The sequence below is a fragment of the Hippocampus guttulatus genome, chromosome 8 (genome assembly GCF_054856545.1).
Source record: "Hippocampus guttulatus isolate MCC_2025c chromosome 8, RoL_Hgut_1.0, whole genome shotgun sequence".
In the NCBI taxonomy this organism is placed as follows: domain Eukaryota; kingdom Metazoa; phylum Chordata; class Actinopteri; order Syngnathiformes; family Syngnathidae; genus Hippocampus; species Hippocampus guttulatus.
In genome coordinates, this window is record NC_141268.1 from 3,185,004 (window position 1) to 3,761,719 (window position 576,716).

At 41.8% G+C, this 576,716-nt stretch overlaps 19 protein-coding genes, 1 long non-coding RNA gene and 3 pseudogenes across 45 annotated transcripts in view; 12 read left to right on the top strand and 11 right to left on the bottom strand.

Annotated features, from left to right (window-relative positions):
* nampt2 (nicotinamide phosphoribosyltransferase 2) overlaps positions 1–17,309 on the top strand; it is a 30,857-nt gene extending 13,548 nt beyond the window's left edge. For both annotated transcript variants that reach the window (XM_086118265.1, XM_086118267.1), the window contains 7 exons: positions 130–288; positions 2,113–2,243; positions 3,209–3,434; positions 5,555–5,674; positions 11,064–11,204; positions 11,740–11,865; positions 12,678–17,309. In XM_086118265.1, the coding sequence (XP_085974391.1) occupies positions 130–288; positions 2,113–2,243; positions 3,209–3,434; positions 5,555–5,674; positions 11,064–11,204; positions 11,740–11,865; positions 12,678–12,839 (1,065 nt within the window). In that variant the 3' untranslated portion in view covers positions 12,840–17,309. The remainder of the gene's footprint in view (positions 1–129; positions 289–2,112; positions 2,244–3,208; positions 3,435–5,554; positions 5,675–11,063; positions 11,205–11,739; positions 11,866–12,677) is intronic.
* A 2,889-nt stretch (positions 17,310–20,198) lies between these two features.
* On the top strand, positions 20,199–36,742 carry ldlrad2 (low density lipoprotein receptor class A domain containing 2). Its single transcript, XM_086118956.1, has 5 exons — positions 20,199–20,378; positions 26,066–26,551; positions 29,286–29,435; positions 32,208–32,348; positions 35,525–36,742. Exons 1-5 carry the CDS (start codon positions 20,282–20,284, stop codon positions 35,821–35,823), a joined length of 1,173 nt encoding a protein of 390 aa, XP_085975082.1. The 5' UTR covers positions 20,199–20,281; the 3' UTR covers positions 35,824–36,742.
* A 9,236-nt stretch (positions 36,743–45,978) lies between these two features.
* On the bottom strand, positions 45,979–47,800 carry g0s2 (G0/G1 switch 2). Its single transcript, XM_086118927.1, has 2 exons — positions 47,491–47,800; positions 45,979–46,786 (listed from the first exon to the last, which is right to left on the bottom strand). The coding sequence occupies exons 1-2, from the start codon at positions 47,515–47,517 to the stop codon at positions 46,394–46,396; spliced, it is 420 nt and encodes a 139-aa protein (XP_085975053.1). The 5' UTR covers positions 47,518–47,800; the 3' UTR covers positions 45,979–46,393.
* Positions 47,801–53,306: 5,506 nt separating this feature from the next.
* lamb3 (laminin subunit beta 3) lies at positions 53,307–80,331 on the top strand. Its single transcript, XM_086117826.1, has 24 exons — positions 53,307–53,383; positions 53,953–54,023; positions 54,118–54,166; positions 55,818–55,972; positions 60,764–60,878; positions 65,615–65,688; positions 65,825–66,016; positions 66,563–66,626; positions 67,105–67,274; positions 67,405–67,525; positions 67,892–68,080; positions 68,227–68,382; positions 69,128–69,321; positions 70,196–70,292; positions 70,603–70,972; positions 71,321–71,481; positions 72,384–72,595; positions 72,668–72,874; positions 73,584–73,728; positions 74,666–74,873; positions 75,113–75,254; positions 75,380–75,556; positions 75,764–75,926; positions 79,425–80,331. The coding sequence occupies exons 3-24, from the start codon at positions 54,142–54,144 to the stop codon at positions 79,562–79,564; spliced, it is 3,477 nt and encodes a 1,158-aa protein (XP_085973952.1). The 5' UTR covers positions 53,307–53,383; positions 53,953–54,023; positions 54,118–54,141; the 3' UTR covers positions 79,565–80,331.
* Positions 80,332–80,390: 59 nt separating this feature from the next.
* On the bottom strand, positions 80,391–93,497 carry camk1ga (calcium/calmodulin-dependent protein kinase IGa). Its single transcript, XM_086117827.1, has 13 exons — positions 93,436–93,497; positions 92,119–92,230; positions 89,463–89,588; positions 88,681–88,755; positions 88,442–88,580; positions 88,205–88,328; positions 87,920–87,995; positions 86,177–86,289; positions 84,663–84,741; positions 84,456–84,543; positions 81,356–81,705; positions 81,187–81,279; positions 80,391–81,083 (listed from the first exon to the last, which is right to left on the bottom strand). Exons 2-12 carry the CDS (start codon positions 92,202–92,204, stop codon positions 81,216–81,218), a joined length of 1,320 nt encoding a protein of 439 aa, XP_085973953.1. The 5' UTR covers positions 92,205–92,230; positions 93,436–93,497; the 3' UTR covers positions 80,391–81,083; positions 81,187–81,215.
* Positions 93,498–99,064: 5,567 nt separating this feature from the next.
* On the top strand, positions 99,065–149,439 carry usp48 (ubiquitin specific peptidase 48). Of its 2 annotated transcripts, XM_086116861.1 has the most exons (28): positions 99,066–99,265; positions 99,605–99,772; positions 100,126–100,246; positions 100,339–100,480; positions 102,720–102,847; positions 102,930–103,054; positions 103,208–103,316; positions 107,837–107,970; positions 108,107–108,192; positions 112,632–112,811; positions 112,922–113,059; positions 118,957–119,106; positions 119,502–119,702; positions 119,813–119,924; positions 120,679–120,821; positions 125,185–125,259; positions 125,360–125,484; positions 129,019–129,141; positions 129,210–129,271; positions 130,136–130,246; positions 132,270–132,400; positions 132,824–132,930; positions 133,023–133,130; positions 134,723–134,905; positions 135,171–135,296; positions 135,421–135,469; positions 141,498–141,524; positions 148,879–149,439. In XM_086116861.1, the coding sequence occupies exons 2-28, from the start codon at positions 99,639–99,641 to the stop codon at positions 148,899–148,901; spliced, it is 3,153 nt and encodes a 1,050-aa protein (XP_085972987.1). In that variant the 5' UTR covers positions 99,066–99,265; positions 99,605–99,638; the 3' UTR covers positions 148,902–149,439. The 2 variants fall into 2 exon arrangements, with proteins under 2 accessions (XP_085972988.1, XP_085972987.1); XM_086116862.1 differs by lacking the exons at positions 134,723–134,905; positions 135,171–135,296; positions 135,421–135,469; positions 141,498–141,524; positions 148,879–149,439 and adding an exon at positions 133,815–134,713 and having other exon boundaries at positions 99,065–99,772.
* On the bottom strand, positions 138,722–140,442 carry LOC147200855 (uncharacterized; annotated as a pseudogene).
* Positions 149,440–150,708: 1,269 nt separating the features above from the next.
* zbtb40 (zinc finger and BTB domain containing 40) lies at positions 150,709–167,513 on the top strand. 4 transcript variants are annotated; one of them, XM_086117215.1, is made up of 12 exons: positions 150,709–150,816; positions 151,227–151,418; positions 158,264–158,700; positions 158,918–159,099; positions 160,582–160,813; positions 160,898–161,239; positions 162,438–162,644; positions 162,774–162,938; positions 164,687–164,901; positions 165,011–165,167; positions 166,021–166,262; positions 166,950–167,513. In XM_086117215.1, the coding sequence occupies exons 1-12, from the start codon at positions 150,794–150,796 to the stop codon at positions 167,157–167,159; spliced, it is 2,604 nt and encodes an 867-aa protein (XP_085973341.1). In that variant the 5' UTR covers positions 150,709–150,793; the 3' UTR covers positions 167,160–167,513. The 4 variants fall into 4 exon arrangements, with proteins under 4 accessions (XP_085973341.1, XP_085973342.1, XP_085973343.1 ...); XM_086117216.1 differs by having other exon boundaries at positions 166,021–166,226; XM_086117217.1 differs by having other exon boundaries at positions 150,723–150,816; positions 151,232–151,418.
* Positions 167,514–168,954: 1,441 nt separating this feature from the next.
* Positions 168,955–174,835, bottom strand: cyb561d1 (cytochrome b561 family, member D1). 3 transcript variants are annotated; one of them, XR_015101566.1, is made up of 4 exons: positions 174,250–174,835; positions 172,716–172,753; positions 169,987–171,557; positions 168,955–169,735 (listed from the first exon to the last, which is right to left on the bottom strand). XR_015101566.1 is itself a non-coding variant. In XM_086117221.1 (3 exons), the coding sequence occupies exons 1-3, from the start codon at positions 174,404–174,406 to the stop codon at positions 171,051–171,053; spliced, it is 636 nt and encodes a 211-aa protein (XP_085973347.1). In that variant the 5' UTR covers positions 174,407–174,835; the 3' UTR covers positions 168,955–171,050. The 3 variants fall into 3 exon arrangements, 2 of the variants coding, with proteins under 2 accessions (XP_085973347.1, XP_085973346.1); XM_086117221.1 differs by having other exon boundaries at positions 168,955–171,491; XM_086117220.1 differs by having other exon boundaries at positions 168,955–171,557.
* Positions 174,836–177,884: 3,049 nt separating this feature from the next.
* Positions 177,885–197,510, bottom strand: atxn7l2a (ataxin 7-like 2a). 3 transcript variants are annotated; one of them, XM_086117534.1, is made up of 10 exons: positions 197,379–197,510; positions 196,238–196,306; positions 195,352–195,607; positions 192,109–192,359; positions 191,857–191,939; positions 190,939–191,150; positions 189,933–190,113; positions 188,812–188,933; positions 178,730–179,702; positions 177,885–178,196 (listed from the first exon to the last, which is right to left on the bottom strand). In XM_086117534.1, exons 1-10 carry the CDS (start codon positions 197,506–197,508, stop codon positions 178,179–178,181), a joined length of 2,295 nt encoding a protein of 764 aa, XP_085973660.1. In that variant the 5' UTR covers positions 197,509–197,510; the 3' UTR covers positions 177,885–178,178. The 3 variants fall into 3 exon arrangements, with proteins under 3 accessions (XP_085973660.1, XP_085973659.1, XP_085973658.1); XM_086117533.1 differs by having other exon boundaries at positions 195,274–195,607; XM_086117532.1 differs by having other exon boundaries at positions 192,109–192,362; positions 195,274–195,607.
* A 630-nt stretch (positions 197,511–198,140) lies between these two features.
* Positions 198,141–223,250, bottom strand: sypl2a (synaptophysin-like 2a). Its single transcript, XM_086117536.1, has 6 exons — positions 223,069–223,250; positions 222,773–222,847; positions 207,225–207,346; positions 205,907–206,105; positions 203,395–203,565; positions 198,141–202,076 (listed from the first exon to the last, which is right to left on the bottom strand). The coding sequence occupies exons 1-6, from the start codon at positions 223,081–223,083 to the stop codon at positions 201,951–201,953; spliced, it is 708 nt and encodes a 235-aa protein (XP_085973662.1). The 5' UTR covers positions 223,084–223,250; the 3' UTR covers positions 198,141–201,950.
* Positions 209,933–211,046, bottom strand: LOC147200860 (uncharacterized; annotated as a pseudogene).
* A 756-nt stretch (positions 223,251–224,006) lies between the features above and the next one.
* zc3h11a (zinc finger CCCH-type containing 11A) lies at positions 224,007–256,503 on the top strand. Of its 2 annotated transcripts, none has more exons than XM_086117254.1 (14): positions 224,007–225,760; positions 226,312–226,452; positions 226,533–226,652; positions 229,628–229,751; positions 229,849–230,031; positions 231,879–231,932; positions 232,021–232,191; positions 234,554–234,646; positions 237,784–238,296; positions 248,644–248,702; positions 248,785–249,289; positions 250,048–250,217; positions 251,002–251,168; positions 255,625–256,503. In XM_086117254.1, exons 2-14 carry the CDS (start codon positions 226,399–226,401, stop codon positions 255,818–255,820), a joined length of 2,409 nt encoding a protein of 802 aa, XP_085973380.1. In that variant the 5' UTR covers positions 224,007–225,760; positions 226,312–226,398; the 3' UTR covers positions 255,821–256,503. The 2 variants fall into 2 exon arrangements, with proteins under 2 accessions (XP_085973380.1, XP_085973379.1); XM_086117253.1 differs by lacking the exon at positions 224,007–225,760 and adding an exon at positions 234,377–234,454 and having other exon boundaries at positions 226,384–226,452.
* Positions 256,504–259,487: 2,984 nt separating this feature from the next.
* LOC147200862 (uncharacterized) lies at positions 259,488–263,811 on the top strand. Its single transcript, XM_086117939.1, has 2 exons — positions 259,488–259,745; positions 262,631–263,811. Exons 1-2 carry the CDS (start codon positions 259,553–259,555, stop codon positions 263,452–263,454), a joined length of 1,017 nt encoding a protein of 338 aa, XP_085974065.1. The 5' UTR covers positions 259,488–259,552; the 3' UTR covers positions 263,455–263,811.
* Positions 263,812–266,259: 2,448 nt separating this feature from the next.
* On the top strand, positions 266,260–418,796 carry nfasca (neurofascin homolog (chicken) a). 11 transcript variants are annotated; one of them, XR_015101552.1, is made up of 33 exons: positions 321,153–321,380; positions 340,434–340,483; positions 347,591–347,751; positions 351,784–351,801; positions 353,502–353,607; positions 356,307–356,503; positions 356,612–356,734; positions 358,472–358,642; positions 361,685–361,796; positions 366,888–367,072; positions 367,159–367,290; positions 367,461–367,604; positions 370,449–370,560; positions 370,643–370,809; positions 371,196–371,343; positions 373,478–373,602; positions 374,233–374,277; positions 374,605–374,706; positions 375,207–375,404; positions 375,593–375,663; positions 376,773–376,995; positions 378,699–378,814; positions 379,073–379,283; positions 379,617–379,739; positions 381,292–381,465; positions 385,964–385,990; positions 389,836–390,084; positions 392,855–392,977; positions 397,443–397,592; positions 400,064–400,192; positions 407,518–407,569; positions 408,537–408,606; positions 414,234–414,318. XR_015101552.1 is itself a non-coding variant. In XM_086116996.1 (32 exons), the coding sequence occupies exons 3-32, from the start codon at positions 347,658–347,660 to the stop codon at positions 414,460–414,462; spliced, it is 4,074 nt and encodes a 1,357-aa protein (XP_085973122.1). In that variant the 5' UTR covers positions 266,260–266,451; positions 340,434–340,483; positions 347,591–347,657; the 3' UTR covers positions 414,463–418,796. The 11 variants fall into 11 exon arrangements, 9 of the variants coding, with proteins under 9 accessions (XP_085973122.1, XP_085973120.1, XP_085973125.1 ...); XR_015101551.1 differs by lacking the exon at positions 414,234–414,318 and adding an exon at positions 409,249–409,853; XM_086116996.1 differs by lacking the exons at positions 321,153–321,380; positions 407,518–407,569 and adding an exon at positions 266,260–266,451 and having other exon boundaries at positions 414,234–418,796.
* Positions 279,427–283,804, bottom strand: LOC147200864 (uncharacterized). The gene is made up of 7 exons (XM_086118777.1): positions 283,754–283,804; positions 283,200–283,277; positions 282,595–282,672; positions 282,066–282,143; positions 281,461–281,538; positions 280,859–280,936; positions 279,427–280,156 (listed from the first exon to the last, which is right to left on the bottom strand). The coding sequence occupies exons 1-7, from the start codon at positions 283,799–283,801 to the stop codon at positions 280,115–280,117; spliced, it is 480 nt and encodes a 159-aa protein (XP_085974903.1). The 5' UTR covers positions 283,802–283,804; the 3' UTR covers positions 279,427–280,114.
* LOC147200865 (uncharacterized) lies at positions 284,738–287,863 on the bottom strand. The gene is made up of 3 exons (XR_015101694.1): positions 287,595–287,863; positions 285,299–285,407; positions 284,738–284,960 (listed from the first exon to the last, which is right to left on the bottom strand). It is a non-coding gene; the product is annotated as an uncharacterized LOC147200865 (long non-coding RNA).
* Positions 418,797–433,261: 14,465 nt separating the features above from the next.
* cntn2 (contactin 2) lies at positions 433,262–479,352 on the top strand. Its single transcript, XM_086117835.1, has 23 exons — positions 433,262–433,454; positions 442,328–442,461; positions 444,617–444,758; positions 447,147–447,322; positions 449,092–449,187; positions 449,323–449,535; positions 450,272–450,374; positions 451,451–451,632; positions 451,739–451,875; positions 452,517–452,646; positions 452,763–452,913; positions 455,073–455,200; positions 455,496–455,671; positions 457,145–457,265; positions 460,886–461,044; positions 461,253–461,402; positions 464,690–464,760; positions 464,868–465,102; positions 467,702–467,817; positions 468,096–468,282; positions 470,435–470,547; positions 473,210–473,378; positions 473,553–479,352. The coding sequence occupies exons 2-23, from the start codon at positions 442,347–442,349 to the stop codon at positions 473,648–473,650; spliced, it is 3,168 nt and encodes a 1,055-aa protein (XP_085973961.1). The 5' UTR covers positions 433,262–433,454; positions 442,328–442,346; the 3' UTR covers positions 473,651–479,352.
* A 1,854-nt stretch (positions 479,353–481,206) lies between these two features.
* On the top strand, positions 481,207–489,184 carry chia.1 (chitinase, acidic.1). The gene is made up of 11 exons (XM_086117642.1): positions 481,207–481,225; positions 481,986–482,015; positions 483,372–483,576; positions 483,810–483,866; positions 483,959–484,124; positions 484,555–484,679; positions 484,958–485,081; positions 486,086–486,268; positions 486,473–486,589; positions 488,671–488,797; positions 488,920–489,184. Exons 1-11 carry the CDS (start codon positions 481,207–481,209, stop codon positions 489,126–489,128), a joined length of 1,362 nt encoding a protein of 453 aa, XP_085973768.1. The 3' UTR covers positions 489,129–489,184.
* A 9,646-nt stretch (positions 489,185–498,830) lies between these two features.
* Positions 498,831–501,678, top strand: LOC147200868 (acidic mammalian chitinase-like). Of its 4 annotated transcripts, none has more exons than XM_086117605.1 (12): positions 498,831–498,999; positions 499,125–499,151; positions 499,228–499,432; positions 499,536–499,592; positions 499,673–499,838; positions 499,936–500,060; positions 500,169–500,292; positions 500,609–500,791; positions 500,878–500,994; positions 501,080–501,209; positions 501,305–501,405; positions 501,505–501,678. In XM_086117605.1, the coding sequence occupies exons 1-12, from the start codon at positions 498,975–498,977 to the stop codon at positions 501,676–501,678; spliced, it is 1,434 nt and encodes a 477-aa protein (XP_085973731.1). In that variant the 5' UTR covers positions 498,831–498,974. The 4 variants fall into 4 exon arrangements, with proteins under 4 accessions (XP_085973731.1, XP_085973734.1, XP_085973733.1 ...); XM_086117608.1 differs by having other exon boundaries at positions 501,305–501,387; XM_086117607.1 differs by having other exon boundaries at positions 501,305–501,343; positions 501,452–501,678.
* A 5,902-nt stretch (positions 501,679–507,580) lies between these two features.
* On the top strand, positions 507,581–510,635 carry LOC147200869 (acidic mammalian chitinase-like). Its single transcript, XM_086117565.1, has 11 exons — positions 507,581–507,605; positions 507,736–507,762; positions 507,861–508,065; positions 508,321–508,377; positions 508,966–509,131; positions 509,231–509,355; positions 509,431–509,554; positions 509,636–509,818; positions 509,963–510,079; positions 510,155–510,287; positions 510,385–510,635. The coding sequence occupies exons 1-11, from the start codon at positions 507,581–507,583 to the stop codon at positions 510,633–510,635; spliced, it is 1,413 nt and encodes a 470-aa protein (XP_085973691.1).
* A 7,050-nt stretch (positions 510,636–517,685) lies between these two features.
* Positions 517,686–576,716, bottom strand: part of LOC147200870 (receptor-type tyrosine-protein phosphatase gamma-like) — a 365,530-nt gene continuing 306,499 nt past the window's right edge. For 2 of the 3 annotated variants that reach the window (XM_086118198.1, XM_086118200.1), the window contains 16 exons: positions 569,701–569,792; positions 568,860–568,951; positions 565,419–565,515; positions 564,805–564,887; positions 563,769–563,903; positions 558,191–558,325; positions 556,459–556,634; positions 548,622–548,757; positions 547,327–547,473; positions 542,723–542,816; positions 540,930–541,006; positions 540,495–540,623; positions 536,967–537,113; positions 535,724–535,866; positions 533,947–534,082; positions 517,686–519,499 (listed from right to left, as the gene is read on the bottom strand). In XM_086118198.1, the coding sequence (XP_085974324.1) occupies positions 519,356–519,499; positions 533,947–534,082; positions 535,724–535,866; positions 536,967–537,113; positions 540,495–540,623; positions 540,930–541,006; positions 542,723–542,816; positions 547,327–547,473; positions 548,622–548,757; positions 556,459–556,634; positions 558,191–558,325; positions 563,769–563,903; positions 564,805–564,887; positions 565,419–565,515; positions 568,860–568,951; positions 569,701–569,792 (1,963 nt within the window). In that variant the 3' untranslated portion in view covers positions 517,686–519,355. Of the gene's footprint in view, positions 519,500–520,968; positions 521,318–533,946; positions 534,083–535,723; positions 535,867–536,966; positions 537,114–540,494; positions 540,624–540,929; positions 541,007–542,722; positions 542,817–547,326; positions 547,474–548,621; positions 548,758–556,458; positions 556,635–558,190; positions 558,326–563,768; positions 563,904–564,804; positions 564,888–565,418; positions 565,516–568,859; positions 568,952–569,700; positions 569,793–576,716 lie in introns of those variants that run through there. The other variant, XM_086118199.1, reaches the window with a different exon arrangement.
* Positions 550,360–552,822, bottom strand: LOC147200871 (uncharacterized; annotated as a pseudogene).

The following is a 576,716-nucleotide window of genomic DNA, read 5'->3' on the forward strand; positions in this document are numbered from 1 at the left end:
GTTGGTGACCCCTTTCTAAGGGCATAATTGAAATCTTATATACTTGCAATTGGGATCCACCTATGCTGTCTGCTTTAATTTGTCCCATAACTATCCTATTTGATGACACCTTCTCATTGTTGGTTCTAGACAATGTTGGTCCAGATGTGGTATCCCATCACGGTGGCTACCATATCCAGAGAGTTTAAGAAGATCCTAGCCAAACACCTGAAGGCCACCTCAGGAAGCCTTGAGGGTCTTCACCTGAAATTGCATGACTTTGGCTACAGAGGAGTCTCCTCACAGGAGGTCAGCAAATCAGTTTGTCAATAGGTTGTGTGTAAAAATGTTTTCGTACTTACTTTAGTACCGGTTTGTGCAAAAAAAGAACACTTTTGTCAAGGTTTTTTTTTTTTTTTTTTTTTAAATGCTAAATTCTTCTCTGTGTTTTGGGCATATGGTTGTCTTTGTCCTATGCCTGATCCGGTCTTCGAGGTTTTAGAAGGCCCCAGAGGTCTAAGTCTGCATCTGCTCACACCTTGGGCCTGGCAGCTTGTTGTTATGTCCCTTCAACAATAACTGAGCAATAGGGCTGGGTGATCTAGATTATTTTGATTGGTATTGAAATTATGATAATTAATTACCAAAGCTCTCCTCCTCAAAACTATCATAACACTGCACATTGAACTGTTCATACTTGAACTTGTCAAGCACAAAATGACTTAAATATCAAATAGCATGTCCAGTTCAAGCCTCTTGCGTTTTCGTTCTGCTGCATCCACACATTTTACTGCATTGCATCTTTGCACAGATTCAAACCATGAATAAATGAATTGTCCTTATCGCTTTATCATATTTAACTTTTTTTGCTGTTCTGTTGTTATTTTCATAAGTCTTGGGACTTCTTGGGCTAACCTAGGACTTGGGGCATCATATTTTGTGCCGTATCATGTGGAAATGTGAGATGGTATGACAATAAATATTCCTTGAATCCTTGAAAACTCAACTTGAAATAAAACTCAACTTGAAACAAACAACAAAAAGTAACAAAATGAGGTAATAATATACTAAAATAATAGCAACTATAAATACAACGAAACTATAAATAAAAATAATATTTTCCTGATATGAGCTGTGGCCTCTTAGTTGTGTGGTACCCTGCATGCATGGAGAAGCAACTTTCCGTATAGATAAGAGTAGAAGAAGAAAGTTCCGTTTGAGCTTGATTACCGTATTGGCCCGAATATAAGACGGCCCTGATTATAAGACGACTCCCTCTTTTTCAAGACTCAAGTTTGAAAAAAGACTTTTTGAACACCAAATTAATTTTTACACAGAAAATAATAACGGTACATTTTCTTCTTCGTGACAGGGGTTCATTTTGGCCTCGGGAGTCAAGTTCAGCATTCGCCTCAATGATATCTGGCGCCATCTAGCGTCGTGAATGGGTATAATGTCTTAACCCTGAATATAAGACGACCCCCACTTTTTCAGTCTTATTTCAATGCAAAAAACACTGTCTTATATTCGGGCCAATACGGTAATATAACTCGTATTCACAGATTAGGAAGACTATACAGTATGTCTTTCAGTTTTTTTCTTTCTGTCTGCGTTCCTACAGCGTTTGTGTGTGAGTATTGGTTAATTGAAGCAATATCACTCCTGGAAGTGGATGCTGATCTTTTTTTAGCATGTCAATAGAATTTTACATTGACATTAGCATGAGCACCTGCAATCGGATATCTTGTCTCTAAATATAATGGAAGAAACCATTGGTAATTTTGTTCTTTTTTTTTTGTACCGGTACTTTTGTTTGACATACAGTATCTGTATACAGTCTTGATCCTATCTCGGTTTTGACACTCTCTAATCTCAATAATGTTTTGGTCTCTTGACTACTCCAACACTGTCCTGTTACATCCCCAATAAACCTAATAGCTGACTTTGACAAGAGGACCAGTTTCCCCTACTTCCTCCTGCCTAGCAATACTCTTCCAGAACCACAAGGCATAACCAAAAGAATGCATTATTAACTAGAGAGGAGGACTCATTAAAAAAAACATCTAAGTAAACTATATCTGCATATTTTGAAGAGCCACATAAGTAATTGTCTTATTTCTTTCATCGATCCAGTCTGCAGCTTTAGGTGGAGCTGCTCATCTGGTGAATTTCTGCAGTACTGACACAGTAGCAGGACTACTAATGGCTCAGCGATACTACGGATGTCCAATGGCTGGTTTCTCCATTCCGGCAGCTGAGCATAGGTAAAAAAAACCCACATCAGCAACTTGAGAACTGCTGTCTGTAACTTTTGTATTTCATGATAATATAGATACCCACAGGGTAACAGTTCTTTTCATGTACCACACACCTTTGTCAAGGTAACAACTTTAATCCAGTATTTACCTTCATTGGCGTGTGGGAAGTAATAAATACACTGTACTAGTGCATTTAGACAATATTAAGATCCCTAAAATGTCTCTCTTTCTCTGTCGATACAAGGTCACATAGAAATCAAAGGGGTTATCTGTAGACCTCTGAGACAGGACTGTCTTGACTCAAACCACAAACCTGGCCAAGAGTACAGAAGAAAATTCTGCTGCTAAGAATGTTCCACTGATCACAGTGGCCACAGTGCTCTGCCAATGGGCGGACTTCCAAACAACCAGGACTCTTACTCGATCTGACTGCCTGTCTGAACTCAGCAATCAGGGGAGACTCTGCAGTACAACAAATAAACCTTTGTAGACAGTATTTCATGATTTTCTGAATTATTTTTCTATGTTTCAGGCCACAAATATGAGAATTTACGAATGCTAGACTGCGATGGGGACAGTGTACGCTCACTTATGAATAAGCGCATGAGTATATTTACCATCATGTAATTAATATAATCATTCCTCAAATTAGTTATAAATGCTGCTGCTTTGCACAATAAAATCAATTACACACAAAAAACCCCCAATCCATAATGATGGGTAGAATGTTTTAATGACTGAAGAAATGGTATTTGACAAATAAAATGCCAGTTCTTCATTTCATTACCTTATTACAAATGCTATATGTAATAAGGTAATGAACATCATAAATAATTGGTTTTGTTTGCATTAATCTGCATAATGTAATCATTCTTACCACCTTTTGGCATGCTCCCCCCCCACCCCCCCCCAAGTCATCTCCAAATGTTAAGCCATCTAAAATGAGGAAAATGCTCTTCCTTTTCATACAGTACGATCATCTCCTGGGGGAAAAGTAGAGAGAAGGATGCATTTGAGCGAGTGTTGGATGAGTTCTCTTCCGGGCCCGTCTCTGTGGTCAGTGACAGCTATGACATCTTCAATGCCTGCAAACATATCTGGGGAGACAAGCTGAAGGAACGAGTCATGGAACGTGGCCAGGACTCGTGTCTCGTGATCCGGCCTGACTCTGGAGACCCCGCAGAAACACTTATTGAGGTAAATAAGGCAGCTGCTTTGACGCAATATTTCCCAAGCAGGCCCTTTGTATCGTCTTGTCAGTTGTTAAAAATATCATTTTTTGATGTGATAATAAGATCAGGTTAGGCCGGGGGTCGGCAACATGCGGCACCGGAGCCGCATGCAGCTCTTTAGCGCCGCCTGGTGGTTCCCTGGAGCTTTTTAAAATATTTGAAAATGGAAAAAGATGGGGGAGTGAAAATATATTTTTTGTTTGAATATGGTTTCTGTCGGAGGACAAATATTCTCAACATTTTCCAATGCTGTAAAAATATGTTGAATAAATATTACAATTCAACAATTCTGTCAACTAAGATTTGCGTCATAGCCTGCGACACATGTTTCTATTAACAGGGTGGGATGCCAAGCAAGTCGCTGTTGTAAGAAGAAATGGCGTTTCATGTCCAATTTACCAAGGGAACTGGCAAAGAATGGCAATCTGAAGGACCGAGAGAAGCATTTTAAAACTGTACACGTCAGCTTCGAAAGTTAACACGCTGCAAAAGTGCATCCTGTGCCTCGTTCATCTTAGCCACCGTTGTGGCTCTTGCTCATTATGGCATGCGTGTGTAAGTGCGCGCGTATGCGTGCGTGTGCGGTCACGGGTCGATCGTGGGAGGCTGGTTAATCGAAAAATAGAGGTTTGGTCAAAAAAGGTTGGGCCTCCCTGCTCTACAAGATGCACTGCAGACCAAGAATTTGGGGTCACATAGAAGAATGCAGAACAAATGAAGTTAGAGAAAAATTGTGCTCGAGAAAATGCACGGTTGTGCAGACTCAACGGGAGTGAGATTAGATACATGCATATAGTTTTGTTTGCTTTTAATATCTGAACCAACTTTGAAAAGGGGAGACGAGGTAAAAATAGGCAAGTGTGTTTCTACAAGTTTAACATTTACAGTTGTCAGCCCGGACTGCTCAGGGATGAAAAAAAATTAATTGGTTATTTTTCAGAGGCATCCGATAATAGCCTCTTTGTACATCACTGGTATTCTCCCACATTGTAAAAATACTTTTTTGTCTTTTGTCTTTTCTGGTTTTGACAAACTGCCCAAACCCAGTATACAGCCATCTTGTGTACCTCTGCGTCCCGCGTCCTAGATGCATAATTTTCCCGCGGGCCACACAGTTCCAAATAATGTGCGTTTTTGGGACACAAGGAAATTTCTCAGTCAAAACTAAACAAAAAAAACCCAACGTGGACAGTCTCAAAATTTATTTATTTATCATTGCATGTTTTCGTCAGAGTAGCAACATGACAAGTAGCTACCATATTTCATTTGATGATTTTTTTTGGGGGGGGTGGGGCACGGAGTGAACACTTCTACGGCCCCTAAAATCCAACCATTTTCTGATCTGTTCCTCCTCACAAGGGTCGCGGGCGTGCTTGAGCCAATCCCAGCTGTCTTTGGGCAGTAGGCGGAAGACACCCTGAACTGGTTGCCAGCCAATCGCAGCCAATCGCAGGCCCCTAAAATCCTCCATAACAAATACATTCAGTCAAAAAGTCCATGTGCTATTCAACTGTCCACACTTGTCTTTCATACCATTTATAACCATTCACGTTATTTAAGTGGATTTTTATGGCAAATGACGCCGTTTGAGACAGCACAGTCATTTTGAGGCATCCATTTGCAGTCTCCTTCAAAATTGTGGCCCATATAAGCTGATTTGTGGATATTTTTAAATTTGTCAGCCAATCTGAGAAGGGCTGCCCTGAGTAGAGGGCAAAACGAACGGGTTGAAGAGAGATGTTGAAAATTGAATGAGGTTATTCAGTTTTATTCTAATTTAAAGTTTTTTAAAACGGTCTATCAGTGATATCACAAACATTTTCCACATTTTTCTCTTGCAAAAAACCCCCTCAAATTTCTCTGGAACCCATCATTCGATTTTTACGTCTTTCTGCATTGCACTCAGGTTGAATTGGCCATTTTGACAGACTCATTTTTGTGACATCCTGTCATGTTGCGAGTCAGTCAAGAGCTGATCTTTTGAATGGGGTCATTGAATGATTATTTAGTCTTGTTTAGCCTGCAGCAGGACACATTATTGATAGCAGATAAATGATTTTTAACTAAAAATTGTGTGTCTTCTAGGTCATCAAGATTTTGGAGGAGTGTTTTGGATGTTTGCTGAACTCTGTAGGATACAAGGTGCTGCCTTCATACCTGAGAATAATTCAAGGGGATGGCATTGACCTCAGTTCAGTGGATGAGGTATTGATACTTGCATCACTGCAGCATTATGTTGTGTTGTATTTGTGCATCACTGGTCTTGGGCCAAAATCTATATATATATATATATAAAGAGAGAGAGAGAGAGAGAGAGAGAGAGCGGCTGGAAAGGCATCGGTTTGGCGTACGGGAGACGGTGGTTCGAATCCTGCTTGGGGCAAAAATGAGCACATAACACCATCCAACACCATGTGGGTCCTTGGGCAAGATCCTTCACGCTAATGCCTACCTCATACAATGATGAGAGACAATAAAAAAATGAATGACATGCCGGCTCAGACTTCACCCGGCCAAACAAGGTCTGCGTCAGGTGCTGGGGAACCAGAGCACCTTGATGAAAAATAGGCTACTGGAACAAAGCGGAGATGGGCGAGATGCGATAACATTGCTCTGTTGGAATGCTACTACTCAAGCAACCCTAGTCAGAGGGGTTACATGCTGAGAATGTGGGTTAAATGGTTACTTCGAAACTCTCAGTCACGGTTGACCACGAAACAACGAGTAGCTCAGTGTTCCAACATCCACAAATGGCAACTGCAGTCACAACTTGAGATTGATGAGGTATAACGCAGGTTCCATGGTGAAGGGCCCCAGGCTGCCAGATCGGAGAAGGTCATACCAGAGATTGGGACATCTGCATTCATTGGGACCCCCAATGAATGCAGATTGATTGGGACCCCCAATGAATGCAGATGATGAGATTGGGAGGCCAGCCCCAATGAATGAAATGCTGAGCGAGGCAGCAACTGACCTGAAAGCTAAGATCATGGCGAGAATGAAAGCTGGGCAACCTAGAAACGGATTACAACGGCTCTGTGAAGTACCACCTGAAAGTCTCATGGAAAGTGTGAATGCAGCACTGAGGGCGATCCCTACCGTAACGATCATGGAAACCAATGAGCTGATATACGCTTCAGCATCAGTGATCCTAGAGATGCTTGGCTATAAGAGCAACCATGGAAGCCATGAGATTCGTTACCCACCATGGAAAAGACGGTTGGAGGCTAAGATCAAGGCGGCTCGGAAAGATGCAAGTCAATTGACGGAGACCCAGAGAGGTGTGATGAAAAGGCCGATACCCGAGAGGTACATCCAGATGACCATACCTGAAGCACTCGAAACTGCCAAACAAAGGCTCCAAGCCTTGTCCAGCCGCCTAAAGCGGTACACGAAAGAGAATGAGGCCAGACAAATAAACAGGCTGTTCGCAACACAACCTGCGAAAGTGTACGCTCAGTGGCAGGGTCCTAACAACAGAGCTGACCCACCAAGACTGGAAACTGAAAGGTACTGGAAAGGCATATGGGAGAAGGAGGTTGCACATAACAGCAGTGCACAATGGCTGGTGACCCTGAGAGAGGAGCACAGCAACCTCCCTGAACAGAACCCAGTTACCATAACAGTGGCAGACATACAGGAAAGAGTCTCAGATATGAAGAACTGGACAGCACCAGGCCCGGACATAGTCCACACCGACTGGCGAAAGAAACTCACAGCACTCCATGAGTGCCTAGCAGCACAAATGAACCAGCTGCTGAGGGATGGGACTCACCCAGGATGGCTAACCGAAGGGCGAACAATCCTGATCATGAAGGATCCCTCAAAGGGTGCAGTCCCATCCAACTATCAGCCAATAACCTGTCTCTCCACAACATGGAAGCTCATGTCAGGCATCATTGCGGCCAAGATAAGTGGACACATGGATAAATACATGAACGAAGCACAGAAGGGCATTGGTAGAGATACCAGAGGAGCCAAACATCAGCTCCTGGTTGACAGAACAGTCGCACAAGACTGCAGGTCCCGACATACCAACCTGTGCACAGCCTGGATTGATTACAAGAAAGCCTATGACTCGATGCCACATACATGGATCACTGAATGCTTGGAGTTGTATAAGGTGAACAGGACCCTAAGAGCCTTCGTTGCAAACTCAATGAGGATGTGGAAAACCACACTTGAAGCCAATGGCAAGCCACTTACCCAAGTGTCCGTCAAATGTGGCATATACCAAGGTGATGCACTCTCCCCACTGCTGTTCTGCATAGGACTGAACCCCCGAAGCCAAGTAATCACCAAACAGGCTATGGATACCACCTCAGAAATGGAGCTACGATCAGTCACCTCCTCTACATGGTTGACATAAAGCTGTATGCTAAGAGCGAAAGGGACATGGACTCCCTGATCCACACAATCAGGATCTACAGCAGCAACATCGGGATGTCATTCGGGCTTGAGAAATGTAGTCGGATGGTGACTAAGAGAGGAAAGGTAGTCCGCATTGAAGGGGTCTCACTCCCTGAAGGAACAATAGCAGACATTGAGGACAGCTACAAGTACCTCGGTATACCACAAGCCAATGGCAACCTCGAACTGGCAACAAGGAAAGCGGCTACGGCCAAATACCTCCAGCGAGTGAGGCAAGTCCTAAGAAGCCAGCTCAATGGCAAGAATAAGACCCGGGCAATAAACAGCTATGCCCTGCCAGTGATCAGATACCCTGCAGGAATAATAAGGTGGCCAAAGGAAGAGATTCAGACCACGGACGTTAAGACCCGAAATCTCCTAACCATGCATGGAGGGTTCCATCCCAAATCCAGCACCCTGAGACTGTACGCAAGCCGAAAGGAAGGAGGCCGGGACTAGTGAGTGTGAGAGCCACTGTCCAGGATGAAACATCCAAGCTCCATGAATACATCAAGGAGAAGGCTCCAACGGATGACGTACTCAGAGAATGTCTCAGACAATGGGGAACAGAGGATGAGGCGCTGGAAGAGGGACCATCATGGGAGGACAAGCCCCTACACGGGATGTACCACCGGACCATAACTGAAGTGGCTGATCTCAAGAAGTCCTATCAGTGGCTAGAGAGGGCTGGCCTGAAGGACAGCACAGAGGCACTCATCCTGGCTGCTCAGGAGCAGGCCGTGAGGTGGCAGGGTGTCCCCCGCCTACTGCCCGAAGACAGCTGGGATAGGCTCCAGCACCCCCCGCGACCCTAGTGAGCATAAAGCGGTTCGGAAGATGAATAAATGCATGAATATATATGTATATGTACATGGATAAAATATCCATCCATTTTCCGATCCGCTTATCCTCGCAAGGGTCACAAGGCAAACAGAGACGAACAACCATCCACGCTCACACTCACACCTAGGGACAATTAACAGTGTTCAGTCAGCCTGCTATGCATGTTTTTGGAATGTCGGAGGAAACCGGAGCACCCGGAGAAAACTCACACAGTCCTCGGGGAGAACATGCAAACTCCACACAGGTTGGCCGGAGCTGGAATCGAAGCCTGCACCTCTGCATTGTGAAGCCCACGCGCGAACCAGTCGACCACCATGCCACACACACACACACACACACACACACACACACACACACAGAGTCAGAGTGAGAGCAAGATTGAGAGAGATATCAGCGATACTACGGATGTCCAATGGCTGGTTTCTCTACTCTGGCAGTTTCTCTACTCCGGCAGCTGAGCATAGAAAACACATCACAAAATTGAGAACTGCTGTCTGTAAGTTTTGTATTTAATGATAATATAGATACCATGTGGAGGAGTTTAAGTATCTTGGGGTCTTGTTCACGAGTGAGGGCAGGAGGGAGCGAGAGATCGACAGGCGGATCGGTGCAGCGTCTGCTGTGATGCGGACTTTGTATCGGCCTGTCGTGGTAAAGAAGGAGCTGAGCCAAAGGGCGAAGCTCTCAATTTACCAGTCGATCTACGTTCCAACCCTCATCTATGGTCACGAGCTATGGGTCGTGACCGAAAGAACGAGATCCCGGATACAAGCGGCCGAAATGAGCTTTCTCCGCAGGGTGTCCGGGCTCTCCCTTAGAGATGAGGTGAGAAGCTCGGTCATCCGGGAGGGGCTCAGTCGAGCCGCTTCTCCTCCACATCGAGAGGAACTAGATGAGGTGGCTCGGCCATCTAATTAGGATGCCTCCTGAACGCCTCCCTGGTGAGGTGTTCCGGGCATGTCCCACCGGGAGGAGACCCCGATGACGACCCAGGACACGCTGGAGAGACTATGTCACCCAGCTGGCCTGGGAACACCTCGGGATCCGCCAGGAAGAGCTTGAAGAAGTGGCTGGGGAGAAGGAAGTCTGGGCTTCCCTCCTAAAGCTGCTGCCCCCGCGACCCGGCCCCGGATAAGCGGCACAAGATGGATGGATGGATAGATACCAACAAGGACTTGTTCTGTGATTATTATTTTGAAAAGCTTTATGGAAATGTGACAGCTCTTTTCATGTACCACGCACCTCTGCCAATCTAACAATTTTAATCCAATGTTTACCTTCATTGGCATGGGAGAATTAATGTAATGAATGCACTGCACTATGGTATGTGCAGTGCATTTAGACCAGGGGTGCCCAAACCTTTTGGACCGAAGATCGACATTTCGATCACCAACCTTCTGCGATCGACCCGTTACCGCGCACGCACATACACACGCGCATGCCATGATGAGCAACAGCCTGACACGGAGGCATGCAACGCACTTTTGCAGCCTGTTAACTATCGTAGCTCACACGTACCGTTTTAAAGTGCTTCCCTCGGACCTCTAGATTTCTATTCTTTGCCCGTGCCCTCAGTGAATTGCACACAAAACAAACTCTGAATGAGAATAATGAAAACGATAAAAAAGAGAGCGCAACGGCTCTGATCACACGCTGCAATTGCAGAACCAGTTGAGTGTGAATGACAAATTTCCCTTTGGGGACAGTAAAGTATATGAAAAATGAAATCCTAGTGGGCTTTAGGCAAGAGGTGGGGCACACCCTGAACTGGTCACTGAACTGGTCACATGCCAATCATAGGACACTTAGACAAGTTTTTAATTAACCTACCATGCATGTTTTTGGAAATGTAGGAAGAAAATCCATGCAAACACTGGGAGAACATGACAACTCCTCATCGGAAGGCCGGTGCCCAATTTTGAATCCATGATCTCTAAACTTTGAGGCAGTTGTACAAATTTGTTTTTCAGAAAGTTCGTTGAGATGAAGGCATCTTAAGAAAAGTTTCTGTCAGGCACTGCACTGTATTAACAAAACAGCTACTGATGAGCAGCAAGCAGGTATTTCAAGCTGCTGGTGTTTCTGGAATCTCAAGAACCCAGTGCAGGATTAGGCAGCCAGAACAGAAAGCAGCGAGAAAGTAGGAAGCTTCAGTTTCAGCTGTTTTCCCCCTCTAATTTGTAGTAAAAACAAAACAACTGGTGGCCGTCTTCCAGTTCTATCTTTGATGACGTTTTCTGAAAATGTATTTTCGTGACAACATCTGCAGTAGCTTCAAGTGCATTTTTGCGCACGATGAAATGTATGCCACTCTAGTATCTGCCTTGGTGGTTTTCTGCAGATTCTTCACAAGCTGACTGATGAAGGCTGGAGTGCAGAGAATGTTTTCTTTGGTTGTGGCAGTTCTTTGCTCCAGAAGCTCAACCGAGACACACTCAGTTGTGCCTTCAAGTGCAGCTATGTGGAGACCAACGGCAAAGGGGTGAGTAGAATTGAGGTAATGGGTTTGCACAGTTGTAGCAACTAATGTGATGATGAACTTGTAATTCTTGAAAATGTTACTAAAATTCAAGAGGTCTTGACTCATTTTTTCTGATCGAGCTGAACCAAAAATAAACGCAATACGGTTGAACCCTTTATAGGACCATAAAGGAAAATTCACTTCATAGTCTGAGGAGAGATGGCCACATGAAAACCGTTTTTGTCATTTTCTCTATCATGACCATTTTTAAAAGTAGGGAACATAAAAATGTCAAGTGTTGCATGAATTAAATCAAGCTTCATTTGTTGAGCACCTTCTGTACATTAAGTGTAGTACGGGGTATTTATCATGATCAAGACTTGTATTCCAAACAGTAAAAGGGGGATTGTTTAAAAACATGGTCTGTGCTGGACATTTTTCAGATTTTTTATTTTTTCGAAGTGAACACATTAGTATGACAACAGGGGGCGGTTTTGCGCTGACATCCGTTTTCCCGCAATAATATCTCTTCCCTACCTGTGTGTATGTCTTCCAGATGGACGTATACAAGCAGCCAGTGACGGATCCATCTAAGGTGTCAAAGAGGGGTCGTCTATCGCTGAGAAGGAACTCTGATGGTCTCTTCGAGACCGTAGAAAGGGGAGCCGGCAAACCGGAGGAGGTGAGACCGATCTTATAATGATGTTTGTGGTATCATTATACTGTATATCAACAACTCTGCAATTCCAGTGATCCCCTTATATTTGCTGTTCAACTTTCACAAATTCACTGAATTGTATTATATATTTTTTTGGGGAACCTTTCCTTTTTTGTTGAAAACTCTTCTCTTTGCTGTTTTAGCTGTATTTTTTTGAACAAGCTGGTGGCAAGTAAGTACTGTATTGTTGAGTTGCTTCAAGGTGTTTCACTTAGACATTGGTAGTGCTTTGTCACTGTCTCGTGGCATCTCAGTTACTTTTGGCTTTTTGCTATTTATAGCAGTGCCTTTGCTGTAACGCTCGGTTTGAATTTACATTGTCAGACAGGTAATTTGTGTACAATCCATATCAGATGGTGGTTATTGTTTGCTGTTACGTAAAACTGTCCTAAGTTATTGTCAAGGTATTTCAATTACTGTCTTGTAAATTCCTCTCATGTAGCTCAATAAAGTAACTCTAAATGTATTTTCCTGTTGTACTTATGACATTACAAAATTTGAGCTTGAACATAAGCTAAATATTGTTGTCTTCATTAAGATGCTGCTATTTTATACAACAGAGCAGAAACAGGCAACCCTTTTGTTCTTGTGTGCCATATTAGTGTTATTAATACAAATGATGTCCACTTTCCAAATGGTTTTAGAATTTGTGGGGAGAGGAACGTCGCATCTTGGTGGTGTATTTATTAGAACATTTTAACTCCTCAACGTAATTTTTATTGTAGGCTTTGGAGTGCTGCTGATCTCAATGTTTCATGTTTTCTGTGTCCTTTCAGGATCTACTGGTGACTGTGTTTGAGAATGGATGCCTTCTGCAGAATTACTCCCTGGAAGAAATCCGTAAGAATGCCAGACTGCGGGAAGAAGAGATGACGCCGACCATGCATAACCACAAAGAGGAGCTGCTGCACAAGCACATCATCAATGGGACTCATTAGACCAGATTCTAAACCTGCTGATGTGTGTACAGGTGTGTAGCTTGGGGTGCCTCGTTTTCTTAAATCTACCGAAAGGAGGAATATGCAAGGTTTTACCTTTTTATTTTAAACCAATACACAAAAAGCTGCATATGGCAACCGATACACACAGAGTATAATCTCAAGCAGTCCACCGAGGACATTTTTTTGCTTCGATAGATTAACTCTAAACACGTTCATTCTGAGCCAGCAACATCTTGGTCTTGATGACAACCGAAACTCAGGGCCAGCAATGTTTGCAAGGTTGTTGTCCCCCCCAACCTTGAAGTATAAATTTTAAGATTTGTCGCCTGTTTTTTTATAGTGCATGAAGTATCTCTACATCAATACTCTTCCGATTGTTTTTGAGCTTGTCTTTGTTCTCTTGCTATTCTATAATGGAGTTTGAAGCAAACACTCAAATATTTTTATGTCAAACCATAAACTGTTAGTGAGAATAGTAGTGCTACTTAGAATGAGTGTCACAGTGTAGTACCATATTTTTCGGACTAGAATTACCACCCAAACCGATGGATAGTTTGGCTGGTCCGGCGACTTATACTCAGTTTTGACTTGTATATATTCAAATGACAGCTCGGACTGGCACCCACAATCCCCCGTTCCCTTATTGTGTTGACTTTGGTGCAATACCACACCCTTGTTTACACCAGCCGTAATGCACCAACAATATTTGCCAACTGCCGAAAGAAAGTAGAAGAAGAAATGACTGAATAATCAGAAAAACAGTAGTCATGGCAACAAATGTGGGGACGCATCGCTAGTTTAGCATGCGGCTTCCGTGCACCACCAGGATTTACAACATCTTAAGGTGCAATGATCAACCACAATATGATTATTTAATTTGAAAGGGGACAGTGCAATTTCACAAAACACATGATGAAAAATGGTTGGGGGGGAAAAAAAGCCAGAATTAACTAAAAGGTAATTCACATAGATCTGGACATGTAGCATTTCTCCTCTGTTAAGAAAAATATGCAGTTCAACTGCCAGCCTGTTTATCCTGGAACATTAACCTCATCATTTCAGATCGAGTATTCACTGAGCACAAATGAAAATGCCTTGTTTGGTGTCATTTTATTTCATCCATCGGTGCTATTAATATGAACTATAATTCTGCTGTTTTGGCAAAACATTTGTTTGATCAACGTTTTGTCATGCTGTTCTCCACAAACTACATTTTAAATTGTTCTTTGAGAATTCTCTTAACTCATTCGTGGTTGGACCGTGTCTTGTCTATTGATGTTAGTAATTTATCCTTCCATTTTACGAACCGCTTAATCCTCACTAGGGTCGCGGGGAGTGCTGGAGCCTATCCCAGCTGTCTTCGGGCAGCAGGCGGGGTACACCCTGAACCGGTTGCCAGCCAATCGCAGGGCACACAGAGACGAACAACCACGCGCGCTCACACTCACACCTAGGGACAATTTAATGTGTTCAATCAGCCTGCCATGCATGTTTTCGGAACGTGGGAGGAAACCGGAGCACCCGGAGAAAACCCACGCAGGCCCGGGGAGAACATGCAAACTCCACACAGGGAGGAGCTGGAATTGAAGTCGCACTGTGAAGTCGACGTGCTAACCACTGGACTACCGGGCCGCCGTTAGTAATTTATGTCCAGAGTAAATTTGGTCTTCAGCTGTTACGCCGTGTTTCCTCCAAGAGTTTAGGCTATCAAGGCTGGCCTGCCTTTGCATCATCGGTGCGTACACTGCCAGAAAAAAAGGTAATGTAGGCATCCATTTTTGTTCATCAAGGTAGAACCTTTTGTCATCTAACTTGTACAATTGAACCCAGAGGTACAAACATCACCTTTTTATGGTTACAAAAGGTACAGAAATCACCCAAACTGCGAAAGAAGCCATGTCTGTACTTTTTTGCTTCCATGTAAGGATATAAACACTTGCTAGGCCTATGTGAACGCCTTTGAAGGAGCCCACTCTTGCACGCAGTTGAATGAAATAAACAGTAGTCGTCATCTAGAGTAGAGATGAGGCAATTTAAAAGATGGTACGGCGTACGTCCTACCTCATCAGTTATGACAAAAATGCAATAAAAATATGGACAAAATATGTCCTTTTTTATGTGTTTTTTTAATTGAACCAGAGCAGGTCACTGCTTTGTTGAAGGAGCCAAACAAACCCAGTGCGTCTCCTCTGCATGACGAGTCCACCATCCATCACAACAGCCGCTTGTCCAACTCGCCAGATGCGTTCGTCCTGACTGATCATGGATCCATATATAGCAGGAATGCGGCCGATTTAGATTGGATTAAGACCTTGGCCAAAATGCCGAGTAGGATACTGGTTACATTAAGCCATTTTAAACTTTAAAGTTTTGGGCATTTTAAGAGTAATAACAGAGGTAGGCAGCCAACAGTCTACTCACACTGCACTGAACAGTTGAAGGTGATGAAGTTGGAAAATATACATAACGTGTGTGGGGCTTGGAATGTTATTTGAGTAGACACTGTATGATGTAGATATGCTGATTTGTAGTGCACTCCATTTACCATTTTAACTCATTCAAGGATGGGTTTTTTTCAATTTTTTTAAAGAATCGAGGCATTTAATCCCAGGTACGTCTTGTACGTGTATTTTCTTTTTCATATGGTATGGTAAAGAAAAATCTAAAAAATGGCTGGCACAAAATTTAATCACAATGGATTTTTCATCTGTTGGACTGTGACATGTTTTTCTTTTGTTTTTACATGCGAGTGTGCCCGTTCATGGTAATTATGTAATAAACCCTGCCTCTTTTCTGTGTTCGAAGAGTTTCCATTAACTTGAGTGACTGTAAAATGCCCGAAAAAGAAATAAAGGCTGGCATTATTTCTACGTTCTTATTCTGTAATGGGGATGAACGGGTGGAAGTACTACAAAGTGATTTGTTTGTCATCCAGTTTTCAACGTTATTACAACTTCGGTGATCAAGTGTGCTAAGGAAAGTCATTTTATATTGCTGAAAAATTAATCAAAGTGTTGGCATTAACATTATTCTTTGCAATGTTAAGGCGGTACTTCATTGAGCAGCGAAGGTTTGTAGAAATGTGTGCGTTTTGAAATGTTGTTTTTTTTAAGAGTTTGTTCAAGGTCACAAACGGTCACAAAAACATTCAGCAACAATATTAATGGTCTCCGTTTTTCGTTTTGCAAAGAAATTTTGGACACGTTCAAAATTTGATGCCGTCAAGAAAAGCTGCTTGCGACCAATAAAACTGTTTGGGAATGTCTGACGAACGTCTTTGCAGCTGATTGCAACAATCAATGAACCCTAACAACAACCCCCCCAAAAAAAATGACAGTCACTATGTGCGCACTTGAGAATTTAACACTGTAGTATGAGTCAGTTATATTGGTACCTTTTAGTCCAGTGGTGGGCAAACTACGGCCCGCGGGCCGAATCCGGCCAGTTGGTCTTTCTAATCCGGCCCGCCGAAGGTTGGTCCACAATTAAGATTCGATGTGAATGATTGCATTCATTTCAATTGGACTTGTAATGACAGGCATTTCACCGCCAGGTGGCGCATTGACTTGAAGTTGCAGAACACGGGGGGGCGGGGCAATCTTTTCGACCACCTAGTACCTCTATATTTTGTATGTATTCTGTATTCTACTTCTACTGGTCTGATCACAACCCATCTGCAGCGATGCACAGGCTAAAATAGGTCATCAACAACACTTTTGTCATTTAAAAAAAGTATATTAATACCGTACTTTCATGCTTTTGTTCTGTTGATGTTTGATATGGACTGTCAACAAATGCAGTTTTTTTTAAATGTACCATAGCTCGTGCTGACCTGGCCCTTCTGTCAAATTTTAAAAGTCAATGCGGCCCCCGAGCCAAAAAGTTTGCCCACCCCTGTTTTAGTCACTTGAAACATGAAAACATTGTTGCAGTCTTGTGAAAAACACGTATGTCCATTTTTAAATATATATTTTTGTAACTTTTATCTTAACGGGAAGTCCAAAAGGCGGTTCAGCCTCACATTGCAGAGGTGCAGGGTTTGATTCTGGCTCCGGCCTTCCTGTTTGGAGTTCTCCCCATGCCTGCATGGGTTTTCTCTGGGTACCCTGGTTTCCTTCCACATTCCAAAAACATGCATGGTCGGTTAATTGAAGACTCAAAATTGTCCCTATGTGTGATTGTGAGCACAAATATTTGTCTTTGTGTGCCCTGCTGGTAACCAATTCAGAGTGTGCCCCGCCTGCTGCCTGATGACAGCTGGTATGGCCTCCAGGGCGTCCGCGATCCTCTGAAGCAGTTTGGATAATGGATGGACGGATGGATGGGACGTCTGAAATGTCGACACTCCAATGTAAACATTTTTACGAGTAAAATGGACATACATGTTTTTCACTGTGCAGCAACAATATACAAAAGCAAAACTATAATTCTCTGTGGAAATGATTTGAATAAATGTTTTTTAGTGAATTTGCTGCATCAATGTTGACATGTAGTTGTCGAGTGTCTTATTTGTTTTGCAGCCTGTCACGCCAAAATGACACAAAATCATTTTTAACCTCTTCATAAATTCTGTTTACATTAGAGAATTTTAGGCAAAAATATTTGTGTTTATGTAGAGCCAAAATATGGGAATTCTACATGGATATATTTTAATTTAATTGCCATAAATGCAAGAGAATTGTGACTTTGTAATATGATTTCCTTCATTCAAAGATGCACTCCTTCCCTTTAAATATGTAGAGAGTTTTTATTGTTGCCATGGGTGTATTAAATGGCTTAACAAACTGGGATTTCCGAATGCCTGAAGTGAACACAAAATAATATCACACGGACACACTATTTTGGTCATTATCATGGCTTTTGTCCAAGCATCAAAATAATATTCGGGAATATTCTTTTATCAAATGGCATAAATTTTACTCCTCCACCCCATCAAAAAAATAAATACCGGCACATGAATGAAAGGGGAAGTCAACCCTAAAATCTTCTTTGCAATATGTTCTATGCAGCCCCACTAGTCGAAACACAGTATTCTGATTTCTGTTTGTGGAGTATTAATTCAGCAGCGAAAACCTGTTTTTATCCATCTCATAGTGTGGCTGGCTACTTTGCCACCTGATGTCGACTCAAAATGACATCACAATTGCTCAGGGCTCGAGACATGACCAATTCTCCTCAGACTTTTACAGGATTGCCCACAATGACAACCTGGAAAAAAGATTCTCTTTTCATTTTTGCAAATGTAATGTAACAGATTGGTTTTTAATCATCTCCAACACAGCCCGCCTGTTTCTCTCTCAAGCTAACACAGAAGTTTTGGAGCATGCTTTTATTTCCTGTTGCTTAGTTAATTGCAATGCCCTGCTTTCTGGTCTTCATAAAAAGAGTATTTCAAGGTGAGAGTTACTCCGGAACTCAGCCACACGAGTCCTGACTAGAGGGTGGGATTCCATTACACCAGTTTTAAAATTGCTGTATTAGCCCCCCTGTGTGTTTCAAGATTGATTTAAAGATGGTTTTATTCATTTTTGAATGCCAAAACGTTCTTAGGCCATCCTATTTATCAGACTTGCTTTTATCCTATCAATCCTCGTGCATCCTGAGGTCCTTTGGCACTGGTGTTTTAATTATTCTTTGGGTGAGAACCAGAACACATGGTGAGGCTTCATTCAGCCATTTCGGTCCCCAGCTAGGGAATAGCCAGCCAAAGGACATCAGGTCTGTAGAAATGGTTGATGTTTTTCCGAGGAGGCTTAAGGCACATCTTATTAGTTTAACTTTTGGATAACTTATTTTAATTATTTTTTAGTGCCAATGTTTCCTAATGAGGGGCCTTCACACTGGGAGGTGTCGTTTTTGTCAGCGTGGATGAGCTCCCTTTGGGTGCTCTTTTCTTCATCTGGTTTCTCTGTGCCATGTTTTAATATAGTTTATCAGGTTATGTATGCGTGTGTCATGTTTCAGTTTGTGACCAACAGGTGGCACTGTGGGGCTTTTCCCTGCAGCTGCACACCTTGTTGGTCGTTAGCCAATTATGGCTATAAAAGGACTCCCACCCGACTACTCATGGTCGGGTCATTGTTGCTCTTCCTCTGCTGCTGTCATGTTTGTTTGTTTTGTCATGTTTAGGACATATTTCTGTTACTATTTTTACAGTTTTTCAGCTTCTGCCATGGTTTTTGTTTGATACTTGGGATTCGTTTTGTTGTTAGGACTTTGCTTGTGTTGGATGTAGTTTCTGTGTTTTAATACAATCTGTCAATCCCTGCTCCTCTTTCATGCCTGCTTTTTGGAGTCCACCAACACCTCGCAAACGTGACAGCGTGTTTTGTATGTTTGCACTCGCATGTGTGCGTGCGCGCATGTGTGCGTGTGTGTCTGTGCAAGCACGGGCATGCTTGTGGTGATATGTATCTGTGCATGTTTGGAGAAGTGGGACGGTCCTCTTTTTATGTTGTGTTTTGGATGTTTTAATTGCACAGCACTTTGAGTTGCATTTTTATGTCTGAAAGTGCTATTTAAATGAAATTTGATTGATTGATTGATAATTCCATGTCTATACCTTAAAAAACTATTTGGTTGCTTTCGCCATAAGCTTTGGATCATTGGCCGCCTGCGCAGTGAAGTGCCATCAAATAGGTTCTGAAGCATTTGGCTGAATATCAACAGATGAATTTGACTGAAACACTTTGGAATCCATTTTGCTGCATTGTTAGAGATGGCGCTACGCCGGGACTCGTCGATAGGTCAGTCAGAAATCTGTCTAGCCCCAATTAAGAAACTCCAGCATTTTATTTGATATTTGAAAATATTTTTTTCAAGGTATTTTCTTAGCCACCTCTGTATCGTTCTAGCCCCAGGAGAGAAAATAAAACATCCTGGAGCCGTCCCTGTTGTCAGCAGTCACATCACCCGCCTGGCCATGGAACAGCTGAGCAGCCAATAGCAAATCACTTGAAATCTATCGGACATATAAAATGTTCATTCAGGTTACCAATTCTACACTTCTAAATGTAGATAATTTATGGGTTTTAATTACATTTGCGTACATGCATACCATATTAATACCTTACGTCATTTAATAAAATAACATTTGTTCACGGAAGCTTATTCGCTTTCTTTTAAACTTTTCGCGAGCCGCTTTGTTGTTCGCCCCCCCCCCCCCCCCACACACACACACACACTGCTGCCTGACAGCTGATTAGTTGTCTGTTGTCGTGGAGATGTCCGAGACCGTAGGTGGGGGCGAGATGTGGGATTAACACACACACACACACACACACACACACACAAACTACGTGTGCATAATGGCCTTTCCATAGTACTAGATAAAATCCTCCTGCCAACTTAATTCCACGCTGGGATCATTTCACGTCGAGGCGAGAATGGCGCTGATCTCTCCTCTGTGAGTCGAGTCCTCATTGACGCGGCCAGCCTGGATGATGGAGATTCATGCGGACGTGCCCTGTGGGCGCCTGGTCACGCTGTTACTCCCACTCTGCTTTTTGAGTCTACACGGGTCAGCCATCGACACAGGTTAGACGTCCACCGTGACAACGAACACGTGTACGCAAACTTAGTCCTTAGCAGGCTTATTTATAGCAGTTTATTGCTCAACAGCTCTAACCTTTATTTATTTATTTTTTGTAGACGTCTAACCTAACTCAAAGACCAATTGAAAATAGTTTTTGTTTAACGCAAAGACCAGCAATATTGAGTTAGCCACTGAAAATACGATAACCACATTAAAAAAAACGGAACTGTGGAACACAGCTGTGGAATTGTGATTATTAATATCAATTGGGAATTTCTCCATTGCGAGACTAATAAAGGTTTTCTTAATTGCATGCGTACGCAGATACCTTTTGAGTGAGTTCAATTGATATGCTTTATTTGAATCCTTTTTGTACAATGGAGCAAACTAATGGTCCTCATATACCTAAATGGAGCACACTGAGCTATTCTGACTTATGACATGAGTAGCGGGTACTTTTTCTAATTAATTTTATGAAGTACAATCAAGTATCATTGAGAAATTTGATTATTATGTTTTCCTTAAACTTCATGTGAAGACTGAAATATGAAAAATCATTGCTATGATACAGTTGTGAACCCATCCACTAAAACGATGTTCTGACATTGTATTTTAAAACAGTCTCAACTCATTCACGTTTATTACGTATCTATTTATTTGTTTATTTTTTGTGAAAGATGAGTCCTTAAACATATATTTAATTTCTGTAATGAAACAATATAAATTCAGATCCTTTAGCGTAGTGGTGTTTGTAATATCCGGCCAGCGTGGGGCGATTTGAAGCATACCAGGATTAGTTCTTACATTCACTCCTGAAATGCCCTCAATCACAAGGCTGAAACTTTCTTATAAACACTATTGAAGTTCATTTATTTACAGTATTTGCTTGCTCATAAACATTAGGGAAATGCTCTCATACAGGTATACAAAACTGAAACGCTTTAATGCCCATGACTGAAATGCTGTCATAACACTGATGGATTTCTTGCTCATAGACACTACTGAAATGTCCTCAACACTAGTAAACCATTGTCGTGAGCAGTAGTAAATTGTTGTCATTCACACTAATTTAACAAACTGGTATACAAATTTGACACACTCTCATAAGAACCCACTGTCTACAATATTCACGTCAATCTGCCACTACTCCCCGGACAGTCACGGAGCAAATTTTGACCTGCCTCTTTTCAAGAAACAGTGTGCACCCATAAAATGTGTTGTCTTCCTGTAAATGCGTGCACAAACCACCAAGAGCTATTGACTGACTCATTTACAAATTAAAATCATGAGTACATATTAATTTCATGAGGAAAATCCTTATTATACGACAATAATCAACGGGTATTATCATGTCTTGTCATTATATTTAAATTACCGTGTACAGTACCAAGTAATCCTATTGCTTCACTCAGGCTGCTTCACGACTGTTGGACAACCGCCATGTTTTACTTTGAAAAAGCAAAGAAAGGAGTACCCTTACAACAGGGGTCGGCAACTCGCGGCTCCAGAGCCACATGCGGCTCTTTAGCGACATCTAGTGGCTCCCTGGAGCTTTATAAAAAAAGTTTGAAAATGGAAAAAGATTTTGATAGTATGCTAATATAGCTCAAATAGATATAGATATATGTTGCAGCTCCGAAAAAGGAGAGCTGTGGTGTTGGTTTTTAAAAGCGTACACTTTATTTATGCTTTTAACAGTCTCGACAAACACAGACACATCTGCGTCTGACTCTGTGCCTTCTCTCTTCTCGTTCAACTCAAGAGGCGTTCAAAGACAGCCTCCAAAAAAACGGAAATACATGATCACCTCACTGACACTAAGAAAAGCGAAAATAAAGACCAAAACAAAAAAAATCAAACGAGGAAATCACAAAATAAATTCTATGGGGGCGTTTGTGAACACACAACAAAGGAATGTATAACAAACAATTCTGGGACAGTCCCTTCTCCTACATACAAACAGCATGTGTTTCCTTCATTGTAAGCTTTATAGAAGGTTTTTATTTTTTTGCGGCTCCAGACATATTTGTTTTTTTTTGTTTGTTTGTTTTTTTGTCCTACATGGCTCTTTCAACATTTTGGGTTGCCAACCCCTGCCTTCCAATATGCCTCTCATCGCGTAGATACGTATTTGGAACTGAGAGCCGCCGCTTGGAAATGAAATGGATTTACATGGGACAGGAGAAGTGAACCAATCTCTTTTTCTCATCAATGGATGCGACAGCTTCTTGTAGACTTTGAAACTTAGCTTGTAGCCGACGTGTGCACATTTTGAGCATGACGTCTCTGTTCCACTGGTGAAAGAATACTTTGATTCTCTCCTCGTTCATCTCAAACTGCTCTAAACAACAAAGCGTATGAGGGAAAGGTGGTTAGGACTACACGACTGTCCATATTTTATGTTATGTGTTGTGTTTATTATTTTACTTTATGTCAACTGTTTTGTTCAGCGCTTTGTTACAGCTGCCACTGTTGTGAAAGCGCGATATAAATCAGCATGTATTGTATACACACACATTTGATGTGGCTTGCCTAGAGGCGGGTCTAATTTCTTCACGCACCGTGTTGAAATGCACTCACACAATTCACTAAAATACGCTAAAACAATACTAAAATCCTATCACGTCAAACTAAAATGTGGTCGTACGCATCATTCAAATTTCTATACGAGCTTGTTTTGGGAGTTTGTATGAGCTCATTTTACATGTTTTTAGCTGGGGAATTCAGTCATGCGTGCAAGAGCATTTTACGAATGATAATGACCCCCCCCCCCCCACACACTCTGAAAGTCTGTGTTGCTTATCAGAATGTTTCAATAGTGAGTTTGAGGGCTAATCCTGAATTGAGTGGCCCCTCATCCACTTTTAGTCAAACAACCAGCCAGAATCACTGTGTGCGTGCACGCATGCGTGTGCATGAAACGAACATCTCTTGGATCAGCCATGCTCAGCTCACCCATAGATGCAAAGCTTGCCTATACTGCTGCAGTACTGACACAATGCTACCGCACTGTCACACCTCACTGCTCAAAACGCCTTCACATTTTAAACTGCCTTTCATTTATGACAATATGGCTTAAAAAGAGCTCAAATTGGAATTTTACTCTCACATTTGCCGAGTGGAGGGAATGATCATTTCCCACCAACAGGGGCTCCGGGGCTTTGGGACATTCCTGGAGGTCATTGTAGGAGGAGCTAATGGTCTCCCTTGGAAACAGAGCTAATAAACTCCCTGGGTGATTGTAAATTTTCTCATTATTTGGCCTACGGCCCAGATGATGGGGCGTCCAAAGCCGGAATTGCCCACCCATATATCCTGGCCCGGCTCATGGAATAACACCACTGCTGATTCACGAGTTTGTGTGATGGCCTAGGCAGGTTTCTCTGCTGCTATTTTTCCAAATTTTCAACCAATCCATTCAAGTTCATTAAGGGTAATTAGTATACACGAGAATCAAATCTTCATGCGAATTGTGACTACTGCTTTGACTAATCACGAAAAATGTAGAAATATTCATGTTGAGTCAATCATGTTATTTTAAATTAGTTCAACAGTGTGTTCCTACACATTTGTTTGTCAGGTTATCTTTTTTGATGAAAAAAAATCATGGGGGGATTTGATTCACCTCAAGTGCCAGATGGCCAGGCTTTAACAAAAGGCCTTCCGTCTGATGTTTTTGTTGAATCATTGCTCTGTTTCATTATAATTTAGTATCGTATTTCCTGCATTAGATGGCGCACCTAAAAGCATTCAATTTTCCCAAAAGCCTACAGTGTGTTTTATAATCCGATACGCCTTATATATGGTGTCACAGTGTATTTATATTCCCCATAGTGTTGTTTCCCTGTGAGTGTTCCAATGGCATCGAGTGGTGATTATTAGCAGGAACCAATCGTAACCTAAAAGGGTTCGACCCGACACTAATTGACATGTGCATTCACGAACACACACTCCATCAGACAACTATTTTGTGAGCTGTACACAGCCATTATGTAACAAAGATAATACCAAAAGCATAGTTAACTACTGATTAAACGAAGTAAGGAGACAAGATAGACTTGTAAGGATATTTAGCCCCTCTTGGATGTGAGCCCACGAGGTTTGTGTGCCTTTTTGATGAATCAATTATCTTCATAACTTTTCTCTTTCATTTATTGTTTTGTAATTTGTATTTACAGTAATCCCTCATTTATTGCTGGGGTTATTTTCCAAAAAGAACCCGTGATGAGTGAAATCCGTGAAGTAGGATTTATTTTTTTAAAAAGCAAAAAAATGTGACAGGGAAGAAATTTCAAATAACAAACACAAAGTTGTACTTGATACTTGATAGTAAGCTTTATTTTTTTCTATTATTATAAAATACTGAAATATGTATACAATGCAGATGCGATTGCTCTAAGACTGCAGGGGAAGCTGAGCTTGTGAAAAATGTGAAAAAGTAAGTGAGCAAATATAAGATAAGATAAGATAAGATATCCTTTATTAGTCCCACACTGGGGAAATTTACAGCCTCCAGCAGCAAGAATGTAGGCAGAAAGAAGAAGAAAAAACAAACAAACACCGTCCAATTAAGTGCAATATAAATACAAAATGGATAAATCGCAGTGCTATTTACAGTTGTTTTCCACATCATTCAATTATTAAATATTATTGTTGCTATTTTTTATTCAGCAGCCTGACAGCAGTTGGTAGGAACGAGCGTCTGTATCTCTCCTTCTTGCAGCGCGGGTAACAGTCTCTAGCTGAAGGAGCTACCTAGTGCTGTCAGGGCGGGCTGGAGAGGGTGGGAGGGACTGTCCATCATAGCTTTTAGCTTAGTTAGCATCCTTCTGTTGCCCACCTCCTCCAGAGTGTCAAGGGAGCAACCCAGGACAGAACTGGCCTTCCTGACCAGTCGCTCCAGTCTCTTTCTGTCCCGGGCTGAGATGCTGCCTGACCAGCAGACAATGCCATAATGGATGGCCGAGGCCACCACCGAGTTATAGAAAGTCTTAAGGAGCGACCCCTGAACCCCAAAAGACCTCAGTTTCCTGAGTAGGAAGAGTCAGCTCTGTCCTTTCCTAATCAGGTTGTCCGTGTTTGTAGACCAGTCCAGTTTGTTGTTCAGAAGAACACCTAGGTACTTGTAGGAGGTCACCCTCTCTATGTCCATACCCTGGATGTTCATCGGTGCCGGTGAGGACTGTTTCCTGCAGAAATCCACAACCAACTCCTTAGTTTTCCTAGGGTTGATCTGGAGGAGATTCTGCTGGCACCAGTCCACAAAGTCCTTCGTCATTCCCCTGTACTCCCGATCGTCCCCCTCTGTAATGAGGCCAACAATCGCAGAGTCATCGGAGAACCTCTGAAGGTGGCAGGTTGGAGTGGCGTGTCTGAAGTCCGAGGTGTAGAGGATGAACAGGAATGGAGCCAGAACAGTCCCCTGCGGCGCTCCAGTGCTGCAGAGAAGCCTGTCCGACTCACAGCTCTGCAACCTCACGTACTGCGGCCGATTTGTGAGGTAGTCAGTGATCCATGCTGTGAGATGGTGGTCCACTCTGGCGTCCTGCAGTTTGCCTCCCAGCAAGTTGGGCTGGATGGTGTTGAAGGCACTGGAGAAATCAATCAATATATGTGTGTATGTACAATTGTGTGTTGTTGCTGTCATTGTAATGAATTCACTTGGTTTGTGGTGTGTTTGTCTTATCAGTGAATGTGGTGGATTTCTGCGGTCAGACCATCCGGGGTGATGGCATGATCATCAACTCCCATCAAGAATCTAAAAAGTACTACTTTGTAACAATCGGGACCGATTGCCACCTCACCATACAGGCCAGCTCCCCAAAGGACAAGGTCCAGTTCCATTTTCGCTTCTTCCTTGTCTACAGTTTGTTGCGAGTTGCCCCTCTGAGCCCAGCCCCTGTGTTACCCGAATCCCCACGCGGCTCTGCTCCCCTAAACCCCAAACTGGAGCCCACCTCTGGGGAAAGCTCAGGGGATCCCTGTCACGCAGGCTCATTTGTTCAGTTTTATGATGGATGGGACAGGAATTCTCCTCCTCTTGGGCCCCCTCTTTGTGGCAAGAGCCCACCACGGCCAGTGCTGTCGACAGGAAACTACCTGACCTTGCGACTTGTCACCCGTGGGACTCAGCCCAGAGTAGACTTCGTGGGGGACTTCACATCGTTCAGACTTGGTAAACACACACACACACACACACACACACACTCACACACATACACGGACACACTGCTTTTGGTCTAAAATTAGACATTGAAATTGAGCAATGTTTTCACCTGGCTGAAATAAAAATAAATTGAAGACTTTTTCCTAAAGGCTTCTGCAGCTCTAATACTCAGACGGTAACACCAAGCAACCTCTACTCAAATAAGGGGTGTTCACACAGCAAGATTTGGTCCGGTGCTACGCCGGGGCTGCCCTAGTAGAGCGTTCACACGTGCAAATTAGCTCCGGCGTAGCCCCGGAAAACAGCTTACACCGGACCAAATTTGATCCACCTCAGGGAGGTGGTTTAAAAATTTGCTCCGGAGCAAATGCTTGTTAGCGAAGCAGCACCGGAGTAAATTTGCACGTGTGAACGCAACTGGGTTAAATTTGCTCCAGAGCAAATGCTTGTGAAGAGTTTATGCACGGCGAGAATGCATTGCTTTCGCGCTCTGTCGGACCTCCGTCATGTGTTTGTTTAATAACGACACAAGACTTGGCTGGTAACATCTTTCCTTTTGTAGGAGACTGGACAGTCTCAGAGTTGTTTGTGTAGTTTGTTCCTTTGATGTGTGTTCACAACCCCCCGCCCCCCATATAATTTATTTTGTGATTTCCTCTCTTGATTTTCTGTTTGGCGCATTACGTGTTTGCTTTTCTGAGTGTCATTGAAGTCATCGTTGATTTATGTTTTTGGGGGCGGTCACTCTCGAGCAGAAGGCACGGACACCGAGAAGGAGAAGGACGTGCCTGTCCAGTAGTCGCTTGAGTTGTGTATACGTTTTAAAAAGAACCAACACGACAGCTCATTTGTTTTCTGTCGTTTTGCTCCGCTGCAGAAACTGCCGTGTGAACGCAAGTGGGGCTGCACCGACGCTGTGCCGGTGCAGACACGCTCAGCGGCTTTGTACGTGTGAACGCTCCACACAATTTGCTGCGGTGCAAAATATATCGCAACAAAATACATCGGTGCATCGCCGGAGCAAATGTGTGCCGTGTGAACACCCCTATACATGGCCCGATTTAGGAGGATGTAGAGTCTGTAGTTAATTTGCATCTCAAAAGGGAATGGACATTCCTTGGGGGACAACAATGTGAAAATGTTGGACGGAAAGGACTGAGCAGCTTCTACATGTCAAACGAAAGGCCCGCTCTGAACAGAAGAGGTTTGAGCCACTACATGAGCTCATGATATCGGTACTTTAAAAAAAAAACAACAACAACAACAAAAAAAAACTTTTTTTTAAATCCAGGTTTTTAAAAAAAGAGACCAGGACAAGTCAGGCGGCTTCCAGGAGTTCCGGAGTACTCTGGAATTGGGTTCTAAAAGTGTAGACACAGATAAGAGTTGACGAAAAAAATGTTTATTTACAAGACCGACAAAGTCCAACGAAAGATGCTGGTGAGGAAGAACCAGGATAAAATGAGACAAAACCAAAAACCCTTACAAAAGGCAAGGGCAAATATAAACATAGATCGCTTGTCACAAAAGGACAAGGAAATCCAATACATGTATTTCACAAAATGAGAATAATACTATGATCAAGACCTACTTACATGAAAAACACTAGAAAATGTGACAAGAAAACTAAGAGGAAAAAGTAATGAACGTCTAATAGAGAATACAGGCACTTGGAAACAAGAGTCATGAGCAAGGCTGAATAATCTGACAGCAAGTAGTTGGTGTGGCTGAGCTTTTAAAGGCAGATGGTAATGATGAGATTCGGGATAGGTGCACCTCTGGACGGAACGCCCTCTAATACCGCCAGAGACTGCAACACAAATAGGACAGGATCATGAGAGTGGCAACAAAATACACAAAGTTACTATCCCAGCCATCTTTGGGCAGTCGGTGGGGTACACCCTGAACAGGTTGCCAGCCATTCAAAAATTACAAAAATGAATTGCTGTTCTTTTTTGGAAGTTTTATTTAACGATGCAAATTCTTCAAGACTCCAAAACAAATATAAAATATTTCAGAAAACAATAATTTTTCAGGGAACCCAATAAAAAAATCAAACGTTTCTCCCCCTTAGTGCACTTCTTTTCTCATTCATGAAATAAAAAAACAAACTGGTGAAAATGCAATCAATGAAGGGTAACAATTAAACAATCCCAAAGCCTTTGGTTAAAAAAGCAGCGACCTTGTGCAGAATAACGGTGGTTTTTTTTTGTTTTTTTTGGGGGGGGGGGGGGTTGGTGAGCGAGTCTGGTATTACCTTCGTCCCATTCAAACATGTGCAAGTGCTGTACTTACTATCTGTGCATCTGCAGCTGTCTGTTAGCAGTTGTCACTCATCGAGCAGAATACTACAACCGAGTACACGCTTTCATGATGCAACAGGAAAAGCCATCCAACTGCATGCATTCATCCAAAGCCTGAGAGTTTTTCGTGTCAATCAAATACAAATGCAGGATACAAATATAAAAACAACATTGCCGGTAATTCCCTGTCACCAAATGACCATTCAAAAGATCAGAGTCCCCCACATAGCCACTTGTGATTGTGCTTTATGCAGGCCGGAGCTTCATGGGCACGAGCCGTCATTTTTGAATGAATTCTGAATCATTCACATTCGCACGGTGGTGTGATAGACTTGGCATGTATACGCTCAATGCATGCGCAGTGTGAGAACGTTTCGACGCATTTATTAGTGGATGAGGCTCATTGTTTTTGATTCAGACATCATGCTCTCTCTCCTCAGGGTTCAACCAGTCATTGTGCAGCAGTGAGCCTTACTTCACTTGCAGGAATGGAAAGTGTATCCCACTCAGTCTGGTGTGCGATGATAAGGGCATTGACAATTGCGGGGATGGAAGTGACCTGGAAGAAAATCTAACCACAGGATGCAAAGGTCAGTGATGTAATACGTTGGCACTAGATCAATTGGTCCCAATAGCTCTCTCGAAGCCATCATATTTTTTAGTATACAGGTTAGCAGCAAACATACAAGGTGTGTCACAAAGTTCTGGGACTGGTGTCACAAATATACGGTGCAACTCCAATTTACAAATATCTCAGTGTTGGAACTACAGTGTTCCCTCTTTTTTCACGGGTTACACATTCCATTATCCCCAGGGAAGGTCTGTCGGTACGAACCAGGTTCGTGATGATTCCACTGACAGACAAAAACTCACTTTTTTGAAGTTTCCGGTCGTACTAACTGAGGAGCCGAATGGAATCTTTTACATGCTTCGAGGGTCCACCCATACATTTTTCAACCACACCACATTTGTCAAAGTCAAATCCCAACAACCAACCTCTGATGGTTCAGGTACAAGAGAGGAAACACATACTCAGCAGTGGCAACCGCAGGAACACATTCTGGCCTGATGAGGTTCCTGGGTAGGTTCCTGGGCTTTTGCTGCTCAGGTTGCTCAGGCCGCCATTATCAACCTGTTCCTGACACAGGCCATCCTCCTAACCATACTAAAGTCTGCCACTATTATGCCTTTACCAAAGAAAAACACTTTTTTTTTACCAAGATGTCTTTTGTTTGTGAACTTTCTTTTTAAATGTATGTAGTTATTTGTTTTTAAATGTTTTTAAATTGTTTATTTTTTAATCATGGAAAGATCATTGAGTTAACTTGTGTATTAAAAGCGGCGTATAAATAAAGCTGCCTTGCTTTGCCGACTGCTATTTTCATGGACCACAACCCAGTTGCACTCATCCTAATCATCACCAAGTGCCTGCAGTGAGGCAGGCGTTACCGTTCCATCAGGACCACAATGAATAGACTTAGGGACAGCTTCATCCACAAGCCATCACTCCCCTGAACTCACTCTAACACAGACATTCATTCCATGTTGCTGCTGCTCCATTCAAGTGTCCCTGATTCCACTGTTACGATACAATCCATATGACAGTTAGTGCCGTATTATATTCTTTACTTTGCACATTCAACATCCCTGATTCCGCTGCAGAGGTACCGGGTTCGATTCCAGCTCCGGCCTCCCTGTGTGGAGTTTGCATGTTCTCCCAGGGCCTGCGTGGGTTTTCTCCGGGTGCTCCGGTTTCCTCCCACATTCCAAACACATGCATGGCAGGCTGATTGGATGCTCTAAATTGTCCCTAGGTGTGAGTGTGGGCGTGGATGGTTGTTCGTCTCTGTGTGCCCTGCGATTGGCTGGCAACTGATTCAGGGTGTCCCCCGCCTACTGCCCGGAGACGGCTGGGATAGGCTCCAGCACCCCCCGCGACCCTAGTGAGGATCAAGCGGTTCGGAAAATGGATGGATGGATGGATGATTCCGCTGCCTCTGTACACATACAGTAGCTAACACTTGGGCCTCACGGCTCTTTGTACTGCAATTTTAGTGTTGTGATTTTTCAGAACTTTTTTTGGATGTTCTTTTAAAAAAAATTCATTTGTACACCAATTTCGTAGTTTCTGCCCATACTGTGTCAACAATGACTTTCTATTCTCTTCCCCCCATGGAGTCTGAGACGGTCTATCAGGTAATGTCACGAAAATTTGTCAACTGTGGGCATGTGAGACCGTTTTGTTTTGGGGGTTTTTGTAACTAAGGACCATCTACACAAACGTGACTTGACTTGAACAGACTTTTCCAGCCTTCTTTGCCACAAGTTCATGCACTCCTTGAAGAATTATTCCGGGATCCTCTCCAACTTGTCACAGGCATCTTGATGTCCTCCCCATCTTCAAAACGGGTCCCCTTGATGACTCTCTTGAACTTGAGAAAAGGAAAAAAAAAATCCCATGGAGCCAGGTCGGAGAACAGAGGTTCTCCTTGGCCAGGAACGGATGCTTAAGGGCATTGTGAGTAAGTGTGTTGTCATGGTAAAGCAGCCACAAGTTGTACAGTCACAGCTCTCGCCTTTTCTCAGGAACAAAAAAAAACGCAGGATCTCTTTGTACACGTGCTGGTTGATCATCTAGCCCTGTGGCAAGAACTCACTGTAGACAATGCCCCTCACATTGAAGAAGTGTTTCAACATGACTTTGAATTTGGACTTCGACTGTCTTGCTTTCTTCGGTCTTTGTGATGTCAGACTCCATTCCATTGAAAGCTCTGGCATTTCGTCACCAGATCTTGCGCAAAGATCAATGACTCATTCTTGGTGATGACTGTACCTCTCATTCATTACAATGCTCATATTCTGTATCTACATTAATGTATAAAAAAGCATATGCTCAATTGCTGCTGAGAGCCGAAGTTGCGGTTATCCACTCAAGGAGAATTACATTGAAGAGGTAAAAATCTCTTCGCTGTTTGGGTTTGAAACATAGATATTTTGTGACACCGGTCCTGGAACTTTTCTGACTCCTCAAGTATTTTAGAGCACTGCAAATAATGCAAGGAGTGCAGTTTTACCTGCTTTATCGCATTTCATCTTTCGTGTATGTTTACAATGTGTTTGAAAAGTGTATTTTAATATGTATGTTTTTTGAAGTTCAAGTAACTTAATATGTTTAAATGTGTTTCAAGGATGTGAACAAAGTAGTAACGAGTAAAACCAAAGTGTGTTTTTTTTTTAAGTGTCTCTCCAGATTGTCGGTCTGAAATGTTTCCGTTGCAATAGACGGGTTGTTCACTTGCCTCCTACCTTCAAAACATGACCTTTCTGACTAAGATAGTTGATCAAAGTCTGTCCTTCATCAGCAGGTCAGCTTCTACCGCCCGAGCCACCAACAGCAATACCGACCCCACCTCCATCTTTTGGAAATCCCCCCACAGTGCCAATTCCCGTACACTTCAACTGTGGAATTGCACACAGCACTCCTAGTTATGAGTCTGTGTCAGGTAAGTGGAAAATACATTTACTGTCAACTTTTTAATTATTGCTTCTCTCAGTTCTTGTATGTTATTGGTAGGCGAAACTCAAGAAAAATAGTCCTTTGTGTCCACCCCTGACTGTTTTTTTGTGTGTGAAGACAGAATACAGGTCATAGTTTTATGTGGTTAAAGTTTTGTAATGCAATAACAACTTAAAAGACCAGTTCAGGGTGTTGTCCGCCTTCTGCCCGAAGTCAGCTGGAATAGGCTGCAGCACCCACGATCCTGTTCAGAACAAGCAGTGTTGGAATTGGTTAGGTAAATTGAATGATTTATTTATTAGCTACAAGGGACAGTTGTGCTCAATTAGAGGCAAGGGTTGCCCTTAAAAAGAGCCAGTTCTATGGACATTGAGCTTTGGTTGATGTGGTATGTAAATAAATCTCGTCCACTTGGAAATGGGTGAGAACAAAATATTAGTTCCAGATCATCCCACACTTACTGTAATGAGTCCGACTGAATGTTTGATACTGAAGAACTGAAAACCCGTTTCCACACAACAATTTTACACTGATATTTATTTGAACATTGATAATGTTTCTTTGGCAGAATCACTCCTGTATCTATTTTTAAAGGTATTTGGGGGCGGGGGGTAGTGTTTTCAACCCAGTATCAGTAATCTATTTTGAGGAAGATTTTTTTTTTCCAATGCAAAAAGGAAATCAGAATTAGAAAATTGAAAAACAAAATAGAAAAAATATACGACAAAAATAGAAACATTGATAAAAATAAACATTAGAAAAAATATATAATTATCCATCTTTCCATCCATCCATTATTTTTAACGCTTATCCTCACGAGGGTCGTGGGCGTGCCGGAGCCTGCCCTCGCTGTCTCCAGGCAGTAAGTGGGGTACACTCTGAACTGGTTGCCAGCCAATGGCAGGTAAAATGAAAATTAATAAATTTAAAAAAAATCAAAATTTAATTAATTGAGGAAAATAAAAAACATCAAGAATGAGAAAACAGGATTTCTCAGCACACAGTAAGCTTCCAGCTGCCAGCATGATGGAGAGGAAATGCCGAAGAGAACCTGTTTATGCAGCTGCTGCACTCATTGCATGTATGGTGCACAAACCAGTTTCCCTATCCCTAACTGTTATACAGCATGCTGAATGTAGGCTGACTCTTTTTGTGACAGCATCATAAATTTGTGATGCTCCATTTTTTATATTAAACTGTTTTCAATAATATGGCACAGCTGTTCAAATCAGAATGTTGCAACTGCGGAATATAGTTTTGTAGCATTGCCACATTAGACTGTTATTTTTTTATTTTTTTAATGGTCTTACTGTTTGACATGGGTCGTGTATGTATTATGAATGATAATGTACTTCGACAGTCAAACAACACTGATGCTCGTCCCAATAGAAATCTATTGTAGGATGAAATCCTGAAACAATATTTAATACCCTTAACCGTCATACCCATGAAAAATAAGTTTGTTTCAGAAGAAGATTTTAGAATTGTCTGTAATGTAATTGTCTGTAATGGTGTACAGCATAAGTGTCAAACTCAAGGCCCGGGGGCCACATTTTATGTGGCCCGCGAAAGCAGATCATGTGTGTCAACTTCCATGATACTTTCTAAAATCTGTACCGAAATGTCAAATTGCCATGTGTATTAAATAACATTGAGATTTGGCAATAATTTTCTGAACCTGGTTACACTCACTTGAATCATAAGTGAACAAACAACAAACAAATAATTGACTGATTTCAAAACTCGTAATCCATCAATTTGTTGTGTACAAATAATAATACTATGTGATGATTAAATATTAATTCGGCCCTCCGAGGAACGACGTCATTCCAAAGTGGCCCGTGACAAAACTCAACTCAGCTCAACTCAACTGTATTTATAGAGCACTTTCATCGCTGCACACAAAGTGTTGTATATGGAGCAATTAACATATACAACAGTAAAGCAACCTTTCGGTAACAAAGACGGTAGAGAGCACCAAACAGTATAACTAAGATCATAATTTGGGTCATGCTGAGTCAAATGCCAAAGAATACAAGTGAGTTTTGAGGCGGGTTTTAAATATGGGTAGCGAGGAGGCTTGCCGAATGTTCAGTGGGAGGTCATTCCAGAGAGAGGGACCAGCAACGGAAAAGGCTCGATCCCCTCCGAGTCTCAGTTTAGTTCTTGGTACTTCTAATAATGTTTGGTCCGCAGACCTGATGCGCTGGGCAGGTGTGTAGGGCCGGATGAGCTCACAGAGGTAAGGTGGCGGAAAAATGTGTTTCACACCCCTGGTGTACAGTGAAACTCCTCTACAACGAAATCATGTTTGCAGCAAGAAATATTTCACAACAGGGGACTTTTCACTGTAGCAAATTTTACCTCAGACGTAAACACGCACACACACAAAAACGTATATGTGTACTTTTTATTTTTATTCCAATAGTGCATAAGTATGAGCATACACTTATTTGACACTTCATATAGCCAGCGTAGAAAGAAAAAAAGGGAAAGAAATTGCGAAATCTACGATCAGCATTTACTTTCACTGACATCAATTTCTTGCATAATGTATTTTATTTTGCTATGCATCTTTCATTTTTATTACCTTTATCCTGTCTTCAAGCGTTAAAGCTTTTCTTTTCTTAACTCCTTGGTATGCAAAGGTCCGTTTCGTCGCCATTTTAGCAATGCAACGTTCGTGCTGCATCTGAAACAAATACTTCCTGTACTACTGCGCATGTGTAAACCAGTGTGGTAGTTGATGTTGCCGTTTCCGAACGAAGCAGCAGAGGTCGCTGTGGCATGCTGAGGTTGGATTAGATTTTTGCGGAAGGCTTGTCTTTGTTGTAGTAAATCTCTTTGCAAGGCAAGAGCAGAGAAAAAGATTACGTATAACGGAACAGGGGAACTTTTTGTTGTAGGGGGAGCAGAAAAATGGGAAAGGATTTCATGCATGAAGGTTTTTTCACACCAGGGTGTATTTTCGCCCATGTAGGTTTCGTTGTCGAGGAGTTTCACTGTAGTGGTTCATTTGCATGGTTCCCATGGAGGCTGTGTAGTTTTAGTTTTCACTTATTAATGGTGTAAAATTGAGTGTGATATGGGGGTATGATAACCACCAATCCAAGTCCAAATGTTTCCATCATGGAATTTTTGTAATTCATTTTTTTTTTCCAGAGTCTGCAGCCTCCGCGTCCTTGTTGGTTCTCTACATCATCCTGGGTTTGGTGGTGGGATGTGCGGTGCTCTGCTGGTGCTGTTGGTCCCCTGGCTGGTTGCTGTGGCGCTTAAGTATTTTCCGCTTTTTGCCATTCTGCAACTCGGCCTGTTCTTCTTGCCAACTCTGCGCCAACAGCTGCACTCACAGCAAGGATCACCGTCTGGCAAAAGTCACCCCGCAGTCACCGTTGAACGGGACACCAGCTGGCATGGTAGTCACCAACGCAGATGAAACGCTTTCCGCTGGCGCACTTTAGATACAAGGACTGTCTGCTTGATCATGTTTGGCAAAAAGACTTGGGTCTAGGGGAGCAATCAGCAGTGATTACTAAACATGGACACTGACTGTATGGACCACATCAACCTTTTGGCGGGGGAAACGGGCTAGAAGATAGCTGAAAACTACAGGATAACTGTTTTTGTGTTTAATACTGACGTGTTTATGAAAAAGCAGGGTGGAGACTTGTATTGGATTGTATTCAACCTCTGAATCCTCACAGCATCTTTCACTTGTCATGGGCGTTTTAGAGACTGTGACTAGAATTTGCACTGCAACACCTTCCAGTGCAGCTTATCGGGTGGTTTTTGAAGCATTTATTTGTGTTTATGGTATAGTTTTAGTGTATGTGTTTTCAACATCTTTTCCAGCTTTGACCCAATGTCTGACATGGACACAATAACATGGACACAAAATAAAAGACACCCTCCTGCTTTGCACAGCTGTTCTCCTAAACTTCCAATCTCAGCAGTGCACTGTTTTTCCACAGCAGGAAGTTTGGACTTAGGGAGCACAACACGTGTCACGATCTTGTGTCCACCACCCTGAGCGGGATCACGGGAGATCTGGTGTCTACACTAGTTGACTTCATGCAAGAGGGGGTATAATCTCGATGAATCGCCAGTCAAACATAGAACATATCTCAACCACATTCACCCTATTCACAACATTTAGAGTATGCAAAGTGGATGGATACCGAAGTACGCAGAGAACAAACATAACTCCACACAGAGAGGTACATTGTACATTTTGTATCGTTGGCTGCAATTACTATTCTTTTCCATCATCTAATTGTAGTGCTGTTGGTTGTGTTGCTTTTGCAGTGTGTATGTTTTAATGAAATCCTATTTATCCAAATAGTATGTGTGTAACGTGTGAAATTATTCTCCAGGGAAACAGTAAAGGGGCATATGACATAAAATGTGCTTTCTGTTTATTTCTCTTCACATATTTGGGTCTCTGGAGTGCCTGCCAATCCTTCAAGTGTGAGATTCAACAATCAAGTAAATCCTTGCTCTCTGCCTTTGACTGAAAATCAAAATGTGTCTATGAGTCAGCCCATTATGACAAAACATGGCACATCATTGGATGCTGTTTTTATTTCTAGCACATCCCAACTTCGTTGTAATTAGGGTTTGAATTTCAAGCTACTCAAACCACTTTAACACCGTTTTTTTCATCCAGAGAGTAATGGCAGCGTTGAATCTGCAAACCAAGGTTTGAACAACATTTCAGCAAATTTGTGTTCAAACCATCATGTCATCAATCCGTAGTGATGCGAGTTATCACAGCATATACAGGGAATTCAGTAACGTGTTTTTCCGAGTGTGGTCACGTGACATTCGGTTCGGAATCATCCCATCACATGGTAATTGTGGCGTTCGTTTCGGTCGACTACAGAGAGTGACATTGCTTAAAATGACGATCCTCAAAGTTGGATTATGATAGATGGATTATTCTGTTGAATTATTTTCATTCTGTTTCATTCTGTGGTGGCTTCACACAAAATAAGCATTGATGTAGAGTTTTTCTGGATGCACATATAAGTGACCCATGTCGATTTTAAAAAATCTAAATTGAGCCGTTTGTATCACATCATAATCCATATGGGCAAAAAAAATCTAATTTAGGACGCATTTGCCTGCAGTTGCACAACAGTGTTAGTTTATGATAAACCACACTAACTTGCTTGCCTTGTGACGTGTGATGCAGCGTGGAGCAGGAGGGTGTTTGCGGTTGAATTTACTGTTAGCAAAGCAGTGTGTGGGATGGGATAAGATATTGGGTGGGACCCAAAAACAAGATGTATAGTGCATAAACTGTGATGTAAATCTTTATTCTTGGGGTATTTTGATGAAAGCATGCCATAGGCGTGTTATTGCACAGCCGGGAACAAATTTAACCCTTTCATGCACCCTGTAACTTGAAAACAGGATAAGCTGTCCACTGTCGTAACCGCTGTCACTGAAAGGGGTTAAACTGTGAAAAAAAATTTTTTTTAACATGTTTTCTTTCAAAAAAAGAGTTGTGGAACTCCGTCTTGTATTGCCCAGGATAGTGTGAGGTAAAGTCAGGATTCATGTGTCCACCAGGCAAACAGTCTTTGTCATGAACTCCAGATGGACTTGCTCAATAACATTTGCTCCAGCAGCCACTGTGTGTGTTGTGTGACTACATGACACAGAACCACAGCAGTCTTTGAAATATTTCGACTTGTGCAGAAGTACAGTGTTTCGAAGCTTCATGTTGCCACGCAGCAGCAAATTAATGTACTTAAAAAAAAATATATATATATATATATATATGTATATATGAGCTGTCAGTTTAGCGCATTATTATCGGCATTAATTCAAATGAATTTTAACGTGATTAAATGTTTTCTCGCGAGATTAATGCGGCACACGACACAGCGGATGTTACGTTGCTCTATAAATAAACCCGAAACAAAACAACAAGCGCACTGCAGAAGTCCACGCCCATGTCTGTTTTGCCAGCCATGGCAGCGCGAGACACCGAAAATGGATACTTAAAGAGTTTATGAATGGAAAGTTTACTTTTAAAAAGTTGCCAGATTGTTCTACTGACAAGACCATCTACTGGATGTTTTGCAGTCGTAAACTGAGCTATCATCAAAGCACATCGAGTCTGAAATACCACTTAATTAATGGCCAAGCACACAACTGATGTGAGTACTCCACCCCCTCGTCTAAAACAGACAGCTATGGATCATTTCAAAGCGAAGAAAATGGAAAACACGACGAAGAACACATTTGCTGAAGCCATAGCTAAGTGTATGGCTACTGCATGCAAGCCTGTCAACATTGTCCACAGCTCGACTCAAGCTGAAATCATTCGCATTGCATCTAACGACTCCACTACGGATTGCCAGCGAGAACCTCCATTACAAGCTATGTACAGAAATTGTACGTAGCGGAGAAGGCTAAGGTACACCAAGCGGGAGAAGACATTGTTTCGGGAGAGAAATAAGAGACTAGGTTGATGAGCGTCTGGTGAATAAAGAGCAGGCATTCTGTTGAGTACGATATATGCCACTGACGCGATTGTTACTTGTTTGGAACTATTTTGTGTGGAAGGTTACCGTGTTCCGTGTCCATATAAATAAAGGGGGTGGAGCTTCTCTGTGTTAATCTGACAGTGACGGTGCGCTGAGGCACGTCGAGAGTTCAGCGGTGCCTCGAACCAAGTGTACACATCCGAAGTGTAGTCATCCGAAATGATGCAAGAAGGACCAACAGAATCAACATAGCCTGACTGCTGTGTTCAAAGCAAACTTGAGAAAAACGAAATATGCAACCATGGTTTAAATCCACCATAGGCTGAGTACTAGTGAAAAATGTTCATGTAAAATTGAAAATCAAAATTGTTATTTCAGGAAATATTTGCATTTTGCACATAGAAAACTGATACATGATTCCATGTTGATGAGAGCATTAACACGGGAAAAAAATAGGACAAAAAATATAAAAGGAAATTCAGAAACAATAAAAAATGTGTGAGTAATCACGATTAATTAAGATTTAATTTGAGTTAATTATGACAGTTGCGTTTTTAATTCGATGAATGTTTTAATCGTTTGACAGCTCTAATATATATATCTATACTACCGTTCAAAAGTTTGGGGTCACCCAAACAATTTTGTGTTTTCCATGAAAAGTCACACTTATTCACCACCAAACGTTGTGAAATGAATAGAAAATAGAGTCAAGACATTGACAAGGTTAGAAATAATAATTTGATGATTTGTATTTGAAATAAGATTTTTTTTTACATCAAACTTTGCTTTCGTCATAGAATCCTCCATTTGCAGCAATTACGGCATTGCAGACCTTTGGCATTCTAGCTGTTAATTTGTTGAGGTAATCTGGAGAAATTGCACCCCACGCTTCCAGAAGCAGCTCCCACAAGTTGGATTGGTTGGATGGGCACTTCTTGCGTACCATACGGTCAAGCTGCTCCCACAACAGCTCAATGGGGTTCAGATCTGGTGACTGCGCTGGCCACTCTATTACCGATAGAATACCAGCTGCCTGCTTCTGCTCTAAATAGTTCTCGCACAATTTGGAGGTGTGTTTGGCGTCATTGTCCTGTTGTAGGATGAAATTGGCTCCAATCAAGCGCTGTCCACTGGGTATGGCATGGCGTTGCAAAATGGAGTGATAGCCTTCCTTATTCAGAATCCCTTTTACCCTGTACAAATCTCCCACCTTACCAGCACCAAAGCAAGCCCAGACCATCACATTACCTCCTCCATGCTTAACAGATGGCGTCAGGCATTCTTCCAGCATCTTTTCATTTGTTCTGCGTCTCACAAAAGTTCTTCTTTGTGATCCAAACACCTCAAACTTGGATTAATCCGTCCACAACACTTTTTTCCAGTCTTCCTCTGTCCAATGTCTGTGTTCTTTTGCCCATCTTAATCTTTTTCTTTTGTTGGCCAGTCTCGGATATGGCTTTTTCTTTGCCACTCTGCCCTGAAGCCCAGAATCCCGCAGCCGCCTCTTCACTGTAGATGTTGACACTGGTGTTTTGCGGGTACTATTTAATGAAGATGCCAGTTGGGGACCTGTGAGGCATCTGTTTCTCAAACTAGAGACTCTAATGTACTTATCTTCTTGCTCAGTTGTGCAACGCGGCCTCCCACTTCTTTTTCGATTCTGGTTAGAGCCTGTTTGTGCTATCCTCTGAAGGGAGTAGTACACACCGTTGTAGGAAATCTTCAATTTCTCGCATGGAATAGCCTTCATTTCTAAGAACAAGAATAGGGTTTTTTTGCACCAAAAACCAGACATTTGCAGCTAGAATAGTCATTTACCACATTAGCAATGTATAGAGTGTATTTCTTTAAAGTTAAGACTAGTTTAAAATTATCTTCATTGAAAAGTACAGTGCTTTTCCTTCAAAAATAAGGAAATTTCAATGTGACCCCAAACTTTTGAACGGTAGTTGTATATATAAAATAACTGCAACTGCAGTCATTATTGTAGTTTCTATTCTATGTGCCTTATAATGAATGCAGTGTGCCCTATACTTGAAAACAGTTTTGAAACAGGCCATTCATTGAATGTGCGCGTTATAATCCCAAGCGTTTTACAGTGCAAACATAAGGTATATTGAAAATCTCTGTCGAATACCTTCTGAAAATGCTGGTTTTAATAATACCTAAATCAAAGCACAACATAAGCAATCGAAACTGAATTAAATAACCTGAACATGTTCACACCTCACTGGGAATAATATCAATTCCTGTTGTTTAATCCAAATAATTGATTTATATCTCTCAATCACTTTGTTTCCACCTTATCATGAGTTGAAGTAGTATCCTTTGTAGCATCTGTCATATTATTGAGCATCGTTAGACTGCACCCTTCATCTTGTTCAATAGCAGAGTACAGTCTACTGTTTTTCTGGACACCATCATGCTTTGCCAGTTGCCACACATAAAAATGAGCAAAGATATCATGAATATTTTGGTATGTAGTATCTTTCGCTGATTTGGCTTCTTCAGCTTACCATGTGTGTGCCACAAATAATTGTTTTTTTATCACAAAACGAATACACAAATCAGATGGATTGTCAGTCTTTTACATTGGTGTCTCACAGTTCCAAATATCATTCTCAATCCCTATTTGCTTTTTAATTTTTTTTTTTTAATTCTCCATTTCCTTTTGTGACAAAAATGTTTGTCCTGGATCATTTAATGAAACCGTTCAGCTGGTAAGGAGAGATATTCCTGTTTGCCTAAAAGCAGGATGTTATCTTGCCCTTTACAGCAGTGCGGCGCAGAGTCTCTGTTGTTCTCCGTGACTCAGACAAAGTATCACACAGTGCTTGTTTGACTCGGGGCCTGGCAAGGAGTCCACAACTTCACACTGTGTATGTTGACTTCGGTATCCACTGACAACCTTTCAAGGTAAACGTCTTGGGTAGCAAAAAACAATGACACCAAAAAAGAACCATTTTGCCTTTCCCCATTGTCTCTTTGATTTGGCTTTCTATATCTGACTCTTTGTCAAGTGGTATAGTGTTCGCTCGAGGGTTCATGTCTGTCAAAGACAGCCTGACTGCGGGGCATTGACTTTTACTGATCTTTTGTGAGACAGTAAAAGCCCCAGCTAGAGGAAATGAATAAAAATGCCTTTCTCTGTGTGTGTGGGGGGGGGTCAGAGAAATGACTTGAGGTGTTTTGGCCTTAGCATTTGGAGTCCATTGTAAATTTCATGGTGAAAGAGTGATCACAGTGTCTCTCAAATGTAGTAAGTCGTCAAGTGGCAAGTCAAGCTTCAAACGCACTGCTCTAAAGATAAGCGAATGAATGGCTTGTGTAACAACCTATTTTTAAACACACACACACACAAATTACTGCCACGGTCACTTTAGATCAATTGTTAACACAGATAAGATTCCTCAGAAGTCTTATCGGTGTCATACCTCACACAGACAGTTACTGAAACTATTTTTGGCACCAAGTGCTTATCATGTTGACTCAGACTTATATTGATTTAGCATTATGTTTGTTCATGTGCAGGCTCATTCTGTTCTCCTCAGACTATCTCCACTCACCATGCGTTGAGATCCACGTGGGAGCTTGCTGTGCCGCCCACTAACCTTGACTCTTTAAAACATGAGGTCAGCCATTAAAACACTGGGGGGCTTGAACAAATAGGTTCCACAAGACAGTCCACTGACGTGACAATACAAATGCAGTATATTTAGTCCAATATAAATGCCATATAAAATCTCCAGGGCAGGACTGGTGGTAAGCACATCCACCTCACCGTTCTGAGGTTCAGTGCCCAAATCTTAGCTTGGGACTTGCTCAAGCACTTTGCATGTTCTCCCTCGTGCTTCCTTCATCCATCCATCCATCCATCCATCCATCCATCCATCCATCCATCCATCCATCCATCCATTTTCAACACTGCTTATCCTGAACAGGGTAGCTGGAGCCTATCCCAGCTGACTTTGGGCAGAAGGCAAGCGACAACCCTGTACTGGCCGTCACTCAGTCGCAGGGGACATACAGAAACAACCAACCATTCACACCCACATCCACACCGTCACTGAGTGGGAGCCGATCCCACGCTGCCCGCACGCAAATATGGCGAATGTACCACTAGACCAGGGGTCACCAACGTGGTGCCTGCGGGCACCAGGTAGCCCGTGACGACCACACCAATAGCCCGCCAGTGCTAGGATTGTGATTTGCTAGTCGAAATTATGATTTAAAAATGCAAACACGGGCAGTATTGTGAGACATCTTTAAGATGATCAGTGCCTGAAAATTAAAATCATTAAATATTAAAAATAACACCTAATATTATTAAATGTAATTTGTACAAATGTTATTTCAGACTTCAATCAATTTGGTAGCCCTTCACACAATCAGGACACATGAAGTAGCTCCCACTCTCAAAAGGTTGGTGACCCCGCACTAGACCATCAGCGACCGTGCTTCCTCCCAAATTCCCAAAATATGCATATTAGTCAAGTCAAGTCAAGTCAACAGTATTTATAGAGCACTTTCAAACAGCCATCGCTGCATACAAAGTGCTGTACATGGAGCAATTTAACATGCACAATAAACAGTAAGACAAATCGGTAATAAAGGCGGTAGAAAGCACCAAACAGTAAAACCAAGAACAAATCTAAGTCATGCTGAGTCGAATGCCAAAGAATACAAGTGAGTTTTGAGGAGGGTTTTGAAGATGGGCAGCGAGGAGGCTTGCCGAATGTTCAGTGGGAGGTCATTCCAGAGAGAGGGACTAGCAACAGAAAAGGCTCGATCCCCTCTGAGCCTCAGTTTAGTTCTTGGTACTTCTAATAAAGTCTGGTCCACAGACCTGAGGCACCAGGCAGGTGTGTAGGGGCGGATGAGCTCAGAGAGGTAAGGTGGCGCGAGATTATTCAGAGATTTGAAAACAAATAAGAGGATCTTGAAAATAACTCTAAAATGAATGGGGAGCCAGTGAAGGGATGCCAGAGTAGGAGTTATGTGCTCCCTCTTACGAGTACCAGTCAAGAGGCGAGCAGCGGCATTCTGGACCAGCTGAAGCCGCTTAATGGAGGACTGGCTGACTCCAAAGTAAAGGGCATTGCAGTAATCGAGCCGGGATGTGACAAAGGCATGAATTACTGTCTCGAAGTGTTCATGTGAGAGGAGAGGTTTTATTTTGGCCAGCTGTCTAAGGTGAAAGAAGCTGGATTTAACAACGGCACCAATTTGCCGATCGAGTTTGAAATCACTGTCCAGTTTAAGGCCCAAGTTTGAGACTGTTGACTTAAGATAAGGAGACAGGGGGCCCAAGTCTACAGGATGGAATGTACAAGGGCCACTAGGACCAAACAATATCACCTCTGTCTTCTTTTCATTGAATCTCAAGACATTTTGTGCCATCCAGGTTTTGATTTCTTCCAGACAGGATAGGAGTGGCCTTAATGAGAAGGCGTCTTTCTTGCTCAGTGGGACATAGATCTGGCAGTCATCTGCATAGCAGTGGAAGGGAATACCATGTTTCCTTAAGATGGAACCCAATGGGAGCAGATACAGCGAGAACAGCAGAGGCCCCAGAATTGAGCCCTGTGGAACACCACATGACAGGGGAGCAGTGCGTGACTCAGAGCAGCCAAGGCTGACACAGAAGGTTCTGTCAGCTAAATAGGACCTAAACCACTCAAGAGCACTGCCGCCAATGCCCACCAAGTGCTGCAAACGAGACAGCAGAATATTGTGATCCACTGTATCAAATGCTGCAGTTAAGTCCAATAAAACTAGACACACGTGGTCTCCAGAGTCATTTGCCAGGAGGATGTCATTAGAAACGCGTAACAGGGCTGACTCCGTGCTATGCATCGTCTTGAAACCTGACTGGAAGACCTCCAAGATGTTATGTTCATCCAAGAAAAATTTCAACTGCATGTGCACCACTTTTTCCAGAATTTTGGAAATGAAAGGCAGTTTGGAAATGGGCCTGAAACTTGACAGCACATCTGGATCAAGGCCAGGTTTCTTGATCAAGGGTTGGACCACAGCATGTTTAAACTGTTGGGGAACTACACCAGAAGAGAGGCTGCTGTTGATGATATCCAAGACTGATGCGCCAACACTCGGGAGAACCTCCTGAAAGAAGTGCGGGGGAAGAGAGTCGCAAGGGGAGCCAGATGGCTTCGTCTGGCGAACTACATCCTCCAAAAGCGCCAAGGACACAGTTTCAAAAGAATTTAGCACAGCTGAACATGGAACATGGACAGAGGGGTCAGATGCGGTATTTGAGACCAGAGTCCTAGCTGTAGAGACCTTATCAATGAAAAACTGAAGGAATCTGTTGCACATCTCCGGTGAAGAATCCGAGCAAGTAGGCAGAGGGGGTTTGAGTGCAGAATCTATCGTTTTAAATAGTGCGCGTGGGTTGTGACGGTTAGCTTGAATAAGGTCCGACAGATATTCTCTTTTGGCCTCTTTCACTGTGAGCTGGTAGTTACGCCAGCAGTCTTTCCAAATTTGATAAGAGACATGCAATTTGTCATTTTTCCACTTGCGTTCGGCTTTGCGACACCCCTGCCTAGCTGCGCGGGTAATGTCGTTAAACCATGGCTCGGGTTTAGGTTTTGGGAGCACAGTTTTTGAAGGAGCCATCAAATCCAGGATGGCACGGCATGATGAGTTGAACCAAGAGGTGAGTTCCTCTGTGTTAGACGAGGGTACGCAAAGGTTATTAAAGGCATCAGAGAAACGACTAGCAGTGCGAGGGTTAAAAATTCGGCGTTTAAAACTAGGAGCGGCAGATTTCACAGCAGCATGCGATAAGACTACGTCAAATAAAACTGCCATGTGATCAGAAATCCCATTTTCAAGGACTTCCAGATTTGACACCGGTAGACCATAAGCAAGGACAAGGTCTAAAATATGACCTTGTTCATGTGTCGGGCTGGTCACAGACTGCACGAAATTAAAATATTAATTAAATTAAACATAATTATTAGACCAATTGAGCACTCTAAATTGTCCATAAGTGTGAATGGTTTCAGTTATGTGCCCTGCGATTGACTGGTGGCCACTCCAGGGTGAACTCCACCTCATCAACAGTATAGATAATGGATGGATGAACTCTATGCATTAGACTTTAAAATATAAAATATACTTTATTGATGTGAACAAAAACATCGCATGTATTTCAAGGTTTGTCAAGTGGGACGTTAAGTCGACAGCTGTTTTAATTATCCCACCAGGGGGCGCCATCGCTCAGCGCTGACAATGACAAATTTTCACATGCAGTATAAAAAAATAATCCTTTCGCAGTGTGTTTATAATAACCAGCACAGTTTTTACTTAACATGAAAAGTGTTTGTGCAAGGGTTAAAGTATGTAGTTTATAATGTACAACTGCATAAATTAACAGAGTTCCATGAGCCATGATTCAAGTGTAAAAAGAGCACTTGGAGCTCGTTTTCATTGACGTGTTCAAGCAGACGTTGTACAAAGTAGGTGTTGCACACCAGTATTTTCTCAACAGCAGTCTGTGATGAAGAAGTTAGCTTCTTGAAGCATGTAGCCGTTTGGACAAACGTCTTTGACTGTAGACCTTGGTGAAAGTCATGCCCTGGATCATGTCCTGCTCTTGCTCTTCCCACTTTGCCAGCACCTTGTCTTTGCATTGTGTCGCGGAGGCAACAGTCTTTTGCTCCTTGGCCATCACGAGGAGCATCTCTGCATCCATTGGCTCTCCTGAAGAGAATGGGTGAGACACCATCTCAATCAGTCCGATGACAGTCCCCAGTACTGCAAAAACAGAGCCCATGAGGTAAACCTTGATCAGATGTCGACTGGGTTTCTGACTGAGCATGTCCTTGGCGAAGAGTATGAACTCTTGCATGCTTTTCGTCTCCAGTGGTTCTTCAGCTGATTTGCAAGAGTTGGGTGGAGGCTGTAATAAATACATAAATAAATAAATACATAAAAAAATGTTAATGGGGGGGGGCGTATCTGAGACTAATGAATTATTACTCTGGCAATCAAATATTATGGGCAATATTTTGGTTATTAAAAAGCAAATCATTGCTAAGCATATTACCCTGCTTCTGAAATATACAGTAGACTGATGACTGTGTTGCGACACCTTATCCAAATGAAAGGTTCTGACTAAAGATTTGTCTTTTTTTGACGTGTGTGTCAACAACCTCACAATGTTTAATTTTGCATCAAACTGCAGTCACTGTCTAACAGCTCTCATTCCATTAGAATAATGAACTATTAGTTCAAACTGATCAAAATAGCGGCGCCCATTCAGCCATTACTCATTTATTAATGATTAATTTTGCTTGCACTTTTACTGTTGCGAGTTTTTCGGAATGACCACTGTGATAAGCTTGATTGTTTTGCATGGCAGTTAAATACCTACTCCATAGTAAAAGTAACTGAAGGCGATATTAGTTCCCATCCGGTACTGAAGATGAATCATGGATTTTACAGTTAAAATGCATGCAAAGTTATAATAATATATTTCTAGTTGCTTGAAATAAAACACAATGAAATACAGAATGAAACTAATTGTGGATGTTTCCATGAGCAAAAATTGTGAACATCAAGCAAAAGTTTTTACCCATTCATATTAAAGTCAGAAAAACTTACCTTTGCCGTTGTCAACGAGAGGCTCATCTTAATAATGACTTGTCGTCTGTTTGAGCAACTTACTTTGACTCGATGCTGTGATCATTTATATCCAAATTGTCCCCACCCATAATGTGTCACTTGCCCAATATTCATGAGGAAACCAGGGCAGCCGGGCCGTTGTGCAGCTCTTGGGCTGCTGCCCAGAGCTTCTGTGACAAAACGTCCTTGCCCAATAAATGTCACGTCTACTGTTGACCAAGCACAACACAAGTTATATCGCTCAAAGCCAGAGAGTACTTTCTGAAGTTCCCTCCTGGTTGTCAGCAATTATGTATTCAAATCTACTCTTTATTTTAGCGTGGATCCAAGTAACTGTGCGCACCCATGTAGTAATTGCAAGTGACGAGTTCACAAAAATACGGCTTATTGTTTGAGCCTGGTTTTATTGCTACTATTGAGCACGAAATAAACAAACATACCGACAATCAGGTCGAATTCGAGCATTCCCCCTCTGTCCAAAACTTAAAGTTTGCAAATATCCAGTTGTTGGATGACTCCAAATATTATCCTGAGTAGTGGGTACTGGGTGGGCAAACCATCTTAACTGTGCTTACCATCACCACCGAAAAAAAAAAAGAAAAGGAAGAAAATAAACTGCTGTGGGGCACCAGGCCATGTGTCGGCCCATTTTGAGAGATTGGGGGCAGAGCCGGGTCTAGGCAGGGCAAAAGTGGGCCTGGCCCCCCTCAAATAAACGCCCCTCACGCTGGAAAAAAAAATGAATTTCCCAAAATATATTATATTTCACATATTTTTATTATCTCATTCCTCTCTCCTCTGCTCCACTTCTTACTGTTTTAATGTCTTGCTCATTGCTATTTTTTGGACCTTGGACCTGGACCTTTCTTTGCTTTTGACATACCAAATGGTCTCATCCAGTAGACCGAACTGTTAAATTCTTTGTTTTTTCTGGGTTAATAACTTTTGTTTTATTTCTTGAATTGTATTTTTAAAAATAAATAAATAAACAAAAGCATCCTCCTCAGTGTATTATAAAAGGAAAGAAAAAAATTGAAACCATCCTCCTAAAAATTATATCATAATTTTTTTATTTTTTTTTAAATACAAAAACATCCATCTGAGAGATTACCACTTTATCGTGGCCAGGAGATTTGAGTGCCTTCAATGACCAAGTTGGAAAGGTTTTAGGTTTGAGGCCAGACAATGTGCAATCAGTTAAATTGAGTGTAGGACATACAACAAACCCTAACCCAAGTTCATGTCAGATTAGTCTCACAACAATAACCACAATAAAATAAGTGTGACAAGCATTTGAGACCACACTGCTTTACGAGACACTTGTTTAGTGTACCTGCATCCAAGTGAGTAAATTTCTCAGTTAGACATGGCCAAAGGTGCTGAGATTTGTTACTGCCCCGACGTGCCTGTCTCGACCCGGCCTTGGTTGGGGGTCTCGTGCTCTCCTGGTGGGATTGAGTGTGTGTTTTGTGGTGGGAGTGTGGAGTGGCGAGTGGTGCTTCTGACTGCACCAACTTAGCAACTCTGGACACCAGACAAATATGTGTAATGTGTGAACTCAGTAATAAGGATGGGTCTTGAAGACGGTGCTTTTTTAAAAAATCCGATTTGGGTCGGTACTGCTGAGCACTGATTCATATTAAATCAAACGGTACCATGTTTTAGTTCCAAAGCGCCTCTTTCTAAGTTGTGTTTGTGCGGGAGTGGAAGAGTTGGCGATTTTTCATGGTGTACCTAAATGCAAGAATCAATCTTGTGACATCACCCACTCAAACAGGCTTACACACACGCTAAAAATACATGATTTCTGTGATTTTTTTTTCTGTAAAACTGTTAACACCAATGGTAATAGTGCCATTAAATCACAAACATGGTTCCTTCTCGAGATTAAGCCTAAATCGTGGGATTTGGCGGGTGACTCGGCCTCTTCATATCTATTCATTCTGTGTACTCAACTCCCTACCTGTCATGTTTAAAAAATAAAAAAAAATTTAAAAAGTGCTATTCAAGCAATATCTCTTGCAGGCCAAGATTTTTTAATTAGTCAGCTTTCTAATGATACTGTACTCCCTTATTTCTGAAGTCGTTTCAGTTTCTGTAAAACATTTGAGCTGTAGTGTCTGGACTCTCCCAAAATGTAGACCTTTTCCTATTCACGATGAATATTCAGTTTTACCAATAAAAAATGAAGTCAGCATGTACAGTACTGTGAACTTTGGTCCAATTAAACTTTAAGGCAAAGTGTAATCAAAGGTTCGGGAGAGAGCTGGGTCAGCCCGATGAGGCAATAGGGGTCCCCCTTCCCATGAGCTCACCACCTGTGGAAAAGGCCAAAAGGGTTGGGTGCTTTGAGAGCTGCGCAGCACTCAAAGGAGGGGACCATGGCAGTCCGTTCCCCGGCTACGTAAGATAGCTCTAGCGACATGGAATGTCACCTTTCTGTCAAGGAAGGTGCCTGAGCTGGTGTGCGAAGCAGAGAAGTTCTGACTTCACATAATTGGACTTTCCTCCGTAGACAGCCAGCGCTCTGGTACCAGTTCTCTCGAGAGGGTTTGGACACTCTTTCACTCTGGAGCTGCCCACAGTGACAGGAGCAAAGCAGGTGTGGGCATATTTATTGCTCAGGGCCTGTACATTGGGGTTCACCCCAATGGGTGAGAGGGTAGCCAGTCTCTGCTATCGGGTGGGCGGGATGGCCTATACACGAAACAGCAGCTCCTTGGTGGGTATGCTGAATGTGCACCTCTGGGCACTCCCTTGCTCTACACTTGGAACAAGGACACCCTTTGTCACAGTTTGATGATTTACTTTGGGGCCCTGTCATTGCATTTGCTGCTCCATGTATGGTGAAAAGAGTGGGGCAGCTGTCAACTGATCACCTCCTGGTGGCGAGTTGGCTCCGATGGCTAGGGAGAGGGAAGTCTGGGCTTCCCTGCTAAATCTGTTGCCCACGAGACAGACCGTCTCGTAAGCAGTAGAGAATGAATGCGTGGATGGTTTGTTATATCGAATACTTATCCATGATGAAAGGCTGCTGGATGTTGAGGTAGGCAAGTACAGGTGCCTCCACCAGCGCCTACTGGAGCAGGGAGAAAACCATGTTCACATTCCTCTGTCTATTCGAACAGCCGGTCTTTTTGAGTCGGTTGATGCAGTGGGCTGGTGATGGAGACCAAGTCCTTCATAAAGCGGCAGTAGTATAATGCCAGGCTGAGAAAACTGCGCTGCTCGCTGAAGTCTTTTGGCACGGCCGAGTTCTTCAAAGCCTCAGACTTCTTCAGGTCTGTGTCTACCCCAGCTAGATTAGCGATGTGTCCTAGGAAAGATGTCTCTTGCCTAAACAGACAGCACTTTTTCAGATGCAGGCAAAGTCCACCCTTCCGGATTGCAGTGAAGACTTCCTTCAAATGGTCCAAGGTGTTCTAGAAGCTGGCAGTATGGACCAAGAGTCATCCAGGTAGACACAACTTGCTTGTGGAATGTCAGCCAGGACCCTCTCCATTAACCGTTCTGAGATGGCTGGGGCATTGCAAACTCCAAATGGCATCAATTGGAACTGCCATAGTTTTGGCCTATGTAGAATGCAATCTGGGGACATGCCTCTGGTGCCAACTCTACCTTCCAATAGCTGTTCAGCAAATGAAATAAACAGAACTACCTGGACAGGTTAAGGAATCGAGGGCGTCATCGATTCATGACAGTTGTTTAAGTCTTTCCAGGTGACCTCATTGAGGCAACGGTTATCCACACAAACCCACCATGTCCCATCTTTCTTCTGGACTAGAACCATGGCTACTGGCCATGGGCTTTTTGACAGCTCGATGACTTAGGCTGCCAACATTTCTTGGATCTTTTGCTCAACCACTTCCCGTTTGGTAAATGGTAGGCAGCGTGGACATGAGTGTTGATTCCCCTTTCTGTCAAATTATTATCACCTATCTTCTGTTTTCAAATAAGACATATACAGTAAGATTGGGATCTTATATGTCTTATTCGGCTTAAATTCTAGTATTGTGAAGTAAAACAATTCACGACACTGAAATAAAAAGTACAGGTACTTAATTTTAGGTTGCACATGATGAAAACATATTAGTACTTATTATGTGTTTATGTTTGAGGAAAAACACAAGAAAATGTCATTGTTTTGCCACATTTGCAACCGATGTACCGGTACATGTTTGACTTAAGTAAATCCAAAGGATCTTTTTTATCAGTGTATTATTTATTAAAGTTCCATCATTTTTATTTTGAATGGATAAAGAGTTTGAAATATTTAACATACTTCGCCTCCATTTATTTTTTATTTTTTGGTTTTATGATGGCTCAGTCGTACAGTGGTTGTGTCTCAACCCAGAGGTTGGTGGTTTGATCCCCGGCCATAACGACCATGTCGAAGTGTCCTTGAGCAAGATACTGAACCCTCCCAATTGTTCCTGATGCGAATGAGGTAATAATCTGAAGCGCTTGGAGTACCCGAGGTCAAAACGCGCTGTCATTCACGTGATGGTGCTTTGCCTCCATGTTTGCAGACTTTATATCAATAACATCCACATCTACAGATTCAGAATCAGAGGAAAGGTTTTGTAAATGTCACCTCCTCCGACCCTGAGACCGCTGCTGCCACCTGTGGTCCGAGTGGAATTGTACAGCCCTGAGTCCCACAGACACAGAAATGCATGTGTCAGATGATGACTAAGAATGGGTTGTACAGGAAATGTGGAAACGCAGGAGTTGAATCCAAGACTTGATGATAATATGAGAGCTTATCGTCACACTAATGTAGCAGGATGTCATACAAAAATCCACACATTTTCACCCTTTCATGCGCCCTGTAACCTGATAACATGATAAGCTGTCCACTTTAGTAACCGCTGTCCCTGAAAGGGTTAAGATAATTTGAATGATTACTCTCTCTTATTTGTATCTGTTGTGGAGCTAATACAAAGTAAAATATCACACACAAAGTGGAACTAGCTTTGTCGAAGGACTTTTCTTGGGACCTGGAGATTGTGACTGTGTCTAGGACGATTGTATTCTTGATTGATGGCGAAAAAAACCACACAAAAAAGAAAATTTCTTTTCCAAGCACTGTGATTAAAAGACACGAAGACCAAAAATGACATAATGTGATACAGCAGAACCTGTCTCAAAATATGCTTACCATTCTTATGAGTATAGAAAGAAGTCAACCACTATAAAGTGAAAAAACCCCACCTAATTAGAATTGATCACCCTATAGTGATACTGGAATCTTAGCACTTTTAATGCGAGTCCATCTTTTCATAACAGTCCTTTTTAATGCTGGTCATTCCTGACAAATACGTACTGCAAAAAGGCCACAAAAAAAAATGTGCGTGCTAAACAGAGGTTGAGTGAGGTTTATGAAAGGTCATGTATGATACGCCAACATCTCACCTGATGTCATACATGACGGAATTTTGAATTTTAAACTTTTGGACAGGTTATGCTGATATAGTGAATCGTACAAACTCAGGATCTGGGTGGGTTGGGGGGCAGCATTTGATGTACAGTAAATAGTTAATAACCTAAGGAGTGTGTTTTCACGGTTTTATACATTTGTTCAAATAGCCAATGAGCATTAAAATCTCTTTCTACCTTTCCATTACCTTGGGCTGGTGTTCAAAGAAAGAAGATACCAAGTTGCTACTTAAGAAATGAAGAACACCTCCACAGAACGGCAGAAGGCATGACGGTACTTGTCTGTGATGTGTCGTCTGTGTGTGTGTGTGAGTGCGCACGCGTTGAATCACAAGACACTCCCTGTGCTTGGTATTGGTAAGCATGTCTGCGGAGAGTACAAAAATATTATGCGCGGGTGTTCAAATGGCCCTGAGGCTACCTTTGCACACAAGTGAGTAAACCTAAAGCCCTCAGGGCAACTGTAGTGTCTGCTGTTGATACGTGTTGTTATTTGAACTACAAGTAATTTAAACTCCGTGTCTGCATTCTATGAGGTGAGACTAAACAGTTCAGACATTTGTTATAATAGTAAGAATAATTCATGAGATATAAAATGTAAGAACGTCTTAGATGAGTGATATTTGGATTGATACATCTGAAAGTGAGCCCCCATGGACATTATGGGCCTCAATTCCTCGGTGCTTCAAAATAATGTCGCATTCCGAAGGCAGACCATAATTGAGTAGTCTTCATGTGCTATCGTTGGTATCCTTTTTTTTCTCATTTTCATCTTCTATGACCAGCCCCGGTGTTGTAAGAATGGAAAAGCAAATGCAAAACTCCTCTTCTGGTGGTCTCAATTGAGGTCTCGTGAGGTACTTGAAGAAGTGTGTGTATAATATGCTCAATGTGTGACATGCGTGAGTGTGTGCGTATATGCGAGTGTGTGCGTGATTCATGGAGACATGGGAGTGGTGCTCAAGGGTGTGACTCTGACACACACTCTATCGTATCGTCCAGGTGAGTCTACAGTTTGTATAAGGGCAGCAAGGCAGCAACACAAGCAACCGGACTTGGGCATCGACGACGAGGTGACCCTCACTTTAAAATCCACATTGAGATGCTTTGGAGTCTGCTTCTCTTTGCCAATGAAAGCTAATATTTTGGCTTCCTTTTCTCTTCCAGAGCCGCACATGAATAAACCCTAAAATGATGCTACTTTTACTTCTAACAGGTAAGAATTTTTTTTCTCCCTTCAATTTTTCTCCTTCACTCTTCTCTGGTGCCATGTTTCAGCCCAAAATCTGATGTTTCTGTCCATAAGTGAATGGAATCTTGGAGTGGAACCAAGTGGTAGCTAATATACAGTACCACACATACCGCATACGAAGAATGAACCTGCATGCTTTCTGTCATGATGGCACATGTTTAAAGAGTTATTATCGCAGATGGGACTTAGTTTGGGCCTGCTTTTCCTTTCTTACAAGACTGATTGTGTGGACTTTTTCAAAATAGCAGCACACTGAAGTTAAATAACAACCAACGTTGTCAAATGATTCGCTTGAAGTATGCGATCTACTGTAAAGAGAAATAGATAGATAGATAGATAGATAGATAGATAGATAGATAGATAGATAGATAGATAGATAGATAGATAGATAGATAGATAGATAGATAGATAGATAGATAGATAGATAGATAGATAGATAGATAGATAGATAGATAGATAGATAGATACATAGACAGGTAAGTACGTAAGTAGATGGATGGAGAGATAGATAGGCAGACAGACAGATAGGTAGGTGGGTCAGTAGGTTGTAGGTAGGTAGACAGACAGACAGACAGGTAAATAGATAGATAGATAGATAGATAGATAGATAGATAGATAGATAGATAGATAGATAGATAGATAGATAGATAGATAGATAGATAGATAGATAGATAGATAGATAGATAGATAGATAGATAGATAGATAGATAGATAGATAGATAGATAGATAGATAGATAGATAAGTAGGTAGGTCAGTAGGTGGGTTGAGAGACAGACAGATGGAGATTGATGGAAAAACAGACAGATAGATAGATAGATAGATAGATAGATAGATAGATAGATAGATAGATAGATAGATAGATAGATAGATAGATAGATAGATAGATAGATAGATAGATAGATAGATAGATAGATAGATAGATAGATAGATAGATAGATAGATAGATAAGTAGGTAGGTCAGTAGGTGGGTTGAGAGACAGACAGATGGAGATTGATGGAAAAACAGACAGATAGATGGGTAGATAGATAGATAGATAGATAGATGGGTAGATAGATAGATAGATAGATAGATAGATAGATAGATAGATAGATAGATAGATAGATAGATAGATAGATAGATAGATAGATAGATAGATAGATAGATAGATAGATAGATAGATAGATAGATAGATAGATAGATAGATAGATAGATAGATAGATAAGTAGGTAGGTCAGTAGGTGGGTTGAGAGACAGACAGATGGAGATTGATGGAAAAACAGACAGATAGATGGGTAGATAGATAGATAGATAGATAGATAGATAGATAGATAGATAGATAGATAGATAGATAGATAGATAGATAGATAGATAGATAAGTAGGTAAGTAGATGGATAGGCAGACAGACAGGTAAGTAGGTCGGTAGTTAGGCAGGTAGAGACTTAGACAGACCGACAGACAGACAGGTAGATACATAGCTAGATAGATAGATAGCCTCATTTTGAATTGGTGTGAAAGCATACAAAAGACAAGGAAAAACAATAAATTGATGGAACTTGTAAAAGGGGATGAATTCCATGGGCTACCTCTGACAAAGCCAGGATCTTAGAATTAACATAGGAATTTCCTCTTGCAGCCGTGGCTACGGTATCCCACGCCCAGACTGACTGCAGACAAGGTGCTTGTTACCCACGCAGCAGTGACCTTCTTGTGGGTCGGGCTGATCAGCTCCATGCCTCATCGACATGCGGGCTGACAGGCCCCGAAGTGTACTGCACGCCATACCAACAGGTACGAGCCAGCAAAATTCTCACGAAAGCTCCTGACACAGAGTTTGATGTTTGTTTCTATGAGGCCTTTATGTTGACACTTCTTGACATCAAAGGGACACGATAAAATAATGCCAATTGTTAATCACATTTGCCTCAGCTCAGTCTGCCATATGTCAAATCTAAAACCCATGAACATGTCTGAATCAGCTGCCCATAGTTCACATCAAAACAGGCAAAAAAAAAAAGTCTGAAACTAATGGTCATAAATGTTTGAGTTCGCGGATCTGTAAAAGACACGTCACATTTGTTTGTTTCAACTGTTTGCCCCTAAAAAAATTATGTCCTGCAGCATGTGTAACGTCAGATATTTTAAATGTTCCTAGATCATATACATTTATAGAGTAATTCATCAGATGATAAAATAATAATAATAATAATAATTGGATTTGGGGAAACGTCTCTTTCAGTCAAGGTAGATCACACACACACACACACACACACACACACACACACACACACACACACCAGAATCATGTCTTTGAACCTGGTGATTGCAACACATGGAGGCATATGAGGCAGAGGTCATGGTGAACACGCCGACAACACATACAGCAAATGTCTGTGGTAGTTTTGGCTGGACTGCCCAATGCCCTCTTCGTCGGTTTCATTTTGGTGCCAGATCCTCATTTTGCAACGGCACCCTTTCACCAACATTTTTTATCTCGGGAACAGTCTGCAACACCAACCACCAGATCATTCGCAGACTCAGCACGAAACTTGCATCCCCACATCATTTTGCTGCTGTAAATTGGGAATTTCTCCATTGTGAGACAAATAAAGGTTTTCTTTTCTTATCTTATCTTAACTTATCTTATCTTGCACGCAAGTCATTTTGAAATAAAGGCCTCCGAGATCATCTGAAATGTAAATGACTTTACTTCTTTTTCATTTACAATTATTTACTTTTACACTCTCCCTCTCTCAAAAGCTCAATGTTGAGACTTGCTCAAAACAAAAATAACAGTGTTATGCATTATAATGTGTCAGTAGGCGGGGGACACCCTCAACTGGTTGCTAGCCAATCGCAAGGCACACATAGACGAACAACCATCCTCGCTCACATTCACACCGAGGGACAATTTAGAGTGTTCTTCCAGGTCATCGAAAACAACAAACATGGCGTGTTTTCACCTGTTGGCTATTTTCATTGAATTTTACTTTGATAATTAGCTTGAAATACAACGACATTACATCTGTTCTTGATTCTCCCCCGTGATTCTCTCCTTCCCTGAAGGAGTGTCGTCTCTCAATCAGCCGTGCGTGAGAGTGGAGCTGACATTAGCCAAGCTGACCCGGAAGTACAAAATCGCACATTTAAAAAAAGCTTCCCCTTACAAACAAAAAAAAAAAAGATTGCGATGTCTCACAATCTTTGCAAGGGAATGCAAAAGTTTGCAAGGGAACGCAATACTTTGCGAGGGAATGCAAATTTTTCTGAGGGAATGCAAAACTTTGCGAGGGAACGCAACATTTTTTTTCCCCACCTTAGGGGCTCCATAGGAGGCTAAACAGTGTAGAATCCATTTTTTTGTGAAAACAAAATCTGGCACTCTCACGCTCAACGCACTTGTCCTCAGTTACTGCCGTTGCCTTCTCTTCCGGGTTCTTCCCCTGCCGCTCTCTGTCACACACGTCGGTTATGGTACACTTTGTCTCTCATAAAAATAAAAAGCGCTCCCCTCCCATTCATTTCTTCTGAGTGCAGCCTATGTTCTCAATGTGAATCTGCCTGAGGGAATGTTAGGCGTGTTAGGCGTGTACTCTTCCCCTCTCTGGAGGTGAGCACTGTATGATCCATATTTATTTTATTTAGCGGCGTGACTTTGACCAGACAGGGAGAGGAGAAAACAACACCCATGTTTATCTCAGAGTTGCCATACTCACTTATGGCGAACAATAAAGATCAACAATGATTAAGACCCCAAATCAACTTAGCTCACGAATCAGATGGTGTGGGGAACGCTTTCTCAGTTTACTGCTCCATTCTTCAGCCTCACTCGGGAGCATTGCCCATATATTTGGTGGCCCTTAAAATATTCATAATCAAAATCCTAAATGAATATCTAATGTATTTTGAAATGTACAATTCAAGAAAAACACATTTGATTTTGAGATAGGAATTCATTGGCTTGTTATACAAACAAAGCTGACTGGAGCTCGTGCAAAACGTTTTACCAGAAGCAGTGATTATAAAAAGATAGATTGAAGGGCAGTGCAGCTATTGGATTTGGTTGTTAAATAGTGATTTTTAAACATGAGTTTGATCATATATTAAGTAGGTCATGCTGACTTAGTCAAAGTCAATAATATGCAGAACCTTTGACACCATTAGAAATGTAATCAGGGAACCAGTGCATCCTTGTAACGTTTGCAATTAATATTGACATTTTGTTGTTGGTTTTTTTTCCTACTCAATGCATTTTTTGAAATACTTTTCAATTTGATCTTTGTACATTACCTTTACTTGGGTTCACGTTTATTTAATTTGTCATGCATCAGATCACTGGCAAGAAATGAATGCAAATACATGCCATGTTTGTTTGAGATGATAAAGAACTGTGCCAAAAGCAACAAATGGTTAGAAATAAATGCTCAAATAACAGCAGGACTTTAATCAGAATCAAATCTGCTCAGGTTTATGTGGCGCACTCTACTGGATTGCTGGTCATTTTGGGTTAATTCACCAAACTGAAAAAAAGAAATAAATACTTCCGTGATCACGTTTTATCTATTGTTTTTGTCCTTGTTTGTTAAAAGAAGACAATAAGTAAACAAATGAACAAGAAAATGTGAATGTTTTTCCCATTACATTGAAAATACAGAGTGCAGAGGTTGCTAGATTACGTTCATTTGTCAGTGAGTTTGCTGAGTATTTTTTCAACATTTGTAAATGTGTGGATGACACCAAGCGCATTGAAATGGTGAAACCATTTAAACGGTAAATGTTTCTATGCCTCAAATAAGGGAACGTCAAACACAGATTCCAACTATTTAGGTAACCTCTGCCAATAATTTGTTTAATGTTGTTTGCTTCTTTGATTGAACAACCCAAAACCACCGTCTGAACTCATATTGGATTTTAGCAGACCAAAGGGAAAAAAAAAATCATAGTGCGTGACCTGAGGCACGTAAGCGTAATGAACTTTGGTGAAACATTAATGTTGCAACAACGAACAACTGGTTGGGAATTTTTCCCTAGCGGATAGGCAGACAGTTTCTCATTCTGTGTGCGAGAGTGGCAGTCACTTCCAGGACAGAGCAGGGTGACTAAATGTTGACTTAAGTGGCAACAGCAGCAACTTGGATGTCATCACGTTAACTTATTTATTCATTTAATGCTGTCAAGGCAAATTAATGCATCACAGTACAAACTTCATGAGAGGATATAAACATATACTGTATATCATACAAAAATTAACTTGCAGACACGAATGTTTGTTATGAATACACAGAAAGACACCTGGAAGACATACTTTAAAAATGGTCGGAAAACTGCAAAACAAGTAAACATGAAAATAATATAGTGCAGGACAAAATATACGATAAAGCTTAACTTAACATTAATAGAATATAATAGACCAAAATAGAATAGAATAGAATAGAATAGAATAGAATAGAATAGAGGGTTATGGTACAAAAGCAACAAATATTGAAAGAAAATAACTACAATTAGACGCCAGTGTCCTAAAACTGAGAGAAACCTATTTATTGATCATATGTATGATCATATATGTGCGTCAGTGATTTATCTAGCGGTGGAGGCACAATCAAAGGGACAAATTTGAAGTTGCTCATAGGTCCAAAATTCCCTTACGATGAACATGCTCAATACCAACCATTAATTAATGCAGTCCTGTGTAGGCAGAAGGGCAGAACTAAGTGGTGAGCAGGGGTGTTCATGGCCACCCCTGCTCACTCTCTGGCATCCCACAACTGCGCGCACAAGCACGCACGCACACACGCGAACAGATTTTGAAACTTGTGACTTTTCTAGAATTTTCAAATGGATGCAGTGTTCTTATACCCTTGTTACTCTGCCACATAGCTGCATATAGAAAAACTAAGCTTATGATTGATCTCACTGCTAATTGTAAAAGAAGCTGTTCTGAGTATAGAACACTTAACACTTAACATTTAATATTTAATATTTACAGTCAATCAAAATAATTGCTTTCACATCAGAGCGAATAAACAACATGGCCAGAGAAATCAACGTTTATTATGCCATCCACATTCACGGTTTCATTAAATAAAATGCACATATACACCAGTTTTGTCCAGCACGAGCAGAAACAAAGTAATAAGCAATTTTCAGAATTTTGAAGATTTTTTTTTCTGTCATCATGCTTTTTTCGAGATCATTTGAATGCACCACCTATCACATTATGTAAAATGGTTTTGGCCTATCAAATCAGTGCGTGAGATAGAAATAGACTATGAGATTGTACACAAAAGCAAAGCAATGGCAACAAAATTGGCATCGTTTGAAATTAAGCTCAGCAAAACATTGCTGTTTACTTAGAGTTTTTCCTGCTAATGTGTATGTGTGCATTTTAACTCATAAAACCCTGACTGTAACTATTGTGATAAACAATGACTTCTTGGTTGCGGATATGGCTGCAAGTATGTATATAAATTGTGCCAATGTGGCCGACCGTACTTCACCGAGCTATTGTGTCACCTTTGTTGCAAAGACCATTCATTGGCATTGGCTGTGATTCAGCTATTGTTCTGGTTTTCTATTCTTCAGAGGAAGATGAAGTGCTGCCCGTGTGACTCCAGAAACCCAAATGGACCACTGGCCCACACTGTCAAGGAAGTGCTCTCCACTGCTGGACCAGAGAGATGGTGGCAGTCCATTAAAGGTTGGCCAAATTCTTTTTTAAAAAGCATGGGGTGACTTCTGTTCTGATGAATGACTGGGGTTTGATGAGAAGGAATTGAGGTAGACTGAGGCACAGTTCAGGTGAGAGAGTTGTTGCGTCCTGTCAGAATTGCTACAACTCAACCCATAATGTAGTTTAATGCAATCATTTAAAGCTGACAATAAAGTTCAATATGTAGAAGTCATCAACACGGCAAATCATGTAAGACTTCAGAAGACTTCAAGGATGATGGGAAGTCGGATTTATCCCATTCAGATTGTCACATTCCGACCTCAAAACATTCAAGGCGAATGTTAAAAAATAACTGGCCCGCACCCGTGATGAATACATTGATGGTACCGCCGTATAGCAATCATCTCAAGACCTGGAACAACAACAGGAAAAAACTTTAAAATAACATACGTGGGATTTTGCGTTTCATATTACCTTCGCCACAAAAGAGGAAATACTTAACATCTTGCTTGCACATGCTCCAAAAAAAAAAAAAAACTTTACATCCATCCATCCATTTTCCGATCTGCTTTATCCTCACAAGGGTCGTGGGGGGTGCTGGAGCCTATCCCAGCCATCTTCGGGTAGTTGGCGGGGGACACCCTGAACCAGTTGCCAGCTAATCGCAGGGCACACAGAGACGAACAACTATCCGCATTCACACTCACACCTAGGGACAATCTAGAGCAGTGCTTCTTAACTTGGGTTCGATCGAACCCAAAGGGTTCGGTGAATCGGTCTCAGGGGTTCGACGGAGCCTCTGTCATGGAGGGTAAGACACATGCGACTCAACATGTCAATTAGTTATGACACGCCCGCTTGGCCATCACTGGCTGCAGATGATCACATTACTTTGCTTGTCCAATCAGTGCTGTGGGAAATTTTGTTCGCTTAGTAGTCAACGTGTGACTGTCGTTAAAGTACATGGTACAATTAAAAAAAAAAAAACCTATACTTATCTCTTGAAATTTTATTATATGATTGCGAGTTGTTGTTTTTTTTAATCTTGAATTTGTAAAAAATATATATATTTTTTTTATTTTTCACTAATGAAGGGTTCGGTGAATGTGCATATTAACTGGTTGGGTTCGGTACCTCTCAGAAGATTAAAAACCACTGATTTAGAGTGTTCAACCACCCTGCCAAGCATGTTTTTGGAATGTGGGAGGAAACCGGAGTACCCGGAGAAAACCCACGCAGGCATGGGGAGAACATGCAAACTCCAGACAGGGAGGCCGGAGCTGGAATTGAACCCGCCATATATTTTCCATGTATATTAATATTCACGGGCGGCCCGGTAGTCCAGTGGTTGGCACGTCGGCTTCACAGTGCAGAGGTACCGGGTTCGATTCCAGCTTCGGCCTCCCTGTGTGGAGTTTGCATGTTCTCCCCGGGCCTGCGTGGATTTTGCTCCGGTTTCCTCCCACATTCCAAAAACATGCATGGTGGGCTATTTGGACGTTCTAAATTGTCCCTAGGTGTGAGTGTGGGCGTGGATGGTTGTTTGTCTCTGTGTGCCCTGCGATTGGCTGGCAACTGATTCAGGGTGTCCCCCGCCTACTGCCCGAAGACGGCTGGGATAGGCTCCAGCACCCCCCGCGACCCTAGTGAGGATCAAGCGGTTCGGAAAATGGATGGATGGATGGATGGATTTATATTCACATCTGTATGTCAATATTTTGTAATATAGCACCACCGAGTAGTGACAGAAAATGTTTTTTTTTTCATTTTACTGTAATGCACAGAGCCCAGTGAATGGATCCAAATGAAAATTTGTCAATAAAGCCTGAAGTTATTGATCAACGCCTTGCACAAAATAATGTGACATTTCGGCAAAGGGCTTGGCCTAAACAACGCCACGACTCTAATGATTTGACAGTATGAGAAAAGGCTTCTGTAACTTGACCCAAATAGTCCTATCTTGTCAAAATTTCACACATTTGATGAGAGTCCAGGCGTGAAGAACTCTACAAACTTATTTTTCATCGGAGTGGTATTGCCACCTACCGGCCAAAGAAAATACATGCTTGATTTCTTTGTTGTCTTTTTTCCTCTATCTCATATTTGCTCAGAGAGTGTTTAAGCCTTCAAGGTGTTGAAATACGAAGTTTGTGATTCTTTGGGAAATGTTGCCTTGGCAATGCAGTGTGTCCCCCCCCCCCCTCCCCCACACAAAATGCTGATTTTGAGGGTCTACCAATCCCACCCATCATAACTGGCAAAGTAATCAATATTTTGTGCCGTTTTTTAAAAATGGTTCAGTAGTGCAACCTCGAATGTTTTGATGAAGTACCAGTTGTATGTTTCACCAACATCTACGAAATGTTGTAGGCATATATAGCAGCCCAAGACCTACAAAAGTTTCTCTGGGAGTTATAAGCTAAACCTAAAATTTCTTTCAAATTTGGCCCTATTTTTTGTAACCAAGTATGAACCAGATTAATAATGTGAATTATTCAAAGCAGTTTTCCCACATCTGGGACTGCTCCTGTCTGATGTGCTCAGGAGAGGCGGGATAATTATTACAATGCTTCGAGCTGATTGAGTGATAAGGCAACTCGTACACGCCTACCAAGCTTTTTTTTTTTTTGACAAATCACGACAATGGATGAACATTTCGTCACTGACATGCACCCTGTTTTGACAAGCTGAGTTACCTCAGTGATTGGCACAGATGGCGTCATGGCGTTGACTGATAGTTTTTGTATTTATTTTATTTTTTTATTTTTGCAAAATAAACATGCGGATAAAGGGTGTTAAAAATGTATTCATTGCAGCGTCCATGCATTCGTTCACCGGTGTCGCCATGTTTGGTTTGTTTGTGTCGTCGCAGTCGCATCTCCCGCCAAACCGCCAAACACATCGTTGCTTTGTGGGCTTTTTTTGATTGGTCCGTGCTACCAGTGCGGCTCGAAGCAGATCAGCAGGCTCTGGACAAGTTGGATTCTCATGAGTTTTGTGAACTCACAAATACCGCAAAAGAATTCAGCTTGTCGACAAGGTTAACGTTTTTGGCCTTTTATAGAGGTCACAAATTTTAAGAACGGCTCAAGATTTTCGACAATTGTTTTGAAATTGTTTGTGTTTCACCTGAAAATGTTCAAAATGAAAAGTAATAGCAAAACTTTTTTCATTCTGTTGCGACACACTGTTTGTGACAATTACTCAGCTGTTTTTGAAGGCCTGAAAGTTCACAAAAAACAAACAAACATGAAACTGCCGCATTGTTTTTTTCCCTCAGGCAACGTTGAAAAGTGTGGTGTTTCTTTGCAAGCGGTGAATGGAGAACAAACCATTTTGTTTTCAAGCTATGTTCGTGCACAGATAATATTTGCATGTGTGAAGATACAGCTATTGTATGTGTACGGGCATTATTTCGTAAGGCGGGGGTGTCAAACTAATTTTTGTCGTGGGCCACATTATAGTTACGGTTTCCCTTGGAGGGCCGTTATGACTGTGAATTTTGTGAAACCATATCAATGTTTAACCACTTCTACATATTACATACACAGCGAACAACAAATAAATGGATAATTAGTTTTGATAACATCAAGAATAATGTATTGTTCAAACATTAGGTTTACATTAGGTATGACAATTTGAAAATTTGATTCAGACTTTAGCAGGCATCATGGAAGTTGACATGCTTGAATTGCATAAAATGATGTGACGGGCCATATCTGGCCCCCGGGCCTTGACTTTGACACCTGTGTCATCAGGGTTTCTGTCTAATACCCAGAGAAACTTAATAGGATTTAAAACCTACAGAAAATGTAAAAGTGAATTAAGTCCATTCGTCTGAAAGGGTCTCACAGGCAGGCCACCAGTTGACAATGATTGATGACAAGGAAAAACTCAAATTTCCCCTTTGGGGAAAAAAAAAAGAAGCACGTAGCGAGTAGCAAAAATCCACATATACAGTAATTGAAAATTAGAAATGCTTTTCTTTAAACACCTCAAATTATTGCATGAGCAAGGATACACCTCCAAGTTTCTTTTCACAAAAGAACTTGAGCTGCCAGGTGTCCAGAAAGATTCCACAAGCGTAGACAGAGATAAGAGCCTTTGAAGAAAAATATATTTCTAAAAACACAAGCCCAACAAAGTGCAACAAAGGGCACTGGTAACAATCAACCAGGAAAAGACACGAACAAACCTAAAACGTTAGCAAGGTTTGATAATCTGACAGTCAGTTGTGACTGTCAGCGTGGACGTTAAAGGAGAAAAGTAATGAAATAATGAACCCCAGAGGTTTGGTGAATCAGTCCCAGGGTTCGACGGAGCCTCTGCCATGGAGGTTAAGACACACCTGACTCAAGATGTCAAATAGTTATGACATGCCCGCTTGGCCATTGCTGGCTGCAGATGATCACATTGCTTGTCCAATCAGTGCTGCCGTAATAGTACGTCATACAATTTTAAAAACCTATACTTGTAATTTTATTTACTGTTATTTGTTTTTAATATCTTGAATTTGTAAAAAATCATATTTTTATTTTTCACTAATGAAGGGTTCGGTGAACGTGCATATGAATTGATGGGTTCGGTACCGCTAACAAGGTTTTATGAGCTGGAGACTGAAAAAACCCCAAACAAGACAGGATCATGATAGCGGCTGAGTGACATATATTCTAGAATCTAGATGATAATACTGTCTCCTCTCTCTACCCAATATTTGATAATAATACATGATTGCGCTTTTACTCTATTGTTTTTTCCTCTAGAGGTGGCTCCAGTAACATTTCAATTGGACCTCAACAATCTTTTCAAGCTTGACAACCTGATCCTTAAATTTAAGGTGTGTAAAAATGTGCAACGTTTCCCATAAAGCATCAGTATTGTTTTATGTCATTTCCTCTCCTTTGTGTTTTCCAAACATTTCTTTTATTCGACCTGAGCGCACTTATCATTTCTGAATCTGATTTTCTCTGCAGGGGCCTCGTCCGAGTGCCTTGGTTATAGAGAAGTCTTTGGATAATGGCAGGACATGGCAGCCTGCCTTCTACTTAGCTACAGACTGCCAGAAATCATTTCCAGGGATCTCCACCGCATCGCCCGTTACTGAGGAGCAGAAATATTGTTTTACGCTGCCCCCTACTGAAACAAACCCATATCAAGATCATACAGTAAGCACAACCCCAATTTCTCTCACAGCCTCCATTTTTTTTTAGTCTTCTGATGGTAAAAATATCAAAAACAATTGTTCATGTACTTTTTATTGATCCCCACAGCTCAGGTCTTCTCAATAATGTTTGCATTTGAAATGAAATGCAGAGTCTAGTCCCCATTACATTCAAAGTAACATTTTTGCTCTTTTCATATTTACCATTAAGAAGTGAAAAGTCATCCGGTACATAGTTGTACACCGCTAACTGTGTTCTCATGTTTTTTCTTACCGAAGTCAACTGTTCTGAAATGACCAGGTTAGACGTTGTTGATTTATTTTCTTTTATATATTTTTTTTTCATAAACTGTAAAAAAAAATGTAATTTTTATATTAGGGTTTATTTTCTAATATTTCCCCTAGTCTGTGTTTAAAGTGCCATACTATGTGGCTGTTACAACAAAAGTAATTTCATGGTAGACTCTTAAACCTTGGCGGTTGAAAAGAAGAAAAATGGAATGCAGCATGATGAATGCAGAACACACACATGAAGTATTCTCTTTTCCAGATCGAGTTCAGTCCACTGCAGCACTATCCTTATCTCCCAGATCCCAACAACCCAAAGATTAAAGGTTAGTTTTTGTGTTCCTCTGGAGTGTATTGCATGTAGGATTTTACTATACCCTTAGAGCCCCAGACAAGAAGGACCATGGAGGCCCCCCAAAACAATCTTTAACTGCCAAAACTGAAAACGAATGTCAACCTATTTGGTCATCTTGCTAATATGCTAAAAAATGTGTGTGTGTGCGTGTGTGCGTGCGTGCGTGCGTGTGTGCGTGTGTGCGTGTGCGTGTGTGTGTGTGTGCGCGCGTGCGTGTGCGCGTGTGTGTGTGTGTGTGTGTATCTATTCATCAATCAATAGAAAGATAGCTTTTAAACACCGACCCCTTGTCATTGGGTAATGACCAAATGTCATCTGCCTCTCATGGACCCCTTTAGCTCAGGCCCCTGAGCAATTGCCCAGTTTGCTTGCCTTGTTGCGATATTTCTGATTATATCATGGATCATGACAAAAATGAGTCTTCTGATGGACTTTTCTTTAATCCTCAGATGCGACTGGTTTAACGGGCCTGAGGGTAACCTTGGCCGAGTTGGGCGACGTGCCACGTCAACCGGGCAGGTCTCTCAGTAGGTTTTTCGCCTTGAAGGAGATGAAAGTGATGGGCAGCTGCATGTGTCACGGACATGCCAGTCACTGTTTGCTGGAAGCCGTCAATAAGGTTCCATTCCCATTGCTTACGACCACATCATTTTGTTGTTTGCCGGATCGACTAGTGTTGTTGTATGCACACCTGTTTCAACTGCGCACTCTTAATAAATGAAAGCGGGTAATGTTGTCAATAACTGCAGGTGAGCCCACAGTGTGACTGCCAGCATAACACTGCTGGTGTGAACTGTGAGCGCTGTGATGAGCTCTACAATGATCTACCCTGGAGACCTGCGGAGGAAGGCGACACGCACACCTGCAGACGTAAGACACGCGCTAAAGTTCTGGAATCACTGAGTTGAGATGATCAATGGGAGGAGTCTGAATGTTGAAAACTGTAACACTTCTTACAACATGTATGAGATTGTGATATTTGGGAAGAAGAGATGACAGGAATCAGCCATGACTGAAAACATGAGTACTCTTCTTTTGCCCCCCTGACAGTAATTGGTTCAACTGCCTGTTTGGGTAAATGAGTTTGGACCACAACACAACATGGTTCTTTTATGAGTTGTGTACTACAGTATATGGGGAAAGCAAACCAAATGAATTTGTCAGCAAACTCCAGTATTGATTGTGTTTGTTGACCCCCAAGTAGCATCTATTCAATTCTCTTTCTGTACACCTCAGGCTGTGAGTGTAACAACCACGCCCAGCGCTGTCGATTTGACCAAGCTTTGTACGAAGCCAGCGGCCGGAGGAGTGGAGGTGTGTGTGAAGGATGTTTGCACCACACCACAGGACCACATTGTGACCAGTGCGTCCCTGGCTACCAGCCCAATCCCAATAGCCAGATGGATCGTCCCGATGCTTGTATACGTAAGTCATCAGAAGGAGGGGGGAAAGAAAATGCCTGAGTGTAAAATTGTAGTTTGTTTGCAGTCGTGCATGTGTTGAGTTCTAAACAGTAGTGTACTTGCATGGATTTCGTGCAGTTTGTCCTTATTTGAGCCATTCTCCTCTAGGTTGTGTCTGCAATGCCGAAGGGACAGTGAATGGGGGACGATGTGATGACAATACAGGCCTGTGTCAGTGTAAAATGAATGTGGAAGGGCCACGCTGCGATCGATGCAAACGAGGCTATTATGGTCTTTCTGCATCCAATCCTCTGGGTTGCACAAGTGAGTCAGCTGGTTTCTTGACTTGTTTTCAACAACCATACTGTATCCACCACACATTATTCATGTCACTTTGGGGCAAATTAATACATGTTCAAGACACTGAGGTAATATTTATTGATATAAAACAAAACAAAATAAAAAACCAAGTGCAACATTTCACTATTTGTATTTCCTTAAATGATTATTAATGAAACTAATTCAATGCAATTAATTATTACAATACATTTAAAAAGGGGGAATGTTAGATCTCCTCCCAACTGGTTTTTCATAGGTCTTGTGTAAACTCAAAATACATCATCGGACGCTTAAGAAGCCAATCCACGAAATATATTTGCTAAATGCATTCACATTTTTTACAGACACTGGGCAGCTACAAGCCAAAGTTTCTCGGCCCTAGCCCAGCTCCTGATAGTCTTGGTAACAAAAGCCGTAAGCGGCACATTACAGTGGTGCGTTACTCATTTGCATGAAATAGAACTGCTCCCTCAAAACATGTTGATTTCAGCGTGATGAAGACTGTAGTACAAGATTCTATATTTTGTAGTTTGGCTTACTATTGAGACTTGGGAACTGTTTTGAATTGTGAAGGTATCAAATGTCTCCATAACGTTGAAATTACAACATATTGTTCTTTCTTTTGTTACTCACTCATGACATGTACAACTGTAATCATATGTTTGTCAGGAATTTCATTCATGTTTCCCTCTACCCCCCCCCCCCCCCCCACCCCCTTTCTTCTATCCAGAGTGTTCCTGTTTTCCAGAGGGATCACTGTCAGACATTTGTGATTCAGTGACTGGCCAGTGTCCTTGCCGGCCGCACTTCCATGGCCTTACTTGTGAAGCGTGTGCAAGAGGCTACTGGAAATCGCCGCAGTTCCAGCGCTGTGAACTCTGCAACTGTGACCCCACCAGGTCCTTCAGCGATACTTGTGACCAGGTGTGACCTACAATGCTCGCTCCTGCTCTCGTTCCTCCAATAAAAATGGGACACCCTGCATGATATGAAGCGGGACGCTGTTTACTCTAATTGAGAAGGATTTTGTACAAAAAGTCATGCGTGAAGGGAGAAATTACACTATGAGCAATGATTCCTGAGTAATGGGTCTATGCAACTTTATAGCCTTGAACAGTTCATTGTCTTGCTCACTCGGTTAATTGCTTAAATATGTTAATGTAAAAGCACCTGGTGGTCGACTGGTTAGCACGTCGGCCTCACAGTGCAGAGGTGCAGGGTTCTATTCTGGCTCCAGCCTCCCTGTGTGGAGTTTGCATGTTCTCCCCGTGCCTGCGTGGGTTTGCTCCAGGTACTCCGGTTTCCTCCCACATTCCAAAAACATGCATGGCAGGTTCATGGAACACTCTAAATTGTCCTAAGGTGTGAGTGTAAGTGAGTAAGCAGATGGTTGTTCGTCTATGTGTGCTGGCAACCAGTTCAGGGTGTCCCCTGCCTACTGCTCGAAGACAGCTTGGATAGGATCCAGCATGCCCCTCGACCCTTGTGAGGGAAAGCGGGTCAGAAAATGGATGATGGATGGATGTTAACGTAAAATGTCGCCATGGGCTAAAACATGAGAAAACGTGTACTTCTCAAATGTTGCAGAAGTATTGGGAATTCTGGTCAACCAAAGATTTTCAGGCCACTTTTTAAAAGGGTTCTTGGAAATAAAAGTGACAAGATCATTTTTATTCACAATAAACCAGAGCACCACACTTTGAGAATCACTGACTTGACTTCATCTATTAGTATGCAGTTGTTTTTGTGTTTCCATTCGGTGAAAGCCTCTTTTTGCCTTTTCTGTTTCTCTTTCTAGTTGTCAGGTCAGTGTCAATGTAGGCCAGGCTTTGGAGGCCAAAAATGTACTGATTGCCCAGCCAACTCATATGGCGATCCTCTCATTGGCTGCAAGCGTAAGTCGGTTTCTCTGGATATCTTCTGTGTGGTCTTTTTTACTCTCATTATCGTTATTACAGTAACACAGACGCATGAGAAATAGTTATACCTTTCTACTATCAGGGGTTGATGTTTTGACATCCCTCAATCTTGCAAAAGTCAGCTGTGTATCCTGTGTGGAAAAAATCTTGACACATGTGAAGAAACATTCTTATTACTTTCCTTGATGATGATTGTTGGCATTCATATTTTGTAAATCAAGTAATCATCGTCATTTTGCGTGAATTTTACATATTTCAACTGTTCATTTTCCTTTGATGTTCCCAGCTTGTCTGTGTGACCCTGAAGGCACCCAAGTTTGTAACAAGCAGACGGGAAGCTGTTTGTGTCGTCCAGGCATCACAGGCGCTCGATGTGACTCGTGCATGAGAGGACGCTGTGACTCTTTCCCTAATTGCAAGATGTGTCCTTCTTGCTTCTTCTCCTTGGATACACAGCGACAAAGCTTCAGTTTAGCCTTGGAGAAATTCACCTTGAACATCCCTTCTCGTCCGGGAGGTTCTGGCGACCTTGGGAATTTGGAGCCCCGTATTCGAGCCCTTGAAGCTCGTCTGAATTTCATTCGGCTCTCTATCGCTCTTCCTCCCAGTTCTGCAAGACAGATTGATGATGCTCTGTTCCAACTGAAGAAATTAAGGTGTGGAAATATTTTTATTAACATTGATATTATTAATTCAATATGTTTCCTGATATTAATAATGTCACTGATGGTGCAGTTTATTCACGTAACCGTGTCTGGGCATGCAGCAGGCGGTTAATTGCCACTATGTGAAAGTGTGAATGTGAGTGAGAATGGTGATCTGTCCCTATGTGACCTGTGATTGACTGGCAATCTGCTCAGGGGCCGCAACTTGCCCAAAGTTGACTGGTATACGCTACAACAAACATGCCCAAAGTGAGCAAACAAACAGGATAAGTGCGATATAAAGTTGATGGATGAATATGAATGCTTGAGTTCACTCACTTAGTTCTATTTGTCTCACAGGGAGCAAATGGACAAAGTAAACGATGGCCTCTCTCCTCTGCCACCAAAACCTGATCCGAGCAAAGAGCTTGACAAACTTCAGGTCCTGCTGGACACTCTAAATGTTGAATACAACATCAAGAAAGAAGCCATGAAGAACACAATCAATCCCAGCAATACAGGTCAGTGATAACAACTTTTATATTCAGTCAGACACTCACTTTTAAAGTGATCCTTGATCCCTGCGCGGAGTTTGCTCGCTGTTTAAACTAGTTTGACTGCTGCCAAAACATTTTGATATTTGTAACAGACATGCCTTAAAAATAGTTCATTAGGCAACGGTTAGCGGCCCGGTGATCGAGTGGTTAGCGTGTCGACCCCACAGTGCAGAGGTCGTGGGTTCTATCCCAGCTCCAGCCTTCCTGTGTGGAGTTTGCATGTTCTCCCCATGCCTGAGTGAGGGGGTTTTCTTCGGGTACTCCGGTTTTCCTCCCACATTCCAAAAACATGCGCGGCAGGTTAATTGAACCCTCTCTTAGTGTGCCCTGCGATTGGCTGGCAACCACTTCAGGGTGTCCCCCACCTATTGCCCCTATACACCTATACAACTGGGATATGCTCCAGCACGCCCCGCGATTCTTGTGAGCATAAGCGGATCAGAAAATCGATGCAATTGTCACAAGAAAATGTAAAATAAAATTTTCCTTTTTAACTTCAATGACAAATGATAACATAACAATGCACCTGTAGTTGGTTGCAGATACACATCTTACTTTTATCATTCGTGATTGTCACACAAGTATAAATAGACTATTACATGCTGAGACGGGGCCTTTTCGAATTTAAAAAAAAAGAAAAATGCATCTGTAATGTTTGAACTTCAGTGTTTTGCTGAAGATTCTTTTTCTGTTTCGATCCTGTTCAGTCCTCACTGCTGCTGTCATTATACGCTCAATGCTGTCATATTTCATCATGCGTTCCAACCGCTTTCTCTTTTTTCTTGTTTCCTTTTTGAGATGACTTGCCTTCAACATATTTCAGAATCCTATAAACTCTGCTCATATTGAGTTTTTCTCTCTCTCAGGTGCTTTCAATACCATCAAAAACGCCTATGACGAGTCTGCAGATGCCGCAAAGAAAGTTGATACCACCAAAAAAACTGTCAAGGAATCAGCTGACGCCAGAGAAGATACTTTAGATCTTCAGGAAAAAGAATATCCAAACAATACTCGAGAGATCAACAAACTAAACCAGAGCATGGCGTCCCGCCCAGACCTCACTCCTGTTGCTAAAAAGGTACTGGCTAGGCCACCATCATTTTAATTACTAGGGCTTGAAGTTGTGTCTTAATGATGAATATTTCTCCAGGTATGTGGCAGTGTTCGATCCGAGCCCTGTACTCCACTCATGTGTGAGGGTGGGGACCTGTGTCCACCTGAAGGAACTTTGCCCTGTGAGAAGGGCTCAACATGTGTTGGTGCCCTGCCTCTGGGCAAGAGGGCAGATGCCGATGTGAAGGATGTAAAAGATCGTCTGGAAAATCTCAGCAACAAGATCACGGAGGCGGCAGAGAAGGTACAACTACACACACACACACATGCACATTTATTTATATATACAGTGTATATAGATAGATAGATATAGATACACACACACATACATACATACATATATATGTGTATACAGTATATAGATATACAGTATCTGTATTTATTAAAAATACCAGTGGCGGGCGGTTCATTTTGGACCTGGGTCTTCAGTGGGTATATAGCAGGGGTGTCGCACTCATTTTAGTTGCGGGCCAATTTGGAGTTACTTCTTCCCTCGGAGGGCCGTTAGGACAGTGAAACTACAAAATTATTACCGGTACTTGTACACAACAAATTAATGGATTACTCGTTTTAAAATCAGTCCAGTCAAATAAAATAGTTTGTTCAATTACTGCTCAAGTGAGGGTAAACAGGGTAGCAAAATTATTACAAAATCTCAACGTTATTTATTACACATGACACTTAGACATTTTGGTACAGATCTTAACTTGTTGACACACGTGATTTGCTTTCGTGGGTCACATAAATTGACCTGGCGGGCCAGATCTGGCCCCCGGGCCTAGAGTTTGACACTTGTGGTATATAGTGATGTAATCCACCTCTTAATAACACCACCACATCACACTATGTAGCCCCGGTCTCCCAAAAAAAGAACACTATTTATGGACTCATTTTTTCTACATCATTTAACTAAACATATGTAACTGTACTTTTACTGTATTTTTAATTCACAGCTCCAAAACACCCAAGACGACACCAATGGCATGAGACAGTCAACAGATGATCTTTCCAACAAGATAAGGGATGCCAGGAATGATCTGGAAGATGACCTAAAAGAGGCAAAGGATATTGTGAAAGAGCTCAAAGATTTCCTGTCAGGTACAATTATTTGTTGTGTAATGGGATGATGGCTCTAATTTTGTGGGAAAATGTTAGTCATGTTAGCTTGGGTATTCAGAACAAGTGGTGGTTTTTGATAGGGATGATATGAGCACCTAGCTTTATCCAGCATCATACTACAAGCAGTTTTGATATCAAATGGTTTATTTTTGCCAAAGATCGTAACGTTATAATATAGTATCATACCTGTCAACTTTTCGGAGCGCCAACCTGTATAAACTACCAAAAAAATCCTTATAAAGAGCAAAAAATCCTTATAACATACCAAAGCATTTTATATGTCAAAACGTCATAACGGGAGGAAAAACCCCACGAAATTTTCAATGATATTTATTGTAGATCTCCATAATACAATGTCTGGTTAATGTCTAATCATCATTCTACTTAGTGGCATTACTGTGTTCAGAGTTGTATTCCTGTGTTACTTTTTTCACCAACTCCAAATGCTGACCCATCGGCTCGGAGTTACAGCATCCATTCATATTTACTTTGGAAATGAAAGCATTCGAGTAGACTAGCACCATTCTGGGCAAAAGCAAACGGAACTACCTGTTAGGGGGGGGGAAAAAAAACGGAAATATTTAGAATCCGTATGATTTGTGCGATACGGCCATATACGTAAGATTCACCACAAAATCCGTATCAACTATGGCTAAACCGTATGAGTTGACAGGTATGTAGTATTTGTGAAGAACTACACTATTGCAAAGTAGAACTGTGAAGATTATATTCCTCAAGTGTCAATCAAAACTGACCATTATTATCTGTGCTGATTGCCTTTAAACAGTTTGTGTTTTGGATTTCATTCTATTGGACAAGTGTACTTCTCAGAAAGAATGCTTTGTGTGTATGTGCATCTTAGCTCTTTTTTTTTTTTTTTTTTTTTGCCTCCAACTTGTCTCATTTCTGGATCCAGACCCATCATCCAACCTGACACACATTCAGGATGTGAGTGACCGGATCCTTAAAACCAAACTGCCTTTGAGCCCGGATTCTCTGAAGAAGAAACTCGATGAACTGAAAAATCTTGCCGAAAACCTACCGGACAGTACGTCCATATTGAGCGAGTCAGAGCCGCAGTTGGATGCGGCCAGAAAATTGTTGCAAGAGGCCCAAGATACCAGGTGAATATCCAACCTGAAAAGTTTGCGGTTTACTTTGAATATATTCCGTTCTTAGATTAAACTCTACACTTATTGAGTGTAGAGTTGAGAGATTAAGAGATTAAACTCACTTCATCAGGCATCACTTACAGCATTAAAAGTCTTTTTTCTCAAATTCAGAAATGTCAGATTTTTCTGAATCGAATGATGTAAAAGTTTCTGTTGAGTCCTCAGAGTGACAATTAATGGCATATTGACAGGGACACGGCTCTAGGGGTGAAGGACGATGTGGATGAACTGCTGGCAGGCTTTGACTCCGTGGAGGACTCCCTCACTGACATGGAGGACAAACTCCAGACCAGCATGGATTCCATAGACAACTTGAATAGAACTCTTACGAAGGTAAGACCCGGGAAAAATTATCGACAGTATGCCATGTGATTATCCTGTTGAGGGTTATAGAGAAACTATCCACAGGGAAAATCTGAGAAAAATTATTCAGTTTTATAATAGCTGATTTCATCCAGGCCAAAAATCAACTGAAACCAGCAGAGAAGACTCTGGATGATGTGTCATCTGTGATTAATCCAATCAAACCGCAACTGGATGAGCTTAAAGACCTGCTGCGGGATGGAGCCGAACAAGCTGAGGACGCTCAGGAAACCGCAGACCAAGCTGCGGATGAAGCAGCTGATGCTGATAAGGTCAGCTTGGAGATGATCAGAAATCAGGCTTTCGGATGAAAATTTTTATTCTGTCGGCCTTAAACGCTGCGTGCTGTGTGTTTGTACGGGCAAACTGTTAATGCAGTACCATGTTTGTCTTTATGAGGGTATTTGACGATAATGTACGCATACATACATACGCTAATACATACATTATGTAACATGAACATGCATGTTTTTTTTTAGGAGCTGTTGACGGTGCAGCAGCAGTTTGATCTTCTCAAAGATAAGGCTACTTCCGGGCAGCCTCCTGGACAAGAAGGGCCAGAGGATGAACGGCTTACAAAGCTCATGAAGGATGCTGGGAATCTGGCCAATACCACTGACAGCATGTTGGATGCTCTGGAAGGTAACAGATTTACCACATCAATCACTCAATCAAATTGTGTTTATAGAGCACTTTTCATCCATAAAAATGCAACTCAAAGTGCTCTGCAATTAAAACATCAAAAATGCAACATAAAAAGAGTACCCTCCCGCTCCCCCAACGTACAGCGCACAGATATGCAACCAGTAACCCCCATAAGCATACCTGCGCACACACATACACATGTGCACACGCACACATAACACACACACTTAACCTGATAAACTATGTTAAAAAAGACATGGCAAGGCACTGAGAAAACCTATGAGGAAAAAAAAGCACCCATGCTGACCAGAGTGACAGTCACCACACCTCCCAGCCCGGCATGATGAAACATTGGAGCTAAAGTGAAAAAAAAAAAAAAAAACTAAGACAGTAAGATTAGATAAAAATAGGCTTAGATTAAAATTGCGAAAATAAATTATGAGTGGCATGACTCAGTGGTCGTATCCCTGGCCATTGCAACCTTGTTGAAGTGTCCTTGAGCAGATACCGAACCCCTCCTTGCTTGAGACGTGGCATTTTCTGTTTTCTTACAAAGTAACTAAGTAAGTGGTTACCTGTCAACTAGGGTTCCAAATTAAAACCCACCAACTAGCCAAATGCGGGTTAAAATTGATTTTGGTGTGTGTTGATAAAAATCTAGCAGAGAGAGAGAGAGAGATTAGCGCATCAGCCTCACAGTGCGGAGGTGCAGGGTTCGATTCCGGCTTTGGCCTTCCTGTTGGATTTTGCATGTTCTTCCGGGCCTGTGTGGGTTTTCTCCGGGTACTCCGGTTTCCTCCCACATTCCAAAAACATGCATAGCAGGCTGATTGAACAGTCTAAATTGTCCCTAGGTGTGAGCGTGAGCGCGGATGGTTGTTCGTCCATGTATATACCCCTGGTATTGGCTGGAAACCAGCTCAGGGTGTACCCGACTTAGCACACCGCGTTACCCTTGTGAGGATAGGCAGTTCAGAAAATGGATTGATGGATAGTTCATATGCACGTTCATATGCACGTTCACCAAACCCGAGGTGTGAGTGTGAGTGCAAATGGTTGTATGTCTGTGTGTGCCCTGCGATTGGCTGGCAACCAGCTCAGGGTGTCCCCCGCCTACTGCCCAAGGACAGCTGGGATAGGCTCCAGCACCCCCTTCGACACTTGTGAGGATGGATGGATACGAAAACCTTTATTAGTCTCGCAATGGAGAAATTCCCAATTCGCAGCAGCAAAGTTATGAAAGGAAGAAGTAGAACAACAAAATATAGGAGCTGCTGGAAAGGCAGCCACTCTCGCTGCGCCATTTTGAAGTCAAAATAACAAAAATAACACGACACAACACATAGGACACAGACAGTCGTGCAATCTTCACCACTTTTCTGCATACACTTTGTTGTCTGAAGCAGTTATAGATGAAAGAGGAGAGGATCAAAGTGTCCTTTCTCCAGTGGATCAGAGACGTCATGCTGAAAATGTGCACACGTCTGCTGCAAGCTCAGTTTTGAAAGCAAACACGAAGCTGTAGCGTCCATTGACGAAAAGAGATTAGTTCACTTCTCCTGTCCCATGTAATCCGCTTCAAACTCCAAACCGCGACTCCCAGTTCCAAATCCGCATCGGCGCTCCGCGCTAACGCTCCTTTCTTCTCATCGTCGGCTCCTCAAGCCTTACATCCATCCAGCCGCAGACCGTTCAACAGCACCGATCTCTCCGCTGAACAAAGCGGGGCTGTGGAGAGATCGAGGATGGATGGATGGATGGATATGTAATGTTAAAACTGAAAACCTTGATTCTTTTTAGCAAATAATCATGAGCTCCGAATTTGATTAAATATTATTTTGAATATTTCGACCTCCTCCCACATCGCACCTCTATGGGTACGAGACAATAAAAAAATGGAGTCCCTGCACGCTGGTCCATATTTACTTCCATAAATTGCCACGTGACCTCATTTTATGTTTTTGTCACTTAACGTCGTGCTTTGTGCACAAGCGTGTCACTTCATAGATGCGTTCCATTCACATTAGAAGTCGCGTTTTGGGCGTCACACCCTGCAATGTGAACATAGCTGTAGTCTGTGCTCCGCGCTGCTAAAAATGAATCTCCACAGTTTGCACACCCCGAAAGAGAGAGAGGGGGTGATTGGGCTTGTACGAAAAAAGCAGCACGTGTCTCTTTGTCTCCTTAATTGTCTAATCATAAACACATTGGCTGCGCGCTGCGGGATAGCTGGCCAGCAGCTCGCAGGAGGCTACACTGTCAGAGCTGCATAAAGGGAATGCTGATGAATGTTAATTACTGTACAAGGTTTTATAATTAAAGATTTAAGTAAAAATGTGTATTGCTATAGTCTTTGTCTCCAATATGTAAATATAACTACTGTTTACATATTTTAAACATGCTGGTACCCACAAACCCTTACACAAAAATTCCTAGGGGGTGGGGTTGGGGGGGGGGGTTAAACCCTACTTCGTGGATTTTCCTCTTTCTCGGGTGGTCCTGGTACCCATTCACCGCGATAAGTGAGCGATCACTTTACTATAAAGGCAAAGTGGCACGGTAGTCGACTGGTTTGCATATCTACCTCACAGTCCAGGGCTGCAGGGTTGATTCCAGCCCCAGCCATCCTGTGTTTGCATGTTCTCCTCTTGCCTGCGTGGGTTTTCTGGTCTCTGGTTTCCTCATACATCCCAAAAACATGCGCGGTAGGTTAGTTGATCACTCTAAATTGTTCGTAGGCTAAGAATGGTTGTTTGTCTATACTGTATGTGCCCTGCGATTGGCTGGCAACCAGTTCAGGGTCTAACACGCCTAATGCCCGAAGACAGCTGAGATAAGTTTTAGCATCCTCGAGACCCTCGTGAGGACAACCGAATCAGATCATAGATGGATGGATAGACAAAACGAGGCAACACTGGCCTCGTGGTAGCCTCCTTGCTGGGGAGTTGTGTTTTGTCCACCCACAGGGATGTCATTGTGTGGACTTCCTGGACCCGGGGGGGGGGGACTTTTCACATTGCCAGAAATTTACTCCAGAGGATTTGTCTCCGTAGCAGCATCCTCTGTTGTTGCGGATGTTTTCCTCACCCGGATCCTCAGAGCCTTGCCATGTCTCCATACTGTCACTAAATACAGTATGCGCTGTGTGTGTGTGTGTGTTGGGGTGAATGAGTTCGGATAAATGTGTATGTTTGCGTGTGGGGATGGGATACATATGTCTCCTGTGTATTCTGTATTTTTTCTTTTTATTGATTGTTTGTGTTGGATTTTTAATGCGTGAAAACTGTTCTAGAAATACCGTTTGAGTTGATTCTTAGGCATCCAGAATGGATGATTTCTTTAACTTACCGTACACTCGAGATTGGTGGAAAATAACTATACACAACTTGAACAACAACAAAAAATCAATAAATACAAGTAAAATCATTATTTCAGCATGTCTTTCAACTGCAAAGACGTCTTTAAACTAATTCCTCGTTCATTACCTCTCCGCAGGAAAAGCCGATTCGCTGAAGCAATTGCAGGATGAGATTCTTCAAAAGTCCTCAAAGCTTGAGGGACTTGATGCCAAGCTTAAAGACCTTGTGGCACAACTTCAAAAGAAAGCCCATGATTTGAGTGTCTGCCAGGGCTGAGGGACAAGTTATTTTCACTCCGAGACAAGACAATCTTTAACAGAATCAGTCTTCATTAAAGCAGACATCCTCCTTAACCCTCAAATACTGTTGTTACTTGTCTCCATAACATTGCACCTTTTCTTTGACGGATGCACCGTGTCGGGTTTGGAAAGATATGATTCTTCATGAAAAAAACCCACCTTTGCTTATACTATATCAAGCACTTAGCGAGGTTGTCAATGGTTCCATTGCGGTAATCTGCTGATGTATGTCTTTTGTTTGAAAAGTGACATGGGAAAGGTCAGCACAAAATGTATCAGTACCGCGTTTGCCTTTGCATAACCTTCAGGCTGTCACAAAGATTTGATGTCATTTTGTAGTCTGTGAATAACCAATTCTCGCTAAAATATGAGATGTGGAAAACAAGGTTTAATGTACCGGTACTTGATTCTGGCAGAACAATGATATTGACTCGCAATGAAAATTTATTATTATTATTTTTTTTGTCGTGTGTCACATCACATGGGTGATGTGTACCGGTATTTGAAAAGATTAGTGCAATCAGTTAAAAATCCATATCTGTTTGACAATATCTGAATTTGGCTGACTACAATTTGTTTTAACAACATAAAGCCCATTTAATTTTGTTAAAGCGGGGTGTAGCTCCTAGATTCATATAACAAATGATGTCAAATTCTTTTGGACAGCCTTGTATACTATTATTTATTGTATGTTTTATTTGTGCAGAACCCATCATATTTAATAAAAGCTTTACTTATGCTTCATTGTGTGTACAAAGATTGACTTGGTACAGCATAAGTATCATCACATGAAGAAACAAGGAATAGTTTTATTTTTTATTGAGGGGGGAAAAATGCATTTCACTCCATTTTTAATTCTTTACAGAGTGTTTATACCGATTTGTGGCACTTGATAAATTCATTGAGTAGACCCCCACTATTTGTAAATAGGGCAAAGCTGCGTACAATTGACGCCTATTGAAATGCATTGAAGGGGAAAAAAAGAACGAAACCAAATCTTAAAAAAAAGATAATTTAAAATATGCATTTTATATGAAAAAAGTGAGGGAAATGGAGAGTTGGGGACAGAAACGATACATACTGAAAAAAATCTGCGATAATGGAAATCCACGGATGCTGAAACGCGGGTATGCGGCAGTCCGCTTGTATACATATTCCAAACCGCAAAAACTAGCGATTTATAAGTTATTATCCATGACCGACTCAAAATTGGGCCATTCGATGTGCAAGTTGTGTTTTTCCATCAACTGATGTCAAATTTCCAGATTACATTAAATCCAGACAGATAAAGTTCATCAGCTTCAAACAAACATTTGAATATATTCTGAGCTTGGTTAAAAGGAGGGAAAGAAGAGAGAAAAGTGCAAGATTGTTTCCAGTTAAACTGATTGTGTGAGTCATGAGAAAATATTTTCCTCAGTTCTGAGGGCCGAAGTGTGGGGCAGTCAATGCGCTGACATCTTCAAGCCAAGAACAATGCCGCTTGGTGTTGTCACCTGAAATTGCAGATATTGTGGAATTAAAGGATTTCCGAAACAGATGGCAAAGTTTTAGTTTTGGAAAATAAAGGACCAAGAGAGTGACAAGCCTTTTACTTACGTGAGAATCGTCTCAAGTTTATCAGCCAATCACATGACAGAACAAATGCCAGACTGAAGTGGCGGGTCCTTCCTCTCAGCCACAGCCTCCAGGCTACAATGCAGACATGATTCATTGTTAAGAGGCTAATAGTGTAGCTAACATTCATCAATATCGGAGCATTTATGACCTTTTGGATGACATGAAAGAAGTGTCATTCTCTGAGCCCATTGAGTGGATCTCTCTTGGTTCCGCAAGCAGGTAGTTGGGTTCCCTATGACGGCCTCTCATTGGAGGACAAAGACCCCTGCTGGGCTCAGCAGCAATGCAACCGAGGTGACTGGAGGTGTGGAGAGGATTTCCATTTGGGTCCATGCAGAGAGCTTCGTCATTGGAGGTACCGAGAGATTCTAAGTCAGTCTGAGAGGAGGTCTGGACAATGATGTGGGGCAGTGAGAGAGGAGTGACTGAGCAGTGCTCCCTGTGGGACACCTGCAGCTTCTTCATGTGGTAGATGGCGGTACTTGCATGGAAGGCTTGCTGTTGACAGAGAAATGAGGTGAAAATGGTTCTTTCTATCCTTGCATGACACAAACATGTCACTTTAGTTGTTAGGTTTCGAAATAATCTGGATAGGAGTGGATACCACAAACGTAGACAAGGATAAGAGCGTCTGACAAAAATGTGTTTATTAACAAAAAAACGTGGGACCGACAAAGTACAACTCAGGATGCTGGTAACAAAGAACCGGAAAAATGCGGAACCAACCAAAAGCGCTTGTAAAAGGCAAGGAACGAGAAAGCTTGTCAACTAAAAGGGGAATCCAAAACATGAGAATACAAAACCGAGACCACGCCGTAATGAAAAAAATAAAAATACAACAGAAACGCAAAGAACTACGAGAGGCAAAACTATGAGGCAAAAATCGAGACAGTCTAGAAATGGAAAGCCCTTGGAAACAGTAATGAGCAAAGTTGATTAATCTGACAACCAGTCGTCAGGTGGCGTGGCTTTTAATGCAGCTGGTAACGATGCATGATTACAAACAGGTGCGGCTCAGCACAGGAAGAACGGGCAAACTCCATACAAAGATGTGCGAGATTCAAAGCCACATCTCTGAACTGTGAGGCAGAAGTGCTATCCACGATTCTGTTATATTGCCCAAATTTGAAACACAATAAATGTATTAACTCATTCCTTACCGCAGATTACCCTCTTGAGGATGACAGTGATACATTCACAAAGCTACGGAGAATTTATTATTCTTGAATTAGCTCTTTCATTCTTTTTAAAATTAGGCCCCGCCTACCAAGGACGTACTTGTACGTCTCAGTCTTTTTTTGAGTCATATAGAGGAGTAGGGTCTGATGCAATCTGTGAATGAGAATAAGCCGTTTGCATTGTAAATCATTTAAAAAAGCGACCAGTAGGTGGCAGTGGTGCCTCACATGCTTCAAATGCGTGCTTTTACAAAAAGCTCTTTTTGTCCGTTTTTTGCCCAGGAGTCGCCATTTTCATGAAACTTAGCCATTTTGTTATGCCGATTGCTGAAGAATGGAAAAAGATAGAAACACATTTTTTTCTGCTGAAAGAAGAGAGTCCAAACTTTATTTTGGTAGGCTCCATGTTTATACAGCATTAGAACCAAATATTCTGTGGGCCTTGCAAGATCAGTCAAAATCCAGTAAAACGCTGGGATTGAGGGGGTTGCTCCAGTGAAAATGGCTGCGATTGAATGAGTTAACATGTATGCTTTTGGTATGTGGGAGGAAGCTGGATGTAATATTTGATCAAATTGTTTTATATGAGCTGCATGTGAGATTTCTATTTAACAAGCCTGAAAGGTAGTTTGTAAAATTACCATAGTTTTTCCACAAAAGAGTAGCGGCAACAAATGGCAGTGCTTCATGTTCTCACCGGCTTTTCAATATTTGCCTTATTTATTCAACCTCTTTTTGGAGTTTATAATAGCAGAGGCATCAGTAAGTAAAGAATGAACATTAGAGAAGAGCAAAATCCCGGGGATAGGCCAAAAATAATCTACCTGTAATTTTGGCAATATGAATGGCAAATCAAATTGAAGATGTAAATTAATTCCAAGACCTATTTTGCCAAACCATCAATGATTTATATCATAACGCATGATCCTGATGATAATCAGGGCTCTAAATTAACACCCACCAAAAGCGGGTTAACATTTTAGTGGGTGTTGAACTTTCTCGCCAATTTGGCCATTGACGCAGAAGGCAATCGTGTCAGTCTGATAAACTCTCCGCCATATTTTGTTCTCAGCCATTCGTACACAGGGCAGTAACTCCGACATTTCCAATAAGTACTGTGCCGTGATGCTATGGAATGACGTTGAATCCGCCCATTGGCTACACGCAGCGTTGTACCTAATATATTTTGGGTGAACGTGAAATTGAACAAAGCGTATTTCTGCCTGATGAACGCTTTTGTGAACGCGCTTATTTTGTCTGAATGGTTTTTAAATGATGGTTCTGTTTTGTTCAAGGGTGCCAGGTTTCGTTAGACTTTCAGGAGAAAACCCTGCGAAACCCGTGCTAAACGAGCTTTCATACATGCGGATAAACACCTTATTTGGCAACCCAATCCACAGGGCCTCACACGGCCACGTGTCTTCAAAATGTAAAGCATGATGGCAGCTAGGAAGAGGAGAAAAAACAACAGCGGTCGAGTCAGACCTCCACTCGCAAAACTGAAGTCAAACCAGCCGCCGCAGCAATTGTAAATACTTTGTATTATGGTAATCCATCACCGGCGAGCGCCGTTGGCCACCTTCAAAATAAAAGCCTTCCGACTAATGCATGCACATCAGTGGTTTGGATTTAAAATAACGTTGTAAAATAAACATTCTTGAGTTGAGATAGAAAATAAAGTAAATTTTGACTCTACATCAAGAACATTTCACCTCATTAAAAAAAAATCTAAGTGAATTTTAGTTAAAACAGAACCAGACGCGGTTTTGGGAACACTAGGCCACCCCAGGTATCCAACCACAATACTTTTGTTAAGATCTGATGTTACATTTCAAAATGAAAGGCATCTGAAATAATCAATTTTGATCTTTATGCGTGATTTTAAAAATTTTAAATAAAAAAGTTTTTAAAAATTTGATAAAAATTTGCTGGTGGAAATCCTAATTGGCTGGTAATTTGAGGGAATCACAAGCCATATTGGCTTGTGATCAAAACAAATAATTTAGAACCCTGGTGAGGATGATGATGATGATGACAGCTGAAATATAGACAACCCTACATGTAACTAACCTTCCATTTTGCTTTGGCAAAGTTCCGTTCCATCTGCTCACAGACCGAACGATAAATATCCAGGTCTTTAGCTGTGTTTCCAGAAATCCTGGAAGAAAATCAGTTATAATTGTTAACTGTGTTGCAATAATGTTGTCTTCATAGAAAAAAAAAAAACTTTTGTTGTGTAATCATGGATATGAAGGACAAAAAAACAAATCAACTCACCAAGGATGTCGCAGAGCCTGTTCAGTGGTGAATCGTTTCATGGGATTTTTCTCCATCATATTCCTAATGAAGTCTTTTGCTGTGAACATATTGAATAGATACATAGAGTCCCATATGTTTACATTGTTACAAATTAAACAAAAATCCACGCCTATCAAGCTTTCGATTGAGTCAACCATCATAAACTGTTCCAAAAATGGAGTCAAAGAGGAGTTTCATCAGGGTCCTGGCATATTGGTACAGCAATCAGAACATGCAGGTCAAATGGGGAAATGCAGTCTTTGTTGCATTTGCTGTTGGTAATGGAGTTTTGCTGATGATCTGGCTATTTTCTCTTAGCAGGGCTAGATTTCAACAGCTGTGGAAGATACATTCTGAGTATGGTATTCAATTTGATGGAAGATACAATGCCCAAAAAGAGTGTTAAGATCTGCAAGACCAAAAGTGTCATTATCTGTCCTGTTTAGTTTTTTCAGTTTCCGGCGGATATGGTAGGTGTTCCGTCATGAGCTGCATCTGACGCTTACTCACTATCCATCTGCCTTGAAAAGCTCTGCCACACCGACACCTGGCTGTTAGATTATTTCAGCCTTGCTTGCCACCCTTATCTTCAAGTGCCTGAATTTTCGACATGTTCATAGGTTGTTTTTTATTTTTATTTTTTTGCTTAATAGCTTCTAGCCACGTTTTTAAAGTATTTTTTTGTAATTCCTTGTTATTGTTCCTCAGTTAAGTATTCTCATGCATCGGATTTACAGTTTTTTTTGGACCAGCTATTTACTTGATCCTTGCCTTTTGCAAGCGTTTTTGGTTTGTTTCGTAATTTCCTGGTTCTTTGTTACCAGTGTCTTTTGTTGTACTTTGTCAGTCTTGCATTTTTTAAGATAAACTTTTTTTTTTTTTTGGTCAAAACATTATGCGTCTACACTTGTGGAATCCACCTCTCTCCGGATTATTCCGGAAAGCAAACAAAAAGGTGACAATCATTTTACCTGTCATGGCAAATTGTTTTCGCTTGTAAAATTTCTGTTCAGTGTTTGGAGAATGTCAAGAAGTTGTTTAAAGCATATTGTACTCCTCTGTTTGAGATTAAGGTTACCGATGACTGCATATTGCTTGGAAGGCCAAGTTGGTGCGATGCAAGTGAGATTTTTGTCAGTCAGGAGTTTATATATTTCATGCCCTGTTGGCGAATCTTATGCATAGATTTATATGCCATTTGAATGCGTCTCAGAATTGGATCATGCTGTTGTCAAATCCAGGTTTTAGTACTAAGTAAAGATAGTAAATATTATGTACACAAACATTCCATAATTCCATGGATCTGGTGCGCATTGTTTTTTTTTTTTTTTTTTTTTTTTGCATGCATTGTCGATTTACAGCAGTGACGGATTGGATCTTTGTGCAATCAATGTACACATTTAATGTCTGCACTGTTTTTTATTGGTACGTTGAACAATCTACAGATGATCATATCGATCAGGAGGATGGTTCCAAAACTTTTTTTTTCATACCTGACTCAGAGATCTCATCCCAAAAGGGAGCGTGAAAGGCATATTCAGCTCTCATGATCTTTGAAAACAGACGTGTCTCATTCTCCTCAAAGAACGGAGGGTATCCACATAGCCTGGAACACAGAGAGAACTACCTTCAAATATGTAATCACTTTTACCATGGAAAATTCAGTTATGGTGTACTGTTTTAAAATCCTGGATAACAGAAACAATTTGCTCTACGAAATGGTTACGTAACAACAAATTTTGTTGTTTTACTAAAGGGCACCAGTCTAGATCCCGTCAACTGGCATGCACCCTCACAGATGAGGAAACATTGAGCAGGTCAGCTAACTCTCCCAGATTCTGGAAAACTGCCCTTTGCTGCAGTTCATGGACTGTGTACTTAACACAAAATTGAGAACCCAGTGTGTACAAATGCATCAATAATTGTGTGAACGATATACCATATTGACCCGAATATAAGACGGTGTTTTTTGCATTGAAATAAGACTGAAAAAGTGGGGGTCGTCTTATATTCGGGGTCTAGACGTTATCCGCATTCACGACGCTAGATGGCGACAGATATCAATGAAGCGAATGCTGAAATTGACTCCCCAGGCCAAAGTCAATCCCTGCCATGAAGAATAAAAATAGAAATAGCGGTAGCACGAAGAAGAAAAATAAAAAATAGCGGTAAGAAGAAAAAGAGAAGAAAATAATAGAAGAGATAACAGAAAATGAGGAAACGTAGTGACAATCTGGAGAAAAGTGGGTCAAAGATCGGCCAGGTTAACCGGCAGCTGAGAAGTTATGATGTAATTTACATTTCAAAAACCAGAAGCCATTCATTTACGGATATGATTGCACTTTAGATTTGAATGAGGCAAAATAACATGCTTTTTCTCTCAAATATATTGTTCTAATCATTTGTTTCATATGTACTGTAATTATTTTCTGTATAAAAATTAATTTGGTGTTCAAAAAGTCTTTTTTCAAACTTGAATTGTGAAAAAGAGGGGGGCGTCTTATAATCAGGTCCGTCTTATATTCGGGCCAATACGGTAATACGGCGGTCGACTGGTGAGCATGTTGGCCTTATAGTGCGGAGGTGCAGGGTTCAATTCCAGTTCCGGCCTTCCTATTTGGGGTTTGCATGTTCTCCCCGTGCCTGCGTGGGTTTTCTTTCTCCGGCTACTCCGGTTTCCTCCCACATTCCAAAAACATGCATAACAGGCTGATTGAACAGTCTAAATTGTCCCTAGGTGTGAGCGTGAGCGCGGATGGTTGTTCGTCCATGTATATACCCTGCGATTGGCTGGCAACCAGCTCAGGCTGTACCCTACCTAGCACACCGCGTTACCCTTGTGAGGATAGGCGGTTCAGAAAATGGATGGATGGATAGTTCATATGCACGTTCACCGAACCCTTCATTAGTGAAAAATAAAAATTCAAGACATTAAAAAAAACACATTTATGAAAAACAGAAAAAAGTTAATAAAATGACATGGCATAAATCTAGGTTTTTTAAATTGTACAATGGACTACTGTATCACGACAGTCACACGGTGACTGCTGAGAAAAAGAAATTCCCCGCAGCACTGAGTGGACAAGCAATGTAATGTGATCATCTGCAGCAAGCGATGGCCAAGTGAGCGTGTTCGATCGAACCCAGGTTAAGAACCATTGCAATACATCGTTATTTATGTAGCGCTTTAGCAACAAATGACAGTCTAGTATAAGTTAAAAAGAAAAGCTACTTACAAGATGTAGGTAATAACTCCAATGGACCAACAGTCAACAGCTTTACTGTAGGGTTTTTGGGCCAAAACCTCTGGAGCTACAAGAGAAATTGATAGTGGATAATCATGCAGGTACCTTAATATGCAACACTGTGCGAATAACTTAACAGCTGAGCAACAGCGATTCATTCATTTTTTTTTCTTTTATTGCATAATATCAATATAGCTTTAGCATTTTTTGGTAAAAGCAGACCTATCTCTTTGCAATTGATTCGATTATGTGTGTGTGCCCCACTAAGTAACTTACCGACATATCCGGGTGTGCCACATGCTGTGGACATCACCCCATGCTCCAGTGTTTTTGAAAGGCCAAAATCGCTAACCATGATTTTGGCATTTTCATCCGCACTGTAGTACAGCAGGTTTTCAGGCTACTTAGCCGAAGAGTGCAAGAAGAACAGAAAGATTGAGAAACTTGGGTGAGTATAAGCTATTACAGCTTAAATACTAAACTATATCATTGTCTTGCATGCATGCGTTTTACCTTCAGGTCCCTGTGCACAATACTGTTTTCATGCAGGTAGTCAACAGCCTCCAGCACCTGTTTGATCACCAGGCTTGCATCCTTCTCCGTAAAAACACCTTTATCTAAAATCCGATCAAACAGCTCCCCACCTGACACCCTGCACACAAATGAGGAATGTCATTCGTAATTATGTTTCATCTCTTTTACTCCACATATATAACCAAGGGTCTCAAGGGTATACCATCATGTACACTTACAGTTGCATGACCAGGTAGTAGTGTGTTCGACTCTCGTAAAAATCCTCCAGTCCTATTACATTGTCGTGCTTTATCCTGAAATCAGAGGAAAGACGTTTAGATTTCATTGCAGACCTTAGCGCCATGAGTAGACACATGGACAAAATTGTTGGGACCCTCCTGAACCCTTTCATGCATCCAATGGGAGACCTAATAAAAAGTCAAATCAAAATCAAATCAATAATGATAACCTATAACCTGATAACACGATAAACTGTCCACTGTAGTAATCGCTGTCCCTGAAAGGGTTAAAAGGAAAAACCCCTCCTCAAAACGACCTTGAAGCTGGCAAAAGTCATAATACTTCCAAAAAAATTGTCCTGAAATAATTTTAGCAAAATCTGGCGTTGCTTCATTTTTGTGGTCAAATTAAGTTGTAAACCAAAACAAAACAAACAAAAAAAACCCCCCGCCAGAACACATATGGTAGTACAGCCTCCTGAGTTTGTTGCTCAACATTTTTGAGGCAATGCAATCGAAAACTTAGAAACTAATGAGACTTCAGCACCTGTGGAAGGGTATTTTGACAAACACCTCACAAACAGTGTCGTGTTTGAAGGGTGCTCTCTCCTGGTGGCACAGTGGACCACAAAAACAATGTCTGTCTTTCATGAGTACATTTTCAGAGACCAAAACTGTTTCGTTCTGTGTGGATGCATACTTTTCTCGTTGAAACAATATATTTAAGGTTTATGCAGAAGTAGGTGTCTCTATTTTTCAGAGGATTGCTGTGTGTGTTTTACCTCTTCAAAACATTGATTTCGTTTTCCAGGTTGCTGTGGGTGAGGTGCTTTTTTTTCAGACACTTCAGAGCGAACAATTTCCCCGTTTTCTTCTCTCTCACCATGAAAACTTCAGAAAAAGACCCCCTACACAAAACAATGACAAAGACATTAAGGAAAGTTGGGTCAGAAAGTGAATGCTCACCAACTGGTCAAAACATTGTAACCACTTCTTCCATTAACGCACTCTTCATGAGAGCCAATAAAAGAGCTCCGTCAACGAATCTTCCTTTCCAAGGTTAATAATGGTCACTTTTGATTGACACTGTCGGTGAATTGTTCAACGGGAGAAAGCACAGCAGAAAAACTAAACACTGTGACATACTTAGCAGGGGGGCTTTTATTTACTTTATATTACTGTGTGCCCTGTAATTGGCTGGTGTCCAGCCTCAGGTTGTACCTCAACTTGTGTCACCTGGAATAGGCTCCAGCACACACACAACCTTAATGAGGAAACGAAATGTAGAAATTTGATGGGGGGCTAAGCTAATTAACAAACATTCATTCATTATCCGTACTGCTTATCCTCACTAGTGCTCCAAATTATTGCCATTTTTTGTTCATTTTCCTGATTGTCGATGCCTGAATGCAATTTTTAAAATCATCAATATCTGTAAAAAATTAAAAACTTGCTCCAAATACAATGCTCCAAATGATTATGCACAGCTGTTCAAAAAAAATCGAAAGTATCGTAAAGAGCTGTCACATTTCTGTTATTTCACTACAGGTATCATTCAACCCGAAAATATTGTTGCCCTTGAAGTAACTTGTTAACATTAACACCACCTGAACAACTCTCTCATTCACTGAAACTGTAAATCAATGTTTAGTTGGCAGAAGTTTATTTTGGGGGGTATACCTCCATTCACCCTCACAGAGCTCCTTTTGAGGAATGTTTCACAGGCTCTTAATTGTGATGACGGTGAACAGGGCCTTAGTAACCATTACAGCCAAAGCCTCACTGGTATTTTTTTTGCAGCATGGGACGGTTTGTTGTCCATCCATCCATTTTCTGACCCGCTTATCCTCACAAGGGTCGCGGGGCATGCTGGAGCCTACCCTAGCTGTCTTCGGGCAGTAGGCGGGGGACACCCTGAATTGGTTACCAGCCAATTGCAGGGCACACATAGATGAACAACGATCCGCACGCACACTCACACCTAGGGACAATTTAGAATGTTACATTCACCTGCCACGGATGTTTTTGGAATGTGGGAGGAAACCGGAGGACCCGGAGAAAACCAACGCAGGCACGGGGAGAACATGCAAACTCACCAGTCCCTCACCGGGCCACCCACAGCTTGTTGTCTTGCATCATAATAACTAGAGTGTGAAAGTTTTTTTTTTCCTACTGTGGGAGGATCTGGTCAGTTTGAAGCTCCACAAACTTGACAGGGGTCATTTTAACCCCCTTGCTCATGTCACAGCCTTGTTGGGACAGAAAGCTAGCCAATTTGACACAACAAGCCTGACAGAAACTTGCCTTGATGCACTTGAATGAATCAGGTTGCGATTTGAATCACACACCCGCCAGCGATTGCTATTCAGTTACGATATAAGAATTATTCGCTTTACCTCAGAACCACAAAGGAAAAAAAGGGTAAATCGAGGGATGGGTCAAAAATATGACATTTCTGTTTCTTGCACACAGTGCCGGGTTATTGCTTGGCTTTTAACTCTAATATGCAGCACATCCACGAAATAAACTAGAGTGCGCATTCAACACAAATACTGTATATTCAGTCAGACTCCTAATCCCATAATGAAGTTAGGCTCGGATGTTCCCACACTGCTCCGGTCTGACGTCAGTGATCAGGGACAGACAAACACACACCATACTTATTAACAGCCAATCCATGATAAGAGAACTTTAAGCAGCTTTGAGTCCACATGACAGTGATGAGGTAACAGGCTTATATATAAGTTTACAAGTATTTGATGCAGCTCACTTTCTTTCATTTTTGTTGTTGTGAGGCCAACTTTACCTCGCAATGTGATCATGGCTAGAGCTCTGTGAGTATGTGATACACTCCGGTGTGTCTCTTCACTCCTGGCTCTGTCCATTCATTTTACTCATTCATGTCTAAAATCAAACGGAATAGGAAGTGCGATGCACAGTTTACATGCACAAGGCTAGTACCGTATTATAAAACATTTTACTTACAGCTTTGGTTTCGATCTTTTTCTACTTTATATACAGACTGTTACTGTTTCGTGTGTAGCGACGCCACTCACAAAACGGTTGCATTTCATTTAAGTCTACAGTATACTGTATGGCTGTAGAATGTGAACATTATTAGACTTAAATATGTTGCACTATATACCAGCATACCAAAAATGGGACAGCCTCCGCTCAAAGGTGGAGCTGTGAGTGGTTTACACAGACTGTATTAAAGGTTCCATTGATAAAGTCAGCTGTGCGGAAGGCGATGAAAGGATTATCCTTAAACCTGTGCCAATCTGAGCCTGGAGTGTCCTCCTTTTGATATTTGGTTTAGGTAAATTAGGTTCACTGTAAATGGCAGCATTGTAAGGCAAAAGATGAAGTTAGGAGGGTGGCATCTTGTAACCCGTCTGACTTCTCACAAACTTTCTCATCTGAATGCACAGTACTTACGATCCCATCTTCCCCTTGAAGTCAAACACATCCTTGATGTTATTTATGGGTTTCTTCCAACTACAGACAATCTCCTTCCGCCCCATCTTGGCTCTGACGTTACCGTAGACTCCTGAAAAGCAAAGGGCATGAAACTTTAAAATCATAACATACGGAAATGAATCTAGCACACCTGCAACTCTTGTGACGACAAATAGAACAAAAAATTGTTCTTGCAAATATTGACTATGGTGTCATGGATGTAACAAGTGCATGTCATACATAATTCTTCTCTTGAAAAACATCAAAAATGACTAAAATACTGATTGTATGTATCCAACTAAATTGCCTGTTCTTCACGGACATATCTTCAATCTATATTTACAGTGGTTACATTTGGAAATTAGGGGAACAATGCGTAATGGTCCTTCATCGACCTGTTTCACACCATGTGTTCCTTTTTCAGACCGGGTTACATAAATGGTTGCATGTCCACAGGTGAGGTCAGTCCCAGCTAAGTAAAGCCTTTTTGTACCTATCAGTTGCACGGCATTCAAAAACGTAGGGGATTAGAGGTAGATAGCAGTGGTTAGTTAAGCTTCTGTTAGATGCTGTCCTGTATCTGCACTCCTGGTTCTTGCACCCTCTGGCCCTCTCTCCTAAAGTGCTCCTCTGTGTGTCTGCTGAGGGAATGGATTAACACCTGATTCCACAAAGGAACTGGGTCGGTCCATAATCTTTGCCTTAAAAGAGCACTGTACTTTAGAAATGTAAAATGACTACCACTAAATTACTACTAACTGTACTAAATAAAAATGAAAAATCAGAAGATAACAAAAAAAATCTACACAAATATAATAGCTGTTATTTTTTCATTCTTCTACCCAGCTAGCTATTGTGCTTACATTATAATTAGTGTATTTAAAAAAATAACAACAGCTATTTTTAATATAACTTTTTTTTAAATACATACATACATACATCTGGGCTGTACTATAATTACCCCAGTAGAGTCTAGTGGTTTCCAAAATAACGTTGCGTAAGTCACATACGTATTTTTGGTCTAGTTTTGTTGTTGTTTTTGGGCTTCCAGAAACCAAAGACTGAAACAACACATTTCAATCCAAGAGTGACTAAAATGACTATAAAATGTGTTTTCGAATCAATTGAGTAAGGTGTGCATTTAATTTGTAGATGGGGCTACATCTCAAAGGCATATGCATAAAATCAAGCTTTTAAAAATAATAGAAAGATCTAAAACATCTTCCAGAATGTGTTATCTACCACTGAAACGACTCAACAAACTATCCGAGCTGAAAGAATTTAAACACATTTTACCTTGAGGAGCGGTGAGAGATGGGAGCGCTGAGGTATCCTTGGGCGGTACCTGACGCTCACAAGTCGTGTGCAGCCTTTTACCAGCAAGGGGCGGAGCTTCTTACATTCATCATTTGCAGAGATCGCGAGATGTGTTACGCTCAAAACTCCCAACCGCCAAAAACTCGAAGACAAAGGCAAGAATAAACGTTATTTTTTTTTTTTTAAACAGAACGGGGAAGAACACAATAAATAAAATAAAACACACAGGTGCATCCCAACAGATGAGCATACCAGAAATAATTCCAAAAGTTAAATTCACGGAGGCTACAGATCACCGAGCCGCGCGGTGCGTTATGGGTTCCTCGGCTGCCAATTTTGAATCGGGGGGGCCCAAGACACTAATTATTTGGACCATTTCAACCGCTGTATAGTTGCTGTTTCTTTATTTAATCTATTTTAAACTGTGTCGTCGGTTTATATATCCGTGCGCTTACCACCCTCTGCTGGGACACGACAGGTAAGGTTAATTAACCTTTTTATGACATTTTTTCCCCAGCGAATAGGGCCTGTGTGCGACTCCGGACACGGATAGGAGATATGTGGTCATTTGCTCTGCCCCATAGCATGGGAATTTGAAGGCATGAAATGTATTTATAGCGCACCAACAGTCATGTTTCTTGTAAATCGTTGGTTTGTATGCGTCACAACTCCCAACATTGCCCGTAAAATACAAATAGGCTCAATTAATGTGTCGTTTTGCTCACATGCAGGGCCTGCACGGGCCATTTTCGTGCCCTAAGCACGTACCTGTGGTTAAAACACAGGTACGTGAAAATTTCAAGATTCTACCTTGATAGACAAGGACTGATGGGACACTATATAAATATTATGGACATAATACAAACACAATGCATATTAAAGGGAGAAATATACACAGCTTTAAGATCGATTTGTTTGGCAAAAATAACCGTTTCACCAATCGACGTTGCTCTTGCCCTCCGAACCCCTCGACGATGTCGGCATCGTTTTTGGATAGAAAACAACTTCGTCTCGTAACATTCCATTTCATTTTCGTAGCGTAATCGATGTGCAGGTCACAACTTTTTCACAACAGCGTTTTGGGTTGTTTTTGTCGAGCTTGTATAACACAATCGCCATTAGCATTTCTTGAGGTACAGCAGGTTTTTTGGGAGGAGTATGTGCACATGATGCGCGAGCATCATCTCACTGTTTTTTCTTTTTTTCTCTTTTCCGCCCACGACTCTTGATGCCTTTTCGACGATATGTCGCCGTACGCAGAAAATAAATTTCTGCCAAATTTGTAAATGAAGCATAATGGAACAAACTACTCGGGAATGTAAGAGAGTGGGGTGGCGGGGCACCAAAGGTAGACCAACGAGACGTTACAATTTTAGGCCACCTCTTTCATCCCCATGGACCTTTTTCTGTCAAGAAAATATCTATACATACATTTTCCGATCCGCTTTATCCTCACAAGCGACGCGGGGCACGAACAACCATCCACGCTCACACTCACACCTAGGGACAATTTAGAGTGTTTCATTAACCTGCCATGCATGTTTTTGGAATGTGGGAGGAAACCAGAGAAAACCAACAACACAGGCACTGGGAGAACATGCAAACTCCACACAGGAAGGCCGCAGCCGGAATCAAACCCTGCACCTCTGCACTGTGAGGTTGACGCACTAACCACTCAATCACCGGGCCGTCCTAAGAAAATGTTAACAGTTAACAGAGGTTTACGAAGCTTTGCATTAAATTTCATTAGAACAGTTAAACATGGCACCTGTCGTTTTATCACTTCAGGCTTAAAGCCTTTTAAACGATGCCTGCGAGCTTTAAGTGTACAGTTAAGAATACACCTCCTGCATGTACTCTCGTTCAAAACTGCTTGTAATTTGGTAGCCTCTTATCTTTTTACCCTTGATTCTCACGTGTACACAGATAAGATTTGCAAGTGGCTTAGCTTCACTATAGGGGTGTTCACACGGCAAGATTTGGTCCGGTGCTACACCGGGGCTGCCCCAGTAGAGCGTTCACACGTGCAAATTAGCTCCGGCGTAGCCCCAGAAAAAGGCTTACACCGGACCAAATTTGATCCACCTCAGGGAGGTGGTTTAAAAATTTGCTCCGGAGCAAATGCTCGTTTGCGAAGCAGCACCGATGTAAATCTGCACGTGTGAACGCAACTGGGTTAAATTTGCTCCAGAGCAAATGCTTGTGAAGAGTTGATTACGTACGGCGAGAATGCGTTGCTTTCGTGCTCTGTCGGACTTCCGTCATGTGTTTGTTTAATAATGACACAAGACTTGGCTGGTAACATCTTTCCTTTTGTAGGAGACTGGACTGTCTCGGAGTTGTTTGTGTAGTTTGTTCCTTTGTTGTGTGTCCACAACCCCCCCCCCCCATATAATTTATTTTGTGTTTTTCCTCTCTTGATTTTCTGTTTGGCGCATTACGTATTTGCTTTTCTGAGTGTCATTGAAGTCATCGTTGATTTACGTTTTCGGGGGCGGTCACTCTCGAGCAGAAGGCACGGAGACCGAGAAGGAGAAGGACGTGCCTGTCCAGTAGTCGCTTGAGTTGTGTATACGTTTTAAAAAGAACCAACACGACAGCTCATTTGTTTTCTGTCGTTTTGCTCCGCTGCAGAAACTGCCGTGTGAACGCAAGTGGGGCTGCACCGACGCTGTGCCGGTGCAGACACGCTCAGCGGCTTTGTACGTGTGAACGCTCCACACAATTTGCTGCGGTGCAAAATATATCGCAACAAAATACATCGGTGCAGCGCCGGAGCAAATGTGTGCCGTGTGAACACCCCTTATGTAATGGTGAAATATTTCATGACTTTTTCCATGATTTTGGTTATGATTAAGATTACAGCTAATGAAAACCCCAATTTTGGAATCTATAGAAATCAAAATATATAACTTAAAAACACATTTTAAACATTGAAATTCTATTCTGAAAAAGTGACTTTCTCTGTGAGATATAAAGGTGGGCAGCACAGTGGGCGACTGGTTAGCACACCCGCTTCACAGTGTAGAGGTGCAGGGTTCGATTCCAGCTCTGGCCTTCCTGTGTGGAGTTTGCATGTTTTCTCTGGGCACTCCGGTTCCCTCCCACATTTCAAAAACATGCAAGCTAGGTCAATTGAAGACTCTAAATTGTCCCTAGGTGTGATTGCGACCTCAAATGGTTGTTTGTCTATGTGTGCCCTGTGATTGGCTGGAAACCGGTTCAGGGTGTACCCCGCCAACAGCCTGAAGACAGCTGGGATAGAGGCTTCAGCGCACCCTTGTGAGGATAAAATGGATGGATGGATGAAAATATGGAGGTAACTTTGGTGCAAAAGTAACTTGTGCCAAGGAAATGTCATAGATGTTGTATTCTATTTGTAAAAAAAAAACCTAAAAAAAAAGAATTTTGTAGAGCTATAGAAATGAGAACTCGTATGGAAAATGCATCTCCACTTGAAGCAAAAACGTCTTGTAGATGCGGAAAATACAGTAATCCCTCTTTTTTGCGGTTACTTGGTATGACCCCCACCCCCTGCGAAATGTCAAAAACCGCAAGTAGGATTTGCCCCCCACACTACCCAACCCCCGCCAGGAATTTTCGTGTTAGTAATATGGTGGTTACCGATATGGCTGTATTTATTTATTAAATGTATTATTTAAAAAAAAAAAAACTAAACCACTAAAGCCGCGAAGTGGTGAGGGATCATTCTAATTTTGTAATTGAAGCAAAATTAAACTTCTGCTTGAAAGGGAAATAATCATTTCTACCTGTATAAATGACAACTTTTATTTGACGAAGATGCCACAAATGTTTTTGCTGTTTTACTTCTGGGGCAGCATGTTAGTTGACTGGTTAGCACGTCTGCCTCACAGTGCAGACGTGCAGGGGTCGATTCTGGCTCCGGCATGGTGTGGAGTTCGCATGTTCTCACTGTGCCTCTGTGGGTTTTGTCCTACATTCCAAAAACATGCATGGCAGGTTAATGAAACACTCTCAATTGTATCGAGGTGTGAGTGAGAACGCAGATGGTTGTTTCTCTGTGTGCTCTGCGATTGGCTGGCAACCAGTTCCGAGTGCATCCTGCCCACTGCCCGAAAACAGCTGGGAAAGGCTCGGCATGTCCGTGACCCTTGTGAAAATGGTTGAATGTTTTGTTTTTGTGCGGATAGAATTTGTACTTCTAAGTGTTTGGAAGCGGTGGCTGGTTGCAATGCATGTCCATTTTGACCATTCAAAATCTCAGCCTCAGTGGCACATTTCGATATACATGTATGTATATATGCACTTCTTGAGTAGTTCAAATACGCTTTACTAGTTTGGATGCATAGGAGAATGCACTCGTACATTTCAGCTTAAAAGGCTAAAGATGTGTACTTTTAGTCTTAACTGCACCTTTATTCTCATTCAAATGGAAGTGGGGCACAGTGATTGGCTGGCAGGATGGGTAAACCAAGACCTGGAGACACTAGTGACTATCATAATGGTGGTCACACCCTCAGGGCTAATTTGTATGATTTTCTGCTGGTCAAGTAAGACTGTATTGTGAATGTGAAGAAAGGTATTTTTGGATGGTCAACAGTCTATTAACTGTGTTAAACATATACACATTGCAAAGTGGTGACAGCGAAGGATGGACAGTTGACAAACATTGGAACACACACAAACACAAAAAAGGACAACTGTTTATAAGATAAGAAAAGATAAGATAAGAAAACCTTTATTAGTCTCGCAATGGAGAAATTCCCAATTCACAGCAGCAAAGTTATGAAAGGAAGAAGTAGAACAACAAAATATAGGAGCTGCTGGAAAGGCAGCCACTCTCGCGGCGCCATTTTGAAGTCAAAATAACAAAAATAACACAACACAACACATAGGACACAGACAGTCGTGCAATCTTCACCACTTTTCTGCATACACTTTGTTGTCTGAAGCAGTTATAGATGAAAGAGGAGAGGATCAAAGTGTCCTTTCTCCAGTGGATCAGAGATGTCATGCTGAAAATGTGCACACGCCTGCTACAAGCTAAGTTTTGAAAGCAAACACGAAGCTGTAGCGTCCATTGACGAAAAGAGATGAAAGTCTTTGCAACATTTTGCTTACTTTAATGAAGCCTAATTCGAAACCCACTATTCTCTATGTTCACAAACTGTGATAAACATACGTGAATCCCTTTCTCTGGTGCTTAACTGAAAATTATTTTTGAGAAATTATTGTCATGACTTAATATTTGAAGGTGTAATGAATAAGTATTGTTTATTCAATTAAACACCAAAATTGGGGTTTTCATTAGCTGTAATCTTAATCATAACCAAAATCATGGTGGACAATATAATTAACACAGCATTTACAATAATGACATCAAAATATACGGTGAAACTAAAATAGGTTATAAGATAAGATATCCTTTATTTGTCCCACGCTGGGGAAATGTACAGTCTACAGCAGCAAGATTGTGGGTAGAAATAAGAAAGAAGAAAATCCATCCATAAGGGCAAGTTCTCATAATACCGACTGAAATAAAAAGAACCTAAATGCAAATCCTTGCAGAACAATAGGTGGCGGTAATGCACTATTACAGTCTCCAAAGCGCTATCGCTTCCAAAGAAGAAGAAGACGACGACGGCGAAGAAGAAGCGACGAATGGAACAGTATCAGCTTCCTCTTCCAGGGCTGTCTCTACGTCATGTATTGACGTGCACGTCCTTTTTTTTTTAGCTAAGTGATCATCTTTACGAACACAAGAGCGATAAATCTGAAATAAAATTCAATAAAATGTGAAGTGACACGAACCAATTGGTGAATCAAGGTTCGAAATTAGTTGGCATTCTTTCAGAAGTTGTCAGCGTTTCATAGACTTAAATGGAATACGGAGTAGAAGACAAGGTCGCGTTGGGCTGCGCTACTTTAGCAAGTTAACGAGCCACTAGTATAAGCAGGGTAGTTATTTTGCTAAACAGCAAATTTGACTGACTGCGTGTTTTTTTATATGCGACGTGTCGAATTGTCGCTGATGTAAAATATACTTCCGTTAGTTGTGTGAATTAGGTAGGGTCATTAGATATCGGTGGAAGGCTGCTTCCGAAGTGATTACGCATTTAGCCTGTGTTAGCATTCTCATTACATTGCAGTTTGTTCGTGTGCACAGTTGATCCTTTTGGTGAACCCTACACCCCAGGAATATGGCGCCGCGCTTACAGTTGGAAAAAGCGGCTTGGCGTTGGGTGGAATCTGTAAAACCTGAAGATATCAGACAGGAGCATATCGAACTAGCGTACCGCATCAGTCTTCCGGCCTGCAAGAGAGGAACCTGCAGGTACTTTCAGAAATGTACCACCATTTTCAGTTGTGATAACAGTGAATAACAAGTTAAACACCCTCGAGTATATTTTCTTTGATGGAAAATTATCAACCAAACACAGCGCATCAAGTCTTTATTCCTCGTATGGGACCCTGTGTATTGCGACACAACGTCAGATGACATCAATAAACGTCACGTTAACCAATAAGAATCTTCAACGAGCAGTTAGATTCCCGAGTTCAGTCTTATGCTGTGACTTAAATTTGCTTGGAAACTCGTATCCAAATTGTTAGCATTCCATACAGTGTATGTGTATGTAATTGTTCTTTGAATATCGGGTTTGATTAGTGTACATGCTATGACTTCAGGAGGAACTGTAAAGGCAACCCCAACTGTCTTGTTGGCATTGGGGAACAGACGTGGCTCGGGGAGATTGATGAAAATTCTTTCCACAATATTGATGACCCAAATTCAGAGCGAAGAGATAAGGTACAATATTTGATCAGTTCAATCACTGTGCATAGTACAATACAATACAGTTCTATTTTTTTGTAGTACTGTCTGTTTTCTGTCTCTTACAGAACACGTTTGTTGGTTTGACCAATCTGGGTGCTACGTGCTATGTCAACACCTTCCTGCAGGTGTGGTTCCACAACCTTGAGTTGCGAAGAAGCCTCTATCAGTACTACAATTCCCGTGCAGAGGAGCACAACACAGAGTCAGGTACAAGTACAGATGGTTTGCGTTTGGTAATTCAGCTGGTTTAAAATGTGTGCGGCATTAAAAAAAAAAAAATTGTGTACAACGGCATAGTTCTATCAAGTGTGCTTACTTGCACCAAAGAGAAGTACTGTATTGCATTAAATTGAAAGTTTTTTAAATACATGTTTTGAACACCTTAATCTCACCATGTTCGATTTATATGTCCATAGATGTGTCAATTCAAGCGCCATGGTCCAAAGGGCTACTTTAAAAATGTATTCCGATAGTTAGTAGTTACCTGTTATAAAGTGTACTTAGTAATGTATTAAAAGTACCAAAATATTAAAGTATTTTAACTTTAATACTTTAAATTACTTTTGGATTACTACATATCAAATATGTTTAAAAACATTCAAACTATCAAAACTAATAATATGATGTATATTTTTACATGGCGGCCTGTTGGTCCACTGGTTAGCGCGTCGACCTCACAGTACAGAGTTTGTGGGTTCGATCGGCTCCGGTCTTCCTGTGTGGAGTTTGCATGTTCTTCCCGGGCCTGGGTGGGTTTTCTCTGGGTACTCCGGTATTCTCCCAACATTCCAAAAACATGCATGGCAGGCTGATTGAACACTTAAAATTATCCCTAGGTGTGAGTGTGAGCGTGGATGCTTGTTCATCTCTGTGTGCCCTGCGATGGGCTGGCAACCGGTTCAGGGTGTCCCCGGCCTACTGCCCAAAGATGGCTGGGATAGGCTCCAGCACCCCCCGCAACCCTTGTGAGGATAAAGCGGATCGAAAGATGGATGGACATTTTAAAATATTTGTCTGTTCTGTTCTGGAGGGAGCCTGAGCCCCCACAATTCAAATCCAAAGCACAAGAACTGTGAGGCAGATGTGCTCACCAATGTGCATCATGCTGCAGAGATGGATGGAGGAAGGGATGGATGTATTGAAGGCCAAATGAAACACTGGCTGGTTTCAAACACTAGATAGATAGATTCCATCCATCCATCCATCCATTTACCAAACCGCTTTATCCTCACGAGGGTCGCGGCTGGTGCTGGAGCCTATCCCAGCTGTCTTCGGGCAGTTGGCGGGGGACACCCTGAACCAGTTGCCAGCCAATCGCAGGGCTAGATAGATTCCATTTCAAACTATTGATTAGTTGCATATGGGAAGCTCTTTTCAGATTGTTCCTGAAGGCACCACCTTAGAGAGATCAGATCGATAGATTGAATTTCATCTCATGAGGCAAATTAGTTTTGATGGCCCCATAAAGTTTTTCAGAACTCTGCACATGACCAGTCTTTGTGACGAGTCAAAGGTAAAAAAAAAAAAAAAAGAGTTCACTCCAATCCCTGCATCTCATACGCACGCTTGTAATTTTTCTACGATGATACTTCACCAGCAATTTTTTTCCCCCAGTAACAAATTTATCAGATGATAATGGTGATATGGCATTGAAATAGTATATTGAAATAGTATATCTGTGTGTGATTCATGACGGAATTAGTTAAGTATTTGTTTACAAGTTGCAGGCGTGGTGTTAGCCTTCTAGTTCATAATATGATTGCAAACAATCGCAAAGAGTTTCATGTTTGCTAATGCAAGCAAGCTTTCATCGTTCAGTGAGGGACTGGCTTTCAATGCGAATTTTGTGAATTGTATTCATCAAAGATATTTATTGTTCTCTATCGCAATGCCAATGTTCAAAAGAAAAGGTTATTTGTTTTTGATAACAAGATACTTGATTTAAGATGCTCTGTCATAGTATAAACAGCATAAAAATCTTTTTTTTCATTTGTCATTTATCATGACAGTTTCTCGGAAAATGTATTGTTCTCTAAATTGTTATTATGACAATCCTAAGTGAGTCACCGACACCCATCAGAAATCGAGCGGTGATGAGATAAGACCGATTTGGATGAGTCTGACACTGTATATGTATAAACACTATTCACAAAAATGTAGGGATATGTGGCTTCAGGTGAAATTTATGGAAAATGTAAAAAGTTCACGTGACTCTGATATCATGAAAGTGAGACATTTAAGTAGAAGGATGCACTGGTGATTTCTTCATCTCAAATGTTCATTGGAACAAAAGTTAACAATAGTGGGGACACCACAACAAAAATGTCCACGTCGCAATAACTCGTCATGTGACCTTGAGCATCAATTACAGCTTGACGATGACGTCTGATGGTTGTTTCTTGACAAATGCGGAACACTACACTGACAAATACTTGGTGTGTTTCAGATTATGAACCTGAGTCCATTTGTGAGCATCTGCAATATTTGTTTGCACTACTACAGAACAGTAACAGAAAATACATTGATCCTTCAGGGCTGGTTAAAGCTCTTGGCTTAGACACTGGGCAGCAGCAAGTAAGAAGCCAGCCGATTCACTTTCCTACTACTTCAACAATATGATGTCCCACAAAGTACTAGTCATTCTTTTCTCTCTCAGGATGCCCAGGAGTTCTCAAAGCTCTTCTTGTCCTTGTTGGAGGACACATTGTCCAAGCAGAAGAACCCAATCCTGCAAAATGTCATTCAGCAGCAATTCTGTGGACAGTTCTCCTATGTAACTGTGTAAGCAAACCAACTGCCACTTTATTCAAATGTCACTTTATTCTCAAAGATGCATCACGTCCGTGTACTGCCCCCACTGTTGAACTGCAAAGATTCATTTCTTCACATGAACCAAGAGAGATTTTCTAATTGCAATCAATGTTGTTTTCCCAGCTGCAACCAATGTGGGCGATCGTCTGCGCTGCCTTCCAGATTCTATGAACTGGAATTGAATATTCAGGGCCACAAGAACCTTACAGAATGTGTTACAGAGTTTCTGAAGGTATGTTAAGGTCAGAGTAATAACGCAATCGAATGAGTCCTGGAAATACAAGTGCTGATTGTCTTAGTCAATGATTTGCAGTATCACCAGTGAATCTTAGAAAACAAAACAAAACAATTATTGTCAGGATGCATTTTAACTTTGGGTTGGGCCCTGAACCGAAATGTAATCGTCATTTCCATTTTGACTTTACTGAACGCTGCCTCATTATGGCCATATCCGCAGTAAAACTGCAACATCAATAAGCTCAATAAGCTCCACCCTCAATGGGTTCTGTTTCTTACAGTTTCCATTGATTTAGGCCAGGAGTCCTGGAGGGCCGCTGCCCTGCATGTTTTCCAAGCCTCCCTGTTGCAACACACCAGATTTAAATGATCAGATCATCAGCAAGCTCTGCGGAAGCCTGACATTGAACCCGTTCATTTGAATCAGGTGTGTTGCAACAGGGAGACTTGGAAAACATGCAGGACAGCGGCCCTCCAGGACCGGAGTTTGACACCCCTGATTTAGGCGATATGAAATGTTATTTTTCACCTTCTACCTAGATGTCATTTCAAACAAAAAATAAGTTAATGTTACGGTATTTTCCGCAATAAAAGGCGCACCTAATAGCCTTCCATTTTCTTAAAAGCTCACAGTGCGCCTTAAAATCCGATGCACCTTGTGGTTATTACGGTAATATGTCAACCCCAAAATGGCTCTTTGCTAGAGACATGCTTACAACGCAGAGTTTAAAGTTAAGGCGATCGGATTACGCAGTTAAACGCGAAAATAGAGCAGCGGCAAGAAAGTTGAATGTTAACGAATCAATGTTATAACTTGCTGTTGGTTAAGTGAACTGTGTCGCTGCGTTATTAAATAAGTTTTACTGACATCTGATCGTTCTGGAGCAACGCCACTCAACAGCTAAGCTATCTTAGCTGTTGTCGTTTGTTCAAAGCTCCTTTGATCTGTGACGTAGCTTGCGTCGGCGCTGATTGGTTGAACCACATGCGTACGTGCTCGCGCGCGCACAGAGAGCAGCGGACTATGGACTACTGAGGCACGCTTCACTTGGGTGGTGTTGCTACAGTTCTGTTGCCATTTCCTTGAGTGTAGCGCCATCTAGTGGATGCATTGTAGATTGCGTCTTATGGTGTGGTGCGTCCAATATATAAAAACAATTACAAAATTGGCCATTCACTGAAGGTGCACCTCATAATCCAGTGCGCCTTTTAGTGTGGAAAATACGGTAGTTTAGGCCGGATGTTCACAATCTGAGGCGAGCCATCTCGTCCCACTGCTCACCGGGCGGGAGAGTCATCTGTGACTCCTTCCTGTGCCGATGTAGTGCTGCGTGATCATATTATGACAGGATCCATAGTATTATTTAAAAATGTCCATCATGCCATCTAACCCTATTGTTTTTACAATTTTATTGTGATGTGCGGGATCGGCATACAGGTCCTTCTCAAAAAATTAGCATATTGTGAGAAAGAATTATTTTCTATAATGAACTGATCAACATGAGGCTTTCATATATTTTAAATTCATTACACACAACTGAAGTAGTTCAAGCCGTTTATTGTTTTAATATTGATGATTTTGGCAAAAAAATAAAGGACAAAACCCTATCTCAAAACATTTGCATATTTCATCCGACCAATTTTTTTGAAAAGTTGTTGTTTTTTATTTTTATTTTTTTGCAATCAATACGTGGTTGGGAATCCTTTTGCAGAAATGCAGTGTGGCATGGAGGCAATCTGCCTGTGGCACTGCTTAGGTGTTATGGAGGCCCAGGATGCTTCGATAGCGCCTTAAGCTCATCCACAGTGTTGGGTCTGGTGTCTCTCGTCTTCCTCTTCACAATATCCCACAGATTCTCTTTGGGGTTCAGGTCAGGAGAGTTGGCAGGCCAATTGAGCACAGTAATACCTTGGTCACTAAACCATTTACCAGTGGTCTTGGCACTGTGAGTGGGTGCCAGGTCGTGCTGAAAAATGAAATCTTCATCTCCATAAAGCTTTTTAGCAGATGGAAGCATGACGTGCTCGAAAACCTCCCGATCGCGAACTGCACTGACCCTACCTTTGATAATACATAGTGGACCAACACCAGAAGCTCACAATGCACCCCAGACCATCACTGACTGTGGGTACTTGACACTGGACTTCAGGCATTTTGGCATTTTCTTTTCCCCAGTCTTCCTCCAGACTCTGGCACCTTGATTTCCGAATGACATGCAAAATTTGCTTTCATCCGAAAAAAGTACTTTGGACCACTGAGCAACAGTCCAGTGCTGCTTCTCTGTAGCCCAGGTCAGCCGCTTCTGCCGCTGTTACTGGTTCAAAAGTGGCTTGACCTGGAGAATGCGGCACCTGTAGCCCATTTCCTGCACAGTGGTTCTTGATACTTCTACTCCAGATTCAGTCCACTGCTTCCACAGGTCCCCCAAGATCTGGAATTGGCCCGTCTCTACAATCTTCCTCAGGGTCCGGTCACCTCTTCTGGTTGTGCAGCGTTTTCTGCCACATTTTTTCCTCCCCACAGAGGTGCCTTGATATAGCACTCTGGGAACAGCCTATTTGCTCAGAGATTTCTTTCTGTGTCTTACCCTCTTGTTTGAGGGTGTCAATGGTGGCCTTCAGGACAGCAGTCAGGTCGGCAGTCTTACCCATGATTGCGGTGTTGAGTCATGAACCAGCCTCAGGAATCATTTGTGGGTGTTTAGAGTTAACTCGTTGATTCAGATGATTAGGTTAATAGCTCCTTTAGAGTACATTTTCATGATATGCAAATTTTTTGAGATTGGAATTTTGGGTTTTCATGAGCTGTATGCCAAAATCATCAGTATTTAAACAATAAAAGACCTCAAATATTTCAGTTGGTGTGCAGCAAAATATATGAAAGTTAAATTTTTATCATTACATTATGGGAAATAATGAACTTTATCACAATATGCTATTTTTTTTAAAGGACCTGTATGTGTAAAGGTGGCAGCGAGTCCGCCCAACTACTCGGACTTCATAGCCGCGTCATCACCGCGTCACCGGGTTTTAGCATGTGTGGCACAGTCTGTTGGCTTTCCAGGATTTATGTTTTAATAGCATACACGCTCACAGCACAAGCTGGCGTCATTTACATTGAATTAGCTCTCTTGCTAGCAGTTGAGTGTTTCACTTTAGGCATGACTAATCGATTTACACTCAATGCAACTGTTGCACGAACGTTAAAGTCTGGTTCTTAGTTTGAGCGGTTATGTCTTCAGACTGGACAGGGACGGAGGGATGACGCCGCTGCTTGGTGCACATTGCCACAAGTGCAATCAATCATGAAAATGTCAGGTGGAAACACAAGCAAGCTTAACAAATTGAAAATGGGCATCTCACCTCACAGAACTGCTTTTCAGCATATTCTAGCTTTGTTGCTTCTACGCAAACTTTTTTTCATGCGAAATAATTATGTTTCATAGGAAAAGGATTTGTTCAAATCCTTTCTTTTTTTTGTAAATTGTTTTTTTAAATTCTATGTTACATTAATGTTGTTAAAGTGTGTTCTTCATGTCTTAAAATGAAAACAAGCAAGCAAAGTCGCACTGTTTTCACTCACCACCTACTGCCCGGAGACAGCTGGGATAGGCTCCACCATGCCCACGACACTCAAGAGGATAAGTGGATCAGAAAATGGATGGATAGTTAACAATTCTTACAAGAAAAAAAATAAATAAATAAAATACAATGTAAAAATTAAATACTCCTTTTTAACTTCAATGACAAATGATGACAATAACGTACCTGTAGTTGGTTGCTGATGCACATATTACTCTCAGTAATCCCTCGTTTATCGCGGTTAATGGGGACCAAAACCACCCGCGATAAATGAAAATCCGCGAAGTAGCGACCAATTAACATTTACAGTCCGCAAACAGTCCGTGAGAAGCTGCAAAACAACAGAGTCACATAGAGCAACATATACAGTACTGTACTCCATGTATATGAAAAAATATATACAGTATACACTGTATATATATTTTTTAATTATGAATATGTTTGATAAAATCCGCGATGCACCGAATCCGCGATAAACGAACCGCGAAATAGCGAGGGATCACTGTATATAATTTGTTATTGTCACACAACTATTGCCGGCATGCTGGAGCCTATCCCACCTGTCTTCAGGCAATAGGCAGGGTATACCCACAACTGGTGTCCAGGCAATCGCAGTAAAGCGAATCAATGGATAATTATATTGATTAAAAACAAAACAAAAGAAGTGTTGTTCTGTGGCCAGCATCAATGTCAACAAGTCTAACCCTCATGATACAGCTTTATCGTAGGCCTTACACAACGATACAGTTAAATAAATAGCTTAGTGCTCTCAAGAATTTTTCCAGACAAATGAGCATTTCGATGCCAAAAAATATTGTGATTATCAGGTATAATGAAATTCCCCCCTTGGGCCAAATTTATACCCCTCATGCCATTTATACGACCCGCCACTTAGTCCAACGTTAACTATTTACTCTTCTCTTCACTTTTCAGGATGAGAAACTAGATGGAGACAACCGCTACTTCTGTGAAAGCTGTCAAAGTAAACAGAACGCCACCCGGAGGATCAGACTACACAGTCTCCCTCCGACCCTCAACCTGCAGCTCATGCGCTTTGTCTTTGACAGGTTTGTCCCAAAAATATTTCTTAAATGAAAAGATCCATATCCTATTAATCATCTCGATATGAAACATCGGAACAAATAATGATGCATTAAGAGTTAGCTACCCACTTATTGACAGCTTCTCTGATCTAATCTCTAGACAAACGGGGCACAAGAAAAAACTCAACACCTACATCAGTTTCCCTGAGCAACTGGACATGGCGCCTTTTTTTGAAGTCACAAAAGGTATCCCCACTTTTAATTTCAATGCTCTTCTGCTTCGGTCGGATATATGTGGTTACAAAAGGATAAATGACACACTTGTCATACAAAATGGATGGACAAAGTAGGATTTTGCTGACATTAACCACACAATGCCATGGTCCATGAACTGTCTGGCTCTGTGTGAAAATGTACTTTCCTCCTAAACCTCGTAACTGGTTTGGCTATGGATGTCATTTTTGCCCAGTCTGGTCCTTATTGTTGAGTCAGGACCTGACCTGAACTGAGGCGAGGGAGACTTGAATTTTTTTCGATGTTGTTCTGGGTTCCTTTGTGACCTCTTGGATGAAATTTGTTGCTTTACTGTTGTACCGGTATATGTTAGTTGCTCCATGGACAGACTCTAGAAATACAGCTGAGTTGAGTCATCACTGTGCTCTTGGGATTCACATCTTTCGGCCGGCCACATCGGTTCATGTTTTCTTAATTTGTTTTAAATGGTTCTCAGTGTGGTTAGCTGCAGTACTAAGGCTTTAGGAATTACTTTGTAACCCTTTTCAGACTGATATATCTCAATCACTTTATTTCTTGACTGTTATTAAAAGTCTTTAGATTGGTGCATTTTGATTGAGGTTTTTTAAGATATCTTGACCAACTTAATTTTGTCAGGCAGGTTCTATTTAAGTGATTTCTTGGTTTAAAAGGTCTGGAATTATTTCAGCTTGGGTGTGAAAATGAAGTAAGGTTTCAACCAAAGTTAATGATGATTCAACAAGAGGGTCGTGCGCAGGTGTGCGTGTGTGTTTGCGTGCGTGCTTACGTGCGTGTTTGTGTCCTGGTTTGTGTGTGTGTGTGTGTGTCTTTATAAAATTTATGTGTGTGTGTGTGTGTGTGTGTGTGTAGATATATACAGGGTTCGTACGGGTCCATAAAGTTCATAAAAATCAATAAAAAAAGAAGTTGTAAAATTATGTTCTTAATTGTCTATAATTTTCAGGGAAATCTTCTAAAATCCATAAAAATTAACCCGCGGTTTCATTTGTGTATGTAATTTCCCCCACCCTTCCAATTCATAATTTTGTCGGAACATGCGGGACCTGGTACCCGCTCTGCTTTTTCCGCCGTCTCCGATTAGTTCTGACGATGATCACGTGATCACTTCGGGTCATTCCAGGAAACAACAATAGATTGACGCCATCCTGGGGCAGTGAATGGATGGTTTGGTTGCCGGCTCGGCAAACAATTCCCGTGTTTTCTGGAAAAATCTATTCATCGAATTTATCGATCTCAACAAGTGACAGACAAATATGTAGCGACGCCACTCGAGCGAAGCGCGCCTCAGCAGTCGATAGTCCGCTGCTCTCTGCTGTGTGTGCCGTGTGCGTCAGGTAAGCTTAGCTGTTGTTTCGGCTAGGCTAGCTTTTTGTTGTTGTAGATCAAAGCGTATTTGATTTGTGACGTCGGTTGCTTGGTTGAAACCAAAAGACATGCGCGGGCGTACATGTTCGCGCGGACTCACACACAGCAGAGAGCAGCGGACTTTTGACTGCTGAGGCGCGCTTCGCTCGAATGGCGTCGCTACAAATATTACGGGACAATGCTGTTTTCAAGTGGCGTGGCTGGAGAAGCCGGAGTTCCGTGTTCGGGTCGGAAAAATTGCTGGCGATTATACATCGGCCTACTGCCGAGTGTGCAAGAAGGGCATCTCCGTGAGAGGTAAAACTTGTCATAGCCTCCTGGTCAAGTCAAATGCATTGAGGCACACAGCAAAACAGAAGAAAATTGATCGCCAAGAACTTGCAAAAGAGATTGAGGAGAAAATTGAGGAGTCACTGTCTGCTATTCCCTAATTGTCATATCAGTTTCATATTTGTCATTATCAAACATGTCTGATCATTGAAGGTGATATGAGGGAAAATAATAGGGTTGGACCATTTGGGATTTAGACTTCTGACATGCATTTCAGCTGTTCAGGTATACTGGATACTGCTAAAATGGGCAATCAGTACGACTTGTTAGTGAAGCCAGATTTTTCTAAACCCTGTCCAGGTGACTCATATGACCACTACCTCTGTTCTTAGTGTTGTGTTTATTCGAAAATAAATTGAAGTTTTATATTTTCTCAATTAAAATTTTTATTTGTGTGTTTTATTTGAGAATTAATTAAAAATGTTTTTTTCATTTTCCTACCTGTGATACAGGTAGCAAAGTGAAAATTTGACATACAGTATGTCAAATAAAGGGTTAAGTAATTGCCCCTAAAAATAAAGATGTGCCCTTCCTTTGGCAGCAATGATTTGAACACCAGCTCAGTGATATGTGGCTTTCTGTTCAGCCCATGTATTGCTGATCGGCATTAAATCCACCGTGAATCCCCCGCTGAATGGAGAAAACGTCCTTAAAAAAATGGCAAAATTGGTCCACAAAAGTCATTAAAAGGTCCATAAATAAAAAGCAAGTGGAAGAGTGGGAAGGAACCCTGTTATATATACTGTATATATACACACATACATACTATATATATATATATATATATATTAGAGCTGTCAGTTTATCACGTTATTATCGGTATTAATTGAAATACATTTTAACGTGATTAAATTTTTTTTTATCGCGAGATTAATGCGGCAACACGTCACAGCAGATGTTACTTTGCTCTATAAATAAACCGGAAACAAAACAACAAGCGCACTGCACAGGTCCACGCCCATGTCTGTTTTGCCAGCCACGGCAGCGCGAGACACCGAAAACGGATACTTAAAGAGTTTATGAATGGAAAGTTTACTTTTAAAAAGTTGCCAGATAGTTCCACTGACAAGACCAAAGTTACCTGGATGTTTTGCAGTCGTAAACTGAGCTATCATCATAGCACGTTGAGTCTGAAATACCACTTAATGGCCAAGCACACAGCTGATGTGAGTACTCCGTCCCCTCGTCTAAGACAGACAGCTATGGATCATTTCAAAGCGAAGACAATGGATAAATTTGGTGAAGCCAGAGCTAAATGTATGGCTACTGCATGCAAGCCTGTCAACATTGTCCACAGCTAGACTCAAGCTGAAATCATTCGCGTTGCATTAAACAACTCCACTATGGATTGCCAGCGAGAGCCTCCATTACAAGCTCTGAACAGAAATTGTACGTAGCAGAAAAGGCTAAGGTACACCAAGCGGGAGAAGACACTGTTTCGGGAGAGAAATAAGAGATGAGGTTGATGAGCCTCTGGTGAATAAAGAGCAGGCATTCTGTTGAGTACGATGTATGCCACGAACACGATTGTTACTTGTTTGGAACTATGAACGCTGGCGCGTTTTGGCTGCCGCTGCTCAACCCGTATTGTTTTGTGTTATTTGTTATTGTAAAGTGTCCTTGGGTGTCTTGAAAGGCGCTTATAAATAAAATCTATTATTATTATATTATTATTATTTTGTGTGGAAGGTTACCGTGTTCCGTGTCCAATGGGGGTGGAGCTTCTCTGTGTTCCTCTGACAGCGACTGAGGCACGTCGAGAGTTCAGCGGTGCAGTGGTAGCGACCTAGCGACCACACTGAAAACAAAACGTCTTCAGTTTTGTCATCGAACCAAGTGTAGTCATCCGAAATGATGTCTACACAAAACCGTAGAGAGACTTCCCCACAAGAAGGACCAACAGAATCAACATAGCCTGACTGCTGTGTTCAAAGCAAACTTGAGAAAAACAAAGTATGCAACCATGGCTTAAATCCACTATAGGCTGAGTACGAGTTTACCTTAGATGTGCACTTTATAATTTTATATTGCTCTGTTTTGATTCCATAAAAGGAGCTGTTAAAGGAGCTATTGTGTGACAAAATATTTTTTCACTGTTGTTGATGGACAGTAATATTGTGTGAGAGATTATGTGTGAAGAACTGCTCCAAGTGAAAAATGTTCATGTAAAATTTAAAATTGAAATTGTTGTTTCAGTAAATATTTGCATTTTGCACATAGAAAACTGATCCATGATTCCATGTTGATGAGAGCATTAAAACGGGGAAAAATAGGACAAAAATAAAAGGAAATTCAGAAACGATAAAAAAATGTGTGAGTAATCACGATTAATTATGAGTTAATTATGACAATTGTGTTTTTAATTTGATTAAATATTTTAATCGTTTGACAGCTCTGCTATATAATATATATATACTGTATATATATATATATATATATATATATATATATATATATATATATATATAGTGTACCTGTATATGTGTTGATGGATAGATAGATAGATGGACTTGTGATTTAGCTTTTGTCTCAAACCTCAGTCTTCAGGACAGCAAAGCCAAAGGATTAGACCTTGCCGTACCAATTCTTTTGGAGAGGACTGTGTACTTCTCTAGTTTCGTGAAAACTCTTTGGACTGCATTTTAATCCTTGAGTACATTTTGTGCGTGTATTGTCCAAATACCTCTGACCCAAACCGTGTGTCACATTTCTAGATCAGAAGTGTGTGTATGAACTGAGTGCAGTGCTGATCCACCGTGGCATCAGTGCCTACTCAGGACATTATATTGCCCATGTGAAAGACGCTCGTACCAGCGACTGGTACAAATTCAATGATGAAGAAATTGAAAAGATGGAAGGCAAGAAGCTGCAGTTGGGTACAGAAGATGATATTGGTAAGCGGCACTGCATGTATACATCATACAGGAGCTTATTGAATTTTCATTTCTGCTTGAAGAAATTGTCAGACTATTCACGACCTCCTTGGTCTTATTTTTGTCCTCAGCTGAAACAGTGAAGTCTCAGACACGAAAACCCAAGTGCAGCAAAGGCTACCACTGCTCCAGAAATGCCTACATGTTGGTGTATAAAGTCCAGGAAGAGGAAACTGTAGATCCTGCTGTGGCCCCAGTTCAAGTGCCTGGTCGGTTGAATTTTAGTTCTTTTTTTGCATCAACGAATGACAAACTACAGTCTTGAGAAACCTGCTTTATACGAAGCTCTTACAAGATGCATACCTGTCAACTCATACGGTTTAGCCATAGTTCATACGGATTTTGTGGTGAATCTTACTATATGGCCGTATCGCACAAATCATACGGATTCTGACAATTTCCATTTTTTCCCCCCCTAACAGGTAGTTCCGTTTGCTTTTGCCCAGAACGGTGCTAGTCTACTCAAATGCTTTCATTTCCAAAGTAAATATGAATGGATGCTGTAACTTCGAGCCGATGGGTCAGCATTTGGAGTTGGTGAAAAAAGTAACGCAGGAATACAACTCTGAACACAGTAATGCCACTAAGTAGAATGATGATTAGACATTAACCAGACATTGTATTATGGAGATCTACAATAAATATCATTGAAAATTTCGTGGGGGGGGCGTTATTTTGACATATAAAATGCTTTGGTATGTTATAAGGATTTTTTGCTCTTTATAAGGATTTTTTTGGTAGTTTATACAGGTTGGCGCTCCGAAAAGTTGACAGGTATGAAGATGAGATTTTTTGTTCTTTACAATGGTCACGCTGTTAGATTACCCCGTTTACGTTTTGACCCCTATAATGTTCAGATTTCAAAGTCCCAATTTCACGTAGTTAATTTTCCATTTGCTGGTTTTGCTTACAACGAACACCTTTACAACGTATACCTCATTATAATGACCAGCTTTTTCCCATAAAATAGTGAATATGCCTTCGTTACAATGAACCGTGGGAAGCTAACTGCCGCCGTGACCTTCCTTGTGAACAAAATGTACAGTGCGGGATTATCCTACTTTGCTTGGCAACGTTACTGATCAACTCGTACATTGTTGTACAGTAAATATTCCCATCCCCGGAATTCTATGAAAAGGAATTTCCTTCACCCGTAATAAAAACCTATGCATAAACATTTTGACTATGATATTACATGTTACCGGAACTTACGTAAGCGGAAATTCCACGAGCCGTAACCCGGATGGAGGCGTGAAGCCGCGGGAGCTTAAATACACGCAATGCCCACCCAATGCGACGGAAAAGACACGACGGAGACACGTTTTTTTCACTTAGCGTTTTTCGATCATCAGATTTGAAATGACGATGTGTAAGTGAGTTTTTATTGGCGTGCGTTTTACTGTAATTGTGAATGATCTTAACTTTATTCACTTACGTCCTGTAGAACGCGGCACTAGCTTAAAAGCAGCACCCACTCGACACGACAGAGGAAACGTGTTTGTTTCGCCGTTTTCATTCATCAGATTCAAAACGATGATGTGTAAGTGACTTTTTATTGGCGTGCGTTTTACTGTAATTGCGAAAGATTTTAACTTTATTCACTTACGTCGTGTAGATCATGGCATCGAAACGTAGAAGAACTGTAATGACTGTAGTGAAGCGAGTGAAATGCATCCGTTTGAGCGAGGCTGGACACAAAGTTAAAAAGATCCAGCAGACACTTGGAGTCGGAAAGACGCAAATCTACGAAACTTTAAAAAACAAGGCATCGATTCAACTCCTGATGACAAGCCACCATCCAGCAAGAAAGCAATGCAAATGGCAACAAAAATCCTTCAGTATGCACAAGAATCACCAGACATCGGTGATCAACGGGACAGTTACTTGCAACTAGTAAGAAAACTGTATGACACGCAGGCAAACATCGTCATAAACCAAGGAATGCATCCAACAAAACAATCCAAAATAGACACATTTTTTTTCCCAAGACAGAAAAAAAATAAACATTAAAATACTATACATATTTTACTCTCGTGATTTTTTTTTGGATACACCTGTATTGCAGTTTTTGTTATATAAACAGTTTTTGGACAGTATATTTTTGTATTTTATTGATTGTGTTGTTACACGTGTATTTTGTCAACATACTTGCAGGTTCATAAAGGACAGATACCATGCTCATTTCCCAAATGAGGAATTTCTGTTATCAGGACAGATTGGACAGCGCAAACACGAGTCCGTACTAGAGAATATTTACTGTACTTCCGGAGGCACAGCACACAGAAAACATATCTTGTAAACCAGGGGTGCCCATTACGTTGATCCTGATCGACCGGTAGATCTGGGACTCGTCCCAATTAGATCCGAAAGGTGTAGAGAGAAAAAAAAACATTTGCGTTTTTTGTGTTAATATACACTGCACCCTAATCATCCCATCAGTCTCATTTTCCCCCAAAAATATTTTAAAAATAAAATAAAATAAAGCAGGTAAATCTTTAACCTACGGTGGTGCGTGACCTACAGTACGTCAGCGGAAGTTGTTAGCACTCAGCAGTCTGCAATTGCAGCTTGTGATAAGAGCTGTTGCGCTATATCTTTGATCGTCATTATTCTCATTCAGAGTTTGCTTTGTGTACAATTCACCGAGGGCATGGGCAGAGAATAGGAATCTAGAGGGCCCAGGGAAGCACTTTCAAACGGTACGTGTGAGCGACAATCGTCAACAGGCTGCAAAAGTGCATCGCTTGCTTCCCTGTTTGGCTTCTCATCATGGCGCCCGTGCGTGCGCGTGCGCGGTGAGGGGCGATCCCATGAGATTGGTTGAACGAAAAGTCGATCTTCGGTCCAAAAGGTTTGGGCACCCCTGTGGTAAACGGAACAGAGATGAAAGTCCTCCGGATTTTCCCGGAATTCTGGATTTTCAAATTTGAATGAAAATTTCTCCGGAGAATTGAGGAAAAATTGCCTAAAATTAATCCGGATATTAGTTGACAACATTGAACGAACACACGTCTGAGTTCGTTGTTTTGCTTTCACGAGCGTAGCCATGTTGAGGCACTAACACTAGTAACAGTAAAGAGATTTTCGTCTCTTTATAAACACACTTGCTAAACCCCAGTGGAACAAATAAAAGACGCCATGGACAAGACAGTTGTTGTCATAAAAAATATACCGTATTTGGACAAAAAGGAAACACTGTGTTTGTGTGTGTTGGTGGAAAAACATGTCCGTCCGACTTCGAGTGTTGTCTCGGCTATCTTAGCTTAGCTGCTGTCGTGTGTGACGTCGGTTGCGTCGGCGCTGATTGGTTGAAATCAAAAGACGCGCTTGCGTACATGTTCATGCTGACGCACGCACAGCAGAGAGCAGCGGACAATCTACTGCTGAGGCGCGCTTCGCTCGAGTGGCGTCGCCACAACAGTAATACCCTCGACTCACATTCTCATGGCCTCACCATATCTCGGAGATTTCGAAATTTCGGCGAGAACGGAAGCCACAAAGGGTGCCCGTGTGCACACAAAAGGAAGATTAATCATTCTTTCAATCAATCATCTGAACCACAACACCTGTTTCAACATAGGCCCACACTTGTATGCCATGTGATCTCTTGGGCAGAATAAGGCACTAAAGCGCGTTGGTCAGGTAATTGTGATGGGTATTTTGCTTCATCTCACAATTAGTCAATGCGGAGGAACCAAACGTAGGATGACGTAGGACAGGGTTGCCCAACCTTTTTTGACCGAAGATCTACTTTTCGATCAACCACGCTCGCGTACGCACGCACTTACACACACACGCGTGACATGTGAGCAATAGCCATAATGGCCCCTAAGATGAAGGAAACAGAAAAATACATTACTCCTGAGGCGCGCTTCGCTCGAGTGGCGTCGCCACAACAGTAATACCCTCGACTCACATTCTCATGGCCTCGCCATATCTCGGAGATTTCGAAATTTCGGCGAGAACGGAAGCCACAAAGGGTGCCCGTGTGCACACAAAAGGAAGATTAATCATTGAATGTCGAGTATTTGAAAAGCGTTTTGTGTAAACTAATTCATGCGTGATCAGCCAGGTGTGCGTGTGTGTGTGTGTGTGTGTGAGTACATACATATATATATATATATATATATATATATATATATATATATTTATTCCCCCCCCCCCCCAATTTTCAGGAAAGTCCACTTTCATCTCTGACGGAAGCAAATCTTGCTGCCTCAAAGTTGAAATTGTCTCCCACTTTCAATTCATAGTCTCCCAGACGACGCTCAGTCGAGACTACAAATTGGCAAAGTCAACGATTTCGACAATCATCCATAATGGCAACAAAATCATGACAGAGTTCGAGGCCAAGAGATTGAAAGATGATCAAAAACAGCTTCCGGCGCGGCACTTTTCATTTGCTGACTTGAATGGTTTACTCATACTGTTTACATGATTTGGAATTGACACATTTATGCAGTATTATATGTTCATGTTTTTTTGTATCTATAAATGTTCATACTGTATTACACATTGTAGTTGGCGGCCCTTTTATTGGAAATGGTACAACGAGCAACCGATATAACTTACAGATTCGTTTCGTCCCTCGAGGTACGTTGTAATGAGGTTCAACTCAATTTTGTTTGTTTTTTTGGAACGAACATTAAAAAGGTCCTTTTTTTGTTTTTACTTCCCGTTTTGAAAAATGAATAAACAAATGATGCACTACGTTATACTTTTAAAATTATTATTATGTTCACACATTTTTGCAGCTAGTCGGGAGTAGCCAAGGAGCTGTTGCCGTTTAATGAAAAGCCAAGCACATACAGTTAGACCAAATGCACGAAGCTGTGTGACGAATCTGCAGACAGGAAGAAAAATGTTCCTGACTGACATTGCCCGAACGGCCACAGCTGTAAATGGGAGCCAGTTAATCTGGCAGCCATCTGAACCACAACACCTGTTTCAGCATAGGCCCACACTTGTATGCCATGTGATCTCTTGGGCAGAATAAGGCACTAAAGCGTGTTGGTCAGGTGATTGTGATGGGCATTTTGCTGCATCTCACAATTAGTCAATGCGGAGGAACCAAACGTAGGATGACGTAGGACAGGGTTGCCCAACCTTTTTTGACCGAAGATCTACTTTTCGATCAACCACGCTCATGTACGCACGCACTTACACACGCGTGACATGTGAGCAATAGCCATAATGGCCCCTAAAATGAACGAAACAGAAAAATACATTAGTCACAAGAATTTGTGGGTTTGTGAAAAGAAAATCACTGCCTCCCTTCCTCGAGACCTGACGCGGAGGCATGGGACACACTTTTGCAGCGTATTAACTATCGTAGTTCATACGCTAGCTCACGTGTACCGTTTTGCTTCTCTCGGCCCTCCAGATTCCCATTCTTTACCAGTGCCCTCGTGAATTGTACATGAAGCAAACTCTGAATGAGAAGAATAAGAACAATAAAAGATGTAGCGCAACAGCTCTGATCGCAAGCTGCACTTGCAGACTGCTGAGCGCGAACAAGCGCCACTGTAGGTTAAAGGTGACCTGTTTTTTTATTTTATTTTTTAAATACTTTTTGTGAAAGTGAGACTGATAAGATGCTAAGGGTGCAGTGTGCACTAACATATAACATTTCATATTAATAACACGCACACAGACACACAAATGCCCCCCCCCCCCCCGACATTTCATATTCATAACACGCACACAGACACACAAATTCCCCCCCCCCTGACCTCGCGATCGACTTTGGACCAGTCCGTGAGCGCCGGGTCGATCGCCATCAATGTATTGGGCACCTCTGATGCAGGACATGTCACACTATGTGGCAAAATGAACATGACAGACTTCCTGCGTGATGGTCCTAAAGCGTCCCAGATGCCAGACAACCTATCATGTATGAGAGTGTCACACCACAAGGGTTACGTTGTGTCACCACAACGCAAAATCTGCCACAACACACTACATTGTCTGTGATTCGGCTGTCAAGTCAAAATCGGGTTGTGTTGGTGTAGTCTGACTAACCTCTGTGTTAGTTCTAAACTTGCAGTGAACATCAATGTCTGCTGTCTTGTCTGAGGTTTGTTTCACTCCTTTCCTAACTCCCAAGAGTTCCTTCAGAGGTTGGTGGACCAAGACAACCATAAATTTGAGGAGTGGTGCAGTGAAATGTCGGACATGAGGAAACAGAGTGTGGATAAGGGCAAAGCGAAGCACGAAGAAGTGAAGGAGCTGTACGAGCTGTTACCTGCAAGAGACGGTCAGTAACCACGTTCTCTGACCACCTTGGAAAATTATCGTTTGCTAGATGTGGTGTCAAGGAACAATATTTGGATTTTATGCAGGAGAGTTTGACCCGGGATTTTACTTTCTCTGCACTGCACACATTTGCATTTCCTCCTCACTCTACCGTGTCTGTTGTGCCGGGGGGGGGTCTTGGTAAACATGTTCACCATGACATATCAGATTGTCATAGCATGTCATTTCATAGGAAAGATAATCAACAAGTGATATTGAGGGAAGTGAGGCGTTTAGGTGTGGCATCTATGAAGCGGTGACCACAATTTGAGGGGAAAAAATGCCTATTTCAGCGATGGAAATTCAGAGGTGACGTGTTTATTTTTGTCTCATGTTTTCTTGCACCCGTGGTTGTAGGAGAGCCGTACGAGTTTATTCCTCTGGATTGGTTGAAGAAGTGGTTGGATGACTCTACCGCCACCAAGAAAATCGACAACTCGCACTTCCTGTGTTCCCATGGCAAACTACATCCCGACAAAGTGGGAGATGTCAAGAGGGTTTCTCAGACAGCTGGGCAGGTTCTATACGAGCGCTACGGTGGAGGGCCAAGGCTTGATGGTAGGAGAAAAGACAAACTGGATTTGTGCTGGTTGGGAAGCTAAATCAACTAATTTTGCATTCACATGAGAAATATGTGACCAAAACACACTACTTGTCTGAAACTGCAGGCTCCACTCTATGCCAAGAGTGTGTCGAACAGCGATGCAGGGTCCTACGTCTAAAGAATCAACTTCATGAGGACTACAAGGAAGTCTCCAATCTGGTCAAGCGTACTATCAGGTAATCATAGAAGCGCTTATGTAACGGATTAAGTTCTAATTTTGGTTCAATTATTTAAGAGACCAACTGATTTGGATTTTTTTCTTTTTTTCCGAGGCTAGTGCCATTATTTAGCAGCAAAAATTCCAATAACCTATTAACTCTTTGAACATGAAAAATTCAATGCGTTAAAGTTTTGCAATAAGTAAAATTGTATTGAAAACAAATATCGGATATCATTCGAACCGGGAATTTTTTGTGCAGTTGCTCCTCTAATTCACACACACATACACACACACACGCATAGACATTGCATATTAATATGCAAATGAGAGATAAGATAAGAAACCTTTATTTGTCCCACAATGGAGAAATTTGCAGAGAAGGATGGATGCAATTCAAACAGAGTAACTTTCTGTCAGCAATGCATGCCCTTTACTTCCTGCCCATGCCTACTTAACAGAGTTTACTGTTTGATGAGAAAATAAGGTATCTGCATTTATTCATAAAAACCTGAGCTGGTTATTGCTATTTTGATAAGATATAATCGGTCACACCCTACCATTATTAATTCAATCTTCAAATATGTATGTCTCCCATCCATGGTAAGTTTTCTGGTTCATTCCAGTGATAAACTTAAAATGCAACACCATTAATTAAAAGTACAAACAATCTTGGTGATCATATGTCAACTAAAAGTTTTATTTTTGTTTTAAATTCCTCCCTATTTTTTAATTTATCATTTTATTTACCTGTATGTATCTGTTTCTACCAGTGGAGAAGGTTACTGGGTGGGCAAAGCCTCCTTGCGCAGTTGGAGGCAGTTGGCTCTGGAGCAACTGGAGAAGGATGAACATGAAAGCGAACCGAGCAATGGTCAAAGCAACGGGAATGGCTCACATGCCCACAACAGCCAGGGTAAGAGTATTTCTTGGTTTTAACTAGGTTTTACACAATCAGGATTTTTATAGCCAGTCGGCAATCAGTGATTAAAAATAAATAAATAAATAAATATCTGATCATTAAAAGCAAGATGTCTATTTGAATAACTTGTTTATTTACTGAATATTTTCCATCCGTCCATTCATTTTCTGATCCGCTTTATCCTCACAAGGGCATGCTGGAGCCTATCCCAGCTGTCTCGCGCAGCAGGCGGGGAACACCCTGAAAAAACACCCAGCCAATCGCAGGGCACACACAGACCAACAACTGTCCACGCTCACACTCACACTTAGACAATTTAGAGTGTTCAATCAGCCTGTCATGCCTGTTTTTGGAATGTGGGAGGAAACCGGAGTACCGGGAGAAAACCCACGCAGGCACGGGGGGATCTTTCAAACTCCACACAGGAATGCCGGAGCCAGGATCGAACCAATGACCTCTGCACTGTGAGGTTGATGCGCTAACCACTGGACCACCGGGCTGCCATTTATTCACATGTATTTATTTAAAAGGGGGCAGTTTCTATTATTCGATCCATTTTTTTTAATCTGCTTATACTCATCTGGGGCCCCATCTCAGCTGTCTTCGGGCAGTTGGCGGGGTGCACCCTGAACTGGGCGCACATAGACAAACAACAATTCGCACTCACAATCACTCCTAGGCACAATTTAGAGCAGGGGTGCCCAACCGGTCGATCACAATCAACCGCGGGCTGGTCCCAAGTCGATTGCGAGGGGTCAGAGGGGAAAATTGGTGGGGCGGCATTTGTGTGTCTGTAGGTTTCAATTTCATTCATTTTTGGGGACGTTGCGGCTGTTGCTCATCATGGCGTGCGTACATATGCGCACATGTGCATGGTTCCATACCTGTGTGCGTGCTTTTGTGTATGCTCGCACGCTCACGATCACCCGATCGCGGGAAGTTGGCCGCTTGAAAAGTCGATCTTTGGTCAAAAAAGGTTGGGCACCCCTGATTTAGAGGGTTGCATTAAACTGCCATCCATGTTTTTTGTTTTGTTTTGTTTTTAATCGAGTTACCTGAGTGCCTGGAGGATTCTTTGCAGTAGTTTAGAGTAACAGTGTTGAGTTTTTATTTGACTTTAATCCTACTTGGAACATGAAGCATTAAGTGGACATTTGTGGTGAGAGTTCATCCACGCAGACAGTTCATTTGTTTCAGGTCGCAATGATGTAACATCATCTTGAGTAGATGTCTCCGTGAAATGAGATCGAGGAGCGTCGCCTTATACAGTATCCCCAAATACCAGCTCCTGCCCCGACTTAGTTATGTTGTTGCACATGACTTGATGTGCTTTATGTGCACTTGTATGTGTGTAACATCAACAACAATGATCTGTCCCGCTCGCAATAGAAGTTGTATTTGTTTTTGTAATGTGACCAACTCAATAAAAAATGGCATTTAAAAAACATACCGTATTTTCCGCACTATAGGGCTCACCAAAAAGTATTTTCTTAAAAACTCACCGAGCGCCTTAAAATCTGTGCGTCTTTTGTATGGTCATTACGGTAATACATTGACTCCAAGATGGCTCCTTCCTGGAGACATGCTTCCAATGTTATAACTTGCTGTTGGTTTAGTGAACTGTGTCGCTGCTTTATTAAATAAGTTTTTGTTGCACCTCTGAAAAAAGGAGAGCTGTGGTGTTCATTTTTTAAAACAGTCTCAACAAACACAGGTACGTCTTTGTCTGTCTATGTGCCTTCTTCCGTTCGACTCGAGAGGCGTTCAAGACCGCCTCCGAAAAAGGTAAACTAATGATTACTTCAATGAAACTACGAACATTGAAAATAATACTGTACATCAAAACTGAAAAGCAAGTGAGGATATCACAAAATAAATTCTATAGCCACCCCTACAGAATTTATATTGTGATTTCATCATTTGTGAATACACAACAAAGGAATATATAACTACTACTGACATCTGATCGTAGTCGTCGTGGCGCTATGATCAAGGAAATGCCAATGCGTTTTTCGGAGACGGTCATGAACGCCTCTCGAGTTGAACGAAAGAGAAGGCACGGAGACGGACAAAGACTCGCCTGTATTTGTTGAAAAAATGAGAGCTGTGGTTTATTTTTATTTTTTTAACGCAGACTTTATTAATGGTTTTCACAGTCCCAACAAATACAGGTACTGTACGTCTTTGTCCGTCTCCGTGCCTTCTCTTCCGTTCCACTCGAGAGGTGTTCATGGCCGCCTCCGAAAAACGTAAATTAATTCTTACTTCAATGAAACTACGAAGAAAGTCAAGCGAGGAAATCACAAAATAAATTCTGTAGGGGGTGATATAGAATTTATTTTGTGATTTCCTTGCTTGATTTTCTGTTTTGATGCATTATTTTCAGTTTTCGTAGTTTCATTTAAGTACAGTAATAGTTATTTACGTTTTTCAGAGGCGGTCATGAACGCCTCTCAAGTTGAACGGACGCCTCTCGAGTTGAATGGAAGGAGCGTAGCACCATCTAGTGGAGACATGCATCCAATGTATGAAAAGATTTTACAAAATAGCCATTCATTGAAGGTGCGCCTCATAATCCAGTGCGTCTTTTACTGCGGAAAATACGGTACTCTGAATTGGCATCACACAGTGACTGCAGTGTGAACGTACCCTCAGTTTGTGATACATTTTAAAATTACCGGTAAATTGATTTATTTCCTTCTTCCAACCCTATTTTCTAACTTCATGGTGGCATGCTTAAGAGTTAACAGAACCTGTATTGTTTTTCACTTCTGTTTATTTTGACAAAATCTCAGGGAGTTGTCAGTTTTATTTTGCACTTTTCTCCAATTATTACAAATGAATTCAAAATCAGTGAGTTGTTTGTTTCATTTGGAACTAGTGTATTGGTTACTTGGTATCGGTAGCTATGAGTTCCCTACATGTACTGATGTCGGTCTGAAAAGACGTTGTATCGACCATCCCTTTACAATTAAATATGTACAATTAGAAAATCTGCGATAGTGTGAGACCGCAAAAAGTGAACTGCAGGATGCGAGAGAAGACTATGAGCAAGAAACGTACAAAAAGGTCTGCGGACCAGACATTATTAGAAGTTCCAAGAACTAAACTGAGGCTCAGAGGGGATCGAGCCTTTTCTGTTGCTGGTCCCTCTCTCTGGAATGACCTCCCACTGAACATTCGGCAAGCCTCCTCGCTGCCCATCTTCAAATCGCTCCTCAAAACTAACTTGTATTATTTGGCATTCAACTCAGCATGACTTAGATTTGTTCTTGGTTTTACTGTTCGGTACTTTCTACCGTCTTTGTTACCGATTTGTTTTACTGTTTATTGTATATGTTAAATGGCTCCATGTACAGCACTTCAGCGATGGCTGTTCGAAAGTGCTCTATAAATACATTTGAATTGAATTGAAAAAAAAACTTCAATCACACAGGGTGACATAAGAGGTGTTCACACGGCAAGATTTGGTCCGGTGCTACAGCTACTGGCTGCCCCAGTAGAGCGTTCACACGTGCAAATTAGCTCCGGCGTAGCCCCGGAAAAAGGCTTACACCGGACCAAATTTGATCCACCTCAGGGAGGTGGTTTAAAAATTTGCTCCAGAGCAAATGCTCGTTTGCGAAGCAGCACCGATGTAAATCTGCACGTGTGAACGCAACTGGGTTAAATTTGCTCCAGAGCAAATGCTTGTGAAGAGTTGATTACGTTGGGCGAGAATGCGTGGCTTTTGTGCTCTGTCGGACTTCCGTCATGTGTTTGTTTAATAACAACACAAGACTTGGCTGGTAACATCTTTCCTTTTGTAGGAGACTGGACTGTCTCGGAGTTGTTTGTGTAGTTTGTTCATTTGCTGTGTGTTCACAACCCCCCGCCCCCCATATAATTTATTTTGTGATTTCCTCTCTTGATTTTCTGTTTGGCGCATTATGTGTTTGCTTTTCTGAGTGTCATTGAAGTTATCGTTGATTTACGTTTTCGGGGCCGGTCACTCTCGAGCAGAAGGCACGGAGACCGAGAAGGAGAAGGACGTGCCTGTCTAGTAGTCGCTTGAGTTGTGTATACGTTTTAAAAAGAACCAACACGACAGCTCTGTTTTCTGTCGTTTTGCTCCGCTGCAGAAACTGCCGTGTGACCGCAAGTGGAGCTGCACCGACACTGTGCCGGTGCTGACACGCTCAGCGGCTTTGTACGTGTGAACGCTCCACACAATTTGCTGCGGTGTAAAATATATCGCAACAAAATACATCGGTGCAGCGCCGGAGCAAATGTGTGCCGTGTGAACACCCCTATCTGCATTGTCTGTATTGAATTCAGTCTGAGTGGCAACCTGAATTGAGTAGTTGTTTGCTTATAGACTGCAGTCCTGAGGTCTCAGAGGGCAACGAGGAGGAGATGAAGACATTCAATGAGGACATTGTCTGCAGCCACGGTATGTTCACATGTAGCATGTACGACACATGCACAAATTCCCACTTTATGTTTTGGTGATGTGGGTTAATGGGTAATGGCAACTGTTCTTTCTGCATCAGGAGGTCTGAGTATTCTGGACACTGAACGTAAACTGGTTTCTTCTGAAGTTTGGACCAAGCTGAGGGCATACTTCCCCAAAGCCCTTGAATTTACCCAAGACCAAAGTGCCTGTCCGCAGTGCCTGGTAAGTGGACAATAAGAGCCACAGACCCAGAAACATCTGCTTGTGCACAGCTCTCCCTTCACGCTGCAGCAAATTGTTGATGTTCAAACACTCACAGTAAGCCAGTGTTTCTCAAATAGTGGGGCGCACCCCCCTGGGGGGGGGGGCTCCGTCAAGGGGGGCGGGTTTGACCTCGGGGAACATGCTTTATTTTTTTCGTCCTAAAATAACGTACAGTTGCACCTCCACTACGCTAGGGGGGAATAACGCTCTCCTTGGCAGAGTTTGCGCAGGGAGCATTCTCAGGGAGGAAATATGACAAGGCGTATGTAGCGCTTGGCTTCAATGTGACTGCGGTGGCAGACGAGGAAAGATTGATGTGCTTACTGTGTCTAAAAATTTTGGTAGCGGACAGCATGAAGCCAAATAAATGAAGGCGTCACTTAAAGACATTACACCCCAATCACACCGATAAACTGCTTGAGTTTTTTTCAGCGAAAACGTGCCAAATATTGCCAACAATCATGCCGCTTTGTGACTGCTAACTAAACTAAAGTAAACTAAAATACAGGTCCCGGCAACACATTGAGCAGGAGCCGAGAGTTGCTGTGTCCTGCTTCAAACCTCGCTTCGAAAAGCTGTGCATTGCAAAACGTGCTTATTGTAACCATTAATCCAGACATTATCTTTGATTTAAAAAAGAAAAAGCACAAATTATTTTATATATTTTTGTTTTGCTGGTTAAAGTTTTTTTTAATATTGTGCTCCTGAGATAGTGTTGGTGATTAGTTTGAATGCATTATTAGTTATTGATTTTATGTAATTTTATTTTTCAGTATCGTATGGTTTGACATGGTCTGTCAAAAAATATTTATTGTTAAATTAAGGATTTAATGTTATTTTTGAATTTCAGATGCACTTTAAAACTTTTCTGTTCCAGTTACTAAAGCTATTCTTTGTTGTAAGTTGGTCCGTATTTCTTTCCTTTTTTATTCTCTTATACGTTGATAAGGATACAGTGTTATGCAAATGTGTACTTATAACAATTTTATTGACAAATGATACTATTTATAGTCGTGCGGGGAGGAGGCGCGAGATGTTTTCCTCTTCCTTGCCGGGGGCATGACAGAAAATAATTGAGAACCACTGCAGTAAACCAAAAGATACTTCTAAGATAGCCTAAATCTGCCGTGAATGACAGATTGTTTAGCAATTGGGATGCGTCCAAACTGTAATTTTAAATATGAGTTTAACAAGAGTAAATTATTTGTTGACAAGCAAGCTTGTTTCCCACTGGTTTCACTTCATGAAATCATAAATCAGTTGTGTTGTTTGTACACGAGATCGTCACGCACGTCCTCACCAACAACGTTGCTGCAAGGACTTGTCATTTTAGCCTGCACACACCAATAAACAATGTAAATGTATTTTTTACCACTTGATAAATCAAATGCACTGAGAGGAATCCGTCATTCTACATTAAAGCTTAAACTATGCGGCATTCCTCAAATTTGTGCCATTTAAGTTCCCAGGTAATACAATACACAAATGCGCTATACAATTACATGAAAATATTTTTTTACAAAGCATCCTGCACATTGATCTATGTTGTGCTTTGATGTTATCTTTCCATTAGTATAAATTTCATGGCTGTAGTTTTTGCATTTATTTTTATCATGAAGAATTTCAGTACAAAATACAGCAATGAAAAATAAAAAGGGTCTGAGATTGACCATGCCCATTTTGCTCAATATGTGTCTCATCAAATTTAGAAATATTAAAAAAAAAAAAAAAAGTTGACAGTATGTGACAAAATGCAATTTGCACTGATTTGGTGGATTTCCCCATCCCATGTCAATATACCGTATTGGCCCGAATATAAGACGGTGTTTTTTTTGCATTGAAATAAGACAGAAAAAGTGGGGGTCGGCTAATATTCGGGGTCTAGACATTATACCCATTCACGACGCTAGATGGCGCCAGATATCATTGAAGTGAATGCTGAACTTGACTCCCCAGGCTAAAGTGAACCCCGTCACGAAGAATAAAAATAAAAATAGCGGTAAGAAAGAAAAGAGAAGAAAATAATAGAAGAGATAACAGAAAATGGAGAAACGTAGCGACAATCTGGAGAAAAGTGGGTCGAAGATCGGCCAGGTTAACCGGCAGCTAAGGAGAAGTTATGATGTAATTTACATTTCAAAAACCAGAAGCCGTTCATTTACAAATGTGATTGCACTTTAGTTTACATATTTAAATGTTCAGATATTAAGATTTGAATGAGGCAAAATAACATGCTTTTTCTCTCAAATATATAGTTATAATCATTTGTTTCAGATGTACTGTAATTATTTTCTGTATAAAAATTTATTTGGTGTTCAACAAGTCTTTTTTCAAATTTGGGTTTTGAAAAAGGGGGTCATCTTATAATCAGGGCTGTATTAAGGGGTGTTCACACGGCAAGATTTGGTCCGGTGCTACGCCGGGGCTTCCCCAGTAGAGCGTTCACACGTGCAAATTAGCTCCGGCGCAGCCCTGGAAAACAGCTTACACCGGACCAAATTTGATCCACCTCAGGGAGGTGGTTTAAAAATTTGCTCCAGAGCAAATGCTCGTTTGCGAAGCAGCACCGATGTAAATCTGCACATGTGAATGCAACTGGGTTAAATTTGCTCCAGAGCAAATGCTTGTGAAGAGTTGATTACGTACGGCGAGAATGCGTTGCTTTCGTGCTCTGTCGGACTTCCGTCATGTGTTTGTTTAATAACGACACAAGACTTGGCTGGTAACATCTTTCCTTTTGTAGGAGACTGGACTGTCTCGGAGTTGTTTGTGTAGTTTGTTCCTTTGTTGTGTGTCCACAACCCCCCCCCCCCCCCCCCCCATATAATTTATTTTGTGGTTTTCCTCTCTTGATTTTCTGTTTGGCGCATTACGTGTTTGCTTTTCTGAGTGTCATTGAAGTCATCGTTGATTTACGTTTTCGGGGGCGGTCACTCTCTAGCAGAAGGCACGGAGACCGAGAAGGAGAAGGACGTGCCTGTCCAGTATTCGCTTGAGTTGTGTATACGTTTTAAAAAGAACCAACACGACAGCTCATTTGTTTTCTGTCGTTTTGCGGCGCTGCAGAAACTGCCGTATGAACGCAAGTGGGGCTGCGCCGACGCTGTGCCGGTGCTGACACGCTCAGCGGCTTTGTACGTGTGAACGCTCCACACAATTTGCTGCGGTGCAAAATATATCGCAACAAAATACATCGGTGCAGCGCCGGAGCAAATGTGTGCCGTGTGAACACCCCTTTATATTCGGGCCAATACGGTATATCACAGATACACTTCTTTGGTACATATGTATTTTAATTTGAGATTATTTCTATGCGCGCTTTTTTTTTAAAAATGTATCGCTGAGGTATTGGATCAAGACTTGCTATCGGCAGATCCTTAAAACCAAAGACCGGGACTCGGGTGCCAAAAAAGTGTGATCGGGACATCCTAGTCTGCATTATATCTGTCATGAAGGAGGGAAGCAGAATATAAACAGTTCATGTGCGTCCAGACACTGGAACAGGAAGAAAAGGACAATGAGGCTGTGAGTAAAATGATGGCTCTGGACCAGAAGAATCAGCTACTCAACCTCTTCCATGAGAAAAACCGGCCAACCCTCACCAAGTGGCCCCAGGTAACAAAATCGATCAATGTCAGTGTGCTGACCTTGATTCATAAATCTTTTGTACTTTATTTTTCCAGGACACAGACATACTCTATGTTGTCCCTCTGTTTTTTGTGGATGAATGGAGAAAATTTATCAGGTATGTTTTTTTCTAGTTGCAAAACAAACAAATGTGTTTTTCTGTGTGTATCTACAGTATTGTCACAATACCAAAATTTGATCCGATACCCGCACAGAGTAACTCGATATCAGAACTGAAAGGATACCATGGCAAAATTATTTAGAATTTGTATTAATTCAAATAATTAATATAAGGATGCTAATTACAATACCTTTGAGAAAGAGTGCATTAAAACATTTTACACACTTTAGAACAATTAAAGAATGTTTTTAAAATGCTACTAATCTCCAATCTGCTTGGGAAAGCAAGACATTCAGGACAATAATTTGCACTGATTGGACGATGTCACAACTGTTGACGCCTTCCAAACTTTTCCTTTGACCACTCACGGCAACGGATGAAAATGTCACCAGCATGCGCCCTGTTTTGACCAAGTCATGTTATCTCAATGTTTGACACATGGTATTGAATGATAGTTGTTGTTTACATTTTAAATATGCAAATAAAGAGTATCTTAAATAACGCAACATCGATTTTATTTAATTATTTTTTTATGCAACACAAATCTACAGTTGTCCATCCATCCATCCATTATTTCAACCACTAATCCAGAATAGGGTCGCGGGCATGCTGGAGCCTATCCCAGCTGTCTTCTCGAGGTCGGCGGTATACACACTGAAGTAGTCACTCGCCAATTGCAGCAATCCATAGTCATACATATATTACTTTAACTGTATACTCGTAACAATTGTGAGTGACAAAGAGGAAGGTTGAGTTACATATTGAGTACGTGCTTGGTCCATTTATGTAGTATTTTATTTTATTTTTTAAATTTTCCTGACAAGATGGTTAATGTATCTATCTGTCCTTTTTTACTGACAGAAGACCCACTAAATCCTCCCCAGTGTCCAGTGTGGGCAACAACCTCCTTGTATGTCCACATGGAGGATTCATGTTCACCTATGACTCCCTGATCAACGGAGATGCACAACAGTGAGTTCCAATAAGTAATGCAAGCCTCTGACTTATGTTAAACAAGGATAAACATTTTGAGCGAGCATGTGGACAAAAACTGACAGAAAATATACATTTACAGGACTAACATTTTGGGTCAGTGCAAAAAACACATTTTGTGAAAAATAAATGTTCCCAGCTAAAAAAAAAATGTTTCTAAAATCTCCCATTACGTGTTTGTAATTGCGGCACAAATCTTAACACCAGACTTTGGGGGATCGGGCAAATTTATGATGTGATCCCAGAGACTCTTGGAAACAATTCAAAACAACCTAAATTCTCCACATCACAGGAAGGAAGAAAAGATTAGGCTGGAAAATAGGAGAACGAGAGGTAAAGTTGTTGCAACTTGGTTAGTCCCATCAGAGGCAGTACAAAGCAGTTTTATTTGTTTGTGTGCGGCACACAGCTAAAAGCACAACACTACAGACATTCAAAGGCAAAGCAGAGAATAAAAATAGCTAACTAATTAATAAAAGAACAGGACAAAACAATTAATTGCATTTACAAACAAAAGATTTAAAGGCAAAGTAAAGAAAAAAAAGGAGCTTTCTAAAATAGCTGACAGTGACATTGATTTAAAATGTTTAAAAGACTTATGGTAAATCAAAAGTATGGGGGAACAAAAAGCATAGTTTTTACCCTGGATTTAAAAGCATTTACACTTGGGGCTAGCTTCGCTTTTGTTGGCATCTTATTCCACTTGCATACTGCATGACAGCAAAATCAGGGTTTCTACGCAATGATTGACCAATTTCCAGTTATGGAAAATTACAAAAAAAAGAAAAATGTAAAAAAGCTTGCGTTGTCCTGGAAAATAAAATGTTTCCTCCCTCTGCTTCTCTCTGCCCAATGGCTTAAACAGACCTGTATATTTGTTTTCAGCTTCCTTAAATGGGTAACATTGAGCTGTTGCCCTTGTCTGCTTTGTCTCTGCTTCTAGCCGGCACGGCGCCCCACATGATTGGTAGCGTTACCAATCCTGCAAAAAAAACAAAAAAAAAACATCACAGACCAGAATGGGTCATTTGTGTTATCATGCTGGACACCAGCAGCAAAAGCAAAACAACACCATAGATTGTTGAAGATTCGGACAGCCAAAGCTTTGGTCACAAGGCAACGCGCTCTACTCACAGAAGCAAAGCAAGACCGAAATGCTGTTGTTGCCCTGCTAGTCGTTGGTGACGTTGGCAAGACTCCAGCTGGTTACCAGTTATCCCCAGCTCCTGGCAGGGCCCCAGCAATAGGTTGGCCCTGCTGGGCGGCTGTGGCTCACTTCAGAGTGGGTTGCCAAGTTACTGAAAGATTGGCTGAGTCACCAGTAAGACCAGCACGAAAACAACAAAACTATGCTGATCTATGCAGTTTCTCCCCCCACCCCAGATCGAATTGTAATTTCCCTTCGTACAATTTTGCTCTCCAGTGTTTCCACGTGACTTTGTTGCTAGATTTACTGCCTGTTCAGATCCAAGTAGGGATTTCTTTTCTCCAAAGTGCCAAAACTGGCAATTTTCAGCTGGAGAGTGTTGCTGTAGTGCTGTATATCGAGTGTCTCCTCACCTCTATTTTGTTTTAGTAGAGTAGAAAAAAATATGTGGACAGAGAGCAGAATTCCAACATTTCTTGCCATTTTTGGCAAGGATTGTATCGATATACAGTAGGTGTCCTTTGGTGATATTAGAACAGTCTGTAGATTGCCACATCTACATTCACCTTAGTGCATGAACAGTAAGACGGACATTTCGATACTATACATCGTGACATGACGATCATTTTTTTGTTTCTTGTATTTTATATTTATTATCCCGATATTTGTACTATACCAGTGACAGTGGTACCACTGCTCGGTATGAGCTATTGTGACATTCTCATACAAGCATGACAAGTGTTTCTTTGTTTTGCTGATGTTCTATACAAGTTGTATTATTTACAACTAACTTTTAAACCCCTAGAAATTTGTCATGATCAACCTGAATGTGAGCTCTTGGTTTGTCCTGCACAGCATTGTTCTGCTCTGGCCCAGTGAATGGGAGGTAATCAGCAAACTCTTCATTGTGGACCAGTCCATCTCCATCAACTGCGTCAAACAGACCACACCCATGGGTCCCACCACTAAATACACCACTCAGCCTGGTAAGAGAACAGTTTTTAGTATGCTTTAGTTTCACAGAGCGACTTCTCATTCACCTGTTGCATGATGATATTAGGAACAAGCTATGTATGGAATTTATGTATAGAAGAAAACACTGCATGTACACTTGGCTGCAACTGAAGCATAGTATTGGAGCCAAGGCACCCATTTTAGATGAGACAAATCTCAGGGCATACCACCAAACAAATTCCACAAAAAATATGAATACTGAGGTAACAATGATCTGATCTCAGGTCATGCTACTCAGTGTGACACCGAGGCCTATTTAATTGAACACAAAGCCGACCTTGTAAATATCATTTACGATTTCATTTGCGATTTATAGCTTTTATTTTTTATTTTTTTTTAGCATTATTGTCATTATTCACGTTGTGTTGCTTGTCTATTTGTATTGATATTTTCAGATCTCTGCTGGGAGTGCAGAGAGGGCTTCCTTTTCCAGCAGCAGAAAGACCTCAGAGAGTACACCCAAGCCACAATTTACATCCGCAAAATCATAGAAGACAAACGGGTATGACAAATCCAGAGATTTTAAATTCAGTGGTCGATGAGTCCCAACATTATTGGACATCGAAATGACACTTGATTTTGCGTTTTCAAAAGATGATTAAAGAAGCTGTTCCTGAGCTGAACGCCAGCAGCTCTGAGGCAGAGGAGGAGAAGGAAGAGCAACCAAAGGTAGCTGGTGAGAGAGATCCAGACTTCAGCCAGGTAAACGAAGCACCATTGATGTTGTTTAGCAATACAGTACTCAACGACTGGTGGCAGTGGCAGTCAGAGCTGCAGCGCTTGTCGCAGTATGAATTCAGTGCTCTCATGTGTGCTGGAGTGATCAATCTTCATCTCATTTTTTTTTCTCAGAAGTAGAATTTAGCAGGTGTGTTATCACCCCAAAGCTAGTGTTTTGGTTTGACAAGACAAAATTAGTCTACAAGAGTACTTAAAGATTCTAAGGCTTATCTTGGATCAATCAAACATTAAAAAAAATCTGGGATATGTACTGAACATGTTAGATTAATCCAATTGCACTTTTAAACAGTTGCCAATTGCAGGTTGGAGCACATCTGAAAGGAAAAAAAAAACATTTTTATTTCCAAACCCCCAAAGATTCTTCAGAAAACACAGATAAACATTTAATATACCGTACATTATCCACAAAAAAAGGGGGGGGGGGATTGAGGAAAAGAAACAAATATATTCGATTTTTTTTCAAGATTAAAAAATGTTTAGAATCCTCAGTGGTCGAAGCATGACTATGCCAGTGTCGACTGTCAAACGCCTTTGCACAACACCCAATGATTACACTTTGAAACAAGTCATTTTATTTATCTTTGAGGCAAATGTATCGAAAATTTGAAAAATGCAAACTCCCATTTTAAAAATGTGTTTCATCAGACGGCTTCTTCATCCACAGAGGAATGCTGGAACTCTTCTAGTTCAGGGGTGCCCAACCATTTTTGGACCAAAGATCAACCAACCTCCCACGATTGACCCAGGACCATACGTGCGCATGTGCACGCACTTACACACGCATGCAATGATGAGCAACAGCCATAAGGGCATCTAAGATGAACTAAACAGAAAAATAAAGTAGACACAACAGTTTGTGAAAAGGAAATCACTGCCTACCTTAGTAGAGACCTGACGCAGAGGCATGGGACGCACTTTTGCAGCGTCTATATATCATAGCTCACGTGTACCGATTAAAAATGTTTCTCTCGGCCCTCCAGATTCCCATTCTTTGCCAGTGCCCTCGGTGAATCGTACATGTAACAAACCCCGAATGAGAACAATAACAACAATATAAGATATAGCGCAACAGCATTGATCGCAAGTTGCAATTGCAGACTGCTGACCGCTAACAACTTCTGGATGATTCAGGTCACGCGCTACCGTAGGTTAAAGGTGACCTACTTTTTTATTTTATAACATTTCATGATCAGTAAGAACAGGTTCATGGCAAAGGCTGTGGCGAATACTTGTGTTTATGAGTTCTTTGTTTTTTTTATTTTTAATCAATTTGCAAAAATCTTTCATTTTCATGGTGTTTTATCTGTTGAATTTTGATAGAAAATAATATATTTTGAAATAAGGTTTTTACAAGACAAAATACAGTCATATCTCGGTTTTCGACCATAATCCGTTCTTGAAGGCTGTTCGAAAACCGAAACCACGCTTTTAGAGGGGGGTGGATCCACAAATATGTGAATTCATGGGTGCCAAACCGCAAATTTGCAAGGGTCCGCTGTAGTTATATGATTTGTATTCACATATTCAGTCTTGTTATTGATATTTTTTACCAGTCAGAAGATGGCGCAAAGCGGCTTAAACTAAGTGACGGCAGCACCCCAGAAGGAGCGGCTTCTCCAGGAACCAACAACACTAAACTCTGTGGCATCAGGAGAAGCACTCGGCACCGGAAACTCAGAGGTGAAAAAGCCCTCATTGTGTCTGCAAATCAGACCCTCAAAGAGCTGAAAATTCAGGTAAGGCCACCCATGAGAGTTCTTTAATGTATTTATTTTAAAAAAATAATAATAATTCGAACAAAAGAAAAACATCTGGGTTATCCTGAATCTTGAGCATTGTGATCTCCTATTTTGGGATCATTAATGTACAATACTCGACAATAACATTTATATCGAGCTTTCACAACAGCTAAGACTTCAAAACTTTGCACTGAGTCATTTAATACTAACTGTCATGTAGCAAGCAAACCGTATTTCATTTGTTGTTCTTGCAACTCTTTAGATAATGCATGCCTTCTCTGTGGCACCGTTTGACCAAAACCTCTCCATTGATGGGAAAGGTCTGACTGACGACTCAGCCACATTGGGAAGTTTGGGCGTCATCCCAGAGAGTATCATCTCTCTAAAGGTAAACAACACGCAAGTCACCAGGTCACCCTGTATGCTATTCAATTGCGCTTTATTTTGTGTTCCACATGAATTGTTCAGAAAATGACATTTAAACGCATTTTCATGCTACTGTGTTATCTCAGGCTGATGAGCCAATCGCTGATTTTGCAGCCATGGATGACGTCTATCAAGGTGAGTGTCGGGATTAATGGGGGGGGGGGTGAGAGTGTCAGATCAAGAGATGTGACTTGAGCTTGAAATCAAGGGTGTTAGGTTTCCTGTTATTAGTAATTGCACCCCACAGGTAGGACAGGAACTAGAAGAGAGGGGCATTCTGGAACGAGCTAGAGAGAGAAAAGTGATTGTGTTGGTGAGAGAAACGGGTGAAGAAAAAGTGATTGGTTGGCATACAACACAGGAATTTAGTGGGCCAGATGGTGGTGGCAATCACAACTCGCCTCTTCTGCCGGTTGCTCCGGTGACATTGCAATTGAAGCTACGCCAATGCGAGCAGTGTGTCCAAATTGTATTAAACGTGACTAAAAACAAAATACAAAATTTTGCAAATCTTGTTCAAACTGATGCACTTGATTGTTTTGAGCAAATAATCATTAACTATATAAGCTATATTAGTTATATAAGATGGCAGTGGTGAGGTGTGCTGTGGCTGTGACAGTGGTTTCGGGTGCGTAAAATGCGTGCTTTGGATTTGAATTACAGTGGAGGGGAGCAGGGAGCGGGCTAGCGAAAATCCGCATGTAATTACTGCCCGTTACTAAAGCATTACAAACACAAAAGTGACCAAAAAATAAATAAAATGTCACCAGTCCTGGAAGTTCTCTGATATTCAGGTCCTTTTCAAAAAATTAGCAAATTGTGATAAAGTTCATTCTTTTCCATAATGTAATGATGAAAATGCAACTTTCATATATTTTAGATTTATTGCACACCCACTGAAATATTTGAGGTCTTTTATTGTTTTAATACTGATGATTTTGGCATACGGCTCAGGAAACCCCCAAATTCCTATCTCAAAAAAATTAGTATACCGTGAAAAGGTACACAAGTGTGCCGCGGCACAGGGTTTGAAAATATTTGTTTGAGATATTGGCAGGTGTGCCGTGGGAAATTATCCAATATGTACTGTATACCTGTGCGGTCTGTTGCCTGACAGAGTAATCGTGTAGTACTCTTCCATACCGGTAGGTAGCAGCAGCAGCTAGCTTATTGCCTTGTACTTCGAGACACGCGAAGTTTCCGGCGCGAGGCAATACAACGAAATGTATCTTTCATTTAGATTTACTTTTACCGGAGATGCAACGGCACCGACTCCGTTGTACTTGGTACAGTATGTGGTGAAAAGCTCTCCAACAGCGCTATGATCCAATGATCTTAAACTCGATATCCAAACAAAACACCCTTCACTTCGAAACAACAATGTGGAGTATTTTGTTCGTCTGCGTGAACATACAGAGAAACAAGCAACGTGCATGAAAAAAAAACGCAAAGGTAAACGCGAGAGCCTTGAAATCAAGTTACTATGTCGCTGACCATGTGGCTAAATCAAAAAAGTCCCAGTGGCAGAGCAATTAATATTTCCCGCCTGCAAAGCCATTATAAATGTTCTGACCCGAAGTGGCTAAAGAAATAGCCTGACTGCTGTAAAAACTAAAAACAGAGAAAGACTCGGAGCGTCAGAGGAAGAACTTTGTGTGTGTTTTATCGATTGCTGCCAGAATATCAGATCTGTGTTCATCCAAACCATTTATCACACGGAGTGAGAATAAATATGAAAGATTATAAAATATTGAATTGATGTGGATTTGATTCCTATTCAAGGTTATAATATAGCATTATTTTTCAATGTTAAAAAACACTTAAAATAACAATATAACTGAATTGTCAAAATCATATTTTTTCCACATTTTCAGCTCGTGGTGTGCCGCGAGATTTTTTTCAATGAAAGGAATATGCCTTGGCTCGAAAAAGATTGAAAAACACTGCTCTAAAGGAGTTATTAACCTAATCATCTGAATCAACGAGTGAACTCAAAACACCCGCAAATGATTCCTGAGGCTTTTAAAAACTCAGAGCTTGGTTCAATGACTCAATACCGCGATCATGGGTATGACTGTTGTCCTGACTGCTGTCCAGAAGGCCACCATTGACACCCTCAAATAAGAGGGTGAGACACAGCAAATAGGCTGTTCCCAGAGTACTGTATCAAGGCACCTCAGTGGGAAGAAAAAAGTGTGGCAGAAAACGCTGCACAACCAGAAGAGGTGAGAAGATTGTCGAGAAGGGCCGATTCCTGACCTAGGGGGACCTGTGGAAGCAGTGGACTGAGTCCGGTCGAAGCATCCAAGACCACTGTGCACAGGCGTGTGCAGGAAATGGGCTACAGGTGCCGCATTCCCTAGGTCAAGCCACTTTTGAACCAGTAACAGCGGCAGAAGCGGCTGACCTGGACTACAGAGAAGCAGCACTGGACTGTTGCTCAGTGGTCCAAAGTACTTTTTTCAGATGAAAGCAAATTTTGCATGTCATTCGGAAATCAAGGTGTCTGGAGGAAGACTGGGGAAAAGGAAATGCCAAAATGCCTGAAATCCAGTGTCAAGTACCCACAGTCAGTGATGGTCTGGGGTGCAATGTCAGCTCCTGGTATTGGTCCACTCTTTTATCAAAGGTAGGGTCAGTGCAGCTAGATATCGGGAGATTTCCGAGCACTTCATCTGCTGAAAAGCTTTATGGAGGTTTAGTGACCATGGTATTACTGTGCTCAATTGGCCTGCCAACTCTCCTGACCTGAGCCCCAAAGAGAATCTGGGGGATATTGTGAAGAGGAAGTTGAGAGACACCAGACTGTGGATGAGCTTAAGGCGCTATCAAAGCATCCTGGGCCTCCATAACACCTCAGCAGTGCCACAGGCTGATTGCCTCCATGCCACACCGCATTGAAGTAGTCATTTCTGCAAAAGGATTCTCGACCAAGTATTGAGTGCATAACTGAACATAATTATTTGACGGTTGACTTGTTTTTTGTCTTAAAAAGACTTTTTAAAAAATTGGTTGGATGAAATATGCAAATGTTTTGAGATAGGGATTTTTGTTTTTTCCTTTATTTTTTGCCAAAATCATCAATATTAAAACAATAAACGGCTTGAACTACTTCGTTGTGTGTAATGAATCTAAAATATATGAAAGTCTTATGTTTATCAGTACATTTCAGAATATAATGAACTTTATCACAATATGCTAATTTTTTGAGAAGGACCTTTACCGTCCCAATGATCCGAGGAACTAAGTTGCCTGGGGCTTTATGCCCCTGGCAGGGTCACCCATGGCAAACAGGTCCGAGGTGAGGGACCAGACAAAGCACGCCTCACAAACCCCCTTATGAAGAATAAAATAAATGGAACCCAGTTTCCCTTGCCCGGACGTGGGTCACCGGGGCCCCCCTCTGGAGCCAGGCCGAGGGGTGGGGCTCGTTGGCGAGCGCCTGGTGGCCGGGCCTGCACCCATCGGGCCCGGCCGGGCTCAGCCCGAAGAGACAATGTGGGTCCCCCTTCTCATGGGCTCACCACCCACGGGATGGGCCAAAGGGGTCGGGTGCAGTGTGAGCTGGGTGGCAGCCAAAGACAAGAGACCCTGGCGGTCCGATCCTCGGCTGCAGAAGCTAGCTCTAGGGACATGGAATGTCACCTCTCTTGCAGGCGAAGGAGCCCGAGCTGGTGTGCGAAATAGAAAAGTTCCGGCTGGATATAGTCGGACTTACCTCCACACACAGCCTGGGTTCTGGTACCAGTTCTCTCGAGAGGGGTTGGACTCTCTTCCACTCTGGAGTTGCCCACAGTGAGAGGTGCAGAGCAGGTGTGGGCATACTCATTGCCCCCCGGCTCAGTGCCGGTACACTGGGGTTCACACCGGTAGACGAGAGGGTTGCCTCCCTTCCCCTTCGGGTGGGGGGACGGGTCCTGACTGTTGTTTGTGCGCACGCACCCAACAGCAGTTCAGCGTACCCACCCTTTTTGGAGTCCTTGGAGGGTGTGCTGGAGAGTACTCCTGCTGGGGACTCCCTTGTTCTGCTGGGGGACTTCAATGCTCACGTGGGCAACGACGGTGAGACCTGGAGGGGCGTGATCGGGAGGAATGGCCCCCCCGATCAGAACTCGAGTGGTGTTTCGTTATTGGACTTCTGTGCTCGTCACGGATTGTCCATAACGAACACCTTGTTCAAACATAAGGGTGTCCATATGTGCACTTGGCACCAGGTCACTCTTGGCCACAGTTCGATGATTGACTTTGTGGTTGTATCATCGGATTTGCGGCCGCATGTTTTGGACACTCGGGTGAAGAGAGGGGGGGGGCTGTCAACTGATGGGGGAAGATGCCGGTCCAACCTGGCAGACCCAAACGTATTGTGAGGGTTTGTTGGGAGTGTCTGGCAGGACACTCCCGGCAGGAGTTTCAACTCCCACCTCCGACAGAGCTTTTCCCATGTCCCGGAGGAGGCGGGGGACATTGAGTCCGAGTGGACCATGCCTCAACCGTGCCTCTGTTGTTGAGGCGGCCAATCTGAGTTGTGGCCATAACGTCGTTGGTGCCTGTCGTGGCAGCAACCCCCGTACTCGCTGGTGGACACCAGCAGTAAGGGATGCCGTCAAGCTGAAGAAGGAGTCCTATCCTTTATGGCCTGTGGGACCCCAGATGCAGCTGACGGGTATCGACTGGCCAAGCGGAATGCAGCTTCGGTGGTCGCAGAGGCAAAAACTCGGCATGGGAAGAGTTCAGTGAGGCCATGGAAAGCCGACTTTCGGACGGCTTTGAGGAAATCCTGGTCCACCATCTGACGTCTCAGGAGGGGGAAACAGTGCACCACTAACTGTGTACAGTGGGGATGGGGCGCTGTTGACCTCGACTCGGGACGTTGTGAGCCGGTGGGCTGAGTACTTCGAAGACCTCCTCAACTCCACCAGCACGCCTTCCTTGAAGGAAGCAGAGTCTGGGGACTCTGAGGTGGGCTCCCCTATCTCTGTGGTCGAAGTCACCGATGTGGTTAAAAAGCTCCTCGCTGGCAAGGCCCCAGGGGTGGATGAGATCCGCCCGGAGTTCCTCAAGGCTCTGGATGTTGTGGGGCTGTCCTGGTTGACACGCCTCTGCAACATCGCGTGGTCAGCGGGGAGAGTGCCTCTGGATTGACAGACCGGGGTGGTGTGTTCCAACTACAGAGGCATCACACTCCTCAGCCTCCCTGGTAAGTTCTATTCATGGGTGCTGAAGAGGAGAGTCCGTCAGGAAGTCAAGCCTCAGATTGAGGAGGAACAGTATGGTTTTCGTCCCGGCCGTGGAACAGTGGACCAGCTCTACATCCTTAGCAGGGTCCTCGAGGGTATGTGGGAATTCGCCCAACCAGTCTACATGTGTTTTGTGGACTTGGAGAAGGCGTTTGACCGTGTCCCTCGGGGAGTTCTGTGGGGCGTGCTTCGTGGGTATGGGGTACCGAAACCCCTGATACGGGCTGTTCGGTCACTATACCACCGATGTCAGAGTTTGGTTCGCATTGCCGGCAATAAGTCGGAATCGTTTCCAGTGAGGGTTGGACTCCGCCAACGCTGCCCTTTGTCGCAGATTCTGTTCATCACCTCTATGGACAGAATTTCTCGGCGCAGCCGAACCGTTGAGGGGGTCCATTTTGGTGGCCTCAGTATTACATCTCTGCTTTTTGCAGATGATGTGGTACTGTTGGCTCCTTCAAGCAGGGCTCTCCAACTCTCACTGGAGCGTTTCGCAGCCGAGTGTGAAGCGGTTGGGATGAAAATTAGCACCTCCCAATCTGAAACAATGGTCCTCAGTCGGAAAAGGGTGGAGTGCCCCCTCCGGGTCGGGGAAGAGATCTTGCCCCAAGTGAAGGAGTTTAATTATCTTGGGGTCTTGTCCGGGCATGTCCCACCAGGAGGAGACCCCGAGGACGACCCAGGACACGCTGGAGAGACTATGTCACCCAGCTGGCCTGGGAACGCCTCGGGATCCCTCGGGGAGAGCTGGAAGAATTAGTTAGGGAGAGGGAAGTCTGGGCTTCCCTGCTAAAGCTGCTGCCCCCATGACCCGGCCCCGGATAAGCGGTAGAAGATGGATGGATGGACCTCTACCTGCTCTAGTAAAGTTGTCTATTCACCTAGTTTTTTTCCCCCCCTAACACTGTTAATCACTTAATTTATAGTGGGAATGCCAGAAGAGGGGTTTAAAGGTAAGCATTTTCACACGATCTCTAAATGTACAGTATATACCGGATTTTCCACAATATAAGGCACTTGGAGTACAGGGCGCACCTTCAATGAATGGCCTATTTTAAAACTGCACCACGTTATCAAGTACATAGAATAGAAACTACAGTCGTGGCAGCGGTTGCGCTATGCATCCACTAGATAGAGCTCCACTGAAGGAATGCAATACAATACAGCCTTATTTATCGAGAGCCCTGGCTGCAGTTGCATTATTCATCCACTAGATAGAGCTAGGCTAAAGGAAATACAATACAATCCAGCTTTATTGACATTCATACATACTTTCACAACCGCTGCAGCTGCAACAAAGTGCTTTCCATAACATTTAAAATACTACGTCCAAGAAATCAGAATATTGATCCATATATAAAGCACATCGGATTATAAAGCACAGTCGGCTTTTGAGAAAATTGAATGCTTTTATGTGCCTTATAGTGCGGAAAATACAGTGCGTGCGTGTGTGCGTGTGCACACACACACACACACACACACATATATATACATATACAGTCAAACCTCGGTTTTCAAACGTCTGTTCTCGACCAATTCTGTTTTCGACCAAAAATTTCAAGTTTTTTATGCCTCGGATGACGATCGAATTTCGGTTCTCGAACAAACTGAGCGCACTTGAATGCGTCACTTGACTCCTCTCGCCTTCCTTACACGAGGAAGTGATGCTGCCTCGTGTAGCATTCCATTGTGAACAGACATGTTCAATAAAGATTTTTTTTTTTAAAGAGCGTGGTTTCAGTTTTCGAACAAATCGGTTTTCGAACAGCCTTCTGGAACAGATTATGGTCGAAAACCGAGTTATGACTGTGTGTGTATACATACATATACAGTATATATATATGTATATATATATTAGAGCTGTCAAACGATTAAAATATTTAATCTAATTAAAAATGCAACTGTCATAATTAACTCAAATGAACTAAAAAAATTAATCGTGATTACTCACATTTTTTATCGTTTCTGAATTTCCTTTTACATTTTTGTCCTATTTTTCCCACATTTTAATGCTCTCATCAACATGGAATCATGAAGCAGTTTTCTATGTGCCAAATGCAAATATTTACTGAAATAACAATTTTGATTTTCAATTTTACATGAACATTTTTCACTTGGAGCAGTTATTCACACATAATCTCTCACACAATATTACTGTCCATCAACAACCGTGAAAAAAATATTTTGTCACACAACAGCTGCTTTAAAAGTTTTTTTTATTAAATCAAAACAGAGCAATATAACATAAAGTGCACATCTAAGGTAAACTAGTACTCAGCTTATAGTGGATTTAAACCATGGTTGCATACTTCGTTTTTCTCAAGTTTGCTTTGAACACAGCAGTCTGTTTCTGTATGTTTGTTGAAGAATAACGAGACACCGGACACCAGTGTTCGTTATGTGCCGCTGTATTCAAGACTGCCGGCCGTACAAACAAGCGCACGCACTTCCCCCGTGCTGCTGGGGCAAACCATTCTGAAAGTCACCCCCCCTAACACAGTCAGGCTATGTTGATTGTGTTGGTCCTTCTTGCGCGGAAGTCTCTCTACGGTTTTGTGTAGACCTCATTTCGGATGACTACACTTGGTTCGATGACAACACTCGAAGTTTTATTTTCGCTAGGTCGCTACCACTACAGCGCACTGTCACTTTCAGACGAACACAGAGAAGCTCCACCCGCTCTATTTATATGGACACAGAACACTGTAACCTTCCACACAAAATAGTTCCAAACAAGTAACAATCGCATCAGTGGCATACATCGTACACCTGTATGATACAGAGAGAGAGAAGAACAAGTAACTTTGGTTTTGTCAGTTGAGCAATCTGGCAACTTTTTAAAAGTAAACTTTCCATTCATAAACTCTTTACGTATCCGTTTTCGGTGTCTCGCGCTGCCGTGGCTGGCAAAACAGACATGGGCGTGGACTTTTGCAGCGCGGTTGTTGGTTTGTTTCTGGTGTATTTATAGAGCAACGTAACATCCGCTTGTGACGTGTGCCGCGTTAATCTCACGAGAAAAAATTTAATCCCGTTAAAATTCATTTAAATTAATGCCAATAAAAACGCGCTAAACTGACAGCTCTAATATATATTAGAGCTATATATAAAAATTCCTCGTCTCACCCCCCCTCGGGTGGTGTCCATCCCTCATTCATTCAGCTCGGGTCCTCTACCAGAGGCCAGGAAGCTTGAGGGTTCTGCGCAGTATCCTTGCTGTTCCCAGCACTGCACATTTCTGGACTGAGATGTCCGATGTTGTTCCCGGGATCTGTTGCAACCACTCATCTAGTTTGGGGGTCACTGCCCCGAGTGCTCCGATTACCACAGGCACGACTGTCACCTTTACCTTACAGGCTCTCTCCAGCTCCTCTCTGAGCCCTTGGTGTTTCTCGAGTTTCTCGTCTTCCTTCTTTCTGATGTTTCCATCGCTTGGGACCGCTCCATCCACTACAACGGCTTTCCTCTGCCCTTTATCTATGATCACGATATCCGGTTGGTTCGCCATTACCATCTTGTCAGTCTGGATCTGGAAGTCCCACAGGATCTTCGCTCGGTCATTCTCCACCACCTTCAGAGGTGTTTCCCATTCTGACCTTGGGGTTTCCAGTCCATACTCCGCACAGATGTTTCGGTAGACTATGCCAGCCACCTGGTTATGGCATTCCATGTAGGCTTTCCCTGCCAGCATCTTACACCCTGCAGTTATGTGTTGGATCGTCTCAGGTGCCTCTTTGCACAACCTACACCTTGGGTCTTGTCTGGTGTGGTATATCTGGGCCTCAATGGCTCTGGTGCTCAGGGCCTGCTCCTGAGCAGCCAGGATGAGTGCCCCTGTGCTGTCCTTCAGGCCAGCCCTCTCTAGCCATTGATAGGACTTCTTGAGATCGGCCACTTCAGTTATGGTCCGGTGGTACATCCCGTGTAGGGGCTTGTCCTCCCATGATGGTCCCTCTTCCAGCGCCTCATCTTCTGTTCCCCATTGTCTGAGACAGTCTCTGAGTACGTCATCCGTTGGAGCCTTCTCCTTGATGTATTCATGGAGCTTGGATGTTTCATCCTGGACAGTGGCTCTCACACTCACTAGTCCCCGGCCTCCTTCCTTTCGGCTTGCGTACAGTCTCAGGGTGCTGGATTTGGGATGGAACCCCCCGTGCATGGTTAGGAGCTTTCGGGTCTTAACGTCCGTGGTCTGAATCTCTTCCTTTGGCCACCTTATTATTCCTGCAGGGTATCTGATCACTGGCAGGGCATAGCTGTTTATTGCCCGGGTCTTATTCTTGCCATTGAGCTGGCTTCTTAGGACTTGCCTCACTCGCTGGAGGTATTTGGCCGTAGCCGCTTTCCTTGTTGCCAGTTCGAGGTTGCCATTGGCTTGTGGTATACCGAGGTACTTGTAGCTGTCCTCAATGTCTGCTATTGTTCCTTCAGGGAGTGAGACCCCTTCAGTGCTGACTACCTTTCCTCTCTTAGTCACCATCCGACTACATTTCTCAAGCCCGAATGACATCCCGATGTCACTGCTGTAGATCCTGGTTGTGTGGATCAGGGAGTCTATGTCCCTTTCGCTCTTAGCATACAGCTTTATCTCATCCATGTAGAGGAGGTGACTGATTGTAGCTCCATTTCTGAGGCGGTATCCATAGCCTGTCTTGGTGATTACTTGGCTTAGGGGGTTCAGTCCTATGCAGAACAGCAGTGGGGAGAGTGCATCACCTTGGTATTGGCTTCAAGTGTGGTTTTCCACATCCTCATCGAGTTCGCAACGAAGGCTCTTAGGGTCCTGTTCACCTTATACAACTCCAAGCATTCATGTATGTGGCATCGAGTCATAGGCTTTCTTGTAATCAATCCTGTGCACAGGTTGGTACGTCGGGACCTGCAGTCTTGTGCAACTGTTCTGTCAACCAGTAGCTGATGTTTGGCTCCTCTGGTATCTCTACCAATGCCCTTCTGTGCTTCGCTCATGTATTGATCCATGTGTCCACTTATCTTAGCCGCAATGATGCCTGACATGAGCTTCCATGTTGTGGAGAGACAGGTTTTTGGCCGATAGTTGGATGGGACTGCACCCTTTGAGGGATCCTTCATGATCAGGATCGTTCGCCCTTCGGTTAGCCATCCTGGGTGAGTCCCATCCCTCAGCAGCTGGTTCATTTGTGCTGCTAGGCGCTCATGGAGTGCTGTGAGTTTCTTTAGCCAGTAGGTGTGGACCATGTCCGGGCCTGGTGCTGTCCAGTTCTTCATATCTGAGACTCTTTCCTGTATGTCTGCCACTGTTATGGTAACTGGGTTCTGTTCAGGGAGGCTGCTGTGCTCCTCTCTCAGGGTCACCAGCCATTGTGCACTGCTGTTATGTGCAACCTCCTTCTCCCATATGCCTTTCCAGTACCTTTCAGTTTCCAGTCTTGGTGGGTCAGCTCTGTTGTTAGGACCCAGCGCAGGTTGTGTTGCGAACAGCCTGTTTATTCGTCTGGCCTCATTCTCTTTCGTGTATCGCTTTAGGCGGCTGGACAAGGCTTGGAGCCTTTGTTTGGCAGTTTCGAGTGCTTCGGGTATGGTCATCTGGATGTACCTCTCGGGTATCGGCCTTTTCATCACACCTCTCTGGGCCTCCGTCAATTGACTCACATCTTTCCGAGCCGCCTTGATCTTAGCCTCCAACCGTCTTTTCCATGGTGGGTAACGTATCTCATGGCTTCCATGGTTGCTCTTATAGCCAAGCATGTCAAGGATCACTGATGCTGAAGCGTATATCAGCTCATTGGTTTCCGTGATCGTTATGGTAGGGATCGCCCTCAGTGCTGCATTCACACTTTCCATGAGACTTTCAGGTGGTACTTCACATAGCCGTTGAAATCGGTTTCTAGGTTGCCCAGCTTTCATTCTCGCCATGATCTTAGCTTTCAGGTCAGTAGCTGCCTCGCTCAGCATTTCATTCATTGGGGCTTGCCTCCCAATCTCTGGTATGACCTCCTCCTCTGATCTGGCAGCCTGGGGCCCTTCACCATGGAACCTTGTACCTCATCAATCTCAAGTTGTGACAGCAGTTGCCGTTTGTGGATGTTGGAACACTGAGCTACTAGTTGTTTCGTGGTCAACCGTGACTGTGGGTTTCGAAGTAATCACTTAGCCCACATTCTCTGCATGTAACCCCTCTGACTAGGGTTGCTTGAGTAGTAGCATTCCAACAGAGCCATGCTATCGCATCTCGCCCATCTCCGCTTTGTTCCAGTAGCCCATTTTTCATCAAGGTGCTCTGGTTCCCCAGCACCTGACGCAGACCTTGTTTGGCCGGGCGACGTCTGAGCCGGCATGTCATTCATTTTATTGTCTCTCATCATTGTATGAGGTAGGCATTAGCGTGAAGGATCTTGCCCAAGGACCCACACTGTTATGTGCCCATTTTTTTTGCCCCAAGCGGGATTCGAACCACCGTCTCCCGTATGCCAAACCGATGCCTTACCAACTGAGCTATCCAGCCGCCCCATATATATATATATATATATATATTAGAGCTGTCAGTTTAGCGCGTTTTTATTGGCATTAATTTAAATTAATTTTAACGGGATTAAATTTTTTCTCGCCAGATGAACGCGGTCACAGCGGATGTTACGTTGCTCTATAAATAAACCAGAAACAAAACAACAAGTGCACACACTTTGTTTTGCCAGCCACGGCAGCGCAAGACACCGAAAACCGATACTTAAAGAGTGTATGCATGGAAAGTTTACTTTTAAAAAGTTGCCAGATTGCTCCACTGACAAGACCAAAGTTACCTGTATTATACAGGTATATGATGTATGGTATGCCACTGACGCGATTGTTACTTTTTTGGAACTATTTTGTGTGGAAGGTTACAGTATTCCGTGTCCATATAAATAGAGCGGGTGGAGCTTATTTGTCTTCGTCTGTCAGTGACGGTGCGCTGCAGTGGTAGCGACCTAGCGAAAAATAAAACGTCTCCAGTGTTGTCGTCGAACCAAGTGTAGTCATCCGAAATGATGTCTACACAAAACCGTAGAGAGACTTCCACGCAAGAAGGACCAACAGAATCCACATAGCCTGACTGCTGTGTTCAAAGCAAACTTGAGAAAAACGAAGTATGCAACCATGGTTTAAATCCACTATAGGCTGAGTACTAGTTTACCTTCGATGTGCACTTTATAATTTTATATTGCTCTGTTTTGATTCCATAAAAAGAGCTGTTAAAGCAGCTGTTGTGTGACAAAATATTTTTTCGCTGTTGTTGATGGACAGTAATATTGTGTGAGAGATTATGTGTAAATAACTGCTCCAAGTGAAAAATGTTCATGTAAAATTGAAAATCGAAATTGTTATTTCAGTAAATATTTGCATTTTGCACATAGAAAACTGATTCATGATTCCATGTTGATGAGAGCATTAAAATGGGGAAAAATAGGACAAAAAAATATAAAAGGAAATTCAGAAACGATCAAAAATGCGTGAGTAATCGCGATTAATTTTTTGTGAATTTGACTTACTTTTGACAGTTTTATTTTAATTACATTAAATATTTTAATCGTTTGACAGCTCCAATATACATATATATATATATATATATATATATATATATATATATATATATATATACACACACACACACAGGTACAGTATGTGTACACACACAGTGGTTTATCTACTTACGAAATTAATTGGTTCTGGAAGAAATTCCTTTACTTGAAAATGTTATAGCTCTGTGTCTATGCAGCGTCCTCGTCATTCGCCCCTCGGACCACAAGGCGTTCCGATAGTTTTATGTAAATGTAATTCACCCTGAAAAAGTCTTCACCAGTCGGGCAATCGCTTAGTATTCTGATTTTTACCTTCGACATTTTCAAAGGATTGTTCAAAGCCGACTTTTGCTCAGTTCTCGACAAAAACGCCAGGCAAAAACCACTTCTGAGAGAGAACATGAACGAAAGAGGGCAAAAAACAATGAGGACGCAGTTAAAAGTTAAATGACCATTTTTATTCTTTACTCTGTTCTTTGTTTTTTACATTATGCACAACTCTCATTCATTGTGCAAAAATGCTTCAGGAAATATTTTTGTCCGAATTTTTTTTGGGGGGCATTTACATGGAAAACACACTCTCTCCTTACAATATTTTCTAGTGAAGAAATTTCTTTCAGAACCAATTTCGTAAGTAGAGGTACCACTGTGTGTGCGTGTGTGTGTGTGTGTTTGTACAGTGTGTGTATATATATATATATATAGTATCCACATTTTTAGTTCTCAAAGCAAAACATTGATTTATAGAATGTTTGTCCGCGTGTATTTACAGGCACTGGGCTTCTTGGACATTGAAGACAAAACCTTTGATGTCACCATGTTTGAGTTGAGCCATGCTTTAATTTAATAAAGTGTCAATGTATAAAGAAGTGCTTTATTTTTTTCAGTTGCCATTGTTGAATGGTGACAGTTATTATGCCGGAAGCCAGCTATTTTTTTTTTTCCAGCTTAAGGCAAGTTCTCAATCGTTGTCTCCGGACTTTTGTTGCACTTCTGGCTCAATGCAGATTAATACAATTAGTGCATATGTTGTCTTCCCTTATGTTCTACAGTTTTTGTCGTTTGGAATTTTAAATTATGGAAGAAAGTACAGTGTTCATGTGAAAACTTGTTTAACTTGTACTCTCACTTGAGATTATCCAGGTGTGTTACGTGAATGCACAAATATGTAAAAATTTATTGTTACCTCACCATATGTTGTATAGCAGTTATTTCCTACAGAAATGTTAGCAATGCAAACCTTATTGGTTGAAAGTTTGGAACTGAATGCAAGCAGTGTACTGTTATTTCCACTGTTATTTCTTATTGACAATAAAGTTATTTTTCAAATCATTCTACTCATACAATTCTCACACAAAATTATTTAGTTCCCATGACAAATTGTATTTTCAAAGATGAAATATTTGACCATTGACAACTCAGTTTGTAATGACCCAAAAACTGGCTCAGCTCATCACATGTTACAATGACCATTTTATTAATTTGCTCACAATTGAATGTGCACATTTTGCAATATACAGTATTTTTGATACAATAGGGTTTTCATGATTTGGAGTCTCTAAAACTTACTGTTAATTCCACAAACTGCTACAGAATTAAAGTGTGAGCGGACAGAGTTACTTCCGCATTTGAATATCCAGATTTAAACGGTGACGTACGGACAACGTCGGTGCACAATGGAACAATGGAATGAGCAAAAATGAGAAAGAGCAAGTATTCCCCGGGTTGGAAGTTCTTTTAGAAACCCAATCTAAATCTGACACTGAATGCGACAATTGAAGTTCAGAAATCTCAGATATGTTTCTCCACCAGCATCATCTGTGCCCTGTCAGGGTTTTTTCAAAAGCAGGAGAAATCCTCACCCCAAAACAACCGCCTCACTCCAGCCACTTTGGAAAACTTAAAAAATATATAAATAAAACAAAGAAACCTATCAATGTTTTAAATGTCCTTATTTATTTACAAGCACTGATAAAAGGCACACAAGCACATTCCTATATGTAATACAGTTTTCACTGTGGTCCTATCACTTATTCTGTAGGCAACTTGTAGTCCATTTTAGTGAACTCTTACTGGCGCCTTAGAGTAAATAAATCCTAATGAAGTGTTGGTACATATAAAATATTCCAACAAAGGTTATGGAAAGGTGGAATACTGTACATGTTAGGATATTTGGCTTTTTAAGGAGGCCCGAAAACACCAGCGAGCTGAATCAACGTAACTAACCGCCGTGCCTACGCGGCGGTGATATTGGAAGGGACGACTCTCCCATCAAAGGCAAAGCATGGATTAGATAGTAAAAACTTTGTCAACTGATCTTTATATCAGTTTTCCTAGTGTCTATGCCAATAAGTGTGATATCCATCCATATCATCAATCAAATAAATTCAAACCGTTTTGTCCGTGAAGGTTGTTCAGTTTCATAAATGTCATGAATATTCGGTGTGTGCACAGACGTATAGCAATACAATGTGCCGGCCCGGCATCCTCACGTGGCGTGAGCTGACAGTTTTGGCCCTTCGAGTTTCGCGTCGCTGTCCGCACACAACACAAGAGGCGTGTCCTAGCTTTTTTTCCTAACCGGAAATGTCGTCACTTGTGCGGCTCCGGGTTGTCGCCATGTTCAAAGTCTGCGAAGCTTTATTGCACGGTCTGGATTTGTCCAACAACGATGTTTAAATAAAGAAATGGATCTTTTGAATAAGAGAAGGTAAAGACAACCACTGAGTGTGAGCATCATGTGTGGTGCTCGTGATCGTTTTTTGGTCACCGTTAAAATCGGTCGTATCCCCCACGGCCTACCTAAACCCTTGTTGCCTTTTTAGCATCAATTGCTATAGTTAATTTGGGCTTAATCTGGGGAAACGAGAAAAACGTTCTTTGTTGGCTTTGGACCTGTGTCCATTATCTCAATCGTGGTTATTTTATACACCAAGCTCTTTCCACATGTATTAGAATTTAGGTTTTGCAACTGTTTACCAATTCGTTACAGTGACAACCTCGTTCGTGATGTTGTAGCAACTGCCTAATAAAACACACGTGCTGATTTTTACTCACAATGCGGAATTGAAATAAAACCGAAACGTTGTAAGCATTTAACAGAATGTTCTCTATATCAAGGGTAGAGGAAGCTTTCTCCTCTGCGGAGCAGATCAACAAAATGATCGAACTCCCTAACTACAGCAGCCAGTTGATGCAGCAACTGTGGACCCTGCGGAAGGAGGGCCACTTTTGTGACTGCACGGTCCTGGTAGGAGACAACCCTCACCGTGCACATAAAATAGTCCTGGCAGCTTCCAGCATGCTTTTCAGGTACTGTAAATATTTGTTTTTCATGTTAAATATTTGGGCAATAAATATGATGCATTTCTATTTATATCTGCAACCATTGCATTGTTTATATCAATGATTCTCAGTGTGCCTGCCGTATGGTAAGTGTCCTCATCCGATATTGATATTGGTCCAATATCATCCCCCATAAAAAAAAAATGTATCGGGTTATATCAGTCTAAATTCAAAATCTTATACTCAAGCACTTATATCAAAGGGGTCCATTCAAGAATCTGCTCCTGCAGCAGCAGCATGAATGTAGCAATTTGATTCTCAAATATAAATAAACGTGAATTGTTATTTTGCACTTCAAAGAGTACATGTTTTTTTATATACTGGGGTTATTTTTCAGTATCCTCTATTTTTTATTTATTTGAAATTGAAATAATGTAACCAGAATGTTTGGAACAGACGGATCATATTTTCTGAGCCCGGTCTTCCTGTGTGGAGTTTGCAATATCTGCCCGTGCCTGCGTGGGTTTTCTGCAGGTACTACAGTTTCCTCCCACATTCCAAAAACATGAATGGTAGGTTAATTGGACACTATATTGTCCCGAGGTGGGATTTTGAGTGTGAAAGGTTTTTTGTCTTTGTGTGCCCTGCGACAGCTGGGACAGAATCCAGCTTGGCCCCGACCCTCATGAGGTTCAGATAATGAATGAGAGAGATATTTGCTCAGACCTGATGCTGCTGACTATTGTTCTCTGTTTGAATAGTATCGCTTCAACAAGTCTCTTCTAACATTGCATTCTAAAAAAAAGAAATAACCCATACGTATATATCATACCCAAGTATGATTTTTGCTGGTATCGGACCAATATCAGTATCGGACAGGACTCGAGGTTTGAATATCAGTATTGTATCGGAAGTAAAAAACTTGTATTGGTTGCATCGGGACACCCGAACCCATTTCCAAAGCAGAAGAAGCTTTTTTTTTTTAATTATTCTTCTTATTTTGTTTGTTTTTAAAATCATCTTTAATCGAAAGTGAAGTTAATGTTCAAATTGTGCAAAATCTTAGTTACATCATAAAGTCCATACTTTTTGTAAACAATCCATTTAAATATTCTTAAGATTAAGATATCCTTTATTTGTCCTGCAATGGGGAAATTACAGTCAGAATTCAGAAAGGAAAACACTGGGTAGGGAGAGGGGGAAAAAAACGCGCTCGATCTATCTTCTGAGGATAATTTAAGTCCATGATAAAAAAAGACCCTAGCACATAAATAGGCATATGACAGTTACAACAAGTCACAAGACATAACATGTAATAAGGGGGAGGATGAATGGGAAGGGGGGAAGGGGGGTGTAACCGCGACGCGGCCCGTCCGACCAGCTGCACGGACCACCTTGCGCTCCGCAGATCGTTCCACGTCACGGGGGAAAAGAAACGGAGCGATGAAGATGGTGATGATAAGGATGTGTATGCGTGTACAGGCCACAGCTGCTTCGTCAAGGTCTGCTCATGAAGACAGTCCCGGCTTATCAGTCCATGGCCGAGAAGGAGGGGGTTGATGGTGCGGGGCACTAGCTTCCATGCATATTTCCATCCAGGGGAAAGGGTCCAGATAGCGTTGTTTTGGAGGGACGGCCGCCAACAATTTCAGACAGCCTTGAGTCCGTGGCCTGTATCTCTTCACTGGCGCCGATCAGCCAAATCCGCAATCTCTTTCCGCAGCGCGGATTCCAACTTCTCCATGTTGTTGTCGATCGTACGGAGTCGCTCCAAAACCGCATCTATATTGCGGTTGAGCTCAGTCACCGCTTGAGTCTGAGTGTTGGACATTCGCGCCAAACCATCCAGAATGACCGGCAGCTTCTTCACTTCCAATAAAGCCGCTCCCGTCGGTTGAATTTTGCGATAGAGCAGGAAGCTGCTAACACCAAACAGCAGCATACCTGCTATCAGAAGGCCGATAATGTAGATGTCTTCCACATCCTCAACGGACAGTATTGACAGGCACACCATTCTCCACTTTCTCCATGGATCAAGGGCGTATCCGGCAGCAAATGTCCCCAAGGGGCCAGTAGGCTCCCCACTGCCTGCTCTTTTCGTCGAAAAATTTGTCGATTGCATCGAGAGACCAGCCAACTAATTCCATGGTTAGTTCTTCGGATGAAAATACGGTAGGAGGCTCGGAAAAGTTAGACAAAGACAGCACAAAGACTAAGTGGAGAGCAAGGAGAGGGTGGGGGGGGGGGAGGAGGAGCTGAGCAAAAAGCGTCCGCCTTTGTCGAGAGCCAAGCAGAAAAAAAAAGTTAGGATAAGAAAAACCTTTATTAGTCTCACAGTGGAGAAATGTCCAATTCGCAGCAGCAAAGTTATGAAAGGAGGAAGTAGAAGAACAAAATATAGGAGCTGCTGGAAAGGCAGCCACTCTCGCGGCGCCATCTTGAAGTCAAAATAACAAAAATAACACAACATATAAGACAGACAGTCGTGCAATCTTAATCACTTTTCTTGCATACACTTTGTTGTTTGAAGCAGTTATAGATGAAAGAGGAGAGGATCAAAGAGTCCTTTCACCAGTGGATCAGATACGTCATGCTGAAAATGTGCACACATCTGCTACTAGCTAAGTTTTGAAAGCAAGCACGAAGCTGTAGCATCCATTGACGAAAAGAGATTGGCTCACATCTCCTGTCCCACGTAATCCACTTAAACTCCAAGCCGTGACTCCTAGTTCCACATCCGCATTGGCGCTCTGCGCCGACGCTCCTTTCTTCTCATTGTGGCTCCTTAAGCCATGCATCCATCCAGCCGCAGACCGTCCAACAGCACCGATCTCTCCGCTGAACAAAGCGGGGCTGTGTAAAATGCTGCCCATGACAGGCGCAAAAGAACACAAGCGCCCCAGAGGTGTCTAGCAATGACAGTCAAATGGCACAGACATTCCTCCCAATCAAAAACAGCGCTGGTATACCCATGCTGCCGAGAAGGTGCAACCACCAAGCACAGAGTCTCCTGCTTGATGAATGTCGTGGCCAAAACATGCTGAAAAACAATCCACATCCGGTCCACACGACGCAACAACAAACACAAAGTGACAAAACAAACAAAAAGCAAGGCTCTGAGAGCACTTGCTGACGGCTGCCTACTCGGGCGCCATCTTGGACTTATAAAAAACTATATAAATTATAAAAAAAAATAAAAAATTATAGATACTGTATATAAAAAAAATCCTCATCTCACCCCTCGGGTGGTGTCCGTCCCTCATTCAGCTCGGGTCCTCTACCGGAGGCCAGGAAGCTTGAGGGTTCTGCGCAGTATCCTTGCTGTTCCCAGCACTGCACATTTCTGGACTGAGATGTCCGATGTTGTTCCCGGGATCTGTTGCAACCACTCATCTAGTTTGGGGGTCACTGCCCCGAGTGCTCCGATTACCACAGGCACGACTGTCACCTTTACCTTCCAGGCTCTCTCCTGCTCCTCTCTGAGCCCGTGGTATTTCTCGAGTTTCTCGTGTTCCTTGTTTCTGATGTTTCCATCACTTGGGACTGCTACATCCACTACAACGGCTTTCCTCTGCCCTTTATCTATGATCACGATATCTGGTTGGTTCGCCATTACCATCTTGTCAGTCTGGATCTGGAAGTCCCACAGGATCTTTGCTCCGTCATTCTCCACCACCTTCGGAGGTGTTTGCCATTTTTACCTTGGGGTTTCCAGTCCATACTCCGCACAGATGTTTCGGTAGACTATGCCAGCCACCTGGTTATGGCGTTCCATGTAGGCTTTCCCTGCCAGCATCTTACACCCTGCAGTTATGTGTTGGATCGTCTCAGGTGCCTCTTTGCACAACCTACACCTTGGGTCTTGTCTGGTGTGGTATATCTGGGCCTCAATGTCTCTGGTGCTCAGGGCCTGCTCCTGAGCAGCCAGGATGAGTGCCTCTGTGCTGTCCTTCAGGCCAGCCCTCTCTAGCCACTGATAGGACTTCTTGAGATCAGCCACTTCAGTTATGGTCCGGTGGTACATCCCGTGTAGGGGCTTGTCCTCCCATGATGGTCCCTTTTCCAGCACCTCATCCTCTGTTCCCCATTGTCTGAGACATTCTCTGAGTATGTCATCCGTTGGAGCCTTCTCCTTGATGTATTCATGGAGCTTAGATGTTTCATCCTGGACAGTGGCTCTCACACTCACTAGTCCCCGGCCTCCTTCCTTTCGGCTTGCGTACAGTCTCAGGGTGCTGGATTTGGGATGGAACCCTGCATGCATGGTTAGGAGCTTTCGGGTCTTAACGTCCGTGGTCTGAATCTCTTCCTTTGGCCACTTTATTATTCCTGCAGGGTATCTGATCACTGGCAGGGCATAGCTGTTTATTGCCCGGGTCTTATTCTTGCCATTGAGCTGGCTTCTTTGGACTTGCCTCACTCGCTGGAGGTATTTGGCCGTAGCCGCTTTCCTTGTTGCCAGTTCGAGGTTGCCATTGGCTTGTGGTACTTGTAGCTGTCCTCAATGTCTGCTATTGTTCCTTCAGGGAGTGAGACCCCTTCAGTGCAGACTACCTTTCCTCTCTTAGTCACCATCCGACGACATTTCTCAAGCCCGAATGACATCCCGATGTCGCTGCTGTAGATCCTGGTTGTGTGGATCAGGGAGTCTGTGTCCCTTTCGCTCTTAGCATACAGCTTTGTCATCCATGTAGAGGAGGTGACTGATTGTAGCTCCATTTCTGAGGCGGTATCCATAGCCTGTCTTGGTGATTACTTGGCTTAGGGGGTTCAGTCCTATGCAGAACAGCAGTGGGGAGAGTGCATCACCTTGGTATATGCCACATTTGATGTGGCTTGCCATTGGCATCAAGTGTGGTTTTCCACATCCTCATCGAGTTCGCAACGAAGGCTCTTAGGGTCCTGTTCACCTTATACAACTCCAAGCATTCAGTGATCCATGTATGTGGCATCGAGTCATAGGCTTTCTTGTAATCAATCCAGGCTGTGCACAGGTTGGTATGTCGGGACCTGCAGTCTTGTGTGACTGTTCTGTCAACCAGGAGCTGATGTTTGGCTCCTCTGGTATCTCTACCAATGCCCTTCTGTGCTTCGCTCATGTATTGATCCATGTGTCCACTTATCTTAGCCGCAATGATGCCTGACATGAGCTTCCATGTTGTGGAGAGACAGGTTATTGGCCGATAGTTGGATGGGACTGCACCCTTTGAGGGATCCTTCATGATCAGGATCGTTCGCCCTTCGGTTAGCCATCCTGGGTGAGTCCCATCCCTCAGCAGCTGGTTCATTTGTGCTGCTAGGCACTGCTGTGAGTTTCTTTAGCCAGTAGGTGTGGACCATGTCCGGGCCTGGTGCTGTCCAGTTCTTCATATCTGAGACTCTTTCCTGTATGTTTGCCCTGTTATGGTAACTGGGTTCTGTTCAGGGAGGTTGCTGTGCTCCTCTCTCAGGGTCACCAGCCATTGTGCACTGCTGTTATGTGCAACCTCCTTCTCCCATATGCCTTCCCAGTACCTTTCAGTTTCCAGTCTTGGTGGGTCAGCTCTGTTGTTAGGACCCTGCCACTGAGCGTACACTTTCGCGGGTTGTGTTGCGAACAGCCTGTTTATTCGTCTGGCCTCATTCTCTTTCGTGTACCGCTTTAGGCGGCTGGACAAGGCTTGGAGCCTTTGTTTGGCAGTTTCGAGTGCTTCAGGTATGGTCATCTGGATGTACCTCTCGGGTATCTGCCTTTTCATCACACCTCTGTGGGCCTCTGTCAATTGACTCGCATCTTTCCGAGCCGCCTTGATCTTAGCCTCCAACCGTCTTCTCCATGGTGGGTAACGTATCTCATGGCTTCCATGGTTGCTCTTAGAGCCAAGCATCTCTAGGATCACTGATGCTGAAGCGTATATCAGCTCATTGGTTTCCGTGATCGTTACGGTAGGGATCACCCTCAGTGCTGCCTTCACACTTTCCATGAGACTTTCAGGTGGTATTTCACATAGCCGTTGTAATCGGTTTCTAGGTTGCCCAGCTTTCATTCTCGCCATGATCTTAGCTTTCAGGTCAGTTGCTGCCTTGCTCAGTATTTCATTCATTGGGGCTGGCCTCCCAATCTTATCATCTGCATTCATTGGGGCTTGCTTCCCAATCTCTGGTATGACCTCCTCCTCTGATCTGGCAGCCTGGGGCCCGTCACCATGGAACCTGCGTTGTACCTCATCAATCTCAAGTTGTGACAGCAGTTGCCGTTTGTGGATGTTGGAACACTGAGCTACTAGTTGTTTCGTGGTCAACCGTGACTGTGGGTTTCGAAGTAACCATTTAGCCCACATTCTCTGCATGTAACCCCTCTGACCAGGGTTGCTTGAGTAGTAGCATTCCAGCAGAGCCATGTTGTCGCATCTCGCCCATCTCCGCTTTGTTCCAGTAGCCCATTTTTCATCAAGGTGCTCGAGTTCCCCAACACCTGACGCAGACCTTGTTTGGCCGGGCGACGTCTGAGCCGGCATGTCATTTGTTTTATTGTCTCTCATCATTGTATGAGGTAAGCATTAGCGTGAAGGATCTTGCCCAAGGGCCCACACTGGATGGTGTTATGTGCTCATTTTGCCCCAAGCGGGATTCGAACCACCGTCTCCCGTACGCCAAACGGATGCCTTAACAACTGAGCTATCCAGCCGCTGTATATATATTTTAGTTGCAATTTTTAAGTCGCATTGAATTTCATGTAGATTTGCATTTATTCGTCAATATATATATTTTAAACATTACTTTTACATGCAATCCATTTAAATTGAATCACTGAGTACAGCCCCCCCCCCACTTAAGGTAGCCAGAAGTCAAAGGTGGTTCTGACTGAAACTAAACTGTCTGTATCCCTTCAGGTCGCTGCTGAATTATTCTGATACTGTCTCCATCGACACCACTTTGGTTTCCTCGCAGGAGTTCGGCTGCCTGCTGGACATGGTCTATACAGGCAAGCTACCTTTGGGAAAACACAACGTCAGCCGCATCATCGCTGCTGCAGATAACCTGCAGATGTTTGATGTCGCTGTGAGCTTTAAAAATGTCCTCACCAACATTATCAACCAGCAGCCGCTAGCCTCCCCACCTTCTACACAGACCCCAACCCTCACCCCAGTCAACAAAATCCAGAGCCCTGACTCTGAAGTTTCAGTTGCTTCACCCAGGAATGACAAGTCAGCTAAAGATGGGATGCAGGTGAAGGATAATTCAGAGGCGCATAGGTGTGAAGATCCAAATGAAATTGGAAAGGAGCCTTCATGTAAAAGAGTCTGTCCAGAATTTTCAGAGTCTCCAGGTCAGTTTCTAAATGCATGTCAAATACTTTTTTGTTTTTTTAAATTTCATTATTATTATTATTATTATTTCGGAACCTGTTGTATTCAAGATATCAATAGAGCGTTGAAGCACATTGTGTCTAAAGCCACGCACTGCAGCCAACTGTCAAAACAAAATGAAATTATTATAAATATTCTTCATGGGTAAGATTCCATTATTTTTATATCTGTCCTCAGTGCCCGAAGAAGACGAAGCCACAGATAGTGTCGTAGAAGAAGACGATAGAACAGCCACCAAAATTACACCGACTTGGTTGGAGCGCTCTTCTCAGCTGATTGAGAAACTTGCCAGTGTGCCAGACATTGTTCAGCTTTTGAGCCAATCAGCACACAGCTCTCTGGATGAACAGGAGAGACAGGTATCTATCCTCATCCCTCTGCAGTAAGATAACTCTGCAGCTCTTAAGCAAATGGCTAAATTATTCATCAAACTTGCCTGTAGCTCCCCTGTGCCCATAATCTCCAGTATGAAGCAACCAAGCACGAATTAGGTTCATGTGCACTCACACTTTAAGTATCTTGTGTGCGCAAGATTCGTATGCCGTCGGTGCGACTTAGTAAGTCACATGTGAAATGCTTAAAGTGTGGATGTGAACTACAGTGATCCCTCGCTTTATCGAATTTCATTTATTGCGGCTTCAGTACATTGTGTTTTTTTCCCAATGTATTGTATTCAGGAAAAAAATGCAGACTGACTCAGAGGTTTTGTACATGCCTGTACGCATGATTGGGTACCCGGCACGATGTCGACTAATGACCGCACGAGTGGATTTATCGTGTGAGCTGATTGGCTGCGCATCTTCGCAGCCCCGCCCAGCACCTTCCCTTTGTGTCTCGTCAGGCTGTTGATGCTCTGATCAGTGTCTTGCCACGCTGTTGACTCTGATTGTTCGCCTGCCTTTCTCTGGGTTTTGTGTTTGCTATGTGTGCGGGGAGGGAGGGAGAGAGGTAGAGAGAGAGAGAGTGTGATTTTTCTGCTTATGTACAGCATTGTCTATAAAACTTATGCTTGCAATTTTTTGTGTTACCGTATTGGCCTGAATATAAGACGGCCCTGATTATAAGACGACCCCCTCTTTTTCAAGACTCAAGTTTGAAAAAAGACTTTTTGAACACCAATTAATTTTTATACAGAAAATAATTACAGTGCATCTGAAACAAATGATTATAACAATATATTTGAGAGAAAAAGCATGTTATTTTGCCTCATTCAAATATAAAGTGCAATCACATTCGTAAGTGAATGGCTTCTGGTTTTTGAAATTTAAATTACATCAGAACTTCTCCTCAGCTGCTGGTTAACCTGGCCGATCTTCGACCCACTTTTCTCCAGATTGTCACTACGTTTCTCCATTTTCTGTTATCTCTTTTCTTCTCTTTTCATTCTTACCGCTATTTTTATTTTTATTCTTCGTGGTAGGGGTTCACTTCGGCCTGAAGAGTCAAGTTCAGCATTCGTTTCAATGATATCTGGCGCCATCTAGCGTCGTGAATGGGTATAATGTCTAGACCCCGAATATAAGACGACCCCCACTTTTTCAGTCTTATTTCAATGCAAAAAACACCGTCTTATATTCGGGCCAATACGGTATTTTTAAAACATGATTAAAAAGTGTGTTTTAATACATTTGAATGTGTTTAAAGAAAAAAAAATGTTTTATGCTCTCGCGGGATTCACTCATGGTCAGTAGGTCTGGAACACATCTCCCGTGATGAACTGAAGTTCATTACATAACCAAGTGGTATAAATGGCTTCAAAATAATGACAACAGCCTCTCTCAAAACAGTGAACATAGACGGGATTTCTTTGAGATACAGTAATGTTTTTTTCCCCCTGCCAGTTAGTATGCAAGTGCTGTCAAGAAGATGACCCACCCTCAGTAGTGAGTCAGCTGTGGGGCCAAGTGGAGAAGGGACTTGTCAGTGAGCAAGCTGTGCTGAAGCTTCTCCGCACTGTCCAACAGGGAGCTCCCTCCTTTTTCCCTATGTCATGGCTCTCGCACCTGGAGACTTTGGAGAATACGCAGGAGCCAGATGAACCTCAGGCTGCAAGTCAAGCAGCAGAAATATTGTGTGAGCAGACACGCCACTTAATCAAAATGACAAACTAAAAAAAGATTCCTCATGATGGTGCTGATTAGTTGTCTTAACTTCCAGCCGAGTCAGAAATGGAGAACAGTGGCAGCAAAAGTGAAATGAAGCTCGAGCAGAGCAACATAGAAGAGCCTGAGGTGAAAGAGGAAGACGAGCACTCTTCCTCAAAGTCTTACTGCTGTCGCTGGTGTAAGAAGAGTTTTGCCTACAAGTGCCGAGTTATGGCCCATATGAAGCGCTGCCCCATGTCCAAGGATTGTCAGCTGCAGTGTCCGCAGTGCCCTTTGAAGCTGCCCAACAAGCGGGCTTTACAGCGTCATTTGACTGAGGCTCACCCAGGTAATGCACGAGACAAGAAGAAGGTCGCCTGTGACCTCTGTGGGCGGACCTTTGCACACCCATCAGGTGAGTGCCTGCTCCTGCACCAGGATAATAGTAGCAGATAAGAAACGGGTTGATTATTATTTTGCTTCGCCGTGCACGTCTCCATAACAGTTCAGATTGGTTGATTACCATATTGGCCTGAATATAGCCTCCTGACCACCAGGAAAAAAAATGTTGTCCAATCACATTTATTTTGAAATTCCCCAATCTATGTGAAGTAATTGGACTACTCCAAAAGAAATTTTTGAAATCCCACTACATTTTTTAAACAGCCTCAAATACACTTAAAACAACTCAAACAACACTTTAACGTGTTCATAAGAATCTTGTAATTAAAATGCCAACAGCATTTCAAGACAAAATGTGTTTGATAAAAAGTATTACTTTTCCTCTTCCCTTTAGAAGTGCTTGCACTGAGGGAAGCCATTCTCTTACTTTTTCTAACCCCTACAAATGTGGTATCATTGGAAAGCACTGAATGTCCTCTTTAGAGTAACAAAAGGAGTTAATGTGATTGGAGGCACTGGGTGGGAGATATTGAGGTTCACAAATGTCTTCTACAGAGGACAAATTTGAACTACTGGTAGTCAGGAGGATAAGACGGTGTTTTTTGCATTGAAATAAGACTGAAAAAGTGGGGGTCGTCTTATATTTGGGGTCTAGACATTATACCCATTCACGACGCTAGATGGCGCCAGATACCATTGAAGCAAATGCTGAATTTGACTCCCCGGGCCAAAGCGAACCCCTGTCACGAAGAATTAAAAATAGCGGTAGCACGAAGAAATAAATAAAAAATAGCGATAAGAAGAAAATAATAGAAGAGATACCAGAAAATGGAGAAACGTAGCGACAATCCGGAGAAAAGTGGGTCGAAGGTTGGCAGCTGAGGAGAAGTTATGATGTAATTTACATTTCAAAAACCAGAAGCCATTCATTTATGAATGTGATTGCACTTTAGTTTACATATTTAAATGTTCAGATATTAAGATTTGAATGAGGAAAAACGTCTTATAATCAGGGCCATCTTGTAATTCGGGCCAATACGGTAATTGCATTTGAAATCTAAAATATGAGAGGGAGAAAACAGAATATCAGTGTAGCGCACAAGTGAGTTTCCTTGTAGTCCATGCAAGCCAATGGGTTCGGATGAAAACTTGAGTTTTTGTTTCATGTCATGCTGCTTGGTCTCTGCTCCTTGCATGTCAATACTGTCCAGGTATGATTTACCACAAGCGCACGGAGCATTTTGAGGAGAAGCCGTACGCCTGCGAGACATGTGGCGCCAAATTTCCCGCCACCTCCTCTTTGAAGAATCACATGCGGCTCCACACGGGAGAGAAACCTTACCACTGCAAGCACTGCGACATGAGCTTCAGAGTGGCTGCGGCGCTGGCCTACCACACCAAAAAGAAACACTCCGAGGGTGAGGCAGGAACACGCGTCAAGGCAGCATTATCGTGGCGTCGTCACAGAATGACAATTTTCAGCAAAGCGATCAAGACATCGCTGAGGTCAAATTTGGGGATGTGAATTCATTGCTGTGTCCTTTTAGGCAAAATGTACGTCTGTCAGTATTGCAAGGCCGTCTTCGCCCAGTCAATCGAGCTCACGCGGCACGTGCGGACACACACGGGCGATAAGCCCTACGTATGTCGCGAATGCGGAAAAGGCCACAGCCAGGCCAGCGGCTTGACGGTCCACCTGCAAACCTTCCACAGTAAGAGCACACACAAAACTGGGAGGAAATGCGGCTTGTTGGCTTCTGCTCTTCAATCAAACTTGTGTGTTTCAGTGTGATGTGGGACTTTTCTGCAAATCTGTTGGGTTGAACTGATGCAATCAAAAAACTGGCCATGGGTGGTCATGCTTGGTTTTGATTGAATCTTTCAGAGAGCTACTTATTTAGGAATGCCACACATGCTTTACAGTTTGGTGTTTGAATTTCTGAGCTTTCTGTGTGGAGTTAGCATGATTGTCCGTACTTATGCAGGTTTTCCAGCATTCCCAAAAAAACTGCCAAGACAAAGGCTCTAAATTGTCCATAAGTGTTGCCCATCTCTGCCGGCATGTGCCTTGCAATTCGCTGGTGACTGGTCGTCTGCTGTAATAGGCTCCAGCTCAGCTGGAACCCTTATGAGGATAAGTGGTGTAGAAAAGTGGATGGATTGTACTGTTAAATACTCTAGACCAGTGGTTCTTAACCTGGGTTCGATCGAACCCCGGGGGTTCGGTGAATCGGTCTCAAGGCTCGACGGAGCCTCTGCCATGGAGGTTAAAACACACCCGAACATGTCAATTAGTTATGACATGCCTGCTTGACTATCACTGGCTGCAGATGATCACATTACACACAATTAGTGCTGCGGGAAATTTAGTTCACTCAGTAGTCAACGTGTGATTGTAAAATTTTTAAAAAACGTATACTTATGTCTCGAAATTTTATTTACTTTTTTCTGTTTTTAATAAATGTGTTTTTTATGTATTGAATTTGTAAAAAGTCACTTTTGTTTTTCACTAATAAAGGGTTCGGTGAATGTGCATATGAACTGGTTGTATTCGGTACCTCCTCCAATGTTAAGAACCACTGTTCTAGAGCAGGAACCCAGTTTCTCCTGTGGGGCTCCTGCGACTCTTTTAAAATTCTTAAAGGGCATTGAATCTGTGAATCTACAAATGAAGGCCTTAAGCAGCAGTAAAATTGTTTAAATCACTCTTTCACAATGTTAACAGATGATAACTACGATATCCATCCATCCTCACAAGGGCCGCGGGATGCACTGGAGCCTATCCCAACTGTCTTCGGGCAGCAGGCGGGGTACACTCTGAACCGGTTGCCAGCCAATCACAGGGCGCACAGAAACGATCAACCATTCGTGCTCACATTCACACCTAGGGACAATTTGGAGTGTTCAATCAGCCTGCCATGGATGTTTTGGTGATGTGGGAGGAAACCGGAGGACCCGGAGAAAACCCACGCAGGCCCGGGGAGAACCTGCAAACCCCACACAGAAAGGTCGGAGCCGGAATCGAACCCTGTACCTCTGCACTGTGAAGCAGATGTGCTCTTGTAACAGTTGCACAGTCATGACAACAGAACCAAGAAAACTGATGATGTTTTTGTTAGGATCCTCAGAGCGATAAGATAAGAATATGCACGCAATTTAGCTACTCTATAGACGTGTCAAAATTAATTCAGGATTTGACAACTAATCAATCATCAAATTAACTATTAACTATTTTGATAATTGATTTAATCATTGAGAGTCATTGTTTAACTCCCCGGATAATCGATGGACGGGATCATCGAGTCACCACAAATCTCTTTGTAGCATCCCTAAATTCAAATGGCATTCAAAGAACTTTGCATTTAACTGCCTGTAATATGCACGAACCGAGTCTTGATGTCGTGGCGGAAATTAGCATGAGCAGAGAGCACGACGAGTGTTTTCTCCTGCCTCCTGCCAGACATGGCGCAGCCCCTCAACTGTCAGAAGTGTTGCCTCAGCTTCCAGACATTAGAGGAGCATCAGAAGCACATTGAGGAGCTCCACGTGAAGCTGATGCACAAGTGTCACACATGCCGCAAAGTTTTCACCAGCGCCGCATTGCTGGAGAAACACAAGTCCATCCACACCGGGGTCAAGCCCTACGTCTGCAACCTGTGCAATAAATCTTACCAGGTAGGACGGCCGCCCTCTCGTTTGACCGAGGGAACGTGTGTGCATGCTTCAGTGTTTCGTGACTGCTGAGGGCTCTGTATTGGAACTGTTCCCTTCTGCGTTGCCACAGCAACTGTCGGGCCTGTGGTACCATAACAGGACCAACCACCCTGAGGTGTTTGCGAACCAAACGCAGCAACTGAAGACCCTGGTGCAGTGTGACATCTGCTTCAGGTTCTTCCCTTGTGCCTCCAGTCTGGCCAAACACCAAAAAGCTGAACATGAAGGTGACAAATGTATTCCTCGATAAAATGTGTACATTTTTGCTTGGCAAAATGTTCATCCGTGCCACGATCGAGCGGCCATGTGAAGAACAGTGGCGCAATGTCATGAAATATAACATAAGATGAATCCAAAATTCCAGTTACAGTATTTTTCATCTTTAGTGGTCGTATTTCCATTCTTAGACAGATTGTACGGTGCGTTGCTGCCACTCAATGGATTGGAATGGAACATTATGACTTTTTCTTCAAACAGAATTTTATTTATTTTTTAATACATCATGAGTATCAAGAGAAATGTACCATATTTTCCGTACTATAAGGCGCACCTAGACACATGCAATTTTCTCAGAAGCCAACAGTGCGCCTTATGATCTGATGCACCTCATCTATGGATCAAATTCAGATTTCTTGGACGTCGTATTTTAAATTTTCTGCAAGAGCTTTGTTGTGAAAGTGTTGTGCAGTGGTTGTGAAAGTGCTATATAAATAAAGCTGTATTGTATTGTATTGTATTCCCTTGAGCATATTGAGCTATTGAGTGGATGCATAACTTCAGCCACTATTGTAGCTTCTCTTCTAATGTGGTGTCCTCTATATATGAAAACAGTTTTAAAATAGGCCATTCATTGAACGTGTGCCTTATACTTCGAGGCAACTTATTGTGCAGAAAATATGGTAAAAGCATCTCTGTTGTCGTTTTACTCCATGAGCAGAACAACAAATTTACAAACACTTGCCCTCTTGACTTGGAGTCAGCTGATTTCTTTTTTCCTCTTAAAAATAGCTTATATTTGTTGTACTTACTCATGTTTTCTTTGGCTCTCTCTCTCTCTCTTTCTCCTTCCCTCCTTCACAGATTCTGCGGCATCCACCCTGCACTGTGCGCACTGTCAAGTTGTGTTCAGTGGGTCCGCAGAGCTGCAGGAGCACATATGCAGTCAGCACGCAGCGAGCGCCAACCGGTTCATCTGCCCCTTGTGTGCCCTGATCAGCACCTCCCAAACGGAGCTGCAGGAGCACCTCCTCTCCTGCCACATGGAAGCCCAGCAGACGCAGGAGGAGGCGAGCGAGGAGGCCTCCAGCGCACACACATTAAAAGCTCAGTTGGATATCATGCAATCACATCACGTTTTTGAGATCATTGAATATTTTTCTTTGTTTGATCTCTAAAAGCTTGCGCCACATAAATTTTATCTTGGACTCTTTCTCCCAAAAAAGAAAAGAACTAGAAAATAATTCCACCTGTTGCTGAACCTCACCCTTCATTCATAAATATGGTTCAAGACATTACCTTATATTACGATTATCTTCTATTTTATATTTCCCAAGAGAAAAAAATGGCATATATAGACATCTAATTACAATATTTAGTTAAAAAAAAAAAGTCCAGTATATGGGTAGGCATACTTTTGGACATGAAACTTTACCAAAATCGCAAAGGAATATTTTTACAAAGCACAACCTCGAAAGTGCTTTGTTGTTGAAATATTTGGCTGAACTCTTATTAGGGATACCTCGAGTCTGCCTTGGACAACAGAACTGTGAAACAAACCCCCAGGGAGAAACGCATTTTCGACATTTCAATAGAATGCTATTGAACCAGTACAGTGGAGACTTCACTTTTTTTTTTTTCAATTATTTACATATCTCGCTGCACTTCAGTAAGTCACACATCCATACCTTTTGTTGAAAACAGAAACGGGAGTTTTTTTTGGGGACTTTTGGAATTCCCTGAAATGTTGTTGCAAAACTTAACCTGAACTCTGTCATTTTGTTCCCAATCAGGTGATCACAGTGCATCAGCCAGAGGGGGAGGCGATGGAGTCGGCCGACTCTGAGGAACAGTCGCAGCCGTCTGTGAGCCAGCAAGTGTTTGTGGCTCTGGCAGGAGAGGGGGAAGGCGATCCCCCAGCCGAGGTGGTGGAGGTCAACATGTACGATCTGCTCAACAACTCTGTTACATTCATCTGTGAAGCCAAACCATCAGATTTTTAACCACTTTCTGTCCATCTCCAACTGGTTCCACAACCAAACTCACCACTCTTGGAGTTATAGAGGTCGAGTCCTTTTTGTCGCAGCTTCATGTTTTATTGAAAAACTTGTTGTCAACAAGGCCAACTAAATGTAATAGCTTAACTTTGTACCGTCTTTTGAGGAGACTGATAGTCTACCTCATGACAATTAAATGCCCCCGACTAATTGACAGTGCTGCATCTTACCAACATTAAACACAGCTACAAAAGTATTTGGATAACAACGACGGTGGTTTTATTGTTTTACCTTGACCATTATGGATTTTAAATAAAGCAATCAATGATCTGCATTTGAATTGCAGACGTTTGCCTTTAACTTGAGTTGCATTTCTTATTGGGTCCGTTTTCTTCTTTTTATATTTGGACAAAGTGACAGGGTATAAATACGAGCAGCATTTTATACTTAGATACAAACAGTGACATTGTTGAGATCCACAAACCGTAAAGCTAAAGGTCCACCCCAGACCCAGCTTGGATCGCTCTTCAAACTAGCGGCAAGTCAGCAGTTGCCAAATGGCAACTGAATCAGTGGGCTTGTATCCATTTAATACGGAGTGTGTCGCACACTTTGTGCTATTTATCATCTTCTGTATATTTCGAACATGACAAAGTGGCAGATGTCATGGACAAATAAATCACAAGAGAACTCACATCAGCAGGAGTTGGTTGACACGTTTGTTGCCTGCTTGTGCATGTGCACCAATTGGATTTTGACAGTGGGCCCCCTCGTCTAAGCGGGCGAGAAAAAGGGGAAGTGTACCGTTTTTGAGTTTGTATGAAAGTGGGCCCAAGCACTCTTTAGCCTTGAATTACCGTATTGACCCAAACATAAGACAGTGTTTTTTGCATTGAAATAAGACTGAAAAAGTGGGGGTCGTCACGTTATACCCATTCACGACTCACTTGATGGCGCCAGATATCATTGAAGGGAATGCTGAACTTGACTTACCAGGCCAAAGTGAACCCCTACCACGAAGAATAAAAATAGCGGTAAAAAAGAAAAGATAACAGAAAATGGAGAAATGTAGCGACAGTCTGGAGAAAGGTGGGCCAAAGATCGGCCAGGTTAACCGGCAGCTGAGGAGAAGTTATGATATAATTTACATTTCAAAAACCATTCAGTTACGAATATAATTGCACTTACATATTTAAATCTTCAGATATTAAGATTTGAATGAGGCAAAATAACATGCTTTTTCTCTCAAATATATTGTTCTAATTTGTTTCAGATGCACTGTAATTATTTTATGTATAAAAATTAATTTGGTGTTCAAAAAGTCTTTTTTCAAACTTGAGTCTTGAAAAAGAGGGGGTCGTCTTATAATCAGGGCCATCTTATATTCGGGCCAATACGGTATAACTGAGGTTAGTCACTATGGCTTGAAGTCAAAAGGGTCTTCTACATAGAATGTCAACAAGCTTCACGCAGCTCACTGTCATAAAACTGAAATCAGTTCAAAACATGGCTCTTGTTGTCACAGATTCAACTTCTGCTTGTTTGTCCAACCGGCAACAGCGCAACAAGTTCCCAAATCGTGCAAGATATTTTTCAATGCAGTGGTGGCTTATGATCATAACAGAAGTCTCTTACCGGCAGTTGCTCAGATCATCGCTTCCCCATGAAAACCCTCAGGAATAAGGTGGAATCATGTTTTGTAAATCATTTGTGTGTTTTGCAATAGCCCTTTTTTTCCACCCATGTCTTTGTTTCAGAACATTTCTTGGTGCAAGGTAATAAATTCTCTGGAACGCCTGAGATGATTCTTTTTTTTTAATAATCCATCAACAGACTCTATTCTCCATGCCAACTGCTACTGGTTTTGTTTGCACTGATGGACACCTAATTTATGACAATTAAGTCCTATGAGAGGGCCAAAAAAATGTCAGGAAAAAAACCCGAACACTTTGAGGGACAGTGGTTACTACATTGGACAGCAGCTCAAGCCAACACAAATGCATCGCAGGATTCGGCCAAGATGTCACAAGATCTGGACTTGTACTTTGAAGACGTCAGATTTTTTTTCTTTTCCCGCATGTAGTAAATAAGTCTTGTTTTTCTATATAGGACTGAGAACTTATCATATTATCAGGTTACAAGGTGCATGAAAGGGTTAAACCTAGTTTCGCCATAAGTAGACAAAATGAATGTCATAATGCTAAAATATATTCAACAATAGCAGTATAGCACCTTTCAAATTGTTCTGAGAAATTCTAGACTTGTGTCCTCCGGGCCAAAGATGAAAAGAACCATCTGGACTGTTATGGTCGCAAAGTTCAAAAGACAGCATCTGTGATTGTGTGGGGCTGTGTTCGTGCCACTGGCATGTGTAACTTTCACATCTGTGAAGGCACCATTCACGCTGAAAGGTACGTACAGGTTTTGGAGAAACAAAGGCTGCCATCCAAACGTCTTTTTCATGAACACCGCCGCTGATTTCAGCAAGACAACGCCAAATCACATTTTGCATGAGTTACAACAGCACGGCTTCGTGGTAAAAAAAAGTGCCGGTACGAGACTGGCCTGCCTGCAGTCCGGACCTGTCTTCCATTGAAAATGTGAGACACATTATGAAGCGTAAAACACAACAACGGACATTATCTATTAACTATCTTGGACAAAGTGACAGGGTATAAATACGAGCAGCATTTTATACTTAGATACAAACAGTGACATTGTTGAGATCCACAAACCGTAAAGCTAAAGGTCCACCCCAGACCCAGCTTGGATCGCTCTTCAAACTAGCGGCAAGTCAGCAGTTGCCATTTGGGAGACTGCCTGCAGTCCAGACCTGTCTTCCATTGAAAATGTGAGACACATTATGAAGCGTAAAACACAACAACGGACATTATCTATTAACTATCTTGGCTTTGTAGTGTATTCAATTGCACATGATTTGCAAGTCATTGTATTCTGTTTTTAGGTGGCCCAGTAGTCCAGTGGTTAGCACGTCGGCTTCACAGTGCAGAGGTACCGGGTTCGATTCCAGCTCCGGCCTCCCTGTGTGGAGTTTGCATGTTCTCCCCGGGCCTGCGTGGGTTTTCTCCGGGTGCTCCGGTTTCCTCCCACATTCCAAAAACATGCATGGCAGGCTGATTGGACGCTCTAAATTGTCCCTAGGTGTGAATGTGGGCGTGGATGGTTGTTCGTCTCTGTGTGCCCTGCGATTGGCTGGCAACTGATTCAGGGTGTCCCCCGCCTACTGCCCGAAGACGGCTGGGATAGGCTCCAGCACCCCCCGCGACCCTAGTGAGGATCAAGCGGTTCGAAAAATGGATGGATGTATTCTGTTTTTATTTATGTTTAAAATAATGTCCAAACTTCATTAGAATTGGTTTTGTATGCAGCAGTCACATAACACAGCCGAAGAAAAATTCTATGTGAAATGCCAAAAAGCAATGCTGTCACTTTGTAGTTTTATCGCTGTCAATGAGGTCATTTCTTTAACTCACTTGAAGTATATACTGGACTGTGGTCAACCTAAATGTTAATTCAAGCACAATGGAAAGAAACATTACAAAAATAAATACTTGCTTCAAAAGAAGTCTATGATTTGGGGCCGGGGGTTGTTTACATCCTCACAAACACTCTAAAAAAGCTCTCAAAAACAATAATATACACAACAGCAGTTATTTGAATGTAAAATTGGAATGTATTGTTGATTAAATCTTCAATGTGGTGGCCACCCATTTTTGAAAAACCTCCCGGTCACGACCAGTCTATCCCTGCTAAATGAGGATGAGTGGCAGTCCACATTGTGGACCAATCACAGAGCTGATCCCTCCTGCAGCTGCTTTCATGACTGGTCACATCCATCAGGCTTTTCTGAATACAAATCACTCCAGTTTTTCCGCCTTAGCTGCTGATCTTCTTACGAGGCAAGTAACCATTAGTTATCTGGTTCATCACCACCAGAGCAGGAACGACTGGCAGCAAGAAGATGGCCCACCACACCGGCCCCTTGACCACGGCCTGATACCAGTCAGAGAGCATCGCCGCCATGATTGTCAATGTGGCCAGCAGGTAGACCACCAGGCCGCATGTGCCGTGGTACAGCTTCAACCTGGGCGGGGGCGTGGAGAGACACAGCAGCTTGGGGTAGACGACGCAGACGCCGCACGCGGCTTGAAGCGCGGAGGCGGCCAAGGTGCAGATGCCAAGGCGGCTGTGCCAGGTGGCCAGGTGGCGACTCTCGGACAGATTCTTGCTGGCCACGATGAAGCCGAGGCCCGTCGCTGCAACGATCAGGACCAGAGTCTGACAGAACCAGTGCAGGCGTACTTTCCACTTCCGGGACTTGAAGCAGAAGAGGGACAATTCGGGTGAGAAGATGAGGATGCCTTCTGTCATACACAAGCAATACTAAGAGAAGGAGGAGCAAAAGGAGGAATTCATCAAATGCAGGATTCATCCACTTTTGACCAAACTACATTTCGACACTTTTAAAAGCTCCGGCATTGTCCAGCTCGGGTCCTCGAAGGTCACCATCCTGCGTCCCTCTTGCAACACACCGGATTCAAATGATCAGCAAGCAGTGAAGAAGCCGGAAAATGATCCTGATCATTTCAATCAGGTGTGTTGAAGGAGCGACACATCGAAAACATGCAGTGTGGCACACCTGTTCTAGCTTTTCGAAACCTTACGGCAGTGGAAAATTCCACATTTGTTCAAATGCAAGGATATGCATAGTAGTTCCTCTTCCATTTATGAGATGCAAAGGGTGGAGACATTTTTATCATGTTTTTGGGAGAAGTCAAGTAAAAAAGAGAAATATGTTCTATACGCCCCTACGAGTGTGAACACGATATTCTGATTTATATATTGCGTTTGAAATAACATTTTGGGACAACAGTATTCTTGCAGCGCTGCAGAAAAAAAAGCGAACAGCTGGAGGATTGCAGGACATTTCTGTCATGAGTCAGACTTGCACGTGTTAGTGCCAAGTTTCAACTCGAAAGCAAAACAGGACGTGAATTCATTCCATTGTAATGTATACGCTCGACCTATGAGTCAAAGTCAGTTTGTAACATAATATTGCATCGCTGATTCAACAAAGTCAGAAGGTTAACACCTCATCTATTATTTAGAGTGGAGCGCAAGATGGAAACAAAGACTGCAGGGCCAAACCTATGCTGAGCGCTAACAGGAAAAGTCATATCAAACTGGACAACTTTTTTTCTGTATTTTAACTATACGATGCTGTTTATATATTTCGAATGAAAAAAACACACCATTGTAGCCCTCATCTGACTACATCACAAAAAAAAAAAATCCACATCATCTTCTAGCTTTCTTTGCCGACTTTATTCCAGCAGAAATAGCTCACTCATATTGGGCGTTTTTCAAGTACGTGATTTGCAGCAATTTACATTTTCCTGTTGACAGTGATGGTTGATTGTCTTATGCTAATGTCAGAGTTTCCTGTCTCCAAAAATGAACCTACCAAAGATAAAATTCATATACTGTATGAGACAATGTGTGTGTTGTCAGTCTTATCAAGTCTGGATACCATGAACTTACCGCTAGTGCCATACATAAGGGATGCCAAGAAAAGAGACCTGAAAGACAGAGAGTAGTGTTGACAATTAATTATAGTGGTGATTGTGTCCTTGTTTCTATTGCAAGCAACCATATTAGGATACCATTAAGTATATGTTTGGTCATTTCTTTTATTTTCATTGTCAGAGAGGAATATGACTGATTTTTGCCATTCGCGATAACCATATCCTGTAATTCTGATTTACTCATCTTTCAAATAGTCTGTTGAATGCAATGTTAAACGAGTTAAAATTTTTAAATCTTCGTGACATATAATCAGAGGCGATTGCTCTAAAACTGCAAGGGAAGTTCAGCTTACCCTAAAATGTCAAAAGATATCAAATATATGTGTGTACAAACAATTGTGTGCACGTCATTGACTAAATGTGCGCTACAACGCGCTCAACTTTTGTTCCAAATCAGTTTCTTATTACTGGTTACGAGGCAACTCTCTTCTCATTCATTCCCGCAGCTTCACTGTGCTTTAAACTGTGTGGACTGTGGACGCTGAGCGTCGACAGCACGGACGCTGGGCGTCTCGAGAGTTCAGTGTAGGTTGTCCCAATGCTTTGAAACGAGACGAGTCATTGGATAAATGCTGGTTTTGTCCCGCCCATTGGACGCTCAGCGTCTCTGGGAGTCTACGGACAGTGGGCGTTTATAGGCTGGACAGGAAGCTCAGTTTTTCTGCATGATGATTGGATGATCTGTCTGAGGCTCAATCTCTTTTTGATTGACAGCGAAATGAGCCAATCACCGATCGTATGGTGTAGGCATCTGTGGGAGCATTTTTCAATTCTCATTCTGTTCGGAGTTGAACTGGAGACTTCTAATAATCTTAGCGACACTCTCTTTGTTGAAAACGACGAGCGACAGATGAATATTTTATTTCTGGTGTGTCTTATTGTAGTTGCTTGTGTTCGCAGACTGACTTATATCACCACAGTTAAGACCATGGAAAAGACGCCTTGTTGGTATGACAGGGTCATAGTTTATTTTCTTGAAAAGGAAAGGAGAGTAGAATTCACGTATAAAAAAAACGGACACATTTTGTGATGTAGGCCGAAATTGAGCTTCCCCTCCTTGACAGACCAGCATCCGCCACTGCATATAATATCAAACCCATAAGGGCCAGAATTAGAGCTACGCTGATATTGCTTAACATGTTGATTCTCCTTGTGTTGCACCAGTTAAAAGACAAAAAATAAACTATGATCACTTTAACTCAAAATTTGGCTGGGGAGAAAATCATTTCGTGTTCACCTGTATGCAACTGTAATCGGACAAAGAAATGCTCATTTCAATGACTCCTTGGAGACTTTAGACCCGATTGCAAAGCCATTAAACATCTAAAGTGCATACAGGTAGAACACAGGTAATACAACCAGACCGGCAATCAAATGGAAACCATAAGGGATTATTTTAAACACGATTGCCATCATTCCGTTTCGTTTGAGGAGCATTTGGGAAAACCGGATTGATTGTCACTGACTGAACCGTGTTGACGTCCACTCACTGGTTCCGGGTCTTGACAGCACGGCGATGATGAGGGTCAGGCTGACGCCAGTGACATGAGCCGCTATCACCGCCGCCCTCCGCATCCAAGCGTAAAGCCAAAAGTCCCGCATCCCCAGCCCCTCTCCCACCGGGCTGTACTCGACGTCGGACCGCATTTCACCGACACCTGCTCCGGCTCCCGCCCGACGGTCAAAACTGACTGAAAACGCTTTGAGCACGGCAAGAGCTCCATTTACATTGCAATCACAAGGGGGCGGCCCCGAACCCAACACAAGATCACTGCTTTTATTTAAAGAGCCGGGCTGTAGTGAATTATGTATTCCAAATAGCAATACTCTCCCAAATTGTCGAAAGACTTCCGTCAAAATGTGTTCGAAGCCCGTGACCGGGAGGGCAAGCCTTGAGTCAAATTCGCAGCCAGAGAAACGTCTTCTTGTGTCTTCATAACACGTCACATGTTTCACGGCCAGTGAAAAGAGTATTCAGGCTTCGGTACAAGTGGTGCAAAAGTATGAACAAGCAGTACATCTCAAACCTATTTAGCTAATGACGGCAGAGAATAGTTCACTTCCTGCTTATGCCTCGACGAGGGTTGTTCTTTTTGTTGAACGGTTGTTTGCAAACTCTAGTAGCGCATTAGCGCCATCTATAGATCTACAATGGTTACTGCTTTGGTGAACTGGAGCCTATCCGAGCTGATTTGGGCGAGAGGTGCTCTAACTTTAATAGATGTTGAACTATGAACTGAAAGCTTCTTTCTCAAGTAAAATTGTAAAAGTAAAAGGGGGACATGCCATAAAAGACCAAAACTTAAAATGCGTCACAGGGACCCATTTGGCACTACCCCAGCTCCAAATAGCATTTTTTCCTTAACTCTCAAGGTTTTTTTTTGCGTCATTTAAGCAGGTGCAATAAACGTTCAATCTTTCAGACTGTGTTGTTCATGTCCATAGATGCTCTCCAAATGCAGAAAATGTTGAAACAATGTCTGAAATCCTTCAACTTCAGTCGAGACCGGAACCTTTGGCAATTATTTTTGGAATGCCTGATGGTATTGTGAATTTGAGTCGTGCAGAACTGTGTTTTATGTCTTGCAGTCTATTCGTAGCAAAGAAACAGCTTCTGATGCACTGGAAAAAGGACGCACCATCTCAAAAACCATACGAACACACCTCACCTGGAAAGGATAAGATTCATTCTCTCTGAAAAACTCTCAAGGTTTGATAAAATATGGCAACCACTCTGATTAGCTTCACCTCTAACTTATGATATGAGGTTTTAGGTATGTTTTTCTTCATTTAAGTGATTAATGTACGTCAAGACAGAAGGGCAGCTGGATAGTTGTTTTTTATTGTTGAGGTTCAGCACATGTTTTATTTACTTTTAAGAATCATTTTATTTTTATTTGATGTTGCATTAATAGAAATGAGCAGATGCATTTCTATTAATGCATGCATCTTACTGAAAGTTGTATTGTACCTATCTATACTCCAGTTAATGAAAATGTTCTCATGCACACACAAAAGTCACTCTGTCCTCACATAATTTATCAAAATACTTAAAAAAAAAGAAAAAGAAAAACAATGAGAAGCCAGAAACGTGAAGACCATATTGACTTTTAGTCAAATTTGGATGACAACTAGCATCATTTAAGTGATTATAATATATATATCCATCCATCCATTATCCGAACCGCTTGATCCTCACTGGAGCCTATCCCAGCCGTCTTCGGGCAGTAGGCGGGGGACACCCTGAATCAGTTGCCAGCCAATCGCAGGGCACACAGACACGAACAACCATCCACGCCCACACTCACACCTAGGGACAATTTAGAGCGTCCAATCAACCTGCCATGCATGTTTTTGGAATGTGGGAGGAAACCGAAGCACCCGGAGAAAACCCACGCAGGCACGGGGAGAACAATATATATATATATATATATATATATATATTATAGAGAGAGAAAGAGAGAGAGAACTACAGAAACGGCTGCCACTACCCCCCCCCCCCCCCCCGGTAAATGTCTAGAATAGTATCAGTGCAGCATCTTGTTTCCTGAGATAATTGTCAACTACATTAACATTAATAAACATGTAAGTCAAAAACTTTGACATGATGAAATACGTATTAATTCCAAAGACCTGCTGGAACACTTACCACAGTCACAAATTCATGAGATCAGCGCATGAGCATAACAGCACAGAGCCACTTGCTTTAGGGGGGGCAGTCGAACATCTGTTAGAATTTGGACTTAAAACTACAGCAACAAAAGGATTGTGGTCTCAAGACCTGATGTGGCAGAACAGAAATTGCAACATCTGTACCAGTGGTAACCAGAGTTTGTTCGAACTGTAGGGGTTCTGTGAGTCGGTCTCAGGGGTTCTATGGCAAGCCATTTGAGCATTTATTCCAAATAAATATCAGACATGAGTGTGTTACACTAGCTCGATCTTTTGACAAAATCTGAATCCCGATTGGTGTATTTTAACTGCAGATCCAATAGGAATCCTGCAGCCACATTTCTGCCCCACCTCCTCATTATTTTTTGTGCAACTAGCTTACTAGTGAGCAGGTTGGCATCCACTAGTTCTACTAGTGAACATTTTAGACCTCACGAGTTGCACTAGTGCGACATTAAATGAGTGCACTAGTTGCACTAGTGTGACATTAAATGTCGCACTAGTGCAACTAGTGTGTATTTGGGGCATCACCAGTGAACAAGTAACATTTTTGACACTCACTAGTTAGATATCAAGGCGTCAAAGGGCTTTAACTAGTAAACTAGCTACTGTTTTATCCGCCACTAGTAAACTAGTGAGTATTTCAGCTCGCACTTGTTTACTAGTGCAGGAAATCACGGGTCGCAAGTTCACATGTTAGAATAATTCATGATTGACAAGTTAACATGTTGCTGAAAATGAATGACTAGTTGGAGTTTGTATGCAACTAGTTCGACAAAGTGCGTCACTAGTGTGGCTGAGTGTCGAACTGGTGCTGAAAAAGATCGAACTAGTGTAACACACTCAATTCTGATATCAGGGATTTGGAATAAATGCTCAAATGGCTTGCCATAGGGTTCGACGGAGCCTCTGCCATGGAGGTTAAGACACACCCGACTCAACATGTCAATTAGTTATGACACGCCCGCTTGGCCATCACTGGCTGCAGATGATCAAATTACATTGCTTGTCTAATCAGTGTGCTGTGGGAAATTTAGTTTGCTTCATCGTCAACGTGTGACGTCGTGATAGTACGTCCTAAAATTTAAAAAATCTATTTCTGTCTTGAAATTTGATTTACTTTTTTTTCTGTTTTTAATAAATGCATTTTTTATGTCTTGAATTAGTAAAAAATCTTTTTCACTAATGAAAGGTTCGGTGAATGTGCATATGAACTGGTTGGGTTCGGGACCTCTAACAAGGTTAAGAACCACTGGTCTGTACGCTCTCTGTTGGAGAGATGCTAGTCTCTTGCATCGTGACAAATTTTGAAAATGTGACCCGACTTCAAATGAAATGAGAAATAAACGCTAAACAGCAGTGTAACTGTTGTTCTGCAGTACTGCATTTGAGTTGGCACTTTCTTCTTGAGGGGGGGGGGGGGGATTATAAAGTAAAAAAAACGTGTAAAAGAGACGTTTAATTTTTTTCTTTAATAAACCAACATATTTAAATTAGCAGCAGCGGATGATCTTGAGGTATTTGAAGTCCACAGCCATCCATTTAAAATCTTTTACCCCTTCACCCTTAGACGATCATTCAGATGCGAGCAAAGACACACTGAGGCTCAAGTCTATTCCCGTCAAAGGATGCGAACAGCACCAGGTCACGTGTACAAAGTGCGCATGTGCACATGCACAATCCTGTTGCCCAAGTCTTGGATCAAGTCAAGCTGGCTCCCTCTTGTGGCTTGTAAAGGCAGGCACAATTAATGGTGCAGTTTTGGCTGTGGGGCAAGAAAAACAATTTTAAAAAAATTACTTCCGATCACTTTGACGACAATTGTAGCGTTCCGAATTTCACATGTTTAGGGATGTAATGATGCCAGTGATATGAAAATTGCCAATTGACATCATCATCATGTTACGATATGAAAAGCATAAAAAAAAGTAATGCAGTCTTCACACACGTACTGTATATATTGTGTGTACATATATATATATATATTCCGAACCACTTAATCCTCACTAGGGCCGCGGGGTATATATATATATCGTATAATGTATGTGTACACACACACAAGAAGAGTTCCTCCTATTTGAATTTGGAATGATCTAGATTGTAATTTCCAATTTGAACGCTAGAGTGCGCCAACCCCAATTTACATTTACAACAGTCCACACAAACGGAATGCATTGGAATGATATTGGAAAAACATGACATCAATTGTTATGCTATGGATCACACAAAAGTGATATGGGTGTTGTTTTGATGATTGTACCATATTTACATGATATGATCTGTCGACAGCTTATTTACCTTTTGGGTGGCCAGCTTCTTCTCCATGCCCCCAGCCAGGCCTCCACTCTTACTGTCCTTCCATGGGTAAAAATTTGAGCGAGGAGAAGAGGAGTCAGGTGTGGATGAGGAGGAAGACGAACAGGAGGAGGAGGGGAGCAGGCGGTGTGCTGAGGGCGAGTGCTCCTCAAGGCCAACCCCTTTACGTTTTTTGATCAAACCCTGGTGCTCGAATGCCCGCCCACTGCCCTGCCCAAGCAGTCCTGAGTCCCCGACAGTATTCCGACAGTAGGAATTGTTCATGGAAGAAGTTTCTGGGGGTGATGAATGAGCCAAGGTAGGATGTGTTCGTCTGTAGGTCCAGACTGTCTTTGCAGCCGGTGAGTGCGACTCTGTTGGAGAGGGCTGTGGGCGGGGTTTGCTCCCTGGCGAGAGCATGCCATTGGTCTGTCCGTGGGAAAGAGGTGAGAGAATGGGCGCTTTCGGGGAGGGCGGGGTGGCAAAGGGGGAAGAGGCTATAGAGGGCGGGCGGCCCCGGTCTTGTAAGGAAATGCAGTTCCTGTTGGGGCCTGAATGCTCCCCTTCCTGGGACGGGGCTTTTCGTTTGCGGACGGCAGCAGCCGTCGCCGCGTCTTCTCGCAATCTCAGCATCTGCTTGCTGGGACGCCCGACTGGGTTTTTGGGCCGTCCCAGACCTGCGTGATGCATGCCCACAGTATTACCTGGAGACGGCACGTGACTGCCTCCTATGTCACCACCACTGCGCCCGGTGTTCCCTGATGGTATGGTTGTTGAGTGTCTCCCCGGCCCACGACTGGAAGAAGAGGATGACGACACAGTTTTGAGGGAGGCCTTCATATGACCAGCTGATCGTACTTTAGAATGTAACGGCGATGAAGTGGAGGATGTACAGCTTATTGAGGTGGGAGACGACGAGGGAACAATCTTGGCTGAGGGAGCTGGACACTGGTGGTTGGTGGCTTGAGGTATTTTCCTGAGTTAAAAGAATATAATAAGCTTTTAATCACTTTCTCAGTGAACGTGAGAACAATTTTCCAAATATGGATGAATAAATTGGTCAACAGCAAATTCCAATGAGAGACAGTTTTGTGTGCCCCAACGTATTTTTTACACAGATTTTAAACGTGAATTTTTTTTCTAGCACGTCAGGTTTTTGAGATAGGTTCATTTTTTGTTTACTTGCATCTCTGATTAAAAGGAAAAAAAAACATAAGAAAATGTTACTCATTTCCCTGCTATTCTGGTCAAATCCGTAATTGTGAGTAATACGCTTTGGCTGAGGACCCATGAATGCGGGCTCAAAGTGTGGAACAAGGGCCCAAAAGGGGCAAGGCGACACAGCACTTCGGATAACTGGGGGATACTATACACTTGCACACATCAACTTGAACGCGTAATTGAGGGGCACAAGGGGGTTATTGCTTAACTATGACCATCACCACTTTGTGTTTTCAATGGTATTCTAATACAATTTAAAAAATGATCAACACCTAATTGCTTTGCCCGCCACATACCCTTGCATGCAGCGAATATTTTGAATGACTCGGAAATATGTTTTCATGTACATTCACACTCCTAAAAAAGTTAGACATATCTGGCTTTCAGGTGAAATTTATGGAAAATGTAAAAAGTTCATGCAACAGTGACATATCATGAAAGTAGGACATTTTGGTAAAAAGATGCACTGGTAATTTCCTCATCTCAAACAATTCATTGAAACAAAAGTTAACAATCGGGTACACCGCAAAAAAAAAAAAAAATTAAATGCCTCAACTTGTCATTTGCCCTGAGCATCAATTACAGCTTGATAACGACATGCTGTTCACAAGTCGACTTATTATCTGCTGAGGCACCGCATCCCACTCTTCTTGAAGGGCAGCCCTCAGGTCATTGAGGTTCTGGGGTGCAGAGTATCGAGCCTCGACACGGCGACTCAGCTGATCCGACAGGTTGTCAATAGGATTCGGGTCTGGAGAAAGTGCAGGCTATTCCATTTGAGGTACACCAGTCTCCAACAACCGTTCCCTGAGTATGCAACCTCGATGAGCTGGAGCATTGTTGTCCATGACGATGAAATTTGGCCCGTGTTGTTCATGTAGGGGCACAATCACTGGATCAATCATGTTATTCAGGTAGTACGGCCTTGTCACTGTACCATTCACAAAGTGTCAGGCAGTTCTGAACCAAATGGCCACACGTGCCCACACTGTAACACAGCCACCAACAAAAGCTCATCTGGTGACAACAGTGGCGGATTCATCGCGCTCTCCTTGACGTCTCCAACTTGGTTGGCAACAATCATTCTTGCTCAACGTGAATCGACTTTCATGAGAGAACAGCAGTGAGGCCCGCTGGTCCCTCGTCCATCTTAAATGCTCCCTGGCCCATGTAAGACAATGACTCCTATGCCTGGTGGTGTGGTCTGGTACCCTTGCAGGTCATCTAGCACGCAGACCACACTGATGGAAATGGTTTCGAACGGTCTGACATCACAATTGGGTGCCTCTCACCTTCCTGAACCGTGCCTGGAGATGAGTGGCATTCATCATCCGGTTTCTCAGGGCACTGTTCACAATGTTGCCGTTATCAGCATGGCATGTGACCAAAGAATGTCAACATCTACATCTTTCTGTGACTCTTCCAGTCCCTCTGTCTCTCTGTTGCAACTGATGATGGTCTGTGACACTAAGCTCAGTGGCCACTTCGTCTGAGAATGTCCTGTTTGAAGCATCATAATGGCAAGGTACTGTTGATCCACTGTTAGGTGTCGTCTTGGTCTGATGATGTCAAAATGTGAACAGCATGATGAGGACGACTGTTTAAAACACCGGCTCTAATCGAACCAGGACATTTATTGGTTGATTCACGGATCAAACACCTCTTGTGAATTTTCACCGTTAAGCTCCTCATTAGAGAAAAGCAACTTGTGCAAAAAGTACCGAAACATTGAACAGTTGGATATGTGCATTCAAAAGCTTGGATAAGTTCACATTTTGTTCACCTGTAAAGGTTTGAATGCATTTTAGGCACATCCTCAAAGTTCACCAAAAGGCCAAATATCTAACCATTTGTGGGTGCACACGCACACAGACATGGAAAAGTACCGTATTTTCACGACCATTCGACGCACCGTATGGTTGGGCGCAGTCTCATTAATGGGTGCTATTTCTGTATTTTACACATAGACAAAACGCACTGTATTATTGGGCGCAATTTTAAAGTGGTAAAACATACGCCAGCTTAAACATACGGCATGCATGCGCGCACGCTAAAAACACGTTAGCTTGTAGCATACGGTAGCATGCCAAGTCATACAGATACGAGCTAAAAACACGTTTTTGAAAAGGCAACGGAAAACTGAGTTCCGTTGTATTTTATTTAGCCATCGTACAATGTACTCACGTTTTTCGATCAATCATCACCCAGAAATCCATCAAAGTCCTCATCCTCTGTATCAGAATTGAACAATTGTGCAAGTACCGGTAATCCATCAAAAACGCCGTGTTCCCTCTCGTTGTCAGTCACTCTCATTGCCATGTGGCTCCACAGAAATGATGCCGGCTTTGCCAAAAACTCGAACAACAGTGCAAGCAGACACGTTCGTCCAAGCAGCCACAATCCATTCGCAAATTGTGGCGTAACTCGCCCGGCGCTGCCTCTCACTCTTTGTAAAGTTGTGTTTGCCATCGATCAATCATTGTTCCCATGCCGTTCGCAACTTTACTTTGAACACCCGGTTGATGCCGATGTCCAGCGGTTGGCGTTCTTTAGTTAAGCCTCCGGGAATAACGGCAAGCTCAGAGTTCATTTGCTTGACTTGGTTTTTCACCGCTGCTGTGAGATGGGCACGCATGCCAAAAGCATAACCGATGGCTTGAAGTTTGAACTGAGCTTCGTAGGCGTGTCTCTTTGTAGAATTTATTTTCGGGGGTTCTTAGAAACCAAAACCGAAGTTGTTTTGCAACAATGCACATAGCCACACTCTATACAGGTGTTGGTACCTGCTTGTAGCGTCCCTTTAGCGTCCACTTACACGCCCACCCTTCACTGATTGGCCGACTTCTTCCCCGCATGCCTGTCACTCACGTCTGCCTTTTCTCTCTCTTTCTCTCCATATATGTGTATATATATATATATATATATATATATATACACGCCCACCCTTCACTGATTGGCCGACTTCTTTGCCGCATGCCTGTCCACAGTCACTTCCGCCTTTTCTCTATATAAACAGCGTGTCGGCTATCAGTCAGGTTTTGGAACTCGGCGCATAGACAAGACGCTCCGCATCATAAGGCGTCCTGTCCATTTTGGAGACAATTTTAGACTTTTAATGGCGCCTTATAGTTGTGAAAATACGGTATGTGAACCCCTGAATTTAATAACTGGTTGACCCTCCTCTGGCAGCAATTACCTCAACCAAACGTTTCCTGTAGTTGCATATCAGACCTGCACAATGGTCAGGAGGGATTTTGGGCCATTCTTCTTTCCACAACTGTATCAGTTCAGCAATGTTGGGGCCAGGGCTCTGATTGGGCCACTCAAGAAGGCGTATTTTCTTCTGTTGAATCCATGCTGTTGTTGATTTACTTCTGTGCTTTGGGTCGTTGTCCTGTTTCATCAACCATCTTCGAGTGAGCTTCATTTGGTAGACAGATGGACCCAAGTTCTTCTGCAAAATGTCTTGGTAAACTTGGGGATTCATTTGATCTCTCACCCTATCCTCCTCAATAGACTTTCCTCCATTGGTCTCTCCCACACTCCCCTCAGTTGGTTCCACTCCTACCTCACTGGCCGCGCACAGTTTGTCCAGCTCAAATCCTTCACCTCAAAGTCCTCCCCAGTCACCACAGGTGTACCACAGGGATCTGTCCTAGGTCCCCTTCTCTTCATCATCTACCTCCTGCCTCTTGGCCATATCCTCCGCAAATTTAATATACACTTTCACTGCTTTGCTGATGACACCCAGCTCTACCTCTCCTGCAAGCCAAACTCCATACTCCCACCCCACTCCCTCACCTCTTGCCTCTCCGAACTCAAAACATGGTTCACAACAAACTTTCTTAAATTAAATGCTAATAAAACTGAAGTCCTCCTTCTTGGCACCAAAGCCACTTTATCCAAAGTAAACAGTTTTTCCTTCAACATTGACAGCTCCCTAGTGTCCCCCTCCCCCCAGGTTAAGAGTCTGGGTGTCATCCTGGATAGCATGCTCACCTTCCACTCACATATTAACACCATCACCCGCACTGCTTATTTCCACCTCCGCAATATTACCAGACTTCACCCTTCCCTCACCCCCCGCACCACTGCTATTCTTGTCCACAGTCTTGTCACATCCCGCCTTGATTACTGCAACGCTCTCCTCTTCGGCCTACCTCAAAAGTCCCTCCATAAAATCCAGCTGGTTCAAAACGCCTCTGCTCGCATCATCACAAAAACATCTTCCCAGCAGCACATCACCCCCGTTCTCCAACAGCTCCACTGGCTCCCTGTTCAACATTGCATCAATTACAAACTGCTTCTATATACATATATGGCCATCCACAACCTGGCCCCTCCTTACCTATCCGACCTTCTCCAGGTGCATATCCCCTCTCGCTCCCTCAGATCCTCGTCCTCCGCCTGTCAGTGCCCCCTGCCCGACTGAGCACCATGGGAGCCAGAGCCTTCAGTCACGCTGCTCCAAAGCTTTGGAACAACCTACCTCCGAACCTCCAAAACGGCACACCTCTTTCCACTTTCAAGTCCCGTCTAAAAACACACCTGTTCAGGATTGCCTACAACACATAGCTCTTCCATTTCCTATGTTTTTATGATTTTATATCCTGTTTTTATATAATATCTCGTTTACAAATTTTTACATTGTATTTTTTTATTGTCTGTACAGTGTCCTTGGGTGGCATGAAAGGCGCTTTTAAATAAAATGCATTATTATTATTTTTTTTTTTTCCTTTAATGATGGCAATCTGTCCAAGCCCCGAGTTCGCAAAGGAGCCCCAAACCATGATGCCCAATCCACCATACTTGACAGTTGGGATGAGGTTTTGATGTTGGTGTCCTGTGCCCTTTTTTCTCTCGACACAGTGTTGTGGGTTCCTTCCAAACAACTCAACTTTGGTTTCATCTATGCACAGAATATTTTGCCAGTAATGCTGTGGAACATCTAGGTGATCTTTTGCTAACTTCAAATGTACAGCAATGTTTTTTTGGGACAGCAGTGGCTTCCTCCATGGTGTCCTCCCCCATGAACTCCATATTCTTGAGATTTTTGGAAGTCTTTAGCCGACACTCTTAGCTTGACAAACTTAGCTTGTAGGAGACATGTGCACATTTTCAGCATGACGTCTTTGATCCACTAGTGAAGAGGACACTTTGATTCACTCCTCTTTCATCTGTAACTCCTTCAAACAACAAAGTGTATGTAGGAAAAGTAGTTAAGATTGCACGGCTGTCTGTGTCTTATGTGCTGTGTTTTATTATTTTATGTTAACTGTTCCTTTAATGGCGGCGCGGGCACCCGCGGCTCCTCTTGTTGTCTAGTTGAGAGGGAGCAAATTTCATCTGTGCTGTATGTTGCACATACAGTGCATTTGACAAAGTTATACTTGACTTGACTCTAGGATTCTTCTTCAACTCTCTGAGCATTCTGCGCTGTGCTCCTGCAGTCATCTTCACAGGACGGCCACTGCTGAACTTTTTCCATTTATAGACAATTTGTCTCACCATGGATTGACGCACATCAAGGCTTTTAGAGATACTCTTGTAACTCTTCCCAGCTTTATGCAGGTCAACAATTCTTAATTTTAGGTCTTCTGAGAGCTTTTTTTGTGCGAGGCATGGTTTCCATCAGACAATGCGTTTTAAGAATAACAAACTCCAAACTGGTGTGTTTTTATAGGGCAGGGCAGCTTTACCCAACACCTTCAATCTTGTATCATTGATTGGACTCTAGGTTGCTGACTTCTGACTCCAATTAGCTCATTAGCCTCAGGGTTAGCTCATATACTTTTTCCATCCTGCACTGTGAATGTTTACATGGTGGTCAATTAAAAATAACAAGAACGTAATTTTTGGTCTGGTAGTAGTAGAAGCAGACTGTTTTTTGCCTATTTTTGTGAAGATCAGAACACATTTTATGACCAATTTATGCAGAAATCCAGGTAATTTCAAAGTGTGCACATTATTTTTCTTGCAAATGTACACACACACACACACACACACACACACACACACACACACACACACATTGATACATATATATATATATAAAAATATTAATGCATATATTCAGCAGTTCTTATCTTTTTGCCACTGATTTTCTCCTGTCCACTTGCTGCGCATTTAACTGCAGGTTCAGACACTGTTTACTTCTTGTTTCTTTTACTTTTTGTTTACGTCTTCAACTTGCAAACCAAAGTAGAGAAGGAAAAGCTGGACTCTGATTGGCTACTGTTGACACACATGTTCACTCAGTGATACTCACAGCTGGTCACCGTAATAAAAACATAAATTAATAAAATAAATATTTGTGTATGTCTCTCTGTGCGGCCCTGTACCAAGTGGTACCGGTATGTGGACTATTGAGATATATAATTGATCTCCCCTTAAGCTTCTTTTGTACATGGCTATAAATTACCGTATTTTCCACACTAAAGGGCGCACCAAAAAGTCTTCAATTTTCTTAAAAGCTCACCGAGCGCCTTAAAATCCGGTGCGTCTTTTGTATGGCCATTACGGTAATACATCGACTCTAAGACGGCTCCTTCCTGGAGACATGCTTCCAATGTTATAACTTGCTGTTGGTTCAGTGAACTGTGTTGCTGCTTTATTAAATACGTTTTTGTTGCAGCTCCGAAAAAAGGAGAGCTGTGGTGTTAATTTTTTAAAACAGTCTCAACAAATACAGGTCCCGTATTTTCACGACTATAAGACACCATTAAAAGTCTTAAATCTTCTCCAAAATGGACAGGACGCCTTATAATGCGCAGCGTCTAGTGTATGCGCCGAGTTCCAAAGCCTGACTGAGAGCACTTCTGGCCGACACGCTGTTTATACAGAGAAAAGGCGGACGTGAGTGACGACAGGCATGCGGAAGTCTGCCAATGAGTGAAGGGTGGGCGTGTAAGAGGACGCTAAAGGCACGTCCCTAGTAGGTACCAGTCGCCAATGACTGAAGGGTGATTGTGTAAGAGGACGCTAAAGGCACGCCCCTAGCACGTACCAGTCGCGTGAGTACATTGTAAAATGGCTAAATAAAGTACAACCGAATTCAGTTTTGCTTCTGTTGCCTTTTTAAAAACGTGTTTTTAGCGTGTGTCCGTATGTCTTAGCTGCTACCGTATGCTTTAAGCTAACATACCTGGTATGTTTTAGCGTGCATGCATGCTACCGTATGCCTCAAGCTAACGTGTTTTTAGCGTGCGTGCGTGCATGCATGCCTTATGTTTAAGCTGCCGTATGTTTTACCATGCCTGGCTGCGCCCAATAATACAGTGTGTTTTGTGTATGTGTCAAATACAGAAATAGCACCCGTTACTGAGACTGCGCCCAACAATACGGTGCGCCGAATGGTCGTGAAAATACGGTACGTCTTTGTCCGTCTCTGTGCCTTCTTCCGTTTGACTCAAGAGGTGTTCATGACCACCTCCGAAAAATGTAGACTAATGATTACTTCAATGAAACTACGAAAATTGAAAATAATACATCAAAACTGAAAAGCAAGCGAGGATATCACAAAATAAAGTCTATAGCCACCCCTACAGAATTTATATTGTGATTTCATCATTTGTGAATGTGCAACAAAGGAATAAATAACTACGACTGACATCTGATCGTAGTCGTCGTGGCGCTATGATCAAGGAAATGCCAATGCGTTTTTCGGTGGTGGTCATGAACACCTCTCGAGTTGAACGGATTAAGAGAAGGCACGGAGACGGACAAAGACTCACCTGTATTTGTTGAAAAAAGGAGAGCTGTGGTTTTATTTTTTTAAAATGCAGACTTGATTAATGGTTTTCACAGTCTCAACAAATACAGGTACTGTACGTCTTTGTCCGTCTCCGTGCCTTCTTCCGTTCCACTCGAGAGGCCGCCCCCGAAAAACGTAAATTAATTCTTACTTCAATGAAACCACGAAGAAAATCAAGCGAGGAAATCACAAAATAAATTCTGTAGGGGGGATATAGAATTTATTTAGTGATTTCCTTGCTTGATTTTCTGTTTTGATGCATTATTTTAAATTTTCGTAGTTTCATTTAAGTACAGTAATAGTTCATTTACATTTTCAGCGGCAGTCATGAACGCCTCTCAAGTTGAACGGACGCCTCTCGAGTTGAATGGAAGGAGCGTAGCACCATTTAGTGGATGCATTGTAGATTGCGCCTTTTAATTAGAAGCATCCAATGTATTAAATTTTTTTTTAATAATAGCCATTCATTGAAGGTGCACCGCATAATCCAGTGCGTCTTTTCGTGTGGAAAATACAGTAGATATTTTCATGGTAATTTCATATCTTGGGATGTCTTTTGTTCTAGGATGTAATTTGTTGTGGAAAGAGAAGTTCTCTTTCCTTGCTAACACTTTCATAATAACAAAATTCATAATTTTCAGTGCTCACTAAGAATCATGAAACGGGTCAGAGCAAAGAATAAGAATCCTCACTTGGGGGGGGGGCGTGAGTCTATCCCAGCTCTCTTCAGACAGTAGGCGGGGGACACCCTGAACCAGTTGCCAGCCAATCGCAGGGCACACAGAGACGAACAACCATGCGCGCTCACACTCACACCTAGGGACAATTTTGAGTGTTCAATCAGCCTGCCATGTATGTTTTTGGAATGTGTGAGGAAACCAGAGTACCCGGAGAAAACCCACGCAGGCCCGGGGAGAACATGCAAACTCCACACAGGAAGCCTGGAGCTGGAATTGAACCCGGTACCTCTGCACTGTGAGGTTGACGTGCTAACCACTGGCTCACCGGGCCGTCATTGGTAAAACATCAAATAAAAATACGAAAAAAATGTTGATATATTCCGTCCTGAAAATAGGAAACGTATAAAGTAGTTAAGATTGATCCAACTTACTTCCAAAGATGAGCGCTAATGTGCTGCTCCAGCATGCTGCTAAAAGCCGACCTCAGGTGGTGAAGCCTTCTGTCAAAAGTGTAGATGCCATGGCCCAACACAATACCACCAAATGAACACATCTGGAGAGAGCAGATAAATATTTATGTAAAATTGGCATCATTTAATAGTAAGAATTTTGGTCATTACTTCTGAAAATCAACATGTCCATTGAAGTAAACCAAACATTTTCAAGCAACAGCGTATCACTCAAGTTAGTTAAGTTAGTCTCCTGGTATTTTCTCTTTTAACCACAGGCAAGCTATATTTTACACTATAAACAAGATTGAAAAACTCAAGACAGTGTGATGATTTCTCTTATCTTGGATTTTGTTTTTAAAAAAAACCTTTTTCTTTATATGTTATCAATATGAATGAATGAGTATGTCATCAGTTTACTGTTTTGTTATTTACCGTAAATTATTCTTGAATGTCAAAATGGACTGTTATGTATGTTCTTGTTTGACAAGAAAAGAGAATGTACTTTTTTCCCCTATGGGAAAATTTCTTGTCCAACGCAAAATCCAAGACCCAAATTAAGGGGGCAGGTCCATATTTTTGGCAGGCGTAAAAACACTATACAGTGGACCCGCACTACTCACGTGGGCTAGGGATCAGGCCGGCCTGCAAAGAGCTGGGGGAAGTGCCCCCCGCCCCATTTTCTCTCTCTCTCTCTCTCTATTTTTTTAAACCCCAAATATTCTTTAAAAAACTGAAAAACATTCAGTATGCACATTCCCTGGAAAACGGGTGTGGTGGGCTGGTGTGTGTGTGTATCACAACAGCTTCAACCTTTCTGGGGAAATATTTCAGAAATTTAGGAGTGTGTTTATGGGAATTTTTGACCTATTCTAAACTGTGAAATTAGACCATATTGATTAGGAATGTGGTGTCATTGATATTCATACCAAACGAAAGGCACAAGAGTCAATACTTTTGGCATCATAGTGTATAATGTGATTTGAAATACATTGGCTGACCACAAATGAAACAGTTGTATGAGGTAAAACAATACTATACATTGATGTGAAGTCCTTTGTTTCTTTTCTCAACGTCATTAATCTAAAAAAACAAATGCTCACTGCTATTGGTCTTGGGTGCGCAGCAGAAGATGGGAACTCAACAGGGTCCTCTGCTCCTTCGGTTTCACTTTCATCACTGGAAATTGTTCCATGGACAAGAGGGGATGGAACTCGGAGGCTTCCGTCATCCTGCAACTGCCCATCATCATCTGGGGTACCCTCTAAATTAGCCGTGGAGCGACTGTAACGACAAGGTGAGGTAATATAGTACCAGTTTTTCTTTGAAAAACAAAAAACAACAACAACATTTGGCCCCTATTTGCAAATGTGACTTATCTAAAGATGTGTTATCATGTACAGTGGCAATGCCATAGGGCCACCGCAACCCCACCGCCATAGTCTGTGTGGGGTTCTGAGATTTCACAAGTGGCGGTGATTTGGCCACTGCTTTTGAATCTCAACTACACGACATGACGATGTCGCAGATGTATTGGCAATCAAAACGCATGGCTTTCACACAGTCGAAAGATCAATTTGCGTGTTAAGCGAGCATGGGAACACAGCTGTCTGTCACACACCGCCAAGCGCTAGAAATATAGCATAGAGAATACACATTTTGTCTTTTACAACAATACTTTACCATATTTATGATTTCATATGTACCTGTCGATGAAATAGTGATGGTTGTGGTAAAAATATATGTGAGTGATGTAGGTACCACACCTGTTTCGTTCAAACATGGTGACACCGGTTGTTGGTCTGGCAATGTTGTTGTTTAAAATCATATTGAAACCTCAGTGAAGTAGTAGTAGAGTAAATCCTTGGGCTTAGGCTTCAAGTCGATGTCAGCTATGGCACCATTATTTGTACTATTTGCGGCCCTTCATTATCTGTGGCACATGCGCACTGCCTTCAACATGCTCAATAATGATTTTTTTCTATCCAACATTTCATCAAATACATTTTCTATTGATACTGATCACGTGCCTATCCCGATACATATTGACATTGAATTAGCGCCAAGCTCATGTACAATGCATTCTTTGCTTGTTTTAGCAAAACTAACCTGAATGCAGGGAGGCTAGCCAAAAATCTCCGGCAGTGTGGAGCACCATCTTGTTCTCTGAGTGCCTCTGGGCTGGGGGACTGTCCAGAAGAGGAACCTCCCTCCAGCGATTGTGCCCCCTTCTCACGAACCTTCGTCTTGAGTTCAGCCACTAACTGGTCAAACTTCTTACTGCGACCCAACACCTTCCTACGCTGGTGGATGGAATGGATCTGAAGAAGAAGATATGTACTGAGTCACTTTTTAACATTTTTTTTGAATTATAATTTAAAATTCAGAAAAGTGCTGAAGTATTCAAAGTATTTAAATAACTACCCGAAAAAGGGTTAAGAATTTATTTTAGAAAGATAAAGGGAGCGGCGGGGAGGAAAACAAAATCCAATACACATTGTGTTGGGCATTGCGTTTTGAAAATCTATATCATCAAACTTAAGTAGCATAGCTCACGAATACTATTGAATCATATGTTTCCTTTTGAGGAAGAAGTAAAAAAAAAACAAGAAAAAGACCTTATGCATTCAGAACAGGTTTAAGATTAGAATCATTTCCTGTGTCTCTCTCCAATCACCCATTCCATTTCCTGTTAATCAGGTCATCCTCTCAACTAGACTGATGCGGCCTCACAGGCACTTCCTGCTTCACACACACACATCAATTTCCAGATTAACTATCCTTGCTGTGCTGGAAGCCATCCGACCTCTCTGGATGGGTTATTGTAGCTTTTTTTATTCAAATATCTCAACATTTGATGGGGATAAAAAAACTTGTGAATTAATCACCACCATTTTACCAACAATACATTTGAGGGTCGTCTGAGATGAAACAACTTTTCTTCTGTGGGGTACAGACACTGGGTGATAATCAGAAGGGAAAAACTAAAAATAAAAATGCGTGATTGCATCAAGGTTTGGTGCTTACATTGCATGTCAAGAGGCGAGTGCAGACTTTCTTCCTGTCAGGATCGAGGACACCACAGTGTTTGTCCAAGTCACACTCTCTTTCTGGGAAGACAAAACCATTCATGTTTAACGTCACATTCAAAGCAACAATGAACATATTTCATCACAAAATACGATTCAATTGTTATATTGAGACTAACAAACTAGAAAATAACAATATATCCTTCAAAATCAAACTTTTTTACCTGACCCCAAGATCCCCTGCACTTACTGGAGGCCACTTTGTTGTATGGCTTGGGAATACGGTGGCTTTGGACCACAGAGCCTGGAGAAGAATCCTTCCTTTGGGTTTGGGGCCTTTCAGTGGGTGAAGGCCTAGCAGGTGGGGTGCCTCCATGTGGCCATGGGGGGTCTCTGATGGATGAGGGTGGCGAGCTAATTGGAGGCTCCAGAGGCGGCGGCTGCTTGAATACTGATGAATCTGTGTGGCTTCCGTGGGATGACTTTTCCAGTGGGGAATGTCTGCTTACGAGAGATAACCGAGCATTACAATATTTCTCTGTACCTAATAATACAACAGTGTAGGGCTGCACAGGTAAGTTAAATGCTCTGTAACTTGGGTGTTCCTGGTTGAATTCATTTGCATGGACTGCTACTGTACATGGTTACCGGCGCTATGGATCAAACGCCTTCCGATAACAGCTCTGGCTGTGAATGGTTCAATGTTTTTCATCATATCCGCACGTTTGGTACGTCTTCAAACTGCTACATCGAAGTTTTTCAACTGTACAAGAGTCGAAATGTTCAATAATCGTGTGAAACGACGACGTTATGTCTGGCACAGATTGGCTTATGGTTTGCGATTGGGGCGGGTTGTATGCACACATTTTCAGCATGTAAGACGGAAATATACAATTCACCATGTAGAACAGTGGAGTCAAACATACGGCCCGCGGGCCAGTCCCAACCCGCGAGGGGGTTCGATCAGGCCCGCGGGATCATTTAAAAAATGACAAAAAATGCATTAAAAGACACGGAATGAATATTTTTAATAAGATGCAAATCATGTATTATCCGCTAGGGGGCACACGGTTTTCTCTTTCGTTTGTAAAGTGTAGGCGGGGATTACATTTAGATTTCATATGCACATGTGTAAATGGTTATAAAATCCTTTATAAATGTCGTTTAAAATTAAATTAAAATGCATGACTATATTTTTAAATACTAATTGTTCAAGTTTTGTCCCCTTGTACAATCAGTGGGATCAGTTGCGCTGCATAAATGTGAATGATAAAAGTAAATTGCACATTTGTCGAAGGAAATCTAAGGTGTTTTATGAAATGTTAGGTCAATGAAATACAGGTTGAGGTACCATTCAACATTTTCCTCATTTTCTTGTGCTTCGCTATATCAAAACAAAGGAAAGACATGATATTTTGGTTATTTATAGCAGAGTATGGTATAATTTTAATGGTCTGGCCCACTTGACATCAACCGAGGCTGTATGCGGCCCACAATATGAAATGAGTTTGACACCCCTGATGTAGAAGGATAAAACGTATGTTGGTTAAGATACATAACAAATGCTCTCAAATACAGTAGTACCTCTACTTATGAAATTAATTGCTTCTGGGAGACATTTTTTAACTAGAAAATTTTGTAAGTAGAGATGTGTTTTCCATGTAAATGCCTTAATCCGTTCCAAGCCCCCTAAAATTCAGACGTAAATGTTTTCTAAAGCATAAAAATGCATCACAATATGGAACAAATACATGTTAAAATGGATTATTGCACAGTAATTGAGAGTTGTGTATAATGTAAAAAAAACAGACTAGAGCATGGTGTCAAACTCAAGGCCTGGGGGCCAGATCTGGCCCGCCCCCTCATTTTATGTGGCCCGCAAAAGCAAATCAAACATGTGAACTTCCATGATGCTAGCTAAAATCTGTACCAAAATTTCAAATTCTGATCTGTAATAAATAAGAAGGATATTATAAGCATTTTCTTTTAACCAAACCCATCCTGACAGTAACTTATACAAAAGTGGAGTGAACCGTTTTTCTTGACTTCTTTATATGGTTTCAGTCATAACGGCCCTCCGAGGGAAACGGTAATTAAAATGTGGCCCACAACAAAAATGAGTTCGACACTCCTGGACGAGAGTACCGAATAAAAATGATGGTCATTTAACTTAACTGCGTCCTCATCGTTTTTTTGCCCTCTTTTGTCCATGTTCTCTCTTCGAAGTGATTTTTGACTGCCATTTTGTAAAGAACTGATCCAAGGACGTTTGCTTTTGTTGGCTTTTAACAATCCTTCAAAGTGAAGGATTGTTAAATCCTAGTGAGCGATCGCCCGACTGGTGAACACTTTTTTGGGTGATTCACATTTATGTAAAACTATCGGAACGCCTCATGGCCCGAGGGGTGAATGACGAGGATGCTGCATAGACGCATATCTATCTGCACACATAGACACATCCGGTAGAGGTCCCTCTTACCCAATGGGATACCAGGATGATGCTCTGTAATAGGCATTGGCAGAGCAGTTTTCAGTGTGTTGCGTTCAGGAAACTTGGAGCTGCGACCAGCAGCCCATACTGTATTTTTACCTTTCGTATCTTGAAATTTCTTTCGTAATAAGAGGCAATATTTTCCCATTGGCGCGTTTCGTAACTTGAAAATTTCGTATGAAGAGACATCCGGAAGTAGAGGTACCACTGTACATCTATTTTGTTCAAATGTGTGTATGAAGTGCAGGTACCATTGTTGTTATTTGGGTTTGTCATCATCACATACATGACTGAAAATGTACATAAAGTTCTCTCCTTCCATGATAAAACATGTCACATTAGGTGCTCTGTACTCCAGCCTATTAGCTCTTCCTGAGGTGGCCGCTAATAATGCCTCTTTCTGAGATATGCTCGCCAGGCCACCCACTGCCTGCTCAGAGAAAATGGGTGTGTGTTCAGTCTGCAGGGATGGTGGTTGTGTGGCTCACTCAATCTTCTACGTATAAGATTGAGGACCCGATCGTTTTCTTGGATTGGGTGGAGCTAGTGCAGGTATGAACAGGAATGCTCAGAAATGGGTCAATGAGGGGAGACAGACTCACCACTCTGAGGGTATTTTTGGTGAGGAATTAGCATTTTCATCTGGGTAAAAGCTGAAAAAAGTTGATTCTGCATGATGCAGGCTCTTTAAACGACAAAGCTGACTGTTCAGACTAAACCCAAAATAGGAACTGGAAATGGGGTTTTAGTCAATGTGGAAGGACTTGACCAAGCTGCACTCAATTAGGCTCATAAGGTAAATGTGGAACTGAATCGGAACTTCACCTTTAAACATGAAAATGAACCCAAGCATGCATTTGAATTTACAGTAATACAAATACATCAAACCACTGATTACCCCCTAACAACCAACCCCATTCTTACCTTACTCCTTCCTTTGTGTTTTTGGGGGTTCTGTGCTGGGGTGGTGTCAAAGGGGCTTGTGGGGGCGGTTTTACTGACCCGCTGCCTTGGCCTCGACCATCCCATGCTGAAGCGGGAATGGAATTGGTCCCCTGAGAAGGAGAATGGCTGTGATGGGTCCTCTGCTGGGGTTGGGGAGCTGGAGAACGTATTCGGGCATAAAGTTTGGCCAGAGGACCATGTCTCCTTTCGCAGTGCTTCTCGAATGCCTGTGGCTTCACTACTTGACCACAGTGGCTACACACCACAAGGTAGAAGTCGTCATAGCCAGGGTACAGACCAAAGATTGACATGTCTGTTAGAAGAACCGAGAGGACTGTTCAGTGACAAACATGGCAAATGTGCTTCTATTTAATCAAAGACTATTACCATGAGGACTTCAAATAATGACTACAAATACTACATAAAATAAATACATGCTTTCTATTCTCAATAAATTGAATAAATTCATGTCTTTATGCCTTTGTGCGAAATATATGTTGAAACACACAACATAATTTAGCAAGTTTGTGTCCCGGGGAGGAACTTGTACATGTAAAACAGAATATAAAGCGAGAGCTCAGCAAAGCTTGTGAGCTCTCAAAGTATAGAAAGAATTAACTGAGCGTGTCTTTTTATTTGGCTCAAGAATTTTTGCAATGCACGTAATGTGTGATATCACAAGAAACATCAGCATGTTGGGAGACATCAGTGTACCTAGTTGCCACCTCACATTAAGTCCATAGGTTTTTCTTATTTAAAAAGCATGCATGATCAGTTTCAATTAGGTTGAGACAGAGTGTTTGTACATCTCAATAGGAACAGTGGTTAACTCATTTTTACCTTTGTGACCATCTTGTCACAAAGCTGCTGCGATAAAAACATGACAGAAAAAAATACCAGCAATGGGTTGTTTTCAAAAGTTCGTAACGGATGCTCGACCTACCCTCCCTGCTGAGTGACATTGCCTCTGCAGCCTTTTTGCCATTTTTATTGCAGTCATCCACACCAGCTCCTAAAATAGCAAACATTAAAACAAACAATGAAACATTTTCATTACGCTTGTCCATCTCCGAGAAGTGTGGCATTCATATGAAGTTGCACTGTGGGTTATTGGAAAACAAGTTCAACTAAAAGCCAAAATATTTTTTTGCACGAACGCATAAGAAGGCCCTTGAGCTATGTTGAACAAACGGTTGTATAGGCAAACTGTTTGGACATTTAAGGTGGTGGCGGTAGCACCAAGTTCAATGTATTAGCGTAGTTAGAAGTGAGAAAAGTGTAGTAATGGTCAGAAGCTGTCTCGGCAGACTTTATTGGTGAGTTGTGAGCAGACTTGCAGCTGCATGGATGCCAAACAATGGGTGAGCGCAAAAAAACTGAAAGCTGGGAAAAGCCAACTATTTTGGAAAGGAACTATCACAGTTGACTGCCTCAGGCGCACAAACATAGTCAACGTCAGTACATTGGCTGTGGACGGGACTCGCAAAGGAAATCGGGGTCAAGTACTCGAATAAGGCGAAAAAAAAAACAAGAGTGGCGTTTAAATATGGCAAAGCTTGGGCCATCGTTTACATGGTGGTAACAGCATCAGGCTCCTCCTCTGTCACCGGTGTCTGTGCTCAGAATCATCCGGCCACTTAGCTGGCACGCTAACTAACTATCCTGCCGTCAACGAATTCTGTTTAGCTTGTTAGCAACCTAGCCTAGCTTTTCACGGCAAGAAGTTGCACGCACAGCCTGCCATACTAGCTTCATTCTGGTCTGATGTCACCGCTGCCCGGCTCAGTTCATCAAATTTGGCCACATCCGACAAACACAGGCTACATGACTTTTAACACAGCTCCAACAATATTATACAAACTACAATGGACCCATATTATTTACCCTGGTCCTTTTTTCCTGACAACATATGCAGATGGACCCAGTGTAGAGCAACATGTTACCCATCCAGCGCTAGGACCCGGCAGGGTCTTTGTTTGGGTAACATGGCTAGCTCTTCCCTACGTTTACACGAAAATAAACCCTCGGGTTTTTTATGAAACGGATTCGTAGCAGCCAGATGTGGCATCATTGCGTTCTCTTACCATCAGGTGCTGTCACACCGGACCACTCGGTCCAAGCAGTCCAACTTTGACCCACGAAATCATCGAAGCTAGGCAACCGCCGATCGAGAGCAGCCATTACTTTCACTGCGCGTTCACGCACCGCCATCATCACTGCGCGGCAAACTGCTTACGTCATAAGTCGCGCACGCGACAAGCTAGGAACTTGTCGCGTGCGCGTTTTTTCGGATACGTAAGTAAAACAACCACAGTGACACGGTTAATGTGTAGAAATGTTACATGGGCATTTCTCCTTTGAAATTTTAACACAAAACGCCACGGCCTTCTATGATTCTGTTAATATAAAACTAAATCAAAGTTACTGGAATGCTTCCTGTTCCGAGCTGAGTGCTGTGTCAATCTGACAATGGAGTCTTAAAATGTGGTGCCCAAAGTACCGGTACCTAAGAACATCTGCTTATACGTACCTACGTCTGCCATTTGCCTCAGTCTTCAAGGCTGGCGTGTCTTCAGTAGAACACAAAATCAAGATAAGAAACAAAAATACATACATGGACAGACTCCTCAAGCAAGCACAGTGAGCCATCTAAAATGTTAGCATACAAAGGCCAATTCAGTGTAAAATGCACCATCCCCGTTCAAAATGGTAAAAATATTGAGAGCTCATTGAAAACAAAGTCAGCATGAACTCACTTCATGATGCTGGATGGTCTCTTGATTCAAATAGGGACAGGTGGTCTAAAAATAAAAATGAAGCATTGTATAAAAAGAAAAAAGAAGCACTGTATTTTATATTTTTAATATTCTACAAAGCATGGGGAACAATGAATTTAAACTCTCTTCAACAGACATGCATAGATATACAAATCTTCATCAGGATTAAACATCACAGCAACATTAGGCCTTCAAGGACTTACGAGAATCGCCTGTTTACTCTGTAACTGTGGAACATACACCATGACATGCATAAACCTTTTTTTGTTTAGGTGATTCAAAATAAACAAGGCAGTTATTTTGTTATGTGATATCTGAGTAATAAACCTTTCCCTTCACTGGACTAACTACTGTTCCTGACTAAACAAATAACTGTGTGAGTGTGTTCTTCCATGGTGATCAGAAGTCACAGGCTACTACACGTGAACACAACTTGGCCTGTGCTAATCCCTGTAAGTGGTTAAGCACAGTCATCTTGTCTCAACCATGCTTGAAACACAGGTGTCAATCAAACAGTGGTGTATAACTCAACTCTTGAATTAACAGTCAGACTCCTCTGGACAAATGTGACATTCAGGGTATTTTCCCCAATGAGGTGGGTTAGGCCCATAGGAGCAGGCCCTGAGCACCAGAGCCAGAGAGGCCCAGATACACCACACCAGACAAGACCCAAGGTGTAGGCTGTGCAAAGAGGCACTTGAGACGATCCAACACATAACTGCAGGGTGTAAGATGCTGGCAGGGAAAGCTTACATGGAACGCCATAACCAGGTGGCTGGCATAGTATACTGAAACATCTGTGCGGACTATGGACTGGAAACCCCAAGGTCAAAATGGGAAACACCTCCAAAGGTGGAGGAGAATGACCGAGCGAAGATCCCGTGGGACTTGCAGATACAGACTGACAAGATGGTGATGGCGAACCAACCAGATATCGTGATCATAGATAAAGGGCAGAGGAAAGCCCTTGTAGTTAATGTAGCGATCCCAAGTGATGGAAACACCAGAAAGAAGAAACATGAGAAACTCGAGAAATACCAAGGGCTCAGAGAGGAGCTGGAGAGAGCCTGGAAGGTAAAGGTGACAGTCATGCCTGTGGTGGTCGGAGCACTCGGGGCAGTGACCCCCAAACTAGATGAGTGGTTGCAACAGATCCCAGGAACAACATCAGACATCTCAGTCCAGAAAAGCGCAGTGCTGGGAACAGCAAGGATACTGCGCAGAACCCTCAAGCTTCCTGGCCTCTGGTAGAGGACCCAAGCTGAATGTGGGACGGACACCACCCGAGGAGTCAGACGAGGATTTTTATATGTATATATGAATGACAGACCCACACGTGAATTTGTTAAATGAACCCTTATTAGTTACAAGGCACCCAAGTGGTAGTTGTGGTGGCAGGGTTCACATACGGTATTAAATGGTAAAATGATTGTTGGAAGCCAGTGTTGAAAACGGCAGGATCACATTCGATAAACATATTATGCCACTTGTTACTCACTCAAGCAAACAGATATGCAGTTGCAAAACATGTTGAATACCAAAGTACAGTAATAAAGATAAGCTGCGCATGGACATCTTTCCCTAATGGGAAGATGGAAATGAAAACAGAAACCAAATTTAAAACATTGCAATGGCAAAGATAATGAGTGGTTTGCATACAAATAAGGTCATTAAAAGTTATGGCAAAAGACAAATCTTAACATTGTTGAACAGATTAAATGTAAAACTGTTCAACTAAAATCTAAATTATTCCACTGCAGTCCTGTAAACATGGAGACAGCAGAGCTTGATCCTGATCCAAGCTGAAAATTGCCATTCCAAGTCCTGATTTAACATTCTTTTTTTCTTATGTTATTAGTTAAACATTATCACCTGAAGGGCAAAGAAGCTCTGTAGTGGACTTTGGCAAAATAGTGTCTGCAATTAACAGTGACATTGACCAAAAAAAAAAAAAAACGGTGAAACAGCAGCACCCATAGCTATCAGTAATTCAGACGTGTCTTTTCAATTCACTAAAACTTGGGGTTGTGGAGCTGGCAGCATGGCTGTCACTCCTTGCTCTGAAAGCCCTGAAGGCAGTTCAGAAACGCAATAAAGCACTGTCAGTAGTTTTAGTAACCAGCCCAGTCTGGTCCTGTTCCTTGATTAAAAAAAAATAAGACACATTTCAACATAATCTAACCTTTAGGATAGAGTATTTTTAACCATTTTGGCAGTAGGCTTTGGAATCTACACAGTATCTTGAGGCAATTTACACAAAGTAGGTTACTTTCTGGAAGTTGTTCCCGAAACACAATATTAGGTTTTATCAGGTGTAATGGGTGTGGTTTTTATTAAGATGTTTCAGATAAGAAAATATGATATATTTCTAGTTTTAGATGCATTCGTGTTGCATAATGTGATTATTACAAATCCAATTTCAACCAAGATGGAACATTGTGTTAAACATTATTAAAAATTTAAAAAACTGAATAAAATGATCAGCAAATCACATTCAATCGATATTTTAATGAATACCGGTACACTACAAAGATCAAACTGATAAACGTTATTGTTTTTAGAAAATACCTGCTTCCCTGGGCTTGAGCTCATCTAAGATGGACTGATGCAAAGTGGAAAAGTGTTCTGTGGTCTGATGAGTCCAAATTTCAAATTAATTTTGGAAATTGTGGATGTCATGTTCTCCGGGCCAAAGAGACAAAGACCTATCTGGACGATTACGGACTCAACGTTCATAAATCAGCATCTGGGACGGTACGGGGCTGTGTTCGTGCCAATGGCATGGGTAACTTGCACATCTGTGAAGGCACCATTAATGCTGGAAGGTACATACAGGTTTTGAAGAAATACATGCTGACATCCAAGCAATGCCTTTCATTAAGGTCCCCGCTTATTTCAGCAATACAATGTCAAATGACATTCTGCACGTGTTACAAAAGTGAGGCCTCTCAGTAAAAGAGTGCAGGTACCTGCCTGTAGTCCAGACCTGTCTCCCATTGGAAATGTGTGGTGCATTGTGAAGGTTAAAATACAACAACGGAGACCCCAGACAGTTAAACAGCTGAAGCTGTACATCAAGCAATAGGAAAGGATTCCCAACAAAGTTGAGTAATTAGTGGCCTCAGTTTCTAAACATTTCTTGAATGTTGTTAAAAGTGATGTAAAACAAGTGATGTAACACAGAGGTAAACAAAGATGACTCTGTCCCAGCTTTTTTAGAGCATGTTACAGCCATAAAATTCTAAATGAATGATTATTTGCTAAAAACAAAGTTTATACATTTAAACATTACATATCTTGTCTTTGTAGGGTATTCAATTAAATATAGGTTGAACATGATTTGTAAATTCTTGTTTTCTGTTTGTATTTATGTTTAATACAACATATCCCAACTTCATTGGAATTAAGATTGTACGATCAATTTAAAAAAATGGGAGTGCTTTAACCCCGTTTTGGTTATTTCTTATTTTTTCACATTTCTTCTACCTTTTGATTGTTACATATTCCTGAAAATGATTCAGGCTGCATGTTCTGTTGTGTCGACGAATGGACAAAACCATCTTTCGTTGATCTCATACCGCAAATTAAGATTTGTTTTTTTTTTACCAACAAAACATTTTTACATTTAAACTTCTCTTATTTTGTTAAAGGAAAATATCAAGGGAAGGCAATCTAGAAGCAAATGGGGCCTGCTGCTGTTTCATAAAAACAAGTTTAGAACCCACATGTTTTATAATTTATGGGTGCAGTGTTTAAAAGCTCTCTTTAAAAAAAATAAACAGCAGTTTGAAGTCAAGTGAGAATAATATGAAAATGAAAATTCAATCGAAACTGGGAGGATTCCCTTTGTTGAGTGGAACTAGTGAGCCAGCCTCTAACTTAAGGCCCAGGGGCCCCTCCTTCCTCCATGGTGGCAGGTGGGCTGGGATCCTTGTGGAACGAAGTCTCCTTGTAAATGAACCAGCAGTTTCCTGCCCAAAGGATCAGATTCAAAAAGCCAAAAATCTGTGAAAAGACAGGAGAATAGATGGGAACTTAGACACCGAACGACAAGTATTCTGTGTTTTATAGATTGCCTGAAAACCAAAATCTACTCCTTTACAGCAGAGCCAGTTCTCCCATCAGGCAAGATAAGCAGCTGCCAAGCGAGCCATAGGGTAAGAACAGTGTTTTTGTGCCGCGGGAAAATATCCCATTTGTATACCTGTGCGGTCTTTCACCCAGAAAGTAATCATGTAGTACCCTTCCATACCACTAGGGAGCAGCAACAGCTAGCCAATTGCCTTGTGTTTCGACGAGAGACAAGCGAATTTGTGACGCATGAATGTAGGACGACGGTGAAACACTAAATATGAAAGATGATAAAATACTGTTTTCTTTGTGTTCATTTGATTCCAATTCAAGCTGTTATAACGTCATTCGTCAATGTTAAAAACGGTTATAGTAACAATATAACACGTTAATTGTTAAAAAAAGGGGGGGGTCACATTTTCAGCTAGTGGTGTGCCGCGAGATTTTTTTCAATGAAACTTCTGCCCTTGGCTCAAAATTATATTTGATATAATTACATATAACTTTATTCAAACAAATTATTACTATTAACTCTTAAGTCAAACAGAAAGAGGAGTAGAGTGACATTAATGTCAAGAAATATGCAAAGAAGAGCAAGGTGAATTAACTTGAAATTATCGTTGAGCCCCAGGCAGAGCGGCAGCGCACTGTTTGTCATCGCACTGAATTAAGTCGAGTGCAATGATTAGTTGCTGTAGATTTAAAAATTTATGATGGTGGTAATTTGAAATGGTACATGGAAAAAAATGATTCCAAGATAAAAAAGAAAAAAAATCATGTAAATGTGATTAAAACATCATTTAATTTTAAACTAAAAAGTTAAAAGAACAACAACAGCCTATTTAGTTCGAGAAAAGTGAACAAAACACTGCCTTTTACACAGCTGTCCAGTATTCAAATCAATGCACAAGAAATGAATGCACCTCAGAAAATGAAGAAAAAAAACATACTGTGGCACAGTTTGAGACTGCAGTTTGACCACAGGATGATGGCACTGCATACAATATAAATCTTGCTTGAATATCAAATGTTCCAAAGGGTATACTGTATATAAAAATACATACATAAATAATAATAAAAAAATGGTTTGTACAATCACTTTTCTACAGCTGTTGGTAGAAATGTGTCTTAATAAAACTCTAAAGCTGGAGTACATGAACATTATATGCCTGTTAAGCTTCCTTAATGAAAGAAGGGGATTCTTTTTTTTCCCCAAAACTTAGGAACGACAAACCTGTCTAACTTGACTCACCACTGAGGCATTTAGGCGTCCCATGGAGGGAAATTCTCCTGCTTGACAATGTGCACAATTCTCCACCAAGTGGTCTGGGTTTGTGGCCCATTTAACGTCAGTCAGACCTTTGCCCCAGGCTGAAGAGGACACAAGCCACAGAAAGGCGAAGGCAGCAGTCACCATCAGATCCTTGTAGAAAGCAAACACAAGCATTGGTTGAATGCTTATCTCACAGTGAAAATTCATGTTTGTCTTTTCTCTTTAAGCTAACGAATTTCATCTGACAATATAGGTGGCATATTTTGATATGACACTCTACTCGTCGCCAAGTTATTTTTTCTCCTTGCTGGATTAAACTAGGCTATCTAAAGGGAGTGGTACCAGTTGGTTTATTATAGGGAGCACTTTACAAAGCCCAGGCATAGCTTTGATTTATCAGCAAACAGGCTTGTTTTTCTGTTCAGAATTTCACTTGAAAAAAATTCAAATTCTTCTCCACAATTATTAATCATCATTTTTTTATATACAAAGCAGTATTTTGAGATGTTTTAAACATTTGTATTTAAAAGGAAATTGCAAGGAAATCCACTGTAGGTGTCATCTCAACAATAGTACAGCATTATGGGAAAGGTGAAAGACACAATATCCATACATCCATCCATTTATCTATCCATCCATTTATCCTTCATCAAGGGTCGCAGGGGGTGCTGGAGCCCATCCCAGCTGTCTCCGGGCAGTAGGCAGAGTATATAAAGTCAAACCTCGGTCTTCGTCCTTAATCCGTTCCAGAAGGCTGTTCGAAAACCGAATTGTTCGAAAACCGAAACCATCTCTTTTTAAAATAAAAATGTTTATTGAACACGTCTGCTCACAATGGAAAGCAACACGTGGAAGCGTCACTTCCTCGTCTACCCAGGAAGCGTCACTTCCTCGTGTAAGGAAGGCGAGAGAAGTCAAATGGTGCATTCAAGTGTGCTCAGTTTGTTCGAGAACCGAAATCCGAGGCATAAAAAACTCGAAATTTTTGGTAAAAACAAAAAACAAAAACGAATTGGTCGAGAACCGAGACGCTCGAAAACCGAGGTTTGACTGTATACCCTGAACTGGTTGCCAGCCAATCACATGGCACACAGAAAAACCACCATTTGCACATACAATCCCACCTAGGGACAATTTGGAGTGCTCAATCAACCTGCCATGCATATTCTTGGAATGTGGAAAGTGAAATTAGTTTCCAAACAAAGCTCCTTCCTATTCAATGGCCCCAAATGAACTAAATTGTGATTTGCTTAGCTCGCTGAGAAAGCAGTGGGAAACTCAAACTGCAGTCAGAAGGTTCAGAATTTCTGCTGTTCCGTTTCCACTGATTGCCATTATCGGTAGTTCATTTGATACATTAAAAAAAAAAAAAGATCACTGTATATCATCACCAGCAAAATATAAACATTACCACTGTACTCTTTATTCAAACGTCACATCTACAATTCAGGAACTAGAGGAGGAAGAAGAAGAAGAATAGAAAGAAGAGAAAGAAGTAGATGAAGAACAACAAGAGCACGAAAAATAAAACAACAAAGGCGATCTCTGTTTTTAAACCATCACAGGAATGATCATCGCAAACAGGTGACAGGGACACACTGGAGAAGGGGGCTACTTAACTGTCGGGGAGGAGTTTAGGTTTTCTTATTCTGCCTTGCTCATGGAAGGGCAGAGTGGTGTTAAGGATGGATGGTCTGTTGCCCACATCCGTTTCTCAGGAATATTAGTGTATGTTTGTATGTAATTTTATTTTTTTGAAAACAACTATTAAATGCTTTTATATTTAGGATACATAATAGGTGTTAGTCAAGCACCAAACTAAAATATTGCTTGTGTTGGGTGGCAATCTCTTGAATACAAATTGGTCAATTACATATATATATATATATATATCTGTATATTTTTTAGCAAATTGATATTTTTGGTCAGTTCCAACATGGGTATGTTCTTAATACAAAGTAATGACCAACATCAAGTGTTGAAAATCATGATGCAATGTTTAGGCTCAACAAACAGGCAGGTTTTTCTTTTTTGTTTCCTTGTTTTTAAGCTGTGAAGTTTGCGTCTGATGCCAGAAATAGTTTTGTTTTTTTTATTCTTGCATGAACGTTATTCAACACAACACGTATTAAATAATATGTGATGATATGCTTTAAAAAGTTCAGTCCATTTACTTTCTTTAGACAGATCTGAAACATCCAATATGGCGGACGCGCTAATGTATCCTAACAACTGTCCTTCCTATTGGAAGCAGTGTCTATTACTGCATCTGTACTGTGTATGGTTGGTATTTAACACCTACAGAAATGACTTAATTCTTTGGCTTCTAACTGGATAACATCACCCAAAAGCGGCCCCCTTTCTTTAGCATGTGCATCGTACCTGTGAAGGTTTTTCATATGGGATTGTCTCTGAATTTTATATATTTATTTTTAAATCATCTCTCTGAACCAATGGATATGAATATTATGAATATCAAAAAAGTACTCACTATGAAGGGACCACGGGTGTTCTGACGGTAGACATGCTGGTAACCCAAGTAGAGAATCAGTGTCGCGGTGCAGTAGAGAAAACCAAACACACCCACACACACAAAGAACTCTGCAGAGGAGGAAAAGTCTCCCTGGAGGAAGGTGTGATTTGAAGGACTGCCTTCACATGAAGGCATCTCATAAGGATATGCTGGCAACCTAAATGAAATAGGAGAAAAGACAAACACTTTACAGTCAGCCCAGTGACTCTGGAGCATGATTCACAATAGTAATCATAAAATAAACATCCTCACCTGGCTTGCTTGTTAGTCCAGGAGAGCAAGAACAGAAATATAATTTAAAATATATTTTAAGTTGCAGGCTCACACAAATTCACTCAAATTGATTGCAGGGCTGATGTGCAACAAAATGGGATACATTTTCTTTCATTAAATAAACAAAGCTAATGCCAAGGATTATCATTAAGAATTCCAATATTGACTTTGGAAGCACTTCAGGAAACGAGATGATGCCAGAAAGTGGCTTTTGAGTTTGGTTGTTGGTTTCTTTCTTTTCAATTGGAATTATATAGCACATGTCACGTCCTTCCTTCCCAACCTTGTTTGATGGGCTAGTAAAACAAAATGATGTTGTGGAAATGTGAATGACATTGATCTGAATCTTATTACAATTTATGATCTCAGCGCACAACTGTCCGAGAAACAAAATGCTGGCACACCCTTCTGGATAAAACTCAGCATTGTCAGCAGCATTTATAAAAGTTAAGCTTTTTAATACTGTGGATTTAGAGATAAAGGAGTAATGACAAACCAAGTGATTTCAATTCCCACCAGGGATGTCAAACTCATTTTCATAGCAGGACAAATTGTAGTTATGGTTTCCTTCAGAGGGCTGTTGGGACCGTGAAGCGTAACCCCAAATGAATGTATGATTGCCTCATATTACATATACACAACACACAGATGAATAACGAGTTTTGAAATCAGAGTCCAGTCAAAACTGTTTGCTCAGATATTACATTGAATTAAAAAAGGGGATAGGTTTAGAAAAAATGCTTGTAATACTTCAACATTTGTTGAAGGGTAAACAATTGGCAATTTTTATATTTTTGCAAGAAACAAAGTAATATACATAATTTGCTTTCGGGGTCAAATAAAATGATGTGGTGGGCCGGATCTCGCCCGCGGGCCTCGAGTTTGATAGCTATGCCCAAAAACCAATGCTGATTCCCAACTCAAACAATACATATGCTTCCTTGCATAGGTACTGTATCAAGTCCCTAAATACATATTACTTTTATTGATTTACATTTTCTACCTGAATGGGTATCCAAACACAGGCTTTACATCGATTGGGTCCGCAGATCCAGGACATTTGACTGTGAAGTGAGATGTCCCAGAGTAACCTCCAGTAGTGGCAAAGGCAAAAATGGTAAAAACCTGACAGGGAAATAGGGAAAGAAGAAAGAGAAATTGTCAGATGCATCTGAGACAGCAGTATTAATTAACAATTAGTGAGTAATCAAGTCTAGCATCACAACTTGGATGGCCAAGCTATTTAGGGGCTTTGCCACGATGGCATTGGCAGCTGCGTCCATTGATTTAATGTATTAAAAAAAATAATAATTTCTTGGGGATTAGTGCAGTACGATAGTGTACACTAAGTCCATATCATTAACTCAACAAAAGCAAAGACACTGAAGACTTTTTAAAGTTGTTTTCCTTCATTTCCAGACAGGGTTCGCCAAGACCTGGACTGCGTACCTAAGCGCAGTGTTATGCAGTTGACTGTACGAGTTTAACCGATTGTCTCATTGTACCCGTATACAGGGTTTTAAATTGACACCCTCCAACCTTCTAAATGTGGAATAAAATACAATTTGGGCGGGTGTTTATAAAAACGTACCAGCCATTTTGGCTGGTAATACATGAGGTATTTGTGAGAGTCAGATAGATAGAGGCTTAAGGATTGGACGTCCAATCTCAAGAATGGGTTGGAATTGGACTAAAATTCAGATTCTCTCGGAATCATTTGCATTTTAAATTTTCAGTTCCTCATTATGTTGCATCATGCACTGACCGGAAGAAGAATTGGTCAGTGAAGAGCTCCTCTGCCCCTATGCACCTGCCCATTGCCTTAGGTCTGCGGACCAGACACAATTGGAGGCACCAAGAACAAAGCGGAGGGTAAGAGCGGATGGAGTCTTTTCCGTTGCTGGTCTCTCCCGCTGAACGTTAGGCAAGCCCCCTCGCTACCCATCTTTAAAAGTCATTTTTATTATTTGGCTTTTCACTCAGCACGAGTTTGACTATTTTTGTGCTTTCTTCTCTCTTTGTTTTTAACTTATTGTTTGTTGTTGTTTGAATCATTTTTGCTCCAGGAAAGTACTTTGTATACAGCGATGGTATTTTTAAAATGCTCTATAAATACAGTTAAGTCGAATAGGATCTCTGCAGATACTAAGGAGCGGCCTTTCCTGATTTCATGCTTCATGCTTCCCACTTGCTCTCTTGGGTGCCACTTGTTCAAATAATTCAATATGTTTCTCTTATTGACTTGTTTTTGTCATCATAGCATGCACAAGAGCTTCTTCCTCCACTTTTCTCTGTAGATAGCGCCAGGGGAGGAACTTCTCTTGTCAAAATAGCTTCATCTTCCGAAGTCATGGCTACCCATCAGCTGCGCATTTAGATGTACATTCCTTCAATTTGTTACGATTACTTTCTGTGTACTGCTTCTTCTTTCATTTATTAGCGGATTCTGTATATGTCAACTTGCAAACAATGTTAGAATGGGGACTCCGATTAGCTAGAATTGCACACATTTCCGCCACGTCCGATGGCATAAATATGCTCATGGCTCGCCGCTGGTCATGTACGATCACGACTCTTGATCACATAATCACCCAGCCCTATTTATATATTGCCCTTTGGAAGGTAATCGATGGAGTAGGTGGCGGGGGATTGACTGACGCTTAGCAAAAATTAAAACTAAAAACAAATCTTGGTCCGTCTCTATGTAGCCCGGGACCAAATGGGCCGCGGACCGGTAGTTGGGGACCACGGTTTTAGAGAATTGAAAGATTATATTTCATGAAAAATGGTAAGGTCATGTGATCCACAAGGTCAAATTATTGTCAAAAGGTCAAGTGACTAAAATATGCACCGATTTTAATGTAAATGATTGCACATTTGGAATCCGTGTTGAATTCCCTTTCCAACAATACCTGTTTTGGGAAGACTGAGCTAGTAGTTCACTGGTCAGGGATCAAAGGAAGGCGGTGATGCCCCTTTTTGCTGGAAATTTCTAAATTCGGCGGACCGGAGCTCCCTGCTCCAATTTACTTAAAATTTTAGATTTTGTCTTCACTCTCATCACTTTCTTCATCACTCTCCACAAGTACACTGCGTTTCATTCAAATCTAAATCTGCTTGGTTAAAATGTTCCCACTTTTTCTGTGTTGCCACTGACTACCTTGAGTGCATTGATTTCTCCAAGGTGTCTTCCTCTCATCCTCCTGCCTGGCAGTTCAAGACTCAGGATCCTTCTCCCAATATATTCACTCTCTCTCCTCTAGACATGTCCAAACCCTCTCAGTCTGGCCTCTCTAACTTTCTCTCCAAAACCTCTGACATGAGTCGTCCCTCTGATGTACTAATTCCTGATCCTATACAACCTGGTCACTTCCAAAGAGAACCTCAACATTTTCATCTCTGCTACCTCCAGTTCTGCCTCCTGTCTTTTCTTCAGTGGCACTGTCTCCAGTCCAAACAGCATGGCTGGTCTCACCGCAGTTTTTTTCCACCTTTCCTTTCATCTTAGCTGAAATTCTTCTATCACACATCACACTTGACACTTTTCTCCAGCCGTTCCAGGCTGCCTGTACACACTTCTTCACCTCTTTTCCACACTCTCCATTGCTCTGGACAGTAGACCCCAAGTACTTAAAATCCTCCATGTTCTTTATCTCTTCTCTCTGGAACCTCACGCTTGTACTTGGGTCCCTCTCATTCACACACATGTACTCAGTCTTGCTGCGACTGACCTTCATTCCTCTCCATTCCATCTGCAAACATCATAGTCCATGGAGATTCCTGTCTAACCTCGTCTGTCAGCCAGTCCGTCACCATAGCGAATAAGAAGAGGCTCAGAGCTGACCCCTGGTGCAGTCCCACTTCCACCATAGATTCCTCAGTCACACCTACAGCACACCACTGTCTTACAGTTATCATACATGTCCTGCAGCGCTCTAGCATACTTCTCTGTCACCCTGGACTTCCTCATACAATACCACATTTAATCTCTGGGCACCCTGTCATACGCTTTCTCCAGATCTACAACGACACAATGCAGCTCCCTCTGACCCTCTATGTATTTCTCTATCAACATCCTTAAAACAAACACTGCATCTGTCATACTCCTTTTTTTTTTGGGCATGAAACCATACTGCTGCTCACAAATGCTCACTTCTGCTCTTAGTCTAGCTTCAACTACTCTTTCCCATAGTTTCATTGTATGGCTCAAAAACGTTATTCCTCTGTAGAAACTCCACTGCCACCTCTCCTAGACACTTCCATACCCCCAGTGGTAAATCATCAGGTCCGAGTGCCTTTCCACTCTTCATCCCCTTCAGTGTCCTCCTCACTTCATCCTTGCTAATCTTTGCTACTTCCTGTTCCGCAACAGTCACATCTTCTTCTCTTTGTTCTGTCATTTTCCTCATTGATCAACTCTTCAAAGTACTATTTGCATCTTCCCATCACACTATTGGCACCTGTCAATACATTTCCATCTCTATCCTTAATCACCCTAACCCTCTGCACGTCCCGACCATCAATGTCTCACTGTCTCGCCAACCTGTATAGATCAGTCTCTCCCTCCTTGCTGTCCAGCCTAGCATACAAGTCACTTCTTATTCCACCACAAAGTCTCCTTATCCACTTTCCTTCCAGATGATACACCAAGTACTTTCTTACCCGTCTCCCTGATCACATTAGCTGTGGTTGTCCAGTCATCCGGAGGCACCCCCTGACCTCCCAGTGCTTGTCTCAACTCTTCCCTTTTCAGTTTCCACCATTTTGTCCTCTGCTCTGCTTTTGCTCTCTTCATCTTCCTCACCACCATAGTCATCCTACACACCACCAACCTTTACTGTCTGGCTACACTCTCACCTACCACTACTTTACACTCCTTTCACGATTTCTGGTGTTAAAAAATGTACTGATAATTGCATTTTCATTAAAAAATGAAAAAAAAAAGTATCAGTCAGAGGCAACAGAAGATGGCTGCCCTCTGCCTTCATCCACGAGAGCTGACAAGCAGTCCACGTTACTTTCCTGCTACACTTCTGTTGCCCAAAGCTGAGGTGTTAGTCATACATTTTTTTACGGCCACAAGATGGCGGCATTACAGTCTTTTCTTTATTTGATCGGTGGACTGGTGTGTTTTTATAATTCATTTGTTTGATTTTATTGTCATTCTGTTACGGCTCCCTATTCTCTACACTTTGAGATTTGTCTCCAACCTCCATTTGTCTCTTTTTAGTATAGCAATGCATGTCAGCAAAATGCCTTTTGTCAGGGAAGGGGATATAAGCTAAGTCTTCAACTATACTGACGGAGCACAGACACTAGCAGGAAGAAAGGCAAGTGATTCATTTCCTCTAACTGTGGGCATGAATTGACTTTGCAAAAAGACTATCCCACACCAGGGCAGGTAGCTTACAAGTCTGCGAGTTATAATCGATGAATATCTTGTGCGTTTCATCATTGTTTTTCTTTTCCCCCCATTCGGCTTATTCACGCCACGGTCACAGTTGAGTTGGTACCAGAGGCGATTGCTCCAAGACTGCAAGGGAAGCTCAGCTTTCCCTAAAATGTCCAAAAATAAGTGATCAAATACATGTGTGTATATACAATTGTATGTACATGTCATTGACTAAATATGCGCTACAACGCGCTCAACTTTTTTTCCGAATCAGCTTCTTATTACTGGTTACAACGCCACTATCTTCTCATTTATTCCAGCAGCTTCACTGCGCTTTAAACGGTGTGGACGCTGAGCGTTTACAGCGCGGATGCTGGGCGTCTCGAGAGTTCAGTGTAGGTTGTACCAATGCATTGAAACGAGACGAGTAATTGGATAAATTCTGGTTTCGTCCCGCCCATCGGACGCTCAGCGTCTTTGGGAGTCTATGGACAGTGGGTGTTTATGGGCTGGCCCGGACGCTGAGCTTTTCTGCATGATGATTGGATGATCTGTCTGAGGCTGAATCTCTTTTTGATTGACAGCGAAAGGAGCCAATCATCAATCTTTTGGGGTAGGCATCATGGGGGCATTTTTCAATTCTCATTGTGTTCAGAGTTGAACTGGAGACTTCTTCTAATCATCTGAGCGACACTCTCTTTGTTGAAAACGACTAGCGACAAATTAATCTTTCATTTCTGGTGGGTTTTATTGTAGTTGTAGGACACTAGTTAAGTCCCTGGAAAAGACGTCTTGTTGACACATTTTATGATGTAGGCCGAAATTGAGCTTCCCCTCCTTGACAGACCAGCATCCGCCACTGGTTGGTACATATCGCAACATACTTCAGGTGACAGGCAGTCAGTCGCAACTCACGGAGGGGGAACTGGACCCCGCTGCCTGCACCAATGTCAGCTGAATGTCATATGCTGTGGTTGTTTATCATTCACTTGTACATGTCAAAACATACTTTTTTTCAATCCAAGGACCAAATTTGAAATATTTGGTCCTTGGGTTGAAAAAAGTATGGGAATCTGTGAAATTGAAGAAAAAATATTGATTACACTGATGTCCTTGTATTGAAATTGCCTGTTAGCATGTGGTGTAAGCGTAAAAACCAAAAAGACTGAAGTCAAAGTCGATGCTTAAAATTGCTTTCTTCAATAATGACCAGCAGATTGAACTCTGTTTTCAAAGTGAATTTGATCAATAAGTGTCCCTTGGTCATTTATATACAAAAACATTGCTACAAATCCGTAATTTATCTACATCCTTTTCAGACGTTGCATGCCTTCAAGTGGCAAAGCACGGATAAAGTCAAACAGCGCAGCATTTGAGCTTCCTCCTCAGTGGATTTTCAGGAATGGGTTTCAACTTTCAAGTATCTCTGGAACTGCAGACGATTTCTCAGCTTTCATCTCAGCCTTGTTTGACCCACCCCACCCAGACTAACAGAACCGCAAATAAACCCGGTCGGCAGGGCAGGGATTCCTTGAGCGAGTCCAGTGTCACATCGCACCCTGCCTTCTGCAGTCAGACTCAAGCATTCCGCACAACCTTTTTTTTTTTTTTTTACCCAATACGTCATGATAGCAAAAATAGCCAACCGTACACTCCTACCCTGTAAAATTGCTTTTGTCTTAGTTAAAAGGCTGTGGCATACAGGCAAACAGTTTTATATTCCTCATTCAAGAATATGAAACATATTCACGTTTTTGTTGGTTTTGCACAACCACTTTAGGGTCTTTTTTTTTTTATCCTGGCAGAGAATAGAAGCGTGTTCAACAATTGATGCTAATTTAACATTTAACAGAAAACAAATTGCAAGCAGTGCAAATGATTGAGCAATAAGATTGAGAGAGTGCATGAACGATGAAGTATAAGTCCAACTCAATCACACATTCAGTGAAGGTTGGAGATAGATAGAAAATGAACAAAACTAACAATACAAGTAGAGCACAATATTTGACTTGTTTCCCAAGTTATTCAATCCAAATAGTAAACCTCATACAAATAGAAAATGACATTGGCAAAATAAATTCGTTTGAAAAAAGTAAATGAAAGTGCTGTTTGTTCATGGGATGCCAGTTTGTGCTTCATTGAAAATGACTGTTGGTTCGATAGTAATCTTGGGGGTGGAGGGGGGCTGCGCTTGATATTTTGAGATTAAAAAAAGGCACCGAATTAACTTGCTTGCACATTGGTGTGAGAGAATACTTGGGCAAACGGCAATGAAGGGTAATATTCGTGTGATTATGACATTACAAGTGCATTAGTGATAGGCTCTGGTACATTTCGACATTGGCGTACACATTCGGATTATATCGTCACCGTGAGGGATGGGCCCAACCGATCCAATTTATCAGTATCAGGTCCGCTGCAGTCATTGGGATTATTTTTAGTCGAACCAGTCCAATCCAATCCATGAGCCCAAACTAGATATTAAAAATCTTCAACTCCACTTTGCACGACATGCCATAGCACAGACAAGCTGTCGCCATAGTTGCCATGTGCCTGTCTTTTCGTCACGTGAGCAGAAGCTGACACAGAGCTGTAGCCATAGCGTTTTCCTTTGTTCATTTGGGGACCAGAATAGTTGTACAGTGAATGCGGTGTTTTCAAGAGGCAAATGACATCCTGTTTTTTTTTTTCAATCAATAACTTTTACAGTGACAAAAAGAAACAGATCGATATAGGATGGTATCGGTTGATCCTCAAGGCTGCAGTATCGGATATGAAAAATTGGTATTGAGCCATCCCTCGCAGAAATGGAACTTCGTTGTAAACCGAGTACTCCCTTTATATAGAACCTATCATCTGTCGCCAAAACAGTAAAAGTCTTATCCTTGGTCTTCTGCTTTTAGAAGGAAATAGCTAGCGGGGTATTGGCGCATCTCAAACTACAAATGCTGGTTAGTGATGTAGTCTGTCATCGCCATGCTATGTCGGGCTATAATTGGGTACTGGGTCAAGTAATTGGGCTGACTGGATAAGGCACTAAAACTATACTTCAAGTTAGGTCGGTAACTGAGATAAAGAATAAAATTAATTAAGAATAGCAAGCCATTGAATTTGAAACAAAATCAAAGTCACAAAACAAAATGTATTTTGTCAAGGTAGGACATTTAAGGAAGAAATTGAGAGCAGTTGCTCTGAACTACAATGGAACCTTAATAACACTCTCCGTTCCATGACAATAGTCTAACTCTGATTTCTTATCAATTTATTCCACAGTCCAAACCCTCACCATCATAAAACCTTGCACAGGCCATGCTTTTGAGTAACGTTTTAACTTTAACTTTAACATTCTATGTTAAAAATAATAAAACATTCAAATTTGGTGATAAATGAAGAGGGGGAACAAATCACAGATCACCGATTCATCTTTTAACATAATGGTCACAGATGTTTAACATCACATAAAATCCACAAAATAAGTGATAATGGCATACTGGGGTGGATAAAAATACTCATCATTCGGGTCACATGATGGATTTCAGCAAGAAAACAAGTGTTTTTCCTTGCATTTATTTTATAAATCACATTTGCCCATGAAAAAAAACAACAACAAAAAACATTTAACTCATGGCTGCATAGCTCAGTGGTAGAGTGGTTGTGTCCCAATCCAGAGGTTTGGCATTCGATCCCCCAATTGTAACTATGTGGAAGTGTCCTTTAGCAAGATACTGATACCAGAGTTGCTTCTGATGCTGTGTCATCAGTAGGTGAATGAGAAAACAGTGTTAGAGCGCTTTGAGTACCCGAGATAGAAAAGCAGGATACAAGTGACAACCCATTTACCAATGATCAGAATATCAAATATGGCCATTTAGATTTTTATGAACACAATTTACAATGCATAAAAAAGATGATACCTTCTTTTAACCATAGTCCGTGAATGAAAAAGACCTCAAAGCGCAATTTAAGGCATATCCACTTCCTTTAAACATAGAGTGGATTACAAATTAGCTTACGTTCATGTAACTGAAAAAGAAGAAACAGAAAGAAAGCAAAGAATACCTGAGCGTTTAATTTTGCATGATTTGCTGTGACTGGTATATTAGTATTGGGTCTCTATCGTCCACTCAGGCACTGCTTAACTCATAAAAAACATTAAAACGTGAAAATATGTTTTGTTTTTTTATTTAAAAAATTTAATAAGGGCTTCACTCAGTCGGTATAAACACAAGTTCAACGAATGCACGCTATCAAATAAGAAGCCTGATGTTCAAATCTAACTTGACCTGTGAAGATGTTTCATCGTGTCCCCGGAATTAAAGGTCCTACTTGTCCACCCAAAAATGACACGACCAGTCTTTTAAAGATTTTCGGTTTTACTTCATCATTGTGACATGGTGTCCTACATTATGTTCAATTTATCATAGATTTCTAGCCAGAGAAGTTAGCATGTGCCAGAAATTTCTTTCAGTCTTTAGCTGATCTTGTAGCTCTTTTCTTAACCTCATTAAACTTTCTGCGCTCTTGCAGTCATCTTTACAAGACAATCAGTCATAAGGAGGAGGAATGGTGCGATATATTTATGGGAAGAGTATTTTGTGGAACCTGTGAAGGTAAGAGCCACATGATAGAAGTCAGACATATATGGCCTCTCCGAAAATCTTTTTTACTCTTGAAAGTGAATTTACTCCATTACGCCCATAATGAGTGTGCACATTCCAAAGTAATTCGTTTTAAATTTGTTTCATAAACAAGTTAGGATCTATAAATGTGAAAAATTGGGTGCTAAAGCTAGCATCAAACTGTACCATATTAGCTGTGGTATAGATAATTCAACATGGTAGCCATGGGGTAAATTGAGCAATATGGGCAGGGCAAGTTGAGCTCCTCCTTCAAACTACCGTATCTAAATGATTTGTGTACCCGGTATTTTGGTTGCATAGAAACTAGGAGGGCGGCCCAGTGGTCAACTGGTTAGCACGTCGGCCTCACAGTGCTGAGATGCAGGGTTAGATTCTGGCTCCGGCCTTCCTGTGTGGAGTTGGCATGTTCTCCCCGTGCCTGTCTGGGTTTTCTCCGGGTAATTCAGTTTCCTCCCACATTCCAAAAACATGCATGGCAGGTTAATGGAACACTCTAAATTGTCCCTCGCTGTGAGTGTGAGCCCAGATGGTCGTTTGTCTATATGTGCCCTGTGCTTGGCTGGCAACCAGGTCAGGGTGTCCCCCACCTGCTGCCCAAAGAAAGCTGGGATGGGCTACAGCACGCCTGCGACCCTTGTGAGGATAAGCAGATTTGGAAATGGATGGATGGATGCATGCGTAAAAAGTAGGACTGTGTATCACTCAAAAAAGAAAAAAATCAGGTGCAATACGATTCAAAGATGGTACATTTACAAATGCAACAGTTTCATTCAGTTAAATTAAGCGGTTCAATCCAATATGGTACGGCTCACTTCAAGACGCTATGATGCAATGACTATTTTTATTGTTGTTGAAAGAAGACAATCATTTTACAATGTGAACTAACTTGCCAGTACAGTAAATAGAAGACTTTTGAAAGACGAAATAAGTGTATTTGGAGCTTTTGTCATGTCTGTGTCAGGTGTGTGCATATCTCGACAAAAAGACAATTTGATATGCCCCTCAATAAACGCGGTGTGATACAATTCAAGGATGGTATAATTATAGTGGAATGATTAGATTTTGTTTGGTTAAATCAAAACTGATTTTCTGACTCAAATTGGTTTTCATTACACCCCAAACTGCAACATAATAAATGAAAGCTCCAATAGAGTGTACAGTAATCCCTTGTTTATCGCTGTTAATGGGGACCAAAACCACCCGCGATAAAGGAAAATCCGCGAAGTAGCAACCAATTAACATATACATTTTTTAAAAAAATTGCTCCACGTGGGCCTTTGCGCTTGAGCAGAGCTAACGAACACACACACAGGTTAGCTACAATCCTACTGCGTGCAGCAGACGTGTTTATGATTTGTCAATTAAGGATGATTAGACAATTAAGGATGGAAGATACCTGCTTTTGTTCTTATAAGCCTTCTCTCTCTCACACACACACACACACACAGTCGCATGCACACACTAGCAGCATCGTAAAAAACACTTAGACACTGATTAAAGATCAAAGAGTAACCCACCGTGATAAAACAGAAAGAAGATGCACAGCCAACAACATGGCTTTACATCTTCTCAGCCCCACCCTCACCCCACATGTACTGTATATGTTGCTCTATGTGACTCACTGTTGTTTTGCTGACTTTCCCTGCTTCTCGCGGACCGTTTGCGGACTTCCAAAAAATAAAATAAAATAATTTTTTTAAAAAAATTATGAACGTTTGAAAAAATCCGCGATGCACCGAAGCCGCGATAAACGAACCGCAAAATAGCGATGGATTACTGTACATCAAAATGCAATGCCACAGTGCATGACCAGCAGCATAAACAAAACCTTTTAATATAACGTGTCACTGAAATGTTTCCAATCTTCTTAGGGACCCCAAGAAAAATCTCTTTTTAAAATGTTTTTTTTTTCATGTTCTACGTCCCACACTGAAATAAAAATGAGTATTGTTATCGCATTGTGTTGAATAAATAACTCCTTCCATATTTGAAGAAATGAGGCATTTCATTCAGTACAGACATGTAAAACTATGATATAACTTTCATGTCCATGAAGGGAGGGCAATGAGGGAGAGGTGGACGGAGTGGGAAAAGTAGAGGCTGGCTCTCGGAGGGGTCGAGCTGGGTGAATTCGGGAGGGACAAAAGAGAGATGGCTTAAATTACCCCGGTCTTATGCACAACGCATACCCAATGCATGGGTTAAGTCATGCCACAAGGTCATAAAACTACAAAACCGATGTGTTTTTAACGGGGCAGGGCAGCTTTAACCAACATGATTCATCACGTTGATTGGACTATTAGTTGGCTCACTCCTGACTATATTAGCTCTTGAAGGAGTCATTTACCTATGGGATGATTTAATTTTTAATCATCTACTGTGAATGTTTAGTTTGTGTCCACTCAAAAAATAATTCTTTGTGTGGTACTAATTTAAGACTGTTTATCATTTGTTGTGACAAAGAACAACCAATCATACTCTGTGATCTATTTATGCAGAAATGGAGGTTCAGAATTTCCCATAACATTAGGGTACCGTATTTTCCGCACTATAGGGTGCACCAAAAAGTCTTCCATGTTCTTAAAAGCTCACCGAGCGTCTTAAAATCCGGTGCGTCTTTTGTATGGTCATTATGGTAATACGTCGACTCCAAGATGGCTCCTTCCTGGAGACATGCTTCCAATGTTATAACTTGCTGTTGGTTCAGTGAACTGTGTCGCTGCTTTATTAAATAAGTTTGTGTTGCAGCTCCGAAAAAAGGTGAGCTGTGGTGTTAATTTTTTAAAACAGTCTCAACAAATAGTTACGTCTTTGTCTGTCTCCGTGCCTTCTTCCGTTCGACTCGAGGGGCGTTCAAGATCAACTCCGAAAAACGTAAACTAACGATTACTTCAATGAAACTACAAAAATTGAAAATAATACATCAAAACTGAAAAGCAAGCGAGGATATCACAAAATAAATTCTATAGCCCCCCCTACAGAATTTATATTGTGATTTCATCATTTGTGAATACACAACAAAGGAATATATAACTACGACTGACATCTTGCTGTGTTATTTTGACTTCAAGATGGCGCCGCAAGAGTGGCTGCCTTTCCAGCAGCTCCTATTTATTTTGTTCTTCTACTTCTTCCTGTCATAACATTGCTACTGTGAAGTGGGAATTTCTCCATTGTGAGACAATTAAAAGGTTTTCTTATCTTATCATATCGGATCGTACTGCTGGGAGCTACGATAAAAGACATGCCAATGCGTTTTTCGGAGGTGGTCATGAACGCCTCTCGAGTTGACCGGAAGAAAAGAAGGGAAGGAGACGGACAAAGACGCACCTGTATTTGTTGAAAAAAGGAGAGCTGTGGTTGTGGTTTTATTATTTTTTTAAACGCAGACTTTATTAATGGTTTTCACAGTCTCAGCAAATACAGGTACTGTACGTCTTTGTTCGTCTCCGTGCCTTCTTCCGTTCCACTCGAGAGGCGTTCATGGCCACCTTCAAAAAACGTAAATAAATTCTTACTTCAATGAAACCACGAAGAAAATCAAGCGAGGAAATCACAAAATAAATTCTGTAGGGGGGATACAGAAATTTTGTGATTTCCTCGCTTGATTTTCTGTTTTAATGCATTATTTTCAAATTTTCGTAGTTTCGTTTAAGTACAGTAATAGTTAATTTACATTTTTCAGAGGTGGTCATGAATGCCTCTCAAGTTGAATGGAAGGAGCGTAGCACCATCTAGTGGACGCATTGTAGATTGCGCCTTTTAATGCGAAGCGTCTAATGTACGAAATAAATTGACAAAATAGCCATTCATTGAAGGTGCGCCTCATAATCCAGTGTGTCTTTTAGTGTGGAAAATACGGTACATTTTTTGGGCACCTGTTCATTCATCGATTTTCTCAGTGATCTTTTTTATGGGTTATTCCTGTATAATGTGATGCCCTTGCATGTAGGAAAGAAGAGCCATTGTTGCCAGCCTACTTTTTTTTAGCCATTTACTGAACTAAGAGCAACAAAACACAATCACATAACCACACCCGCGCTGAGTTTCTGTCGGCCGCAGCTCACGGCAAGACACTCACAAGCAGACCCGCTGGCATCATGTGCCACACCACTAGGCCTCGGCTCAAAAGGGCACAGCAATAGTACATAGAGACCACTAGAATACTGTACATCCATCCATTTTCCAATTCGCTTCTCCTCACGAGGCTTGCAGGTGTGCTGGAGCCAATCCCAGTTGACTTCAGGCAATAGGCTCTGTATACCCTGAACTGGTTGCCAGCCAATCGCAGGGCACACAGAGACAAACAATCATTCACACTCACACCTAGGGATAATTTAGAGCTGTCTCTCTTGTCATGCCATGCATGTTCTTGGAATGAGGGAGGAAACCGAAATACCCGGAGAAAACCCACACAGGCGCGGGGAGAACATGCAAACTTCACAAAGGAAGACCGGAGCCGGACTCAAACCCTGCACCTCTGCACTGTGAGGCTGATGTGCTAAAAGGTCTATCACCGTGCCACCCACCACTACAATAGAATATTATTGTATATAAATACTATTTTATATACGTGTCATACAACGTTTTGGGAGTGTTCAAAAACATTTACAACAATACATTAATATAATTATATATATATACAGTATATGTATATGTATTTGCAACAGTATTCCACCCTATTAGTAAGCCTTTATGAATATGGTCATACATACAGCTCTCAATTAGATTTTTTTCCCGAATCTGTCATGTATCAGATTTTTGTCAAGCGAATCTGAACAGTACAATTCATCTTTATTCTCAAATCCGACTCAGGCAACGCCTGTAAATGGATATAAATCGGATATATATCCGATGCAACTGCAGTCTAAATGCACTACCTTGATGTCATTAAAAGGAAAAAAATGGCGGATGAAGGAGCATAAAACAGTTGTGAAAACCAGATACCTTTGAACTGTGTCGATGGGGGGACTGGTCAATTGAAGCACAAAATCCTTGAAATTGCCACATATGGGTCAGAACAGAGACAGGCATGCTGGACCATAATTACTTCTGTAAACCTTGCGCCACATGATTTGTTTTCTGGGAATGTGTGTCACTCGACATTGTGTTTTGTGTTATACCGGTACATTCATACCTCGGTTTTCGACCATAATCTGTTCCAGAAGGGTGTTCGAAAACCGATTTGTTCGAAAACCGAAACCATGCTTTTAAAAAAAAAAAATCTTTATTGAACACGTCTGCTCACAATGGAACGCTACACGAGGAAGCGTCACTTCCTTGTCTACCCGAGGAAGCGTCACTTCCTCGTATAACGAAGGCGAGAGGAGTCAAATGGAGCATTCAAGTGCGCTCAGTTTGTTCGAGAACCCATTTTCGGTCGTCATCCGAGGCATAAAAAACTCGAAATTTTTGGTCGAAAACCGATTTGGTCGAGAACAGAGACGTTCGAAAACCGAGGTTTGACTGTACTAGTGTCACTTCACCGACATATTCCAAACATTTTAGAAGACACATTTATTTTTGTAATTTGAATGACCACATAAAAGTATCAAATTTAACAAAAAAACATTTAAAAAATTTAAAAAACTGGAACTGCGCATCATTCCCCACAGTGAGAATTTAGCCTGTGTATGGACTCAAATGGATTTGTATACAGTTAGTGTTGTTAAAAGTTACTGGTCATAATGTATTTAATTATGAAGAGAAAACATGGGCTCCGTTTGTGCTAAGTGCTTTGCAAGTTCTGGTTGCTTCTCTACACCCTTCTTGCAGTTCTACAGTACACTGTTGCAAAGACATGGGCACACTGCATCAGAAACATTATACGTTTCCATTATTAGCAGTCAAATGGATAGGGCATTCTTCAAATGATTTCCTTTTTTACTACAGAATGCTATCGGATTACTCAGTACGCTCAATATCGTTTGTAGATATTCAGTTTGTCTCGCCAAATTTGTCAGAGCTCCTGGTAAGGACATGCAGCTGTTTTTTTTTTCTTAGTGCAAATCTGATTCAAATTTCGGATTCAGTTTCGACTGTGGTGAAAATTTTGACTCTGTTGCCATGGGAAACTATTTACAAATAAAAAATAAACACTCATAAATTCATAATCTTGATCCGACCACGATGAAACAGTATTTGGAGCTCACAAACGGCATTAGGGTGGACTAAAAAAAGCAATTCTATTCACTTCATAATCAAAATAGTATGTATCAGCCCTCTGATGAGAGTACAACGCAGCCCGGTTAGCTGTTTGGCAGCAAAATGCAGTTGATACAGGTTCGTGTGCGTGTGTGTATGTAACAATGGTACACACAGGACGTTTTGTCATCAGAGACATTGTTACCAAAGACAATTAAGACTTCTCATTGAACTGAAAGCTATGGCGTAAAAATCATGCACGTCAATGTTGAAAAATGAATATTGTGGAAATAGCAACCCGCGAAGTTTGTTTCAAAGTCTTTTCACATCCACCACACTCAAGAAATCTAAAACAATTAGGTTACGTTTACGTACCCATTCTAGCACACGAATAAATCCAAGTGGTTCTTTCAATGGTCCCAGGTCCAGAGAAAATCCGGACACCGTAGTCTGTGGACATTTGACAAATTAGTAATATGACGAACAAACAAGCAAATTTGCTTACATTACCTATCGGGGGAAATGGCTCTTACAGTGAAATAACAACACTTACCTGCCTGCACCTGCGTGTCACTTTGAAGCTAACTGGCCTGGCCTTGTTAGCCAAAATCTTTTAGCAACATGCTACCTTTTGACAGATGACAACCTGTGGTAACAGGAAAATCACCTACCTGAACAGAGTCCATCGAGACTTGAAACAGGTAGAAAGTTTGAAAGAGTATCCTCCACTTGTCAAATCGATAGAACTGATTAAAAAATGTTGCCAAGTTTGAATTAAAACAATTGCATTCAACGAAAACTATGACACTACAGCGAAACGGGCATACGGGTGCCAGCTGATATATGGGAAACTGAAGCCGTTGACAGTTACCGCACTACGGGAATATACGTATATCCGGTATATGCCTTTCAGAATAAAATAATATGTCAACGATTTTACGCCATTGAATGGCTTTACGCCACGGATTTATATATGAATAGTAGACGAACTATGACGCTTACTCGCCATCTGGCGGAGTGAAAGCCACCGGCGGCCATCTTACGGTGCCACACATAAAGTCCCCTTAACTTGAATGCATTCAAGTTCAAGTTCACTTCATTGTCAAATGTGTTGTATGTGCAGCACAGATGAAATTTCTTTCCTCTCAACCACAACAGACCCGCAGGTGCCCACGCTACCATCAACAGAACAATTAACATAAAATGACAATATAACACAACACGACACAGACAGCCGTGCAATCTTAACCAGTTTTCTGCATACACTTGTTTGAAGCAGTTATAGATGAAAGAGGAGAAAATCAAAGTGTCCTTTCACCAGTGGATCAAAGACGTCATGTTGAAAATGTGCACACGTCTGCTACAAGGCAAGCTAAGTTTGAAAGCAAACAAGAAGCTGTTGCGTCCATTGACGAAAAAGAGACGGGCTCACATCTACTGTCCCATTGATTGACCGAGAAGCACTAAATGGACGTTTTGACAAAGCGGTACTTTTATGTTGTGTGACTGTATTTTAAATAATACATTGTAGCATCCAGCAAAGAAGCTTCCGTTTAAAAAATCTTTGAATAAAGTTAAAGGCAAAAAAAAAAAAAAGGTCAGCCGCCATTTTGCTTGTGGCCGAACGCGGCAGCTAAGGATTGTACGACAGTACTTCAATCTCAAACCGTTTTTCAAATCAAGAAACTGGTAATTCTCGTGATTTCTATGATTCAAAATTGATAGCTGCATCTGTTTTATGACATATAGCTGGTGTTGGGTGGTTTATTTTTTAAATATCTACATTGAATGTAAGGGTCGATAGAAATGTGTGAGTAGGCCTCTGTTTCCTAGCGCAAACAAACCAATATTGTGCAACGCTAAAGTTGAAAGAACTTTACATTTTCATAATTAAGTTATTGATATTGTGTCTAATTAGCAACAATTGATTAAACATTTTGATTATATAAAATTAGTCTTCAGCTAACATTCGACAAATAACAGCGACTTTTCATCAACGCTCGGTTTCGTCGTTTTCACGCGAGTTACATATATTTTTTATTTTTATTTTTTACAACATACACATCGTGGCCGTTAAAGTCGCCATCTGGATTTAACCAAACAATTAGGTAAGAATCTTCCTTTAGTTAAACGTTCCCGGTTTCTAGTGTGTTTCAAGAGATTCTCCGTTTCTAAACTGCATTGTGGGAGACTCATAGTCCTGGGATATACTGTAGGTTACGATATTTCAGAAATGTCAAATTATGAGTCTGCGTCAAAAAGGGGGGCCAAGAAGATTGGTGAAATAACATAAATTTATTTAGTAATGGATAAGTAAAACCTGGACATTGGTGGTGGTAAGTGATCATCATGAATCGTGGATTGAGAAGATTTTGTAACTTGACTAGCAATTGTACAGTATATGACGCATTTTATCAAAGGGCTTTCTGGAGCGAAAATTGAAAGAGACTTGTGCATGCCAATTGATGCCTGATTTGGAATGTTTTCTGATGTTATTTAAAGTGGAACTAAACCAGACAAAAAAGTGTTCATGTCAACTACATTTCAGAGGGTAAACATGGATTGGATTGGATACAACTTTATTTTCAAATGTGCATCTGTGCTGTATGTTAAACATACAGCACAGAAATTTCTTCCCTCTCAATATGAATGGGATTAGTTACCTGAAATATATGAATGTTATGATTTGATAATACAATAAGTGAAGTGTTGGGATAGACAAAACAAGTATTTATTTATTGATGTTATACCCTATAGTCAGAATTCGCAAACGTGTGCAATAATAACCCCTTCAGTCCTGTGGGGAGTGTTTTTGATTGATTTTTTTTAGGTTTAAATCCATCCTTTGGTCCTTTGCCGTGATCCTTGGAAATGGAAAACATACCTTCCTTTGAGAATACTTGGGCAGAAGACTTTTTTCCCCCCTTTCAACATTGGTAGATAATACCTGGCTGTTTCCCCTTCTTTGATCATGCAAATGTGTCCAAGTGTGCAATATTTCATCCAGCCCAAGAAGAGTTGTTTTCGCCATCCTCCAGGCTGCACCTGTGCCCTTTTTGCAACATGAGATTAAGCATTTTTATATCTTTCCCCCCACTAAGATGCAGTTTTTTTATTGTTCATGTTCCACAAATTCTTTAAAAAAAACAAAATCTTTAAAAAAACAAAAAAAATCACGAAAAGGACTTGAATCCACCATCAGTGTAGTTAAGCAATCCACCAGCGATAAGTGCCCTGGGCGATCCACACCCCCATTTCACTCTTATCTCATGGATCAAGTGTTCCTCCAGGACTTCATACTGAAACAAGGACACACCATCATCAACCTGCAAAAGAGGAAGAGGCTGCCTGTGCCCACCTCAGGTAATTTGCACCAGATAAATGCAAGGCAAACAAAAATATTGTTTTCATTGAGTATATTATGTGGTCAACCTTTTCCTGTTTAGTAATAGGAATGTAACGATAACAGTGATATCGCAATATTAATTTTGTCACAATATTGTTGTCGTCGTCATCATGTTACGATATTAAAAGCAATATAACCCCATCAAAAAAAAATCATTTTCGTCTGCTTCAGCCAAACAGCATTATGAACTACACAGACCATGATACTTTACACCAATTGGAACACATGACTAAAATGTCTGGGCAAGCTTATTTTTTGTTACCAGTTATTTTTGTACAAAAACACAATATTCTGTTTTTCTTTTCTATCAATATTGTGACTTTTTTCTTTGAGTATTGTGAGATTTTTTTTAATATCTACGACTACCCACAATAATGGGTGATAATCATCGTATTGTGAGGATTCATTTATGACAAGATCATATCGTATCCATATTTTAGCAATCCATATGTCTTGAAAATCTGTAATTATATTACAGACTGTACAATGACCTGATCTTTGTTTTCAGGGAGTCCTGTTGGCTTGGAAGAAGCAGCTACTGAGTTCAAAAGTCATAGCCAGATTGGTGCCAATCAAAACATAAACCAGCCTCACAATGCCTAACAATGGAGATGACTGCTACTTCTTTTACTATTCTACCTGCACAAAAGTAAGCAATGTTCAGTATTCAGGTATTCTGATATTCTTACACTAAAGTCACATAATATTGTCTCTAATTTATCCCGCAAGGGAGACGGCTGCCCTTTCAGGCACTGTGAAGCAGCGATGGGCAATGAGACTGTCTGCAATCTCTGGCAGGAGGGACGTTGCTTCCGCAATGTCTGCAAGTTTCGCCACATGGAGATCACAGTAAGAAGCACTTTAAAAACAATAAAATTAATGAAGCGGTGATGAGTGCACATTTTGCATGTCTGTACAATATCATATCGAGAGATGTTTTGACCACCTTATCTCCATGAAGGTCTATTAGAAACAGGGAGCTGCCAAATGTGACGGATAATCCGTATTTTGTGACAGAGATCACTGAACAGCAACTCATAATGTGCAAAACGCTGATCTTTCTGGACATTAGAAAAAATCCATCATCTAACATTAGCACCATTGGATGGCGCGTACACATTTCCTAAATGAATGTGATGAATTTAACACATATGCACACCCAAAAACTGCACATCTATACTGAACAGTCGCCCAACTTCTCTGCTTTCCGCTGTTCGTATCGGGAATGGTTGGCACGTACAAGTCTAATACCTAAACCTAAACATGGTTAATGAATAAAAGTTCATTAACTCGTTCATATTTTGAGTGAATGTGAACTGAACTTTGTGTATTGTGGCTTCGTGAACGTTTCTGAACAAGCTCATTCTGGGGCCAGTGATCTTTTTGAATGGCAGTTAATTTTTGTCCAATACCCCTTTCCCACTGCCGCAAAACCACGGGTAAACACGCTTTTTTGGGCAGTGGGAAAGGCTCACTGGCCAGTGTCGATCCGTGTCCACCAGCATGCCATGGGAGGCGGGTTGTGATCGCCTCAGATCGCCTCCGCTTGCAGTTTGAAAGCCTAACACGGGACTTCCCGGTAATTACGTAATGACATAGGGCGTTACGTGATGCGTCATAACATTGCGCGCCATTGGCCTCGTATATAGCACGCCCCCCGCAATTTCAGCCAAAAATTCACGTGGTCTACGTCAGGCGTCCCCAACCTTTTTTGCCCCACGGACCGGTTTATGTCAGACAATATTTTCAGGGACCGGCATTTAAAGTGTGGTGGAAATAATACAACAAAATAATATGGTATGAGCTGCATGAAAACTGTGGTGTTTTCGAAATATAATAATAAACACAAGGAGCGTCTAATCCGGCCGCAACAATCTGATCGCTATGGTAATGTTTAATGCCTTCAAAATACGATACAACGCAAATTCAAGGTGCATGAAAATGACGACTCATCACAGCCCCGAGCTTGATTTTCTGCAACCAGACGGTCATCTCGGGGTAATAGGAGACAATGACACCTCAAGTGTGTGGTTTATGTCCAGTCTACTTTGTAAATTTGTTTTAGTCGCCGTTGCTGCAGAAAACCCCCGCCTCACACAGGTAGAATGTCGGAAATAGCAACAGTGCTATTGTGGTGATCTCACAATATTCAGCCATAACTTTAATCCAGTTGTCTCGAACGTACTTTTAAGGCCGCCGTCATTTGCGATCTCCAGCAGTTTTTTTACTCATTTTGCGAGCTCCGGCGTTTTGTTTTTAGCATAATTGGTCACGTGACGGAGAAGCGTGGCTTGACGTGTGTCAAGCGTGACACAGACGGATGTAACGGAGAATCTGTTAATTTTTCAAAATAAAACATCTTTCGTATTCCGAAATAAATAAAACGGAATTAAGGCAAGTTCTTTCTGTGCGGCCCGGTACTGGTCCCGCGACCACTGGTCTACGTTGTCTCAGTAGTAGCAAAGAGTTGATCCTCCGCTACTTTTTGACCATTTTGAGGACGGTAAAAAGCATGATAAAATAACTAACACTCGCTTCCATGTTGCTTTGTTTACCACCAAGAAATTTCTCGCACTATCATCTTCGCAATCACAGTGTGGTGACGTAACCAGACGCAAAGTGGTTGGGGCGGGGGGCACAGAATCTCCTGTTGGTCAATGGGAAAGGGACAATACTGTATGCCAATTGGTTGCGTGTCGCCACGTATCACTACTACCCGCTAGTTTCAGTGGGAAAGGGGTACAAGAGTGCCAGGTTTACTCTTACTAATCTACAAGGAGAAAACCCGGCTAATCACACAGTAAACAAGCCTCAAAGAGGCGGAAAGGGCCATTATTTGGCAATCCCGGCCACCAACAGTCGCACAGCGCATACATTAGAGCTGGACGATGCATTGAGATTTAAATCATGCTTTCTATTTTGGCCTTTCTCAATCTTGAAAACATTACAATCAGCAGAATGAAAATGCAAGAGACTTGAATTTCACATGATCTTTATTTGCAGGCTTATTTTGAACTTGACAAAAAGAGTAGAATGTTCACCGTGCAGTGACAAATGCGCATGAGGTTATGTTTAGGGTCCTGCTTTTATTTCAAAATGCGTGTGTGTTCATTGTGCAGGAAAAAAAGTTGGACGCACTCTTGCAACCAGTGCAAAAAGTTAGTCTGGAGCCCTGCCTATATCGGGATTGTAAAATTTTGCCCATATCGCACAGCACTTCCTCATTGACATTGTAATCAAAGCTAAGCATAATTATCTTTGCAAAGATGGGATTTATGTCCCAGCTCCTGTTTTTTTTGTTTTTTTCCAAAATGAAGTTGTCTGTCAAAGTACTCTCTTGTATAAGACAGTGGAGTGAATCGGGCGAGCCAAACATTTGATCAAAGGAAATTGTTGTTGACATGTATTTTTATTTTTTTTCAAATAACATCTAGCAACAATAAAAGGATGACTAGTCGGTCGGATATGACGTAGTTCATTCTGAGCCTACCTTTTTAGTTTCTGAAGCATTTTGATTATTTTGGGTAACCACTATTTTGTTAAGAAATGAACCCTAAAGATATGGTGGAGAAATGTTTTTCTGCCTACATTTGAGTAGACCAACATCCTTTCCACAATTATTTGTGTTGTGAAGAGTTTTTCAGAGTGAGTTCTATTGTATTCTTCTTCTTATTGTTATTATTTTAATCAATCTTCAGCATTTTCAGACAAGCCCATTTTATCTGCATGATTGAAAAAGACTGAAATGTATTGACATCGTAGGAATATAATCAGACCATACTTCTAATATTATTGTATGGTGGTAAACTCTTACGTTAATACAGAAAAATCGGAAGGAAATACCATGTTATTGGGAGACCCATCCAGCCGGCTGCCAGAAACCCCACTGTGCCTTTTTCCATGAAAGGCCACGTTATGTTGATGGCATTCTTATCCCACCGGACACAAGTGAGTGTATTCCCAGATACTTTTACATTAGCAAGTGTAAGAGCATTTCAACCCAACCTGTGAAGTTCAGCTAAAATGTCAAATAACATTATCCCAGGTCAAATCGAGAATGAGGAAGAGCAGCATGAAGAGCCACCACCGCTGCCAGCCACTCCTCTCCCCACTGCAACTAATCCTCAGTTGAGAGGAGTCATGAAGACAGAAACCCAAGAACCAGTTCCAAGCCCTACCCATCCACCTGTGGTGATTAATCCAGCTGATGATGATGAGGATGAAGACGGTGAGTTTTTTTCAAGCGTGTTTCAGTATAGTTTGAGTTCATTACATCTATAGCCTGTGCGAAAAGAATTGGAACGGCTGGGTCAATTCCTTTTGGGCAGCCGTGGCCAAGAGGTTAAGTTCTTACCTACCACCTACCATCAAGACCATCCCCGGGCACATGACTGCAGACTCCTTGCACAAGACCCCAAACTGCTCCCTGGGCGCTTATGCAGCAGCCCCCTTCTCCAGAGGATGCCACTAATAGTGCGTGTTCGCTGTGATGGGTCAAATGCAGAGCTCAACTTTTATGTACAAGTGTACATGGCAGAAAGAGGAATGTTCACATTCACTTTGTTCTTTTTCTATACTGATGGATTAAGATCAAAAGCTGAATATGAGAAAACATTTCAGAAGTCCAGCTTTCATGATTTTTACATCTAGATGTGTTAAACCACTCAGAACAGAACACATTTTGTTGAAGCCACTCACTTTTCATGTGAGCAAACGCATTGGCACATACATTAATAAATTAACTGAAAAGCAATATTTAATTAATTCCCACGCGTTTTTACTGGAGCAAGCCCCTCAAATCTCAGCTGTTTTATTGGGGTTTGACTGATTTGCTAGGCCCACAGATTATAGTACCGGTATTCTATTGCGATATGAACGTGCAGCCTACCAAAAGAAAGAGGAGACTCACTCTTCGTTCAGCTGTTCATTGTCAGTTGGCATTAAAATAGCTAAATTTCATCAGATTTCTGTTTTCTCATTGGGAAAAAATGGAGAAAAAGACCTTTTTCAAAAAAACAAGCATTTCAAGCCTGGCACCATTTTTCTGGGCTCTATTGAACTGATGAACTATGAACAGAAATGAAACACTTGATTTCAGCGAGTGTGTGGATGTGTATGTTTAATGCAAATTTGCAATTTTGTGAACATGCATGCGTGTGTCCCGTTCACCAATTTATGCAGGGTTTTTTTTTTTTTTTTTGGGTGATACAAAATGAAGCAATTGCCCTGATACCAGGGCACACGCGTTCTGGTTTCACATCGCTAGCCTTTGCGAAGGCACCTTTGCTGTGGTGTGGCTTTTGCATGAGGCAGACGATGTTTGTGTACACGGAGCCTCTATTAATGGCTGCTTGTTGCTTTTGCGTGGAAAAAAAATGTCCTGCTGCTTTCAGCAGCTCCATTTCCCTTGTCATGATCAACGATTTTATCCTCCAAAAGCATTCCTCATGGGTTAATTATTTTGATTTCTCCATCGGTACTGGTTCGAATGCACTCCGTACTAACTTCATGCTATTCCACCCGACTCTATGCTACTCCACAACCCTGCCCATGCCCCCCTCCCTTCCACCCCCACTACCCATTGACACCTGCTGGACAGATTTTAAAATATTCACAGTGCAGACAAGCCTGATCCTTGGTATCAGACCCTTCTGCAGTCTACGACGCAAAAAACAAATAAATAAATGGGGTGGGGGTGACATTTAAGTGGCGTAGACAGTAGTAAGTGGCTTTTTTTGACATATTTATACATCATGAGGTATAAAAGAATTAATATTTGGTGGCATAACTCTTACTTGCAGTAAATGCATCAAGCCTCCGACGCATTGATTTCACCAGACTGTTCTTGATTTAAAATTCTTTTCTAGGGCTTTACTGTAGCCTTTTTCATTGATTTGTTTCTGAGAGTTTCTCCATTCAGTCTCCTCTTCAGGAGGTGATGTGCATGCTGTTTTGGGATAAGGTTCGATGATTGTTTGCTATCCCAAAGACATTCCACCCCCCAACCCTAATGATGAATTACTATCTTGCAGTGTGTTTTCCCCTATTATAACATTTTTGTATTTCTGCTACCAGACCAATTCTCTGAGGAAGGAGACGGCCCCTCCCCAAGAAAAAGATGCAGGCCTGGTGAGTTCAACTAGAGACACAAATTAAAAACAAATACTGAAATTGTCTCCAGTGTTTATGGGCACGAATTGAAAATGTTTCTTGACAGATGAATCACACAACTTTGGAGTGAGCACCCTGGAGGAGATCCGGCTGAGGAGGGCCCTAAAAGCGGGCATGAATAGAGCTATTCCAAATCAGAGTGCGAATATATCGGTAAACGGCGAGAAAGAAAACATAATTTCAGCCATCCGACTACCCTTCAATACATCTAATGAAGGTAAGAGTATGTGATGTGTATGTCTCTATTAAAAGATGATTCGTTCTGTATATCAATATAATTTACAGTGGAACAATTTAGTTTAATTGGATGCACTCATCTTTTAAATCAAAACTGATTAAACACCCCGACAAAAAAATATTCACGATTCTTTGAGATTAAGTTAGTGTTTGTGAGTTGGAACTCTATTATCGAGGTTAGCTGTGATAATCTTACAATTTACTCCCAGCGAGTCCCAGGGACTCGCTGATCAGAAAAGTATGAGTCCCATTATGCATTTAGAGAGTCCCAAATTTTGAATTCTGAAATGGTCTACTTATTCAATTACATATGATAATAACACAAACAACAACATATACAGACAATTATAAACAAATGCTGAAATTTTTTTAATAATTCTGTAGCAGGCCTGAGGATTTCAGAAATTCACAGTAACCGTTTTTCAGTTCCGTCGGATTACCCAATGGGAAACCACGGTAACAAATTTTGGGTTCCGTAAACATTCATCATGGGAACCCTTTTTTCTATTTTGACTGATACTCATAATCAAGAATTCTGAAACTCAAAAGTATAATGTTTCAAGGGTAAATGTTTGAAAACTATCCATGAACAATGTATTGTAGTGTACTCCAGGTTTATTCAAAAAAATAAATGGATCAAAATATGGTGTAGTCATATGGCATCATGAATACACCATACCACAAAATCAGAGTGTTTTTTCCAATCTCACACTACAAAGATTAATTTACTCGTCAGTATTGATGTGGCTTGACATCCTCTACCCAAGACGATGCATGTGTAATCTACTATCAATTTGACGAAATCATCATGAGTTCTACCAACAGTTAACATTAGCATTACTACACCTTTTGACAAATGTTTTTTTCCCTAAAGTTACCATGCTACAACCAGTAAATTATACAATAACCAATTCTGTTTCATAATATTTTTCATAGCCATTAGCCTATAGATCTAATGACCAACTTGCCTCGTAATCGTGCCTCTCGTCGTATCTCGCTCTCGTGTTCTGTGCATACGTCACAAGTGAGTTTAGTGATACGCCCTTCGGACGATTCATACACAAAATTAGACTGGCATTCCCATTTATTAAAAATGTCGTAATTAGTAGACCTTTGTGAGTTTTTTTCGCCGCCATCTCAAACTTTCATTCGCGCGATTCCTCAGTTTTCGGACTAAAATAGCAAACGCATGCGCACATTGTGTTATCTGTTCCGTCCCCCCAACAGCGAAAACAAAACAAAACGAAAGTAAATTAGAAGAAACACACTCACACACCACACCACAAACACCCATACAGACACAGTGAAATCGCGTTGATCACACAGAAGAGACTCGATAGCGTACAGTTAACTCATGTGCGGTGACTTTTATGGTTAAACGATTTTTCGGTACCGTCAAAATGACACCACGGAAACGACACGCGACCGGTAACGATCGTTACCGTGAAATCCTCAGGCCTGCCGTAGTTTTTTTTTTTTGTTTGTTTCGACTGAGAAATTTCCTTGCGTCTCAAAAACGCACATTATTTGGAACTGTGCGTCCCGCGGGAAAATTATGCGTCTAGGACGCGGGACGCAGAGGTGACGACATGGCTGGGGTAGTACAAATCTTTTATGTTTTAGGTATGAGTTGGATGATTCACGTTGTATGTGATGCATGCGTTTAATTTACAATATGCAGCATTTGAGATGTCACAGCGCTTCTAAAAAGTGTGTTCACTCCTGTGGTTATGCACGGGGACAATATTGCGTTTCCACGGGTCATTTAAAGCCATTGATAAAAAAAACTCGAAATTTTTGGTCGAAAACCGATTTGGTCGAGAACAGAGATGTTCGAAAACCAAGGTTTGACTGTATATCGAGGGTACCATCATTTTTGCCCAGGCCTGTTTGTTTTTTATTAATTTTAATCATTTTGTAATTTCTTTGGACCGCAAAGCAATGACAGATTTTCATTAAGTCATTTTCACTACATTTGCTATCACTTTTGTCAGTTTCATGTTATTTGGGTGGACACGTTCTTTATCGGAGCACTGAATTTAAACCATGAAAAAATAAGACTTGGTTATCTTGTCAGAGCATAGACATTTATTTTCATTAGCTAGGTGGTAAAATAGAAACACAGTTGCATCAATTAAAGTTATTTTCATTTTTCTCAATCCCAGACAAAATTGTCTTTGAAGAAACTTTGAGATCAAGAGTTAGCATTGCTGATAGGCTTGAGAGGCGTTGGGGCAACACCTGTAAGAATGAAGTTTTGCTACATTTTATCAACTTGATCATTGTACTCACAGAATCTAATGACCTGTCATAAATAACTTAACAATTTATCCCATGTGTAGGTATAAAATATGGGGAGGTTGTTCCTGTGACAAACAGCCTGGCAAAGCGTTTAGGTAGATTTGTGAAAGAAGAACAAACACCCTGTCAGAAAGGTAAGTACTGTTACACATTTGAAGTAGGTCCTAAACAAACTTACCTTTGCTATGTTACCGTAATTTCTCAAGAATAACATGCACCTCGAAAATTGGCCTTTAAAAGCTGACTTTTTTTTTCTGGTCATGGATTATATGGCCCTCCAATTTGCTACAGAAATGCCTGCCAGCTTTGACGAATTGGCCGTAATTTGTTACGGAAATCACTAAACACTACCTTGTTACTCCTGTAACATAGATTCTAACGGACAGTAAATAAATAAATCATGATTCACATTGTTCAAACAGGTTGAAAATGAGCAAGAATACTCAGTAGATAATTGTGATCTGTTTGACAAATGCCACAGAAAACTCAAAAGCATTTTCAGTCAATTTAACAGACCAGTACACTTCAAACCTGGTTACACCCTGAGATAAAGGTTGATACACCCCAAAAACCGGGCACCACATGCTCATAAAATAAATCTGCCATATGCAGTCGGGAATGCACATATATAAATATACCAAGCAACCACTGAGCAGGCGCATGGAACAACTCCTCAGGTCCAGACTCAGGCTTCAACTGGCACCTCAAAGGGACAAAAATGTACATATTCTTGAAATAGAAGTCAGAGAAGCCTTCTCTGCGAAGGTAGAAAGACAATTTCTAATCAGAGGTTGCTTATGACATTACCTATACCTCCGCATACAATACAATGCAATTTTATATAGCACTTTTGCAACACTTGCAGCTGTAACAAAGAACTTAACAGAACATTTAACATAAAATAATTATACAACAGAACACAACATAAAACATAGACAATAATACAATCATAGCAAGTATTCCAAAGCCATCCTTTGGCTGAGCCGCGACTGTTTTTGCACATAGCGAATGTTGTTCTTATTTGTCAGGCTTGCTGAAAGGTAGCAAACAATTGCAAAAGCTTGCAAACATTTTTACTTGTCGCAAAGAAAAACTGTTTGCAACGTTTAAAACTGTTGGCGAACTTCTGGCGAAAGTATTTGCGACATTGAAGGAACCCAAGTGAGGTATCAACATTCGGGTCGTGTGCAAACACTCACCTAGCTTCGTGGCTCAGTGGGCTACGGCCTTAAAGTCTTCAACCAGCCCACATCTCACTGAGACACGACTGCTTGAGAGTGTGTGCGCATGTAGCAAATTTTAATTTTTCCTCAGCGTCCCCAGTAGTTTGCAAAAGATTGCAAACCGTTTTTGTCTTCGGTGTTTAATTTTATTTATTTATTTATTTTTGGTCGCAAAGAAATTTTGAACATGTTAAAAAAAGGCAACAAAAACCGCAGCGATTAAAAACTGTTTGGGAACACCTTTTAACCTTTTGCAACCCTTTGGAACCTCAAATGGGCCCTACCCTGATGAAAAAACATTTGCTACGTGTTGCACACACTTGCAAATCTTCCCCGCTCAGTAAAGCCTGTGTCCCACAGAAGGGCGAAAGAAGCAATTTTGGGTTATGTCAGGGCTTGTTGAAGACTGCAAATTTTCGCCAAACATTTTCCAGATGCTCGCCAACAGTTTTAAGGGTTTTTGTTGCAACAAGAAAAGTAGTCAAACCTGGCGAACGTCTCGAATGTTTATCACCTTGAACGGAGCCTGACGAACCCTGACGAGACCGCAACATTCGCTACTTTTGCAAACGGTTGCCCCTCAGTGGGATATGAACTTGAGGAGAAGGCCTTAAGAGACTCAATAATTTCACCCATACCCACGGACTGAAGAGGTAGCTTGAATACCTTTTTACAACCTCCTTGCAAGGCCTCTTAACAATGGTCTTTTTCCATTTTAAAAGAATGAAACCATTTGGGTGGTGGAGCGTGGTTCCATCTTGGCGTATAAATACTTGGGTTTTCCAATTCAGGCTGGTCAGTCACAACCAAGTCTTGTTGCATGAACTGATAAGCCTTCTCAGGTGAGAGGTGAAACGTCTTCTTAGACACCCAGAGCAGTCCAGTTGTGATCGATCCAATGCGCTCTGAAAGAAATTACCTGGATGAATGAGAATATCCATCCACAAGCGTACATGTAATATTGGAATGAAAGTACATCTTTCTCAGACCCCCTGGTTACCAGTAAATGTCTGTACAATGTGACAAATTCTCGTAATTTTATGAGTTCTTGTATATATTACTCCCCTTGATTTTGTATGGGTGGGGGGGGGGTAATGCATGTTATTCTCGAAATTACAATATGCATTTTGATGCCGCTAAACGAAAAGGCAATGATTTGTGTATTGTATCATCCTTGACTCATTTGGGTGTAACTTCACATTGGACTAAAGCAAACACACAACTTGGCTTTTTCCCCTTCCAACTAGTTCTGATTGAGCTGTAGGAAATTCCCTGCCATCCATGACTTAATATCTGAAATACAATTTAAAAGAGTATCAATAGGCCCTGTGTTGTCGAGAGGCACGGCAATTTACAGTTGTTTATCATCAGCGTAGCTGTGGAAGCTTCCCCAAGGGGAAGCATGTAAAGATGAAAAAGTATTGGGCCTAAAATTGAGCCTTGAGGAACCCCACATTTAAAGAATTGTACTGCTGCAAATATGTACAAAAATACACATTTTCTTGTACACATGGCACTTTCTGGTCCTCCAACTTACTAAGGTGCGACTTCTCTGTTTTAAAATTTGAGCTCAGACTCATTCTCAAAACACCGTTCTTATTTAATTTGAAATTTCCACTTGTCACTACTGAAAAGTTATTCTTCTTAATTTAAAATAGCTTACATGAACTAGAATCCCATGTTGCATTGTGGCTAAAGGTAGAAAGAATGGTCGATCATTGCGCCGATATAGAATAAGGATGGATGGATGTTTATTTTTGTCATTTTGCTTTTCACTGGTGTACATCTGTATTGAATAATGCTGAGTGTGTTTCCCAATATTTTGATGTCATGATGAGCTAATCAATCCTCTACTCCCGATGCCTCTAATATTTTGTCCAGACATTGTATGCTAGCCATCTAAGTTTGTGTTGTGGTAGTGTGGTCATCTTTTGAGGGGCGTGAATTTTGGGGCCTTTAATGCTGATAAGGTTGATTACCCTTGAAGGCCGAGTCGATTGTGGTTTTCCTTCTTAAATAATGCTTCATTATGTTTGTTTTGTCAACAGAAGAGGGCAGCACAGTATCAAAGAGCACACCCAAGCAAATTCGCATCAAAACTCTGGAGGAAATAAGAATGGAAAAAGCAGCCAGGTTTCATAGCCAGAAGGACTGTCTTCCTCCTATGAATACAGAAAACACTGTCACAAAGACGTCACCCATCCAGAAACCCAAGGCTGTAAAGCGAACAAGTTATACCAAGGATCACTCTATTGACCACAACAAACCCCCCAACGAAATACTCCACGCAAAGAAAAGAAAAGAGGATCAACAGGAGCAGAACCTCAGTCATAAGAATTTCAAACCAACAGCTGACAAAGTCCCTGGCAAATATCAGCCAGATCCAGTGGTGCCATTCCCTGATTCCCCAAAAGTAGGGGAGGTTAGAGTGAAGACCTTGGAGGAAATCCTCAAGGAGAAGGCAGCCCGAATTCAGTCTGATGAAGTCAAGAGTCCAAACACAGAAGAGAATGGTGCTAAGAAGCCACGATTGCAGCAAAATGATAAACTGACCTCTCACGGTAAGAGATTTTACAATGTCGACGACACAATAAACACGAGTAGTCATTTTAGTTTTCATACAGCCTACCTAATATTTAAAGGCGGCTTGGTGGACTCGTGGTTAGGAGCTCCACCTCAGAGTTCTAAGGTTGGGATTTTGAACCCAGCCTTCCGGTGTGGGCATTCTTTTTCTACTTGGGCTTCCACCCACACTCCAAAAACATGTTTATTAGGCGAATTGAAGACCTCACATTTTAAATATGAATGTGACTGTGACTGGTTGCTGGCCTCCCAATGTACGGTGCCGTGAAAAAGGGTTTGCCCCCTTCCTGATTTTGGTGTTCTTTGCATTCTTATCAAACACCAAGATTTCAGGTCTTCAAACCAATTTTAATATCACACAGAGACATCCATCCATCCATCCATCCATCCATCCATCCATCATCTACCGCTTATCCGGGGCCGGGCCGCGGGGGCAACAGCTTTAGCAGGGAAGCCCAGACTTCCCTCTCCCTAGCTACTTCTTCCAGCTCTCCACGGGGGATCCTGAGGCATTCCCATGCCAGCTGGGTGACATAATCTCTCCAGTGTGTCCTGGGTCGTCCTCTGGGTCTCCTGCCAGTGGGACATGCTCGGAACAACCTCACAAGGGAGGCGTCCAGGAGGCATTCTAATTAGATGCCCGAGCCACCTCATCTGGCTCCTCTCGATGTGAAGGAGAAGCGGCTCTACTCTGAGCCCCTCCCGGATGACCGAGCTTCTCACCTTATCTCTAAGGGAGAGACACCTGCGGAGAAAACTAATTTCGGCCGCTTGTATCCGGGATCTCGTTCTTTCGGTCACGACCCATAGCTTGTAACCATAGATGAGGGTTGGAACGTAGGTAAATTGAGAGCTTTGCCCTTTGGCTCAGCTCCCTTCTTTACCACGACAGACCGATACAACGTCCGCATCACAGCAGACGCTGCACCGATCCGCCTGTCGATCTCTCGGTCCCTCCTGCCCTCACTTGTGAACAAGACCCCAAGATACTTAAACTCCTCCACTTGGGGCAAGATCTCCTCCCCGACCCGGAGAGGGCACTCCATCCTTTTCCGACTGAGGATCATGGTTTCAGATTTGGAGGTGCTGATCCTCATCGCAACCGCTTCACACTCGGCTGCGAAACGCTCCAGTGAGAGTTGAAGAGCCCTGCTTTAAGGAGCCAACAGTACCACATCATCTGCAAAAAGCAGAGATGCAATACTGAGGCCCCCAAAACGGACCCCCTCAACGCTTCGGCTGCGCCTAGAAATTCTGTCCATAAAGGTGATGAACAGAATCTGCGACAAAGGGCAGCGTTGGCGGAGTCCAACCCTCACTGGAAACGATTCCGACTTATTGCCGGCAATGCGAACCAAACTCTGACATCAGCAGTATAGGGACCGAACAGCCCGTATCAGGGGGCTCGGTACCCCATACTCCTGAAGCACCCCTCACAGAATCCCCCGAGGGACACGGTCAAATGCCTTCTCCAAGTCCACAAAACACATGTAGACTGGTTGGGCAAGTTCCCACATACCCTGGAGGACCCTGCTAAGGGTGTAGAGCTGGTCCACTGTTCCACGGCCGGGACGAAAACCACACTGCTCCTCCTCAATCTGAGGCTCGACTTCCCGACGGACCCTCCTCTCCAGCACCCCTGAAAAGACCTTACCAGGGAGGCTGAGGAGTGTGATCCCTCTGTAGTTGGAACACACCCTCCGGTCCCCCTTTTTAAAAAGAGGGACCACCACCCCGGTCTGCCAATCCAGAGGCACTCTCCCCGATGACCACGCGATGCTGCAGAGGCGTGTCAACCAGGACAGCCCCACAGCATCCAGAGCCTTGAGGAACTCCGGGCGGATCTCATCCACCTCTGGGGCCTTGCCACCAATGAGCTTTTTAACCACATCGGTGACTTCAACCACAGAGATAGGAGAGCCCACCTCAGGATCCTCAGACTCTGCTTCCTCCGAGGAAGGCGTGTTGGTGGAGTTGAGGAGGTCTTTGAAGTACTCTGCCCACTGGTTCACAACGTCCCGAGTCGAAGTCAGCAGCGCCCCATCCCCACTGTACACAGTGTTAGTAGTGCACTGTTTCCCCTCCTGAGACGTCGGATGATGGACCAGAATTTCCTCGAAGCCGTCCAGAAGTTGGCTTCCATGGCCTCACCGAACTTTTCCCACGCCCGGGTTTTTGCCTCGGCGACCACCGAAGCTGCGTTCCGCTTAGCCAGTTGATGCCCGTCAGCTGCCTCTGGGGTCCCACAGGCCATAAAGGCCTGATTGGACTCCTTCTTCAGCTTGACGGCATCCCTTACTGCTGGTATCCACCAGCGAGTACAGGGGTTGCCGCCACGACAGGCACCAACCACCTTTCGGCCACAACTCAGATTGGCCGCCTCAACAATAGAGGCACGGAACATGGTCCATTCGGACTCGATGTCCCCCGCCTCCCCCGGGACATGGGAAAAGCGCTGCCGGAGGTGGGAGTAGAAACTCTTTCTGACAGGGGATTCCGCCAGACGCTCCCAACAAACCCTCACAATACGTTTGGGTCTGCCAGGGCGAACCGGCATCTTCCCCCACCATCGGAGCCTATTCACCACCAGGTGGTGATCAGTTGACAGCTCCGCCCCTCTCTTCACCCGAGTGTCCAAAACATGTGGCCGCAAATCCGATGATACAACCACAAAGTCAATCATCGAACTTCGGCCTAGGGTGTCCTGGTGCCAAGTGCACATATGGACACCCTTATGTTTGAACAAGGTGTTCGTTATGGACAATCCGTGACGAGCACAGAAGTCCAACAACAAAACACCACTCGAGTTCTGATCGCGGGGGCCGTTCCTCCCAATCACGCCCTTCCAGGTTGGCTGTCATTGCCCACGTGAGCATTGTCCCCCAGCAGAACAAGGGAGTCCCCAGCTGGAGTACTCTCCAGCACACCCTCCAAGGACTCCAAAAAGGGTGGGTACGCTGAGCTGCTGTTTGGTGCATATGCACAAACAACGGTCAGAACCCCCCCCCCCCCTCCCCCCACCCCACCCGAAGGCGTCTCGTCTACCGGTGTGAACGCCAATGTACAGGCACTGAGCCGGGGGGCAATGAGTATGCCCACACCTGCTCTGCGCCTCTCACCGTGCGCAACTCCAGAGTGGAAGAGAGTCCAACCCCTCTCGAGAGAACTGGTACCAGAACCCAGGCTATGTGTGGAGCAAGTCCGACTATATCCAATCGGAACTTCTCCACCTCACACACCAGCTCGGGCTCCTTCCCTGCAAGAGAGGTGACATTCCACGTCCCTAGAGCTAGCTTCTGCAGCCGAGGATCAGACCGCCAGGGTCCCCGCCTTTGGCTGCTGCCCAGCTCACATTGCACCCGACCCCTTTGGCCCCTCCCATGGGTGGTGAGCCCATGAGAAGGGGGACCCACGTTGCCTCTTCGGTCTGAGCCCGGCCGGGCCCCATGGGTGTAGGCCCGGCCACCAGGCGCTCGACAACGAGCCCCACCTCCAGGCCTGGCTCCAGAGGGGGTCCCGGTGACCCGCGTCCGGGCAAGGGAAACTGAGATCCATAAATTTTACTCATCATAAGGGGTCTTTGAGCCGTGCTTTGTCTGGTCCCTCACCTAGAACCTGTTTGGCATGGGTGACCCTGCCAGGGTCATAAAGCCCCAGATAACTTAGCTCCTAGGATCATTGGGACACACAAACCCCTCCACCACGGTAAGGTGACTGCTCACGGAGGGGTACACACACAGAGACAACCTAAGGAAATACAAAATGTTGTTTCTAAATGCCATTTTAATGTACAGTGGTACCTCTACTTACAAACATCTCTTCATATGAAATTTTCTAGTTACGAAATGCCTCAACAGGAAAATATTGCCTCTGGTTACGAAATAAATTTCAAGATACGAAAGGTAAAACTACATTATGGGTTGCAACTCGCAGCTCTGAGTTTCCTGAATGCAACATACTGCTCTGCCATTGGCTATTACCGAGCATCATCCTGGCATCCCATTGGCTAAGAGGGACCTCTATCATGCGTGTCTATGTGTGTAGATAGATAGATATTGTAGATAGATAAATGTGTCTATGCAGTGTCCTCATCATTCGCCCCTCGGGCCATGCGGTGTTCCGATAGTTTTTACGTAAATGTGAATCCCCATTAAAAGTGTTCACCAGTCAGGCAATCGCTCACTCTGCTGATGTTTGCCTGGGGCATTTTTGAAGGATTGTCAAAAGCCGACAAAAGCAGATGTTCTTGCCAAAACGGCAGGCAAAAACCACTTTTGAGAGCCACATGAACTAAAGAGGGCAAAAAATGATGAGGATGCAGTTGAAAGTGATATGACCATCATTTTTATTCTTTATTCTTTGTTTTGTTACATTATGCACAATTCTCATTTCTTGTGCAATAATTTAATTTTTTAACATGTATTTGATACATATTTTGTTATTAAACTTTTTATTGAATTTTTTCAAACAGTTAGAAAAAAGAAAAACATGGTCACGTGTTTAAATACATAGAACCACATCAGTTCCGGGCATCGAAATAGTACATACATACATACATACATTCACATCCCTGTGAAACGGGTTACAATTACTGCCCTCCCACATATACAATGTCCTGAACACTGTGCCATATGAATAGAAAAGTAATTAAATAAAATACAATAATAATAATAAACAAAAATAAACCAACTTGAGTGGAATGGGGCCAATAGGGTAACTCAACTATCTGTTCAAGCACTTCCTTAGGTTTCCGTAAATTTTATCCAGGTATCCCATAATGTCTCAAATTTCTCTTGTTCGGCTCGAAGAATAAATGTCAGTTTCTCCACTTCAAAAATTTCCCCAACCACCTTAGTCCAGTCTTTGCCTGTTGGGGGATCTTTTGTCAGCCATCTTCTTGTGATTGCTTTTTTGCTTGCTAACAAAAAGATGTTGCAGGTGTATTTCTGGGCAAAGTTAATGGTAAAGTCAGGTTCCAGTCCCAAGTACAGGGCTTCAAAGGTCGGAGGGACCACTGTTCCCATAATCCTACCCATAATCATCCTTGTCTCTTCCCAGTATTTGGAGATGACCGGGCATTCCCAAAACACATGAAAATGTGAGGCTTTGCTATTACCGCAGGATCTCCAACAGGCTGTGTTCATTCCTTGTGAAGTCCCTTGGGCCGGAACTCTAAAAAACCTGACTACATTCTTCCACCCAAATTGCCTCCAAGAGAGAGCCGATGTACATTTCCATTGCTGTGCTATTGTTCTCTCCCATGCTTCCAGTTGAATTGTAATGCCACCCTCCTTAGCCCATTTATTCTTGATATATGTTGTATCTCCACCTTCTAGTACCTGCAACTCTTTGTAAATTTTCGATATAGTACCCCGTCCAGGCTCTGACCCATAAGATAGTAGGAATATCTTGATTAAGCCGAAGCCACTTTGTTGGACCCATCCTGTGTGTAGAGTTCTCTCTAAGTAATGTCTAAGCTGCAAGAATCTATAGAAATCTTGATTACTCAATCCGAAATTGTTTCTAAGATCTTGGAATTGTCGCATCCCGCCCACCTCAAGGAGGTCCCTATATATCTTTAACCCTTTTCCAAGCCATTTTTTAAATCCTGTATCCATTCTGTTTGGTAAGAAATCTGAGTCATACCCAATCCATCTTAGAAGCAAATATGGGCTATTTTCTTTGTCTTGCTTTAATATTCCGTGCCACACCTTAATTGAGGTTCTTATCCAAGGGTTAACACTTTTAAGACAATCGATCAAACCAGGGTCCCCGATAATTGCGTGTAGTGGGATATCACTAGATACCTGACATTCAATGTCTTTCCACTTCGCACTATAGGATGGATTACAGATATTGGCCAAAATCTTTACCTGGGTTGCCCTATAATAGTTTAACATATTCGGTAGGGAGAGGCCTCCCTTGCTTTTTGCCAATTGTAGAGTCTTGAATCTAATTCTTGGCCTCTTCCCTTGCCAAATAAATTACTTTGTCCAACTCTTGGAACATATCCTTGGGTAAGTCAATTGCTCGAGTTTGGAATAGATATAGTAGTCTGGGCAGCACGTTCATTTTAATCGCTTCCACTTTTTGCAGTAATCCAAGGAATGGAACCAGGTTCCATCTGTTCAAGTCAGCCTTAATTTGGGCAAGGAGAGGGGAATAATTTTGAAGCATAATTGTATCTAAATCTTTTGGAATATTCACGCCTAAGTACCTAATCGACTCTGAGTCCCAGTTCAAATTGAATTCATCTCTCATCACATTGCTCGGAGAGTACTTAAATGACAAGATCTGAGTTTTATGTATATTAAGTTTGTATCCCGAAAATCCTCGGTACACCCTCATCGTAGAAAGCAATTCCGGGAAAGAGGTAGATGGTTTTCCCATAAATATTAATATATCATCCGCAAATAGGGCTAACTTATGAGTATCATGTCCAACGGTTATCCCCTCGATCTCGTCTTTCCGCCTTATCCACTGACTTAGGGGCTCTATAAAAATTGCAAATAAGAGTGGGTAAATAGGGCAGCCCTGTCGGCATCCCCTCTCTAGATCGAAAAAATCCGTAGATCCTCCATTTATTCTTACTTTTGCTATTGGCATATCATATATAGCCTGTATAGTTCTTATAAAATTGTCCTTGAATTTAAATCTCCGTAGTACCTTATATAAATATGACCAGTTGACAGAGTCAAAGGCCTTTTCCGCACATCCAATCCCAGCAAAACGGCTTCTAAGTCATGTGCCTTTATATGAGCAATTATGTGTAGGGTTCTTCTGACGTTATCCATAGTCTGTCTTTGCCTAATAAAGCCGGTCTGATCTAAGTGTACGATATCTGGAAGTATCGATTCCAGACGTCTTGCTAAAATCGATGTAAAAAGTTTATAGTCTTGGTTCAAGATGCTAATTGGACGGAAATTTGCACGGTCTGTTTTGTCCTTCCCATCTTTTGGTATCAAAGCAATGATCGCCTCTCTCCAAGAGGGGGGATGGTTCCATTTGCTAGGACCCAATTGAATGTTCTCAGTAGTAGTGGCGATAAAATGTCACTGTAAGCCTTGTACCACTCGGAGGGGAATCCATCTGTGCCCGGGCATTTATTCGGCTTTAGTCGGGAAATAGCCTTCTGTAATTCACCCATAGTCGTGAACCTAAGTGGCATTTTGTGACTTTCCATCAAAAAGTAAATAACACCTATTGCTTAAACGACCCATTTTCCACTCGAACTCTGACATGTTAATGAAGAAAAAGAAAAAAACAATAATAGAACAAGATCTGAGAAGAACAACTTAACTTGCGAAAGTTCCGCCGAGTAAACACGCCGCTGTGAGGTCTCAAATTTGACCCCTTCTGCTGGCTCGGAGGGGAAGCCTCCACTACAGTTCCCTTGTAGAGGGCCCTCCGTTAGTTGTCGCTCCCCCAAACACATTTATGCATAGGAGTCCAAGCGTCCTCGATCATATCTATGTATACATACATGCCTCTCTGAGCTCATCCGCCCCTACACACCTGCCCGGCGCCTCAGGTCTGTGGACCAGACTTTATTAGAAGTACCAAGAACTAAACTGAGGCTCAGAGGGGATCGAGCCTTTTCTGTTGCTGGTCCCTCTCTCTGGAATGACCTCCCACTAAACATTCGGCAAGCCTCCTCGCTGCCCATCTTCAAAACCCTCCTCAAAACTCACTTGTATTCTTTGGCATTCGACTCAGCATGACTTAGATTTGTTCTTGGTTTTACTGTTTGGTGCTTTCTACCGCCTTTATTACCGATTTGTCTTACTGTTTATTGTGCATGTTAATTTGCTCCATGTACAGCACTTTGTATGCAGCGATGGCTGTTTGAAAGTGCTCTATAAATACTGTTGACTTGACTTGACTTGACTTGACATGCACACATAAGTACACACACGAACAGGCATACATACTCATTGACTCACGTATACTCTAAAGCATAAACACCTAGTTGCATTTCACATATACACACACATCTACATATATGTACATACACCCACACACATACTCGCGCTTACCTATTCCCCTACATACCTTTCCACATGTTCCTGCAGTGCTTACTAATACATTTACTCACATACACCCCTGTGCAATCATACATAACTGTCCACACGCCCATTCATACCCCAACAAACTCAATCATACACTTGTTCGCGTATACACCAACACACGCATGCTTACACCCATGCCCAAGCATATTCACACAAAAACCCAAATACTGTTCAATTCAACTAACCCTTGGTTGTCCCACAGTGGAAAATCTCGTCACCTTGTCAGGCTTCAACAATTTTCATTGTCCACTCTCCTGTATGCGGCCAGTTTCTTTTTGAAACCCTCACGTGGAGCTTCCAGCTGTTGTTCCTCACCGCTCACAGACCAATGCCACAGTCTGTTCTTAATTCTGTCAATCCAGGTGGTAGGAGGTTTGTATACAGCCACGGGAAAACCCCTCTTCAGCATGTCGGAAGTGGCCTCCTGCGCTGAGTTGTAAAGGCACGTTTCTCCCTCGTAGAATACTCTCATCCTCGCTGGAAACGGAGTCTGAAATCGTATCCCTTTCTCCCGCAGCACCTTCTTCGCCTGTGCGTATTCCCAGCGTTTCCTCAGGGTCTCTGGTGCATAGTCGTGGTCGACAAAAACTCTCTTCTCTTTGTACAGAAATCCCTTCTTGTGCCAAACATTACGCAGGACCTCCTCCTTCATCTTATTGCTGGCGAATTTTACTATTATAGACCTCGGGGGGGAATCGGCGGGAGGTTTATGGCCTAGCGCTCGTTGCGCCCGCTCAATCTTCAGATCGGTGGAGGGAGAAAGCTCGAGCTTTTCTTTAAAGAGATGTTCTACAAACACTATCATCGTTGCAGAGTTGGTCTCAGCCCCCTCCTCAACACCATAAATTCTTATATTGTGCAGTCTTGCTCGTCCCTCTTGATCAGTTATCTTATCTTGCATTTTAGCTTGTAGCTGTAACAGCTCCTTCGTAGCTTCTTCCAGCCCCAGCACTCTTTCTTCCGTCTCTGAGATCCTCGTTTCGACGTCATCTATTCTGTTGTTAATCGTCTTAATTTCGTCCTTGATTTCGGTGAGTGTATTGGCGCTTTCACGCCGGAATTCCCTTAATTCTTGCAGGATCGTTGATAGGTTAGCTGTAGCCTCATTAGCCCGTAGCTCCCCGGGTTCGTGCCGGCCGTCAATGTCGCTTGCGGCGAGATCCTCTCCGTCCGAGTGGGTTATTTCAATCCGTGAAACCGACTTTTTGTTTGCTTTAGGCATTTCGTCAACGCCTTTAAATACAAATATAACTCGTCAAAATACTAATAAAGTACGGCGTTGCTCGAAGTGATCGAGGACCTCTGGAGCCGTGCGTCTTACTCCATGACTGCCCCGGAAGTCTTGATACATATTTTGATGCATTTTTATGCTTAGAAAACATTTATGTCTGAATTTTGGGGTGGCTTGGAATGGATTAGGGCATTTACATGGAAAACGCATCTCTACTTACAAAATTTTCTAGTTAAGGATTTTTTTCTGGAACCAATTAATTTCATAAATAGAGGTACCACTGTATTTAGACACACACAAAAGTCAAAGCCTACCTGTCCCTATGAGTAAAAGTAATCATCCCCTGAAACTAATCATGGGTTGTACCACCCTTGGCAGCAATAACAATAATCAAGCATTTGCAATAATTGGTCATGAGTCTTTCACATCGCAATGGAGGAATTTTGGCCCACTGTTCTTAGAATCACTTCAACTCCACCATATTGGAGGATTTTTCTTGCACGAACTTCCAGTTAAAGTTCACATTTTTTAACCGTTTAATTTTTTTTTAAAGCCATTTAAAGGTGGACTTGCTGTTCTATTTTGGATCATTGTCCTACTGCATGATCCAAGAGCGCTTGAGTTTGAGTCAGCTTTCCCAAACTGTCATTAGTCAGTTACTTTTTCACAAAGTGACAGGTAGTTTCCGAATTTTTTTGTGCCTGAATAAATGAAATTGGCATTTGGAAACTGCATTTTGTATTCCCTGTAGTGTCTGTGTGATATTAAAATTGAACTGAAACCTTTGGATGAGATAAATATGCAAAGACCCCAGAAATCAGGAATGGGGCAAATACTAGTTCACAAGGCTATATACGCCCTGTGATTGGCTAGTGACCAGACCTATTTCTCTGTCACAGTTTGCTGGGATTTGCTCCAGCTCACCCACAGCCCTTGTAAGAAGTATAGTAAAGGGACAGATGTATATGTTTTAAAAATATACTGTATATAGTCACATCACAAGCCATATTTGTGGAATTCTGCAGGTGACATCACAGCAGAGAAGAATGTTGAGGTGACTAAAAGGACATGGAAAGCTCCTGAGGTTAGACCTGTGACCACCTATATTGTTGTGTTTTGATTGATTGCCATTTTTTTCTAACTGTAATTTTGTCATGCCTTTCCAGACAACCTCCATGATTGTCAAAGTCAAAACATTTGAGGAGATTATGCATGAAAAACATCGGCGCAAACAGGAAATGGCTGGGCAATCTTCTATCAGCCAGCAGGCCTCTGATGCATCATCTTCACCAAAACCATTAGTTCGTAGTATGCTGAAGAAGAAGATTCTTCCACCAGAGTCTTCATCACCTATCTGTAGCACTCCGGATAGGAGCAATGTCTCACCTGCCAAAAATACTCGTCTTCGCAAGCTGAAAACCGTCAAATCTGAGACTGAGTGTCCTCCAAACATCTCAGCCATCACAGCTGTGAACTCGGTTCTAGTGAGGAGTTTAACCCCATCGCAGGAAGACACTCTCTTACTAAGTCCGGACAGCTCCACCAAGATCCAGTATAAAAACACAAAAAGCTTAATTTCACCATCTTCAGCCAAGCAGACAACTCCAGAGAGACTCCGTGCAGCAGTAGAGAGTCCAACTACTGATAGAACTCATACCACAGACAGAAAAGGTACATTGCATTTGTTATCACTATTTACGTCGCTTATTCATCATGTACATGGTTACAGGAAACGCAGACCTTTTTGAAATTCTTTACATTAAAGTGTCACCATTTTAACGGGAGAACCTGATATTGGAGCATTTTATCAAAGTCTCAAAAACATATATGAACGCCTTGAGTAAAGTTAAATGGGTAGTTTTCAGAAAAGAAAAAAACCTGTCATACATGTTAAAACTGTTTATATGAACAGCGTGGAATATTATTAAAATTATCTTTTGAAAAATTGTTCCTCTCTAGCCCCATTGTATGCCTGTAATTTTATTGGTCTCTCAGAGATTGTAGAGACAGAAGTCGTGACCCAGGGATGTGGTCAATCATTTGCTGTGCATGCAGCATCATAGGGGCGCGCTAAATCACCTTTTTTGGATTTATAATTGATTGTACATTTCCAAAAATACCACATCAAACATTTTTTTGTTTTGCAAGGCTCCATGAATAAGTCACACGAGCAATATAACAGCCGTGGCTAAGATTGGCTTGTTCACTGCGCGCGATTTTACAATGCACGTCTAGTGCATTTTAGTGAGGGGCATGGCTTTAGTCAGAGACTCATGGGGAAGAGGGCGGAGTGAAATGGGACTATGTTTGAAATTGGGCTACGTTCAAATCTTGTTCAAAGTTAGAAAATTGCAAGCTCCCCTTTTAAGGGAAATATAAAAATGTAGATGAAATACCCTTATTTGATTTGCATTGTGTGTCTTTTCCAGTGCGGCCCAAACTGAATGTGAAGCCGTCTGTCATGAAGCCTGCCTTGCAAGTGAATACAGCCCAGAAGCGGAAGAGAGCAGTGCGGTCTGCTATGGCTGCTGTCAAACCTCTGAACAGCGCCTCCATAGTTTTAGAGGAATCACAACAGGAGACTGACAGTAAGAAGGAGGTAAGCAGTGTAGGGGAAGTTCATTTTCTCCGCCATGTCGTTCATAATTCAGTTCACATATTTTTTTTAATCAACTTGTACATCTAATAGTCCATTAAAAAAAAAACTAAGATCTTCACCCCCATATGAAAATAAATATATGACAAGGAGACACTACCCTTAAAGTACTTGCTTTTCCCCCGTTGCCAGACATTCATTCCACATTAGTACAAGTAAACAGCTGCAATTTTCCCCCCACACTCACATGAGGAAAAACTTGTTGCTTGAATGTTTTTGTTTTTTAACCCTGGAGAACTCATGGGGTCTTTTTTTGGCCCCTACAAATTCTGCTACTCAAATGCTACCCTTAAATCCCAAAGGGTCAAATTTGGCCCTAATCCTAAATTAGGATTAAAGCATTGAATATTTGAAAAAATATATATATTTCAGTCTTCAGTGAGCATATAGCAGTCATTTAATGTATAATTCATCATTTTCCAAAGAAGAAAAGGGTTCTTGGGTTCTCCAAGGTTAATTAATGCGGAATTAAAACAAAAACAGGACTGTAGTGTTTAATCTGCAAGCACAAATATATATAATCTAAGGTCGGACCCAGACTGAGGGAGGAAATGAGCTGTCTCACACACACACACACACACACACACTCGAACTAAACCCCCATCTCGTCTCCAGCCTACTGTAAAAAAATACACACGCCGTTGTTTTACACTTCTATTCCCAACTGTTTGAGAATTATTCCAGAACATGTTTTTTCTGACCTTGCCTGATATTTACTGCATTGAAGGTGCTGAACCCTCGAGTTTCTTGTCGTCCAAGCACATTGTTGGAACACAAACGCAGCTCAAGTGAGGAGCCACAGATCATCCATCTTTCAAAATGCAGTCCAAGCCAAGAACCCAAGCTGGATGTCAGTCTTGCTACTACCACGGAGGCCTGTTCTGCCTCCCAAAGGTACTAGTTCATTGAGATCTTGCAAAACTGAAAATTGTTGTCTCCAAAAGCACTACTTTTCATAAAATTAAAAGATGGTATTATACCTTTAGATTGCTGTCATATGCCAACATCAACACACCACCTCCCCAAAATCATGGTCAAACGCTAATGCAATGTGCTAAAAAGTCACAAATTTAATTACATTGTCATTAAACTACAATAGCATGAACACATTGCCAATGCCAGCTGTGCCCATGAAATTATGTGGTTGTGCCGAGTCACCTGACTTAATGACGAACAACTGCGGTTTTGTCATCTTCCCAAAATTGCATTTCAAAGGTCTAAGTCAGGGGATCTCAAATGCAGGTCATCAAGGGCCGCTTTCCTGCTTGTTTTACATCTCTCCTTGCTGGAACACACCTGATTCAAATGATCAGCTCATCAGCAAGCTCTGCAGAGGCCTGATAACGGCCCTAATCATTTGAATCGGGTGTGTTGCAGCAGAGAGAGAAGGAAAACAAGCAGCAAACGCGGCCCTCGAAGACTGAAGTTTGAACCCGTTTGAGATGTTTCCCTCCTCCAACACACCTGATTCAAATGATCAGCTCATCAGCAGCCTATGTAGGCAGGCGCCTAATACTATACATTTCCCCAAAAAATTGACCTGTCAACTGTTAAAATTGACCATTGAAAATTTTCCGCCTGCATGAGCATCAAGTACAACTGCATATTAACATCAACATCAGATTTTTATTTATTTTTTTCTCGAACACAGCTATGAGCCGTTGCTGGCTTTCATTGTTTCTTATTTTGTATACCTGGATGGCTCCACCAATATTGTTTTGGAACTACGGTGACTGACACGTCTGGGTGCCACTCTGCTAACATTACATACAGCATGGGAAACATGGAAGTGATCACAGCTAGGCAGGTTTTACTCTATGTACAGTAGATGGGTAAAAAACATGACTGTTTTAAACACGTGGTCTCACCCACATATGTCTACATGTCAAACAGACAGATTTGAACATTAAACGACCGTATTTTCCCTCACTATAAGGTGGACCTAAAAGAATTCATTTTTCTCAAAAGCCGACAGTCCACCTTATAATCCAATGCACTTTATATATGGTTCAATATTCAGGTTTCTTGGACGTAGTATTTTAAATGTTCTGTACAGCGCTTTGTTACAGCTGCAGCGGTTGTGAAAGCGCTATATAAAGCCGTATTACAGGGTTCGTACGGGTCCTTAAAGTTCATAAAAATCAAGAAAAAAGTTGTAAAATTATGTTCTTAATTGTCCATAATTTTCAGGGAAATCTTCTAAAATCCATAAAAATTAACCTGCGGTGTTCATTTCATTTGTGTGTGTCATTTTCCCCACCCTTCCAATTCATAGTTTTGTCGGAAAATGCAGGACCTGGTACCCGCTCTACTACAAGTGACAGACAAATATGTAGCGACGCCACTCGAGCGAAGTGTGCCTCAGCAGTCGATAGTCCGCTGCTCTCTGCTGTGTGTGCGTCAGCTAAGCTTAGCTTTGTCTCGGCTAGGCTAGCTTTTTGTTGTCGTAGATCAAAGCGTATTTGATTTGTAACGTCGGTTGCTTGGTTGAAACCAAAAGCCGTGCGCGTCCCTACATGTTGGCGCGGACTCACACACAGCAGAGCTACAAATATTATGGGACAATGCTATTTTTAAGTGGCGTGGCTGAAGAAGCTCAGACAGGAAAGTTTGGAGAAAAAGTTAGAGAGGCCAGACTGAGATGGTTTGGACATGTACAGAGGAGGGACAGTGGATACATTGGTAGGAGAATGTTTGAGATGGAGCGACCAGGTAGGAGACAGAGAGGAGGGCCAAAGAGGAGATTCATGGATGCCGTGAGGGAAGACATGCAGGTATTTGGAGTCAGATTAGAGGATTCAGATAACAGGGAAAGATGTAAATTAATGACTCGCTGTGGCAACCCCTGAAAAGGGACAAGCCGAAAGGAGAAGAAGAAGAAGTGGCTGAAGAAGCCGGAGTTCCGTGTTTGGGTCGGAAATATTGCTGGCGATTATACGTCGGCCTACTGCCGAGTGTGCAAGAAGGGCATCTCCGTGACAGGTAAAACTTGTCATAGCCTCCTGGTCAAGTCAAATGCATTGAGGCACACAGCAAAACAGAAGAAAATTGATCGCCAAGAACTTGCAAAAGAGATTGAGGAGAAAACTAAGTCACTGTCTGCTATTCCCTAATTGTCATATCAGTTTCATATTTGTCATTATAAAACATGTCTGATCATTGAAGGTGATATGAGGGAAAATAATAGGGTTGGACCATTTGGGATTTAGACTTCTGACATGCATTTCAGCTGTTCAGGTATACTGGATACTGCTAAGATGGGCAATCAGTACTACTGTTAGTGAAACCAGATTTTTCTAAACCCTGTCCAGGTGAGCCATATGATCATTAGCTCTGTTCTTAGTGTTGTGTTTATTCGAAAATACATAGTATATATTTCCTAAATTAAATTTTTTCTTTGTGTGTTTTATTTGAGAATTAAAACGTTTTTTTCATTTTCCTACCTGTGATACAGGTAGCAAAGTGAAAATTTGACACACAGTATTTTAATAAAGGGTTAAGTGATTGCCCCCAAAAATAAAGATGTGCCCTTCCTTTGGCAGCAATGATTTGAACACCAGCTCAGTGATATGTGGCTTTCTGTTCACCCCGTGTATTGCTGAGCGGGCATTAAATCCACCGCGAATCCCCCACTGAATGGAGAAAAGGTCCTTAAAAATGGCGAAATCCTCAAAAGTCATTAAAAGGTCCATAAATAAAAAGCAAGTGGAAGAGTGGGAACTCGGTATTATATTCCCTTCATGGTAGCGCCATCTATTGGATGCATAACACAACCCCAGCCAGCTTATATTCCATGTGCCTTATAATGCGGTGTACCCCTCTATGTGAAAACAGTTTTAAAATTGGCCATTCATTGAAGTTTCCCCTTATACTACGAAGTGCCTTATAGTGCGGAAAGTATGGTACATTTTTTACATTTACATTTGACTTAAAATGAAAAACAATAGTCTTCAAGGAACATTGTCATCACCTTCCGTAGACATTCAATTAACGCATTTTCACGACCATTCGACGCACCGTATGGTTGGGCGCAGTCTCATTAATGGGTGCTATTTCTGTATTTTACACATAGACAAAACGCACTGTATTATTGGGCGCGATTTTAAAGTGGTAAAACATACGCCAGCTTAAACATACGGCATGCATGCGCGCACGCTAAAAACACGTTAGCTTGTAGCATACGGTAGCATGCCAAGACATACAGATACAAGCTAAAAACACGTTTTTAAAAAGGCAACGAAGCAAAACGGAGTTCCGTTGTATTTTATTTAGCCATCGTACAATGTACTCACGTTTTTCGATCAATCATCACCCAGAAATCCATCAAAGTCCTCATCCTCTGTATCAGAATTGAACAATTGTGCAAGTACCGATAATCCATCAAAAACGCAGTGTTCCCTCTCGTTGTCAGAGTCACTCTCATTGCCATGTGGCTCCACAGAAATGATGCCGGCTTTGCCAAAAACTCGAACAACAGTGCAAGCAGACACGTTTGTCCAAGCAGCCACAATCCATTCGCAAATTGTGGCGTAACTCGCCCGGCGCTGCCTCTCACTCTTTGCAAAGTTGTGTTTGCCATCGATCATTCATTGTTCCCATGCCGTTCGCAACTTTACTTTGAACGCCCGGTTGATGCCGATGTCCAGCGGTTGGAGTTCTTTAGTCAAGCCTCCGGTAATAATGGCAAGCTCAGAGTTCATTTGCTTGACTTGGTTTTTCACCGCTGCTGTGAGATGGGCACGCATGCCAAAAGCATAACCGATGGCTTGAAGTTTGAACTGAGCTTCGTACGCGTGTCTCTTTGTCGAATTTATTTTCGGGGGTTCTTAGAAACCAAAACCGAAGTTGTTTTGCAACAATGCACATAGCCACACTCTATACAGGTGTTGGTACCTGCTTGTAGCGTCCCTTTAGCGTCCACTTACACGCCCACCCTTCACTCATTGACGGCCTGCTTCCCCGCATGCCTGTCACTCACGTCTGCCTTTTCTCTCTCTTTCTCTCCATATATGTATATATACACGCCCACCCTTCACTGATTGGCCGACTTCTTTGCCGCATGCCTGTCCACAGTCACGTCCGCCTTTTCTCTATATAAACAGCGTGTCGGCTGTCAGTCAGGTTTTGGAACTCAGCGCATAGACAAGACGCTCCGCATCATAAGGCGTCCTGTCCATTTTGGAGAAAATTTTAGACTTTTAATGGCGCCTTATAGTCGTGAAAATACGGTACTATCGGTGCATGTAAACTGGGACTTGAGACAATTGTGAAAATATGATTATTTTGTGCTTGTAAATGTCAGTGTTTTTTACCCACAAAAGAAATTCTGACGAGTGTATCTCTCCATTAGCTCTGTCCTGAAGACCACTCCTCAAAGTAAATCACGGAGACAAAGTGTGGTCGGGTCACGCAACTCAACATCGGCTGCAGATGACTTCGAAGAGCTCATCAACGAATTCACAGAGGATCATCTCGATGGAGATGTGGACCCTGGTATTGGGGATGATGATCTACTGCAGGAACTGTCAGACATGATTGGCAGCTGAGGAAATTTTTTCATTCAATCAACAACACCAACATTGTTCAGGTTTACTCAGTGCATTTATGCTTAAGACCCCTTTACTAAGGATTTATGTTTGTTGTCTTTTTCTGGAAACTTATCCGAAAGCAGCATCAACAATACCTGGTAGATTTTAAGTGTTAGAAAAGGCAAACATGATCAGAGACAAATTGTGTATACTGTGTATGCACTGGGAAAATCTAAATGTATGTACATATTTAAAAAAAAAAAAAAAAAAATCTGCTGCTCATATTGCTTTTAGTTTCTAGCAAACATTGTCACTTTTCCTTTCATAGTGACTTTTTTTTAAAAAAGCAGTGAATGTCAATTTTATGTCCGTTTTATTTTAATGCTGTAGATCCCATGGTGATCATCATCCTCCTGTGACTTGTTTTTTATTAAATGTTGTACAGTACATTATTTCTTAAACCATTACTAGATTTATTCAGTGGGCTTCAATTGAAACGATTAATGGTGACACCTCAGGTAAAGATTTTGTTCGTATACATCTCTGAAAAATATTTAGGCAATAGTCTGTTTTTTGGTTTTCATTTAATGCATTGTTCTGAAAAGTTGAACGATCAGTGATCACTACAACTTATCCACGAGTTCACTGTCAAAAGTAATTTCTCCACGACTGTAAATAAAAAAAATGCTTCTATTTAACAAGCTTACTTCTTCATCACTATTAAGCAAACAATAACAAACCATCTTGTACATTGAGGGCTCACCCCAGTGAATGAGAGGGGAGCATCCTTTTACCTTTGGGTGTGGGGTGTGGGTTCACATTGTTGTTTGTGCCAATGCACCAAACAGCAGTTCAGAGTATCCACCTTTTTGGAAGAACGTGGAGAGGGGCTTTCGAGAGCGCTCCCGATGGGGAGTCCATTGTTCTGCTGGGAGACTTCAATGTTCAAATGGGCAATGACAGTAAGACCTGGAGGGTTGCGATTGGGAGGAACACCCCCCCCCCCCCGATCAGAACCCAAATGGTATTCTATTAATGAACTTCTATGTTTGTCACGGAGTGTCCATAATGTTCAGACATAGTGGTATGTGCATATGTACATACCATAGGCCGCAGTTTGATGATCGATTTAGAGGCTGTGTCAATCGGATTTGCGTTCGCGTGTTTTTTGGGGTTGAGGTCACCAAGGTTGTTAAAATGTTGCTTGATGGCAGGGCCCTTGGCGTGGATGAGATCCTCCTTGAGTTCCCAAAGCCTCTGGATGTTGTGAGCTGTCCTATTTGACACGTCTTTGCATGGATGTTGTGGACAGTGCCTCTGGATTGGCAGACTGGGTGGTGGTCCCGCTTTTTCAAAAGCGGAAACAGATGGTGTTTTACAACTACAGGCTGATCACACTCCTCAGCCTTTCTAGTAATGTATATTCGGGAGTGCTGGAGAGGAGGGGAAGTCAAATCTCTGATTCAGAAAGAGCAGTGTTTTTCCACACCCTCCACTTGACCCTCAAGGGTACACAAAGTTCACCCAATCAGTCTACATGTGTTGTGGAATTGCAGAAGACATTGACCTCGTCTCTCAGGGGGGTTCTGGAAGTATCCTTTGGAAGTTTGTGCATGTAGACCTGGCCTACTGCATTGTATACATATAAAGTGCTGTAAATTAAACAAAGACTGTCTGGGGACACTTTTACTGAAAGAGGACAATACTTAAATTAAATAGCCTATAAAGTGCTGTAAATGTAACAACTGGGGACACCTTTGATTTAAGAGGAAGAAAAAAAAAGAAAAACTTGTAAACTTGTGTGCATACATGTTCAAGTCTGGGTAGACCAGGGGGCGGCAACCCAAAATGTTGAAAGAGCCATATAGGACAAAATAAACAAAAAACAAATACCTGTATGTCTGGAGCCGCAAAAAAATAAAAAATAAAAGCCTTCTATAAAACTTACAATGAAGGAAACACATGCTGTATGTATGTAGGAGACTGGACTGTTTCAGAAGTGTTTGTTATTCATTCCTTTGTTGTGTGTTCACAAACGCCCCCATAGAATTTATTTTGTGACTTCCTCGCTTGATTTTTGGATTTGGTGCATTATTTTCGCTTTTCTTAGTGGCGGTGAATTCCGTTTTTCGGAGGCTGTCTTTGAACGCCTCTCGAGTTGAACGAGAAGAGAGAAGGCACGGAGTCAGACGCAGACTTATCTGTCGAGACTGTTAAAAGCATAAATAAAGTGTACGTTTAAAAAAAACAGCACCACAGCTCTCATTTTTTGGAGCTGCAAATGTATCGATCTATTTGAGCTATATTAGCCTACTATCAAAATATTTTTCCATTTTCAAACATTTTTTATAAAGCTTCAGGGAGCCACTAGATGTCGCTAAAGAGCCCCATGCGGATCTGGAAGCCGCGTGTTGCCGACCCCCGGGATAGACTGAACTAGGCTGAATTTGAGCATATTGTATTACATGCATATACCTTAGAGTGCTGTAACAGCTGTAACAAAGCCTGTCTAGGGATCCTTTCATTATAATAAAGATACCGGTAACTATAACAAAATTTAACACTTGTGTGAACCCAAATGAAAAGATGAAAAAATGGGGAAAAGTGCAAAACAATCAGACATCCTTATTTTGTTTATTATTGTTCAGTTTGGTGATCACGTTTGTGTGTGACAGACACATTTCGCTGATCGTGTAGTCCAGGGGTGTCCAAAGTCGGTCCTCAATGGCCGCTGTCCTGCCTGTTTTCCAGCTCACCCAAGAGCAACACACCTGATTCAAATAATCAGGAATGTTCTAATGCTGCTTCAGAGCTGGCTGACGAGCCGATCATCTGAATCAGGTGTGTTGCAGCCAGGAAAGCTGGAAAACAGGCAGGACATGGCCCTCCAGGCCTGGAGCTGGACATGCCTGGTGTAGTCAGACACTCCTGATTTGTGTGCGGGCAGCGTGGAATCGGTTCCCTCTTCGTGATGGTGTGAATGTGGGTGTGTATGGTTGTTTCTCGCTATAGGGGTGCCCTGTGACTGACTAGTAACCAGTTCAGGGTGTCCCCCGCCTCCTGTTCAAAGACAGCCGGGATAGGCTCCAGCAATTCCCACGACCCTGTGCAGGATAGCGATGTTGAAAATGGATGAATGGATGGAATGATGGAACAAACCGCATCCCATGTTGTTTCAATACGGGACACAACATTTAATTCCCAATTAAAAGCCGATTCCGTATTTTAGGGGACGGTTGACAAACTTATGTACGCCAATGTATGCACCACTTGCCGTCCCGTCAGATGGAATGCACTAATGACTTTGCCCCTCCTAGTTTACCATCGCCTTGGGCACGGAGCTTAAAGGTGGGCGTGTCTTATCTACTCATGTCTGTGACTGAACCACGTTCGTGTACTGAACCATATGTATGTATCGATCTAGCTATCTGTCGAGCTATCTATCCATCTTGGCTGGCTGGCTGGCTGGTTATCAAATGATTAAATCCGTGAATTGAAGGCTGACGCCAGCAGGCTTTTACTTCCGGTGCTGTGTTTTCAAAGCTTCAAAATTGTGTCTTAAATGCTTTTATTTTATTAGATCCTTGGAAATGTTTATCATAGCTTTTCATTTTTGTTTGTATGTTTTATGTATGCTGTTGACAGAAAAAAAGTTAAATGTTAACAGCAACAACAAAAAAAGGGGGGGTTCACTTCCGGGTCAGCAGAGGTAAACAGAGGGGCGCTCCTCAACGGAGAGCTGGAGACAACATGACCAAGCTGGAGCTGTTGAACGTGTTTCTGAACGACAGAATGACAGCGGCCGCTGAGGAGATTTTCCGAGCCGTCAAAGACACTTTTGTTGAATATCAGAGTGAAATTCACCGCTCTAAAGAAGAAAACGAGCGTCTGAAACGGCTACTCAATGTCGCCGTCCAACGACTATTGCTGCAACCAGGACCAGGTAAGGACGAAAGGTCTCCGCTTTTTTGGACGTATCACGTCACATCACATGTGACGTTTTATCTTGTTTCATTTTTGGCGAGGGCATCCGAGATTCAGCCCCTACTCAAACGTTTAGCAATTACACTGAAACGGGGAGCTCAGTAAAAAATAAACAAATACGCTACTATAAACTCAACTCGGTTTCATCAGTCCACAGGTTTTCTCTTAACAAACAACGTGAGGCTGATACGGATGAAAAAACAAATCTTTATTACAAAGAAAACAAGTAGAATATGGACATAACAATGTGCAAACATGCAGAATAGGGTAACCGTATCAATGAAGACCTATCATGCATAACAAAATAGTTGATGTCTGGTTAATTATAATCTTCACAGCAAACACTAGTAATTATGACTAAAAAGGATAATCACATCAATACATACACTCAAAACCAAAAAGGTCAGATAACGAAGCGTGGCTCAAATAATACATTCCAATATTTCACCTTGCCTCTGATGTTGTCCAATTCACCAATCAAAATAAAACGTTACTTTAAAAAAATAATGCAATTAACCATTACAAATGGCTAAAAGAGAAAAAAGGAACACAAAGGCTAATCAAATCTAGTCATGGGGGGAAAAACTGTGACATACCATACTTGAAAAACACATTCGGCAAGTTGCAGAATGTTTTACTCAAAACTGTCAACAGAACTGCCTACACCTTTTAATAATTCACCCTCAAGGTTCATACCTTGGTTCTAAGGGGATAACAGATGGCGGTAAGCTCAAATAACACACGTTGTTATTTGATGACATAAAAGGTGGCATTTAACTTCGTATGACATTGCCGTAGGTAGAAAAGAGGGTTCCTGTCATAGTGCTTTTACAGCACACAACATCCTCCAAACTACTGCTTACGGAACTACTGTGCATTTCATACACTCATGCTACCCATCCAAAACAATCCCTCGTGTCTGCACCCAACGCACATCTGAGTTAATCACCAGACCCCGGAAGGGAGAAAGAGGGACAGCGCCACTTCCATGTCACCTTTAAAGTTTTTTTCTTTGGTCCTCAATGTCCTACAGCTCTCAAAATATTCCCCCAGTGGTCCCCTCTATGAAATTTCATACTGCCGGTCCCGGCCTCAACCGTGTTTCAAGAAAAAAATGGGGCACTAAATGGACCAGAAAATTTGAACGATAGTTTCATTTTCGCAAAGCAAATTAATTTCACACGAGTGTTGATGAAAATTCTTTGATGAGAGGCACGGAGAAGATCCCTGTTTTCTCCACTGTTTTGCTTATGATAAAGGATTTGCCAAAGAGGTGAGTGTGATAATCAATGAATTACTGTTGTGGTTGAAAACATTCGATATGAGGCAATTTCGGGATACCAAATTAATCAAAATAAATCTGAGGCAATGATGATGATGGTTACAAGAAATCGGCCAGTAAAATTAAAAACAGAATTTTCATTTTGAAGGTGTAAACAAGAATTTCGCTATTTGGGAATTGTTGTCACTCACCATCCTATGCAATTGTTCAATGATGTTAAGTTGACTACACAAGTAAGAAGTGAAGTGAAGAAGTGAAGAAGTTTCTTTATTTGGCAGCGTGGAGACAGAAAAATGAACGTCCTCCCAAGACTCCTCTTTTTAGTTCAGTTTTTACCCATAAGAGTACCAGTTTCCTTTTCTAAGAGTCTGAATAACTTGATATCTAAAGTCATCTGGCAGAATAAAAGACCTAGAATACGACTTCAAATTTTGACTACGGCAAAGGAGCTGTGGGTTGACCTGACTGAAAACATTATTATTGGACTGCCCAGTTGACCGCAATTGTGTCTTGGCTTAGTAAAGATGAGGAAACAGGGTGGTTAAAAATTGAGCAAAACGCAAGAAAGGGGACCACATGGGCAGTATTGCCTTTTATGGATCAAAATTGAGAATGAATGGATTAAACATACTCTTCAAGTGTGGGCCACCGTAAAGAACAGACCAGGGGGCCCAGAAACAATCTCAAGATGTATGCTGATCATGGGCCACCCAGAATCCCCCCCGCCCTTGTCCTTGAGTCCAAAAGTGATGAGTCTCATCTAGAGAGAGCGAGTGTAAGTAGAAACCCGAACAGAGTGGACGAATAAAATCTCTCACGATGCTTTACGAAACGCATGAAATCCATCCATCCATTTTCCGATCCGCTTATCCTCACAAGGATCGCGGGGGGGTGCTGGAGCCTATCCCAGCTGTCTTTGGGTAGTTGGCGGGGGACACCCTGAACCGGTTGCCAGCCAATCGCAGAGCACACAAAGACGAACAACCATCCACGCTCACACCTTGGGACAATTGAGAGTACAATCAGCCTGCCATGCATGTTTTTTGGAATGTGGGAGGAAACCCGAGTACTTGGAGAAAACCCACCCAGGCCCGGGGAGAACATGCAAACTCCACACAGGGAGGCCGGAGCTGGAATTGAACCCGGTACCTCTGCACAGTCACTGGACCATTGGGCCGCCCAAAACACACTAAATATCAAGGAAAAGTGGGAATTGGAACTGAATGCAGTAATTCAAGATGAGGTGTGTAAGGACAATCACAGAGGATTAAAGAATCAATTGTGGAGAGATTTGGAGTGGAAATAGAGGTATTTTAACACTCCATGAAAGATTGCAATGTTTGTTAAGACACCCTTAAGTGATAGGTGCTGGAGGAACTGTGGAGGAATCGGTGACTACAAAGCTATCTTTCAGACTTGTGTGTGTGTATATACAGTGTGTGTGTGTGTGTATATATATATATATATATATATACATACACACACATAAAATATGTGTGTGTCCTATAGAATTATATTATCTATTTTATACCTAATTGATGGAGTTGTCTGTACCTTTACAGAAGCCTGTGCTGTCCAGTCCCAAGATCCCCACGTCTCCGACTCTGGAAGGGGAACCAGTGTGCAACCACAAGTGAAAAAAGAGCCCAACCTTAGAGACATTCACAGTGAGTGTATACATGATGGAAGAGACCTTGAAAAACATTGCGGTCAGTTTGAGACACAACTTAGGTCACATTCGATGTTAGTTCAAACGGTGTGTCGTCGAGATACTGTCTCACCTCCTTTGCCATCCCGGGAGACAAAGACAGACTGGGACAGTGAGGGACACATTGCAGCCAGTAGCTCATCATCCACTCACACTGTCCCTTCAGATGGCAAAGACACTCACAGTGATCCTTGTGGTACTGCTGGAAATAGCCACAAAACCACCCAGAAAGATCTCTCAGAATCGGTTGGACAGCAGGATAAAGGACCACATTACACCAATCGAAAGCAAAGTGTCAACCTACTGCAGCTAAAACACATGAAATCCCTCAAGTCGGCCCCTTCTCGTAACTCTCATGCGACCATCCAGAGGTGGCACAGCTGTAAAGAGTGTGGAAAAGGCTTCAGCTTTGCTTGCCAGTTGGAGGTCCACATGCGTTGGCACACCAAGGAGAAGCCGTATTGCTGCACAGTGTGCCGAAAGAGCTTCACTACGGTCAGCATGCTCAAGAGACATCATCGAATCCACACCGGAGAGAAGCCCTTTCGCTGCCATGTGTGTGGCAAATGCTTCAATCAGTCTGCACACCTTAACACCCATTTTCGTCTCCACACTCGAGAACGAGCCAGCTGGAACCGAGCGCCATTTCCAAGGAACCCTCAGTCGACTGGAAACTAAATGAAATTTATGCTTCTCAGCACACCGTGTACAAAGAGCCCCTTCATCGCTGTTTTCGGGTTGTCTGTGTGAATAAAACATGTTGTGTGGTGCATTGTTTTTCTTTCAGGTCTTTTTTTCCCATTTTTTTTTTCTTTTTAAAAAGGTCCATTTTGTGCAGCACGCATCCTGTAATTACAGTTTATTATTGCAAGAAAGGTCATGAATGTTTGGTGTATTCCACTGATTTTTTTTAAAAATCATTCCATGTTAAAAAAAAAAGACTGTAAGAATATAGTAATAGTGAGCCAAATTAACCAAATGTGATGTCATGATCAGCTGTAAACCAGAATCCACGGTATTGTTTTTGTATATTAAACAGTGTCTACTCAAAAACTGTGTGTGTGTGTGTGTAGACGAGAGAGAGAGAGGGAGCGTTGTGTGCAGATTTATCCAGTGTCCTCTCTTTAAAACATGCATGATATGTAGTTTGAAGGTTAACCTGTCCTCTATTCAAAAGCCTTTTAGTGGCGGTACATTCAGCAGCATGCATCTAAAGAAGGTTGTGTCCAAATTTTTCTCAAAACAGGACTGGTTGTCCGGGCCAGACTGTTTTTCCCTGTAGCTCCCCGAACAAGATCACGTGGTGATGTTGCAAGTGCAATGATCTTGATGTTTACTAACAAACATGGAAGACTATTGTTAGATTATGACCCAAAAAGACTTTATACCGAGTTAGCAGTACAATTCAGATCAGCTCCAGCTGCAACCGCCTTCTTTTCCAATTTCAAAAATGGTCAACGTTTCTGATCTGTATGCAGGGAGGCTGTAAGGGGGGAGAAATTGATGATTTTTGGGGCTCATGATTGAAAGCGTTCCAGTAAAATAGTATTTTAAATTTGCGGCTATGCGGTGACAGGCCCCAAGGTGTTATTTATTTTTTTCCCCACAGGGTCCTAATGGTTCCAGTATCACTGGACCATTTGGTGACCAATGACTGGAACTAGTACCTGTCGGTGTGGGTGCTACTTTATGAGCAAGGCTTCCAAGTCACTAATTTACAGGCATTTGTGCACTCTCTGGCGGCCCGGTGGGCGAGTGGTTAGCGCGTGGACCGCCATAACCAGTTAACAAAGGGTTGCCCGCCTGTTGGCTGCATTTGCCTGCAGCCGGTCACGCTCATCTCTGACTAGATTTTGCTTTACTGATCAAGGTAAACACTTTACTACATCTATGGAGTGGTAGGTGTATTAAACCCTTCATGCACCCTATAACCTGATAACATAAGCTGTCCACTGTAGTGACCGTTGTCCCTGAAAGGGTTAATAGATGACAAGTTTAGTTGGAAGTCACACATTAAACAAACGAGAAGTATTTGTCTTTTAAAAAAAAAAATTCGGAGCATATTTGTCAGCCCCCCCCCCCCTACAACCGCCACAGTGTCGATTATCTTCTAACAATAATTATATGATTATGTGATTGAGAATTGTGATATTACGTGTCCAGCTGTGTGCTATGAGCATTTGTTTACTCAATTAGAACAGGCGGAAATATGCCCGACTGCAGCCAATCAGAGTCCAGCTTTTCCTTCTAAATTTGATTTGCAAGTTGAAGTAAAAGGCGGCCCAGTGGACCAGTGGTTAGAGCGTCGACCTCAGTGCAGAGGTACCGGATTCAATACCAGCTCTGGCCTCCCTGTGTGGAGTTTGCATGTTCTCTCCGGGACTGCGTGGGTTTCCTCACACATTCCAAAAACATACATGGCAGGCTGATTGAACACTCAAAATTGTCCTTCGGTGTGAGTGTGAGCGCGGATGGTTGTTGGGCTCTGTGTGCCCTGCGACTGGCCGGCAACCAGTTCAGGGTGTATCCGCCTACTGCCCGAAGACAGCTGGGATAGGCTCCAGCACCCCCCGCAACCCAAGTGAGGATAAAGCGGTTCGGAAAATGGATGAATGTGCACTCCCCTCACATCTCCATTTGTGCTAGTTATTGTGTGTTGCTTGTGTGTATTTCTAGTCTGTTTCTCTGCCATGAAAAACAATAGACAAAATATTATTATTGTATATGTATTTTTATTAGATATTCAGCAGATTGGAGTCGGCCCGGTGTTCCAGTGGTTAACGCGTCGACGTCACAGTACAGAAGTGCAGGCTCTGGCCTCCCTGTGTGGAGTTTGCATGTTCTCCACGGGCCCGCGTAGGTTTTCTCCAGGTACTCCGGTTTCCTCCCACATTCCAAAAACATGCATGGCAGGCTGATTGACCACTCTAAATTGTCCCTAGGTGTGACTGTGAGCGTGGATAGTTGTTCGTCTGTGTGTGCCCTGCGATTAGCTGGCAACTCTTTCAGGGTGTCCCCAACTTGCTGCCCGAAGACAGCTGGGATAGGCTCCAGCACGCCCTGCAACCCTTGTGAGGATAAAGCAGATTGGAAAATGGATGGATGGTGTGATTTAGCAGTTTGGCCGACAGCTTGGGTGTATAATTTGAAACAATTCATACGGCAGTAGGTCTGCCACAACATGATTCATTTCGTCCTTTTTTTAGGCAAAAGAAAAATAAATAAAAAGAAAATGTAACCACCACTTTTACCCTTAATTCGCCCAGTTTCAGCAATCAATATTTTGGACAGAAGTGCACTCATTTGGACAGTCGCAAATCAGCACCAACGAATTTGGCACAGCGTCAGCAACTGTCCGTCGTGTGTGTTACTAGAATAATAAAAAGTATTGTATGGTATTAGCTAGCAAACCTCATCATCTTTGACCCCCCCCCCCCCCCCCTCCTGGTGGCGTGCACGCTGCACCTTGTGGATCAACGCGAGAACAGTTGAGACGACACAGAGGGAGGAGGTGTGCCGAATCCAAGAAGTCGGAGAGGAGTAGACTCCTGCGCCGCATAGAAAAGGAACGGCGTCCCATCACGGCTAACACGGACAGCATCAAGAGGTAGTCGCTGCTATTCTGATGCCACCGCAGAGCTGAAAAGGTGGCGAGCCGCGGCGAAAAGAGGGCAGGTAAAGGGACACGTTTCTACTTTTATACGCTGGTGGATTGTTTTGTAGTTACGGTGACTCCCATCACGGTGACGCATAGCATCCTGCACCGAGGGATGTTCAGACGATGATGTGAAATATGACAACAGCACACAGTGCTGCGGATTGAGTCGTTTGTGATTTCCGGACACGGTATATATGACACCGTACTGCTTACCCCCACTCCCTGCACATCCGCTGGATCATGCTGCGGTTTGGGGAGCTTTTTTTTTTTTTTTTGCTGCTCTGCGCAAACTGTTGTGACATGTTCCAAAGTCCACTGAAATGACTGGGCCTTGCCGAGCCGTCCAGAGCCTGGCGGATGTGTGATGTAAGGACATAAGTAGGTGTCATTGCAGATGATGTGAGAACCGGGACAGTGAAACAGCTATGAAATTGTATTTGTTTGTCCCCCCCCCAAGGTTGTATCTCGGGATGCACAGGGCCTGCCAGAACTGTCTCGCTGCACCACGTCGTATTGAAATGGAAATGGGGCAAGCTAGTTACAATATATTGGTTTTGCATCATGTCTCAACTCATGGACACACGACTGTATACTGCTTTAAGGGGGCGATGTGTGTATGGACTCTGCAGTAGATTTGCACAATGACCTTGAACTTAAGCGGCAACCGTTGCCACAAAATGAGTACAAGTCACATGTACAAGACTGTAGGTAATGTGTTCAAGCTCTAGGGCCCGTGATTGACAGTGACAGGTAGAGAAAATCTGAAATTCACATTATCAAAGTGAGCGGCTGGTGGTCCACCATGATTGGTGAATCAGTCAGACATAGAAAATTCAGTTCTCATGACCATGAAAAACTGTTACATTCATGTTATCCCCTTGAATGAAGTCCTGTGTCATAGTTCAGGCTTCAAATGTATTTAAGAAGAATGATACAGTCTCCAAAGGTTGTGACATGTTTTTCAATGATCCCTCATCTATATAAAAAGGCCAACTTATTGACAGGGGTAATGAGAGCTGTAGTAAGACTGAACTTTGGTATCTGTTTGTGTTCATCACATAAAGATCTGCGGCACCAAAGGAAACATTGCATTGTCTTTCAAGATGTGCATAAAGGTTGTACGTTGTTAAAAGTATAGTAGTCTGTTTAAAATGAAAATAAATACATACAAATCATTTGTTCCTTTACAATGCAGGCGGCCCGGTGGTCCAGTGGTTCGCGTGTCAACCTCACAGTGCAGAGGTTCAATTCCAGCTCTGGCCTCCCTGTGTGGAGTTTGCATGTTCTCCCCGGGCCTGCGTGGGTTTTCTCTGGGTACTCCATTTTCCAAAAACATGCATGGCAGGCTGATTGTACTCTCAAGTGTCCCATGGTGTGAGCGTGGATGGTTGTTCGTCTCTGTTTGCCCTGCAATTGGCTGGCAACCGGTTTGGGGTGTACACCGCCGACTGCCCAAAGACGGCTGGAATATGCTCCAGCACCCCCCGCAACACTTGTGAGGATAAAGCGGATCGGAAAATGGATGCATGGATGGATGGATACTTTCATGCAGCGCTGCAATGTATAGTTTGTCCTCAAGCAGATGAAGGCTGCTTCATCAACATGTATTCGTGAGAGAGCTACTGAACAAGTCATTGTGTGTACTTCGGGCAGTAGGCGTGGTAGTCCCTGAACTGATTGCCAACCAATCGCAGGGAACACAAAGACGAACAACCTTTTGCACTCATAATCTCACCTTGGGACAATTTAGAGCACAGGTATCAAAGTCAAGGCCCGGGGGCCAGATCCGGCAAGCCACATCATTTTATGTGGCCTGCGAAAGCAAATCATGTATGTCAACTTCCATGATGATTGCTAAAAATCTGTACCAAAATGTCTAATTGTCACGTGTAATAAATAACCTTGAGCTTTTACAATAATTTTGTTATCCAGTTAACACTCACTCAAACAATAATTGAACAAAATATAGTTGACTTGACTAATTTCAAAAACTGGTAATCCATCAATTTGTTGTGTACAAGTAATAATATCTAAACATTTATTTAGTTTCACTGTTGTAATGGCCCACGAGGGAAGACGTAGCCCTAAAGTGGCCCGCGACAAAAAAGAATTTGACACCCCTGATTTAGAGTGTTCCATTAACCTACAATGCATGTTTTTGGGAATGTGGGAGGAAACCGGAATACCCGGAGAAAACCCACACTGGCACAAGGAGAACATGCAAACCTCACAACACACCGCACCGTCACCGCATCACCATCTTGGGAGCACGCGCTGCGAAGTCAGCGGATTTCAGGGCTCCAGTGAGTGAGGTTTTTCACTAACGTACACTCACACAGCCCAAGCTGGCATCATTTACATTGGGTTAGCGCTGTTGCTCGAATGTAGCAGCTCAGCGTTTCACTCTTGGCATGAATTTACAGTCGATTTACAGTCAATGCAACCGTTACAGTCACGTCAAAGTTTGGTTATTCTTTGTTTGAGTGGTTATGCCTTGAGAGGTATGGGCACATGAAAATATTGAATTATTATGACATTTTCATGCTAAATCTGGCTCTGTACACATTTTTCGTCGTTTTCTCCCTCCACTTAGCACTTACTCATTTGGGAACCATCTCTTGATAAATAACACCATCATATCAAATTAAAAATGTTGATGGATTTGTACCTAAGTTAAACATGAACTTTTGAAAACAAGGAGAATTATTACACCACATCACTTATAAAAATAGCTGTTTAGCATTTAATGGTTGAGAGATGGAGAAAAGAAGACACACTCTTTCCTGTGACGAAATGAAATACACATTATACTCACTCATATGGCTTACATTCACAATATAGGCAAGAGTAGTTTACATCAGTAACTGTCCAAGCGTTTTTTTCTGTGGGGATTTTTACCGCATGAATTGGTGATGCTGTCAGTGAAGTTTTCATATTACTATGAAGTGATTTGTTGGGGGGTCAGGCTCTATTTGGCTTAATAACATCAGTAAGGCTTCACTGGTGGACATCTGTACCAAAGTTAATTTTATGACTTGGTCATCAGACACGTCAGGCTTCAATTTGTTATATTTCTAAACAAAAAAGAAGAAGAAAGCATTGCAGACATTCAGCTAAAGCGACAGCTCCAAATGCCCTTGACAGGGAAATGTGAGCCTTAGGTGTCAAGTTTCAGTAGTTGGACTCTCATGAATGACTGGACAGGAAGGTAAGAGGAGTGAGAATGTATACTGTATAAGTTGTTGAAAAATACTGTATATGTTTAAAACAGACATTACAAAAGCAAATAAAAGCGACATTTTGTCCACTTTGTAATTTTTTGTCTTTTTGAATCAATGTATTGATGAATAGAATACACAATACCTCTATCATTCTTGCGCTTTTGTTTTTAGGCATGAGAATTAGTTTTCTGTTTATCGGGCCCTTAAAGATTTACGCTATTGTCTTTTACATGTCAAAGTTTAATAGCATTTAATTCAAAGCCAAAAGGGCATATATTCGGGCAAATACAACGCTTAACTGTGTTATAATTACTTCAAGCTTGTTCAAATCCCGTTTGCTTTCATGTTGTTTTATTGTTCAGTGCAGATTTTTGCCAGAGGAGGTCAGTCTTGTAAAACAAAGTGCAAGCAATACATTTTTTTTCATACGCAGCATAGGAAAGCGTATGGAAGCCAAAACATCAGTGAGTTTTGACACTGAAACATACTGGCACTGGAAAAGCTTCCTGTGATCTGTAATGATGGCTTTTATGCATGTCAGTCTTTAGATTTCTCGTACATTTCCGTCTTGTTTTTTTTCAGTTACAGTGCTTTTATTTTTTTTTCTCCACTGTGTCGTTGTTTTTCCTGCGTTGCCGGACCTCCGCTTGGATGCCAAAAGCCTGCCATTAAGTTGAAATCCCCAAAAATTCACTGTGAAAACTAGTGGTGAAATTCAAAGATCCAGACCTTATTGAAACCGGCTGCCATTGTGTCTTGGTATGTTGAAAACCTGCCACAACACTGAGACGAAACCTTTTCCTAAAATGAGTGCTTAGTTAAAACACTGTAGTATCCCTCAGTGTATTGGCAAAAATATGTTTAGTTGTAAATCTCGACACAAGTCTCTACGTTTGTTCATGGCTTCCCAGGCCTATTTTAGTTCAACCCTTTCATGCATCAATAATGATAACCTGGAACCTGACATGTTAAACCGTTGTCCCTGAAAGGGTTAATATGGCCACAATATTTTCTGTAGTTCGTTGAAATCAGATGAGATGTAGATTATTTTATAATTGTCATTCCAAATGCTGTACTTGTACTATGTAAAGGGTATAAAACCAATGCCCCTTTTTTTTTTTTTTTTTTTTCATATTGGGGTCCTTAGGTTGTGTGCAGAAACATAGTCACACTCAAGCCTGTCAGGGATTTTGTGAATTTAGGCCGGTGACATGAGCTGGAGTCATGAGTTACGGATATACAAATATGAATCTAAAATAGGGGATGTATTTCAATGTTTGAAAAAAACAAAAAGAAAAATTTGTTTTCGAAGCTCCTAATTCTGATTCAATAATTCCACACTGTTCACAATGCGATAGCAAGAAAAGATTCTTCAGTAGAAGGCCAAGTTCATTGTTGTTGTTTTTTTGCGCTGATCCTTCTTGAGAATTCTTTTGAAGTCTCTGACAATGAAAGAGCATTTCATTTTACATTTGATATTTATGTTGTGAAAATCCAATTTATAAGCTTACCCACAACTGAATTTTGACCTTAGGTCATCGCTCATGCTCGAACAATGGTGCTAAGCGCTCAGCTAGTCAGCCAATTACCTCAGATTTTAAGGCAGGGGTGCCCAATACATCGATCGCGATCGACCGGGAGCCATCTGACTGGTCCCAAGTAGGGGGGGGGGGCAAATTCAGTTGTCATCTGACTGGTTGCCCTGTATGTCAATCAAGTAACAGGAATGATGATAGGCTGACATAATAAATTCTGTTGTACTTAGTGCCGTTGATCGAATGGCAGCGACACCACCGAGGTGTTTTCGACGCTTGTCATGTGAAAGTCCGGGAGCCGCATTGACCCAGCCAAATAGATGGGCTCGCTCGCAGACATATCACAATACAGACTTTCATAAAACAGTACTCATATAATAATAACCTATTATATGACACAAACTAAGATGATAATTAATTAATGTGGCCACCTGAGTCATTCATGCCAGAACAGACCCGCCAGCATCATGCGTCCTAACAGTTGCAACTGTTAACTCTACGCTTCTGTTGTTACATGAGCTGCACCTACAAGTGCTTCATAGTTTGTTCTTCATCAGCCACAGTTCATACGGCCAATAATGTGCCGTATTATTTTGGGGAGGGAAGCACTGGGGAAGGCCATTCGTACGGTGCTGGCTGGCTGCCAGGTGTTGAGAACAGTAAGTAGAATACGAAGAGATCACAGGGCTGGATGGAGGCAGGGAACCATTCCGGAGTTTGCTGCTGCCCCAGGCAACATCCTCCACTGAGACGACCACTGAGATGAATACATGCATTTTATGGCATTGAACCCCCCCCCCCCCCACCGCCTCCCAAACAAAAAAGGCAGGTACCAGATAGATCGGTTCCACATTTGCTCTACAACACATTTTTAATCTTTAGAATTTAAAATACACAAATGAGAAAACAAATGTGTGGTAATTACAGTTTCAGTTTTACAAAAATATTTTTAGACATTGTATATTTTCATTGACATTTACAGATGAATGAAATCAGTCAACTGTGTTGCCTGACTTCTTTCAGTTGTCCAGCTGAGGGCAGCAGAGAGCTGTTGAAAAAGTGCATATTAAAGTTAACTGCAGAAATGTTGACCGTTGGATTGTTGTTGTGACTTTCGCCTTATCCCACAGCGAGTCACTCACATAATTTTTTTTTTGCCACAGTTTTTACACTGATTGGCTTTCCTGACACAGCTCACACATTTTTTTGAGCTGAACTTAGGACGGGCAGGTATCAGAAACAGAATGTTATGCTGTACTAAATAAGCGAGTAATATACCTATAAGGGCGGCCCGGTGGTTGACTCGTAAGCGCTTCGGGCTCACAGTGCAGAGGTGCAGGGTTCGATTCCGGCTCCGGCCTTCATCTGTGAAGTTTGCACGTTCTCCCCGTGCCTGCGTGGCTTTTCTCCGATTTCTCCGGTTTCTTCCCACATTCCAAAAACATGCGTGGCAGGGTGATGGAACACTCTAGTCCTCAAGTGTGAGTGTGGATGGTTGCCCTGCGATTGGCTGGCAACCAGTTCAGGGTGTCCCCCGCCTACTGCTCGAAGACCACTGGGATAGGCTCCAGCATGCCCCGCGACCCTTGTGAGGATAAGCCGATCAAAAAGTGGATGGATGGATATACCTTATAAATTCAGTCTTAAATAGATCACAGGATGGATCACATTAATCTTTTAATGCTTTCTTTTCCAAAAGAGATCTCTGATAAATAACTAGCATTGAGGACAATAAAACATAGTTTTTTGCTGATCCCAGGGTGACTTCGCATGAAATTTAAAAATCTTCTCTACTCTCTCTATTCTATCCAATTCTGATAGCGTCCCGCTTGTCGTCATTCGAGTTGTGAGTAACTGAACCTCAGCTAAGCCCAGTTCACCTCAGCTAAGCCCAGTTCACCTCAGCTGAAAGAAAACTAATTTTTATATTGAAATAATTGTCATACAATTTACAAATGTGTTAATTGTCTTGGTTTTTGATCAGTAACTCTCAATATTATTTGGTTTTTTAGCTTCATATATCATATTGGATCTTTAGAGATGAATAACATCCAATTATTTGAAGTTCCTGTTCCTTCTATAAATGTGGCGGCATGCAACATGCTCACTGGGTGGGATCCAGATTTTAATATCTGCAGACAAAGCAGCGATGAGGAAATCCTGGCGGTATACAAAGGTCGCAACTCTGTTCAGATGATGCGCCCTGACAAAACTCTAACAACAATTTGGCCACGGGCTACTTTCTAAATCGAGCTGCAGTTGTAGTTGAGATTAAAATATATGCAAGAGATCAGATCCACTGAGACAAAGCATCTTATTTGGTCAACAGCTGCTCGTCGGACAGATGTTGTCAGAATAAATTTTAAAGTTTTTTTTTTTTTGTACTGATTGTCTCATCTATTTTCTGTTTTGTCTTGCTATTGACATGCGGCACTTCAGGTTTATGCATTGCCCCGTTCGACAAGATTTATGTCACATGGCTCTTTGTTGTGCAGATGTATCAAAAATAACAAACGAGCTTAGCGCTATCATAAAGTTCACCAATAACATTTCCCTTTTTTCATTCTACCATGAGAAAGAATGCTACGAGAAGACTAATAGATAGATTTGTGTTTGGCACCAGAGCTGTAACTCATTCCAAATGCTGCATTACAGTATAAATCAAGGGTTAGATATGACACATTGACCTTCTCCGATCTAATATGCCCAGGGAAAAGTGCAGCTTTACTTGAGATGACTGAGTGTTAAACACCATAGCAGTCTCTTTAATTTGTTGGCTTCTTTTGTTATTATTATACTTTCTGCTATTTTGGGGTCGTGTTCCCTAATAAATCAAACCAGAGTGAACTGAATGCTTGCAGCATTCAAAGGATATGTGGCCATCAACATGGTTACCTCAGTTGGATCGCTTTTTAGATCCCTTACCGAATAACTCCTGCTATTATATTTTGGAACAGGTAACGCATGGTTTTTATTCAGTTTTTTTTCTCCAAACCACAATAGTGCAATATTCGAGGAATATTTATTGTACATCAAAGGTAATCTGATGTTTTTTTTCCTGAATGGGCTATTGTGAAGCTTGAAGCCTGTGCCAAAGATTGACGCCTAAAGGGTTGCTCCCGCCATATATCCCATCTGTCACCCTAACAGTTTTTTTTCTTCTAAAGCGGATGGACCATGGCATGCTAGAGGGTTGGAGCCTCTGAGTAACAAAAGTCATTCTTCAACATGAAGAACCGCCATAACCAGTTCACAAAGGGTTGCATGTTGGCTGCATTTGCCTGCAGCCGGTCACGCTCATTTCTGACTAGATTGTATTGCTTTATTGATCAACTTTACTCCATCTATGGAGTGGTAGGTGTATTAACCCCTTCATGCATCCTGTGACCTGATAACATAAGGTCCAGTGAAGTGACCACTATCCCTGAAAGGATTAATAGATGACACGTTTAGTTGGAAGTCACACATTAAACAAACATGAGAAGTATTTCTGTCTTTTAATTTTTTTTTTTGGAGCATATTCGTCACCCCCTCCACCCCGCCCCCCTCCCCTTCCTAGAACCGCCACCCTGTCGATTACCTTCTAAAGGGCAATATATATTATTATATTAAATGTTAATGTGATTGAGAATTGTTTACTCAACTACAAGCGGCGGAAATATGCCCGACTGCAGCCAGAGTCCAACTTTTCCTTCTAAATTTGATTTGCAAGTTGAAGTAAAAGGCGGCCCGGCGATCCAGTGGTTAGTACGTTGACCTCACAATGCAGAGGAACAGGGTTCAATTCCAGCTCCAGCCTCCCTGTGTTCTCCCCGGGACTGCGTGGGTTTTCTCCGGGTATGCCAGTTTCCTCCCACATTCCACAAACATGCATGGCAGGCTGATTGAACTCTCTAAATTGTCCCTAGGTGTGAGTGCGAGCGCAGATGGTTGTTCGTCTCTGTGTGCCCTGCAATTGGCTGGCAACCGGTTCAGGGTGTCCCCCGCCTGCTGCCCGAAGACGGCTGGGGTAGGCTCCAGCACCCCCCCGCGACCCTATGAGAATAAAGATGTTCGGAAAATGGATGGATGGATGCAGTTGAAATAAATACAATCTGCCACTCAATGAAAGACAAAGCACTAAGCAGAAAGTAATAGCAACAATGACTGTACATGCGGTTAAACGCGCAGCTGCCTGGCAGCCATGATTTGGCATAATCTCCGAAGATTAAGCCATTTTGATTGGAGACGTTCCTAACATTGCTTGTATGGCGGTGTCTCTAGAGCGATGTGGAGCGAATGAAGCAGTGTGCAAGGTATGCCCTGAAAAAAAAAAACCCACACACAATACAACAAATCCGTTGAATCATTTGAACAAGTAGCACCCAACTGATGATATGGAAAGAGTGGAAATACGAGTGGAATTTGTACAGCCTGCCCATGCAAACGTTAGCAGTTTAGCAGCTAATAACAAGCCGTCCAAGCCACCTCACAAAAAGCAGCAATCACTTGTGTCATCTTTTGATCATGCACATTAACAAGTAGCAATGATGTTAACGTCGTATGCTTGGATAATAACTTAAAAAATATTCCGTTTATATTTTAAGGCTTATTCATTCTTCCCGAGGGCTCCATTTTTAGTATTTCACTGTGTTCATCAATCATCTTTTTCATTTTGTATTAAAAGTGTACTTCTTATGTTCATCAAAAGTTGAATTACACTGTAGGTATCCTTATACCAAAAGTCGAGCTGCGGCTAACGATCATTTTAAGAATTAGATCATTGTCGATTATATTGCTTTTTTAAATAAATGAGTCAGATTAAAAATATCTTTTTTTTTTCATAAACTGAACATTATTTCAAATTGCATAAAATGCACAATCACATTAATTGTAATTGTCACTGGTTTGGTCCTTGACATGTTAGAAAATAGACAAAAATGTTGATCACATTTTTTTCAAAGTGAACGCAGATGTTTGCAAATGTTTGATTTTGATTCAACATAAAGATAATCAGTCAGTTTTCTCAGAGCACGACAGAATTTAGACTGTTAAATTTACTGTTGAGTCGCTTAAATTCAGAGGAGTTGGACAATTTTACATTACTCTTAATCGTCGCACCACTAAGCATAATTTTAGGGCCTTATTCCTTCTGTGGTAATGCAACAATAGGGGTACGAGTAGTCATTGTCTCATGAAGATGAAGAGGAATATATCACGTATGTATTTATCTAAATGTACATAGTGTGGCTAAGAGAGGGTGTATTTATGTATGAATGAATTAATATTATTATTATTTTTTAGTTCAAGTAACTATTTAGATACTAAATAGAATGACGATGACCTCAAATTCCTTTTGAATATATTGATTTAATTTATTGCCACATTTATTTCTTCATTGATTGTATGTATTTTATTTGACCTGTTTTTTTATATTTTTCTGTTGATATGTTCAATTAAAGCAATCAACCAATCACTCACTAGTTTTGTAGATTGTCATCTAATGTGACTTGGATACTTTCAAGATGCAGTGGAAGGGAAGGGTTGGCCATAGAAAAGCACAAACACTGACCACGCCCAGATTTTCAGCTTCGAAAAGGGACACCTGATGATTTTGCAGCGACGGCTCCCAAACATGTTTTGGCTTGTGTAACCGCTGAATCTTTTTGTCATCCCATGAGCAAGTATCCACTCACTCATGTGTGTTCACACATTTTTTTGACAGATCTGACTCTGAAGGAAAAAAAATATCAAGAAAAAAAAAGCAACACATGAAGTTATGATCACAAATGAGAATCCGCAAAACAGTGAATCCGCAATAACTGAACCGTGAAGTAGCGAGGAAACACTGTATAAATGAAAAAAAAAAACAGGAATCAATAGTAAGTCTAAAAAAACCCCTATATATGTCTTTTGTAATATTGACTACAAAAGTGGAGTTCCATTCAATAAGTTCCCTTGAAACAGTATTTTTCAACTTTAAATATCAGGAACAGAACACTGCACAAAAATAATATTCTGAGTCATGAAAGCAGTTGACTTTGTTTTCATCAGTCATCTGAGCTGTTGTGATTTATCTTGGATATAAATTGTTAAAATGTTTCACATACAGTACCCCCCACCCCCACCGCCCCAATGTACTCAAGTCCCCCAATGGGTACGCAATGTCCTGGTTTAGGACATCAATCATGAAGATATTAGCATGCTGATTAAAAGTCAGCAGCCTACAGAAGAGGATTAGGGCCAGTGAAGAAAAAAAAAACAAGGTTGGCAAGATTCTCACTTTTTTCTCAGAATGAAAATCTTGCGAACATTGTTTTGTTCATTCGCACTCATCATCTTCTGTGAAACAAGGCCCAACAAAATGAAATGAGAAATTGAAACATCAATTAGCACCGTGATTCCCAACCGGGGTCCTGTGGCACGTCATTGTGTCACATAAAAACATGAGGAAGGCCTGGGAGATGATGTGAACGTTATGATTTATCACGATACATCTTTGTTCATCTATCTATGTCAGCTCCATATACTGACAGGCAAAACAATTAAATGTTCTTCCATTAGATGGCAGAAGGTAGAATTAACCCGTTTATCCACCTGTTGCCATTCGAATTTATAGTAAAACAGAATACGTTATCGCTTCTTGGGAATATATCAGCTTTGTTTTCTATTACATTCGTATGACAGAGAGTAAGTACATTTGTGAGTAAATTGATGCCAGATCATCATTATTGCAATCTTCAGATGCATGCTAACGGGCCACAGCAATGGATATACTGTATATGGGTTGCTAGTCTAGCAAATGGATGTAAAAAGCTGCTTCAAAATGAAAGGAACATATCAGATTTTTTTTTCCTCACAATTAAGACCTTTGTTTCCATTTGCACCAAGATTGGGGATATTATTTAAAGGTCCTTCGAGGGATGACATATAATAAGGTGAGGATGTGAGTGGGAGAACAGTATGCCTTGCGCGGATCACAATTTCATTCTCTCTTTGTCATCTGTCACCATCTCTTGCAACCCCCTTCTTTCCTTTCAGCACCTTAGCAGATGGGCAGTAGGCATCTCTCACTCTGTCTCTCCCCTCTTTCTCTCCCACTCCCTCTCTCTGTGGGGAGCCGTCTTTTGATAGTTTCACTAGCCCTGCGATGTACATCCCCTCCTGCTGCCTCGGGGGGCTCGCTCCCCATTGTCTCTATTGTTTGCTCTTGAAAGTGGGTTAAGACAGACAGCAGCAGTGGACAGAAGGGATGAAGGACTGAGAAAGCTGGGGGCAGTGATTGCAAAAATGACCAGATCAACCTAGAAGGGTGGGGCATAGGAGTTCAAGACTCAAATGATGAAGTGACGGGGGGGATTGTTAAATAGAAACAGATTAGTAAGAGATGAGATGTATAAAACACATGGCGGCAGTTGATAAAAAAATCGGATGAGGAGTGGTCACAGACATCTGTGACACAGAAAAATAATCAAAAGTTACATCATTTATTTAATGTAGTGGTTCACATTGCTGACTGCGGAAGATGTAGGGTTCAGTTCTTTCTCACTTTATGGGCTGTTCATAATCCCCATGCAATTGACTGGCACCGAGTCAATCTCAGTGTGATCGGTAGTTTTTGTCTACAAATGATATTGTTTGGACATCTTATACTTATCTTTGAAATATACGGTACTAGTTAAAAATGTTATTACCAAATGTGCAACAGTGAAAGTGTGATTTAAAAAATAACAACAAAAAAAGTTAGATTTAGCTAATTGGTAAATGGCGGTAATTGGTGGTCCAGTGGTTAGCGCGTCGACATCACAGTGCAGAGGTTGTGTGTTCGATTGATGATTGAACACTCTAAATTGTCCCTAGGTGTGAGTGTGAGCGCGGATGGTTGTTTGTCTCTGTCTGCCCTGCGATTGGCTGGCACCCGGTTCAGGGTGTCCCCTGCCTATTGCCCTAAAACGGCTGGGATAGGCTCCAGCACCCCCATGACTCTTGTGAGAATAAAGCGGATCGGAAAATGGATGGATGGATGGATAATTGGTAAATGTCACTTTTAATTAATTACTTTTATTTACACACACACACACATACCGGTTAATGTGTTTTGTGGGGACCACTTTTTAGTTCATCACTTTCGGGGACCACCCTTTTCAAATGACATACAGCTCTGCAAAAAATCAGGGATACACAAGGTGGTGGTGTCTGCTTATAAACACCTTTAAATATCAGAAAATAAAAGTCATTATGATGTCATGTGGTTGGACCGTGTCAATTGGGGACTTCAGAAAAGTCCAGTTTACATGCGTTATGAGGACTTAATTTAAATATATTTAAATGTATTTACATAATTCACACAGGATCTATACCAAGTACATGTGATTATTGGGGACCTCACACAAAAAGCATTACTCATCAAAAATGGCAAGCATCTGAACCTAACTGTCAAATGAAAGTCAATTCATGTGAATAATAATCGTTGAAATAATCTATTTTGATATGTTTTGTTTGTTAAATGTCATGTGACTCGAATATTTCTGCTTCAGAGAACGGAAGACATCTCCGGCTTGTTCTTCCAATCAAAGAACCGGTCAATATCCGACCAATATGATGAGTTTTTATTTAACGGAACTGAATGTGTGGTAAAAAAAAAAAATGTAAAATGTCTATCTAAAACAAAAACATCAAACAAACTGTTGACATTGTCTCAAAATACATTCAAATTTAAATATCCATAATGGAAATAAAAGTGCCTAATCAGTGAGTTTTTGTTGAAAAACTTGTTTGCACAGCAATTTCCTTTTGGCAGTCGGCATGTAGTTATAAACATAAACATTTGAGGGTTTGCCGTTCTCGTTTTTTAAGGGCTTCTGGTTCAGCCCTTAAATATCTTTCACACTCCATTTTTCCTGGGACGCGAAAAGATTTGATGAGTCTCATCGTGTGCCTTTATTTCACTTTTCTCCCAGGGAGTTCTCTTCCTCTTCCTTGAAGTACTGAGAAAAAAAAAAGTTTTGTTATTGAAAGATTCAAGGAGAGTACATGATTGAATTCCAATCTAAAGCTCTTTACATAGATTCACACTGTCATTCTAACATCACAATGCATACTGTCATTTGGACTGACATTTTGCTGTTCAATGAGCAACATAAGCTGCACTGTTGCATCCTTTCACAACATTTTCAGAACAAACGTACCATTCAGAGATGATTTTGAAATGCACATGAAAATGAGATAATCGTGTGTCAGTGATAAATTACATTTAAGTAAGTATGCCCACACCTGCTCTGCAACTCTTGCCATGGTTAACTCCAGAGTAAAGAGAATCCAACCCCTCAAAGGTGTTGTTAAAATAAAACACATTGTCGGAACATTCCTGTAAACACTGTCAGTGACTTATGGGTCCCACAGTAAAACATTTCACTTTTTTTTTTCCTCACACACAAATCTGAAACGTGTGGTGTGTGGGGACACCGTGAGGGTCCAGAAAAGAGACATAATTCCAGAACATAATGATCTCTGTGCCAAATTAAATCGACCTAAAATAGTCCGCTCGCATTAACCTTTCCAATGCATTATGTGAAATTGCCTGTTGTGCATACATACAGTACTTTATCATGAAAATTACTGTCCATCATCACAAATGCACAGATATAGAGATACCAAATATCATGAAACAGTGATGGATATGACAATACCTGATGTATGTTGCTTGGACCAGCAGTATCGCAACAGTTTTCTTGTAAAGTAGTCTCATTGGGTATTGTCTTGGTCATCTGAAATACAATTAGGAAAACAAAATTGGAGAATATGATAGAAGAAACTGAACTGAGCCTCAAATAAACCGTCTAAAATTTAGATGCACAAATCTGAGAGAACAACGTCATCTTTTAAAACTGTGTTTTCTACATGTTAAAATCAAAAACATTGTGGGGACATTCTTGTTAACACTTTGTCAGTTCTTCCCCCCTTGGACACCGTTTTTTCTCCCCTCACACACACTTGGTAAACGTGTGCTGTGGGGACACAGTTTTTTTCTCCCCTCACACACACTTGGTAAACGTGTGCTGTGGGGACACCGTGAGGGTCCAGAAAAGAGACATAACTCCAGAACATGATCTCTGTGTCAAATTAAATCGACCTAAAATAGTCCGCTCGCATTAACCTTTCCAATGCATTATGTAAAATTGCCTGTTGTGCATACATACAGTACTTTATCATGAAAATTACTGTCCATCATCACAAATGCACAGATATAGAGATACCAAATATCATGAAACAGTGATGGATATGACTATACCTGATGTATGTTGCTTGGACCAGCAGTATCGCAACAGTTTTCTTGTAAAGTAGTCTCATTGGGTATTGTCTTGGTCATCTGAAATACAATTAGGAAAACAAAATTGGAGAATATGACAGAAGAAACCGATACTGAGCCTCAAGTAAACCGTCTAAAATTTAGATGCACAAATCCGAGAGAACAATGTCATCTTTTAAAACTGTGTTTTCTACATGTTAAAATCAAAAACATTGTGGGGACATTCTTGTTAACACTTTGTCAGTTCTTCCCCCCTTGGACACCGTTTTTTCTCCCCTCACACACACTTGGTAAACGTGTGCTGTGGGGACACCGTTTTTTCTCCCCTCACACACACTTGGTAAACGTGTGCTGTGGGGACACCGTGAGGGTCCAGAAAAGAGACATAACTCCAGAACATAATGATCTCTGTGCCAAATTAAATCGACCTAAAATAGTCCGCTCGCATTAACCTTTCCAATGCATTATGTGAAATTGCCTGTTGTACATACATACAGTACCTTATCATGAAAATTACTGTCCATCATCACAAATGCACAGATATAGAGATACCAAATATCATGAAACAGTGATGGATATGACAATACCTGATGTATGTTGCTTGGACCAGCAGTATCGCAACAGTTTTCTTGTAAAGTAGTCTCATTGGGTATTGTCTTGGTCATCTGAAATACAATTAGGAAAACAAAATTGGAGAATATGATAGAAGAAACCGAACTGAGCCTCAAATAAACCGTCTAAAATTTAGATGCACAAATCTGAGAGAACGTCATCTTTTAAAACTGTGTTTTCTACATGTTAAAATTAAAAACATTGTGGGGACATTCTTGTTAACACTTTGTCAGTTCTTCTCCCCTCACACACACTTGGTAAACGTGTGCTGTGGGGACACCGTGAGGGTCCAGAAAAGAGACATAACTCCAGAACATAATGATCTCTGTGTCAAATTAAATCGACCTAAAATAGTCCGCTCGCATTAACCTTTCCAATGCATTATGTGAAATTGCCTGTGGTGCAGACATACAGTACTTTATCATGAAAATTACTGTCCATCATCACAAATGCACAGATATAGAGATACCAAATATCATGAAACAGTGATGGATATGACTATACCTGATGTATGTTGCTTGGACCAGCAGTATCGCAACAGTTTTCTTGTAAAGTAGTCTCATTGGGTATTGTCTTGGTCATCTGAAATACAATTAGGAAAACAAAATTGGAGAATATGACAGAAGAAACCGATACTGAGCCTCAAGTAAACCGTCTAAAATTTAGATGCACAAATCTGAGAGAACAATGTCATCTTTTAAAACTGTGTTTTCTACATGTTAAAATCAAAAACATTGTGGGGACATTCTTGTTAACACTTTGTCAGTTCTTCCCCCCTTGGACACCGTTTTTTCTCCCCTCACACACACTTGGTAAACGTGTGCTGTGGGGACACCGTTTTTTCTCCCCTCACACACACTTGGTAAACGTGTGCTGTGGGGACACCGTGAGGGTCCAGAAAAGAGACATAACTCCAGAACATAATGATCTCTGTGCCAAATTAAATCGACCTAAAATAGTCCGCTCGCATTAACCTTTCCAATGCATTATGTGAAATTGCCTGTTGTGCATACATACAGTACTTTATCATGAAAATTACTGTCCATCATCACAAATGCACAGATATAGAGATACCAAATATCATGAAACAGTGATGGATATGACTATACCTGATGTATGTTGCTTGGACCAGCAGTATCGCAACAGTTTTCTTGTAAAGTAGTCTCATTGGGTATTGTCTTGGTCATCTGAAATACAATTTGGAAAACAAAATTGGAGAATATGATAAAAGAAACCGATACTGAGCCTCAAGTAAACCATCTAAAATTTAGATGCACAAATCTGAGAGAACAACGTCATCTTTTAAAACTGTGTTTTCTACATGTTAAAATCAAAAACATTGTGGGGACATTCTTGTTAACACTTTGTCAATTCTTCCCCCCTTGGACACCGTTTTTCTCCCCTCACACACACTTTGTAAACGTGTGCTGTGGGGACACTGTGAGGGTCCAGAAAAGAGACATAACTCCAGAACATAATGATCTCTGTGTCAAATTAAATCGACCTAAAATAGTCCGCTCGCATTCACCTTTCCAATGCAATATGTGAAATTGCCTGTTGTGCATACATACAGGACTTTATCATGAAAATTACTGTCCATCATCACAAATGCACAGATATAGAGATACCAAATAACATGAAACAGTGATGGATATGACTATACCTGGTGTATGTTGCATCTGACTCTGTAAAGAGGGTTGAGGAGCCACATTTGTGACTGTCAAGCTGGTCATCTAGAAATACAGTCAACAATGATAGAGATTCAGAATATTATTGATGAATAGGCCAATAGCCCATCTAATCAAGTTATGCAGGATTGTTATTTGCAACCCTGAAGAACTTGGATCAGATCTGCAATTTGCAAGGCAGGTGGAAAACTTCTGGTAAATTTGGTCATCCATAAAGACATAATATTTTTTTTCTGAGAGATAAATCATTGATCGAGTAGCACTTAACTTTCCAAAGTATTTTAGAAATTGAATTAGCACTTGCTTTGAGTTTAGGTTTCAGAAAATAATTATTTGAAATGTGTACCAACCTATTCCATACACCTGCCATAACTGATCATTTTGATCCATGCATCCATCCATTTTCTAATCAGTCGATCCTGACAAGGGTTGGTAGCATGCAGGAGCCTATCCCAGCTGTCTTTGGACAGTAGGCGGGGTACACCCTGAACTGGTTGCCAGCCAATCGCAGGGCACAGATAGACAACACCCATTTACGCTCACACTCACACCGAGGGACAATTTAGAGTATTCCATTCACCTGCCACGCATGTGTTTTGGAATGTGGGTGGAAACCGAAAAATTTGATTCACAATACTTCGAGTAAGATTCTACTATTCTGATTCTTTCAAAAGTTACTTCCATCCTTATTACACAGAGCCATTCTTTATAATCTGCAATGTATACATACTTGTGTTCTCCATGGGCAGTCTTCGCCACCATAATCATCGGTCATTTCTTCTCCCTCTTGAATGTCATTGAAAGCAAACAAACATAGGTGTGGCACACCATCCACATCAATCCTTTTCATCTGGCAGTTTGGCCTCCTTGGTTCATCATTCACTGGTCGCCCAAATGACTCATCTTCTTGTGAAGCATCATTGCTTAACAAATATGTGAAAAAGAACAACATGAGATCATTATCACAATATTCTGATATGGTCTATAGTGGTACAGAATAGGTGGATAATAAGTCTTAACACCATGTTTTCCCTCTCCACTTGAATGCAAACATAAACGCAGCACATGATTGGTGGTAAACTCATCTTCTGCTCTAGTATTCTGCATCATTTATCATATCTCCCCGATATTCAGCAACAAATTGTCCTCTGCCGATTGTACTCTTTGCAAATATTCCACATCCTGTAGCAGACAGCAACAATAGTTTTTAGGGGGAAAAAACAGGCTTTGCAATCCATTCTTCCATTATTGAGAGGTCCATGGTAATTTAGAAAACATATCTTGTCGAATAAAATTGGTTTTATTTGTTCGGTTTCACATGGTGGTGTTCTACTGAAGTAAGACAAAACATGGAATTAATTATTTATATAACGGCTTGTTTACAAACTGAGTCGGAAACTGGAAAAATAAACTCAGGGTTCATATTTAGTGTTCATCTGATAATAACTGTATGTTTTATCCACAGTTTCTGCCATATCATGTAATAATTACGCAGCATATAACATCAGACAACGCCTTACCTTTGACTGCATTTATGTACCTCGCACACAATTTGCCTGTTTTGTTGGTCCTTAATGAAATGTGACGAATGGTGTCCTGAAGGGGGCTGACTCTTTGTGGGATTTCAAACTTGAGAGAGAAAAAGAGTTTGCATTGTATTCAGTCAGAATTGATTAATATATCGAACATATAAACGCAATATGAAAGACATGGAAAAAAAAAAACTACATAAAGGAAAAAATATCAATACATGTCTTGGTTCAGTACAGTTTACATGCTCAAAGGAAATAGCAACAAGTAGAAAGTTTGTCTGGTTGTACCCCTTGATCTTGATAAATTTAGGGAGTTAGCTTCAACTTGTTTGATTGGAAATTGTTGAACTGTGCATATTAATATTATACAATACAGTTACTTTTATAGTGTTTTCACAACAGTGTAGCTGTCATCTAAATAGCTTTTCAACCATTTATGTGCCAAACATCTGATACCAGGGGTGCGCAACCTTTTTTGACTGAAGATCTGACTTTTGAAGCGACCAAACTCCCACTATTGACCTGATCGCGAGCATGCAAGCATACACACATGCACGCACACGGGTCTGCAACCACGCACATGCGTGCATATGCACGCACACATGCCACAATGAGCAACAGTCTTAACGGCCCCGAAAATGAACAAAGCTGAAACCTACAGGCACATAAATCTTTTTTCCTTCCCATGCCCCTCTCCACCCCTCGCGATCGACTTGGGACCAGTCCGTAATCTACTGGTTGATTGATTCTTCCACAATTTCCATTATTGCCATAGATGTTGCCCTTTTCTCTATGAAACCGTATTGATATTTGCAGATTACATTATGCTTTGCAATACATTTGTAAAGTTTGTGTGCAAATAGTTGTTCTGTAATTTTTGCCGGAAAAATATTGGTCTGTAATTTGTAAATAAGTGCTTCTCTCCGCTCTTGTAAATTGGAATAACTTTTGCTGTTTCCAGTTTTGATGGGAAAACACTAGTTTTGAAAGACGGGTTAAATAAATATGTGGGAGGTTGCACAATATATTTTTTAATACTTTTTATTAATGCCATATCAACATTAAAATAGTCAATATACTTTTTTATTTTTTAGTGTTGAAACAATCTCCATCCATTCATTTTCTAAACTGCTTATTCTTACAAGGGTTGCAGGCATGCTGGAGCCTGTCTTTAACAATATTAAATACAAATTATTTACAGAACTAAGGAACATAGTGCAGGAATTGTACTTTATATAGTTATTTATTTCATATTCTTTGAATCTGGAATGTCACACAATTAGAAATATTATTGTTTCACAAACAGTGTGCATGCCCTCCATGTATTAAGATTATCACTGCTCATCTCACTTTACGAAATCAATACATTAGCTGAAATGCTTAAACTTTTAATTGTTCATAAACTCCATCATTATAATTAATGGGTAGAAAGAGCAGAGAGACCAGGCAGTGGCGTTTGAGTGTTTAGCATTTAGCTTTAGCCTAGCCGTAGCCGATCTCGGTAGCTCACGTTTTGTTTAGCTTGTCTCCATTACCTACGCTACTTGCTATACTCGACAAATATCCACGCCGGTTTCACTAGTCGCGCTAGTGCGTAATGAATTTTGAAACTGCGGTTAAAAAAAAGTTAAAAAGGAATAGTCACCGCTCGTTCGTCAACACATTTGAGTGTTTAGCATTTAGCTTTAGCCTAGCCGTAGCCGATCTCGGTAGCTCACGTTTTGTTTAGCTTGTCTCCAGTACCTACGCTACTTGCTATACTCGACAAAAATCCACGCCGGTTTCACTAGTCGCGCTAGTGCGTAATGAATTTTGAAACTGCGGTTAAAAAAAAGTTAAAAAGGAATAGTCACCGCTCGTTCGTCAACACACTCAGTTGTGCTAGCCGTTAGCCGTTAGCCCGAGACTCGGCCATTAGCCCCGAGACGAGCCTAGCCCCGGCTCTCATTCAGGCCTGAGATGCGTGCACCCGAAAAAAAATACCTCGAGCTTCAATGTTTATAATACATTTGTCATTTAGAAGGGGGGGGGGGGGGGGAGACTTCGCCTAGTTGAAAATGTACAAACTATAATTACTGTATTTTCAGTCGCCAAATAGGTTAATAAAGCACAGGGGGAAGCTCTGGCATACAATAGTATGTTGAGATTGCTTAGTTATTGTTAATACTGCGTTGCCGCGATGCTTGTTAATTCATAGAGAATAGTGACAATATTCTTATTTTAGTATGTACATTTGTAACATTAAACAAATAAATAACTTCTTAATTCATAGGAACTTGCTTACCTTGCGTTTTACTTTTGCTTCTTTTGCTGCCATCTTCTAGCTTTGCAGGCTTCTTCTGATGATCACTAATTGAATGATGACCCCCTCCCACTTGTAAAAATCCTTCCATTAGGGGACCAAATGGGCGGGGCATATGCAAAGTGTGTGTGTGGAGGAGTGAGTGCAATAGCACCGAATAACCATGTGGAGGGCTGCTGAGCACCATGTACACACACACAATCGGTAAAAATGGTGACTTGTGGGCTTTTGCTAAAAACTTCACAGGCACATTCAGGGCAGCCCTCAGATGCTTTTTATACGTTATTCTTATGGGGACCTGCTTTTTTGTCCCCATACGGAAAATGGTCCCCAAGACGTGACTGTGTTTCCAATTTTATGTTCCCACAAAACATGGAAACGAGTGCACACACACACACACACACACACACACACACACACACACACACACACACACACACACACACACACACACACACACACTCTCTCTTGTAGTCCTTGGGGGCTACCTGGTACTTTGGGCACCACTTCAGTGACTCATGAACTGTGCTGTTGTCAGACTGTACGATATGAATGTCGCACGATTTTGACCCGACAGACATGTCACAAACAAACGTTCACGGTAATGGCCATTTTTTTAGTTGTCTTGACAACGTGTAGCCTGTGTAGTGTGACTTATTCAAGGATTGGTTGTCTCGCGTTTGAGATGCTTCACAACCATGACTTCGAAAGTCTGGCATGTCAGAATTTTTGTTTGTCTTGTCGCATCGTGTGACATGTCCTTCGTGGCCCTGAGACATTGACCAAGACTGAGATAACGCGAAACACCCACAACGTGCTATAGTTCCGTGTTCTGCCCGTGATATATCACGTGACACAAGTGTGGGTGCATGCTGGAGTTTGGTGCAGCAGAAACAGTGAGCACATGTCCAGGGACAGCTCAAGGAATTTTTTAAACCCTGGGGCTGAAGGGGGGCTTGACCGATATAAAACCGCCTGAAAAAAATATTTATAAATACATTTTGGAAGATCAAATAAAATGCTGGCGGGGCTTAACTGGGACGACACAGACTTCTGAGAGGACGACAGCCCTCCTAGCCCCGTGTAGCGCCATCTCTGTACATGGTGCACGCTCCTTTGAGTGCCGAGCCCGAGCCAAGGCCTGTCATGTAACACGCTTGTGTCCCGCAGTTCTGCATGCCCACAAACTGTTTCCCTGCTGCCTGGGCTCTTTTCTTTTTGTCTCATCTCCGTGGTCTCGTAGCAGCACGGGATCTGGTCGGTGTCAGACTTGAAGTGTGGATATCCATTTTCCATACTGTGTATCCTCACTAGATCCAAACTGTATTCTATTTTTACGAAGGAGTTCAGGTTTTATGATGATTCCTTTTGAGTTTATTCACATTCGTCATACAGCTTCAGGGTTGAAACTAGATTACTCACACTTTATTTTTTAATTCAGGATGACTCATTTCCCTTCCCAGCATGAAATCAGAAAGAGTACTGTCTAAATTATGTAAAACATCATGTGTAAGTGATGACTAGACCACAGTTTATAATACTGTAGCTGTTTACTGTAGACCCAATTTTTTGGGGGGCTTTAATTTGACTTGAATATATTTGTCTTCTCTGCATCACAAGAATACAAACTATGTTGCACGGATTGGGGCCAACTGCAGGTTGCACTGTACACTAATATGTCCTCTGCTTCACCTCTGTCGATTGTCTAATCCAAAGCAGCACCAAGTAACATGTAATAGAAAGCGAAGAGTTCAGTATTACCAGTAAAAACATTTCGATCTCAACCATGACCAAAACGAAAGTTGTTATTTTGACTTCAAGATGGCGCCGCGAGAGTGGCTGCCTTTCCAGCAGCTCCTATATTTTGTTCTTCTACTCCTTCCTTTCATAGCTTTGCTGCTGTGAATTGGGAATTTCTCAGTTGTGAGATGAATAAAGGATTTCTTATCTTATCTTAAAGGTATGGAGTAGCAGGATCTAATGAAGCACAGGGAAACATGACCTGACAAAAGGATTTGACAATGAACCGATAAATGAGTGAACAAAAACTGGGAACGAAATACCAACATAACTGACTAGAGAATGAGGCAAATCTGGACAATGTGCGAGTGGCTCGATGGTATTGATATAAAGGCATAAGGAACAGGGCTGACAAAAACAGGCAAGACAAGAACATAAAGACCAGTGAAGCACATAAAATACCCTCGGAAAGTAAACCTAATCAGATCGAACTATGCAAAACAAATCTAGAAGGTCAACAATAGTCCAGATCATGGCACAATTCTCTCCCTGGATGACAGATTCCAGACATCCATCCATTTTCCGATCCGCAAAAAAAAAACTGTCTAAAAGAGGATGGGTGAAAGGAGGCCTGTAGATACAAGGGGCAGACTACATGGACTGCTGAGGTTGTTCTGACAGCAGGAAAGACAGGAGGAAGGAGCCCCATCAGGGCTAGTCTGGTGTGGATCTGGGACACCAGACATTAGGTGCTTGACTAGTCTGGTCGGACAAAATGTACCTAGGGTTCGTTGTGGCTATTTAGGTGGACGGTCGTGATGGCGGGCCCTGTAGTGTTGCCAGGGCCACAAATAAGATTTTCACACTCCATCTAACATAAATGGTGGCTGCAGCATGTGCGCCATCAAAATGATAGTTGACTAGTGAGGCGGTCTGGACTGGCCAGTATTGACTTGGACAGGTGACTTTGGCAGGGATCCGGGTCACCCAGTCTTTACCTGGACTAGCGACTGATGCAGCAGTCTGGGCCAGCCAGGCTTGACGTAGACGGATCACTGGCATGGTGGTCCGGACTGCCTAGTCTTGAAGTGGTTGGATGACTAAGTATTGATCAGATGCTGAGCTAGTACGGTATCCTAGAGCTATGCTGTCCTTGAGCAGTTTTGGCAAGAAACGCAGCGTTGACTTCCCGAGGAGCAGGAACAGGGACCCTCAGTTGCCTTGGAGCAAGAACTGGGGTTGAATAGTTCTGATCGGCCTTCTGGGGGACACCAAAGAAAGAGGGCAGAGTGTTCAGGCAAGAAGGAAGGTGAACAAGTGAATACGGGTCGCACAGAAGGAGGAGTCTCTTGGGGGCAAGTTTGGAATGACATCACTTGAACGTGGAATGATATCAAGGACGCCAATGCAGAACAATGTGACAAAATAGGCGAGAGAAAAGGAGGTGATGGGATGGGTGTGTAAAAAAGTGTGGAAACAACTGTGGAATTGTATTGCCTGAAAACAAGTGCGATGAGACAGCACCTTTATTTGGGCGCCTCCATTGGCCACCATGTAGTTGTGCTAGGTAAATGGCCAAACGGGTACCGAAATAAAAGGTCAGTGGAGAAAGAATATTCAGCCATACAGGCGTCACAATCGGAAAACCGTGACGCTAACTGACTAGGGGTAGAAAAATCTTAAGAAGAGGAAGCAGACAAATCAGAGTCAGACTCAGAATGGAGCTTATAAAGTTGAAACCTATGAAAACATATGGGGTGAAGGTAAGATTGAATACTAGTACTGTCTAGAAAAATGATCATAAACACTAGAGTGACTAGAGGACACTGGTAAGAGGGACAAGAGGGGGCGGGGGCTTACTGATTGAGGAGTTGCCTGGTCGCCCGCCTGTGGGGAATGAGAGCAAGACTGATAGTGTGTGTGGGCGACGACGTGTGCTTCCTGCTGGGTCCTTGTATGTTTGATTTATTCTGTCACGATTCAAGGGTTTTCTTAATGGTGGAGTGAGGACTAATAAGGCAGGTGGATCCAAGCCCAAGGAAGCAGGAGAAGCAAGGCAGGGGAAGCAAGGCTAATATAAAAAAGGTTTATCAGTTTAAACATTAAATACCTTGTCTTTGTAATATATTCAAATACAGGTTGGACATGCTAATCATTTTATTCTGATTTGATTTATGTTTAACGCAACGTCTCAACTTCATTGCAATTGGGTTTGTCATAGTACACTAAATGAAATTATTCGTCCCAGTTTAAGCATGTGCTTTATGAAAGAGGTCACCGGGCTCATTTAGACTGATTCGGATTCTCTCAGTCAGTGGACAGTCTGGGTGACTAATCTCTTGAGGACGCGATGGTGATGCCATTGTTTGTGTGACTACTCTAAGTTGTGTTCATGTAATCTTATCTGCACCGGGAGTGTATCATGGCTATGAGTGACAAGACATTTAGTGTGGCCTTAGGCAGTAACGTGTCATGGCACTCAGCTCAGGATTTCTTGTCAAATAGTCATAAATGAAAGTAATTTGACTTTATTCATTATCTGATGCACAGCAACTGAAAAAGTTGGTCGCACCAGCACAGATTTGTTCGCAGCTTTTTTAGGGTGGTACTGCATTACTGATGATTTATTTGAATGAATTATTTTGCTATTGCCATAATGTTTTTTGTCCATTATGGTTTGTGGGCCTGTCCCAGAAGAAGCTATCAAAGGACCAAACCATGACATTACTGCCACCGCATTTGACAGTTGAAGTTGTTCGCTCTCGTTGGTGGAGGTTAGACTTCATCTCATCAGTCTATAAAACTTTGAAGAAGAATTTTTGAAGCTCATCTCTGTAAGTTATGGGAATCTACACCTTGGTATTCATATTGTTCTCGTTAATAAGTGTTTTGACATCTTCTAGTGTCGCATCTGTAGTACTTTTGGTCATGTTCATGACCTTCACTCATGCCCTCTCGAGGATGATGCCGATGTCACCAACAGCTGTTAAGGGTCTCCCTAAACAACTCTCAAGTGTCTCTGTCGTCAACAGCTGTGGGTTGTTTTTTTTTGGGGGTCCATGTTTGAGATGTTTTACTTATTACACTCAATGATTAATTTTAGTGCATTCAAAATGGCTCTGATTGAATTTGAATCTTCTATCAGCTTCAAAATTGCTTGTTTTTCACCTTTCGACACCTCTCTATAATTAGAACAATGCAGTCTTTGCAGGCAAAATTCTGAGTGCAATTTATTGCTTCAATAATCAGTGAAAAAGGACACATCTGGCAAATATAACGAACCCCTAAAGCAAAGATAAATTAAGTGGTCTCACCGTTCCAATACGTTTGGAAAAGAGTGTATAGTATTATTGCACAGTGACTCTGCCAAGTCGAGCATTGCCACAGCGAAGAGAGGGACTTAAAATAAATAGAAAATGAATAAGCAAAGTTGAATTCCTGCGGTCTTCTGTCACTGAGCTTCTCTTTGATCGTGTATTCTCTTTGCATTTAATGACGCCAGCCTAAGCCATGCACTAATTTGATTCTATAGCGTCCCATCTTGGCAGGGTGGATGGCCAATCACCTCAAAGGTCATCCTCTGGAGGAATATGACACACACACACACACACACACACACACACACACACACACACACACACACACACACACACACACACACACACACACACACACACACAACACACACACATTTTTACGTATTAAAACTGAATTGATATGCCTGCTAAAGTTCAACTCGACGGTTCTAACAAAGATAAATATTGTGGTCTCCTCCAAAGGACAGCGATGACTATAAAATGTTTCACTTCACCGGCGGTGTTTTAATTACATTATAAAATAGCGTCTTTCTATACTGTAGTCTATTTATGCATGTATCGGACGTTCTCTGTAATCTGTCAGGAATGAGGTAATTCGGATTACAGAGATATATTTATGTTGTGAGCACAGAAAACTAAAATGCATCATGGCACAAACAAGCAGGGCGATTTCCAAGTTAATTCCATGTGAGAAAGCAGTCAAAATCAAATGCCAAGATGGCATATAAAGCTCAGTCAAGGACGTTAAAATTTGCCGTCTCTTCAGCGTGTGTGATCTTTAAAACACACACTGAGTCAGTGTTGGCAGGTTAACAATGCTTGAGTGATGGAGGTCAGATTTAATGGAGTGAAATGCCAATGAAATTAAAAATTGGACCACACAGCCTTTGTTTGCCGATTGTATGATTATAAAATGGTTGAGGCCTTTGCCTTTAATACTGCACCTGATTTATTTCATTGCAATCTTCAATCGCTGGTCACTCCATTAGGCACATCTGAACAATATAAAACAAGCCACCACTTGGGCTTTGCCATGAGACTATTACATTGCTTGATATTGTTGACACTGAATCAGTTTACTTGCATTAACAGTCGCGTATTTTAAACTGAAAAATAGCTGTGGCCTCAGGGCAATGATTGTCATGATTAATGTGCAATCCTGCCAGTACTTCAGGCAAGAAAGCCTGGGCGATCAGGTGTCCTCCTCAGACATGAGCCGCTCACAGACAAGAAATGGAGCGTCCGCCACAACAACCAATGGAGGCACGAAACATAGTCCATGCTGACTCAATTCCCTATCTCTCCTGGGATGTGGGTGATGCAGACCCTCACAACACGTTTGGTTCTGCCAAGACCGGCATCTTCCCCCACCATAGGAGCCAACACGCCACCAGGTAATGATCTCCCGTCGCTTCCTCACCCGAGTGTCCAAAACATGCGGTCTGAAGTCCGATGAAACAACAACAGTCAGTCATCAAATCGTGGCCTCGGATGTCCTGGTGCCAAGTGCACCTTTATGTCTGAACATGGTGTTTGTTACAGACAAAACGTGACAAGCACATAAGTCCAATAACAAAACACCATTCCAGTAATGATCAGGGTCGTCTTCCAAGTCGCACTGTCATTACCAACGTGACTGTCATTGCCCACGTGAGCACTGAAGTCCTAGAGCAGATATCCAGCGGGAGCGCACTCCAGGACCCCCTCCAAGAAGGGCATGTATGTGAACTATTGTTTGGCGCAGTCAGGATCCGTCTCCCCAACCAGCCGAGAGAGTAGCCTCTCTTGACCAGTGGGGTGAACCCCAATGTGCCGCCAACGAGCTTGGGGGCAATAAGTATGCCCAAGCCTGCTCTGCGCCCCTCACTGTTGGCAACTCCAGAGTGGAAGAGAGTCTAACCCAGGGGTGGGCAAACTTTTTGGCTCGGGGGCCGCATTGACTTTTAAAATTTGACAGAAGGGCCAGGTCAGCACGAGCTATGGTACATTAAAAAAAAAAACTGCAGTTGTTGACAGTCCATATCAAACATCAACAGAACAAAAGCATGAACGTACTGTATTAATATACTTTTTTAAAATGACGACAGTGTTGTTGATGACCTATTTTAGCCTGTGCATTTCTGCAGATGGGTTGTGATCAGACCAGTAGAAGTAGAGCGATACAGAGGTCCTAGGTGGTCGAAAAGATCCCGCCCCCCCCCCCCCTGTGTTCTGCAACTTCAAGTCAATGCGCCACCTGGCGGTGAAATGCCTGTCATTACAAGTCCAATTGAAATGAATGCAATCATTCACATCGAACCTTAATTGTAGACCGACCTTCGGCGGGCCGGATTAAAAAGACCAATGGGCCGGATACGGTTTGCACACCTCTTGTCTAACCTCTCTCAGGCTGGGACTGGAGCCCAAGTTGTGTGTAAATGCGAGCCTTACTCAGTCAGGTAAAGGGTGTAGAAATTCCAACAGTTCGTGGATATGAATACCTATTTTTAAGGAGGCCGGCTAGCATCGTGCTAACATTTTGTATCCTTAAACCTAGTTTCCGTAATAATCCAAACGCCTCATTCACAAACATAGCGACTCGGTGCAAATTGTAATTCCAAGTTGCGTTGGCTTACGATGGTGTCACTAACGTCATTATGAATCCAACTCGAGTACTTGGCCGGATGTACACCGCTGCTGCATCATTTGGAAGGGTATGATGCACATGTCATGTCCCACGTAAAACAAGCGGGAATCATAACATGCTGACGCAACCGTGTGTACCGCCATCTTAGCTTGCATTAGCACACCTGTTCACTTGTTTCACCACATTAGTAATTGAGATGGGGGTGCCAAAGAACTGAATGGGACACACGCGGACCAATACCAAAAAGCTGAACCGAACCGTTTGGACGGTTTTAAAAAAACGTTCCACGTCGTCTTAAACTCATTTTTATTCTTTGTCTTTGCACTCAGCATGAGACTTGATTTTTAGTTTTTCTGTGTTTCCGCTTTGTACTGTCTTCGTTTTAATTTATTTTTTATTGTCGTATTAATAATTTTTGTTCCATGTACAACACTTTTTATGTACAGCGGTGGCTGTTTCAAAGTTCCCTATAAATACAGATGAGTTGAGAATACATTATTGTTATCAGGATATAAAATTACTTATATGGATATAAAATGGTGTCAGTGTCACACATGACTAATCCCTGAATTGAAGCACAGTGGTGGCATCATCATGCTTGAACAGTCAAATACATCAGTGCTTGCACAACAGTTTCAGATTTCTGCGAGAAAGCAAAGAAAAAATGTCAGGAAAAGCAAATCAGTGCATCTGAACTTTTTGGGTTCTGCAGATGCAATTCAAATGGGGTCAGGTGTATGCCAACTCCTATTTATTCTGGAAACGGCAACATCCCAATAAGAACTTGTGCACACTTGTGCAACCACATGATCTCATGTCAGCAAGTTATGTTTTCTCTTTCCTCTGTCCACATCTGCGTTTGTTTGAAATTGAAATCGAACATTGCATTACTTGAATGGCAGCCTCTTTTGTTGGATCCTGAAGCTATTACACTATATGCTGAACTCATGACCAGGATATATCAATAATGAATGGACTATTGTTTGAATACTTTCTACTCTTCGCCAAACGAGAAGTACATATCCTTGTGTTCCACACCAGGTTCTTTTTTCTTTGTTTGTGTTCTTGAAGAAGAGGACGCACAATGGTCTAATTGGTATTGATTACTTGGTGTTTGATTATATGGTGTTTTCCACAGAATTAAAAAAAAAATCATTGTTGTGTGTGTGTGTGTGTGTGTGTGTGTGTGTGTGTGTGTGTGTGTGTGTGTAAGCCTCTTCACCAATGAATACTAGTGTCTTTGTTAAATCTATATCATGCTGTGATGTGTTGATTTCCATGAAAAGACGGCAGGAAATATTTTTTATTCACTTGTAATCTGCTGGGTTGTGTTCTATATCGGAGTGATGGAGCGGCACCACAACAAAATATATTGCAATTTAAAAAAAACCCTATATATACATATATACAGAGAGAGAGAGAGAGAGAGAGAAAATATACATATTTAAAGATATAGAAAATATCTATAAAAACGTCACTCACGAAGTGTGGTACTTGTCTTTTATTACCATTTACTGACATTTAGAATCCCAGAATAGAACAAGTTGTTCGAGTGGAAATATGGATCGTTTTGCGTATCGTTTACTCAAGCATGCCTTGGTTTGTTTATGAGAGTGAGTCTGTTATTGATTGTCACAGATGTTGCACAGATGGCTAGTCAAGTCGTCTCCACTTCTTGTCGTCTTGGTATGTCATCACATATGCAAGGGGCTTGTACGTGTTGCATGTTTTGCCAGCCAATGTGTGAGCGTGTGTGTGTGTGTGTGTGTGTGTGTGTGTGTGTGTGTGTGTGTATGACTCCTCTGCCTGCTGCTGACCACCTGCTGCCTCACTCTATTGTGGTACCAAACACCAAATACTACTTTCCGTATGTTTATGTGCCTTTCATTGAGAAATGCGTTCCTTAAAGCTTTCCTGTCTCGTGAGCAATAATCAATAAAAAAAATCAGTTTGACATGTGCGGTCCAATTATTTACATAGTGTGTGCGTGTGCGTCTGTGTTTGTTTGGGAGTGGCGGGGGAGGGCGGAGGGTCTCGAGGTTACGTTGAGGTTTAAAGGGGCTAAATGAATAAATGACTTGAGCCTCCGCTTGGTCAATGTGGCCCCGGCTAACTCATTAACTGAAGAATAATACAATGACCCCACCTTCTGTTGTCGGAGACAAAACATGGGGATTGGAGTTAACGTGTGCCTTTGGGGGTGAGGCAGCTTTTAATGTGAGAAGTGATGGGGGTTTGGGTATAGACAATAGGCTTGGCACGTGTTTAACAATCAGGGAAGACGTGTCTGAGGCTTTTTGGACACACGCAGTATGCTGCTACGGCATCCTGCTGAAAATGTAGCCGTTTTCAGACCGCATTTCCAGGAGTGGTCTTGACAGTGGCGCATCAGAGGCAAAATAGAAGAGACGGGATTCATCCTCTTTTAGTTCTGTCCCTTTCAGAGAGAACTACCCAAATTCACACATTAAAATTGTGGTTTACCACGTTAAGATAAATCGATGCGCGGCAACTACAGATGCACCGATACCACGTTTTTTGGGCGGGGGTGGGGTGTGTCGGAGCACACATATACATTTTAATACTCATTGCTACCCAGTATTGATTCTTGGTAATGCCATAATATTTTGCTATTGGGATCAACATTTGTTTTATTTTATTCAAATGTTGGTATAACCTTTCATATGCATGGCACAACAATTCATAGAGTAACAACCAGAGGTTGGTTGTAACATGCAACATTTACAACACTTCATTTAATTGAGATTTGGGGAAATTTGTTGACTTTTTCAGCAGTGAAGGGACAAATTGTGCCGGGTTTCAAAGTGTATGTTGAGAAAACCTGGCAATAATTGATCTAGCGTGAATCAAAGCTTTGGAAGTGTCAGTCGTCCTTCACATGTCTTATGTTAACTTATACTACAAATAAATGTAGCCAGCTAGCCATCTCTGTTTATTTGTGAACCTTCTAAGGGCATGGCCAGACATCCAGCATCATTGTAGCCATAGCAACAGTATCTCAATAATCAGTGTCTCGCTTGTTTATTGTGAGCCTCTTGCTCTCTGGAACAGCTGCCCCCCTCACATGGCCTGCCTCTCTCTTTCTCTCCGTGTGTGTTCCTTTGCTTCTACAATGGTGGTTACACGTGATATGGTACATGTGTCTGGAACAAACCAAAAAACAGTCCGTGAGGTGAAGTCACAGTCTGATCCGAGTTGTGTTCAGATGTTGCTGCAATGGCTAGCTCGTTCATCTTGTTTAGTTAGTTCACGCCACTGCATCCTGAATCCCAGAGGTGACAAAAATAATCACACTCAGTACTTAATTAGAAGTACAGACATTAAAGGTGTAAAAAGAAATAATCTGTTTCAAATCACATGACAGTTGACTTCAGAAGCAGCCTTGGCGCAGTCAGCTGATAAATGAGCTGAATCGTTGGAATGATTTTGTAGGAGTTGCAGTTGTGTCGAATTTCCATTGCTTCGCAAGATAACATTTGCCAGCCAGCCAATCGCAAGGCACACACAAACAACCATTCGTGTGCACAATCACACCAAGGTACAATTTAAACTATTACATTAACCTGCTATGCATGTTTTTGGAAGGCGGCCCGGTAGTCCAGTGGTTAGCACGTCGGCTTCACAGTGCAGAGGTACCGGGTTCGATTCCAGCTCCGGCCTCCCTGTGTGGAGTTTGCATGTTCTCCCCGGGCCTGTATGGTTTCTTTTCGGGTACTCTGGTTTCCTCTGACATTCCAAAAAAATGTATGGCAGGCTGATTGGACGCTCTAAATTGTCCCTAGGTGTGAGTGTGGGCGTGGATGGTTGTTCGTCTCTGTGTGCCCTGCGATTGGCTGGCAACTGATTCAGGGTGTCCCCCACCTACTGCCCGGAGACGGCTGGGATAGGCTCCAGCACCCCCCGCGACCCTAGTGAGGATCAAGCGGTTCGGAAAATGGATGGATGGATGCATGTTTTTGGAATGTGGGAGGAAACTGGAGTACCCAGAGAACACCCACGCAGGCATGGGGAAAACATACAAACTCCACACAGAAAGGCTGGGGCCTGGAATCAACCCCTGCACCTCTGCACTATGAGGCGAACGTGCTAACCCAGGGGTGGGCAAACTTTTTGGCTCGGGGGCCGCATTGACTTTTAAAATTTGACAGAAGGGCCAGGTCAGCACGAGCTATGGTACATTAAAAAAAAAACTGCATTTGTTGACAGTCCATATCAAACATCAACAGAACAAAAGCATGAACGTACTGTATTAATATACTTTTTAAAAATGACAACAGTGTTGTTGATGACCTATTTTACCCTGTGCATTGCTGCAGATGGGTTGTGATCAGACCAGTAGAAGTAGAGAGATACAGAGGTCCTAGGTGGTCGAAAAGATTCCCCCCCCCCCCCCCCCCGTGTTCTGCAACTTCAAGTCAATGCGCCACCTGTCGGTGAAATGCCTGCCATTACAAGTCCAATTGAAATGAATGCAATCATTCACATAGAACCTTAATTGTGGACCAACCTTCGGCGGGCCGGATTAAAAAGACCAACGGGCCGGATTCGGCCCGCGGGCCGTAGTTTGCCCACCTCTGTGCTAACCAGTCAACCACAGCCGTTCCGTCTGAATTTTTAATGATTATTATTATTGATTTTTTTATGATTGAAAAGGTTAATTCCTTATATGACGTGCTTTGGATATACATTTGGTTAGCATAAAACACGCACGCACACACACACCCACACACCCACACCCACACACATGTTCACACTCACACGCACACGCACACACACAGGGAGCTAGCATTTACTGGACTATTTAAATAATGCTTTAACCCTTTTAAATGTCGAATAAGTGTTAATTTGTTGATTGTTGTTGTCATGCTGACATGATGAGCCCAGACATGCAGGTTGCACGCACACACGCATACGGAGCTAGTGAAAGAGAGGGAGAGAGGGACAGAGAAAACATGAGTGATTTTGGCTGCAGTCCTAAACTCCTTGTTTGTTCAAGTCAGGCAACTCATTGCTCATCAAAGTGGATGGAAATGAACAACAGAGGACTGTGGGAAGATTGACGATGTCCTGGTTCTGTTACACTTTTTGGTCCTGCATTACAAAGACCATTTGTGAGTCATGTTTTATTTCTCTCAGTCATAAATGCTACTTGTCTCTTCCACATTTTTTAATCACCTGTCCCCATTTTACATATTTTCTCTCTTTTTGACTACCAGATTTTATTTTAAGATTAAGATTAAGATATCCTTTATTTGTCCCACAATGGGGAAATTTACAGTCTACAGCAGCAAGATTGTGGGTAGAAGAAGAAGAAGGTTTAACTCGTACTCAAGGGCCTCAATATGTCTGTGTCTCCTGACAGGGCTTATGATTTTTTTGATGTTCTGTACATACTGTATGCCAAGTTTTTCAATAGACAGGAATGTCTCAAGGAAATCACCATTGTCATAGACTGTATGTACAGGGATACCTCTACTTTCTAAATTCATTGTTTCGGGAAGAAATTTCTTAAGTAGAAAATTTTGTCAGTAGTAGTAGTAAGTAGACGCGTTTTCGATTTAAATGCCCTAATCCGTTCCAAGCCTCCCATAATTCAGACGTAAATGTTTTCTAAAGCATAAAAATGCATCAAAATAAATAACAAATACATGTTCCAATTAAATTATCACAATAAATGAGAGCTGTGCATAATGTAAAAAGCAAAGAATAAAGAATAAAAATGATGGCCATTTAACCGAACTGCGTCCTCATCCGTTTTTTTTGGCCTCTTTAGTTCATGTTCGCTCTCAGAAGTGGTTTTTGACTGGAGCAGAATTGAGCAAAGGACATCTGCTTTTGTCGGCCTCTAACAATCCTTCGAAAATGTCCCAGGCAAACATCAGCAGAGTGAGCCTGACTGGAGAACACTTTTTCTGGGGATTCACATTTACGTAAAACTATCGGAACACCCCATGGCCCGAAGGGTGAATGATGAGGATGCTGCATAGATGCATATCTATCTATCTATCTGCACACATAGACACGCATGATAGAGGTCCCTCTTAGCCAATGGGATGCCAGGATGATGCTCGGTAATAGCGAATCGTTGAGCAGTTATATGTATGTTGCTTTCAGGAAACTCGGAGCTGCTAGTAGCAGCCAATACTGTCTTTTTTACCTTTTGTACCTTTCTTTCATAACAAGTGGCAATATTTTCCTGTTGAGGCTTTTCGTAACTTGAAAATTTCGTATGAAGAGACGTTCGTAAGTAGAGGTACCACAGTACTGTTGTTTTGACAGCTAAAACTTTACACGATGAAGAGATGTACACCAAGTCAACATTATGATATCCAGTGGAATAATGCCCTGAACTAATCGTAACATGATTTGTAGAAGATTGCTGTTGATGTAATCGTGCCAAGACTTGACTTGAATGTGTGGCAACCATGTTTCTCCTCCTCCGTGTTTCTTGTGAGACTGCTCAGTGAAATGTCTCTGTGTGTTATTTGAGAAAAGGCTGTCGCTGTACAATGGTACAGTCTTGTGTTCCCTCTCTGTGGTTTATCTTAATGTACAATTCACAATCGTCCTTCACATGAACAAAGCCTAATTGACAGGAGCCCACACACATGCCAAGCATGGCAGGCACGCACGCATGCATGCGCACACACACACACACACACACACACACACACACACACACACACACACACACGCACACACACACACACACACACACACACCAATTCTGATGTTGATTCTGCACTTGTTTACATTTTAATGAAGGGAATGAACTTGCATTTACCCAGCCATCCACCTACGCAAAACACAAGAGTGTGTATTCATGTGTGTAGTCATGTTTTATATGGTCTGTGCACTCTTCCAACAAGAGGGCACACACTACCCCACACATGCAATGTATTTATTTATAAAACAACAGGCAGACACTAAAATCTGTCATAGGCTTGTGACTTAGTCAAATGTTCATATCTGCATAAAACCTAAATGAGGGTCCTAAATGAGTCATAAATCTGTGTGTTTGTGTGTGGCCAATGCCCTGGGTAGACTGTGACCTGACACCCGGTTCAATAACCACCGGAAACAGTTGCAGTGCGTGTGTGTGTGTGTGTGGGGGTGGGTGGGGGGGGGGAGGTCATTACAGGGTTAATTAAGGCAAGAAACCCGTGGGCAGAAATCGTTTACGTTGTCCTAATTTCTCCTATCCTTCCTCACGTTGCCTTTTATTTCCCATTTATTTAATTATTTTTCAATTCAGGTTTCCCTTGACTAATAGTGTATTTTGTTTATTTGAATGACCCAGTTGGTAGCAGTAGCACAGGTTTTAGTCTCTGACTCAAAAGACTTTACATTTTTTCAAAATATTTTAAATTTGTGTGATTAAAAATGTTCCTACTTATTGTAAGAATCAAGCCTTAATAGAATAGTTTATTGATCCATCAAGCCATCCATCCATCCATCATCTGATCCGCTGATCCTCACGAAGGTCGTCGGTGTGCCATGTAAAAAAAAAAAAAAAATGAATGCAAGAATATAGTAACTAATAATAGGTCAAATTAAACAAATCTAATGTCATGATCAGCTGTAAACACCTACTTTGTTGCTTATACTGTATATATTAAAAAGTGTATACACAAAAACAATGTGTTGTCTGTGTATATAGATATTTGTATATCAATATCGTAAAAATCTCTCTCTCTTTTTTTATATATACTGTATATATATATAGCACTCGGGGCAGTGACCCCCAAACTAGATGAGTGGTTGCAACAGATCCCGGGAACAACATCGGACATCTCAGTCCAGAAATGTGCAGTGCTGGGAACAGCAAGGATACTGCGCAGAACCCTCAAGCTTCCTGGCCTCTGGTAGAGGACCCGAGCTGAATGAGGGACGGGCACCCGAGGATATATATATACATATATATGGCGGCCCGGTAGTCCAGTGGTTAGCACGTCGGCTTCACAGTGCAGAGGTACCGGGTTCGATTCCAGCTCCGGCCTCCCTGTGTGGAGTTTGCATGTTCTCCCCGGGCCTGCGTGGGTTTTCTCCGGGTGCTCCGGTTTCCTCCCGCATTCCAAAAACATGCATGGCAGGTTGATTGGACGCTCTAAATTGTCCCTAGGTGTGAGTGTGGGCGTGGATGGTTGTTCGTCTATGTGTGCCCTGCGATTGGCTGGCAACTGATTCAGGGTGTCCCCCGCCTACTGCCCGAAGACGGCTGGGATAGGCTCCAGCACCCCCCGCGACCCTAGTGAGGATCAAGCGGTTCGGAAAATGGATGGATGGATGGATATATATATATATATATATATATATATAGTTACCATAACAGTGGCAGACATACAGGAAAGAGTCTCAGATATGAAGAACTGGACAGCACCAGGCCCGGACATGGTCCACACCTACTGGCTAAAGAAACTCACAGCACTCCATGAGCGCCTAGCAGCACAAATGAACCAGCTGCTGAGGGATGGGACTCACCCAGGATGGCTAACCGATCCTGATCATGAAGGATCCCTCAAAGGGTACAGTCCCATCCAACTATCGGCCAATAACCTGTCTCTCCACAACATGGAAGCTCATGTCAGGCATCATTGCGGCTAAGATAAGTGGACACATGGATCAATACATGAGCGAAGCACAGAAGGGCATTGGTAGAGATACCAGAGGAGCCAAACATCAGCTCCTGGTTGACAGAACAGTCGCACAAGACTGCAGGTCCCGACGTACCAACCTGTGCACAGCCTGGATTGATTACAAGAAAGCCTATGACTCGATTCCACATACATGGATCACTGAATGCTTGGAGTTGTATAAGGTGAACAGGACCCTAAGAGCCTTCGTTGTGAACTCAATGAGGATGTGGAAAACCACACTTGAAGCCAATGGCAAGCCACTTACCCAAGTGTCCATCAAATGTGGCATATACCATGGTGATGCACTCTCCCCACTGCTGTTCTGCATAGGACTGAACCCCCTAAGCCAAGTAATCACCAAGACAGGCTATGGATACCGCCTCAGAAATGGAGCTACGATCAGTCACCTCCTCTACATGGATGACATAAAGCTGTATGCTAAGAGCGAAAGGGACATAGACTCCCTGATCCACACAACCAGGATCTACAGCAGCGACATCGGGATGTCATTCGGGCTTGAGAAATGTAGTCGGATGGTGACTAAGAGAGGAAAGGTAGTCCGCACTGAAGGGGTCTCACTCCCTGAAGGAACAATAGCAGACATTGAGGACAGCTTCAAGTACCTCGGTATACCACAAGCCAATGGCAACCTCGAACTGGCAACAAGGAAAGCGGCTACGGCCAAATACCTCCAGCGAGTGAGGCAAGTCCTAAGAAGCCAGCTCAATGGCAAGAATAAGACCCGGGCAATAAACAGCTATGCCCTGCCAGTGATCAGATACCCTGCAGGAAAATAAGGTGGCCAAAGGAAGAGATTCAGACCACGGACGTTAAGACCCGAAAGCTCCTAACCATGCATGGAGGGTTCCATCCCAAATCCAGCACCCTGAGACTGTACGCAAGCCGAAAGGAAGGAGACCGTGGACTAGTGAGTGTGAGAGCCACTGTTCAGGATGAAACATCCAAGCTCCATGAATACATCAAGGAGAAGGCTCCAACGGATGACGTACTCAGAGAATGTCTCAGACAATGGGGAACAGAAGATGAGGCGCTGGAAGAGGGACCATCATGGGAGGACAAGCCCCTACACGGGATGTACCACCGGACCATAACTGAAGTGGCCGATCTCAAGAAGTCCTATCAGTGGCTAGAGAGGGCTGGCCTGAAGGACAGCACAGAGGCACTCATCCTGGCTGCTCAGGAGCAGGCCCTGAGCACCAGAGCCATTGAGGCCCAGATATACCACACCAGACAAGACCCAAGGTGTAGGTTGTGCAAAGAGGCACCTGAGACGATCCAACACATAACTGCAGAGTGTAAGATGCTGGCAGGGAAAGCCTACATGGAACGCCATAACCAGGTGGCTGGCATAGTCTACCGAAACATCTGTGCGGAGTATGGACTGGAAACCCCAAGGTCAAAATGGGAAACACCTCCGAAGGTGGTGGAGAATGACAGAGCGAAGATCCTGTGGGACTTCCAGATCCAGACTGACAAGATGGTAATGGCGAACCAACCAGATATCGTGATCATAGATAAAGGGCAGAGGAAAGCCGTTGTAGTGGATGTAGCGGTCCCAAGTGATGGAAACATCAGAAAGAAGGAACACGAGAAACTCGAGAAATACCAAGGGCTCAGAGAGGAGCTGGAGAGAGCCTGGAAGGTAAAGGTGACAGTCGTGCCTGTGGTGGTCGGAGCACTCGGGGCAGTGACCCCCAAACTAGATGAGTGGTTGCAACAGATCCCGGGAACAACATCGGACATCTCAGTCCAGAAATGTGCAGTGCTGGGAACAGCAAGGATACTGCGCAGAACCCTCAAGCTTCCTGGCCTCTGGTAGAGGACCCGAGCTGAATGAGGGACGGACACCACCCGAGGGGGGGTGAGACGAGGAATTTATATATATATATATATCAGTGGCGTTCCGTCAGGGCCAGCAAGGCCTTCTCTGCTGGCCTAAACATTCTCAGAAAAGTAAATTTAATCAATTTACTTTTCTGAGAATGACAAATTTAATTTGTTATTTTCTTTTCATAAATATGTAAAAAAATATTCTCTGTATTCTTTACATCATATTATTTCCACTTAGTCGAGTGGCTTTCAATGTTATTTTAAATAACATTGAAAGCCACTCGATTAATAACTTATTTATTATGGTAGAGTTTTTAACCAATCATATTTCAGCTAGCTTGTGTTGCCAGGTAAATTAAACTTGCTCGGGGTCTTCAGATAAAACAGAGAAGGCCCCTGTGCACTGTAAGTGAACGGGCACAGTCAGGTTGCAATAGCCAATCAGATCACGAGTCTGCGTACCAGGGCCAGCTAGAAGGGCTTACGTCGAGACTGGACGTGCGCGTTCGGTGATTGGATTAGCGCCTGCTAGAGCTATCACTGCATTTTAACCCAAAATGGCCGAAGGAGAAGACGTTGATCTGGTTGCAGAACTACTTTCCACACAATTTTCAAGACGGGCCTTCCACGAAAAGCTGGATATTGTGCGAAGAGATCGCCCAACTCCTGCGCTAGCTAGCCTGTCCCAGCAAGGAAAAGGGTTTGTCCGTCATTTTCAGACGAGCAATTATGAACGGTACCCGTGGCTCACAGCCTCTGAGAAACGCTGCAAATTGTACTGCTGGGAATGCCTATTGCTTGCAACTGACCGATTTGGTGTTTGGAGCCACAGTGGATTTACCAAGTTGTTTTACCAAGGCAACAAGGAAACAGAGCACGGCTGGGCACCTACAAGCTATGGTACGTTTAAAAACGTGTGGGGACACTCGCGTAGATCTGCAGCTCAGTGAACAGGCACTACATTGGTGAGTAAATGAATTTGATTTTACATTTCTTCTTGTCATTTTATTTCGTTAGTATTAAATTAATGGTAACGAAATAAAATGACAAAGATACAAAAATGTATCAAATCTGCTCACCTGCATTGTAGTCAAATTCGTGCACAAAAGTTCGTTCAATCTCAGCTGCTCAACAATTTCAGTTATTTGCTGTTGTATCGCCGATTTTCAAAATGCAAATGATCTGTTGTTTACTTTATTTTCAAAGAATAGTTTGTTTTGTTATTGTTTGGTTGGTGTGTCAGAGATTTTCTCGGACAAAGTTAAAGAAATGACTCGGCACACAGGAAAATTGTCTTCAATATCGGCGGGAGTGGATCTCTGAGAGCGAACGACGGTTTAGTTGCTCCGATGATACACACTCAGCTCCCTCTCCGCCGGTTCGAACTTTTATTGCAAAATTCAAGAAAGACACTGCCCCAGAGATTTGCATACCGCGCCCCCCTGTCCGGCCTCTCGGGAGTGATCTGATCTACCCGAATACACAAGTCACAGACTTTGCTGATGACTAATGTCCACCTGGGCGCGACATCTGTTCCCAAACTGTTTTGGTATTCAACAACTCTTTGTTCCCAATTTGTTTATTCCCACTCTGTGATTGAATCTAGCCTTCGCCCCCCTTGCTTTGACGTGATTACTCAAGAAAAGGCCCTCCGCCCAAACGGCCGACACCTTTGCGCTGAGCATGTCCAGACATGCCCAAATTAACCGAAACTTTAAACATGATACAATTTTGTTCATAGATTTCTCTACCATGGTGTCTTATATGAAACTGCGACATTGCGCAATTTATTGGACAGACTTGTTTAAGATCACACAGGTTAATTTGGGTGGCATTTTATTTCGTATTTTTAAATCATCTTTTTATTTTTGACAATATCTGTAAATTTAGTTTCCTGCTTTTAATTGCGAATGCATACTTGATGGTTTTAAATGCTCCTGAAATTACTTGCTGCTTGACGAGCCTATATTGTGTTAATGTATATGACGTCACTGAAGGCCTAAGATTGAAATGCACGGCCATATACACAGTGATCCCTCGCTATTTCGCGGATCGCTTATCGCGGATTCGGTGCATCTCGGATTTTTTCAAACATATTCATTAAAAAAAATAGAAAATAAATAATTCACATACATGGAGTACAGTACCGTATATGTTGCTCGATGTGACCCGCTGTTGTTTTGCAGCTTCTCACGGACTGTTTGCAGACTTTTTGCGGACTTAAAAAAAAAAAAAAACTTTTTACCTGAATATGTTAATTGGTCGCTACTTCGCGGGATTTTCGTTTATCGTGGGTGGTTTTGGTCCCCATTATTCGCGATAAATGAGGGATTACTGTACACATAAAAAATTCCTCTTCTCACCCCTCGGGTGGTGTCCGTCTTCCATTCAGCTCGGGTCCTCTACCAGAGGCCAGGAAGCTTGAGGGTTCTGCGCAGTATCCTTGCTGTTCCCAGCACTGCGCTTTTCTGGACTGAGATGTCCGATGTTGTTCCCGGGATCTGTTGCAACCACTCATCTAGTTTGGGGGTCACTGTCCTGAGTGCTCCGACCACCACAGGCACGACTGTCACCTTTACCTTCCAGGCTCTCTCCAGCTCCTCTCTGAGCCCTTGGTATTTCTCAAGTTTCTCGTGTTCCTTCTTTCTGATGTTTCCATCACTTGGGACTGCTACATCCACTACAACGGCTTTCCTTTGCCCTTTATCTATGATCACGATATCTGGTTGGTTCGCCATCACCATCTTGTCAGTCTGTATCTGCAAGTCCCACGGGATCTTCGCTCGATCATTCTCCTCCACCTTTGGAGGTGTTTCCCATTTTGACCTTGGGGTTTCCAGTCCATAGTCCGCACAGATGTTTCAGTATACTATGCCAGCCACCTGGTTATGGCGTTCCATGTAAGCTTTCCCTGCCAGCATCTTACACCCTGCAGTTATGTGTTGGATCGTCTCAGGTGCCTCTTTGCACAACCTACACCTTGGGTCTTGTCTGGTGTGGTATATCTGGGCCTCAATGGCTCTGGTGCTCAGGGCCTGCTCCTGAGCAGCCAGGATGAGTGCCTCTGTGCTGTCCTTCAGGCCAGCCCTCTCTAGCCACTGATAGGACTTCTTGAGATCAGCCACTTCAGTTATGGTCCGGTGGTACATCCCGTGTAGGGGCTTGTCCTCCCATGATGGTCCCTCTTCCAGCACCTCATCCTCTGTTCCCCATTGTCTGAGACATTCTCTGAGTACGTCATCCGTTGGAGCCTTCTCCTTGATGTATTCATGGAGCTTGGATGTTTCATCTTGGACAGTGGCTCTCACACTCACTAGTCCCCGGCCTCCTTCCTTTCGGCTTGCGTACAGTCTCAGGGTGCTGGATTTGGGATGGAACCCCCCATGCATGGTTAGGAGCTTTCAGGTCTTAACGTCCGTGGTCTGAATCTCTTCCTTTGGCCACCTTATTATTCCTGCAGGGTATCTGATCACTGGCAGGACATAGCTGTTTATTGCCCGGGTCTTATTCTTGCATTGAGCTGGCTTCTTAGGACTTGCCTCACTCGCTGGAGGTATTTGGCCGTAGCCGCTTTCCTTGTTGCCAGTTCGAGGTTGCCATTGGCTTGTGGTATACCGAGGTACTTGTAGCTGTCCTCAATGTCTGCGATTGTTCCTTTAGGGAGTGAGACCCCTTCAGTGCGGACTAACTTTCCTCTCTTAGTCACCATCCGACTACATTTCTCAAGCCCGAATGACATCCCGATGTCGCTGCTGTAGATCCTGGTCCAAGTGAAAAATGTTCATGTAGAATTGAAAATCGAAATTGTTATTTCAGTAATTATTTGCATTTTGCACGTAGAAAACGGATTCATGATTCCATGTTGATGAGAGCATTAAAATGGGGAAAAAATAGGACAAAAAAATATAAAAGGAAATTCAGAAACGATAAAAAATGCCTGAGTAATCACGATTAATTTTTAGTGAATTTGAGTTAATTCTGACAGTTGCATTTTTAATTAGATTAAATATTTTAATCGATTGACAGCTCTAATATATAGAGGTATATATATATATATATATACGGGTGGCCGGGTGTCACGGTTCTGTTTTCGGTCTGGCCAGCAGGTGGCATGAGCGGACTTCTGTGTGCACCTGCTGCCAATCTATGATTAGTAGACTCTGTATTTAAGGACTCCTCTGCCGTGCACCTGTTGTCGGAGTATTGTTTATTGCATTGCTGTTTCTCTGCTCATAGACTAGTTGGCTTTAGACCTCGTCGTGTTTCGCTTTTGTATTCTCGGTACCCATGGTTTAGTAAGTACTGATTTTGTTTTGTGATTGGGCTTTCTTGCGTGTATTTTTGATACATTGTTTTTTGTTTGTATTCGCGGTCTGTATTTTTCTCCCTTGCCTTTTGTGCAAGCGCTTTTTGTTATTCGTTTTATGTGCCCTCTGGTCCTTGTTGTGACCAGCGCTTTATGTTCCCTCTTTATCGGTGTGATTTTTGCATTAAAATATATATAGACATAACACCGGGGGGTCCAGTGGTTAGCGCGTCAACCTCACAGTGCAGATTGGCGCGTCGACCTCACAGTCCAGAGGTCGTGGGTTTGATCCCGGCTCCGGCCTTCCTGTGTGGAGTTTGCATGTCTTCCTGCGTGGGTTTTCTCCGGGTACTCCGATTTCCTCCCACATTCCAAAAACATGCATGGCAGGCTGGTTGAACACTCCAAATTGTCCCTAGGTGTGAGCGTGATCATGGATGTTTGTTCTTCTCTGTGTGCCCTGCGATTGGCTGGCAACCGAGAAATACCAAGGGCTCAGAGAGGAGCTGGAGAGAGCCTGGAAGGTAAAGGTGACAGTCATGCTTGTGGTGGTCGGAGCACTCGGAGCAGTGACCCCCAAACTGGATGAGTGGTTGCAACAGATCTCGGGAACAACATCGGACATCTCAGTGCTAGAAAAGCGCAATGTTTGGAAGAGCAAAGTTACTGCGCAGAACCCTCAAGCTTCCTGTCCTCTGGTAGAGGACCCGAGCTGAATGTGGGACGGACACCACCCCAGGGTTGAGACAAGGAATTTTATATATATCCAGTATATATATATATGTGTGTGAATACAGTTTATGGTGTAAAATAGTAAAAAAAAAAAAGAAAAAAAAGAAAAGCTTTTAAAAAGGTGTTTTCTAGATTTGGAACGGATTAAAAATGATTTATATTAATTATAATGTGAAAAATAGATACACCATGCTCACAAACACACCTATGAACTGTAACTTATGGCGTAAGTGGTAGGTAGTGTATTGCTATTTTAGTGTATTTGTTCGATACGCAAGCAGACAAATTTGGCGCTCATAGATGTGTGTTGGATGCCATCAGATTTCATTCATAAATTTAACATCAGCGTGGGACAATCCCTGAATCATTGTGATTCATCATTGTCATCTAAAAAATATATTAATAGCACCCCTTTCACTTGGGAGGAGGAGGGCTTTGACACACACAGATGCAATATCGGCATTTGCCCACGGCTGACAACATCATTCGCAAGGGGTGAAAGGAGAGATCTTGCAGTTTACCTGCCAATCTCATGCACAGACACCACCAAGTCTATATCTGTCCCTGGTATGTCAAGCACCACCCTGAATTTGATGCAAATAGAGGGATGCTGCGAGCATTGGCCAGGAAAGACTACTTCCATCCGACAGCGACGCCCAAATGCTCTTGTGCAAAGTCTAGCAAAATACCCAAAGTCAGAAAACTCCACCACCTCACACTTGCCTTGGGAACAAAAACAGGACCTAAAGTGCAAGAACTCATTTTGTCAATATTTTTCACACAATTCAAGTCATTCAAATTGTTAATACTGTATTACAGAGGCACCATGTTTGGCCTGCATATTATGCCAAATCCCCCCGAAATTATTCGGTCTACTCATGTTGTACTAAAAGCGCAACTTTGCTCTGACTGTCTCCACAAGAAGCCGCTCTCGCACAACTCTAATTGCCCCACTGGGATAAATAAAGTTTTCCGAATCTGAATCTGAAACTAAGACATGTCTTCCATCTCGTGGTGATTGGCAGGGTATATTCCAACTTAAAACTACCGTACATTCGACCAATGCATATTCAGAACCTGTGGATTTGCATATTGGCAGATTTCTTTTCTTTTTAAAATAGATTTTTCATATTTTGGCTTTCTCACATTTTTCCCGGGATTTTTCTCCCCATTTTCCCTGGTACTATGTACAGAATTTTTAATCTGTGTTTTTTTAAGCTATGTTGGGGTTTGTAAAAGGAAAAAAAAAATCCCCCCAATTATTATTTTATTTAATTTCTCAAGGGGTGGCCATCGGGCCACCGGTTGCCCATTCCTGTTCTAGATCATAATTCAGAAATATCCATTAGCCTGCATGTACTATTTAGTGTAGTTTGCCACATTAAATGGCAGGAAGTGTGTGTGTGTGTGTGTGTGTGTGTGTGTGTGTGTGTGTGTGTGTGTGTGTGTGTGTGTGTGTGTGTGTGCGTCTATGAGTGTGAGCAAGCTGAAGTGCATCATGTCTGGAAGTGTGTCTGTTTGGCATTTATTGTGTGCAGAAATGATCAGAGGTCAACTGCTGCAGTCCATCTGGACACAAGTTCATGTCGTGTCATTGCTTTGTTTGCTTGTTTTGTGTGTGTGTGTGTGTGTGTGTGTGTGCGTGCATGCGTGTGAGTGTATGTGTCTTGGCGCAGGTCTTAAGGAAACTCAGAAAGGAGATGAGGTCTTCCTTTTGTTGCCAAGGCATATGAAATATTATATGCAAGGGTGATTTGCATGACAGCACATTGGAGTGTTGGGGGGAGGGGTGAGTCTCGACAGAGACTGAGACTGTTGGCGGAGGTCACGAGGGCACATCAGCGCAATTTACTTAAAGTAAAAAATATATACAGTATATATACCTGTATATCCTGTACGCCTCTGCACTCACTTTTTCTCATTGTCACTCCATTCAGTCACAATGTGTGGAAATGTCACATTGATATCTGATGATATTCAATATGATTAAGAACAAATATCCTTTTTTTTTTAGCCATCAATAAAAGTCTGACTGCTTCCTTTTTATTTTGTGATCAGTTAGTTTGTTATATAAGTTGATATTTACTTGAAATTATTTTTATTTTCCATCCACCCATCCATTTTCCGATCCGCTTTATCCTCACAAGGGCCGCAGGGCATGCTGGAGCCTTCTTCCCAGCTGTCTTCAGGCAGTAACTGAGTTATATCCTGAACCGGTTGCCAGCCAATCACAGGGCACACAAAGATGAACAACCATCCTCGCTCACACTCTCACCTAGGGAGTGTTCCATTAACCTGCCACACATGTTTTTGGAATGTGGGAGGTAACCAGAGTGCCCGGAGAAAACCCACGCAGGCACGGGGAGAATATGCAAACTCCACACAGGATGACTGGAGCCAGGATCGAACCCACGACCACTGCGCTGTGAGGTCGCCGTGCTAACCACTAGGGCACCGGGCCGCCATTTCTATTTTCATTTCAGCGAATTTGGAACCACATTTGCCCTCTTCCCTCACAAATATGTTTGTGACCTGCTCAATTACTTAACAAAATGTCAATCCTTCTGTCAGTTCTGCTCTTTTTTTTTTTTTTTTTGCTTACTCAGTGCCCGCCAACACACATGCACATACAAATATGAGTGCACACTAATTTACCATGACTGACCTTCCTTCCAGCCATGTCACACCATGAGGAATCTCAGATTGCCTCCAGCTAACGGGGAGCTTTCTCTCCTGTTCTACATACGTGAGCAGCAGTATGTGTCTGTGTGCAAGTGTATGTAAATGTGTGTGTGTGTGTGTGTGTGTGTGTGTGTGTGTGTGTGTGTGAGTGTTTGAGCGAGAGAGAACAAAATAGAGTTTTCACTATGCACGCCTGCCTTGTCTTCATGCATGATCAGCCCTGTCTTCTCAGTGACCTGTGCATTTTGTGTGTGAATGTGTTCATGCATGGCTGCCGTGTGTTTGAGTTTTCGGTTACGTGTTCATGTGTTAGCAGTGTGACGGGAAGGCACGGATTTATTTCATCAGAAAGAGACACGTACCGGAACAACACTAGAAATTTGAGAGAAAAGACCGTCGGACATAAAGTAATACGTTTTCATTGGACAAATAATACATTTTATGTCATAAATGTAGGTCAGTGCTTGTGATTTAGGCCAACATACAAGACATTGCCGTGCCCTGATAAATATTTGACAAGGGTCGTGTCGTTTGTCTGCCTTGTACTTCTTGCTTTTGACACAAAGTGGACGCTACCCTTACAAGACGGGCGAAGAGAAGAGGAAGATTTGTAAAGCTTGTGTCTCACTGAGCAGCGAATGTGAATGTAGTGAATTTTGTGTTCCTTGGGGTTCCGAAAAGGTCGTAAACAGATCTGCAAACCGTGTTACAGTTCTTGGGGGGGGTTGTCGCAAGGAAATTTTGGATATGTTGGCCTGCACTAACCACTAATTATTGTTAGGTTTACGGAAAGCTGAGGACAGAATTGGACTCCAGAAAGGTGAACTCAGAAAGAATTGACAAAAAAGGTTTCTTCACAAAAATAGGTCGCAAGACTGACAAAGTTCAACCAACAACACCAGAAAATGAGACAACGAAAAACACTTGCAAAAAAGGCAAAGATAAAAACAGAAACGGAAATTGCTTGTCAAGAAATAAACAAGAAACCTAAACACATATAATACAAAAATCGTAACTATAACTACAATGAAAAACTACTTACAAAGGTAAGTGCAGAAAACCTGGCGGGAACAAAAACAAAGAGCAAGAACATGGAACGTCTAGGCCAGGGGTCAGGAACCTTTTTGACTAAGAAAGCCATGAAAGCAAAATATTTGGAAATGTATTTATCCTCGTCTCACCCCTCGGGTGGTGTCCGTCCCTCATTCAGCTCGGGTTCTCTACCAGAGGCCAGGAAGCTTGAGGGTTCTGCGCAGCATCCTTGCCGTTCCCAGCACTGCACATTTCTGGACTGAGATATCCGATGTTGTTCCTGGGATCTGTTGCAACCACTCATCTAGTTTGGCGGTCACTGCCCCGAGTGCTCCGACCACCACAGGCACGACTGTCACCTTTACCTTCCAGGCTCTCTCCAGCTCCTCTCTGAGCCCGTGGTATTTCTCGAGTTTCTCGTGTTCCTTGTTTCTGATGTTTCCATCACTTGGGACCGCTACATCCACTACAACGGCTTTCCTCTGCCCTTTATCTATGATCACGGTTGATCTGGTTGGTTCGCCATTACCATCTTGTCAGTCTGGATCTGGAAGTCCCACAGGATCTTCGCTCTGTCATTCTCCACCACCTTCGGAGGTGTTTCCCATTTTGACCTTGGGGATTCCAGTCCATACTCCGCACAGATGTTTCGGTAGACTATGCCAGCCACCTGGTTATGGCGTTCCATGTAGGCTTTTCCTGCCAGCATCTTACACCCTGCAGTTATGTGTTGGATCGTCTCAAGTGCCTCTTTGCACAACCTACACCTTAGGTCTTGTCTGTTGTGGTATATCTGGGCCTCAATGGCTCTGGTGCTCAGGGCCTGCTCCTGAGCAGCCAGGATGAGTGCCTCTGTGCTGTCCTTCAGGCCAGCCCTCTCTAGCCACTGATAGGACTTCTTGAGATCAGCCACTTCAGTTATGGTCCGGTGGTACATCCCGTGTAGGGGCTTGTCCTCCCATTATGGTCCCTCTTCCAGCGCCTCATCCTCTGTTCCCCATTGTCTGAGACATTCTCTGAGTACGTCATCCGTTGGAGCCTTCTCCTTGATGTATTCATGGAGCTTGGATGTTTCATCCTGGACAGTGGCTCTCACACTCACTCGTCCCCGGCCTCCTTCCTTTCGGCTTGCGTACAGTCTCAGGGTGCTGGATTTGGGATGTAACCTTCCATGCATGGTGAGGAGCTTTCGGGTCTTAACGTCCGTGGTCTGAATCTCTTCCTTTGGCCACCTTATTATTCCTGCAGGGTCCAGTTTACTTTTAAAAAGTTGCCAGATTGTTCCACTGACAAGACCAAAGTTACCTGTATCATACAGGTATACGATGTATGCCACTGACACGATTGTTACTTATTTGGAACTATTTTGTGTGTAAGGTTACAGTGTTCCGTGTCCATATAAATAGAGCGGGTTGAGCTTCTCTGTGTTCATCTGACAGTGACAGTGCGCTGAGGAGGTGACATGACAACGAAAGTTCAGCGGTGCAGTGGTAGCGACCTAACGAAAATAAAACGTCTCCAGTGTTGTCATTGAACCAAGTGTAGTCATCCGAAATGATGTCTACACAAAACTGTAGAGAGACTTCCACGCAAGAAGGACCAACAGAATCAACATAGCCTGACTGCTGTGTTCAAAGCAAACTTGAGAAAAACGAAGTATGCAACCATGGTTTAAATCCACTATAGCCTGAGTACTAGTTTACCTTAGATATGCACTTTATAATATTATATTGCTCTGTTTTGATTCCATAAAAAGAGCTGTTAAAGCATCTGTTGTGTGACAAAATATTTTTTTCACTGTTGTTGATGGACAGTAATATTGTGTGAGAGATTATGTGTGAATAACTGCTCCAAGTGGAAAATGTTCATGTAAAATTGAAATTGTTATTTCAGTAAATATTTGCATTTTGCACATAGAAAATTGATTCATGATTCCATGTTGATGAGAGCATTAAAATGGGGAAAATAGGACAAAAAATATAAAAGAAAATTCAGAAACGATAAAAAATAATTTTGTAGTTGTCCTCCACCTTCGGAGGTGTTTCCCATTTTGACCTTGGGGATTCCAGTCCATACTCCGCACAGATGTTTCGGTAGACTATGCCAGCCACCTGGTTATGGCGTTCCATGTAGGCTTTTCCTGCCAGCATCTTACACCCTGCAGTTATGTGTTGGATCGTCTCAAGTGCCTCTTTGCACAACCTACACCTTAGGTCTTGTCTGTTGTGGTATATCTGGGCGTGAGTCCTCTCACTTCCGGGGTGAGAGGACGCTGGCGTGTATGTCGCCGCTTCTCACTCCAAACTTTTCCAAAACTTTTCAGATATTTCTTCTGATTTTTCTTTTGCCCTTCTGTTTTTGGACTGTTTGGACTGTGATTGATGTAACAAATCATAGCTTCACCCGATCAATCAAACCCCAAATCGTAACTTAGTCCACGGGCTAACGCCGGTAGCTTAAACTTACCGGCTGTCACCGCACCGGCCTTTCTCCCTCGTCATGGGGCGGCACAACTTCGCCGCCTTTGGGTTATTTCTGATACTTCTGACGTTCTGCCATCATCCAGTGACAGGACTACTCCACTATTCTGTCGCGGATCTTCTCCGGATCCGGAGGATTGCACCGGAGCCTCCACCGCCGGAACTGCACCATCATCCTGACATCGCTCGCCTGCCTCGACGTCGCTACATTCACCGCGGGTCGCGTAGACATGTTGACTACAAAAATCCTGGCTCAATCAACTCGACCTGGTCCACTTCTCGACGTCCTCCCAGAAACCGCGGCAGCAACACCAACTACTATGCAGTAGCCCGCCTGGCTAGGTCGGCTAACAGCACTGCCGCCATCAAACATGACACCTCCGCTGTCAGCTTTGGACTGCTGAACATCCGCTCACTTACGAACAAGGGTCACCTCATTCAAGACGTCCTCGCCGAACGCAAACTTGACTTCCTCGTTTTAACAGAAACCTGGCAACAAACAAACGACTTCGCTGCTCTGAATGACTCCACTCCTCCCGGCTTTGTTTACATCTGCCGTCCCCGTGGCAACGGCCGTGGAGGAGGCCTCGCGGTAATCCACCGCGAGAAGTGGAAAGTCTTACCAGTCTCCGTTCCTGCATCAAGCTCTTTTGAATGCATGGTGTTTAAACTCCCTGGACCCACGCCAACCATCATTGCCACAGTTTATCGCCCCCCGAAGCCACATAGCGATTTCATCAATGAATTTTCCAGTTTAATCACACACTTATCCACTCTCTCGCCAAATTTAATTTTGCTGGGAGATTTTAATATTCACATGGACAACCCCGACCTGCCACTCACAAGAGACTTCACATCCTACCTGGAGAGCCTCGCGATACACTGTCTTACTGACTTCCCCACCCACATCAAAGGCCACACATTGGACTTGGTTTGCTGCTCTGGCTTCTCCCCCTCCAAGCCCACTGCTGATGTTTTTCCTGAAACCGATCATTTCCTCCTCACTTTTAACATCGTACTCCGTCTCTCTACAATCAAAACCTCCCGCCTCATTTCTTTTCGTAATACCAAAAATATCAACATTGACACCTTCTGCTCCATTATCGACCGTTCCCCGCCCCCAGACGCCCTTTCAAACCCGGATGACCTCACCGCTCACTACAATGCCTGCCTCACAAATATTCTAAATTCTCTCGCCCCCCTGAAGACCAGGACTGCTTCATTCTCTACATCTGCCCCCTGGTTTACACCCGCTCTTAGATCATTGAAATCAAAAAACCGCCAACTTGAGCGACTCTATAAGAAAACCGGTCTCACCATCCATAAGGACATGTACACTACCCATATCACTAAATACAAGGACCAAATTGCACAAACCAAATCCAGCTACTACTCCGGCCTCATCCTCTCCAACGAAGGAAATTCAAGAACTCTCTTCTCCGTCATGAACAAAATCCTCCGGCCACCAAACTCTCTCCCCCTCCACCTGTACTCCACAGCAACCTGCAACTCCATAATGGAACACTTCAATCACAAAATCCTTAAGATCCATCACCAACTCCATCAAAACCTGCCTGCTCCCCCCCCCATCTGAACCTTCTTCTCCTTGTCATCTCTTCTCCAGTTTTGTTCCACCAACGACTGCTGAATTATCCAACCTCATACTCAAATCCAAGCCTACCACTTGCCAGCTTGATCCCCTCCCTTCATCCCTTGTTAAATCCTGCCTTCCTTCTGTGCTTCCTCTCATATCTGCTATTATCCACTCCTCACTCTCTTCTGGTATTGTCCCATCACTCCTCAAAACTGCTGCTATCACCCCCACACTGAAAAAACATGGCTCTGACCCCAACAACTTTGATAACCTCCGCCCCATCTCCAACCTTCCATTTATCTCGAAAATCCTTGAAAAAACTGTTGCTGCTCAACTCCACTCCCACCTGTCCCTTCACTCTCTCTATGAACCCTTTCAGTCCGGTTTCCGCCCCCGCCACAGCACAGAGACTGCCCTAATCCGTATTGTAAATGATCTCCTCATAGCATCTCATTCCGGTTTAGTCTCCATCCTCATCCTCTTAGACTTGAGCGCTGCCTTTGACACAATCTCTCAACCGATCCTCCTCAATAGACTCTCCTCCATTGGTCTCTCCCACACTCCCCTCAGTTGGTTCCACTCCTACCTCACTGGCCGCACTCAGTTTGTCCAGCTCAAATCCTTCACCTCAAAGCCCTCCCCAGTCACCACAGGTGTACCACAGGGATCTGTCCTAGGTCCCCTTCTCTTCATCATCTACCTCCTGCCTCTTGGCCATATCCTCCGCAAATTTAATATCCACTTTCACTGCTTTGCTGATGACACCCAGCTCTACCTCTCCTGCAAGCCAAACTCCATACTCCCACCCCCCTCCCTCACCTCTTGCCTCTCCGAACTCAAAACATGGTTCACAACAAACTTTCTTAAATTAAATACTAATAAAACTGAAGTCCTCCTTCTTGGCACCAAATCCACTTTATCCAAAGTAAACAGTTTTTCCTTCAACATTGACAGCTCCCTAGTGTCCCCCTCCCCCCAGGTTAAGAGTCTGGGTGTCATCCTGGATAGCATGCTCACCTTCCACTCACATATCAACACCATCACCCGCACTGCTTATTTCCACCTCCGCAATATTACCAGACTTCGCCCTTCCCTCACCCCCCGCACCACTGCTATTCTTGTCCACAGTCTTGTCACATCCCGCCTTGATTACTGCAACGCTCTCCTCTTCGGCCTACCTCAAAAGTCCCTTCATAAAATCCAGCTGGTTCAAAACGCCTCTGCTCGCATCATCACAAAAACATCTTCCCAGCAGCACATCACCCCCGTTCTCCAACAGCTTCACTGGCTCCCTGTTCAACATCGCATCAATTACAAACTGCTTCTATATACATATATGGCCATCCACAACCTGGCCCCTCCTTACCTATCCGACCTTCTCCAGGTGCATATCCCCTCTCGCTCCCTCAGATCCTCGTCCTCCCTCCGCCTGTCAGTGCCCCCTGCCCGACTGAGCACCATGGGAGCCAGAGCCTTCAGTCACGCTGCTCCAAAGCTCTGGAACAACCTACCTCCGGACCTCCAAAACTGCACACCTCTTTCCACTTTCAAGTCCCGTCTAAAAACACACCTCTTCAGGATTGCCTACAACACATAGCTCTTCCATTTCCTATGTTTTTATGATTTTATGATTTTATGTCCTGTTTTTATATAATATCTCGTTTACTAATTTTTACATTGTATTTTCTTATTGTCTGTACAGTGTCCTTGGGTGGCATGAAAGGCGCTTTTAAATAAAATGCATTATTATTATTATTATTATTATTTGAGTTAATTATGACAGTTGCATTTTTAATTAGATTAAATATTTTAATCATTTCGACAGCTCGAATATATATATATATATATATATATATATATATATATATATATATATATATATATATATATATATATATATATATATACACAGTATATACTGTATATACAGTATATATATAAAAACTCGATTTTAAAAGTGAATTCAACAAAATTGTTGAAGCACTTTCAGTATTTAAGGGAGAAAAGTGCTAAAAAAGTCAAAGACCATCCTTCCATGGTTTGGGACTGCAATGCTAACTCAGAGTCTGAATACAGTACCACTTGATTTGTAATGCTGTAAATATTCTGGACGCTTTATTACTTTTGTTCATGATTTCCAGTTTTAGAATTTTTCAATTTTTTTATGAATCCTGTTTTCCAGATGTAAGTCACACATGCAGTCTTAGCACCTCCTATCAGGAGGCAAAAGGTTGATTGATGCTTTACTTTTGATGCAGGAGCTTTGATGTGAAATAAATCTGTGCAGTTTAGTTTTAGATTGTTCAATTCTATATTTAAAATATGGTGTCGTTGGTATTGTAAACGAGGGCGCACTGTAAAATCCACTTCATGTGATAGTCAAGTGTGCGTGAATGTGTTTGACTGCAGCGTGTGTCTAATCTCATTAATAATTCATGAGGTGGGAGGGGTAAAATGATTGGGCGGTGACAGATGGAAAACAGTGTGAGAGGGAGAGCAGAGATCACATACGGCCGGAGAGGCACTGATAGTTGAAAGAACGATAGAAGCACGGACAGATTAGGGAGAGAAAAAAAAGTGTGTGAAAGAAAACGGTTAGCAAATAGCGACAATGACATTTTTACACCCGTCACCTTGGGTCAGTGATTGAGTATTTGATTGACAGCTGTTCAGTCTTCCCTTTTTTGTTTTTATACGGATGGAGATACAACACTGTGTGGCAACCTGGATTTAAGAGTTCAGTTAAGAAAGGTAATAATATGTGTGGGCGTGTGTGAGAGCGAGAGTATCACCTGCCTTTTTTGCTGAAGATTTTCAAGACTAGAACTGACTGCTGTTTTTCTCCTGATGTGATTCTTCTGAAAGTCAAAACCTAACCTGTCACTTGAAACATTTTACAGGTTTTGAAATTAATGTGCAGTATATTTTTTGAGTCGAATGGATGTCTCTCAGTTTTGCAATTTTTTTTGAGCCTCTGCAAATTCCACATGCTTTCATCTGTCAGCGTGACTCTTTGCCAATGTGCATGTGTGCACGCACGCACGCGCACACACACACACACAGAATAATTTGCCAATCATATTATGGGAAAAGATTAGTTATGTCAGTTATGTTTTGAATGCATGCTGCTGCACTGGCTCTATTACTTACACATTTGACATTCAGCGGTCAGGCAGGGTTCAACCTGTCATTGTTAAATTAGCCTGCGATTGATGACATATTGAGCTCACTGTTGAAGAGCGAACTGGCAATTGTCTTCCTGATTAGCACATGAATATTAACTGTTCTACGAATATCACTGGAAGAATCCAGTTGCCCTTTTACTGGCTGGTTTATGTTCACTTGTGTTGGTGCAGAATTCTTTGAAGAATTTGATATTAATTTTAATTAAAAATATCGAGTTAAAATTGCTCTTCAGTATACATACCGCTTTGAATATGTGTATGTGTGTTATGTCCCTGGTTAGAGTGGCAACTTGTGAACATGCAGTGTTTGTTGATTGACTCTTTGGGAGGTTTTACTGCTCAAGATGCATTGATAAACATAATTGTCTATCATATCTATGAAAGCTTTTATGTGACTGTTTGTGCTTGACAAGTGGGAGATTTATATTATATTTCATTTATTTATTTTTGTTTTATTAACGGGCGTGTGTTTGAGTGTCGTGTGGGATCATGATGGATGTCCAGTATATGCACTGTAGTACACGCGTTACTCACACACACACACACACACACACACACACACACACACACACACACACACACACACACACACACACACACACCTTTTCTCCCCCCCCACACACACAGGCCTTTCTTTGTTCTGGAGTATTGTAGAGCTGAGGTTAATGCAGCCAGAAAACAGAAAAAGAAACTGAAAGCAAGAGAGAGAGAATCACTGAGAAATTTAGCCAGTATGGTATTTCAGTCTTTCATTGCAAAGATTTTGTCGAGAGAACTCATATGTCTACCATAGAGTGTGACAGGTGGTGGTTCAGTTGCTGCATAGACTGTCGTCAAGGAGCGACTATACTTTTGTGATTGCCACATTTGATATGAAATTGACATAGCATTTGTACATGAAATTAATAAATTTTGAATAATGGATGTTATATAACGTATATATTAGAGCTGTCAGTTTAGCGCGTTTTTATTGGCATTAATTTAAATGAATTTGAACGTGATTAAATTTTTTCTCGCGAGATTAACGCGGCACACGTCACAGCGGATCTTACGTTGCTCTATAAATAAACCAGAAACAAAACAACAAGCGCTCTGCACAGGTCCACGCACGTTTGTTTTGAAATACCACTTAATTGCCAAGCACACAGCTGACGTGAGTACTCCGCCCCCTCGTCTCAGATAGACAGCTATGGATCATTTCAAAGCGAAGAAAATGGATGACACGGAGAAGAACAAATTTGCTGAAGCCACAGCTAAATGTATGGCTACTGCATCAAGCCTGTCAACATTGTCCACAGCTCGATCAAGCTGAAATCATTCGCATTGCATCTAACGACTCCACTACGGATTGCCAGCGAGAACCTCCATTACAAGATGTGTACAGAGATTGTACGTAGCGGAGAAGGCTAAAGTACACCAAGCGGGAGAAGACACTGTTTCGGGAGAGAAATAAGAGACTAGGTTGATGAGCCTCTAGTGAATAAAGAGCAGGTAGCCTGTCAAATACGATGGATGCTACTGACGCGATTGTTACTTGTTTGGAACTATTTTGTGTGGAAGGTTACAGTGTTCCGTGTCCATATAAATAAAGCGGGTGGAGCTTCTCTGTGTTCGTCTGACAGTGACGGTGCGCTGAGGCACGTCGAGAGTTGAGTGGCGCCGTGGTAGCGACCTAGCGACCACAATGAAAATAAAACGTCTCCAGTGTTGTCGTCGAACCAAGTGTAGTCATCCGAAATTATGTCTACACAAAACAGTAGAGAGACTTCCGTGCAAGAAGGTCCAACAGAAACAACATAGCCTGACCTGTGTTCAAAGCAAACTTGAGAAAAAAGTATGCAACCATGGCTTGAATCCACTATAGGCTGAGTACTACTTTACCTTAGATGTGCACTTTATAATGTTATATTGCTCTGTTTTGATTCCATAAAAAGAGCTGTTAAAGCAGCTGTTGTGTGACAAAATGTTTTTCACTGTTGTTGATGGACAGTAATATTGTGTGAGAGATTATGTGTGAATAACTGCTCCAAGTGAAAAATGTTCATGTAAAATTGAAAATTGAAATTTTTATTTCAGTAAATATTTGCATTTTGCACATAGAAAACTGAGTCATGATTCCATGTTGATGAGAGCATTAAAATGGGGAAAAATAGGACAAAAAATATCAAAGGAAATTCAGAAACGATAAAAAATGCATGAGTAATCACGATTATTTTTTTGTTAATTTGAGTTAATTATGACAGTTGCATTTTTAATTAGATTAAATATTTTAATCGTTTGACAGCTCTAATATATATATATATATATATATATATACACACACACGCTACTCACAAAAAGTTACGGATATTTGCCTTTCAGATGAAATTTAAATTTCTGGACGAGCCTAAAATGCATTCAGGGGACCTTAATGTGACCTTCTCTAAGCTTTTGAATCCACACCCAACTGTTAAATGTTTCAGTCATTTTTGCACCAGTTGCTGTTCTCCCATGACGAGCTTAATGGCAAAATTCACAACAGGTGTTTAATTCTTGAATCAATCAATAAATGTCCAGGGTCAATTCGAGCTGGTGTTTAGTTATTCTCATCATGTTGTTCACATTTTGACATCATCAGACCAGGACGAGACCTAACAGTGGATCAACAGTACCTTGCCATTGTGATGCCTCAAACAGGACATTCTCAGATGAAGTGGCCACTGGCCTTAGAGGTTGCAACAGAAATACAGAGAAACTGGAAGAGTCACAGAAAGATGTAGAAGTGGACGTCCTTTGGCCACACCCCATGCTGATGACCGCTACATTGTGAAGAATTCCTTGAGAAACCTTATACATACAATGCAAGTATAAAAAGAAGTTAACTGCTGAATAATTTGTACATGTCATGCACTTTTGTTGTACAGACACAGCCAGCATGATTATTTGTCATTTGTCTGCCACCACAAATTTACTCCGAGACATTCCAAACATTTCACTCAAACACTCGAGCTGTAACATGAAAGTAAATTCATTTACGTTGGCTGCCAGGAAGGAAAAAGGCTTCGATCATGCATGTGTCAAATTATTTTTCCAATCATGATGATATGCTGCCGGTAGGCAGAAACTCTTACAAGCATAGAAAGTCAACTCTATATTGTTTGTTTATGCCCAATAGTCATGTTTATTGAACATGTCTTACCTGGTGAAAAACCACAGAATATGTCTTTTGCCAGACCTGCAAAACGATGAAAGCTGCCAGGTTGTCAACCTGCTGAGATCGTGTTTTTGTGACACTTTTGAGGCACATTATAATTTTGGTTTGAACTTCAAATTTGTGTGGTGGCTTTCCCAGTCCTGCTCTATCGCATTTTCATGTCAATGTTTTAAAATTGGTGGTTATGAGGAGTTCTTTCATTGTACCTGCTGAAATCTGGTACATTATTTTGACTAGATATTCAACGAAAAACATGTTGACTATCGTATCCTATTAATTTGCAGTTTCATATTATTTTCCTGCCTTGTATATCTGCTTTTGGATGATTTATGTAATGGTGGAGATTTAGCTTTGGGGATGACTCCTCAATTAATCTGTTGGCTGGGAGCAAGGGAGACAGTAGCCGATGAGTGCCACACATGTCTGTGCATGTGATGCAAATAGAGCTACGCTTAAGTCCTCCTTTGAATTGATTTAAAAAAATGCAGATAAAATGGACTACTCGCTTGAATTTTAAGTTTTTACTCATTAATCCCATACGAATAAATACGATACAATCAAAGATACCTTTCTAAGTATCTGATCATGGATGGGATTTTTCTCTCTATTTCTCATGAAGTGAGAGGAAGCAAGTTGAGGAATATGACATTTAAATGAGCAGTATTTTTTTTGTCAGATATTAAGGTGCTTTTATTGTTAAGGTGGTTGTAAAAGAAATTGTAGACGGTGAATTAAAAATGGTTAATTGGAAGAAGGTTATTTAAAGAGTAAAGATGAATCCAGGTGCGTATACAGATGTTGCCCCCCAGCCAGGTACTTAACCTACATCGCTGCTCATTCTTCTGTCAGTGCATGTGTGCGATAAAAGGCTTGGGGATACTGTCTGCTTCACCAAGACACAGTATCATAGGCAGTGACAACCTACATTTAGCACCATGCAACTGTGTGTCGGTGATTTTTTTCCCCCATTTTATTTTTTCAAAGTGATGCAATAGTCTCTGACTGGCTGGGGAGCAATTCAGAGTGTACTCTGCTTCTCATCCAAAGTCAGCTGAAATAGACCTGAGCTTCTCGTGTGACGCTAATGAAAACAAGAGCCGTAGAAAATGGATCGATGGGGTTGGAATGGGTGGATAGAAAAGCAATAGCAATGCTGTCATCAGATGATTTATGCTAAGCTCCATGATTCCGTACAACTGTATTATTATTCTAGTGAATACTAAATGCAACTCATTTGAAATGTGTTGCATTTTGGCTGCCTTCTGTCTAAAAATGCTGTCAAGGGGTTGATTTATTTATTTTTGTATGTATTTTTCCATCCAGTGAGTCTCTTGATCGGCGGGGACAAAGCTTGGCTCAGCTTGCCAATGGCCATTGCTCCACTCATTCGTGAAATAGTTCCTTTAATTTGGGACCAATTATACTGCTTTAACAGGACATGTTTTTTCTTTTTCTCATTCCAACTCAAAAATAACTGGACTATACATGATTGGCTTATTTGTTTTGCCAATGTGCAGCCTGTGCGTCAACAAGCCCACGTTTATAATGCTGCAGTGAAATGTCATGTCACGTTTCTTCAAACAGCTTCTAAGATATATCAATCAACACATTCAAAGCATAGATGTTCTGCAAAAGGTGTTTTTTTTTTCACAATTCTTTGCTAGTTTTCCCTCTCTCGGCCTGTCCACATGAACATTTCAGAAACTTGGGAACACATATGGACATACTTTTCTCAGTCCAATCATTCGCTACAAAAGTGCATGTCAGCGAGTTCATCCATCCAGAAAAATGCACAGTCTTGGGAATCACATTTTACAATCTGGCTCCAAAATCCAACTTTCCAAACCGCATTGAGTAATAATACATAAACACAAGTGATCAGTTTCTTTGGCTTATGCAGACTTGGACAAAACTTTTGTTTGTTCAACTCTGCGGCACGCTGAGCGACTGGTTAGCACGTCTGCCTCACAGTACAGAGGTGCTGGGTTCGATTCCAGGCTCCGGCCTTCTTGTGTGGAGTTTGCATATGTCCTCCCTGTGCCTGCGTAGATTTTCTCTCCTTGATGTTCACCCAGATTCCAAAAACATGCACGGTAGATTAATTGAAAACTCAAAATTGTCCTTCGGTTTCAGTTCAGGGAGTACCCTGCCTACTGCCCAAACACAGCTCGGATAGGATCCAGCACGCCACGTGACTCTTTGTGAGGATGAGCAGGTCAAAAAATGGATGGATGGATCAACAAAACTTTATTTTCTCACATAACCACATTTTAGATCCCGTGTTTATACCTTTTGGCGTCTCATTGTGTTCTAGGATTTGATTATGTTTCTCTGTATCTGTTGGTGGTCGCTGATGGTGTAGTGTTACACTCGCCTGACTTATGGGCAGGCAGCGTGGGATCGGTTCCCATTCAGTGACGGTGTGCATGTGGGTGTGAATGATCATTTGTCTCTATATGTGCCCTGCAACTGAGGCACGAGCAACTCTGTGCGACCCTGTTCAGGATAAGCGCTGTTGAAAATCCATGGATGGATGGATGGATGTATATATTGGACAATAAGTTCCCAGAGCCAGTCTAGTGCAAAGCGCAGTCCAAGGGCCCTAATTTGGTTGACTGGATGCTGTGCGCTCGACGTAAAAATAGAGCATAACTTCATTTTCGTGCTAACGCAAGTCTAGGGACGGTGTTGTGCCTGTCTGGTCGGCCCATCACACGGAATTGGCTTTCCCCAGAGCCATCTGACAATTTGCTAACAGAACCTAATCTGTGCTCGGGGTAAAAACGAGTGCATCGTCATTTTTGTCCCAGTTCATCAAGTTGGTGAAATTTGTAGAAGTGCTAAGCCTTACCAAGTGTTTCTTGCCACTCAGTGCGTCTGCAAATTTGGTAATAAATAAATAAATAAATAATCGAAAAACAAAAGACAACATTTTGTGCTGGGAAAGGAGGTTTATTTTGCAACACACAAAATTGCCAATTAGGCATTGGCCTAACGTGATTTTGCTGTGCAGGGTTTATCGAGGCATAGGCAGAGAAATTCCGCGCTGCACCAATGTGTGCTATGGATGACGTCTTTGGATTTCATTCATACATATGATGGCACCACCGTGGGACATTCCCTCACTATAGAAATCAATTCATTGAACAACTTGTAAATCATTATCATCGTAACAATATTTTAATGGCACCCCCATTACTATTGGAGAGGTAGGCGAGATAACACAGGGACCCGGGCATCCACCTGGAAGGAACCATCTACATTGCCCAATCCAAATCCTGGCCATCTGTGGTGTCATTCTTCATTTCCATTAAAATGGATGCGGTCGGAGAGCCAGCCGTACTTGACAACGCAGAAACAGAAATAGACTCTCTGGGATCCCTGCAGGACATTAACAGGTAAACTGCAAGATCTCCCCTTGCAGATGATGTAGCTGGCTGCGCATGTGACATGGGCAATTGGAAACCGCCTTGCACCCACTACTGCGTCCGTGTGCAGCCATTTTTATGCTGAGCATCTGCTTTCTGTTACCAAATTATGAGATGTCCTGGGGGGCATTTAAAAAAATTGAAATGCCTTTCTTACTGTACAACAACTGTATCTGTAAGAAATAATAATATAGTATAATAATAAGTTAATAATCAAAACAATGATAACAGAAATAATAAAACAATTAAGACAATAATTAAGATCATAACAACATAATCAAAATAAAATGGTCAACTTCAAATATGAAAGAGTTCACTCCACATAAAGCATATACTTACAAATGATAGTAGAATGAAAAATGTTGTTTGTCATTTATTTTATTCTCCAGCAGCGACATGCACTTGGTCACATGCACATGCATGCTCTGTCTCTCTCACATCCTCACTGTGTTCTTTCTCCATTCTGAAATCCACATAATCTCATACATAGAACGCAAACGTTTTAACTACTCCGCGACAACCCACGCACATCCAAGCACACAAAATGAGAAAACAATGTGAAGAATCAAATAAATTAATGTCACCATAATTTACATTTTCAAACGAAGAGAGGAGGATTGGACGGCTGGACATGATGCTGTATTATTGTATATTTGTGAATAGAGATGAGAAACAGAGATGCTCCTGTTCACTATGCCCTCACAGATGGTGAAACACATTCACCTCATGATGGACTAAATGGATTTTGTATAGATTTAATGTCATTTAGTACAAGAAAGGAAGGGGAAAAGAGAGACAGAGCCTGTTCTGAGTAAATGAAATTTGGTAATGGTATAATTACAATAGAGAAAGGGGACAGGACAAGTGTGTGTGTGTGTGTGTGTGTGTGTGTGTGTGTGTGTGTGTCTGACTGACTGAGACAACGAGCCAAACCAGCCAATGGCAGAATTACTTTAATCACCACCGTAACCTCGAGGCAGATGGGCCCATCTCAAAAAATTAGGCCTGGAAGACACGCTAACTACCCATGCACACGCTTGCATGCACACACACACACACACACACACGCACACACACACACACGCGCGCGCCCACGCATGTGCACACCCACAAACACAAACATGCTCTGCGTTTGTCATGAATTAAAGATACATGTTCAATGAAATGCAGTTTGCCAACTCTCAATCCATTAAAAAATAGAAACGACACAAAAACTTTATATATAAAAATAAAGACGATAAAGGAAATGAAATACATTTCCCAGGTGTAATATTCATAATGTGGCTGTAACATGCTTCCATGAAAATGCCCCAAAGATTTAAAAAAATGACAGGAGACGTTATTCCACATACAGTGGAACCTCAATTTACAAACTAATTTGGAAACGTGTGCTCATGATACGTTCATAAATCAAGGTAATATTTCAAATTGGAATTACTGGAAATGCAATTCACATTCATGTTCATGTCAACGTTATTGTCACATGTGCTACATGTGCAACATGCAGCACAGATGAAATTTCTTTCCTCAGGAGAGAGAGGAGCCGCTGTGGGTGCCCGCGCCGCAATTAAAAAAAAAAACAGTTATTAAATGATAAATAATGCAACACAACACATAAGACACAGACAGCCGTTCAATCTTAAACACTTTTCTGCATACACTTTGTTGTTTGAAGCAGTTATAGATGAAAGAGGAGCGAATCAACATGTCCTTTCACCAGTGGATCAAAGACGTGATGCTGAAAATGTGCACGTCTGCTACAAGTTAAGTTTGAAAGCAAACAAGAAGCTGTAGTGTCAATTGACGAAAAAGAGATTGGCTCACATCTCCTGTCCCACGTAATCCGCTTCAATTCCAAGCCGCGACTCTCAGTTCCACATACGCATCGGAGCTCTGCGCTAACGCTCCTTTCTTCTCACCGTCAGCTCCTCAAGCAGAGCATCCATCCAGCCACAGACTCTCCAACAGTAGTGACATTCCCGCTGAACAAAGCGGGGCTGCAAAAAATGCTGCCTATTTCAGGCGCAAAAAACACAAGCGGGTCCAGCAACGACAGTCAGATGGCGCCGACATTCCTCCCAATCAAAATCAGTGCTGGTACACATGTGCTGCCGAGAAGGCGCAACCACCAAGCACAGATTCTTCTCCTTTGACGAAAGTCGTGGCCAAAAAAAGGCTGAAAACAATCCACAGCAGATCCACACCATGTGACAACAAACACAATGTGACAAAACAAAATACAAAAACCACAAAAAAAAAAAAAAAAAAAAAAAAAAGAAAGGCACTTGAAGAGCACTGGCACCATCTTGGAAAAAAAAAGAATGAATGAATGAATGAATCTTTTCCTGCCTCAAATTAAATTTTTACTTTTTTTCCCTAGTGATGTTTGATTAAAAATAAATACATTATAATATAGAAATAAGTGAAAACAGACTATTATAAAGAAATACAACATTTAAAAAGTGATACTTATTGCTCATTTACTTTACCAGAGCAAAATAAGATCAAATAAAATCTCATTCCAGTGTTTTTTTCTAATTCATAAGTTGATCCATACCAATTCAGGGAAACTTGTCTTTTTCTTTTGAAAATAATCATAAAGCAGGATATCACATTGCCATCTAATAGATTAATTCGCAACAAATTTCTTTTGATCATCATTTTTTTGGTTGCCTCGCCTACACTTTTAACAGTGAGCACTTTCTCCGTTGTCTGTCTATAAAAATCAAAACAGCACATATGCAGCCTGGTTACAAAAGTCGAAAAAAAGAGCACGGCTCTTTCTCCTCATGCATGACAAGTGCTTCCATTAACACTCCATTTCGTAGTTTCCCTTTTCCTAGCAGCCCTTATGACTGTTTCAAACTTTATTTACGTCTTTGGCAAATGTACAATATATCTGCCGACATAGTCAAGTCAAGTCAACAGTATTTATAGAGCACTTTCAAACAGCCATCGCTGCATACAAAGTGCTGTACATGGAGCAATTTAACATGCACAATAAACAGTAAGACAAATCGGTAATAAAGGCGGTAGAAAGCACCAAACAGTAAAACCAAGAACAAATCTAAGTCATGCTGAGTCGAATGCCAAAGAATACAAGTGAGTTTTGAGGAGGGTTCATTCAACACGGCCGCTTCTTGCATCCATGACTGGGAGAATGTATTTTCTGTCGGGGGAACTTGCGCTCTGCGACATGTGGCGACGGCTATTTGACGTGATTACACAGTCATTAACCGTTCGTTTAATAGATGGAGTACACCAAGTAAATAGATTTTGGGGTGGGGGGTGGAAATGAAATTATTTCATCACATCATTTACATCATTAGATTTGTAATTGGATGACCAATGATCCAGAGATGGAGCTTCCAACTACATTTGCAAAGGCTTCCACCTTCAACAGTGGAAGGATATCTCTAGTTTTCATCTCATTGCAATGCGTTATGCACATTGCCAATGATGGTTACGTAGCACGAGAAATACAAAGTCAACCCATCCGCTCATACATCTATCGAAAATAATCAGTAAATAAAGGTCATTTTTCTATGAAAATTTTGTTCAAAACTCACTCTGTTCATTAAAGTTAAGTCAGATTTATTCATAAAGCGCTAATCACAGAGAAGTCTTAAAGGGCTACACATGCCCACAGTTGACAAATATTAACAACATCCCCTGACCTTAACTCCGTGGAGGGCAAAAAAACCCATCTGGGGGAAAATGAGAAACCTTGAGAAGGGGCCGGCAAATTGGGGAATCCCCCTTCCATGATGACCAAGCTGCAATGGACGCCGAGTGGGCAACATTTGACACAATATTGTACAATACAATGTTTGTTGGAATGCGTTAAAAGTTCATTTAACAAGATGAAGGGAGACGCCTTCGGAGAGGTGGGTCCGCCCAGTTGGTTGATGAGGAAATCTTCATAGCGGCGCCTCAGAGTGGCCGACCCAGCTCCTGTCCAGCTCAGTCGATGCAAATCATGTCCATTTTGATCAGAACAGAATCTGCACAGCGACATGAAAAGAGACATTTGGAACTCTAAACTATGCATCCAACAAAACCGAATGCAGCTCTGCTTACCTATTGGCTTTGTCTTAGTGTTGCAAATAGTGTAGTGCGGCAGTCAGACTTTTGACTGTTGCTTGAAATCGCCTCTGGATGTGCCCAGCTTATTTGCCAAGTCATGTGCGGAAGAACTAGGCGTTGGGTCAGTTGATATATAAATTAGACCACTTAAAGTATGTAACGGTGGGGCAAGATTCAGATCGGGCAGCTTGGATACAATTTCAGATATAGATTTTGTTTTTTTAAATTCCACACTTGATGTGGGTGGGCTGGCCCTCTTGAGACCCCACTGTTTATATACAGTACAACCAGTCATCTTTAAAGGAGACATATAACCTGAGCACATTTAAAAAAATCTTTTTAGAGTGAAGACGTAGCGCTCCTTTTTACCACATAGTAGTTATGGTTGCCCTCAGAGGGGCGGTTCTAATGGTAACACATAAATACATAATCACAAAAGAGGAACAGGATGCCAGGAATCACTGTTGTACCTCGGTTTGAGTCACATTTTGTAAACAAACTGCTAATCTTTTAAATTTAACGTCACTGCAAGTCAAACATCAGTCCTTTATCTTCTTTTTTGGCAAACTAATATTTCAGATAAGTTTAAAAGTGGAGGGTGGCTAGAGTGTGAGGTGCATTTTTGTCCCTTATATCATAAGAAGATATGATGATGGAAAACTACTTCTGAACAGAAGCCAAGGAGAACTTGTGGCAAGCTTTCACAGGCCATATGAAATAATGTTGAGGGCTGAATTTGGTCTATGGCTCTTATGTTTGACACCAGTTTTGAAAGGGCGATCCTGTTTCATGCAAAAGAGCTCATGGCCGGTGCCCTGGGTGTGGTCACACCTGAAGTCTGAACACTGAATATGCAATACATCTTCGAATGGATGCTCATTTTTGATGACTATTTCTCTTTATAAATAATATATGGAGACACAGTAAGTATTCATGGAGGCTGTGTTCTGCCTCAGGTCAAGATATCACATGCATACATTTTTAGGTTTAGATGGTGGCCAGAATTTGAATGGATGTCCTTGGTGTTTGCAGTATATTTTTCATTTTGTTGAGTTTAGCTTTTGTCCTTTAATCGTATAAATACAATGAAAAAACCAAGCACACGCACATTGTCAAAGGTTAAAAAAAAAAAAGAATCAGGACATTTTCTCTCTCCGACCCTTTGAGCACACCTTCCTGTCTTCGATGTTCTTTTTTTTTTTGTTTAACCAGACGCTAGCACGCAGACACAACCTCCAGTTGCACACTCGCCATCTGCAGCCCTCCGCGCCCTTATCTCCTTCAGTTTTTTTTTCTGCCCCCATTTTCATCCGTCTTATCTCTCGTGGCGCGGTTGCTAGGAAGCCCCGCTGACTGGAGGCGTTTTTCATTGGACTGGAAGGAGAGGATGAAGTTGAAAAGGAGGCGGGGGGATTGATATCGAGGGGTACTGGGAGGCGCTTGAGGAGGAACACAAAATGAAATCCAGATGTGCTAATGAGGCTGGATGTTGACCGACATTGTTGCTGAGGGTGGCTTTACAGACAGGTAATGATGCACATTTGAATATATGGGCGGAAGGTTTACAGTAAAGCAGAGAAAAATACTGACAGATTAAAAAAATACTACTAATAATTAGCAAATAATAGATATAGCAAAAAGAATATAAAGGACATCTGGCAGTGGTAATTTAAAATCAAGATGAAGTGTCTCTCTAGCAGTGGGGGATCATGAATAAAACCACTGGGACATGGCCAGACTGTTCGCTCTCATTTATTTCCACACAAAGGATCGGAAAATTCTGGAGTCCCACCACACGTAACCTTGAAAGTCTATTGTGGAGGTTCTGTCAACGGCTTTGCATCTTTCAAACGTAAGCAGTTGTAGTTTTACACTGGTGCGTGTCTTCATTTGTAGAGGCAACTTGATGTCCATATTTGGGGTCAAACCCAAAAACTAGTCAACAAATTCAGACATTATTAATTCAGATGTATTTATGACGTCTCCTACTAGAAAACCATGTTTTGGTCAATGAACATGTCTTGGGGGCTGCCAGCGGGTAGGGGCGGCTTTTACTGTGAGCAGTGTGCCTGAAGGGATCACTAAACGGCCTCTTTGTTTGTCATGAATATGTGATGTCGTGACAAAAGTGAGGCGGAATGCATTTAGGGTGATTTGGATGTCCGTGGTCTTCAATATTGCAAGACAGCATATTGAGGAGGAATATACATTGTTAATTAAAAAAAAATCAGAAGCCGAAGCTGCGAGTCCTTTTTGGTTGGAAGTACTTTAATGGTAATGTCTGAGAGGCATCACAACAGACATAAAATTCATTTTAACCCTTTCAGGGATAGCAGTTACTACAGCGGACAGATTCCCATGTTATCACGTTACAGGGCGCATGAAAGCAATAAAAGAAGAAAAATGAGTCCATGCTCACAACTGAGACCAACTAACACATTGTTTAACTGGTGTGTTATTACGTAACTAACCCCAGAAATAATCTAGTTTGTCTTTGGTGCCTGATAATCACATTTCCATTGTCCATTGCAGATTTCATTTGGTGTTTTCTTGCAGTTTCCCCCCTTCAACCTCTTGCCTCTCCTCCCTCAGTTCCCCTCCCTGTATGCATGCCTGCCTCCATCCTGTCTTTGTTGCATTGATGGGTTGAAACTGACAGGGGGCAACAAACTGATTGGGGTCTCCTGCCTTTTATGACACCCATTTAGAGGGCATGAGCTTTGATTGGTCCACGGCTCTGGGTGAGCCGTAAAAAAAAAATTGATGTCATCCAACAATGCGGGAGTATGATCTGCTTGGCTTGCTTTTCCAATGCTGTGTAGCAATATTACGGCTCATATTAAATCTGTTTGGATCAGGTCCCTTTTGACTGACACTCCAATTATATAATCTGGGGAGACCAGACGAGACAGTACAACTGTATTAAACACAATCCCTGAGTATGCTCTGCCTCAATGTCAGAAAGCAGTAAAACAGAGACCTCCTGAAAGTTACTCGACGGAACTGAAGTGAATTCATATCCCGGTTCGGTTCACTTATTATCCATGTATTTTGGAGATTAAGGTTAGTTAAAAGAAGTGCTGCTCTAGTGCTGGTTTAAAAATATTCATATTTGAGTAAGTTGTGTTGTTACATTATTAGAAACTGACAGTCACCTTCCTCTGTAAAAGGAGTTGGAATTGAACCCGGTACCTCTGCACTGTGAGGTCAAAGCACTAACCACTGGACCACCGGGCCACCCATCCTCTGCTTTGTTCAGCTAAATATTTGGCCCTCTCAATGGTTGATCTTGATGTGCAGAGCAAAGAGTGCGTTACAGGGAAGGACAAGGCCCAGGTTAGAAACTCTCTGCCAATCAGTGATTCAAAGCTGTTTGTTACATTACATGGACGAAGACCAAGCACTTTCCATTGCCCTCAGGTTGTGTTAAATATATTATAGCAGTTGCAGGACAATGATATGTCTGTATCTGAAAGCTGAGGGTCTACATACGGGTGACACAAACAAATTTATAGTAAGATTAGTAGTGCACATAAGTGTACATGTCCCTCCAACAGTGCTGAAACGATGCCCTTATAAATAAAAATGAAACAAGAGTTCCACATTTCAGATTCTTTTTCCAGGTGTTTACAGTAGATATTTAAAAAAAAAAGTCTATGCACCGTTAATATGAATTATAAGCTGGAAAACTCAATTGAAATAGTTTTCATCATTTCTGGAGGGCAAGTAAACATGAACAACTGAGATTTTGTGGTTGACTATGTGTAACAAATACCATCTTGTGCTCTGTGAATGTACATTAGTTGAAATTAGTGATGGCCACGGAGTTTGCAGCATGAGCTTCTCTCCGAGCGGTCAGTGCGCTCCACTTCCAACCGGTGACACGAAGCCCAGGTGTGGCCGGAAAACGCAGGATTGCCACCATTACATACAGTATATACGAGAACAAATTCAGGTTACAGTATCACCATAGAATGGAACTCCATCGCAAACCAAGGAACCCCTGGATGTGCCCTGCCTGGTGCTGGATGACTGGCCAACACTTCATGGTGTACCCTGCCTCTTTTGTTTTCAGTCAGATCAGTCAGTATCAGCTTCTATCCAAATGTATCTTGAATTCTGCGATCCCCCCAACATATGTTATTCCAATCTGCTGCAAGACATAATTTAAGATGACTCTTAAAAGCTAAGATGTGGACACAGAATGTGCTTTGGCTAACATCACTCCGAGAACCATGGGATTGATTTCTCGGGAATACCCCACCTCCAGAAAGCCAGCCCTCAAGCACTTGGCCAATCAATCAGCTTTGTATCCTTTTACTCTAGCTCCTCTGTCTCTTCACAGCCTCCACATATTTCACCAGTGACCCTTGTTTGGGAGACATTCACTAATATTTCCAATTCAAAATCAGCTTTCACTCTCCTTGTCCATCCTTCGTAACCTCATCTTGAGCTTCCTTTCCTTTGCTTGTCTACCCGCAGCACCTCAATCTCCTTTTCCACTTTTCATCCATTTGTTCTTTCCCTCTTTTGATCCAAAGTAGGTCAGTCAGCATCATTGGGCCGCAGCTCCATCCAAGCATGACATCCATACACACATGCATTGATATAAACACACACATGCACGCATGCACGCACACACACACACACACACACACACACACACACACACACACACACACACACACATTTATTTCCTGACAACAGCTCAGTCAACGTGCACCTCTCAATCCTTAAGTCTTGCTTTCAACGTCACGCTTTCCCGAGAGGATTTGATCTGAGCAGTGTGCTGGCTTTGCAATCTGACACTGCTTTGTTTTGCCCCTCCCCTTCTTCTTCTTGCCCAAGTGTTAATCGAACAAGTCTTTGTTGACAATGATCAACAGCAGACAGTTGGAACGAATGTTACAAGTCTGTCTTCATAAAGGAACTAGACTGACTCTTTTCGTGCTCAGATGAATACTACTTTGCCTACAGTTCATCTGTTGACACCAAAATCAAAATGTTGCGTGACGATCAGGGTGACTTGCAATTAAAGGCTCAAATGCCAGACACCCAAGAATCAGTTAGTTCATCTCACTAATATGAGAGCATCACTTGCTCGACAGTGAAATTATGCCTTTTTTCGAGGATTATCACACCAGAGTATGCAATTATCATAGCTAGTGTAACAAAGTATTTTTTGCCGCCGCAGGTATGAATGTGTTTTTTATCCGTCATTCCTTTTATTGTTTGTAAAAAAACACCAATCACAAAATCACTACTAATTAGTTCATTTCATGCAAATACCAAGCCTTGCCTCCCCACATTTTCCTCAATTATCCCATCGGCTTTCAACCGTGGTTGTCATGGCAACTCCTTTAAAAGCCATCTGCACTACGGAAATGATGTAACTGACATAGGCCCGTCCCCCACAACCACTTTAACATGTAACCTGTGACCTTTGTGTGAGTAAGAGCCATTTATTTTAGGGTGTGTCCATGTGTGTGTGTGTTAAAAGAACATAGCTGGTGGCCTTTGGGGCTTTCATTAGGACTCATCCTGTTGCAGGTCAGTAGGGAAAAGCAGGTGATAGACTCTGCATCAAAGTCTCCACACTCATACAAAAGCACATTCATTGTCCCAGGAGATGGGCAAAGGTGGATGTTTAATGGGATCAGGGACTGTTCTCAATTCCATTATTCACTTCACACATTCTCTTTATTCTTGTGTGGAGGCCTAGAAGCTTTGGATACTTTGTTGATGCAAAAATTATGAGTTCTGTGGGGGTACTTTAGTTCTGTAGTGAATGCACGTGTTTTTGGAAATGAATACACTGCGACTGATTTGGTGGCATATGCAATTTGGTTAACACAGAAGATGAATGTCCATCCATCCATCCATTTTCCAATCCGCTTTATCCTCACAAGGGTCGCGGGGGGTGCTGGAGCCTATCCCAGCTGTCTTCGAGCAGTAGGCGGGGGACACCCTGAACCAGTTGCAGGGCACACAGACAACAATCATCTGCGCTCACACTCACACCTAAGGACAATTTAGAGTGTCCAATCAGCTTGCCACGCACGTTTTTGGAATGTGGGAGTCCCCGGAGAAAACCCATGCAGGCCCGGGGAGAACATGCAAACTCCACACAGGGAGGCCGGAGCCGGAGTCGAACCCTGCACCTCTGCACTTTGAGGTCAACGCGCAAACCAGTCGACCACCGGGCCGCCCAGAAGCTGAATGTATAAGCCTCAAATATCTATTTTTTTTCCTCAATAAGGTTATCACGTGTTCCAATATTATGCATCATAAGATTTAGCTCCGTGAAGAGAAGACAATAAAACACTATAAAGATGGCAAATTTGATTTCGGCTGAAAAAAACAGCACTTCTTGGTTGATATAATTACTATGTTTTTTTTTGTTTGTTTGTTTTTGTTTTTTAATGCAGCTTTGACCAAATCAAAACATGGTCATGGATTTAAACCCTTATATTTTTCTAACTCCTGTATAAAAAAGATCATGTCAATACATGACAGGTTAAAAGAAGTATTCTGCCCTCAAGAAAACTGATTTTTTTTTTTAATCATTAAGCTCATTTTGCCCAATCAGCAGATTTAGTTGCACATTCCGTGGCCTCGGGAACTAGATCAGAGATATAGGGCCCAGGAGACAATGAATTTTTAAATTATTAATCGGCTGTGTCTGTTAAAGATTGCACACACGTCTGTTGTTGCACAAAATGGAACCAGCCCATGTAAGCAAATAACACGTTCTTTTGTCAAGAAAAGTTTACATAAATTCATAGCATGTTGCAGAGTCTTCATCGACGCATGGATGCTAAAGACAATTTTGGAAACTGCATCCTGGATTTTTCTAAAAGCTAGGTTTTTAAAGACGACAAACATTTACATGTGGACAAAGGGTCAAATTATACCCCAACATACTTCCCCAACTTGCTCCCCACATCCCCCCTCTCTGTATGATGTGAAAATGAGGTTCAGTTTGTTTGTGTTTGTACACTGTCAGATATCGTAGCTTCACTCATACACATCCACTTCAAGAGGGGCAAATAAGCTAGTGTGCCCTTGGGCAATGTACTTAACCCGGTTAAACATTTTTACTCCAGATGTTCAGTATGTAACATGCTGCATTCAGAAGTGGGATTAGTTCATATTTCTGGGGCGGCAGAAACTCATCTGTAAGGACTTGTGCTTTGAAACTGGAAGATGCCAGTTTGAGTCCCGATTTGGGCAAAAATGGCAACTGATTGTTTGAGAGATGCCAGATTGATTCCAGACTACTGTTGAGGTGCCCGTGAGCAAGGCCTTGACATATTACCAGCAGTGAAAAAATTGTAATGCTTATGTTGTTTTCTGGAACAAACCTTCGATTGATTTTTTTCTAGCAATTTTTTATCCTCACATCAATAACATTTCTCTTCGTGTGTCAAAATGTGTTGATTTGCAGCACTTACAGACACTTTGTGTAAATAGCATGTATTTTTATTTGTCTTCATGCTTGTTGAGGCAGTGCAGTGTCGAAGAGTCTTTTTAAGGCTTTTCCACAGTCCTCGAGGCAGACTACGTTACAGTATAGTGTTTGTGTGTCTAAGTGTGAGCCTAACAACCAGGGGCGACAGAATAAAACGGACAAAATAAGAGAGCAGAGGAGCATCTTGTGATCCTAAAGACCCCGGCTGGCGTACAGATGAGTTCTTTGAAAGCACAAGCTAGTTAAAGAAACAAGGCGGTTGCAGACAGTCCTGAGGCATTTTGTGTTGTCTGCATCGTCTCTCCTTTCTGCACTGCTCCAACATGTTTCTTCCTGTGCAGCTAACTGACACAAATGAGCATCAAACAGTCTTGCTTTGCATAGCAAATGTTAGCAAAGCTTTAATATAGATGACTAATATCTCGTTTTCTGTCTCATCAGGTCACCAAAGCGGTCACAGACAAAATATCGGTGTCCTCATCATTTTTAAGGTAAGTCATCATTGAAGCTCGATGTAGATATCCTGTACCATAAACCCAAGTTGTAAATTGTGAAGGTTAAAGTTGGTTTCCTCCCCAGCCAACACATGGATAAACACATTAATGTAAACAATTTTTATAATTCACTATGACTTATGCCATGGTTGTACATTCAGCCATTTACTTCCAATTATCCGGGGTCGGGTCGTTGGGGCAGCAGCTTTAGCAGAGAAGCCCAGACTTCTCTCTCCCCAGCCACTTCATCCAGTTCTTCCAGGAGGATGCTGAGGTGTTCCCCAGCCAACCGTGAGACATAGTCTCTCCAGAGTGTGCAGGTTCTTTCAGGTGCCTGAGCCATCTCGTCTGGCTCCTCTCAATGGGGAGGAGCAGTGGCTCAATACCGAGCCCCTCCTAGATGAATGAGCTTCTCACCCTATCTCTTAGGGAGCACCCCGAAACCCCGCATAGGAAACTAGTTTCGGCTGCTTGTCAACCAGGTCCTTCTTCTTTCGGTCACAACCTACAGCTTGTGACCATTGGTGAGGAGAGCAACCTCAATCAACCGGCAAATTGAGAGTTTTGCCTTTTGACTGATATAAAATCCTCATCAATGCAGACGCAGTACCGATCCGCCTCTCGATCTCCTGTTCCATTCTTCTCTCACTCATGAAAAAAATCCTAAAGCCTAATTCTCACTGAGTGGCGAAGGTTTGCAAGTGTGTGCGCCCGTCACAAATGTTTTTGTAAAATTATTATTATTTTTTTTTTGGTCAGGGTTCGTTCAGTGTTGCAAACAGTTGCAAATATGTTCGCCAGACATTCACTGTAGTAATGGTTGAAAACAGTTTGTCTTGTCACCCTCAAAGTCTGAACATGTTCAACATTTCTTTGCAACAAGAAAAATAGTTAAACGAACCTTGATGAAAAAACATTTGTAAGGTGCAAACACACTTGAAAACCTTCACTGCTCATTGAGATATGTCCTGAAGATACTTAAGTCCTCCACTTTTAGCAGGAGCTCATCTACAACCTAGAGTGGGCACTCCACCCTTTTCCGAATGAAGACCATGGCCTCAGACAGATTTGGAGGTCGTGATTTTATCTCAAACACTTCACACCTGGCTGTGAGCCGCTTCAGTGAAAGTTGGAGGTTGGTCCTTGGTGAAGCCAACAGAACCACATCACCTGCAAAAAGCAGAGATGTAAACCAGACCCAGAAGTTGGTGCTTCAATCCCCGGCCATTGCGACAATGTCCAGGTGTCCTTCAGCAGGATACTGCACCCCCAGTTACTCCTAATGCTGCGTCATTTGTGTGAATGAGGTAACATTGTAAAGCGCTTTGAGTACCAGAGGTAGAAAACTACCCAGTTATCATTTATAATAATACTAATAATAATAATACATTTTATTTATAAGCACCTTTCAAGACACCCAAGGACACTTTACACTAATGAAAACAATAAAACACAATATGGGTTGAGCAGCGGCAGCCAAGCGCGCCAGCGTTCACTCAACCCGGAAGTCAGAAAGAAACTACAAGGGAGGGAGAGGGGGAGAAAAAAAACCACACTCGAACTATCCTCATTTTGAGGATAATTTGAGTTAGGCAAAAAACTCCTGCACAAGCATATGACAGTTACAACAGGTCACAAGACATAAACAATGAAGGCGGTGATACAAGGGAGTGTATGCGCGAGTGATTGTCTGGTTGTGTGTGCGTGTCAGGCCGCAGCTGGTATGTCAAGGTCTTCTCGTGGAGACAGTCCTGGCATATCAGTCTATGGCCGAGAAGGAGGGGGTGATGGTGGGGGACTAGCTTCCGTGCGTACTTTCATCAGGGGAAGGTCGCGATAGCAGATGTTGTTTTGGTAGCAGGCTGCCCAACAATTTAAGACAGCCTTGAGTCCGTGGCTTTTGTCTCTTTAGTGGTGTAGATCAGCCAAATCCGCTATTTCTTTCAATATTTGAGCACAGATTCCAGTTTCTCCAAGTTGTTGTCCATCTTGCAGTGACGCTCCAAGACCGCAACAGTTTGTGGTTGAGCAGTCTGAGTCTGAGTGTTGGACATCCGCAGGAGCAGAAAACAAAAGCGTCCGCCTTCGTCGAGAGCCAAGCAATAAGTGCTTTGCTTGACTATCTGATGTAATGCAGACACACTGTTCAGATGGAGGAAAGGCGAGCGTAATCGAGGATGGCATGCGAACCTTAAAGAGGAAGGGTCAAGTCAAGTACAACTTTTTTGTCAAATGTGCAGTATGTGCAACATACAGCACAGATGAAATTTCATCCCTCTCAAACAGACAATAAGTGGGCATGGAAGAGGACGCTAAAGACACGCCCACCAGTAGGTTGATACAATGCCGGGACGTGCATTGGGCAAAACAACTTTGGATCACGTAAAATTGCACCTATGAAGAGAAATGCCTATGAAGCACTGTTAGGCACATTGCCTCTCAGCAGCCTATCACCATGGGAAACTGTAGAGTGGAAGAGAGTCCGACACCTCTTGAGAGGACTGGTTCCAACACCTCTTGAGAGGACTGGTACCAGAGGTTGTGTGTAGAGGCGAGCCCGACTATATCAAGTGGAACTTCTCGTCCTCGGACACCAGTTCAGGCTCCTTTGTCAGAGAGGTGACGTTCCATGTCCTCGAGTCAGATTCTGTTGCCGGGGATTGGACGGCTAATGGCCCTGCCTTTGGCCACTGCCCAGTTCACACTGCACCCAACCTCCTTGTCGGCTCTCACAGGTTGTGAGCCCATGGGAACGGGGACCCACATGCTCATTTATGTCTGAGCCCAGTCGGGCCCCAAGGGTGGAAGCCTGGCCACCAGGGACTCGCCAATGAGCCCCATCTCAGTGACTCACATCTGGGCAAGAGAAAACGATCTCAATTTATAATCATCATTGGGGCGCTGGGAACTGTACTTTGTCTGGTCCCTCATCTAGGACCTTTTTACCATGGGTGATACTGCCAGGGGCAGAAAGCCTCAGGAAACTTAGCTCCTCGGATCCTTGAGAGACACAAACCACTCAACAATGATAAAGTAACAGTTCATAGAGGGGGTCGTACATTCAGTATTTATGAATGTGTACATGAATGCATTGCTCCCACTTGTCTCAGCAAGGCTATCGCGGTAGGTTGAAGCCAATTGTGTATGATGGATTGAATAGTATTTATTGAATCTGTGATGTTGTGTTGTGTTGTAGAGATCAGACAAGTGTCTGTGGGGGAGTGCACAAAGTAATGCCTGTAATGTTTTCACAGCAATTTAAATATGATTGATGAGGTCTTTTGACGGTTAGGAAAACTTTTTAGGCTTAGTTTTTGAGTCTTTTTACTAACTGTTGCAAAATGTAGACGACTCTAGACAAAACAAAACCTCCCTATAGCTTTTTATACAAACAAACCGACAAATTTATATTACACATATACAAATAGTGCATGATATTTTCAATGTCAATTCTGTGCCATATTGCAGTTTATGACATGAAAAAGTTATTCATTGCCAAAACTAATGGAATTTAACATTTTTCATTGGATGCCAAGAACAGCCAAGCTGAAGCAATAAAATTGTATTAAGCTGAGCTGAGCCCTCTGATCAAAGGAGTGCCTTTGCATGCATTAAATGCTCAGTTAGCTGTCATGGGGTTTGTGATTGCTATTAACTTTTTAATCTATGCATTATTCTCACAAGAATGATTCAATTGGGTTAGTGTGTGGGCCTTTTTGATATATTTGCACATATCACTCACTGCGCTTTGTCCTTTCACCTCAGCCTTGTTTGACCTTTTTCACCCAGAATATATTTATTAGATAGGTACACAATCAATGTGTGAATTCATGGCAGATGGCCCACTGTAATTGTAAAGTCAGGCAGGATCAAAATGTTGAACCCATCCATCCATCCATTTTTTAACCCGCTGATCCTGACAAGGGTCACGGGCATGTTGGAGCCTATCCCAGCTGTCTTCAGGCAGGGTGGGTTACACCCTAAACTGGTTGCCAGCCAATCTCCGGGCACACAACCTGGGGACAATTTAGAGTGTTCAATCAACCAGAATACCCGGAGAAAACCCACACAGCCACAGGGAGAACAGACAAACTCAACACAGGGAGGCCAGGGCCTGGAATCGAACCCTGCACCTCTGCGCTGTGAGGCCGACATGCTAACCAGCTGAGCACTGTGCCACCCGCTGTCTTTCATTTTGAACAGAAATTATGATTTCCAACTAACTTCAAACTGTGTATATCGAATATTTGAGCCTCATCATCCGGCTTTTCAGTCTAGCGGAAGGCGGAAGGTTCACATTGACGAAGGCCCCAGTTTCAACTGAATAATGAGAGCCCCAAAACATGTTGCCACCACCATTCTTGACTCTTCATATAGTGATACTCGAGGATTTATCCTCATGTCACTGTGCCTTTTATGCTCTGGTTTTACAGTCATCATTACAGGATGGACACTTTTTGGGAAAGTGAAGCAGCAGTGTTGAACTTTCTTCATTTGTAGACAAGCTGTCTTACCATGGACTAATTAATTGAGGAATTTAAGAAACTCTCATGACCCTTCCCAGCTTCACAAGTTATCAGTTCTTCACAAGGTATTCTAAGAGTAGGTTTAAGGTTTCTTTTTTTTTTTTTTTTTGTTCCTTGAACCTAATTGGTCTATGAGTAGACAAGATGAACATCATAACGCTACGTATTCTTACAGTGCCATGCGTGAGGAATGATTCTGCTGCATGATATTTTTTCGACTAAAGCAGGGCACCTTTCATCAACACTTCCAATCTCAACACATTGATCTAGGTTGGCTGAGATATGACTCGGATTAGCGCTCAGATAATAACTCAGCCTTGAGGTTCAATAAAAACATGAAAACAGGTAATTGTATGTGTGGTATGAGTTTAAGAAGCGTAAGCTTTTCTATTGTTATAACTTGGATGAAGATCAGATCACAATTTATGACCAATGTATGTATAAATCCAGTAATTCCAAAGGGTTCATGTACTTTTTGTTGCAACTGTGTATTTAATTAAAAAAAACGGTCATCAAGCACATAGGAATGATGTTACAGATATTATTGAATCTAAATGCAGTGTCATCTTTAATCATTGGACCGTGTGCAACGCACATCTGAAAATGTGCAACTGGACCGTGGCTTTTTTGATTCCCTTAGAAACCGACAGATGCACCGATTTACAATACAATTTGTTTGTTGTTACACTGAGCTGGTTGTGTTGACCTTGTCTCTGCGATTTGTGTGTATTTGTGGATGGTACTTTGTGCATGTCTGTGTGTACAGACAAATAAAGCGTGTAAGCTAGGTCAACTAGAAAAGCAACAGTTTTATGGAACTGTTGTGGCACAGGATTGTGCCACAACAGTTCCATAAAAATCAGGAGTGTGCAGGTGCTCCAAGTTTAAAAACGGACACATGGAACTTTTTTGTGGAAACATTTAATTACAACAAGGTGTAGCTCTCTACTGAACAGTTTGGTCAAGGCCGTATCTCACTGAGTGGCGAAGGTTTGCAAGTGTGTGTGCCCATAGCAAAGGCTCACTGTTTCTAACAAATGTTTGCTAGACATTCCCAAACAGTTTTAGTGGTTGCAAACAGTTTTTCTTGTCGCCGGCAAATTTTGAACATGTTTAAAATTTCTTTGCAATGAGAAAAACTGAGACCATTATGATTGTTGGCAACGTCTTTGCATCGTGTCATTTTTGCTGGCTAAAAATCACAGTACGATACTAGTACCTGTACTTGGTGCAACATTAACGGAAGATACACTAGATTGGGGATATATTTGGGTTTCAACTCCTTGATTTGTTGCCTGTTTCTTTTTCATTTAAATTTTCTGGAAGGATAGGAAGTACACATTGCATAAAAAAAAATGTTTGGATTTTCCAAACAGCCATTCCAGCTTTGTACAACCGGGTGAAAGAGAACATTCTGATCTCATTTTACTTCAGATAGTATCTGGTTGTATGTGTTGTGGTAATCTTTGTTGGTTGTATGTGTTGTGGTAATCTTTGTTGAAGTGCATTTGTTTGTTTTTTATGGTGCCTGAGTCATTTTTTGTTGTGGTGTCTCCACCATTGTTGTTAACTTTTGTTTCAATGAATTGTTTGGGATGAGGAAATCACCAGTGCATCCTTCTACTTAAATGTGCTTACTTTCAACAAATCACTGTCGTGTGAACTTTTTACATTTTCTCTAAATTTCACCTGCAAGCCAAATCTCCCTTTTGGTGAGTAGTGTTGGGCCTAGTTGTCATATAGTCAAGAATATTTATATTTTTCCACTTCACCTGCCACCCAATAAATCTACTGGTATTAAATGTAATATTCAACAATGAAAGTTCCTTATATTGTCTATAGTGTGGATAACTTAGAGTATACTCCCATACTCCAACCACTCCCCATTCCATTCAAGAAGAAAATGGTTGCACCCTACCGCGCAAACTGCCGAATCGTCATGGCAGTTGTCCAATGCCGGGCTTAAACTGAACAATTTTCACAGTCTCAGACTAAAAACTGGAAGTATTAAGTCAGTTTTGGAGATGTAAGACATATCTGTGCTCTCCAGTCAACTCAATCGTTTTATGTTTCATATTTACATTAAATGACACAACGCACAAAAAATTGAGGATAACTTGTCTTTTAAATCAGAAGTCACGAATAATGTCTCGTTTAAACATTGTTTACATCAATGTAATAAGGGGTTTTGTAATGAGAAAATGCTCGCACTATCATATGTTATTGTGGATTGCATATAACAATTTGAAATTTTGGTTTGCAATTTAGCAAGCATCATGGAACTTAACATGCTTGATTTGCTTTCACGGGCCACATAAAATTATGTGGTGGGCCAGATCTGGCCCCCGGGCCTTGATTTTGACACGGTTTCTAAGCTATTCTAGCTAGCTAGCTACACACAGACTCAGCTATGTATGTATTTCATCATACAACCTCTTTATAACTCTACAGATACACAGAGCCCTGCACTTATGTGCCGAAAACACACGTGCGCACACACGCACGTCATTGTCCATATACATACAGTGCAGTCTGCAGGTGCAGTTTTTTCTAACCCTCTGTCTCTGTCCGTTCACAGGTCAGCAGTGTGACCGACCGAGAGAAGTATCAAGTCTGTCAAGAGTGGTGCGATCAGAGGAGGAGAAATGTCGAGGCAAGGTGGCCATTTGGCCCTGGCATTGATGTCATTGCAGCTGCTGCTATGGCACGAATCTGTGACAATTGAAGTGCCGCAAGATCGTAAGTGACTCAGCAATCACTCAATTTAACCAAACCTGAATCTATTTTCTTCATATTTTGTTCCGATCTTGAACAAAGTTACATGAATTGCCATTTTAATAAACCCTTCAGATACAGCTGAAAAGGATGCATAATGAAATCAGATGTGGGTTCTTTACATGTGTGCAAATAATTTATAATTAACATATAAAATGGAAATAAAAAAATATTTTTATTTCCAAACATTTCTATAGATACCACTACAAATGGAGTTACAAAGTTAAACAAATTACACAGTGATGGCACACGACTCTATTTTAACCCTTTCAGGCACACAGTTACTACATTTACGGTTACTTTTTTAAGATTTCATCCCAAAATGCTTTGCACTGTTTAGATGGGATCATTTGTCTAAAATAAATATTTCACAGGAGGTCAAATCATTGAAAAAAGTTTGAGAACCACCGGTGTAGATTCCTGCAGAATGAGGAGACATCTTTGACTTTCATAATACAGTAAATATTCCTAGAATTCCCGGAATTCTATGGAAAGGAATATCCTTCACCCGGAATAAAAACCTATGCATTAACATTTTGACTACGATATTACGTGTTACCGGAACTTGCGTAAGCGGAAATTCCACTACCCGTAACCCGGATGGAGGTGTAATGCCGCAGGAGCTTAAATACACGTAACGCCCACCCGATGCGACGGAAAATACACAACGCTGAAACAAGTTTTCATTTCGTGTTTTTTGATCATCAGATTCGAAACGACGACGTGTAAGTGACTTTTTATTGGCGTGCGTTTTACTGTAATTGCGAAAGATTTTAACTTTATTCACTTACGTCGTGTAGATCATCGCATCGAAACGTAGAAGAACTGTAACGACTGGAGCGGAGTGAGTGAAATGCATCCGTTTGAGCGAGGCTGGAAACAAAGTTAAAAAGATCCAGCAGACACTTGGAGTCGGAAAGACGCAAATCTACGAAACTTTAAAAAACAAGGCATTGATTCAACTCCTGATGACAAGCCACCATCCAGCAAGGAAGCAATGCAAATGGCAACAAAAATCCTTCAGTATGCACAAGAATTACCAGACATCGTGATCAACGGGACAGTTACTTGCAACTAGCAAGAAAACTGTATGACACACAGGCAAACATTGTCATAAACCAAAGAATGCATCCAACAAAACAATCCAAAATACAATTTTTTTTCCCAAGACAGAAAAAAATAAACATTAAAATACTGTATGTATTTTACTGTTGTGATTTTTTTGGGATACACCCGTATTGCAGTTTTTGTTATATAAACAGTTTTTGGAGAGTATATTTTTGTATTTTATTGATTGTGTTGTTACACATGCATTTTGTCAACATACTTGCAGGTTCATAAAGGACACGTACCATGCTCATTTCCCAAATGAGGAATTTCTGTTATCAGGACAAATTGGACAGCGCAAACACGAGTCCGTACTAGAGAATATTTACTGTATAGTACCGTGTCTCTTTAAATGGCTCACTGTTTTGTTGTTTAAACACGCAGATACTCGCATACACAAGGTCCATCTGCAAGCACCTCACACACCCATACTTTAAAATACCTGCCCTGAATGGTGCTAAATGTAATTCCATTTTACATTGAAGTATATTTTTACACAGCGAGCTCTTGGACACCTGCCTTACATATCAAATGAGCACATGCACCCCCGATGGTTTCTTTTCAGTGTGCCTAACCTTTTGACCCAAGGCTTACGATGCGCTATTGATCTGAAAGATCACACAAACATTTGCTCATTTACTTTGCAATCAAATTAATTTTTTTCTACATATTCGCAGAATGTTTTGAGAGTTCTATTCTTTGTAAACTAGATTTCCTTCTACAGTAGAACTCCTCGACAACGGAATCATGTTTACAGCCAGAAATTTTTCACAACAGGGGACTTTTCACTATCGCAAATTTTATCTCAGACGTAAACACAAACACACGCAAAAATGTAAATGTGTACTTTTAATTTTTATTCCAATAGCGCATAAGTATGAGCATACACTTATTTGACACTTCATATAGCCAGCGTAGAAAGAAAAAAAGGGAAAGAAATTGCGAAATTTACGATCAGCATTCACTTGCACTTACATCAATTTCTTGCATAATGTCTTTTACTTTGCTTCCTCCATCTTTCATCTTTATTACTTTTATCCTGTCTTCAAGTGTTAAAGCTTTTTTTTCTTAACTCCTTGTGAAGAACCTTGGTCTGCAAAGATTACACTCTTGACAAGTGATGATCTGTGCTTTCTATAGATCCCTGCAGGACACCGTTGCACACAAACCCGCGTATAGATTATGTTTGCATGCAGTCAATATTCAAGTTAAGGTTCAAAATTCTGGTTTCTGAAACATTCAGAACTACCCGCGTAAGTGCTCAGAAACACCCCGTATTTGAATAACCCTAATTTAAATGGCGACGCATGCACAATGCTGTGATGCAAATGGACATAATTTCCGCTTCTTACTTTCTACCATCAATCAAACAGATTACATCCATGTCACTCGCCACGAGAATAAAGCAGCTAGTTTCCTGCTTGCTCTCTGAGTTTTGCCATGATTGTTTACGTCTGCTTGTGGTTATTAGGGGAGTTGCGCACCAGATGTACGGCCTTACTGGATAAATTTTTTGCCGGAGAGACAGAAATAACGTGAAAACACCGCAGAGAAATAAATGGATTCCATTTAGGCTCCCATAGGGAGTGGAAACGTAAAACGGCCCCCGCCGGCTTCACTTTCCGCTACGGTGTAGCATCACCGCTGATTTCCGCGCATGCAAGTACTTCCTGTTCTACAAAGACCGTGATTCCTTGAAAAATAGAGCTAGTGCAGAATACAAACCAATGCCTCGTTCAAAGGAGGTAACCCAAATGCATTTATATGACCCTATATTAGGTTCTAGACCATAATCCGTTCCAGAAGGCTGTTTGAAAAGCGATTTGTTCGAAATCCGAAACTATTTTATTAGCCCATGATTAGGGGCTAATACACTATGCAGAAGTAACAAAAAAACGGTCAGATTTACGTAAATCACAACAAACACGTCTGCTCACAATGAACGTTACACTTCCTCGTGTAAGGAAGTCGAGTGGTGTATTTGGGTTTGCTCAGTTTGGTCGAAAACCGGTTTTCGGTCGTAATCCGACTCGTAAAAATCTCGAAGTTTCTGGTCGAAATCCGATTTGGTCGATAACAGAGACGTTTGAAAACCGAGGTTTGACTGTATTAGGGTTAGAAAATTGATAATCCGGAAGTCTTATTCGAGGAAGAGCATATTCGGGTGAAAAAACCTGAATACTGCCACTATTCAGGTTTCAAAAGGGTTATTGATAACTACATGTAAAGACAGTCTATCTCTTTCCCTTGTTGTTGGTCAACTGCTGCAAGCCTGATTTTACTAAGTGCATAGGAGACTTGAAAACAAAGGATGCATTGAGGTGCACACAATCACGTGAATGTCATTTAGCAACACAAACACAGGGGCACGCAAGTTGCTTCCTCAACTGGCCTAATCTTAAATTTACAGAGACTATTTTGTATGGTACTGTGCATTTTACACTGCACTGAATTTAAGGTTAAAACAAACAAATAAACAAGGATTTGTCAAATCAGAACCTGCATGGTAAGGAATTCTGTTTTACTCCGAAGACATTAAAAGTGCAACAGCACAAAATCAGCCTTGATTGTAAGCTTGCATTCATTTTATTTAATGTCTGCTGTGTATAAATGACTCACCTGGTTTGTGTTTTCTTTCTTTTGCTCATCATGGGAAAACTATGAACAGGTAAGTTATGTGTCCTGATGTTACTTTAATAAAGCAGAAACCCATGTAGTTGTAGAGCATGTAACAATATGCTAATGTTGTAGAATGGATAAAATAGCAGAATATGGTAATGTAATATAGATGATACTAATGTGTGCATGTGTGTATAATATATGGTTATTAACAACATTTTTACAATTTGCCCCCCACTTTCTCCCTGTTGCTTTACGTTGGACTAACAGCAAAGATCCTGGCAGACCGTAAGTCTTTTGTGTTAACGTGTTAATCTTTTACACTCACATTTTATGAATCGTCTCCTATGTTGTCTACAAGCTCAGGCAACCTGCTGTCCGAAACATTACAGTTTAAGTATTTGTGACAACGCTGCTTTGAAAGGATGGGAGTCATTAATTTAATACTGAAACTGGGTCAGATAAACCCGGACAACAAATTAGTGCTTTAATTGAATGAGATGCTTGAATTTTAGGCGGGCGATTAATATTACATCAAAACATGCTTATTTCCGGCTCTCTCTAGATATTTATATATTTCAGTTTCGGTAGAACGCAGGCACGTCGCCAGGTTTTTTTTTTCTCTTCCATGGGTAAGATGAGGCTTGACCAATATAACCTATCGCGCATGTAACTGAAAGACTCACTCCCCTCCCTGCCCTCAACAAGACATACGGGAAACAGCTGCCACAAAAACATGGGAACAAGAATTGTATTGAAACAGAATGGCAACTTGTAAACTTTTTAATGTTTTAACATATAAATAAATAAATACATTGGGTAGCTGAAGGGGTGATGCACAGATGTTGACAGGGCTAAACCTCTTGCCCCGTGCAGTGCCGTGCATGGTAGAGAGTCCTCATCTGAATTCTACAAAGTAGTTTGAAAAAACATGTTTTTGCTGAGTTCCCCGGGCATCTTTTCCCGCAAAACGTGGGTTTGGCATGCCACGTGCATAAGAAGTATTCAGGAAGCAGAAGAATCCTACTTAGAATGAGCATACCATTTGAAGAATGTTGCTTTTAGCTGGTATGTGTCATTATATTTCAGTCTTGCTTTGTAGCACAACTAACCATATCTTATAAATACTCGATGGTTGCCATGACAGTATACAAAACATGCACACTAAAAAAATGTGGTCTTGATGGATGAGTTTAGCTTTTAAATTTCTTTAAAAAGAAAGAAAGAAAAGCATTTCCTAATGCTAGGCAGGAATTCAGTCCACTTATAGTCTCTCTCTCTCTCAAGATAGTGTTATTGTGTATAGATGTGTGTGTGTGTGTGTCAATGTGTGTGTTTATTTGTAGTGGTTTAAAATGGCTGAGTGAGCTAGAAAAGCAAATGGCAAAGCCGTGTTGTCACTGTTTAGTGAGAGGGGGTTGTCTTCAGTAAGACATTAAATATGTATAGTGCACTGAAATGGGCTGGAGGTGGACACGATGGTATGTACATTTATATCAGGCTGTACAACACTGAGTTTGGTATATCACACACAAATTGGTATTTATTTATGTCTTGGTTTGTTTGTTTATTTATATCCACATACATACAACCAAACAGTAAGCGCACAATTTATACGTATATACTTATACGTCCTCCGACCAGGCTCCGGAAACACTCAGCAGAATGTATCACGTATGCCAATAAAATTAGGGACACATGACAAAACTGTACATAAAGGTCCAGTGAAACATGAATATATTTTATCTCACTTTCATTTGTAAAGGGTCAAATCAATGCAAAATTACCTCAGGGCATGTTTATGTGAAGCAAGTTCGTGATTTGTGCTTATTATACTTAACAGAGAACCAACAGATTCCCATGAGCAGAGGTTCAGACTGTCAACAATAGCATTTATCCAAAGTATTTGAACAGATGCATTTGTAAAAGGAGTCTGTGTGTGGTGATGTAGCAATGCAACCACACTCCTGTTTCTTTTCTTCCTTCAGTGAGACAGCCCCCTACTATAACCAAACAGTCGGTGAAGGACTACATTGTTGACCCCAGAGATAACATCATCATCGAGTGTGAAGCCAAGGGCAACCCGGTGCCAACGTAAGGAATGCACCCATGCATGGACGCACACACGCACACACACACACACACACACACACTGTTTCAATTGGTTACATCAGCAGTAGGACAGGACAGTGGCTCATTGTTTATTTAGGGTACTTGGCTATGGATAAAGGACATACTTACACACACATCCTGCAATTATCCATCCATCCATCCATCCAGCCAGCCATTCATCCATCTGTTCATGTGGCAGCAGCTTAAGCCCAGACTTCCCTTTCGCCAGCCGTTTCATCCAACTCTTCCTGGGGGAACCCGAGGTGTTCCCAGGCCAACCAGGAAACAATCTCTCCAGCATGTCATGAGTTGTCTCGGGCCGTCTGCCCGGGGGGCCGTGCCCGAAACAAATCATCTCACGCATCTTAACCACATGCCCGAGCCATCTCATGAGCAAGAGAAGCGTCTCTACTCTGAGCCTCTCCTGGATGAGTGAGCTTCTCCTCTATAGCGGTGGGCGGGGGGGAGACCAGACAACATGTCGAAGAAAATCATTTCTCCCACTGTTATCCATGATCTTGTTCCTTAACTCATTCAGTACCAGCCAATTCTAGACCAAGTCTGAAAAGACGTTTAAAAACGTCTTTGGGAGTGAATGAGTTAAGTTACAACCGACATTTTCTTTTTTTTTTTTTACCAGAGGTGAGAGTCACAATGGAGATTGACAGATAAATCCAGAGCTTGATCTTCCAGCTCAGCTCCTTCTTTCAACAGGAAAGACCGATGACAGAGTCAGCATCACTGCAGACACTGTACCAATCTGCTTTGTCCATCTCCTGCTCTATTTTTCTCTCAATTGTGAACAAGACCTGAAGATATTTGGACTCTTATGCTCGGTACAGGATTTCATCTCTGACCTGGAGAGGGCACACCACCCTTTTCCAAATGAGGACCATGGCCTCAACTGTGGAGGTGCTGATTTTCATCCAAGCTGTTTCTGAGCCGTGCTTTTTCTGGTCCCTCAGCTTGGACTTGGTTGCCCAGGGTGACCCTGCCAGGGGCATCAAGCAGCAGACAACTCAGCTCCCAGAGTCATTGGTACACACAAACCCCTCCACCATGAGGGAAAAAGTGTAGTTACTTGACATTTGATTTGTACCCAACGTGGCTCTCTCCTTGCTGCCACAACTATTGTGCTAAAATAATGCTGCAAGTCGACTGATTCATGCTCATTAAACATTGAGCATCAGGGATCATTACACACTTCACTCACAAACATTTTTATACAACTTTAACTTTTTTAGTTTAGTTAAACACAAAATTTGTCACACCGTTTTTTTCGGTGGGTAGAGCATGACCAGATTTACTGATGCATCAATTGGCATAACATACCTTTGTAGGATGTAAAGATTGACATTTGCTGAAGATATATTTGCAAAATATTTTATATTGTAACAATAGCTTTGTTTGCAACAAGCAGACGAAAAAGGTCAGTTATTTTAAAAAGGTGACAAAAAATGAAACACTACCATGGTAAAAACTTTAAACATCAGTAAAAATCAGTGAAATAATAGCTGACAACCAAACATCTTTAAATTTATTTGTATTGGTTCAAAACAAAAATACCAAATTTGAATACTCTAGAAAAATATAGTTGAAGATTTTTAGAAACGTTATAATATTTGTTCATTATTTAAGCCTTTGGGGAATATAAAACCCCATTGAACATTTGACATCCCAACCACTCGGCTATCGGTGGTTTGATTTGGTAATATGACATCAGTGACTTGATGGACAAAATTAAGAAAGGTAATTTAAGACTATTGTGACTGGATTGGCCTTGGGCGGCACGGTAGACAACTGGTGAGCACGTCCTCCTCACAGTGCAAAGGTGCAGTGTTCGATTCCGGCTCTGGCCTTCCTGTGTGGAGTTTGCATGTTCTCCCCGTGCCTACGTGGGTTTTCTCCGGGTACTCCGGTTTCCTCCCACATCCTATAAACATGTACGGCAGGTGCAAGGAACACTCGAAATTGTCCCGAGGTATGATTGTGAGGGCAAACGGTTGTTCGTCTATGTTTGCCTTTGCGATCGGCTGGCTGATACGCCAAACCCAGCAATGCAAAAGAGATGAAGGCCACTATCAAAGCAACCTGAGCAGTGCCACACCCTGATCGACTCATGCCATGTCAGTAATTCAGGCAAAAGGAGCCCCAATAAATAAATAAATATCTATACTTGAGTCATATATTCAAAACTAACAGCACTCTTACTTGGCTGCAGTTCTTGGTAACTTTACCCAGTTCTCCTACCAGATATAGCGTGACTGCAGTGTTGATTAAAAATCCGGTAAATCCTCTTTTCTCACTAAAAACAAAGTCATTATATAATCTGAAAGCGTGAGACGAAATTGCAGTCCTTCATGGTCAAAATGACATTGCGCAAGATCACTCAAATGAAGGTAGAAAATGATCTCCAATTTGTTACAAAATGTTTTCTTTGTGTCAGTGGCACATGAACTTGGATTCAAAGAATAAGATGCCGATACTGTACTGTTAATTCTAGTAAATGCTTAAAAGTGGCATGGTAAATATTTTCTTCCCCTTTGACACTGTATAAAGTCAACGACATATGATAAAAAGGTCTGAGATGAGTCTGACTTTGAATTTAAAAACACAACACAACATCAGAATGAAATCCATCCAAAGTCGATAACTCTTTCATTCTCTTTTTAATGGATCAGGTTCTCATGGAGAAGAAATGGGAAGTTTTTCAACATTGGAAAAGATCTGCGCGTAACAATGCAGAAACGCTCAGGAACCCTGGAAATTGAATTTCGTAATGGAGGACGGCCGGAGGACTACGAAGGAGAATACCAGTGCTTTGCTGGCAATGATCACGGAATGGCGATGTCTAACAAAATTCTGCTTCGGGTCTCCAGTAAGAATACCAGCACGCAAGTTTATATTGTGTCAGAAAATATTGACCTTTACTTTTTAATTCGATCAAACTTTATCCAGTACATTTTCCCCCTTTGCCATTTTCCAGAGGCACCTCTGTGGCCTAAAGAAGTGCTGGAGCCAGTGGTGGTGACTGAGGGCTCCTCGCTCGTCCTTTCCTGCAACCCCCCTCCAGGCCTCCCTCCTCCATTTACTTTCTGGATGAGCAGTCGTGAGCAGCATTATACAAGACAGTACACATCTTCCACCAATAGTGCAAATTGTACACTAAAACACACACGCCTTACACGCAGTATTTGTACCACATAGACTTGGTATAAAGTCCATGGATTGTAACACACCGTGTGTGTGTGTGTGTGTGCGCGCGCGCGCGCACGCATGATTTTTTTAAAAATTAAGTGTTGCAAAACTCAAATTTACCATGCAAAAGTATTGTAACAAGTCAATTCCTTTATTTTGTGCTGTGGCCTGATAACATTTGGGTTAAAAGATGAACATGAGAAAAGAGACCTTTTTATTTCCAAGTATCTACATCTGGATTTGAAGCACAACGTAAAGGATAGTGCCTTTTGTATGTGAGCATAAGTGACGGCACATTTGAGTCGTTTCCCAGGTGTATGCTCTTGCATTGATTATTGAAAACAATCATGAGCACTAAATGTCCACACTCAGTTTATTTGTGAAAATAAAACATTGAGAAGATGATACTTTTTCTAGTTGAGGGTAAAATCAGCGGTGAGTAACAGCAGATCATTCATGAAATCAATTAATAAATAACTCTAGAATGGCTAATAAATATGTAATAAATACATATATAACTAATTAGTTAATTGCTACCTAACTTGTTCATTTGACTAGCGGCCTGGCCATTCTTGTTCTGTGCAATTATTGTTGACATCGCTGGCAACAAGTGAATCAGAAATGGCAACGTCACTGCTCGCTTGCAGCTCTTCGTTGCAAGATTCAGATTCCTGTGTCATTGTTTTGGCCTTTTTGTAGCCACACCAACATTCACGGGTTCAATTGTTTACAACCAAGGACTGGATAGATAATTCGTTTCAACTTGCTCTATCATGAGCATGTTTGGAAATATTCTCCAAGCACGCACAGGTTGACACCAGCCGTTGGGAAACTCTGAACGTTGCTTAAATTTGCCGTTCGTTTAGGATTATGCATGCATTATTCAGAGTGCACCAAGAACAGAGTGCCTGTGTATGCACCAGGCGCACTGACTCTAGACACGGTGCTCCAGCACTGAAATTGATAGGAGTTGAGCGTACTCTGGCTCTTCAAACACCCCCACTCTCAGAGTAGTGCAGAGTGAATTCCCAACGCGCCTGACGTTTTCATTCTTCACTCTTCATTCTTCTTCACTTTCTTTTGCTGGTACACACTCAACTCGTGAGACCACCTTGCAAGGGAAAGGTGTGTGGCGACAGCCAGTATACTCCGGCTAATGTAGTATAGCCATAGACTATGAGTAGCACAAAGCACAAGAGAGAGGCAAGAGAAGGTACTGTGGGCTAATGTGAAGTCCTAGTACGCTGTAAAAAGTGCTGCAGGCTAAAATTGAGAAGTGCTGATACTCTATACTGGTGCGTACCAGCCCACTTAAGCCCTGCTTTTTAATGCCATCTTCTGTACCACATACCGGAGAAAGATGCACATATCTAGAAAGAAAATCTTAAATTTTCTCTTTTCCCTCATGCGATATCAAACACAAATGTATTCCGTCTGTAAAAAAATACATAAATAAAGGAATTGGCCTCACTGTTGAAATACGTTTGTTGGTTGAATGTGCAATCGATGTTTCCGCTTCATTTTCAGAACAAAATGTATCTCTTCTGCATATCATACATCCATGGTCACAAGCATGTGTCAACACACATCCAAGGCGAATATTGTTTAAGTCCAGTCCTCTCTGTCTTTGCCCTCCTCACTGTCCCAGTGATGATGCCGATCCGACAGGATAAGCGAGTGTCCATGGGCTTAAATGGAGACTTGTACTTTTCCAACGTTATGGCGCAAGATGCTCAGAACGACTACAGCTGCAATGCCCGCTTCCTCTTCACTCACACGATCCAGCAGAAGAACCCCTTCACTCTCAAAGTTCTTACTAGTAAGTGGACAACACATCCATATTCCAAACCCAGACAAACCATGCTGATAAAAGATCGCTGGGGTCGGGCGGAATCCTTGTTCCTCCAAAGATCCCCCAAAACATTGCATGATCAAAGAGAGCAATCCATTTTCAACACTTAGGATTGGTCAATCATTTCTAAATATAGCACATAAGGAGAAAATGAATGGATGAACACCGACACATGTGGAATGAACCAATAGTATAGATTTGTGAAAGAAATATTGCATATAACAAATTGTGACATAGGAGAAGGTTCTGGCCTGAAGCCAGCGATATCATCATCCTCATTTAACAACATTAGTTGTTTTGTTGTGTTATTTTGACTTCAAGATGGCGTCGCAAGAGTGGCTGCTTTTCCAGCAGCTCCTATTTTTTTTTATCTTCTACTTCTTCCTCTCATAACTTTGCTGCTGTGAAGTGGGAATTTCTCCATTGTGAGACTATTAAAGGTTTTCTTATCTTATCTTATTACGGAGAAGCTAACGCAAGGGAAATATAACCTATAAAGCCTTTTGTGTACATTTAAACAAGTACTGTATTGCACGCCAAAGTACCTATTTTGGAATATGTCCCCATCTAGAGGTGATGACATGTCATGGCAAGAGATGCATTTTTCCGAAGAGCAAAATGAAAGAGATTTGTATGTTCCAGCTTTTTGTCACCACCGTATTGCGCGCATGTTTTCTGAATGTATTGATTTATGGTTGGTTTATATGTGTGAATGTCTCTGTATGTGCATGCTTGTTCATGTGTTTTCAGACGATCCTTATAATGATACCTCTTACAATGACAGTGACCCATATGGTGGTGAGTCACGATGTATGGGCAGTTCTGTCTCCTGTCCAGTTGTAACATGATTAGAATAATGAGAGGAGCTTACGTCATACTTAATTCACCACCTGAACTAAACATCCTTCCATCCATCCATTTTCTAATCCGCTTATCCTCACGAGGGTGGCGGGCATGCCGGAGCCTATCCCAGCCGTCTTCGGGAATTCGGCAGGGTACACCCTGACCCGGTTGCCAGCCAATCAAAGGGCACACATCGATGAACAAACACTCATCTCCACAATCATACCTAAGGACAATTTAGAGTGTTCCATTAGCCTTCCATGCACATTTTTGGAACGTGGGAGGAAAACGGAGTACCCGGAGAAAACCCACACTGGCATGGCATGAACATACAAACTCCGCACAGGAAGGCTGGAGCCGGAACCGAACCCTGCACCTCCGCATTGAGAGGCGGACGTACTAACCAGTCTCAAATAAATATAATTATGTGATAGACAAGGGAAGCTAAAAATGAATTTATTTTGCCTTTCGCTCTAAGTTGGCTAGGCTCGGCTCCAGCTCACCCTCAGCCCTAATGAGGAGTCGGGGTCCAGAAAATGGGCGAATGGATCGCTATTTCTTTTTTGACCTAAACCATAAAACTAATACATTTGAGACGTTCATTGACTTTGCTCACAGTTTGATCTGTTTATGAGACTGAATCCTATAGCCGTTTCCAAATAGAAATCATAACGATACACATTCAGTATTCCTTTTGAAGTAAATGGTCTTTCACCTGCATCGCCTTCAAAGCGCTTCTCACTGATTTCACATTCATCTACTGATGACACAGCATCAGGAGCAATTGGGGACTCAGTATCTTGCTCAAGGACACTCTGACATGGTCTCAAGGACGAGTGATCGAACCCACAACCTCTGGGGAGCCATGCCACCCCAGTAGTATAATTTCTTAAAACTTTATGGATTTTCCCTTTTGCGTGGGTTTTTCTAAATGAGCAACATTGTACTGAGCACCTAGAACAGTATGTACTACTATCCCACATTGTGTGTAAATGTCCAGTTTCATGGTCTTCATAATATTTTTCTTCCTGGCATGATACTGCTCTGTGCTGGCAAAACACACACACACACACACACACACACAAATTAACTAACTAACTAATTAACAAATGTACTAACTAAATAAATAAATGAAGGCCAAATAAAATATAAGACACTTATGGAATTAGGCTTTAATATACAGTATAGTACTGTATATATTAAAGCCTAATTCCATAAGTGACTTTATGGCGGATTAAGCTAGTTTTCTCTCTCTGATCTTCAGGGCCGATAACTAAAACCTCTGTTTTGTCCTGATTGAGCTACAGTATGTAGGTACTTGTTTAATATACTACTCACATTTAGATATTGTTCCCTGTGTACAAAGACAGCACTTTGTTGATGCTGACTTTCCGATCTGCTGGGCAAACCTGCCATCTACTTCAGCATTTTACTTATTTATACCGTAGATCTGTGTCTCCCTCCCTCCATGTCACACATTTCTCAATGTGTTAATCTTTTACAAAAGGCCTGACGGTGTGAGAGCCAACTCGTCGAGACAAAGGTTCTCTTTCAAAGACTTTCATTTTGGCAAGCTTGGCTTGGCAAAGCTGAAAAAGTAGCCAGCTCTGTATGTTTTAGAAGCAAATATATCAAATGAATGATGGAAAATATTCTTCAGTGTGATGCCACACTAATGTCATCCCAGAGAAAAAATATAGGACACGTTTCACTGGCTGTTCTTTTTCGACATTTAATGACAATCCATGCCACCTCTGTTCCCTTGGCAAACATTAAGGAAGATCGATGGCCGTGTTGCTGTGTCTGCTTCTCTTAATGTCTTCCTGTGAGAGAAGCCAGAGAGTGTTGGACCCATTTACTGACCACAGTGACCTCACCAGACTGGAGAGAGCCACAATACTCTGTGGAAATGGAACACGGTCATTAGGAAGTGATCAGAATTATAGCATTCAATTTAGGTGGCAGTTTCGATAAAGACAATAATAAGCTCAGATTAGACAGTGTGCCGTGCTCGAAAGAACCTGTTATAGTTTGATGTTCAACCCCTTTCGTGCACCCTGTAACCCGATAACATAAGCTCTCCACTGTTGTAACCACTGTCCCCGAAAGGCTTAATGGATAAGAGGCTCGAATGTGTTTAAATGTCATCTTTTTCCTCATTTGCAGGTCGTAAAGTCGCAGAGTCCACGCCAACCTTCCTCTCACCATTGGGGAGTGAGAGCTCCAAAATGGTGCTGAGAGACGAGCAACTGCTGCTGGAGTGTATTGCTGCTGGACTGTGAGCTGACAGACACGTTGCACGCACACACATATAGGGCTCTATTTTCATGTCAAGCACAGGTCTCGCTCGGCGAGCTGTTCGGCTCTGGGTAGAGGTGGACTAGATAAAGTTTTGACATTTTTGCAGAAGCACGCAGTTGAGTACACTTAAAACCAGGGGTTTTGTGTCGTTGATGGGGTGAACATAGCTTACTGGATTCTTTCATTCTCTTTCAAATTGATGCGTAAGAGACGCAGTCCTTGGCATCGTAGAGGAAGAAACTGATTTGCTGCAGTCCATGCAGGAGGTCAAAGCACGCAAAATACATTTACAAGAAACTGCAAGCAGAGCTCCACATCTATGGATGATGTTAAATTGGCCAGAGAGATCACAAATCTGTGAAGTGTGCTTTTGCAGACCACCTTCCACCCTGATCCTATGGGTCTGTGTGTGACCCCAATAGCTGTGCTCAGGGATGGCAATTTTCCGCGGATCCGCGGAAATCCGCCGTTTTATTTCTTAAATTGATCATTTTTGTGAATCGTCTCAATCCGTTGAGAACATTTAAGGGGGGGTCAGGTAGCTTATTGTCGAGTTTTCACGAGCTCTCCCGATCAGTCTTTCCATCTTCCGATTGTAAACAGCCCTGCGATTGGACGTGTATGATGTCTTACATGTTGTGATTGGTCGCCTCGTCCAGGCCACGCCCCTTTCTGCTTTTTTTTCATCACTAGCCATTGCCATCCCTGTGTGCTGCATCCAGTGGGGTGATTTAAAAATACAGGGTGTCAATAAAGTCTCTTTACCATTTCAAAAATGTATTAAAAATGCAATTGATTAGATATTTTACTCAGATTGGTTCTTTTGTATTCATCGTTTATTAAAGTTTTTTTTTTTTTACCTCTTTTAATACACTTCTACTTGGGCACCATTAGTAGCACATCAAGACGGTCCTCGATTTCTTGCCCGGTACGCTGTAGCATAGCCTCATCAATTGTGGCAATGGCATCAGTCATCCGTTGCGATAGGTCAGTAATGTCCCTTATCTTTGTTCGATACACGATATCTTTAACATAGCCCCATAGAAAGAAGTCCGGGGGAGTGATATCTGGTGAACGTGACGGCCAAGGAATTGGCCCAACCCTCCCAATCCACCGGTCTGGAAATGTTTGATTAAGGAACCCACGAACATGCAGCCCCCAATGTGATGGTGCACCATCTTGCTGAAAAATGATGGTTGGTTGAAGGTCATTCAGTTGTGGTGCCACATATTCAGTTCAAAGGTCAAGGTAAACATTTGCAGAAATTGATGTCTCGTTGAAGAAAAATGGACCAATTATTCCATTGCACCTGATCCCACACCTTGCATTTGTGAACAAATCTGAATAAAATATCTAATCAATTGCCTTTTTAATAAATTTTTGAAATGGTAAAAAGACTTTATGGACACCCTGTACAATAAAGATGTTAATAATAATAATAATAATAATCATAATCATAATAATAATAATGCATTCAAAATTAATTTCTGCAATGACTCAGAGGTTTCGTTGCACACCATTGTCATATTCTTGAAATACGGTGAAATACACCACACGTTGTATGCGCAGTGCAATATTTGAGTGCCTGTGAGCCGATCAAATCGTGACACTACCTGCTCAACTAGTTTGAGGTGATTCCAGCAGATCCACTTTCAGCCACCAAATTGTCAAGTGCGCCGGCCACATGTCTATGCATGCCAGAATGCCCATAATTTTTGTCAGGGGTCGTAGCTAAAAATAAAATAACGAAAAATAAAGCCTGAAGCAATGAAACACTGATATCATTTGACAAGTTCTCGTTTTGAAGTACGAAACAAACTGAATGTTTTAATTGGAGTTAATGCCTAAGTGTATCAAAGGTGGATGGATCGATGTGCATTTTTTGTTACGTTTTGTAATTCACCATAATGCTTTTACAAGCAGTCCTCTGCAATGTTTTCAGAATGGATGGTTTCATTTGTTGCACCCTATATTGCAGTGTTTTTCAACCCGTGTGCCGCGGGAAAATATCCAATTTGTATGCCTGCGCGGTCTTTCGCCCAGAAAGTAATCATCTAGTACCCTCCCATACCGCTAGGGAGCAGCAACAGCGAGCCAATTGCCTTGTGTTTCGACGAGAGACAAGCGAATTTGTGACGCATGAATGCAGGACGACGGTGAAACAATAAGGCAGAGAAGAAAAAGTAGTGTGTTTCCTGTAACCCGACCGACCGAGAATTTCTACGTTGAAAAAAAACTTTACGGTCGGCATTTTTTTCAAACAACCCTCTACATTTTTGTGTAGAGAGTTTACATCGGCGCAAACTCTCACGATATTCACGTTGAGCGCGTGCATCGTTTGCCCTGTCGTCTGTCAATAACATTGAATCATGGCGGCGGCCGCGATCTCCGACGACAGTTTAAACCGCGTTTTCTGGGTTACAGTCGCATGCTCGCACCGTAATGTTCAATGTAATCGCATCCATTGATGTATTGAAAAAATTCAGCGAACTATTTGATGAACACCACGGGCCGAGGGGCGGCGCTGGCCACGGAGCGGCGGAACGGCGGCGGGGGCGTTGCGTGCGTCGCGGGGGTAGGGGACGGTGTCGGGCGCAGGGTCGGTTGGTGCATGTCGCGCTGCCGGCCGCTCCATGTCCCGCCGGTCTCCCCCACCCGCCCGCCGGCGCTCCCCGACTGCCCACCCCACCGACCCGCGCGTCCGCGCGCTCGTCGACGCACCGTCCGCCTAGTCTACGTAACTCTAGTACAGGCCGGGCCGCGACCGGCGTCGGGGACCTCTCCCCGCCGGTGTCATCGCGACCCGGCCGACCTCGGAACCTAACACCAGCCGCCGGGTACCCAAATCTCTCGCCGATTAAAAAAAAAAAAAAACTTTGTCCGACCTACCGACCCGATGCTGAAATTTCATGTTACCTGAAACAGTGGTTACTATAGTGGACAGTTTATCATGTTATTAGATTACGGGGTGCATGAAAGGGTTCAAATGTTCCTTTAAGTCAGTCCTTCTTAAATAGTGGGCCGTGCCCTCAAAGGGGGGTGTGGTGCAATGCCAGAGTGGGGACATGTGACTCTGGGGAACATGTGCTTTTTTTTTGCTGAAAAAAAAAGAATTCAGTGAAACTCCTCTATAACGAAATCATGTTTGCAGCAAGAATTTTTTCACAACAGGGTTTTTTTTACTGGAGCAAATTTGATCTCAGATGTAAACACACACACAAACGTATGTGTACTCTTTATTTTTATTTCAATAGTGCATAAGTATGAGCACACACTTATTTGACACTTCAGATTGTCAGTGTAGAAAGAAAAAAAGGTAAAGAAATTGCGAAATATACGATCAGCATTCGCTTTCACTTACATCAATTTCTTGGATAATGTCTTTTATTTTGCTTGCTTCGTCTTTCATTTTGATCACTTTTACCCTCTCTTCCAGCATCTGAGCTCTTCTTGTCTTAGCTGCTTGACATCCACAGGTCCATTTTGTAGCCATTTTAGCAATGCAACATCCATGCTCGTCTGAATCTAACAATAACAAATACCTCTTGGACCTGGTGGCTTTTCTTTCCACCATCTCACTGTCTCTAACTCGACCTCCCCTCGATCGCCACCCAAGACAGCGTTGCTCAGCTAATGTCATGCAATGAACTTTTAAGCCAGCCACGGGACGCTTTGTAGTCCTCGATGGCCATAGTTAGCTCTCGAAGGCTAAAAACCTTACGCTAACTGGAGCGCTTCTCTCTCATTAGCGCTCCAGTTAGCGTAAGGTTTTTAGCATGATAACAAGTAAAGCATTTTCCTCGAAAATGCTTTTACTCTGAGCAGCTAATCGGATGCATTCCACTGTATATTCTATGGATCTAGCTTCAGTATCTACACACATAGACAGTGAGGTCCCTCTTGGCCAATCAGAGGCCAGGATGATGCTCGGTAAGCCAATGGCAGGGCAGCTATGAGTATGTTGCGTTCAGGAAACTCGCAGCTGTGACCGAAATAAACATCGTTCACTATGTAAACCAGTGTGGTGGTTGCTGTTGCCGATTCAGAACGAAGCAGTAGAGGTCGCTGTTGGATTAGACTTCATTGTAGTGAATGTCTTCGCGAGGCTGGAGCAGAGAAAATGATTTCGTATAACGCAACAGGGGTTTTTTTCGTCGTATGGGGGGCAGTTGAATGGGAATGGTGTTAATGCGTGAAGATTTTTTCACATTAGGGGGTATATTCGCCCATGTAGGTTTCGTTCTAGAGGAGTTTCACTGTAAAGTGTAAGTGCGCATCCATTACAGCAGTTGGCAGTGGGGCCCTTATTGACAGAGAGTATGCAGGGAGTGTTAGATCTATGTTTTTTTTTGTTTTGTTTTGTTTTTTTTTTGCACCGAGCAGGCGATATGAAGTGCAGTAAACAAACCCTTAAGAGACAAGATAAAAAAAAAAAAGGCAGAGCGAGATGAAGATAATGAGACAAAAGAAAGTCACCTGAAGGCTAAGTCAAGGAAATATGACAAAGTGTATGTAGCGCTTGGCTTCAAAGTGACTACTGCAGGAGACGGACGAGGAAAGACCGGTGTGTTGATTGTCAAAAAATGCTGGCTGCAGACAGCACGAAGCCAAATAAATCAAGGCACCACTTAAAGACATTACACCTCAATCACGCTGATAAGCCGCTTAAGAAGTTGTGCATTGCAAAACGAGCTCATCATAGCCATCAATCCTGACTTCCTCATTTTGATATTACTGTAAAAATAATAATAATAATAATAAATCAGCAGAAATATATTTATTCGTTTTTGTTTTGTCGACGAAAGTGTTTCATATATTGTGCTCCGCAGTATGTGAGTCAATTCTAAACTGGCTATTAAAACATTTATACGCACTTTGGAGACAATATGAGGAACATTTACAACAAAACATTTCATTTATTATTGATTTAATCTTCAGGGTGGCAGGTGGGAAGTGGCAAAACTTTAGGTGGGAGTGGCAGCTGCCACCCCTTGCCACCCTGTATAACCGCCTGTGACCAACAGTACATGTTGTAGATGTGTTGATCTGTGTATGTCTTCACCCACAGTCCCACACCGGCTATCAAATGGTTTAAGAAGGGTGGTGATCTGCCAGGACACAAAGTGAAGTTTGAGAAGTACAACAAGACTATGAAGATTATCAATGTGTCAGAGGAGGATGCTGGAGAATACGTATGCATGGCGAACAATCATTTAGGTAGCATACGTCACTCGATTTTTGTTCAAGTCAGAGGTGAGTGAATTTTCTGACTGCTTATCTGTAATATGCCAGACAGCGTGAAACTGAGTTTATGCCATCGTTCGCTCTGTGTTCCACAGCGGCTCCTTATTGGCTGGACAAACCAACAAACCTGGTGCTAGCTCCAGAAGAAAATGGCCGCCTGGTGTGTCGAGCAAACGGCAACCCTAAACCCACCATCCAATGGCTGGTTAATAGCATCCCTATCGACAGTAAGTCCTGTCTCATGTTCACACGTAACGACTACATTCGGCTAATTTGAGGTCACATTTCTTGATGGGTTTTGTAATTACTAACAATACAATTGCCTCACGGTAAATGTAACCAGCTAAAACATTTAATAATACCAATTAATGTTCTCTGTATTTTTCCTCCTCCGAAGGCTCACTTCCCGATTCTAGTCGACAACTGATGGGTGACACCATCATCTTCCGCTCGGTGCAGATGGGAAGCAGTGCAGTCTACCAATGCAATGCCTCAAACCAGCACGGTTATCTTCTGGCAAATGCCTTCGTCAGTGTCATTGGTGAGCTATAGAGGGAGTGATGTGATTTGAAAAATGGAGGAGTTGCTGTTTACTGAGTTTCATTAATTAACTTTGCCAGTTGATGTCACCATAAAACTTTCTGTGTAATAATAAATATGAAGGTGGCATATGTATCTCTGTAGTCTGTGCACGAAGAAAGGATATTGGTGGAAAGCTCAATAAACAAAAAAAATAGACACCACTTTACAGTGTTAGGGCTACATCAAAAAGTGAAAAATAATAATATACTGTATTCTCAAAGTCGTACCTTTGAGAGTAATGTCACAATTTGAATGTCATGATTCCCATGCACTCCTCCGTGAGCCTTCACTTTACCGTGGTGGAGGGGTTTGTGTGTCCCAATGATCCTAGGAGCTATGTTTTCTGGGGCTTTATGCCCCTGGCAGGGTCACCCATGGCAAACAGGTTCTAGGTGAGGGACCAGACAAAGCACGGCTCAAAAACCCCTTATGATGATTGAAATTAATGGATTGATCCATTAGTTTCCCTTGCCCGGACGCGGGTCACCAGGGCCCCCTTCTGGAGCCAGGCCTGGATGTGGAGCTCGTTGGAGAGCGCCTGGTGGCCGGGCCTACACCCATGGGGCCCGGCCGGGCTCAGCCCGAAGAGGCAACGTGGGTCCCCCTTCTCATGGGCTCACCACGCATGGGAGGGGACAAAGGGGTCGGTTGCAATGTGAGCTGGGCAGCAGCCAAAGGCGGGGACCCTGGCGGTCCGATCCTGGGCTGCAGAAGCTAGCTCTAGGGACGTGGAATGTCACCTCTTTGCAGGGAAGGAGCCCGAGCTGGTGTGCGAGGTAGAGAAGTTCTGACTGGATATAGTTGGACTTGCCTCGACACACAGCCTGGGTTCTGGTACCAGTTCTCTCGAGAGGGGTTGGACTCTCTTCCACGCTGGAGTTGCTCACAGTGAGAAGCGCAGAGCAGGTGTGGGCATACAATGCCTGTACATTGGGGTTCACACCGGTAGATGAGAGGGTTGCCTCCCTCCGCCTTCTTTCCTGACCGTTGTTTGTGCATATGCACCAAAGAGCAGCTCAGCGTACCCAGCGATCCAGTCCTTGGAGGGTGTGCTGGAGAGTATTCCGGCTGGGGACTCCCTTGTTCTGCTGGGGGACTTCAATGCTCACGTGGGCAATGACAGTGAGACCTGGAAGGGTGTGATTGGGAGGAACGGCCCCCCTGATCAGAACTCGAGTGGTGTTTTGTTATTGGACTTCTGTGCTCATCACGGATTGTCCATAACGAACACCTTGTTCAAACATAAGGGTGTCACCAGGCACCAGGACACTCTTGGCCGCAGTTCGATGATTGACTTTGTGGTTGTATCATCGGATTTGCGGCCGCATGTTTTTGACACTCGGGTGAAGAGAGGGGCGGAGCTGTCAACTGATCACCACCTGGTGGTGAGTAGGCTCCGATGGTGGGGGAAGATGCCGGTCCAACCTGGCAGACCCAAACGTATTGTGAGGGTTTGTTGGGAGCGTCTGGCGGAATCCCCTTTCAGAAAGAGTTTCAACTCCCACCTCCGGCAGAGCTTTTCCCATGTCCCGGGGGATGCGGGGGACATTGAGTCCGAATGGACCATGTTCCGTGCCTCTATTGTTGAGGCGGCCAATCTGAATTGTGGCCGTAAGGTGGTTGGTGCCTGTCGTGGCGGCAACCCCCGTACTCGCTGGTGGACACTGAAGGCGGAATTCCCACCACTCTATTTGACCAATAATCAAATACCTTGGCGGACTTCCTTCAACACCAGCAGTAAGGGATGCCGTCAAGCTGAAGAAGGAGTCCTATCGGGCCTTTAATCAGAGATGAAAGTCCTCCGGAATTTCCCGGAATTCCGTTTTTTTTCAAATGTTTTTGAAAATCTCTCCGGAGAATTTCGGAAAATTTGCCTAAAATTAATCCGGATATTAGTTGACAACATTGAACAAAGACGCGTTTGAGTTCGTTGTTTTGCTTTCACGAGCGTAGCCATGTTGAGACACTAACACGAGTAAGAGTAAAGAGATTTTCATCTCTTTATAAACACACTTGCTAAACCCCAGTGGAACGAATAAAAGACACAGTGGACAAGACAGTTGTCGTAAAAAATATATTTGAACAAAAAGGGTAACACACAGATTGGCAGAAAAACGTGTCCGTCCGACTTCGAGTGTCGTCTCAGCTAGCTTAGCTTAGCTGTTGTCTTGTGTGACGTCGTTGCGTCGGCGCTGATTGGTTGAAATCAAAAGACGCGCTTGCGTCGTGTTCGCGCTGAAGCACGCACAACAGAGAGCAGCGGACTATGTACTGCTGAGGCTCGCTTAGCTTGAGTGGCATCGCCACAACAGGAGTACCCTCGCCTCGCATTCTCATGGCCTCGCCATATCTCGGAGATTTCGAAATTTCGGCGAGAACGGAAGCCCCAAAGGGTACACGTGTGCACACAAAAGGAAGATTAATCATTGAATGTCGAATATTGGAATAGTGTTTTGTGTAAACTAATTCATGCGTGATCGGCCAGGATAAGAACCACTGGATTAGAGGCTCTATGAATAAATTAGATTTGACTTGAGTGTTGATGGCCCAAAATATTTTATTTGTGAAACATGTTTAATTGTAAAGAGCCTGACAGTCATCACCTTAACACATATGCACATTTATGCTTGTGATGTCCCAACTTGACTCATGCAAAAAAAAGTGCTCTTCTTCAATTTTCATCACATATTAATATTATTACTCCAGTATTCTTTTCGATGTGCTACAAATCCTGTTTATTATTCTTTTTTTTTTTTTTTTACTGTGACTCGAGATGATATTCCAAAACAATTTCTCTATCCAGATATGCGTCCAAGGATGCTTGGCCTGAAAAATCAACTGATAAAAGTCATTGAGAACAACCGCACCTTTCTGGACTGCCCCTTCTTCGGTTCCCCTATTCCAGAGTTACGCTGGTAAGCACGTGTAAAAAGTCGCACTGGTGTTTCCGAACTGAATTAAATTGTCCATCTTTGTAACTTTTTTGTTTCATCCCAGGTTTAAGAATGGACAGGGCAGTGGTCTGGATGGCGGACAGTACCGTGTTTACGTGAACGGCACCCTGGAGATCAAACGTGCCAGAGCAGTGGATGAGGGCACCTACACCTGCGTGGCCAGCAGCATTCTGGGCATGGCCGAAAACCAGGTCCGCCTGGAGGTCAAAGGTCAGACACCGCATCCGTGCGAGGGAGTCACAATGTGACGCCACTATCACTCATCTCTCATTCTGACACTGAGGTTTTAACCATGTATCTTTTTGCTGCATTGGATCCTGTGTGAGCTCTTTCTTTGTGCCAAATAGCCGACGCAGCTTGGTAAAACACATAGCTTGTGCCTTTCTCTGCTGTTTCTGAAAAGGTCATTAAGTGCCTGTTTTTTTTTCCTGCATCAACACTCAGATCAACATATATACCAGATACTGTTTGTGGACATAGCCAGGAGATATGGTTTTCCATTTCAGTGCTCTTCCAATTGAATTTGTACCCAAAGAGCTGTGATAGAATCACTTAAGTGTGTGTATGTGTCCCTCTTCAAATTCATTCTTTCTTAGAGCCAAGCCGTATAGTTTTTGCTCCCGAGCACCAGTCAGCCGTCAGGGGGTCCACAGCTCGTTTCAACTGTAAGGTGAAGTTTGATCCCAGCCTTCCCGTCACCGTGACTTGGACAAAGGATGACAAGCCGATCCACCTAGGACGGAGGTAACAGCCTATCTGGGTGGCCTTCACATGCAGCTCAGCATTTTAGACCTGAAGCTGAGTTGATAAATTATGTTTTTTAGTTATCATACATTTGCATATTATTAATGATAAATTGATTATGCTTGCAATGAAGACCACTAATGCTTTTAATAAAGATATGCTCACAATTATAATAAAGAATGCTTAGTGCACTGTGTGACAGTTGAGGGACGCAACCACCTTTCCGAGAAAGCGGTTGGAAAGAGAATAGTATTAACTCAACTCAACTCAACTCAACGCAACTGTATTTATAGAGCACTTTCAAACAGCCATCGCTGCATACAAAGTGCTATACATGGAGCAATTTAACATATACAACAAACAGTAAAACAAATCGGTAATAAAGACGGTAGAAAGCACCGAACAGCAAAACCAAGAACAAATCTAAGTCATGCTGAGTCGAATGCCAAAGAATGAATACAAGTGAGTTTTGAAGCGGGTTTTGAAGATGGGCAGCGAGGAGGCTTGCCGAATGTTCAGCGGGAGGTCATTCCAGAGAGAGGGACCAGCAACAGAAAAGGCTTGATGCCCTCTGAGCCTCAGTTTAGTTCTTGGTACTTCTAATAATGTCTGGTCCGCAGACCTGAGGCAGGTGTGTCGTGGCGGATGAGCTCAGAGAGGTCAGGTGGCGCGAGGTCATTTCGAGATTTGAAAACAAATAAGAGGATCTTGAAAATAACTCTAAAATGTAGGGGGAGCCAGTGAAGGGATGCCAGAGTAGGAGTTATCTGCTCCCTCTTACGAGTACCAGTCACGAGGCGAGCAGTGGCATTCTGGACCAGCTGAAGGCGCTTAATGGAGGACTGGCTGACTCCAAAGTAAAGGGCATTGCAGTAATCGAGCCGGGATGTGACAAAGGCATGAATTACTGTCTCAAAGTGTTCAGGAGAGAGGAGAGGTTTTACTTTGGCCAGCTGTCTTAGGTGAAAGAAGCTGGATTTAACAGCGGCACCAATTTAAATTAAGACAAAATAAGAGCAAGTTCGGACAACCAACTTACTTGGTGTTTTTCTTATGATTGCACATATGTTCGTAATTTTCACTCACATACACACACATTGTCAAACAAGTTCAGTGTGTCTTCAACAGCCCTCACCCTTTCGGTTGGACACCACCATGTATTAGATTCCCAATGAGAAATAAATGAGAGGGCGAGCGGGGAGATCCTTGGGTGACGTGCAGAGAACTGAAACCTAATGCTTCTCCTTGTTCCACCATCAAGAGATTTGGTCCCAGAATCCAGTGTCTCCTCTCCTCATTGGGTCTTTATGATGAATATCTATTTGATAACTCTGACATCAGTTATATCAAAATGAGGAGCATTTGAGGAATATTAATTACTGTGCAAAATGTCCTTCTTAAATGGTGGGGAGCATGTATTTATTTACTCACCTGCAGGCAACTGTACCAGGCATTCATTGGAACTGAAATGATTTGGCAGGCAGGGGTCCATTATAATAATAATAATAATTATTATTATTAATTTTTATTTAGTATTTATTTTATGATATACATAGTACTACCAATAAACATGAATAATTTTGATTAAAATAAAATATGTGATAGACAACGTTACTCAATTCTCTACCATATTATTATAACTATGTTTTGATATTAATTTATTGTAGTCATGATATAAACACAGGGATGGGCAACTGGAGATCACATTCTGAGTTGGCCCTTGATTATTTTTAAACTATATTCTTGTTTTCCTTCCCCCATTAGCAGCAGCAATAGCATGACATTTATTTCATGATTAATTATTTCATCTGTGTATCTATGAGTGACGTCTACCATGAAACATAGATGATAGTGATGACGTTTATTTGAGGCAAAGCATCAACGATGCACCTGATGACTAATGTAAAAAAAAACTGTCTAATATTGCCACAATATCAGAAAATACGGTATTTAGGTTTTAATTTCTAATCCACTCTCGCTTGATATACCTTTTTTTTTTTCAGCAAAATGTGTTTTTGGAATTTCTTCCCACTGTTGTTTAATTCATTTGTGACTATTGTAGTCGGTAGTAAACCATAAATAAAGATAGTGTATGTTATGTAATGACTTGCCTTTGTCGTTCATTGTCTACCAGGCTGAGGAAAGATGACGAATCACTGACCATCGCGAACATCAACGAGGCAGATGAAGGAACTTACATGTGTACTGTTAAAACAGAGATTGACCAGGACTCAGCCTCGGCCCGTCTCACTGTGTTAGGTACACTTACATACTGTACACCGGGGTGTTGAAAGAGCATTTAACTTCAGTTTGAGAAGCAACACTGGGGGGGACTCCACACACAGACAAAAGTTGACATACAGACACTGAGACACACCAAGCCTTTGTTGTTGTATGTTGCCTGCATATCATGCATGATGCTAGTCATATAAACACTAATTACATTGTCTGTACTTCAACTTTCTTTTAACTGCATGGATTGTATCTTATACAATAATATATTTTCTTTGTTCTGTTGTCGTATTATAGTAAAAATGAACCGTGTGTCTCGGATCTGCTTTGAAACATTTGAGACATTTGCAATGATGGTTGTCCCAGGAATAATATGCAATATTCCATTTAAAAAAAAGTTGCACACGGGCTTAAATGGATAGTTATTTAATTATTGTTTGGGTACGAGAATGGCACCTTTTGTCACATTCCTGGCATGAATTTGAAATCATCAATTCAAATGTGTCTAATGTTTCGTAATATGTCTTATACTAATGCCTCCATTTATTGTGCACCGAATCACTTCTGTTCATAACAATTGTGCTTCCATACATTCTGACGAGCAGACTCATTGCAAACTCTAATACCCCTTTCCTGGCCCTTGACCCCGCCTTACAGAAGAAGCCTCCCTCAACCCCTCAGTTTCTAGTGCCTTGCCTCCAGGTAACATTCAACTTGGGTGGATTTTCTTCCCTTTCTTGTGTTTCATTACTGCTTTGCCTTATTTTACCGGTTTCACACGTGCCTCTTTTATGTAGGAATGATTGACCACTTACAATTCAGAGATTTTGAAGTGACTGCATTTGTACACTTATTTTATGCAAGCATGCCCCCAGTTCATATGTCTCACTTGTTCATTGGTAAATTAGTTTAACAGGTCCAAGCTATTTTGATGACTGTTTGGCTATGCACTGACTTTGCTCAAATCGGCTTATAATTTTAAACATACAGTACGTATGTAATATGCTTTAATATCTTGTTTCCTTGTAGACCGCCCAGACCCTCCTATGGATCTAGAACTGTCAGATCCAGCAGCCCGGAGTGTTCGCCTCACCTGGATCCCTGGAAATGACCACAGAAGCCCTGTGACAGGTCACTATGGAAACACACACACACACACACACACTAAAACAGGTCATTACCAACAACAGGACACTTTAAGAGGCAGGAAATACAATTTCTAAAATAACAAAACTGGTTAACTTTTGTACAGTGAGCTAAAAACAACAGGCTTACTTACAATAAGGCTTCATAATAAACCTATATTTACAGTTTCTTTCACTGGATTTGTTTTGCACGACTTGACTCCACTTTATTTTGATTGACCAATATAAGTTGTTTTTCAGATACCCTACCTCAATGTGAGATGGAAATATCGTGACGTTTTTGCGTAATCCAGCAAATGAACAAACAGTATGTAAAAAAAAAAAAAAAAAATGTAAAAAAAACAGTAGCTCTGGCCGGCACACTTTCACACTTAGCCGCTGTCATGAAGAATGAACGGATCATCACTGATAGAGTAACTTAGGTCCAGAGTAGAGATGATATTTATTCCTTGTATATTTCTGATTTTGTTTGGCACACCTTTGCAGAGTTTTTGGTCCAGTTTGAGGAAGACCGCTGGGAGCCAGGTCGATGGCAGGATCTGGCCACCTATCCTGGGGACCTCAACTCCGTCATTCTGCAGCTCGCTCCCTTTGTCAACTACCAGTTCAGAGTTATCGCCATCAATGCAGTGGGCCAGAGTGCGGCGAGCGTCCCCTCACCAAAATACCAAACCAGTAGCGCTGGTGAGTAGCATCCTGCTTGGTTTTCAGTCGATGGAAAATTAGTCTTAAAAAATAACAGCAAGCGAAAACATTACCGTATATTTACCCAGAGGTCAACAGGCTGTGAAAGATCACAAATCACCTCAACCCGTTATACATATTATCTATGTATCACTTGATAAGGACATTCTGTTATATTTCACATAAAGCTCCTGATGTCATACCCAGAGGCCTCCGAGGCTGGGGCTCAGAGAAAGACAACATGGAAATCACTTGGGAGGTAAGTTATGTGCATCGTAGGCAGTAACAGCATATTGCGTGAGGGTTTAAATGAGTTGGGCACTTGTGTACCACATCCAAGCGTGTTATATACTTAATCATGTAATTACATCCCTTTTACTGTTACCTCTTGCCCCCAAATAATTTTAAGTACGGGTACAATATTTTCTGCACTATAAGGCGCACCTAAAGGTATTCAATTTTCTCAAAAGCCGACAGTGCGCTTTATAATCTGACGCACCTTCTGTATGGATCAATATTTTGATTTCTTGGAAATAGTATTTTAAATGTTCTGTAAAGCGCTGTGTTACAGCTGCAGCGGTTATGAAAGTTCAATTTAAATAAAGCATGTTGATTTGTATTGTATTCCCTTTAGCATCTAGTGGATGTATAATGCAACTGCAGACACTATTGTAGCTTCTACTCAATGTGCCTTTCAATGCGGTGCACCTTATTTATGAAAAAGGTTTTAACATAGGCCATTCATTGAATGTGTGCCTTACATTCTGAAATGCCTTAAAGCGCGGAAAATACGGTAATATCCTATTTATAGGGTTGGGCAGTAGCGATGTTGTAAGAAGCAGTATTGCTAATTTAACTATGTTTTTCTGTGGTGTGGTCATAACATTGCGGTTTTCAACATTAAATACTGTTTTAGTAGTTTTGCAACGCGGCAGGGTGGACGACTGGTTAGCACATTCGCCTCACAGTGCAGAAGTCGAGGGTTCGAGTCTGGGCTCCGACCTTGCTGTGTGGACTTTGCATGTTCCTGCATGGGTTTTCTCTGGGTATTCCGGTTTCCTCCCACATTCTAAAAACATGTACTGTAGGTTGATTGAATGCTCCAAATTGTCCCTAGGTGTTGAATGTTTGTTTGTCTATGTGTGCCCTACGATTGGGTAGCAATCACTTCAGGGTGTACTCCGCCTACTGCCCGAAGTCAACCGGGATAGGCTCTAGTCGTAGTAGGCGTAGTAAATGTTATTTTGATTAACTTACTTTAGCTCACTACGTTTTTCAAGTAGGGAACACAACAATGTTTATTCATAATGGTATCTAGCAAATGTGTACAAATAAGCATCTATTTTCCATTCATATTTATTTCTTCAGCCACTGCTTGATCTGGAGAAAAACGGCCCTAATTTGCACTACAGTGTGTGGTGGAGACGAAAAGATTCTGATGGGGAGTGGAACAATGTGACTACAACAGGAACCAAACATGTTGTCCACAACACAGAAACCTATGTACCATATGAGATCAAAATCCAGGCCAGAAATGAGCTTGGAGCAGGACCAGAGTCTAATCTGGTAATTGGATACTCAGGAGAAGACAGTAAGTTGATGCACACATCATCCAAAATCTGAGCAATCTTTTTTGCTACATTCGGTTTAGGTGGTTTTTAAGCCTTTTTGTAGGCTCCATGTTTTATTTTATACGGGTAAGTATTCTCAAGTAAGAAATCATATTTGTGTTGACCAATCTTTCCTAATAACCAAGTTTCCTTATGTGGGAAACGACTATGGTCAATGTTCTTTATGATAATGCAAGTATGTTAACAAAATACATGTGAAACAACACAAGCAATAAAATGTGAAAACATATGGTCCAAAAACTGTGTATAGCACAAAAACTGCATCATACAGTACATGTGAACAAAATACAGTTTAACAAAACATGTCACAAAATCAGGATTATTTGCTAATATAATTTGAAAAGATAATAAAAGATAATTTGCTCCAAAATGAGACTAGTAACACACGTGGTGGATTATCATTCCACTCATTAACTGTCTCTAACTTTACCTCCCCTCGATCACCACACAAGACAGCGTTGCTCAGCTGATGTCGTGCAACGAAATTTTGAAGCCAGCCACGGGATGCTTCGAAGTCCTCGATGACCATAGTTCGCGCGATGGAACTCACCTTCTCTTTAATTAGCGGTCAAGTTAGCGATAGTTTTTTAGCACAATAACAGGTAAAGCATTCCGGGAAACGTTCGTTTACTTGACTGTTCATCGAGCCACAAGTAATTTACTCTGAGCAGCTAATCGGATGCATTCCACTCTTTCTTCCACGGTCATTATCATTCCTCTTCTTTTGGATGCCACAATCTACAGGACGTAAATGGAAATGAATGGAATACAAAATCGTTTGCGATTCCAGTAAAACCCATGCCATTAGAGTCACTTACAGGTCACCATTTTGGATCCAATGAGAGTAAATAGCGGCGCAGACACAGTTATTCTGCAGTATCGAGCGGGACTTGCTTGAGTTTGCGCTCCTGCGGGCTTCCATATGGCTTCCGGGTACCGGAACGTCTGTTGTTATGAATCGATCGCTAATGTAATATCGTAGTCCAAATTTTAATGCATGGGTTTTTATTCCGGGTGAGAAAATTTCTGTTTGACAGAAGTCCGTTGGCAGGAATACTTGTGAAATATATGAATATTCTTCTTCCATTTGTTATAATTTCATGTGTATGTATTTAAGAAGAACATTGGTGTTTCAATATTATGCTTTATATATTCAAGCCAGGAGTAACTTAACGACAAAGCTATGACTACAAGATTAATAATAATAATAATAATGCATCACTTTACAGCAGGGGTGTTTGTGCTCTTTTTGTCGCGGGGCTTTTTGGAGTTACGTCTTCTCTCTGAGGGCCTTTATGGCAGTGAAGCCAAATAAATGTTTAAACTTCTTATCGCATTATTACTTGTACACAACAGATTGATGCGTTACCAGTTTTGAAATCAGTCAAATCAACTATAATAGTTTGATAAATTATTGTTCAAGTGAGTGTATTTCAGGGTAAGAAACTACAGGAATTGCAAAATCTCAACGTTATTTACCAAGGATCCTGCAAGTTGATACACATGATTTGCTTTCGAGGGCCACATAAAATTATGTGGTGGGCTGGATCTGGCCCCCAGGCCTTGAGTTTAACACGTGTGCTTTACAGTATGTTCATCTTTTGTGAATTTTTAAAAAACATTTTTTGGTCTTTCACTCTCTGCGTCACCTTTTTGTCTTCAGAACCCACCAGCGCTCCGACAGACTTGCACATTTCAAAGGTGGACAGTACTAAAGGAAACATCCACTGGAAGCCTGTGAACCAGGATTCAGTCCGGGGAGAATTTAAGGAGTACAGAGTAAGACTGTTTGTTTGTTTGTTTGTTTGTTGAAGATATAAAACACAATACAACAACAAATTGACAAAAGTGAAGGCAAGCAAAAATTGTAAAAAGGAAAAGAAAAGAAACCTGTCATCATCACAATTCTATGTTCAAAGGAGTAGGAAGACTGGCGCCAATTCAATGAGCGCAGAGCGTTCTTATTCATTATTTCTTTCTCCTTTGCAATCCCAACCTTTTTATTTTCCCCCTTTCTCTGCATTGTGTCCCTTCCAGCTGTACTACTGGCGTAAGGCCAGTCATGTCCCTGGTCTGGTGTTTAGTAAGGAGAACAAGACCAAAGGTTTTTACACAACCATGGCCCAGCCGTCTGCCATCCTCAGTGACCTTGTGCCCTTTTCGCGCTACCAGATGTTTATGGTTGTAGCAAACAATCATTATGAGGGTCCACCTAGCAACTCTGTTGAATTCAGCACAAAGGAAGGAGGTAATGAATTTATATACTGTACCTAACAAAATGTCTTCTCACCACATGAAGTGGTATACAGTAACTCAAAGCATTTGATCAGGATTTTTTTTTTAATGTCTTTTTTTTTCTTTGCAAATATGTAAATCTGTTCTTGGCTGGCAACCAATTCAGGGTGTACCCCGTCGACTGGGCTGTCTTTAATGTTTAAATATTGAATGAATTTCATTGCTGACATTCATTTTAGCATATACTGTAAATGTGGAATCTTTATTTCAGTTGTGTCCGTAACTACCGGGGTTTTGTAACCTTTTAAATATCTTTTTTTTTCTGTGTGTGTTTGTGAATGTGCAGTGCCTGATGCTGCCAGTTTTTTCAGGATCAAGCGAAGAGGTTTTGATTCCATTCACCTAGAATGGGGCAAACCTACGGAGCCAAATGGCCTTCTGATTGGATACCGGCTCAAATACCAAGCAGGTTTAGCATTTTACTTTTCATACTTAAATTTTGCTCGTCAGTGGATGGAAACACCCTTCACTCCAGCTGGACCTGAAACAAAAACAGACAGACATGACTCTCTCTCTCTCTCTCTCTCTTTCACACACAGACACACACACACACACTTATTTTCAAAACGAATCTCTTTTTTTCTTGGTACATACTGTACATCATCAAGGAGGATGTAGACCTCTTCAGACCACACTCTTGGGTTACGATGGTCATTTTTACTGATCAAGACATGAAACAAAGTAGATGTGAACCCTCTTGTTTCATCTCTTTTTTCCAAAAATAGCAACAGAATCAGATTTATTAGCCAAGTGTGCAACTAATTTACTTCCCAGTCACAGCCCGTTCAGAGGAACATAAACAAGACAGCAATAGCCAACATGGGAAAGATAAAACAAGAAGCCTGGCGGGTCGCTGTTAAAATAAAAGAATCAATAAAGTTTGATATCACAATTGACTGAATCGATAATGGAATCTGAATTATTAAAAATCTTAGAAATGTCCATCCCTACTCATGAAACAGGCCTACACAAAAATGATGGCGCCACTAGAAAAGATTGAAAGTAATTTGACCGCAGGGAGATGTTCAACCAAAGTGTGTCCTCTAACTGGCATCACAGATGTCTTAAACATGGAAGGAATCAATTGGAAAATGAATAATGAATTGTAGAGACGGACAACACAAATGGCAAAAAAAGAACCCAGAACAACCTCTGAAGAAATTAAAGGTCAACTCCAAGCTCAAGGTACATCAGTATCAGATCAAACCATCCGTTGTCGTGGGAGCCAACATGTACTTCACAAGAGCCAACCAAGCAACACACCACTGTTGAAAAGGAATCATTGGACATGGAGGAGCCTGTGTTATGTTCTGGAGTGATGTTGCTGGATTGAGCACAGGGGTGTCTTGAATTTGTGTAGGATACAATGAAATCTCAAGACTATCAAGTCTAGAAAGTAATGTGTGGCTCACTGTCAAAAAGCTTGGTCTGAATTGACAGATCAAGGGTCGTACAAAAGGATTATGGCCCAAAATACAGCTAAAACCACCCAATAATGACGAAAAACAAAACTATTCTGAAGTAGTCTTTTATGAGCCTTGATTTTTAATCCTGTTGAATAGCTGTGGATGGAGCTAAAAGATGCAGTCCGGAGAAAGCGCCCTCTCTTAATAGGAGCTGTTTGCTCATAAAGACTCATGAGGTCATTGCCTCAAAAAGGTTGTGCAACAAAATATTATGCTACAGGTCCCATCATTTTTGTCCAGGCTTGTTTCATTAGTTTCTTTTAAAAATAATTATGTTTGAAACACGATCCAAAAGCAATTGCACTGGTTAATTTTCAGAAGTCAACATCATTATTGTCTTTTTTCTTTCTTTTATTATTTTTTTGTCCATCAACCGAGGGCTAACGACAGTTTTGTCCATGTGTGTATTTGTATCTTTCACTCACTGATGTGTGTGTGTGTGTGTGTGTGTGTGTGTGTGTGTGTGTGTGTGTGTGTGTGTGTGTGTGTGTTCAGCCAATGGATCGAGAGAGGGTCGACCTCATCTTGAGACTTTCCTTCCAAATGTAACCGAGTTCACTCTCCGTCTTCCGGATCGATCAACCCGCTACAATTTCTACCTGTCAGCGCTCACCGCGGTGGGAGCAGGGGAGGTCATTATTGAGGAATCTCCTTTCTTTGCCAATGAAGGTGAGTGTTTATCTGTGGTCTGGTTGGCTAACAACAAAATCAAGGACATAACACCTGGTCTTATCCGACACACTCTTGACAAAAATATTGCACACGGATGAAGGTGCACCAGTGAATTGGTTTCTCACTTCCTGTGGCAAAGTTCCTTTCTTTTTAAATGAATTGGAAAGCGTGTGGCAAAATCAAGCTCAGCCCAAAACTTATGACCGTAAAAGTGATTCAATCAGAAGCACTGGTGGACAGACCCAAGAAAGCAGGAAACACTCACCCTGGTGTTTCTGCCCTTTTTAAACGACATTCTCTTGCGCTCCTTTTTCATTTTTCCATGCCGAGATGTCTCTCACTGATACGCTAAAGCATTGAGTTTGGGATGACAATTACCATCCTCCCTTCGTATCTGCACATACACAGTATGATGGGACACTGCCTGTACTTGTATAGAAGTATCTTTTTTCAGTCTCCTCTACATTCTATTTCCCTCGCATGCAGATGAACTCAAAGTCACAATGCTGTATTTGTGGTGAAATGTCACTGGGGTTCCTTTTAAAATGGATATGAGTGGTTTGTGGGCAGTCTCTGCCGAATAGTGGGCAATCCAGACAATGAAACCCACGGCCAAACACAAAGGCCAAAGTCTCATTTTCTATGTGGGTGTAGCGTTTCCCTGTCTCGGACTTATGATGTCTCAGTGGAGAATGCACCCAAACACTCCGGGGTTATCTTATCTAGAAGTAAGCTTGGGAATGTATCCATCAAAGGAGTTGATTACCCCAAACCATGGCTTGCATATCGGTAGGGGCAGAAATGTCCAATAAACTTGCACTTTTGTCTGATCAGGTTCCACCCCTTCACGTGGTCATTAGGGTGATCCCAACAAGGCACTTTTCTCTGTTCAGTCTAAAATAATTTAATATTTTCTTTCAGCTGTTGTCCTGGCTTTCATCATGTTTTGGTGTCTATTTCCCAAAAGAATCAAGTCATCTATGCAGACTTTGGTACCTTCCAAACCATCGACCAGTATTATGGACACTGAAATACCTCTTATGCTGTGCTTATGCAAAAACCCAAGAAACGGCCATACAGTGGACCCCCCCTTAATTTACACGTAACGAATCGTCTTTTATTTACTTCGTTCATTCAAATCTATGTCAAATGACGACAAAAAAGTTATTGCGTCATACGCTGGCGATGATACGCCGTATCATATCAAATCGTAATCCCACTGAGTTGAACCGAATCGTTCCTCTTTCAAATAGAACCACCTTTGAATCATGTCGCACCTCACATATCAAAAACCGTGTCGAATCGTGTTTTGTGGAGAGATGCACACCCCTAATATACAGGACAGAGAGAGAGAGAGTCATGTACAGGTATACTAGCCAAAGTACCCGGTACCTCTGGCTAGCACAAGGAGACCTGTGTACCATTACTGACCTACTGCCAAACTGGTCAATCTGTAAGATAGTGTTCTCCACGGAATCTCTGTCACGTCAGTCACATATGCTGAGCGTGAACCTGCTCTCATCCGTGAAGAGCACAGGGCGCCAATGGCAAATTTGCTAATCTTGATGTTCTGTGGCAAATACTAAACAGACTGCACAGTGGTGGGCTGAAAGCACAGGACCCATTTGTGTGAAGTTTCTCAACCCATGTGATCTACATTTGCCTAGTGTTATGTTTTTGTCCATTTTTCCAATTTATGTTCTCATACTTGTTCAAATCAATACTGATTGATTCTGATCTCTTAGGAACATTCAATTATAATTTTGACTTTGGATAAATGCAATATGAATACAATACAATCAGAATCAGAATCAGAATCATCTTTATTGGCCAAGTATGTAGAACACACAAGGAATTTGTCTCCGGTATAACACGCTGCATTAGTATCATCGTAAACAACAAATCATTGAACCATTTCAGAGTAATCAACGTTGGGGGAGTAGTCAGCTATATATGGAAAACATGATACAACTTCATGAAAATACTGTGAACTACAATGCGCTGGTCTGAGCCATGAAATGCTACTAATCCTGTAATATTCTTGACAATGTTAAAAACGCAAACATTCAGACAAATTGTTTTGGCAGTGAATTTCTATAGTTTGGCAGCATTAGGATGGGATTTTCCCAAATGTTTCACCTTTTGACCTTGTTTGTTTGCATTTGTGAACATATTTTATTTTGGGGGACATTGAAGTATCTGAGTTTCAAAAATTGGTTTGAAAAATGCATCCAAGTAATCGAAACCGAACCATGAATTTTGCGTATCGTGCACCTATCAGCTTGTCAGGTTATGCTGCCCCATATCGAGTCAAGTGAGACGCCACTACTTAAAAATGAAAGCCAAGTAAGGCATTGAATATCCAGGTCTTGCAGAGTACAACTTGTGCGTTTTTATTTTGAAGTTGACCCTTGCGCAGCATTGTGTAGCATATGAACAACCGTTGTCATGGCGGCTGACTTGACTGGGCTAGCTCGGGCACGAACAACTACATTCGCCTTAATAGACAGAGGCCTAACGTGTTGGAGGAGAGCCCACGGCAAAACTGTGTATCGCTGTACCACGACCCCAACGGACCATCATAATGTCCTTGCGGTCCGTAGTGCGGAAAAAAAGATTAGGCACTGGAGCATTGCCCTAGAGATGTGTGCTAAATTGACAGCTAATCACAGGGTCCCGTACTGCTAGTCAGAGGTGGCTAATTAACTTTTCAAATGGGCCATGCAACTTCATTGTGTTAAATATTAATTTAATGGATCTTTATAACACAGTAAATTGTATTGTTTTAAGAAGCTGCCATTCTGTAGCCATTGTATGTTATAATTAGGATAGTCCAAATGGTAATGGTTAGCTCACGAGGTAGCAGACGGCCACTGTGGCTGGCCGTCTACTCTAAAGAAAACAAGCAAACAAAGTAAAACAAAATGTTGGTCCATCAAGCAGCTTGAGTATCAAACTGCAGCTTAATTTGTGGCCATCATTTGTTCCTCTTACAACGCCTGCAGCTCTTTGGGGGTCTCACGGGTGAGGATTTTATTCCTGTGCAAAACGTCCAGACGGGCAGAGAAAAAAAAAAAGAACTTTTTGGTTGAGAGGTTTTTTGACCCTGTTAAAAGTAGCCCACCTCCTTGCAACATCACCAAATTTCAATTGTTCATGTTGCGGGGTCCAGTCAAGCACTTTCTTCTCACTTGGAAACGATGAAAATAGACTACAAAGGGCTTAGGCCTTCCTCCCAGTACCGAGTGCTCTCTGAGCTCCAGTGGATTGGAGCGCACCTCAGGGCTGAGGTTCTGTGTAAGATATAAACTCGGTTGGGTCTCAGCCCTTTTCATCACCCTTGGGAATATTATTTTTTCTCAGTTGACCCAACGAGATCTATTCGCAAAGTCCTCAAGTTGGTCTTGTCGCAATTTATTGAGCTTCAAGTCACTCCACTTTTGTCTCCCCGGCCAAAGTTTCCGTCGCCGTGGGATGGTCATTCAAGCTACTCCCCATCCAGGGAATGCATCCAACGATGCTTGTAAAGGTTTAATCGAATCTTGGATTAACACTGGCATGTCCTCCCTAAGCGTAAGACATCGTTTATCCACTTCCACAACAAGTAGGCTCATGGATAGAGCATCCAGGAAGCCAGGAGTCTAGTCAGGGTTGGAGCCATTCGCAGCCATTTTAGCTACGGTAGTTTGATAAGTCGCTGTGCTTGTCCAAGTGATTGGAAGACCCAGCGAAGCGTTCATTTTGACCTTCAAACCACTCATTGTACTGTCAAGAACAGACTTCACCTTTATACCGTCACATAACGCTCTCTTAAATACTTGTAAATAGTGTTTGAGAAAAAACTTCTCAGCTGGGAGACCACACTACGTACGACTTTCTCCTGACAACATCGGCATAACCCAATAAACAATTTCCACGAAAAATGGGGGTTGACTCCACCCACAAAAAAATAAAAAAAAATAACAAACCTGAAAAAATGCCGACGGGTGAATATGCGGAGCCGAACCGTGAGTATGTGGGGTTCCGCTGTATTCTTGCAACCTGTTTCTGACAAACTGTTGCACTGAATCATGCTAAGTCTGACAATATTGAACTGTTTACAATTGACAAGAAAATATTTAATGTCACTCTATCTTACTTTGAATGAGTCTTATTCATTATTTGGTAACAGAAGCAGTTGGCACCTGAAAAAGTGATCGCTGTTCTGATTCATTTCTACTTCAAAGCTATGAAAGAAAATATGGCCTATGCTGATCAGCCAAGAAACCAGAGACTCTGGTCCAAAAATCCAAACACAATTTAAGAAGCACTGTGTTCGTAGTTTCAACAAATGGGACAAGTGTGGAACAAACCCAGCCAAGCTACAGTACAAAAGGGGGACTGTTAGTGTGTGAGGATATTTGTTTTATCTACAGATCAAAATTATAGTTATTGTCCCCATCTTCTGTCCAACACGTCCCCTCTTCATTGTCTCTTCTGTTCTCTGTGTTGGCAGAAAACTTTACTGATGCTACAGGTCTAGGTAATTGAGAATGAAGCACATCTCTGCCTGTTCCCAAATCCATCCTCCATGTTTCACTTTATATCTCTCCATCTGAGCATGTAGCAGCAGTGCAGTCCCATTTTTTTTCAGAAGCGGTTCAGTGCTTGCAAGTAAAATGTCGACCCCCCCCCCAAAAAAAACAACCACCCATGTTCAGCGCCAGTTACTGCCGCATCAATTTCATGCAAGTATCCTGTTTCCAGAATTAAATAAAACAACGTGTAAAATACGACAGCATAGAAACAAGTTCAGATTTCCCAGCAAGTAAAATTGACAGCAAAGGTTTCGATGAATGTGATGTAAATCTGAGGAAGGGATACCAAATTGCCATTACTTAAATCTAGTTTAATCTAATCTCTGAAATGCTCACATGGTATTACAAATACATAAGCTATAAAAAAAAAAGTTGAATTGGAAAAAATGAACCCTTTTGTGTAGAGAACTACAGTCTCGTTATTCCCTTTGTCATGGATTCATCTCGATTATATTAGACATCATTCACCTGGGGACAATTTTAATGCAATAATTAACACTAGAAATGGACTGTGCTGCTGTTTATGCTTCATTTTTTTCTTTTCTCCAATGTCTATCAGCAGGCCTGCCTTCTGATTGCTCCTTTTGCTTTGTCCAAAGCTGTGGTTATTTGCCATCAGGGATTGAATGCGACCATTAATATTGGTCATATCTCGATTGGATAATAGATACGCCGCAAAAATAAATCACATTGCATATTTCACACAATAATGTGGTGTACAATTGGTTCGTTTTCATCTGTGCACCTGATTCCCTTTTCACCCTGAACAACTCCTGAGTCTTCATTGACCCCATCCATAGTTACCGTATGTTGACCTTGTATTTTGAGATTTCTTTGGAACTGATCCCTGATGGTATTGTACAATCTTGCAGTATTCCTACATTTTGCCAACTGCAGCCAGTTCGACTTCTGTCGCGACATCTATTTTTACACGGTTTGTCACGAAATGCAGCTAACCACAGGCATGTTGCTCTGATTGTGCTTGGAATGGAAGAAAACATGGTGTCCATGGTGGACAGCACACACGACTGTCAAGCTCACTTACTCACTTGCTTGATCATTTTGGTTCTTCCGCCGTTATCCATCATGTCTATTCACTGGTTCAGTCAGACATGGGACATTTGATTGAACTGGTTGCATTACTGCTTTTGCATTTGCTCCCAAACATGACAATGTCGTCATTGCTTTCGAGCATGCTTGGGAAATATGATGCAAGCATGCTGGCATTTGGGCCCCAAGAGAGATTTGTGATGGAAGCATTAGTCATAGAAGCTTTGGTGGCTGGAGATGACTTGAACGTCAAGGTACAGTATGAGGCAACGTGATGAACAGTTCTTGTTGGAACCTTTGATCAAGGGTATCCAATTTGAACTGGCCACACACACAAAAAACAACAACAACAATACAACTTGTAGTTGCATCAGTGTTTAATCTTTGTCTGGGAGAGGTAATGTTTTTGCTGGAGCACAATTCTCAAGAACTCTGAATACTTGCTTTGCCAGAACAACATATGGAATAACAACCAAAAATGTATACACATATCATAATACTACCATAACTGTACACGTGAGTATAAAAAGTCGACACACCCTTGTTCAAATGCCATGTCCTTGTGTTTGACGTCCCACATATTGATACCAAGATAAATCATTCCAAAACTTTTTCTACCATAACCCGGAACCTGTACAACTCAACTGATGAAAACAAAACAAAAAAAAAACCTCAAGAAATGATGACCAATTCAGGACTACCCCTTCTTTCGCCCAAAGTATTATAGGTTCTACTTCACCCCCAACCGTACAGAAATCCATTTTCTGAAAGCTTTTCAATAGGGGAAGCAAATATAACAACTGAGACCATGTGGTTGCACAAGTGTGCACACCTTCTTCTCACCAAAGATTTGGCTGTGTTCAGAAGCATTCAAACTCAACTCAATCATAAATGGGAGTCAGCACACACCTGCCACCTTTTAAAATGCCTCAAATTAACCCCAAAAGAAGTTCAGATGTTCTAGTTTGAATTTCCTGACATTTTTGTACAAACATCTTCGTGCACAAGCCCTGGTCTACAGAGAGTTTCCATAGCATGAGATGGATCTGATTGTTTAATGGTGTATAGTCGAAAATATTCTATGGAAAATAGTGAAGCCAGTAATTATCAAGTGGAGAAAATATTATCAAAAGCTGGACATCCCTTCAAAATTGATGAAAATATAAGAAGAAAACTGGTCACGGAGACTGGCAAGAGGCGGACTGGAACATTGAGGAAGCTGCAGGAATTTCTGGCAAGTACTGTAATGGCTTTCTTCAAGCATGTGGCAACAATCTCACATTTTCTTCATACAGTGTCATGCCCTGATCTTACAAGGAAACCATTTATCAAAAACACATTAAAAATCTCCCAAATCCATGAGGTGAAATGTGTCATGGTCCGATGAAAACAAGGTTAAACTATTTGGCCACAATTCCAAAACATACAGTATTTTTGGTGGAAATATGACACCGCTGAACACCCAAAACAACCATCTCACAGCGAAGCATTGTGGTGGCAGCATCATGCTTTGGGGCTGTTTTTCTTCAGATGGAACTGAGCCCTTCGTCAAGTTGGATGGAATCACGAATGGTCCAAAATATCAGTCAGTGTGATCACAAAACCTTCAGCCTTCTGTAGAAAGCAAAATAATATCAGGAAAAGCCAACGAGAACAATGTAACTTTACTCGGGGATAATCACGGGTACTTTAAATAGTGGCAGGTGTGTGCTGATTTTCATTTGACATGAGTTTGAATGTGATTGGTTAATTCTGAATCTGAACAAGCCACACCCCGGTGATAAAAGGGTGTGCCCACTTGTGCATCCACATTATCTCAGTGATGTGTTTTTACTTTATTACTTATTTATTTTATTGAGTTACACTGGTCGCATGGGTCACGGTAATGGTGGAACAAGTTTTAAAATTACTGTATTTATCTTGTTCTCATTTTTATACCACAAAAAAAGGTGTGTGTATGTTGTAGAAGTATAAGTACAGAAAATATGTTTAGTTCAATCCCAGGGATAGAAACTCTCGCAACATTCTAGAAGGCAAAAATAACCAAAACACAACAGTTTTGTCTTCACTGACCAGCCACAGCATAATGACCACTTGCTCAATATAATACTCTATACAACAGCTGTATCAAATATTCTGTTTTTATGACAATAATGCTCTTTTTTAATTGACACCCTCAGAGAGGTCTTCATTGAACAATGTGTGTGTCCTCAACGAACCTTTTGTAGTATAACTAATGCAGTGATAACGACAACTGCTGCGTCTCACATTTTGTTCACCTCATTCCATGTTAACGTCAAAATTATTAGGAACAGTTCTTAACAACCGCAAATATGCAATCACAATCGTTATTTGACATCTCAAATGCTTGTCAAGGTTTAACGATACAGCCCTCGTGCCTGGTATCTTAAACAAGTGGTCATGACGTCGTGTCTGATTGGTGTACTGTGCTGTAATGTGTAGAGTACGCGTAATGTACGTAGGCTTCGATGTTTCTAATTAAAATATGCAGCAGAATGTAATATCGGCGTTTGTCCACTAGGTGGTAGCGCGACGCAATTTTCCACTTTGACTGGTCGTATAATGACTGACGACAGATGTGATTATTTAGGGTCACTTGTGGGAAATCGTTTTTGTTTCCACTCCAGCCTCGAACAAATTTGTTTTGTGTGTGTGTGTGTGTTAAATCCATTGTGCCCTGTCTTTAACTCTTTGTTCTTTCCCCACTCCTCCCTTGTAGTTGAGCTTACGGATGCCTCTTTGGCTTCAGCTTTCACTGTTACTCCTCCTCCTCTCGCTCCTCTCCCTTCCACTACTGCTGCTCCGACAACAATTAGTACCTCATCTTCTACCACTCCTCCTCCGACTACCACTGTTACAATGTCTACAACTGCTGAGACGACTACTGCCATCGATACAACTGAGGCAGCCACTCCCACACCACCTTCTGTGCTGGTCATCAACAAGAATATAGATGAGGATGTGTTTGGTACATTCAATTGTGATTTTCATGGCCTTAATATACAGTGGAACCTCTTGAGTTGAACATAATGTGTGGGAAGATAAAAGGCAAAAAGGCTTGTAAATTGCTCGGATTTGAATTCAACGTCGTTGCGACATTAGGTCGTGAGTCATTAGTCAACTGCGTGCACACTTCATGGTTGCTATTCGCCCACTCCACTCAGGAAAAATGACTGACTGCGACAACGCAGAGCACACACACACACACACACACATCAGTCCCCTTTTGGCGGCATGGAGGTTGCGCAGCAGTGCCACTTTCCACGTCATAAAGCATCATCCGTCATGTCATAAAACTGACTGAGAAAACAACAAGATGTGCAAAACTGTTATCTGGGCAAATGGTGACTAACTTTGAAGAATCCAAATTATAAAACGGATTCTGTTTTGAGGGCGGCACCATGGACGATTGGTTAGCCTGTCCATCACACAGTGCAGAGGTGCAGGGTTCGAGTTGGGAGAGGCTCCGGCACACCCACGACCCTCGTGAGGATAAACGGATTTGAAATGAATGGATGGATGGATTCTATTTTGATTACCAGCGTTTCGTTATCAAATAATCCCACCAGGCAGTGGGATTATTTGGTGGGCGACTGGTTAGCACATCCACCTCACAGTGCAGAGGTGCAGGGTTCGATTCCGGCTGCGGCCTTCCTGTGTGGAGTTTGCATGTTCTCCCTGTGCCTGTGTGGTTTTTCTCCGGGTCCTCCGGTTTCCTCCCACATTCCAAAAACATGCATGGTGGGCTAATGAAACACTCCAAATTGTCCCTAGGTGTGATTGTGAGCTCAGATGGTTGTTCTCCAATGTGTGTCCTGAGATTGGCTGGCAACCAGTTCAGGGTGTACTCCACTTACTGCCCGAAACAGCTGTGATAGGCGAGGATAAGCAGATTAGAAAACGGATGGGTGATTCCATCCATTTTCCGATCCGCTTATCCTCACAAGCGTCGCGGGGGGTGTCGGAGCCTATCCCAGCCGTCTTCGGGCAGTAGGCTGGGGACACCCTGAACCGGTTGCCAGCCAATCGCAGAGCACACACAGACAAACAACCACGCTCACACTCACACCAAGGGATAATTTCGAGTGTTCAATCAGCCTGCAATGCACGTTTTTGGAATGTGGGAGGAAACCGGAGGACCCGGAGAAAAACCACACAGGCACAGGGAGAACATGCAAACTCCACACGGAAAGGCCGGAGCTGGAATTGAACCCAGTACCTCTGCACTGTGAGGTCGACGCGCTAACCACTGGACCACCGGGCCATCCTGGGTGAGAACACACACACAATTTTTGTTTGTGAGGGGAGGGGGGCAAGTAGAGGAAAGAATCTCACTCACTTGAGGAAAAAATATGGTGCAATCCTGAAAAAAAATACTTCAATCTTTCGTCATTAATCTTTTTAAATCTCATTGGAACGGAGCCAAACAAAAGTTCCAACATTCCACTATGCCCAATGCAGATTCGTGATTCATCACAGAATATGACTTCCTTCCAGTCATCCACAGTCCATGAATGTTTTTTTTTCAGCCCACTCAAGCCTTGTTTGGTTCTGTTTAGGTGTGAAAGAAGGATTTTGTTTGGTTCGTGAAGGTAAATCCTGTTTCCTTTCTTACGGTTTGGTCACAGACGTTGACTCCACTTCTGCCCATTTGTACCTGAATTGTTATATTATATATTTTCTATTTTTAAGGCACATTCCTTGTAAATTCCATCCTGATGCCTTGAGGTTTCCCTTGGTCTACCAGGATGCTTCCCTTTTACAACCTTCACTGTCGGAATTTCAGACACTGCTTTCTGGGAGCAACCAACATCTTTTGTAACATTCCATCATATTTTACCATCTTTAAGAAATTGGATCATCCTATTTTTTGTATCAACTAATACTCTCGCGTTGGAGGTTCATGGCAATCCGCTTGGTGCAGCAGCTCTCCAAGTTGTGAGCACTCTAATCATAAGCAGATTCAATTTGATGCGGGTGTTTTTTTAGAACTGAAATTTACACGCTGTTTATACAGTATATTTGTTTTCCTCAGCATTGAGTGATTCCGTATTTTTCCTCTACTTGCTCTGAAAAAAATTGTGACAGACGACAGCACTTATATTACTTGCTGTTTTGGAGCATTTCTTAAGTCCCTAAGGGTGGCATTTTTGCCTTTTTTCCTCTAACATTAGTCATCCAAATGATCATCCTACTTTTTGAAATCATACAGCTCATGAGTCAAATTCTGTAAAACAAAAGGACAACTTTAACAGTGTTGAAAGGTGTTTGGCTTTAAAGGTTTCACTGTATGTACGATACGGTATGCGAAGTGAATTGTTCTCTCTCACCTTAAGAAACAGGAAACATCAGAGCTACATACCAATCAAAACAGGACTCCATTGTATTGGAATGAAGCCAGAAATATAGTAATGGAGACACTAAGTGTGAATCGAAAAGCTAAGAACGATTGTTTTGGGCACACCCCGTCAATGGGTGATTGATCTTTTTTCACTCTGATGCCCTTCTCCAAACTCAGCAATTTGTTTCATGAATTGAATTTTTTTTTTTTTTACGACAATTAAGGGTGCATTTTCAATACATGAATAGGCAATTTAATCCGTGTCCATCTTGACTGCACCCTTCAGAGAGGTACCAAAACGTATCAGACTTAATCGTCCTCCTGGCCCCAGATGTGAGGTTTTGGATCTGTGCCTTCTCTGACCTTTGACCATTTACCTTTGACACCCATGATGCAGTGGTCGCTGAGCGAGAGATCTGGAATCTGACGGTGGACCATAACAGTAACTACGCTAACATCAGCTGGAGACACAACTTCCCGCCCAGCAGCATTGACTTTGTGCTAGAGTTGACGCTGGACAGTAAGAATCCAGATCGAGTCCGTTTACTTTATCAAGTTAAAAGCCTGAGCTCAGTACCACCAAAGACAATGTCATTTGTCAGCTACAAACCCAATTAGGCTCAGATATTATGCCAAAACATCTTGTTGGGCGTTCTAAACATTCTATAGTAGTATTACTCAAATTTTAACTAAAATAAATAATGTATATATAATGATCGATCTCTATTATACATCACCATGACACGTGACCATAAAAGTAATATTCACAAATGCTGAATGTCATTTTCACTCAGAAGAGAAAAAATATATATTTTGTAACATGTATTTGTTTCATATTTTGATGCATTTTTATGCTTTAGAAACATTTATGTCTGAATTTTGGAGGGCTTGGAACGGATTAGGGCATTTACATGGAAAACGCGTCTTTACTTACAAAATTTTCCAGTTAAGAAATTTCTTCCGGAACCAATTCGTTTCGTAAGTAGAGGTACCACTGTATAGATTTTAATCGAACAGAGCGCCTAACAAGACGAGATAGGAATAGACGACGTGCCGTATCAACCACAGAAAACATACAGTTTGCCGCAAACAACAAAATTTAGCCCTGGTTGCTGCACTTCGTGTACATCATTGTTGTTTGTTCTTACAACATTCAAAACATTAAAAAATGTGGCTTCGTCTACATGATCTTAAAAACGCAGGTGGTTTATCCTGGCGCAGTCTGCATGCGCTTTCTATTTTCAATTCTCCGTCTTTCAGCAATCATCATGTTGGTGCTCACCTCTTGTGCAGTGCACAGTGAATAAGTGACATGGCTCATCTTCTCTCATTTGCTTTTTGTGACGTTCTCTTTCTTGAAGCCCATGATTGCACCCATGCTTTTGTTTTTCTTGAGTCTTATGCACGTTTTAAGCCTGCTTTTAAAGAACACATGCATCACCTCTCTGTTTGAATCTATGGAATCATAGGTGAGATTGGTTAGCCTCGCATGTACATACAGCGTCTATAAAAAGTACTAACCACCCATCATTTTTTTGGTTATGTTGGAAACATATACTGGGATAGATGAACATTTCCCTCAAAATTTTGCTCACACAAACCAATTATCAAGTAAAACAAAATGAAGTTTAGATATGTCCCAAATATTTAGAAAATAAAATATGACATGCCCTTAAGTATCACATTCTTTTCCAGGAAATGTGCGATTTAGCTCCACTGCATCCTGTTTTGTGAATTTTGACTAAACCTGTTTTGCGGTTGCCTATGGTCAAGTAAAAACGATCACACACATGCGCGCGTCTGTATAAGGGTCTGCAAATGACAGTGAGGGCTCAATTTTCGTGAACAGAGTAAGTCCTGCGCTGCACCACCATGCCCATCTTGGTGGAAACATTTCTGCCAAATTGGCAAACATGCATAGATAGCAAGCTTTGCGTTTGCACGAAAATAAAGATCTGCCGGCGTTTGCGCCCGTCCACAGATGCGCTGTCTTTGGCAATAGAACCCTGAGTGTTAGAACGCAAACCAAGCAATACTGTCAAAAGGATTCTTGCAGGCCTCAGATACAGCAATGCATTAAAGGCATAGATCTGGGTATCAAAATGATTCTGCAACATTGAAGGTTTTAAACAGTGATTTACATCATTCATAAAGTAAAGACAGTTTTGGAGAAAGATGAAAAAAGTGGCATTTTCTTCACTTTGTCTTGATGAGATATTGTGTTTTGAAAGGGAGATAACCTATATTAAGCAATGGTACTTGGTTGTATCATAAAAAGTGAAAGTGGTCAATGTATTTTGAAGACACTCCACATAAGCTCGGCTGTTGCTTTTTACCAATTCAACAATCTTTGGGCCTCTGTCAAGCATGGAAAGAGTGTATGTATTTTAGATGGACGCTGGCCGTGTCGTTAATTCTTAATGATGGTAGATTGTGAACAGCCCAAGAAACAGAGGGTGTGGGGGATGGGAAAGGGTGGGGGCTAAGTGTGGGTAAAACGAGACTGATCTAATGGGCTTCCCCACCCCACCGACTGCCCAGCCATCATTCGAGCTTCAAGGTCGTATCTAAAAGTATTGACTCTCAACAGGGAATGGCCCTTATTTTCTGCCATTCTACTCAAATTCTTTGTGTGTGGCTAAGAGGGCTCGGCATGTTCTGCACCTTTCGTTTTTTTCGTCTGTGCCCCATGTTACAAAACTAAGTACAGTAATCACGAGTGTAGACCGCAGGCTTGATCACAGGTTATCATTAGAACAAAAGGAGGAAGTGACTCAGCAATATTTTTTATAGATTAGATGTTTGACACACAATTAAAAATACATTTTCTTTTTGTGTCTTTTTTAAATTCAATGAAAGGTAACCAGAAGCTCCTTTTTAAAACTTGGGCCCTATTTTCGTGCGCAACTCTAGCGCTTTCTTTCTTTTGGAATTTAGGAGAGATTTTTCACATTAAGAATCGGGCGTAAAGTGGTGTTTGCGCCATTGTGGGATAAAATGTTCCCGACTCCCAGCCCAATTCATATACATCAGGCCAGTCGAAGCGATCTTATGTTTGACATTGCGGAAACAGAAATAGACTCACTGGGGTCCGTGCATAACACTGATGTGCGTAATGCGTGTTTGTACAGGTGAACTGCAAGATTTCCGCTTGCAGATGATGCAGTCGGCCGCGTATTGTACATGAACAATTCCAGACGCCTTGCACCTACCACCACGTGTCCATATACGCACCCCCCAATAGTTGTGCCGCACGGTCAGCAGGTGCGATTCAAACATTTGGAAGATGATCATGATTATAATTTGTTCATTGAATTGATTTCTATCATGATTCAGAGGAATTGTCTCACTCTGTTGTCATATTTATGAATGAAATATAATCACATCTACCGCACACATTCACGGAGTGCCGAATCTGTCTGCCTGTGCAGCGATCAAATACACTGAAAATCACATTACGCTATCCGCGAAGTAGTTTAAGGATGGTTTTAGGTCCTATAAATTGTTGTAATTTTGTCACAAAATGCGCTGCAGTGCGCAGCAGCCGCATCAGGTGGAACGCCCAGCGAGGCAGAGCGCATGTACCAAATTCACAAACACAGTAAACCAGACTTGCCCTGACCCGAAATTGAGGATGCGTTTGTTTTTACGCCGGGAACAGCCTACTTTCTGCGGACAAATTGTCAGGTGTGTCATGGAGCGGCAGCTCAGTGCACCGGAACGCGCCGTGAGGAGCATCATGGTCCCAAACACGATAGACTATATTTGCCCCGGCACGAAAAATAAGTTTTTACGCCGAGCTCATGGGCGCATATCTTCTAAAATTGGGCCCTTAAACTTATTTGCATTCAAATAAACAGGCGTCCCATTTTTGCAGCAACCCAAAATTACTCAGCGATGTCACGTCACAATTGGTGCATATTATCATTAATTTCAAACACCTTTGTGTTGGCATAGATTATTTACACACTGCACAGTCATGGGCAAAAACGGATTTCTTCATAGCTGGCAATAAATAAATAAAATGCTGAAAACAAATTGAAGATAATTAATTACAGTATATCTAATGACGAGTAAGAAAGATGACAATCTTACTCAATTATCGCAATGGTATATTTATTGATGCCAATGCCTGCAATCTCAACTCAACTGTATTTATAGAGCACTTTCAAACAGCCATCGCTGCGTACAAAGTGCTGTACATGGAGCAACTAACATACATCGTCCTTATAATAGGAATTTATGGACGAGGTAGAGGAGTGGCATGTTTTCTCTTTTGTTACTTGTGTTTCGCTTTGCTGATGGATTTTGTATTGAAAGGGCCGTTTCTTAATGAGTTCTGTTGGATAACTTCAACCTTGAAGTGGTTGAAAGCATGGAGCATGACATCACCACCTTGTGCTGCCTTCTCCCTTTCCACTCCCTCCTCAGTGTCATGCTCAAGTATTGACCATGTTTTTATTTATTTATTTATTTATTTTAAACTGGAACGATTGCATTTCCCTAAGTGAGGGCTTGCTTGCAAACAATGGTTTGCGTTTTCCAATTCACTCGGTTGGAAACAGTAAGAAGAGGCACTTTTGATGAATAGATTGGGGTGTCTATTGGTTTTGCTTTGTTGAACTCCTGCTCCATTTCCTTGCTCTCTTGTGATTACCTCTGGAACATCGAGCCTTTTTGGATAAACTGTACAGCCACAAGAAAGTGTCAGTTAAAATGACCCTCACTCACTGGCTAAAAGTATTAGATGCTTCAAAAACATATTCTCATCCATCTTATATGTGCATACTACATGTATTCCAGAGGGAAATCAGCCTGGATGATAATGATGATGTGCATCGTACAGTTTTAATTCCCTGAAATAATATTATCATGACTCAGTCTTTGATGATGCTTGGCCTTTTTAAAGCCTTACTGGTAGGCCTAAGTGTTAAACGCAACGCCACCCCCCTAGAGTATGATTGGCCCTTTCTTGTGTCTCCAAGGCAACAAGACAATGAAAACTGTACCTGTGACACACCAACCCCCCATTACAGTGAAGGATTTGATCGCGGGGGCCAAGTACCATCTGAGGGTTTACTCCCATGAACTCAGCAGCATCACCAGCAAATCTGTCACCTTTGAGACCAAAGCAGGTGAGACCACACCTGGCCTGGTGGAGTCGGATTGGCAGGCAAATGGCCTACACTGGTTGTAAGGATGAAGTGCTTTTGAATTGCCAGACCTAATCATTTTCTTTTATTGTGGTTGGATGAAAAAGTTATCATTTTTAAAGAATGGATAGTGATGTGGGAAAGCTTTGGACCCGGATATCTGAACTGAATGTACAGTGCTGTCAGAAAAAAATATTTGCCCTATTCTCAAAAATGTTTTTTTTTTTTTGATACTTTCCCCACTTTTATGTTTAAGGTCATCAAACAAATGTAAATATCAGACACAGATAACCCATGTAATGCATTTAAATTGTAATTTGGTTTGTTTAGGGGAGAAAAACATTTTCAACGCTACCTGGCCCTATTCGGGGGAAAAGTACTTCCCTCCTAAACCTATTAACTGGTTGGGACAGCCTCAGCAGCAACAGCCCAACTTTGGGGAGCACCTTTATGTGGTGTCAGGCAAAGGTTTTGTTTTGTTTTGGGGTTTTTTCGCTCTCTCCCTCTCAACCGTACCGGTACTTCAACCGAACGTGTCACTGCTCGGCAACAACATCAATCAGCGGCAACAACTGAAATCAATTGTTTCTTTCACTGTAGAGTCTTTTACATCTCCGTGGAGATATTTTGGCCCACTCTTTCTTGTTGAATTATTTAAATGCAGCAACACTGGCGGGTTTTCAAGCATGAACTGCCTTTTGAAGTTCATACCATGGTATTTCAACTGGATGCTTGACTTTCACGATGCCACTTCAAGACCTTCAATTTATTTTTCTTAAACTAATCAGATTTTGACTTTGCTGGCGGCTTTTGGATAGTTGTCCTGTTGCAGAACCCAAATGTGCTTCATCTTAGGTCAAGAGCTAATGGCTGAACATTCTGCCTCTGGATTTTCCAGTAAAAAGCAGAATTCGTGGTTCCATCAATCACAGCAAGTCATCCAGGTCCTGAATTAGCAAAGCAGTCACAGACTGTCCCACTACCGCCACTATATTTGACTGTTGGTATGATGGTGTTATTTCTGAAATGCGGTCTTGTATTTATGCAAGGAGACACACACCTTTCAAAATAATTAACTTTTTATCTTGTCTGTCCATAGAATATTCTCCCAAACGTCTAAGGAATCATTCAGATGTTTGAAAAAAGACAAGCCATTATGTTTTGGTCAGCAGTGGTTTTGGCTTTGGAACTCTGCTATAGATGTCGTTTTTGCCCAGTCTCTTCCTTATTGTTGAGTCATGAACACAGACTACTTTTACATACAGCCACGAACCCTTTCAAAACCCGATTATTGACAATAGTCCAATTGGGCAAGGCCATATATAAACGTGCAAAACTCAAATAGGACCCCTGGGTTACTTCTTTTATAACCTGAAAATGTGGTCATGTAGACGCGTATTGGAATACCTCCATTGAAAGGAACATTGGTTTGTGCTCTGCACATTAGTGTTGTCTACATACTAAAATTTGACTTTGACACTATACCTGCATAAAATATCACAGCACCGATACTGAAACCATGCCTAAAACTTCAGTAAAAAGCAGCAAAAAAAGATGACAGTTAAACAACTTTAAATATGTGCTCTTAGTATTAATTTTAAAAAAGAACATTTTGAAATTAGAATTCGTTTGATTTAAAAAAAACATTTTGAACATTTCAAAACACATTAGAACAACTGCACACAAAATATTTAACATTTTTGACACACTACTGGTAATGTATTCATAAGTTTATATGTATACTGTATAAAAGTATTAGGGCCTAATTTGCAGCCTTTGGGCAATATAAACTCTCATTGAATATTTAACGTTTGATCTCCCAACCACAAATACAGGGAAAACTTGCAGATCGGAGGGTTGATTGATTGATATGTATTGTAACATAAGGGAGCGGATGGACCATTGATAGTAACTAGAGTGTACCTTCAACGGCCCATTTTGCTGTATTGATGAAGAAATGTAGCAACGTTTGATAAACATCCGCTTTTCCCATGATTGACGATGTTTATGCACATTAGTGCACGTCATTTAGGAGGAATTCTGATTCATCAATATATACATCCAAGTGAAAAAATATGAAGAGAAAGAAGGAAAATGTGCTGGCACGCATGTGTTGTGAATGTGACCGTTATTTTCCAGAACTTCTGCGCAGGGTACAAAAATTCCGATGCATTTATGAGTAAATGAGGGTCAATGACACTTTCCTGCAATCCTGATAATAATCATGTGACAATGATTTTGAGGACCGAAATGTGAACAGATTTCCATGTAATCCATGTAATTTATTTCTTCACTTTTCTCTCTTCTGCCCCACTCGATGTGTGTGTTTGTGTGTGTGTGTGTGTGTGTGTGTGTGTGTGTGTGTGTGTGTGTGTGTGTGTGTGTGTGTGTGTGTGCATGTGTGTGTGCATGTGTGTGTGTGTATGCGCCTTGGCTTTTGTGCACGTCGCCAGCCTACATTGACCAGGTCGACATTGCAACTCAGGGCTGGTTCATCGGCTTGATGTGCGCCATCGCCCTCATCATACTGATCCTTCTTATCGTCTGCTTCATCAAAAGGAGTCGTGGAGGCAAATATCCAGGTAAGACTTGACTAAGCTGCTAAGTGCGTGTGTAACATGAGGCCAAAAATCCCAGTTTGCTGGGTCCTTGATTTGAAAGTCACAAGTTGGTTCACATTCGGTACAGTTAGGGAACATTATGCAAAAGAAAATAGCATGTCCTTTGTCAAAATAGGAACAATTGTAATAATAATTGAAATAAAATCATTTCCACTGTTACCATAAAAACAAAAAAAAAATAGAGTATTGACTGGTCAGTTTCATATAACTGAATCAACAGCAGTGAGGACAGTGTTTAAGATAAAGTAAAAAGTTTGACATGCTGTCAAATGCATATTGCTAGCCCCAACCTCCACAATTCCCTCGCCAGAGACTGAGCTGCACTGTTATTTGTTCACACAGGAGATGTATGGCTCGAGTGCGAGGCGGTTGTTGTTCCGCTCCCTTATATAATGTTTACAATCTGGGAACTCTACTGTATCAAATGTTCCATACAGAAAAATGAATACTGTACGAAAACATTATCATTACACCCCTAATTCTGAGTCATATTTGCCCAAGCACAACTCAAACAAAGCATTTTTTCTAATTTGATCAATTTAAAAACTTGATTTCATAACAATCGCATTACTAACTGTATGAACTGTATTGATGAGAGTCTTTGATCAGTGGTTTAACTCTAACTTGAGTATATCTGCACCATTAAATACACTGGTCTGCACCCCCTCACCCCCAAAAATATGTAAACAAAATAGCCGACAACAGTCTGTAGGGCAGTTTCGGATGTTGAATCCAAATATCTCCTTGGTTTCTCTCTACATGCTCCACTTTATTTGTAACGTGACTTTTTTTAAAGTGCAAGGAGGTCTTTTTTTTTACGATAAGGCAAATTAAAGCAGTATAGGGGTAAAAGCATAGATGGGCACTTGACCCTGTTTTGTCGGTCAGTCCGCCGTCCACAACCTGGGCACCCTTCCGTCATCGTCCATCCATCCTTATTCATAAAACAATCGTCCTCTGTCTTTGTCCTTTTAAAGCGCTTCCGTCCTTACATTTCACCAAGCGTGCATGACGCCGTGGGAGAAAGGCGAACGCTTATCCCTGTTCGAGTCACCACTAGTTTAAGCACGGCAGTAAAAAAAAGTGTACAGGCTAGCACACAAGTGGTTTTGTTGTGAAACAGTGCAGATCACTTTACACACAATTGTTTTTTTTATATTCGTGTTCAGCCCCCTGTTGTTTCTCCTCCTCAAACGGCCCCTTGTAAGTGGGATACCCCAATAGGGACATGTTCCCCTTGAGAAAGATCAGGGCGGTCCTCTTTGACCGGAGGATGTCGCCGGCTGTTGAAAAAACCCTCTCCACAGCAGCGAAGCACGGGAATGGGGTTTTGTATTGAAAAAATAAGTCCAACCATGCCTCCCTGTGTTCCCAATGCAGTATGTGGAACTGGGTTACCAGTGACGCATTTGAAGCGTTCCAAGGCAATTTTAGTCCTTAGCCCATTTTACTTGAGTATATTGAAATGAACTTTGACCGCCTCGCATCGGCGTCAAAAATATACATAGTAATTCACGCATGTGCATGAATAAGCAGACGCAGACAAATAAAGTAAAAAACACACACATACATACGCACACACACGGGTGGATGGATAGACCGTTTTTTCCCCCATGGATGGAATGTCCATCTCTGGGTAGAAGAATGTACTGTATTGGCCCTGATTATAAGACAAACACCTCTTTTTCAAGACTCAAGTTTGAAAACAGACTTTTTGAACACCAAATTAATTTTTATACAGAAAATAATTACAGTACATCTGAAACAAATGATGATAACAATATATTTGAGAGAAAAAGCATGTTATTTTGCCTCATTCAAATCTAAAGTGCAATCACATTCGTAAATGAATGGCTTCTGGTTTTTGAAATGTAAATTACATCGTGACTTCTCCTCAGCTGCCGGTTAACCTGGCCGATCTTCGACCCACTTTTCTCCAGATTGTCACTACGTTTATCCATTTTCTGTTATCTCTTCTATTATTTTATCCTCTTTTCCTTCTTACCGGTGTTTTTTATTTTTCTTCTTTGTGCTACCGCTATTTTTACTTTTATTCTTCGTGGCAGGGATTCAATTTGGCCTGGGGAGTCAAGTTCAGCATTCGCTTCAATGATATCTGGCGCCATCTACCGTCGTGAATGGGTATATTGTCTAGACCCCGAATATAAGATGGCCCCCACTTCTTTAGTCTTATTTCAATGCAAAAAACAGTTTTATATTCGGGCCAATACGGTAGTGTGTTCATCTCTCTCCATCCATCCATCCATCATCTACCGCTTATCCGGGGCCGGGTCGCGGGGGCAACAGCTTTAGCAGGGAAGCCCAGACTTCCCTCTCCCTGGCTACTTCTTCCAGCTCTCTCTCTCTGTATATAAATATGTATGTATGTACGTACGTATATATATTATTCGCGGCTGGATAGCTCAGTTGGTAAGGAACAGGTTTGGGAGACGGGGGTTCAAATCCATCTTGGGGCAAGAAAAAATGAGCACATAACACCATTCAGTGTGGGTCCTTGGGCAAGACCCTTCACGCTAATGCCTACCTCATACAATGATGAGAGACAATAAAACGAATGACATGCCGGCTCATACGTCGCAGGGCCAAACAAGGTCTGCGTCAGGTGCTGGGGAACCAGAGCACCTTGATGAAAAATGGGTTACTGGAACAAAGCGGAGATGGGCGAGATGCGACAACATGGCTCTGTTGGAATGCTACTACTCAAGCAACCCTAGTCAAAGGGGTTACATGCAGAGAATGTGGGCTAAATGGTTACTTCGAAACCCACAGTCACGGTTGACCACGGAACAACTAGTAGCTCAGTGTTCCAACATCCACAAATGGAAATTGCTGTCACAACTTGAGATTGATGAGGTACAACGCGGGCTGCCAGATCAGAGGAGGAGGTCATACCAGAGATTGGGAGGCAAGCCCCAATTAATGCAGATGATGAGATTGGGAGGCCCGCCCCAATGAATGAAATGCTGAGCGAGGCAGCAACTGACCTGAAAGCTAAGATCATGGCGAGAATGAAAGCTGGGCAACCTAGAAACCGATTACAATGGCTATGTACCACCTGAAAGTCTCATGGAAAGTGTGAAGGCAGCACTGAGGGCGATCCCTACCGTAACGATCACGGAAACCAATGAGCTGATATACGCTTCAGCATCAGTGATCCTAGAGATGCTTGGCTATAAGAGCAACCATGGGAGCCATGAGATACGTTACCCACCATGGAAAAGACGGTTGGAGGCTAAGATCAAGGCGGCTCGGAAAGATGTGAGTCAATTGACGGAGGCCCAGAGAGGTGTGATGAAAAGGCCGATACCCGAGAGGTACATCCAGACGACCATACCTGAAGCACTCGAAACTGACAAACAAAGGCTCCAAGCCTTGTCCAGCCGCCTAAAGCGGTACACGAAAGAGCATGAGGCCAGACGAATAAACAGGCTGTTCGTAACACAACCCGCGAAAGTGTACGCTCAGTGGCAGGGTCCGAACAACGGAGCTGACCCACCAAGACTGGAAACTGAAAGGTACTGGAAAGGCATATGGGAGAAGGAGGTTGCACATAGCAGCAGAGCACAATGGCTGATGACCCTGAGAGAGGAGCACAGCAACCTCCCTGAACAGAACCCAGTTACCACAACAGTGGCAGACATACAGGAAAGAGTCTCAGATATGAAAAACTGTACAGCACCAGCCCCGGACATGGTCCACACCTACTGGCTAAAGAAACTCACAGCACTCCATGAACCAGCTGCTGAGGGATGGGACTCACCCAGGATGGCTAACCGAAGGGCGAACGATCCTGATCATGAAGGATCCCTCAAAGGGTGCAGTCCCATCCAACTATCGGCCAATAACCTGTCTCTCCACAACATGGAAGCTCATGTCAGGCATCATTGCGGCTAAGATAAGTGGACACATGGATCAATACATGAGCGAAGGGCATTGGTAGAGATACCAGAGGAGCCAAACATCAGCTCCTGTTTGACAGAACAGTCGCACAAGACTGCAGGTCCCGACATACCAACCTGTGCACAGCCTGGATTGATTACAAGAAAGCCTATGACTCGATGCCACATACATGGATCACTGAATGCTTGGAGTTGTATAAGGTGAACAGGACCCTAAGAGCCTTCGTTGCGAACTCGATGAGGATGTGGAAAACCACACTTGAAGCCAATGGCAAGCTACTTACCCAAGTGTCCATCAAATGTGGCATTTACCAAGGTGATGCACTCTCCCCACTGCTGTTCTGCATAGGACTGAACCCCCTAAGCCAAGTAATCACCAAACAGGCTATGGATACCACCTCAGAAATGGAGCTACGATCAGTCACCTCCTCTACATGGTTGACATAAAGCTGTATGCTAAGAGCGAAAGGGACATGGACTCCCTGATCCACACAATCAGGATCTACAGCAGTGACATCGGGATGTCATTCGGGCTTGAGAAATGTAGTCGGATGGTGACTAAGAGAGGAAAGGTCGTCCGCACTGAAGGGGTCTCACTCCTTGAAGGAACAATCGCAGACATTGAGGACAGCTTCAAGTACCTCGGTATACCACAAGCCAATGGCAACCTCGAACTGGCATCAAGGAAAGCGGCTACGGCCAAATACCTCCAGCGAGTGAGGCAAGTCCTAAGAAGCCAGCTCTATGGCAAGAATAAGACAAGAGCAATAAACAGCTATGCCCTCCCAGTGATCAGATACCCTGCAGGAATAATAAGGTGGCCAAAGGAAGAGATTCAGACCACGGACGTGAAGACCCGAAAGCTCCTAACCATGCTTGGAGGGTTCCATCCCAAATCCAGCACCCTGAGACTATACGCAAGCTGAAAGGAAGGAGGCCGGGGACGAGTGAGTGTGAGAGCCACTGTCCAGGATGAAACATCCAAGCTCCATGAAAACATCAAGGAGAAGGCTCCAACGGATGACGTATTCAGAGAATGTCTCAAACAATGGGGAACAGAGGATGAGGTGCTGGAAGAGGGACCATCATGGGAGGACAAGCCCGTACACGGGATTACCACCGGACCATAACTGAAGTGTCTGATCTCAAGAAGTCCTATCAGTGGCTAGAGAGCGCTGGCCTGAAGGACAGCACAGAGGCACTCATCCTGGCTGCTCAGGAGCAGGCCCTGAGCACCAGAGCCATTGAGGCCCAGATATACCACACCAGACAAGACCCAAGGTGTAGGTTGTGCAAAGAAGCACCTGAGACGATCCAACACATAACTGCAGGGTGTAAGATGCTGGCAGGGAAAGCCTACATGGAACGCCAGAACCAGGTGGCTGGCATAGTCTACCGAAACATCTGTGCGGAGTATGGACTGGAAACCCCAAGGTCAAAATGGGAAACACCTCCGAAGGTGGTGGAGAATGACCGAGCGAAGATCCTGTGGGACTTCCAGATCCAGACTGACAAAATGGTAATGGCGAACCAACCAGATATCGTGATCATAGATAAAGGGCAGAGGAAAGCCGTTGTAGTGGATGTAGCGGTCCCAAGTGATAGAAACATCAGAAAGAAGGAACACGAGAAACTTGAGAAATACCAAGGGCTCAGAGAGGAGCTGGAGAGAGCCTTGAAGTGTTACGACATTTAGTTTGGGTTTTTCATGATTGTGGAGTGGCCCGCAGCCCTTTATGGCACTAGACTAGAGTTGCCCGTGCCCTGCACTTCATATTCGGAACCAAAACAAGAGTAATCTGAAATAAGATGGCAATCTTTAAAGCAGGTTTATTTCAGGATCATAATCAATCATGAATGCACTGTTCTCAAATTCGACCTTGACTTGGAGCAAAACTTGGAGGAAAACATCTCTGCTTCTCAAACTGAATTGTCGTTATTCATGCGGCATGATGAAGAGAAATGTGGTTACTATTTTATCAATTGTTTTTCATATCCACAAAAGTCCTGGGAAAAGAATTATTCTTTGTAGTAAAAATTATTTTATTAAAAAATATTCTTTAGTAGTAGTAGTTGTAGAAGTAGTGGCAGTTGTTCTACTTGTTAGATGTGTCACACCCATTGGAGATGTGGGTGGGGTTACTTGTTAGATGTGTCGCACCCATTGGGGATGTGGGTGTCGCAACCCCTCTTTTTTTTTTTGCACGCACGCAATGTTATTTTTCTCTGTATGCTGTGGCAGATTAAAAAATGCACACTCGGCCGCAAATAACATCAACTACTCCTGGAAAGCTCGGAGCGTGTAACAGAAAAACTGGAGCATATGGAGCAAAATGAAAGGTACCCCTGTCTTAGGTGCAAAAAGATGGAAATATTTGTCATTCTTTGAAACAGAGCAGTCCAGCTCGGTGGGCCAGTGGTCCGTGCGTCAACCTCACAGGACAGAGGTATCAGATTCAAATCCCTGTGTGGAGTTTGCACGTTCTTCCCGGGCCTGCGTGGGTTTTCACCGAGTACTGCGGTTTCATCCCACATTCCAAAAACATGCATAGCAGGCTGATTGAACACTCTAAATTGTCCCGAGGTGCGAGTATGAGCGCGGATGGTTGTTTGTTTCTGTGTGCCCTGCGATTGGCTGGCAAATGATTCAGGGTGTCCCCCGCCTACTGCCCGAAGACGGCTGGGATAGGCTCCAGCACCCCCGCAACCCTTGTGAGGATAGGCAGATCGAAAAATGGATGGATGGATGATGCAGAGCAGTGTTTTTAATGGACCCAAAGAGTAATTACATTAACATCGATCTCTCCATCCATCGATTTATTGTTCCGCGTATTGTCACTCAGGTCACCGGTGAGCTGGATCGTCAGCCCCTCCAGATATTAACAAAAGCAAAAAAAAAAAAAAAAAAAAAACCCCAACCAACCAACAAACAAACAAAAAAACTGTTGTGTTAGTATCATAGGAAATTTGCAAATCCAGATGATTTTAGCTGCTATCAACAGCATAACATCCAGCAAATGTTCGGCCATATTTACATTTGGTCTTAGAATACAAAAGTTAGATTTTAACAAGATATGATTGCTCATAGATTATGTCATCATTGGCGCAAAAGGTCATATGCAGTGGCACAAAAACTACATACAGCAAAATGGAATGATGACTTTTTTTTATCGGTTTGATGAAATTTTGTTTTGGATTCTGTTTCAACATTCAGGACAAAAAACTGCTTCATTTATTATTATTATTAACAAATGACAATTGTTAACAGCGACAATTCACAGTTTGTGGAGTGTCACAGTTAACAATGAAAATTGATGCTGAATTTATTTTTTAAAATTCTCTATAGATGACTGTAATGTTTTGCAGTTTCTGTAATGTCTAGATGGTGGTTGCATCACTGCTTTCGCAAGTCGTCTAGGTAGGTGGTGACGCGTGTAAAGTTTTGAACTAACACCCCTGGTGAGCTGAGTGAGATAACAGACAAGCAATAAACGAACAGCATCATTGAAAGAAGTTCACTACCACATTCAGACCAAATAATGGCAGCAGTACTCAAGATGTTTGCTTGCCATTCCATGCCGAGTCACCCAGTGATTGCGGATTTTGAATTTAATGAAGTGTTGTACTTGTTATAGTGATGGCACAACACTTAAAATTTTGACGTCAATCTGAGCAGGGGTTTGGGAGCTACGGCCCACTGAATTTGACTATATTTGGCAAAAATGGGCTTGGCCACGAGTGATTTTTCCATTCCAGGATTTGAGATGCCGATACTGACACTGACCATCCATGACACAGTCTTGTAATTAGAATGCAACCAAATGACCGAATGTTTCCGAATGTTTAATGGACCGAAAGTACTTCATATCGTACATTGAGGTCAGATTCTAGGTCAAATGCTGAAGTTACTGAAATATGCACCACTGCTAGAAATGATTGCAGATTTGGATTCCCTGACCAACAATACCTGCTTTGTGAAGATTGACCCAATAGTTCCTGAGATATAGGGGTTCAGAGGCCACACCCCTTTTTGCAAAACTAATTACAAGTAATATTTGGTGGGCCATAGCTCCCAAACCCTTGGTCCAATTGACCTAAAATTTGAGATTTAGTATTGTACCATCAATATAACAAGTACAGCAAGTTTTATTCAGTTCAAAATCTGGTGAGTTAAATTTGTCAGATTTTTGGAGTGATTTGGCATGGAAAGACCCCGGTATATTTAAACAGCTTACAAAGTAATACATACTAGAAGATTGAATGTTTGAAAAAAACTGACCACACAAATCTATTCATCAAACCAAATACTGCAAGTAATTTTGAATTCGTCACGAAATGTGTTTGAAGGTAATCACCGTCTTCCCCATTTTCCTCCTTTCTTTCAGTCCGAGATAAAAAAGATCTCCCCTTGGATTCTGTTGATCACAAAGACCCGGATGGATCCTTTGATTATCAGTAAGTGTCACCAAACACAACCTGCTGTAGTTGATTATCAGCTCAGATTCAAGAATGGACTCCCCTCCATAAATCACGCCTCTCTGAAACATTTTATTGGATTTGCCCCAATTATGTAGAAGTTTGGGGCACTTTTCAATTGCATTGTTAACGTGTGTTCATTTTTCCCGTACTGTCTAGTATATCACTAAATTCACTTGTTTTTTTCACACTTTGAGGACTGTACTGATTCCCCATGCAGTAAAGCAAGTTACTCTGGCCAAAGATGGTTCCAGCAAATGCAAAAGCACAATTAAGGTTGCCTTGAGTTGAAAGCTATAACAAAAGAAGGATAAACCCACAAAACAAATCTGGAAAACAGATGGTGTAAAAAAAAATGTAATCTGATACCGTAATCTGCGAAAATAAAATAAAAAATAATTTGGTCCCGTCCAGTAAATCCCAAATTTTGCTGTGACTTCTGCAAAACATAGCAACCTAAGATGCCGGAAGATACTTAGCAGTGGTTCTGAAGCTTTTCCTGAAAAACTTAAAGGAATACATTTCTCCAAAAGATTATCTGTTAGACATTTGAATGAGATATTTAAATGAGACAAAATGTGGCAGTATGCTGTATCATGTTATGTATTTTGCTCCTTTCAGGTTCCATTGATTGCCGAGGCATCATTCATCTAAAAGAAAAATGATGAAAGCCTTGTTTCCTTGTTTTAACTAAAACATGTTTTGTGTCGCATGCTAACTAATTATACCCTGCCTTAATTTTTTTGTATTTTTTTATGATCCTGAAAAAAATCAATATAAAGCTTTTATGAAACCTCATTTACAGTCATATTTTTACAACACATATTCTATCAATCCCATTTAATTATGTTTGACTATGTCTTTTTTTCTTTTTCTTTTTTATACTCGTAAATCTCACTTTAGCTGAAAAGCTGTTGCCATAGAAGTCTGCAATTCCGTCATGGAATGACAGGGGGCTAACTTTGATGGCATTAAATTTAAAGTTCCTCATCAGTAATGTGCGAAATTTATACCATCAGCATTTATCACCTCCTGATGGGTGCTGATGTTTGCTGGTTTGATGCTGTGGGAAATCTTTATGAACAAAAATGCAAAATAAATGTCGCATTTAGACGCAGCCACTGTCTCTGGTCAGACTCATGGACTAATCTCTGACGCCTGTGCAGCCCCATGTGTTTGTAAAGAGCTCCTCTTTTCCCCATTCAAGTTAACTCTTCATTCCTCTCTTGCCCTCTCTTCGCCACTTGTCTCTATTATACTCTAAAATGACTCATCGCTGCCTGACAGGAAGCAAAACAAGAACAGGTACTTTGGTTTGGCCGAGGCATCTTTCCTGGCACTGTGCGTGTCCCGTGTCCAGAATTTGTTCTGAGGATATCAGCATTTAGGGTTAATCAGATTTCACAGCCTGTTTGACTAAAGCATTATTTGCTTTATGGTCAAGGTCAGTCTGGAAAAAGTGCAATGCAATGTCAAATCAGTCAAAGGCAATGCAATGCTTTCATATATACTCTTTTAGCACACACGCAGAAACACCCACACACAAGCGCAACTCTTGCATGCCACCTCACTAAACGCGTGATGACTTTGGATGAGTCAGTGGTCATGTATATTTATTTCAAATTCAAGATATTTTTAATTCAAGAAAGTGACTGTCACGTTATTTCCTTCAAGTACATCAGCATGTACTTAACCCAGTGGTCTGTTTGAGATAATTTGCCAAGTCATCTTTTCTACCTTTTAGAGATTGGTTTCTATTAAAATATATACAGTATATATATAAATAAGTAAATAAAAATATGCAAACTGAAAAATACACAAAGATAAATCACTTTGGCTCAAGGGAGTCAATATTTGACGGCAATGTGGAATTCATGGTGAGGGAATTCCCACAAAGGCCGGAATAGCGGATGCATGTGGTGCGCACGTCTCTCTCACAGTCAAAGATTCTGGGTTTGAATTTTGCCCAGACCTTTCTGTGTGTAGTTTGCATGTTCTTCCCGTGCTTGCAATTCTCCAGTTTTGCTTGCATTCCAAAATAAGATAAGATATCCTTTATTTGTCCCGCAATGGGGAAATTTACAGTCTACAACAGTAAGATTGTGGGTAGAAGAAGAAAGAAGAAAAAACAAAGTTATTTTTTTTTGCATTCACAGATAAAGATAAGGTGGCTGTGCTATTTACCAATGTTTGTCACATCATTTCATTTTTTATTCAGCAGCCTGACAGCAGTCGGTAGGAACGAGCGGCGGTATCTCTCCTTCTTGCAGCGGGGGTGTAACAGTCTCTGGCTGAAGGAGCTACCTAGTGCTGTCAGGGCGGGCTGGAGGGGGTGGGAGGGACTGTCCATCATAGCTTTTAGCTTAGCTAGCATCCTCCTGTTGCCAACCTCCTCCAGAGTGTCTGGAGAACAGCCCAGGACAGAACTGGCCCTCCTGACCAGTCGCTCCAATCTCTTCCTGTCCCGGGCCGAGATGCTGCCTGACCAGCAGACAATGCCATAATGGATGGCCGAAGCCACCACCGAGTTATTGAAAGTCTTAAGGAGTGACCCCTGAACCCCAAAAGACCTCAGTTTCCTGTCCTTTCCTAATCAGGTCATCCGTGCTCATAGACCAGTCCAGTTTATTGTTTAGAAGAACACCCAGGTACTTGTAGGAGGTCACTATGTCCGTACCCTGGATGTTCATCAGTGCAGGTGAGAGGACTGTTTCCTACAGAAATCCACAACCAACTCCTTAGTTTTCCTAGGGTTGATCTGGAGGTGATTCTGCTGGCACCAGTCCACAAAGTCCTTTGTCAGTCTCTTGTACTCCCGATCGTCTCCCTCTGTAATGAGGCCTACAATCGCAGAGTCATCAGAGAACTTCTGAAGGTGGCAGTTTGGAGTGGCGTGTCTGAAGTCCGAGGGGTAGAGGATGAACAGGAATGGAGCCAGAACAGTCCCCTGCGGCGCTCCAGTGCTGGAGAGAAGCCTGTTCGACTCACAGCTCTGTACCCTCACGTACTACGGCCGGTTTGTGAGGTAGTCTGTAATCCATGCTGTGAGGTGGTGGTCCACTCCAGCGTTCTGCAGTTTGTCACCCAGTAAATTGGGCTGGATGAAGGCACTGGAGAAATCAAAGAACATGCATGTTAAAGTAATTGACTAGCCTAAATTCCTTTGAGTGTAAATGTTTGCAGCACAACATACACTACAATGTAATGTCATCACAATTAAGTCATTTTTTAGCCCCCCAAATTAGCAAGGGACCATTATTTCAGGGCACTGGATTATGGGGGTCGAAAGCAACAGTTTATAAATAAATACCCCAAACACAGTCTAAGAGACGAGTCATGTCAGGTGTTACACCGAACTACGGTACTGGGAACAACAAATGCAATTGTACCGAGGCATTGATGTCTATAGTTTATTTTGTAAGATTTATTTTGACGTTGGCCTCGGCGTTTTTACTGTTATGCATAGCAGAAATAATTGTTGCTGTGGTTAGCTTGACTTCTTCTTCCTGACAGTGTACACGTAAATAAGTAGGTATTCGTGGCAAAAAAAAAAAAGCCTCCAGCATTTTTGTGAACTGAGGTACTCGAATGCGGAAAATATCTACAGTATAGTGATCATATTTTGCGCACCATTAGGTGCACCTAAAAGGCTGATATTTTCCAATAATCCGGTGCACCCTATGTGTGCACTGAATTCCAAAATCTGTTGTTTAGAAACTTTGGTAAGCGCAACGCTTGAATGACTGTAGGACCTTTTCCCGCTGACACAAGGACGTCATATGTGCACTATGTTCGCTGGCAACGACAAACCAATCAGAGAACATTATGGAATACGTATATGGAATACATACGCTTACCTCCGTCACATCTCACACAGGTAAACTACCGGTGCTACAAGAAATCCTTTGTTTGTCTAAGGAGCCATGAAAATGGAACCAGTGAAGACAAATGCTTATGAGGCGCAAATCAAACTACGTGCTATCAGTTACGCTGTTGTAAATGGGAATAGTGCAGCTGCAAAAGAGTTCAACATCAATGAATCTATGGTTCAGAAGTGGAGGAAGCAAGAAAATGAACTTTGTCAAGCTAAGGAGATGAAAGTGAATTTCCACGGGAAGAAAGCGAGGTGGCCACTGTTAGAAGACCAACTTGAAAAATGGATTATTGAACCAAAACAGCTGTGAGAGGCGTCTCGACAGTCAGCATCCGACAGAAGGCAACCATGATAGCACGAGACCTGAAGTTTGAACAATTTCGAGGAGCTCCATCTTGGTGCTTTTCCATCTTGAAAAGCCGTCATTTCTCCATCCGTGCAAGGACTACCGTGGTACAGCAACTGCCAGCGGATTACAAAGAAAAGATGGCCATCTTCCGCACCTACTGCAGTAACAAGATTACAGACAGAAAGATCCAACACAACCACATCACCAAGATGGACGAAGTCTCCCTCACTTATAACATCCCCGTGAACGATACTGCGGAGAAAAAGGAGACCAGCACGATATCAATTCGCACCACAGGGCATGAGAAGTCTACTTTCACTGTTGTTCTTGTTTGCCAGGGTAATGGACAGAAACCTCCACTTATGGACATTTTCAAGAGGAAGACGCTGCCGAAAGAAAAGTCTCCAGCCGGAGTCATCATTTAGGCCAATCAAAAGGGCTGGGTGGACACATAGAAAATGAGAGCGGTGTATGTAAAGAGACTGGATGGTTTTATGCCACGCATCACCATCCCTGTTGATCTGCGACTCCATGCGCGCCCATCTCACTGCTGCTGTGAAAAACCAAGTGAAGCAAATGAATGCAGAGTTTGCCATCATTCTGGGATGTTTAACAAAAGAACTCCAACCGCTGAACACTGGTGTAAACAGAGCGTTGAAAGTGAATTTGCGAGCAATTTGGGAGTGATGGATGACAGACAGGAAACACACCTTAACCAAGACTAGGAGGCAGCGCCGAGCGACTTACGACACCATGTGTGAATGGATTGTGGATGCCTGGGCGAAAGTATCGACATCAACTGTCATACGGGCTCGGCACAGGAGATAAGAACTTTCTCAGCACTGAGAAATGCCCTTCATTTGTCTTTTTTTTTGTAAACAAAAGCACGTGTTTGTACCGTTCATAAGTTTGAGGTCACTTGGAAATATCCTTACACACCGTTTGATCAATGACAATAACATTAAATCAACTAGAAATACAGTTCTAGACATTCTTAGTGTTTTTTAATTAAATTAAACAAGCATTGTTTTTTTTTTAAACAAGGATTTTCTGAGTGACCCCAGTTCTTTTGAACCGTAGTGTGTGTATGTGTACTGTACCGTACTGACAAGTTAATTAATTCAAATGTATGTAAATGACAATAAAAAAGTATCATAACCTCTCCAACTGACACGCACCATATCGATTCAAAATCATAACCCCACTGAGTTAATCCAAATCAAAATGTTCCAGTTTCAAATCGAACAGTCATCACATTAAAGAAGTGGATATTGTATTTTCATGGCCTAGCCCCAGTGCTCAATTGATTCCTCAAGAGTTACCTGACCTATAATCTTTCTGACATCACCGAAAACTAACACCATGCTTCTCTTTGGCTTGCAGCAGCGATGAGGACAACAAGCCTCTTCAAGGTAGCCAAACATCACTGGAGGGCAACGTGAAGGAGAGCGATGACAGCCTGGTGGACTACGGTGAAGGCGGTGACGGCCAGTTCAATGAGGACGGCTCTTTCATCGGCCAGTACACAGTAAAGAAGGACAAGGATGAGACGGAAGGCAATGAAAGCTCGGAGGCCACCTCACCAGTCAACGCCATCTACTCGCTGGCATAGTGCTGCCCAGCGTGACTTTTGGCACTCACTTGCACGGCCTGCTTTGGAGTGTTGGAGACACACGCGGAAAGATGAAGACTCGATGAATTGTGAAAAGAACTGGGCTGGTATGTCGACCGCGTAGGTTCTCCTCTGCAGGTAAAGTCAGATAATGCTGGAGAGCAATTTGAGGTCATGCCTTTATTTGAAATTTCCAGAACTTGGAAAGTGTTTCCATGGAGAAGAAATTTGGTCAAAGTGCTCATTTTGCTTTGTGCTCGGCCTGCCCTTTATCCACACAGACTTCAGTGTGCCTTCGGGGGTAGCTTTCGGTGTTTTTAGGCATAGAAAAGCACTCTGTTTACTTTTTCCATTAATTTTTTTCTTTCAAGCTGTCCAGTCTTTCTTTCTTGATTTTTTCAAAGTAGAATGAGGTTCAACAACATATCAGCCTATAACCGTCAAACTCACCAGGATGCTAGCAGATATGTTTATCATATTGATATGTACACGAAGAAAGATTTTAAGTTTCCTCAGCTGGTAGATGTCTCTGTAAATCGGAATGAAGTCTGTACACAGTTCTGGCACATAATTTAGTGCCCCGTACATCTATGCACTACCACCACGACCATGCCACGACATCATGCTTGATACACATCTATTGTTTTATGCCACTTGCAGGGTATATTATATCACATTCTTCATAATCACTTTGCCTTTTCCACTGTGGTAGAAATACTTTTCTTACCTTGCATCCAATGTTGTCGTGCAAATGTCCACCATGATGGTAACCACAAAAAAAAGCCATATATGCTCCTAGCGGCTCTGACAGTCTATGTTGCTAATGTATCCCGTTTGTCCAAAAATCGTAACGGAGCATGGAGGGCGTTTGACGAATTAAAACTTGGAAGCCATCAAAGAGTTACTTATGCTTGAGGAACTCCAGTGGACACCATTCAGTCTCTAATAAGCATGCTGACTGATGCCGTCACATTTGTTTACTGACGTATCGTGAGGCGTACATGATGATTAGCTTCTTCTCACTTTTACTGACTTGATTTAACTTGTTTTTTACCAACACTGCAGCATCTACCTAGCAGAATAATCTCATAATCACCAATGAACAATGGAACATATAGATCTATATTATTATAGCCTACTACTTTTTAAAAAGTATTTTCTTATTGGTAGCAGCAGCAAAGTTCCCCATTTGTTTTTCACTAAGATCAATAAAGATGACTTCATGTACGCATGCGGTTTCATTGGAGGGCAGATGTATGCAGCGTGAGAATCGGAGATCCTGAAGATGTGTTCAGAATTTTTTTCTTCACGATTTGTGTTTCATTTCCAACCAACGGTATACACCCCAGTTATTAATACTATTTCTTCACCTCTGATAAGGAAATGATGTCCTCCTCAAGCTTTGTCAGCATTCAATATTTATGGGACTGGATCCTGTAATATTTTCATAGTAGTATCCTTGCCCAATCTCAATAAGGCATTCTTTGTTAATTGCTATCCTGGGTTTGGTGAACTGGTCAAGTGCTTCATTTGGGCAGACATCACGCTGAAGTAGTCACAATATAAGACACGTATTAGAGAAAATAATTGTTTTGTTTTTCTTGTAGGATTGTGAGCATACAATAATGGTCTTGTCCGTCATAATGGCAAGACTCTAGAAGAAGAATGGCAGTAATGTCACGTCACAGAAATGTGTCAGTCTATCCAAGTTGGCTTTTTAAACAATCCTTTGGCACCTTAGCATCAATTGTGAGTCTTTAAAAATCATATCCAAGTTTCGTCTCAACCCATCTTTCTTTTACAGAAGTATCGATTCCTCCCTTGTTAGGGTTTTTATAAATGCAAACAATTTGTCAACAGTTGAAGAAAGCTTTAGATATGCATAAAAATTGTAAAAACATATAGCATGGGGAGAAAAAAAATCATTTGACACATAACTTAGAAATGAGAAATGCTCCGGTGCTCTTTTGAAGGAAAACAGGCGTCGGCACCGTATGTCTGCTTTCTATATTGCCACTGTTAATTACTGCTTTGTCATGGCATTATTCTGACGAGACTGGTTGACTTTCTACATTCATTCAGCACAATTAAATTTCGCACAAGTAGTGCTCATAAAGCCAATAATTTTACATTTTCACTTCAGTTAATAACTGGAGTTCACATTTTACTTCAGATTAGTAATTGTTGCTTTCATGTGAATACTTTCAATTCATCCATAGTCATAATTAAGTCATTATCTGTTGAATAATTGTCCGAAAAATGTATTCAACCAATTTGTTGTTTCGTGTGAGAAATAGCCAACATGTTTCCAAAATCAGTTACTGTTCATGATGACACGTGTTAATATCAGTATGGGAGTGGGACATGTTCAGTATATTTTTGTAGCAGTTGGCTTTTCGGAAACAACAAATGAATCGTGTTGCCGTACATGGAAAAAATGGTTATGGTTGTCTAGACAGTGTGCTGCTCTTCTTGTATCCATGTTGTATTCCTGTTGCTCTTGTTATTCAGATTTATGTCCGTCCACATAGAAAAAAATTGCTGTTTTACTATTTATTTGGCATATATTATGTACATTTGCATCCAGAAAAAAAAACACTTCGTTGTAAATATTTCAATGTGTTTCCCAAATGCTATATCTGACAAACAATAAAAAAGTCACAAATTTGTACCTGCTAAGAAAATGCGAAAGGCATTTGGTCTGTCAGACCCCCTTGTTAGGTAGCTTTGACTAACATGTGTATTCTGGAACAAAATTCACACCCAACTTCATTTTACCTGTTGCTTTGGCATTGTAATATACTGTCGCTAATACATGCATTTATTTTTTCATGGATTTAAGTTCATATTGTGAAAAATGACAACTCTTGTGCAATTCTTCACTGTATAATGTAAATAAGACAAACCGTACGAGCTCGAAGTGCTGCTGCAATGTACGGCATTTGTTGTGCACATTCATCTTATGGGCCTGAAAAATGATGCATTTTGGTAAAACTAACTTCGTTCTTGAGTGCTACTCTTACTGTCACGTGATCGGTTAGTAGCCTTCTTACGACGGCATAACCTAAATTAGCTTCAGGGCTCCAGGCGAATGTTCTTTTTTTGATGAGGAGCACAGTGGCCCTAAACCTGATATTTCATGGAGAACATTTAAATATTCACTCGTCTAATTTTTGCGATATGACTGATAAATGGGCTGAAGTGTGGAGCAGAAGTTTGTTAGCAGCAAAATTTTAGGAGCAAAAATGTTCTCATTGAGGGGCAGTCTGGAGTCCTGACCTGAATCCGACCCATTCAAAATCTTGTGAGGCGTGTGGCAAATTCCACATCAACTTTAGTGTATAAAATCCTTACTGTATAGCAGGGATAGGGAAGTCAGGTTCCTCGAGAGCCATTCCTTCGTATTTTACATCCCTCCCTACTCCAACACACCTGATTCAAACGATCAGCTCATCAGCAAGCTCTGTCGAAGCCTGAAACAATCATGAACAATTGAATCAGGTGCGTTGGAGTAGGTACTAGCTCTAAACCAGGCAGGATATGGTTCTCAAGGAACCGGAGTTCCCTACCTCCTGCTGTGCAGTACTGAAAAAAGCAAAACAATACCTATGCTCTTAAATAAATACCGTACATTTCAAGACAGTGTAAATTGACAAGAAGAATTGTTGGCCAAATTTGGACTGAATTATTTGATCCCTGGCTCCAATCCTTTCTTTATATGGAGCAAACCAATGATGACAGCAAGAGGCATCCATAGTTCTGGCCAGGATTTAAACCCCAGGGTCCAATCCAAAGTGTACTTCAGCCGCTTATTGAAAAAAAAAAAAGCTCTGTCTCCTCACAGCCATAGCTCATTGAAAGGAGATGTTGTCAACTGGAAGTATGGCAAGCAAGAAAGAATCACGCATATTTTACTGTTCCTTGTTCTTTTGTTGTGCTCTTTTTTTTTCAGTGGAAACAATACTTCAGTGTCTCTTTTCGCTGTGTTCCTCCTGACCCTTCTTGAAAGGGGAAAAAAATGTCAACTGTTGTACACTGTGCTTTACTTCATTTCTAAATGCTGCAAAGAATGGAACATTTGCAACTTCATTGTTTATGATGCTTTTTGGCTTTTATACAATTAACTATCATGTGGGCAGCTTTTTTATGTTTATCAGAGCAGTGAGTTTCAATCTTGTTTTGACACCCAATTAATAAGTTTCTTACAAAACATCTACTTTAAAGAAAAAAAAAGTCAAACATGTATTCACTTCACCATGTATGCGTGTATGATGCATTGTTGCAACTTCTGCTAGCGAAGCCCTCTTTATAGTAAAGCTATATTCTTTTCTCTACCTTCTGAGTGCTGGTCTTTTGTCAAAGCAGATTATGCCGTGATAGCAGTTGCAAAGACTTGGTAAGGGAAGACTGATCCAACTTCTTTTGTATACACATCCACAGGATAGAATATCCGGTATAGTGCTATCGCTCACCCTGTGCTTAAATATAGACGATGAGCAACAGCAGCTTCATACTCGCAGCACGATCTGGAGCCCATCGTCTTAAATATTTAAAATTACAGTATATAGCAGGGATGGGCTACGACCACACTGTGAGTGGCCCCTCGATTCTTTCCATCACTAACACACACACACATCATCCCCAAAAAGGGGGAATTACATTTTATTTAGTAATTATTTATCCATTTCCGAATCGCTTGATCCTCACTAGGGTCGCGGGGGGCGCTGGAGCCTATCCCAGCCGTCTTCGGGCAGTAGGCGGGGGACACCCTGAATCAGTTGCCAGCCAATCGCAGGGCACACAGAGACGAACAACCATCCACGCCCACACTCACGCCTAGGGACAATTTAGAGCGTCCAATCAGCCTGCCATGCATGTTTTTGGAATGTGGGAGGAAACCGGAGCACCCGGAGAAAACCCACGCAGGCCCGGGGAGAACATGCAAACTCCACACAGGGAGGCCGAAGCTGGAATCGAACCTCTGCACTGTGAAGCCGACGTGCTAACCACTGGACTACCGGGCCGCCCCTGTAATTATTTATATATTCATTTATTTTAACTAAAGAGGGAAATTACCCTCTTTGTTGGAACCGATCCCACGCTGCTAAGTTGCTGATGCTGATGGGTAGCGTGGGATCGGTTCCAACTCCGTGATGGTGTGGATGAGGGTGTGAATGTTCGTTTGACTCTCCATGTGACCTGTGACTGACTGGCGACCAGTCTTGTCTTTCGCCTGAAGTCGGCAGGGAAAGGCTCAAGCAACTCTGTTGGTTGTCAACTGGTCAGCACATCCACCTCACCGTGCGGAGGTTCAAGGTGCGATTCCGACTCCGGCCTTCCTATGTGGAGTTTGCATGTTCTCCCCATGAATGCGTTGGTTTTCTTACTTAATAATTACGATGTTACATGACTATTTTGATTGCGGCACGGTGTTCGACTGGTTAGCGCGTCAGCCTCAAAGTGCAGGGTTTGATTCCGGCTCCGGCCTTCCGGTGTGGAGTTTGCCTGTTCTCTCTGTGCCTGCGTGGATTTTCTGCGGGTATTCTGGTTTCCAGTCAAGATGACGTCACGCAACGGAGACGTCACGACAGATGATCATTCCCGGGTATAATAAATGAAGTGTCTGTCTGCATGAATTATATTTATTGTCATACTGTATGTAGAATCTTTATGATATCCAGGTCAAGTGGCTAATTTACACTTTAAAACTTTGCTCTACTATCGCTTGTTCTGTCTCAACCCCATAGTTTGGTGAAATAGTTTCATTTTATAAGTAATGAAAATAAAATCTATAATTATTATTATTATCATTATTATGATGATGATGATGATTATTATTATATAACAAAATCTGCCCAAGAGACGTTGACTATTTCATAACCCAAATTTTATGTTCCGGAGTTTCTTGTTTTGCATATAATTTCAAAAAACAATTCTTACATCATAATTAGATTAATTTGCTTTATATTATTATACATTTTAGGCCGTTTTTTTAATGCCCACCGAAAATCCACTTTCAAGCCGCAGAATCAAGATTTGCGCTCTGCAAAATAAGGATTTTTCTCCACAGAATCAACACTTTTTCTCTCGATTCCCGAGGGGATTATATAACACCGCCCTCTCTCTGTTATTTATTTTCTTCTTGTTTCTTTCTTATTTCTTTTGCGTTCCCTGATCAACAAGTTCACTTCAATTTGATGTGCTGTAGACGTATTTTCAGAAAGCCTGCTTGTAGGGGGTTCTCTGACCCCCGGCGTGTCTTTGAAATTAATTTTTAGAGTTGTGTCGATATAATGTATCAGCCGGATGTCAGAGGTGGGGGGCCTACTCGCCAGTGCCGCTTGACACAAAATGAACGGGGAAAGGGAGCAGAAGGTGGAAGCTAATTAGCTGGAGTAGCCAATGTGATCCCAACCGTCATTGATTTCAAGTACACTTACCCCGTACCCGCCCCAAAAAGACGATCATTTTACAAAAACAAACAAACAAACAATCAAAAAGCCTGCCCGATGAAAATGCAGTCAATAAATAATAAAAGCGTACATTAGGCGAATCGGAAGTATACACATATTGAATCTTGTAAAACTCTCCAAATTATGTTAAAACTAATTATTTTAAGACCCCCTTTGCGCCCCAGCTACATGAAAATAGCCATCGCCATCAGGTCCGACAGATATGCCAATCGGCCAAAAGAGGGCGGTAGAGGGAAGTAGTTAGGAGGGGGATTAATTAAATTTGGAATTATTTTTTCAGTTTACAGTAATTGGGCTTTGCTTTTTATTTGGATCAATCAGCCCACTATCTTTCCTGTCTTAAGAGTGAATAGTAACTGATGTTTGATATTCAAGGGGATTCTTTTCTCCCGATACCTGTTTTGGTGCTCCCTGGAGTCCCTTGGCGCTTTTAGCATCTGTCTATAAGGGCTAATGGGCAAGCCGGCCCTGGGTGTCTGTGACATATTATAGTAACGAAACATTTTTTTGTTTGGTTTTGTTTTTCTCTCACTTCAATGAACCGGTCAGTCTGATAGCAGTCTGCACCTTATACTGGGGCACAGCTCATTGATATTGGGGCACGCCCCCCCCAGTAAAAGGGATCTGGCGAATCCTCTTACTGTATCCTTGTTAACATTAAATAAATAAATGCATTTTAAAAATGATAACATTGTCTTTTCATCACTGTCAAATATTTTTCCATGGAGTCTCCTAAAGGTTTGTTCACTGCACTTCATATCTCCAGCTTTGTGGTGTGTTTGCTCATGGTTGGTGGAGAAAAAAATTGACTCCCTTGAACACACTCTGGCAATGAGACCACCACTACCACCTACTGTAGTGTACGTATGTGCAATTACACTTTATTCTCAGATGGGGGAAAAAGGCATGTTCTCTGGGGTCACATACGTCCCTCCTGGCATCGCACTCCACACTCCAAGGGGTGCCCGCCCCACTATTTTAGAGGACTACAAAACCTAACATGAAGCCAGAGCTAAAATGCTCAATCAAACAATACTCACGCGTTCAAATGGTCCAGTCGAAGTCGAAACTTAAATCCCTTTGAGTATCAGTGGCGAGACCTGAACATTGATGTTCACAGACTATCACCATTCAATTTGGCAAATCTTGCTGCTGTACTTACTCAATACATTCAAGAAATACTGATTGAATAGATATAGATCTGTCGACTTGGGTCAATCAGTGGACCCCAGAATTGAAAGTAAACATGGTGAAGCTGAATTTATCTGTTCGGCTGCACACAAATAGAATAAGCTGCTAACAGATGTTATGTCTCGGACAAACAGAGTTTAGGGTGGATCCTAAAGCGTAGACGAAAACAAGGTCTCCGTAGAAAAAAATATAGTTTAATGTACAAATCGCACCGATAAAGAGAGAACATAAAGCGCTGGTCAACAATAAGGACCAGAGGGCAAATGAAACGAATAACAAAAAGCGCTTGCACAAAAGGCAAGGGAGAAAAATAAAAACCGCGAATACAAACAAAAAACAATGTATCACAAATACACGCAAGAAAGCCAAATCACAAAACAAAACCAGTACTTACTACACCATGGGTACCGAGAATACAAAGCGAAACACGACGAGGTCTAAAGCCAACTAGTCAATGAGCAGAGAAACAGCAATGCAATAAACAATACTCCGACAACAGGTGCACGGCCGAGGAGTCCTTAAATACTGAGCCTACTAATCACAGATTGGCAGCACGTGTGCACAGAAGTCCGCTCATGCCACCTGCTGGCCAGACCGAAAACAAAACCGTGACAACAGAAGTCAAGTCAGGCTCGAGTGTAAATGCTTTTCAATCCTGGTTAAAACATTTTGTTTTGTTTTGTTCTCATACCTTTGGTTTAGGTCCTCTGAAGCATTTCAAATCATGTTTTTTATAGTTATTTTAGAAAGTTACTTTTGTTTCCTTGCTTTTGATTTTTTTCTATTAATATGTTGAAATGTCAATTTACATTCTGGTATTTTTGTAAGCTTCTTTTGTTTTGTTTGCTTTGCCTCTCAATGGCTGCTGAACCGGGCATCAGGATGATTTCAATTTGTCGCTCTTTATTCAAATGCATTCTCTGGGTTCTCTGAAATATAAAGAAAATACATTGTTGGAACCATATATGTGTGGACTGTGTTATTTCTCCTATGTATGGAGACTTATGGGACACCTTAACCAAAACTGCGTTACCTTGTCTTGCCTTGCCTGACAGGGAAAGGTAGCTCTCCAAAGTATTGTCGCAGGGGAGCAGAATATGAATGCAAATGACATTTTTCATATTTTCATTTGCCTAAAATTTGAATTTTCAGGAGTATTTGTCATAGCTAGCTAGCCTTTGTTTCAACTCATAAAGGATCTACTAATATGATTTATTTACACATTAAAGTCGAAGCAGCGTGGTCAGTGACTTTTAATAGCCATACACATTTTCGCATCTAATCAACACTGTGTAACCTTCAAATGTGAACCCAAGTAATTCAATCCAATTTACACTAATAGCAATTCAAACGTGTGATTGCTATTGTTAAAGCAAAGAGTTCTGAATGAGATGAGCAAACTGTAATTTAACTCTGATGTCACGTGGCTCCACCAAAGGCAAGCTCCTTAAACAAGAGTCCAGCAAAAAGAACAACCTACTATGATCAATAACCGGAAAAAAATCAATACACACACATCTTACAGATTTTCCGACCGCTGAAGTGGTTTTCTGTAACTCATATATTGTCCTTTTAATCTGCTGTCCTAATCAGTTATTATTATTTTAACCTGTCAGAAAAATCTATTAATCTTGTTGTAGATGGTGTAATTCATCTGTGTTTATTACAAGTCAATTAGCTGGAGTAGCCAATGTGATGCCAATTTTTTTTTAATGTCCATTACATTTATTCCCTTCCTCGTCTAGTGTGAGTAAACCTGATGAACAGGACATGAGTGCTTCCCACCAGTCACTGGTCTGTCATTTGTTATGTTCATTAGTTAATGAAGAAAAATAGAATGTCTTGCAGACACGTGAATGTCAACAATGTCTATTTCTCATTTGAAATACCATTTGAGCACAATGTCTAGGCAGCCCTTGAGGGGCTTAAAAGTACTCCAAAGACTCAGGGCCCGATTTTGGTTGACTGGGACCCATGCAATCAGCGTAAAAACGGATATAACTTTTTTTTTTTTGCTGGCAAAAGTCTAGTAGTCTATTGTGTTTGTGGCCATATTGTGCCTCTAGGCCAGGGGTCCCCAACCGCCAGTCGGTACCAGGCCACACAGAAATAACTTATTTCCGTTTTATTTATTTCGGAATACGAAAGATGTTTTATTTTGAAAAATTACCGGATTCTCCGTTACATCCGTCTGTGTTACGCTTGACTCACGTCAAGCCACACTTATGGTCACGTGACCGATGACGCTCAAAAACAAAACGCTGAAGCCCGCAAAACGAGTAAAAAAGCTGCTTGGAGATCGCAAATGACGGCGGCCTTAAATGTACGTTCGAGACAACTGGATTCAAGTTATGGCTGAATACTCTGAGATCGCCACAATAGCACTGTTGCTATTTCCGACATCCTACCTGTGTGAAGTGGGGAGTTTCTGCAGCAACGGCGACTAAAACAAAATTACGAAGTAGACTGGACATAAACCACACAGTTGAGGTGTCATTGTCTCTATTACCCCGAGATGGGATTGGCTGATTGCAGAAAATCAAGCACGGGGCTGTGGTGAGTCATCATTTTCATGCACTTTGAATTTGCGTTGTATCGTATTGTGAAGGCATTAAACATTACCATAGCGATAAGAGTGTTGCGACCAGATTAGACGCTCCTTGTGTTTATTATTATATTTCGAAAACACCACAGTTTTCATGCAGCTCATACCATATTATTTTGTTGTAATAATCCGCCACACCTTAAATACTGGTCCCTGAAAATATTGTCTGACTTAAACCGGTCCGTGGGGCAAAAAAGGTTGGGGACCCCTGCTCTAGGCGTTCTCGCGGATGGAGTTGCCTTGCCCCTGAATCATCCAACAGTTTGGTAACAGAAAGTCGTCGAGTGCATCGTCATTTACGTGCAATCTTCCAATAGTCTACTTCAGTGTGTTGGTGAATTTAGTAGACGTGCTACATCTGAGCTGGTCTCCAATTCCCCATGTCACATCAGAATCAGAATCATCTTTATTGGCCAAGTATGTAGAACACACAAGGCATTTGTCTCCGGTGGTACACGCTGCACGAGTATCATCATAACATGCATGGCTGACTTCATCATCCGCAAGTTGAGATCTTGCAGTTTACCTACAAATGTCACGCACGGATCCCAGCGAGTCTATTTCACAGGATACTCGGGTGCACTGCACCTCCGACCGCCCTGATTTTGATGTAAATGAAGTATGTCTCTAGATTGGTCGGAAAAAGGCTACTTCCATCACACAATGGTGCACAAAGGCGCTAATGCCCAGTTACACCCAATTCTACTTGTGAAGTCGAGCAAAATACGGAATGAAAGAAAATTTCACCCATGCGCACAGTCAGACTGTGCTTTGTGCAAGACTTTCGCTTGGCACACAAATAGGGCCCACAATCCTAGAAGACAAGTTATTATTGTTTCTTAAGATTTTCGGTTACAGACATGAAGCCAGAGACTTACTGTATGATCCTATAGCTAGCAGTGCTGGCTAGTCAATACAGGCACTGGGGCGCCACCCTCCTGTTCAGCTGAATCTGTCTGAGTCCCCTTGAAAAAGACAAAAGTCAAATAAGAAAAAAAATCGAATTCTGTATGTCACCTCGAAAGGTGCTTCATACTTAAAGGTTATTTTTAATAATATTATTCCAAAGCTTACGTGAAATTAAATTACATTAATATTGATTTCTGGTTCAGCAAATATGTTCCAGACACAAGACGACAGGAGTACGGATTGTTGGAAGTCTGGGTGGGGCTGGGGGTTGAGGGGCGGATGAGTGGTGAATAGGGATGGGGGTGGTGGTGGTGGTCTGGATAAATGAAGTGCCTGGGGGAGGTGTGTGCGTGTGTTCGGCTGTCAATGTGACATGAGCTAATGGCTCTCTGCTGGCATCTGGCTAATGTGCATACGCAGAGCTCATTTAAGAGTCAAGGAAGAATCCCCAAGGGAAGTAAAGGGGGTGCAAAGGGGTGTTAGGGCGGGGTCTGGCAATCTCATACTGAGAAGACAGTAGATTATCTCGATTTCTTTACAAGGACATTGTCTCATTGATTTTTGCAGCAACAACTCCATGTACTCTTAAGCAATGAATAATTTAGTTTTTTTGTTGTTGTTGTGCGATTGATTTTACAGTGTCTAAATTCCAATCCGATGTCTTTTTTTGCCTCTATTTTTAACGGACAACTAAGTCCTGGAAATGTAACCTTATATTGTTGACTTGGTCGCAGTTGATGTTGCTCTTTGCACTGTATTTTTGTTGCGCATATCAAATTTTAAAATGTTCAAAATCAGCACAAAGTGCTGAACCTCCTACTCATTTTGCATCGAATATAGCTGCATGAAATACTTTCAAAATGAAGAGTAATTAACCTTAGACAGTGACATCAGTTTTTGTTTGTTTTTCAAACTAAACCACTTGCACAGTTTGCTGGGCACTTGTCAAGGCCACTAAAAATGTCAATTGCTAACCTTTTCCACTAATGATTGATTGATTGATTGGTTGACTGAATGTTTGAAATTTTTATTTCAAACTTAAAAACCATTTATCCATTTTCTGATCCACTTTTCCTCACGAGGGTCGCGGGCCTGCTGGAGCCTATCCCAGTTGTCTTCGGCCAATAGACGGGGTACACCCTGAACTGGTTGCCAGGCAATCGCAGGGCACACATAGACAAACAACCATACACACTCACAGTCCCACAAAGGGACAATTTAGAGCAGGGGTGGGCAATTATTTTCCCGGGGGGCCAAATGTGAAGCAGAAAATATTGTGGAGGGCCGGGCCAAAAGTTTGAAATAGAAATAGAAAATAAAGAAGATAGCACAATGTCTTTGTATGCCAGTAATAATGTAACATTCTCCTCCACCATCACACTCAGCACCGGTTCTCCTCAAGGATGTGTACTGAGCCCCCTGTTGTTCACGCTCTACACATTTGACTGCTCTCCGACTCTTATTAGCGGTCCAGTTTGCGGAAAGTTTTTATCATGATAACAATCAAACCATTCTAGGAAATGTTAATTTACTCGCGCCACAAGCAATTCAATCTGAGCATGGAAATTGCCAGAATCGGACTGAGTAAGAATCGCTTTCTTGTTTTTCAAAGTCTCGTAGATTTGAGTCTTTCCGACTCCAGGCGTCTCCTGAATGTTTCGTACTTTGTTACCCGCTTCGTTTAATCAGATACATATCACTTTCCCTTCCATGGTCATTACTCTCTCCCTCTTTCTTCGTCTTCCCCTCCCTCCCTGTACTCTGCAACTTGAAGTAACTGCGCCACCTGGTATTGAAATACCTGTCATTACAAGTCCAAACGAAATGAATGCAATCAAACCTTAATTGTGCACCAAACTTCGGCAGGCCGGATTAAAAAGACCAACGCGCCGGATCCGGCCCGTGGGCCGTAGTTTGCCCACCACTGATTGAGTTCCATGAACCTACCTTGCATGTTTTTGGAATGTGGGAGGAAACCGAAGTACCCAGAGAAAACCCACGCAGACACAAGGGAACATAAAAACTCCACATGGGAAGAAGGCCCAGAATCGAAACCTGGACCGCTGTAGTACTGTGAGGCTAACCAGTGCCGACTACCGTGCCACAAAACGGGAAATTCGTGTGCTATATTTGTATGAACAGTAAAATCAACAAATAAATGTAAAAAAAAATACAGTAACAATCAATCAAAAATTAAGGCAAATAACACACCCGAAAATAAGTCGGAAGAATATATTTATGGAATCCTACCACGACATCCCTTTTTCATTCGGAACTAAACCAGTTTATATTATCTATAATTTCTATACCTTTTTTTTATTTTATTTTTTTATGTATACAGTGAAACTCCTCTGGAACAAAACCTACATGGGCGAAAACACCCCCCTAATGTGAAAAAATCTTCATGCATTAACACCATTCCCATTCTCCTGCCCCCCATATGATGAAAAAACCCCTGTTGCATTATACGAAATCATTTTCTCTGCTCTTGCCTCGCGAAGAGATTCACTACAACGAAGTCTAATCCAACAGCAACCTCTAATGCTTCGTTTGGAAACGGCAACAGCAACCACCACACTGGTTTACATCGTGAACGATTTTTATTTCGGTCACAGCTCCGAGTTTCCTGAACGCTGCTCATAGCTGCTCTGCCATTGGCTTACCGAGCATCATCCTGGCCTCCGATTGGCCAAGAGGGACCTCACTCTCTATGGGTGTAGATACTGTAGCTAGATCCGTGGAAGATAGAGTGGAATGCATCCGATTAGCTGCTCAGAGTAAATTGCTTATGGCTCGACAGACATTCAAATAAACGAACGTTTCCTGGAATGCTTTACTTGTTATCATGCTAAAAACCTTATGCTAACTGGAGCGCTAATTAGAGAGAAGGCGAGTTCCATCGCGCTAATGATGGCCATCGAGGACTACGAAGCGTCCCGTGGCTGGCTTAAAAGTTCATTGCATGGCATCAGCTGAGCAACGCTTTTTCGGGTGGCGATCGAGGGGAGGTCGAGTTAGAGATAGTGAGATCGTGGAAAGAAAAGTCACCTGGTCCAGGAAGTATTTGTTATTGTTAGATTCAGACATAGCATGAGCGTTGCATTGCTAAAATGGCTACAAAACGGACCTTCGGATGTCAAGCAGCTAACACAAGAAGAGCTCTGATGCTGGAAGAGAGGGTAAAAGTGATCAAAATGAAAGACGGAGGAAGCAAAATAAAATACATTATCCAAGAAATTAATGTAAGTGAAAGTGAATGCTGATCGTAAATGTCGCAATTTCTTTCCCTTTTTTTCTTTCTACACTGACTATATGAAGTGTCAAATAAGTGTGTGCTCATACTTATGCACTGTTGGAATGACACACGTGTGTGTGTGTGTGTGTGTGTACATCTGAGATCAAATTTGCTACACTGAAAAACCCCCTGTTGTGAAAAATTTCTTCCTACAATCAAGATTTCGTTGTAGAGGAGTTTCACTGTAGTGGTCTACGATAGTGGAAATAAAGCATTTAGTTGAGGAAAATACCAAGTGTGTGGTCTGAAAGGTGTTGTGTCTCCCTATGTAATTGTAAGGGTTGTCTTTAATGTCCCCATTGGTAATTGGTTTGTAATTTGTTTAGCAGGAAGAAATGTTTTAGAATGTGAACGTTACATTTTTACTCAACATCGGTAGCACATCACTATCTAAAGCATCTCATTTATGAATGAGCTATTTCTTGAGGCATTATGTTTGGACTGATAAGCTAAGCCTTTTAGCATCTTCTCCACCCTTGTGTGTAGCTCCCCCGTGCCACATAATTAGATACGCCTCACTGAATAGACACTTTACTGAAATATTGGGTCCCAGAAGGGAATAGTCCTGTGTATGGTCTGTCTAGCTGACACAGGACAGATGTAGTCGAGGAGAACAGGCTCAGCATGGGGTGTAACCTAAAAAGAGCACATCTTTTTTTAAGTTGGCTCTTCAGCACAAAGGTGATCTTTATTAATCATTCACATGCTATATTTTGTTGTAGTTGCTGTCACTTTTGTGGTCTAAAAGCACAAAACAGAAAATTATTCGTGGAATATGTTTTTTATTTTTTATTTTTTTTTCATTAGTCTTTAAGAGCGGCCCTGTGATCCAGTGGTTAGCGCGTCAACCTAAAAAAAAAAAAAGTCAGCGAGAGGGAAGCCCGACCCGACCCGAACACGAAGCAATGATTGACATTTTAAGGCCCGACCCGACCCAAAATTCGGGTCGGGCTCGGGCTCGGGCGGCCCGTTCTTACCTCTACCTCACACGTGCTCAATGCTGCTGCAAATGGCTGATGAATATTCAGGAGAAGGGCAGTCTAGGAGAGTTTCAATGGTCCACCATGACGTGTTCGGTAATTTCACTGGTCAAATGTGATGAGATCATGGTGAAATATATTGCCAGCTTGACGCTCCTTAGTCAAATTAACTGCGTCATATTAAAAGACGCAATGTTTAAAGCATGAAAAATAAATTGTAGTCCAGAAAGTACGATAGATTCTAGGATCATGAGGATACACAAACCCTTGTTCCGTCCTACTCCCAGTGAAACCAGCTCCCACTCCTGTACTGTTCCCATTTTGGATGTCAGATACATTAAAAATGGCTATGCATCTGTCTGAGCCCCCCCCCCCCCCCCCCCCTACTAGATAATCCTGCTCCTGTCTGCACCCATTAATTTTTTTTATCCTGCACCATCCCACTCTGTGATTACAGGTAAAATTGACTTCTATGCCATGGGAATCCTGTAGGATTCCCGTGATCTGTGGGATTTACCCCAAAATATCAACCTCTGTCACAGACACGTGCAGGAGAAGGCACAAGATTATCAGAACCAAAATAGTTTGTAAACACAACTTTACCACTTCTGATGGTTTTTGTGCTGGAGAGTCACATATCCATTATTTATTCTCTTAACCACTTATCCTCACTAGGGTTACGGCCTTGCTCTCAGGGCGATAGGCGGGGTGCACCCTGAGTTGGTCACTTAATCGCCGACACAAATAGACAAACAACCATTCACACTCACAATCACACCGACGGACACTTTTGAGTCTCCAATTAACAATATAAATTTTTGGTATTTTGTCAGAAAACCCAAACACAAAAAGAGCTTGTAAACTCTACATACATAGACCGGAGCCAATCAGACAATCAATGGCTCTACTGCATATGGTAAATTATTTTCTGGACATATCGGACAGGTTTTGATGGGGCTCATCTCCTGAGATTCAATTATGAGAAGATTCATCCAAGTTTTCTGGGATGGTGGTCACCGATCACTTTGTGATAGCTTTGTGACAAATCATCTGTGATAATGAAGTCATGAAGTCAGCATAATCAACAGATTGGCCACATTGAGTATTAATCTGAGTCAGGTTACACAGCAGGCCATCTGTATGTGACACAGCTCTCACTCTTCAAAGGAAATCAATGCGCAATGTGTATAAGAAACCAGACATGGTGTCTTTGGGTCGTCCCCACCAATCCAACTCTTACACACATGTGCACACATATCAGATTTCTTTCTTAGAACATGTCATCCCAACAAATGTTTTTCTTATTCATTGAATTAGACAGAGATTTAATTTCAAATAGTATAATTCAACATTGAATGCATATAATACGATCATTGCTAAAAAATTAAATGCACACACACACACACATCTATATCTAGAAAGAAATACATGCATTTTAAAGTAATTTTTATAAATAAATATTTTAAAATGATGACCATTTCGTATCCCAAATTTCTTGCCTTTTTTCCGGGTTCAATATAAAATACCAGACATAACAAAATCAATCTGGGTTTCTCTGCTGAGTCTCCTGCACTCACAACCCAACCTCAGATAGGCAAAAGTAAATGAATGGATGGATGGCTAGATGGAGGATCGATTGGATGGATGGATCTCTACAGACATAAAAAGAGACGTTTTCAATTTGTATTTATTGAGTGATGTAGTCTGGCTAGTCCGAGGGTGTCAAACATACGGCCCGTGGGCCGGAACCAAATTTACGGTGCTTAATGAAATGTTTTGGAAAAGATATGTTCATTAAATTTCAACATTTTTGTAATGTTCTTGTGCTTCTTTACATCAAAACAAAGGATTGACATATTATTTTGGTTGTTTATAGCAGAGTATGGTAGAATTTTCATGGTCCGGCCCGCTTGACATCGACCGAGGCTGTATGTGGCCCACAATGTGAAATTAGTTTGACACCCCTGGTCTAGTCAGACAATACCAGATGTGATAATTTAACTTAATTGGTAGCTGCTTCACAATTGGACCCTGTGAGTCATTGTAGAAATCAATTCATTGAATGCATTCTTCTTTTTATTCTTCTGATCCATCCATCATCTGACCCGCCTATCCTTAGAAGGGTCTCACGGGCGTGCTGGAGCCTTATCCCAGCTGTCTACAGGCAGTTGATGGGGTACATACTGAACCGGTTGCCAGCCAATCGCAGGGCACACACAGACGAACAACCTTCCACACTCACACTCACACATAGGGACAATTTGGAGTGCCCAAATGTTTTTGGAATCGACTGTGAGGCCGACGAACTAACCAGTCCACCACAGGGGCACCCACTGTTACTAATTCTTCTTCTTATTATTATTATTATTACTATATGTTTTATGCAAGAATATCAATAAACTGCACAAACTCAGCAGTACATGCCTTGTATTGCTATATGCTTAGCATAAAAAATCGGCTGAAATGTCATCCTGTCTATTCAAAACACCCCAGCATTCAGAAAGTGCATTTTACCAAGGAGATCAATAAAATCTTGTTTCAGGATCTCCGATTGCTGCTTCACAACACTCAGGGCTCCTTTGTGTATGATAACAGATCTCACTCGAGCGACTTTGATTTTCTCAGAGATATCTGACACGGTGTCATTGGTAACATACTTCGGTGTTCTGACTGCAAACGTGTTCTACATAATTTGCAGACCTGTCATACTATGCAGCAAGATGAACGGAAGTTCTGGCATGCCAGACTTTCATCGTCATCATTGAGTATGTCACACTCCGTGGATTACGACGTCTGAAAACTCAAAATCGGATACGAGACTCTATGCTTGAGACATGCCTGATGGCTCAAAATGGGGCTACATTTGTGCAGTCTGACATGGGGTTTACGGCATCTCTGATTGGCTAGGCCTGGCAGTTAATTTATAACACGAAATACAGTAATGGAAAATAATAGGCACATTTACGTGTGAAAAGCCATGGTAATTAAACAATATTTTTTCAATATTTGAATGAAATTTCACCCCTTTACTGGGTTAACAAACAACACGATAAATCCACAAGATCCATGTGGACTATAATAGTCATATGGTGAAATACAGCGTAAGCAGTGAGCACAACAAAGTTCCTTGTTAATATCTAATGGTGAACCCGTCTATGCGTTTCATTCTGTTCATTATCTGCAATCGAACACGGGTTTTAGCAATCAATAAAAAGTTCCAAAAACAGATCGAAAAAGCTTTTACTTTGTAAAACAGAAACCACAGGAAGTGTCCTTTTCCGATCGACGTTAACTTGCTCTGTGCTAAAATCGACCAGACGGTGATGGAAAGAAAGGAGGGATGCCAAGAAAAGCAAAGGGTGGGAGCGACAAGCGGAAAGCGCGACAGAAGAATTTGGCAACACAGAGAATTGGACAGTTATAAAATTGTGTTCATCTGAAAGACGATTTTTGGTTATTTGACGCGGGGTTACATCTGCTCAAAATTGAGCATCTCCTATTGCTGCTGCTGCCATTGGGAAACATCGGTGGGGTTCAAGGTAAGTAAATAAACGCCATGCCTCCATGCATACGCCTTCATCTTATTTATAACGTCTAAAGCCCACATTTTGCACCAGCGAAGGTGTGGAGGCTTTGTTTTTGCATTTGCAGTAGGAGAATCTGAAATGTGCTGAGTTTGACGCAGTAGCATTACACTCGGGCAGAACCATCACAGCATTAGTTTTTTTTTCCTCAGTAAAAACGCGTTTATGGTCCAATGAGTGTTGCTGAACGCCGTTTCAAACTTAAAAACAAAACAAAACAAAAAAGTTAATGCATGCATGCGCATATAGACAATGCAGATCAGCTAAATGTAACGTCTCCAATTGAGAAACCTGATTGATGGGACATGATTCATTATACGTACTTTAATAATTTGCCGTTATTTTCTATTAATAACTCTGGTGGAGAACAATTTGGCAGATTATAATGAACCAAGGTTATTTATGCCGAAGCACGTTTGGGGAGAAATTATCTTCCGCTTAAGTCAGTTTTCAGCAGGTCACTGATCATTCTTGTAATGCTATCATATTTATTTACGGGTCATTCCATCTAATATCAGCTTGTCCGTTTTTTGAGTGGCTCCCATTTTTAATTTGATAACAGTTCTTAAAACAACAACAACAACAAAATAAAAGACCCAGGACTTCAAGCCGACAATAAAAAAATGTTAGAAACTCATGGACTCTGTTAATTTGATGTAATCTTTAAATCTCATGTTGACAAAATCCTATTCTTAAACTGTGGTTATTTGTGAGCCACCCTTCATGTCTTGATTAAGGTACAGGTGTCCGCCACTGATAAATTGGGGAACACACATTCTACATGTTTTCACTTTGACGTCTGCTCATAAATTGAAAATGCTTGAAATCAAGCAATTCAGTTAGTTTGACATGCACTCTATTTGGAAAAACAATATATCACACTTGTTTTTTCTTTGTTACAACATTGTATCATAATTATGATGATTTGACTAATATTTTTGCATTAATCATCAATAAATACAGAGCTGAACAAAGGCATGAATGAACTAAGCACATGCTTATTGCCAAGAGACCACAAAGCGAACCTCAAGATTAATTAACATTCAACAAAGGTTCATGACTGGAGAGGCCTTTCTCCTCTGGAGTCAGAAATAAAAGTACTGTAATTTTTGGACTACCGTGCACACTTGATGAATTAAGGTGTACATATATTGTTCTCCACATTATTACATGACATACTTTCAATGAAAGGGGTCACAAAGAATTTTCTGTTTTTGTATTTGGTGTTTTTTTTTACAACTTTTGCTGTACAGTAAATATTCCCATCCCCGGAATTCTATAGAAAGGAATATCCTTCACCCGGAATAAAAACTTATGCATTAACATTTTGACTACGATATTACGTGTTTCCGGAAGTTGCGTAAGCGGAAATTCCACTACCCGTAACCCGGATGGAGGTGTAATGCCGCGGGAGCTTAAATACACGCAACGCCCACCCGATGCGATGGAAAATACTGACGCTGAAACAAGTTTTCACTTCGCGTTTTTCGATCATCAGATTCTAAACGACGACGTGTAAGTGAGTTTTTATTGCCGTGCGTTTTACTGTAATTGTGAATGATTTTAACTTTATTCGCTTACGTCCTGTAGAACGCGGCACTATCTTAAAAGCAGCACCCACTCGACATGACCGAAGAAACGTGTTCGCTTCGCCGTTTTCATTCATCAGATTCGAAACGAAGACATGTAAGCGACTTTTTATTGGCGTGCGTTTTACTGTAATTGCGAAAGATTTTAACTTTATTCACTTACGTCGTGTAGATCATCGCATCGAAACGTAGAAGAACTGTAACGACTGGAGCGGAGCGAGTGAAATGCATCCGTTTGAGCAGGCTGGACACAAAGTTAAAAAGATCCAGCAGACACTTGGAGTCGGAAAGACGCAAATTTACGAAACTTTAAAAAACAAGGCATCGATTCAACTCCTGATGACAAGCCACCATCCAGCAAGGAAGGAATGCAAATGGCAACAAAAATCCTTCAGTATGCACAAGAATTACCAGACATCAGTGATCAACGGGACAGTTACTTGCAACTAGCAAGAAAACTGTATGACACGCAGACAAACATTGTCATAAACCAAAGAATGCATCCAAAAAAACAATCCAAAATACAATTTTTTTTCCCAAGACAGAAAAAAATAAACATTAAAATACTGTATGTATTTTACTGTTGTGATTTTTTTGGGATACACCCGTATTGCAGTTTTTGTTATATAAACAGTTTTTGGAGAGTATATTTTTGTATTTTATTGATTGTGTTGTTACACATGCATTTTGTCAACATACTTGCAGGTTCATAAAGGACATGTACCATGCTCATTTCCCAAATGAGGAATTTCTGTTATCAGGACAAATTGAACAGCGCAAACACGAGTCCGTACTAGAGAATATTTACTGTATTTACCTTGCACACCGGTAGACGTCCCTCCACCCCCCTCCCAAAACCTTTCTCAGCCAACCAAATTAGAAGACGTACTTTTCCAGTCTTCCTCAACACACAGCACTGCAGCCTTTGGAAATCTATTTGTCACGTTTGTGAGATGGGCAGGGGATTTCGCTCCATGGCCAGAGTTGCCAGCGGAGGTGGAAATCGGTAGCCAAACAAACAACAGAGATACGGGCATCACTTTGCAGAGATGACTGTATTTATGGCACTCGTTGCCTTTGTTCATTCATCTCAACTCAAGATTCTTATTTTCACTCTCAATTTCTCTCGAAACAGCTGTGCCCCGCTAAGCACGCCAACTTTCACATTTCTTTCTCTCCGGTGGCCTGCACCTCTCTCATGCTTGCGCAATCCAACCACAAATGGCTGATGAGTAATCAGTCCGAGGGCGGAGTCAGGCAGTTTGGTAATCAATGTGAACAACACAGTGATTAAATCTCTTGGTGGCTTGAAACTTGTAAGTCAAAATTCAAAATACAGTGAAACTCCTCTACAACGAAATCATGTTTGCAGCAAGAAATTTTTCACAACAGGGGTTTTTTGACTGTAGCAAATTTGATCTCAGATGTAAACACACGCACACACAAACACATGTGTACACGCACACACAATCATATCTGTACTCTTTATTTTTATTCCAATAGTGCATAAGTATGAGCACACACTTATTTGACACTTCATATTGTCAGTGTAGAAAGAAAAAAAAAGGGGAATAAATTGCCAAATGTACGATCAGCATTCGCTTTCACTTACATCAATTTATTGGATAATGTCTTTTATTTTGCTTCCTCCATCTTTCATTTTGATCACTTTTACGCTTCTTGTCTTAGCTGCTTGACATCCAAAAGTCCGTTTTGTAGCCATTTTAGCAATGCAATGTTCATGCTGCGTCTGAATCGAACAATAACAAATACTTCCTGGACCCGGTGGCTTTTCTTTCCACGATCTCACTGTCTCTAACTCGACCTCCCCTCGATCGCCACCCAAGACAACGTTGCTCGCTGATGTCATGCAATGAACTTTTAAGCCAGCTACGTGACACTTCGTAGTCCTCGATGGCCATCGTTAGCGAGATGGAACTCGCCTTCTCTCTAATTAGCGCTCCAGTTAGCGTAAGGTTTTTAGCATGATAACAAGTAAAGCATTCCAGGAAACGTTCGTTTATTTGAATGTCCGTCGAGCCACAAGCAATTTACTCCGAGCAGCTAATCGGATGCATTCCACTCTATCTTCCACGGATCTAGCTACAGTATCTACTCTATACACATAGACAGTGAGGTCCCTCTTGGCCAATCGGAAGCCAGGATGATGCTCGGTAAGCCAGTGGCAGAGCAGCTATGAGTATGTTGCGTTCAGGAAACTCGGAGCTGTGTAAACCAGTGTGGTGGTTGCTGTTGCCGTTTCCGAACAAAGCAGTTGAGGTTGCTGTTGGATTAGACTTCGTTGTAGTGAATCTGTTCACGAGGCTAGAGCAGAGAAAATGATTTCGTATAATGCAACAGTTTTTTTTTTCATCGTATGGGGGGCAGGAGAATGGAAATGGTGTTAATGTATGAAGATTTGTTCACATTCGGGGGTATTTTCGCCCATGTAGGTTTCGTTCTAGAGGAGTTTCACTGTAAAATCGCATCACATTCAAAGCAGCAGGTTTCCAAAGCGTGGGAGAAAAAAAGTAGTACGGTATCATCCACAAAATACAGAATGAGCCCAAAATAGAAGATACACCTTCATTTCAATTTTGACCTTCATTAAAACATGTTTCAAATACCGTATTTTCCGCACTAAAAGGCACACCTAATCGCCTTCCATTTTCTTAAAAGCTCAGAGCGCGCCTTAAAATCTGATGTGCCGTGTTTATGGTCATTACGGTAACATGTCAACCCCAAAATGGCTCCTTGCTAGAGACATGCTTGAAATGCAGAGTTCAAACTTAAGGCGATCGGTTTCGCAGTTGAACACGGAAATAGAGCAGCGGCAAGAGAGTTCAACGTTAACGATTCAATGTTATAACTTGCTGTTGGTTAAGTGGACTGTGTCGTGGCTTTATTAAATATGTTTTGCTGACATCTGATCCTCGCTTTAAAAATCAGGGTCTAGTGTAGTGTAGTGGTCTGTTGGCATTTCCTTGAGCGTAGCTCCATCTACTGGATGCACTGTAGATTGCGTCTTATAATGCGCGCCGTCCAATATAAGATAAGATAAGATAAGATAAGAAAACCTTTATTAGTCTCGCAATGGAGAAATTCCCAATTCACAGCAGCAAAGTTATGAAAGGAAGAAGTAGAACAACAAAATATAGGAGCTGCTGGAAAGGCAGCCACTCTCGCGGCGCCATTTTGAGGTCAAAATAACAAAAATAACACAACACAACACATAGGACACAGACAGTCGTGCAATCTTCACCACTTTTCTGCATACACTTTGTTGTCTGAAACAGTTATAGATGAAAGAGGAGAGGATCAACGTGTCCTTTCACCAGTGGGTCAGAGACGTCATGCTGAAAATGTGCACACGTCTGCTACAAGCTAAGTTTTGAAAGCAAACACGAAGCTGTAGCGTCCATTGACGAAAACAGATTAGTTCACTTCTCCTGTCCCACGTAATCCGCTTCAAACTCCAAGCCGCGACTCCCAGTTCCAAATCCGCATCGGCGCTCCGCGCGAACGCTCCTTTCTTCTCATCATCGGCTCCTCAAGCCTTACATCCATCCAGCCGCTGACCGTTCAACAGCACCGATCTCTGCGCTGTACAAAGCGGGGCTGTGAAAAATGCTGCCCATTACAGGCGCAAGACACAAGCGCCCCGGGACTGTCCAGCAATGACAGTCAAATGGCGCCGACATATATGAAAACAATTACAAAATAGGCCATTTATTGAAGGTGCACCTCATAATCCAGTGCGCCTTTTAGTGTGGAAAATACGGTCATGTTAAAATTAATTTATTGAGTACAGTCAAACCTCGGTTTTCGAACGTCTCGGTTCTCAACCAATTCGGTTTTTGACCAAAAATTTCAAGTGTTTTATGATTCGGATGACGAACAAATTTCTGTTCTCGAACAAACTGAGCGCACTTGAATGCACCATTTGACTCCTTTCGCCTTCCTTACACGAGGAAGTGACGCTTCCTCGTGTTGCTTTCCATTGTGAGCAGATTTGTTCAGTAAACATTTTTATTTTAAAAAGAGTGTGGTTTCGGTTTTCGAACAGCCTTCTGGAACGGATTATGGACGAAAACCGAGGTTTGACTGTATTTGTTTTCAAAGCTTTTAATTACAAGTTAAGTGTTCCACACCTGTTGAATATTTCGATGGCAAGAAAAACAAAATAATATTTCATATAAGTTCAAGTTCATTGTTGTTTTTTTTTCCTTTTTAACTGCAGATATCTCTGCCCCAATTATAAAATGACATAGGTACCAAAAATTGCATGTCTGATGGGTCAATCAAAACAAGTAATGATGAATTTATTGGAGCCAAACACGTTCCCTGAAAAAAACGAATGATAGCGCTTGCTCGGAATCCCAAGGAAACTTTTCTTCTGTTCAAAAAAATTTCAAAAGTGGGACGCCGCATTATCATTTAAAAGATGAAAGGGGCCATTGATTGGGCTGAACATTGGCCAAAATACTCAGTTGTGATTTAATGTGTGTGTTTTTTTTTAATCACTACATTCAAGCATATCATAATGACACCTGTTATTTATGGGTGGGAACTGCTTTTTTCACAATTGAAGGGAGGAGGTAAGCATTGCAATACCATTTTCTGGCTTGCTTTGCCATATTCTGTTGTGACCTAGTACAGTATCTGAAAACAGTGACTAATCATCACCAAAATTCATATGCACAGCTGAACTCATGTCCGCTTGACTAATCATCACCAAAATTCATATGCACAGCTGAACTCATGTCCGCTGGCTATGTTGCTGAGCAGAATGGCGCGTTTTGAGAGGAGTTGGTAATTCACTGATTTCTCCAAAACAAACCTTTAAGAAATTGCATTGCAAATGTAACCTATTTTCATTTTCCTGATCAAAAGGTTTTGGAGTGAAAAATGGGTCTTCTTGGCCTGATAGTCCCTTTAATGTTTAAGATCATCAAATAAATGTGAATAGTTTAGGGTGTACCCAGCCTCTCGACCAGACAGCTGGGATAGGCATGAGCCCACGACTGGAGTGAGGATAAGAGAATGAATGGTTGGATGGATGTTAGTTAGTTAGTTAGTTAGTTCCGCCCGCTCCTATTTGGAACATTGGGCGACGAGCCTCCTCCATTTGTTCCGGTCACTGGCGACCCTTCTTGCTCCATGCCAGCTGACACCCATCTCACTGAGGTCTTCTTTGGCAGTCTGTCTCCACGTCTTCTTTGGCCTACCTCTCTTCCTCTTTCCACCCTCTGGCATCCAGTCCATGGCCACACTTGCCGGTCTCTCTCTTGGCAGCCGGAGTACGTGGCCGATCATTTTCCTTCTCCTTTCAGAGACAATGTCTGACAGTTCAGCCACTCCTGCCCTCTTCATCAACTCCTCGTTGGTGATGTGGTCTCTCCATGAGATCCTCAGGATGGATCTCAGGCAACGCCGATGAAAGACATCTAACTTGTTGGTAATGTTGGCTGTCTTCATCCATGTCTCACAGGCGTAAATCGCTGTTGGGATAACCACTGACATATAGAGGCGTAGCTTGGTGGTCGTAGTGATGGCTTTCGATGACCAGATGTTGCGGAGGCGTTGGAACACTCCCGCAGCTTTACCAAGTCTACTGTTGACGTCTTTCTCCACACCACCTGTATTTGAGATGTTACTCCCAAGATATGTGAAGCTGTCAATGTACTCTATGTCATGTTGGTGTAGAGTGAGTGGTTGAAGGTGTTGGTGCTGTCCGACGGCCATGGCCTTGGTCTTTTCCTGGCTAATTCGTAAACCGACCTTAACTCCGTGCTCATGCAGATATTTGGTCTACTCCTGGAGTGCGGTCTGGGTGTGACTTAACAGAGCCAAATCATCTGCAAATTCCAGGTCAGCTAGTCTGCTCCCTCCCCACTTGATACCAACTTTTTCCCCTGTGATGGACTTCCTCATCACAAAGTCAATTATGATGATGAAGAGTAGGGGTGACAGAATGCAACCCTGTCTTACACCAGTGACAATGTCAAAATCATCAGTTGTGCCACTGTTGGTTTTGACACAACAGGTTGAGTTGTGGTACAATGACCTGAAGATGTTGATGTACTTGAGGGGTACTTGGATGGATGACCCAAGTAAAAATCAAATGCTGTTTTGAAATGTTGATTTTATTTATAATGGGGGCAGTGGGGTGGGGGCGACTATTCATAGTTACCTGCTTCTCCAGTACCGTATTTTTCGCACCAATAGGCAGACTAGATTATGAGGTGCACCTTCAAAGGACTATAAGACGCAATCTACAATGTATCCACTAGATGGAGCCACAGGTACATCTTTGTCCGTCTCCGTGCCTTCTCTTCTTTCGTTAGACTCGAGAGGCGTTCATGACCACCTCCAAAAAACGTAAATTAACGATTACTTCAATGAAACTACGAAAATTAAAAAATACAGTAATGCATCAAAACAGAAAATCATAAAATAAATTCTATATTCCTCCGACAGAATTTATTTTGGCATTTCCTTGAGCGTAGCGGCAACAGGACGATCAGATGTCAGTAAATTGGAGGATTTTATTTATTGCTTTGTTGTGTACTGTATTCACAAATGAGGAAATCACAAAATAAATTCTGTAGTGGGGCTATAGAATTTATTTTGTGATTTCCTTGCTTGATTTTCTGTTTTGATCTATTATTTTCAATTTTCGTTGTTTCATTGAAGGAATCGTCAATTTACATTTTTCCGAGGCGGTCATGAACGCCTCTCGAGTCGAGCGGAAGAAGAGAAGGCGCGGAGATGGACAAAGACATACCTGTATTTGTTGAGACTGTGAAAACCATGAATAAAGTGTGTGTTTAAAAAAACAACAACACCACAGCTCTCCTTTTTACTTATTTAATAAAGCAGCAACACAGTTCGCCGAACCAACAGGAAGTTATAACATTGTCAGCATGTCTCCAGCAAGGAGCCATCTTGGGGTTGACATAATAATAATGACCATACACAAGGCGCACTGGATTTTAAGGCGCGTCGTGAGCTTTTAAGAAAATTGAAGACTTTTCGGTGCGCCTTATCGTGCGGAAAATACGGTTATCTATACCCCGAATCTTAAATCATGAATTATCCAAGTCTGATTACCTCCAATCCTCTTCCATCAAGAAATGACTTAAATAGAACTTGACACAATCACACCCACATATAATGCATATACACACACACACATTCATTTCTTGCATTTAACTAATACTTTTGTTCTCTTTTTAGGCATAAACGGGACCCACCGATGAGACACTGTCAGAAGACTTACACGGCACCTAATCTCTTCATGAAGTGGATCAAGATGATGGAGCCTTTTTTGACCCTACTAGTCCTCGGGTCACTTACACTCAAAGCATTTGGCAAGTTCATTCAATCACACACGTGCACATCCTGTTCACACACACTTTTGTTCCAAATTTCTTTAATGTACAATATGTTTATGCGTACATAGATAAAGGTCAATCGTCAGGGGTACATATGACTATGACAGGGAAAGCAAGGGAGTTGGCTGACATGACCATTAGGAGAAAGGCGGCCTGGTGGTCCAGTGGTGAGCGCGTCGACCTCACAGTGCAGAGGCACCGTGTTCAATTCCAGCTCCGGCCTCCCTGTATGGAGTTTGCATGTTCTCCCCGGGCCTGTGTGGGTTTTCTCCGGGTACTTCTCCCACATTCCAGGCTGATTGATCACTCAAAATTGTCCCTCGGTGTGAGTGTGAGCGTGGATGGTTGTTGGCCTCTGTGTGCCCTGCGATTGGCTCCGGGTGTCCCCCGCCTACTGCTCAAAGACAGCTGGGATAGGTTCCAGCACCCCCCACGACCCTTGTGAGGATAAGCGGATCAGAAAATAGATGGATGGATGGAAATATTGTGAGTCCAGGAGACCAGTTGCAAAAGCAGTAAGGGGAGACGTTCAAGTTTCCTGTCATAGTCCCAACATTAAAAGTCCCCACTTTCTTGGTCGTTTTCAACCCAGAACAATGATAGAGTTTCTGTTGGTGGGGTGTGCCTCCAGTTTGGAGAATCAACTCAGGCTGGTCTGTCCTCACCAAGCCTTGTTGCATGAATTGATGAAGACTTTTCAGATGAGAGGAGAAAAATCTTCTAAGACAAACGGAGCAGTCCAGTTGCGATTGATTCGATGCCGTGAGAAAGAAATGACCTGGGTGAATGAGAATATCCACCAGTACATTTTCTCATCCAATAGTCAGTCAAGCACCAAGGGATGAACATGTGGTTAAGGCTTCCTTAAACTGCATCCATAACAAGCAAATGTACTCTACCCTGCATCAGGAGGCCAAAAGTCACTCGGTAAACTTATGAGAGCAAGACATGTCAAGAGAAGAAAGTACAAAAAAAAAGGGAGATGAGGAGCATCATGGTGTGGAGCTAGGGCTTTGAAAGCAATCAACATCCAGTGCAATTCCAGACTCGGGCAAATTATGTTCATGAAGATAAAATCATGCTTATTCAGTTTGCCCTTGGTAAATGTTAAATTCTTGGGGATTTCTTTTTTTATTGTCATATATTCTAAAATGATAATTTATTTTAAAGGTTAATGTCACACTGACAACTGTTTTCATATTGTTTCTTGAAAAGAAGTGCAATAAAAACACACATGTTGTCCCAAACATGAAAAATAATTGGGTTTATTTATACACCAAACTCACTGCGAGATCATTTATCATGTAGCAAGAAACACACAAAACAATTAGTTCATCCGGGGCATGAAGTGGAATGTTTAAGACTTAAATCTGACAGAGCACAGGTGTCAGAGTCAAGGCCCTGGGGCCAGATCCCGTACGCCACATCATTTTATGTGGCCCGCAAAAGCAATCCATGTGTCAACTTCCTTGATCCTTGCTAAAGTCTCTGCTGAGATGTAAAATTGTGATTGTGTAATAAATAAGGTTGACATTTTGTTCATCATGTTGTTACCCTGTTTACACTCACTTGAACAATAATCAAACAAACAACAACCAAATAGCTGTTTATAAGATGCGTCACAAGGACGCAGTGACAGGTTCGACGAAGGCTTAAGTGACAGCCGAAACTGTCATCTAGGTAAGACTTTTTCTCTTCACCAAAAGAGACCAATGTCTTGAAAAAATAAACTTTAAACCTAAAACAAACAGATAGTTGACTTGAGTGATGACAAAACTAGTAATTTGTTGTGTACAAGTTATAACACAATGAGATGATTAAGTAAGTGGCTCTCGACAAAACTCAGTTTGACACCCCTGCTATAGAGCATGCTAAAAAGGAGACTATGGAGAAACTCATGCTGTGAAAGCTTTGGAAACCATCACTAGGGAATAATGTAAAAGTTTGGTGTTGTTAGTGAATCACAGGCTAGATGCATCTCTAGCCTCATCCAGCTAATTACTATTATAGGCCTAATTCTTATGTGCCTTAACAGGATTGTGAGACTTTTTTTCCACCATTGTGTGTGTGTGTGTGTGTGTGTGTGTGTGTGTGTGTGCGTGTGTGTGTGCATGCGTGCATCTATTTGCAGGTGGAGAAGTGTGTGTCTCTGGTCATGATAGCGGGCCAGTCTTTGAAGAACAACCAAGCAGTTTAATTTATCCAGAAGGGCTGAGTGAAGGGAAGGTAGTTCTCAGCTGTCAGGCCAGGGCAAGTCCAGCTGCTTCTTACAGGTGGGTAATACAGTTCCAATCTAGCCGACAGTATTGTCTTGGTTTTGACTCATGCATACCTGTCAACTTTTCGGAGCGCCAACCTGTATAAACTACCAAAAAAATCCTTATAAAGAGCAAAAAATCCTTATAACATACCAAAGCATTTTATATGTCAAAATAACGGCAGAAAAAAATCCACGAAATTTTCAATGATATTTATTGTAGATCTCCATAATACAATGTCTGGTTAATGTCTAATCATCATTCTACTTAGTGGCATTACTGTGTTCAGAGTTGTATTCCTGCGTTACTTTTTTCACCAACTCCAAATGCTGACCCATCGGCTCGAAGTTACAGCATCCATTCATAATTACTTTGCACTGCAATAATGCTGTCAGTGTTTCTGGTGCAAGCGATTTTCGGAGATTGGTTTCCTTGTAGAACTTGCTTGTACACAACCGAAATATGCAATTAATACTCTGCTGTTTTCAACTAGGAACCACGTGATTTACTGGAAAGTTACCGGAAATGAAAGCAATCGAGTAGACTAGCACCATTCTGGGCAAAAGCAAACGGAACTACCTGTTAGGGGAAATTTTCAGAATCCGTATGATTTGTGCGATACGGCCATATACGTAAGATTCACCACAAAATCCGTATGAACTATGGCTAAACCGTATGAGTTGACAGGTATGCTCATGTTCACCCTCAATACTCTGCAAAGTTATGTAACCCCCAGTACGACTTCTTGCTGTTTGATTTCAGTGAAGAAATGTCCCAAGAACCATAATTAAAATGACCGATAAGTGAAATCCGTGAAGTAGGATTTGTAAAAAAAAAAAAAAAAAAAAAGCAAAAAGATGTGACAGGGACGAAATTTCAACACTTGACAATAAACTTGTACTTGGTACTTGATTGTCAGCTTTATTTTTTTACAGTTATTATACAATACTGAACTATGTGTACAATGCAGAGACGATTGCTCTAAGACTGCAAGGGAAGCTCAGCTTCCCCTAAAATGTCAAAAAGTAAGTGATCAAATATATGTGTGTATGTACAATTATGTGGACATGTCATTGACTAAATATGCGCTACATCGCGTTCAACTTTTGTTCCGAATCAGCTTTTTATTACTGGTTACGACGCCACTCTCTTCTCGTTCATTCTCGCAGCTTCACTGTGCTTTAAACTGTGTGGACGCTGAGCGTCGACCGCGCGGACGCTAGGCGTCTAGAGAGTTCAGTGTAGGTTGTCGCAATGCATTGAAATGAGACGAGTCATTGGATAAATGCTGATTTTGTCCCACCCACCGGACGCTCAGCGTCTCTGGGAGTCTATGGACAGTGGGCGTGTATCGGCTGGCCCGGATGCTGAGGTTCATTTTCATTTTCAGAACTGCTTTATCCTCACTAGGGTTGCGGGGGTTGCTGGAGCCTATCCCAGCTGTCTTCGGGCAGTAGGTGGGGGACACCCTGAATCGGTTGCCAGCCAATCGCAGGGCACACAGAGACAAACAACCATCCACACCCACACTCATACCTAGGGACAATTACAGTGTTCAATCAGCCTGCCATGCATGTTTTTGGAATGTGGGAGGAAACCGGAGTACCCGGAGAAAACCCACGCAGGCCCGGGGAGAACATGCAAACTCCACGAGGCCGGAGCTGGAATTGAACATCTGCACTGTGAAGCTCTGGACAACCGGCCGCCTATGCTGAGCTTTTCTGCATGATAATTGGATGATCTCTCTGAGGCTGAATCTCTTTTTGATTGACAGCGAAATGAGCCAATCACCGATCTTATGGTAAAGGCATCCTTTTCATTTTTTTGAAAAGGAATGGAGAGTAGAATTCACATATAAATAAACTGACACATTTTATGATGTAGGCTGAAATTGAGCTTCCCCTCCTTGACAGACCAGCATCCGCCACTGATACAATGAAACCAAAGACCAAATATTTGGTAAGGTAAATTTGGCAAGCTCTACGGAGACGAGGTGCGGAGACTGTTCATTTGGTCAGTCCCTTAGCTAATCAGGATGCAGCACACAATTCACTGTTTAAAAAAAAAAAGCATTAAAAAAACTGCACTAAAAAAAATCTGTGAAACAGCGAAGCCGCGGAAGATGAACCGTGTTATAGCGAGGGATTACTGTAATGAAAAAAAGAAAGATATGGTCGAAGTGAGGGGTGGCAAATAAATGAATAAAAAGTTACCTAGATTATAGAAATCAGCATGTGCAGTTGAACAATGTAAAATCGGACCAGTTCAAGATCCTAAATTTATATCTCTATCCATCTATCTATCTATATACTGTATATATATATATATATATATATATATATATATTGCATGGGACCTTTTATTTAAACTACTCTTGTATGGCTTTATCTTTTTGACATGCAGGTGGTTGGTGAATGGTACTGAGGTCCCGCTGGGTTTAGACCTCCGTTATACTCTGGTTGCTGGCAACTTAGTGATCAGTAGACCCGAGTCTGGTCGAGACACGGGTTCTTATCAGTGTCTTGCCATCAACCGCTGTGGAACTATCATCAGCAGAGCAGCAAACCTGAAATTTGGCTGTAAGTTACAGTTCTCTACACTCACCAAAATAAATGTCAGTAGTTCTTATTCAGTTGTCTGCGCAATTCATCCGATTTGTCTTTTGAATGTTTCATATGTCAATAAATCAATTGAACAATTGGGAAGCAAACAAACTAAAAAGAAATCCAGTCGTCTCAATATGTCACAGAAAATAAAAAAAAGATGTGTTAATGAATGCCCGATATAAGAAATGGTAAAGTAAACCTTCTTAAGTCCCATCTTTTATTAGTGAATATGACCAAGGGCTGGATGATTAATCGTAACTTAAATCAAGTCAAGTCAAAATATTTTGGCTCGCCCTTAATCACAAAACAGTCCCATGGTTGCCAAATGTGCTTCCGTTTTTAAGCTCCATGACCACCATCTGGAGTGGGCGTGTACATTTTTAAAATGGGACCCAATAACTTTCTGAAGAACATACTTTTTTCACACATGCAAATGTTGCACGTTAACGAGGTCTGTCCCGCGAAAGTATCAGTTACAGGTCTGCCTCTAAATGCTGGCATTTTGCCCTTGTGCATGTTTCTATTCTCTTTTTCCCGATTTGATCCAAAACATAATCCTTGAATCAAATGTGATCATCTTCGGAACTCCCTGATGCATTGCTCCTTATCTAGTACTGATGGGGTTCCAAGTTTGCATGGACTGCACAAAAAGTATTTTTCTTTCAAAAACAAAAACAAAAACAAAAAATGCACGACTGTCTGTGTCCTGTTGTGTTATTTTTGTTATTTTGACTTCAAAATGGCGCCGCGATAGTGGCTGCCTTTCCAGCAGCTCCTATATTTTGTTGTTCTACTTATAACTTTGCTGCTGTGAATTGGGAATTTCTCCATTGCGAGACTAATAAAGGTTTTCTTATCTTAAAAGGCATAGTATCTTGCAAAATCATGATTTGGCTCATTTGTTTCATTTTATTTTTATGACTCTTGGGAATTTACTGGGCTAACCTGGATCCTTGAATGTTGTATTTCCGGCCGTATCAAGTGGAAATGTGCATTGGTATCAATGTTCCATCTAATTGTCCATGCGCCTTTGGGAATGGTGTGGTGTGAAGTTTGTAGATTCAACTGAGGTGGAAATGAATGTAATGTATGTGTGTGGTGCATGCCAGTGTCACCATGCGTGATAAAATTCCTTGAATGGATATTGTGTGCCCGCTGATTGAATGACAACCAATCCACGGTGTAAGACAAGGCAAGGCACTTTTATTTATATGGCACATTTTGTAAACAAGGCAACACAATGTGCTTCATCCAAGCAAGGTATTTACAAACACTTAACAACATTCAGAAGGGCAGCAGAGAAAAATAGCATACACAAATTAGTATGTACAGTAACACCATTTAAACACAGTAACAGAAAATTTCTCAAACATTTTAAAGTACAGTGAATAAATAGAAGTGGGTTCCTTAAAAAAATATATTTAAAATTGTTTATAGGACCTTAATCAAATGGTGTAAGAAGAATGGTTTTTAACCTGTATTTAAAAGCATTTACACTCAGGGGTGACTTCACTTGTGTTGTTAGCTTATTCAATTTGTGTGCAGCATCATGGCTAAATGCAGCTACACCGTGTTTACTTTGAACTCTGGGCTCCACTTATTGTACCTGGCTTTTTTTCCCAAAGTCAGTTTGATTGACTCCAGCTTGACATTGTGAAAAATAAGTGTTCTGGATAGCCGGCCATGTGACTGGTCTATATTGCTCTTTTTTGTGTGATGATTTTCTTTTATCTTTTCTTTAGACCTTCACGACTTCCCTCCTGACAGCAGGAGTCCTCAGACAGCTTATGAAGGCATCGGAACATTCCTGGCATGCCAACCACCTCCACATTACCCAGGTAACATTTTAATGCCAGGTATGCTGTGCATGTCGTATTTTAGAATTTTAGGACTAAAGGGTGACTTACTCAAAAAGGTAATGTACTACTGCGCTTTGACTAAATCAGATCAACACGAATCTTCCCTCTTTGCAGCTCTATCCTACCGGTGGCTCCTCAATGAGTTTCCCAACTTCATCAAGAAAGATGATGGCCGCTGGTTTGTATCCCAGGTAACAGGTAACCTCTACCTGGCCAAAGCGGAGCCCAACGACACTGGAAACTACTTCTGCTTCACGACCATCAACATGGACATCAGTACGAAGAGTACCTTCAGCAAAGCTAACCAACTCACCGTGTTGCCTGAAGGTAGACACAAGTGCCTTGCCTTGCTGATACAGCTACAGTGCATCTCAATATTCTATCCTAAATCTGGACACATTTATGATTTTTTTTTCAAGATGGACATCCTTGGCTTACTTGTTCCCCTAATTATTTTTATACTTTATTATGAAGTTTAGATTAGACGAAACAAATTGAGAGTCTAATACGGCAACTGCTAGTTTGCTCGCGTTTTTGCCAGCTAGCGCTCTTGTACACGGAAGTGCAGTGTGACTTATGCAACAGGCATACAACTGGCTGCCCTGTACGTCAGTCAAGTGACATAGCCGTGCATCTATTCTCTTTTTTTTTTCTCAACTTGTCCACTGCTCTATCAATAGAGCAGTGAATGGCAGTTCATGCCATGTGACCAACCGAAACTTCCTTGACCAGCTACTGGTTGACCTCAACGATGTAATAATGGGCTGAACTACAGCGTCGTTGTGTTTCCATCCAGTACGACACTGGTGTAGATTTTAAAAAAACACATACACACCTGAAAGATTTCCTGTGGGATTGGCTGTGCTTGGCAGTGCATTTGTTTTTTTTTTTTTGCATGTTCATTTATTAGCAGATAATAGCACCATAAGTGGGTATAATTATGACACAATTCTACCCACTAGCGAGCACCAAATTCATTATTTTCACACCAATAATTGTCATTAGACAAGAACAAATGATGAACAATGATCTCAGTGAAATTAACTTCCTGGTTTGATTGTAGCCAATCCAAAGAAGTCCGCTCCAAGCATCAAGGTACGCTTCCCAGCGGAGACCTACGCCCTTGCCGGACATACTGCCCAGTTAGAGTGCTTTGCCTATGGAAAGTGAGTTTCCTAAACCAGGGATCTTCAATTGAAATATTGGTTTTGTTTCCATGAAAAAAACTAATATTTGTTTTTACCATAAATTAAAGTGTTTTAATTCCACTAATGGATAACAGTTTATCATCATGAATAAATGTCTTCCCCGAAACACAGAAATACAAAGTCCCTGCTAAAGGGGAATTCAACTCATTTTCTTGCGGTTGACTGAAAATGACATCACAGTTACTCAGGGCTGAGGTAACGACAAGTCACGCCTCTCCTGTTTTCTGCATTTGGTCCTGTGACATTCGCAAGCTGAGCATAACCTGAGCCATGAGCAACTGACATCATTTTCAGTCGAAAACTAATGGCAAAATGGCCACCGCCTAAGATGGATAAAAAAACTGTTGCAATTTGTGGGTTGATTTATGTTCAACTATCACGGAATATTAATCAGAATGCCATGTTTCGAATCCTGATGCCACATAGAACAAATTATTGCCAAGAAATCTTTTGAGTTTACTTCTCCTTTGAACATAAATCTAACCCTTAAAACAGTCCACATTTCAATACAACAACAATAGCTTAAATGTCCGCTAAACTGGAACAAACACATCACTGACATTTCATGATAAGTTATATTCGATGCTTGAAACAAAGAAGTCAAGAAAAAATAAAAATGAACTATAATGTTGAATCCAAAATTATTACAACCACCGTTCAATTCATTCCTTTAAACTTTATTTTCTGCCTCAACTCTCTTTTTGAGGAGGCCATGCCGCATCTTCAATCCCCTCAAATCACTGACAGTAAGCAACTGGTTTGATTGCTCATTATGGTCACGTGATCACAAGTGCTACTGTGATACTGAATATAGCTGCGTATGCAGTCTGTGACAGTGACGTATGCGAGGAAAAAAACCCAGCCATATGACGTCCCTTTATCTAACCACAATTGACTGTGGGTCCACATGAGGCCCTGACTTTTGGTCTGGACCATAGCCACGGTCCGCCATTTGAAAATACCCATCCTAAAAATTTAATCCTTTATCTTTTTTTACGTGGACCTCTTACTTGTCTCTCCGTTTCCTCTTGTAGTCCAGTCCCAAAACTGAAATGGAAAAAGGTGGATGGACTTATGCCGTCTAAGGCAGGTTCGAGTGTTGCGGGTCCTACTCTCATCTTACCAGATCTCTCCTTTGATGACGAGGGTGTCTATGAGTGTGAAGCCCACAATTCCGAGGGAGTTGATGTGTACCAGGGCCGCATCAGTGTGCAAGGTATTTGTTAGCATTTATTTACTTCACAGTCAATCGCTGTTGTTTTCACACATTACCACTTTTTTAATATGCCCTTTTCCATGCAGTTTTTTCTTTTGTGTTTCAGCTCAGCCAGACTGGTTGCAGGTGATGAGTGACTCAGAGGTAGAGATCAGTTCTGAACTGCACTGGAGTTGCGTGGCTGCTGGTAAACCACGACCTTCTATTCGCTGGTTCCGCAATGGACAGCCGCTCACTACACAGGTGCGAGTACTACACAGTAAAAAAAAAAAGTATACTTATTTAAATGTAAAATTTATACCGTTATGGTCCGGGGATTGAGTGATGGAGTTAGGATGACCCAAATGCAGGGAAGCAGGCGGGCAAGGCAGGGGTGATCTCCAAAACAATGTATTTACTTCCAAAAACGAGTGATCTTTCAAGATGTGTCGAGGCGTGCATCAAGTCATGAAGGGGGCGATTCTGCAACGCATGTATCGAGGCGTGCTTCATTTAGGGGAGGAATTGAAAATGGTGAGGTTTGAAGCCTCACTGGCTGGTGGAAACTTTGAAAAGTGTTATAATTGCGTTTAACTGGCTTTGAGATAGTTTGGCTATGCGAATGTACAATCACACTACCCACTCCTGGGAATCCTTACAAAATAGGGGGATTGCGGTGTTCATAACAGGGGGGAGATTTAGTGTAGCTGATCATCCCGTGCAACTTTAACCTTGGTCTGTCTTGTTGTTTTTATATTTTATTTTTCACTGTTTATTTTATTCAACGGTGAGGTGTTTGTGCTCCAAGGAAAATGAGTACAATAACAACACCTGTAAAGTGAAAACACTTTCGAACCTCCCTTCTCCCTTGTGTCTTTCCACCCACAACCCTATGCGCTCTCCAGGATAGAGTAGAAGTAAATGCAGCTCATCTCAAAATCAGCAACCTAGCCCTGGAGGATTCTGGGATGTACCAGTGTGTCGCTGAGAACAAGCATGGAACTATCTACTCTACTGCTGAGCTTCGAGTCCAAGGTAAAGCAGAGTACTGTATCCTATGAACGAGAATAACCGACCGAAACATTGCACCCCCCTCTTCAGCTAAAGTTCGGTCAACTCCATCTCTGTTCTGCACATTCTCCCCGCTCCAGTTCAGGCTCCAGACTTCAGATTGAACCCTGTGCGGAAACTGATCCCTGCAGCCAGAGGGGGACAAGTGATGATTGAGTGTCGCCCACGAGCAGCCCCTAAACCAAGCTTGTTCTGGAGTCGTGGGACTGAGTTACTCACCAACAGCAGCAGGTAACAACAATAAATACATTCCGGATTATGATATGGATACTTGACAATAAAACAGTGGTTATTGATACACCAAGGGTGTGTGGAACAACACAAATATAACCTGATATTTTCTCTTGACTGAGTTTAACACAGCTGTCTCAAGAAGATTGAGAGATAGTTATAATTCTGTCTTGCAAAAATGTGATGTTATATTTTTCCCTCTTTTACAAGAGCAATGTGGATATCATTTAGTCGAGGTAGGGACACCATGGCACCACTGACCGTGGACAAGATTTAAGCCGCTTTTCCGTTACGTGTTGCTTCTCCAATTACAAGCTTGCACCAATCAAATGGGGAAGGTTCACCAGAACTGTGGAGCCTCCACTGCACACTTGCGGGATTCTGCCATAAGATTCCATGAGTGGCAAGTCTGGCCCCTGGTTTTGTGTTGAGATTCATATTTTAAATTACCACTGCATGATGTGGCTGTCTTCAATCTATTTCTGGGTTTAAGCCAATGAAAGACAGCCTCCGGCCGCCGCCAAGACACAACAATACAGTACATCCAGTACAAACACAGTATATTGTGTTTTACAACAATATAGCACTTGACGATATTTTCAATGTAATCGGCATCAATGGATGAAATAGTGAAGCTTGTGGTAAAAATTTCCACAAGCCGTCGCTCTCAATCACTTACTTGCCTGCCAATAATTCCCTTGGCCACCTCTTCAAATTGCTGCCACTGGTGGCACGCTCAAATCATTCTATGGTGTCCGAAGCCGAGGGACCGCCAAGGCTCCAGGCTGCAAATGAAGGACGTTGTCATTGCAGTCAAGTCCACCGGCAGGTTCCAAGGGACACGCCTCACGGTCCTCTCGAGACTTGGACATCCCTCATTCAAATGAATGGCCCTGGCGAGCAGTGTGTGATACTCAACATTTTTTCCACAAGCTTCAGTATTTCAGATAGATACAGGTACATATGAAATTGTACATATCTTCAAGTATTGTAAAACACAATCTATGCATAGTGTATACAGTGTATTTTTATGACTTCGCTCACTTAACCAGGAAATGGGTTGGAGTTGAAAAACTGCATTCGTCGGCCAATCAGATGACAGTGATGAAACAGCCCCGCTCGGCCTGCTTTTTAAAAGCACGTCGGAAGAGATTATGACAAAAAAGTGTTTTTAAAGACAACAATTAATATGATTCAATGATGAATTTATTACATGAGCATCCCAGAGGGTCACGGTTGGGTCAGCCAGGCCCAGGACCATTATTAACGACTGTTACCTTCCTAATGTTCTGTCAGCGCAAGTGGGTATGTAGGAGTGTCGTCGTGATGCCATCGAGATAACATATTACCGTACTGGCCCAAATATAAGACTGCCCTGATTAGAAGACGACCCCCTCTTTTTCAAGACTCAAGTATGAAAAAAGACTTTTTGAACACCAAATACATTTTCATACAGAAATAATTACAGTACATCTGAAACAAATGATTATAACAATATATTTGAGAGAAAAAAGCATGTTATTTTGCCTCATTCAAATCTATAAAGTGCAATCACAGTCGTAAATGAATGGCTTCTGTTTTTTGAAATGAAAATGACATCATAACTTCTCCTCAGCTGCCGGTTAACCCGGCCGATCTTCGACCCACTTTTCTCCAGATTGTCACTACGTTTCTCCATTTTCTGTTATCTCTTCTATTATTTTCTTCTCTTTTCCTTCTTACCGCTATTTTTTATTTTTCTTCTTTGTGCTACCGCTATTTTTATTATTCGTGGCAGGGATTCAATTTGGCCTGGGGAGTCAAGTTCAGCATTCGCTTCAATGATATCTGGCGCCATCTACCGTCGTGAATGGGTATACTGTCTAGACCCCGAATATAAGACGACCCCCACTTCTTTAGTCTTATTTCAATGCAAAAAACAGTTTTATATTCGGGCCAAGACGGTAGGTACGCGATTTCAGAACTTAACATGGAGGCAAATGTGTCAAGTCCATGCAGAAATGAAGATTCAAGAATGCAAACTAAATACGACCATTTTGACCCCAGACATTCTTTTCCATCACAATTCAGATACCGTGTTGTTGTTTCGCATAATATGTCCACTATCATTAATGTTACAGTTGCAACCCTGATTGACTTTGTGTGAAATGTCTGTCCAGGGTGACTGTGACTCCTGATGGCATCTTGTGGATCACTAACATAAGCAGGGCAGATGAAGGGAAATACACTTGCTTTGCTGAGAATTACCTGGGCAAAGCTAACAGCACAGGACACCTCTCTGTCAGAGGTATCATTTACACGCATTCACAGAAATTCGACTACAGTTTTCTTTGACAAACTTGGCTTTGGAAACCAAACAATATCTCCTTATTAAAGCACATAATAATTGTTTATTACCGCCACTTGCATTTGCGACAGCAAAGCAGATGCCAAACATCCAACGCTGGGGTGCCAAAAAGAAGACAATTATACTCTCTGTTGCTACTGAATACAACCATCAACCCGAATATTCTTTTCAATTTACGACTTCTTCATTCTTTTGTGTTGCTTGAAAAACTCTCAATGTGGTCAAACACCCACAGATGCAACCAAAATCACATTGGCTCCCTCCAACGCCGACATCAATCAAGGTGAGAATGTGACACTCCAGTGCCATGCCTCTCATGATCCCACCATGGACCTGACCTTCACCTGGGCCCTCAATGGGGCTCTTCTGGACCTGGAGGACTCCACAGGTCCATACCACCGAATAGAAGGGGTGAGTGAATGCTGAGATTTCTTGTGGATAATATTAATCTATTCATCAACAACTAATCGATGATCACATTTAATCGCTATTTTAATGGTTTAGAGCCATTGTTTGACTTTAAATTGTCAAAATTCTTCTCTGATTTCTGTTGTTCTTCATGAATGCAGACTGATTACTGTATTTTCTGCACTATAAAGCACTTCGGATTTTAAGGCGCACCTTCAATGAATGGCCTATTTTAAAACTGTTTTCACAAATAGGGCGCACTGTATCATAAGGCGCATATAATTTAAGTTACAATAGTAGCTTCGGTTGCGCTATGCATCCACTAGATGGTGCTACCCTAAAGGGAGTACACTACAATACAGCTTCATTTATATAGAGCCTTCACAACTGCTGCAGCTGTAACAATGAGAACCGGTCACAAACAAGGACATGAAACATATAAATACAAATGGCATTACAAAAAAATAAATGAAAGCCAGAAGTTATGAAGACAATTGATTAGACAAAAAGGCACACAAACCTCGTGGGCTCACACCCACAAGGGGCTAAATATCCTGAGAAGTCTTGCTTGTCTCCTTCTTCCTTCATTTAGCCAGTAGTTAACTATGCTTTGATATTGTCTTTGTTTCATAATGGCTACACAGAGCTCAAAAAAGTAGCTGTCCGTTTGAGTGCGTGTTGGCGAATGCACATGTCAATTAATGTCAGGCAGAACCCTTTTAGGTTACAATTAGTTCCTGCTATTTACCACTAGATGGCATGGAAGCACCAATTGGGAAACAACTCAGTGCGGAAAATTGTAATTCCATACATAAGTATTATATGGTGCAGTCATCTTTTGAGAAAATTGAATGCTTTTAGGTGCGCCTTTAGTGCAGAAAATACGCTATTTGATGTCTTTAATCAAAGTAAGAAATTTGCAAACATCTGCCTTTACTTTCAAAACTATGACCAAACCAGTAACTGAATCCGTTTCAGAAAGGGTAATGAGGACAACATAAATAGCTCTCATCTGATATTGCTTAATTGTTGCGAATTGTTTATCACTAAACAATACCAAATAAACAACAATTGGTTAATAAACAGGAAACATGAAAAATGCATTTGTAATACACTTAAAATTGTATCCGATCATTTGATTAATCAATAGAATAATTGATTGATAATTTATTCTAAAAATATTCGATAGTGACAACCCTAGTGAATAGAGTATTGAAAGACATTAGCACAGTCAACTATTAGTAGTTGTCTATCTTATTTTGAAATGTTTTCACTCCACTCAAGAGAATACAGGACACAGTTTTATATTTTATCTAAGTTTTATTTAAGATGCCTCTCATAGTTCTGGAGTATTAAACTATAGTAAACAAAATGGTTCTGAATCTGAATTATTTTAAAACATATGTTTGCAAGCATATTGCTCTATTGTGTTTTTTTGTTTGTTTGTTTTTGTTTTTTGTGGTTGCAACCTTGTAGAAGGAAACCACTGGAGACCTGCTTATTGTGAACGCTCAGCTGAGTCAGGCAGGCACTTATACATGTGCAGCTCAAACTGTGGTCGACAGCGCCTCAGTTACAGCCAAACTGGTTGTACGAGGTAAGATGCATTTCAGTTCTCATTCGAACATATATTACAAATACTGTACACAGCTGTATTTGGTGTTTTGACCCTCGTTTGGAGGGATCTGACAGATGCTCAAAATGTTTGAAAGTGAAATGAGTAATGTTGTCATTAGTTTACTGTATAGCTACATTCAACTATTTTGTAGCTCTATCCATCTATTTTCTGCTGCTTATGGCATTCAACAGGGAAACATAGTCTCTACGGCAGGGGTGCCCAAACTTTTTGGACCGAAGATCTACTTTTCGATCAACTAACCTCCCGGGATCTACCCTTACCGGCATGCGCGCACACACACACACACACACACACACACACACACACACACACACACACACACACACACACACACACACACACACTCATGATGAGAAACAGCCTGAAACTGAGGCATGCGATGCACTTTTGCAGCCTGTTAACTATCGTAGCTCACACGTACCGTTTTAAAGTGCTTCCCTGGGCCCTCCTAGATTCCTATTCTTTGCCCGTGCCCTCGGTGAATTGTACACGAAGCAAACTCTGAATGAGAAGAATGACGATAAAAGATAGAGCGCAACAGCTCTGATCACAAGCTGCAATTGCAGACTGCTGAGCGCTAACAACTTCCGGTGACGTAATCACGCGCCACCGTAAATTCAAGATTTACCTGCTTTATTTTATTTTTTAAATATTTTTTGGGTGAAAATGAGACTGATAGGATGATTAGGGTGCAGCGTACATTAACACAAAAATATATATTACTAACATGTACAAAGACACACAAATGGTTGTTTGTTTTTTTTCTCCTCGACACTCCTCGGATCTACTTGGGACCTGTCTTACATCTACTGGTAGATCAGGATCGACGTAATGGGCACCCCTGCTCTTCGGCATGTCATTGGCTTCCCATGAGCCTCCTTCCAATAGTTAACAGTACAATGTAGTTTATTTTACTCATCCATATACTGTACTTATAAGTAGCAACACCAGAGAGACTGATCATTTTGCAGTGGTCTTGTCGTTATTTTTTCCAGAGCATGAAATGCCAATAACTGTGAACATATTACATGAAAACTAAAGTTTCTAGACATTGGTATATGTACGAACCCAATTCCAATGAAGTTGGGATGTTGTGCTGAATATTTAAAAAAAAAAACGGAATAAAATGATTTGCAAATCATGTTCAACCTATATTTAATTGAATACACTACAAAGACAAGATATTTAATGTTCAAACTGAGAAACGTTATTTTTTTTAGCAAATAATCATAGTTCAAATCATAATTTTATGGCTGCAGCATGTTCAACAAAAGCTGGGACAGGTGGTAAAAAAGACTAAGAAAGTTGTGGAATGTTTGGAAGATCCAACATGTGAACAGGCTAACTGGGAACAGGTGGGAGGCATGATTGGGTATACAAGGAAACTTCCCTGAATTGCTCAATTTGTCACAAGCAAAATAATGACTGCGTGAGAAAGTAGTCGAATAGTTTAGACTGTGTTCCTCAACGTACAATTGCAAAGAATTTACCGATGTCATCATCTACGGACCATATCATCAAAAGGTTCAGAAAATCTGGAGACATCACTGCATGTTGGTAAGGCCCAAAACCAACATTGAATGGCCGTGAACTTCCATCCCTCAGGCGGCACCGCATCAAGAGCACAATGTATCAAGCCACCACGTGGGCTCAGGAACACTTCAGAAAACCCAGTAAATACAGGTGGACGCTTCATCTGTAACAGGGATGGCAATTTTCCACGGATGCGCGGAAGTCCGCCGTTTTATTTCTTAAATTGATCATTTTTGTGAATCGTCTAAATCCGTTGAGAAAATTTTAGGGGGGGTCAGGTACCTTATCGTCGAGTTTTCACAAGCTCTCCCGATCAGGCTTTCCATCTTCCGATTGTAAACAGCCCTGCGATTGGACGTGTATGATGTCTTACTTGTTGTGATTGGTCACCCCGTCCAGGCCACGCCCCTTTCTGCTTTTTTCATCACTAGCCATTGCCATCCCTGCTGTAAGTAATCAATTTCTCAACAACACCCAGAAACACTGGTTTCTCTGGGTCTGAGATCATCTAAAATGGACTGATGCGAAGTGAAAAACTGTACTGTGGTCTGACGAGTCCACATTTCACATTATTTTTGCAAATTGGGGGCATTATTTCCTCAAGGCCAAAGAGGAAAAACCATCCAGACTGTCTTGGACGGAAAGTTCAAAAGAAAGCATCTGTGATGGAATGGGGCTGTGTTAGTGCCAATGGCATGTGAAACAAACACATCTGTGTCGGAACCATTAAATGCTGAAAGGTTCGAACAGGTTTTGGGAAAACATGTTACCATCGAAGCAACATATTTTTTTTGAACACCCCTGTTTATTTCAGCACGTCAGTGCCAAACCACATGTTACAACCACGTGTTACAACACTGTGGCTTTGGAGTAAAAGAATGAGGGCAATAGAATGGCCTGCCTGCAGTCCAGACCTGTCTCCAATTGAAAACATGTGGTGAGTTATGAAGCGTAAAATATGACAACAGAGACCCCCGACTGTGGAACATCTGAAGCTGTACGTTAAGAAATAATGGAAAAGAATTCCACCCACAAATCTTCCAAAATGTGTGTCCTCAGTTCCCAAATGTTTAATGAATGTTGTTAAAAGAAACGGTGACGTGACATAGTAGTAAACATGACCCTGTCCCAGCTTCTTTGGAACGTGTTGCAGCCATAAAATTTTAAGTAAATTTCTATTGACTAGGCGGCATGGTGGACCAGCGGTTAGCACGTCGACTTCACAGTGCAGAGGGACCAGCTCAATTCCAGCTCCGGCCTCCCTGTGTGGAGTTTGCATGTTGTCCCTGGGCCTGCGTGGGTTTTCTCCGGCGGGTACTCCAGTTTCCTCCCACATTCCAAAAACATGCATGGCAGGCTGATTGAACACTCTAAATTGTTCCTAGGTGTGAATGTGGGCGTGGATGGTTGTTCGTCTCTGTGTGCCCTGCGATTGGCTGGCAACCGATTTGGGGTGTCCCCTGCCTACTGCCCGAAGACAGCTGGGATAGGTTCCAGCACCACCCTAGTGAGGATAAAGCGGTTTGGAAAATGAATGAATTTCTACTGACTAAAAACAATAAAGTTTATCACTTTGAAAATTAAATATCTTGTCTTTGTAATGTATTCAATAAAACATAGGTTGAACATGATTTGCAAATCATTGCATTCTGTTTTTATTTATGTTTAACACAACGTCCCAACTTCATTGGCATTAGGTTTGTATGATTGGCCACTAGAACGGTTTTCGTTCGGTCAAACCCTCAAGTAATCTATACTACTGCAACACACCTGTGGGTACACCTGTACAGTGACAATTGACGGCACAACGTTATTCATTCATTTATTTTTACACTGGTAGAATAAACACAAACATTTATGTACTTAATTTCCTTAGGTTAATCTTCCAGCTGACTGGAACAAAAATGTGCCAGTCAAATAAATGAATTTATGAAATGAAAATAAATACATGTTACTCCCAAATAGTACATTCAAGTGTGAATGTAAAGTACTTTTTATGTAGACAATGTGTGAGATCTTAATTTTGGCTTCTGTGTTGTGCCCAGGGCCCCCAGGACCACCTGGCGGTTTACTGGTAAGGAATGTAGCAGAGACATCTGTGGAGCTGAGGTGGAGTCGTGGCTATGACAACCACAGTCCAATCGGCAATTATGTGATCATGGGACGATCTTCTCTGTCATCAATGTGGAAACAGATGCGGACTGGTGTGTTAACTGTCAAAAAATAATTAAAACATGATGTATTAGGTGGTTTTAAAGTGAAGACATACCTGTTTGAAAGTTTGCTGTTTAAAAATCAACAATATCAATTGAAATGCTGGAGTTGATGGAAGTCATAAAAAAATACTTTATGTTTGATATCAATTTTGATGACCCTTTACATTGACATGAACTCATCTCATTTTCAAAACAGAGCCAGTGAACATTGAGGGGAATGCGGAGTCTGCACATGTGATTGGGCTAGTACCCTGGATGGATTATGAATTTCAGGTCATTGCCAGCAATATACTGGGCAGTGGAGAGCCCAGCATGCCCTCACATACCATCCGCACGCAACAATTAGGTAAGGGAGCACAGTTCTCTCTCACAAACATGAAATAATGAATTCAGGAACTATTTTTCAATTGTGGTGAGTGGTCATCGAAGTACCTGATCACTACCACTCCATATTTTTTCAACACCACTTATCCTGAACAGAGTTGCGAGATGGGGCAGGGGGTGGGGGTGTAGGGGTGCTGGAGCCTCTCCCAGCTGAGTTCGGGCGGAAGGCAGACTACACCCTGAACCTGTTGCCAGTCAGTCGCAGGGCACATAGAGAGACGATCAACCATTCACCCCACACCCACATGTCACTGAATGGGAACCGATCCCACACTGCTACCACACAAGTCAGGCGAATGTACCACTGCATCATCAGCGACACGACCTTAGTATGACTTAACAGCCAATGACACATGAGTAATACAAAGCACGACCTACAACTAGATTGACACTCGGAATCATGAAACTGTCAAGAAAACTTGGTAAGCCAGAACGGATATGACAAGCTGACTGGCTGTAATTTATATATATTTTTTTGCTTATGTGAGTTTTCTCAAACATGCACGTTTGGTGATTTGAAGACTCAATTGTCCATTGGTGTGACTGATTATGGTTGTTTATGCCCTGTATATTGACCTGTAATTGATTGGCAACTATTCCAAGATGGAGCCTGCCTCCCTTCAGATGGCACAGGCTCCAGTTCACTGTTGCCCTGCACAGAGTAACAGGTCAAAAATGATGTATGGAGTCCAAAATGAAAAACAAAACTCCAAATAAGACTGTCGTCACTTTAACACAACATGCTCTATACAATTGGCACATCGGATGTGCAACTATAGAGACAAAATGTATTTGCCTCTGCCTTTTCAGTCTCACCATAGCAGTCAGACACAACCGATGCAGGATGCACCATTCATATAAATTAATGCAGAGCGGTCGACTGTTCCGGAACATGTGGTGCTCCGGATATTAAAAAAAGAAAAAGTGTCACATTGCCCAAAACAAGCAAAAATGCTTGGTAGATAATTGCGATCTATGTTTGACCAGTGGCTTCAGTGATGTAATGTGTCACTGTGGGAGCTAGCAGACAAGCCCAAAGTTAGCTGGAAGCTAATTACTTCACTCGGCCCTGATTGCTGCTAGTTTTAATAGATATCAGCTGTGAGGAAAAAAAGAGCAGCCACACAAAGTGAGGCTTCATTGTTAGATTATCATTAATACTAGGCAAGAATTGTGTGCTAAGACAACTCTCTCTCTTTCTCTCTCTCTCCTGGACTAGAGTTGGGTAGGCGTCGCGGGCGAACGTCGGCACATGGGGGGTGGTTGGGGGAGAGGGGAAGGAAGGGGCGCCTGACCAGGGAGTTCAGGGTCGGGCGGTCCGCATATTGGTTGGCCGCCGGGGCCGCCGTCCACTCCCCGCATAGAAAGAGAGAGAGACAGATGGAGAGAGAGAGAAAGAGAGAGAGAGAGCGAGCAATTGCAAACTAAAAAAGCAATTGCGAACTGGGAAGTACACTAGAGCACCCACAAAGATTGCGTGCAGCCATCTCGTTACCTCTGCGTCCCGCGTCCTAGACGCACAATTTTCCCGCGGGACGCACAGTTCCAAATAATGTGCGTTTTTTTGGGACGCAAGGAAATTTCTCAGTCAAAACAAACAAAAAAAAAACTACGAGAAACACACACACACACATGCCAGCAATCCCGCGGCCGTGCAGCAGACGTGTTTATGATTCGTCAATTAAGGATGATTAGACAATTAAGGATGGAAGAGACCTGCTTTTGTTCTTATAAGCCTCCTCTCTCTCTCTCTCTCTCTCTTAGCCGCGCGCACACACACAAGCACACACTAGCACGCATGTAAACAACACCGATTAAAGATCAAAGAATAACCCACGTGATAAGACAGAAAGAAGATGCACAGCCAATCAACATGGCTTTGCATCTTCTCAGCTCTCCCCCTCCCATCAATAAATAATATATATCTATTTTTTAATTTATGAATATGTTTGAAAAAAATCCACGATGCACTGAAGCCGCGATAAACGAACCGCGAAATAGAGAGGGATCACTGTATAGGCTAATCGCTATGAAAAATATTATGAAACAGTCTTGGTTATTGTATAATATACTGGTTGTAGCATGGTAACTTTAGGAATAAAACATTCGTCACAACGTGTAGAAATGCTAATGTTAACTGTTGGTAGAACTAATGATGACGTGTGTTCGATTCTTTCGTCAAATTGATAGTAGATTACACATGCGTCGTTTTGGGAAGAGAATGTCAAGCCACATCAATACTTACCTGTATTAATGATTACCAGTAAATTAATCTTTGCACTGTGAGATTGGAAAAAATACTCTGATTTTGTGGTATGTTGTATTCATGATGCCATATGAGTACAACATATTTTGATCCATTTATTTTATTGAATAAACCTGGAGTACACAGCTACTGATGGAATGTTCATTGTTAATGCAGTTTTCAAACATTTACCCTTGAAACGTTATACTTTTGAGTTTCAGAATTCTTGATTATGAATATCAGTCAAAATAGAAAAATGGGTTCCCATGATGAACGTTTACGGAACCCAAAATTAGTTACCATGGTTTCCCATTGGGTAATCCGACGGAACCGAAAAACGGTTACCTGAAATTTCCGAAATCCTCAGGCCTGCTACTGAATTATTTAAATTTTTGCAGCGTTTATTTATAATTTTATGTATATGTTGTTGTTTGTGTTATTATTATATGATATGAATTGAATAAGTAGACCATTTCAGAATTCGAAATTTGGGACTCTCAAAATGCATAATGGGACTGGTACTTTTCTGATCAGCGAGTCCCTGGAACTCGCTGGTGGTAAACTGTAAAATTATCACTGTGCGTGGATTGCATTTTCCCTCATGATGGCAGCTCTTCATAACTGAGCCGATGAATTAAACTTGTCAATTTCATGTGCAGCTCTTTGCATGTGGCGCACGCAGCATACACAGCCAAACAAATACCCCTCCCCCCACCACCATCATGATGACACCTTTACCAAGCAATCAAGTATATTTTGCTTATCTGTGTAGCCACAGAACTAAATACAGCTTAACTCTCGTTTCTGACATGGTGTCCTGCAGTGACTTGAAAGTGGCTGCCAAGTTGGGTGTGGGTTGACTTGCTGAAGATATACTTGGTCCTTTAATGTCACAGTTAATGGGTGGGCAGGCATTCCAGATTACTCACTTTTTGTATACAACCAAATAAATAGTAACATTCCCATGTGTCTCCTTTAATCAATGTTAATTTGGTTTGGTTCAGCTCCGTCAGTGGCTCCCAGTGGACTTGGAGGTGGAGGTGGAGATCGCAATGAACTTATCGTAACATGGACAGTAAGTTGAAAACTAATAAATGAATGAACATCTGATGGCACATGGAAAACTGGTACTTGCTTTGAAGCTATATTTGCTGACTATTTCTCTACTGCTTGACCTTCCAGCCCATGGCCAGAGAATACCAGAATGGTGATAGCTTTGGCTACATCCTGGCTTTCAGGAAGACAGACACATCATCATGGACAGAAGTGCGCATACCTTTCGTGGAGTCATCCCGATATGTGTACTACAATGCCACTCTGATGCCATACAGCCCCTTTGAAGTGAAAATTAAAGCCGTTAACCGAAGGGGCGAAGGTCCCTTCAGCCAGATCGCTGTTGTCCATTCTGCTGAGGAAGGTCAGTCAATCTGATATGTTTCTTTTGTTGAGACACTAATTAACACAATGGATATAAATGGCCTCCACATTAGGGATGGAACTGACTAGTCGACTTAGGGCTGGGAAATAAGTCACTGTCAATATACCGTATATTGCAATAGACACCTGTTCAATATTTGTTCAATAGCTATTGCACTTAATATGAGTTTGATTTAAAAAAAATAATCAGGAAGCAAACCCTAATCCTGTCATTCTGCGTGCTGCAGGTAGATGATACGATATGACATTAGGTTTGTACCAATAATAATGACATATACAGCATCGATATCGACTGATAAAATCGACTCATCTCCTTTGCCACTGCTCACTGACTGTTAGAGCTTGAGGTCGAATTAAGCCAGTGGTTCTCAATTATTTTCTGTCATACCCCCCCAAGGAAGAGGAAAACATCTCGCACCCCCCACCCCCCGGCACGGCTATAAATAGTATCATTTGTCTATAAAATTGTTATAAGTACACCTTTGCATAACACTATCCTTATTAACGTATAAGAGAATAAAAAAAGAAAGAAATATGGACCAACTTTATGGACCAACTTACAACAAAGAATAGCTTTAGTAACTGGAACAGAAAAAATTTAAAGTGCATCTGAAATTCAAAAATAACATTGAATCCTTAATTTAACAATAAATATTTTTTGACTGACCATGTCAAACCATATGATACTGAAAAATAAAATGACATAAACTCAATAACTAATAATGCATTGAAACTCATCACCAACATTACCTCAGGAGCACAATATTTTAAAAAAACTTTAACCAGCAAAACAAAAATATATAAAATAATTTGTGCTTTTTCTTTTTTTTTTAATCAAAGATGATGTAATGGCTACAATGAGCACATTTTGCAATGCACAGGAAGCGAGGTTTGAAGCAGGACACAGCAACTCTCGGCTCCTGCTCAATGTGTAGCCGGGACTTGTATTCTTAGTTTACTGAAGTAACAGTCACAAAGCGGCATGATTGTTGGCAATATTTGGCACGTTTTCACTGAAAAAAAAACTCAAGCCGCATATCAGCGTGATTGGGGTGTAATGTCTTTAAGTGGCGCCTTAATTTATTTGGCTTCATGCTGTCCGCTACCAAAGTTTTTAGACAAAGTAAGCACATCAATCTTCCCTCGTCTGCCACCGCAGGCACATTGAAGCCAAGTTCTACATACGCCTCGTCATATTTCCTCCCTGAGAATGCTCCCTGCGCAAACTCTGCCAATGAGAGCGCCAAACGCACCCCCCCTGACGGAGCCTTGCGCCCCCCGGGTCAGAAACACTGACTTAAGCCACTCGCGTGTGTTGGATGTGGAATCCTCCCTGAAATCAACATTCGATTGATTTACAAAGCAAACTCCTGCCTGAAGACAGCTGGGATAGGCTACAGAACACCCCGTGACATTTGTGAGGATAAGCGGATCAGAAAATAGATGGATGGATATCGTAACTCAAAACATAGTAAGTTGTGTTAAACATTGACATTAGAATACATTTCCCCACTTTTTTATGCACGTTATACGATTTGACCACCAGAGGGCACCCAAAGCTTTGCGTTGACACAGCGGTCTTATCTATTTCGCTGTACATCAGTGGCCTCCAACTTTTTTGTTGTGTGTCACGGACCGGCAACTATTTTTTTCTTTGCTTTTAAATTGGCAGTTTTAAAGCACTGGTACTAACAACAAAGATAATTATAGATTAATTAATTATTTTATGAGCATATCTTTTTTTCAGGTATTTCAAACAGTGTTATTCAACTGCCCAACAAATGTAGAATAAAATAAAATAACACGGTGAACTGGACCAATCAGGAATAATATATGCTTAAATTATGATCCTGCATACGGCGTTGGCATCTTTGCTACATGCAACTGTGACTGAACAAAAGATGACAGGATTGATTGCTGTTTTCATGAGTGGCTGCCAGGCTAATTGTTAACTCCTAAACTGTTAATGTTTACGGGGGGCAGGCTGTGCAGACTTTGCTCGCATTTTCATGCTTTCCACTTGATCATTTGGGTGCTACTTGTTCTAATGATTCAACAGGTTTCTTGCATTGCCTTGTTTTTGTCGTCATAGCACGCACAACAGCTTCCTCCTCCACTTCCCCCTGTAGATAACGCTAGGGTAGGAACTTCTCTTGTCAAAATAGCTTCATCTTCGGAAGTCATGGCTGCCCATTCGCAGCGCGTTTCGCTGTACTTTTGGTCAACTTGTTACTATTTCTGTTTCGTGCGTCTTCTTTATTGGCGTTGTGTTTATTTCAACTTACAAACCAATGTTAGAAGGGTGCCTCCTATTCCATTTCCACATTCCCGCCATGTCTGATATAGTAAATTTGCTCACAGCTTGCAGGTCTGTTTCTGTGCGGCCTGGTTCCAAATGGGCCGAGGTATCGTACCGGTCCGTGGACTGGTGGTTGGGGACTGATACTGTACATCACCTCCAGGCGCCAAAATAGACAACAAGGATGTGTTTTCATCAACCCAGTATCTCTGCTGGTGAAATTGCACATGACATTTTCATATTTTAACATCCATAACTGTAATTAACCGTTCGTTCACAGAGCCGACAGTTGGACCTTTAAGCATAAATGTCACTGCACTGACAGCTTTTGAGATCCAAGTGTCATGGGAGCCTGTCCTGCAACCGAATACCAATGGCATCCTCAGGGGATATGAGGTGATGACATTCTTACTGACTCAATGCAACCAACAAGTGCATTTTACAGTGCTGAAAAGTACAAATTATATTATGTGGCGACTCGTCATCATTCTTGGTCGATTTTATTTTGGTAGTGAATTAAATGTATAAGTTTAATATTATTTCTCATCACCCAATGAGAGTATATTATTTGACAATACCTTGATTGTACAGTACAATTGTCTTCACTTGGTGAGATTCATTTGTGAATAGAGAATATGTCACATTCTGACAATGTCTATTATGGCGGCCTTTAGATCCGATACTGGCGACAGCATGAACGGGAAGCAGCAGCAGACAGAGTGCGGACAGCAGGACTTGAAACAACGGCCAGGGTGTCTGGACTGCGCCCGAGCACTCGATATCATGTTGCAGTTCTGGCATATAACAGCGCGGGCACTGGCCCACCCTCACCACGATCCACTGTCACCACCAAGAAACCACGTAGGTTTGCTTACTTCCCATGCATGCACAGAGAATTCAGATGTAGGGATTGGTATCGTAATCAGTCATTTCATTGAGTTTGGTAGATTATAGGGAATGTATTGCATTTAATCATGTTAGTAAGCAACTGTGCCCACTGCATGATTTAATCTTGACTCGTGTGCAGTTTTAAGAACAGGATCATGTTAACGATGAGAAGTTCAGCTTCATCCATGCAGAATTTAGCTATCGGACGCATAGTGCTCAGTAGACTAAGATTCTTTCATCTCATTGAAATATAAAAAAAATACTTCACTTTCATCAAATGCTCTTCTCTAATCAGATGACTTAAGCTTGGTTTATGCTTGACGCATCCGTGAGGTCCACATGGCTCAACGTGGTAAAAATGACAATATTTCCAGCAACCACGCCTCTCTACATGGCATCCACATTGGCACCACGCTGCCATGAAAATGCATCTGTGCCGAACGAGCAAAAGCTGTCGTAAACAGAAACAGTAGTTTCTACTTTCGGATTCTTTGTTTTCATTTACTTTGTTGTTGTCAATAGTTTATTGATTTAAAAAACAAAAAAAAACAAAACCAAAAGATGAACTAATTTTCTACTTCTATTGTGGTGAAGAGTTGTTCATGTACCTTAGACGCACTTCACTGCCTCCTATAGTCTGGGACAATATCAGCGAACAGCCAGGGCAAGCTACAGAGTATCGAAGCTGCAAAAGTTGTCACTCTGATTCCACGTTCCCTTGAATTTTCCATCCGTCTGAACATTCACGCATATCTTGAGCCACAGGGAGCAGCATCAGCGACCAAACCAGTATCACACTTGTCTAAAACCTGCAATCATAACAAGGTATGTGATGTAGTACCATATGAGAAAATTCAAATGATCTTTATATCAAAATAGAACATATCATCGAATGGAGATCTATGAAATGAATAAAATTGGCCCATGTTTGTTACTTTTATTTTGGCACACAGGTTATTTTAAACGTAATTAATTAAGGCCAGGCTCGGTGGCCCAGCGGTGAGCGCGTCGACCTCACAGTACCGGGTTCAATTCTGGCCTCCCTGTGTGGAGTTAGCATGTTCTCCCCGGGCCTGCGTGGGTTTTCTCCAGGTACTCCGGTTTCCTCCCACATTCCAAAAACATGTATGGCAGGCTGATTGAACACTCTAAATTGTCCCGAGGTGTGAGGATAGTTGTTCGTCTCTGTGTGCCATGCGATTGACCGGTTCAGGGTGTCCCCCGCCGACTGCCTGAAGACGGCTGGGATAGGCTCCAGCACCCCCCGCGACCCTTGTGTGAAAATGGACGGATGGACGTATAACTATGGTCACATATTGTCCTCTCATAAATAATGGAAATCATGTCGTTTAATAAAACACCAAAAAAAATCCAAATCACCTGACCTTTGAAACGCACAAAAGAGCCTCATTCAAGGGACTCGTAAACTACGTCCATGTTTGGACTTCCTGAATGGAGCGGTCCTCGCATCGCCTGCAGCCTCTCTCTCATCTGTGGTGAGTGTATGTGTGTCAACGTATGCATCAAACTATCGTAGAACAACTGAGTGCAACTTTAATGGAAGTGGGGAATACTCTGGTGTCCTATTTGTCGATTAAAGTGGGGTGGAAATGAAGGAATGAGTGTAGAAATGTAGTGTGTGCACGCCAGCTGTCACCGTGTGCGCCGAGGGTGAGAGAAGTACGCAATTGCTCACTTGTGCAGCTTTAGAGGGAACATTGGTCTGATTCCACACATCTCTTTTCCGCACAAAATGTACTTGTTTCAAGCATAAACCTAGTTCAAAACAATTCATATTCATGTTGTCCTTATCCAACACAGAGAAACAGCTCTCTATCTCCCCGTTTCATTCTCTCTGCTCTGCTCGTTTGCATGTTCTCCCCGTGCCTGCGTGGGTTTTCTCCGGGTACTCCGGTTTTCTCCCACAAACTAATCACACAGGGGTCTTACTAACTCATCAGGATCTGAAATGAGAGAATCATATATATTTAAATGTTGGCATGGTTTATTTACTCGAATAAAATGAATATGATAAGGAAACTACATTTCATGATGAGAAAATGTAACTTTAGTGGACTCAGTCGGTTTGGAAAATTTCAACTAAAGTAGTTGGTTCTTTTTTCAGCTCCTAATCGCCCTCCTGGAAATGTATCATGGAGGACAGATGGTTCATGGGTAATTGTGCGATGGGACCACGTGAAGGCCATGCACAATGAGTCAGCAATACTTGGATACAAAGTGAGTGTTTTCTGCTCCTGCTTCACAAACACTAATAGTAATAAAAATGCATATTATGGTGAATATTCAATATTAAAGTATGGTCAATGTCAATTAATGACTGTTGATCACTATGCACCTTCCGGTATTGTTTACATCGTCAATTGTCAATATATTCAATGTCACAGATTGGCTCTGTTATAGTTCATTAAAATAAATACATAAATAAAAAATACTGAAACTTCAAAGCTGCTCAAACCCACTCAAACTCCAAATGATCGAATGGAAAAAGAAGAAGAAAAATCTTTATTTGCCTCACAATGGAGAAATTCGCAATTTACAGCAGCAAAAACGGGACACCAGATATGTCACTTTTGTACCTTTGAGCTTTGGAGCGCCTACGCACAATGTCCTTCATTCATACACTCATGTTGGATCATAACAATAAATCTGTCGGTGAGGGGGAAAAACCCCCATAGCTAATTATTAATTAATATTTATTGTTAACCCTCATTTAGATTGATGGTTTGTTTTAATGAGTAATAAAATAGCATGTAAAACTAAATCAAAGTTCATATTAATACGATAAAAGTATTACTTTGTACACCTTGCCCACATTTGGAGCATAAGTGAATTTTTATTTGGGGAATGGTCTTCTACATGGAAATGACCCCAAAAGTGGCTGTAGGACATGTAGAAAAAACAATTTCTTTGTATGTTTTTTTTTTTACATTTTGGCGAAAGTTTACATGACTAACATCATTCAGAATGTTCCTCAATGGCTCGGTTCACAATGCAGCTCTTCATGCTCAATTTGGATTGATGTGGTAATGAATGTGCTGGAAAACACACTTATGCGATTTGGTGTTGAAGCATTTTTGGGGGGGGAGGCAGGGGGTGATAAACGAGGCAGCGTGAATTGAATATTTTTTTCTACACGGAGCGAGGGAAATATCTGTTTGTTTGTTTTTAAAGCACAAGGTTGTGTGCACAAGACTTAAATTAAAGTAAATAATTTTGACTAATGTCTTCATGTTACAAAATGCACCCTTTGCGTGCTAATGCTAGATTCCAGACACGACTATCCCAATGTCAGAAATGAAATCAGGCATCAGCCACAGCGTGCTTCCCTTTTAGAAAATAATTTATCACCGCCGTGATGCCATGGAAGGGAGGGTTGTGTCGTATAAAGTATTTTCGGTGAAATAATGGCGAACTTTCAGAGCCTGTTGCTAACACGGGCCAAGTCGTGAAACTGCACTACGCACACTGCTTCTCTTTACATCGCGGATGACCAGGATTACCACTACTGTGCCTGTGTATCTATCTAAACTCTATATAAATAAAGCTGTATCGTATTGTATTGTATTCCCTTCAGCATAGCTCCATCTAGAGCAGGGGTCGGAACCTTTTTGACTAAGAGAGCCATAGAACCAAAATATTTGGAAATGAGAGCCATATACATACATACATACATACATATATATATATATACAAAACTTTAAAAGTGATTTCAACAAAGTGTCAGTATAATAAGCCTCTCAATGTATTCTTTAAAATCATTTTGTGATAATACTCACCATTAATGTGAATGGTTTTCCGTTCCTCAGGATTGCTGAAAATCCAGCAAAACTATCGGAATGAAAATCATCTTGCCGGGTCGATACGCGAAGTTACTGCTGGCTAGCTTGCACCCTGCTCAGTAGCTTGCACGCTTCCTTTCGGCCGTCTCTCGCACAGTATTTTGATGCGAACGTAGCATGGGGCGTGTCAAAGTGCCGCTCTGCATTCGACCGTTTCATCGATGGTATTTTGTCATTGCAAATCAGACACACCGCAGAACAAAGGCGAATCCTTCGGTCCATTCGTCCCGAAGTCTACCAAACTCGTCATCTTTTTTTCTTTTCGCCATCTTATTCGTTTAGGATTAGCTTTGAGCTAATGGCCGAGCGGGTTGATTCAAAAGGGGGCGTATACCTGTTTCCACAGCAACGGCAACGTTGTCCAGTATCATCCAATCAAAATGGCTCCTGGAGCCAACTGCAGCCCGAACGTGGAAATGAGCAGTGAAAAATCGATCGATGGATGCATTAATAAACAAGCGAGAATATTTTTTTATCTGCGAGTCAGATGCAATCATCAAAAGAACCATATATGGCTCGCAAGCCATAGGTTCCCGACCCCTGATCTAGAGGATGCATTACACAACCGCAGCCACTATTGTAGCTTCTATTCTATGTGCCTTATGAGACTCCGAAGCGCCTTATTGTGCGGAAAACACAGTACACGAAATCTGACCTCTACATTTGACCCATCACAGTAAACACACACTGTTGGTGGCACATACCTGGAGCAGCAGGCTGCCCAGGTGCCCATGCAGTTTTGGGGTATCAGTGTCTTGCTCAGAAACACCACAGCCGTTAGTCTCTGGGATGGTCTTGCACCGGGGTCCCCATAGTGGCAGGTGACAATCTCATCCACTTGGCCACAATACCCTGACTTAGTGCTCTCCTCCAATCCTTCAAAGAACTACCCTTGACTTCAAATTTTGCACTTGAGGTGCTCTCCCAAGTTTTTTGCGGTGAAAACTTTCACAGCCGTCGCAAATTGCGCCCCAGTCTTTTACTAGATCACGTGCAGCATGGCTTTACGGTAACTGAAACTGTTGCTTCCATGATGACAGGTTCTGTACAAGCATGAGGGTCAAACAGTCTTGAAAGTCCTGGACAGAGAGAAGACATCCGTGAATTTGCCCCTGCCCAAAGACAATGGATATGTTGTATTGGAAGTGCGATCCTGGGCTGAAGGTGGGGACGGACCTGCGCACGAAATTATTGTCTCCCGGGACTCAGGTGAATAACTACAATTTAATAGCTTTCTCATTACAGAAAAAAATACTGTTATTGGAAAAGTACTTGACAATATTGCTTGTGACTGAAAATATTTGCCTATTTACATTTGAATCAAATACACAACAAATAGTATCAAAAGTGAGCTAAATGTGTGATATGCTTTGTCTTTCTCAGGAACCGGCATGATGGTGCAGAACAAGGCAATTGTCTCCAGTCATTCGCTCCACCTGGTCATTGGCATGTTTCTTTTTACAATTGTGTCAGCCCGATGATTTCACTTCGCTTTTTAGTCTACTGACTTAAATTGAAAACATATGTCGTTTAAAAAAAAATTTTTGGTTTGAAACATCAATGTGATTTTTTTTAGAAAGATGATTGTGTAGTCAAGCACTGGAGTCAACATTTTAAGGGGAAAGTCTCACGTGTTATGTGTCAAACCAACGATCATGATAAGAGCTTTCACTTTTGCCTTCATAAACATTGCATGGACACACAAACCACAATGGAGGTGAGCAAGTGGTTGAAGAGTTTCAGCAGGTTGCATGAACATGCAATCATTCCATTTCGGGACAACAATATACGGATGGTCTTGAAACATGTGTCACCAGAAACTGAATCTGAATGATTCACATTTCAATGTGAATCACTGAACTTAAAAATAAGTGCATTGAAAAACTGAATCTGAATTACAAAAATATGATTTTCATTTTTTTTATTTTGGTGAATCTTAGCTTTGAAAAACAGAATCTGAATCGCGCAATTTGAATTTGTGTTCCTTGCCGGAAATGCAATTCGGAACATTTTTTCACATTCCGTTTTAAAAACACAAATTGAAATCTTTTTCCACACAGATTCAGCTCACCTGACTTTTCACAGTCAATTTTACAAGTAAGAATTCAAGTCTTCTCAATAAAAATTCAGTTTGTGTGACAAACATCCGAGTACTTAAGGAAGAACACGGATCTCCTCTATGTCCAATCAGCACCTTCGTCTTGAGAATGTGACACAAGATCTGCATAGGCGGTGGGGTTTTGATTATAATTTCCAAAGTGGCGTGATAACTTTCTGAAACCTTCATGGAGGGATAAAAAGGGGTATGTGCATGTTTAACAAAATGAAGCCCTGTAGTCAGTATGTCTCGTTTTCAGTTGTTTTTATTTATTTATTTATTTATTGGTTTCTTTGGTCCCCCCCCCCCCCCCCCTCCCAACAAAAACATCATGGCCACATTGAATTCCATGCTTTAGGCATTACTGACACCTAGCGGTAGAACCATCACACAGCACGTATCAATAGACACTGGGAGCTCATCTCTTAATTCGAAATTAGCTAATCCTGTTTCATGATTTGTCACGATTGTCCGTTCTATTTAGGACAGTCTTTTGGAACTAGAATGACTTGATTACGCTGCCTTATGCCTGATCAACCACATTTTTAAGATAATTTCAGTACTGGATTTGTGAGGTGAACCATGATTCACCCACACAAGAATTTAAGAACATTAAATATGAGATGGTACGGCAAAAGAGGAAAAGAGAAATTACTTATACCACAAAGGTGAAATTAAGGTATCATAAAGATTAAGAGCCCTTTGTTGCAGATAACATTTTTCCCAGAGAGCATTTGTCACATGATCAAAATGAAGGTGTGGATTGGACAAAGATCTGTGTTGTGCAATCAATTGGTCTTCCTTAATTAAGTACTCAGATTTTTGACACACAAACTGAATTTTTATGGATAAGATGTAAAGTTTTACCTGTAAAACTGAATGTGAAAAACCATGTGAACTGAATTTGTGAGGAAGAGATTTGTACTTGTAAAATTTAAAATGTAATAATATACAGAAATGGACATTTTCAGTGAGGAACACAAATTCAAATTGAGTGATTCGGATTCAGGCCCGCCCGGTAGTCCAGTGGTTAGCACGTTGGCTTCACAGTGCAGAGGTACTGGGTTCGATTCCAGCTCCGGCCTCCCTGTGTGGAGTTTGCATGTTCTCCCCGGGCCTGCGTGGGTTTTCTCCGGGTGCTCCGGTTTCCTCCCACATTCCAAAAACATGCATGGCAGGCTGATTGGACGCTCTAAATTGTCCCTAGGTGTGAGTGTGGGCGTGAATGGTTGTTCGTCTCTGCGTGCCCTGCGATTGGCTGGCAACTGATTCAGGGTGTACCCGCCTACTGCCCGAAGACCAGCACCCCCTGCGACCCTAGTGAGGATCAAGCGGTTTGGAAAATGGATGGATGGATGATTCGGATTCAGCTTTTCAAAGTAAAGATTCAAACCAAACAATGCAAGTTCAACTCTTGTAATTCAAATTCAGTTGTTGAATGCACTTATTCAAATCTAGCAAACTTCATTTTCTGGTGGCACATATTTTAGCCCACAGTATATGCACTACACCAGAGTTAGGGGGGCAAGACCCATCAGAAATCCGTTTAGCCCCCACCCATTCAACACCCCCAGTAATGTATCTATTCATTAACAATTCCGGTTTCCGTGCGTGTGCGCTGCAGCTGTACCCTGCGTCTGTTTTGTTTGCTTGCACATTAGGGTCACATTCGTAAAAAACCTCAGAGCGCGCACTGATTCATTGCGACCTTCGGGAACTTGGAGCTTTGCTCAAATTTGTCTTTTGGCTATTCAGAGTGCACTAAAATGGCGCTAGGCACTTGGCGCTCCGACTAGGGATGTGCGTGTGCTGGCTGTGTTCGGAAACTAATGGGAGCGAAGTGCACGCTACCACACCGGAACACACTCACTCTCAGAGTAGTGCATGGGCGTCAGAGTGAATTTCCGAATGCGTCTTAGGTTTAGAGTTAGTTCGCTTGCAAACCATCTCAGCAATGTAAAAAAAAAAAAACAACAACCCAGGACCACCCAAATCTCCTAATTTCTCAGGGGGGTAAAGAAGAAGAAGGTAATTGGAAACATTAGACTTGTCCAACTCCTGAAGGAGCACCAGCCGCAGCTCGTCAGTGTGCAGGCTTCAAAATTGTGTGCAACAAGCATTCCCCAATAAGAACAGGGGAAACCCGTGGTGTGATGTAGTCGTACGATTTGGGCATTTCTGTCGAAATGAGCAGTTATAAAGACATAATCAGTTACCGCGATAGGACGGCAGGGTCTAAATCTCTGGGCAAATTCATATATTATATTCAATACATGTCTTTGCCATGCACCACGACTCAAGTAAGTGAAGTCATGAAAATCAGATTTTTTCTCGGGCAATTTATCATAAGGTCAAAAATCTTGGCGCAGTCTCTGCTGCTTTCTCAAATTTCATCACACAAGTAATGTACTTACTTTTTGTATTACAATTCTTGATGAAAACAGGCCCATCCACTTTTATGAAATGTGCTTCATTTGTGTCAAGGTAACAGAGGAAGGGCATCACCTTCTCAATACCTCCCGTCAATTGGACAATTTCTTTCAAGCCCCTAAAAAAAGACAATAATCCCTAAATGAAATTATTTTGTGAAGCTCAATCACATCTTGCTATTACAAACCAAGTTTGGTGGTGTCTAAAGGGAAAATCACAAACACTGAATATTCAAACACTTGTAACTGTATATATTTACTGTTTGGCCTTTGCATGTTCAAAATTAGTTTTTTCTTAATTCTGAGCTGAAATAGTTTCTTTCTGTCTGAGGTTGCAATAGAGACTATTTTAAATGTGTCATTCTGTTAGTTGTGAATGTGTGAGGGACACAAATTGACCAAACATTCGCCGTTTCCAGCTGTTTGAGTGTAGCCAAGGCAAATGACAGATCAGGTTGTAGTTGCTTGCTGTATTACAAAATCATTTTTGGCTGTACTGTATTCAATGTTGCTCTTCTTGAATGAGCTGTTGGAAAATTATTGCAAAACACAACCATTATAATGGCCAAATTCTAGCTCTCGCTCATGATTGCCATTGTCTTTGACTTGGCTGTACTGATACACCATCCTAACCATTTCCATCTTAACACATATCCTGTTCACGGCTGCAGGGAGCTGGAGCCTATACCAGCTGACACTCTTAACTGGTGGCCAGGCTCTTGAAGGGCACAGATCGAGACAGACAGCCATTTTCACTCACATTCACTCTGTCACTGAAGGAAAATGTCCCGCTGCACCAGGGTTGTCAAACTCGTTTTTGTCGCCGGCCACATTTTAGTTAGCGTTTCCCGTTATGACTTTGAAACCATATAAAGAAGTCAAGAATCGCGATTTATTCAACTCTTGTTTAAGTTACTGTAATGAGGGGTTTGGTAACAAGAAAATGCTTACAATATTTATCTTTGTTACCTTCAAGAGCATCGTGGAAGTTTATATGTTTGATTTGTTTTCGCGGGCCACATTAAATGATGTGGCGGACCAGATCTGCCCACCCGGGCCTTGATTTGGAGGCACTACACCATCCGTGTCTTGTAATTATCGACACTATCTGAGATGTAATTTTGTCACCAGTCAGTGGGAAACTTTTGTTATTTATTTATTTTTTAATTTACTGTGTATCTTTATCTATTGTCAGGGGAGTTGTACAAAATGTTTCCTTTAATTGTCCCGTTTTTTTGATAATAATTATGAACAATTTAAAAATGCTGGTGTAATGTGTTTTATTTTATTGCAACTATTTTAATGCTGATAGGTTGATATAAAGTTCCCGACAGCGATGAAAGGGTTGGCCACCTAAGCTCGCAGTTAACAATGTCATATATCCCCCTGACTGTAATCCTGTCAGCTTCTATCAGCTCTTATGTAAAACTTTGTCACATTTATTACACTATACAGGAAGAGGTTGAACTTAAGCAGAATGATTTAAAACCTTTCTCTCATAATTAAAAACAAAGGTCGAGCATCAATTGATTTTACAACCGGTATAGTGGACCCCTGCATCCTCACGCTGTGGCATCTGTGGAAAATCGCAGATTTTTATCTTGAATTTGTTTTTCGCATTTCATGAAACGTTTTTTGTTGGAGGTTTTTTTTTGGGTGGTGTTAAAAGATCTTTTTTTTTCTCAATGCATTCATAAATGGCATCAACATTTTCACGATTCACCGGCCGGCCGTTCCCTATACACTGTGAATAACGATGGTCTGCTGTGCTTATTTTTCTTAATGACGTTGCCTTAATTTTATTGATTGTCACTCATTTTACTAAGTTCAGAATTGCACTAGAGGAACAGCAACAAATTGATTGGATTACCATAAAAATACAAAAATAATAATAAAGCCGCGAGTTTGCTGTAAACTATTCCTTGTTTGTTTTATTTATTTATTTTATAGTGCACGAATAACAAGGAGTTCATCCTAAATCTATAAACTATTCCTTTCTTTCTTGTTTGCCTCTGCCCTGCTCTTCACATAAGGTTGTGGCCAGGATGAAGCATGACAAAAGGGGAAATTACAAGCATACTGTCATAAAAAAAAAATGGTGTGATACAAATAATGTGTTGGTAAAGTTGACCAACATGTCGTTTCAAAATGTGTTCCATGGTTATTGGAATTGGACTCATTTTGTCATCCGTCCATCCATTTTCAACCACTTTTCCCATTCAAAGTCATGGCGTGAGCCGGAGCCTGTCTGGGCTGACTTTGGGCACCTTGTGTCAGAATCTATCACCTTGGTATTCCCTGGTCAAGACAGGGTCGAACAACTATTCACACCTTCATTCACCTTGTACATGTTTGCGTCTTCAGCTACCCCAACGTGAACAAACACTGGGGGAATGTGCAAATCCAACTCCAACCAAGAACCTAATTGTGTATGCATATGTGTGTGTGTTTGAAGACAGAATTTCACAATGCCTTTAGTATTTTTAGTCTTGAGCTTTATTAGTAGATTGGTTTGAAAACCAACCCATAGAAAAACATCAAATTAGTCATGTGCAATTATCATGTTGCCTTTCAGCTTCTTGGGAATAGATGAACAAACATTTGAGGGGGGTTTAAAGTTGTTCAATATGTATTCAATAAACACCCTGTGGTTGTATTTCATGTGTGGGCATTTTATTTCTTTTGTCATCCATGACTTCAAAAACTGTCATTTAGTTGCCGGAGCAGCAATTGTGAGGGTGCATATAACAACCGCTTCAATGATCTCATTTAAATCAGGAGCTGCCGAAGTGACTTTCTTTTTTGTACCACTCGTGTTCAGAATACTGGACGCCTGTTTGATTCTCAGTCTTATGCAATGGGGCATCCAGTACTTTGACATAATGCTCCGAAATCCAGCCAACCTCCTTTCAACAGTCCCTGAGAGGTAATCTCAAGCCTTGGGCAATAAACAGAATGATCATTAGTCATTTCCAAATGCTTGCACTAAGGTCTTACGAGTTAAGGAATACAAAGCCCATAGTCCTCATTTTTTAATGTTATGCTTCATCAGTTTGGTGCCCCAAGCATTAAATGCTTTGTGGTGCCCCCCCACCACCACCATTTTATGATGTAGGCCGAAATTGCGCTTCCCCTCCTTGACAGACCAGCATCCGCCACTGATTCAATGAAACCAAAGACCAAAAATTTGCAAAGGTAAATTTGGCAAGCTGTACAGAGACGAGGTGCAGAGACTGTTCACGTTGGTCAGTCCCTTAGCCAATCAGGATGCAGAACACAATTCACTTTTTTAAAAAAAGCATTTTAAAAAAATCCGTGAAACAGCGAAGCTGCGGAAGGTGAAGCGCGTTATAGTGAGGGATTACTCTATGCTTACAGTATTCTGGACATAACGTGAAAACAGTGAATATGAAAGGGAGAAATCTACATAGCTTGAAGATCGTTTTTTCCCCCCAAATTACAGTTTCACCAATAGATGTCCATCTTGCCCGATGAACCTCTCGAAAATGTAGTGGTTGCAAATCAATGAGCAGGTCACAACTTTTCCACAACAGCGTTTTGGGTTGTTTTTGGTGAGCTTGTATAATGCAATCGCCACGAGCATTTCTTGAGGTACAGCAGGTTTTTGGTTGCCGTGGATGGACACCAAAGCTAGACCGAAGAGAGGTACTGTTTTCGCATAAATAAACCTACGTTGTTATTTTTGTATTACATGTTTATTAACTTTACTTTGCCTCCCCAGGGCGGTCGTTGCCCTCCGCGCAGTGCGTGATCAGCATATGACGAGCGCAGTGCCTGTGCTTCACGTTTGCTACATTTTTTGATGATGATGCTTGTCTTAATTAACAATTCATCCTAGTTTTCAGTGGTGTCGAACTTTTATGTAGCTATTTAGTAGAAGTGATCAAAAATCAACACCTTGTAGTAAAATACAACGGTCACAATTGAGCAAATGTGTATACATTGCGAAAGAGTATGTTGTCAGCTATTCGCAGCTATGAACGGTCATTTCATGATAATGACATCAATGATAGTGCTTTATGCATTTCCTCCGAACAATTATGATGACGGATTATTGCTTTGTCTGACCTTAACTCACTGTTGGGTCACATGCATTCAAAAAATACGCCCAACCTGCCTTTATCATTTGCCCTTTGTCACCGTCTATTAGTCATTAAGTAGCAAATATAAATATGACCCAACTGGACAAACTCGGCACTGGTTCTTCGGATCCTCTCAGGAAGGTAAGAAGCTCATCATATCTTGAGGATGTCAAATTGAATTTGGGAATCTGAAGATGATAACTCAATTAAACGACATCAATGAGAAGTCATGTTCTGGATATTCTCCAGTTTAAATGTTAACCCGCAAAATGAACACAAATGTTTGTGGCGGCTTGTTTTTTTAGAAAGTTCTTGTTTTTGTTGTTAGTGTGTGTGTGTATGTGTGCCATTAACAATTCTTTCTCTCAATTAGTTTCATAGGTCTACCAGATTGTTTTAACAACACGATGGCGAAACTCCTCATAGGTAAATATCTATATTTGGTTAAATTGCAGGTTCAAATAACTGAAAGGATCAGGCCAAAAATAAATGACAATGACTGTAGTTTATTATTATACAGAACATATTCAAATTATTTTTAGATTATGAAACATTACTCTCGTCCTTTTTTGTGCTTTCAAATGAAATGCACTTTTTTTTCTCCTCTGTGTTGGGGAGCATCTTTTTGTCATGTACAGTGGTACCTCTACTTACGAACGTCTCCTCATACGAGGTTTCCAAGTTATGAAACGCCTCAACAGGAAAATATTGCCTCTTGTTACGAAAGAAATTTAAAGATACAAAAGGTAAAAATACAGTATGGGCTGCTCATCGCAACTCCGAGTTTCCTGAAAGGAACATACTTATAGCTGTTCTGCCATTGGCTATTACAGATCACCATCCTGGCATCCCATTGGCTAAGAGGGGCTCTACCGAATTTGTCGATGTGTATAGATAGATATGCGTGTGTGTGCAGCGTCCTTGTCTTTCGCCCCTCGGCCCATGGCGCGTTCCGATAGCTCTACGTAAATGTGAATCACCCAGAAAAAGTGGAACGGATTAGGACATTTACATGTAAAACACGTCTCTACTTACAACATTTTCTAGTTAAGAAATTTCTTCCAGAACCAATTCATTTCGTAAGTAGAGATACCACTCTACTGTAAAATGAAAATGTGCTCTGCTCCCATTAGCCAAATAATCCTTTTCACATATTAATCCGTCCTGTTTCCTTTTGTTTTGGCAGCTCTGAGTGTTCTCCTAACTCTGCACATAGGTAAGCAGTTTGCATGGCGAAATGTTTTAACTCGTCAGTCGAAAATGAGTGTATGTTCACCGTACACTTAGATCCATATTCAGAACTAAATTAATGAAAGCTGTATTTGTTTTTTTATTTTTTCTTAAAATAAAATTCTCTTATCGTTTCACTTTAGTGCTGTGTTGAGATACAATTACTACATATTTTACATAAAATTGGTAAAATGAGTATCCTGTACGGTTCAGTTGCCACACTTTTATACTCATTTCCGTGGCAGTTCTAGCTTGAATGGAGCCTTGCGCCTTGCTGTTCCTCCTCCATAGTCGTACTGTAACAGCGAATGTGTTTTACATACTTGCTGTCATTTTGTTTGCACCTTGAGTAAGGTTAGTACTGGTAATCTGTTTAGTGACTGCCTTGTTTGTTATCAAGACAGGGATGGGTATAATATCTATAAAAACTCTTTGTGACTACCAGGATTCACAGAGAATAGGCCATACTAAGTGATTTTTCAGATGTACATTGTATTGTAAAATATATTTTACTGGATCACTTCTGACAGTAAAATACAGTCCCAGTAATTAAAAAAAATACAGTTTTGACAGTATTTTACTGTACTTATAATTTAGATTATATGTAGTGTGTATATGTCAAATGAATCTACACGTAGTGTGTATATAATATGTCAAATGAATCTATACTTAATTACTTTTACGTACTGTAAGCGCAGGCCACATTTCGCTTTCTGATTTCAAGCGGGGAACAATTTCTCCCAGATATCTAACCTACAGGTGTACAATGAGTGTGTGTTTGGCTATCATGAAGAAATAAAACCCAGCCATACTCATAATGTGTCAATTTTCCTTTCCTGGATGCATTACTACTTTTATTTTATTTTTTTTACTACCATGGGAAGTTGCATTTTAAGTAATAGACTGAAAAATACAGCAAAATACAATCTAAAATAGTGTACTTTCGCTCATCAAAAAACCTACTATTCACATTCATTCGAAACATGTGCACTTCCTGCTTCAATACATCACCACACATCTCTCCTAATACTTCAACAGTACAGATCATGGGTGCCTCTCCAGTGGGTCACAAATTCCCCATTCAAAGTTTTAAACACCAAGCATGCCCCGCGACCCTTGTGAGGATAATCAGATCAGAAAATGGATGGGTAGGTTGGATGAATGTATGATGACACCTGCATGTCTCTATTACAGTCTCAACCACTCATTGCATTACACCTGTTTATTTTTATACCACAAAGTGTTTTTATTTTTGCTAGAGGAAAACCTCTAAAGACCAATTGATGGAACCGCTTTTCAGGGAAAAGATAACCTCTCTGTTCTCTCTCCTGTCTTCCCTCAGCTTCTTCCAATAAGTTGGTGTGTCACATGACCAACTGGGCCCAGTATAGGCCTGGCAGTGCCAAGTTCACCCCAGACAACATTGACCCTTTCCTGTGCACACACGTCATCTACACGCTCGCCACCATCAACAGCTTCAACCAAATCGCCACCATTGAGTGGAATGATGAGCAACAGTACGCCAGACTCAACGGCCTCAAGGACATGTGAGCTGCCGCATTGTGGGCTTCCCACGGCTTTCATCTAAATCTCTATACATTTACATATACATCTATAATAACAATTAGAATTGTTACAAGAGATTATAAATCATACTTATGATCTATGCAGTATGATGTTTATTTTTACAATTGTAGCATGTGCTTTAAATTCTGAAGAGGCCACTCATTTTAATTCCTGAAAATTCTCAGTTAATATTGTATATATTATCATCTCTTAGTAATCCGGCACTGAAGACTCTGCTGTCAGTTGGAGGCACAGTCAATGGAATCAGCCCGTAAGTACTGTTGGACAAAATCCACGACATCCTTTAAAACACAACCAATATTCCTTGCCCACTGTCATTGTTTTCTTTTGGTGCGCCACCAGATTCATTGCCATGGTTGCCAAGCCAGAGACTCGTGCCGCCTTCATAAAGTCGGCCATCGGCTTCTTGCGAACTCATAACTTTGATGGGCTGAACTTGGCTTGGGAATATCCGGCACACAACGGCAGCCCACTGCAGGACAAACAGAGATTCACTTTGCTGGCCAAGGTTAGCATCTGAGGCTGTTTACTTTCAACAAGTACATTTCGGAAGCATAAAGAAATATATAATAGCACTTCACTGCACTTCACTATGTCTTTGTGAAATGAACATTGTTGGCTGCTAAATGCAAAGCGAACGCAAACCCATTTTCTAATCTTTTGCAAAAAATCTGATAAAACCTGAACCAAAACGCTCATATTATGGTGCAATCAAGTATTAAACATGCACTCTTGCTTGTAGTTAATTTATTCTGTTATTTTTCACTTTAATGAATAATTATGATGACTTGTCTTCTTTTTTTAACTAAATGTTAAAATAGTCCACAGTCCAATGTTTGGTAGGCCAGTAGTAGTACTGGTAGTAAAACATAAATAAATAAATGGGGACCTACAAGTGATGCGGGTGATTTGATTTGTTCTGCGGGTTTCTTCTCTAGGAATTGGTTGCGGCTTTTGAAGAGGATGCCAGAAACTCCAGAAAGACTCAGCTCCTGCTGTCAGCCAATGTTGCTTCAATCCGCGCCACTATCGAAAGATCTTACGAGGTCAACCTGATTGCGCTGTAAGTTGGAAGGCACTCGCCTCACTCGACTGGATCACGCTGTTCACCACAGGCGGCCTTTTCAAATGATACATGATCATGAAATGAATTCATGAAACGCATTAATAGGAATAAGAAAGGCACACAAACTGAGACATGTATTTTAACCCTTTCATGCATATTGCAACCTGATAACATGATAAGCTGTAGTAACTGCTGTCTCTGAAAGGGTTAATATGAAGGGGAATCTTCTGGTGTGCATTGAAAGAAGAAAAAAAAAATGTTTCTGACACCCACAGACATTTTGACTTCCTCAACCTCATGACCTATGACTTCCATGGACACTGGGAGGCAGCAACTGGACACAACAGTCCTCTGTACCCAAGTTCTGTGGACTCAGGATCACACATTCATCATAATATCGTAAGAAACACACAGCACTCTTGTGCGCCTCTTTCACTCTCATTCTCTCTTTGCCGCATGTGTGTGATCCGTTTCTGCGCGTGGCGCGTAACCCTCAAGTGTACACTGGAGTGACGAGTTGAATTTCCCCCTAGAGGGGCTTTCATGAATATCGTCAATATATAACAAAAGGAATATGCACTGATTGTGGCACAATGTGAAAGGATGAGTATGGTTAGATTCTTAACGCATTTCTTCAATTGCTGGGGCGAGAAGTGAAAATGGAGACTCAACTCAGTTTAATCGATGAACATTTTAAAAAGTCGCGATGGAAACAGTTGAATGACTTTCCTTTCACGACAAAAACTGTAATTAATGAGTCGGTGCTCTGTATATACAGAACATGTACATGCTGAGTAGAAGTAATGGTGAACATGTTTATCTTGGCTTGTATTATTTTTATTTCATTGAATAGTGTATAATTATGAGCTTGGACAACAAATTGCCAATCCATCAACAATATGAATAATATCAATTACTCCAGGTGGCTTAGAAGGACAATGAGAAAAAAAATGAAATTACGAGAACCACTGCAAAGTGTCAAGCAAATAAAGTCACAATCGAAGGATAACATGTAAATTTTGACAAGAAACAAACCCGAGAGTATGACGAGAACAAAATTGTCGTCTTAAGAGAACAAGGTTGTAATTTTTTCATTCTTCAATACATAATTACCTAGAAAATGAAAATGTTTATGATTGAATTCTCACAAGCATATCCATCAGTAGAAGAACAGCAGCGAAAGACTTTCCATGCACTGATTTCATTGCTGATGTGGAACATTGATGTGTAACTTGGCAAGAATTTCAAGACATTTTACTTTATTTTTGCAGTCGTACAGCTTTATTTTCAGAATATCGAGAATAATTCTCCTTTGTGGGCTATTGATTCAAAGTTGCGATTCTGGCACAATCAAAACAGTGAAAAACTCAGACTCAAAATGCATGTTGATTTCAAAATTGTAGAACTCCTCTGTGTTCCATTGGCTGCATATGGGAGCACCAGCAGAGAAGCTACTCCTGGGTTTCCCTTCATATGGAAGAACCTACCGCCTTCACACTGGTGCTACTGGCTTGGGAGCACCGTCAAACGGAGCAGCTGACGCCGGGCCATACACTCGCACGGCTGGTTTCTGGGCTTTCTATGAGGTCAGATATTGTAGACCCCAAAATATGAACTTTGTCAAATAGCCGAATGTTGGTTTGATAGTCTGTCATTTATTTTTGTTAGTAATACAACTTCAACTTGTAAGATGTGCAGTCCAAAAAGAAAAAAAAAGAAAAAGTGAAGGTGTGGATGGAGGCCAATTGAACAAGGAGCTGATTTGGGATTTCACTTTTCTTTTGTCTCAGGTCTGCGACTTCATCTCCAGTGCTTCGGTAGAATGGATTGCTGAACAGAGCGTTCCATATGCCACCTTTGGCAGTGCTTGGGTTGGCTATGATGACCAGCGCAGCTTTTCATCCAAGGTAACAAAAGCACCATTTTCTGGAAAGCCTTTCATGGTGAGGGTCATGGGCAAATGGACTACTAGCAGGGCGATTGGTAATCGGGTATGGAGACATCACATCATGCAAGTGGCTTCTTCGTAGGCCTGGATGATGATGGAGAAAAAAATCATGATTATATAAACGGTTATTCTGTGATTTCAAACTTTAGTGTTCATTCAACTACTAAAACTCAACTATTTAAGCTATCATCAATGCCTCATGTCCATTCATCCCTGAATTTTGAACACTTAATTCTTGAAGACGATTTGTCAAGTACAAAATGGCCTTGTAAATACGATGTAAAATTCAACCCTCTTGCATATTCTTTCTGCCACATCAACACCCTTTCTGTCTTTTTACACAAACAGAGGTCTTGAATAAGCATTACCCTGATCTCTTTATCATATTTATTTTCACAAGTCTTGGGACTTACGGGGTTAACCTGGAATCTTGGGGATAGTATCTTGGCCCTTGTCATGGTTTTTTTTTTTTTTTTACACATGTGTAAATGTGTGTTGGTATGACAAAAAAAGTCCTTGGATCTTTGTATCCTTAAATTTTGGGGAAAGGAAAATTCCTTGAATGAAAATGAAAATGTCACAAATAAAAAAATGAATATATTTTAAAGGACAACAAAAAAGAAATTAGTAAGAAAGTAAATTAGAGTACTGTATACCACAATAATAGCAATTAGAAAAAAACCAACAAAACAAAACCAAATACCAGCTGTTCATATGTGTTTTGGCCTCATAGGGGCAGCGTAGTGCCGGACGTGGATGGATTTAGTACACACTAGAACAAGAATAGAAGAAGTTGTAATTTAATTGAACTGTATTCATCTAGCTCATTTTCCAACGATTTGGGAATTGGGATTGTGCCTTAAGAGTAGTGTTATTTTACCTGTGCGCTTGCGTTTCCACAGGATTTGTGTGTGACTATTGGTTATTAGAAGATATATCACTCATGAATTCAATGCTAATTTCCTGTTAGCATGAATCGGATCCTCCATTGACTTTAGCATTAGCGCTAGCGATCTAAACGAAGCATGTTTTTTAATTTAAATTTACATTGTGTGTAATTATTTTTGTTGTGTGTTTAGTTTTACAGCAAACCCCAACTATGGTGTCATTAAACAGCTCAAAGCACGCTCATAGACGGTAGAAGCACATACACTATACCAGAGGTCCCCAAACTTTTTCCTGTGAGGGCCACATAACAAACAATAACACTATTAATGAAATAAACAATAACTAAACAACCCTCTCTGAGTTCTTCACAGAAAAAACAGGAAATAAATAATAACTAAATAACTCTCTCTGGGTTCTTCATAGAAAAAAAAGCCATGGAACATTAACTTTCTGTTGTGCCATGCACAATCTTAACAGATAAAAGTTCAGCTCAGTTGTCAGAGCAGAATCTCTCTGACACATATGAGCAGTCTCTTAAAGTTCTTGTGTTCCTTCCTTATAATCCTTTTGTAGGTTCCAGTAGGCTTGTAGACACCGCTGTTTGCAGTTAGGGGGTTTTTGGGGCGTTTTTAACACAGTGACGGGTCATTTTGACCCGAGGACAACAGGAGGGTTAGAGGGCCGGGCCAAATGTGCTGACGGGCCGTATCCGGCCCGTGGGCCGTAGTTTGGGGACCCCATGCACTATACCCTTTCCTAAGCAAGCAATATGATGCATTCAGGGTACTTTCCTAACATCGGAAATTTATAAACGCACCGCGCCATTCTATACATTAATCGTTTTCCTTCGATTATAACGTTTTAGAGATCGAAAGTCGAAATCATGATTTAAATTTAGATTAATCTTCCAGCCCTACTTCTTCATATTCATTGTTGTACATAACAAGAGAAGCTGTCATTGTTGGAGCTGCGCATACCTCTCGCGATGTGTGAAAATACAAGCTATTTGTGTCTCAGTCATATCAGTTTTTAATGACACTCCTGTCAATCAGTAGGCCGGAGGCATGTCCTGTGATCTAATATTTAATTCCTTCATGCAGAGACATTGCTTTTAGCTCTCAAACAGTGATTTTGACATTAATCCTATTTTAGGTTGAGTGGATGACAGGCAGGAACCTGGGAGGTGCTCACGTGTGGACTCTTGACATGGATGACTTTGGTGGATCCTTCTGTTCAGCTGGCTCATATCCACTCATCAACCACCTCAGGATGTCAATGGGTGAATATTGTTTCCATATCAGTGTTCCAGGGCATGTGACAGCAGTCAAGTTGTCAACTCGCCAGGACTGTTTTGGTAAAATTGAGTTATTTATAAAGCAATTTATATGTCTGACTCTGCAGGCTTCCCCCCTAAGCCTACCACCACCCCAGCTCCGACCACCACCAGGGACCCCAGTGCCAGTTTCTGTCATGGCCGCCCTGATGGCCTGTACCCGAACCCAGCTGACCTCAACACCTACTTCCAGTGCTTCAGAGGAAACACCTACAAGCACCGCTGCCAGCCTGGTCTCATTTACTGGGACTCCTGCAAGTGCTGCAATTGGCCTTGAAGCAGTATGGCTGAAATAAAAGTATTTGGGAGAAAGTTTGCAATGTTTCTTGAACAAAACAGTAGCTTAATCTGTCAGTGACTCATTAAACATTTGTTAATGTATCATTTTATATGACTTTCACATTTCATCAATTTCACATTTTGTGGACTCAAGAATGGAGTAGTAAACCATCTTTAAATGCATTAATTTTGAGGTTTTCAAGTTGCTGCCATGTTGAGATGAAAACTCCAAAAGGAATATTTATTCATTTTAATATTGTTTTTTTTTTCTTCCTGGATGTAACGACTGAAAAAAAAAAGGATTCGATCATTGCTGCTCTGCTTTTTTTTTCTCCTTGAAAGTGAACATTGAAGTCAGCCAAGGAAAATGTTTATCATTAAGCTTGAAAATGTCGTTGAACATAGCCATTGAACTATGATTTAAAAAGAAAATATACCCTATGCACTGGATTAAAGTTATTAGGACCTGATGGCAGGTCAGGCCATGCCTCTCAGCACAAAAAATTCAAGATGAAATTGATCTGGTAAGGATTTCTAACATTTTCTTTTCAGATTCTTGCCCAATTTAGTTCCAATTCAAGCCAAGTTAATGTAACCACAACCAGGAGGCAAATCCCAATTCTATGGGGATCCAGCCAGACTTAGCTCTTTGAACCCTGGTGGGCTGCTTGCATTGATGGAAATGCAATTTCTTGGCCTGCTTGGTTACAAAAAAATAAATAAATAAAATATGTAACTTTGAAAAATGTTGGATAAAATACATTGTTACACACTCAGACTCTGAAACTCTGCCTAACAACTTTTAAGTCCCTTTACCTCTGTAAAATGAACGGCATCGATGCAAATAGATCTTTAAGCAACACACGTTTGTGTTGCTTTTGACAAGGCACCTGGGATGAGTAGTGCTGACTGTAGATTGCCATTTTCATAATAAGATGATCTTTAAACGTTTGCTTTTTTGGTGCCCGACTACCATTTTCTAGCTTGAGCAGTACCCACTGAATAAAATGTAATATATTTTTTCGTGCCCACTTGTAGACTAAGTGAAGAGAATCAACAAATCAAAAACAAGGCAAAATGCCAAACACAGGTTGGCCAACTTGTACATCACCACTTTCCCTCCCAATTCTGGATGGATGAAGCTGAGTGACACAACACAGTTGATTCACACAGATTTGACTGATGGACTCCATGTCACTTTCATCCTAACAGAAAAAAACAAATTGAGTAGGTCATTACAATGACTAGAATCCATCTAGCTGCATCAACGCAGACTGGCCAACAGCGCCGAACAAAATGGGGCTGTGCCCTCACAAGCGCAAAAAACACAAGCGCCCTGGGGCTGTCAAGCGGCGACAGTCAAATAGTGCCGACATTCCTCCCCATTAATATTATTATTATTTTGCAAAATTACTGAATTGTTGTGATCATGGAAAAAACACAAACATACATAGTTATATTAACAGCATTTATTATATTTGTGTGTGGAATAAGTTAGCCAGTATGACGTGCCTAGAATATAATATCATCTTTAAAACAAAAGAAAACAATCTGATCCAACAAAGTCTGCCATGTCATTCACTCGACATGATGACAAAGACAAAATCTTGCTTTCTCCTGGTCAATTCTTATGCATGATCATTTTAAGGCTGATTGGTTTTGTATGGCCACTTTTGCAAAGAAAACATTTCACTGAGTGCTCTAATGTACAATTCTTGCCCACAACTTGAGGAGTTTCCTATATTTATGCAATGTCAATGTGGGAAATGGTTGCAGAAAAGTGAAAATGTGAGTTTGGGAAGAACTGTTGGACAGAGCAAATTCATGAATGGGCCTCAAAGAGCTCATCAATGGCTGCCACTGAACCTGTTGCTTGACATGGAAACTCACGCTTGTTCATTACAATGAAAAGGTGTGAATGCTGCCTCTTAGGAGTCCCTGAGAAAGAATGATAGGCTGTCTGCTTTGGGTGATACCATGAAAATGCAGCAGCACATTGATTCAAGCCGAGAACATATTCAACAGCAGAATTTAGTGACAAACATCTGACAATACATCAGGCTCCAAATTAGTATGCTCACCCCTCCCCTTTTATATCCTCCTGACTACCAGGAAAAGAATGTTGTCCAATCACATTTATTTTGAAATTTCCCAATCTATGTGAAGTAATTGGACTACTCCAAAAGAGATTTTTGAAATCCCACTACATTTTTTAAACAGGCTCAAGTACACTTAAAACAACTCAAACAACACTTTAACATGTTCATAAGTCTTATAATTAAAATGCCAACAACATTTCAAGACAAAATGTGTTTGACAAAAAGTATTACTTTTCCTCTTCCCATAAAAAGTGCTTGTACTTAGGGAAGCCATTTTCTTACTTTTTCTAACCCCTACAAATTTGATATCATTGGAAAGCACTGAATGTCCTCTTTAGAATAACAAAAGGAGTTAATGCGATTGGATGCACTGGGTGGGAGATATTTAGGTTCACAAATGTCCTCTACAGAGGACAAATTTGAACTACTGGTACTCAGGAGGATATTTGTATTTAGTGCTGTCAAGAGATTAAATGGTGAGATTAATTAATTAGGATCCGTAATGAATTGATATAATTAATCTATATTTTAATCTCATCTAAAATTGCTGAGAAAACCACTATCTTCATTTTAAATTCATTACATTGTTGAGGCAGATCAAAAGATTGACATCACAAAAAAGTGACATTATAAAGTTTTTTATTCCTTTTCAACAGACTTGAACAGATGCAGTACTAGCCATTTATTTTCTGCTGTATTTGAGACTAGTCCCAAGTCACACCTGCAATCTTTAGTTTCGACTTCCAGGGGGAATATCAATGTTTTGTTTTGTTTTTTGTAAATCTCCAAATAATTACAAAATAAAAATAAAATAGAACATCAGATCCATAAAAAGTGCTTAGGTTGACATATCAAAAACAGTAGGAACCGTTTTTCTGAGCAATACAAGTACTGAATTTGCTTCAGATAATAAAAAAATAAAATAAAACAGACCTTTAAACCACAGTGCTGTAAGTTAGTGTGTCGCTTTGTGCGATCAGGTTTGTTTAATAATACAACTCCTAGTTAAGTCAAGTCAAGTCAAGTCAACAGTATTTATAGAGCACTTTCAAACAGCCATCGCTGCATACAAAGTGCTGTACATGGAGCAATTTAACATGCACAATAAACAGTAAGACAAATCGGTAATAAAGGCGGTAGAAAGCACCAAACAGAAAAACCAAGAACAAATCTAAGTCATGCTGAGTCGAATGCCAAAGAATACAAGTGAGTTTTGAGGAGGGTTTTGAAGATGGGCAGCGAGGAGGCTTGCCGAATGTTCAGTGGGAGGTCATTCCAGAGAGAGGGACCAGCAACAGAAAAGGCTCGATCCCCTCTGAGCCTCAGTTTAGTTCTTGGTACTTCTAATAATGTCTGGTCCACAGACCTGAGGCGCCGGGCAGGTGTGTAGGGGCGGATGAGCTCAGAGAGGTAAGGTGGCACTAGATTATTCAGAGATTTGAAAACAAATAAGAGGATCTTGAAAATAACTCTAAAATGTATGGGGAGCCAGTGAAGGGATGCCAGAGTAGGAGTTATGTGCTCCCTCTTACGAGTACCAGTCAAGAGGCAAGCAGCGGCATTCTGGGCCAGCTGAAGGCGCCTAACGGAGGACTGGCGGACTCCAAAGTAAAGGGCATTGCAGTAATCGAGCCGGGATGTGACAAAGGCATGAATTAGTATAGGTTCTTTATTTGGACTGCCGTCTTGATCGGGGAGAGAAAGCACCATGTGTACATCTCATAGACTCACCTACGACTGACTAATGGCTGTGCATGCTCTGTGTGTGCTCTGTGCGCAGGCATAGCTAATCAAACAAGCAAATACGATTTGCTCATATCATCTCCCTTTCTAAAAATAAAATATTTACTTTTAACAAATGTAATGAAGTTAATTACAGCAGTCTGCTTTTATCAGTAGCATTCCTGAATCACACTTAAACTGTCGCTTTCTTAAGAATAAAGTCACATTTCCCAAATTTCCAACAATAAACTATACATTCACATTTCGCACCACATATTTTTTCACCACATTTTTTTTACTCTTTTTTTTCCATTATAAAAACACTTTAAATGTTCTCGATCAGTCTCTCGGGTGGTTTCACCTTCCTTGAGGACTTTCTTACAGCTTGTTTTGGAATTTGAGGTGTTTCAGTGGGCGGACTCTCATCTGTGTTAGGTCCTTCAACAGTCTCAGTTCCTTAACTTGCTAAGGCTGGTTCTTTGAGAAGATCTCAGCGGTTTCTCCGTAGAACAGCACCTTCCTCTGTCTGAACGGTGTATGAACTTGGTTGGACCAGACACAGTACAGTCCTTTTCTGTGACCATGTGTCTGTTTTGTCTTTGTACCTTACTCGGTCACCGGTGTGTAGTTCAGGTAGGTTCCGTGTTCCTCTGTCATGGTAGAACGTCTGTTTTTGTTTCTGTTGTTCTTTGAGCCTCCTCACTCTCTCCCCTTCCTTGCACACCGAGTCATTTTCGAAAAAGAACTTCTCGTTTCCCCCACCGCCAGGCCACGGCTGAGCTTGTTGGCTAGCATGTCACCCAGCAGGAGGGTGTCAGACATGTGGGCCACCAGATAGCGGTCCTTGCCCATGATCTTGACTTCCTCTATCTCATAGCCGTTAATACGACTTGAGGACCACCTGCGAGCTCGTCGACAGGTTCCTGATAATTACCTGGCTCAGGCCCACGTAGTTGACTTCAAACTTGTCCTTGTAGATGCCCACTTCTGACACCATGTATCGCTTTGTGCGATCGGGTTCGTTTAATAATACAACTCCTGGTAAGAGTAGAGGTTCTTTATTTGGACTGCCGTCATGGTCGGAGGGAGAAAGTAATCACCATGTGTACATCTCGTAGACTCTCCTCCGACTGACAAATGGCTGCGCATGCTCTGTGTGCAGGCATAGCTAATCGAACAAGCAAATATGATTTGCTCATATCATTACAGTTAGCACTTCAGAAATAACACTGTTCATAATTACAAAATAAAGTGCTGAAATAAACATCAATCACTTCTAGTAGGCTAGAGAGGACACAGCAGCTATGCTGACTTCATGCCTCCTCGAGTTTAGTTTGGCGAAGAGCTTTGCTTTAGCTTGCTATATTGCTAACACTTTAGGTGCTAATGTTAGCTTTGGATGCTTTGCATTAATGTAGGAGGCTAAACTTGAGATGCTTCGGTGGTCAGAAAACCCCTTCTTACAAATTAGGGACAACACTCTACTTATCAATAGTGCCGTCAGGGCGTTTTTGGAATGGAAATTGTCCATTCATTGTGCCGAGACAAGACAGACATGCTCCTCCATTTACACCTCTCGTCTCCTCACTGCTGCTTACTTAGCCCGTCCAACTCTGATGGGAGCCAATCAGTTTATGCTAAACAAGCCCAAACATAATAACAGTGAATCAATGTCTGCTTCAGGCTGTGACTGACAGTTGTTTCCCCACCCTCAACTACCCAAACACCGGACGCCAATACATGAAAAGGCCTACAGTATTATAAAAAGGCAACCCACCGACAGAAACAAGAAAGTTACAGATTAAAATTTAGATTAACGCGATTAAAAAAAACAACACACGAAATATGACTGTCATTAATTATTCGCAATTAACGCGATAATTTGACACCTCTATTAGTATTTCCAAAATAGTCCATACAATGTTAAACGCTTGAACCTGAAGAAAATAAATTGAATGTTTTGAAACACAACCCGTTCTGGGTGCCCCTCGCCTAACTGCTAACTACAGTACAGAAAAGAACTGTACACAGTTCAATATAAGTGCGATATAAAATATAGCATTAGCAATTATTTGTAGAATAAATATAATAAATTAGCAATAGCATGGAAAACACAGCATAAGGTGGCTGTGCTATTTACAATGGTTACAGATTTTCACGCATGTTTATTCAATAGCCTGACAGCAGTCGGTAGGAATGAGCGGCGGTATCTCCCCTTCTTGCAGCGTGGGTGTAACTGTCTCTGGTTGAAGGAGCTACTGTGCTGTCAAGGTGGGCTGGAGGGGGTGGGAGGGACTGTCCATCATAGCTTTTAGCTTAGCTAGCATCCTCCTGTTGCCCACCTCCTCCAGAGTGTCCAGGGAGCAGCCCAGGACAGAACTGGCCCTCCTGGCCAGTCGCTCCAGTCTCTTTCTGTCCCGGGCCGAGATGCTGCCTGACCAGCAGACAATGCCATCTATCGAATGCCAGTTATCCTGCCGTGTGCGCAATAAACTGCATGAAAATAATCAAATTGAAAACGGGGCAAGAAAGGAGATTCCACTGTGCATCATATATAAAAAATAGATGTGGTAAACATATTTGTATTTTTTTCTGAGAGGAGTGCAAAACAGACATGTGCGACGTGAACACACAAAAATGCCCTGATGGGGTAATGGTGGAAACAAGTCAGTTGTCACATACCTACATATGTAGTTTCGCTGTTCTGCCACAAGGTTTTGTGTGTATGCATAGTCAGAGCCAGGCGTAAATGTATGCACATGCTCGTGCACAAGACCAAATTGATAAATCAAATGCTTCTTGTGTGAAGGTTTGTATGCAGGCTTTACAAACAGTTCTGTGCATGATCAAATAATCTGTCACCAATGAGAAAAGAGGAACTTCACAAAAAATGTGAGCTGAAGATGCTGGGAAATGAAGACAAGTTGTGAAAAACTGTTAAAGCGGCCCAGAATTTGAACCCAGTGGTCAGTGCCCTGAATTGTCAAACCGAAGACATTGTGGCAGTGCGGTTTTGATCCCCAAGTAAACCACATCTGTCAAGAACACCCATCCATCCATTTTCTGATGTGCTTTATCCTCGCAAGGTTCAGGGGAGGCTGGAGCCTATCCCAGCTGTCTTCGGCCAGGAGGCTGAGTACACTCTGAACCGGTTGCCAGCCAATCACAGCTTGCAACTGCCCTGCATCATCTGTTTGACTCGCCAACGGCTCTTTAAGCAATAAAAACAAGAAAAACACCCGCCAAAGTTATATTGTGGAGCGCCGTATGATTCCCATGGTAATTTCACTCTTGATACATTTGAACATGAGTGTGGAGATTGGCCCTTTGTACATGAGGCCCCAGGTCTGGAACCGTTATTTACGTGGACTGTAAACTGATCACACAAAACAATAAAGTTTTGCCGTTTTACACAAAAGTCAATATAGTTATAAGAGTTGGTGCAATCTCTTTCTTTTTCAGGTCCAAAACACAATTCATAGTCAATGTCTACAAATTATATTTTGACGGCAAATGAAATCATCCATCCATCCATCCATTCATTTTCCGATCCGTTTTATCCTCACAAGGGTCGTGGGTGTGATGGAGCCTATCCTAGCTGTCTTCGGGCAATAAGCGCGGGACACCCTGAACCAGTTGGCAGCCAATCGCAGGGCACACAGACAAACAACCATTCACGCTAACAATCACACCAAGGTAGAATTAAGTGTTCCATTAACCTGCCATGCATATTTCTGGAATGTGGGAGGAAACCCGAGTACCCGGAGAAAACCCATGCAGGCACGGTGCGAACATGTAAACTCCACACAGGAAGGGCGGAGCCAAACCCACGACCTCTGTGCTGTGAGGCTGACGCGCTAACCAGTCGATCACCTGGCCACCCAAATGAAATCAGCAGGGGGAAAATACAAAATTAATTTGAGCAAATAAGCGTCCTAAAATAACAACATTGTAAATTATTGACACAGCCGATTGTAGTTGAGACAAGTACAAAACCTTTTCATCACACAAAATGCCACAAGACCGACGCAAAATAACTTACATAACAATGCTATCTCTTACAGGGTTCAAAATCTCTTTATGTTCCAATCTGTTATCATTGGGGGCGCGACGTTCAAGGGACTCTCAGATTCTTTTGAATGCCATTTCACAGCAACGGAATTGATAAGCGAAACAGTGGCTCAATCTGTAGCGACCTGACTTTGAACTGGAGGGTGAAAGCATTTCAAATCCCACTTAAGACCGAATAAAATGTGAAATTGAAACAGGTGGTTGTCGAGACAAGACGGTCTGATTCACAGCTTGAACCTCACTGTCAAAGTACCCTGAAGCAAGGCACCAAAATTACCCCTAAATTCAACACGTCACCTGTGACATCTCTAAGGGTTGCACCTTGCTTGCCTGTCTTCTCGAGCCTCACAAAACTTCAGCTTTTCAACTTTATTGAGCATCGAAAGTATGAACTTGAAAATTGCATTTTGGGTTTTTTTGCGTCTGATTTCTTGTGATGTATGGTGCCAAATTGGATCGATGATGAATCAAAGGTAGGAATCTGAAATGGACAAGCGTCGTAAAGCCAGCCACACTGCGGACTGCAGTTGTACAGCGCGGCAAACTGTAAAAGAACATTTCATCTGTGTTTAATTGAAAGAAGAGACAAATCAAGAGAGTAATAAATGTGCCACATTACATAACATACAGAATAATATGCGTTTTGTATTCTCAATGTTGCCACTCAAATGATGAATTGTCCTATTGACCTGTAATAAATCTCAACGTCTGTCTGACTAAAACGCAGGTTTGACCATTGATCTCAAACCATATAGGAAGAATTATCAAGATTGTGTGTCTAATCAGGTCATGTTATTAAGCCTCTCAACAATGCGGGTGAGCAGCAACACATTCTATATCACCCGCCTTTGATGATTTGAGAGGAATGATAGCCACCTCCACTGTATATAAGTACAGCTCCTAACTCGTGAACTTTAGGTTCTTCTGCTGACCCAAGGTAAGCTTGCAACAGGAATTTAATGACTGCCCTCTCTTTTCATTGAGGTTGAGACAGGTTAGTTAAAAAATTGCAAATTAATTACCAACATTCTTGGAAAGGAGTCATGCAATACCGTACCGCTGAAATTAGTTTTTTGGGGTGGGGGGGGGGGGGGGTTGGTGTTTGAAAATGTAAAACTTTTTACATGACCTAATGGACTCCATTCACGTAGCACTTCTGGCTGGCATATAAAACGCAGAGTGACAACACATCAAACTTGAAATAAAATTTCATATTATTATTATGATTATTATTTGAAATGTAAAACTGGGCGGCCCGTTAGGCGAGTGGTTTGCGCGTCGACCTCACAGTGCAGAGCTCTGGCCTTCCTGTGTGGAGTTTGCATGTTCTCCCCGGGCCTGCGTGGGTTTTCTCTGGGTACTCCGGTTCCCTCCCACATTCCAAAAACATGCATGGCAGGCTGATTGAACACTCGAAATTGTTCCTAGGTGTGAATGTGAGCGCGTCTGGTTATTCGTCTGTGTGCGCCCTGGGATTGGCTGGCAACTAGTTCAGGGCAACTATGGCCTGAAGACGGCTGGGATAGGCTCCAGCCCCACCAACCCTTGTGAGAATAAAGCGGATCAGAAAATGGATGGATGGAAATGTAAAACTATGTTGACACTGAACATAATGGTTTCACCACAGTGTTGGCAGAAGATATCTTGTTATCTATGAAAACTAAAAAGTGCCATTTCGACCTCGAAAAGCACCAAACTACTAAGTATACTTATTACCCAACCCCACGTTACGGCGAACGATATAAAAGAAGTTCTTCTTCAGTCAGATGGCTCCCAGTAGCTTATCACGTTTTGACAGCAGAAATTGTTATGCAATCTGAACTTTGTGCCAAAAATGCTTTATGCATTGCTGTGCAAAGGGGCCATTAAAGCAAGAATAATTCCTCAAAAAAATGTCTCTAAAATGATTTCCTGTGTGTCGTTATCAGTAAATTTGTCGCTTTGGGGTCAAGATGACGAAGTTCACCATTCTCACCGGTAAACACTCAACACAAAACACGGCACTGATGCTTTAATAATACATTACTACCAAGTCATGTGTGCTTTATTAACACGTGTACATTTTTTAAATTGTTGTTGTTTTTTTCTTTTTGCTTCTTCAGGGCTGTGCCTGTTGATGTGCCAACTGGGTAACGTTGATGCCATAAAAAATACTTATTTGATGTTACCACATTTTTGCCAATAATTTTGTTCCTCTCAACTCAGCAACTGCCTCCCAGATGGTGTGTTACTTTACCAACTGGTCCCAGTACAGGCCCGGGGCTGGCAAATACATGCCTCAGAACGTCGATCCATTTCTGTGCACCCATCTGATATATGCTTTCTCCATCATCAACAACAAAAATGAGCTGGTCACATACGAATGGAATGATGAGACCCTTTACAAAACCTTCAATGGTCTGAAGAGCAAGTATGGCGATGTCGTATTCTGTAACAACTGTAAAATAATTTTCTTTTAAGATACACGTCAGCAGTCAATTTCATTTACATGACCAACACTTTTCGTTTTAAAGGAACCCCGGTCTGAAGACTTTACTTGCCGTTGGAGGATGGAACTTTGGCTCAACTCAGTAAGTCCTTGTGCTGTTATTCTACCACCTCCATGGTGATATCTAGAAAGAGAGAGAGACAAACGTTTCCATCTCTCCAGGTTTTCCATCATGGTGTCCACTCCAGCCAACCGCCAGAAATTCATTCAATCTTCAATCAAGTTTCTGAGGACTCATGGATTTGATGGATTGGATTTGGACTGGGAGTATCCGGGATCTCGTGGAAGCCCCCCAGAGGACAAGAAGAGGTTTACTTTACTTTGCAAGGTGACACGTGATTTTTGTTTTCCCCCAAGCAACATGTTGACCGTCTCGATGAGACAAAATATATCATGAGAAATGTATGTACTGTCTGCATTAAAAGGAACTTGTCGAAGCCTATGCAGCTGAAGCGAAAACCACTGGCAAATCTCAACTCATGTTGACCGCTGCAGTGTCCGCAGGAAAGGGAACAATCGACGCAGGTTACGAAATTGCACAGATCGCGAAGTATGTAACCCCCCAAAAAATTCAAGTCATGTTTCAAGTCAATCTGTGTCCGCAAAACATCACGATATCTCATTGCGGTTTGTTTTAGTACATATTTATGCTCTTAAGGTATCTGGACTTCATCAATGTGATGACATATGATTTCCATGGAACTTGGGAGCGAGTGACGGGGCACAACAGCCCCCTGTATCGCGGGTCTCAGGACTTTGGTGACCTCATCTACTTTAACACCGTAAGTTGTGACCACCTTACTTTTGGTATGATCTCCAATAAGAGTATGATTTGGTTATCGATAAAGGTATTTTGTTTTTTCAAATCTCATACAGTTCTCATAGAATTTGTCATTTTATTACCTTCTCAAGTCGGACACCCCTGATGAAGTCTTAATGGTACAATTTGGGTTATTACTGCTCAGTTTTTTAAGGCAAGTTTAATGCAATACACAGCATGTGAAAATGTTGGTGCACTTTGGACACTTTTGATGTACGACCATCCGCAGGCTGAATAGTCATGATTTCAGAATGAACTCATTGCTATTTGTGGCTCAGGACTATGCTATGAAGTATTGGCGAGATCAAGGTACCCCAGTGGAGAAACTGAGGATGGGTTTTGCCGCCTATGGTCGTACGTTCCGTCTGGCATCCTCAAACACCGGAGTCGGAGCCCCAGCGAGTGGTGCGGCATCAGCTGGTCCTTTCACCCGAGAAGCTGGATTCTGGTCCTACTATGAGGTCAAATAAAATCGGATCCATACAAATGTGGGTGCAGAAAGTGGCTCTTGAGATATTCAAACTTTTTTCCCCCTCCCTTCCTTTAGATCTGTAATTTCCTTAAGGGCGCCACTGTTCAGTGGATCGACGACCAGAAAGTTCCATATGCCAGCAAAAACAATGAGTGGGTGGGATTTGATAACCAGAAAAGCTATGAGATTAAGGTAGATGAAGCATCACACTGTACAAATGGCGTATCCAATACTTTCTATTATTAAAAACTTCTTGTCCAACTTCTTCAATCAAAAGGTCCAATACATGAAGAACATGAAATTTGGTGGTGCTTTCGTGTGGGCACTGGATCTGGATGATTTCAGAGGAGAGTTCTGTGGAAAGGGTGCCCATCCCTTGCTTGCCCATCTGCGAAAACTGGTGGCTGGTATGTTTTTGAAAGACAAGAAATGATCACTTAGGTCTTTTCAAGTTCCTATTTCTCGGCCCAATTCCAACGCCTGTTATTTGTACCTCTTCCAGACATACCACCAATACCACCAACCACAACGCAGAAACCGAGCGTAACAACCACGAGACCAGCCCTTACTACGACCTCCAAACCCGTAACAACCACAAGACCAGTCATTCCCACAACCTCCAAACCTGCAACAACCACTGCCGCACCAGCCTCAACGACAACCCACAAACCGAGTAGCACCACCGCTGCTCCATCTACTAAGACCACAATTCCCATCCCAGGACGTGGCTTCTGCAAAGATAAGCCAAATGGCACCTATGCCAACCCAAATGACAAAACTAGTTTCTATGTGTGTGCAGGGGGCAGAACCTACCTCAGGATGTGCGGTGTTGGCACTGTCTTTGATGACAGCTGCAAGTGCTGTATATGGCCCTAAAAGTTCACACCTGTCATTTGTCAGATCTCAGTGTTCAGTCCAAACTAATGTTTTTGTGCAAGGATTGTAAAACTGTAAAACTGCTTGAACAGCATTAGGTTGTAGTTTTGTTGTGCATATGTTTGTGTGTGTCTCTGTGTATGTGTGTGTGTTTGTTTTATCTGTTTGCAGAGAGTTTGAATTTCAGTGGTCCGATGAAATGTTCACAAAACAACATTGAGCAAAGCGACTGAAATCGAATAAAGAAGCCATATTTAATGCTTTGTCTTTGATTTGATTCCTTTGCATGTTGGAGATGGTCTTGCATGAATACAAAATGAGGAATCAATTTTGTGGTAGTTTGGGGTTTGTTAGTCGGGCTGTAGAAATTTCCAAAGAAATAAAAACAAGAAAAGTCAAATATCCAGCGTATGAAGAGGTTTTCATCGCAGTTTTTGACTTTTTTTTCCTGCCGTTAGACCACCCAATAACAATGGTCTTGTGAGATATTATAGTTTTTTTTTCTGAATGCTTAAACTCTAAAAGTGATTCTTGTAGCACCATTTCTAAAACGATTAATATCTATTGCAAAACCACTCATAGAGTTTGCAAAACTAAAAGCACAAACACTGCTCTGTCCTGAGTTGGTACAAATAATGTAGTAACACACAACTCACTGCTTTATACTCCATGCAAAACTATACATATTAAACATTTTCACGGGAGAAAATTTCTTGACTTTGTCGAGAATGAGCTTACTTTGCAATCAACCTGAGCACTACAAATAAGCCATTGGTAAATTGTGTATAGATTTTTGCAAAAAATAGCCAACACTGTGGTGACAAAAAATGTTATTAAGCCATCAGAAAACAAAATTAAACCAACATAAAATAAAAGTGTGAGAAGTTAACGGGATAGTTTGTGCTATTAGTACCATAATGATAAATCAGAAGCCGCTGGCTGCCAAAAAATGGCAACACCTTTTCAATCCCAAACCACGGAAATAATGTACATACATTAGAGTTTATCAAGATTCTTCATATGATAAAGCTTGTAGGGGGGTTAAATAAACTCTGTTCAAATTGAGAATTAATAAGTTGATTATCTGAGAGCTGCAATTTTTAATCAAAAAATCGCCTTTCCAAATGAATTTACTTCGATATCTCGATGCGATTTTTTCCCAACTACTCTGTGGGTAAGTGCGGATGGGATTCGGCCGTTGGCTGATCCGTCACAGGTCATTGATTTATTTATTTATTTCTCTAAAATGTGGAATAAAGACCCAACACCATGACTTCTTTTCTTCACTTTCTCAAAACACAATATGGATCGATTCGAGCCTCTGTATCCTTTCAACATTGTCAAAGCGCCCAGACAAATACAGGCACATGTATACATGAAGACAATGTATTAATGAGAGGCAGGCAGTCATGCCCTCATGCAAAACAGTAACAAAGATTTGCTTTCTCCAATCTCTTCTGGTGTGGTTGTAAAAGTTGGAGTGGTGAGACAGACCGTCCCCCCTACTGTCTTCAGTCTGACCTTTTATGTGGTGCCAGCAACATAGATATTCGGGATAACAGTTCCTTTTTGATGTTAGAAATGTTCTCTGTCCTTACAAAGGTGGATGTGATAAGGAACAATAAACAACAATAAAGGCTGTAGTGAATCACTGTAAGTAGTGAATATTTTAAACAGGATGCGACATTCTTGCTTTCAAGAGTTGAAACACAGCCGACAACCGACAACAAAAGCCGACAGTACGCCTTATAAACCAATGTGCCTTTTATATGATCAATATTCTGATTTATTGGATGTAGTACTGTAAAGCGCTTTGTTACAGCTGCAGTGGTTGTGAAAGTTCTATGTAAATAAAGCTGCATTGTATTGTATTCCCTTTAGCATGGCTCCATCTAGTGGATGTGCAACACAACTGCAGCCACTATACTGATGCTTATGTTCTATCCGCCTTATAATGCGGTGTGCCTTTTATATGAAAATAGTTTCAAAATAGGCCATTCATTGAAGGTGTGCCTTATAATCCGAAGCGCCTTATGGTGTGGAAAATACATTACTTGAGATGACCAAGAGAGTACAACCACACACATAACAATAGCACCATTAACAAATGCAAGTCTCTTAAACCCTTATCTCATTGAAGGTCGAGGGTTGACGAGTGTTTGCACATGCCCGAATGTTGATTTTTCATCAGCGTTCGTTCAAGGTCGCAAACGGTTGCGGAGACGCTCGCCAGACATGGGCCAATCGTTTTAACACTCACAAATGGCTTTTCTCCTCGCCAGAAAAAAACAAAACAAAACAAAACAGTCTGCAGCCAATTAAACTGCTGGTGAATGCCTCTGTGACCATTTACAACCTTAAACAAACCCTGCCACCCCCCCCCCCCCCCAAAAAAAAAAGAAAAGAAAAAATACATTCATGACGTGCACTCACGCTTGAAAACCTGGGCCGATCATGGAGAAACAGGCTTTTCCTCAAACCTGATTGACCTGTGAGGCAGTATAGTGCTACAGAGCATTCTATCTGAAAATCTGAGAAAAAATGTTATTCTGTCATTGCTCAGCCGAGCACTGTACTTAAAACATTGACGTGTAGTGAATGACTCGGTGCTTGGCGAAAATGACCTCCAGTACTTGGAATGCTTGAGCAGGTTGTTCAGTAGAATTCTAGAGGGTGAGAAGATGCCTGAGAAATAAGGGAAATTTCCGGTCCCTCCCTTTGGAATGACCTCCTGTTAAACTTAAGCCAAACCTCCCCTCTGTCCATCTTTAAAACTGATCTTAAAATGCATTCTTATTCTTTGGCTTTCGACTCAGCTATGAATATATTGTTTTAGCTTTCTCGATTTTTATATGTCCGATTTTTACTTCATGTACAGCTGTTGTATGCAGCCGCGGTTGTTTTTAAAGTGCCCTCCAAGTAAAGTTGAATTGAGTGGACTTTAAATGTACGAACAAATCATGCAGAAAAAGAAAATGGACAGGTCGTTCACATTCATGTGTTGGACTTTTGAACAATGGAAAGAAGGTTCAGACTATGGTCCAAAGTCCTTAATAAAGAACATCCTGCGGCAACTTGGACTACAAGTATATCTGTGAACACAAACCTTATCAATCAAGTGATTTTATTTGATTTTTTTACACAAGCTAATTAATTCAAATAAAAGCTCTCTTGCAGTGTCATTACTTCTTATGGAATATGTTTTTGTAAAACAATTATCATTGACTATTTCAATTAATCTCATTTTTACCATTGATCCAACAACAATCAAGATTGTTATTAATATCTATGTGCATTGTAAAAATCTAAAGAAAATCATGTTTCGGTAAAAGGTTGTTTATGTGGTGTGAAAAACTTACATAACAGTGTCAGTGAGCTTGTTTTACTATGGAATCATGAAATTCAGCTAACTCGAATTGCATATTAATAAATATTCATCCACCAGATGACAAGTTTATGTTTCTTTTGTTGGTGTGTTTAGTTTCAAAGAACAGTACTCGATTGTGTGCAGATAAAAAAATGCTTTGAAGTTATCTCCAAAACAGCTGGGTGTTGAAGGAAAAACAAGTGGGCAGCAACGGAATGTTATGATGGTCAATGGTCATAGTCGCTGATCAATTGCAGACCAAGATAATGTAATCAAAGCTACGAATCACAAAACTGGAACAATTACAAACGGGTCTAATCTTGTTTTGTCATGTTTACCAGTCTGTGCATATGTGTCAAGGTTGTCATTATGGTACGGTTACAAATTTTAATGTTTCTTTTCATATAACGCCATTTCGGCCACTTCAAATCAGCGACTGCATTTCCATCTATATTTCAAATCTTTGATTCAGTGAGTGTGAACAATTTGTATTTTGAATGGCTCAATATTTATATGACAGTGAAGCAAGAGAGATTTTTCGTCTTTTAAGTCTTGATGACAGAAATCGTTTTTCCGCAGACCATAAACCTTTTTTGGGGTAGTATATTCCACTTTCTATGACAGCGACAGACTAACAATGTGAGAACGCCAGTTGTTTCCGTTTATAAGAGAAAACATTTCAAAGGTAGTGAAGGGGGAGGATGATAGAAAAAAAGAGGCCAGCGATAAGGTACAGTCAGTCATATGTTTAACTACTTTCCGAACTCTGCCGCTTCAGACGTGAGGAAGTGAGCTTTCTCAAAAATTCTGAGGCATAGCAGTAACCACACAGTCTTATATGTGCCACGCTCTCTCCACAAATCACATGTACATGGTTGAGGTGGATTTTTCAAAGAAAGTGCCGCAGTCTGATTCTTTTGTGACGCTCATCCCCAGGTAGGCGTTAGAAACTGTTCCAGGTGTCACATCAACACTCTCTCCTCCTTTGGGGTGCCACCTCAAAACATTGCTCTTGTAGTCACAGATTGAACTTCTCCTTCTTGTTAGTACAACCGCCAACAGCGCAACAATTTCCCAACACATGCAAGAGATTTTTCACAGCAACCCCTCCGTAAATAGAAACCGGCTGGGACAAATTGCAAAATTTTGACTGGAAGTGTCACACAGGAAGTCGTGCACATAATCATTTATCCATGAGAGCCCTGAGGAATAAGGTGGATAACTGCTTCTGGAATTGGGGATCGGGCCGCCAAGGTCGGCCACCACCCAACTCGTCAACAAAGGTCAATGTTGTCAATATAACAATACACAGGAGTGGTGTCAAACATACGGCCCGCCGGAACCGACCCCCGAGGAGGATTGATCAGGCCCGCAGGACAATTTAAACGTGAAAAAAATGCATAAAAGACAAGGAATGAATACTTTTAATAGAATGCAATTCATGGATTATCCACTAGGGGAAGACTGTTTTCTCTTTAGTTTGTAAAGTGCAGGCAGGGATTACATTTAGATTTGATTTGCACATGTGTAAATGGTTCAAAAATTTCCTTTCTTTAGAAATCTTGTTTCATCTTAAAATGCATGACTATATTTTTCAATAGCAATTACTTGTTAAAAGTTTTGTGCCTTTGTACAATCAGTGGGATCAGTTACGATGCATAAATGATCAAAGTAAATTGCACATTTGTCAAAGGAAATTCAAGGTGTTTCATGAAATGTTTTATAAAAGATATGTTCATGAAATGTCAACATTTTCCAAATGTTTTTGCGCTTCGCAAAACCAAAACAAAGGAAAGACATGATATTTTGGAATTTTTTTGACAGAGTATGGTATAATTTTAATGGTCCGGCCCACTTGACATCTGCCGAGGCCGTATGCGGCCCACCATGTCAAATGAGTTTGACACCCCTGATATACAGTATAGTATATATGTATTCCATATGTATGTTTTTAGTTGTTGTTTGTCACTACGAAATTGAGTCATGTAAACTCATACATTAAAAATGCTGAAGCAGCAATGTCACTGAATGGAACAAACCAAATCACTGCCAAAACCTTTAATCAAGGCAATAAAATGAAACACAAAGCTAGTGGATTGCAGACGCTGGCGGCTATTCTTGCTAGTACATTACATAACACTATAGAATGGTCACCGACATAATTTATTTGTAGATTATCTGTGAGATGCAGTGTTAGAGAGTCGTATATCTGGTAAATTATTGTCAACATGGACTTAAAACCTGCCCGTTGTTATCAAAATATGTCTTAATATTAATGACTTTTACAACGTGTGTGATAAACAGCTGACTCGACACATTCTCTCGACTATATAAGGACCCAGCTTTGCTGCAGTTCTTTGGGTCTCTCATCTGGTCCCAAGGTGAGTCTATCAAAGAAAATAACCTTTGTGTGACTTTCCTTTTCTCTAAGTGTGATCGTGTGGTTGTCTTAAATAACAGGTTTTTGTCTTATCTACATGTTTGTTTTTACAGTAACCCAGTTAAGTTGTGTGCAATCCAAAAAAAAAAATCAAGATGACCAGGTTGACAATACTTGCAGGTATGCCAATTATATATATATATATATATATATATATATATACAGTATATTACTCACAATACATACAGTGAATATACACACTCTTGGCTCTTTATGTATAAAATTATAAATATTTCTCTGTAATCATTAGGCTTGTGTCTGGTGCTATGCCACCTGGGTAAGTTGTCAACAAACACATTTTCATTTCATTCACGTAAAATTCATTCAAAATCATTCCTTTGTTCATTGTGTTTGTGTTTCTCTTCCTCCAAATAGGATCTGCCACCAAAATGGTGTGCTACTTCACAAACTGGTCCCAGTATAGACCTGGTGAGGGGAAATACATGCCACAAAATGTGGATCCCTTCCTGTGCACCACCCTGATCTATGCCTTCTCTATCATCAACCACAACAACGAGCTGGTTACTTATGAGTGGAATGATGACGTTCTGTACAAGTCTTTCAACAACCTGAAGACCAAGTAAGTGGCTTGTCTCAAAATGCTGTTTAAACTCAAATGTCAATCCAAACAATTTTAGACTATGAGTAAATATGTGATGACAATGACTTGAAACATTGTTTTTTTTAACTTCTTCCTACTTCCTTTAAACATGCAAATTGAGCTAAATGATGACTATTTTTTTCTTTTTTTAAGTTTTTTTCCTACTTTCCAAATGTCTGTTATCTGTCCGTATGTTCACGAAACAAACAAAGAAACAAACATTGCTATTTGCAGGAACCCCCATCTGAAGACTCTTCTGGCTGTTGGTGGATGGAACTTTGGTTCACAACAGTGAGTTACATTTTAACCTTGGACATGCATGCATTGCTTGGACTGATAAGTTGTGTGGTGGTAATATCTTACTAATACCATATTGTGTAATGTGTCATTTGTCAGTTGAGACAAAAATAGGAGTTACTGCAAATTGTGTTATGTTGTCACAGCATGACTGTGCAATGGGACCAAGAGTGATATATTCACTATGATTTAGGTCAATCGATTATGATATGTTAGACCAAAGATACATTTTTAAATGTCTTCATCCATCCATGCACTTTCCAATGTGCTTATCTTTGCGAGGGTCTCAGACATGCTGGAGCCTATCCCAGCCGTCATCGGGCAGTAGGCGGGGTACACCCTGCTGCCAGCCAATGGCAGGGCAAACATAGACAAACAACCATCCATGCTCACACTCACACCCAGGGACAATTTAGAGTGCTCCATTAACCTGCCATGCATATTCTCAGAATGTGGGGGAAACGGGAGTACTCAGAGAAAACTGTGTTAATCCAAAATGAAATTCTAAAAGTCCGGGTCGAAATATCTGTGATGCATCTATGCACAATGGTGTGTAAAAGGCTTTAATAACCTTTCCTGCAGGTTCTCCATCATGGTATCCAACCCAACTAACCGTCAGAAGTTCATCCAGTCTTCGATAAAATTCCTGAGGACTCATGGTTTTGATGGTCTGGATTTGGACTGGGAGTACCCCGGAGCTCGTGGGAGCCCCCCAGGGGACAAGCAGAAGTTCACTTTGCTCTGCAGGGTGGGCACATACTCTTTACATGTTCAGCTGAATTTAATGCTGAAATCTTATATAATGTGGATACAGTTTCTTCCATTAATTTTGCGTGTACTTCTACAGGAACTTGTTCAAGCCTATGCTGCCGAGGCCAAGTCCACTGGTAATACTCAGCTCATGTTGACTGCTGCGGTGTCTGCTGGAAAGGGTACAATTGATGGAGGATATGAAATTGCTGAGATTGCCAAGTAAGTGTGTTTATTTATTTCTTCGAGTTGCAAAAATATCCACATGAGCTTCAGTCTGTTTTGTACCTAAATCAGGGAATTGGACTTCATCAATGTGATGACCTATGACTTTCATGGAACTTGGGAGCGGTTCACTGGCCACAACAGCCCTCTGTTCCGCGGCTCTGAGGACTTTGGCGACCTCATCTACTTTAACACCGTGAGCAACAATAACTTACTCGCTGAGGTATAATCCAATTTTCAAAAACAAGATCTGAACCATTTTCTATTTCCTATTTAGGACTTTGCAATGAAGTACTGGCGAGACAACGGCACTCCAGTGGAGAAACTGAGGATGGGTTTTGCTGCCTATGGTCGTACTTTCCGTCTGACATCATCAAACACCGCAGTTGGAGCCCCAGCTAGTGGACCCGCATCAGCTGGTCCATTCACACGTGAAGCTGGATTCTGGTCCTACTATGAGGTAAGATAAATACTTCAGCATTTCAAAGATGTGGTGCGATTCAGAACGCGACATGTGCAAGGGAAATTGGTATTCAACAGCACACGCTTTGTGATGTATAACCAACTACCGTACTCTAACCTGACTTTTTTGTTTGTGGTTCAGATCTGTGGCTTCCTCAAGGGCACTACCATTCAATGGATCGATGACCAGAAGGTTCCCTATGCCACAAAAAACAATGAGTGGGTGGGATTTGACAACAGGGAAAGCTATGAGACCAAAGTAGGTCGCAATTAACTGGAAATATTTGACCTGCCCTCCAGACCTGATTCAAATTGTCTATCTTGATCCCATTAGGTGCGTTACCTCCAGGAGCAGAGGTTTGGCGGTGCTTTTGTGTGGGCTCTTGATTTGGATGACTTTGCTGGACGATTCTGTGGAGCGGGCAACCACCCTCTTCTGTCTCATCTTCGCAAACTTCTCAATATTGGTAAACTGAAATGTTTCGGCTGCCCCGAGAAACAAATACGTTCAAAATTCTTTAACTTCAATCGCTAACATACCTTATTTCATTCTGTGTCATTCAGAGTTGCCCCCACTCCCTCCTACCACCACCCCAAAACCTGGCGCTAGCACCACCACGCGTCCAACCACAACCACCACGGTCACAACCCATGCCCCTGGGTCCGGCTTCTGTAACGGAAAACCCGATGGCCTGTATCCCAACCCGGATGACAGAAACAGCTTCTACATGTGTGCCGGTGGCATCACCCATGTGAGGAATTGTGGAGCTGGATCTGTCTTTGATGATGGCTGCAAGTGCTGCGTATGGCCATGAGCAATGTTTGGAGAAAATGTATATAACAACTGACACAAACATCTATTAAACCTTATCAAGCAACAGTTGTGTGTACAATCATTTAAATGTACATTTTGTTCAAGTATGAAGAATTACCAAGTCACTATAACATGTTCTTATGAAACACGACATATCAGAATCAGATTTATTGGCCGGATATGCAAGAAACACACAAGGAATTGATCTAGTTTCAACCCCTTCAGACGAACGTATACAAGACAGCATAAACCGACATTTATGCATTTATGCAGCATTTGATACAGTGGATCACAGTATTCTGCTGTCTCGTTTGCAGCACTTGGTGGGCATTGGCGGCAGTGCTCTTGAGTGGTTTAGGTCCTATTTAGCTGACAGAACCTTCTGTGTCAGCCTTGGCTGCTCTGAGTCACGCACTGCTCCCCTGTCATGTGGTTTTCCACAGGGCTCAATTCTGGGGCCTCTGCTGTTCTCGCTGTATCTGCTCCCATTGGGTTCCACCTTAAGGAAACATGGTATTGCCTCCCACTGCTATGCAGATGACTGCCAGATCTATGTCCCACTGAGCAAGACAGACGCCTTCTCATTAAGGCCACTCCTATCCTGTCTGGAAGAAATCAAAACCTGGATGGCACAAAATTTCTTGAGATTCAATGAAAAGAAGACAGAGGTGATATTGTTTGGTCCCAGTGGCCCTTGTACATTCCATCCTATAGACTTGGGCCCCCTGTCTCCTTATCTTAAGTCAACAGTCTCAAACTTGGGCCTTAAACTGGACAGTGATTTCAAACTCGATCGGCAAATTGGTGCCGTTGTTAAATCCAGCTTCTTTCACCTTAGACAGCTGGCCAAAATAAAACCTCTCCTCTCACATGAACACTTTGAGACAGTAATTCATGCCTTTGTCACATCCCGGCTCGATTACTGCAATGCCCTTTACTTTGGAGTCAGCCAGTCCTCCATTAAGCGCCTTCAGCTGGTCCAGAATGCCGCTGCTCGCCTCTTGACTGGTACTCGTAAGAGGGAGCACATAACTCCTACTCTGGCATCCCTTCACTGGCTCCCCATTCATTTTAGAGTTATTTTCAAGATCCTCTTATTTGTTTTCAAATCTCTGAATAATCTCGCGCCACCTTACCTCTCTGAGCTCATCCGCCCCTACACACCTGCCCGGCGCCTCAGGTCTGTGGACCAGACTTTATTAGAAGTACCAAGAACTAAACTGAGGCTCAGAGGGGATCGAGCCTTTTCTGTTGCTGGTCCCTCTCTCTGGAATGACCTCCCACTGAACATTCGGCAAGCCTCCTCGCTGCCCATCTTCAAAACCCTCCTCAAAACTCACTTGTATTCTTTGGCATTCGACTCAGATTTGTTCTTGGTTTTACTGTTTGGTGCTTTCTACCGCCTTTATTACCGATTTGTCTTACTGTTTATTGTGCATGTTAAATTGCTCCATGTACAGCACTTTGTATGCAGCGATGGCTGTTTGAAAGTGCTCTATAAATACTGTTGACTTGACTTGACTTGACATGGGGGAGACAGAACGAGAAGCCTGGCGGGTCGCCGTTGAGCGCCCCGATATCTTAGATGTGAAAGGAAAACAGTCGGAAAGAGGAGGGAAACAAACCAATCGACTTCATCAATTTATGCAGCAAAGCCAGTTAATAGGAAAAACTGAACTGAACTGCCCTGCCAATCGCTGGTCCAATGGCACATTTAGAGTCTTCAATTAACCTTCCATGCATGTTTTTGTAGTGTGGGAGGAAACCCGAGTACCCGGAGAAAAGCTGTGCAACCACAGGGAGAATATGAAAACTCATCCACGGCACCACCGTATTCATTTTGAATGCTGATTTTTATTTTTAACTTCAAATTCTGTTTTATTACAAGGTTTGGTGACCTTGTAATGTCCAAACATTTGAGTCGTGTGTATGAGCTCCATCCATTGTTTTTTTGCTGCTTCTCAAGTTTGGATTGTGGTGAGCTAGAGACTGTCTAGGCTATCAAATTTAGGCGTGTTAAGATCAAACTCTCACCCTTTTGTCTCTTGACTGAAAATGAAAAAAACAAAATGCTTCTGAGAAGAGAGCAGAGGCGGTCAAAAATCAAAATAAAACCTCCAGAACCTTTTTTATTGTATGCATTGCAATACAATTTACTTATTAAATAACACAATAGCAGTATGAGTTCATATGGCTATTGACAAAAAGACCAAGAAAAGAAATCCATCTTAATATCATACTTACCGCCTTTAATTTACATGAAAAGTTCAAAGCTGAAACGTGAAGAGTGATTTTTATCGAGTGGAATCTAATCATGATTACCGAAAGCTGGGAAAAATTAACAGCATGTACTCAGAAGTGACTCAGAAAAAAAGTTTGTTCGAAAGCCACAATCATTTTATACAGATCATTCAAGAAATGAGAAATCATGTTGACAAGAGAAAGAAAGTAGAAAATACAATTAAAACAAAACGTCCACGCATTTCCTGTGTCCCAGTCACTAGTTCTCAAGAAAGGGTGCGGTTTGAGGCACCCAAAATATATACAATGCTGATTCACAGAACAGCTGCGTGACAGCAAGATGATTTTTTAAGCAGAAATTATCTTACTAAAGAAATTATTACAAGATTAACAATTCAGCTTGCAGAAACCCTTCATGTCCAAGTAACATCAACTTCGTATGTGAAATTTCAGATGCAGCAATGCACAATGAAGAAGCCACATCAAGGTAGTTAAAATTGTAAAACAAATGTAGCAGATTCATCATACAAACTTCAAATAATTTCACAGCGGTACTTGCCATTCATGGCACAAAGGTTGATGTTACAACAATTTCTCTTTCAATTCAATTCAAATTTCGGCTGACATTATCAACAGAAAGGTGAACCGGAACATTCTGTGTTATGTGTTAACTATGAGTTGCTAGAGTGGCAAGCCAGTGTGAATCAGTGTGCTATAATGTCATGCATGCTAACTGATTATCAAATCTCACTTTCAGTTTTGAGCCTCTAAAATTCATTTTTAACATTTATTCATCCTGTAAGGCAGATTCTGAAAACCGCTTCTGCACACGGACCGCAGATGAAAGTTAGCTTGTAGCTACTTCTGGTCTGTGCGCAACATTTGTTGTGCAATGTCCCTGTTAAATAAATAAAGAATGAATGGATGAATGAAGTGTCATTTGCGATGCTGACCAGGCTGCAAACAAAGCAATACGATTTTGTTGTTTTTTTGTTTGTTTGAAATCATACATATAAGAGAAAACAACTTGCAAGACACGTGCACAATGAGACAGCTGTATTTTCATCAATAAAATCCCCAGATTTCCAATTTGTCTCTTTACAATGCAGATACAGTTGCCTCTTCACTGTTTTTCACCTTCTCTGCTTTGTGCGGGGTCGAAGATTCACTCGAAATGCAAAAACACAAACTTCATTGCACACGATCCCAATCAAGCAATTGTTTCCAAATAAGCATTTCAAGTAATACATCCTCAGTTCATGCACAGGTGTGTGGGCTGAAATATGTGCCACCAGAAATGGAATTTGTATGATTTATATTTCAATCACCAAACTGGAACAATTGCATTAAAAATTTGAATTTGAATGAGAGAAATTTAAATTGGTGTGTTTGATTTGACTCATTGCACTTGAAAAACCGAGTCTCAAGTGTGTAATTAGAATTGAACTTTATTAGAACTAGAAACTGAATTTGAATATATATATTTCAATATCTCTGAAACTTTATTTGATCTTCACTGAAAATACAAATATATATATATATATATACACACACACACACACACACACACACACACACACACAAGCCAATGGCAACCTCGAACTGGCAACAAGGAAAGCGGCTACGGCCAAATACCTCCAGCGAGTGAGGCAAGTCCTCAGAAGCCAGCTCAATGGCAAGAATAAGACCCAGGCAATAAACAGCTACGCCCTGCCAGTGATCAGATACCCTGCAGGAATAATAAGGTGGCCAAAGGAAGAGATTCAGACCACGGACGTTAAGACCCGAAAGCTCTTAACCATGCATGGAGGGTTCCATCCCAAATCCAGCGCCCTGAGACTGTACGCAAGCCGAAAGGAAGGAGGCCGGGGACTAGTGAGTGTGAGAGCCACTGTCCAGGATGAAACATCCAAGCTCCATGAATACATCAAGGAGAAGGCTCCAACGGATGACACACTCAGAGAATGTTGCAGACAATGGGGAACAGAAGATGAGGCGCTGGAAGAGGGACCATCATGGGAGGACAAGCCCCTACACGGGATGTACCACCGGACCATAACTGAAGTGGCCGATCTCAAGAAGTCCTATCAGTGGCTAGAGAGGGCTGGCCTGAAGGACAGCACAGAGGCACTCATCCTGGCTGCTCAGGAGCAGGCCCTGAGCACCAGAGCCATTGAGGCCCAGATATACCACACCAGACAAGACCCAAGGTGTAGGTTGTGCAAAGAGGCACCTGAGACGATCCAACACATAACTGCAGGGTGTAAGATGCTGGCAGGGAAAGCCTACATGGAACGCCATAACCAGGTGGCTGGCATAGTCTACCGAAACATCTGTGCGGAGTATGAACTGGAAACCCCAAGGTCAAAATGGGAAACACCTCCGAAGGTGGTGGAGAATGACAGAGCGAAGATCCTGTGGGACTTCCAGATCCAGACTGACAAGATGGTAATGGCGAACCAACCAGATATCGTGATCATAGATAAAGGGCAGAGGAAAGCCGTTGTAGTGGATGCAGCGGTCCCAAGTGATGGAAACATCAGAAAGAAGGAACACGAGAATCTCGAGAAATACCAAGGGCTCAGAGAGGAGCTGGAGAGAGCCTGGAAGGTAAAGGTCACAATCGTGCCTGTGGTGGTCGGAGCACTCGGGGCAGTGACCCCCAAACTAGATGAGTGGTTGCAACAGATCCCGGGAACAACATGGGACATCTCAGTCCAGAAATGTGCAGTGCTGGGAACAGCAAGGATACTGCGCAGAACCCTCAAGCTTCCTGGCCTCCGGTAGAGGACCCGAGCTGAATGAGGGACGGACACCACCCGAGGGGGGGTGAGATGAGGAATTTATATATATATATATATATATATATATATATATATATATATATATATATATATTGTGTGTGTATATATCACTTTTTTTCCACTTTCAGTTCATTCAAAGCAATTCCAGTTCTCTAAATTCAGATGAAAATTAGCCGTGACAGTCCGGGTACTTTTGAAGTAATTAAGCTGCAATTTTCTCCAATGCATTTGGCCATATGAAGAAAATAAAAATGTTTTACTCCAAACCTTGGAAACATGTGGTAGTCAGCCATAGGTTCCTATGAGGCAGCGTCATAAAGTCATTATGGTATCAAATATCACCCCATATAGAGCAGAAACTGATCAAAATATGTACACGTAAATAATAATAATAATATAATAATAATACATTTTATTTATAAGCGCCTTTCAAGACACCCAAGGACACTTTACAATAACAAAAAACACAAAACAATACAAAAAGAATATGTATTGTAAAGTAAAGTAAAAGAATATGGGGAACAACCGAAAGAGAATTAGCTATTAAAGTCCTCTGTCAAATTAAGACCCTTGAGATGAGTCCCTAATACACTCTTATCTATACAGTGTGTGCTGTGTGCTGATTCTACCCTTAAGTGTTGGTAATGTCTGGGCCGTGGAGTCCAATGCAGGCATGTTTTTAAGGTTGGACTTGAATAGCCCTCGCCCCCACCCCTGGAAATCGAGATGACTAATTAAGAGGTTTCGTTGTGGTATCTATTGCAAAACAATGCACTGTCGTTTCATTCCTTCCACACCCGATGACTTATCCAAGGGGTGCCTAATACGTCGATCATGATCGACCGGTAGCTTGTGGACTGGTTCCAATTTTAAAAATAATCTAAAATAAAAAAAGCAGGTCTCCTTTAAGGTACGGTGGTGTGAGCGGTCAACAGTCTGGAATTGCAGATTGCGATCAGAGCTGTTGCGCTATATCTTTTATTGTTATTATTCTCATTCATGTACAATTCATCGAGGGCACAAAGAATGGGAGTCTGGAGGGCCGAGAGAAGCATTTTAAAACGGTACACTTGAGCTACGATCGTTAACACGCTGCAAAGTGCGTCCCATTGCCTCCGAGTCAGGTCTCGACGAAAGTAGGCTGTGATTTCTTTTTCACAAACCCACAAACTCATGTGTCAACAAGGGAATATTATGACTGTTGCTCATCATGTGGTCGTCTGTGGTCGACCGCGGGAGGTTGGTTAATCGAAAAGCAGATTTTCGGTCACCCTTGACTTATACCATGGGTCCCCAACCACCAGTCCGCAGACCACCACTTTGTTGTACCAGGCCGCAGAGAGAAAAAGATGAAAAAAATACAAATAAAAAAATTGCAGCGCATGTACATGCACATCAGCCCCCAAGCACCCCCAACTCTGCCGATTACCTTCCAAAGAGCAGTATAAATAGGACTCAGTGATTCAATTATTTATTTAAATCGGAGAGTTGTTCTAGTGTAATAACATTCAAACTGGTCCAAAACCCCCCAAAACAAACATTTAAACCTTGAAGGTTATTCATTGAAAGTAAAGTTAAAAATTAATGATGATTGATGTTTTGTGCATTTGCACGTTTACTGTACGTTATTTAGTGCTGTAGCTGTCAGGTAGCTAACAATGGATAAGTCAGATTTTTTTTTTATACTGTATAGGTATAAGTTAAAAGAGATCGTGTGGATCATAAAGTTATATATATAATTGGGGGAAAAATGGGTAAATAATCTGCAGTTGATGTACTGTGTATACTTTTCAAAAATAAGAGAGGTCTTCTTTTGGTAGAATATTGCAATGCATGTTGTGATGTGGAGATAAATCAAACATTTATTGTTCTTACAAGATTCTTTGTCTTTTAAATTTGTACTTCATATATGGCAAAAAACAGGAAACCACATTCTTGAAAACCAAATTTAGTACCTGTACTGTATCAGCAAGTTACCATGAAATAATAACATGACCATCAAGAAGTTCTTTGACCTTGTTCATTGACAACAAAAATGTAAACATATAGTAAATATTGTACAAATTACCTACTTCCTCTACTCATTTTGGAAATACTATACAGGGGGGGGGGGGGGTCCTAGGAGTTCCTTTCGATTAGGTATGCAACTCAGAACGCCATGGTCTTCCACTAACCTACGCTCATACAGTAAAGTCATAATTACAGTAAACATTTGGATTAAAAATACAGCCATAGTCATAAAATAAAAACATGGAAAAACTAAGTCAGCGGTAACTGAGTGTGCCTTCTTAGGGCGCTGCAGAAATAGGTCATTGCGCCGTCTGTCACTTCAAAACGTGTCGGTAAACCAGGCAGAGCAGATCAACTCAGTCACACAAACACCAAAAAAAACAAAAACAAAAACAAAAAAACCCCCCGAACTCATATCTTGTCTGTTTCTTCATCAGTACTTTATGCCCTAATGAAATGGGACAGACATCAATTCAACCGGTTCAAAGAAATGACGTTATTTAACCATCGCATCTCTGCCCGGAGAGCACAAAAAGAGGTCAGGTGATCGCTAACGGTTAACACTGAGAATCACACCCTGTTTTGGTTTTCTTCAACCTGTTGCATAGAACTTGCTTCGTATAATGTTCCCCTGCATATCATCGCGTGTCCATCTAATTATTAGATTCTAATAGCAAGACCAGTAAGAGTTTCGGATACAGTGTACAGAATGATTTCAATGAGATGAAAAAGAGTGTTAAGAGTCGGTGAACTGTGACAGCATAGCAGCAGACACATCAAAAGAGAAGAAGGGCGCAGTAGTGGCTGAGAATATATGCATAAGCGCACACATACAGTGTGTTTATATACAAAATCAGAAGGTGATGCCAAAAAAGGATGTCAAAGATCACAGTTGTAACACCACGTTGTTACCACTTTGTTGTTATTTGAACAAAAATGTGATTCAAAAAATATTAATAAAATAAAAATAAATACATAAAACACAACAAAGCAAAAACACCAAGAAAAAAAAAAAAAGAGAAATGCATTTGTAGAGCAAGAGATCAGTGGGAATAGGTCTGGTTTCTAGAGTGCATGTGTGGTAATGCGGTTGACCAAAAGGGCACGGACGAGGAGGTTATTGCAGTTGAACAGCGTTTAGCCTCAGAGGTGAGTTTGACCTCCTCCTCAAGCTCGTTTCGATCCAATGGAAAGCGTCAAACAGAGCAACGTCCTTCGCAGAAGCAGGTCGCGTAGCAGGGGGAACAAGGTTGTGGAATGTCAAAACAATCAGCTTGCGCGAGCCGGGTGGGTGGGGGGCTTCAAGCATAGGCAGTAACATTGACATTATAGGATATAGTGCAAACGAGAAACGACAGAGAGGTGGATCTCATTGCCTGCTGATGCAGTGTCAAACTTAAAAATAAAAAAAAAACACGCAGGTGCAAACCCTTCAATCGGAGGACATTAAGACGAAAAAATAAATATCAATTTGTATTTTATATCAGTGTAAAAAAGTAATCAGGTGTTTTAATTTAACCAAGAGTCTGGCAAAAAAGGCCTCAAAAAGTCTAATAATAGTTCTTTGACGGCTTACAAAGTTCGACGCTTCCTTTGAGCACTCCGGGAGTGGAAGGGGTGCGGGATGTTTTTCAGACACGCAAGATCCTCAGTCCAGTTCTGGCCCTCACACGAGTGATTCTCTACTTTCTGCCTGGTCGGATTGATCAGACAACGATGACAAGGTCCGGCTGATGTCCAGAGGCCCAAAGCCGATCTCCTTGGTGCGGACAAGGCTGACGAGGGCTTCGTACAGGAACTGGTACTGATCCTGGTGGGCAGTTCACAAACAGGTATTGGTGGGGGGTGATGGGGAGGCAAGAGAATTAAGGAAAGGAGACATACAGAAAAACATGTTGGAGCAAAATGTAACTAGTTAGACACTTTCAATGTGTCATTCAATGAAATAAAAAAGATTCACCTGAAAGATTTGGACGATTTCACAGAAGACTGACCAATCAGGAAGCTTTTTTGTTTGTTTGCATCATCACCCAAGCATAGAAGGTCTGACTGGTGTTCAAAATTGACATGAACTTATTTAATTCAATTCAATTGTTTTTATAGAGCACTTTCGAACAGCCATCGCTGCATACAAAGTGCTGAACATGGAGCAATTTAACATATACAATAAACAGTTTAAAACCAAAATGTAAAATTACATTTGCAAAAATTATGTCACTTAATGCCAACGTGTAAAAATTCGTTTTTGGTGGATTTCTTTCTTTCTTTTTTTTTTAATTAAAAAAAATCAATAAAGGGCTTCACGCAGCTAATAAGTATGCGTATACTGTAAAAGCTTTGGAAATGTCAGCATGATAAATCACCACTAGATGGCAGGAGTGGCTTTGATCAGATCTTGGGCCACACAGACGCATGCATACGTGCGTGCGCTTTGTGCTTGTGTGTGTGTGTGCTTGTGTGTGTGTGTAACAATGTGGTGGTGAGAACAAAAATAATGTCAGCGTACATGAAAAGTGACTGCAAAGTTCATGCATCAACAGTGTTTTTCTTGCAATAAACGGTTATTTTGCAATTCAAGTGCCCTTTCTGGTGTTGTTCATATTTTCATTTAGTCAGAAAGCATTATTTGGATAATACTGGAAAAAAAATTGCATCAAAATGAAAGTTCTACTTGAAATGCATCCTTTCACAAAAAGGAAATGAATATTTTCAAGACACTGACCAATGTTCAACTGGTGTTTACTAAAGAATGGTAAAAGGTAGAAATGTCTCTTGCTCTGATGAAAGAAGATGATTCACATTTTCTTTTGGTAGGTGCCAGGCTTATATAGCTACAGAGCTCCATTTTCTATAGGCCTTCAAAAATGTATCAAATTGGTCACGTCTCTCCCAATTTGAGAAAAAATGAATTAAATGAGTTAATGATAAAGGCGGGCGGCCCGGTAGTCCAGTGGTTAGCACGTCGGCTTCACAGTGCAGAGGTACCGGGTTCGATTCCAGCTCCGGCCTCCCTGTGTGGAGTTTGCGTGTTCTCCCCGGGCCTGCGTGGGTTTTCTCCGGGTGCTCCGGTTTCCTCCCACATTCCAAAAACATGTGTAGCCACCCTAGGTGCAGCTACTAGTGGCACCCTTCTATTAAGTTGTCAGTCAAGGGGAAGTGTGTCAATCTATCAAATCTATTTGAGTTAGGGTGCACTACTTAAAGTCACAGCGAGATTGGCAACAGCAGACTCTAGTTAGAGTCAAGGGGAAACCTCCAACAGGAAGAAGACACACTGACTGAGGTTTTTATAAAAAAATATATTGGGTGAATATTTACAATAGGAGTAGATGGGAAACTGAACCAGAATGCATAAAGATGAAATGGAAAAAAAACATACAGTAAGTTAAATTGTTATCAGTTCTTATCAATTGTTTTTTGGGTATCAGATCTGACCCATAAAAAAACGACTGAGATCTCAGATTCAACAAAAAAAAGAGGGAAATCCTTTCAACTGTCCTACCACCCTCCAGCGGACGGGTGGCTTTGAAGTCCAAGATGTCCTTCACCAACGTCCCACGTGGCATCCAATCTCCAGACTACGTAGTCCAATCTTCTGATGGTCTATGAGTCCCAAAAAAAAAACAGCCTGCACAAAGTGCGCAAGGCATTCACTAAACGTGGCAATAATCGGCTAGGGAAAATAACGATTTTCTAAAGTTGGCTCGAACGAAGGCCACAGCGCTATTCGCCGTGAGCACGTTAGCTTAGCTCGATGCTAATACACTTGCTATGGAGCGCACGTGTCGGTACAGTGGTTTATCCCTTTTTCTTTCTTTTATAACGGCACAGTTATATCTTACATCAACAGAACAACAATCTCCATTTTCACCAACTTCATTCCTGACTGTTTTTTTATGTTACAAATCGAATGCTAGAAATGCTAATCGGACATATTCAACAAAAAACACTCACCAGGAACGTTATCGCTTCTAAACCCTTCTCTTGCCTTGAGAAGAAAAAAAGAAAGATTGCCACAGGATTTAACTTACTATCTTGTACAGGTAGAGGTTCAAGGACTAGTTTTCATTTATCGTTCTTTCGTTTCGACCCGCCTGGGAAAAGTGCGAGAATGTTTCTGTCTCTCTCGCTAACGGGTCCTCGCTCCGAGCGCTGCGGTGCGGTGCGTTCATTGTCCCTCGGAAACAGCAGTATCACAAACAAATATCACCCTCCAGAACAAACAATAAAATAACAGCCTTATCAAGGCTGGGTTACACATGCATGTCAGGCTGATTGGACGCTCTGAATTGTCCCTAGGTGTGAGTGTGGGCGTGGATGGTTGTTCGTCTCTGTGTGCCCTGCGATTGGCTGGCAACTGATTCAGGGTGTCCCCCGCCTACTGCCCGGAGATGGCTGGGATAGGCTCCAGCACCCACCGCGACCCTAGTGAGGATCAAGCGGTTCGGAAAATGGATGGATGGATGATAAAGGCATATAGCTCTGCATTTCAGTTTTCCCCAGAAATATTCAGTTCACTAGTGACCACAAGGTCCATTCTTATAATGGTAAACCCTGATCTGGCTCCAATTATGACCAATCATGTCGGCAAGATGGCAATAACAGTGTTAGCATCGCAATGTAAATGGTGAGTCATCATAACATTAGTTTTTATTTTGTGGACCTGGAGGACTATATTCTGTTTTTTGCGCCTTTGACTGTCGGTGCGGGACAGCCCTGGGGCGCTTGTGTTTTTTGCGCCTATAATGGGCAGCATTTACAGCCCCGGTTTGTTCAATGGAGATGTCGGACTGTTGGACAGTCGGCGTTGGTGCGGCTGGATGAATGGCTGCTGAAGTTGAGGATGAGGAGAGAGGAGCGTCGGCGCGGAGCGCAGATGCGTAATTGGAACTGAGAGTCACCGCTTGAGATTGAAATGGATTTACATGGGACAGGAGAAGTGAACCAATCTCTTTTTTTCGTCAGTGGATGCTACAGCTTCTTGTTGACTTTGAAACTTAGCTTGTAGCCAACGTGTGCACATTTTGAGCATGACGTCTCTGATCCACTGGTGAAAGGACACTTTGATTCTCTCCTCTTTCATCTCAAACTGCTTTAAACAACAAAGCGCATGAGGGAAAAGTGGTTAGGACTGCACGACTGTCCGTGTTTTATGTTATGTGTTGTGTTCATTATTTTACTTTATGTTCGTGTTTTATGTTATGTTTATTATTTTACTTTATGTGAACTGTTTTGTTAAAGCACTTTGTTACAGCTGCCGCTGTTGTGAAAGCGCTGCTTCCATATTGCCATTCTTTGCCAGTGCCCTCTGTGAACTGTACATCAAACTAACTCCAAATGAGAATAATAAGAACAATAAAAGAGATCGAAAGCTGCAATTACAGACTGCTGACCGCTAACAACTTCCGGTGATGCATGTCACACAGGTGATGCAGGTTAAAGGTGACCTGCTTTTTTATTTTATTTTTGAAATACTTTTTTGTGAAAGTGAGACTGATAGAATGCTAAGGGTGCAGTGTGCATTCACACAAAATACGTATATTCATAACACGCACACAAATTTCACTCTACACCCCTCGCGATCGACTTGGCACCAGTCCGTGAGCTACCTGTTGATCGATGTATTAGGCACCCTGGTCTAAGGTATAACCCCAAAACTCCTCAATAAAATACAAAACAGTGAAACTCCTCTACAACGAAACCTAATGTGCGGAAATACCCCCTAGTGTGAAAAAACGTCACGCATTAAAGACATTCCGTTTTCTGCTTCCCGCTACAAAGAATAGTCCCCCTGTTGTGTTATACGAAATCCTTTCCTCCACCCTTGCCTCACAATGAGGTTCACTACAATGAAAACAAGCCTTCCGCAAAAGTCTAATCCAACCTCAGCCTGCCACAGCCACCGCTACTGCTTAGCTCGGAAATGGCAACAGCAACCACCACACTGGCTTTACTTGCCCACTAGTACAGGAAGTATTTGTTATTGTTAGCAGGTGGTGGTGTAACCCGGATTATGGCATGAGGCAATGGGGAGTGGACTTAACCAAAATCTATATTGACTAAAAGAGTAGCGTCGTTAAAATTTGCTTAATTAAACAGAACTGAATATTGCCGTGGCCCGAACGAATCAGGGCACAGAATACTAGTGGGGTGTCAGCGAATGAGAGGTGCTGTTTTTCACCTTCGTGACGTCACGAACGTGCGGCGCAACCTATCTCGCTCTTTTTTCTGACGGGACCTGAACGCGAACGGACGTATTCTTCGACTGTTGTAAATAAGTGTTTCGGAAGAAAAAGAGAGTCATTCTACGCAGTGAGTGTGCTCAGAGGCTTGAACGTGTTATGCGCATTTCGTTTAAAATCACTTGTTGCTAAAATGTAGTCACCTTCCTTAGACCTCGAGCACTGTGCCTGGCTAACGTAGCCGTTAGCTTTCCGTACCGCTGGGATATCGCCGACCGTATAACGTCGTCGGAGTCTCATTCGACATTCTTCTGGTGAGTGTACATGAATGTCAAAATTAACGTCTCACCGTACTTGGAATTAAGTACTTAATATTAATTACTGTAGTTATTTTATTGCCGGCGCTCGTGTGCTCTCGGCCCTATTAGGCCGGGTCTTTTGTGGAGTTCTAATTGAGGACAGCGCTGGGATTAGCGTGCCTTCAGTGGAGTGGATTCCATTACGGTGCCCTGACTTCTACCAAGTGCTGGAAAAGGGGGTACAGTGGTGGTGGCGAGCCAACCAAAGAACATACAGTATATTACATTTGATGCACTTTATTTTATTTTATTTGTGTTGGTGATGTTTAGAAGAATTTATTTTGTACGACAGGAGTTGACAAGAACATTTTGTGCTTAGTTATTTCATTCAGATTGAAAGAAAAAAAAAGAAACTCACACCGGTGTTGAGAAAGGTGATCACCAATTATTTTGCTTGAAGGAAAGGTCAACTAAGAGGTTGAGACTAAATTGGATTTATTTACCTTTTTGTCACTGTGTTTGTCGTGATAATAATTTTGTTGTCATGTGTTTATGTTTGATATAAAAGGTAATTGTTTTACAACTGTTGTCTTGTTTCTTTGCCCATGCCACCCCCTCAATGGTGACATCATTGGCTCCAGTGAATCGAACCTAGTGTCCCCTTACTGGTCCAAGTAGAAACCCGTTGTCTGCCCCAGAGTGTTTCATCATCTCTAGCAATTATAAAACAGACGTAGCCCGTGTTACAAATTTGGCGAGCCAGCCAGGAGCCAAGCGACTGAAGGGGTGGTAAAAGCATTGAAACAAGAAAATGGACATAATCATTGATGCTGGTGTGAACATTTCAAATTCTGTCATTATTCGTGGGCTAACCCAAACTGAATTAGATCCGGACCTCGAGAAGTTGTTGGCCAGTCATGGTCCCATTCAGCGAGTGATCTTTATCGACGATACAAATTCAGAATTCCATCAACACTTCGTGGTAGAATTTGAAAATCGTGCCGCGATGCAATCTATCAGGCCTTTACTGCCTCTTGAACATTCAAGTCCGCACCTCGAAGATGTCAACTTGCAGGTACGTGCCCTCGATGCTGTGTGCACATCCACAGTTGGGGACACAGAGCGAAGTTATCTTGAAGAATTGAGATCAATTGCGGGTCGAAGTGGAAAACCGCTCCGAGAGGTGCTGCAGGATGAGTTGAATAGGGTTGGAAGGGAAGAGGGAGTACCGTCTCCAGCTCACAGAGAGATTGGTAGTAGTCGCAACCCCCAGCCTAATAGCCAGAAAAATCCAAGTTGCTCTCGGCATGAAGAGGGCCAGCCTATTATGAGTCTGACAAAAGCCCCGCTTTCGGTGCTGGGTTCGGTCCCGACCGAACTATTCAAGAGCCTGCCAACTGTGTTCCCACCTTCCCCCTCACCTCTCCAACCACCCTTTGAACGGGGCGACAGAGGCAAGTCGCCGACGACTCACATTCCTCTCTCCGAAGAAGATGTGTATCCTCATGCTGTGCAACGAATGGTGGTTGAGCATGTTGTGCGATCCAGCGATGCCACATCATCCTCATTTCGATTTCGACCCTTCTCAGGTAGAACCCCCCGTCCCAACAATGAGCTAGACTATGAAACTTGGAGAGTGAATGTGGACTTATTGTTGACTGATCCGTCCCTATCTGATCTGCATAGAGCCCGTAAAATTTTGGACAGTTTACTGCCTCCTGCCACTGAAGTCGCTCTGCAGGTCGGCCCTCAAGCTTCCCCAGCACAGTACCTCCTGTTATTAGATTCTGTTTATGGTTCAGTGGAAGATGGAGAAGAGCTGTTGGCTAAATTCATGGGAACCCTGCAGAATAGTGATGAAACGCCCTCGCAATACCTTCACCGACTGCAGAGTGTCCTAAGTGCAGTTATTCGGCGCGGTGGATTACCTGACACCAAAAAAAAACATTACCTTTTGAAACAGTTCTGCAGGGGGTGTTGGGAGGATGGGTTAATTGCTGACCTCCAGCTGGAACGACGGAAACACTCACCCCCCACTTTTGCCGAACTTGTGGTGCTAATTCGAACAGAAGAAGAGAAAGTAAAGGCAAAAGAAATTCGCAAGAAGGTGCATTTGGGACTGCAAAAACCTTGTTCTCACTCAGCAAAGTCAAAGACTGTATTGAGTCAGATGGCTACCTGTGCCGTACCCAAAGAGGACATGTCCGACACCGCATCGCTAAGAACTCAAGTGGAGGACATGCGGGCTCAAATAGCCGCACTGCATGTTGCAAACCCCCCACTCGTCAGATCCTCACTGCCTGAAGCGGATGAACTCAAACGAGTGAAGACGCAACTCGCTGACGTTCAAGCTCATTTCACAAAAGTGAAGCCGTCGTATTTGCCGACTAAGAGTGACTACTCGGGAGCAACTGAGTTGAGGGTATTAAAAGAACAGATTGCCACATTACAGACCCAAGTTAATGCACTGCTAACGCAGTCCAAGCAGCCCTTAAGACATGGAAGAGGAAATGTAACATTGAAATCCCGGAATGAGATTGTGGACCGACCTCGACCCTGGTATTGCTTTCGCTGTGGCGAAGACGGTCATGTGGCAAGAACCTGCGAAGATGAGCCAAAGCCCTCTCTAGTTGAAGAGAAGAGACGTGCTTTAAGAAAAAGTCAGCAGGAATGGGATCAGCAGAATGGTGCACCCTGCTCAAGAAATTTAAACTAATGGGGGCCTCTGTGTCAGGGCGAACAGAGGCTGCCGAATCAACTCCGATGAGAAGCCCTAATGAATCCATGAAAGTTGACAAGAAGTGCACCTCCATACAGAGGTCTTTTTCCAGGTTACCCCCTGGATTGGTGGGTGCTAAATGCACTGCAAGAGTTATCATTCATCAAAAAGAATATCAGTGCCTTCTCGATACTGGGTCGCAAGTGACGACCATTCCCCAGTCTATTTATGAGCGTGATCTATCCCACCATCATCTGAGGTCTTTGAACGAGTTAGTAGACATCAAACTAGAAGTGGAGGGGGCAAATGGCCAAGCCGTGCCCTATTTAGGGTATATAGAATTGGACTTGACATTTCCTGAAGAATTCGTTGGAAATATCATTGAAGTCCCAACCCTAGCATTGGTGGTTCCCGCGATGAGTGCCTCGCCTCAGATCCTCATCGGTACCAATACTCTGGACGTCCTTTACACTGACTATATCACATGCCATGGGCAGCAGCCATCGTCTTCTGTCCCTAGATATGGGGTGGTGCTCAAAGTTCTGGAAGTCAGACGAGTGGGAGCAAGCATCGATACCTTGGGGCAGGTTAGGGCCCCCATGAATAATCTCAATGTGATACCGGCTGGTCACACTGTTGTTGTCAATGGTCTTTTCCACACAAGCAGTGTTCACCATGGGAAATGGGCCACGGTGGAGGCTCCTAAGGAGTCCGCCCTCCCAAAGGGGTTACGAGTTGCCAATTCCCTTTGCACGCTAGCAACCAAGCAACCATACCACGTGCCAGTTGTGGTGAAAAATGAAACCGAGACCGATATCAGACTCTCCCCCAGAACTGTTTTGGCTGAGATCCACTCAGTTCAGCAGGTTGTGGGCCCTGAGAAGGCTGTGAGGAACGCCTCTTGCCCCAGTGCGAAGCTTGACCTCGATTTTGGTAATTCCCCTTTGCCGCTCAGTTGGAAAGACAGAGTCGTGAAATTATTGAGTTCTATGCCCGAAGTCTTCGCTCTGCATGACTCAGATTATGGCTGCACCAATAAAGTGAAGCATCGTATTCGACTGAGTGATGATACTCCATTCAAGCATCGCGCAAGGCCCATCCATCCACAGGATGTGGATGCCGTCCGGAAACATCTGCAGGAATTATTGGACTCGGGCATTATTCGTGAGTCAGTCTCTCCATTTGCGTCGCCCATAGTCGTCGTGCGGAAGAAGAATGGTGCGGTGAGGCTTTGCATTGATTTCAGGAAGTTGAACTCCCAGACCATCAAAGATGCTTATGCTCTACCAAATCTGGAAGAGGTTTTTTCTTTGTTAACTGGATCAAAATGGTTCTCAGTTCTGGACTTGAAATCCGGATATTATCAGATCGAGATGGATGAGGCGGACAAGGAGAAAACGGCGTTTGTTTGTCCCCTTGGATTTTGGGAGTTTAACAGAATGCCACAGGGAGTGACAAATGCCCCCAGTACCTTTCAACGACTCATGGAACGATGCCTGGCTGACTTGAACAGGAAAGAGGTGCTTGTTTTCATTGATGACCTTATTGTATTTTCTGACACGCTTGAAGAACATGAGACGCGGCTATTAAAAGTCCTGGAAAGGGTGCGAGAATATGGCTTGAAATTGTCCCCCGAGAAGTGCAAATTCTTCCAGACATCTGTCAAATACCTTGGGCATATTGTCTCGCAACATGGTGTTGAGACCGATCCCGACAAGATAAGCGCGCTCAAGACCTGGCCAGTGCCAAAAAACTTAAAGGAGCTGCAGTCCTTCCTGGGATTCGCTGGCTATTATCGGCGGTTCGTGAAGGACTATTCACAGGTGGTGAAACCTCTTAACGAGCTCACAGCGGGGTACCGACCAGTCAGGAAGCAGGGAAAGGAAAAACCACAAAGAGCCGACATGCCATATTTTCGATTAAAAGATGATTTTGGAACAAGGTGGACAGCAGCCTGTCAAAAAGCTTTTGACGACATCATAAGCAAGCTCACAAGTGCCCCTGTTTTGGGTTTTGCCAACCCCAAACTTCCATACCTCCTCCACACTGACGCAAGTACCACAGGACTGGGTGCGGCTTTGTACCAGGAGCAAGATGGGCAGATGAGAGTAATTGCCTTTGCAAGCCGAGGATTGACAAGAAGTGAGTCAAGATATCCAGCACATAAATTGGAATTCTTGGCTTTGAAATGGGCAGTCACCACTAAATTCAGTGACTATCTTTATGGAGCCGAGTTTGTCGTGATCACAGATAGTAACCCCTTGACCTACATACTAACCTCTGCAAAATTAGATGCTGCAGGTTACCGATGGCTGTCATCTTTGTCCACTTTCTCGTTTAAAATTCAGTATCGTGCAGGAAGTCAGAACAAAGATGCAGATGGACTTTCAAGACTACCCTCCGCGGAGCTTGACGATGACCCTGTGTCAAGAAAGGAGGCCGAAAGGATCCAACAATTCACTTTGAATCACATGGGCGAACAGGACGGATTCGGCAAAGTTTTGCCTGAGGCAATACGAGCCATATGTCAAAGACATGAAGTGCAATGGTGTCATGGAGAGGAGAGAAGTTTTGGTCCATCAACCGCCCTAGTGGAGTCTCTCACTACTGATGCTCATGTCATGCCCGAGAGTTTCCAACGGGAGTGTGCGCACGGGCTTCCTGTTGTCCCTCACTTTACCATGCGTGAATTGGCAGGAAAACAGAGGGATGACACTGTTTTGAGAACAGTGATTGAGCATCTGGAGTCTGGAAGCCAACCCTCTCCTAGGTTAAGACAAGAGCTTCCGATTTTGGCGTTGTGGCTACGAGAGTGGAATCGCCTCGCACTGAGAGAGGGTGTGCTCTACAGAACCCGACAGGAGCAGGGACAGACTGTCCATCAGTTAGCCTTGCCAACTGAGTTGAGGCACGTAGTGTTACGGAGCCTGCATGATGACATTGGCCACCTTGGCCTAGAGCGAACCCTTGATCTGGTAAGATCCCGCTTTTATTGGCCTAGGATGGTTGTAGATGTGGAACAGAAGATTAAGACATGTGAACGCTGTGTGCGTCGCAAAGCCCAGCCTGAGAGAGCTGCACCATTGGTCAACATCGAGACGACAAGGCCCTTGGAACTGGTCTGCATGGATTTCCTATCTGTCGATCCTGACAGAAGCGGTATCAAAGACATCTTGGTGTTGACTGATCATTTCACAAAATATTCTGTGGCCATCCCCACTCGAAACCAGAAAGCTCTAACTGTGGCTAAGTATTTATGGGAGGATTTCCTGGTGCATTATGGCTTTCCAGAAAAACTGTTGAGTGACCAGGGTCCAGATTTTGAATCACGCACTATCCAGGAATTGTGTCAAATAGCAGGCATCAAAAAGGTGAGAACCACACCTTACCATCCGAGGGGCAATCCTGTGGAGAGATTCAATCGCACTCTTCTGCAGATGTTGGGCACTCTCAAGAACCAGGACAAAACTCATTGGAGAGATTTTGTCAAACCCCTAGTGCACGCTTACAATTGCACTCGGAATGATGTGACTGGGTTCAGCCCTTATGAACTCATGTTCGGCAGACGGCCGAGACTGCCAGTCGACTTAGCCTTCAACCTCCCTGCTTGTACTTCTCGGAAATCACACTCCCAGTATGTGCAGGACCTGAAAGGTCGGTTGGAGGAGAGCTATAAACTGGCCATGGCGAATGCTTCGAAGACCGCCAAGCGGAACAAACTTCGGTTCGATAGACGTGTTGTAGAATCTACACTAGTGTCAAATGATCGTGTTCTAGTGAAGAATGTGAAAATTAGGGGTAAGCACAAACTGGCTGACAGATGGGAGCCCGATGTGTGGGTGGTGGTTCAAAGAGTGGCTGGCCTTCCTGTCTACATAGTGCGTCCTGAAGGCAAGGAGGGTCCAAAGAGGACTTTACATAGGGATTTGCTGTTGCCCTGTGGATTCTTACCTGCCAGCACTGGTGAAAGATGTGAGAGGCAGACTGTCAGGAGGCCGCTGACGAGAAGCCAAACCAAAAGGGACACTTCAGACAATGATGAGGTACCAGATGATGATGATGATGATGCCCCCTCAGAAGATCAGGAGTACTGCCACTATTATTTGCCTCAATTGCCTGGTTGTTCTTCAACTATCAGCACCAACCCTACACAGTCAGGAGTGTGGCAACAGCCAAGCAGCGGCAGGGTTCCAGAGAATTTTCCGTTGAAAGAGCGGATTGCTCCCATGGTTGCTGAGGCTGCAAGAGAGTATGTGGCTGAGATGATGCAGGACGAAGAGAGGAATGAGACTGTCGAGACTTGCTCAAAAGATATGGTTGATCATCACATGAAAGCAGACCCCCCCACAATGGAGAAATCAACGGGCGAACCCCTTGAGCTGAGTGACCTTCCAAGTTTTGAGATAGGGCCAGAAATTGTTCAGCCAGAAGTCCCGCAGATTCACGTAGAGGACGACCACCCGTCTGAGAGTGCTGGAGCCCTGATCGAAACCCCACCTATGCTAGATGAATCAATTGGCAGTAATAGAGAATCCCAGAACAACGGCCCTCCCCTCGGAGAAGTTCCTGTTGCACTTTTTGATGATGCTAAGGAATGTCATCAAGTCCGACGCTCACAGAGAAACGGAGAACCGCCTGAGAGATTGCAGTACGCTCAGTTAGGAGTGCCATTGCTCACTGCTGCGAAAGCTCTTCTTCATGAATTGAGCGTGGTTATTGCGGAAACATTGCAGCCACACTGCTGCGTTGTTCATGATATAATGCTGAAGGAAAACCATGCGTGTAGGTGTTCCGAGACGTGCACACCTTCTGGGGGGGAGGGTGTAACCCGGATTATGGCATGAGGCAATGGGGAGTGGACTTAACCAAAATCTATATTGACTAAAAGAGTAGCGTCGTTAAAATTTGCTTAATTAAACAGAACTGAATATTGCCGTGGCCCGAACGAATCAGGGCACAGAATACTAGTGGGGTGTCAGCGAATGAGAGGTGCTGTTTTTCACCTTCGTGACGTCACGAACGTGCGGCGCAACCTATCTCGCTCTTTTTTCTGACGGGACCTGAACGCGAACGGACGTATTCTTCGACTGTTGTAAATAAGTGTTTCGGAAGAAAAAGAGAGTCATTCTACGCAGTGAGTGTGCTCAGAGGCTTGAACGTGTTATGCGCATTTCGTTTAAAATCACTTGTTGCTAAAATGTAGTCACCTTCCTTAGACCTCGAGCACTGTGCCTGGCTAACGTAGCCGTTAGCTTTCCGTACCGCTGGGATATCGCCGACCGTATAACGTCGTCGGAGTCTCATTCGACATTCTTCTGGTGAGTGTACATGAATGTCAAAATTAACGTCTCACCGTACTTGGAATTAAGTACTTAATATTAATTACTGTAGTTATTTTATTGCCGGCGCTCGTGTGCTCTCGGCCCTATTAGGCCGGGTCTTTTGTGGAGTTCTAATTGAGGACAGCGCTGGGATTAGCGTGCCTTCAGTGGAGTGGATTCCATTACGGTGCCCTGACTTCTACCAAGTGCTGGAAAAGGGGGTACAGTGGTGGTGGCGAGCCAACCAAAGAACATACAGTATATTACATTTGATGCACTTTATTTTATTTTATTTGTGTTGGTGATGTTTAGAAGAATTTATTTTGTACGACAGGAGTTGACAAGAACATTTTGTGCTTAGTTATTTCATTCAGATTGAAAGAAAAAAAAAGAAACTCACACCGGTGTTGAGAAAGGTGATCACCAATTATTTTGCTTGAAGGAAAGGTCAACTAAGAGGTTGAGACTAAATTGGATTTATTTACCTTTTTGTCACTGTGTTTGTCGTGATAATAATTTTGTTGTCATGTGTTTATGTTTGATATAAAAGGTAATTGTTTTACAACTGTTGTCTTGTTTCTTTGCCCATGCCACCCCCTCAATGGTGACATCATTGGCTCCAGTGAATCGAACCTAGTGTCCCCTTACTGGTCCAAGTAGAAACCCGTTGTCTGCCCCAGAGTGTTTCATCATCTCTAGCAATTATAAAACAGACGTAGCCCGTGTTACAGTTAGAAATGTCACTCGTAGTTTCAGACACAACACGCATTGCTTGGTATAAAATGGCTACAAAACGGACCTTTACAGACCAAGGCTCTTCACAAGGAGTTAAGAAAAGAAAAGCCGATCATATTTCACAATTTCTTTCCCTTTTTTTTCTTTCCACGCTGACTATTTGAAGTGTCAAATAAGTGTATGCTCATACTTATGCACTTCTGGAATAAAAATTAAAAGTACACATTTACGTTTTCTGTGTGTGTTTGTGTTTACGTCTGAGATCAACTTTGCTAGAGTGAAAAGTACCCTGTTGTGAAAAAATTCTGGCTGCAAACATGATTTTGTTGTCGAGGAGTTCTACTGTACATCCAGAATGCCGGCGCCCACCTTCTCACCCACACCGCCACCTGTGATCACATCACCGCCATCCTTAAAAACCTTCCCCGTTCCCCAGCATATTTAGTTTCAACTCATCCTACTCAAAGCTCTTGACAATCAGGCCCCATCCTACCTCTCCGACCTTCTTCACCCATTCACTCCTTCCCGCAACCTCCGCTCCTCAAATGCAAACCTCCTCGCCATCCCCATGACCAAGCTCAAAACCTGGGGAACTCGAGAGTTCTCTATCGCCACCCCGACCCTCTGGAACCCTTTACCTCAACACATCCGCAAGTGTACTGACTTCCCATCCTTCAAATCATTTCTTATAACTCACCGGTTCCGCTATACTTTTAACATCTTTTATCACTTTTCCCCATTTCTGCTGTGTTTTGATTTGTCGAAATGTGTTTGTTTTAAAATGTGTATACTTTGTTTTAAAGTGTACGTTTTTAATCCTGTGTTGCTCAATTCTTGTTGTAAAAGTGTCTTTGAGTACTATGAAAAGCACTTTTGAATAAAATGTATTATTATTGTTATTATTATTATTATTATTATTATCATTATTATAAGGCTGCTGAGAGATCATAGGAGCATCTAGTTCATTGGAGGGGTCACCTGAACTAAAGGGCCAGACTCACCATGTCTGTGAAGACTCCTGGCCTCATGAGGTTGATCATCTTGGCCACTTGATAGACATCGACAACCCCCTCACTTTCGAGTTGCTGAGACAGTGTGATAAGGGCACACAGCAAACCTGCCGAGACTGCTCCAAACCTGACAACCGCGTACACAATACTGGGGGTAAGCATTGTTCTCCCAACAGTATTTCCAAATACCTTCAGATGCAAAGAGGAACAACACGGAGGGCATGGACCTTGAAAGAATATTGAAAATTCTGCCGAGGAAAAGGTATGAGAACATTTTTACTTATAACTGAAAAATGAAACACAGTTGAAAATAAAAATCTGTTACAGTCCCATCATACTCAGTGGGTGTGAATCGGGTGGGACCACGGCGATAGCCGAGACAGTTCTCAAGAAAGGCAAATGCTACCCCCCTGTGGTTGTGTTGTGGCATTTGCACTTGTTTTGACCTGCCGCGGCCACCGTACTGATCCCGCCCAGGGCCGGCTCACTCCCACTGAGTTTGAGGGCAGATGTAAAGCTGCACGTAGGTCACAGGACTGCCCAAATAAAACAAATACATGTTGAAATCACGATTGAAACAAATTGATAAAAACGGGAATAAATATTGAAACAAAAATGAAAAGAAACAGGGAAACAAGTTAGGAAATATTAAAATAAATGAAATGTTGAAAAAACAATGTGACCCTATATATGTATATGCACATATAAAGAAATGACATTTTGGCGTTTTGTTATTTTAATGACGTAATAAAATTATAATTTAAAGAACTGCATTTGAGCTTTACTTGGGTTATCTTGGTCTATTTACTTATTTTATTTTATTTTTAAAACATTGAAGTCGAGAGAAAAAAAAGGGAAAACGGTTACTCGTGGCACTGTTCAGACACCCTTCATGTGCAGCTCAGCCAGGGAAGAAAGCCACTCGCAGTTCAGTTATCTCATGCGTTTTAAGATCCGTTCGTGAGTGAAAGGAGATGAGGATGACAGCTGAGACTGGTGTGTGAGGCTCCCTGGAGGACAGCGGGTAGCCTTAACCATGGGAGAGGTCTCCTCCTCTATTAACGGCACTGTCGGCAGAGTTGCAGAGAAGAACGCTAACAGCTCACGCCCGGCTAAGTAATGAGCATGAAGTCAATTAGGGTGAGCTTTCACTGACAGTTTGTGAGGCGGCTACAAGCTGACTTGCACCATAGAAAGTGGATGAAGCATTCAATTACTCACTTCTCCTAAAGGCGCAAGATGCACTTCATTATTTGTCATAAATAAACATGAGCAGAGTGTTGTCAAGAACAGCAATGCTATGAACAATTTCATTATGTCTAATTGGGCACTTTGCTCAGGCATCTTCAGGGGAAAAAATATCAAGGGCTACCACTTAATTGATGGTGATGGTGACAATTTGGAGATTTCCTTTTTTCATTGGTGTTGACAGTGCCTGAGAGCTAGACCCTGGTGCCGTTTAAGCACTGCCCTAATTGGCCACTCCAGTTGGCCAATGGAACAATATGCTTTGCTGAGCTTCTTAAGTCTATGTATCTACCGTTGAAATTGCAAATATCTGAATAGAAAATTTGCAACAGTCTAAAGAAAATTGTAAACAGTACAAATTTAGCATGGATGCTAAAATTTTAGCCTAAAAACATCTGAATTCTGAAAATGTATTCAGCAAACTTCTTCCTCTGTGGGAAATATTTTTTGAAACAAACATACATACAAATTTGACTGTTGACATGATTGGCAGAATGAAGAGGAGCGGTTATAGACTGACTCATCATGGATGATGGTTGGTCCGTCACGGATGGCTGCCTCTTCCTTGATGATGTCGATCAGTTCAAAAGTGCTGCTGATGGGCATGTCAGGATTTGGCCACCTGGGGCACTGAAAGTGTCGCACCTCTAATACGTAATCATCCTGGTAGTCAGACAAAGAGTGAACCAACAAGAGAGAAGGAAATGTGTTACTGGACTACCTGCAAGCCCTGGTTAAAAAATAATCATCTCATATCCAATCCACCTGCCTACACTTTTTAATATTTAACATTCAGATGTGTGGTGTTATTTTTCCATTAGTACATGTTTTTGAGATGCACACCATTTGCCCAGATTTCCCAGGAGTGAAAGAACAACACCTTGTAAACAAAATTAACAGGAAATAAGTCACAGTTGGCAGTGGCATACTATACCGACAAAACTGCTTTCCTCCGCAATGGAAACACTCATAAACAGCTTTGCAAACATAACTTGGAGAACATGGTAAATCATACTCATGCAGTATATTTTGGTATTTTCATACATTGTATAATTTGATCAATAATGCTAAATATTTGAGGGGGGGGGCTTTTCATGGCTCTGGTTTTATGTGTAAATATGTTAACTATGCTGAAACAGACATGCTTAAGGACCTATTTACCAAAAGTTATCCATACATGCATCCCTTTTCTAATCCACGTTTCCTCATAAGGGTCACGAGCGAGCTCGAGCCTATCCCAGCTGTCTTTGGGCAGTAGGAGGGGTACACCCTGAATTGGTTGCCAGCCAATTGCAGGGCAAACAGAGACAAACAGCCATTCACACTCACAATCCTAAAGACAATTTAAGCAGGCATGTCCAGCTGGGCCTGGAGGGCCGCTGTCCTGCCTGTTTTCCAGATCTCTCGGTGGCAACACACCTGATTCAGGTGATCAGCTCATCAGTCAGCTCTGAAGCAGCATTAGCAACACACCTGATTCAGGTGTGTTGCTTCTGGGAGTGCTGGAAAACAGGCAGGACATCGGCCCTTGAGGACCGACTTTGGACACCCCTGATTTAGAGTGTTCCATTAACCTGCCATGCATGTTTTTAGAATGTGGGACTAAACCTGGAGAAAAGTCACGCAGGCACGGGAAGAACATGCAAACTACACACAGACCCAGAATCAAATCCGTGGCCTCTATACAGTGTATGAGACAAAACACTGTCGTTCACAATTTATGAATACTAGCGCTTGATTGTGACCAGATGCGCGCAAGCAACCTGTGTAGCTTCCAGGATGAAGTCATGGATGCTGATCTGTTCCTCACTGGACAAGCAGAGTATGTCTTGGCTGATGAGGGTGACAGTGAAGGCTTCACAGATCATGGCCTCCTCCCGACTGGGCCAATACACAAACTCATCCTCTGCCTGAAGAATAAAATCACAATGTTTTGTCTTGTTCTACTCCCCATTCAATGTTCTTACTTCAAGCTGAATACATAGGTTACTGAATGAAGGTGTAAACCTTCATTCTTAAAAAGAATGAAGGTTTCTTTTTTAAATACGTTTCACAGAAAACTATAATATCTCATGTCCACTTTTAGGGTTCAAGCAGCAAGGGTTCATTTATATTGTACCATTCTCCTTCAAAATGTGTTTATCTGCAGATAAAGGTATCTTAAACAGTACCTCATAATGTTATGGACTAGCAGTGTTGATAAATTAATTACTGGTTTAAGTCCTAAATAAAGGCGGAATGACAAAACGACAACTGATCATGGAAACAAGTTGTTTTGCTTTCATTCAATACTATTATGGAATGATGTTATTAACTATTAAGGGGCCAATCACATGAACATTGTGAAAATTAAAAGGCCATTATTCATCTATGCATTTTACAATTACCAGTAATATAATAATGATTATTATTATTGTTGTTGTTATTATGTCTATTAAGGATTATTGCTTGATAAGATATTCCTGCTTCACTTTATTACTAGGGTGCAGATATAGGAGCTGCCATGTCTTTAAATGGCTGGCGACAAGGCCAGGGCTTAACTGGCCTCTGCCCAGCCAAGTGGGATATTTTACAGCCAATCCGTCACCATCGTCAGGGCACTCAGTGGAGAAAATGGATGGACAGAGGATGGATGGAGCTGCACACACGCCAGTAATGGTTCATGGGGGGAAAGAATCATTCCGAGCACGGTACGCAGACGGTTGTTTGTCAAGTTTTAAAGTCACAAAATCCCGTATGGTTCCACACAGACGCACTCGTTGAGAATAAAAGGCAGCGAAAGCAGGAAGGTTATAGCACAGCCACAAAGCCAGTGTATACCATTGCCTTTGAAAAGAACGGGTAGTTTACAGTCTTTTCCCGACTCCCGTCGTTTGAAACAAACCTGGTAGTTCTGGTGTCGATCTCCCAGTATTTATGATTTCCTGCTTTGTTTGAAAGTCCAACTTTGAAAAATTTCTTAGTTTAGAAATTAAATCCTCCATTTTCAGGGCGAGAAATGACAGCTTGTAGGCTCGCACAGCACACTTTACTTTTTGCACACGTGTTCACCTGACTAATAAAAGGCTATCAGGCTGCTCATCGTCATTGCCTTCCTTGAGGCAGAGGTACTGGCTACCTCAAGGAAAGCATTTCCCCTGTGGATTTGTGTCATAATGGCTGTCCACGCCACACATTTATTTAAGCAGGAAATACAGAATTTCTGCAATTTTTACTAAAAAATGGTCAAAATACATTCACACCAAAATCATAGTCCCGAGGACAATTATGAATACGTGTGTTATTCCATTATTTCATTTCTTTTTCCTCTCATGATGAGAGGGGAGGCACAGCCTCACCTGCCTCCCCTGAATGCACATCACTAAGCTTTTCAAGTATCTAGTACAACTTTTACTTTCTCCTCTCTAACATAATTTTATATCAATATGCCTGCCGTTAATTAAATCTGAAACCCTTATAAGGCATGGCACAATATGATTTTCTCCCTTTCTCCCTGCCAACCAACAAATACGAATAATGCTAATAAAGAAAACTTTCTACATAAAAATAAAAACAATTGATTATACCGTAATCACTCTAAATGATGATTAAAACTGAATAAAAAAACTCTTGGAATGTACAACAATAATAATGTTCCAACATTGAATTTACGAGTATTCAAAGACATGTTCTATATAAGACTACAGGGCAGAGGTGGAAGGACAGTTGAAATGAAGGAGACAATTATCGGTAGGAAGAGGAGCCCACATCCGTTCACATTGGAGGGAAAGAGGCGGCAAGGAAAAATAATTTCTTCAGAACCCACATCGTTGACAATCTCACCAAACTCACAACACAGCTACTTCTCAAGAGAGCCCACATGAAACTGTACTTTGACTATTGAAAAAGCTTTGGACGTCAACCAAAGTCATAAGCAACTTCGACAGAGTTTCACTGGAAAGTGTTATCAGCAGTTCCGTCCACACAGGGGCAGGAACAAGGCATGGGCCGATTGTGAGATTGACCATGTCCCATGGTTTTAAAAAGTCACCATTTCAATAACTCTCACCGGAAATGCCTTCCTCTTTTCTTTTTTGACGGTACAGTCATACCTCAGTTTTCGAATGTCTCTATTCTCGAATAATTCCGTTTTCGACCAGAAAATCTGAGATTTTTACACCTCGGATTTCGACCGAAAATCGGTTTTCGACCAAACTAAGCAAACCTGAATACGCCACTCGACTCCTCTCGGCTTCCTAACGCGAGGAAGTGACGCTTCCTCGTGTGACGTTCATTGTGAGCAGATGTGTTTGTTGTGATCTACGCAAATCTGACAGTTTAAAAAAAAAATAATATATATATATATATACGGTATATACAGTATATATATATATATATATATGGAGAAAGAGAGAGAGAGAGAGAGAGAGAGAGAGAGAGAGAGAGAGAGATACACCTAATGGGTAATATTCAATGGAACGAAATGTTGTTTTTATTGACCCAATTATTACAAAAGAGAAAATTTCAGAACTGTGATTCAATACTGTGACACGCAGTAAGATATTAAATGGGGTTCAAGTCAGGTGAGTTTGCTGTTGTTAAACGGCTACGATGGATGGAGGGTGTCACTGACAGTTTTCTGCACAACCCTCAAGTCAGCAGTCTTCCCCATGATTCGGAAGCCTCCTAAACCAGAGTGACACCTTTTGAAGGCTAAGGAAAATCCCTGCTGGTGTTTTGCCTAGATTATCTGACAAGATTGGGACATGGAGCATCCTGCGTTGAATTTTGTCATGATATTCTACTTTAATGAAATACAGATTTATCTATTTTTTGTTTCTTTTACATTGTGTGTGTGTGTGTTTACTAATTCTGATGTCCCTTATTTTTTTTATCTATTTACTTTTTTACTGTATTTTCGTGTTTTCTAATCTGGTGAACTGAAGCATGTAATAATTTCACAATATACTGTAATTTTTAACCTTTTTTTTTTAAATCCGCACAAGTCGATAAGTTGACTTGAATATCAAATATGAATAGTCATATCTTTGCAGCTTTGAGGAAAAAGAAACAAATAACATGGGTTGTTTTGTTGTAATTTACCCAATGGTGGAAAAGATTTTAATCCCGACACTCAAAATGTGTTTATCCGATGTAAGCACTTGTTCTGTAGTACAGTCAAGAACACATTGCAGTTTTGAGTTCATCAACAATAGGCCTAAAGCAGACGAGCGGCGCACACTCCTCAGTTTTGCATCACAAAACAATTGTAATGGCTGTATGTGCATGTTTATGTCTGTAATGCATCTTACCAGTCCATGGTTGGCAGGCAACATGACAATGATTTGTGCATTATGGTCCCAGATCATTCTCCAGAAATCTTTTGTGGTGTGAGGCAGAGGATGTTGGGTAATGATGAATTCATTACTACGGTAGTAACTCTGTGGGAGGCGGGGAAAAAAAAATTCAGAGGAAAACTAATGCACATACATGCATACACACAAAATGGCATAAATAAGATTCATTTGTAGTGAAGTTCCGCTTCAAAGACATTTCTATACAACGGCATTCCATTATTATTTTTCAATGCAACAATGTATTCTTTTCCTCTCGCTAAAATTTTTCAGTCCGGGATACACATTTATCATGAATACACAAAATTTAAGTGTGTAACCAAGTTGAGGACATGAATTCACATTGGTGCATTGTGTGAACGGAGGAGTTTGGGAAGAACAGGAAGTACTGACCATGATGTAAGAGGCGTTAATGTAATCGCTGCCCTTGATGCCAGGCAAAGGGGCTAACCTCACCCTTGCTTGTTCCGCTGTTCAATTAGACAGAAATGAAATAAGCCATAAACAGATTGGCAATTTGAGTTTGGTAAACCAACATTGAAAAGTCGGGTACAATACGGGAAGTCAAAATAATGTGACACTTTGCATGTGAGAGTTACAGAGACTTCCCTTCCCCTTTGCAAAATGCATTGTTCTCATTTGCAAACTGAATTACATGCTGATGGTATGGAAACATGTAAAACTGAAAGCTTGCAATTCAAATCTCTTTAGAACCTTAACACATTTCTGAAGCGACTGAATCTTCGATACATCTTTACAAGCTTTGTGTGGCTACATATGAGCAGTTGATGCTATTCTTCTGGATGTTCATCCTAACTTCAAGGACAGAGACAGGCAACGGGTATTCCCAGGGCCAAATGCCGCTTGTGGCCACATTATGAATGGCTCTAGTTTTTTGTTTTTTTTAACTTCTAAAAATGTTTTTGTGACTGCACTTATAAGACTTCTGCTGTAATAACATTGTTCACCACCAGATGGCAGACATAGTACCTCCACTATGAGGCCACGACGAAGCAACACCAAGGGCAAATCAAAAATCAAGAAAGTCTTTCAAGTAAAATTGGAAGCAGGTTCACTGAATTAAAATGCATATCTATGTGTTTAGTTTGCTTGAAGACGCTACCACCAAAGAAAGACTTCAACTGAAGTTGTCATGACAACACTGATCGCAAAAGTACACAAATAGTGATCCACCCCCTGAGCCCTCCACAAGAATCGTTGACAGGTCATTTAAAGTGCACGAGGAGTCAGACAGGTGGCCTATACATTTCAGGATTTTTATTGACATGCAGGACAACCCCCCCGCCCCCACACACACGCTGCTCAGCAGCTTTGTGCCACCTTTGAACTGCATTTTTTTTTTATGCATAACAGTTCTTTGCCCTGAAAAAAAAGGTTTATGATCATGTCTTGTTGAAAGCTTAGGTTTGCATTTGAGTATTTAAGTATATTAAGGTAATGTGACTTAGAATGGTTAAAAAAAAATCATATGGGATGTACACATTTTAGCCACACTTAAATTGGTGTTTTTGGCATACATCTGCTGAGGAAAAATAGTGGCCTCCCTCCACCATTTAAGTCACCCTTCCCCGCTCTATAGAAGACGGGGTGGCTAATATCAATCTCCATGTTCATTCTTTTCATTATCATGGGATTCATTGCAGGATTGGGTGCTTTTATTTCAGTCAGAGACTTGTCCCAAGGAACCCTCTTTATAGTCTGCAACCTGGTTTTTCCATTGCATTGTACTTCAACATTACACTCATCATTCTCACTAAAATTTTCTTTCAGTCTCTGCACCTGAGGGCAACCACGGTGTGGACAGCAATCCTTCTTTATTGAACAGGTAAAGCATGTTGAGTGAGACGTATTTTGGTTCAAGACAGTAATCTGTACTCCTTACACGGTCTCAGGATGCACTGCATTAAAACTGAAGTCGTGCATTACCTTGCATCACCAAGTTCTGCTTTTATGAAAAATCCAAGGCATAATGCAATGCACCTAGTCTGATCTAGTCAATAGGAATAAATTTTGATGAGTGGTACACCTTGTAGCATTTTCACATTATGTAAATGCTTATTGACAAAGTACAAACGCTGGTACATATCCCTGATCATTCTTTTAGGATTTGTGTTCCTGCTTCAGGCAATAACTGGAATATTATTGAACCAAAATCCAAGACTTACATGGGACGACTGAGGAAATTCGATTTTTCTCTTTGTTGCACTCCTTCTGAGAACTGAAGCACTCCTTGAAACTGGCATTGCACTGGGTAATCAACTAAAAACATAATGGAAGAAAGGCGGCATTGCCATTTTAGAATTTCAACCAACAATGGAAAATAACATGTATTCAAAACAACATTCAAACTAACAGTACATCATTCTGACCCAGTGAAAACACTTAAAACTTACCTCACGACAAGTAATAGACGACTGTTGATCCAAAGGTTAAGAATTCCAACATGCCCTTCAGCATAAAATGTGTTCAAAATGACAAAATATTTTTTTGCATACATTGTGTGTGCACTTTTTGCAGGTAGACATTCAGTAGGGTCGCGAGGGGTGCTGGAGCCTATCCCAGCTGTCTTCGGGAAGTAGGCGGGGGACACCCTGAATCGGTTGCCAGCCAATCACAGGGCACACAGAGACGAACAACCATCCACGCCCACACTCACACCTAGGGACAATTTAGAGTGTTCAATCAGCCTGCCATGCATGTTTTTGGAATGTGGGAGGAAACCGGAGTACCGGGAGAACACCCACGCAGGCCCGGGGAGAACATGCAAACTCCACACAGGGAGGCCGGAGCTGGAATTGAACCTGGTACCTCTGCACTGTGAAGTCGACGTGCTAACCACTGGACTACCGGGCCGCGTGCAGATAGAAATGTGTTCTCCAATATGGTTGGGTGACCAAGCGTCCTGTTTTGCTGGGACAAATCCACTTTTTAAATCCACAGACTACAGGGCAGAGGTGGAAGGACAGTTGAAATGAAGGAGACAATTATCGGTAGGAAGAGGAGCACACATCCGTTCACATTGGAGGGAAAGAGGCGGCAAGGAATAATAATTTCTTCAGAACCCACATCGTTGACAATCTCACCAAACTCACAACACAGCTACTTCTCAAGAGAGCCCACATGAAACTGTACTTTGACTATTGAAAAAGCTTTGGACGTCAACCAAAGTCATAAGCAACTTCGACAGAGTTTCACTGGAAAGTGTTATCAGCAGTTCCGTCCACACAGGGGCAGGAACAAGGCATGGGCCGATTGTGAGATTGACCATGTCCCATGGTTTTAAAAAGTCACCATTTCAATAACTCTCACCGGAAATGCCTTCCTCTTTTCTTTTTTGACGGTACAGTCATACCTCGGTTTTCGAACGTCTCTATTCTCGAATAATTCCGTTTTCGACCAGAAAATCTGAGATTTTTACACCTCGGATTACGACCGAAAATCGGTTTTCGACCAAACTAAGCAAACCTGAATACGCCACTCGACTCCTCTCGGCTTCCTTACGCGAGGAAGTGACGCTTCCTCGTGTGACGTTCATTGTGAGCAGATGTGTTTGTTGTGATCTACGCAAATCTGACTGTTTTTTATATATATATATATATATATATATATATATATATATATATATATATATATATATATATATATATATATATATATATATATATATATATATATATATAGCCACTTACCCAAGTGTCCATCAAATGTGGCATATACCAAGGTGATGCACTCTCCCCACTGCTGTTCTGCATAGGACTGAACCCCCTAAGCCAAGTAATCACCAAGACAGGCTATGGATACCGCCTCAGAAATGGAGCTACAATCAGTCACCTCCTCTACATGGATGACATAAAGCTGTATGCTAAAAGCAAAAGGGACATAGACTCCCTGATCCACACAACCAGGATCTACAGCAGCGACATCGGGATGTCATTCGGACTTGAGAAATGTAGTCGGATGGTGACTAAAAGAGGAAAGGTAGTCCGCACTGAAGGGGTCTCACTCCCTGAAGGAACAATAGCAGACATTGAGGACAGCTACAAGTACCTCGGTATACCACAAGCCAATGGCAACCTCGAACTGGAAACAAGGAAAGCGGCTATGGCCAAATACCTTCAGCGAGTGAGGCAAGTCCTAAGAAGCCAGTTCAATGGCAAGAAGTTGAACACCCTGTCAGGGTTCCGGGAGGGTTTTATGAATTTATGAACATATTCAGCTTTAATAGGTTTTCACAGGACCGTTTAGCATGTGTTTACAAAGTAATTTGACGAATGTTTTACCCGACAAATGAGGGGCGGAGTTTATTAAATTAAATGAACATATCTTTTACTAAACATTTCATGAAGCACCTTAGAAACTAAACTAAAGCTTTAACAAGTAATTGGTATTGAAAAATATAGTAATGGATTTTAAGATTAAACAAGATTTTTAAAGAAATAACTTTTTAAACCATTTACACATGTGCATATAAAATCTAAATTCAATCCCTGCCTACACTTTAAAAACTAAGGAGAGTGCTATTAAATGTGTAAAGAAATGTACTTGATAGCGTCTGCTGTGTTGGGTCTGTCTCAGTGACAGACTGAGGCTGCTGTTGTCTTCTTCTCTGATCCAAACAATGTTGTCTTCTACTCTGATCAAAACAGTGTGTATCCTAGTGGATACCTCATGAATCACACCTTATTAAAAATATTCATTCCGTGTCTTGGAGTTTGAAGCGGATTACGTGGGACAGGAGAAGTGAACTCATCTCTTTTCGTCAATGGACGCTACAGCTTCGTGTTTGCTTTCAAAACTTAGCTTGTAGCAGACGTGTGCACATTTTCAGCATGTCGTCTCTGATCCACTGGTGAAAGGACACTTTGATCCTCTCCTCTTTCATCGAGAACTGCTTCAGACAACAAAGTGTATGCAGAAAAGTGGTGATGATTGCACGACTGTCTGTGTCCTATGTGTTGTGTTGTGTTATTTTTGTTATTTTGACTTCAAAATGGCGCCGCGAGAGTGGCTGCCTTTCCAGCAGCTCCTATATTTTGTTGTTCTACTTCTTCCTTTCATAACTTTGCTGCTGTGAATTGGGAATTTCTCCATTGCGAGACTAATAAAGGTTTTCTTATCTTATCTTATCTTATCTTTTATGCATTTTTTCACATTTAAATGATCCTGCGGGCCTGATCGAACCTTCTTGGGGCCGTTACCGGCCCGTGGGCCCTATATTTGACACCCATGCCTTAAGGGAAAGCAAGTAGTGGCAGTCAGGACAAGTATGTGGAGCAGGCGCATTCAGTTACAAGCGTAAATGCCAATGTTTGCTGCCAAAATAGGTGATAGGTGAATGATGATTGAATGACATCTCGTTCATTTGTCTGTGTCAGTATTCACTGCTGTGCTTGAAGTCACTGCGCCGAGAAGTGCGCTACATTAAACAAGCCAAATACATACTGTAGTCAGTTCCCCCCTGACTACGGTTTGGAGTTGAGGAGAGTGATGACACACAATAAAGTTAACAGTGAGCAAAGCTCACACGTACACGTTTCAATTGCAGATAAAAGTGCCAGTCTGAGATCTCAAACCTTACATGGACACAAAAAAAAAACAAGCTGTATGAGGAGAGCGTTCATCTGCAATGTTGACTAAGCTATTTTATTGTCAGACCCGGGAACACGGAAGAGAAAAGAAAATCATGTGGAAGAACACGACATACTGAAGATTCCACAGCTCCGCTGATGATACACAACTGTATATTGCCGTGTCTCCTGACAACACAGGGCCTATTGATACCTATTGGTATTGTATTTTAGATATTAAGTCATGAATGGCAGAGAATTTCTTACAGTACAATCAGAACAAAACTAAGGTTTTAGTTATTGGCCCTGAGGATCAGATAGAGAAACTTTCACCGAAACTACAGTATCTTAAACCATCACAGTGTGAAGAACTTGGGTGCCATTTTTGACTCTGAGCTTAGTTTTATTCATCATTTAAAAAATGTAAATAAGATTGGTTTTGATCATCTCAAGAATAGAGCCATAGTCCGCCCTTTTCTCTCTCGGGCTAACACGGAAGTGCTGATGTATGCTTTTATTTCCTGTCGCTTAGATTATTGTAATGCCATGCTCTCTGGTTTTCCTAAAAAGACTATTTCAAGCTTAGTGTTACTCCAGAACTCAGCCGCAAGAGTCCTGACAAGGACCAGAGGGCAGGAACACATTAGACCAGTTTTCAAATCGCCGCATTGGCTTCCCTTGTGTTACAGAATTTATTTTGAGGTGCTTTTATTAGTTTTTAAATGTCTAAATCCTGTCAAGATTGCAAAGTTTATAATAACCTATTTGGTTTAGCACTCTCAGTCCATCCAGTCCCGCCAAGTTTGTAGTATAGGTGGAAATGTAAACAACTTTTTTTAACTTGCCTTCATATAATGTTGACAATTTTTGAAATGACTTTAATTGGAATTGTTTTTGTTTCAATTGCATTGGGTAGCTAGTGTTAAATGTCATATTGGGAGGTCTTTTTATTATCGCGTCAACAGATTTTTCGTTCTGCTTACCTATTTTCTTTCGGTAGCTCGGTTACTGGATGACTCTTTAATCATGTTAGGCTGGCAGATTATGTACATTTTGTATTAACAGTAATGGCGGGAATATTTCTAGTGAATTAATGCATCTTGTAAGAAACAATATCAGTATAAAATATAAATCACCACAATATAAGACTAAATGTGCAATTTGAGTATACATACAGAACATGAAATGATTTGTCCCATCACCTTAAACTGTTTTTCCACACGTGTCCGACCACCGTGTCCTGGTGTCTTGATGGTGTTTGTGTAGTGATGAAGCTTGCTGGCTGCAACTTCAGTCTCCTTACCCAAGATGGCTTCCACCAAGGCATCATGAATGAATACATATTGTTCCTGAATTAACCAAGCAAAATGTGATGTATCACATTGCATTGTCAAACAATTACATTCATTATCTCTACTTGCTCAATAAGCAGCTTGCAAAATACACCATCTTAATGTAAAACTACAGTCAATGGCTGAACAACAACTACAGTGGTGCCTCTACTTAGGAAATTAATTGGCTTTGGAAGAAATTTCCTAAGAAGAAAATTTTGTAAGTAGAGACGCGTTTTCCATGTAAATGCCCTAATCCGTTGCAAGCCCCCCAAAATTCAGGCATAAATGTTTTCTAAAGCATAAAAATGCATCAAAATATGAAACAAATACATGTTACAATTATATTATTGCACAATGAGAGTTGTGCATAGTGTAAAAAAAAACAAAGAATAGAGCAAAAAATTTAACTTTTAGCTGTGTGCTCATCGGTTTTGCCCTTCTTAGTGCATGTTCTCTCTCAGAAGTGGTATTTGCCTGGTGACCTGAACCAAGGACGTTTGCTTTTGTCGGCTTTTAACATTCCTTCAAAAATGTCCAAAGCAAATATCAGCATAGGGAGCGATCGCCCGACTGGTGAAAATCTAATCTGCGTGATTCATATTTATGTAAAACGATCGGAATACCTCATGGCCCGAGAGGCGAGTGACGAGGACGCTGCATAGACACATATCGTCTATCTACACGCATAGACACACTCTGTAGATGTCCCGCTTAGCCAATGGGATGCCATGATGCAATAGCCGATGGCAGAACAGCTATAAATATATCGCGTTCAGGAAACTCGGAGCTGCGAGCATCAGCCCATACTGTATTTTTATCTCTTATATCTTGAAATGTCTTTCGTAACAAAGGCAATATTTCCCTGTTGAGGCGTTTTGTCACCTGAAAATTTCGTATGAAGTGACGTTTGTAAGTAGAGGTACCACTGGATGTAAAAATACTGAAACGTACTGAGTTTACGAATATTCTGAATATACTGTAGACCTTCCAACACTTAAAATATGCTGTTTGAAATGAAAACGAGCTAGAATGGAACTGTTGATGGATTTAAGCGTGACATATGGCAAATCCACTTTCAACAATATGAATGAATTTTTGTCAAAATACGTATTGCGCCAAACAATTCTTGCACATTTTTTCCTGAAGCAAAGAGACATACAAACCTCAGTCTGTACTAAGTAGTTGCGCTGAGCACGTATGTGTTTGAGAAAGCCCAGTACGTTAACAGTGCGCCTGTCCTTGATCTGCTTCAACATGCTGTCAATAAGGATATACGTTCCCGTGCGACCCACTCCCGCACTGCAAAACAATACAAAGCAGAGGAAAGCAAGAGTACAGAGGCAGAAGAATTGTTTCAATGTGTGTCTCATTTGCAATGTCAATTGGTAAGTGGAAAAACAAAGTGACTGATTTTGTTTGAAACAAAAGTGACACAAGTGACAATATTTGCCTTTGTGAATTGAAGATCATGACAAACTGACATATTATGATGCACATGTGAAACAAACACTGGAGAATAGTGGTAACTAGTAGTAGTAAAAAGTTGTATTGCAGTATGTACAAATACAATACGCAAATATTGTACAATATACTGTAGTGTGTATATATATATATATCAGAGGCGATTGCTCTACGACTGCAAGGGAAGCTCAGCTTCCCCTAAAATGTCAAAAAATAAGTGTTCAAATATATGTGTGTACATACAATTGTGTGTACATGCCATTGACTAAATATGCGCTACAACGCGCTCCACTTTTGTTCTGAACCAGCTTCTTATGACTAGTTATGACGTGACTCTCTTCTCATTCATTCCCGCAGCTTCACTGTGCTTTAAACTGTGTGGACGCTGAGCGTGGAGAGCGCGAACGCTGGGCGTCTTGAGAGTTCAGAGCCCGTTGTCCCAATGCATTGAAATGAGAAGAGTCATTGGATAAGTGCTGGTTTTGTCCACCGCTCAGCGTGTATTGGCTGGCCCGGACTTTCAGCTTTTCTGCATGATGATTGGATGATCTGTCTGAGGCTGAATCTCTTTTTGATTGACAGCAAAATGAGCCGATCGCTGATCTTTTGGTGTAGGCATCCGTGGGAGCATCTTTCAATTCTCATTTGGTTCTGAGTTGAACTGGAGACTTCTAATCATCTTAGCATCTCTTTGTTAAAAACGACTAGCGACAAATTAATCTTTTATTTCTAGTGGGTTTTATTGTAGTTGCTGTAGTTGAAGGACATTAGTTAAGTCCCTGGAAAAGATACCTTGTTGGTATGACAGGGTCACAGATAATTTTGTTGAAAAGGAACGGAGAGTAGAATTCACATATAAATAAACGGACACATTTTATGATGTAGGCCAAAATTGAGCTTCGACTCCTTGACAGACCAGAATCCGCCACTGGTGTGTGTGTGTGTGTGTGTGTGTGTGTGTATATATATATATATATATATATATATATATATATATATATACTGTGTATATATATATATATATATATATATATACTGTATATATACAGTATATATAATGACAATAATGGACATTTGTGTTTTCACAAGACAGCGACCAAACAATATTTGCTCATGGTGTCAACAATTTTTCCTTTCGGCTTTCCCCCTTAGGGGTCACCACAGCAAATCAGTTGCCTCCATCTCACCCTGTTTTGTGCATCCTCTTCTCTCACACCAGCTACCTTCATATCCTCTTTCATTACATCCATAAACCTCCTCTTTGGTCTTCCTCTCGGCCTCCTGCCTGGCAGTTCAAAACTCAGTTCCTTCTCCCAAAATATTCACTCTCTCTCCTCTGGACATGTCCACACCATCTCAGTCGGGCTTCTCCTACTTTCTCTCCAAAACCTCTAACAGGAGTTGTCCCTCTGATGTACTCATTCCTGATCCTATCCAACCTGGTCACTCCCAAAGAGAACCTCAACATCTTCATCTCTGCTACCCCCAGTTCTGCCTCCTGTCTTTTCTTCAGTGGCACTGTCTCCAGTCCAAACAACATGGCTGGTCTCACCGCAGTTTTTTTCCACCTTTCCTTTCATCTTAGCTGAAACTCTTCTATCACACATCACACCTGACATTTTTCTCCAGCCGTTCCAGCCTGCCTGTACACGCTTCTTCACCTCTTTTCCATACTCTCCATTGCTCTGGACAGTTGACCCCAAGTACTTAAAATCATCCACCTTCTTTATCTCTTCTCCCAGTTACCACACTCTTGTACTTGCCGTCTTACTTCGACTGACCTTCATTCCTCTCCTTTCCAGGGCAGACCTCCACCTCTCTAGTTTTTCTTCTACTTGTTCCCTGCTCTCACTACAGATCACAATGTCATCTGCAAACATTATAGTCCATGGAGATTCCTGTCTAACCTGGTCTGTCAGCCTGTCCATCATTATAGCGAATGAGGAGGGTCTCAGAGCTGACCCCTGGTGAAGTCACACTTCCACCTTGAATTCTTCAGTCACACCTACAGCACTCCTCACCACTGTCTTACAGTCATCATACATGTCCTGCACCGCTCTAATATACTTCTCTGTCACCCTGGACTTCCTCAGGCAATACCACATTTCATCTCTGGGCACCCTGTCATACGCTTTCTCCAGATCTACAAAGACACAATGCAGCGCCCTCTGACCTTCTTTGTACTTCTCTATCAAAATCCTTAAAGCAAATACTGTATCTGCCATACTCTTTTTGGCATGAAACCTAACTGCTGCTCACAAATGCACACTTCTGCTCTTACTTTCTTCAACTACTCTTTCCCATAGTTTCATTGTATGGCTCATCAACTTCCTCTGCGGGTACTAAAACTGCACATCGACCTTGTTCTTAAAAATGAGCACCAGTACACTTCTCCTCCATTCCTCAGGCATCTTCCCACCATCTAAGATCTTGTTGAACAACCCAGTCAGAAACTCCACTGCCACCTCCCCGAGACACTTCCATACCTCAATAGGTAAATCATCAGGCCCGAGTGCCTTTCCACACTCATCCTCTTCAGTGCCCTCCTCACTTCATCCTTGCTAATATTTGCCACTTCCTGGTCTATAACAGCCACCCTTTCTACTCTTTGTTCTTTCTCATTTTCCTCATTCATCAACTCTTTAACGTACTCTTTCCATCTTCCCATCACACTACTGGCACCTGTCAATACATTTCCATCTTTATTCTTAATCATCCAAACCTGCTGCATGTCCCTCCCATCTCTGTCTCGCCAACCTGTATAGATCAGTCTCTCCCTCCTTGCTATCCATCCTAGCATACAAGTCATCGTAGGCCTCTTGTTTGGCCTTGGCCACCTCTACTTTCACCACGTGCTGCATCTCCCTGTACTCCTGTCTAATCTGTTCGGTCCTCTCAGTGTCCCACTTATTCTTAGCTAACCTCTTTCTCTGTATACACTCCTGCACCTCCTCATTCAACCACCAAGTCTCCGTATCTACTTTCCTTCCTGATGATACACTAAGTACTTTCCTACCTGTCTCGCTGATTACATTAGCTGTAGATATCCAGTCATCTGGAAGCATCTCCTGACCACCCAGTGCTTGTCTCAACTCCTTCCTAAAAGTCATGCAACACTCTTCCTTTTTCAGCCTCCACCATTTCGTCCTCTGCTTTTGCTCTGTTCATCTTCCTCACTACCAGAATCATCCTACACACCACCATCTACGACTACTTTGCAGACACTGATCTCCTTCAGGTTGCACCATCTACACAAAATGTAGTCTACCTGTGTACTCCTGCCTCCACTCTTATAGGTCACCCGATGTTCCTGCCTCTTCTGAAAGAAAGTATTCACTATAGCCATTTCTATCATCTTTGCAAAGTCAACCACCATCTGTCCTTCTGCGTTCCTCGTCTGAATTCCAAACCTGCCCACCACCTCCTCATTATCTCTGTTTCTTGTGCCAACATGTCCATTGAAGTCTGCACCAATTTCAACTCTCTCACTTCTCGGGATGCTCTGCATCAATTCATCAAAGTCCAACCAAAAATTCTCCTTCTCCTCCAACGCACATCCTACTTGTGGAACACACCCACTAACAACATTGAACATCACACCTTCAATTTCTATCTTCAGACTAATCACTCTCTCTCTCTCTCTATTTCTACCTCGAGGACATTCCTAACAAACTCCTTCTTTAAGATAATTCTCACTCCATTTCTCTTCCTATCTACACCATGATAGAACAACTAGAACCCCAACCCTAGGCTTCTAGCCTTGCTACCTTTCCACCTGGTTTCCTGGACACACAGTATGTCTACCTTCCTCCTCTGCATCATGTCAACCAACTCTCTACCCTTTCCAGTCATAGTTCCAACATTCAAAAACCCTACTCTCATTCCTATACTCTTGGTGTTCCACTTCTCTCTCTTTCTACAGACACACCTTCTTCCTCCCTCTTCTCCTGGTGTCAACGATTTAAACCTGTAAATAATGCACCTGCTCAAACTTCACCCTAATCTTGTGCTTCAGAGTAACTTTCCTCATTTCATTCATTCATTGTCTTTTCACTTTGTCCTGTTCTAAAATCTGTGTGAAGGGAAACTTGCAAAGTAAAAAATACCACTTTTAACTTCATTGATTGGTGGAGGAATAATGATTCTATTGTGCGAATGAGAATTATTCTCCTGAATATTTGAATTTAGAGATTTGTTTTAAGTCTGTGCTTTTTCATAGTGGAGTGGTTTGTGTGTCCCAATGATCCTAAAGGTTAAGATCTTTGGGGCTTTTTGGCCCAGGCAGGGACACACATGGCCGACAGTTCTGAGGTGGTGTGACAAAGCTCAAAGATCCCTTACAATGAGAACAATAATTGGACACCATTTTCCTTGCGTTGAGATGTCCTCCCACCCCCACTCCCTCTGAAGCCAGACCTGGAGTTAGGGCTTGATGGTGAGCACCTGGTGGTTTGGCCTGCACCCATGGGGCCCGTTTGGGCACAGCCTGAAGAAGCAACATGGGTCCACTTTCACATGGGCTCACCACCTGTGGGTCGGGTGCATCATGACCTGTGTGGCGGCCGAAGGCTGAAGCCTTCGCAATTCGATACTTATTGTTTATTGTTTATTGAGCCTTGAGCATATAATATACACAATAACCGGTTGACAAAAGTCAAACAAAAATTATGTGAGGAAAATTAGAAAGTAGATAAAAGTAGAAAACACACATCATCACGGTTGTATGCTCAAGGGAGTAGGAAGAAGTAAGTAACTTATCTAGTCCTACCCCTTATTTTGTAACAATTTGATTTGATCATTTTTCAAAACAAAGAACAAAAGAAAATCTACATATCATCAAATGCTTTTACCCTTATGTATACTATACTATTCTATTTATACACCTTTTGGTGTATAAATAGATAAATAGTATAAATAGTATCATAATAGTATAAAATAATAAAAATAGTATAATAGTATAGTATAAATGTATAAATAGTGTTTATATAGTTATTCTTTCTCCTTTTGTATTCCAATTTTCTGATATTCATTATAGTTTTCATTTCTTGAATACAATTGATAAGTTGATCAAATTCAAAACAAGAACAAACGGTTGTCTTACTATATTTTACATGTATATCAAATTTATCTTTTTAGTTCTGATTCATGTAGTTTTTTTGTACTAATCTTTTGAATTTGTTTTTGAACTCCTCCAACGATTTGCTCATTTTCAGGTCCGTTTCAAGCTTGTTCCACAAGTTGACACCTATTACTGATACACACCTTTGTTTGATGTTTGTTCTTGTTCTGGATTTTTTGTATTGTTTTGTACCCCTTAGATGATAACAGCTCTCTCTAATTTCAAAAAGCTGCTGGATATTTTGGCAGAGGAGGTTGTTATGTACTTTGTACATTAATTGGGTAATCTTGAAGTCAACCAAGTCGTAGAATTTCATTGTGTTTAATTTGATGAATATTGGATTTGTGGGTTCTATATATTTAGACCTATTGATTATTCTGATTGCTTTTTTTTGTAGTTTTAAAACAGGGAGTGTGTTTGTTTTACAAGCTTTTCCCCATATTTCTACACAGTAGGTCATATATGGGAGTAATAATGAATAATATAGTGTGTACAAGGAGTTCTTACTCAACACATCCTTCGTTTTGTGGAGTATTCCGATAGTTTTCGATATTTTTTTTATAATGTTATCTATGTGTGGCTTCCAGGATAGCTTTGTATCTATTACTAGTCCAAGAAACTTATTTTCATAGACTTGTTCTATTTCGATTGAATTTATCTTTATTTTAACTTGGTCTTTGATTGGTCTTGTGCCAAAGACCACTAACTTTGGTCCAAAGACCACTAACTTGACTACAGAAGCTAGCTTTAGGCTCTTTGGCAGGGAAGAAGTACGAGCTGGTGTGCTAGGTCTAGAAGTTCCGACTTGATATTGTCGGGCTCGACATACTTATCGCATACTTATTTAGTATCATAGCAATATGGCTTGGACTATGATACTAATCCTCTCGAAAGGGGTATGGACTCTATATCACTCTAGAGTTGTCCATGGTGAGAAGTACCAAGGACATGGGGGCACACTTATTTACCCCCGGCTCCATGCCTTAACGTTGGGGTTTACCCCAGTGGATGACAGAGCTGCATCGCACCGTCTTCGGGTGGCTGAATGTTGTTTGTGCCTATGCACCAAGCAAAAAATCAGAATACCTGCACTTTTTGGAGTCCTCGGGGGGGGGGGGGGGGCTTCTGGAGTGTAGTGCCAGGCAATTATGGAAATAAATAAGTATCATGATTACTTTCATTGCTAGTGAAATCATTTTAGTAATTATAAAACAATTTAAAAAAACAATTATTTACTGTTCGAAACTTTCATATTTATTCAAATACCAAAATTACTATCGTAGCCCCTATTCATCCCTGAAAGTTAAAGTTTTTATTTATGAACCCTCTATTCTTATTGTCAAGTACAAAATTACCTTGTAAGTACCCTCATATATTTTCATTCTGCTGCAGCCACACCTTTACTGCATTGGCTTTGCTATCAATGAAGGCGGACACTTTTTACTCTGCTCCTCTCCTGTCCTTCTCTCCCTGCTTAGTGACTTTGTCTCTTTCACCTATCATCCTAACCTCCTGCTGTGTTTTCTTCCAAAAATCTCACCATTGGTCAAAGAAATATATGTAATGCTCGGCAAGAAGAGCAGGCAGTGGGGAGCCTTCTTTTCCCTCAGGGATATTTGCTGCTCGGTACAACCTAGAATCCTCATGAAAAGTGGTGTGCCTATCAATTTTGTCCAGAGAGGGTGGAGGATATACACATAATAGGAATTCTAATAAGGTATCCTGCTGTTTGGTGCTGGCTGTTTCCTGAACTATTTCAAAATTCAGCAGACACGGGGAGCTTTACTGGAAGTGAATCAGTACCTCCAAATCTGAGACCAAGGTGTTCATTTGGAAAAGGGTGCAGTGTCCTCTCCAGGTCAGGAATGAGATCCTGCCCCAAGTATCTTGGGGTCTTGTTCATGAGTGAGGCAAGAATAGAGGAGATTGACAGGCTGATTCTGTAGCGGTCTGTTGTGGTAAAGAAAGGAGCTGAGACGAAAGCTGAAGCTCTCCATTTACCAGTCGATCCACATCCCACCCTCACCTATGGATGCAAGCGACCAAAATGAGAGTTGAGAAGTTTCATTTGAGGAGCTCATTTGGGAAGGAATCAAAGTTGAACCGCTACTGCTCCGCATTGAGAGGAGCCAGATGAGGTGGCTCAAGCATCTAGTTACAATGACTCCCAGATGCCTCGCCAGTGAGGTTTTCTGAGCACATCCAACTGGGAAGAGGCACTGCAGATGACCAAAAACTCACTGGAGGGACTAGTCCTGGGAACAACCCAGAAGTGTTAGACGATGTGGCTGGGAAGAGGGGAAGTCCGGGCTTTCCTGCTTAATCTGCTATCCCCGTGAACCAAACTCGGAAAAGCCAAAGGGAATGAGTGGATGGATGAAAAGCAAGCAACAGGACACAAAGTGTACATCAGCTATTACCTGCAATGGACAATCATCGGCCCCATATCAGGCGTTTGGGCAGATGAGGACCGGCGAACGAACGTGAGGACCGGCAAGGTGTATTCAGGAACACCCATGTCGGGCCACTGTGTATAATGATACTGAAGCACGTTCCACTCACTCTGGGCCCGTGTCTTTGTGTGCCCCTTTCCACCCTAGATGGTGGAAAATAAAAGAAGTGAGGACATATAGGTGAGACATAAGGTTTTGCTGAAGACAAATAAGTCGGAATCGGTACAGAGTACTGGACTTAAATTGGCCCCGGAGCTCAATTTTTAAAACCTGCAGTAATCGATAAGCTCCACATTCAACGGTTCCCTTAACGGTCTTGGGAAATTACTCAAATTAATTTTTGATTAATTTCAATTTATATGAACATTAATTTGCACCCACTACCTCTCTGATGTCTCCAATTAACCAGAATGTTAATATGTTCATCTAAGATACATGTTCACAATCAGAGGCGAGCCACCTCGCTTCACGGCTTTGCCGTGCGGGACAGGCGCCTGTGACTTCTCCCTGTGCCACTGTAGTACCGTGTGATCATATTACGACATGATACGAAGTATTAGTTAAAAACACCCGTTGTACCAAATAACCCTCTCGTTTTTATATTTTCATATGTGGGATTTCTCTTTGTGTATCAATGATGGCGCCGTTCCAACAACACCTTCGAAGCCGCACCACAAACGTTTCACTGGCTAGCAAGCACATGCAGCTAAGTAAGCAGCTTTGAAGGCTGCGAGGAGTGAGGCGTACACTTACGCAGCGCAGACTGGCATAATTTACATTGGGTTAGCTCTGTTGCTTTGAACTGCAGGCAAGACGAACCAATTTTCACTCAACGCAACAATTATACTAACGTCAAAGTTTGGTTATTCTTGGTTATGCCTGGAGACTGGAGAGGGATGGCGGATTATGTTGCAATGTCGCTGCTAAATGCACGTTGTCACAAGCGCAATCAATAATTAAAATAGTCAGTGAGCAACACAATCGAGCATACTCAATTTAAATGTGTCTCTTCTTTTATTATTTATAATTTTATCTGTGGTTTTATTGTTCTTTGGTTTGTCCTTGATTGTAAAGTGTCCTTGAGTGTTGTGAAAGGCGCCTATCAATGAAATATATTATTATTATAATATCAACCAAATATGTATAATCTCACCTCACAGAAGTGCTTTTTGCAGCACAAGAATGTTGCTCTACACAAGCTTACTTTTACACTACATAATCGCTTACATACTGTTTAACAGTAGAATAGTGATTTGTTCAAATCTTATTTGCTTATTTTCTATGAATGTCATTGTAGTTGCAAGACAAGTACATTTATTTTTAAAAAAAATCAATTAATTAATTTTAAAAATGAGCAATGGTCGGGAAAACGGTTTAGATAATGGATGGATGGAGGGTGGTCTAATAGCTTTGTTTTGGTGTTTTTCTAAACAGAAAAATGTACCGTTAAGGCACCAGATCGATAAGCAAGAGTATTAGTATCGATAACATCTTATTAATACCCATCCTGACAAATGAGGGGACAGGGTTTTCAAAAAAAGCATCAATTCTCCATAATGTGCTGGATACATATTTAAAGTACCCATACTACTGTATTTTAAACTGCACAGAGTAGGGTAAAGTGTTAACATTAAGGGACAACACTTCGGTCAAGATAGTAAAAAAAAAAAAGAAAGAAAGAAAAGAAAAGGATTCCTACCTTTTTCACTTTTGTGTTATGCAGTGTAAAATGTCGAACAGTGTAGCAGGCATGAACGCTGGTACTTTTCAATGTGACAACTAAGTTGCCATATTGCTCACTATTCTCTGTTGGCCAGTACTGGTCACATTTTCTCTGCGATGACAGTGAAACACAAACACGTGCACATATTAACTAACATGAAAAAAAATCACTCATGAAGCTGTCACTTTCTTTTACAGATTAGAGTGCACAAGTTAGTTCGGACATACAATGGATGAGTTGTAATACAGTGAAACCCCACTAATTCACAGTTCGGTTTGCAAATTCGCATAATTAGTAGATTTTTTTTGTGTGTGTTTCACAATGGCCTTCTATGTGGATTGGGAAAAAAAAAACATTGACGTTTTTGTCGCAAGGCAAACGGCGCTTCTATTGGAATCTTGGTGCTGTTCTTAAATTTAATACCTTCATGATATTTTTTTCATCTGTGTTTGAGATGTCTGGTTTTGTTCTGAAATGTGAAACTTAAAAGATTGGCTTTGCTTTACTCCTGATGGTGCTACTGAAAGTATAAATATCAGTGGTGGCTCAAGGGAGATTTTGGATGTTAACAACTGCCAACAATACTCATAACAGTCCAAGTCATTGATTTTCAAAGGACATTGTGGAGTATGTCTTTAACATTATTGATCAAATTACATCGATCTATCTATCCATATACTTACGAACAATTCAGCTTAAAACTTATGAGCATTTAGCTAACTCAAGAAAGAAGATGTGACAGAAAGTGCAGAGAGAAAGTGAGAGACACACACACACAAAAAAATAAAATTATATATATATATATATATATATATATACACAGTATATACACAGTATATATACACTGTATATATATACAGTATATATGTATATGGGCCCAAGCACCATCTATTGACGAGCTGCCTCTGGCGCATATTCTGCAATGATGTTAAAATCTGCCTTTTTTTCTCACTAAATGTATGACTGCGCGTAATCATTATTTCAGTGATTTATTTCTAAATACATTAAATATGCTTGAAGTTGAACAATTTAGTTGTGATTTGTTGAGATACAGCATGTGAGAAAAAAAATATACAACTGGAACGAGCACGGTACCCACTACTGCAGGTAGCTGGGAATCTGTCCTGGTATTAAATGGTACCACTTGTTGGCAGTATTGTGGGTGTTTATGTTGTAATAAATGTTAAAATGTTAATAAATGTAATAAATGTCAATCATAAAATCTAAAAAATATTCAAATTAACAATTTAACATTTATTTTTAAATATTATCTATCTATCTATCTATCTATAAATACAGGTATGTGTGTGTGTGTGTGTGTGTTTATTTCAACAATCGAACCTAACAACATTGTAGAATAAAAATAAATGAGCAAAACAGGTTTGAGTGAAAATAATGTGTGAACAATTCGAACAAAAACACATTACAAAATGCATCGTGTAAAGCAAACATTTTTGCAATGGACTACACGGAACAAGGATAATACAACCCCCCTCCAAAATTAAAGTAATACAAGGAAAGACAATAAACAGTAATTGTATTCCTGATTGTCATTGTTCTTCGAGCATTGTTTTTCAAATACATAAACACGTTCACTTTCTGCGGCAATAATGCCTAATACCAGCTAAAAAGCCAGGCAAACGTGATTTCAAACACTAGGCCAATTAACTTGGAACAGACAAGGATGATGCCTCACTTGCATAGTCATTTTATCTGTGAGCGCTGCTGCTGCTGCCACAACCGGCACCAAATTTGAAAGCCATTTCCTGTTGCCAGCAGATAACAGATGAGTCATGAACAGAAGAACAGATGGGTTGGGCAATGTTTGACTTTTAACGATTCTGTCTTCCATTGCAGTCAATTCTGATTCCAAATGATTCTGGATTCTCATTCATTTGGGCACCATAGACTAAAATGAATAATTGACATGGCCCATGTTTTTTTGCCTGCATTGGACTAGAGATTCTCAATTTTGGTGGCAACTAATCACACAACATTCATCGAGCTTCATTTTTGAAAACCTCGTGAAAATCAATTTACACATGAATTTAAATGATTGGGAACATGATGCTCTCACTGATGGGCTAACTGAATATACATAGACAGAACAATGTGGCAACCCAGTTTAGATTATTAGCAGGTACAATATGACCTCAAACACAGCCCTTGTTGAGGAAGAGGATCATACAATCTATCAGCCTATTCAAACAAGTGGCCTGAGTTTTGAGGACACAGTTGTGTCTATACTTGAGATGAGAATACACGTATACAAAATACATGCAGTATGATACTGTTAGCAGGTTATTTGTATTTGAGTTGACCCGCCATTCAGTTGAGATGCCTCAATGTGGGCAATAAATATGTTTTATTTTTTTTACTCACCTGATAATGACTTCACTGACATTCAGCCCGCGGCAGGCTGATCAAGTCTTGGAGCGGTGGGAGCTCCAATACGGTAACGTGAACTTCTACATGTTGGGCAACTTCCTTTTCAAAACATAATCTAATTGCAGGTGCTTCACTGAGGGCATTGTTCAGTTATTTAAAAAAAAGTTTGTTAAGACGCACCTGTCCAGTCCACAGTCAAAAGATGAGTTTCGGTCTCGAAACATGGTATGGCAAATACTGAGCAATGTATTAACTTTATGGTTTCAATCCATCCAAAAGAAATAAACAACAATGACTAACACAGGGAGACGAATCGCGAAGCAGCGCCTTAGATGGAATCTATGCTCCAATAATGGAAGGGCACAGTGTGAGGTGTGGAGAAAACCTCAGCAAACAGCCGCATGAATAGATGACATCACTCGAATACTTGCACATGTGGAAGGGGATATGGGAGGTTTCGAGCAGAGGCACACAGCCCAGATGCAATGAACAGGCGAACGCAGCCTTGCATCGGCGCAGCACACCCTCCACAGCACACTCACACTGCACCATTGGGAGGGATGGGGTAGGGACTCCCAAGGGAGGTGTTGATGATAAGATTGTTTATGGTGTTGTCTGTCCCTATGGGTGTCTTTGGCCCTGTTTCCTCCCAGCTCTCGGAACAACGTCCTCTAGGAGCCCAGGTCCAGTTGCGAAAATCACTGGAGAAGGAATGGTTCGGAAGATAGTAGGCTTGAGCATCTGGTCTGCATAAGCATCCAGGAGATAAAGGCCTTCACAGGGCCCAAACGCCAATAGAGATAACAGTTGTTTTATCTCAGGCCCACTTTAATTTCAGTCAGCCTTGAGTCTCTCCCTGGACCTCTCAATGGGCAATGATTAGCCGAAGTTGTGGTCATTTATTCGAGGCAGGCTTTCAACTTCTCTAAGTTGTCGTCTCTTTTGCAAAGAAGCTCAGTAATCGCATCCAGCCTGGGAGTGAGCTCTCTCGTCGCCTCAGTCTGAGTGTTGACAACATGCCGTAGATTATCAGTCATAACTGTGAGCTTCCCCATTTCCAATTGTGCAACCAGCATCTTCCAAACTTTGCAATAAATCAGGAAACTGGATACAGTTTACCAAATAACAGAATGCCTTTTAAGAATTACAATTATGGAATTGGTCGTTCGCATCCTCGATGGATGTCCATGGTATAACAAGTCGTAAATGTTCCATCAGGACAACCACCCTTACCCGATTACATCGCGGACAAGATCAGCTGATCAATTCAATGATGTTTGACTTGTTGAGGAAAATGCAGAATGGGGCTTGAGTCACAGTTTAGACAAAAAAACACTACACTCGACAAAGCCAGCACATGGGAGAGAAGGGCAGAGAGAGAGAAAGACCGAGAGAGCGAGAGAGCAGAGAAGAAAGCATCTGCATCTGTCATGCGCCAAGAACAAATGTGAAATGGTACTTGGTACCACTGAAAGGAATGGCAGACTTCGGTACCCATCCCTACAACACTACTGCATACTTTATGTAGATTAATTTCTTTGTTATGGTGTGGAAGCATTTCAACTCAACTGAATTTATAGAGCACTTTAAAACAACCACCGCTGTATACAAAGTGGTGTACATGGAGCAAATATCATGTATACAACAATCAACAATATAACAATAAATCAATAACAAAGGCAGTAGAAAGTGTAAAAACAGTAAGGCTAAAAATCGAGGGGGCATGTCGAATGTTCAGTGGGAGAGACCAGCAACAGAAAAGGCTCAATCCCCTCTGAGCCTCTGCTTGGTTCTTGGTACCTCTAATAATGTCTGGTCCACAGACCTGAGGCACCGACCGGGCAGGTGTGTAGGGGCGAAGGAGCTCAAAGAGGTACGGTGGAGCGAGGCCATTTAAAGATTTGAAAACGAATAGTAGGATCTTAAAAACAACTCTAAAATGAATAGGGATGCCAGAGTAGGAGTTATGTGCTCCCTCTTACGAGTACCAGTCAAGAGGCCAGTAGCAGCATTCTGGACCAGCTGGAGACGCTTAATGGAGGATTGGCTGACTCCAAAGCAAAGTGCATTGCAGTAATCCAGCCAGGATGTGACGAAGGCATGAATTACTCTGCTCATGAGAAAGGAGCAAAACAAAAGCACATACTGTATGTAAGGCATGTCTTGTAAAAAAAAAAGATCATTAATTTAAAAATCAATCAGCATTTCAATTGTTTGGATTTTTGGGCATGGGTAAAGAACGCACTTGGGCTTCCCGAGTGAGTCAGCACTCATTCCAGACAACCCGGCCACCAGTGGCTCGCGAGCCTGCGACACTGCTGTTTATGTGGACAGACACATGACTCCAAAGGAAATGCGGCAGTGACTTATTGGTCAAGCCCGACAATGGTCTGCGGGCCATGCGCTAGCTGGCTAGTGGAGTAGCACAATGCCCGTGGACCAGCGTCATCCAATAAATCACTGCCTCACTCGGTTTTGTGTCGTGTGCGGTTCTAGATCACTGAGGCACTTCAGGGAAAGTTAACATCTCATTAAACATAGCAATACTACGAGTTAAACAGCCTGTGGCTCAAACTGTCTGACATTTTAGCACAGACTGCAAGAACATATTTGATTGACAGGTTAGTCAAATGGGGCATGTTTTCAGTGCATTCAGGAAACACAGACAGCAGAGAGAGCTCTCTCACTTTACAGGGACTTAAATGACAAACCCTTTGTGGTAGTGTGCATAGTTGTTTTCTTTTACATGATGTCACGTCAGTTAGTGCTCACATATTATTTAGCCTAGTATGCTAACTAATACTATTGATGAGCTTCATGTGAAGATGGTTTGTTTGGATTGAATAATTTACGAACTGAAAAGTTGTTCATGTACCATCTTTTCACGATTGTTTATCTAACTAAATGTGTGGTTTCGATTCTTGATGATTTTATCTCAGTTTTAAATATTTTACGCTGTCTCCTGGCACATGTATACAGCTACAAACTCAAAGATTATTTTATGTTAGCGGGCAGAGCAACCGATCGCCGGCAAATAGCAGGAGTTCACTGTACTGAGAATTGTGCATGACTTTATGCAAGCAAAAATGAGATTTCCAAGATGATATTTTGGGAAATTGCGGTTAGAAAATGTGCGTGTGAATGTGTGTGTGTGTGTGTCACATACTCGTCCTTTTTCAACTAAGTTAGTGATCATAACAATGACGCCTGTATTCTGCTCCCACACCATCCGCCAAAAATCCTCAAAGGTCGACTTGAGTGGGCCCTGGGCTGCAATGTAAGCCTTGGGCTTATTGTAACCCTGAGAGAGACACACGTTAGTCAGGGTTTATCTGTGAAGACAATTTTCAAAATTATACATGCATCTTTAAAAAATGATAATAAATAAATAACTACAATAATAATAATTATAATAATAAATAAAGTAGGTATACATTCTAAACACTTCTTTCTAATGCCAGTTTTGTGATGTAAAAAGAGGACCAAGACTGAATTAAAAAAAAAAAAAAAGAGCAAAAGAAAAAATTTTGCATTATAGAGTATTGACAAGTGTGCCATAAAATTACTTTGCATTATTTGTCACACACTTGGAAAAGTGCTCGAAATTTGTCAGATTGCTGGGATTTCTCTTGACTACAGACATCTTCTGCCACTCCAAAGATTTTCAATTGGTGTAAGGTCTAAATGCCACGTCCACCTCACAATGCAGATGTCATGGGTGAGATTCTGGGCCCTGGCTTTCCTGTGTGGAGTTTGCGTGTTCTACCCTGTGTCTGCGTGGGTTTTTTACGGTTACTCCGGTTTTCTGCCACATTCCAAACACATGCACGGTGCGGTCACTGATCACTCAAAATTCTTCTTAGGTGTGATTGTGAGTGTGAATCATTGTTTTTCTGTGTGTGCCCTGCGATTGGCTGCCCGAATTCATCTGGGATACGCTCAATTATGCCTGCGACCCTCGTGAGGAAAAAGCAGTTGAGATAATGGATGGGTGCATGGATGGAGTTCTGAAATTGTTGAATTCACTTAGCAACACAAAACATGGCATTTTGAAGTTTTTTAACCTTTTACTTTATATCAATTACACACACATACATCACACACACGCGCATGCAGCATGCACAAACATACATGCACACACACACACACACGGACACACGTGAGCACACAGATGAGAACACAGATTGTGTGGAAACACTCACATCCACATAGTTGGCATTGATGTAGTCGGTGTATTTGGAATCCTTTCCCACCAACATTCTTAACTTCACTCTGCTGTGGTCATCTGAGCATAAATCATTGGGTAGATGATAAGTAATGTTTTCATTTTGAAAGTAAAATCAGCTTCAGCATATAACAGTCCTGTTCTCTAAATCAGGTACTGAGGTGCACTGCCAAAGCACCTGCACATTTTCATAGTGGAGTTCAAATAATAGTCAAGCTGGCCTTTTCCACCTGCCCTTTGCTTCCATCATGCAGTCCAGTGAACAAGATTGGCCTGCTTCTCGACAGTTCCAGATAATTAACCACAGCTAATGTCTGGACGAGACATGGCAAGCATCTACCAAAGAGGGTTGGATTCACCTTGTGTGTGGTGGTATTTGCAAGGACATTATAAAGGGTCATCTTATTTTTGAAAAACACACAACCCTGCCCTCTAGTGTCAATACATAGCGGTAATATCACTTGGACTGTCCAATTCGATTATTTTTGTGCATGACTTCTTATTTGAGGACCAAATAACAGAACCGTGCAATATATTTTTTTAAAGTGATTTTGCTTCTGTGTTGAAATAAGAGTCCATTTCTTTACTCACAGGCCATTATGTTGATGTATCTGTTCTTATGCTTGTTTTCAGGATGGTTTGAGTTTTCCGATGTGATCTTCATTTCTGCAGCGCAGCGCTGAACCTCCTAGGTGTTGACAAAGACAGAAACAGACGGACACACACACACTTTTGCTTGCATATCCTTGCAACTGCAAAGTTTCCAGTTCTATTGCATTGCACAGAGGCTGTTTTCCTGGTTGGACCTGTTCGGGTGGATTCCGTGAGTCTTTCTCTGCCTTGATCTTTGCTACCTATCATTTTGCTGTCCGGTGTGTTTACTTCCAGAGATGACTCACAAGAATTTGCTATAAATTGAAATTAATTTTTGTGACTCAGGGGTGGAGAGTGCTTCAGAGACAACTGACAATCATCTTTGAATCTGAAAAGTTGTTGATTCTAATTTAATCCCACCTGAAACACAAATAATAAAGCGGACGTTTGTGGCGATAAGTGCAATTCATCGACGTCGACGGTTCATTTCTTACGCGCAGAATGAAAATAACATCATCTCTAGTATAAGTCTCCCTGAAATCAGGTGATCGCGGGGTAATGTCTCATTTCCTCGAAATTTTTCGAGCTGTCACTCGCTGGGAGAGCTCCTCTCTCATTCTGAAATGAGCCACTACATGCAGGACCGTATTTAACTCCGCAAACACGATGCCCTGAAATGTTTTTTTGGGGTGTGTCATTAAACATCGTGCTTTGAGCTCATGCGTGTCAGATCCCAGACATTTTTGAAATGTGAACGAGCAAATAAAATGATGGGATTTAACAAAAAAAAAAATCAGAATTGGGCATCATGCCCTGCAGTGTGAATATAGGCTGATATATTTTCTTTTTCTTCTTCATGATACATTTTTTTGACTGGTGCGACTTATACTCTGGAGCAGCGTATAGCCTAAAACAGTGTTTTTCAAACCCTGTGCCGCGGCAGTGTGCCGCGAGACATTGCCAGGTGTGCCATGGGAAAATATCCAATTTGTACGCCTGTGCGGTCTATCGCCCAGAAAGTAATCGTGTAGTACCCTCCCATACCGCCAGGGAGCAGCAACAGCTAGCCAATTACCTTGTGTTTTGACGACTAAAGACAAGCAAATTTGTTCCGCATGAATGCAGGACGATAGCGAAACAAATATGAAAGATGATAAAATACTTTTTTCTTTGTGTTCATTTGATTCCAATCCAAGCGGTTATAACGTCATTCTTCAATGTTAAAAATGGTTATAGTAACAATATAACACGTTAATTGTTAAAATATGCGGGTTTTTTTTTTTCACATTTTCAGCTTGTGGTGTGCCGTGAGATTTTTTTCAATGAAAGAAGTGTGCCTTGGCTCAAAAATGTTTGAAAAACACTGGCCTAAAATACGTACTTAAGTTTACAAGTGGTGTACCTTGTACATGTAATCGGCTTCAACCTTTTGTTGTTTAAGCTAAATTTCATGTAGCAGTGAAACTCAGGCTGGCATACACACCTGACAGAGCTTGAACATTTTATAGAAGATGGAGTATATTTTCAGTGGGTTAATGAATGACTGAACATTAATAAATATTACATGCATTTCTGGTATCTTGGCTACCAACCAATTGACCTTCACTCAAACCAAGCTCCGACAAGCCATCTCATCAATAATACTGTATGTACTGTACATGAATGCGGCTGAGGGATCAATAAAAGTGTAACTTATTATTGCAGATGAAAGCGTCAACGGTGTCTTCTATACAATGTATGCCCATGTAAACTTAAAACTGATGTCTGTGATCAGTTTCTGGTATTTTCATTTGAAGAAATACCGGATGCAATTCCAAAACCAATGCACCTGTGTACTCAGAATATGAATATGCTCCACATCCAGTGGCGGACCCTCAGGGGCTAGCAAGGCCTTCTCTGCTGGCCTAAACATTCATACAATAACATAAATTTAATTCATGTTATTTTATTTTCATAAATATGTAAACAAAATTATTCTCTATATTATTTACGTTATATTATTTCCATTTAGTCGAGTTAGTTATTTTAAATAACATTGAAAGCCACTCGATAAATAACTTATTTATTATGGTAGAGTTTTTAACCAATCATATTTCAGCTAGCTTGTGTTGCCAGGTAAATTAAACTTGCTCGGGCCCTTCAGATTAAACAGAGCGGGCCCCTGTGCGCTGTAAATGAACGGGCACAGAAGACCTCGGCTGCAGAAGCTAGCTCTTGGGACATGTATTAAATTAATGGGAACGAAATAAAATGACAAAGATACAAAAATGTATCAAATAAATCTGCTCACCTGCAATTTATAATGGCGCATTGTAGTCACCTTCGTGCACTAAAGTTCGTTCAATCTCAGCTGCTCAACATCGTCAGTTATTTGCTGTTGTATAGCCGATTCTCAAAATGCAAATGATCTGTTTACTTTATTTTCAAAGAATAATTTGTTTTGTTATTGTTTGGTTGGTGTCTTATATGAAACTGCGACATTGCGCAATTTCTTTGGACAGACTTGTTTAAGATCACACAGCGTAATTTGGGTGGCATTTTATTTCGTATTTTTAAATCATCTTTTTTCGACTACTGTCAGGCTGCTGGATAAAAATAATAAAAATAATAATAATAATAATTAAATGATGTGAAAACCAATTGTAAATAGCACTGCGATTTATCCATTTTGTATTTATATTGCACTTAATTGAACGGTGTTTGTTTGTTTTTTCTTCTTTCTTCTTTCTACCCACATTTTTGCTGCTGTAGGCTGTAAATTTCCCCAGTGTGGGACCAATAAAGGATATCTTAATCTTAATTTTGACAATATCTGTAAATTTAGTTTCCTGCTCTTAATTGTGAATGTATACTTAATGGTTTTAAATGCTCCTGAAATTAAGTGCTGCTTGACGAGCCTATACTGTATTGTGTTAATGTATGTGACGTCACTGAAGGCCTAAGGTTGAAATGCACGGCCCGCCACTGTCCACATCGTTGTTCTGTATTTAATGTTAACCCTTTCGGGACAGCGATTACCACAATGGACATCTTATCATGTTATTAGAATACAGGTTATCATTATTGGTGCGTGAAAGGGTCAATGTTCATTGTAAGAGTAAGATGTATTGTTTTGATTTCTGTTTAAGTTCATTCTGCCATTACATTACACGAAAAAGGCAAACCAGTTAGTAATCTATACAACTGTGCAGACTTACAGTAAGTCTGGTTTTAAAAATCTGGTTTTTAAAATGTTTCTTGCACCGATCCACAACAGAAGACATCTCATGACACTTTACACAATAAACAGGCCATGAACCAAACTCATCCCAACTGAACCCCACATGGCAATCACTTAATTTTTCTGTGCCCTGCCTAATAGTCCTCTGGCTATATTTGGTTGCTTTTTATTTCTCTTCTTTACAGTGTGAACGGGCTAAACAAGACTTTGGTACTTACCTCGAATTCCTGTGAGTATCCATGCAAGTTATTCGAGGAGAGTTCTGAGACATGATTGATGAAGTGCTTCACTTGAATGACTTTGATGTCATCTGAAGTGGAGACATGATACCAGAGTTAAACCACCTTCAGAGTAATAGGAGCAAAGCCATAAGCAGAACATGCAACACCTCTCTAACTGCTGCGACAAGACCATTTCTAATTTAACTGCATACTTCACAGAAACATTCTTTGCCATTACACTATTAGGAATGAGTTGCTGAACCTTTCCTTGAAGAACTATTTATCCTTTAAATTATTTTGGCAAGTGTGTTAATAGATATTGTATTTCGCAACTTTGTTGTTTGGTTTATAAAGGTAAAACGTGCAGTGGTTTGAATATGCCAGAAAACTGCCAATTTTGGGAGTTACACACTTACTTTCATGTTTGAAGGAGGGTTACACAAATAGCAGACACGCTCTGTCATTCATTTTTAAAAGTTCACTATGGGCTCAAGTGGCTTTGGTAAGTTAACGTCAACTTTTAAATACAAAGAGTATCACTGTCTTTTCTAAGATGGCTGTTTCAAAAATAACAAAGCAGGAATAAAGGTCGGCATTTCTTCTATACTTCCTCTCTCACTGTGTTCCTCTCAAACATGAAGCAAATTGGACACACACAGCAGAGAGTTAACGGCTTCTCAGAACCAGATATGGGCATTCTGTCCCTGAAATGGAACGGCCCGTCCGTCTGGGTGCCCATCTTTGGGACAGAGGACGCACGCAATCGTGAATAACAGGTCAACAATCAACATAGTTATTGTTTTTCGCCTCGGTGACAAGTAACACATTGATTTATTACCTGGGATAGAGGCGGCAGGGGCCGTTTCATTGGCCACCATCCTGGGCAAACTGCTGTCCTCCACATATAGATGTGTAGTCTGAAAACACCGTCTGGGAAAGAGAACAAAACTTTTAAGATGAGCCTTTTCATCACATTTAGGTTGTATTTGAAAAGTAAAAACTGCCGTGCTTTAGTCCGATATGTCTCGCAAATTGGAAAGATTGCAAATCAAGTCATATCATGCTTTGAATCATTTTACCGGAACGGATGGTCAACTTTATACATTATAATTTGTACTCATCCTGAAAAACAAAGAGTGTGAAGACCTTGAAATTATCTGCATATCAATGCACCCTTGTTATTGACAGAGAGAATTTAAAAACCTTTTGCTCAGTTCGACTAATTATGAAGAATCACATTGCCCTGCGTGTCTTGCATGTGTTTGTTCTTGGGTGTCTGTATACTGAGTTTGCTTCGAACGGACAAGAGGAGAACAATTTGAACATCGCTCTTTAATCTGGTGACCAAGGCTTGTGTTATTTCTTCGGCTGTTCAATGCTATCTTTGTTGACAATTCAACAACTCAATATGTCAATATGTACATGCACCAGACTACGTCTGGTTCCAATTCTTTCAAGCGTGCCTCTTTTTGTCTCGGTCCCGGCCGCAACTGGAAGCTGGCTGTCTTGGATATTGAACCTCCCGGTCTCACAAACTGGAATAGTTTTCTCCCACATTAATTTTATTTCACCACACTGCATGTGTCTGTTTTTTCCCTTTATTTGGCTGTTGGTCTATGCATGTGTAGTAGTGCTTCGTGTGGCATAGTAAGAATGTCCTCGATGCCAATTGGCTGTCGGTGGCACGACAAGACTGCAGTATCTTTCATCAGATGGACATGCATTAGGGCATATTGACGAAATATACTGTATGTGTATAGATAGTTAAGCCCGGAATTTTTCATACCCTTGGGTTATGAATAATTTTGGGTTTGGCTGTAGGCCTATCCTTATTGCAAATCGAACATAATCAACAATAAACAAAATAGTTCCACTCTAAAATGAACCATCCTTGAATCATACCACATTCCATCTATCGAGATATGAATCGAATAGTCTTTTATTGCAGAGTTGCAGACCCCTAAAAGACATACTGAAATAATATGTAACTCTGTCATTCCTCCTCCTCCTCCTGGGCAATCGGCCCCCGTCAGGGACTTGCACCCCCACCGCCCCACCCCCGGGTCCCATAAATCCGACTTACTGCCGCAAATGCTGACCAAACTCTGACACCAATGGTACAGGGACCGGAACAGGAATAGCCTGTATAAGGGTGTCCGATACCCCATACTTCCTGAGCACCACCCACAAGATTCCCTAGGGGGACCTTCTACAAGTTTACAAAACACATGCGGACTGGTTGGGCAAAGTCCCATGCCCCCCAAGCACCTCTCGAGGGTGGAGAGCTGGTCCACTGTTCCATCGCCAGGATGAAAATCACGCTCCTCCTCCTGAATCTGAGATTTAACTTCCCGATGGACCTGCCTCTCCAGTAACCAGTAAATTGAGGAGGGGTCATTCAACGCCAGGCAATCATGCCTTTCCAGATCTCACTGTCATTGACCATGCTCTCGTTGAGAGTGAAATAAAGTGCCAAAAAAATAACTGACGGAGTAACTATTAAATTGTAGACGATTTTGCTCGAACTTGTGACTACCGTATGTTCCCCACTAAAAGGCGCACTGGATTATGAGGCGCACCTTCAATGAATGGCCTATTCGCCTACTGCCCGAAGACGGCTGGGACAGGCTCCAGCACCCTCCGCGACCCTAGTGAGGATCAGGCGGTTCGGAAAATGGATGGATTACAATCTACAATGCATCCACTAGATGGAACTACACTCCTTCCGTTCGACTCGAGAGGTGTTCAATACCACCTCAGAAAAACGTAAATTAACATTACTTCAATGAAACTATGAAAATTGAAAATAATGTATCAAAACAGAAAATCAAGCAAGGAAATCACAAAATAAATTCTATTGCCCCCCTATGGAATTTATTTTGGCATTTCCTTGAGCATAGCTCCAACAGAACGATCAGATGTTAGTAAAATGTAGGAGACTGGACTGTCTCAGAAGTGTTTGTTATTTATTCCTTTGTTGTGTACTGTATCCACAAACGAGGAAATTACAAAATAAATTCTGTAGGGGGGCTATAGAATTTATTTTGTGATTTCTTTGAGTGATTTTCAGTTGTGATGCATTCTTTTCAATTTTCGTAGTTTCATTGAAGTAATCTTGAATTTACGTTTTTCGGAGGCGGTCATGAACGCCTCTTGAGTCGAACAGAAGAAGAGAAGGCACGTCGACGGACAAAGACATACCTGTATTTGTTGAGACTGTGAAAACCATTAATAAAGTGTGCTATTAAAAAAAAAACAACAACAACACCATAGCTCTCCTTTTTTCGGAGCTGCAACAAAAACGTATTTAATAAAGCAGCGACACAGTTCATTGAACCAACAGCAAGTTATAACATTGGAAGCATTTCTATGGCAAGGAGCCATCTTGGGGGTCGACATATTACCGTAATGACCATACACAAGGCACACCGGATTTTAAGGCGCGCTGTGAGCTTTTAAGAAAATGGAAGACTATTCGGTGCGCCTTATAGTGTGGAAAATAGTCAGACTCATTTTTGTCACAGGCAACATTGTAGTTATGGTTTCCATATAAGGGCTGTTACAGTATGACTGTGAATAAATATTAATCACTTAATCTTACAGATACACAACACATTAATGATTCATGAGTTTTCAAACCAGCCCCCCCCCCCCAAAAAAAAAATTGTTCAAATATTATTACATTAATTCAAAAGGTGGGTTGGTAACAAAAATGCTTAAAATATCTCAACATTTTTCAAAGGAAAGACAATTTGCAATGTTGGTATTTTCACAAGAAACATAAAGTTAATGCTCATAATGTGCTTTTGCGGGCCACATAACATAATGTGGCAGGCCATATCTGGCTCCCGGGCCTTGAGTTTAACACCTGTGATCTACAATATTTCATTAACTAGAGTACAGTAGATAAATCAATCACCCAAATAGTTGGTGTTGAAAATGTAATTAGGTGTCATTGTCATTCCATGAAGCAGATATCAGTACTAGTGTGTGTGTGTGTGTGTGCGTGTGTGTGCGCGCGCTGATAGAAGAATACACAAACTTCCCTTTGTGAACTTAAATAAAGTACATTGTTGCATTTAAAAGCAATCATCATTCCCGTTGAAAGTGAGTACATTTTCAAGCATGGGGGTGGGGGGGTTAACTCCACGTGCCAGTTGGAAGTCAGTGTGTGTACATGTGTGCGTCCAAATCCCCAAATAACAACAGTTCATCAACGGCCGCCAAAACAGTGTCTGTGTGTATGTGTTCAGAACCCTCCTACCTGTATTTGATACAGAGCAGAGAACAAAAAGCGTTCATCGTGAGAAGGGGACCAGACGGGCTGCTGCATGCTGCTGCTAACATGAATTAAACACTGAGTGACCGAATGCACAGACGGAGGAGGAGGGAGGGGAGGGAGTGGAGCTTTCCTAACAAGGCATGAAGGGCAGGTTCTGAGACAAGGCAACCCCAAGCCAGCTCCTGGTTTGAGCCACTGGTGTCGTAATCATGCATTCAGGCCACATGGGACCCATGTCCAAATATATTGTCGTGAAAATGTGCATAATGTACAAATACAACAAACTACAAAAAGTCTAGATAGGTCTCATCTGCCAGGTCTTGCTAAGCATCAGTTTGTTGTGCATCTGATGTTTTGCATCCAACTGGAAATTGGATGGGTCAATTATAAGAACATATTTCTGCTGATTCGTAATCAAATTATTTTGATGAATTTACGACACAACCCATAGTTACTTTTTAAATGTACTATTTTTTGACATCTTAGCTTTTATACAAATATCATCTTGTGGAAATATCGTACATAGACTGTAAAAAGTAACAAGGTGCTTCATAACTGCGTCTTAAATAGTGAATAAAATCTGACATGGTTACTCAAAGTTTTCCCTAAAATGGCACTTTTGTCAATTTTATCATACTTTTATGAGAGACTGGAATGCATCACGACCACAGTTTCTGTTAAGGGTCCAAGAGACTGAGCAAGGGTTGGGTCAGTACACAACTTCAGGTCATGACCTGAGCTTTGCTTTGCAAGAGGATTAACTAAACTGGCCCCACCCCCTCCTACCTGCTGCCAGAGATGACTTAAAATGTGTGTGTGTGTGTGTGTGTGTGCGTGTGTGTTTAAGATAGATGGTGGTGATGGTCATTACCTAATATTAAGGTGAATGTTGGGGTTGGGGTTGGGGTCAGGCTCAAATTTCAACAACACCAACACAAATTTAATTTGGATTAATGATTGGTCATGATTTGACATGCACTTTATTTTTACAATGACTCTAGTTCAATCACTCCTCAATAAAACTTGTTGATAGTGTCTTAAATTTGTCCGTACATGCATCTTTTAAGAAACCACTTGTTCTGTTCAGTCACAACATATGTTGAACTGTCACTGTAGTGATCAGCAGTCAATCACAAAAAGAAGACAACTATGCCTAGATTTCCAGAGGACCCCAAGCGTCTCACGAAGATTGATCAGTAAAACGTTCTTCAATTTAAAATCTGAATCCCAATGACATGAAGTTGGGACATTTTGTAAATCCCCCTCCCAAAAACAAACAAACAAAAAAAAAAAACAACCAACCAAACAAACAACAACAAAAACAGTCTACAATACATTCAAAATCCTTTTCAATGCATATTTCACTGAATTATATAATTCAATGAAATATATACAGGTATATATATATATATATTAGAGCTGTCAAACGATTAAAATATGTAATCTAATTAAAAATGCAACTGTCAAAATTAACTCAAATTCGCAAAAAATTAATCGGATTACTCACGCATTTTTTATCGTTTCTGAATTTCCTTTTATATTTTTTGTCCTATTTTTCCCCATTTTAATGCTCTCATCAACATGGAATCATGAATCAGTTTTCTATGTGCAAAATGCAAATATTTACTGAAATAACAATTTCGATTTTCAATTTTACATGAACATTTTTCACTTGGAGCAGTTATTCACACATAATCTCTCACACAATACGACTGTCCATCAACAACAGTGATGAAAAATATTTTGTCACACAACAGCTGCTTTAACAGCTCTTTTTATGGAATCAAAACAGAGCAATATAATATTATAAAGTGCATATCTAAGGTAAACCAGTACTCAGGCTATAGTGGATTTAAACCATGGTTGCATACTTCGTTTTTCTCAAGTTTGCTTTGAACACAGCAGTCAGGCTATGTTGATTCTCTTGGTCCTTCTTGTGCGGAAGTCTCTCTACGGTTTGGTGTAGACATCATTTCGGATGACTACACTTGATTCGATGACAACACTGGAGACGCTTTATTTTCGCTGGGTCGATACCACTGCACCGCTGAACTTCACTGTCACTGTCAGACGAACACAGAGAAGCTCCACCCGCTCTATTTATATTGACATGGAACACTGTAACCTTCCACACAAAATAGTTCCAAATAAGTAACAATCGTGTCAGTGGCATACATCGTATACCTGTATGATACAGGTAACTTTGGTCTTGTCAGTGGAGCAATCTGGCAACTTTTTAAAAGTAAACTTTCCATTCATAAACTCTTTCAGTATCCGTTTTCGGTGTCTCGCGCTGCCGTGGCTGGCAAAACAGACATGGGCGTGGACTTCTGCAGCGCGCTTGATGTTTTGTTTCTGGTGTATTTATTGAGCAACGTAACATCCGCTTGTGACGTGTGCCGCGTTAATCTCGCGAGAAAAAATTTAATCCCGTTAAAATTCATTTAAATTAATGCCAATAAAAACTGACAGCTCTAATATATATGCAGGTATATAATTTAACATGAAATACCCTTAGTGTACGGAATATATATATATATATATATATATAAAAAAAATCTTTCTCTCTCTCTCCCCTATATATATATATATATATATATATATATATATATAGGGGGGAGAGAGAGAGAGAAAGATTTTTTTTTTTTTTGCAAATATTCGTTCATTTTGAATTTGATGCCTGTCTTGAAACAAAGCTGGGGTAAGGGCGTATTTACCACCTTTCCTTTTAACAACACTCAATAAGCATTTGAGAAATGAGAAATGAGGACGCTAATTGTAGAAACGCTGTCGGTGGAATTCTTACCCATACTTGCCTGCTGTACTATTTTGGATGCTCACCAGTCCGGGGTCTCTCATGTCTTGTTTTACGCTTCATAATGCGTCTCACATTTTCAGAAGTCTGCTGGCAAGCCAAACTAGAGCTCGGACATGTTTAGAATGTGGCTTTGCATTGTCTTGCTGAAATAAGTCGCAATGTCCCTGAAAACTATGTGTGGATGGCAGAATATGTTGCTCCAAAACCTGCATGGACCTTTCAGCATTAATGGTGTCTTCACAGATGTGCAAGTTGGCCATTCCACTCACACACCCCGATACCGTCACATATGCTGGCTTTTGAACTTTGCGCTTATAACAATCCAAATGGACCTTTTCCTTTTTGGTCCAGGGGACACAAAGGTCCATGATTTCCACAAACAATTTGAAATGTAGACTCATCAGACCGCATCCACGTTTTCTTTTGTGTTATTGCTGACTTCCTATTGCAGCTAAAACAGGAACAGTAGAGGCCTGGCATATGCAGTAAACTATAAATATTTTGCCACCTTTATTTTAACAAAAAAGGAATAAGGAAAACATCAACTCCATGTCTGTGTGGACAGAGAGAGGAATACAATGTACATGATGGCTGCAACTGTTGTAACCTGTTTTGAATCATCCTCTGTTATGATGTACTGTAAGGCAAGGGTCCCCGATCCCCGGGTGGTGGACCGGTACCGGTCTGTAGGCCATTTGGTACCGGGACGCACAGAAAAAAAATAAATAAGCTACCTTACTTACATTTTATTTTT

Excerpts from the sequence above, each read along its gene's own strand:
- nfasca (XM_086116996.1), top strand. The coding sequence starts at position 347,658 with ATGTCGAGGCAAGGTGGCCATTTGGCCCTGGCATTGATGTCATTGCAG. Across the intron at positions 356,504-356,611 it reads AATTCTGCTTCGGGTCTCCA|AGGCACCTCTGTGGCCTAAA; the intron begins GTAAGAATACCA and ends GCCATTTTCCAG. Across the intron at positions 370,810-371,195 it reads GGTCCGCCTGGAGGTCAAAG|AGCCAAGCCGTATAGTTTTT; the intron begins GTCAGACACCGC and ends ATTCTTTCTTAG.
- lamb3 (XM_086117826.1), top strand. The coding sequence starts at position 54,142 with ATGATGCTACTTTTACTTCTAACAG. Across the intron at positions 55,973-60,763 it reads ACTGCACGCCATACCAACAG|AGGAAGATGAAGTGCTGCCC; the intron begins GTACGAGCCAGC and ends TCTATTCTTCAG. Across the intron at positions 60,879-65,614 it reads ATGGTGGCAGTCCATTAAAG|AGGTGGCTCCAGTAACATTT; the intron begins GTTGGCCAAATT and ends TTTTTCCTCTAG.
- LOC147200868 (XM_086117604.1), top strand. The coding sequence starts at position 498,975 with ATGACGAAGTTCACCATTCTCACCG. Across the intron at positions 500,293-500,608 it reads ACCTCATCTACTTTAACACC|GACTATGCTATGAAGTATTG; the intron begins GTAAGTTGTGAC and ends TTTGTGGCTCAG. Across the intron at positions 501,210-501,304 it reads TCTGCGAAAACTGGTGGCTG|ACATACCACCAATACCACCA; the intron begins GTATGTTTTTGA and ends TACCTCTTCCAG.
- ldlrad2 (XM_086118956.1), top strand. The coding sequence starts at position 20,282 with ATGATGGAGATTCATGCGGACGTGCCCTGTGGGCGCCTGGTCACGCTG. Across the intron at positions 20,379-26,065 it reads CGGGTCAGCCATCGACACAG|TGAATGTGGTGGATTTCTGC; the intron begins GTTAGACGTCCA and ends TTGTCTTATCAG. Across the intron at positions 29,436-32,207 it reads TCTAACCACAGGATGCAAAG|CAGGTCAGCTTCTACCGCCC; the intron begins GTCAGTGATGTA and ends GTCCTTCATCAG.
- LOC147200869 (XM_086117565.1), top strand. The coding sequence starts at position 507,581 with ATGACCAGGTTGACAATACTTGCAG. Across the intron at positions 508,066-508,320 it reads TTCAACAACCTGAAGACCAA|GAACCCCCATCTGAAGACTC; the intron begins GTAAGTGGCTTG and ends TGCTATTTGCAG. Across the intron at positions 509,555-509,635 it reads ACCTCATCTACTTTAACACC|GACTTTGCAATGAAGTACTG; the intron begins GTGAGCAACAAT and ends TTTCCTATTTAG.
- LOC147200864 (XM_086118777.1), bottom strand. The coding sequence starts at position 283,801 with ATGTGGCTCCTCAACCCTCTTTACAGAGTCAGATGCAACATACACCAG. Across the intron at positions 280,937-281,460 it reads GTCCAAGCAACATACATCAG|ATGACCAAGACAATACCCAA; the intron begins GTATAGTCATAT and ends ATTGTATTTCAG. Across the intron at positions 280,157-280,858 it reads GTCCAAGCAACATACATCAG|TACTTCAAGGAAGAGGAAGA; the intron begins GTATTGTCATAT and ends TTTTTTTCTCAG.
- cntn2 (XM_086117835.1), top strand. The coding sequence starts at position 442,347 with ATGAGACACTGTCAGAAGACTTACACGGCACCTAATCTCTTCATGAAG. Across the intron at positions 444,759-447,146 it reads AGTCCAGCTGCTTCTTACAG|GTGGTTGGTGAATGGTACTG; the intron begins GTGGGTAATACA and ends TTTGACATGCAG. Across the intron at positions 451,633-451,738 it reads GGGCCGCATCAGTGTGCAAG|CTCAGCCAGACTGGTTGCAG; the intron begins GTATTTGTTAGC and ends TTTGTGTTTCAG.
- camk1ga (XM_086117827.1), bottom strand. The coding sequence starts at position 92,204 with ATGGGGCGGAAGGAGATTGTCTGTAGTTGGAAGAAACCCATAAATAAC. Across the intron at positions 88,329-88,441 it reads TTGTGCACAGGGACCTGAAG|CCTGAAAACCTGCTGTACTA; the intron begins GTAAAACGCATG and ends TCGGCTAAGTAG. Across the intron at positions 81,706-84,455 it reads TTGCCAAAGCAAAATGGAAG|CAAGCCTTCCATGCAAGTAC; the intron begins GTTAGTTACATG and ends CTCTGTCAACAG.
- cyb561d1 (XM_086117220.1), bottom strand. The coding sequence starts at position 174,406 with ATGCGGTCCGACGTCGAGTACAGCCCGGTGGGAGAGGGGCTGGGGATG. Across the intron at positions 172,754-174,249 it reads GCTGTCAAGACCCGGAACCA|GTCTCTTTTCTTGGCATCCC; the intron begins GTGAGTGGACGT and ends TCTGTCTTTCAG. Across the intron at positions 171,558-172,715 it reads CCTTATGTATGGCACTAGCG|TATTGCTTGTGTATGACAGA; the intron begins GTAAGTTCATGG and ends TCCTTCTCTTAG.
- zbtb40 (XM_086117215.1), top strand. The coding sequence starts at position 150,794 with ATGGATCTTTTGAATAAGAGAAG. Across the intron at positions 151,419-158,263 it reads GCTTCCAGCATGCTTTTCAG|GTCGCTGCTGAATTATTCTG; the intron begins GTACTGTAAATA and ends GTATCCCTTCAG. Across the intron at positions 158,701-158,917 it reads AGAATTTTCAGAGTCTCCAG|TGCCCGAAGAAGACGAAGCC; the intron begins GTCAGTTTCTAA and ends ATCTGTCCTCAG.
- atxn7l2a (XM_086117532.1), bottom strand. The coding sequence starts at position 197,508 with ATGATGGCGGTGCGTGAACGCGCAGTGAAAGTAATGGCTGCTCTCGAT. Across the intron at positions 188,934-189,932 it reads CGCACCCAAGACCAATAGCA|ATGTGTTCATTTGGTGGTAT; the intron begins GTGAGCATTTGT and ends TGCTCTCTCCAG. Across the intron at positions 179,703-188,811 it reads ATTAGCGCTCATCTTTGGAA|GAAAATACCTCAAGCCACCA; the intron begins GTAAGTTGGATC and ends CTTTTAACTCAG.
- sypl2a (XM_086117536.1), bottom strand. Across the intron at positions 207,347-222,772 it reads TTATTCGTGTGCTAGAATGG|GTTTTTACCATTTTTGCCTT; the intron begins GTACGTAAACGT and ends TTTCCCTGTCAG. Across the intron at positions 202,077-203,394 it reads GACGCCTAAATGCCTCAGTG|ATTTTTGGCTTTTTGAATCT; the intron begins GTGAGTCAAGTT and ends GTCTTTTCACAG.
- usp48 (XM_086116861.1), top strand. The coding sequence starts at position 99,639 with ATGGCGCCGCGCTTACAGTTGGAAAAAGCGGCTTGGCGTTGGGTGGAA. Across the intron at positions 132,931-133,022 it reads AAATCATAGAAGACAAACGG|ATGATTAAAGAAGCTGTTCC; the intron begins GTATGACAAATC and ends CGTTTTCAAAAG. Across the intron at positions 135,470-141,497 it reads CATGGATGACGTCTATCAAG|TGGGAATGCCAGAAGAGGGG; the intron begins GTGAGTGTCGGG and ends CTTAATTTATAG.
- g0s2 (XM_086118927.1), bottom strand. The coding sequence starts at position 47,517 with ATGAGCCTCTCGTTGACAACGGCAAAG. Across the intron at positions 46,787-47,490 it reads TCTCGTTGACAACGGCAAAG|CCTCCACCCAACTCTTGCAA; the intron begins GTAAGTTTTTCT and ends TATTTATTACAG.
- LOC147200862 (XM_086117939.1), top strand. The coding sequence starts at position 259,553 with ATGACCAAGCTGGAGCTGTTGAACGTGTTTCTGAACGACAGAATGACA. Across the intron at positions 259,746-262,630 it reads ATTGCTGCAACCAGGACCAG|AAGCCTGTGCTGTCCAGTCC; the intron begins GTAAGGACGAAA and ends GTACCTTTACAG.
- zc3h11a (XM_086117253.1), top strand. The coding sequence starts at position 226,399 with ATGCCTAACAATGGAGATGACTGCTACTTCTTTTACTATTCTACCTGC. Across the intron at positions 238,297-248,643 it reads TGATAAACTGACCTCTCACG|GTGACATCACAGCAGAGAAG; the intron begins GTAAGAGATTTT and ends GGAATTCTGCAG. Across the intron at positions 248,703-248,784 it reads GGACATGGAAAGCTCCTGAG|ACAACCTCCATGATTGTCAA; the intron begins GTTAGACCTGTG and ends ATGCCTTTCCAG.
- chia.1 (XM_086117642.1), top strand. Across the intron at positions 485,082-486,085 it reads CACACATTCATCATAATATC|AACTCCTCTGTGTTCCATTG; the intron begins GTAAGAAACACA and ends TCAAAATTGTAG. Across the intron at positions 488,798-488,919 it reads CCACCTCAGGATGTCAATGG|GCTTCCCCCCTAAGCCTACC; the intron begins GTGAATATTGTT and ends CTGACTCTGCAG.